At 45.1% G+C, this 511,934-nt stretch overlaps 10 protein-coding genes and 1 non-coding gene across 16 annotated transcripts; 5 read left to right on the top strand and 6 right to left on the bottom strand.

Moving 5' to 3' along the window:
- Positions 1 to 59,222: 59,222 nt before the first annotated feature.
- MYOD1 (myogenic differentiation 1) lies at positions 59,223 to 61,793 on the top strand. The gene is made up of 3 exons (XM_054586268.1): positions 59,223 to 60,058; positions 60,561 to 60,639; positions 60,930 to 61,793. Exons 1-3 carry the CDS (start codon positions 59,429 to 59,431, stop codon positions 61,178 to 61,180), a joined length of 960 nt encoding a protein of 319 aa, XP_054442243.1. The 5' UTR covers positions 59,223 to 59,428; the 3' UTR covers positions 61,181 to 61,793.
- Positions 61,794 to 75,115: 13,322 nt separating this feature from the next.
- KCNC1 (potassium voltage-gated channel subfamily C member 1) lies at positions 75,116 to 118,032 on the top strand. Of its 2 annotated transcripts, XM_054586022.1 has the most exons (4): positions 75,121 to 76,304; positions 106,786 to 107,719; positions 114,642 to 114,830; positions 116,876 to 118,032. In XM_054586022.1, exons 1-4 carry the CDS (start codon positions 75,735 to 75,737, stop codon positions 116,938 to 116,940), a joined length of 1,758 nt encoding a protein of 585 aa, XP_054441997.1. In that variant the 5' UTR covers positions 75,121 to 75,734; the 3' UTR covers positions 116,941 to 118,032. The 2 variants fall into 2 exon arrangements, with proteins under 2 accessions (XP_054441998.1, XP_054441997.1); XM_054586023.1 differs by lacking the exons at positions 114,642 to 114,830; positions 116,876 to 118,032 and adding an exon at positions 111,047 to 114,615 and having other exon boundaries at positions 75,116 to 76,304.
- Positions 118,033 to 122,890: 4,858 nt separating this feature from the next.
- Positions 122,891 to 303,159, bottom strand: SERGEF (secretion regulating guanine nucleotide exchange factor). Its single transcript, XM_054586024.1, has 11 exons — positions 303,086 to 303,159; positions 299,203 to 299,338; positions 297,146 to 297,301; positions 294,620 to 294,714; positions 290,350 to 290,410; positions 286,181 to 286,294; positions 283,739 to 283,801; positions 279,384 to 279,542; positions 254,797 to 254,963; positions 183,583 to 183,619; positions 122,891 to 123,157 (listed from the first exon to the last, which is right to left on the bottom strand). The coding sequence occupies exons 1-11, from the start codon at positions 303,143 to 303,145 to the stop codon at positions 122,898 to 122,900; spliced, it is 1,308 nt and encodes a 435-aa protein (XP_054441999.1). The 5' UTR covers positions 303,146 to 303,159; the 3' UTR covers positions 122,891 to 122,897.
- Positions 303,160 to 310,030: 6,871 nt separating this feature from the next.
- Positions 310,031 to 326,356, bottom strand: TPH1 (tryptophan hydroxylase 1). The gene is made up of 10 exons (XM_054586267.1): positions 326,225 to 326,356; positions 321,728 to 321,911; positions 318,986 to 319,086; positions 317,771 to 317,838; positions 317,422 to 317,618; positions 315,173 to 315,308; positions 314,298 to 314,424; positions 312,557 to 312,652; positions 311,676 to 311,809; positions 310,031 to 310,205 (listed from the first exon to the last, which is right to left on the bottom strand). Exons 1-10 carry the CDS (start codon positions 326,339 to 326,341, stop codon positions 310,031 to 310,033), a joined length of 1,335 nt encoding a protein of 444 aa, XP_054442242.1. The 5' UTR covers positions 326,342 to 326,356.
- Positions 326,357 to 356,512: 30,156 nt separating this feature from the next.
- Positions 356,513 to 379,979, bottom strand: SAAL1 (serum amyloid A like 1). Of its 2 annotated transcripts, none has more exons than XM_054586020.1 (12): positions 379,841 to 379,979; positions 378,369 to 378,482; positions 375,426 to 375,509; positions 371,897 to 371,976; positions 370,060 to 370,119; positions 369,809 to 369,924; positions 369,185 to 369,365; positions 367,139 to 367,221; positions 366,862 to 367,050; positions 361,099 to 361,295; positions 359,405 to 359,497; positions 356,513 to 358,708 (listed from the first exon to the last, which is right to left on the bottom strand). In XM_054586020.1, exons 1-12 carry the CDS (start codon positions 379,973 to 379,975, stop codon positions 358,616 to 358,618), a joined length of 1,425 nt encoding a protein of 474 aa, XP_054441995.1. In that variant the 5' UTR covers positions 379,976 to 379,979; the 3' UTR covers positions 356,513 to 358,615. The 2 variants fall into 2 exon arrangements, with proteins under 2 accessions (XP_054441995.1, XP_054441996.1); XM_054586021.1 differs by having other exon boundaries at positions 361,099 to 361,292.
- Positions 379,980 to 382,096: 2,117 nt separating this feature from the next.
- LOC129080763 (serum amyloid A protein-like) lies at positions 382,097 to 386,723 on the bottom strand. 2 transcript variants are annotated; one of them, XM_054586266.1, is made up of 5 exons: positions 386,572 to 386,723; positions 386,067 to 386,163; positions 385,141 to 385,232; positions 382,739 to 382,877; positions 382,097 to 382,361 (listed from the first exon to the last, which is right to left on the bottom strand). In XM_054586266.1, the coding sequence occupies exons 3-5, from the start codon at positions 385,229 to 385,231 to the stop codon at positions 382,199 to 382,201; spliced, it is 393 nt and encodes a 130-aa protein (XP_054442241.1). In that variant the 5' UTR covers position 385,232; positions 386,067 to 386,163; positions 386,572 to 386,723; the 3' UTR covers positions 382,097 to 382,198. The 2 variants fall into 2 exon arrangements, with proteins under 2 accessions (XP_054442241.1, XP_054442240.1); XM_054586265.1 differs by lacking the exon at positions 386,572 to 386,723 and having other exon boundaries at positions 386,067 to 386,240.
- A 10,534-nt stretch (positions 386,724 to 397,257) lies between these two features.
- On the bottom strand, positions 397,258 to 400,571 carry LOC129080762 (serum amyloid A-1 protein-like). The gene is made up of 4 exons (XM_054586264.1): positions 400,412 to 400,571; positions 399,894 to 399,988; positions 397,956 to 398,094; positions 397,258 to 397,553 (listed from the first exon to the last, which is right to left on the bottom strand). The coding sequence occupies exons 2-4, from the start codon at positions 399,982 to 399,984 to the stop codon at positions 397,391 to 397,393; spliced, it is 393 nt and encodes a 130-aa protein (XP_054442239.1). The 5' UTR covers positions 399,985 to 399,988; positions 400,412 to 400,571; the 3' UTR covers positions 397,258 to 397,390.
- Positions 400,572 to 415,037: 14,466 nt separating this feature from the next.
- Positions 415,038 to 419,162, top strand: LOC129080524 (serum amyloid A protein-like). The gene is made up of 4 exons (XM_054586018.1): positions 415,038 to 415,151; positions 415,986 to 416,077; positions 418,342 to 418,480; positions 418,859 to 419,162. Exons 2-4 carry the CDS (start codon positions 415,987 to 415,989, stop codon positions 419,019 to 419,021), a joined length of 393 nt encoding a protein of 130 aa, XP_054441993.1. The 5' UTR covers positions 415,038 to 415,151; position 415,986; the 3' UTR covers positions 419,022 to 419,162.
- A 7,498-nt stretch (positions 419,163 to 426,660) lies between these two features.
- HPS5 (HPS5 biogenesis of lysosomal organelles complex 2 subunit 2) lies at positions 426,661 to 462,509 on the bottom strand. 2 transcript variants are annotated; one of them, XM_054586016.1, is made up of 23 exons: positions 462,456 to 462,509; positions 457,165 to 457,328; positions 455,378 to 455,488; positions 455,144 to 455,208; positions 454,574 to 454,766; positions 453,348 to 453,481; positions 449,106 to 449,318; positions 448,747 to 448,818; positions 444,500 to 444,588; positions 442,921 to 443,099; positions 442,408 to 442,566; positions 441,626 to 441,812; positions 440,821 to 440,944; positions 439,820 to 439,969; positions 438,370 to 438,447; positions 437,504 to 438,081; positions 435,895 to 436,015; positions 435,503 to 435,658; positions 434,655 to 434,774; positions 433,262 to 433,375; positions 431,798 to 431,904; positions 429,470 to 429,740; positions 426,661 to 427,427 (listed from the first exon to the last, which is right to left on the bottom strand). In XM_054586016.1, exons 2-23 carry the CDS (start codon positions 457,270 to 457,272, stop codon positions 427,367 to 427,369), a joined length of 3,390 nt encoding a protein of 1,129 aa, XP_054441991.1. In that variant the 5' UTR covers positions 457,273 to 457,328; positions 462,456 to 462,509; the 3' UTR covers positions 426,661 to 427,366. The 2 variants fall into 2 exon arrangements, with proteins under 2 accessions (XP_054441991.1, XP_054441992.1); XM_054586017.1 differs by having other exon boundaries at positions 440,821 to 440,923.
- Positions 462,510 to 462,591: 82 nt separating this feature from the next.
- On the top strand, positions 462,592 to 498,088 carry GTF2H1 (general transcription factor IIH subunit 1). Of its 2 annotated transcripts, XM_054586014.1 has the most exons (16): positions 462,592 to 463,060; positions 466,855 to 466,908; positions 472,122 to 472,291; positions 475,058 to 475,250; positions 476,324 to 476,489; positions 477,578 to 477,671; positions 479,059 to 479,208; positions 479,692 to 479,771; positions 485,294 to 485,421; positions 485,534 to 485,621; positions 489,460 to 489,548; positions 489,894 to 490,011; positions 493,502 to 493,592; positions 494,059 to 494,174; positions 495,187 to 495,279; positions 496,993 to 498,088. In XM_054586014.1, exons 2-16 carry the CDS (start codon positions 466,904 to 466,906, stop codon positions 497,077 to 497,079), a joined length of 1,668 nt encoding a protein of 555 aa, XP_054441989.1. In that variant the 5' UTR covers positions 462,592 to 463,060; positions 466,855 to 466,903; the 3' UTR covers positions 497,080 to 498,088. The 2 variants fall into 2 exon arrangements, with proteins under 2 accessions (XP_054441989.1, XP_054441990.1); XM_054586015.1 differs by lacking the exon at positions 466,855 to 466,908.
- A 9,149-nt stretch (positions 498,089 to 507,237) lies between these two features.
- Positions 507,238 to 507,344, top strand: LOC129080822 (U6 spliceosomal RNA). Its single transcript, XR_008530220.1, has one exon. It is a non-coding gene; the product is annotated as a U6 spliceosomal RNA (small nuclear RNA).
- The last annotated feature ends 4,590 nt before the right edge of the window (positions 507,345 to 511,934 follow it).

The raw sequence follows: 511,934 nt of genomic DNA, 5'->3' as shown, positions 1-511,934 counted from the left end.
ATGGACTCCAGATCAGGGCGGCAGCCTTGCACATGGGACTCTGGCTGCCGTGCGTTTGGTGGAGGGAGTGAGAAGCCAGGACCAGAGCTGGACTCAAGACGAAGTGAGGGTCAGGATGCGGGGGCCCATTCTCTCTCTTTGCCATGGAGAACTGTGGACACAGAGGAAAGGGAGCTTTACTGTAACACACAGGCCTGCATGTGGCCCCCCAGCAGGAATTCCCAAAAGCAAGATGGGCCGGTTCCCGGGCACAGTCACACCAGCATCTGTGAGGTCAGGCCCAGAGACTGAGTGGCCTCGGTGACATTCAAGTCCCCTGAGGGATGCGCTGGTATTCTGTTACTGACATCGTGATTCAGGAAAGATTTAGAAGAGCAAGTGCATGCCTGCTCCATGCCACCCGCCACCCCTGTCCCCACCAGAGCTGGCCTCCCTGGCTGGCCGGCGGGCTCTTGTGGGACAGCGATGGGAGGGAATGACTTCCTCAGCGAGGGTCCAGCACAACTCTCAGGGTTGGTGGACGGCCCCTCCCTCCAAGGGCCTCCGGTGGTTAACGGGTACCGTCAGCCCTCAAGGGCAGCTCCTGGCTTTGCAATGGCTGTGTCTCCAAGAACATAGCAGAGTTGGGGCCCGGAAGGGCTTCAGGGTGGGTTTTGTGGTTTAGTCGACTCTCTGCTAACTGCTTCCTGGGACTGTTTAGCAGGAAAGCATGTGTCGGTGGAAAATGCAGGCCCTGGGTGTGTGCAGCCTGAGTCTCTGAGTATCTCTCAGAGCCTTGTCTCTGAACCAGAGTGGCGTCCCTAAAATCAGGGCCAGGGCCACCTCCACATCCTATTCTGCAGCAACCTTCCCCTACCCCCAAACACACATCGCCACACCGCTTTGTGCGGCTGGATCCAAACAGCATGAACACAAGGTTAGTTAGGCCCCGGCACTGTCCTATATATCTGGGTACGTGTGGTTGCCTTATGCCCCTAGGGCTGGGGTTCGGGTTCTGTGCCAGGACGGTCCCCTGCTGTTCCTGTAGCCTCTGTTCCTGTATTTGTATTCTGTTTATATATCCAATAAACCGTGGGAAGACATCAGGCCTCTGAGCATCACTGAGGGTGTCCGGTTCGCTTTGAATCTGAAGGAATTTCAGCTGTGAAGATAAGACCCTATTTTATGGCCCTGGAGGTCACCCTGACTTTTGGCCACCCATGCCCAGCACTGTGCCCCGTACAGGACGGGCCCTCAGTGGGTATCTGCTGGTTGGAATTGAACTGATAGAAAACTGGCTTCTAGGGGGAGGGGTGGGAAGGAGGAAGAGGACATTGGGGACTGGGGGGCTTGTACCCAGGTGAGGGGCCTGAGGAGTGGCCCCAGCTCTGTGAGGTCACAGACAGATGCTTCTCACACAGGATGAGCATGGGGCAGACCCTGAGGGTAGGTTTCATGTTGGTGTTTCTCTATTTACTTCCCCATTGTTCTCTCAGAGAGCTCAATAAGATTTTGCAACCACTGTTGACTGCTAGGGTTAGGGAGGATCCAGGGATGGGGTTCTCAGTGGCCTTCCAACTTTAGGGAACTTTGGCACATCTGAGGGGCAAGTGAGAGAATGCCTTGCTCTCCATGTGGGGAGGGTCGGAGAGGGGAGGTCTGAGGAAGCACCTACCAATAAGAGGAGGACAATGCTTAGGGTGCAAGAGCTTCCCTCTGGCTCGAGGGGTGGAGCATCCCCTTTGAAGATAAAACTTGGAAGCTTCGGTTCCTATTTCACATGGAAGTATCTCCAGTCATGCCACACCTATCTGCTAACATATACCCTGGGATTTTTCCTACTGAAAAGAGAGCTGCAGCCTGTTAAGCAATGGATGAAACAAGAAATCACAGAAGAAACTAGACAATGTTTCGATCTGTGTGATCATGAAATTACGACACATTAAAGTTGAAATGCAGCTAAAGCAGTGCTTAGAGGTACAGTTAGAGTCTTAAGAACATCCTTCATATTTCCTAATTTCCTATCATAGCTAAAAGATGGAGTGGAACAGGGTTTCTATGCTTCATCACATGACGATCAAAGGCTTGTAATCAGGCATTTTCTCAGCACAACTCAGTCATTTAGGTCACGTCTCAGTAGCTTTCAGAGGTAGTTTCAAGCCCTGGGCTCAGCAGAACATGACTTTACATACACCTTTAGGTAGAGCAGATTGTACAGTACTGATTCTATTATATGGCAAGATGTTTCAATTAAGATGCAAGGTGATTCTCCAGTCATTGCTGGAATGCCAGTGTTCCTGGCTGTTCAGCGCTCACCTTCCCGCCACCCCCATCTGTTTACATCCAGGGACAAGCAGGCAGGGCTGCTCCAAGTCAACAGTTGTGTAAACAAACAGACAGCATCAGGTTAAGCCAGCCTTGGCCTGAACATCTTTGTGCAGCCTCGGTGTGGATGGGTGGCCTCAGGCATTCAGGTGCCTGTTTTTCATATCCTTTAAGTTGCCAGTGACCCAGCTTTGATGGCTTGGCCCTCCTTGGCTCCAGTTGGCACCAGCGTCCAGGCCACCTGCTGCACCCCCGCCCTGTACTTAAAAGGCCCTAGCTTTGATGGTCACGCCCCCTGGGTGGGATCGTGGAATTGCAGTGCTTCTGGCTTTTCGTTTCCCCTTCATCTTCACTCCCACCCAGGCACCTCCCCGTGTCTGCTCCTCCTGAAAGCCAAGCTCCCACCCCAACCCTTTGGCCCAAACTCCTAGTCCTGCTCCTTCATCTTCCCCTTGGGAAACCAATTCTTTTAGGCTGAGACACTTTAGTAAAAGATTAACAATCAAATCACCAATTAGCATGATACCTTGCTTTACACTGTGGGGAAGACAGGGGAGGGTAAGGATTTTAAAACTTAATCAATGGTGCCCAATTGGCCTTAAAAAGCCAGAACCAGTAATGTATGAGTGCTCATTGATACAATTAAGATATGTTGATTTACATTAAAAATACATATATCCTTTGACTAAGCCATCCTATTTCCAGGCAGATGCCGTAGGCTGAACAATGGCCCATCCAATATGTCCGCATGTTAGTGCCAGGAACCTCTGAATATGTGCCCTTACACAGTTACAGGGACTTTTTGGATGTGAATAAGTTAAGGCTCCTGGATTATCCAGGAGGCTCCGACGCAATCACAAGTATCCTTGTAAGAGAGAGGCAGGGGAATCAGCGTCAGAGACAGGCGATGTGACAACAGAAGCGGGGGCTGGAGCGACGCGCTCTGAAGACGGAGGCAAGGGCCGCCGGCCAGGAGCGTGGACAGCATCTAGAATCCAGGAAAGGCAAGGAACTAGATTTTCCCCTGGACCGTCTAGAAGGCACTCAGACCTGCTGGTGCCTTGATCTTAACCCAGCGGAACTGATTTAGCCTTTTGACCTCTGGAACTGTAAGAGAATAAATTTGTGTTATTTTAAGGCACAAGTTAGTGATAATTTGTTACAGCAGCAACAGAAAACTAATACAGCATTCAAAGAAATAATTCATATATGCGCCAGCCAGGAGGCTTATTGCAGCATTGCCTTCAGTTTAAAAAATAATTGATAACAACTTTAAATGTCTAAAAAGAGGGAATGATTTAATAACCTGGTACAGCTAGCCGTACCATAAAATATTATATAGCCCTTTTGTATATGGACATGAAGGACTCTTCAGGATATGTTGAATAAAGAAAGGAAATTGTGGGTCAGTTCCCACTGACCCCCCTCTGCATGTACACACACGCCCCTACGTGTTCCTTTCCAGTGAAGGGTTTTCAGGGCTGAGGAGGGCTCTTCCTGGCTGTTTGGGCAGCTGGTTCAATGGCAGTGCTGGTCCTGGAATGGCCTGTTTAGTTCTGAGGGTCCCAAGGCTGTCACTGTGGACAGGGGTATCTATCGCATCTCCCCCCAACCCTGGTATCCTCTCCACTCTCTGTGCGTGACTTAAAGCTTAAGGAAACCCCGGAAGCCACACACACCAGACAGGTAAGAAACAGAAGCTCATTGTGGGAGGATGAAGAGGATAAAGGGGTTAAATATACAGTGACAGAAGGAGACTAGACTTTAGGTGGCCAGCACACAATGTAATACACAAATGGTGTATTACAGATTTGTACACTTGAAACTTACATAATGTTATTAACTGATGTCACCCCAATATATATATTTTTTTTTACAGGAGGAAACAGAAGCCCAGGGCCCGGCCACTCGGAGAGCAGGTATCAAGCTGGGCGGCTGCCCAGCCTGCAGCCCCCTGTGACGTATTTGCAAACACGAGGGGTTTTGAGCTCCAGAACCATCCCATTTTCCTTGCTTCAGGCTCAAGTTCCAGCCCCAATTTTCTGGGTTTAATCCTCTTCCTGTGGAAATCAATAAGGACATTGTGATGGAATGATTCACGTTCAAGGTCAGGCCGGAGCAAATTGGAGGCGACATGCTGATTTTACTGTCCGCACTGAGCTGAGAGCCAATCCCGCTCAGAGGCCCCTTAACCCTTTCCTCGCCACTCCCGTCATTGTGTCAGCACCTGCCCGCTTCAGCCTCCTCCTCAGGGTCTGGGTCCCCACGGCATGTTCACCCCTGGGTGGCCCTACCTCTCACATGTCCCCACAGAGTCCTGCACACTTGTCTTGGTTGTTTGGGGAAGAGACATGGCAATCAAAGGCAGAATCAAACAGGAACAACTTCAAATTGAAGTTCAAACACTATGTGTATAAGTTCATTTACTGTATCCTGTCCCCCAAATCCTCTCTCCCAGAAGCAGAAAGTTTTTCTCTTCCAACTCTCTTTTCAGAGTTCCAGACTCTCTCTTTTCTGCTTTCTTGGGTTGTCCTATTTGGGGAGATGGAAGAAGAAAAGGACAAAGTTCCTCTCTCTTTTTTTTTAATTTTCAGCAATTCAGATTTTTTCTGTGGTTCAAAGTACCAAAGTTTGTTTTTCCCTTAGGAAGAAAGAAAGAGAGAGAGAAAGGGAAGGGAAAGAAAGAGGAAAAGAAAGAAAAGAAAAGAAAAGAAAAAAGAAAAAAGTAAAGAAAAACCAAAGCAGACATTCCTGTGTAGCTGAAACCTTGCATGCAAAACAATTCAGAGACCTTGGTTCTTCTGTCCTGAGAGCCTACCATCATTCACAAGAACCTTCCAAAGGTGCTATGCTAACCTGCATCAAGCCAGCCTGGGAGGAATGCAGGGAACATACTTGGGAGGTTTGGGGGTACGTGACTGAAAGAGGCTTGCTTTCTTCTACTCATATCCCACTGGCCAGAACTCAGGGACAGAGCCACAGCTAACTGCAAGGGAGGCTGGGAAATGTAGTCCAGCTGGGTGCCTAGGATGAAGAGTTGCTGGGTCTTGTGGGCAGTGTCTTTGGTGAAGAAGTGGAGATAGTGCAGACAAATCTGAGAAGGTTAGCTGAGAAGGACAGAAGAGAGGTAAGGCATGAGATCAAGAAAAGGTTTATTTGTTTGCTGGTTTGAGGAATGCAGTGACTTGACCATTTGTCCTGGAAGGAGCCAGTGGAGAAAGAAGGAAGGTTTTTCTGGGAGAAAGATCAAGGGTCTCAGAAGGCCTGAGGCTGGCATGAGGAGGGACAGTGATGGATAAAGGCACCTTTGGCTGGGCAGTCCTTGCCCTAGATCTTTATTCATCTCTATGTTCCCAGTGTCTAACACAGGGCCCTGAAAAATGAGTAGGAACATGCCTTTAAACATGAAAGTGGGAAGCCTGGGCAGCAAGAAGTTAAAGAGCCTAGGGCTGGACAGCACTAGGGAGCCAGGTGCCCGCCCCCCACATACTGTGGCGGTGCCAGTTAATCCCCTGCAGCAGGCAGGAGGCCTGCACAGCTGTCTCTCCCACCCGGCCCTTTGCCCAGAGGTCCTGGCAGCCCAGGGAGTTGGGGGGCGGGGCGTGGATAAGGTGGGTCACAGGGCAGGTAACTGGTTCAAACCCTGCAACGCTTGGAGAGGGCTGAGCCATTCTCTAGGTTTGCCACTCAGCTCCCACTTGTCACGAAGACCCACCTCCTTGGGAGCCAATGTCCCCCAGCCAGCTGGACCCAAATGCCATCCTTGCTCCTCCTACACAGTGTCTATTCCTGCCTCTGCGCCATTGCCTGAGGCCATTGCCTCATCTGGAATGCCCTTCTCCTCCATCTTCCTAGGTAGTTCCTGCCTAACCTTCACACCAGTCTTGAGACCCACCTCACCGCATAAACTCCGGCCTACAGCATTGTTCTCTTTGGCCTCGAGCCCCGCCCCCCGCCCCCCTAGGTTCTATTCGTCTGGAGAGTCGCTTGTGTCTGCTCTGCTCAGAGCTGCGGGATGTCGGCCTGGCTCCTGCATTCGTTCATTCTTCACCCGCGTTCTGTGCCCAACAGATGAGGGAGCTAAGGCCCGGAGAGGTTAAGTGACTGCGCAACTGGAAAGTGGAGTGGTCAGGACTTGAGCCCGTGCTTGTCGAACTCCAGAGCCTACCCTCATACTTTCCTCTTCGATCGGGACAGAGTATGAAGAGGATTGGCGGCAACCCAGTAGCTCATTCTCCAGAACCCTTCCCCCAGGAAGCCAGGGCAGAGGCAGTGAAAAGAGGGTTCTTGTCTCTCTTCAGCCAATTACCAGGTATAGGATGTTGGCAAATTTCAAGCCTCAGTCCTCTGTTGTGAGGAGGAGTGACAGGTTCTACATCCCAGGGTTGGCATGGGGGTCAAGTGAGATCATAGATGGCAGCAGGCTGGACAACTGCAGAGGCGGTGGCCATGTGTGAGGCTGCCCAGCTGAGCCAGGAGATCCCGGCCCAGCGGCGCCCAGGGCAGGAGAAAAGCAGGAGCAAAGAGCCTGGCCCAGCCTTAGCCCAGCCGTTATCCAGGAGCCTGGGGCTCTCTGCTAAGCCTTTGCCTCTACTGCGCCCCTGCCAACTGTGTACCCTGCCTCTGTCCTACCTGACTAAGGAGCAGAGGAAGGAGCAGCGTGCAGTGAAGGAGCCTAGATGGCGGGGTCAGGCTGTGTCTCTGCTGTATGATTTGTCTTGTCCAAATCTCAGTTTCCTCATCCCTCAAATGGGAGTGAGAATGTGGCAAAGTGGTGGTAAGAATGGTTATCGGTAAAGCTCCTGGTCTATGGCAGGCCTTTAATGAATGGAGCTATTGTTATTGTTCTGGACAGAACCTTAAAGCTCATCTTCTTTGAATGCCACACTTTCAGGAGCAGGAAATGGATCCTAGAGAGAGTGACTCACTCAAGGTCTCACTGCAAAATGAGCAATGGGGAAGGCAGCACCAGACTCTAACCCCAGTTTTCCTTTCATTGCCTCCTCCAGGCAGTCTTTCCTGAGCCTCACCCGAGGCTGGGCCTCCCTGATCTGACCTCACAGCCTCCAGTGCCTGAGTCACCCTCTGGGCCTTCCAAGCTCTCTGCCTCCTTCTAAGACAGGAAGCTCGCCACATAGGACCCAAGCCTCTTGCGCCTGCCCTAGCTTCCCCAACAGTAACTACCTCGAGGCCAGGTTCCTTGCAAGGTGTTCAGACTCCTCTGAGGACATTGCTGGGACTTAGCTGAGCTGGGTGACATTAACTCCCAGAATGGAGGGGAGAAAGAAGTAAGAGAGGGAAGGGTTAAAGGCTCGGCAGCTGGGGAGGGTAGACTGCAGACAGCCCAGCCCAGTGCTGGGAGGCCTGGGCCATTCCATTCCTTTGCAGATCAGTTACACCCAGCTGTCTCCCTCCCCACCTCAGTGCCCCTCGGATTAGGCGGGAAAGGATCCCCGGCCTGCAGCCTGCACACGGCCCATGGGGAACAGCGCCTGCAGCCTACGCCTCCACGACAGCTGCTGAGTGTCAGGCAGGAACATAGATCAGCAGGATCCTGGCAGAGGTGCCCCCAGCCCAGGCCCTGCCCCCAACATGTGCAGGAGGGCCCCCTGAGGAGAAAGGGGGTCTGTAAGGGATTTGGGAGGTACAGGGAAGGGACTGCTCCCAAAAATACCTCCTTTGCCCATATGTCGCTATGCCTCAAATGCGACCATTGGACATCTTAAAAACTTTGGATCTTCCAAAGATGCCAATTAAAAATGACACTCCATGATGTAGCTGGCACTGCTACATATGCACTGCTGGCTGGGATGGTTTGGTAAAATTTACGAACATTTTCTTTTACGAAGTATATATGAAGTCCCTCAAAAATGTCTATTCATTTGTCCAGTGCTTTCACCGGGGACTTTGACTCAAAGAAGATCTTAACTTAAGTAGTTTTTAACATGGAGAAAAAATGTTGTGGGCTACAGTTTCATGATAAAATAAGAAGCTAATGTCATGAATATTCTTAAAATACTCACAAAGCCACATGAAATATACGGGAAAACTTAAAACTAGAAAATATCGGCACCTATAATGAAAAGCATGGTACCATTCCATCCATAGGCCGAATACATTAAATTCCTGGAAGCAATGCAGCAAATGGGAAGCAGCATAGTACACAGGCTGGCCAGGCTCCTCGGGTTCTAACCCTGGCTGCTTCAACCACTAATGCTGTGACCTTGGCAAATTACTAAATGCGTCTGAACTTTAGTTTCCTTAACCATAAAATTAGAATAATAGTTACAACCGTTGTGAGAATTATGTGAAGATTCGAAGAGATCGCATGTGGGAAATATCCTTGTGATCCCACCAGCAAAAGAACCAGCATCCTCCAGTGAGCGAATGGCTATGGTGCGTATGCCTACCTAGCCAGCCACTGACACAGCTGCTGATGAACCCCACACGGTACCAATTCGGATCAATCTAGACTTTTATTATAAGTATTATTAGTCGATCAAAACTCGCTAACTATCTGAAAATGATAGGCAAACCCAAAATGGCAGTGGAAATTTTCCTCCATGAAATACCACTGATTTAAGAAACAGGAAGGACATGAACAGTATTCTAATTAACATTCTCAGGATGATTCGTGAAGATATTTAAGGATCCATAAAATAGGAGAATTATATGTAAAAGCACAATCAGAAAACGAGAAGGTGTTTTTAGAAACTGGAGACATACATGACTTCAAAACAGAGTACCCTGCGGTTGCAGTCCTACCCTACAGCTATTAGAAAGGTGGACAAAATATGTGTTTTTAGACATTGGACAGTAGGCAGTGTAGGGTTGGGGTGCTCAAGAGAAAGGAAACAAATGAAATGAGTCTTACTAGGAAAAAAACTACAACTTTCTATCTGGAAGCATTTTCTGGAACAAGGCACAGGCAGGAAGAAGCCCCAGCAGAGCATGGTGGTCTCACTGAGTTGAACAGAGATCAAATTCAGGAAGCCTGACACAGCTGGGATTTGTGTGGCAGAGTACCAAAGTGGAGGGGGCTGTGCAGAGAAGAGCTCCAGAAATCTGCATAGATTAAGTCTGTTGCTGAATACTAAGGAACACATGTGAAGGGTAGAAATCCATAAGGCTGGGCAAAGAACTATTGGACATTGTAAGTGGAGCAGTTCCTGGAGCTTACACAGGGCTGAGGGACATTCAAGTTCTTCTAAACCAGACCGGAGCGATACCACTGATCATCCAGGGCACTTAACCGATGCAGTAGAAAGGGTCACACCTTAGAAATAGGACTAAGCTAGACCTAGAGTAAATTTTACCCTAAACTTGCCTTAATTAAACTTTGAAATAAGCCTCGAATTGACCATGCTGATACACAAGTAACTTAATTAGAAGATACAATAAGCCTAAGTATTTTTAGAAGAAAAAAAATCCACTTGACAACATAATAATAATGTCCAAGTTTCAATAAAAATGATTAGACACACAAGGAACCTGGAAAATATGATTGATAATAAGGAAAAAACTCAGCCAACAGAAAAAAACATAGAAATTACAAAGATGATGATATTAGCAGGCAAGAACTTTAAAATACCTATTACAAATATGTTCAAGAATGTAGGGGGGAAATACAAATGTAAAGAGGAAAGAAATGGAAGGTGTAAAGAAAATTCAAGACCCAAGGTTTGGAAACAGCCCAGTTGTCCGTCAGTAGATGAGTGGATAACACAACTACGGGACATTTACACAATGGAATACTACTTAGCCATAAAAAAGAAGAAAATTTTACCCTTTGCAACAGCATGGATAGACCTGGGGAACATTATGCTAAGTAATATAAGCCAGTCAGAGAGAGATAAATACCATGAGATTTCATTCATATGTGGAATCTAAGAACATACTGAACTAACAAGCAAAACAGAGACAGACTCACAGATGGAGAGCAGGATGGCAGCTGGGGCGGGGAGGATAGGCAGTGTAGACATGGAGCAAAAAGGAGAAAGGACTCATGGGCATGGACAACAGTGTGGTGATTGCAGGGATGAGGAGGGGAAAAGGGGGATGAATAATAATGGAAAAAATACAATAAAAAAGAGGAAAAGAAGATGGAACTTCTAGAGATGAAGACACAGATCTTAAATAAAAATGGAATTAACAACAGATTAGAGACTTCAGGAGAAAAGATCAGTGAATTTGAACACATTACAAGAGAGATGATCTAAATGAATTATAGAGTGAAAAAAAGTGCTGAAAAAAAAATGAATAGCACCTCAGTGGCCTGTAAAATGCTACAAAGAGATCTCAAATTCATGTAATTTAAGGCCCAGAAGGAGAAAAAGGAAAGAAAAAAATTACCTTAAAAAATAATGGCTGAAAAATAATAATAGTGGCTGAATCCAGTATATATAGAGAACTCCCACAATTCAATAACAAAGAAACAAACAACAGTTTTTAAAAGGCAAAGGACTTCCAAAGAAGATATACAATGACAATATACAAGAAAAGCTACTTAGTCAAACTGACTTAATTGACATGTAAAGAAAACTCCACTCACCAACAGAAGAATATTCATTCTTTTCAAGTGCAAGTAAAACTTTCATCAAGAGAGAATATATTCTGGGCCATAAAACAAACCTCAAAAAATTGTTTAAAAAATTGAAATAATATAAAGTATGTTCTCTTACCAAACAAAATTAAACTAGAAATTAATAAAGAAAAAGATGTCTTGGAAATCCATGAATATTTGTAATTTAAACATACATTTATAAATAACCCATACATCAAAAAGGAAGTTATAGGAGAAATTAAAAAACATTTTGAATTTAGTAAAAATGAATACACAACAAATTAAAATGAGTGGGGTGTCACCGAAATACCGTGCATATGGACATTTTTAGCATTAAATGCCTGTGTTTAAAAAGAAGGAAAGCTATAAATCAATTTCATGTCTTCATCTTAAAAAAAAAAAACAGAAAAAAAGAGTAAACTAAATCCAAAGCAAATAGAAGGAGGGAGGAGGGAAATAATAAAGGTAAGAAGAGAAATCAATGGAATTAAAAAGGAAAAAGTTACAATGAATCCAAAGATGGTTCTTTGACATGATCAATAAAATTGATAAATTTCTAGCCAGTCAGACTAAGAATAAGGAGAGATGATATAAATTATCAATATCAAAAATAAACGAAGGGACATTACTACAGATCTTAGAAACACTAATGCAGTATAAGATATTGTAAAAACATAATGTCAATAAATTTAATAACTTAAAGTGGAAAAAATTCCTGAACACACAAACTACCAGACGTGACTCAAGAAGAATTAGATAATCTGAATATAAGATATCAAGGAAGAAATAATACCAATTGTATGCAAATTCTTTTAGACAATTAAAGAGGAGGGAATACTTCCCAACTCCTGTTATGTGGCCAGCATTATGTGGCCTCATAGTGAAACCAGAAAAAGGCATGATGAAAATAACAAACTACAGACCAGTATCCCTCATGAATATAGATGTAAAAATCCTTAAGAAAATATTAGATAATCAAAGTCCAGCAATATAGAAAAAGAACAGTATATTATGACCAGGTGGGGCTTATCCCAGGTATGCAAGTTTAGTTCAACATTTAAAAATCAATGGAACAGAGAAAATCACTGTCAACAGGGGAATAAGGAAAAAACATAATATTTTAATAAATGCAGAAAAGTCATCAGATAAAATTCAACATTTATTCATGATAAAAAACTGTTAGCAAACTAAGAATAGAAGGAAAGTTACTTAATCTGGGAATAAATAAAGGACAACAATTCTAAAAGTGTTATTATACCTAATGAGGAAGGACTAAATGTTTTCCTCCTAAATTTCAGAACAAAGTTTAAGATATACATTTGTTCTCACCAATTCTATTCAGTATTGTCCTGGAAGTTCTTCCCATTAAAGTAAGGCAAGAAAAAGAATAAAAGATATATATAGGTTGGAGAGGAGAAAGTAAAGGTGTCTCTATTTGCAGATGACACAATTATCTCTGTGGAAAATTCCAAAGAATGAGCAAAGAAGCGATTAAACTAGTAAGTGAGTTTACCAAGGTTGTAGGATACAAGGTCAACATATCACCAACAAAGAATCTGAAATTACAGTTTAAAATAAGTTACAGTGTCAGCTAGGAGTATCGTAACAAAAATACAATAGACTGAGTGGCTTCAATACCAGAAATTTATTTTCTCATAGTTTCAGGGGTTAGAAAATCCAGGATGAAGGTACAGAATGATTTGATTCTTAATTCTCCTGTGTTGGCACCCATTTTTTGTTGTGAGCAACCAGTGAAGGTTGATGGAGAAAAGCTGCAAGTCTGTATGAACCATCCAATTGTTTGCAGCAATTCGTTTTAAAATTTTACCCCATGAAATAAGTCAGACAGAGAAGGACAAACACCACAGCACAGGTTCATACATACAGGGAACAGATTGGTAGTTGCCAGGGATATGGGTGTAAGAAATGGGTGAAGGGGGTCAAAAGGTACAAACTTTCAGTTCTAAAATAAATAAGTCATGGCGATGTACTGTACAGCGCGGTAACCAGAGTTAATTACACTGCGTGCACATCTGAAAGTGGTTAAGAGTGTAGATCTGAAAAGTTCTCATCACGAGAAAAAAATTGCAACTGCGTGGTGAAGGGTGTTAACTAGACTTATTGTGGTGATTATTTCACAGTATGTAAAAATATTGAGTCATGTTGTATACCTGAAACTAATATAATGTTATGTGTCAATTATACCTCAATTAAAATAATAAAATTATTTGATGTGTCAAAAATTTTAAAAAGTTATCTCTATTTTTTTTTTTTTTACCTTTTTCTATGGCACTTGGATGTCTTCTTCTCAGGCTCTGCCATAGGTAAGCAAATGCTCATATGTCTCTGTTTGGAGGGCCCTGTCTTTCCTCAGATTTCAGACTGCTTGGCGACCCTGAAACCGCCACTCTCTAGTGCGTTATTAGTTATCTACTTCTACATAACAGATTATCCCCCACACATAGCAGTTTAAAGCAATGCGCAAGTGTTATCTCACAGTTTCCTCGCCTCAGGATTATGGGAGGGGCTTAATGGGGTGGTTCTCACTCAGGGGCTCTTGTGAGGTTGCAGTCAAGCAGCCAGCCAGCCTATAGACATCTCCAGACTTGAAGGGGGCTGAAGACTCTTCAAAGCCCATGCCTATGGCTGTCAGCAGGTTCTAGATTATTGCTGGTTTATCTAGGTGGTCAGACACTTCAGTTCCTTGCTAGATGAGCTTTTCCATAGGGCTGTTCACAACGTGACAGCTAGCTTCCTCCAAAGAAAGTGATGGGGTCGGGGGAGACAGAGAGAGAGGGAGAGGGAGAGGGAGAAGAAGGAGAGGAGAGAGAAGAAGGGGGAGAGGGGAAAGAGGAGGAGATTCTTTTATAACCTAATCTTGAAAGTAATAAGTACCAGGAAGCAGAGATCACTGGGGGCCATTGTGGAAGCTGATTACGGGATGGCTTCAAGAAATGTTAAGACTTTGTAGTTTATACTATTTTTTCTTTTTGTTAGTGTGGGAACAATGGGAAATGTTCTTTCCAGCTTTCTACAGCCCAGGCATAAGCAGAAGTCTTTTGAGTTTACCTCTATTTAACATGAAATTTTACAGTTTTAACCTCTTTGTCTTACTGCACTTTACAGGGTTGGACAAAAGTAGGTTTACAGCTGTGAGTATGCAGAACACAGACTTTATTCTTGATTCGATATTAATATTTACATTGTTTTTCATATGAACAACTTTAAATCTACTTTCACTCTGCCTTGTACAAGGCAGAATTTTGAGAGAATTCCTGGCACTATTTTTCAGTGCACTCATTCTGTCTTCAATCATCCCCTCCCCAATCATACCTTTATTTCCAGGAAAACATGAGCTTTTTAAAAAAATCTATGTTAATGTATTATAGAGAATTATTTATGCATGCTCTTGAAACAAACAGTCCCCCAATCACAAAGGCTCATCACGACAAAGGTTTCATTTCTCACTTGTCTAGCAGTCTGAGCAGCCGCTGTTCTCCTCAGAGTGTCTCCACTGAGTGCTGAAGCGAAGGTCCTGGCTCCTGTCAGCTTACGATGCCACTGTCTCCATGCCTGGCTGCCAGGTCACCATGAAAGGGGAAGAGAAAGCATAAAGAACCACACATAAGGGTTTTCCCGGCCAGCCCTACAGGTGGTGCACATTACTTCTGCCAACTTCCCAGTGACTGGAACCCAGTTACAGGGCGCTGACCTAACTACAAAAGAGGCCGGAGATGGAGTTTTCTGGTGCGCACAGAAAGGGGTTTGGTGAGCATGTCTTATTCAGCCTCTATTATGTATTATTTTGTGATGTGATAGCCTCTCAAATTTCTCTGAATAATTAGAATTGCAAGTTCTTTTTTTATTGCCATCATTTATGTTGCAGGGGTTCCCTGTAATTGTTCAGTTTAATGACACTATTTCAAACTCTTGTATCCATCCAATCTAATGTTTTATATCTTCCAGAAAATTCTTAGGACTACAGGTGATTGCTATCCCTCTTTCTGGCTGTCGAGGGGTACTGTGGTTTTGTTCTTCATTTTTTACTTTATTTTTTTGTTACTGCAATAATAGTTTGGCAATGAGATGAACAAGAGGTAGCAATTTTTATAACCTCCTAATGGTCTATCAGTAGTTGCATGTGTTTGAGGTGCTCCAGGACCTGTAATGGTTGGTGCTTCCTTGCAATGAGCTCAAAGGTTTCCTCAATCCTGGGGGATAATGATGGATCTTAGATATTGGCTTAGATGTCGATTTTGTTTTTCTTAAACTTCAACTCAGCTCTCTAGCTCAGTGGTCATAAATTACAAACCAGAAAGTGTGAACAATAAAGCTTTATCAGGATGTTCCCAGAGCTTAGTTTGAGCCTGGTATTTAGATAAGAACTGCCCTGTCGATCTCAGAGTAGAGAGGGAGCAAGGGGCAAGACTGGGACCAGGTAAGGCCTGACTAGGGATCCCTGCCCAGTAGAGATTAGTTTAACCAAACGAATCAAAACAGTTCTCTTAGAATTCGAATAAAAAACAGAGAAGAATCTGTTAGTTTGGTGGTAGGAGCAAAAAGTGGAAGAAAAGAAAGTCTGGTATGCAGTAGGAGCCATAGGCAGCAGTGCCATGAGTCAGTAGACTCTGAGTGAGTAGAACCATGAGTCAGCAGAAGCCAAGAGTCATCAGGCCTATGAGTAAACAGAGTGTATGAATAATTGACATATGATAGAAGACATACAGGTGTCTGTGTGTGGTAGTGGCTGGCATGGAAAAAGCAACAAATTTGTGGTGCTGAAGAGGTTATTAGACAGTGAATATTTTAGGCTTTGAGAGCTTAGAGGCAATATAAAAGCTATTACATGGGCACATACATAATCACTCAAATGTACCCATTTAATATTATAAAAATCATTCTTTGCTTGTGGTCTACAAATAAAGAGTGGTTAGCTGGGTTTGGCTCACGAGCTATGATTCAGAAACTACCATCATGGGTCCAGGGGTGGGCATGTGACCCAAACTGCCCAATTATAGAGAAAGACTTAATTCCATGGCTGGGGAGTGATTATTTTCCTTTTTCTCATTAAACTGAATAAAGGGTGAAAATACCCCTTTCTTTTGGCAGCTATCTTACAACTAGGAGGCAACCATCTTACGACATGGAATAATGCAGAGCTAAGAAACAGAAAGAACATGAATCCTCAATGTCATGGCTGAGCTGCTGGATCTGCTGGTCCTGAGGCCACTTTATCTCTGAACTTGTTGTAAAGTGAGCTAATAAATGCCCTTATTGTTTGATACAGTTTGAGCTGGGTTTTCTGGTACGTGTTGCCAAACCCATCCTGCACCCATATAATCAGTCTTCCATTAGTAAATGAATCTCTATTTCATGAAAACATAAAGAAACAGACTCACGTAGGCAAGAACCTAATAAGGACGGGCTCCCATTAACCTTGCCTTTCGGCCTTAGCCACCTATCCTCCTCTCATCCTCCAATGATCTTACTAACTGCTCCTTGACTTTGGCTCTGACGTTCTCCTCATCTCCAATCTGCGGACCCTAGATCTGTCAGCACAACGCTGGCCCCCGCTGACGACGAATCCAACTTCAGCCCCAAACTTATGCCTATCGAAGGTCCCCGCACTAGGCAGGCCCATGAGTGAGAGTCTCACTGCCTGGTGGTCATCCTGGCTTTGTGTTGTCCCTCTCCTCTCTCTAGGCCTCTATCTACAATAACTGGGCTGGGCTGGACTCTATGTCTCATGGTTTCTCCTGGCTCTGACACTCCATGATTCCTGGGCTCTGAGATACATAAAATTCTACCTATCTTAGTTAGCCCCATACCCATTTTGCATTTGGCACACAGCGTTCAGCACTGGTCTCCTGCTAGGTGTAACAAATGCAGAGGAAGATGGAAGACCAAGTTTACAAAGCCCCTGGCTCATGACCCCGGAAGCTCCTGATTTCAGGCAGCTGGTAACAGGGCAGCTTTTGCTGGGACTCACTTCCTGACAGGCCAAGAAGGCTGTCCCTTATTTCTAGAGACAGAGGGGATGATTAGAAGTGCCAGAAAATGACTTCCAGGGATGTGGCACAAGGAGAAGAAGGACTGGGGTTATGGGTGGACACTTGGTATGAGATGGGGAAAAAAAGATCGTAGGTTCTGAGGGGCCAGAGCTGGTTACCCAAGAGATTTCTGTTGTCTCCCTTTTCCTTGGAAACTCTATTGGCCATTTCCTCCTCCAACCCCTCCCCACAAGCTACATCACCTCTCCCTGCCCCCATCCTAAGCCTCGCTCCAATTTCTAAGCTTTCTCCAGCCCCAGCTGGGTTAAAAACCAAGGAAAGGAGAAGGCATAATTTTTAGTCCTGTTTTGGGAAGGGGTGTAAAGAAGGGGTCAGTAGAAGAGAGAAAAGAAGTGGAGGCTTTTGAAATGAAAGCCGGGCCAAGCTCATCAGAGATTAATGTAGGATAAGCCCAGCTTGTCTGATAGGGTCCAGATGGTGGGCAGACTTGTGGAGGCCGCTGACAGATCCTGACGGTCCACAGCCTGCCTCTTACTTCTCATCCTCAGCTTGGAGAAAAGGATGTAGGCCCACGCCCCTCTGGGAAGCCTGGGGCTGCCCAGGGCTAGTACCAGGTGGGGTGCGCTGGCTCTTTACTAGCCACCTAGTAGCTCTTACCTCTTGCTGCCTGTGTACATGGGTGTGCACATGCCCACAGACACAGGCACACAGAGAAAAAGGAAGAGAACTGACATTTGACCCAGGCCCTTTCTCCCATGGAAACCCTGGCCCAGAGGAAAAAGACCCCAAAGCACACCCTGATCTTGTTCACTAGCTGGAAGTTTGTAGAAAGAGTATTGTAACCACCATAATAGCTTCAAACCCTCCCTCAGCCTCCCCGTATACTCAGTCAGGGCTCCGTCTTTTTCCTTCTCTTTCTAGCCCCGTTCCTCAAGAAGATGGTCTGCATTTACTGCTTCTGCCTCCTCACTCCTCAACTCCTTGCCGTGGAAACCATCCTGTTCCCATCACGGTGTTGCTACATTTAATGGACACGTCTCAGTCTTTAACTCTCTGGACCTCCCAGCATTATGAGATGTATTTGTCGCTTGCTTTCTCGAGCCTCTCCCTCCTTCCTTCCTTGAACACTGCACTTTCCTTGTCTCCTCCAACCACTCCTCCTCTGAGTCCTTCATTGGCTTGTCTTCTGCCTTTCCATTGCTTTCCTTTCCTCAAAGGCAGGGCTCCTCCCCACACTGTCTTCAGTTCTCTTCTCTCAATATACTCTCCCTGACGTGTCTTCTCTTCCGAAGTCTTTACACACCAGTTCTAGGCTGATGAGGCCCAAACAAACATTGCCAGCCTCAGTCTCTCACAGAGCCCCTGATTTATCCACCCATCTGCCTCCTTAGCCACCCCTTCTGGGCACCTAAACTCAACACAGCTCAGACCAGAGTCCTTGTCTTTCCCCAACTTCTCCTCTGGGGTTTCCCAGCTCAGGATAGGACACCATCATCCATGCAGTTGCCAGAGTCAGAAACCTGAGACTTACCACTCCTCCCACATCCTCTCAGTACATGAGACCTGTTGATTCTACCTCCTAAATAGCACTGGGACTCTGTTTCTCTCCATCTTAGTGACCACAGGCCTCCATGCCTCTTTCGCTCTCTTTCCTGAAGAATTGAAAGTAGCTTCCATCTGATTATCCCCCCTCCATCCTTGCCTTCTCCAATTCACCTTTCAAGAATATCACCTGGTCATCATTCCATTCTTGTCCCACCCCCACGCATGGGATACAGCCAGCACTACTTACCCTGGCATTCCAGGCCCTTCATATTCGAGCTTAGTCTTCCGTTATGATTGATGTCCTACGTCTCCTTTATGCTGCCCCTTACGCCACTCCCATGCACCCCACAATCCAGCCACAGAGATGTATTGCCCCCTCTATTTCTTTGCCCCAAATTGCTTTGTAGCTTCTCATCTGGAGAGCCTAGATGCCACCTCCTCCAGGAAGTCTTCTCTTATTTCCCCAAGAAAAATGACTCTCTTTCCTTTGTGGGCTCTCATGGCACCTTTCACATGGCCCTAATGCAGCATTTACATTGGCTTTCACTTCACCCCTTAGATTGCTGCTTCCTTGACTAAATGGTGAGCTCCTTGAGGGCAGAAATAGTGTCTGAGTCATCTTCAAATAGCCATTCCTTAGCCCAGGGCATAATGAGTGATCAAAATATTTGATGTTTGACTAAATGATTCTATATCAAGGGCTGTGTCTGCCTTCTTGAAAACAAGTCAACAATAGATTTCTCTGTGCTGAATCTAGGATACTGAGGACCAGTCTGGCTGTCCCCAGATGGAGCAAAGAGCAGAGCAATCACTTACAAACTGGGTGTTTCCACAGGTATAAGCGATGCTGTGGTGAACATCTTTGTGCACAAAGCTGTTTCTGCATCCTGGATTCTTTCCTTGGGGCAAATAAGAAAGAAGAGCAATCAGTCTACCTGGTTCTTACCTGGGAAAAGATTGGCTCCTCTCAGCTCCTCTGGGAACCTATCTCGCAACTTACCATAAACTGGGGCTTACTGGTGTTACATCTCATTAAGAAGTTATGGGATATGAGTTCTGAGGAGAGTTGGGAACAGGATGGAATGGTTCCACCCCACCATGGGTGAAAATCTAAGGCTCAGGTCATCTGAGGTTGCCCAAGTATATGAACAGCCCAAGAACCAAGGCTTCCTGACTGCCACACCTTGCTCTTGTTTCTGCATCCCATGCCTGCTTTGCACTTAACAAACTCCCCAGCAGGGAGCCTAGAGATGGTCTCAGGAAAAGAACAGAGGCTCTGGGTAAAGCAGAGCCTTGAGGTTAGGAAACGAGGACCTCCACTAGGAGGCAGACCTTCAGAACTTTTTCCATTCCCCTGTCCTATAAAGACTTTAGCTTAGGAGCTTCCCCAGGGAGATAGGAATCAAGGGGTGGGGGTGGGGCAGGGGGGGGAATTAAGGCACTTAAAGGATGTAGTGGAATCACCCTGTTCTCCTCCTCATCATTCTTAAGATAATAGATAGTAATAACAACTATGATAATAATAAACATTTAATTGTCTAAGCTTCTCAAGTGCCATGTTACAATGGTATTCTTATCTTCATTTTACACATATGGAAGCAGGCTACACCAACTTGTTCAAAGTCATACAACAAAGACTAAAATGCAGATCTGTCAAGTGTGACAGAATTAACTCCAAAGACAGAACTTTCCCAACTTCCAGCCAGTCTCAGGCCAGGTCTCTCCTGAGCAACTCTAGAATGCACTCCTGCAGACTCCTGGAGAGTTGTAAGAGTTAAACTCTTACAAAGAGTTGTTGTGAAGAATAAAGTAGATACACATGAACACACACACACACAGCACACACACACACATATGGACACCTGATTTATGACAAAGATTCCACTGTGGTGCAATGGGGAAATGATTATATTTTCAATAAATGGTGCTAGGCCAATAGAATGTTGACCCCTACCTCATAAATTCCATTCAGATTACAAATCTAAATGTGAAAGGTAAAACACAAATGCTTTTAGAGTAAAATATAAAACATTTTTGTGACTTTGGGATGGGCAAGAGTTTCTTAAATAGAACACAAAAACCATTAACCAAAAGGGAATTTAAAAAGATTAATTAGACATATTAAGATTAAAAATGTCTGCTCATCAAAAGATGCTGTTAAGAGGGTGAAAAGCCAGCACTTCAAAAGAATGAGAAGACAAGTCCCATTCTGGGAGAAAATATTCACATAAGACATATTTAATTTTTTAAAAACCTGTCTTCAAAATATACAAAGAACACTTAAAACTCAGCAATAAACCCTGACTGTTGTGACTCAGCTGGTCGGGTGTTTTCCCAAGAAGTGAAAGATCACTAGTTTGATTCTTGATCAGGACACACGCCTGGGTTGGAGGTTAGGTACCCTGCTGGGGTGCGTTCGAGAGGCGCCTGATTGATGTTTCTCTCTCACATCCATGATTCTCTCCCTCTCTTTCTCCCTCCTTTCTCTTCTCTCAAAAATAAATAAATGTCTTTTTAAAAAAACTCAGCAATAAGAAAAGAAACAATTCAATTTTAAAATAGGCAAAGGATCTGAATAGACACCTCACCAAAGAAGATATACAGATGGCAAATAAGCATAGGAAAAGATGTTTAACATCATATGCTGTTAGGGAATTGCAAAGTAAAACAGTAAGATACCACTGCACACCTATTAGAATGCCTCAAATACAAAACACCAATAACATCAAACGCTGGCAAGGATGTGGAGCAACAGAAGCTCTCATTCATTTCTGGTAAGAGTGGAAAATGGTACAGCCACTTCCGTAGACAGTTTGGCAGTTTCTCACAAAACTAAATACATTCTTACCATACAACCCAACAATTGTGTTTCTTGGTATCTACCCAAATGAGTTCAAATTTTATGTCCACACCAAAAAAACTGTGTATGGATGTTTGGCAACTTTGTTCATTTACCAAAACTTGGAAGTAACTGAGATATTCATTAGTAACTGAATAGATAAATAATTGTGGTCCATCCAAATGACGGAATATTACTCAGTGCTAAAAAAAAAAATGAGTTACCTAGCCATGGAGGGACATGGAAGAAACTTAAATGCATATTACTAAGTAAAAGAAACCAATCTGAAAAGGCCACATACTGTATGACATCTGGAAAGAGAAAAATTATGGAGACAAAAATATTAGTGGTGGTCAGGGTTATGGTGAAGGGAAGAATGAATAGGTAGAGCACAGAGGAATTTTAGGGCCATGAGACTATTCTGTATGAAACTGTAATGATGGATATGTGTCGTTAGACTTTGTCCAAACCCATAGAATGTACAACACTAAGAGTGAACACTAATATAAACTATTAGTTTATGGGTGATGATGATGTTTCAATGTAGATTCATCATTTGTAATAAATGTACCACTTTGCTTCAGGATGTTAACAGTGGGGAGGCTGTGAATGTTTAGGGGTAGGGTTATACAGGAACTCTCTGTGCTTTCTACTCAGTTTTGCTGTGAATGTAAATCTTTTCTTAAAAAAATGGTATTTTTTAAAAATAAAAGCAAAACAGAGTGGGAGTGGGAGACAGTATTGCAATGCATATGTCGAACAAAGCACTCCTATCCAAAGCAATAAGAGAAAAAAAAGGCAACACAATACAATAAAGGTCAAAAGACTTGAATAGTTACTTGTCAAAAAATAATATCCAAGTGTCCAATAAATGTATGACATGGTGCTCAACTTCACTAGTCACCAGGGCAATGCAAATTAAGCCCACCACAATACTGCACACATACCATCGCATGGCTAAAAGGAAGAAGAGAAAACACGCATACCATTGCATAGCTAAAATGAAGAAGAGAAGGTTTGGTAAGGATGTGGAAACCAGGACTCTGTGAAATATTCATGAAATATAAACTGGTAGAACCACTTTGGAAAATAGATTTTCCGAGTGTCTCAAAGATAAACCTATGCAGACCCTAAGGCCCATCAGCCCCGCTCCTCAGTGTGGGCCCGACACGTGTGCTTACATGCGTTTACCCAAAGCTACCAGAAGGTTCGTAACGTATAAAAACTGAAACTACCAAAATGTCCACCTGCAGTGGAACAGGTAAATAAGTTATGAGATATGCACGCAATGAAATAAAACAATAAGAATAAACAAACTACAACTACATACAGTTCGATGAAAGAAGTCAGAAATAAATACACCGTATGATACAATTTAGATAAAGTGCAAAATGAGGCAAAACTCTTTGTGGTGATGGAACATTCTGGTTGTGGTGGTGATTACACGAATCCATGTATGTGATAAAACGTCATAGAACTATCTATACACCAAAAGAAGGGCACGTAAAAACCAGTGAAAGCTGCATGCGAACTGTAGCCAAGTTACTATTGTACTGGCGTTGGTTTCCTGGTTTTGATAATGTGCTACAGTAACGTGTCACTGGGGGAAGCTGGGTAAAGGGCATGCAGGAACTCTCCGCAGTATTTTTGCAACTTCTTTTGAGTCTAAAATTATTTAAAAATAAAAGTTTTAATAAAACAGATAAAATGTATCTATGGTACTAGAAGCCAGGGTAGTAATTAGCCTTGGGAGGGTCAGAAGTGACTGGGTGGGGGCGGCAGGAGGTTTCTGGGGTGCTGTCATGATCTGTCTCTCAATTTGGGGGTTAACAACACAAGTGTGTTCATTTTATAAAACTTCATCTAGCTGTGAACTTACATGCATTTTTCTCTATGTGTATTATACTTTGATAAAAAGTTTTTTAAAAAAATGATATGCTCCCAGATGTTTGGCCCAGTGTCCAGCACATTGCAAGGGCCCAGGAAGACAGTTCGCCCTGTCGGTGGCTGTCTGCTACCTTGCTCTCTTGTCAGGTTCTCTTTTGTGTTGTCCCTGCCACCCGGAGGAGCACGTTTGATAAAGCAGATGTCTTAGCCCAAAGGACCACAGGACCGGAGTTCCAGACAGATATTTGGGGATTGACAAGACCACCTGGCAGAAAAAAAAATGGACCCATGTGTGAAGTTTAACGTACCTTCTGCCAACAATGAATACAATGTAAAAGTTTAATTGTAATTACTGGTATGTAACTCTACTCATAGCCAATAATTTTATTGGTTTATTGGCTAAAGCAAAAACACTCTCCATTGAAAAAAACCCTGAAAATGTTAAACAATCCTTGACACTATAACAATCAAGAAATATTCTGTTGCTATGGAGAACTTTATACAAATTACAAAGGGTATGCTCTGTTTTTGCGTCACCTGAGCATGACAGGGGCCTTTCTGGTGAGCCATGCTACCCTCACAAAGATGCTGTCTCCCACAGGTCCTTAAAGGGTCTTGAATTATTTTTAATTTGGAGAAATAACATTTTGTCCAAGCCAAAGGTGATAGGAATTGCTCAAACTGCAGCACACACTACAGAAAGGCAGGCAGTTGAGTTCTAATATTTCATAGTAACCATCCCAGCAAACTGTTTTAATTTTTTGCCAGCCTGGCATTTAATGATTTTGCATAAAGCAGCACTGACAATGCTCCTGAAGGATCACTTAAAACTTCTTTTACAGTGGTGTGTCTGCTACATTGAAATTTTCACTCATTTTTAATTTTGGCGTGAAAGCCACATAAACAAAGCCAGGAGCTCTATTTCACCTCTGAAATCTTAGGTCCCAGTAGGCAGTTAGTGTATCAATTACAGGATGAAAAATGGTGAATTATAATCCTCTACCCTAAAGAATCTGAAGATCAGAGAACCATCATATGCTCTGGAGCAGATGATACAAAAAAGTTCTATTATCCTTTCAACCAAGAAAGTTTTACAATATGAGAAATGTGATTTAAAACAGTTGGTTTACACTAATTCAAAGAAACATAAATACCCCTATGTTCATTGCAGCATTATTTACAATCTCCAAGACTTGGAAGCAACCCAAGTGACCATCAGTAGATGAATAGAAAAAACAACTATGGGACATTTACACAAAGGAATACTACTCAGCTATAAAAAAGAAGAAAATTTTACCCCTTGTGACAGCATAGATGGACCTGGAGAAGATTATGCTAAGTGAAATAAGCCAGTCAGAGAAAGACTAATACCATAAGATTTCATTCATATGTGGAATCTAATGAACAAACTGAACTAACAAGCAAAACGGAGACAGACTCATAGATAGAGAGCAGGCTGCCAGCTCTGATGGTGGTAGAGTGTAGGGGGTGAAGGGATTGAGTGAAAAGGAAATGGGATTCATGGACATGAACAACAGTGTGGTGATTGCCAGGCGGGGAGAGAGATCAAGGGGGTTAATTAAATGATAATGGAAAAACAATAAAAAGTAAATTAAAAAAACTGTTGTTTAGCATAGCCTTTGGGACGATGCCCCTAGCCCCCATATACTTTGGTAACTGGATTACAATTTATGCATTACAATTCAGACATGCAAGAAAATATCTTTTTGTTCTCTAGATAGTTTTTATCTTGTTTTAAAGCCTAAACAAAATGAAGGTGGGGGAAAAAACATAGACTCCTGTAGTTAAAATAGCCTCTGAGTAAAAGCCTCTCTATGGTAACTACTCCATCCTTCAAGGTGCTCTCTACTCACCCCTTCCTCTCTGCTCCCTGAGGGCTGCAGGAGCACCAGCAGAAAGAGTGACCTCCGGTCTGAGCCTTGTGGCTCCTGCTAATCTAGGGGAAAGGGGAGCTCAGCCCACCTGATCTCTCCACATGAATGAGCCTCCATCCTCCTGCTCAGTGGCTGAGGCACCTGCGGCTGGGTATCCTGCAGTCTGTTGGCAGCACAGTCACTGTGGTGGTTGCTCCCTAGGAGATGGCCCTCTTATCCTGCTATTGGGCTCCTGCTCCAGCTGCTGGTGCTCTGAGACTCAGCTACAATGCCCACCTGAAACTCCACTTTGGGGCTCTCTACCTGCAGCCTCTTCCTATGCGAGTCCTTGTACTTCCATGCAACGGTGGGACAGGTCCCTGTACTTCCATGCCATGACAATCTTTGGGTAGGCCTACTGATTCTCACTCCTCAGCCACCCTTTCCGTTTTTGCATAGTCCTATGGATGCTTCTGGATCTCTTCCATAGCACACTAAGACTACTTTATGCTACCAGGAAACACAACTTGCAGCAAGAGGGTGGGTCTGGGAAAATATGCAACATAGTATGAATGCTTGCAGCATTTTCCTGACCCTGTTGGGAAACTGCATTTCTATTGGGGTGTCTTCCCTCTCCCCCGTATCCTTGAGCTAAGGCAGCAGCAGAACCCTGATTTTATTTCGTCCCTTCCTAGCAACTGAAGAGCTCCTTTTTCCCCTTCCTGTCTGACAAGCCTTCTCTCACATCACCTCCTTCTCATTTCCCACTCCACCCCACAGTCAGAAGGTTGATGGTAGAAATGCTGTAGGGCACAAACCCAAACCACTTAGAATAGAAAATACATCAGGAGCTATTAAAATATATATATCACCCCTGACATACGATTCTGACAAAGATTTCTATATGCTTTCAGCTAACAAGCAGCCAAGTCTCAAAGGGCCAGCAACCACTCATAGGACAGTTTATCTGCAATGATGCTCACACAAACTTCCAGATTCTTCTGGCAAAGAACAGGCAGTGGCCAGTTTATATAGGGCCTCTCAATATACTGGCAGATATACGTATATTATTTTTGCATATGAAAGTTATCCAAGCACCATATAGCCCCATCCTAAAATTTTAGGATAATACATGCAAGTGAAACATCCGTTGATAAAATAAAGCCTGAATTTCAAAGCTGAATTTGAACAATATAGTAATTTCTTGTGCCTTTCTTTTAACTCACTGATGTTTTTATTTTTGCCAGCACAATGTATGTTGCTCTTGCAATTGCTTACCCAATTAAAGACTAAGAGGTTGGTTATTAAGTGTTATTGGGCAACTGGCTGAAAATTGTGTTAATGGGAGATGCCCTTTAATATGCCTTAGCTCTCACCTCTCTCTGTTGTCCTGTGTTTTACATCATGATGCTATAGTTGTGTGTTTGATTCCAGATCCTTTATCATATATTTGAATCCTATTAAGTATGCATTTTTTTCTTTGCTAGTGTGTTTAGGCTCTTTTTAAAATGTATTAGCATATTTAATAGGCACAGCCAATACTCTTGTTACCTCTGACTCACATGGTCTCCCAGAGCCAACGGTTGGCTAAAAGCAACATTCTTATAGCTCCTCCTGGACCTCTAGCTCACACCTGAAGCTTCTGCCTGCACCTCATGAGGGACAGGCCCAGGCAGGACCCAACCCCGAGGTTGTCCTCACCTGAGAAGTTAAGAATTGTATCTGCAAGATCACCGACCATCACTCAGGTCGGCACTCTGGCTGATCTTGGACTGAATCCTGAGCCACTAGAGCAGAAGGCTGGGCTTTCTTGTTCTCTAAGTTCCCTTCCCTCTAAACACATGATAGCAATAGCTAACATTTGTTGAGAACTCTTTATGTACCAAATACTTTACAGTCATTATCCTTTAATTCTCATATTGTCTTTGAGGTAAGTACTACTCAAAGCTGAGTAGTATTTTAAAGCTGAGGAAAGTAAGGCTCATAGAAATTAAGTAAGCCACTGAAAAGCACACAGTAAGCAGTTTGTACAATCTAACTCTAGGGTTCTTGGCTATTAAAATTGGGCATACAAAAGTTAAATAGCTTGTCTATAGTTGCAAACCTAATAAATGGCTGGGGTGGGATTAAAACCCAGATCTCATTCAAACCCAAACCTTTGTTCTTTACCCTATGGGACAAAGAAGAGGCATGAAGCATGAGGTAGGCTTATGAGAGCAGCATAAATTCAAATGGTGATAGCAGGAATTCGCCTGTAAATAGAAATTGGATGGAAGGTGCGTAAGAGCCAACCAAACAGATTTGTTTCAGCTGACTGGCGTATGGGGCTTACCAACCAGAGAACAAGATCTTTGGAGAACAAACGGTGGACTTGACCAATGAGAGCTGCATATTGTGAGGTTGGGGACAGGGGGAAGGGGATCTGGCCAATCAGAATCTGCAAAAAGGGGATTAGTCAGTGAAACTGACCAATCATGGCGTCCCAGCAAAGCCTATGCCTCTGAGTTGAAACTTGCTCCTTGGAGAGGTAATCTGACTGCCTAATGGCGAAAGGCCACTCTGGGCTCTGGCTGGCGCCAGGGTTCCAGGAAACAGGTCTGAGGCTGTTCCCGCGCCAGGAGTCACTGCCAGCGCGCCTTTGCTCATAGATTAGCCATGAGGTCAACCATTTCAGTGACTCACCTCGTGAAAATGAGACGGCAGTGTCAGGACTTACTGTTTCTCAGTAAGCATTTAAATTGATTTTTCCAGATGGATAAATTCCCCTTTGTTTTTATACAGAGGCTTAAGACGTATCTGGGTATCAGCTCGGAAGATACTAACCAGGTAAAAGAGTCCCCCGCCCCACCCATGCAGGATCCAGACTCTGTGACCGATGAAACCAGCCTCGAAACTGTGGCGGAGAGTCACTGCCTGAGACAGCCTGGGGAAGCCAGCACCGGGGCTGAGGTACATCCCTAACTAGAGACAGGGACAGCCCCATCCTGAAACACCCACACTGAGCGACGACCACGCCCATTGCCGCAAATGTCAAGAGATCACACGTCTCTGCTGGCTCCCGTAAATCATGTGATGCCTTCCTTTCGGTCAGAAACTTCAGAACCTCCAGGAATTTTAAATGTGGAGACTCTGTAGGGAAAGAAAGGTGGTCCTGCCTGCTGCCTCCCTGGGAGATGTTTTTTTGTTTTTTTGTTTTTGTTTTGTTTTGTCCTACTCTGTCGCCAGGAGTCCTCTCCCACACACCCGTCACGCTGCTTTCAGGTCGCACAGGCGTCCATCCCAGGCCCCGGCACACCATTTTGGCTTGGGTCACTCTGAAAGCAGAGCCGGAAGCATGGATTCGATGGAGGTGGTCTACTCAGAAAGTGGCCTCAAGAAGTGCAGAGTCGGAAAAGTGAACCAGGGAAATGGGAAAAGCCAAGACGAGGGTGTGTTTCCTTGAGGTTGCTTCCGTAGGCACAGGGGGATCAGTTCAGCTGGAACCCCTGAGGAGTGTACGGAAGGTCCCCCAGAAGCATCCACATGACAGGTGATAGCTGGAGTCTTTCTCCTCCGTCTCCCTCCCTCACTGACTGAACATCGTTCCTGGGGCCGTTAAGTCCCTTGTGCTTCTGGGAAAGCATTGGCTGTCTGTGAGCAAGCTCCTGTGGTGCGGGAGAAAGCCCCCAACAGAATTTGGAAAGACTCTGGTTCCAGCTTAGAGTAGGACGCTGAGAAGGCGTCTGAGCCCGTGTAGAACTGTCCACCTTGGCTGTGGCTGAGATTAGAGGTGGGCCCTGGGCTAACGGTGCAGACACCACATGCTACATACACTGACTGCAACCTTCCTGAACAATTTTATGATGCCTGATAGAGAGAAACAGGGAAATAAATGCAAAAGGAGCAAAAATGTGAATGAGTTTACCTCGCCCATACTGAAGTATGGAGTATTCCACATTTTGATCCAGAAGTCTTTGGGGAAAGATATATTGGCTTCTAAATCCTACAAATGTGGATTCAAATCCTGGCTCTGCCACATAGAAAGTTAGTAACCTTAGTCCTGCCACCTGGCTGCTCTAAGTCTGTTTCCTCAAGTGTATAATAGGGATAAAAGTACTTACCTTATAAAAAGTTGTAGGCTGATCTTGCTGGCGTTGCTCAATTGTTTGGAGTGTCGTCCCATACACAAAAGTGTTGAGGGTTCGATTCCCAGTCAGGGCACATACCTAGGTTGCAGGTTCGATCCCCAGTCAGGTTGTGTATGAGAGGCAACCGATTGATGTTTCTCTCTCTCTCCTTTTTCCTTTTTCTCTCTTAAAAAAAAAAAAAGCAATAAACACATTTTTTTTAAAAGTTGTATGCAAAGCCCTTGGGACATGGCAAGCTCTTTCTCAACACATGGCAGCGCTCACTAAAGAGCTGGCACATTTTCCCTCCTCTCAGCCACCTCTGGGCTCCAGGCTGTCTCTGAGGGAAGGTGGCTATTTCACCTTCTTTAGCCCACAGCTGCCCGACATCCTGACACTTTGAAGAATAGCTATATGGCCTGTGCAGTCCTCACCCAAAGAACCGTAAAAGAACCATTTCTTTCCAAGAGATTTGGTTCACACCGTTTAGAAGGCACAAAGGAAGAAAGTTTAAGTGAGATATGTAAAAATTCAGGTGTTAAAAAACATTAAACGATGTGGGAAGGATCAGTCTTTGCATAGCTATCCTAACCTTTCTCTCAATCACTGAAGACAAAAGCGCAGCTTTTCTCTATGAATCTAACTGTTTCATGGTTGGCATTTCCATACCTTTGGGTGAAGCAGCACTTTTGAGAGAACATCGTAACAAGCCAGACTCAGATTCCAGAAGTGAGGGCCACTATGAGTCGAATCAAGTTGCCTGTGTTCCTCAACTGGGCTAAAAGTGGTGCTATGTCTGTCTATAAAAGACGTTTTTAAAAACTTTCTTATTGCCTTTATTTCAATTATGCCCATATTTTCATCCCTCCTTGTCCTCAGATTTTCAACTTTAAATGACCTAAAATTTGACCTCTTTAATCTGGGTTAAAAAGATCAAGTTCAAAAACTCCCTTCCCTGATCTGCTTTATCCTGGGGGTCTGGGGCTGGACGTGAGCTCCCATTTTGGACCCCATTACCCAGACAATAAGTCTTTAGAAGAACTTCCCCAGGAAGAGCCAAGCAAAAAGCCTGGGCTGGGAGTGGAGAGATCAGAGTTCTAGTGCTGGCTCTGCTGTAAACAGGCTGTGTGACCTTGGGCAGGTGCCTTACCTCTCTGGGCCCTAGTTTCCTGTTCTTTAAGGTAAGAAGCTTAGAGAGGAGGTGTTCAGAGAATCAGTGGATATAATCCTTGGGGGTTTAGGCAGAGGTCCCTGGATAGCTGGGATTTTCTGAGCCCCGCCATGGCGTCCCTAGCTTGGCTAGGGGCTCCCGCAGGGCAGGATCACATTGCCCCAGATTCCAGGACTTGCTGTGGCACAGACCCAGGATCGGGTGACAGATCCATCCAGCCTGGACTGGCTCAACCTCTCAGCCACAGCCGCAACCATGGTGGGGGCTGGAAAACCAGAGCTAATGCAAGCCAGCTGGAGGCGAGGACAAGATTGATGAAGGACAGGGAGAGGATTTGGCCAGGGGGTTGGTGGGGCTAGAGCATAATTAGTCCTGCCGGCCTTCCCAGAGGCCCCCAAGCTCCGTAAACCTCATTAATTGGGAACCCCCAGTGGGGAATTCCTACTCATGACCCAGAAAAGGAAGGGCTCGTTAGGAGTTAATTAGTAGTGAAAGTGCCAATTGGGGAAAGTGTTTAAACTACTAAATGGCTGAGCACCTGTTTACCTACAAACAACTGATATGTCAATTATCTGACCATCAAAGCAGGTCCCCTAAGATAGTGATTACCAACCTCAGTGATCCTAAAGGTCACTTTGTTAAGCATCAATGTCCAAAGCAGTGATCCTGATTGGTCAGCCAGGGGTGAAATCTACTGATGTAAGCTACCCACTAGCCCAAGGTCTCTTGGTCCAATCTCTGCTGCTACACATATCAGCAAGCAAGAAGTAACATCTAACAACTGCGGCTGCTACTGTTCTTTCTATGATTTATTTAGCATTTACTATGCACCAAGAATAATCCTTGACTTTTATAATGTATTGTCTCTTTTAATCCACAAAGCAGCCATTTGTGTACAGAAGATAAGGTAATCCGAAGAATTCAAAGAGGGGGGAAAGCTAACTAAAAATAATAGTGACAGGGGTTACATTTGGTCCCAGATATTTTTGGCTCCTGAGTCCAAATCTTTACTTATTTTTTTAATCCTCACTCAAGGATATGTATTTTTATTGATTTAGAGAGAGAGGAAGGGAGAGAGAGAGAGTGAGAAACATCGATGTGAGAAACATCGATTGGTTGCCTCCCCTACAGACCCTAAACAGGGAACCCACAACCTAGGTATGTGCCCTGACTGGGGATCAAACGTGCAGGCTTTTGGTGTGTGGGGCGATGCTTCAACCACCTGAGCCGCCTGGCCAGGACCAAATCTTTACCTTTTATTAATGGTTTCAGAAGACTTTTCTGTCTTTTGGCTGGCTAAGGCAACATTGTGTTAGGTTTTTAAGGATAGTCATAGGACTGTTAAAGATATTATCCATTACATGGCTAGGAAAACCAAGTCCCCAAAAGGAAACATGAATTGATTCAAAGTCCAGGTTTATGGCTTCCATGCCTGGGCAATTTTCTATTTGACAAGGCCATCATCTGGAATTAAGGACTAGAGGAAAGGAGAAAGGCCAGTCTCGAATACTAAAAGTCAGCGTGTGAACCCAGATATTCAAGATGCAGAGTAATCCAGTTAGGAGCACTGGGCTGTAATCACAGCCACACCACTGACCCCAGTGTGACATGAGGCAAGGCACTAAACTTGTGCAGGTCTCAGTTTCCCATCTGTCAAGTGGAAATGCTGCTATCTGGTCTGCGGCCTTCTTTGTGAGAAACAAATGAGTGGAGGCGAGTGAGAGAAAAGAGAGTGTCATAATGATGTAAGGATTGCTCCAAGTGATGTGGAGCAACCTTAACTTTAGGGAGCCTCTTGCACAATTAAATGGCAACTTAGGGCTTGATAAGATAGCCCTTTAGGCCTTGGTCCCCAGAGACAATCTTCCCCTCGCTGGGTTGCAGGAAGCTAAAGAAAACACTTCCTGATTGTCTCCAGAAAAGTGGCAAGATGGTTGACCAGATGTCCCCTTTGGCTTCCATGTGTGGCTCCTGGATTTGACTTTGTTGTTCAGGCGAACATTGTAGCCCTACACATCAGACTAAGAGCAGATTCTTCCAAAGCCAACCTCACGTAGGGGCCCCGTCCGGATGCCCGCCTAGTTCCCTTCCGGCTCTGGAGAAGGCATGAGCCTCCCCCGCCTCCTACTCACTCCTCGGCCGCCAGCCCAGCAGCTGTTGCCTCAGATCAGTGTGGACCATCTAATCCCCTCTCCAGAGCCCTGGCCCCCTCCTCAGGCAGTAAATTAAGGAGGATGTAAGAACAGAGGGCACCAGCGTCAGCAGAGCGGCATCCAAAACATCCTCCCCCACCCTGTGCCTGAGTCATAGGGCCCTGAATTGGCCCCCTCTCTGCTTGGGGTGAGGGAGGAGGAGGCAGGGAGAACCAGGCCTGAGGGAAGTAAGAACCCAGAGGAGGGAAAAGGCAGCAGGTTTATAGAAAGGAACCAGGACGGGCTTCTAAGGGTGTTCTAAATCAACCACCTTCCCTGGCACTCTGTGTGAGACCCCAAATTCATACGCTGGAGTGATGAGAACGCGGAGCCCGGACATCAGCTTCTAAGGCCCTAATCTCATCTCTTTCACATGTCACATCTGCCCTGGCTGCTGTGTCTCCATCCCTGAAATAGACAGAGAATAGCCAGCTGACAAGATAGGGAATACCTCTCACTCCAGGACCCACCCCAAGTCCCTCTGTTGAGGGGCGGTGGTGGAAGTGGCATCTTTGGCAGCTGCCCTGACCTCCAAACCTTTCTTCCTGCCCCTGAGAGCATAATTGACAAGCCTGACCTTAAAACTCTATTACTCTATGACTTAAAAACACCATCTAAGATTCCCATGTGTATAATGTATTGAATGTCACAGCAAGAGCTTACTGATCTGACACCAATCTACCAACAAACTGAAGATGGAGGAAGAGAGAGAAAGATGGCAGATAAAACTGCTAGGGCATCTACTAGTATGACCTAGGCAGAAGAGCAAGGTAGGGATGCTACCCAGTTTTTCAGAGATGCCACCTGGGAGCAGGGGCTAGTGAATAAAGCAGTGGCTTCCAATGCAGAGATCAGAGTAGGGTGATAAGTCCAATAAGCTTGTGACTTTAAGTCAGGAAAGTCAATACCACCTCTTAATCTTCATGGAGAGATAGTAAGAGGCAACTCACCTTTCAGAAACAATATGGAAATGTTTCACATGCACAAAGAAAATCGTCTGTTCAGAGGGAAGGACAAACAATCCTATGTCAAAAACATCAATGTTTGTGTTTCAGTCTTGCTGAAAATATCGTTTGTATGCTATTAAATTTCTCTCTTCAGCCCAGATCTCTCAGATAAACTCCAAACGCTTATATCTATCAGTCTGAGTGACTTTCCAATAGCCCTCTCAAGCTTAATCTGTCCAAAAGCAAACTCCCGATCTCTCTCATATTTGCTTTACATGCAACTTTTCCCATCTCAGTTTACGGCAACTCCATCATTCACATTGCTCAAGCAAAAACCTTGGCACTTTCTTTGAATCCTCTCTTTGTCTCTGCCCTCTACTCCTGCATCCAATCTGTTATAAGGTTTTATTGGGTCTACTTTCAAATACTGCATCAAAAAGCTAATTACCTCTCCCTCCCTCCACTATTACTACTGTCGACCAAGGTATGCCTGTCTGTAAACTGGATGATGCAAAAGCCTTTGTACAGTCCTCCTGCACTGATGCTTGCCTTTGCCCCACCTTCCCATCCCCTTCTACTCTCAGCACAGCAGCTAGAAGAATCCTTTTAAAATGCAAGTTAGGTTTCATAACCCTTCTGCTCAAAACCTTCCATTTCCTCCAACTAAAAGCCAAAGTCCTGGCAATGTCCACAAGGCTCAGCATGATCTTGTTCCATTAATACTTGGCTCTCATCTCCTACTACTCTTCCTCCTTCTCTGCTCCAGATACATTGACCTCCTAGCTGTTTCTCAAACCTGACAGACATGCTCTTGCTATAGAACTTTTCTTGTAGTTTTTCCCTTTGCTTAGAATATCGCCCCACCAGATATTTATCTACCTTCCTCATCCTTCACCACCTTATACCCTTAAAGTATATAATTCACTTATTCACTAGCTTTATGCTTGTTGACCATCTCTCCCCACTGAAAGGTAAGCCCCACAAGATCTGTTTGTTGTATCCCAAGTGCCTAGAACTGAACTTGGTTAATTGATGAGTGAATGAATGAATGAAGGTGGTAAAGGGGCAAGGAATGTCCCCAAAAGCTCTCTGGTTAGATTACAGAAATAGAGGCTGACATATTGAATTATGTTCCAGGGCCGGCCCAGAGATCTATTTAAGCATTTGTGGGGCCTCTGGATGCCCTGCTACAAGGGACTTGTGGCTGAAAGTCAAACATGTTGCAGACTTTGAGGTACCTTTATGAGAGCCATACTTATGGCTGACCCAACAGAAATGGGCAAAAACTGGAAGCAAATTCCTCCTGATATTCCTGGAGTTCACCCCATACCTGCTGCTCTATTCATGCCTTCAGAACTGGGTCACTGTCCTGGTTCTTGATTTAGTCCAGCTCTTTAACTTTAGATGTCTGACCTCCTACCCGTAACAGTTCAGACACACCTTATAAGAACAGCATTTATTGATTTCTTTGGCCTTTCGACTCAAATGGATTATTTTGTTACCAACTCTTGCCCATTTCCTTTTTTGCCACTTCTGTGTGAAAAAGCACCTGTATTAGTTTCCCATAGCTATGTAACAAATTACCCCCAACGTAGTGCAATATCCACTTCACATCAATTGTCATTAGAGAAATGCAGATTAAAACCACAATAAGATACCAACTTCATACACACTGGGATGGTTTTAAGTTTAAAAAGATAGATATAACTATTGTTGGCATGGATACAGAGAAATTGGAACTCTCATACATTGCTTGTGAAATGCAAATTGATACAATCACTTTGGAGAACATTCTGATAGGTATTCAAAAAGTTAAATATAGAGCTATCATCTGACCCAACAATTTTGCTCCCAGGTATATAGTGAAGAGAATTAAAGACATGAGTCCATAAAAAACCTCTTCACATGTTCACAGCAGCTTTATTCCTCATAGCCAAAAAACAGAAACAAGTCACATGTTTATCAACTGATGAATGGATAAATGTAATTGGTATATCCATACAATGGAGTATTTGACATGGATGTATATATATGTATTTCCATTTGCTTAAATATATATATATTCCATATATATATAAATGGAATAATTTCATATTATATGAAATACTCCAAATCGGCAAATCCATATATGCAAAACGTAGGTTCATGATTGCCAGGCGCTGGAGGAAGTGGAGAATGGGGAATGACTACCTAATAAATATGGGCTCTGTTCAGAGTGGGGAGGCTGATGAAAATGTCCTGGGTGGGCTTGGCTGGGTTCTAATCTCAAGGTCTCACAAGACTGAAATTCAGGTGTCCAAAGAAGGGTGGCATGAGACATTTTCCAAGGACCTGCTTCCAAACTCATTCAATTTGTTGGCAGAATGTAGTCATTGTGATTATAGGGCTGGGGACCCTATACTTACCTGGTCATCTCTCAGCACCTTAAGGCCACATCCATTCCTTCTCGTATGGCCTCCTCTATCTTCAGACTAGCAAATCGAATCAGTGTATTGAATCCTTCTTAAGCTTCAGATCTCTCTCATTTCCTTTTCTGCCACTAACCTGAGAGAGTTCCTTGCTGTTCATAACTCATGGGATTAGATTAGAACTCCTCAGGTAATCGCCCCTTTTTAAGATCAACTGTACGATATAACATACATAATACAATGAGGGGAGTGGTATCTCATCACATTCACAGCTTCCAGGGATTAAAGCATGGAATCTTGGGAGCCATTCCTAGAAATTCTGCCACTACAGAACTTGATAATTATTTCAAGTGCACTTACTGACAATTTTATCTCCCAGAATGAGCAAGCATTCCTCAGCACCTGTTCCATTCAGATGCTGGGAATTCCACGAGTTACCCCACCCCCTGCCCATCTCCCTGGTCTCTAGCCCAGTCCTAACACAGCATATGTGTTCAGTGAATACTCACCATGTGTTTGCTGAACTGCCTCTACCCTATAGTAGGTCTCTGATCATTTGAGAAGACAGAACCTTCCGTATACTGGGGAGTTTCGGGAGCCAATAGCTGTGAGAGGTAAGTGCAAGTGGTAGGAGCACACAGGAGGTCGCGATGTAGAGAACAGTTTCTTTGAAACTAGTCCTGACCTGTTAAATGAAGATAGGTGACAGGAACCCTGAAAAAAAAAAAAGCAACACGTCACTTTAGAGATTACAATAACCGTAGAGGTTATCTGTGTGAGATAAGTGTCCCCATTTTTCAAAGGTGGGTTTCAACAAAATGGAAGACAAGATAGACAAGCTGTCATGAGCAGATGTGTTATTCAAAGGTATCCTTTTTTAGAAAATATAAATTGCAAATGATTCTCATGAAGGAGAAAAGTTTTGGGGTGGAGAGGGGAGGGTAGTATCCCCGGAGAGCAATATAGAACAAGAGGACCTCTGCAGAGTGTCTTTTGATGATTGTTTCCCTTTTTCAGCACATATCTACTGAGGGCACTGTGCTAAGTGGGGTAATACAGGGAGTAGCACAATGCAGTACGATGCAAATGCAGTATGCAGCCTCTAAGATGGCTCCCAGGGATCCCCGCCTCCTGGTATAATGTAATCTCTTCCGTCGGCATGTGAATATCAGCAGAGGTAATGGAATGTCACTTCCAAGATTAGGCAATAAAAAATGTGGTTTTGTTTTGGGTACATTCTCTCTCTCTCTTGCTTCCTTTCGGCTCACTAGCTCTGAGAGGAGCCAGCTGCCATGTTGTTGGCTGCCCCATGAAGAGACCCACGTGACACGGAACTGATGTCTCCAGCCAAGAGCCAGTGAGCGCCCGAGACCTGCCAACAGCCACAGGAGTGAGCTGGACATGGATCTTCCCCCAGTCACGCTTCAACATAACTGCAGCCCCAGCCAACACCTTGACTGCGGCCTATGAGAGACCCTGAGCTAGAGTCACAGCTAAGCTGCTCCTGGATTCCTGACCCACAGAAACAGTGGGATAATGGAAGTTCATTGTTTTAAGTGGCTACATTTGAGGGAGATGTGTTATGCAGCAACGGGTAACTAATACAGGGAAGTTTAGAATAGAGGTAATGCTACTTTATAATAGTTATAATAAGGAATATAAATAAAGAATATACTCCCAAATCAAAGGCAGGGCACACATCTACCTGAGGATGAGCCAAAGCAAAGGCTTGAGAGAAGGGAGTCAGAAAGAAGACCCATGTGGAATGAGACTTGGGAAGAACCCAGGGTTTCTTCAGTTTTGTTTAGGGCAAGAAGAACAGAGAAGCCTCCTGTTGAGGTGGAGCGGGGCAGAGAGGCAGAGTACTTCCCAATTTCATTCTGCACCTGTTGTCTCCAGAAATAGGTACATTTACCTCAGGCTACTTCATCCATTTCTCAGGTGTTGCCAAGGGTGGATTTAGGTCTGACTGGAGCAGAAGGAGATCCTGAAGACTGTCCTAGAACTCAGAGCTCTGCTAACTGCATTCTTTTAAGGCCCTAAGAAACCTACTCTGAAGCCCATGGGCGTGGGAAGTAAGATTGTTGAAGTGCTATTGGTGGCCCTTGGGGAGGTTTAGGGGATGGGAGAGGTCATATTGTGGGAGGGGCAGGCACTGTCCTCCTTTCCAGAAAGAAGGGAGTGGATCCTGAGACGCACAGACTAGTGATCCTGATCTGGGAAAGGGTCCAGAACAGACTCTGAAGAGATGATGAGTGAGCTCCAGGCCCAACCTAGAGTTCACTAAACAACTCAGCTCCAAACTTGCATACTTTCTTGGTTTCTAACCAGCAAAGAATGAGCAATCAAAGCCAGGATTCAGGTAAGGTTGTGGAAATGACATATCCTGATTTCATCTGATTTCATGCCAATTCACAACCTCTCATGGAAAGTGGAATAAAAATACTAGCAGGGTGATTTACAACCACTTCAACAGTTATGGCCAGAAATGACTGATTAAAGGAACATTATTGACTAGGGCGTTCCCAGGAGCCCCTCAGCCCCCACTGGATAACAACATTAACAGTTAACATGTATTGTGGATTTACATTGTACTAGTAATTATTCTAAGCACTTCTGGTGGATTGTTTCATTTGATTCTCAAAACAATGAGATAGATGTTTATGATCACCTCCATCTAACAGATGGGGGACCCGAGGAATAGAGAAGTTGACAATATCACACCATTAGGCTATCACAGAGCCAGGACTGGCGTCTGGTGGCCCAGACAATGCCTTTGTCTTTGGCCCTATTGCCCATATTCTCCCACCTTAGGAGGACCAACCTGGCTCAGTTTGCACGAGTAAGAAGCAGGCTTCACTGTGCAGCATGTATGCATGCAGCCCTGTACTAGTGCGTGTCTGTGTGTGCAGTGTGTATCTGCACATGTGTGGTATTTGTGTGCCCGCGTGCTCTGGGCTAGCACGTTGTGGAGAAAAGCTGAACGAAAGGGGGTGGGGCCCTGTAGCCCTGATCACCCAGTGCCCGGGGTGCTGCGAAGCAGCAGGAAGTTGGTCAGTGGGTCAGGCAGCTGGTCACCCGAGCAGGAGGGTGACAGGTGGGTAGGGGTGACCAGCCGGCTCCCACCTGCCAGGGCTGTCCATCAGCACCAGCGCTGGCAGTGCCTGAGGTCAGGACCCCCAGCAGGCCGGTCCCAGAGACACTCTATTCCAGGGGACATCTCAAGGTGGCAGAGACCCTCCCACGCCATCTCCCAGCCCTGGCCCAGACCTAAGCACCCAGATTCCACCCTGTCCTCTCGTACCCACCCCCCGCCCCCCACACCAGAGGCTAAAAGCTGCCATGGCTGGCTCAGACCCTGCAAGCCAGGTGATGGATGAGATGGGGTGGGGACAGGGGTCAGTGGGAGCTCGCCCATGCTCATCTGTCTTCAACATTCAGACGACAGGAAGCACACGACCTTGCTAATGTTGTGGGGTAGGAAAAGGCAAAAGGGCCCTCAGAAGTCATCAGTATCACACCTCTTTATTTTAAGACAAGTACAACTGAAGTTCAAAGGGGTGCTGGGATCCCCACAAAAATCCTGGAATCCATCTGGGGTCTAGCAAGAATCAGAGGATTAGAACTGAAGTTTGGGGGAAGGTGAGCTCTGCCCAAAACAGCCTGAGCACGTGGAGGCTGTAAATTCGTGTGGTAGGGGAAGAGGCAATCCAGCCGGCCAAACTTTACAAATCCAGGTAGGGGTGGGGTAGGTGAGGTGTGGCCAGCTGAGAAGGACAGAGCAGATAAATGAGGAGGGTGGAGAGTAAGAGGGCCGAAACTCAAGTCATGGTCGGGTCAAGGGGTGCAGGGAACTAGCAGGCTCTGGAGCGGGGCCAAGCACCGCAGGTCCTGTGTTGGCGAGGCCCGCATGGGGACGCAGTGCGGGCCGGCTTGAGGACCCACATGGAGATTGACGAGTAAATAAGGGGAGGATCTGGGGGCGGAGCAGTAGATCGCTAAGGGATAGATGGAGGTGGGAGCACAGGGTCAGTGGGCGGTGGAAGCTGGGGGAGGTCGGAGTGGGTGGAGCGTGGGGAGGGGCCCTGCAGTGGGCGCCTGGCAGGGGAGGGCGGTGGGCCGGGGCTGCGGTGATGGGCGGCGCGTGGCCTGCCGCCCCCAGCTGTGGCGTCGCTCAGGCCCGGCTTAGCGGGCCAGGGCCAGGGATTAGGGGCAGTGGCCGCACCTGGTGGGACGGCCGCAGGGCTAATGCTGTGTGACCGCGCGGCCCCGCCCGACAACTGGCTCCCTCCTGCCGCCGAGGAGGGCTGTGGGCTCGTTAGCCCTCGCTGGCGTGTGCTCGGGTGTGTGCGGCCTCAGGCGGCGGGCGCACGTGTGCCACCGGGGCCCTGCGGCTGTCGCTGATCGCCAACGGCTGTGCAGGCCTGAGAGGATTCCTGGAGTGAGGCTGCTGAGGGGCAGCGGCGTGAAGGTGTCTCACCCGGTGTCGGGGCTTTGAGGGTCAACTGGGGGGCCCTTGATTGTGTGCTCCCGTGAGCAGTTGTCACCTTATGATGGTGTTGCTCTGGGCCTGCGTCTCTAAAGGTCTGGCTGGGGCTGGGGGGGCTTCTCTGAAATGACAGCCCCTATTATCACCCTATGTTCAGTGTGTGTTGCTATCCAGGACCTTAACCTATATGTGAGACCAAGTGTCTCTGTGCGGGACACCTCCGCACTTAGAGTGTGTATTTAGGGGGTATCAGGAGAACCCTCACCCTCCTTGGGGCCTGCTGCTCAAGTTCCCTCTGCAGATGTAGACTTTGGGGCACAAGCCCCATCCCCACCCCCAACTAGCTGCTTACTTCCCGGTCACGGTGAACTCAGCCATGTACCGGGCAGGGCCCCAGTGCTCTGGTGCTGACTGCAAACCACAGGAGGGGAATTCTGGCCCCTGCCTTTCACTTTGTCTAAACTCAGGCCTGCCCCCTCAAGCCCACTCCCAATCTACGCCTGACTCAGACTTGCTCTAATGGGCCCATTTTCTACCACAATAATCGGATCTGGCAAACCTTGCGTTGGAATTGGGAGTTCTTGTCTAATGCCATAGGTAAGCCTCTGGGCCTTTGTCCCTGCTGTTCCCTCTGCCCAGAAGGAGGCCTCTCCTTTTCCTCGAGTGCAGGAGCCGCCTCTACCAGGACGCTCTCCCTGTAGTACCCACACCTCACTTCGCTCTTCCCTCTACTTGCAGAATATTGGCTCACACCTGGCTTAAACTACTCCAATGTCCTCTGCATCACCTGGAGTTTGGTGCTCCCTGAGAACACAGGCAGGGCTGGACACATGGTAAGTGGAAGGGGATGTTCACCGAGCTCAGGCACTGGGGAGGCAGAGCTAAGGAAGCTGTCCCTGCCCACAAACAACAAAGAAAGTCTCCTAGAGGCTTCGTTCCTGAGAGGCCAGAGGCTCAGGCAAGCCCTGCCTTCACTCACTCTTCCATGTACATATGTCCTCTCTCTTCTCACGTAGGCACCGAGCTGCCAAGAGCAGAGCTACCCTCTCACCAACTCACTAGCAGTGAGGAACTGGGCTAAGCTGTCCTCACCCGCCCTCCTGGCCTCACCCTGGCCCTTCCCTGGCCCTGCCTGGGGATGCCAGGACCCACAGCAGGTGCCTGGACAGACTTGGGGCTGGAGAGAAGGGCTGGGTGCAGCAGGCCAGCCTCTGGCCAAGAACAGAACTCATAGAGAGACAAGTTGCAAAATCTTCCTCTCCCTCATTCTCCCCACCTCCTCCTTAGTACTGCTAATGACAACAGCTACAATTTACTGGGTGCTTATTGTCTGCCTTACACCGCGACGATGTACATGCATTATCTCCTTAATCCTAAATCAATCCTGAACAATGGCTGTTATTATCACCATTTCTGATAAGGCAGTAGAGATTCAGAGAGGTTATATGCCTTGTCCACAGTCACCTCACTGGCCAGAGGCAGGGCCAGAGTTCACACACAGACCTCCTCTTGCCCTAGTCCCCCTGTGCTGGACCCAGGTGCTGCTCTCCTCATCCTGAGTGGTGGCGACCTCTGTTACACATATTCGAGTAGGAGCTGTGGGATAGCAAGGGCTGTCCTGTTGTCTTGATTGCCCCAGCGACAGTATTGGGGAATGCTAGCGGAATGATGTTAATTTGGCTGTTAGCGTAACAAGGGCTGGGGTTCAAACCCCATATCTATCTTACTGGCTCTGTGACCTTGGATGCTGCTCTTTCTGCCTCAGCTTTCTCGTCTATAAAATGGGAAGGATAATCATATGGTGGTATTAGGAGGTTCAGTTAACTTGGGAAAAATTTCCTGCATATAGTAGGTAGTATAATTGTTAGATATTACCCTTACTGTCTTCCACTAGACCAGCGTGGGCCCTGTAGCGGGTCCTTCTATTTTCTCATCTGTAAAATGTGGCTAAAAATATCCAATTTCCAGGATTAAGAGGATGCCTATAAAATGCCTAGCCCAGGGCAGAAGCTGGCATTGGTAGTGGTACCAGCAGGGCTGTGGGTAGGCTGACGAGGACCAGGGCCAGCCTGGGCTCTCCTGGGCACCCCGTCTTTGGATCCAGAGCAACACCACCCTCCCGCCCACATCTCCTCCAGGCCCCAGTAGAGAGGGGACACAGGACTCACTCAGACTGTGCCACTCAAACATCTGGAGAGACCCCCGCATCAATGGCTGGCCTGGGAACAAGATGCCTCCTCCTCACCCCTTGCTGGGTCTTCCCTGAGGAACTGGCAGCCCAGGGTGTTGGGAATGGAGTTAGGTAAACAGGAAAGTACCCAGCAGGTCATCGTAAGCCAAACTTCTTCAAGAAAGGAATCCTATCATCAGTTAAGTTCTTACATGCGGCACTGATACATAAAGCGTATCAAGGTACCATTTTGTTGTTGTAAATTAATTATGTTAGTTCAAATGCATAACTTCTTTTTTATAAAGAACACTACTGTTCTCCATCAGCCAGAGCCTGCCGCATAGCAGGCACTCAGCAACTTTTGACTGAATGGATAGTTAATCAGTAGGGACAAGCGAGGCTATTTTGGTGAATATAAATATTGAAATGGGAGGAGGGGTTCTGTATGATAGTTGGAGAACCCTGCTAGCCTGAAAGTCTAATCCAGTCCTTGTGGAATCCCTGGAGCACTTCTGAATGGCCCAGGACTCCACAGAGCACTGTTTGAAAACAACTGGTCTATGCAAGTCCTCTTTTTAGTGAATGAGGACACTAAAGTCAGAGAGTCAGTGGCAGCCCCTGAACAAGAGGCATTCTGGGGCCCTGGGGTGGGGTCTTTTCTGTCCCTTTCACCCTGCCTGGGACAGCCTGTGTGCCAGCTTCCCGCCATCCCCTCTAGGCATTTCCCACCAGCCTCTGCCCCAGGCCGGAGCCAGGCAGGAGCCAGGCCCTTCCCACTGACTCCAGTCTGGGCTGTGTTCCTAATGTGTGTCATCCGGGGAAGGAAGGCCCACTGCCTGAGACCCCTCTTGGAACCACCAGGCATTCCCAGTAGGTGCCAGATTAGCAGAACCTACCGGGTAGGTGAGGACTGGGGGGATGAGTACAGCCATTGAGGGCTTGGGCAGGCGGAGCACCTAGGAGCTCCCCAAATCATGGGCCCCACAGCAGTTGGGGGCATTTGTGGGCCTTCCTATAAACTTCTGAGAGGGTAACTTTATCCCGCTTCTTTCGGCCAAGTATCCTCCTCCAGCAGCTGGTCCCAAAGCTGGTTAATCTCCCAGAGTGCTCAGCTTAAAACCCGTGACTCACAGCACCGCCAGTGTGGGGGGAGGGGCAGCCGCCTCCAAAACGTGGCGCCCAGAGTCAGCTGTCCAGGGGCCTTCTCGGGTTTCTCTAACTCAGGCCTGAGGTTTGGGGCCTTGTCTTCCCTCCTGGAGTCCTGCTCCTCACTGGCCCCTAGATACAAGCTCTGAGAGGCCGGGGCCCTGGGAGGAAGGCCAGTTTCAGGGCCTTGGCTTTGGCCAAGACCTCAGGCTGTCCCAGGAATGACCAGCAGGCACCAGCCTTCAAGGGCAGGGCAAGATTTCAAGTGTAACTCCGGGATGGGAGAGAGGACAGCCCTACCCATTGGGGGGTCCCTCACCTGTAGAGAAATGGAAAAAATTTCCTTTCAGTCGCAACCCCCTCCCTATAGATCTGCCATTCCTCGTCAGTGTGTGCCGTGAGGGACACGGAGAATAGCTAAAGCAGGCTTCCAAAAAGTAACATGGATGTCCATTGGCTGCTGACTTGAAGTGAGCAGAGTAAACACAAAACCTTTAAGAGAGAAAAAGTGAAGTAGTTAAGAGTATTGGCCTTGGAGTTGGACATACTTGGGTTCAAGTCCCAAATCTGCCACTTGCTAGCTGAATGGCTTTTCTGAGCTTCTGTTCCCTCATCTGCGAAGTGGGGATCATAATAGTGCTAACCTTGGTGAGTTAATGTGAGAATCAGATGAGATTCTGTTTTGCCTACTTAGTAGGTGGAAGCCATTGATATTTTTGTTATCATCATCATTGCTCAAAAGGCAGGAGAATCCTTTTTCATTTGGAGGGACGCTAATGGTTTGGAAGCCTTTTGGTGACTCCTTTCAGTGGGTAGGGGTCTATTCAAATGGACATAACTCTGCAAATGATGAGCAAGTGTCTGCCAGCCAGTGACACTGCTTGTTAAGGCTGAAGACCAAACCCGAGAAACAGCTACAGCAGATACATGGCACAGGGCCCCACTGGTAGCTCCACTGAGTAGAGCATAAATCATGTGTCAACCTTTGCTGCCGTGGCCCCAGAAAATCTCTGTCTCTCTTACTCTATCCAAGAAGTCCCAGAAACAGCCTAAGATTTCTGTGGTGAAGAGGAACTAACCACTTTATAAGTTTCTATTATGGGCCAGGCCTATATTAAACACATATATCTGACCACATCTAATCTTTGCGGCGATCCTGCGGGGTAAGCATAATATTACCCCCATGTGGTAGACTAATTATATGAATGAGCCCTGTTCTTCATTCCTCCTGGTTTCCGTGCCCTTTGCCACGTGACTTCATAGCTTTTCACATCAGGAGGCATATTTCTCCACACCCCCAATTCTGAGTCCAATCATGTAACTTGGTGTGGCCCAAGAGAACATATGTGATTCAGGCAGAGATTTGAAACAGCGCTTATGTGCTTCTGCCTGCACTGTAACACCATTGCCATCACCATGAAAACGTGTGCAGACTAACCTTGTTGATGATGAGAGACCAAGAGAAAATAGCTGAGTTGCTCCAGTTGCCCCAGTAGAAGCCGCCTGGAGCAGCCAACAGTCAGGCAGCCACTACACGCGGGCCCAGCTGAGCCCAGAGCAGCTCCCAGGTGAGTCCCGGAGAGAAGCCCAAGCTGGCCAACTTGCAGACTTGTGAGCTAAATAATGCTTATTGTTTGAAAACAATGACTTTTGGGGTGGGTCATGATATAACATTATTATGGTAATAGATAACAGATACACCCCTTTTTTTAAATAATAGACTTTATTATTTTTTGATCCTTACCTGAGTATGTATTTTTTATTATTGATTTTAGAGAGAGGGAAAGGGGAGGGGGGCAAGAAAGAGAGAGAGAGAAACATAAATGTGAGAGAGAAACATTGACTGGTTGCCTCCCAGTCATGCCCCGACTAGGATCAAACCTGCAACCTAGGTATGAGCCCTGACCAGGAATCGAACCCACACTCTTTTGGTGTACAGGACAACATTCCAACCAACTGAGCAATCCAGTCAGAGCTAGGCTTTATTTTTTAGAGAATTTTTGGGTTTGTAACAAAATTAAGAAGAATGTAGAGAGGTTTCCCATATACCCCCTATCCCCATACCCACACAACTTCCCCCACTACCATCATCCTGCACCACAGTGGTACATTTGTCACAACGGATGAACCTACATTGACATCATAATCACCCAAAGCCCATTGTTTACCTTAGGTTTCACTCTTAGTGTTGTACATTCTGCTTGGACAAATGTATAACAATGCCATTATAGCATCGTACAGAATAGTTTCACTGCCCTAAAAATCCTGTTCGCTGACAGTTCATCTCTCCCTCCCCCATAACCCTTAGCTAATACTGATCTTCTCACTGTCTCCAGAATATCATATAGTTGCAATCATACAATATGTAGACTTTTCAGATTAGCTTCTTTCACTTAGTAAGAAGCATTTAAGTTTCCTCCATGCCCTTTCATGTCTTGATAGCTCATTTATTTTTAGCACTAAATAACATTCCATTGTCTGGACGTACCACAGTTTATCCATTCACCTACTGAAGAATATCTTGCTTGCTCTCAAGTTTTGACACACCATTTTTCAGATGAGGAAATCGAAGTACAAAGTGGTTATAGTCTGTCCAAAGACACAGCCGTAAGTGGCAGGTCTGAGATTCAAAGTTAGGTCTTATTTGGGAAATCATGAACTTTATATTCTTTTGTTGGACTGTCCCTATAAAACTATGCCCTTTTAGAGCTTTTTGCTTTGCCTATTCTCATCCCTCTAGTTAGAAGAACTAATTTCATTCTGCCCCCTGGGATGAGGAAGTATTTGCCCATTTGCCCTCCTCACTCACATATTAGAGACTTAAAAAAAAAAGACCAAGACCAAGACGTGTTCAATTTGACATCTTTCAGAGCTAGGCACCAAGTAAAAATACATGGTTTTTGAAAGAATGCATAAGTGAGCTAAGCCAATGGGAGCCATTTGCCACAAATGATAAAACTGCCTATTCTATTCTGGCCCCTCCTCCTGAGAGCCATGAGAGATGAGGGCTACAGGAGAGCTGCCCTTGGGAAACATTTTTAATAGAATTATACCTAAATCTTGCACATGTGCTAATAGTTGCTCCCCATTAGGCCAAATGAGATGTCTGTCCTCATCCAGGATAAAAGAGGTGATGGAAGGAAGGGGCAGGCAGGAGAGACTCTTTACCTTCTGCCTCCCTTCTGTGGTCAGGGGCTATTAAACATCAGCAATAACTATTCTAGAAGTCTGTGTATGTAAATTACTATCTGCACTTTTTAGATGTGGAAACTGAGGCTCAGAGATTTATGGAACTTCCCCAAATCACACAGTGGGTGGCAGAGGCAGGAGTACAACCTAGGCAGTGTGACTCCCAGAAGCCACACGCTTAACCGCATCACTTACACTGTTTCCCTCCATGTGGCTCTTCTCATTTTCCCGAAAGGTGACTTCAGAACCTCTACTTCCATCTCAGCAACACACCATCTATTGGCCTTGGGAAGATTCACCAACCTCTTGGCCCTATCTACAAAATGAAGATAACAATCCTTACTCATCTAGCAGCAGTCCACTTAGTCCAATAGATATTTCTTGCCTTCTTTGTTTATGTTCATATAATTTCCTGGGCATATCTGAGCTACCATACTTACCACATGCATTATACATTTTATTTCCCAGGGCCCACTTTCATAGCTGGTATTCATTAGGAGACAGGTTAGGCTGCTGTAACAACAAAGACACCTAAACATTCAGTTTATCCCTTTCTTACATAAAATTCCAGGGCTGTAGTCAAAGACTTGTATGGCAACCTGACAATACCAGAGACCCAGGTTCTTTCTATCTTGTTCTGTAGTCCTTTCTATCTAAACTATTCTGTAGTCCTTAATAAGCAAATTCCACCCCGTAATCTAAGATGGTATATTAGTTTTCTATTGCTGCAGAAACATTACCATAAACTTGATTGTATAAAACAACACATTATCTTACAATTATAGTGGTCAGAAGTCTGAAATGGGTCTTACACAACTAAGATCAAGGTGTTGGCAGAGCAGTGTTCCTTCTGAAAGCTCTAGAGGAGAATTCTTTCCTCGTTTGTTTTTTATTTTTTTTCCAGATCTAGAAACTACCAGCATTCCTTGGTTCATGGACACACCACTTCAACCTCTGCTTCTGTAGTCACATTTTCATCTCTCACTTACCTGCCTCCCTCTTTTCCTTTAAGAACACATCAAGATTACATTGGGCTAACTGGACAATCCATAATAATCTCCCCATCAAGATCTTTAACTTAATCACATCTACAAAGTTCTTTATGTCATGTAAAATGACATACCCACAAGTTCTGGGGATTAGAATGTGGACATCTTTGGTGGCCTACTATTCTGTTTACCATATATATATTCTCCAGCTCCCGCCATTCACCCATATTCCAGCCAGCGGAGGGGAAAAAGAAAGGAGGCAAGAAGTCATAACCAAGAAGTTGCATGCAAATCACTTTCGCTCAGACCTCATTGGCCAGAACTTACTCACATGGCCACAGATGGCTTGCAAGGGAATGTGGGAAATGTAAACTTCTGCTAAAAAGCCATGTTTCAGACTGAAAATTATATGAGTATATAAAAATATATTTTAAGAAAACATAATATGCAATCAGAAAACAGACCATATGAAACACCATGTGCCAAACATCCCAGTTTCTTTGAATAAATAAATTGCAAAGGAAACAAAAAGATATGGAGGAGAAACATTTAGATTTAAAGAGACTGAAAAGACAGATTAGCCTTGGCTGGTGTGACTCAGTGGATTGAGTGGCAGCCTGCAAACTGAAAGGTCACTGGTTTGATTCCCAGTCAGGGCACATGCCTGGGTTGTGGGTCAGGCTCCACAGTGGGGGACGTGCAAGAGGCAACTACATAGCAAAATTCCTCTCCCTCTCTTTCTCCCTCACTTCTCTTCTCTCTAAAAATAAATAAATAAAATCTTTAAGAAAAAAAGACAGATTAACCAATTACAATGTATAGTCCCTATTTGGATCCTGATTCAAACAAAAATTGAGATCATTGGAAATTTGATTACTAATTGGCTATTTGATGGTATAAGGAATTACTGTTAATTTTTTAACGCTTCCAGTCACTAATGGTATTGTGCTAATTAAAAAATGGTTTTTATTTTTTATAAATACATAATCAAATATATAAGTAAAATTATATGATGTCAAAATTTGTTTCAAAACAATACAGGAAGGGAGGAAGTGGGCAGGATGTTTTGGACTTGGGTTAAGGGTTGCTGAAGCTGGTAATGGGGCTCACTGTGCTATTGTGTCTATTTCAATGTTTGGCATTCTGCATGGACATTCACAATGAAGAGTGAAAGGGGAGGTTAGGCTGGAAAGGGAAGAAGGGGCAGGGGAAAGACTAAATTTGGACTGGGAGCAAATCTGATGGACCCCGCACATCCCCCAAGATGAGATGTCCTTTTCTCCCCAACTCCCCTGACTCTCCCTAGTTCCTTGGACAAGGACAACCTGAGCCCTCATCTAAAACTAGCTAAGGGGAGACAGTGAGACCCCAAACCCCTGAGCCAGATGGATCAGCTGCCAAATGTCAGGGCAGAGGTGGACCCTCTTGACCATAGAGAAATCAAATCCATGCCAGCTCCTGGTGACCCCGCTTTTGCCATTGATTACTGCAGGTATGGGGTGTCCCTCTTCAAGGGCATGAAGTGGAGGCAAGTTCATCCCTATCCATTTGGAGAACCCTGGGCATAAAAGGGCCTCAAGAAGCCATCAACTCCATTCCCCTGTCTCCAAGGTCTGGACTTCATAGAGTTGGCTGGGTATGTAGAGCCAAGAAACCTATGTTCCTGCCCTGAGCTGCCAGAGCTAAGCATATGTGAGCCCAGGGCAGGTTGCCACAGATTCCTACACTGTACAATGGGAATAAATGTTACTGCTGGTGTTGGCGCGGGGCGGGGACGCTGGCCACTGAGATGCGGGCGTTGCTGGGCCCAGCCTTCTCTGGGGTTGCCTTGCACAGTGCTGCCTCCTTGGGCCTCTCCCAGCCCCCGCCTCCTGGCCCTGCCTGCACCAGCCTCTCTGCATCTGTCATCAGCCTGCTCTGCTCCCCCGGGGGCCAGGCTTTGTTTGGGGGCGACTGGCAGGCTGCCCGTGTGCACAGTGGAGGCGGTGACGCCCGCTGCTGCAGACAATACTTCACAGGCTGCGTGGTCACCTATGCTTCCAGCCACCCCACACCCCACCATGGCCCTCAGTTCCAAGAAGTCCAGAGCCCAGAAGAGCCAGGCCAGGCCCTCCAGTGCCCCATCGCCACCCCACCCACTGCTTGCTCAGAGCTTCCATCTGAAGGGAGAGCAAGCAAGGCAAGGATAATCCCCAAGCTCCCACTGTGCCCCATGAGACAGGCTTCACATGCAGCAGGCACATGCCTTGGAGTATGGAACCCTTACAACCCCGAGACACAGGTGCTGGGACTAGTCACATTTTACCATTGCAAAAAGTGAGGCTCAGGAAGGGGAAGTGATTCACCCAAGGTAAGTTAGGAGCAGAGCCAGTGTTGGAGTCTGGGTTGATGTGTCCCCTAAATCCAGAGGAGGCACCTGGGAACACAGCTCCAGCCACTGGTGTCTGTGTGTCAGGCAAGATCAATGCCCCGTTCTTGAAAGCCGCGTTCAGACAGAGTCTGAGAGAGGTCCTGCTGTATCTTCAGGGGAAACCAAAAACTGTGACATTCGTGGTCCCCAGTGTCCATGGAGGTGAGGACATCCACGTTTAGTGCCTTCCCAGTCTGAGAAACAGGTTTATGCTTCTCCTGCTGAGCCCCAGCCTCACTCTGGCTTCTGCTTCTTCTGCCCCCAGCTCTGCACTGGGCCAGGTGGAGGGAGTCAAAGAGCAGGCCTCTGCCCTCCATACCGGGAAGGGAGGCCCCAGAGGGAGGTGGGGAGGCCAGGGAGAAGCAGGGACCCTGGCAAGACTTCTTCCTGAGCATGAGCGGAGCCAGGGGTCTGGTGCCTCCATTCGACGTGGAGAAGGTGAGCCCCAGGCAGGGGTGTGGGGGGCTCGGAGAGTGTCACACAGCGGTGCGCAGCCAGCGCAGTGAAAACCCTGGGCTTTGGGCTGCAGGTCAGGCCCTCTCCCCCATATAGGTTTGCTGTCCTCCCCCTGCAATCCCTCCTCACCCCACCCTCTGCCCTTGATTTGACCTGTTGCCTTGCTTGTCTTAGCTGGTGGGCTTCACCTCAGACAGAATTCGTTTACCCCTCTGGAGGTCTAAGAGATTACAAATGGCCAGAGGTCCCAAATGACCAGAGGAACCCCAGATATAGTGTCACCCACAGGGGGAGCATTCTGTGTGGCATGTTGTTGTGCCTTCTGGCCTTTGCTCCTGCTGTTTCCTACGTGTGGAATGCCTCTTCCTTTACTTCTCCCATCGGGTGCTCCTACTCATCCTTCAATACCCAAGACGAAGAGCACCAGTATGTCCTTCTTGGGGAAGTCATCTTGGAGGTGGAGGTTCACAGGAAAGTGTGTTGCCCACTCTGGATGCTCCCAAAGGGTGTTTTGAAGATTTGAAGACTCATTCGTGGGTCTCCTTGTCCCCACTAGATGGAGCTCCCAGAGGCCAGAGGTCCTGTCCGAAACACCCTTAGATCCTGCCTCCGTGCCTAGCTTGCAGCCTGGGAACAGAGTGGGAGCGTTTGGGATGCTTGAGGAATGGCAGGAGAGTAGGCCTGTTGGGGCGGGTGGACTGTAAATCACTTTCCAAAACCAAGGGCAAAGCAGCAGTCCAGGAGTGCTTCACGGAGGTGGCAGGGCAGGATGGAGGGCAGAGGCAGATGGCAGGTGCCCCAGGCAGCCTGGAAACCACTCGGGAGGCCCTTGCCCTCTGTCCCACTGCCAGGAAACCCCTGGTCTGGGTACTACTGACCAGGGGTGGGCAGGTTTAGGCAGGAGAATCAGGCCTCCCCCGGGCACCCGACCTCCCCTTGGAGGCGCATGGCTGGGGCAGCTGCTGGGGGCAACAGCTGGTGTCTGTCCCTGGAGCCCAACGGCTGTGTGTGCCTTAATCCCAGCTCCATGGAGCCCCCCAGGCTGGCAGGTGGGCCGATTGGGCAGAATGGAGGAAACGGTAGAGGGGCGGGGAGCCAAGGTCCCTCCCCAGGCCCCCACAGCTGCCCGCTGGGTCTTGCCACATGTGCCGTCCCCAGCTCTGCCCTCGGCCCAGAGCCGCTCCTCCCTCAGCCCCTGCTTGCATGGAGGCCCGGCCTTCTCTCGGCAGGCAGATTCAGCTCTAAAAGTTTAAACTAGAAACTGCAAAGAGGAGATGGACGCTACAGCCAATATGTCCCCTTAGTGTCTTCTTTCTGGATGGAATGGGGGACAAATGGTGGAGGCAGATGGTCACACTGGGACCAAGGTGTGGACATGTCTGACATAAAATATGAGCAGTGAGTGTGAGACACAGGTGTGATGTGGACAGGGAGCATGAGGTGTGTTCTGTAGGTGAGGTGGACACGGCATGTGATGTACACACATGTGAGGAATACGTGGAGTATGAGGGATACATAACACATGATGTGGAATGGGAGTGAGGAAGAGAAGGTGTGGGAGGTGTCCACAGTATGGAAAATATGTCCTTCATGTGAGATATACTCATGGCGAGGCGTACATGGTATGGAAAGCGTAAACAGGATGCGAGATATATATGACATGTGAAGTGTGCAGGGAGTATGAGATGTACATGAAGTGCGAGGTTACAGCCTGTGAGGTGTACAGTGAGTGAGATATACATGAGGTGTGGCATCTGCATGGAGTGGGAGGCCCACGCAGAGGGTGAGGTGTGCACGACGTGAAAGATGTATTCGGTCTGTGAGGTGAACACGGTGTGAGAGGTGTCCACAGTTATGGGGTGCTCATGCCCGGCAGCCCAGGGGAGATACGTGGGTTAGGACAAATGGCCTGTCCAAGGAAACTTGCCTGTCAGCTCTGTCCTGGACCCAGAAGCTGTTCCTCTAGCACAACCTGTTGGAGTGTCATCGGCAGAGGAGACAGAGGGACATCCTCTGGCTTTTCACAAATTCTTACATGTGTAAATTAGAAAGCTACTTGGAGAGGCCTTCTCATGATCCTTCTTTCTTCACAGAACCTTCTGCATGTGCCTCAACACTTCTAGTTATTGAGCTATTGTCACCGTATTTGTGCTGTTTTAGGAAACCACAGTGAATTTGTGTTTCAGACCCCAGGAATCTGGGCCCACCAAGACGCCACGCTCACCTCTCAGGTACAAACAGGCTTTAATGACATAAAGAATACGCTTGAAGGAGAGAGACTGGATGAATGAACTCCTCAGGTCTTTTCAAGAGGGAGCTATCAGGTGCTTTCTAAACAGGGACTCGGCTTTCCCTGCCTCTGTCAAGCAGCCGGGGCTCCCACTAACTTCCTTCACTGGCGCCCCAGTGCCAGGGACGAACTGGAGGTCAGAGGTGCATGTGGGCGCATGGAGTGAGGAGCACATGGTGTGTGGGGTCGTCAGGGTGAAGAGCTGTGCTGGCTCTCTGGTGTCTCCTTCCAGAATGCCAAGCCGTGTACACAGTGCACTGTACACGAACTTCCGTGTGCTAGAAGCATCCCATCCTCACCTCCCCCTGTGGTCACAAGGGAGCCATCCAGGCCATCCTCAGCTTCCAGCTCACTCCAGCCCCGCGCCCCTCACCCAGTCCAGGCAGGACCAGACATTCAGGCCACGCATTCCTAGATGAGCAGGAGCCACGCCTTTCTTGTTCCCTGTAGAATCCCCTGCTCCTGGCATACAAAGTGCTCAGTATGTTCTTTCTGCCTGGAATGCTCTTCCTCAGATGGGTCTATGGCTCACCCCCAAACCTCTCCCACCTCTTTGCACGAATATCACCTTGTCAACCTGACCACTCTCTTTAATTTTGCAACCAGTCCCGCCCTGGCCCCCCATCCCGCTCACCCTGCTCTGCTTTTAACATTTTTTCCGCGGTACTTCCCACCTTCTAACAAACTCCATAGTTTACTTATTAGTCTGCTTATTGTTTACTGTTGTTTTTTCTGTTAGAATGTCAGCTCCACAAGGGCAGGGAACTTTGTTTTGCTTTATTCCCAGCAGCTGGCACAGAACATGAGCTGCATAAGTATTTGCTGAGTGAGGGAACGGATTGGAGCGGATGACGGGCAGCGGGCATGAGCCCCACAGTGTGCACAGCGCGCACGGCGCCCACTCAGCCGCCTCGCTCTCCAGGGCAGGAGGGAAGCACACTTGCCATTTGCTGTCTCCCTGTGCCCATCCCCCTCCGTACGGACCCCTTTTCTCCAACTCCCAGTTCATCTGCTAAACTCCCAGTGCCTGCTTGATATATGGGAGGCTGGAGAATACCCCAAAGTGGGCAGTGTGGCCATCTGTGGAGAACGTCTGGGACCCTGGCCCTGAATCTGGGACTGTGTCTTTACCCTCTGGCCACCGTAGACTGGGCCCAGGGCAGGATCTGCACCCAAGTTTCAGGCTTTCCCAGAGAGCATGGTTGGCAGGGGACAAAGGGGTGTGCTCAGAGTGAATCCAGGAACAAGAAGGGGAAGCCTGGGGACCCAGAGGGGACCTGAGGCTGGCCCTGCCCCACCTGGCCCTCTGGCCCTGTGACACCCCCTATCCCAGGCCAGATATGCAGCCTGTGCCAAGCCGGGGGGAGAGGCCACACGTCCAGCCTGGGCAGGGGCAGGGTGCTTGAAGACCGGGACAGGTGCGGGCTGGATTGGGTTTCCAGAGGCTATATATATATATAAAAGCTGCCGGGAGCCCTGGGGCCGGCCACTCCCTGAGGGTGCAACACTGTGGGGCCCAGCCTGGAACGCTCTGCATTCCTGTCCAGAGGCTGGCTCTCCATTTATAGCCCCAGGCAGGCAGGCCAAGGGAGCTGAGGAGGGGGGACTAGGAAGGGTGGAGGAAGAAGAGGCCAGGGAGCCCTTCCTCCCCACCTGCTGCCACAGGAGCTCGTTATTGTGGAGACTGGAGAACCAAGGCCTGGGGTGAGGTGCGCCCTTGGCCCAGATCACATAGCCCACCAGTCTGCTCAGCCTTGATTTGGAGAAAGAGATGCCGGGGCGTGGCCCCTCCATAGGACCCTCAGCCCTTTGTCATGGAGCTTTCCCAGAACAAGTCCAGAGGAACACCCTTGACTAGACGCTGCAATATAAAGGTCTGGACTCTTCCAGCTTCCAAACTTAATGTCCTTTTCCTCCCTGCCCCCAACCCAGCACCAGGACTAAAAGGCACCAGGTCTTAGGGTGGACATACTTCTCCCAGCTCTTTCAGCAACATGGATGAGATGATGGTGTTGGCACCTTTCCCCAGGGATGTGGTAGCACAACTTGGGCAGGCACAGGTCCCAGTCCTGAAGAGGTCTGTAATGGTCACCGAGTCCAGGGATTCCCGAACTCGTCAAGCAGCAGAAGCTTTGTAGCAAACGAAAGCCCCCGTGGAAGTCTAACATAAAAGTGGCATGTACCACTACGGTGTGTGTGCATTTTTAAAAAGTGCTTCCTAATCACTGAAGAAGGTAAAGCTACAAGTCAAATATAAAACTATCAAAGCAGTTAAGATTTCTAAGCCACAAGTGGTAAAATATTCAATGTGTTTGGTAAGTTCAAACATAACATTTATTTATTGTAGAGGCACCTTGATAAGAGCAAAACACAAAAAACTAAGTTATAATCATTTAAGTCTCGGCCTCCAATTTACTTTTGTGTTTTCTTCTCCCAGGTTTGAGAAAAGTCTACATTTAGATGGATATATGGTTTGCAGAGCTCACCTTGAAGTCTCAGGATACTCTTCAGTAAAATGCATGGATTGATTGATTCATTCATTCTTCTAACAAATATTTACTGAGTGCCTGCTATGTGCCAGGTATTCTGCTGAGGCCTGAACAAGTAGGAAAAAATATTTGTTTCAGTCTAAGTCACTAACGTAATAATTACTCATATTCCTCATTGTGTTAGTCAAATGAAGACTCGGGCTTATAATAAATCAAATCTCTCTTTGGTATACTTTTGTGTTGTGATTTTACAGCAAGTCAAGTGTAATTGCTCCACATGAAGGAACACGCCCCTTGCTGATGGGCCTGAGTCTTGCCTGGAAAGAGCAAGTGTGACCGAGCATGTGTGTCTAATTGTGTGTGCAACTGTCCAGTCTAGAAGAAATAAAACCATTTTCATCAATGACACACGTCAAGAAGTTCAAATATACACATAGAGATTCGAAGGGCCACCCATTCCTTCATCCATTTGGTAGTTCCCACTATGTGACAGCCATTGTGCTGGTTTCTGGAAATGCCATGATGAACAGAATGCCCCTGCCTTCATGGAGCTACAGCCAACAATGAACAAAACTAATAAAGGAGATATGTAAGGAGTGGCTATGCTAAGAAGGAAATGAGCAGGTTGATGTGACCCAGCTACCTTAGGATGGTCAGAGATGTTCCAAGGAGTCAGCATTTGAGCTGAGACCTGATATATGAAAAACAGCCAGTCTTGGGAAGAGCCCAGAGGAGGGTGCTATAATCAGCAAGCACAGGGCCCTGAGGAGGACGGTGCTCAGAGTGTTGGAAAGCAGGAAAGGTGGCCAGGCTACAATGGCGTGATTAAAGGGAAGAGTAGTTCAGGGGAAATTGCAGAGATGGGCTGAGGGCAGCGCAGGCGGACCCTTGTAGACCAGGGTGAGGAGACAGGATTTTATACTAAGTGCAATGAGAAGCTGTTGGAGGGGTTGAAGCAGAAGGGAGATATAATTCCTTTTATGTTTTTAAGGGATTACTCCGGCTGCTGTGCAGTGAATGAATACACTGGGACAAGAGTGGAAGCAAGAGCAGCCAGGAGGCTGTCGGGGTCGTCCACGCCAGCAGTGCGGCAGCTTAGTACAGCATGGTGACACTGGAGATGGAGAGACTTGAGAGATGTCTTAGAGGTCAAGTGGACAGGTCTTCCACATGCACAGATCTCCCCTCTGGAACTCCGGCCTCATCAGTCTCCCTGCCTGCTTGGCATCTCCACCTGGATATTGAATATGCAGTTCAAATTTTGCCCAAACTCGGAGTCTTGATCTGCCACCCATAAACCTGCTCTTCCCAACCTCAGTCTCCCAGGAGTCATCCTTAACTGCCCTCATCTCACGGCGCACATCCAATTATGAATAAATCTCGCTGGCTCCCCCTACAAAATATATCTGGAATTCAACCACCCTCACCATCTGTGCAGCTGCCACCCATATCTAAGTCACCATTATTATTACTTTGAATATTGCAATAGCCTCCAGTTGGCCTCCCTGCTTCTGCCCTTGTTCTCTATAACCAATATGCCCCGTTAAAATGTAAGTCAGGCTTTGAATTTTTTCTCTTCTGCTCAAGGCTTGCAGTGGCATTCCAGAATACCATTCTTTGCTCTCTGTCTGATCCCATCTTCCACCTCTCTTCCACTTGCTTACCTTTCTCTGGACATACCAACCTCCTTGCTGTACTTTAAGTCTGCCGAACACAATCCTGCCCCAGGGCCTTTGCACATGTTTCCCCCACCCCCACCCTGTTTGGCTCCAGATGTCTAATTCTGCCTCCTGCTCTTCATTCAGCTCTCTCTTCAAAAGTAATCATCCCAGTGAGGCCTTCCCTGACCATTCCATAAAATGAGATAGTCTTCATCACTTTGTTCCCTTGCCTTGTTTTATTTTTCTTCATAGAACGTATAACCTCCTGACACCATATGCTTAACTGTTTGTTTTTATTGTCTGTCACTCTGCCCTGAAACGTCATCACCATGAAAGCGAGGTTTTGGTTGTGTTCAATGCCTTATCCCCAACACCTGGACCAGTACCTGGCACATAATAGATGCTCCATAACGTGTGTTGAATGAATACATGAACCTGGTGTTATGTAGTGAAGGGAGGTGAGCACTTCATGAGGGGGACCTTCTGCACTGCTACAAGTGAAGAAGGCAGGGTGCCAAAAGAACTCTTTAGGTTTGGTGGGAAGAAAGGGCTTCCCAGTATCCAGAGAACCAGTTAGAACAGCTTCCAGAAGTTAGTGAGAGAGGCACAAAAGCCACTCTTTCTTAAACTCTGGGCTCCAGGAGAAGAGACCCAAGGGAATATCTGGTCCAAGCGAAACCCCTTGCCAGAGTGCTGAGAGGAAGGTGTGGACTGCAGATTAAGGAAGAGTCTGAGAGGCCCTATGGAGGTAAGGGTACCCCAGGGCTTGTGCGGGAGCCAGGGATTCCATGGGGTGGTTGCCTCCTATCCCCTGTTTCTGCAATGGGCCTGCCAGGAAGAAATGTAGCCTCTGTGGGAGCTGAGCCTTGAGACTACACGGGCCCCTACCGGGCCCAGTGCCCCAGCCAACAGCTAGAAAGCCCACAGGGAGCGCGCGCACAGTCCACCAGATGCCTGGGACAGAAGCAAGCCCTCTTGTTAATACAGCCTTGCACCTGAGGCTGAAGGTTTCCACATCCTTTGTCTCTAGGTTGTTACCGCTGTCACTACAATCCACTCCAAGAGATCACTATTATTATCCCCGAATTTACAAAGTGGGAAACAGGCTCAGATGGCTTGACTTCCACAAAATCACACAGGGAACTGTGGAGTTTGGACTGGAACTCAGGTCATCGGTGGGCAAACTTCATTCTCAGGATGTGGGGTTCTCAGGAGAAGTCTGGGCGCTCAAGGCCTTTGCGCAATGCACTCTTCTGGCGCAACACTGCGCCGGAGCGGGAGGCAAGACGTGAGCAGATGGAGCTTTCTTCCCAGCTGAAGAGGTATCTCCTTCTGGAGCGGCATTGGATACCAGGCTGCCGAAACGCAAGGCGCGGGTTGAAATGGCCAGGAGTTCGCTTCCCTCCCTCCAAGCAGGGGGGCAGGGGCTGAGTTTGGTGAGATTGGCGGGAAGCTTCAACAGCAATGGGAAGATGAGCAGGAAGTGGCCTAATAACAAGGCCACCACGCCCAGCTTGTTTCTGGTTTACCCACTTAGATTCTTGGAGTCTATCTCTCATTGAGCGTTCCCCTGCCTCTGACTAGCTTTCTGCTCTCTGAACATCCCTCAGCCTCCTTCTTGGTTTACCTCTCACCATCTCACTATCTCAGTCTTATGTGTGTCTCTGCCGGATCTGATTTCTACCCCTACCCTGCTTCTGAGTCCTCCCCCGCGTCCTACCCCATCAAATCAGAGGGCAGAGGGGCCCAAAGTCAGCTGGGAGGTGAGCGCCGGCGGCCAGCGTTTCCCGTGGACACAGGAAAAGCCTTGTGCTGGAGAGGTTTGGAAAGATGTGCCCGGGAGCCAAGTGCGGCCGCGTTGAGCTGCCAGCTTCTGCCTTCTTGCCTAGGGAGGAGACAGAGAGCGCGCGCGGAGTGTGGAGAAGTAGGGGGTGGCCTCTGCGGCCACCCTGGGGATCCCAAGCTCCTCCCTGCCCTGTTCCTATTGGCCTCGGGCGCCCCCGCCCCCAGCAGCCCGCTCCCTCTCCGGGACCTGTAGGCTACTACCGGTTAAATAGCCCCCGGCGTCTGGCTTGAAGATAGGGGTGGAGAAGCCCTAGGGCACTGCCGCCAGTTTCCCCGGGGTCTGTCAGGCCGGACAGGGCCGGGCACGGTGGGGGGCGGTCAGATACATATTCAGACCCCCCAGCACTTTACTGTCACACGGCCAGGGCTCCAGAGCGGCTGAAAGTTCGGGCAACCCCTGCCGCTGGGGTTGGGCAAAGCCAGGACTGCTCCGCTCCCGGCCGGGATATGGAGCTGCTGTCGCCGCCGCTACGCGACGTAGACTTGACGGGTCCCGACGGCTCTCTCTGCAACTTTGCCACAGCGGACGACTTCTACGATGACCCGTGTTTCGACTCCCCGGACCTGCGCTTCTTCGAGGACCTGGACCCGCGCCTCGTGCACGTGGGCGCACTCCTGAAGCCAGAAGAACACTCGCACTTCCCTGCTGCCGTCCATCCGGCCCCGGGCGCGCGCGAGGACGAGCATGTGCGCGCGCCTAGTGGGCACCACCAGGCGGGTCGCTGTCTACTGTGGGCCTGTAAGGCGTGCAAGCGCAAAACCACTAACGCGGACCGCCGCAAGGCCGCCACCATGCGCGAACGGCGCCGCCTGAGCAAAGTCAACGAGGCCTTCGAGACGCTCAAGCGCTGCACGTCTAGCAATCCTAACCAGCGGCTGCCCAAAGTGGAGATTCTGCGCAACGCCATCCGCTACATCGAGGGCCTGCAGGCGCTGCTACGCGACCAGGACGCCGCGCCCCCTGGCGCCTCAGCAGCCTTCTACGCGCCTGGCTCGCTGCCCTCCGGCCGCGGCGGCGAGCACTACAGCGGAGACTCAGACGCGTCCAGCCCGCGCTCCAACTGCTCCGACGGCATGGTGAGGCTGGAACCTGGGGCTAGAGGAGAAGTGGGGCAGCTCTGGCCTGGGGGGAGGAGGGTCGGGATGGTGAGGGGGGTTATCTGGGAAGCATTTCCGAGGGCGGAGAACTTGCTCTCTGGGCGGAGGGTTGGACGGGGACCCTTCACTCGAGTGAACTCCTATGTCCTGGGCAACTGTCACTGGGGTGGCCTAGTGTTTTCGGGGCGCACGGTAGAGATGCGATCGGCCCGACTGGGAGCGCTATTAGAACACTGCAGCACCCTGATCTGCTTTTCCCCCACTTATCCCTATTTCCAAAATTAAGATTTGTCCTCCGCCCTCTATTTGGCCTGAAATGCAACAGACAGCGCCTGCCCACCCTTACCCCACCCCAACTCCATGGAGTAGTGCGAGAAACTCGTAGCTGAGGCTGAGGGAGTTGGGGAGGGGGACGCAGAGAGTGATGCTCCAGCCTCGCGTGGTCCCGCGCGCCTGAGTCGGTCGCTCTTGCCCTTTGCAGATGGACTACAGCGGCCCCCCGAGCGGTGCCCGGCGGCGGAACTGCTACGATGGCACCTACTTCAGCGAGGCGCCCAGCGGTGCGTATTCGCGCCTCCTTCCCACGTCCCCCTTTGAGCTGTCCTGACTTCCCTTTACCTAGAGATTTCTCCCCCCACCCCACCTCCACCCCCACACATTCCGGAAGATAGTACAAGGAATGAAATACTAAGCGTGTAGCTCTCTCTTTTCGCCCCGCACGCTCGCTGGGTCGTGCAGGACAATGGCTGGCCCTCAGCTTCCCCATCACTCCCAAAGCACGGGGACCAAAAGTGGGAGGTTGTTCGAGACTCAACCCCTGCGTACTAACCTACTCCCCCCCCCCGCGCAGAATCCAGGAGCGGGAAGAGTGCTGCGGTGTCGAGCCTCGACTGCCTGTCCAGCATCGTGGAGCGCATCTCCACCGAGAGCCCCGCCGCGCCAGCGCTTCTGCTCGCAGACGCGCAGCCGGAGTCGTCTCCGGACTCGCACGAGGCGGCCGCCGCCAACGAGGGCGATCGCGGCGCCCCCACCCCTACCCCTGATGCTGCCCCGCAGTGCCCCGTGGCCGCGAACCCCAACCCGATCTACCAGGTGCTCTAAGGGCGTGGATAGCCGTGTCAGAGGACGCCGCTGTCCACCTGCCGAGGGGTGGTGCCCCTAGGGTCCCCTCGCGCCCAAAAGATTGAGCTTAAGTGCCAATCCCTGCCCCCAACCGCGCTTTAAAAGCGACCCCTCCCGAGGGAAGAGAGGCAGGAGAACTGATGCGTTACCGCCTCCCGCACCCCAGGGTAAGGACACAGTCCTTTTTTCCCACGCAGCAGCCTTTCCCCGAGACCCGCTGCGATGACCCTTATGTGTTCCTCCGTGGGCCAGAGCTGATCTTGGAGGGGCCAGGCCCTCCCTCGTTCTCACCCCTTTCCCCCATGGGAGGTGGGACCCGCGCAGACCTAAGCCCGGCCCCCGGATGCCAGGGTCCCTTATGCAGCAGTGGCCTCTCCTTCCGCGAGCTCTGGGGACATCAGCTCTTTCCCACCACCAGCGCGCTGCGCTCTTGTCCCAGGTGTAACAAATGGAAGGGTAACCACTCCCACCCCCTGTTCAGGACCACTTTTTGTAATACTTTTGTAATCTATTCCTGTAAATAAGAGTTGCTTTGCCGGAGCAGGAGCCCCTAGGGCTGTATTTATCTCGAAGGCATGGTGTGCGGTGCGAAAGGGACTTTGTATGTTTATACCAAACGGGGCGAGCCGCAGGCGCTCGCTCAGGTGTTCAAATAAAAACGCTAATTTATACCGCGGTGGTTCTGGCTTTCCCTAGGGATAGGGGCAGAATATTGACCCAAAGGAAAATCCGCAAGGTGGGCCAGCTGTACAGCCACTGGCCCTGTAGGTGGCCGGCGGATTGCAATAGGAAGCCTAGGGCCAGGAGAGGGGAGGGGGGAGGGGTTCATGCGTCTCAATATTTGGGGACATTCCTATGACCATGAGGAACATAATCACACACAGGTCAGTGCTTTTCATGTCAGGTGCATATTAGAATGATCGGAGTAGTTTATAAGGAGATCCAGGCCTGGTCCCACCCCCCCAGGGATTCTGTAATGTATCTATTTGCCCCAGATACACACGGCCAGGTATTGGTAGTTTTCAAAATCTTCCCAGGTGCATGTAACGTTGAGAATCTCACTTATCCATACAGAGAGTGAAGCCAGGAGGATCACTGGGAAGTCGTGGCCTCAGGTGCCCCTCGGAATCCTCATGGGAACAGAGGATGTGACAGGGTGCTCACAGCATTATGAGGAAACACTAAATGGGTGCAGAGGGACATGGTAAGCTGTGTGGTACTTATAATAGGCTCTTAGTGATAGGCGTAACCACAAGGGGACATCACTGATGGCCAGAGAAGTACAGATGCTTCTACTCAGCCAGCAGCCCAGCATGCAGAGCATGTTGGCACTGTCAGATCTCCTGAGACCCAGAACCTGAAAGAAGAGGGGTGCGTGCAAACCTGCATCACCACGTGTGATATAGATGCTCTCATCAAGATATAAACATTCTGAGAGTAGACGAGGGGCCATTGATTGAGCCGAGGTGCTGGGAAAGGCTTCCTGGAAGAGATGCCACTTGAGCTGTGTCTTGAGAAACAAGAAAAAACAACACAATGCTCACAGACCCACACATAGCTGCAGGGGAGAGATCATCACACACACACACACACACACACACACACACACACACACACAGAGGCACTTCTACCTCCCACCCTCCCCTAGAAGGGCAAAAGTTCTTCCCTAGTCATATGCCACCCCAACCTCACCCCCAGCACACATACACTTGCAACCAAGACCTCCTTGCTTCTTAATCTCTCCCTTACAGACCCGTTTTGTTCCCCCTGAAAACCTTACAAGCCCACTCTCAGGGCTCTGCTCACCAAGTGGGGGGCACCGAGAAATGCAGGCAAGGGGCCATGCCAGCAGGAAGGGCCTCGTTATGTATCTGAGGATCTGCTCCCTGCTCTCCCCAACATAGGCTCCCTGAGGAGCCACCAGAGTTGCTTTGTTACTAATGACCCTCAGCTTTTCTTCTGGCTGCCTCCCCAGACGTGCCATGGGGTTTCTTATACTCCTTTGAGACCCCTTGGGGCTCATTCATGAATTCATTCATTCAACAGACGCCAAGTCCTATGCTGGGAGAAAAAAAGAGACCATGGACACAGCTCCTGCCCTTAGGAAGCAAGCAGACCTTTGGGAAAATTGCGTCTTTTAGCAACTGGTTACTGTATGATGAATTAAATGCTATAATGGTGGTATATGTGGCAGAGGAACACAGTAGGAACAGGAGATATAGACAAGCAGGTCATTCCTTATGAGAAACTTGGAGTTGGTCAAGAACGAGGAGTCAAATTGGGATGCTCCAAGCTGAGGAAGCAATATGTGCACAGACCCAGAGGTGGCAGAAAGCAGCCTGTGCCTTTGTGGAGCCAAAACTGCTCACAGGGAGGAACCAGTGGTGAGATGGAAGAGCAGAGGCAGGGCCACAATGCACCTCATTTGGGCTTTATCCTGAAGTCAGTAAGGAGTCCTAGAAGAATCTAAACAGGAGAAGGACTCCAGTGAATCTGTATTTTCAAAAGGCCAGTCTGGGCTGGCAGAATGGATAGGATGGGAGATCTATCAGGGGGTCACCAAAGGCCACAGAGAAGACATAACATGGCCTGAACTGGGGCAGTGACTGGCGTTAGGAGAGAAAGCATAGGAGTGGAGACAGTTGTGCCAGGCAAGGTGCAGGTGTTGAGGGGACAGTGGGGAATCTTAAAGGCACAGTCCTTACCCTCACACAGCTTAAAATCTCCTGGGAAACAGTCATTCAACAACGAACCAGGTAGACAGATGTAATGTTATAAATGCCGAGAAGTGCTATAGGGAAAAGGAAAGGGTATAATGAGAGATGATAACAGGATTATGAGAAGGTAACCAGGTGAAGAGAGGAGGCAGTTTCTGCACTGATGGAATCAATTACAAAAATGAAGAGCGCCTGAGTAGCCTATAGGGAGCTAGTGTGCAATTAGAAAGAGGTGTCCAACTCTGACCAGTGTGGCTCAGGGGGTTGGGAATCTTTCTACAAAGCAAAAGGTCACTGGTTCGATTCCCAATCAGGACCCATGCCTGGGTTGCAGGTTTGGTCTGCTAGTCGGGATGCATACAGGAAGCAACCAATCCATGTTTCTCTCCCTCTTTTTCTCCCTTCCTTCCTCTCTTCCTAAAAATAAATAAAATCTTTTTTTTTTTTTTAAAGATAAAGGTGTCCCTCTTTCCCAAGGACTCTGCTGTGCACCAGGGTTCATGGCTAGTCAGCCATGAGCAGACCTCAGCCTTCACTCACCTCTCCAGCCAGGTGCACTTATGCAGTGAACAACCTGCATAATTCTTCACAAGGCCTTATGTAGGGAAGGCCTAATGAAGGGAGGAAACAGGAGGAGCCAAGGATGAGGATCTGGTCTGCTTCTGAGTGGGCAGTGGTGTCACTGCAGAGATGGAGACCTCAGGAGAAGCAGCAGATATGGGGACGGAGTTAGTCCAGCATATTTCCAGTTGTAAGTGGTGGACCCCGTTTCCACTAGCCTAAACCCCACAAGAGGCATGTTGGAAGGACATGGGGCAGCTCACATGTGGAAGAGCTTCCGTGGCCTGGACAGTGGGACTGGAGCCCCTCCTGCTCGTTCGTATATCCCCCTTCTTGCCTCTACTTGGCTATACTCTCTCCTACTGCACATTGGTTTTCTCCAGGAACTCAGGGATTACCTAAAATCTCACCATGAAATGCCAGTTAGAAAATTCCCAGGGAAAAACTTTGACTGGGCCAGCTTAAGCCATGACATAGGATTTGAACCCAGGCAGAGGGGCTCCAGACTCCACGCTCCGCTGCCTTGCTCTGTGGCTTCTACAGAGGAAGTTAGGAGAGAGGAAGTGAGGAAAGTCAGGAGGGAGGAAAGCAGCTGGAGACTGGATCACCCCATAAAAGATGGGATTTGAGGCCCTCCCTGGCATGTCCTTCACCTCACCAGTCACTGCCCCAGTTCAGGCCATGTTATGTCTCCTCTGTGGCCTCTGGTGGCCCCCTGATATGTCTTCCACCCTCTATGTCTCCCTGGTGGTGGTGGGGGGTGTCTAGCTGACCCAACCCATTTGCAGTGTAGATGAAATGTCCCTTGCTCTTGGGGCCATTTTTACCTGGGCTGTATCTGAGGAAACACTGGGCCATGCTCTCCATACAAACATATTTTTATGTCTCTATACGTGTGTACTCATACATTAGCACACAGGTACCCAGAGCACACCCCCAGAAGTGGATGCACCATGAAGCTTCAGGTCCTCTCCTTTGCGTGAGTCCATTTTAAGACCCTGGGGAAAGCCCTAGAAATATGTTTTCATAGTCTAGTTTCTTTTTTAATTTGCCAAAGTAGATTATTTTAGCCAATTGGTTATGACCAGTGTCTGTATTCTGACTTCCCCATTGTCTTGGATGGCACGTATGGGTATACTGCTGTCCTATGCAAAGGTATATATTTTATCTGCATTTAATGGAATATATCTTAAGTAAATAGTATATAACAACAGAAGTAATAATGGTGAACAATGAAATAAAATTATTCTGACATTGACAAGACATTGTACCCCCAAGATATATTTGGGTCATACCAAAAGCAGTTTATTAAAAGAAAGATAACTTTCAAATGGAATTATTGAAGATTTTTGCATTGTTTGATAATCCAATCAATGAAGAAGTGTGAACTGTATGAACACATTGGAGAAAGAAAAAAGTTTTTATTGGTTTAACACAAAATACTAACATCAAGAAAGTTAACAAAACCATAATATGACAGTATAACAAGACCCCAACATCAACAAACATTTTAACAAACACTGTCAGTTTAAAGTTACTTAAAGATTAATCACCACAGAAAAAAAGCCCTCAAGATACCTTGAACTCTTAAGAGTTCACAGACGAGCCCTGGCCGGTGTGGGTCAGTGGATTGAGTGCCGGCCTGCAAACCAAAGGGTTGCCAATTCGATTCCCAGTCAGGGCACACGCCTGGCTTGCGGGCCAGGTCCCTGGTAGGAGGCAAGTGAGAGGCAACCACACATTGATGTTTCTGTCCCTTTGTCTCCCTCCTTTCCCCTCTCTCTAAAAATAAATGAATAAAGCCTTGAAAAAAATTAAAAACCAAGCTCCATCTGGAAACTTCTAATACTCTACAAAATAAAAGTTCACAGATTAAAGAAACCTGGAGTTTTCCCCAAATTTGACACCAGTCCTAAAACTGTACATGTCATTTCCAATAGAGCAATGAGTCTGAAATAAGCTCCCTAAATGATCAAGGATACAAACAAATTTTGATCAACCATGTCGAAGGGAAGACTGAATTATCTGAATTGTCTCTCAGTCCTCTGTCTAGAAAATGATATTGTAAAATCATTGTCACATGAAGAGGCAATAAAATTATGCAGCCTGCCAGATGCAGTGGAAAGGAGGGGGCAAGACTGGCAAGAAAAAAAAAAAGAGGAGAAAGAGGGAAGGATGGGGAGATGAGGTGGAAGATAAAGACTAAAGTGATAATCCTTCTTTCCTGACCAGTGTGGCTCAGTTGGTTGTGCATCTTCTGGCAAAGCAAAAGGTTGTGGGTTCGATTCCCGGTCAGGGCTAATCCAGGTTTCTCTCTGTCTCTTTCTCCCTCCTTTCCACCTCTATGAATAAATATTTTAAAAAGAATAATGGTGCTAATGATGAAGAAAAGTTGGTTCTAGCTCAGTTTTTTTCCCTCATGTATAAAATACTTAAATCCTCTGCACACAACTCACTACTATTAAAAGAAAAAATTTAAATGTGAGACTGTGTAATATTTGTTTTTATACCATACAGGATCATTTTCATATAGTTACTCTTTTTTCAGACAACGTTTAACAGCCAGTTTTAATTCATGGAAAACTCTCCCAGTATCAGGGGAGAGTGAGTCCCAGATGATGTCAGTGGCTGCATAAGTCCTGGGATCTAGGCCTGGCTGTGCCGCTGACCAGCTCTGAGATCTTGGGAATGTGGCTTAACCCAGCAGCCTCCAACTTTTTGGCACCAGGGACCGGTTTTGTGAAAGACAATTTTCCACAGACCACGGTTGTGGGGCAGAGCAGAGACGGGAGGCGGGTCTCCTGTGGTAATGCCAGAGGCGTCCACGTGAGGGCAGGGGAGGAGGGAGGTTGGGGACCCCTAGCTTAACCCATCTGGACTTGGGCTTCTGTGGAATATGGCTTCTGTGGAATAGATTCCACATCTATAATACGTGGAATCCATAATATTCCACATCTATAATATGGCTTCTGTGGAATAGATTCCACATATTCTGTGGAATATCTTCTGTGGAATTGGGCTTCTATTCCACATGGCTTCTGTGGAATAGATTAGTGAGTTTTAAAGGTATGCTCTGAAATTCTTTAATAATTCACTCAAAGCATTTCCGAGAAAGAGACAATGAAGTTGATCTTTTACAGATAAGGGAACTGGAGCCATGACAAGCTGAGATTTTCCTCAACATAAGCCAATACTGTATAACCTCCTGTCCCACGGATCCTTCTTTTACTTTTCTCAATGTTTTATTGAGATATAATTAATATACCATAAAATTCACCCCTTTAAAGTGTCCAATCCAATGGTTTGTACTGTATTTCCAACCTTGTACAACCATCACCACTATTATTCCAGAACATTTGCATCACTCCCATAAGAAACCCATACCCATTAGCAGTCCCTCCCTCCCTCCCTCCCTCCCTCCCTCCCTTTTCTCCCCAGCCCTGGTGACCCACAAATCTATTTTACCACTCTGGATTTGCTTACTCTGGACAATGGAATCACACACTATGTGGTCTTTTGTGTCTGGCTTATTTCACTTAACATGATGTTTTCAAAGTTCATTCATGTGGCGTTTATCAGTACTTCATTCCTTTATATAGCTGAATAATATTCCATTGTATAGACATATCACACTTTATCCATTCATCAGTTGATAGATAATTGGGTTGTTTCCATTTTTCAGCTATTATAAATTATGCTGTTATGAACATTGACCTACAAGTTTTTGTGTAAACATATGCTTTTGATTCTTTTGGGTGTATACCTAAAAGTGAAATTGCTGGGTACACCATAAATCTACATTTAAATTTTTGAAGAACTGCCAAAATTTTCCCCAAAGCAGCTACACCATTTTACATTCCCATCAGTAGTGTATGAAGATTCTAATTTCTCCACATCTTCGGCAACACTGTTACTGTCTTTTTATTCTAACCATCCTAGTGGGTGTAAAGTGGTATCTCATTGTGGTTTGATTTACATTTCCCTAATGAGTAATGATGTTGAGCATTTTTTTCCCCTATGCTTACTGGCCATCAATATACCTTCTTTGGAGAATTTTTAAAAATGCTTTGTCCATTTTGAAATTAAGTTACTTGTCTTTTTATTGTTGGGTTATAAGAATTCTTTATATATTCTAGATACTAGACCTTACCAGATATATGATTTGCAAATATTTTCTCCCATTCTCTGGGTTGTCTTTTCACTTTCTTGATAGAGTCTTTTGAAAAACAAAAGCTTGGTTTTTGTATTTCGGTAAAGTCTAACATGCCAATGTTTGTCTTTTGTTGCTTGTCTTTGGGGCATCATATCTAAACAACCATTATCTAATCCAAATTCTTCGGAGTCTTATAGTTTTAGCTCTTACATTTAGGTATTTGATTCTTTTTTAGTCCATTTTTGTATGTGGTATGACGAATGGGTCCAACCTCATTCTTTTGTATGTGGATATTCAGTTGTCCCCACAATATTTATATTGAAAAAAATTTTTCCCCATTGAGTTGTCTTGGCATTCTTGTCAAAAATTAATTGGCCATAAATGTATGAGTTTATTTCTGGACTCTCGATTTTATTCTATTGATCTATATGTCCATCCATATGCCAGGCATATAATCTTGATTACTATAGCTTTGTAGTAAGTTTTGAAATCAGGAAGTGTAAGTCCTTCAACTTTTTCCTTCTCCAAGAGTGTTTTAGCTCTTCTGGGTCCCGTGCATATCATGAATGGATCTTTAGGTAGCCCTGTCCTGGTGGTATCTTCAAGAACCACAAACCTTGAAATATAGAAGCTGTAAATTGGCATGGAAATTTAAAGTAGGTTCTTCTTGGTGCACTGAAAAGATGACTTTTTCATTCTCAGTTGTCTTTGATGCAGCTTTTATATAATAAGTGTTGTTTTGTTCACTGAACATCTTTCTGTAATTGCAAAAAAAAGCTGCAACTGTTTTTGTTAGTATTATGAATGCTTCTGAGTAACTATAACTTATGTAAAAGCATTCTGTAGGTGTGTCAGTCAGTTAATAAAAATATTAAGCTAGTTTCCCTGGATGTTTCATGTTTATAATATTTGTCAGTTTTTTGAAATTTGCACCTGGTCCCGATTTCTTTCTTAGTCTAAATAAATATTCACCTTTGTACCCAACTTTCTATTCATTTTTTAAGAATGACTCCCATCCTGGCCAGGTGTCTCAGTTGGTTGAAGCACCGTCCCATATGTCAAAAGGTTGTGGGTTCGAGTACTGGTCAGGACACATACCTACGTTGTAGGTTCAATCTCCAGTAGTGGTACATATAGGGAAGCAACTGATTGATGCTTTTCTCTTGCTTGCTCTCTCTCCCTCCCTTCCTCTCGCTCTAAAATCAATAAACATATCCTGGAGTGAGTATCAAAAAAAGAGTGACTCCAAATGTTTAAACTTCAGACTTCACCAAACCTGGACCAGCCTCTGCACACGGCTGACCGTGCTTACCTGCAGTCTGACTCACACTCAGGTGTCCCCCTGGGAGGAGCACACACCGGAGAACCCACAAGACTACTGTCAGAGGAGTCAAAGAGGGAGGAAGGCCCTTGGGATAGCCTCACATCTGCAGCTGCTTCCAGGAGGACTCGCAGGCCCCTTACCAGTCCTTCTGGGGACACCCTTGCAGAAATGCTCACGCCCACCCACCTTCCCGACACATCCACACCCCTGACATCTTCATGCATCCTTCATAACAGCCATCATCCCCACCCCCACCCCCTTTCTCCCATCTTCCCCAAACCAAGCCTCAGCAGGGCTGACGCTCTGCTCTTTGGGCCACACTGACACTTTGAGGAGCAGATGTTGCTGAGAAATGGCAGGAGCTCAAGAGGGCAAAGGCTGGTCACAGAGTTTGGAGGGGTGGCCAGTCCAAGGGAAGAGATATAGGGGAAGGAGAGGAAGTTCAATGAGAGACACCATCTCATTAAGTCCTCACAAAATATTTTTCCTTTATGCAGATGAGGAAAGAGAAGCCTACAGGTTAAAAGTGACTAGTTTACACAGGTAGTAAGCAACAAAGTGATATCTGTAACCAAATCTGTCTAGTCAGTGGTTCTCTCAACTGGAGGACATTTTACTCCCCAGAGGACATTTGGCCGCGACTGTAGACCTGGATTGTCATGACTGGGGAAGGGGTTCTACTGACATCTAGTGGGTAGAGGCCAGGAATGTTGCTAAACACCCACAATGCACAAGACAGCCCCCCACAACAACGGATTATCTGGTCCAAACACCACTAATGCAGAATGAGAAATCTTGGTCTAGCACTTCCCCAGAGTATTCTTCACCTTGGCCTCTTTCTTAACTTCTTGGGTCTAAGAGATCTGGGATATCCACTTGCCCTGGGGGGTTTGGGGAAGAAACAGCTCTACACATACCCATTCTCAGGCTACGTACCAGGGTCAGTGTTCAAGCTACGGATCCAGCAGCCACAGTCCCCAATTCCCCACTGTGGCACATTTAGGTTCACTCTCCCTGTCCATTAAAGGGAGGCAGTCCTGTGTGGGGAGGAAATGCTTGTCCTATTGCTTACTATAACCTCAAAGCCGACCGTCAGTGCCCGGGTTAGGTTAGCTTCCAGAAGTGGCCACAAGGTGGCACCCTAACCCACCAAGAATGCGAAGGCTCTGGGCCTGGGAGGAGAGCCGCACGTATGATGTGCCAACCTGGACAAAGGCCTGGACGCTGGCCTTGGGCCAGTTCCAGAGCCTAGTAGGACTAGATCGAAAGCCTGCAAGTGCCAGGAGTGAGAACATCGGCCAAACTTGGCTTCAGGACTCCCTTCACCTTCTTCTAGTCCAGCCCCCATTCATCCTCTAAGCCAGTCCCACCACTGATCTCACTGGAGCCCAGCAACCCCTCCCCTCTAGTCTAAACAAGAGAAATTGCAGAGCTGAGGTGTTAGAGATATAGGGATTATTATTATTCATACCTAACAATAAAGAAACTGAGGCATAGAGAAATTGAGTACTTTGTCCAGGGTCACAGCTAGTCAATGGTGGAGCTAGGATTTGAACCCAGGCAGTCTGGGTCTATGCTCCTGGCCACTGAACACCGTGACCGCTTTGGTAGTTCACTGCCTCCCACCGGGGCTACTGATCCCAAAGACCCTGGTATAGGACCATGAGACTTCCTCTCTGCAAAGGAGGAGGAAAACGGCTGTGAGTAAGGGGAGCACTGCTCAAAAATGAAAAGGAGTGAGGTCCTCAGCTGGGCTGCAGGCCTGTGGTTAGTGGTTGTGGGTGAGAAGCTAAGGCTCCATCAGCAAGTCTTCCTCTCACTCTCATTTCTCCAGGGCCTTTGTCCTTCTTCTCCTGTGATGCCCTCTTGGTTTTTCTGGGCTTTCTGCAAATGCCAGCCTTCTTACAGTGTGAAGAGGAAGTGAGAAAAGAGATTTTTACATCCCTGCTTGGGATAGAGAAGGTGGGGGCCATTCTTTGAGGTCTGGGCTGGGGGTGTCACCAAGGATGAAGGTGAGAATCTGAAAGTAGGACAGTGAGGGACACCTGAGAGGCAGCTACCCTCTCCCACCTTGGGGGCTCTTCTCTCTGAGCCTTGCAGGGGATTTTGGGGTGTGGTGGATACTCTTCAACACTCCCCTTCCCTCCAACCACGGCCTGCCTCTCTTCTGAGCACATCCGCCAGGGCCAGGCATGACCAGAGCGCCTGCCCCACACTAGGTGCCCTTCGCCTCACTCTGTCTCTCCCCTTTCTTCTCTCCACCATCCGGGGCACACTTCAGTTCCCCATTGTGACTCACCATGGGGTAGCGGCTTGAGTGGGCTCTGCACCGGCGCCCCAAGAGACTCTGGTTGAGGCCCTCCCCCTGACTCTGTCTCAGTAAAGAGCTCCAGACTCCTACGGCCTCTGCCTCTGGGGTTCAGGGACTCTGGTCCTCTCCTGGCCCTCCTCAAGCCATCCAGCTTTGAAGGAGGAGCTCCTGTGTTCAGAGCACTGTGAAGGGAAGCAAACAAGGAGTGTCTCTAGAGGAACTGATAGTCACTTTTTGGAAACTACATGAGCTAGAGGGAAGGTTGGGGAGTCACACTTTGGTCCCATGTGGTCCTGCAGGAGAGAGAAGGGATGGGGCCCTGGGCCCCCATGGCTGGCAGAACCACAGGAGGCTTCCCAGGGGCACAAAGAGCAGTGAACACCTGGCTGGAAGGAAAGGAAGGTTTGGAAAGCCCTCTTACCTGTCTCTCCCCTATCTTGATTTCTCCCAGCCAGGGGTCTGTGTCTATCTTCTTTTCCTTCTGGGGCATCCATTTCTCCGTTTTATCACTTCCTTGGATTGGGGCAGAGCTTTCTGAGAGCCTGTGTGCAGGAGATCTGAACTTGGGCCAGGCTGAGCCACACCAGGTCAGGTCTCCTTGTGATTAGGGGATGGCACTCACTGGTCAGAGAGGAAAACTCGAAAGCTCTCTCACCCCTGCGTTATTCTGAGATTGCAGGGGAAACAGCTCCCATTGAGAAGAATAACGCAGATGAATCACTGGAGGGAGGACTGGCCCCATACTCCAGCCTTCTCTTTCACTCTGCCCATCTCCACCCCCCATTCCTGCCCTAGCTCTGCCTCCCTCTGTCCCGCCTCTTGTCCTTCTCTCCTATCCCTCCTCTCTTGCTCTGCCCTTGGCCTTTCTCAACCATCTCTACTCTTCCAACTCTTTCTTCCACTGCACACAGATTTCCCTGGGGCCAGGCTGGGATTCCCTGGCCGAGTGAAGAGAGAGATGCCTGCAGCACATCTTTGTCCCCAGGTCCACAACAGTGTCTGTGGGTCAGTGTCAAGGGACAGCTGTCTGCACAGTTAGCAAGTGCCGACAGGTAAATAAGAGCCTCGTGTCTTCTTAATTAAATCGCCCTTTGCCCAGGCAGCCTTGTGTTCGATTGAGCTGCGCTGGGATCAATAAGCCTCTTTCCTGGCACAACCACCCCTGGAGCTGGGCCTGACCTTCGCAGCTCTGTCCAGGCCCACCTGCCCACCATGCCCCTCCCCCAGCCTGAGAGACCCTGGAGGGCAGGGTCTGTTGTGCGCCTGTGCCTAGGGCAGAGTCTGGAACCAGTAAGGAGTAAAGGAGTGATTGCTCAATTGAGTAAACTGAGGCAAACACGAGCCAGGAAGGCTCGGAGGCCCAAACTGTAACTACCACCCACCAGATCATCTTGGAAGCTATAGGAATCAGAGCAGGCAGCTGCTCCCATCTGGCCCTGGGACACAGGATCAGCTGATCAGCCAGGGGAGCTGAAGTCCTAGGGGGAGAGGGGCAATTGTCAATATTCAGGTCCACCTTCGGACCTCTAAGGGCAGAATACCCTTCCCATAAGGGATCTCCAATTAAGGATCCAGCGCTAGTGTGAGAGGATCAGTGGACGGGATCAATAGGGTAGAATGTGTGGCACTCATGGGAGGCGAGGATCAGGTTGGAGTATGAAGGGCCCCTGGTCCGTTAGAGGTGGAAAGAGGTTAATAAGCAGCCAGGATTATTGGATTGCTAGTAGAGAGCTTAGAGGACAACATGGGTGTTGTGCTTATGGGGGTGGGGTATGACTTATTTTGGGGTCCATGAGAGAGGGTACCTTTGAAAGGATCATGTAGGCTCCAGATTCTGTGAAAAGGGTCAGTGTTAAAGGGCTGATTTCAGTGGCCGTTGCTGGTCAGGGTCAAGGTGTCTCTCATAGCAGTTTCGGTTCACTGGTGGGTAAGACAGTTCCTAGTTTGAAAAGAGAGGGGCGGGGGCAGACGCCTTTCTTACATCAGTTTGACCCGGGGACGCTGGCCTGAACGTCTCCCAGGGCCCCAGCGCAGCGAGTGACACTCCCCTGGTGCGGAGCGTCGGCGGGTCCCCCCGGAGCTGCAGGACCCCTGTGGGGCGGGCGCCCCCAGCGCTGGGGTTGAGGGAGGCCTGGCTCCGCGCGGGACTGGGAGGGGGGCGCAGAATCAGGGCTCTTTAGGACCCAGCGCGGCACCTCCCTTCGGGGGCGAGTGCGGCTGCGCGCGCCGTGTGCCCGTGTCCGGAGAGCGGCGGGCTGGACGCGGACCGCGCGAGCGAGCAAGCAAGCGAGCAAGAGAGCAAGCAAGCCAAGCAGCAGCCCGGGCGGCAGCAGCGTCGCGGCGGCGGCGGCGCTCGGCGCCTCGCCTCCCCGGCCTCGCCTAGCCGCGCCCCGATCCACCACCCCCGCCTCCCGGGCCGGACCACCGCAGCCCCCTCGCTTCGGCCGGCAGCGCCAACCGCCTGTGTGAAGCGGGGCGCGGAGCGCAGGGCGCAGAGGCACCGGAGCCAGTGCCCGCCGGCCCCGCAGACCGAATCCAGTCTGGAGAACCCCTGCCGGGCCCCACGCGGCTCCACAGCAGTCCGGGAGCTGTCCCTTCAGCACCGCAGCCGGAGCCGGAGACCGAGTCCGAGCGCAGCCCAGCGGAACCGCAGCTTGAGCCCGAGCGCACCGAGCGCAGCGCTCCACGGCAGCCGCACCGAGCAGCGTTCCGGGCGCCCCTATCCAGGGGGCCCGCCATCTCCTTCAAGAGGCGGGGAGAAGGAGCGAGGAGGGCGGGCAGGCGGGCCGGCGCGCCCGCCGCCGGGGGGAGCAGGCAGCCAGCAAGGAAAGAGGGAGGGGGCCGGAGCCCGCCCTGCGCCCCTAGCTGCAGCCCGGCCACGCAGGGAGGAACGCAGCGGGCATCCATCTCCCCCGCGTCGAGAGCGCGCTGCAGCGACCACCGCACAACAGAGCGCGGATTTCCCGGACCCCTCTCCTCCTTCCCCCCTCCGGGGGCTGATCTATCTGTCCGGCCCTGGGAGCAGCTGACCTTACCTACCAAAGCTTTGTGTCGATTTCTACATTTTCCCGCTGAGATGGGGATGGGAGCCCGATCCCCCCACCCTCTTTTCCCTCCGCCCAGGGCTCGCCGCTGAGCGCCGCCCCCCTTCCTCCCCTTCTTCCTTCCCTCTCTCCCGCCCTTCTTTCCTCCTCTGCCTCCTCCGCAACCGGACCAGCTCTTTCCTACATCTGGCGCCCAGAGACCCTTGGGATCCCGCGCACACTCCCCTGGAGCAGCACCCGACAGAAAGCGCCCTGAGGGGCTTGCGTCGCTCGTGGGGTAGCCAGAGCCGCGGTCCTCTGTACCCCCCGACGGCTGGGGGGAGGGGGGAGGAGGCTGCGCGCCCCCCTCCCCGGCGCCAACTCCCCCTGGCGGCCGCTCCCATGGGTGTCGCTGGGCCGCGCCATGCCTAAGGGGGCGCCGCGATGGGCCAAGGGGACGAGAGCGAGCGCATCGTGATCAACGTGGGCGGCACGCGCCACCAGACGTACCGCTCGACGCTGCGCACGCTGCCCGGCACGCGGCTCGCCTGGCTGGCGGAGCCCGATGCCCACAGCCATTTCGACTATGACCCGCGTGCCGACGAGTTCTTTTTCGACCGCCACCCGGGCGTCTTCGCGCACATTTTGAACTACTACCGCACGGGCAAGCTGCACTGCCCGGCAGACGTGTGCGGGCCGCTCTACGAAGAGGAGCTGGCCTTCTGGGGCATCGACGAGACCGACGTGGAGCCCTGCTGCTGGATGACATACCGCCAGCACCGGGACGCGGAGGAGGCGCTCGACAGCTTTGGCGGTGCGCCCCTGGACAACAGCGCTGACGACGCGGACGCCGACGGCCCTGGAGACTCAGGCGACGGCGAGGACGAGCTGGAGATGACCAAGCGCCTGGCGCTCAGTGACTCCCCTGACGGACGGCCTGGTGGCTTCTGGCGCCGCTGGCAGCCGCGCATCTGGGCGCTCTTTGAGGACCCCTACTCATCCCGCTACGCGAGGGTAAGTGACAACTTACCCATCAGAAGATGGGGTGGGGGTGTATTCGAGAATACACTGGCACCGACGGAATCAGAACTGAAAGGGGTGCGTGGTGTGTGTGTGTGTGTGTGTGTGTGTGTGTGTGTGTACACATACGTGTACGTCCGTAAGACAGGGGATGATTTTTTTCGAGAGTGACTAGTTTTGTACGTATGTAAGGTCTGCCTGTATTTTCGGGCTTAATATGTATGAGCAAGTATAAATGGGTGTGTTTGTGTGTATGAGCAGATTGTGTGTGCTTACTCATATAAGTGTGGCCGTGTATATTTGGGTGGGTAAAGAATGTAGTGAGAATTAGTGAGCATGTGTATGTGTTTGAGTGTGCAAGAGTGCCTGTGCATCATGCTTGTGTCTCTGCAGATGTACACTGGGAAGGTCTGATTTGCCCTTTGGATTCTGGTGTGGGGAGGGAGGCTGGGCACCCTCCCTCCTCCCCAAGTAAGGGCACCTGGAGCCAGCCAGGGCGCACAGTGAAGGGCTTGAGGCCTGGGTCAGCTATTTGAGGCAGGCCTCTGTCCCCAGGGAGCAGCCTCAGGCCATGCTGCGGAGGCGGTCAAGGGGGAATCCTTCGGGCTAATTACTACAATAGCTGGTAGTTGGTACAGGACCGGGCTGTGGGGAGGCGGCTGTGGCTCCTCTGAAGCCTGCTGCTCCTGGGAACACAGCCTGTTCTCGCTCGTCCAAAGGGCAGAGTATTGGAAGGGGCCACTGGGCTTAGGCCTCTGGGGCCTGTCAGGAGCAGGGAGGGGGTTCTAAAGGGGGCCCCCACAAGGAGAGGGTCTGTGAGAGGTGGGTGTGTCTTTGTCAGCCACTCCCCTTTCCTGACAGCAGCTTGTGCTTGGTACCGGCCAGGAAGGGCACCCCGCTGCTGACCTTGGCCCCTCAGGTGGCCTCTCTGAATCAGTTTCCTCATCCGTAAAATAGGAGAGGGAGGTCTGGTGAATTCTAAGGGTTTTGCTACTTAGCTAAGCCCAAAAGGGAGGCAGTGGAAGCAGCCGCCTACCTTGGAAGAGACACCATTACCTTCACTGGACTCTGTCCTCAGAGGTCCGCATGGAGCCTAAGGCATGGGGAGGAGGGTCAGGGTCAGGTTTTTTAAAGCAGAGCCCCTCCCTCACCCAACCCCCACTCTCCATTACGGCTCTGCCCCACATGCCTTCCCTCCTGCCCGCTAGAACTGCGGGGGGAGGGGAGCCGGAGGCAGGGGAGGGGGCGAGATTGTCTGCCCAGTTGCTGAGGATCAGTGTGGGAAGGGGACTTGGGGGGCACTGAGGTGCCCACAGGCAGAAAAAGGCCGTGTCTAGGCACAGGCCTGGTAGATTTGTTACTGAGCTAAAACACTCAATGTTTTAGCATCTTTAAGGGGAGAGAAGCAGGTCAGAGTGTTATACATGAAATCCTAGAGTAGATGTGTATGGAGAGGCTCATAGGAAGAGAGCCAAACCCCTCGTTTTGCCACTGAGGACCCTGCCCAAGGTCACCAGGGAGCAAGAGGCTAAGCAGGAACAGAACCAAGTCTCTTGGGACTTCATCTTCCTCAGAGCTGGCTACCTTGGGCTCAGCTTTAGGGCTCTGCCCTCTGTCCCTGAGTTTCAGAATAGGCAGGGGTCATGTGGGGCATAGTCCAGCCCCCTCTCCTGTCCGTCTTCTCCCACTGGGCATTCCTAGGCTGTGGGGCAGCTGTCACCCAATGCAGATAAATGGGCTGGCTGGTATGATTTGGGGTCTTGTTGGTGTACAAAACCATACAGAAAAGTCCTAATTCTATTGCGTGTCCACTGGAGAGCAGCCTCGGAGGGAGAAGCTGGGCAGTAGAGGGGGATGGGGGTAAGTTGGAAGGTGACCCCCCAAGCCTATCCGTGCTACCTCCTTTCCCCAAGTAGCCTCACAGAGTCGTTCGAACATCCTTGGGTGACAGATGAGGACACTGAGGCCCCCAGGGAAAGGGACCTGCCCAAGGGCACACAAGAATGGAGGGCAGGGCCTGGATTAGAACCCCAGCTTCCTGCCGCCTCCGGCAGGCCTAGCTGCATTGCGCTGCCTCTCTGCGGCTCATCTGCGCAGGGACCAGCCGGCCGCCCGCCCTCCCTCCCTCCCCCTCCATCTTTGCTCTGCTGCTGCCGCTGCTGTCACCTTTGTTTACCCCTCCCCCACAGGGGCCCGAGACTCCTCAGACTGGTGGGCAGGGATTTAAATTTTTACTATAGATTCTAGACCAGAGTTCTGTATGTGTGTGACATTGTCTATCTAAAAGGAAAGCTGCATGTGTGAGAGAATCTATGTAAGAGACTCTTCAAGTGTGTGAGAAAGACTGTACGAGAATAAAAATGCGTGTGAGACTCTGGGTGTGGTGGGGTGTGTGTGTGTGTGTGTGTGTGTGTGTGTGTGTGGTGAGACTGATTATGAAGGTTCTGTGTCTCTGTCAGAGAATTCTGTGAGAGTGTGAGAGAGGCAGATTGTGTATGTTTTGAGCGATGGGCTCCGTGTGTGGGAATGAGACTGTAGGGGGAGAGTGCATCTATAAGATAAAGAGAGTCTATGTGTAGGAGAAACACCGTGTGCGTGCGTGTGTGTGTGTGTGTGTGTGTGTGAGAGAGAGAGAGACCCTCGGGAGAGGCGAGAGAGACCTGAGGTGAGTGTGAGCGCGTCGATGTGTGCGGCAAATGTGAGACTATTTGTGAGGCTGTGTGTGGGGTGGGGAGCCCTGTGTTGCTGTGTGTGCGTGCACGTGACATGTGACAGAGACCTTGTGTGGCCGGGGTGCGAGTGTACCTTGAGGAAGATGAAACTCCAGACCAGCTTCCTGCCTGCTGCCTCGTGCTCCGGGGACTTTGGAGCTGCCCTGGTGAGCAGGTCCGCTCCCGTGTTCCCATCCCCAGCAGAAGCACGCCGGAGCCCTGGCCAGCTGTTGCTGCACGGACCAGGCGGCGAGGCTGCCTCACGCGGGCCGTGGCCTCGGCTCTGGAAGACAGGGGCGACTTGGGTGGGAGGGCCCCTCTGAACCCTTCAGGGGCGAGAGTGCTAGCTGGGGCCGCTGGTCCCCCGGGCCCCTCTCTCCTATGGTTTTCTGGGGACCCGGGCTGAGGGGGTGAGGGGTGGGGAGAGGAGCTGTGACAGGATGGGCCCTGCTTGTATTCTGGGGTGAGGGGCGGCACCCCAGACACCCACGACCAAAAGGTGATGATGGCACTCTGTGGTAAGGGCTGTGAAGGGCCTTCCTGGGGCGACGAGAGTAAGAACTGTCCCAGAGGAGGTGATGCTGGGCCAAGCTTTGAGGGGCAAGAGGAGGGGCCAGGGGCAGGGACAGCAGTCCCAGCGCGCAAAGCCGTGGAGCAGTGGGGGCAGGCAGGGCCGCGTTGCGGGGGCTGGGGGCAGCGCTGACCTGAAACCTGCCCTCCTCCCTTCCTTGGGGGCCAGCGCGGGTCTGAGGCCCTTGGCTTTTGTCTAGGATTTGCACGTTGTCATCAGGAACATTGCTCTGTGTCACATCAGGGCCTGTGGAGGTCTCTGTGCTAGAGTACTGTGTGTGTGTGTGTGTGTGTGTGTGTGTGTGTGTTGACATCTGTCTCTCAGAGTCACTTGACCTTTCAAAATGCCAGTGGAAGCCTCACCTCCATTCACCCCCACGGCCCACCTCTCCTGCGACCCCAAGGCTTTGTCACTCTGCCTTGTCCCACCTCCATAGGACCTGATATAGTCCGATGCCTTCTCCGCTCTCTGGGGAGGAAATTCACTTGGGCAGGAATGATGAGCCCGGCCAGAGACTTCTGTTTCTCTCTTGGGTACCAGGGGACACAGGACTCTTGGAGCCTCAGCTTGGCATGCAGAGCACTTGGGGACAGAGCTGCTACCAGGGCCTCCCTAGGTGCCTTGCCTCCTGACCTCAGAGCCCACTGCCCCAGGTCAGGGCCCTGGTGTGCGTCCCAGTAGCATGTGAGGGAGACACGTGAGCAGTGGCAAAGGCGCTGGGCATGTTCCCCACCCCGAGTGCTCCCTGCCACAGTGTACACCCCATTCTTCATCTTTCCTGTGATGCTTTTACAGGTGTCCTCATGGGCTTGGATGGTCCTCCCAACTCCCCTCCTAGTAAAGAAAGGCAGAAACCTGCATCTCCTAGTCCAAGCCTCTCAGCATCTTCACCCCTAAAATGTACATACTGATAGAACCCACCCCAGAGGGCTGATAAGAAAGATTAACTGAGGCAAGAGTGGAGAGTCCCAGGTCACAGGGCCTGGCATGCAGTAAGTGCTCAATAAACGCTGGCTGCTGTTATTGCCCCTGTTGGCTGTATTATCATTTTACTCCACAACTCTCTAGACTCCATCCTTTGCCCTCTGTCTCCATGTCCACCCTCCTGCCTCAAGCCACCACTGTTTCTTTCAGGCCAACCCCTCCAACAACTTCCTGAGTGCTCTCCCACTTCCCACCCCTGCACCTCCAGTTCATTCTCCGCTTGGCAACATGGAGGTCTCTCAGATCACGAATCCATCAGCTCACCTCCTTGCCTGCTTGAAAACCTTCGGTGCTTCCCCAGCCCATACCTACCTGCCTCTCCAGTCTCCTCTGGCCGGGCTCTCCTCATCGCTCACTGAGCTCCAGCCACCCTGGCCTCATTTCAGTTCCTTTCATGTGCCATGTCTGTCTGCCACAGGGCCTTTGCATATGCTATTCCTTCTGGAGCACTCTTTCCTCCTTCACACCTTGCCTCAATCATCAGTTCCTCAGGGATGCCTTCCCGGACTCCACAGGTTGGGTCAGGATTCAGAGCCAGAGTCCTTCCCTTCAGAGAAGCTATCTGGCTTGTAATAAAATGTTCACTAGCGGTCTGGCTTGATTCAGGTTTGTCTCCCCCTCCAGACCCTAAGCTCCTTACACATGTGATATACTGGGAGCTATAATTTTGACAGATGAGGAAACTGAGGCCCAGAAAGGAGTGCTTTACCCACGGTCACATGTCAGCAGGTTATTTGGGGGGCTGGTTCAGAAACCCAGGTCTCTGAGTCCCTACTCAGTAGCCTGCGAACGGCCATCCACCTTAAGACACCTCAGGGAATGTTGGTAGTCTGGTGCTCTGGGGGCAGGCGTCTGTGCTCCCTGGCTCTGGGCAAGAGGTCTGGCATCTGCCAGAGGCTTTGGAGGGGATTAGCTTGGGCCTCCCAAAGAGGGAGGCGGGTTGTCTCAGTGGTGGGGGAGGGGGTCTGGTGGGGGCTCATTTCAGGGCCTGTTGCCTGGGCCAGAGAGCTCAGGAACTTCCCAGACAGCTGAATATAGTGCTACGGCTATTCTGAGCAGTCCCATGACCAGTGTATTTGCCCTGGACCAAAAGGTCAGGGCCTCAAGCCGCTGCCTCCCGTCAACGCCCAGGCCGGTTTGGCTACCACCTGGCCTGAGCTTCCCTTCCCTGGGCGCAGGCTCAGAGGAAGAGGGGGGCCTAAAAAGTTCCAGGGACTGTTGGCTGCCCAGTCTCCACTCAATAGGGGAACCACTTGAGTGGGAGGGACCACCTTCCACATACACGGGTCTATGGGGGCAGATGGGTGCTCCCAAGCCGCCTCTAGCCACTATCCTCATCTAGTGGAGGACAAGCAGGCTCAGAGAGGGAAAGACGCTTGCCCAAGATCACATAGGGAATCAGCTCAAAATCACAACCCAAGCTTCTTGGCCTCCTGGCCGTTTGCATGTCCTTTGGTTCTCAGTTTTCAAACACCAGATCCAACCTGCACTGCTTTCTTTCCACTCCCTTTACTTACTCCCCTGAGGGAGGGAGAATAAGCAGTGACCAGCCCTCCCACCCTCTTCCCCACGCCACCCGCAGGGCCCAGCCCAGCTCGTTGGGACCTCCGCAGGTCAGCCCGCTCAGATTGGCCAAGATCTTGTTCTTCTGGTCCCCCAAGCAGGATTTCCCAGCACCCCCTTCCTTTCTCGAATCACAACACTAATGGCCAGTATTTACTAAAGCACCTACTGTGTGTCAGAAGTCCTAAGGGTTTGATTCACATATTCTCATTTAATTCTCACAAAACTCCTGTGGAACTGTATTATTAGCCAGCCAATGTCACAGGTGAGCCTGCTGAGCCTCAGAGAAGTTTAGTAACTTACCCAAGGTCACTTCATTGAGCCAGCAGTCAGACCCGGAGCTGCCTGGCCCTGGCGCTCCGCCCTTAACCGTGGCTCAGTACTGCCTCCTGGCGCTTCCAGGGAGGGCGGGGCCTGGGGCGAGCTGGGGCCCAGGCTAGCGTGTTTACCTGGTTCCCTCCCGCCCCCACCAAATACTCTTTCCCGACAACTTATCAGGGAATCCTGCTCAGCCATTTGTGGCTCCCTAACAGCGGCAAGTGAGGGTTTGGCCTGGAGGGGCTAAGAGAATGCTCTGGTGAGCCCCGGAAGAGGGTTTTCAGAAGGTACCTCGAATGCCCGCACCTATAGACCCCATATGCCTGCGTGAGCTCGAGAAGGGCCACAGGTTACCCTGTGTGAGGTGGGCGGTGGGAAAGCTGGCTCCTTCTCAGCTCAGCATTCGAAGCCCCTGCTCTGGAACCTGCCATGTCTCCGGCTGTTCCTCCGCCAGGCTCCTCCCTGGCTGCCTCATCTTCAGGCCTCATTTCAACCTCCGGACTTTTGCTCATCTCTTCCTCTCAATCAGTATACTTTCTAGCTTTTGCTGAACACAAAAACCCATCCCTCAACATCCCTGATGCTTAGCCTGGCTGCTCCAGCCCTTGATGACTGTCCTTTAAGACTGAGGGGTCTGGGTTGGGCATGGGGTCACCAGGCTTATATGATTTGAGCTGGAGGTCTGCGGGTCAGCTCTGTAGGCCTGTGGCTGGGGACAGGCAGGTCCTCAGGATTAGGAACCTGCCCAGGTACGAAGAGAGATGAGGCCACAGACAAGGCCCCAGTTGTGGGTATCACCCAACGGGGCCAGAGCAAGATCTGTACCCAGGCCATTAAACCGACCAGGTTCCCTTGGGCAAGTTCCGTTGTCCCTTCAGGCTGTAATTTCTCCACCTGAAAACACAGAGGTCATTCTAAATGCCCACGAAGTTCCTTCCCAGGTCCAACATTTCAGGAGTTGAAGAATTCTGGGCTTCAGCTTCCCAGAGGCGCTGTGGGAGCCAAGTTAGCCCCTCACTAGCCCTCCTTCCCATCCTCAGCCCAGCTCTTCTCTAGGATGCGAGTGAGCTCTCCTGGCAAGGGTGCTGGTACCTAGTGGTAGGAGCTCAGGGCAGGGGGCTCTGCAGAGCTTCCTCCTACATTCATTCAGGCTCCCTCACCTGCGCCCATTCATTCATTCCTTCATTCAAGGCATAGTGATCATGCTCTCCCCGGGGCCTCTTTTGGGGCTGGGCCCCTGTGAGCCGTCAGCAGCGTGGTAGACTCACCCAGCCCTTTCGCAGGCACAGACCTGGGGGTCCCACTTCTTTAAGGTGTGCTTGCTCAGGCCCAGTGTTGCTCTCTTTCCCAGTCCCCTGTCTTGGCTGTCTACGCTCTGAGAGTTGCAGAAAGGTGCACTCAGACAGGCGATGCTGTGCCGGGCTGCAGGGGCTGGAGCAGGGCCGGGGGGTGGCGGGGCCGGCTTCGATGGCGTAGGGGCACTGTGGAGAGGGGAGCAGCGAGCCGCTGCTGTGCTCGGTGGGCCTGGGTAGGGGTGTTTGCAATGGCTGCTGCAGGGGCTGCAGGGATGGGTGCTGGAGGACTCCCACCTGCAGCTGACTCTCAGATTACTTGGGATGTTTCAGAAACGGTCAGGCCCCTGGGCTCTGTCTAACAACAATTTGATTCTTAGATCTTAGGGTCAGGTCAGGATGTACCTAGTCCCAGGTGATGCCAATGCTCAGAAAGGAAGGGTCTGCAGTGGGGGGGTGCGGAGGTGGGATGCTAAACCGAAGCACCAACATCGCCTGGGCAATTGTTAGAAAAGAAGAGTTTAGTGCCACCCCCCCCACCCCCCGCCTGCCACCTCCTGCCAGACCTACTGATTCAGAATCTGCATTTTAACAAGAGTCCCGGATGAATCATACACACATTAGATTCTGAGAAGTGCTGATGCAGGCAACAGTTCCCAGTCGAGGGGAAGTGTCAGGATGCAGAGCGGCGTGGATGGGTGCATTCAGGGTGGCAGAGCTTCACAGGCGATCCTGACCCCTCCTGGTGCCCACCACGTTGGTTGGCGTCAGGGGGGTGGCCCCGGAGATGAGGCCCCAGCTCAGTACATGGCAACTGCATCCAGATACTCAAACCAAAAACCTGTCGTCATCCTGGACTCTTCTCTTTCTCTCACACCTCAGCGAATCCTGTCGTCTTCATGTTGAAAACCTACCCAGAACCCAACCATGTCTCTTCACCTTCTCTGCTGCCTTCCTGGTGGAAGCCACATCTCCTGTCCCCTGGGTTGCTGCAAACTGACCTTCCTGCTTCTGTCCTTGCCAGCACCTCTCCACACTGCAATGCTAGTCAGACCAAGCCACCCGCTCCTTCTCGCTCAGGGCAGGAGCCCGAGGGAGACAAGCCTCTTGCGGGCTCTGAGGGGCTCCGTACCATCTCCACACGAGTGCCTGCAGCCTGCCTGTCCCTCTGGCCTCACACTGTGCTCCTGCCTCAGGATCTGGGCCCTTGCTGTCCCTGCCCCAGTGGAGCGCTTCCCCTCAGATCCCAGCCTCGCTCCCCCGGGTCTGCACTCAGATGTCATTGCCTCAGACTGCACCTCGCCCTTCCCTTCCCCCCTTTCATGCTTTTCTGCTTTCTCTTTGGCATTTACACCATCTATGATACTAATTTACCTTGTTTCTTGTCTGTTTCCTCCACTAGAATGTAAGTTCCACGAGGGCAGGGATTTTTGTCTCTTTTACCCGTTGTTCTATGCTTGGGACCTAGGATCTGGCCTGTAGTGGGCACTAAATAAATATTGATTGAAAAAATGGATGAGGAGGCCATAGTTCAAGACATAGGCCAGACATCGGCACCACACCCTTAAGCCTGCTGCTGGCTGGCCCTCTGTGCCTCAAGTCCGCAGCCGTTATGGCGGTGCAGAGACTGGGGCAGTACGCGGGTCCCACTGGCCTTGTCACTGCCCAGGGCCAGATGGGGCGGTGCACGTGCTGGCCCCTCCATCTCTCCCTCATGTGGCTTCAACCCAACCACTACCAACAAGTGCAGCTCAGAGGCTAACAAACTATTTTCTAAAACCAGGATATGCAAGCTTTTAGGGTGGTGACAATGCAGGGACACTGAATTCCTGGATCCCCTTGGTCTAGCCTAATGCCCAAGTTCAACTCCCTAAGGACTCTGTCGCTCCTGATGGCCAGCCCCGTTTTCTTCTCCTTCCCTCCTGTCTCCTTCCCTGTGCACTCCCCTCCCTTCCCTTTTTCCTCCCATTGGTGTCTCTCCTCTGTCGGCTGCGTTGGTGGAAATTTCTACCAGGGGAGTCCAACACCTGGCCCAAGGGCCGCATGCAGTCCAGGATGGCTGTGAATGTGACCCAACACAAAATCGTAAATTTACTTCAAACCTTTTTTTTGCTCATCAGTTTTCGTTAGTGTTTCTCTATGGAATGTGCGGCCCAAGACAACACTACTTCCAGTGTGGCCCAGAGATGCCAGAAGGTTGGACCCCCCCGTATTGAGGCATTGATTCCTGGCTTTCAACACAGATTCTATCCCACGAAGGGTTGGCGTAGTTTTTGTCCCAGCCCGCCTGCTTTGAGCCTTGGTTATGTCTTTAGTAGAAAGTGGGTGGGCTTCACAGTCGGCCCCCACTTCCTGGCTTCCTGACCTTGGCAGTACAACCTGGAGCTTTGTTCTCTCCGGAGAGCATAGCCCCTTAAGCCAGGAGGCCTGTGTTCGAATCCCAGCTTGACCACTTTCAAGCTGTGTGACCTTGGACAAGTTCCCTAACCTGTCTGTGCCTCAAGAGAGGGATATTAATAGCACCTGACTCATAAGGAAGTGGTGAAGATTGAATGTGTTAAGCACTTAGCCCAGAATCCTGAACGTAATAAGTGCTTAATTACCATGGGTTCCATTATTGTCTTTTTATCAGCGCTTGGCTCTAAAAGATACAAACAAACCCTCACCTATTTCCTGTCTGCGTCCTTCTTTCAGCAAGTGCCTTTCCCTTTGAATGCCTCTTTAGGGGTCACCTCACCGACCTTGGCCCTGAGGACTCCCCCTTCCAGAGTCTGCCTCCCAGAGGCCAGATTTCAGGGGAGTCGCCCTGGGAAGCGGGCCTGGATTCCATCTGCATTCTGCCATGGACCTGCTGTGTGTCACAGACAGGTCATGTTCCCCTCTGAGCCTCAGACTCCCAGTCTGTTGCAATGGGCTGCTCATCGGTGCTCTGCCTCGCGGCCCGGCTGTATTGAGGGAATGAGAGGGATGAATGATGGAACTTGCACCTGAGGAGGGAGAGGGAGGGAGGGTCATTTACAGCAGGCTGTGGTCAGGAGTCAGGCATAGGGACCTGAGATGCTGATGCCAGCATGGTGAGGCTGGCAGGCGGGACAAGCACCACAAGGCAGGATTAAAGCAGGGGATGCTTGGACACACGGAACAGTGGCAGCAGGGGCCAGGCAGACCCCAGGAGCTAGGGCCCGGGGCTCCAATTGGTGCCAGAGGGTAGCGCCCATTTCGGGGCTGGGCTGCCCCGCCACATCGACACCAAGCTGAATGGGGACACGCTAGTATTAGCTGGGGCAGCCCCAGACAGCTGAGCTCAGGGGGCTGCAGGAGCCAGCCTCGCTGAGCCCAGGCTCAGACGCTGCTTCGGCCTGGGCCATGGTGGCCAAAGGAAGCTTTCCTGAGCCTACGCTGAGCCTCAGATGCCCCTTCACCCTGGCAAGACCAGATGGTGCTGGCCAGCCCTGATCCTGCTTCACCCTGGCTCTGGCTCCAGCCCACAGACCTCTGGCCTATTGCCCATGGCGTGTAGCCCCCACCTTACCTGTTTCCTTCCCCACCCACAGTGCAGGAAGGGACTTTTCTCCCTGCACCCTTACTCTGCACGTAAGGACAGCCTGTACAGTTGCCCTGCCAGGGCTGCTGTTAGCCCTGCTCTAGGAGCTGGGAATAGAGCAAAGAACAAAAGTCAAAAATACCCGCCCTCCCCAAGCTTATATTTTGGTGCAAGGTGAATAAAAAGAAACAAATGGATACATGAAATACCTATAGTGTGTGTGAAAAGTGCTCTGGAGACACATAATGGAGGTAAGGACCCAGGCAATACTGGCTGTGGCAACTTTAGGCAGGGAAGGCTTCCCTGAGCAGGTGATGTTTCAGCAAAGACTTGAAGGAGGCGAGGGAGGGAGAGATGCGGCATCTGGGGAACAGGGAAATGTGACATGCCCTGTGCCTGGGGTTTAAGACGTAGTGAGCAGCCAGTGTCCAGGGTTGGGCTTAGAGAGCCAGGGGCCAGTGGCAGGTCAGAAAGAACAGAGCAGAGCTCCCCGCCGCCCCTGGGCTCCCAGCGGTGGGTCTGCCTCTGGGAGGACCTGCCCCTGGGTGCCCTGGGTGGGCCGGCGCAGTGCTTGGCTGTGCTCACGTCTTCACTGCCGTCTCCTTCCCTCCCGTGACCATGGGCGCTGCACAGTCTGGCCTCCAGGGAGCTGGGCCTCAGAGAGGGGGTCCTGCCTCACCATAGTAGGGGACCTCCGTCATCTCCCTAAAGGCCAGCTGTGCCCAGGAGGGGATGGTGGGGCCACCCCTGGCTGCCACCACACTAAGGGTGAGCTGTTCCCTGAGGGCCGTGTGGAGCTGGAGAGAAGTTGGGGAGGGAGCTGGAGGCGAGGGGCCTTTCCGGAGAAAGTCCTGTCAGCAGTTTCCATTTGCATAGCCCTTGAAGGCCGCCCACCTGGCTCCCGCTCCAGGCTCGTTGAGAGAAGGTGGCAGGCTGGAGCCACGCTGCTGCAGCCTGAACCTGGCTCTGCTGACTGTTAGCTGTGTGACCTCTGCCAGCGTCAGCCCCCTCAGCTCTGAAGGGGGCATGGAAGCCCACCTCAAGGGGCTTCCATGAGACCACATGAAATAAACTACAGAAAGCCCTTCAGCGCAGACGTGGCCCCGCACGGCTGAGCCAGTCCGGCACTGCTGGCATTCCCCCCGTTTGGCGCAGGGGGCCCCTTCCTGGGGGCTCTGCAGACACCGGCCCCACCCTGGGAGGCCCGGAGGATGGGAACCTAATGTCTACAAGAGGGTTGCTATGACCGGGGAGGCTCGGTGCTTCCCCAGGGAGCTCCTCTCCCCCTGCAGGTGGTACAGTGGGGACTTGGGACTCCCTTGGGCCTTGTCATCAGGGCAGGATTGGGAACATATTTTGGACCACGGCCTCCCACCAGGGCCAGCATCTTACTGCTTAGGGATTGTTTTATGCTCAACCTCAGGGGCTCTCTAAGCAGCTCTGAGGAACACAGTCACCTGCTGGGCCACCTGGAGCCATCAAGAGCCCTGGGCACAGGGTTGAAGGCTGGGCTCTTGGAAGCCCATGGGGCCGTCATCTCTTTGCCCAGGGCCGGCCCTGGGCAGCGTGCTTCCGCCGTGTTGCCATGGTGCTTCCAACTTGTCCCCTGACCAGTCCACACACCTGGAGCATGGCCCTGGTCTCTCTGGGCCTCAGTTTCTTCATCTGTAAAGTGTGCATAATCATGTCCCCTACCTCTCAGCAGTGTTAGGAGAATCCACTAAGACCAGAGTCAGAAAGACAGTTTGTAAAGGGAGAAAATATGGCTCATAGCAGAGCCATATGCAGGAGGAGGTGAGCATCTCAAGGGCAGGGGGAGCGTTGGAAGGGGACGCGGTAGAAGTGACAGCACAGGCCTGGGACGTGGCGGGGCCCGGGCTTTGGTCTCCACTCTGCCTCAGTGTGGGCTGGGACGAGAGTCGTCTGGCTGAGCCGGCTTCCTCGTGTGTGACAGGGGGGTGAGTCTCAGAGGGGCCAAGCCACCACGTGGCTCCCGGCACACAGGAGGCACTTACTAGGGGTTAGACCTGGCCCTAGAGCACTATTGTCACCCTGGTCCTGGGTTTGGATTCCCCTGGAGGTGTTGGTATAATGAGGCCCTGGCTGAGCCGCAGAGACTGGGAAACCTCGTCCGATGGTCCAGCGACCTCAGGGGCATGAACCACTGTCACCAATGATATATTTAGCGGCACAAAGGTCAGAAATGCCAGGAGCTGGCTTCCTTCTAGGCAGCAGGAATCATGTCTCCCAAAGCCTGGCTGTCACCGAGCAGATATTTTTTTCCTGTCTGGAGGTCGGGATCTGGGTACAAGCCTCAGAGTAAGGAAGCACTGTGGTTCGCACTGGCTTCCTGAGACTTTCCGTGGCCTTTCTCACGCCCTGTTGTGCTACCCTTGGAAACTGCACCAGCTTTGTCTTTCCCGATCACCCCCCTTGGCCTCCAGGCACACCAGCCGCACCCCCAGCATGTGCCATTCCCCTGCTTTTGAATGCCCTTTCTTCCACCTCTGCGTGTGTGAAACAGAACCACCTTTCCAAGCCGGCTCGGTGGCCCCTTCTGTCTGGAGCCTTTCCTGATCACCCCGCCCCCCGCAAAGAGGCTGCTCCCCTGGAGAACCCTTCCTGCCCTTGATCCAGCTGACCTGTTGAGGTCACACATCTCCCTGACTCAGCGGCAGCCTCTTAGAGGGCAGGGACCTACTTCAGCAATGCCAGTGCGTGCCTGTTACGTAACATGCAACCAGTCAATCTTTGCCGAAGCAACGTACCTCACAACAGCCTTGTGAGGTAGGATTCGCTGTTATCCCCATTTTATTGATGAAGGAAAAAATGGTCCAGAGAGATTAAATATATGTATACAAGACCACAGAGTTAGTAGCTGATGGGAGAAGGATTAGGCTCCAGGTCTTCCTGGGGGAATTAAGAAGGTAAACCAGCAGGGCCGGTGTTCCTTCCTGCCCTGTTATGCTATGGTTCTCTGGTCAAGAATGGGGTGGATAGATGGGTGATGGACAAGCGGATGCATGAATGAATAAAAAGATGGGTAAGTGGGTGGGTGTGGATAAAGGGATAGAGGGAAGGATGTATGAGTATAGACACCCTGCTGGGTGGGAGGCCTAGTGATGGGTCCGCATGTGGATGAATGTGAGGCTGGATGGATCATTTCTTGTCTCATGGCTTTAAGGCAGGAGAGGAAGTCCCATCTATCATTAAATGAAAACATCCTAGAGAACGGGACTTGGAAGCTGAGGACTTCAGGGTGGGAGGCAGGGCAGAGCAACCCAGCCCATGTGGAGAGAAAGTGGGTTTGCCAGATACAGGAGGGGGATGGTTCGTGGAGTGAGGAAGCTGGGAGCTGGCGGCAGGGACTGGCCTGGGGGCCGGTCCACTCTCAAAGGTTAGAGGCTCTGATGGATCAGAACCAGGACAGGCTGGAAAGAAGTTGCAGGCAGTGCCATGTGACAAGGGAGGCCTCAGGGCCCAGAGTTTTCCAGACTCCCTGAAGCCACTGGAGGACAAACAGTGAGTGGGGGATTGGCCTCTGAACCCCAGGACACAGTCGAGGCCCTGAACGATCCTGGATCCGGTACACAAAGATCCACCATCTTCCCACTGCTTTTCTCCATCAGCCCCCCGGGTTCTAGGTATGAGCTCCAAGGCTTTCATTCTAATGGCCTGGCAAGGGCCAATAAAGGGACCACAAATATAGGTGGCCAATCATTGAGCTTGGCAGGGCCAGGATGCTTAAGTGCTACTAGCCAAGAGCACATTCTTCCAGCGGAAGCTAAGGATCTCCATCTGCACAAGGCACAGCGCTGCGAGCGTCTGTGCTCGCTGGCACAAAGGCCCGCTCTAGCATCCCCCAGCGCCAGGCTGCACCCCCCACACACAGACGCTGGCCCCGGCAATCTCCCAGGGAAACCAGGTCCCAATGAGAGTGCCTGGTGTGCCGCTAACTGCTCATTACAGTCATGTCTGCAGCTAAGTATAGCTCCAGCACACACAAGACCAAGACAACAAGGGAAAGTCTTTCCATAAAAAAAGCTCCACGCGCAAGCACACAAACATCCACACACACATGCTCCCCACACTCGTGCATACCGAGGGCCTTGGACACTCATGGAGCCATTCTTGCACCAAAACAAAGTTTCATTCATTCACTCAGACATCCATGCTATACATGTTTGTTGAGGGGCTAGGAGACTGGTTAAGAGTCTGCGTTGTGGAGTCAGACAAAGCTGGATTCCAAATTCTAACTCTGTCACCTCCCAGCTGTATTATGGTCATGGGCAACTTAACCTTTCCAAGCCTCAGTTTCCCTCTTTGTAAAATTGGGATGGTAACCGCAGTATGGACCTCAGAGATGGTGAATGGGTAACATGTGAGAGTGCTCAGGAATGGGTACAGCTCAGGATAGGTGACGGCACACAGTAGGTGTCTTTATTCTCATGATGGATACCTACTCTGCGCCCAGCTCTGTGCTGAAAGCTTCACTGAGAGCTGTTGTTTGCGAAGGTGGCTGTGGAAAGCGGTGCCTGGCGTATCATAGGCACTCACTGAACGCTCCATGATTGAATCAACGGACAATTGGGTGAAGCTGCATCAGTGGATGGCCGGACGGCCGTGGAGCGCTCTTCCTCAGGAGGTCTCCGCTTGCAGTTGTCTCTCGTCCAGGCTGCCTCTGGTAGGATCTAGACGTTCTCATGGGTAACACAGGGGTCCTGGAGATAGAGCTGAAGCTCGAGGGGATCCAGGCCACCCCTCGTTTTGCCGATGGGGAAATGCAGCCCAGTGCGGGCAGGGAGTCCTGGGCTGGCCCTAGGCAAGGCCCCATCTGCCGAGGAAGGGGCTAGAGTTCTGTCCAGCCTGCGTAGAAAACAAGCTGCAGGATTTGAAGGTACTGTCACTGTTCCCAACCTTTGAACAGGCCGGCAGCTAAACTGGCTGGGCCATCTCCTCCCATTGCACCTCCTCAAAAAGAAAGTGACATTTCCTGGTGCTTTTTTAAGCCCAGGCTGGCTGGGCCGGGCTTGAGTGTGGGGTGGGGAGGGGGCAGGTGGTGCTGGAAGTCACACAGCCCAAGTCTCTCCTCACCTTGAGTGATCTCAAGACGCTGGGAATAGACATGGTCTCATCTCCTTGCCTTGTTTCCCAGATTCCAGTTTTAATGCCCAGATTCTGGATTCCACACTCCAATGCCCGCATGTAGGTATTAAATTCCCCTTTCCCATGCCCAGTTCTGCAGCCCCCCTCGACCCCAGGCAGTACTTGGGGTGTTGAACTTCATAACCAATGCCTTTAGCTGGCAGCCTGCGGGGTGGGAAGGGTACGCCTGCCCCTCTCTGAGCTGGAGCCTTCGGCCTGTGACCCGTGTTCAGAGTCATTCATGCCCAATGGCTGGTGGGGACTCAGGGCTTTGTTTACTGACTGTGCCCACTGCCAAGAGGTGAATGTGAGTGTCCCCACTGCGTGTGTGTCCATGAGTCTGCTGTCCGTGAGTGTGCCCACTGCCAGTGCAGACATGAGTCTGCTGTCAATCTCTGTGCCTATTGCCAGGGTAACAAACAATCTGTGGAGACTGAGGTGATGAGAACATAGCTGAATGATTTGTGAGTGCATCTGGGGCCAGTTTAGTCACAGGCTCGTGGGTAGAGATTGTCCTTGACCAGTGTAGATGAAGATCTGGTGGAAGCGTGGTCAGTGCTGGCGTAAACGCAAATCTGAAAGCAGCGATTGTGGGCAGACGCAGGGACGGCGTAGGTGAATGGGTGATTGTGCACACCGCCCGTGCAGACGAGGGGAAGGGGGCACCGCAGGAGGGGGTCTCTTCCAGGAGGCTGAAGGGCGTAAACTTCCAGGAGGCTGAATGGGCTGTTATGCCCATTGTATGGATAGAAAGCTTGAGGCTAGCTTTCTAGCCTCAGATGTGTATCCACGACCTTCACACAAATGGGAAGCTGTGCACTTGCTTAGCTGTGCTCCCAGTTCCTGAGGAAGGGACTCCCTTCCCCTACTAGTGTGAGGCGTGTGCCTGGGCCTGATCCCCAGACCCAGCCACTTCATGGGCAAGAAACATGAGAACTCAGCAAATTAGATGGTGTAAGGTGCCCACACTCATCCAACTGCGCACTTAGAACGGGTGGATGTTAGTGTATGCATATTACACCTCAGTACAGCTGGGGGAAAGTTTCTGTTCAAAGATGGTACATGGAATGGAGCGGGGTGTAGAATGAGGAAAACCAGGCTGGTTGGGGGTGCTGGTTGAGACTGTAAATGCAATGGTCAGAGTAGGCCGGCACGTTCATGAGACGGTAGGGGAATGATTTATGAGGATACCTGAGGGGACGCGCTCTGGGTAGAGGGAACAGCTCGTGTGAGGGCCCTGGGGCAGGCACGTGTCTGGCAAGTTTAAGGAATGTGTTTGAGGAGGAAGGTGTGGCTGGAACAAACGAAGTGGGCAGTAGCAGGAGAGGGGCTTAGAGAGTCAACGGAGGACCATCTCACGTGGGCACCTACAGGGCATTCTGAAGAGCTTGCCTCTTCCTTTGAGAGAAACGGTGAGCTCGTGCAGGGTTTGGGGCAAAGAAAGGACACCATCAGGTTTACATTTAGAAAGGATTATCTGGCTGCTGTGTTGAAAATAGTCCTAGAGCACCAGGAATTTTGGAAGCTGAGAGACCAGTTAAGACGCGCTCACCATAATCTCGGGGGACATGCTGATGGCTGGGACAGGGTGGTAACAGTGGCGGGGGGAAGTGGTCGGGTTCTGGGTTTATGTCCAGCTGAGCCAACAGGATTTCCTCATAGATTAAATGTGAGGTGTGACAGAGAGAGAGGTGTCAAGGATGACTCCACGGTTTCTATTAAGGATGAAGTTGCTATTTCATGAGATGGAGAAGACAGCAGGCGGTGGGGGTGGCGCAGGAGTTCAGTTGACATGTGTTGGTGAGAGAGCTATTAGACCTCCACCTAGAGATGCCAAGGACGTGGATGCTGCCCTGGCTGGTGTGGCTCAGTGGACTGAGTACCGGCCTGCGAACCAAAGGGTCGCTGGTTCAATTCCCAGTCAGGGCGCATGCCTGGGTTGCGGTCCAGGTCCCCAGTAGGGGGTGCACGAAAGGCAGCCACACATTGATGTTTCTTTCCTTCTCTTTCTCCCTCCCTTCCTCTTCTGTAAAAGTAAATAAATAAAATCTTAAAAACAGACAAAAAATAAAAACGAAAAGGACCTGGATGCTGAAGTCCTGAGCTCAGGAGAAGGGCTCCGCTGTAGACAGACACTTGGGAGTACGGCATTACTGGGATTTCAATGGGAGATGGCGTTCAAGCCTTGAAATTGGGTGAATAGCTAGAGTGAATGTAGACAGAGAACAGGATGAAGAACTGTGCTCTGGAGCACCCCGATAGTTAGAGGCTGGGTGGAGAGGTTGGCAAAGGACAGCAAGAGGAGCAGCCAGAGAAGTGGGAAGAAAATCAAGAAACTGTGGGGCCCTGGAAAGTGTGACAAAAAGGAGGGGGCAGCCGGCTGTCTCAGATGCTGCTGATGGTCAAGGGACATGCGGACTAGGAATTGTTCCTGTTCTTTCTGCCTAGAATGCTCTTCCTTGTAACCTATGTTTCCCTCGTTGATTCTCACCCATCCTTTGGACCTTTGCACTTGTCACTTCCTCCTGGGGCTACTGTAACCCCAAAACTTGTAAAGACCCCTCAAGCGCCTTGTGCATTCTCGAAGCCCTCGTCATTTCGCATAGGTACGGATTCGCTTGCGTGGTTATTTGATAACTCTCAGTCTCCTCTGCCAGGTGGCTGTTTTTCTCACTCTCTGTTCAGTGTTGCACAGGTTGGGGGTGAAGAGTAAATACTTGCTGGAGAGAGTGCCGGTGAGCAGCCAACCGTGGCCCTCCCTGGGCTGTGCCCACTGCCCTCTTTGAGCTCTCTCTCTCGGGGGTCATCTTTTTATTCCTTTCCCCCCAGTGTATACACACGTCTATACATACACATGCATACCCTATTGTGAGTCAGGACCCCTGACTCGATGCAAAAACACAGGTGGGCACTGGGGGATATTTCCCAGTGGGTTTCTAGTGGACACACCATGAAGTTTGGAGCCTCAGTTTTCTCACCTGCCAAATTGGGACAATCAGGATGGTCCTGCTGATGGCCCAGCTAGAGAGAGAGAGAGTGTGTTATTTGCATAGGATTCAAAATGTGCAGATGCGTTGCAAACTGCAGGCAGCTGTACCCAGTGTCATCATCATGGAAAGACTAGCATCTTCCTCGCAGGGCTCCCTGGGCAGGTGTGGACCAGATTTGTGAATGGAAGCCCTGGAGCATGGTGGTTTGAGGGCCAGAGCAACCTGGTTTCAAATTCTGTCTCTCGCTTCTGAGCTATATGGGTTTTTTAGTTTTTTGCACTTCTTACTCACTCTGAGCCTCAGTTTCCTTGTCTGTAAAATGGAGGTCATGACACCTGCCTTAGAGAGGTTTCAAAAGATGAGTGAGATCTTGTTTATAAGGGTGGTCATTGTTACTTGACAGCAGAGGACAGGGAGGCTCAACAAAGCTAACTGCCCCAGCCACTGAGGAGATTGCAGGGACTGCAGAAGTAAAGCACGTGGTCCATTGAGCCACGCAGAGTGGGTGCTCAAGGAAAGAAGGCTCTGAACCAGGCCAAGGGAGCTGGCCCAAGACAGGCAGTGTGACAGGAGCTGGCAGGGGCCGGCCTGCAGGAGGGATGGCTCAGGGCGGGCCCCCAGGCCCACCTGTGGGTGTGGGCGGGGCTCTTGCAGGGAAGAAGAGAAGAAGCAGGCGCATTCTCGTGGCTCCAGTGGGTGGAACTGGGATCAAGGGACGAAGGGGCAGGGAGGTTGACTTAAGCAAAAAATACAAGCACATCTCTAGAACCATCCAAAAACAGACTGCGTGGCTTCAGAAGTTGCCTGTCACCGGGGGTCACCAATAGAGACATCTGTCTCGGGGTTACCGCAGGGGCATCATTGATCTGCCCTTGTGGAAGGCCTGCCTATCCTATGGGAATGCCTTCCTACTCACTTCCTGACCCGGGAATCTCAGTCACGTATTTCTCATTCCAAGTGTGGCACAAAAAGGTTTGAGCACCAGAGAGGCAGCTATAACAGAACACTTAGAAATAAAGAAGAAAATAAAAAAGAGTATAATGAAGAGAAGAAGTAGAGATACCCCAATCCCAGGTAAAGGATTAGTCCAGAGTTGAGCACCCAGTTTAGCGGAGCTCCCTGGCAGTTAGAGCCAAAGAGGAAATGTGAAGGGCCCTGTAACTCAGCAGGCAGGCACACCGGGAGACACACACAGTTCGAAGTCTTGAACTAGAAGAGCAGTGTCCTGTGTGGAGCACTAGTATTTCTCTGAGTTTACAACGTTCACGGGAGACCGTGTTTACAGTCTGGACTCCAGGAGGGAGTGGTGTGGCTCCTGGTGGGACCTTCCTGGCCCGGGGGCTACAGGGACACTCTGGGACAGCACGGCCCCATGCCCCAAAGGCGGCATGGGAGTGTGCTGTCCTTCCCGTGACTGACGAAGGTTGAAACCAAGCCGGACTGGCCAGGCCCGGCTCACAGGGCACAGCCAGGCCGGAGCGTGCTGGGGACGGCCCGCGCTGCGGGGGCCTCCGGGGCAGGGCTGCGGAGCGGGGCAGGGCTGCCGGCACCGCTCAGAGCCTCTGAGACCTTGGGCAAGATTCTTCACCTCTCCAAACCTCAGCCTGGCATCTGAAAAGCAGTGACAATAATAGACCTTACCTCACTGGGCTGCCATGCGGTTTAAATACAGCGGACGCGTGGAGAGCACAGGATGCAGGGCCTGCTCCAGACCAGGAAGCCGCTGGCGTTAATCCTCCATCTTGTTACCAGTTAGGTTGGAAAGCCGGGAGCCCTGGCTCACACCCCACTCCCTCACTCTGTGACCTTGGGTATCCTTTCCTTCCCAGCCTCCGTTGCTCCCAGCCCCGAGGCGGGCTCCTGTGGGAAACCCTGTGGAAGTGGGAATGAGAAGTCGGCCCCGTCACGCCGAGGAGAGTGTCCCTCATGGCTGGAGGCCTCAGTGCCTTGGACATGGCCTTGCCCGGGGCTGCGGCACCAGGACACAGGCTCTGAGGGCCATGTCATTGGCTCCCACAAAGCCATGTTTGCTCCTGGTCTGTTGTCAGCAAGTAATAGCAGGAGCAGAATAGATTAGCGGGGGGAAAAAACTGAAATTAAACACATTTCTCCCTTTAGCTGTTGCTGCTGCTCCATGCACGTCCCAACACCGTCGTTTCGGGGGTGGGGGGAAAACAAAAATGCTTCGTTTGGATTTTTGTAGAGGGAAGCTTTGGCCCAACTCCTAGAATACCAGTGCACAAAGGAACCGGCAGTCTTGGGGTTTCTCCCTGCCCCGGAATTCTGCCCTAGATCTGGAGAAGCCCTAGACATTCCACTTTTCCCCCCAGGCGTCTCAATAATGTCTTCCTTCCTGGAGTTTGTTACTATTATTGTCCCCATTTTAAGCATAAAGGGACTGAGTCTCCAAAATGTTCCTTGCCCACAGTCCTAAGCCAGGGCAGAGCTGGGGTTCAAACTCAGGTCTCTGAGGCCAAGCCCAGGACTCCTTCCCTTCCACTGTGCTGCTGGCTCCCCAGCCCCTAATATTGTCTCAGGCTGAAGGGGTTCATTATGATCAGAGCTGCCTGGCACTGGGTCTCATCTGGCCTCCCAGATCCCAAATGCCAGGATGGCACTGGCGGCATTGGAGCCACCAAGGGCACAAATTAAAGGTGAATCCTGGCCCAGCCCACCACTACGGAACCCCAGTGTCTGGGTGTGGGACCAAGGAGTCTTCACTGGTGTCTCCACCCAGCCGCTCGCTCCCAACACCCTCCACAAAAGCCTCTGTCTGCTCCTGCCTCCCTCCTGCCCCACTGAACTCCTCCAGGGAGGGCTCCTTACTCCCCGCTTCCCTTCCACCCCTCCACGGGGGCGTGGCCCTCACCAAGGTCTCCTTGTTGCTGAATTCATAGACTTCTCCTTTGGCCATAGCTCACTGGGCCTCTCGGGGGCTGTCCCTCAGGAAACACCCCTCCCCTTGCCCTTGGGGACCCGGGCTGGCCTCGTGGGGCAGACTGGCCGCTGTGCTGCTCAGCCAGGCCCACCCAGGAGCCCGTGGGACCCAGGCTCACTCATGCAACATGGGCTGAGCAGGGGCCAGGCGGGGTGGCAGGGGGCTCTCTGAAGGACAGTCATGCTGTTTTGTGATGTGGGCGCACATCTCCCACCCCTCCCCCCATCCCAGGTGCCTCCCAGCTCAGCGGTTCCCATTCCATGACTGTAAGATTCTAGCCTTTCCAACATCTGAGACACTCTGATACTAAGAGCTCTGTTTTGATGGGACTGGTCCGGGGTGGGAGGGCCTGCGAGGGTCAGGGTGGGAGGCTTGTGCGGGGTCTGAAACAATGTGTTTGAATACCGCCTCCTTACTTTCTATGGATTATGGCATTTTGTCATCGTTAAGTACCCGGGAGCTAGGGAATCTTATCCCACCTCCTCCCTAGCAAGGAATGAAGGCTCACAAAGGGACAGTGACTGGTCCAAGGTCACCAGCTGAGCCAGGCCCAAAACTCAGGTAGGCCTGACCTCCAGACCCTGCCATTTCTGCTCCAGCTGCTGCCTTCTTTGACAATAGGGACTCAAGCCGCTTTTGCCCTGGGATCTAGAAGGCAGGCGGGACCTGGGGAGCGGAGAGGCCTGGGAGGGCGTTTTAAGCAAAGGCCGAGAGGCTGCAATGGTGAAGGCCCCCTGCAAGCGGCCAGTGCGGATGTTTCAGGAGAACCTGGTTCTCCCGTCCCGCTGTGCCTGAGAGCTCTGTGGCCTTGGGCGAGTCCCTTCCCTCTCCGCGCCTCCCTTTCTCCACTTCTGCCACAAAGGGTGGCTTTTGGACCAGAAGCCTCTAAGGGCTTCTCTCTCTCTTTCTCTCTCTGTCTCTGTCTCTCTGTGTGTGTTCTAGGTTTTTAATGACCATGTGTTCACAAGTCCCTGTTACCACCGATTTAAGACATGCCATGAGTTAAATAACAGCATGTCGGGGAAATGGGAAGAAATACTATTTTAAGGATGTGTACATTTTATGACATATTTTCATTTCCAACATGTGAAAAAATGTATATTGGAATGAAAAGGCACCATGGGAACCTCTGCCACCTCCACAGTTGCTTGCGGTTGGGGCAGCCCTTTCTGGGTATGACCTAGTCTAGGGCCCCGCGAGTGAATTCATGAATTCAGGGAAGTGGGTTCTTTATCTCCCGGGGAGTCTGGGCTCCCTGAGGCCTGGGCGCTGCCTCTCCTGGCCTGGGGCCCCCCACTGCCCACGCTGGGTCCCAGGACTGAGAGGCTCAGTGCGGTGGGACGAGGCGCTTCTGGTCTGAGCACAGCCTGCCTCCCTGTGGCTCTCCCCTGGGCCGGCTCAGTGGCCCTTTCTCCATTCCCACCCTGCCCACCCTCTTTCTCTTGGGCAGGACGGTCCCAGGGAAAGGTTCACACCCCCAGGCTACTGAGTGAGTGGTCGTCTCTGGCACGGAAAAGGGCCAGGCCCTGGGCTGGGTCTCAGCCCAGAGAACACACGTCCAGGGTGCCTACACAGACCCTGAGTCCTCCATGAGAGGACCCATGTGCGTGCATGCGTGCGTACACGCACACCACACCCTGTACATGTCCTTGTACACCTGCATCATACCCATGCGTGTCCTTATACACACACACATACCTCTCTCTACCACCTGCATGAAATACATACACTATACACAGTGACCGTTTACACAAGCCTTGTACACGTGCCTGGAATCAGGCCACATAAGCAGGTGACACTTTCACCACGTACCCGCCTACTCCACGTTTCCACGCTGCCTCCCCCCCCCCCCCCAGCGCTCCCCCCAGCACAGACTTTCCCCGACAGGCACCCACACAGCCATGTTCCCCGCACACACTCACACCCTCCAGCTCCCACCCTCCACGTAGCACCACGGGGAGCTCCTGCCGCCCACTGCTCCCTATGCCGGGTGCCAAGAAGGGAGGATTCATGAGAAGGAATGAGGGCTAGGACCTGAACACCTGGAGGGGGTGCTCAGGACACAGCCAGCCTTCTTGGAATTGATGGTGGAGGCATCTGTTGACAGACCAAAAGGGGGGCTGGGCCCCAAAGGGTCCCTTCCTCCTCCTCCTCCTCTCCTCGAAGCCCTCAGCCAGCCCCATGCTGTGGGCACGCCCAGCCTAGGAACTGCAGACGAGTGTAATTCAGTTTCCAAACTGTTCAACTGACAATTTATTTAGGCCAATTGGCCATCCCGCCTGCTCTGCATCGCTGACTCCACATGGATTGACTCGAACACCGCACACCCCCGCCGGGCAGATTTAATTAGACGGAAAAACTGACCTGAAGCCTCTGGGGGCCTGGGGCCTGGACGCCAGCCAGGGCTCCCCTGATTAGCCCCGTTGCTTGAAGGCTTGCCGAGTCCCACAGTCTTCGCTCAGAAGGGACCAAGTCCAGCCCTCACTTTGCCGAAGATGACACCGAGACTCAGAGAGGGGAAGTAACTTGCCAAAGTCCCACAGTGAGAGCGCGGCCAGACCAGAATGTTGGTCCTTGCCCACATTACAACCATCATCTTGGTCCTGGAACACCAAATTGCAAGAACACCGATCCCCACGGCAAAGCCCTGAATGGTTCTGAAAAACAAGTACAATTTTCTGAAGATGACTGTGGCATAAATAATTTAGAAATGAAAGTCCTAGCACATAGTGGTCATTTTAATAGATAAGATAGTAAATTGCCTTCCTGACTATGGTTTCAGCAGAGGGGTTATGATAAAAATAAGTCGGTGATTTATAAAATATCTTAAGTCAACAGATCGTTAGTAGGTTTGTCTGACTTTACAGCCAACAGCCTTACCGCCCTGGTTACTATAGAAATAGGATGCCTTGCTCTGTTGCCATGGCTACCACTTTCTAGAACACAATTGGTGGGTCTCTCATGGTTTGTGATTTGGTTCTGGGGGAAAAAAAAGCCAGAAACTACCAGCTTCGGTTTATGCTGCATTACCAAGAGATCTTGCCTGTGTTGTCTTAAAATTTCACAGAGTGGTCGTTGAGGGACCAGGCTGAGTGACAATTACCACTGGGCTGCTGGGGAAAGCTCTCTCTGTGCCCCCTCACCAGCTCGCAGCCCAGGAGGGACTGGCTTCACAGCTGGCCCGGGCCCTGGCTGTGGGGCACGGATGCAGCAGGAGTGGGCCGGGGAAAGGAGCCAAGGTCTGCTGGGTGGCAGGAAATCAGGAAGCCTGCTGATGACGAGGCCTAGGGATGGGAAATCCAGAAGCCGACACTATCTGAGTAGGGAGGCAGGCTGAGGGCACGGAGGAAGGCTGAGGAGGCAGAGGCGTGGTGGGCTGGAGAGACAGGCACTGAGCCAGTCATATGCCGTGGGGCTGAAGGGGGCCGGGGTGGGGTCAGCTGAGCAGCCATGCCTGGGGTCTATTGTATTCCTAGTGGGTGTGCTGTGTGGTGGCTCTTCTGCATTGTCTGTGTGCTCTGAGTGTATACGCGTGTGCGTGCTGTGTGGGGGTAGCGGGGTGTGCGCCCTGCAGTGCAGCGCCTGGATGGCCACGTTGGGTGCGTGGCGACATGGTTGGGTATGCTCCATGGGCCCCTGTGTTCTGTGTGTGTGTGTGTGGTTGGGACTGTGCTGTAGTGTGTGTGGCCACATGCATGCACAGTGTGTGTGCTTAGGTCATGGGCGAGCTGTGTACTCTGGGTCGTTGTGTGTCTGTGGTCTCTGAGTGGCTGTTCCATGTCCTCTGGTGACTGGGGATCGGGAGGCAGGCGGCTCCCACGGCGGGCAGCCCCTGCTCTTGCCTGCAGCAGAGACGCCCTCCCTGCCAGCGCCCAGCTGCTCCAGGCCCTCCCGTCCCCACACACGTCTCCCCTCTCCCTCTGGCTGAGCTTCTTGAACAAGTTGGGATCACTCCCACCCTGCCCTCTCTGGGTCTTCCAGAAAGTGGGCCAGCGGGGGATGCAGGCTGGACCATCCAGTGCCGCTGTCAGCATTGACTCCCTGCGCAAGGCGTAGCCGCAGCCCGGGCTGCTGTAGCCCCAGGCACGACCAGGTCCTGGGCGAAGAGGCCCAAGAACCGTCCCGGCATTGGCTGGGCCCCAGCCCCTGGGTCCAGCCCCCCCAGCTCTGTCCCTCACCGGGGACGGGCATAGCCTGCCCTCAGGTAGTCTGGCCTGTGGGTGTCAAGCTCCCAGATGAGCCACTCAGGCACGATCAGGGCCCGCTCCCCAGGGCGCAGGGCTGTGTTTCTAGACCCAAGTGCTGAGGCCACTCTAGTGGTGGAAAGAGCTCAGGCTCTGGAGCCAGAGAGATTTGGGTCCAAGCCTCTGCGTCCTCGCTAGCTTCCAACCCTTGGTCTAGTCCTTGAACCTCTCTCAACTTGGGCTTCCTTTGCTGGCACAATGGGGCACGACCACCTGTCTGACCAGGTGGTGTGAGGATTAAAGGTACAGAATAGGTCCTTAGCTTGAGCAGCTTCCTGTTCTCTCCTTCCTGTGCTCGGGTTCCCTGAGGCCAGACAGAAGGGAGCCTCAGACTCAGCTGGGTGTGAGCTCTCGCTTTGGCTGTGCACCGCCGCTGACCTGCTAGTCTCTAGGCTTAGGAGGATGTCGCAAGCCAGGGGCATCTTCCTCCACAGCCTCCTAAGGGCCCACTTGAACCTGGGTGTTGCTGGGGCTCTACCTGTGTCAAAGGACCAGGCTGCTGGCAGCAAAGGCCAGAAGGAAAGCACCAGGAAGTCAGGCAGGGCAGGAGGCCTGGCTTTCACCTCTCTGGCTTCCCTGGGGAAGAAGTCCTTGTGTCTGGCTTGAGGTCCGGCTGCTGCTGCCCATGGCCCATCCCCACTCCTTTGGCTCTAGAGCCCAGAAAGGAAAGAATCTAGACAGGACCTCCACTGATGGCTGAGAATCAAGGATGTTTTTCAACCCTGATTTTTAGAAGACCTGACCTCTTCCTGGGCCTCATTTCCCCCATCAAGACCTGCCCTGTGAGAGGTGCAAATGGGATGAAAGCTCTAGGGGCCTGTGGGGCCACCGGGGAGTGAGAAGGCTCCAGGGACATCAGTGCCCTGTCTGGCCTGTTCCCATGTACCTCCCCTGAGCACTAATGAACCAGGGTTGGAGACAGGCTCGCTGTCCTCAGGAGTGAATTTAGAGGCTCCTTGGGGGGCTTCATCTGCTGCCTAGAGGAGCCTCACCCAGAGAAGATGTCCCAGAAGAAGGGCTACGTAGTGGGGTGCTGAAGGATGAGGGGCTTTTCCAGAGAAAGATTGGCAGGACCGCTCTCTGGTGGAAGGAACAACAGGTATGAAGATGTGGCAATGGGGGACCCGGAGGCGGGGGGTCAGAAATGGCAGAGAGTTGCATGTTGCAAGAATGTTGGGCGCATGGAAGATATGGGACAGATTAGGAAGGTGATGCCATCCATGGCTGATGGGGCAGCGAGGAGGGGAGGTGCCTCTTGCTTTCCGCCATGGCCCAGAGCCGAGAGCGGGGGGTGCAGTGGCCCTACTCTTGGCATCCCTCTGTCACGAAGGCCAGGGGAGGGGGTATGGCTGGGGGCCTGCCCATGGGGAGTATGGGCTGTGAATGCCACCCTCCAAGGTGGGGCTCTCCAGAGGGAATCTGGGGACAAATTCCCAGAGGACAGGGGTGTTTTAGGTCCAAGAGTTTTGGCAGCTCTGGTGATGGGTAAACTCGGGTCCCAAGTGGTAGTCTCTTTCAGTTGCTTCCACTTTGCTCTCCTGGTCTGCCTCTATGGTGACCCAGGATGGCACTATCTGGACCCTTACAGAGCTGTTTCTCGAGTTGGAGGACCTGGGTTAAGTCCCGATCCTGCCCCACCTGGCCCAAGCCTCACCCACTTCACAGAGCTGATGGGCCCGCCTTTTCTGTCCGCTGCATTGCACTCATCATCTCTGTGTGCGTCCTTTACCCTCAGCTGGGCCCGGAGCTCCCTGGGGGCTGGGCTGAGGCTTTATCCCCTCTGAGCTAGGCATAGCCTGGTGCTTGATGAGGAAGGAAATGTACAAAGGATGGGAGGAAGGCGAGGGAGAGAGGGAAGGAAAAAAGAGAAGGGAAGGAAAGAATGGATGCATGCATGTTAGATGGAAGAGAAGGAGGGAAGGAGGAAGGAGCAAAGAAACGAAAGAAGGAATGGAGAGAGGAAGGATGAGTGGATGTGTGGATGAAAGGGAGGTTAGAGAGGATAGGAAGAAGGGAGGAGAGTGGAAGGGAGGGGAAAGGGAAGGAAGGAGAGATGGATGGTGGGTAGATGGATGATGGATGGATAACAGAAAGGAGGGATAGGTGGATGGAAGGAAGGATGCAGAGGGAGCACGACTGTTAGTCTAGAACAAAATTTTTGACAAGTGCTCAGTGCTCGAAAGCCTACAGGACTTTCAGCAAACCCTAGGGATTGCCTGGGGCAGATCTCTTCCCGATTCTGGGCCTCAGGCTCCCCATCTGTAGCATGTGGTGTCTTGGACCAGATAATCCCTAAAGGCTGCTATTATGTTGACAGTCTGAACTGCTGACTTTGTCCCTCCCCCTTACCTCTGCCCTTCCCTCAACCCAGAATGTGACTTGGAAGGTCCACATAGTTCTTGGTTTCTAGGTCTCTTCTGGGTTGGGTGCCAGGTCCCATGGCCAGGTCAGCCCAGACAGGGCTATTCTGGAACCCAACCAGGTGCGGAAGGGCCCCGATGCAAATTAAAGAAATTGCTAGGAGCAGCATAGCTGCCTCCTGCTGACGGTACGGAGTGAGACTGTGGCACTCCTTGGAGTGATCTGGGAGGGCGGCTCTGTAGACTGCAGGTGCCGCCTATTGCAGACTGTAAATGGCAGCCTCAGGGCTGCCTCCAGGAAGATGGCCCTGTTCCGGCCACGGTCTGTCTCAGCAAAGCTGAGAGAGGGAGGGTCTGGAGGGAAGGGGAGCAGCAGGAACATGCAGGCAAGAATGACCGGCTGGGCCCTCGGAAGAGAGCTGATTGGCTAGGGTCCCAGCTGCACAGGGCGCTGCCACAGGAGGCCATGGTGTGTTCGAGTTCAGAGGAGCCCCGCCGGAGGCTCTAAGGAAAGAGCTCGCCTGGAATTCAGGCTGAGAAGGAGGGTCCGAAGCTCAGACAGCTTCTTGATTCTCCTTCCTTGGGTCCCCATGTGTGCTAGGGGCTTGAGAAGCCCGAGGGGTCATCAGATGGGGCCACCAGATGGGGCCACCAAACCAAATTGAAGGGTCTCCTGAACCTTTTTCTGGGGTCTCAGGGCCAGCGCTGGTGGTTCTGGACAGGCTGGGTTGCTCTGGCCATTTCCTTCTCACTGATGGGGTCTGAGAGAGCCTGGAAAGCCCCAGGACTGCAACAGCTTCCTCTGCCTCCCACCCGCACCCCTGTCCTGGACTGGCGGGCAGCAGGAGAAAAGCAGACCCTATGGTCCATGGTACCTTTGAGGATATCTGGTCCAGTTCTCCTCCTGGTGCCCAAACCAGCAACACAGTATCTCTACTTGAATACCTCCAAGGATGGGGAACTCGCTTGCAGGTTGGGCATATGAGTTCCTAGGAGGATAGAGAAAGCAGGTGAAAAAAGAAGTCACGTAAGGCCCTGAGGCAGATAAATGTCTTTAGATAGGATAGAACCTGAAAGAGAACCCATAAGTGAGGTACAGCTCCATGAGAAGGAGAATGAATAGGCTGGAGTGGAAAGGAAGAAAGATGGGAGGTGTGGCCTGATCCTATCATAGCTGCCCCCTCTCATTTCTTTGCCAACTTCAGCTCCAGCAAGCTGGGTCACTTTTATTAGGGTGGCTAAATGCTTTAACCAATCCCCCCGCCGTGCACCCAAACCACAGCAGTTTAACACAGTAGGAGTTTATTTCCCACTCATGCAGTAGCTCCACGAGGGAATTTAGTGGACTTTTTTTTCAGGGTCCCAGGCTCTTTCCTTCTGGTGCTACTGTCGGTCCCTGGGGCTTTAGCATTTGCCTGGCAGTGGGGGGAAGAGCACTGAAGATTGAGCAGGAAAGTTGTATGAGCCAGGCCCAGCATTAACGCACACCCCTTTCGTGGCCTGAGCTCAGCCACATGACCCCACCTAACCCAAGGGAGGCTGGGAAATATTGTCTAGCTGCACATCCAGGAGGAGTGGAACCCTGTTTGTGAAAACAAAGCAATCCCTGCCACAACCTTTCCATTCCTCGAGTTTCCTTACCCCGTGCCCTGAGGAGGGAAAGGTGGGCTGTCAGCTTGGCCCGTGTTGGAGGAGGGGTCATTGCGCATCTTCCCTGGCCTGGCCTCTGACTGGCCCCAACACAAGGGCGCCCCAGGTTTCTCTGCTCTGGGTGGGAGGACCTCCCCTCTGACACTTTGTGTTTCTGCCCCACAGTACGTGGCCTTTGCCTCCCTCTTCTTCATCCTGGTCTCCATCACCACCTTCTGCCTGGAGACCCATGAGCGCTTCAACCCTATTGTGAACAAGACGGAGATTGAGAATGTCCGGAATGGCACGCAGGTGCGCTACTACCGGGAAGCGGAGACGGAGGCCTTCCTCACCTACATCGAGGGTGTCTGCGTGGTCTGGTTCACCTTCGAGTTCCTCATGCGTGTCATCTTCTGCCCCAACAAGGTCGAGTTCATCAAGAACTCACTCAACATCATCGACTTTGTGGCCATCCTCCCCTTCTACCTGGAGGTGGGCCTGAGTGGCCTGTCCTCTAAGGCGGCCAAGGACGTCCTGGGCTTCCTGCGCGTCGTCCGCTTCGTGCGCATCCTGCGCATCTTCAAGCTGACCCGCCACTTTGTGGGCCTGCGGGTCCTGGGGCACACCCTCCGTGCCAGCACCAACGAGTTCTTACTGCTGATCATCTTCCTGGCCCTGGGCGTCCTGATCTTTGCCACCATGATCTACTACGCAGAGAGGATAGGGGCACAGCCCAATGACCCCAGCGCCAGTGAGCACACCCACTTTAAGAACATCCCCATTGGCTTCTGGTGGGCCGTGGTCACCATGACAACACTGGGCTACGGAGACATGTACCCACAGACGTGGTCCGGGATGCTGGTGGGAGCGCTGTGTGCGCTGGCTGGGGTGCTGACCATCGCCATGCCCGTGCCCGTCATCGTGAACAATTTTGGGATGTATTACTCCTTAGCCATGGCTAAGCAGAAACTACCAAAGAAAAAAAAGAAGCATATTCCACGGCCACCGCAGCTGGGATCTCCCAATTATTGTAAATCTGTCGTAAACTCTCCACACCACAGTACTCAGAGTGACACATGCCCGCTGGCCCAGGAAGAAATTTTAGAAATTAACAGAGCAGGTAGGAAACCTCTTAGAGGCATGTCGATCTGACCTTTCACTTTTGCCCCCTGTAGCGATGATTCCAGATTCAGTCAGACTGCTTCCTTAGTTCCGTGGGTGACCCCGGATCCCCGCACTCAATCTTGAGGTGTGGAGCCTGGGGGCCCAGGGAGATGCTGGGCAGCCAAATTCACCAGGCGAGAGCCAGCTAGAGGAACCTCGCTGGTGGCTCTGGGTAAGGAGGTTGACGTGCTGGTCTCACGAGGTTCTGAAGAGACGACATGGCCCTTGAGGTTGCTGAGGACTCTCTTAGCAGGAGCCCGGGGAGCTGATGCTCGGTGGGCAGGAGTCCAGCGTGAGTCTCTGACTCAGGCCACTGACCTGGTGTCCGGGCAGGGCGGGGGCGGGTGTGATTTGGAAATGGCAGGCAGCTTCTGATTTGGTCTTTACACAGCTCCCTTCAGGCTGTGCAGACGGCACAAATGGTGCATGGGATCTGGCAGGAGGGTCCCTGCAAAGGCAGTGGCGAGGATTCTCACCCCCAACAGAGCCTGTCTCCATAGCTGAGTAGAATTCGTGCTCTGATTCCAGCTGCCTAGCTCCGGGTGCGTCCTAGGAGACGCCTCTAGCCCTCCGTAACAAGCTTACTTCCCCCATAGCATGCCGAACCAACTCATCTTCTACCACCACTCTAGAGTTTAGCATTTATCTTTAGAACCTGTCGGAGTGACTCTAGCTTTCACGTTGTCTGTTTGGGTTGATGGTTGAGTGGGAGTTTCCGATGGCCTTCTGATGGAAGCGGCTGGTGAGCGAAGGACTGGGGGCGGGCCACCACCCCGGGCAGCTTAGACGAAAGCGCTACAGACCAGCAACCACCTCCCACCGAGGGTTCCCCCCACTTCCAGCGGTAGGGACTGCAGCAGCAATACATGACACCCCAACCAGTGTACAACCACTTTCCCGTGACTTCAGTGGGGGCGGGGAGGGGGGAGGGGGAGGGCGGGCATGAAACAATACTAGTCACCATGGGATATATTCTAATATTCCATGGCTAGTGGTTTGTTATGGGACTATCTCAGTTTTATGAGAACCTGCACATAGCACATAAAGTTGATCACGGGGCTCTGGTCCGAAGATATAAAGCCCATAGTCTACCTCTACCCATGGAATACCATCGACTTATTCTGTGGACACAGGGATTTCAAGGGAACAGATGACCCGGAGAAGAATGCAGCAGTGAGCTGAGAAGGAGCGTGGGGTGAGGGAGGCTGAGTGAGTGCTGGCGTTTAGTCTGTGAAGGACAGCAGCCCTAGATGAGCAAGTTTCCCCTGGTTTGGGTGGCCTCCCCCAGCGTATGATTGATTCTTCCTCCTTGCTGATGCGCCCTTTGCCAAACCACCCCCATCCCACTCCAGATCTGGCCTCATCCCACAGCTGTGCCGCCCGGAACAGTACCCCCAAGGCCCACCTCTCTGTCCGTGGGGCCTCTCCAGTCCCTTCTCTTGGCCCCATATCCTCCCTTTCCTGGGACTCCTGTAAGCACCTGAGAGGAACTTGATTAGTGTCCTGGGCTGGGCCAGGCAGTGGGCAGGGGTCTCAGAAGCTGGAATAGGGAGCCTGAGGCAGGGCTGCGCCCCCCCGGCCCACGCATGGCTCCTGCTTCGGAAACCGGCGTCGGCTGGTGGGACGCTCCTGCCCCACCTCTCTGCTGCGGACTAGCCAGCTCTTTGACCTCGGAAGCTACCGTCATGGCGAGGAAAGCTCCTGGGGCTCTAGGGGAGGGTCTGGGCTGTCCTAGCCCCCAGCTCTACTCCAGGCCCCAGGAGGAAGAGCTGAGCCTGAGTGGCATCACCATGGTGCTACTTGGCCATTCTGTCACATCCTCCCCAACACTGGCTCTTTCAGGATTAGTACCCCAAGCATGGGTGCCCCACGCCAGCCTGTCAGGGATCCCGGGTCCCTCCAGTCAGGCACAGATTGTCTGCACTCCTAGACAAAGCCAGTATTCTCCATGTGCTAAGGGTGCATGCACACGCACAAACATGCATGCACACACGCACACGCATGTGCACACAGTGCAGACGTGTGTTCTGGCATGTACACCAGCTCGTCCCAGGGACAGAAGCCCTCTTCCCATGCTGCAGCAGACCTGTGAAGCCCGTGCACTCCTGCTGGACCCCAGGCCCCACAGCCATGGCAGCCCTGCTCCCGGGGGCCTCTTTGCACTGGCCCCAGGCCTCAGGGACCCAGAGCTCCGGCAGGAGCAGCCTCTGTGGCTGAGAAGGTGTTCTGGGCTCTCCCCAGCCTTTCCCCTCGAGCCCAGATGCCAGAATCCACCTCCCGTCCCCACATTGGATCTCCACCCCCTTCCCAAGTATACTCACTTGTCCTCCTGGTGCTGTTTTAATGCCCATACCCATCCACTCGGGGCTCCGAAGCCCCCTCTGAGCTCCACCCCTCGCCAGGACACTCCTTCCTCCAAACGTGGTGTGTGAGCCCAGGGTTAACTGTTACTGAGAGGGCTGTAGTCCTTAGGGAGTACCCCCCCGCCGCGCCCCCTCCCAGTCTCTGCCTCCCCGAGTCCCTTCCCATTCACCTCCTTTCTGCTTATAGCTATGCACCTCCATGGGCCTGGGGCCAGGGTGCCTTTGTGAGTGAGTGGGGGAGGCCAGAGGCAAGGAAGGCGAATGTGGGTGGAGACCCAGCCCTGCAGGGGTCGAGGGAGGTGAGATGCAGCGCCCAAGCCTTTTCCAGGCTCACTCCACCCCCCAGGGCAGTCAGGTGGCCTCAACAAGAAGCCTGGGGCTCTCCATTTCCTCTTAGAACTTGGATGGGGTTGGGGGGGCCCACACATAGCGTTCTGGGCCCTGAGGGCACCGCCCCCAGCTCCAGCGAGGCCTCCCAGCCAGGCCAGCAGCTCCCTCCCCTGCCCTCCACCTCTGTCCTCTCCCGCAGCCTCAGGTCCATGTGTCTGTGAGGATGATCTGGTCTTTTCCGTTGTGCCATGGCTGGCATGGCCTCAGTGTGTGTGTGGGGTGTCCTGGGGGCTGTAGGACCTCAAAGGGGAGGGGGATGCCAGGAGAGCACCCCGCATCATCAGGGTCTGATGGCCCAGGAGGAGTCGCTCCCCTTGCACCTGCAGATGGGAGCCCAGGCCACTCGCTCTGGGCAGCTCAGAGTGCTCCCTCTGTCCTGCCATGTCCATTCACGTGTGTCTTGTCCATCTCTGCTCCTGTGATGTGGGTTGTTCCTCTGTGGTGCCACGTCCGGGGCTGTGGGATCCACCATAGGCAAGTGGGGGGCTGGCATGGGGGGGTGGTAGCCAGACCCCCTCTTCTGCCCACAGGCACACAGAACAGCAGTGAGGCCCCAGAGAAGACCGTGCCCGGGACCCCTGGGAGCTACCAGTGCAGCCTCCGGGGCACCTTTGGGGTGGGGGCGGGAGGTTCTCCCCTGAGCACGTGAGTCCGGATGGCCCTCTCCCTGCCCCCACCTTTCCCCTGCCGGCTGCAGAGGGAGCGGAGCGGTGCTGGGCCGGAGCAGGGAGACTGACATGACTGGGGCAGAGGTGACCAGGAAGGGGTCGGCGGGCCCTTGCGCATGAGCGGATCAAGTGTCTGCTCCAACGCGGGGCCAGGGTGGGCAGCTGGGGTCCATGTGGGGTCCGCGTGGCCCCCCAGTGGTCTGAGGGGGAGGTTACAGAAAATGATGCAGCTCCGAGGGCCAGGCCTGGTGTTCTTTTCTGTGTTGTTCATATTCTCTCTTTTTCTCTCTCTTCACTAATCATGTTTCTCTCTCTTTCTCTCCTCGTTTTGTTGCATGACTTGTGCCGGTTCTCGTGACTGTACTCTGCTCGTGTCTCTCCCAGACTGTCCCCAGTTAGCCTGGGACTTTTTCCCTGAGCCCCTCGCTGGGCAGACCCCTTGGAGCTAAACCCAAGGAAATGCCCAGCAACCCCCCACCCCGCCCCAGCCCTGTGTGCGCCCCTGGTGGCCGCCGCTGGTCTGAACAGTAAGTACGTTGGCGGTGCCCAGAGACCAGGGCGGAGAAGCCAGCCCTGCTGGCCGAGGGCCCTGACACCGGGTTCTCCTTGCTCCAAAGTTTAAAAAAAATGACCCTCTTGCGGACGCTCATCTATCTCAGCCCATTTCAAAGCCTGGAAACCATCTCTGTGAGCTGCTGCCCATGCTGCCATTTCATCATCGCAAGCCCATGGGTCTAGAGGGGCGGAGGGGCCCGGGGCCAGGGGAGGCAGGGCTCCCATGTTCTGGGGAGCAGGTGGGAACCGAGGCTCCTGGTGGCCACCTTATCCAAAGGACGGGGTAACGGCAGGAGGGTGGGGAGCCTTGGGTGAGCTGACCCTCTGGCCTTTCCCACGCATTCCCCCAATTGAGAGAGTCGGCCCCTCCTTTGTTTCCCTCTCATCCAGCCACCCCTCTGGAGTTGGAGAGGGAGAATGCTCCCAGTTTCTGACAGCACCTCAAACCACAGATAAACCAACAGCCCAGGGAGGCTGGCTCCTTCACAGAGCAAGACCTCAACTCTTCCAGTTATAGCCCCCTCCTTAGAATCGAGGTTGATAGAAGCAGCAGGCCCAGATGTGTCTGGTGGTGGCGGGGGGGGCGTCTCTTGAGGGAAGCAAGGGTACAAAGCTCACATCCACCCAGGGATCCCTGATGGTTGCCCCTGCTCCCATCCCCTGCAGGGAAAACCAGCCCCCACACGGGACCCTTTAACAGCTGTGGGAGCTGGATGCTCCAGGGGCGTGGCACGGGGGTGGGGCAGAGCCATTGGTGGGGACTCAGCACTCAGAGCCTGAGGAGAGGTCTCTGCCACCCACCTCTGACCCACCCCTGGGCAAGAACTGTAGGTTGTAGCTACCTCTACTGACAGGCCAACAGAGAGACAGCAGGTCCTGGCTCCCCTCCCAGATGGAGATGCTGCCTGCTAGGGCTTACGGTTTTCCCCTTGCGGAAAATTTGTGCAGGGTGCTATGGGCCCCGACTTCCACACCCCCATCCACATTCTCCTTCTTCTGCTTCCCTCCCCTCTCCCCAACCAGCCTCTTCTCTCAGCCCAGAGAGGGAGGGAAGCCAGGTGCCAGCCAGAGCTGGGGTGGGGGCAGGACTGGGCGTGTCTGTGCACCCAGATGTGTGCCCAGGGCCACGCCGCAAGTGCTAGGCGGCCCCCAGACCCCAGGGAGGCCCCAGCCCCCGTTATGTGGTGTCAGAGTTACCTTAGTAACTGGGCTTTCTGGCTCAGAGTAAATCGGGGAGTGAAGCCCCTGGGATTTGTCAAGAAACGCACTGTACGTGAAATGCTTTGCCATCTTGTATGACAGACTTTTTTTTTTTAAGTTCCAAAATTATGATGGGATTTTTTTTGGATTTGCTTTATGAATAAACCTGATTGGTCCATTTCTCTTTTGACTGACTGCCTCTTTGTAGTGACATGATGTGCACACGGGCCGTGGTCCTGCCCGCGGGCACACGGAGCATGTGCCCGCGGAGAAGGATCACCTCTGCGTGTAGTTACATGATGTGAACAGGGTCACGGAAGAGGGTCAAATCGGGAGGAGACTGCCTCCAGCTTTTTTTCCCTTTTAGTCTCACAGAGACCCCCCCAACCCCGTTCCGTGGTCCCACTCATGTTGGTGCCAGTCTTCCCTGGAGACTCGCACCCTAGGTGAAGTCTTTGAGAAAGCCAAGGTGCCCACCGTGGGGTCTGAGTTGGCTCCACCCTGGCCAGGAACATTCTGCTCTGAGAGCCCAGAGCGTGGGTCAGGCTCCGTCCCCAAGAGTGATGGGTGGGGCCGGAGGCCACCCAGAGTACCTCTGCCAGCTCCAGAGGCTTCCCTAGCGCTGCTCCTGGACTTGGGAGAGGGTGAGCTCCCTGCTGTGGCCACACCTTGCCCCCACCATGTGTCCCCAGACCTCCTCCCAGGTTCCTTCTCAGGCTACCACAGAGCCCAAGACGCGTCTTCCCCACCTGAGTCCATCAGCTGCTGTTGTCTTTACACATCCATCTGCTCTGCTTTTCGGGGGATGCTGCTGAAAGGAGACGGAGGCATGGGAGCCCGCTCCCAAATCATGGCTCGCTGTCACCGGCTCATGCAAACATCCCTGTTGTGCCTATGCTCGCTGACCGGGCCTGCTTGGCGCAGAGCGGGGTGGGCGGCCCTGGCTTGATCTGAGTGGGGATCGGAGCGGACCGAGTGACCAGCATTAGTCTGTGTGGCGGATGGAGCAGACTGAGTGGTCAGATTGGGTCTGTATTGGGGACAGAGGAGACTGTGCGACCAGGCCGAGTCTTCATGGGGGGCAGAGCATACAGAGTGACCCAATTAGATCCCTGTGGGATGCGGGCCGGCTGTGTGATCAGGTGAGGTGTGCATGGGGGTCAGCGTGAAGTGAGTGATCAGACGGGATCCAATGGGGAGTGGGATAGCGTTGATGGACAGGGTCTGGATGGGGTTAGGGACGCCTGAGCTGGATAAGAATGGGAGGCAACCAAGCTCTGGTCAGCAGCAGAGGGGTCAGAAAAGGCTGCCTCTCTAGACTGGAGTGTTTCTGTGTGTCTGTCTGTCTTCCCCCTGAGCTCTGTGTCTGGCCCTCTACCCATATCTGCATCCACACCATCGTGTCTCATCGGCCGGCCCCGGGCCCTGGGCCCAGCCCCCAGCACCGCGCTTGCTGGGCCCGCCAACTCATCTTTTTGCAAACTTTGAGCAAACCCAGGAAGTCCCTCCTTTGCAGCACCGTGGGCGGCCCATAGGCTGCCTGAATGAGCCGGAACCCCCAGCCTCGAGCCTCCCTCCATGGCCCCTCGCTTTTCCGTCCTCAGGGATGGGCTGCCCTTTGCCAATGCCCCACCTCCGGCCTATTTCCCCCTCCACTAAACAGTTTTCAGTGTCTCAATAGCTTCTGCTTATATGTTTGAAGATTCCAAACTGAATGGGGAGGTGGCGAAGGCCGCGCTGGCGAACGAAGACTGCCCCCACATAGACCAGGCCCTCACTCCCGATGAGGGCCTGCCCTTTACGCGCTCGGGCACCCGCGAGAGATACGGACCCTGCTTCCTCTTATCAACCGGGGAGTACGCGTGCCCACCTGGTGGAGGAATGAGAAAGGGTATGTAGAGGAGGCTGGGGCACTGCATCGGCCGGGCCGCCTCGCGCTCCTGCAGACGGGTGGGCGGGGTGGTGGGTGAGGGGTGCTGAGGGGCAGGCAGGCACACCGATGGCGGGCAGGGAACAGAAGGAGCCCCCAGGGTTGGCCCCCTACCAAGATGAGTCCCTCTTTCCTCAGTGGAACGTCAGGCCGGCAGGGAGGACCTGAGGCCCAGGCAGCTGTGGGTTGGTATTATGGGTTAGTACCTAAGGGGTAGGAAGGGCTGGGGACAGGCTGGCTGACTACGGGCTGTGACCCTAAGGCAGAGGGGCACCCAAGGACGCAGAAGGAGCCTCGACTGCTCCAGGCTGCTCGGGCAGATGGCAGGTCAGACCCAAAAGGCAAAATGATCTTTCCGTCCTGTGGTTGGAGGGCAGTGGGTGGGTCTGGCCTGGCCAGGACCCTGTGGGCTTAGCCACCCAAGATCCATGTTCTGGAAGAGGCATCCTTTTAAGAGAAACCAGACCATTGGGAGGGGAGCCATGAAGAAAGAGGGGGCTTCAGGCCTTGGGGGTGAGGCCAGCGTCCTTGCTAGGTAAGGTATGTGCCAGTCAGAATATTGCTAGTGACAGATAAGAGAATTTGCCAAGAGAAGGTGTCAACACAAGACTCTCTGCAGCCCCTTCCATCTTCAGCGCCCATTAGCCAGGCCCTAGGTGTGGTCAGCGCCCCCTTGTGGTTGGTGAAGGCTGAGCCCCGTGGTGGTCTCTGCTCAAGGACCCCTTCTACCAGACCCTTACCTTAGCCTGGGGAAAAGGCTTCTACCAGAGCTTGATGGGGCATGGGCTGGGGAGAGGCTTGGGCCAGGAGCCCAGAGCACCCTAGCTCCAGGCCCCAGGCAGTGGCCCAGGGCCCGGAAGTCCGAGAAAGCGACCCTCAGCACAGCGGACTGGCTGGGCAGCTCGTGCATGTCTGGGAGCACCTCCCGTGCTCGCATGGGATGCATGCTGACCGGGGTGAGCAGGTGGGGCCACAGTGATAGTTGGCTTTTTAGAACAACCGTTGATGTAGCCTGTGGCCATTTACAACTGCTCCAGTGTTTGAAGTGGTTCAACAATACACACGGAGAAAATGCAGAATTCAAAATGAAGGGCAAACCCAGGAGAGGAGGCAGCTCACACTGAGATGGGGGAAGTCCTTTCTGTCACTGGTGCTTAGTGTGCACACCTGATCCAGGCTGGTTCCTGCTTCCTTGCTCTGCCTGGAGGTCCCTTGGACGCCAGTGCAGCATAGTGCTCCCCGCATGGTGCTGCATGGCGGAGGGCTGCTGGCCCGGCGGGGGGTGGGCCCCATCCTTGGCACCTTCCACGGGTAGGCCTAATGCAACTGGCTTTTCCCCCAGTGGAGGCTGTAGAAGGCCAGGAGCAGAGGCAGCCCCAGCGAGAGAGGGGAAAGCAGGCGCACCGCACTCCCAGCGGCTGTGCTCTGCCTGGGAAGGTCTTGTGGGCTACCTGCCCACTTCACCTTGAGTGTTGGGCCAATCTGTGTGACCTCAAAGAGCAGAAAGGAGAGTCTCTTTACTGTGCTTCCAGAAGCCCAGGGAGTGTGGGACGAGGAAGTCCTCTCCCCCATAGTTGCCCAGCAGAAGCCACCATCCACAGGTGGTACTCCCTCCCCTGTCCCGCAGAGGCGAGGTGTGGCTGCCCGAGTCTTTGGGAGACACCGCGGGTGAAGTGCCCCTACCCACACCCACCCAGCCCTGCTCTCATGGAGTCATGACAGCTGCGAAGGACTTGCTTTTCTCAGGATAACTCCAGGCCATAAGCCCTGTGCAGAGTAGGAGAGAAGTTAGGTAGGGACTCTACCCGGTCCCCCCAGGAGGGAGAGAAAGAGGCGTGCTGGGCTGGCTCACTGCATGGGAAAGCCGAGCCAGCTGGAGAAGAATCTGCCTGCCTCTGCATGCGGCTGTTCTGTCTTTCCTCCTCCTTCCTTAAATACTAAGTACCAAGCGGGATGGGAAAGCCAAGAAGAGACGCTCAAGTGTTAATTGTATTCTTTACATACAGATCTTTGCAAAGAAAGCCCTGTCATTGCTAAGTATATGCCGACAGAGGCTGTGAGAGTGACTTGACCAGGCGGCTTGGCCGAGGACACTGGTGGCTATTAAGCATCTGGGTGGACCTGCAGCCCCTCCTCACCCTCGGACAGAGTAAATTCACGCCACGCAGGTTTGCCGGACGAGTCCGAGTGGCCCAGGCATTGTGCTAGGACGGACGTAGCTTTTTCTACGGCCAAATGGTAACTGACCGTAGAGGATTTCTTTTTCTTCTTTTCATTTTTTTAAAATTTTATTTTATTCGGGGAGGGGGGCGGAGGGGTTCCTTAGCATGACTTGCATGAAGTTAAACAGAAAACCCAGCAAACCAAACCCACCCACCCCCTGCAACTGTATGATTACCCTGAACAACAACAACAACGACGAAAAGAAAAAAGCAGAAGTCTATTTTCTTTCAAAGCTCTTTACTTTTACACACATTGGAGCCAGACTGCAAGGGCGTTTGGTAGAAACCTGTACGTTTCTGGGGGAGGGGCTGGGGGTTGAGGGAGCGGTGGGGACAGGGAACAGATTGCTCCCCTTTTTCGTACACAAGATCGAGAGGAAAGGTTCCCAAAAGGGCAGTCGGGTCAGTCATCGGTCATATTGACCTCACCTTCATAATTCATCTCTCACGTGGAAACTGAGAACTTTGCTCCAAATAGAATTGTGGAAACTCGCACTGCCACCTTCTCCCTCGGCCTGGCATGCTTGAGACCCAGCGGACGTCGCCCCGAGACCCCCGACAGCGGCCAGTCTAGGTTGATTCTATCATCTTTTTCGATGTGTAGATCCCGTGTGACCAACTTTCATAACAAATTGTTCATAGTAAATACTCAACACCGAATGGATTTTCCACGTGTTTCTTTAGAGCACCAAAAGATCAGGACCACGGGAGGGGCGGCCCTCCTCCACCTTTAATGAGGCACAACCTGGCATTGTATGCAATTTAGTACTTCAGAGTAAAAACTGCATGCCCAATGTTATGCAAAGCGATCCTAGCATGAAATAAATTTTGTATCATGGTTTCTGTATAGTCTAAAGCAGATTTGTTTTGCTGAAGCAATTGGAGGTTTGCAGAGACACACGTCTGCATCACGAATAAATATAGTATTTTCCCAAAAGAAACAGAGGACAGTAGTTTGGCTTTGGTCTGATTCTAAAATTAGTGGCGGGGGGTGGGGGTGGGGAAGGATGATATTTTTGAAAAACACATGCTTGAGTTGAAAAAAAAAAAAATGCAACATCTCGAGCTTTCACTGCAGCTCGCACCGTTTCCTGGAAAGAGCAGTGCTGCTTTAGCTCAACACCCTCCCCTCCCCGGGCCCTGGCTCTTGATAATAAAAAGCTGACTTTTGAGCTGAAGCACAGATCTGGATCTTTATTGCCTCAGTGTCGCACTTCGGTTCTGGGCCCCCGGTCAGGCCCCGAGGAAGAAGATGCTCTCTAGCCAGGCCCCTGCAGACCCTGTTGGCTGGGGAGCGAAGTGGGTGGCAGCCCTCAGGGAGGGCTGGGCACGCAAGGACCAGACCTAAGACAGGCACATCCTCTACCGCTTCACCTATAGGGCGGCAACTCCTCCGTCGGGTCAAGCCTTGTATTCACAACGCCTTGAACCGGGCCACGTCAGAGCCCGCCCTGCCCTCCCCCACGCAGGGGCAGGCGCCGACATCCCAGGGCCATTCCTGAGCCTGGTGGAGCCAGAGGCAGGAGCCTGGCTGGCAGGTCTGGGGGCCCTCCCCAGTGGCACCCTTGCTAGGCCCAGTCTGGTGGAGCCCCTTACTATGCGCCCCTCACTCAGCCTGGAGGTACCTGGGAAGGGGTGGAGCCCTCTGCTAGGGATGATGATTTGCTTGGGTTGTTCACGTGGTTTTGGGTGGGGGTAAATGGGGCATTGGGGTTCCAATTCTTTTCTTAGCCATGAGGGAGTTCAGGAATGTTCAGGCAGAAAAGTTCCTGTAGTCTGAGCATTTTACAGATGAGGAACTGAGGCCCAGAGGGGAGTGATCTGCCCAGGGCCACAAACAAGCCGGTGTCTGTCTAGCCTTGATTTTAGCTTCCTTGACGCCTCCCAGCTTATCCTGAGTCAATGATCAGATGGAGGGGCAGCTGATGGTGGGGGCCCAATTTTCATCTGACGGCTTCATACCCTCTTCTAAGCATTTGCCTCAGCTTCTGGGTGCCCTGTGAGGTCTGGGAACCAAGAGGTGGGCTCCGTGGGGTGGTGAGCACAGTAAAGCCTTTGCCCAGGGCTGCGGCCGCTGAAGCGCTGCTCGATCTGCCGTATACGTAACAGCCATTCATAAGCATGAGGGCATGGGCGCCAAGCAGCCTCAGCTGCTGCAGGGCAGGTCACGCGCCCTCTGCCCGGCCTCCACCGGGAGGAAGTGCCTCCGGGGGACTCGAGTGGGACTCAACACAAAGCCATTGGGAATATGGGATTTCAGATACATAGCAGCTAATGGGGAAAGGGGACTAACATACATTGATCATCTGCTCTGTGTGGGGGGCATTTGTGAAAAGTTGTCTGATGAGAGCCCACAATAATTCAACATGCCCACTGTAGAGGCGAAGGAACAAGGCATGGAAGTAACCTGCCCAAAGCCACACAGCCATGGCAAAGCTAAGATTTTAAACCCAGGTGGTCTGCGTCCGGAGCGTGGGTGAAGCTGTCCCAAGGGCTTCCTGGAGCTGGAGGGGGACTTGATGAGAACACGAGTTGCTGGTCCTAAATCCCAGGACCCTCAGGACCTCCTGGCCTCCTTCATGAAGTGCCATGGGTGTGACCGAGGGGCCACGTCACGTGCGGCTCTGAGCTTTCCACACACACACCTGCCCCGCTCTTCCCCGCTAACTCGCTAACTCCCCATTTCGATTTATCATTAAGTTACTTCACCCGGAAGTGGTGATGTTAGGGCGGGGGGGCTGGTGGAGGGCTTTCGTCTGGGCGCCGGGCCTGGACTTACCATCCCCAGGCACGGTCTCACGTAGTTTTGTTCTGGTGGCCCACTGGGACCCAAGGCGGTGGGTGTGTCAAGACGGGGTACCTGCCGTCAGGCGGGGGGAGTGCACGCGGTGGGTTAGGAGGTGAACATCCCGCTAACACTTGGTGCACGGCGGACCTTCGACCATCCCTCTGGGGCGAGGCCCAAGACCTGTGAGCACACAGTGGGGTCCCGCCTCTCCATTTTCCTTTCCTCCTCTCACACAGGGGCGGTGTGAGGGCCAATTTACTTAGTCTATCAGAAAAAAAGTAGTTTTTCAAAACGAGTTGGTATTTTCTCTAGTTGGCTCCGGTGGCTCATTAGCGAACCAGATGGATGAGTGTGACACTGTCAAATGGTTATGACAGTCATCAAATATTTGTGAGAGAGAAGAGCAGGGGATAGGTGGGGGGAAGGGCATCATAGTACCCACTCTCTCAACCTCCCCGCCCCACGGTGACCCTAAAGACGTAATGACAAGTTCATTCACTAACATTTATTGGGCACTTCCTCTGTAGCAGGACCTGTCCTTGGTGACAGTTTCCAGAATTGACCTGACCTGGTCCTTGCTCTCAAAGAGCTCAGGGTCTATTAGGAGTGACGGGCTTGCGCATCTCCACGTCTGAGAAGGCACACGAGGGGTCAGAGGGTCCAGGAGAGAAGCTGGGAAACACTGTCAGCAGCCCCTCACCCCCAGCCCCGAGCGTTCGGTCACCCATCAGGCCCAGCCCACGAAGTGCCTTAAAGCCCATCTCCTGCTGTCAGGAAAGGCGAGACCTGGAGCTCGAGGTGATGGGACGGTCCAGCGTCTTCTCCTGCCACGAGCAGGATTATTCGTTCCTCCACGTGTGAATAATCTGTGCCCTGCCTGCTTCCAAGAAGGGTCTGATTTGGGTTCTGAAAGAGGGGACAACCGTTTCCAGCTGGAAAGGAATCTGGGACACTTCTTTCTTGTGCCCACGAGGCCTCAGAAGAGGCTTTCAGGCTCAGCCTCAGAGGACTCGGCATCGCCAGGCTGGGAGGGGGTGTGGTGGCCCCTTGTGAGCGGAAATCCTGGCCGGTAGGTGGGGGCCTGAGCGCCGTCCCATGCGGGACTGCTCTCTGGCCTGTGTCCTGTGCAGAGCGCCCAGTCTGTGGGTGGTGGCCGCTAATGGTGGGCTTGCTCCAGTATGGGTCCCCTCTGAGGGCTTGGTCACTTTGGTAAAACTGGCTCAGAGTGCACGGAGACGTCCTATCCCCGTTCCAGAAGCGCTTGGCGCTGCGCTGGCCTCACTGGTTCCAGGGAGTGGGGGACTGAGGTCGTGGCAGACCAGGGCACCCCATTTCCAGGGTACAGGATTGGGAGCTGGGCCTTGTACGCTGGTGTTCAAGGTCAACCGACGGCTACGTTCAGGCCTGGCTTCAGGCCTGGGGAGCTCAGGACTGTCCTTGTCCCCACTCTCCTGGGCGGAACCCACCGCTGGTCTTAGTGCTCCCCCTTGTCTGCCCCCCCAGGCTGGGCTCGGAATGGGTCCCCACCCGATCAGGACCTGGGGCCAGGAGTGAGGTGTATGGTCCTGAGATGGTCCCTTCCCCTTTTTAAGCCTCTGTTTTCCCACATGAACAATGAAAATACTGGATAAGGTCAGTGGTTTTAAACCTTTCTCAAGGACCCCTTGTCAATTGCAATCTATGAAGTCTAAGATATGAGATAGATTAAAATAAAGCTACTGTGAATCAGGTAGAGGGTGGGGACCCAGACCTCAGTCCACATGGCCTTCCTTCACCCACAGTCCACCCGGTGCCCACTGAGTTGTCAGGAGACTGCTGGAGCTCTCATGAAGGTGGTTTGAGGCCATGAGGCTAGAAGGTCATTATAGGTCCTTATTGGTCCTTCTGATTTGATGTCCTGGCGTTTTGTAACTTCCTGAACCCATCGGAGCCCAGCCCTCACATACCCAGACCCTCTCTAAGTCACAAAGGGAAGGCCATGCGGGATGGGCACCGGGCTGGCAGGCTGGCTGGGGCCACTGCCGCTTAGCCCCCAGGAAAAGCTGCTTTGTGAAACCCTCTGGCCAAAGGCCTGCTGTCAGGCACCGCAGAGAGAAAGGAACTGTGTCCACCAGAGCCACAGGCACCAGCGGGGAAGCCTGGGGCCCCGGGTCGGGCCGGGACCCCGTTTCACTTGAGGGCCCTCTTCCCGCAGAGGTTAGGGCCTGGCGGCAGATGCGAGGGGCCCAGGGGCTTGATGTTGCTATCCCCGCAGAGCCCCCTTCCCACGCGCTGTGACTGCGCCTCACCTGAAATGACACAGCGCGGCAATTAAGCCACACAAACTAGCTGCAGAGGACTGCCTGGCTCAGAGGACGACCTCAGTCTTCTGAGAGTTTCAGAATGGTGAGCTCTAGATTACAGATGCCTTTCTCCTGGGGGTTCCCTCTGCTGGGTCTTCCCAGGAGCCTTATCTCTTCCTCCACTTGCTCATCTCCACTTCCACCCACTCCCAGTCCAGAGCCCTCTCCCGTGGTCCCAGTCACAAGACAAGAACTCCTTCCTGTCCAGGTATCCAGCCACCTGACCAGCCTACCTTGATATCCTTGAACCAAAAGCTACATGCCCTGGACCCTGAGAATAAAACCCAAGAAGGGCACGTGGCTGCTCTAAGCATGACCTAGGGACCTTTGGTCTGGCTGAATCGAAGGCTGCTGAACCAGAAGGACCACTGGGGACAGGCCTGGCTTTTCTGTCCTCACCAGGCAGGGGGAGCCTGGAGCTTTCCTGCTGCTTCCCATGTCCCTTAGCAAGGACCTAACCTTCATTCTCATCTGCTGGGCGGGAAGGATGTCTGTCTTCCTAAGCCCCAGGCGCCCGGCAGGCAGCCTCCCATCATTCCGGCCTGAGCTCAGCCCAAACACGTGCCTCCCGAGCCCTTCTTGGCCACGACAAAGCCATTCTTCAGCATCACTCCAAGTGGGAAGAGCCACTTTATTAAAGGGTCTCTGTCGCAAGCCCCCCATTTCTGCACCTGTATCATGGGCTTTGGGTAGGCAGTATTCGTTGTTCGGCGGCTTCCTGAGATTTGGCGTCCTGAGACTTGGCGTCCTCGCTGGCAGCTGGAGAAGGGAGGGCCGGCCGCTGGCAGAGGGCCAGGGAGTGGCCAGCCCCGCAGCCCACGAGGCGCACGGATGACGACTGCAGAGCCTGCACGGGCTTCGGGGCCCAGACGTTGGCTTCGCTGCCATCCCCGCACATGCCATGCTCGTTCCAGCCCCAGCAGCAGCAGGCCCCACCTGCGGGGAGAGAGGAGGTGCGGTGGGAGCGGTCTGCGTTCCGGGTGAGGGGCAGGGCGCGCCCCGGGCACCCAGGCACCACCACAGACCCCGAGAAACCGAAGCTCAGTGGCACCTGGCGGCGCGCTCACTGCCCCTGCTTCCACCCCTGCCCTCCCGAGTCTGCTTGTGGTTCCCCGTTTCCCACTCCCACCAACCCAGACTTGCTGCCCCCCCAAACCGGGCTCTGCCCCTTGGCCCGTCCCTCAGTGTCACCCCTCAACAACACGGGATCTAAGACCTGAAAACCCGTCTCCCAAAATATCTCAAATCCTTCCAGGTCTCTCCATCTCCACTGCCACCGCCCTGACCCCAATGCCATTTTCTCTCTAATGGGCATCCACTCGGATCTTGAGAGATCTTCAGGGGGACCTCTGAGACAGCAAATCTACTCCCGCCACTGCTCCGCTAAACCCCCCAACGACTTCCTGCCACCCTTGAAGACCTTTCCCTGGCCTTCGACTATTGTGTTGGCCTCCTGAGGCACAACTCTACCCCACCCTCGTGTTCCCGAACTCCGCCTCCTTTCAGTTCCTTGCATGCGCCCTGTGGGGCTTTGCTGGGCTCCAGACCTCCTCCTTGTCCTTTGGATTCCAGTTGAAATGCTTCTCCGAGGCCAGATTCCCCACGCCCCAGTGCACCCTCGGCTCCTGTCATTGCCCTTGGACTTCGCCAGCCCAGGCCGTGGGGAGATGACCTGCATGGTGCTGTGCTTGCTACCCCTCAGCACTAGACCCTCCGCCCTGCAGCGGGGGAAGGAACCCGGACGTTCTGTTGGCGGCCCGGTGGCAGCACAGCGCCTGTACACAGGCGGGACTCGCTAGGTTTGCTGGCTCGGTCAGAGAGTGAGCGCACTCGCAGCCAGCATGCGAGCGGGCGCGGGCCTCTCCGGCAGGCAGGCCCTTGGCGCTCGGACCTGCCTGCCCGCCCGCCACAGAACCTCTCCCGAGGTTTTGGGCCCTTTCCTAGGGTCTAAACTCACATTTTTCTATAGTTATTTAAACATTCTTTCTGGATATAAATGTAATGCATTTTCATGGCACAGAAGGAAAAAATGGGAACTATGGATGAGTGTGAAGAAATGTAGATTCCGGAATGTTGTCCACTCCTACAAATATTTTAAATATCTCTTTCAAATTTTTAATTTGTGAAACTTGTAAATATTTGTGTATATTTGTCCTGATTTTATGCTTTAACATTGTAACACAAACTTTTCTCCGTGGAACTGCAAATTATTCAAAAAGTTAATTAAAAATAAGTTGACATTTTGAAATAGCTTAATATGCAGAAAGGTGAAAAATAATTTAACAGAAAAACACAATAACCCTGTCTAGATTTAGAATATCAGTTAACATTTTGCCATTTTTAGCTTCAACCCTCGCTTTAAAAAAGAAAAATCAATCAAGCTAGCACACAATATTTGCATGCTTATTTAATATTTTCCTACATATGTCCTTAAATATTATGTAATATTTTTAGTCTGTTTTAAAGACGTATATAAATAGTATCATTCAAATATGTGTCTTTTTTTCAACCTGCTGTTTACACAGCATTGGTTTTGAGATTTATCTGAGCTGATAGTTACAGAGCTGGTTCATTTATTTTAACTGTGTATAGTATCCAATTACGTATAAATTCTATTTTACTTAGCCATTTCCCTTTCCTTATCCATTTCCAAGTCTTTAATGATAGTAATTGTTGCTATTTTATCAGACAATATAATATATAATACACAGTAGTATTATAGTACAACAATAATACTAACATTGTTGCTGTTAAAAACAGTCTGTGGCCATGAACATCCTTCAACATGTCTCCTTGCACAAACTGGTGTTTGCACAGGGCTGGACCCACAAGTGCAGGTAGCGGGATTACCTTTAATTTTACTAGGTATGACCAAATAGTTCTCCACAGAGGGTGCAGGGTAGTCCCATCAGCAATGGATATGAACTTGTCCCCCACTGTCTCTGCTTTTAGACCCTTGCTATGGTAAGTACATTTAATTCATGTGCATTTCCTGACTGACAGGGAGATGCACATTTGTTCATGCTCATTAGCTCTCAGTTGCCTCTCCTCTGAACTGCCTATACCCATTCTTTGCCTGTTTTACCCTTTGGTTGTCTGCCTTTTTCTTACCAATTTGTAAGTTTTCTTTGTGCATCTTTTGTTTATGTAATTCCTTGTTGTTAAATGTGCTGCAAGTGTCTTCTTCCCCCAGAAGTCTGTGGTGTGCCTCTTCATTTTGTTTATGGTGTGTCTTGTTGCACAGATTTATTTTGAATGACTGCCTAATTGTCCATTAGGGAGAGTGAACAATTTCCTTCACCTGTTTACTATTGTCAGATAAGTAAGTTGTTTCTAAGTTTTCATATTTTGTATAACATTCTTATGAACACCTTTATGCATGAATCTTTCTCTCTCTCTAATTATTTTCTCTAGATTCTTAGAACGAGAATTCCTGGTCAAAGGGTGTGGACATTTTCGGGGTTCCTGAGTACTGTTTTGAGTATTGCTGGAATACTATTCAGAAAGGTCACTCGATGTGCCTACAGCAATCTGTGGGAATCTGTTTCACTCCAGCATCGCCAGTATTTATTAATTATTAGAGGGTTGAAGAATCTTTCCTAATTTGAAAACAAAAACGGTATCTTGTTCATTTAATTTGTAACTTTTGGTTACCATTGAAATTGGAAAATAATACTTATGTTTCTCAGATATTTGTATTTCCTCTCTTGTGTATTGTCTGCCTCTTATCTTTTTACTATTTAGTATAGAAAAATTTAAGTGCTCAGACCCAAGAGCCAGATGGCTGGGTTCAAATCTCAGCTCCTCCATTAATTAGCTGAGTAATAACCCTGGGCAAGTCGCTTAGCCTCTCGTGCTTCAGTTCCCTAATCTATGAAGTGGGGATAATAATAGTACCTTTATTGTAGAGTTGTTTATGAGGATTAAATAAGGTATAGAATACCTAGAATGGTGCCTGGCATGTGGCACTATATAAATATTTGCTGTTGTTATTGTCATTAAGAGCCTGGTTGTTTTAAATATTTTTAATATTCCTTTTCTGTCATACTTGGCATAAATATTTTTTTCTTAGTTCGACTTAAAATTTTGTTTTGGGTCTTTGATATAAAATACAAGTTTTATAGTTCATATTATTAAAATTTATTGATCTTTTATAATTTTTCCCATTGCTTGTAAGACTTGAAAACCTCTATCTAGATCAGAAAATATCCTTTTTGATTTTTAAGTGATTTGCATTGTTTCCTCTTTACATTTCACTCACTATCCATGAACTCTGTTCTACAAGCCACTCTTTCAGCAGAGGCCGGCCGGCCCAGGATTCCCCTTCCCCTAGCTTTTCCCTCACAGGAAGGCAATAACTGGCCAAAAGCTTGGGTTTGGGGGAACACAGATGTCTGCCTGTTTGGTCCCCAAGTGAGGAAGTGCACACAGAGAGGATGCGCCCCAGGCCGCCGCTCCTGCAGGGAAGCAGGAGTTTCCGCCAGGTGGATCTGAGGCGCGAGGTGGGAGAGTGGAAGAGGCTTGGTACCTTCAGACCTAGCCCAGCACCTGGCGTGGGCTGTGTGCCCAGCCCTGGCGAGTGGTACCAGCTGACGGTCAGCAGGAATGGGGGCAGGAGGAAGGCAGAGCTGACCTACCAGCAGGGCTCGGCACCATGGACAGCTGGCAGGTCCCTCTCCTCCTGCCAAAGGAAACACGCTCTGAGGAAGCCATGTCCCAGGGTGGGGTCGCCACGGCCCTGAGCCAGGGCTTCCGTGCCCACCGGGTCGAGAGGCCTGGCAGGGTCCCAGCAATATCTCCCCCCAACACTTCCAAAGATGCTCACTTGAGGCTGGATGCGCTACAGTCTTTATCTCATTTAACTCTAACAACCTTATGAGGCAGCCATGTTTTATAGATTATTCTCGCTTTATAGATGATGCAACTGAGGCCTAGAACTGAGGCAGTACGGCTGCAGAATTGGTACTGAATTCTGCACGCAGTATCTCAGGGCTTGCCCAAGTTATTCGGTAAAGGCAGATCAGAAATATTTTAGGTTCGAGGGCCTCATTTGGTTTCTGTTGCATACTCTTCTCTTTTATTATAAGCCGTTAAAAATCATTCTAAGCAGGCAAGACCATACAAAACGCACCCAGGTTGGATGTGGCCAGTGGGTCATACTTTACCGGCCCCTGGTATACATGTACTATTTACTGTGGGCTGTACATGTTGTCTTAGGTCCCACATCAACACACAGTTGTGTGATAATGGTGCCGAGGCCCCCACTTACATCACAGGGTTGCCAGGAGGACTGCGTGACCATCTCTCTCTCTCTCTCTCTCTCTCTCTCTCTCTCTCACACACACACACACACACACACAGAGTGCCCTAGCATAGCACTTGACACATAGTGAGTGACAGCTCACGCCTACACATGAGGCAGAGGAGGAACAGGCTCACGTCCATGAGAGAGGAGGAAGAGGCAAGGAGGGGCAAGTGGCAGAGAGGAGTGGCAGGGACACCACCATATGGGAAGGCCAATGGTGGAAAGACAAGAAGTCTGAAGGTCCTGAGCACTTGAAATAAACCTCACAAAGTGAAAGATCGGCTACGCCTTTTCCAGGAGGACTCACAGCAGGGCATCTTTAAGGACTGAGCTCCTCCAGCACTTTAGCATGTGCTCCCCTCCCCCATCTCACTTAGGGCCACCTTTTCAGAAGCACAGTGAAGGCAGGAAGGGCCTCTGGACTCAGCAAGATGCTCCCGTGCAGGCTGTTCCCGTGTGGAAGGGGGAGGAAGGAGACAGTCCCGCAGTAAGCTTCCCCACCCCCTACGCTAACTGGAATACAGAATGTGCAGTTTTCAGAACAGCTGTGTTACAGGAGGACCCCTGGCCTTCCAGAGCGCTCTCTGCACTGAGGACATGGAGATCCAACCGGGCTGAGCCAGGTTTGCGTTACAGGCCCGGGAGCAGACCGCTGAGCCTTGCGTGGAGAGCCTGGAGTTACAGAGGGATTTCCGAGCCTCTAGAGTTCAGGCCCCCTGCTCATGGGGCTCCACGGATCTGGCCTGACTGTGATGTGACAAGCGGTAGAGCTCATGGCCCACCACACTCGCGTCAGCCCAAGACCCTGCAGGCGGCGGAACCTCGGGACTGGCAGGGTCCCTGGCACAGGCTAGACCCAATACCCAAATCTGTTCAGGCCTTGTGGCACCTGCTTGAGCTTCTTGGCAACCTGGGTCCTCACAGGGCCTTATGGTGCTGGGACTCCAGCCCATTTCTGCTGAGGGCCTTGCCAAGGAGGGGCGAACACCTGAGCATGTGTAGTAGAGCTTCCGGATTGTCCCTGAATCACAGAATGAAGACTCCCCAACCTGCCTTGTAGCAGGGTGCGGCCAGTGAGGTGCAAGCTGAAAGGTTCTGTAATAGCTTATGGTAACCTGCCTTCGAAGACAGATGGCACGGACCTTTTGCCCCTTCTTCTGTGTTCCTTCTTTCCCTTTGTCATGGGGAATGTGGGTGTGATAGTAGGAGCTCCAGCTGCCACCTCACACCATGAGGATAGGACAGCCACCTGGGGATGGTGCTTCTCAGGTTCATACAAACGTAACCTCCATTCCCACGACAACCTTATGAAGTATTATTATCTTCATTTTACAGATGAGCTATTAGGCTCAGAGCAGTGCCATAACTTGTCCATGGGTCACAGGGCCATTCTAGCCAAGACTAGAAGGTAGGACTCCCAAGTCGCAGGCTGGGTTCCTTCACTAGTTCCAAACCATGTGAAAATGATACCACAATCACTGAGCACTTAGTGTGCGCCCTGTGATAAGCACTGTTAGGTACTGGATTGGCCAAAAAGTTCATTTGTTTTTTTTCCATAAGATGGCTTAGTTGTTCTTAACTTCACCTGAAGCAATTTTGTTAGATTGTACTGTGACAGCTGTCATATCAGTGTGCATTTTTAAAAAAAACATAAAAATTGGTGAATTTTGTGTAGCTATTTTAATATCGAAGATGGAAGAAAATAAGCAATGTTTCAGCATATTATGCTTTATTATTTCAAGAAAGTTAAAAATGTAACTGAAACCTCCAAAAAGATTTGTGCAGCATATGCAGAAGGTGCTGTGACTGATCGAAAATATCAAAAGTGGTTTGGAAGTTTCATGCTGGAGATTTCTCACTGGATGCTCCATGACTGGGGAGGCCAGTTGAAGTTGGTCACAATCAAATGGAGACATTAATTGAGGACACTCAATGTTATACCTCTCAGGTGATAGCTGACAGACTCAAAATATCCAAATCAATAAAGTTATTGGTGAAAATGAAAAATGTGTCTTTTATTTTATGGAAAAAAACCATATAGACTTTTTGGCCAACCCAATATTAATTCACTGAATCCCCTAAACAAGCCTATGAGGTACCATCTAACATTATCCCCATTTTCCAGAGAGGTGGTGAGGACTGTGCAAGGTAACACAGCCAGGGAGAAGCAAGCTGGTCTCAAACCCAGGCAGCCTGACTCCAGAACCTCTTCTGTTAATAGACTGCCCTCTCTAGCAAAAGCCCTGCTTCCCAGGTAATTAAGAAGAGGCACACCTGTCCAAGGTGTACGGCTCATCTGCGCGGGGACAAGATCAGTGGTGGAAGGCAAGAGCCATAGCTGGAGCGAGCAGAGTGGAGGAGTAGAAAGCCCACCCAGCTCTGGGAGCACTAAGGCCAAGGCTGAGGAAGCTGCAGAAGGGCCTGCGTCCTCCTCCCCCGGGCGGGGTGGGAAGAGGAGAGGGCAGGTGTGAGGGCGGAAAAGTCAGGCAGCTAATGGTTCACTTGCCTCCTCCTGTCAAGGGCCTCACACAGACCTGGCGCTCTCCTGCAGAGGGAGGGGAGGAGCACCTCACGGAGAGGAAGGCTCTGGATTCAGGGGGCCGGTAAATGCCACTGTGGACGCAGCTGACCCGGGAGCCCGCAAAGCTGGGGAACACTTCTGCGTGTCCAGCCACGTAAGCTCATGGGGATCCCGCCCCTCTGGCAGTCATTGGTAGGACGGTTCCTAGGTTCTGCGGTGAGCAAGGAATGAGCGAGTAAGGAACTCAGAACTCAGGCCTCCTGAGGTGTTTTGGGTCTGGGTGGCCACTTCAGGATAGAAAGAGGTTTGGACCCTCACCCGCTCAGGCCTGGACAGACAGCTACTCCATCTTCTATGCTGGGGCAGCTGGCCTGGACGGGGGAAGTCAGGCTGAAAGAGCGCACTCTAGGTCTTCCCATGGACAGTTTCCTGCCTCCCTACTATCGATGAGACCCAAATGCGGCGGATCCGGCCACTTCCCACCAGCCACATCACCTCACCTGTTCCTCCTGCAAAGGGCTTCAACTGGGCTCTCGGCTGCCTCCACACAGAGCCTGAGCGAACCGGTTAAAACTGAAGTCAGATGTGACACTGCTCTGCTCAGAATCCTCTTCCTCAGATAAACAACAGCTGGCTGGTCTCCTGCTTCCTCCTTGACCTCATGTCCTATCATGTCCCACCCGGCTGACATCGCCATGGCTACACTAACTTCCTGTTCCTCACACAATCCGTGCCTCAGGACCTTTGAACTTGCAGTTCCAGCTATCTGGCATGCTCTTGCCCTTCATATCCACAGGTTCACTCCCTCATGTTGTTCAGGTATTTTTTTCAAATGTCTCCGTACATGAGAGGCCATCCCTGACACCACCATATAAAACAGGAATCTACACCCCTCCCCATCTCTATCTCTTCACCTGCTTTATTTATATATAATATATATATTTAAAGATTTTATTTATTTATTTTTAGAGAGAGGGGAAGGGAAGGAGAAAGAGAAACATCAATGTGTGGTTGCCTCTCATGTGTCCCCTACTGGGGACCTGGCTCACAACCCAGGCATGTGCCCTGACTGGGAATCCTAACAGGAAACCCTTTGGTTCACAGCTGGCACTCAATCCACTGAGCCACACCAGCCAGGTCAATTTCTTTATTTTTACTGTTTGTTTATTACCTATCCTGACCAGAATACAAGCTCTTTTGAGAGTGGGGACTCTGTTTTATTGGCTGCTGAATCTCAGCACCTGAAACACTGCTTGGCATATATTAGTGCTCAGTAAATACCTGCTGTGTAAATAAGCAAAAGAATGATTGAATAAATGAATGAATGGCTAGCGAGAGAATGAAGCTGCCTTATTCTCTCCAAGAGGGCCAAAGATTGCCCATGGATGTAGGGCATAGACGCCATGGGAAGGCCAATTTCAGCTCGGCACCCGGAAGCACGCTGTAATGACGAAAGGCTGCCCCGGACAGCCGCAGCTACCGTGCCCCTAGCTGGCGAGGGCATTCCTATAGTGCATGGAGTCTGGGGGGAGAGAAACGAAAGTCCTTCTGAGCCTGGGAAATGGTGTGGTAGTGTGGGCGGGTGTGAATGTGTGTGTGAGAGAGAAGGCAGGTGGCCGAAGAGCTGAGTAGAACATGCACCCGGGTCCTTGGGCTGGCTCCCACAGACCCGAAAGGGGAATGGACCTTGGTTCAGGTGGTAGATAAAAATGGGCTGAACTTCTGGGTTTGCCCTCATAGGTCCCATTCTGAGGCTTCAAGGCGGAGATGGCTCCAGAACCTCTTTTAGAACCCCATTGCTCTAAAAGTTGTCCAGTTCTCTTCATCAATCTCTATCCCTTTATGTAAGAGGAAACTGAGGCCCCGAGTGGGTGGTATTGGGCCAAAGGTCCCCGTCTAAGCACCTTCCCACTGCTCCCTACGTCCCCTGCTTCACTGCAGGTACAGCGTTTTTGATGGTCAGAGCAGCCCCCGTGAGGAGGGTGTTTGGATCAACTGTGAGGAAGGGAGAACTGAGTCTGGGAGAGGTTCGGAAAGAGCCAAGCTGGCAGAGGCAGGGGCCGGCGCTCCCACCCCGCCCCCCGCCCCCCAGGAGTAGGAGGTGCTGTGGATGCTGTGGCTGCATTTCCTCAGTCACCTGCAGCGAGAGCGTGCACACTGGCTCCACTGGGTGACTATTCTTAGATCTAGGGAGCTAAGGATGATGGATTTAGAACTTACGAGGTGGAAACATGTTGGCCTGTTTTATAAACAACTGAAATCCTCCCCACAGACCGTCTTTCTGAATTCTATGTTCACTGTTAGAACTGCCGGCTTTTCTGAGAGGCATGGAAAAGGGGATGATCCCTCTCAAGGCTCTCCTGGGACCACGTAAGGTGCTGAGGCTTTTGCATGGCCCATCCCATTTAACAGGGCAGCTCTGGGAAGAAGGTACAGATCACACTCTGCGGATGAAGAAACAGGCTGGGAGAGGGCCACATGAGAGCACCCTGGGACGAGGCTCGAGAGCTGGGCTGTGACGAGTTAGCCTGATGTAGAGTCTGGGGCCCATGGCAGAGGTCTGGCCCCGGGAGCGGAGCAGCAAGGGCAGGGCAGGGCACCTTTGGGGTTTATTCCCTCTTAGTGTTTACACAGATCGCTCCCTTCCTCTAAGATTTCTTCACTCCAGGTGACAGTATCCTCCCTCTGTATGACCTTGTGTCCTGTCCCCATGGCCCGTCAGGGCGCCCTCCTCTCAGGAGGCTCCAGGCAGTCCTTGTCCCTCTGTAAGTGTGCTCAGAGCTGGCTGACACCATCCCGACGCACACCTTGTCCCAGAGGCTGCCTCCATCAGGTTAGACCGGGGTCACGTTAGCTGCATTGAAGGCCAGGTCCACTGACTCTTGCTGAGCGCAGACCCCACGTTTCCACGTGATCTGCTACATTATGTCACCCCTGGCCTGGCCCGATGCTGGTGTTTTGGACCTGGCCAGAGCTTTCAGCAGTCCCCATTAAATGTCATCTTATTAAGTGAACACAGAAACCGCTAAGGGGCGCCAGCAGAGGGGCCCGGAGCGTTGGCCGGCTGCCATTCCTGGAGCCTGGTCGCCCACAGAGCCTCTCCGCATTGCCCTCTCCATGCCCATTTGGGAGCCACCGGTGCGGAGAGGAGGCTGGGAGTCAGAGCAATAGTGGGCGTAGGAGGAGTAAGCAGATCTGTTCTGGAACCCAGAGGTGCATCCAAAAGAGTCCAAGTGCAGATTAGAAAAGTAGGGTCTAGAGTTTACTGAGAAGCCACTTGTGACACAAACCTGAGCTGGACTGCTCCCTGGGGCTTCCGATCACTTAGGGATACCTGGTGAATGTCTGCTCTGCGTTAGGTGGCGCACCCAACTCCGTTCAATTAGTTGGACATCGTCCCCTCTAGTCACACCAACCCCTTTGCTGCTCCTCCAACTGGCCAGTCATGCTTCTGGCTTTGGCCTTTGTACTGGCTGTTCCCTCCGCCCGGAACATTCCTCCCCACATAGTCACATGGCTCCCTCCCTCTCTTTACTTGGGTCTTAGTTCAATGTCATGTTCTCAGAAAGCCTTCCCTGATCACTCAACCCATCCTCTATGCCCTCACGCTGCTTGAATTTCCTTCCTAGCACGTACCCACCCCCATCATACACTTGTCTGTTTCCCCACTAGAATAAACAACTCCCTGAGAACCATATCATTTTGTTCACCTGCCGTATCTGGCACTTAGGACAGTTTTGGGTACATAAAATATGCTCATAAATGTTTGTTTTAGGAATGAATATGTGCCACTTGCCCCAGGAGGAGCTTATTTCCTTGAGAAGAAGCCGAGGTGAAGGGCGGGACAGGCCGTCTGCAGGGGTCACTGATGCCAAGGAGCCGTGAGCGTGGGTGGGGATGGGGGGCGCCGGGCAGCCGTGTTGGAGGAACTTGCAGTTTGCAGCACCTGCAGCCTCAGCTGGGGAAGGCAGACATTAGAGCTAAAAATGAGGCAGATCCCACTTCCAGCTCTCAGACCAGCCCTGTCGTGGCAGGCCCGGCCGGGGGAAGTGCGGGGCCACCAACTCACACGTGGTCTTGGGTGGGTCACCGTCTGTCCCAGGGCCTCCATTTCTGCACCTAGAAGCTGAAGGCAGCAGCTTCCCTGATCCCCAAGGGCCCCGCCAGGCCTGGTGGTTAGTGTTTCAGGACAATGGAGAGTGCCTGCCGGCACACTCCGGCTGCCACTCCGCCGCGCACCCCAGGCGGCGGGGCTGCGGCCCTGCTGAGCCCCAGGTGGCTCACGGCAACACCCTTCACTAACAACAATGCCCCTGTGCCCAGGCACCCCACTGGCACTTCAGATTTTCCAAAGCCTCACTACAAACCCGAGGCAGGGAGATTGGGGAGCAAGCATGTCTAGAAGAGGGGTGCTTCACTGAAGAGCTGCACCCTGGTAAGTGATGGGGCTGCGACCAACATCAAGGCGTTTTGAGTCCAAGCCCTGTGCTCTTCGCTGGGATCACATCTTAGGAGGAACTGCAGACCCAGTCAGAGCTGGAGGCAGAAGATGGGCCGAGGCTGCCGCTCCAGCTCTCCTTGCTGAGTGTTTTTGGGCCGGCCACCTGGTACTGAGCCTCAGTGTCTTCATCCACAACGTGGGCTATTACTCCCGACAATCCCAGTGCTATGGCGAGGCTTGTGTGAGAGTGAATGGAAACATTTTGTATATCAGAAAGCTATATGTTAATTAGCATTGATACCATACATTGTTCTCAATGGTCACGAGACATCTCCATCTATCTCTCAAGAAACCCACAGCTCTGGGAAGTACAAGTCCTGGGCCACAAGGCAGCTGGGTATGGAACCTGAATGGGCATGTTGCTTTACTGGGCAGGCTGAGCTATGAGGACAGACTCTGCACCTGGCCCAGCTCCAGTCCTATGGAGACCAAACGGCACCAAAGCAAGAAATGCTCGGCAGGTATGCCGAGCCCATCAATGTGGAGAGTCCTGTATTCTGAGCACCCATGCATTCATCCTGTTAATGAACATCCGTCTAATCCGAATTCCAGATGAAGTACTATCTGGGTGCCTCCCATACAAGAGGAGGACAGAGGAGCAAGGATGAGTAAGACAGTCCCTGTTTTTAAGAAATTACCTATCTCTTGATAGCTAACATTTCCTGACCTCTTACTATGCACCAGAACTGTCTTGTAATTACTTCCATATTTCACATCATACCCGTCACACCACAACAGGGTAGAATGTTCAGGATCCCTGTTTTACCCCGGAAGAAGAAGAGGCTCAATGGTGGAGCCAGGACTCAAACCAAGGTTAGTCTGTCTCCAGGTCCTAAGTTCTCAGCAACTAAGTACTATGGCTGGGTGTCTTGGGAAAGCATCTTCCTCTCTGGGTCTCCATTCCCCATGAAATATAGAGGTTTGATAATTCCAGTGGGTGAAAAGACGTTGTAAATGACTGTGAGCCAAAACAGAAAGCAAGAAACGCCAACCTGAAGTGCGGGCTGAGTGGAAGGTGTGGAGATAGGTTCCCATACCTCAGGAGGGGAGGGCAAAGGACAGCGTCTGGGCTGTGTGAGGCCAGGGGCAGGCTTTTGCCACACGCGGCTCAAACCAACAAGGTTCAGCGAAACACAGCTAACACCTGCCCATCCTACTGGACCAAACTGCCCCTCCCCCAACATATACACTCATCTATTTCCCCAGATGGGCCTTTGTTCATTCTCTCCCCCTTCTCTTCCTCGCCTCCTCTTCCCTTTCTCCTTCAGGGAGTCTCTCCTGGTCCTGCAGTTCTCTCCAACAGACTGTAACATGCACAACAGCTTTAACAGTCACTTAAATACCGTTTCATCAAGAAGCGTTCATGTCAGTGGGACAGCATTTTCCTATAAGACCCTGGTCCTTGGTGCATGGCTCCCTGTCTTCACATTTGACTGTCTCTGAAGGAGAAGGAACAGTGGCCCCTCTCCATCTGAATCTTTCACAGCAGCAGATGCCAATAAGGTTGCCTGGAGAGTCTGGAATTGCCATGTTGCCATGGTAACAGCAGACCAGAGTTCGGATGCTTTATCCCTGATGAGCTGCCCTGGCACTGCCATGCCAGGCTACTGGTGGAATCTTCCCTGATGAATGCCACCCCCCCTCAAAAATCCATTAATGGACAAGAAACTGCTCCATGGTGCTGGGGTTTAGCTCCTGCAAACACACTTGCGGGCCACTCATTCAGCCCCTTGGCTGATAAGGAGGCTAGGCCCTGGCTGTCTGCACTGTGGCTCGCTTAGGGGGGTAATATGGTTTTTAACCGGCTCAGCCAACAAAGCAGGCCCTCCCCCATTCCAGCCCCCAAATGATTACTTCTCTTGTTTGATGCTGCCAACTGGGGATCTGCCACCGTGGACCCTGGCAATTAGCACAGCACCCGCATTTGCTGGGGAATTAAGAGCCACTGATTAGCTTAATTCCACGCCATTTACAGGCAGTGAGTGTCAGCCTGAGGTTGGCTTTTCCAAACGGTGGCCCAGAGGGTGGCGTGATCATGGCCTGAGTTTGAAATGGCGGCAAGCCCATGGTGAGGCAGAGCAAGCCAGGAGGGGTGCAAGGCTCACCCCCGGACCTGGCCGTGTATCACCTTGGCCTCCCTTAGTCCTGCCTGCCTAAGGGACCTGAAGACCAGAATGTGTGTCCACATTGAGGTCATGCCTATTTCCAAGCCAACGCCATCCAGAAAGGTAACCCGAATCCCTTTGACAGCCTCCCTGATGACACCCGCCTGGCCATAGGACTAGTGAGCCCTAACCTGGGACTTCTTGAGGCTGGAAGCCTGGGACAATCCCGAGCTGGCTGGACAGGCCTCTGACACTCTGCCTAGACTCTCTTGCCATCCCAACACCTCAGGGCCTGAACCTCTGAACTGTTCCCCCAAGGTGCTGTCTGGCTGGAGCCTGGAAGTCTGAGTGCCCCATAATAACTACCGTAGACTCCTGCTGTCAGGCCCCTCGCCGTCCCGCTGGATGAACCCAAATGGCATCCCCAGGACCGCACAGGCCCCCGTACCTCAGATGGCTGGTCCCCACTTGGACCCAGTGGGAGTTAACTCAATAGCTAGAGGGTTTCCGCCCTCTTCTGCCACTGTGCTTGTGCACCACATACGTGACCATGGCCAACGGGCTAACTTAATATGTGCCCACTGACTCTAGAGAACTTCCAGATCCCTCCAAGGAAATTCATTGATGTTGAGGCCTGGCTGGAAGGCCTTGATGACTCAGCTTCCCTAATTCAAACTCTCATTTGCTTGAAAATGGGCTGTACCTGATCTTTCCAGCCACTCATAAAACATTTATGGAGTTTTACTTGGTAGCTGACATCAGGGATACAGAGTGAGCCATTCATTGCATCTGACATCAAGTGATATGTAATCTAGTATATATCAGTACATACTGATGATCAGCAGAGACTTCCGAGCGGAAAAGAAGGTTATAGAAGAGAGAGGAAGGGCATTTCAAGTAGGAAGAACAATGCAAACAAAGGCCTTGCTAGGAAGCAGATGGAACTTGTAGAGCTACTGGTGGTAGTTCAGTCTGGTAGAAGAGGAGGAAGTACAAAAAGTAGTAGAAGGAGATAAATCCGAGATGATAGGTAGAGGGCACATCATTGCAGAAGGCTCAGGAAATATAATCCTCAAAATGCCTGACTAAAGATTTGGGCTTTACTCAGCAGCCCCTGGAAGGCACTCAGGCTTTCGGGCGAGGGAGCAGCAGAATCAGAACTGTGCTTCAGAAGTAAATGGGGACCACAGCGGTCATCATCACTGTGCTGTCATCACGGCAATGACGTTCACAGAGCTCCTGGACTTGCCAGGCACTTTCTGAACTTTAGGCTGACTGTGGAGGAGGGACCACAGGACAATCTGTTTGGAGGCAGGAGCAGAGTCCAGGAGACAGAGGATGAGTGAAGCCTGCACTACCTCAGAGGCGGTGGGGTGCAGGAAAGATGTTTGGAGAGAAAGCAAGGGGGCAGGACCAAGGCGACTGGCATCTGCGCAGCTGTGGGTACAGAGGGGCTAGAGGAGTCAGGTGGCCTGGGCCAGAAGACTGGCGGGAGGTCACAGGTAGGTCCGGGAGGGGAAATTCTTTCATTCATAGGCCTGGTAGATGAATCTAGAGTCCAATCCCGGGAACCCAGTCAAAATATTGCTCTTGTTACCCTGCGTTCAGGAAAACATTTGGGGAGGAACAATGAGAGAAGGGCAGCTATCCCAGGGAGCCTTACTCCTCCGCACTCTGCCCTGGAAAAGCCCTGCCAGAGGCCTCTCCCAGCTTTGACACTTGTGCTTTCTTGGTGGAGGGCTTCCTGTCATGACATGCATCACACTGGGGCCCCCAGAGAGGAAGGGAACCCTGGTTTAAACTGCCCCATCTGCTTCTCTAACCTGCAGGTACCACTGGTACCCCACCCCTGCGGATGAAGACCTCCAGATGGACAGCGAGAACGGCCTCCCCCGAGACTGCTCTCGTTCCTTGGGGGCCACACGAACCCTGGGCTCCGGTCAGGTGGGCTTCCCTCCCTACTCTGCCCTCACCTGTGCGCTGTGGTGTCTGCCTAGGCTCACGCACCCCCGCCCCCCGCCCCAAGAAGATCCCCATCCATTTCTCTTGGGCGGGTCCCAATCCCAGTTGAGCCTTCAAGGCTCAGCTCCAGTCCTCATTTCTCTAAAAACTCTGCAGCAATCACTCCTTCACTGAGCTACTCAGAAGCGACTTTTCAGAGCAAACAGGGCACTTCAAGATCACTGGGCTTGACCCTCTTGACTCAACATAAGAGGAAACTGGGCTGGAGAAGGAACAAATGTGCCCAGGACAGAAGAAGGGCTGTGACTACGATCCAAGTCTATAGGTTCCCTGGGCAACCTCCCGTGAGCTCGTCTCTGTTTCGCCTGTCCACGTCACAGACCTGAGGCTGTCCGTGGGGACGTTGCCTTCTTATCTCTATATCCTGTGCCCAGCACAGAGCCCCGGACTGCAGGCAGCTCAGGGAATAGAGTCCTCAGTAGCCAAAGGCTCGGGAAGGCAACAGGTCCCAAGGAAAAAGAAGACACAGGTGAAGAAGGGTAAGAAAAACCGCTGCTTCCAGCAATTCTTCAGTGTTCTGGGGTGCAAGCCAAGCGAGCCACTGGATTGGGGGTGGGAACAGAGATGATGCATTCAAAGAGACTTTATATCCAAAAGAGATTTGCACATACAATGCCAGCGTTCCATCCCAGAGCTTCCTGGAAGAACAGCTTGGCCAGGCCGGCAGAAGGGGTCATGCTGAGGCCAGCCTCCAGCCGAGGGAAGTGGGTGACGGCAGTAGCAGCAGCTGAGGCAACGTTTTTCAAGTTAAATCTTCAGATTTTTAGAGCAAAAGGACTCGTTAACATCCAATTCCCAAATTTTTCAAATAGGGAAACTGAGGTCTTGGGTAAGGAAAGGAGCTTGATCGGGTTTTACAGTACATCGGGGTCACAGCCAGGACACAGCTCTGGGTCTCTAAGCCCAGCCAGGGCTCTCTGCAGGCCAACTTTCCTCAATTAGAGAGCGTCTTCTGGGTCGATGGCCACCAGGTTCTATGTTGTGACGGAACACCCCGGCAGGGTCCTGCCTGGCGATGGCAGTGCCCCAGCCCCAGCCACCTTTGTACTCACAGAGCACAGCAAGGCTCTCGAAGCAGAGTCACCTGAGCCAGTGCACGGACGAAGGGAACTCCTATCCCGAGGGAATCGAGATGCAGCTCCAATGCTGGCAGAGAAAGGGTCTGCCACCAAGTGGGGCCCAGTGCCCCCTCCATCTGGAGGAGGGGTAGGAGGCAGCTGGCAGGTCCAGAAATGCTGACACAGAGGGACAGCGCTTCCAGCCCAAACGGACTTCTCCATGGCAACAAGCTGACAGAAAGCTGCATAGGAGACTGAGGATCCAGTTTTTAAATAAAGACACAAAACACTCTCAGTCTGAAATCACACATGCAAAGCAACAGCTCCCGCCTCTTAGCCCCTTAGGAGGGGGAGACACAACCGCTAGAAAGGTACCTCCTTCCATCCCGCCATTCCCCTGCCAAGGGCCCGCCGGCCCCTCCCACTGTCTACTCTACTCAGTGCTGCCAGGCAGAATCTCTCTTGCTTTGCAGTATGTACTTCATTCAGAGTCGCATCAACTATGACACACGAAGGTAGAGGCCCCACTGGGGGGGGGCCGGCCAGATCCTACAGCAAACAGGCTGCAGCAGGCGGCCCAGCAGAGCGGGGTAGAGGCCCTTTGCCTCCTCTCTCCTGATGGTCAAATCCTGCTTCATCCTTCCGGGCTCAGCTGTGTTTGCCTTCCTCTCCCTGGGATGACTTAATCGCACATGCCTCCCACTGCAAATCCAAAGCCTCTGTTTACATTTCCAATATAAAACTTTTCATTATATTTCTGCTTACCAAAGTAGACAGAGTCTGCTTTGCATTCTACTTTTGCTTACTTATTCTGTTCCCCAGCAGAGAACCTGGTCTGTGATAAAGCCTCAATAAATGTTTTCTGAATTGAATCAACAGTGTGATAAAACATTTTCATTTGAGTAGCTAGAGACGAACACTCCTTCAGTTTACACCGGTCCACTCAGACTATCATTTCCCTCCAAAGCCTCAGGTGCTTGGGGAGCAGGAAGGTGGGGTTACCCCCTCTCCTCTGCAGCTGTTTTTCCTGCTGGATTCCCCAAGAGCCGCCTGCCAACTCCAATGAGAGCTCTCTTACAGTTTTACGGACATCACCATATTCAAAAGGGCACCCCAAAAAAGCTGAGCCAAGGACCCTGGGTTCAATTCTAGCTTCATCACCCCCCATCTGTATGAACTTAGGCAAGTCATTTAATCTCTCTGAACCTTGTCTGCAAAATGGGGACAATCCATTCCCATTCCTATATCCTACCCACCTCACGAGGTTGGTGTAAGGAACAGAGATGATGAATCGTAAAGCTGCTCTGAAAGCTGGAAGGTGGTATCTGGGTGCACATAGATGGTGAGCATTGTTTACGGGACCTTATGAGATATGTAGCTAGGGCCTAAACTCATGAGTGACTTGCCCGCGGTCACACGGGGAGGTAGCAGCTAAGGGTCCGGGTCTTCTAATTCCTGGTCCAGCTCTTTTCCTGACCTTATGCTACCTTTGAGATCCCATCTAGGCATTCTTCAACTTTGGCAAAAGCAACTCCACATTCCATTAAAATGAGAAGCATTTTGGATCACCTGCGGAGTATCAATCTCTAAAATGGAATGGAGTCCAGCTCTTCACTTCCAGGCAGAATGCCACCTGAAACATTCTAGGCAGGGAGTTAACCCTTTCTTGCCCAATGAGCCCTTCCTTCCAGCTCGCGCCCTGTGGCAGGAAGATCATCCTGGCGGCTAACACGGTCTTGCTGTGGCAGAGCTCTGGTCTTCTCACCTATCCTTGGAAACAAAAATCATAAATGCAAAACTGCGAATATTAGAGATGCAGACTGGGAGGGCCTTGGACAGGATACAGAGGAAAACGGGTATGGCTTGGAGTGCAGACTTCAATGGAAAACCTCTATGGGTACTCTAGGGTTTGCCTTAGGAAGCAGGGACGCCGATTCCCTGGGGTGTGAAGTCAGCAGAAATAGATCTCAGAGAGACAGGAGGAACACAGAGGCCCCACTGCCAGAGTCTAACAGCTTCTAGGCCCACGTGCTAGAGATGCCCCTCAGTGAGGCCTCTTTTGACCTCAGCAATGACTTGGAAACGGAGGAAGGGCAGGAGAGAGGGAAGGTGATGTCTTTGTTGAGAACCCTAACCCTTTCATGGCGCGATGGTTTTGTGTCACCTTGGCTAGCTTATGGAGACCATTTGTTGGATCAAGTACTAGTCTAGATGTTGTCATAAAGGTATTTTTCTTAAATGTGATTAACATTTATAATCATTTTTGGTGGGCCTCATCCAATCAGTTGAAGGCCTCAAGGGCAAAGATTGCAGTTCCCTGAAGAAGGGGGAATTTTGTCTCAAGGCTGCAACACAGAAACCCTGCAAGCTCCGAACTGCAGCATCCACTCCGCTCTTACCTGTCTCTCCAGTCTGCTGGCTTCCTCCAGTGGCTCTGGACTTCCCAGCCCCCATAATCACGTGAGACAATTCTTTAAGATAAATCCAGATAGATAGATAGATAGACAGACAGACAGACCCTATTGGTTCTGGTCTCTGGAGAACCCTGACTAATCTGTAGGGGGCTGAGTGTTTTCCTCTAACTTAACCTCGTACAATCCTCCAAAAGACTCTGAGAGATAGGTTTTGCTATTTTGGGGTTTGTTTATAGATGAGGAAGCCGAGGCTTGGAGAGTCAATTCCCTCGGGAAGGGAGAGCTTGAAGCCCATGCGTTAGCAGTTCTACCTCTGTGTGGGAGGAAGCAGAGTGTCTCTGAGAATGCTGGGAACTCCTGGCCAGAGCGGAGTGTTGCTGATCCCTCTGAGCTCTCCTTCTCATGGGGACACAGTTAATGCCAACAGGAACTGGGGTCTGAATAGGTTTGCTCATTCAAGCATCACGACCTGCTTTAGTCAAACATGTTCTTTCGGACTGCCGTCCTTCCCTGGGACCAGCGTCTGGATGGAGGGTTTGGATCTGCACAAGTGCCTCATGGTCTCATCACGTCTACACCTGAGCCTGAGTGTCAGGAGAAGACAAGGGTGTTGTCAGGCCCTGGGTGGTCTTCCCTGAAGGCAAATCCAGACTGGAGACTGTCTCCATTTGGCTCCTGCCGGGAAGTGGGAGGATGGTGCCCTCTGCTCCGATAATGAGCGCTGTAGGGGCTGCTTTCTCTGGGCGGTGACTGAGCCGGCTGCCTGCCTTCGCTCTGCCTGCTCAGGCTGCCCTTTCCCCGCCCCACGGTCCCTCACCGCCAGCATCTCCTGGGGAAGGGAGCATTCCTCCCTGGGCGGCTTTACCCCAAGGATAGATGAAGCCTCTTTCTTTCTTTAGCTCCCTTTTGTGCAGTCGAGGCAGAGTGGGATTTGCAGGAGGAAGTTTCCTAAATGCGAGGGGGCGCTGGAAGGGAAAAAAAAATCACAGCAATCCAAACACGTCTACAAGGGGCAGGGCTGCCAACGAGCTTTCTGAGTCTTAAACTCCCTCCTCTCACTCCGAAGGGCTGGGACATACACCTGCAGCAGCCTTTGCTCAGCTTGCTGCCATCTAAACTTCCAAGTTTCCACTGCGCCGTTCTCTCGCTTACTGCCTCACAGGCATGCCCCCCCACCCCAAGCAGACTGCCCAACAGGTTAAGGCATACGCGAAAAATCATGTTTGGCACACTGTGGAAAGAGAGAGTAAACAGGCTGTCTGAGGACTGGAGCCAGCTAGCCCAAAACAGAGCTTGGAAAGGTAAAAGCTCCTCCCGTGTGAGGTCACATGGTGAAAGAGGCAGAGTGGGATTCAGCTCTTGATCTTCTTCTACTCTGCCTCCAGGACAAGCACCACAAGGTGCCTCACTCATGGCAGTGCCCAGGAAGTGCCAGAGGAACAAACGACAGAAACCCAGAGAGCCTTTCCGTACATGTTCCCAGGCCCTCTGGCTGGTAGCAGAGCCTTTGGCCAGGGACCTCTCTAGCTGCAGGGAAGCACAGAGCCCTCGCACCGGAGAGGGCGATGGCAAAAGTCTAAGACAGCAGAGTACGGCCCGCTTCTCCTTTAAGTGCTGTATCTCTTATGTAGCAGGTATCCCTGCCCCAGCCCTGGGCTCTAAGCCCCCACACTTCCCCCCTTCCCCCAAACTTCCTGTTCATCTCTCAGCCCACAGTTCTCTCAGCTTTGTTCCCACTAGATCGTAATACCCGGTAAAGCTAGGCATGGTCTTCCTGTGGCCATTTGTGTTTTAAACCAAAAGAGAGGCAAAACCATACAAACCATGTGTAAAGAATGAAGCTTCAGGGGAGTAGAACTTTGTCTGATGGGGTCACTACTATAACCCTAATGATTAGCAAGGTGTCAGGTTCATGATAGATGTTCAATCCAATATATTGAATAAATGAATGAATTATAGTTCTCGGAGCGCAGCAGCCATTTATGATTTCCTTCTATATCCGCAGCACCCAAAATACAGGGCACAAGGCTCTACACATGTGGAATTTCCTCCTCCTCCCATCTAATCCAGCACTGAAGGGGCAACTCTCCAAAAGGAAAGGAGGGCAAATCTTATCATCCTTGAGCCCAGAGATAAGCTTCCATAGTCCACAAAGTCCATGAGCCATGTTTCCAAACTCCCTCTAAACAGAAGCCTTGGAGCCCAGGTGGCTCAGCTGGTGAAAGCATCATCCTGATATTGCAAGATGGCGGGTTCGATTCCTGGTCAGGGCACATACCTAAGTTTCCAGTTCAGTCCCCAGGTGGGGCATGTACAAGAGGCAACCAATCTATTTCTCTCTCTCACATCAATGTTTCTCTCTCAAATCAATAAACGTATCCTCGGGTGAGGATTAAAAAAAAAAAAAAAGCCAGAAGCCTCGGAGAGAACCCATGACTGCACCATCCTGGGGGTGATATTGTTTAATTAAACAGAGACTGCAGCCACCCGCTTCTGGCTCAGGCTGGGCCCCTGGGACCTGAGCAGGCAACATTTCATCATTAGGAGGAAAGGAGATGACAAACTCTTTCCTGAAAGAGCCCAGCAGGCAGTCAGAATTACTGAATGTGGATAAATAAAACTATTATTTCCAAATACACAGCCCAGGCAGCACTCACTGCATTCTTGGTATCACAGGCAAATACTAAATTTAGAACTGGCAGGTTGAGTCATATGCTGATTCCTGAAGAGAAAAACTAAATTCAAGGGGGAAAAAAAAACACCAAGTGACATATAAAAATAAAAATGCAACCTTGGTTCTTCGGAGCAAGCTGTCAAGAGAGGGGAGGGAGACGTTTCCTGCGCAGAATGGTGCCTGGGAAGGCATTCCAAACAGTGGGGGAGGGCGCTGCTGGGGGCCACCGCAGCCTCTGGGGAACCTTGGGGAGGGCCTCCCCCTGCGGAGCTGCCAAGGCAGGAGGGGACTCTGCATGCTCAGCGGTACCGTGGGAACACTGTTTCCAAAACGCTGTCACAAGCTGTCTCAGCCCTTCAGTGAAGGCACTGTCACCCTCATCACGCAGTGGAGGAACAGAGCTTAGACAGGTGAGGTGACTTGGCCAAGTCATAGTCAGTGGGCAGGAGAGCAGGGATTTATTTTAGTAAACTTTTTAAATTAAATGTATTGGGGAGGCAATGGGTAATAAGATTATACAGGTTTCAGGTGCATAGTTCTAGAATACATCTGTATACAGCACGGGGTGCCCACCACTCAAAGGGGTCGCCATACAATCGACCCCTTTGCACTTTGCTGCTCCCTCCACGCCACTTCCCTCTGGTAACCACCACACTGTGTCTGTGTCTTTTTGTTTGTATTCTTGTTTGTTCATTTGCTGCTTTCAGTTTTATATCCCACATATGAGTGAGATCATATGGTTCTTACTTCTGGGTCTGACTAATTTTAATTTTTAGAAGAGATTTACAGAAAAGTTGAAAAGATAGTACAGTTCCCAAATACCCCTCCCCTGGTTCCCTATTGTTAATAATTGACTATGCTATATTTGTCGCAACGAAGGGACCGCCTACCTTTAGTACATTACTACTGACTAAATGCCACCCTCTGTTCAGAGTTTGTTTGCCCCTATCGTCCCTTTCCTCCCCTGGGATGCCCTCCGGGACATCACAACAAACTTCATTGTCACGTCTCCCGGGCACCCCTGTGTGCTACAGTTCCTCCAACTGTCCTTGCTTTTGATGACTGTGGCAGTTTTAAGGCGTATTGGTCAGGTGTTTTATACAGTGCCCCCAATTTGGGTTTTTCTGACGTTTTACTCACAATTAGAGTGGGATTACGGGTTTGTGGGAGGAAGACCACAGAGGTGAAATGCCCTTCTCATCATATGGTATCAAAGACACATACTGTCAATACAATACAACTACTGATGAGTTAACCTTGACCATGTGGCCAAGGTCAACTTCTGCACTGTAGAGTTTCTCTCCCTTCCACACCCCTGTCCCCATCCCCTAATCTTTGGAAGCAAGTCACTAAGCAGAGCCCATACTCAGAGGATGGATAGGAAGTTAAGTTCTAGCGCCTTAAGTGCTGGAGGGGAGGGTGTCTACATAACTTACTTGGAATTCTGTGTGGGGAGCATAGAGAAGATGCCATCAGCGCCGGGTCCTGTGAGACCTCTCTTCCTGGCTTGCAGACAGCCTTTCTTCTGTGCCTACATGGAGGGAGACTGATCTCTGGTGTCTCTTCCTCTTCTATAAAGACACCTGCTATTGGATTGAGAATCCATCCTTATGACCTCAGGTAACCTTTGTTATCTCCTTACAGGCCCTGTCTCCAAATACAGTGATATTGGAGGTAAGGGCTTCAACCTATGAATTTTGGGCAGATACAATTCAGTGAGAGAAGACTGAATTCTCTAACGGAAGCATTATTATTGCTGGAGTCTGCTACTAGCATGGCACACAATTCCTTACGGACAGACCTCCAATGTCTAAGGCACATCCTTTAAAGTGTCTACCTTGATGTCCTTGTGAGCTAAAAGTCCAAAGGAAACTACCAAAGATGTCTCTAAGTAATTTTGAGTGCCAATCCATTAACATCTTTCATTCTTTCAACTGACAAACATTTATTTGGCACCTATCACACGCCAATACTGGGCTAAGTGCTGGGGACGCTAGAATAAACAAACACTGTCCTTGAGCTCTAGACACTTACAGTCTTTACTGATTTACTTACTCTAAGCCCATCTCTTTCTAAAGAACATTCCTATAATATAACAAGTGAAATAGAAATGGAAGTTCAAAACCATGAAAAGGAGGAATATCCAAACATGCCAGCTCTGGGAATTTATCTACATGCTGTGTGTGACTCTTAGCATTCACGTTGGCTTTGAGCTTCCTAGAAGCCATGACAAAGACTGACTTGGTCCTGTATTCTGAAAGGAGAATGAATCTGAGTCACATGTGGAAGTAAAATGTAAGCATTTTCTTTTCTGAAAAAAACACTATCCAATGCTTCTGGGTGATTGAATGTCCCAGAAAGCACCTTCTTCTGATCAAAACCCCAACAACTGCTCTAAATTTCATGCATGGCACAGAGAAAAAGGGCTGATGAATTCAGAAAGCTCTGAAGCTTGGATATTAGGTGCATGACTTTAAGAAAAAGAAATAACAAGAAAATAGGACCCCAAAGAAGGGCCAGAGTAAATGGAAACAAAACACTAAGAATGAAGTCAATATGACTTCCCTATAGAGTTCCTTTCTTGGTATTATCACAAGTAGTATCTTATGACAGCAAGAGTATAGGCTTGAATCCCAGCTCTACTGCCCTTCCTCTTATTTGTTCTGTAATTTTGGGAGTGTTAACAGCCCAGAGACTTAGTTTCCTCATGTAAAATGTAGATGATATTTGCCTATTACAGGGATCAAATACCAAAGCATTACACATAATATCTCTGCCACCATGCAAAAATACTAACAACAGCCTACATATACAGGCCTGAGCTATACCAGGCACTGTATTACACACTTGACATGATATATCTCATTAACCTTCACCATGAAGTAGATGCTCCTGAAGAATTAAAAACTGTTGGTTTCTCCCCAAAGCTATGCCGAGCCACATCCTTGGATATTTTTGGAAGGAACGTACCAGTCCTTGAAAGGCCCTTTGCAGATCCATTCCTTGCAAAGCATCTGTCCTGATATCCACCATCTGCAATCCCCAAAGTTTGCTCCAACTGACACAGACTTTTAACTCTCAGGGTCCCTGGTGAGAGTTCGCAGAACTTAGAGAAAACCCTACCAAGAGGCCCTTTCCAACCCCCACTTGTGGTGGGAAGACAGCATCCGATCTTGGAGTGCGCTATTCCAAAGAAAGTGACCAGGCCCGGGGCAGGCAGTGGGGGGATGGGGAGCTATTGGTTAATGGGTGCAGAGCTTTGGTATGGGAAGGTGAAAAAAGCCTTGGGGATGGATAGTGGCGGCTGCACAACAATACTTAATGTCACTGAATTGTACACTTAAACGTGGTTAAAATGATAAGTTTTGTTATGTATATTTCACCACAATAAAAAGAGTGATAGCAGCAGTAATGATAACAATAAAAATAGAGTAACCAGGGTGGAAAGGGATCTAAAAACCGTAAATGATAGCGAATACCCGAAAGAACTCAGGCATTCTGCAGGCCAACATCTGAAAGCCTCTGGTTTTGAAAATAATGGAAATATCACCCACTACTTATCAAGCCCATCATATATGTTGGCACTTTTTTTTACATTACCTTTATTTTCCAGTATGTCTCTACACGGCATTTCTTACTTAGAGGAATCAAGTGACCAGCCCAGGATCACACAGCTAGAAAGTGGTAAAAGATGGGATTTGAACCCAACTAGGTTAAATAGACTATGTCCTTCTCTACCATGCTGCCTCTCATTCAAATATTGAGTAGATACCTGGATTTTTAAAATGCTTAAGATTTATTTTAATCTTAAGATTTTATTATTCTGAATTGGGGCACAGAGAATAGGGAGGTCAGATGTTCATCTTCTTGAAGGCCCCCTGCCCTGCCAGGGCACCCGGGCAAACCCGAGCCTGCCGAACAGGCGCTCTGCACTCATGAGGTAACCATTCTGATCAGAGGAAACTGGACGACCTTTGAGATTAGAACCAGAGGCAACACCAGGGTGATGATGCCAGGGGCCTGCATCAGGGCCCACAGACAGCTACTAGCTCCCATGGGCTGGGGAGAAGGCCATCGACCAACAGAAAACACACAGCAAGCTCAGAATACAGCAAGGGCTCCCGGAAGCATTTCTCCCCCGTGGTGTAATCACCACATCCCAGAAGGGAAATTCTGAAGAGGAAGGAAGAGGATGAAGCAGAGGAAAGACCAGAGCCAGGGCAGAGGGGCCTAAAGGCTATGGCCTCTGTTCGAATCCCAGCCTATTGTTGTGCCGGTAAGAGCAGACTTGCAATCACTCTGAAGCCAGAGCACAATCTCATGACTGCCTTGGGTGTCCTCAGAAGTCCTGTGGCATCACTTTCTATTTTTCAGTAACGTCTCTCCTGTCACTGAATCTTGTCCTCTATGGAGAATGGATTTGGGACATTGTCCTCAGGTATAAGGCAGTATCACGAGCACCCAGATAACAAAGGCATTACGGCAGAGTCAAGGGCTGAGCGACAGGGAAATAGGCTTCCTGTAACGTTGATCGGAGATCCCTGGACACAGACTCTGCTTCTCCCCACTGGACAAAATGTGGACCTGCCTGAGTTTACAATGTTGTAAACATTCTTTTAAAAGAAAACACAGAAACTGCTGTGAGTTCGTCAAGAATAATGAGCTAAACCTTGAATACAAAAGACCTGTGATGCAGCAAGAAGAGGCTGTTTCCTGGATGTGGCAGGACCTACCCTGCACAGACAGCATCACCAATAGCTGCATGCTCCACTCCGGAACAGGGGCCAGAGAAGGCGAGGGAGACGCATCCTGCAGCCACCGGCCCTGCCTGGCCTCCACTCCCACTGGGTACCTAGATCCTTGGCTTATTAAGTCAGGAATGCGATATAATCTTAAGAGTGTGTCTGGGTGTGTGTCTTCACACAAATCCCTGGACTCTCACTGTATTTCCTCCACTCTCCAAGAACTCCTTGGTTAGCTGGTCCCACTGTACTTATTTGTCAGCTAGGATCCATGTGTACAAGCTACACGAGCTGTCCTGGATTGGCAGCGGGAGCCACTTCCTGAAAAGGGCCCTTGGAATACTGGGCAGAGCCGCGGCTGACTGGCCTGGCCACGTGGATCTAGCTGGAGTCTGCAGGGCTCCACTCCACACGGCGCTTGGCTGTCGCCTGCTCACTTCGAGTGGAGGATCCGACACTTATTTTAGGCCCTTATAAATAATACATTTTGTCATCTTGATTCTTCTTTTAAGCTATTTTTTTCTCTTTGGGAAAACCACTTTTACTCTACGACAGTTGTTCATAAATCAAGAGGAACTCCAAGTGACCCAAGCTTCAATTTCTGACTTTGGAAGGAGTGGGCAGCCACCAAACCTGATTAGTCAAGGAAGAAGCTGGCCTTGTACAGGAAGAGAATCTTACTTCAAGCATGAAAACATTTTTAAAACATGTTTGATTCCTTGGCCTCTGACCCAGGAAGTCCTACTATCAGAACTTTATTTATTTTTTTAATCCTCACCCGAGGACAGGCTTACTGATTTCAGAGAGAGAGGAAGGGATGGAGACTGAGAGGGAGAGAAACATCAATGTGAGGGAGAAACATGGATTGGTTGTCTCTGGTACACATCCAGCGGGGGACCAAACCCTCAACCCCAGCATGTGCCCTGACCAGAAATCAAACCTGTGACCTTTGTTTAAGCGACAATGCTCCAACCAACTAAGCCTTACGGCCGGGGCCTATTAGCAGACCTTTAAATACCACCTTCAGCCTCTGTCTCCCTAAGATGCCCACAGCTGATTACGCTCAGTAAAATGCTGAGGGTCCTTACCATCTGTAAAATGGAGACAAGGCTACCTGTCATGCAGGTTTATCCAAGCAGCTGGCATAAAGTCAAAGCTCAGTATGTGACCTCCCGTTGAACTCTCCTTGACACCCTGCAGCTCCCAAGAAGGTGATCTTGTACCTTGAAGAACTGTCATTTCCCCCCATCTCTTCACTGACCAGGAACCACTGAAAAAGTATTCTTTAATTAGTATGGCTGTACAGGGGACAGAACAGTGAACTTGGAACTGGAGACGTCAGGGCTTGACTCGCCCCTCTGCTACTTGTTATGGGATCTTGGACAAATTCTTTTATTTCTCTGGACTTTACTGTCCTAATCAAAAAATGAGGATAAAACACCAACTTCATAGTCCCTTCCAAACCTTAATGGCTTGCTGGGGAATCTTGCTCAAGTACAGATACCAACAAAATAAAAAGACAACCCACAGAATGGGAGAACATATTTGCTGATACATCTGATAAGGGGTTAATATCCAAAATTTATAAAGTACTTACAAACCACAACACCAAAAAAACAAACAACCCAATGAAATAATTGACAAAGGACCTAAATAGACACCTCTCCAAGGAGGACATACAGATGGGTAAAAGACATATGAAAAGATGCCCAATGTCACTAATCATCAGAAAAATGCAAATTAAGACCACAATGAGATACTGTCTCACACCTGTCAAAATGGCCATCATGAATTAATCAACAAACAACAAGGGCTGGCAAGGATGTGGAGAAAGGGGAACCCTTCTGCACTGTTGGTGGGAATTCAGACTGGTGAAGCTGCTGTGGAAAGCAGTATGGAGATACCTCATAAAATTAAAAATGGATCTGCCTTTTGACTCAGCGATCCCACTTCTGGGAATATATCCAAAGGAATCCAAAGCACTAATTCAAAAGAACATAAGCACCCCTATGTTCATTGCAGCGTTATCTACAATTGCTAAGATCTGGAAGCAGCCCAGGTGTCCATCAGTAGATGAGTGGATAAAACAACTGTGGGACATTTACACAATGAAATACTACTCAGCTGTAAAAAAGAAGAAAACGTTACCCTTTGCAACAGCATGGATGGACCTGGATAACATTACGCTAAGTGAAATAAGCCAGTCAGAGAAAGAGAAATACCATATGATTTCACGCCTATGTGGAATCTAATGAACAAACTGAACTAATAAGGAGAATGGGGACAGACTCATCGATGGAGAGCAGGATGACAGCTAGTGTGGGAGGGGGAGGTTAGGGGTGGAGGGATTGAGCAAAAGGGGAAAAGGACTCGAGGTCATGGACAGCAGTATGGTGATTGCTGTGGGGAGGTGGGTATAAGGGGACTAAATGGTAGTGGAAAAAAATACAATAAAGATTAGATTTTTTAAAAATGTACAAATTCCGATTCAGCAGGTCTCGGGTAGGGCCTGAGCTTCTGCATTTCTCGTTAGCGCTGGCCAAGGCCGAGGCCACTGGAGTGCGGAGCACTTTTTGAGGAGGAAGGACAGGCACGGTGAGTCTATAAACTGCGAAGGGCTCTGCCAGCTTAAGGCCTGGTTCATTAACCACTGTTAATTAGCCTTAAACACAAAAGAGGTCATTCTACTACTCCACTTGGACTATGCATTAATCCTTGACCCTTTATAGGTAAGCAAGATAGTGAGTATTTACCTAGTAAAATAACAAGGCCTGGAGAAAACCGTTTGTCACCACTTCTCTTCCCCCAACAAAGCACAGCGCCTCCATCAGCTGGGCGATGTCAGAGGCAAACACGTGAACAAACAAATCTTCAATCGACCTTAAAACCACTTCCGATGAAACTTTTGGGGGTAACAATGCAAACCACACCCTCCCAAAAGCACTGTTTTACATCCAAATGTTTACAACTAAGCCTAAGTACCGACTTCAGTGCAAGCAGGCTTCGGCAGGGTGAAAGAGAAAAAAGCCGAGAACACTGGGTCTCTGAGGCTGGTTAGATGGGGGAGGAGGGGAGGAAACTGAAGAGAATTTGATGGGATGAACGAAGGAAGCCAGTGATAAGGACTGTGAAAGGGGCTTTCCTTCTAGAAATAACCGTACTCGTGTTTAAGACGCAGCTCCAGGGTCACCACCTTGGTGACACCTTCCCTGACAGCTGGCTCCTGCTCTTGCAGCTGAAGCACTGATGCCCACCCCTCTCCCCACCCCTCTCCCCACCCTGGAGCTGGTGCTAGTCATAGCGGACTGAACACTCATTTCCGTATTGATCTCCAACCCCTCGGGGTCAGGGACCATGTCTTATTCATCTCTATATTCTCAGCCTGGCGCCGTGCCCTGGCACGTATTAGGCACTCAGTGAATGATGCTGACTGAATGCATGAGGTGGAGGATATTGAAGAGAAAGCTCTAATGGCCTTGCCTCAGGGCTCGTCTTCCCTGGAGGTATTCATTCATACATTCACGTGTTGGTGCGCACGCGTGCTCCCAGTGTGGGCACTCAGACCTTCCGCCCGTTTTTTACTGTCACTCGGAGAAATGTTTCAAACTTTCTGGACTCCGAGACTGTAAACTTAGCAATATATATAATCAATATATATATATTAGTTTCATAAATATATGTAAAATTTTGAGCATTTTTTCAAAGTGCTTTTCTATTTTCACTGTAAACTGCATACATAATTTCCCCATTGTCAAACAAGGAAACCGAAGATCAGAGAAAAAATTAAGTGCTCTAAGGCAGAAACTCAAATTTTAGGGACATGAGAAAAACTTGATTCCTGTCAAAAATGCAGATTCCCAGGCGCACGCCCAGAGACTGATTCAGCAGGTGTAAGCCCGAGCCCAGGAATCTCCATGTGAGTGCTCCCCAGGCTCTGAGCAGGCGGCCTGCGGGCCTGAGGCGAGGCCCCCGGAGGGTCAGAGGCCAGCCCAGTGCCCTGCCAGGCCAGGCGCCGGGCCTGCTCTGGAGCTCGGTGTCTGCTGGAGGTCGTCCCAGGGCTTTGGTTCCACACCTAGAGTCATGGGGTGGAGGCATGTCACACAGACAGCACCCTCCCAGGGCCTGGCAGGAAACCTAAAACCAGAGACGCTCAGATGATGATGGCAGTTCCAGTATCCCACGCATAAAACCATGAAGCCAGAGTAGAGGCTGGAAAATGGATCACATTTCTGAAGACCTAGGACCTGAAAGCCTGGGTTCTGGAAAAAGACCAGGCCCTCTAGGCAAGAGGGAGGGAGGGAGGGAGGCAGAGAGACAGAGAGAGAGAGAGAGACTGACTCAATTTAGTAAAGAACAGCAGCTGAAGAAAGGACAAGCAGACTCCTCCCTCCCATCTGTCTTCCACCTCCACGCCCCGCTGACTGCACCCCTGTGTTTCCTCCCTCAGCCCCTCCACCTCACCCACTGCCAAGGCCCTGAGTACAGCCCTCAGGGATTACCTTTCCCCTAACCCTTATATAAAAGCCTCCCAAGGTTCTGCCTGCCGTTCACCTCTCCTTTTGCTTCCACCAGAAACTGTCCTTCTATTTCTACTAGAAAGCCTCATTAATCTGCCCAGAGCGCAGGTCACATCACTGAGAGTATACGAAGCCAGGAGATCTGGTTCTGGTGCTGGTTCTGGTGCTGGCCCTGGCTCCAGCTCCATCATTAACTAGTTGTCTGTCCTTGGGTTAATAACTTCCCCTTTTGGGATTCAGTCTTGATGTGTGAGATGGGGAGCTGGACTGGATCACCTCCAAAGTCCTTTCCAACCCTAGGATTTTATGCACATTCCTACTTAAAAACTATTAATGTCATCGTACTCCCTATAAAATTAAAGATGTACAAGCAAGTGTGTTACCCTGGAGGCCCTCTGTGATCTGGGCCTGCTATGAACTGAATGCTTGTGCCCCCCCAAAATGCATATGCTGAAGCTCTAATCTCCATGTGGTGGTGTTTGGAGATGGGGCCTTTGGGAGATGATTAGGTGACGAGGGTGGAGCCGTCCTGATGAAATCAGTGCCCTGAAAAGAGGCAGGAAGGAGCTCGCTTCCTCTCTGTCCGCTGTCGCCCATGCGAGGACATCGTAAGACAAGGGCCATCTGTGAACCAGAAGGAGGGTTCTCAATAAGAACTGATCATGCAGGCCCCTGATCTCAAACTTCCAAGCTCCAGACCCATGAGCAATAAAGGTGTGTTGTTTAAGCCACCAAGTCTACGGTATCTGGTTACAGCAGCTTAAATGGACTGAAACAGGCCCAAACTGTACTTAAGCATTATTCTCTTTATGTTCGCTTTGTTAGAGTCCAATGAAAGTATTCCCACTTCCCTGAACGTGCCAGGAGTGTATCCGCTTCCTCAACGCTTTTGTCATTTTATTTCAGAAGACCTACACCTATTTCATATAGCTATTTCAACGTGTGTGATTCCTACATTTGTCAAGGTCCAAATCATGTGGGTCTCTGTGAGGTTTTCCCTTTATGCCACTAGCCAAAAAGTCAACTGTTCCTCCTCTAATGCTAGTGCTCCGCCTGACCCACCTCACAGCTGGTATCACCGTCCTTCACGGGCAGGAGTCACATACTGTTACGAGCTCCAGGAGCGCAGAGCCTGTGTGAGTCTCCGACCAACTACCACAGGGAAGGGGTTTAGAAGTTGGATAAATGGCAGAAAGCGGATGCTCCCGTGTTAGACCCTGGATTTCAGTGGCAGCCAAAGCAGAAAGGGTCACGTGGGCAAATGGTTTCCAGTGTTACAAAGAGAAAGAATACAAGTTCCTGTTCCAGTGAACAAAGTTTTCTTAAAATCAACTGCAAGGATGTGAGCCATCCAAAGGGGCCACAGAGCCTGATGCTGCAGTGTGCCCATTGCTCACAGTAGCCGAGCGCCTGAGATGCTTTTCCTTGCCAACAACAGCCTGGGCTGAGGTCCTCAACTTGGAGGCAGCAGGCTGACTGGGAACTCTCAGCATACCTACAAAGCACATCCACGTGGCCATGTGCCTCAGCGAATTCTGTGCCCCGTCCAATGTGGTGAGAGGCAGACTTCCCGCCTGCATGATGTATTGGAAGGGGTTTCCTCCTCTGACCTCCCCTCCTCCTTGGATGGGGCCTAACTAAGCTTATTCCCTGTCAGCCTGGGGTCACAGTCAGGTGTGTACGTTTTATCCTCCTGACTAGACCGTCAGTTCCTGCCTGGAAGGATCTCGTTCATCTTATGTCTTGTTCATCTTCCTATCTCCCACATGCCTAGCACAAAGAAAGCCCTGCTCGCAGCAGATGTCAATAAATGTTCTCTGGATGGATACTTAAATTTAGATCGAATTGACTCAAATCCCAATTAAAATCCCTAGTCAGAAAGACTAGATTTAATTCATTTCTTCCCTACAAAAAGGACAATCTTGCTGTTTAAAATAACCTAATACATTTTCTTCACAACTCAGAGACAGACGCAGTTTCTGTTTTTAGAAGGCGTATCTGAGATGCTGTGAAGTAGAGCTTGATTTTGATATTTTATTCTGATTAAATCTGAGGCTTATCAGTAATCTAGAGTGATGACTTGTCCTGCTCTGAACCATTCTATTCATCGTCCTAGACTCTTGGGACACATGAGTGTGAGAAGCCTTAGAGGCCAGTATATATAGCTTATATAGCTAGGAGAACTGACATTCAAGAGCTGGGATTAGCACCCAGGTTGGATAGTTGACTGGGTGGTTAGTTGGTTAATTTCTTTTTCTTGTTCATTTAGTCAATGAGCACACACCATGCACCGGGTCCTGTGCTGGGTGCCACGGATAAGGACCCGGCAGAGACAATCACAACCATCACTGAGTTCTCAGGCTAATAGTCACCTCCTGGTTCCTTGGCCCAGGACATTTTTACCTTCTTCAAAAGAGCTACATGGCCTTCAAAAGAGCTTTTTGGGGAAAAATCAGTGTCTCAGTTGGACAAAGCAGGCTTGCATTTACCTGCAGGGAAGAGCACTGTACTTCCCTACAGGTCAAGAGCATCTATTCAAGGGCTGGTGGACTGAAATTGCCTGAAAGCCTGGTACTTTATGCCCCAGCACGCCCCCCCCTGGAAGCCACGCAACCATGGCCACATTCAGAAATATGTTCTTTCGGACCAGGCTGCTATCTCTCCCTTCAGCCTAACAGCCACTCTCTCTTCAACAGCGGGAACGCTGCGTCCTCTCTTGCTGTCCTCCTCCATGTTTAGTACAATGTAGGCAATTTATACTTGTGGCTGAGGAGACAACTGTGAAAGGTAGTTTTTGATCCTAGAACACTTCTCTCTTTAAACTCATCCACAGACTCATCTCCTTTCGGGAATGGCAGATAGGCCTCATCCTCTGCCAATTCTGGTTGACTGGAAGTGACTGCCTGGAGTGCTATGTTGAGAACGTTTTTGAGGCTGCATCCAGACGCAGGAGGAAATGAGCATTTGATTGATCGGCAGCCTACAGGACAGCTATTTGCCCTCCATCAACTAGACCCTGGCTTTGAGGCCTCTGTTGGTTCCTGGATGCCTAAAGGATTATGGCCGACCCTCTCTGTGTGCCCTATAGGACACTTCGCAGTGTAGTCAACAACTTAGCACGCCTCCCACCATACAGCCACACTGAGGTGTTCTTGCATACGCTCCTCTCTTTTAGGATTCTGGGCCTTCACAAATGCTATTCCCATTTTCAGGAATACTCTCTCTCTCTACCCCTTTTTGATGCCCAGTGTCTCTGTGAACCCCTCCCTCACTTCCTCTTTGAAAAGTTCCCTCTGTGTTCCCAATCCTCTTGTTTGTCTCTTTGCCATGATACTGACTCATGGAGGTTCATCTACTTACAGTTCGACCTCCCCTAAGAGATGAGAGGTCCTAATTAGCAGAGCCCTCTCTTATTCACCACCAGCAGAACACCAGCCACAGATAAGGCGTTTGCTCTGGGACTGCTGAGTGAATGAACTCTTTGAAAATCTCTCCCCTTTCACTTCTCCCAGCTGCCTTTTAGAGGTGCAAGGACTAACCTCTTTCTACAGACTCTCAAACTTGCAGAGGTGCCTCCTGGCAGTTGGGTCTGTTGCCTCTCGAGTCTGCCCACTACCAGATATCCCTGCTTCTTGTACCCTGCCCCCCGGTTTAGGAATTAAAACTAGATATCACTTCAATCTACATTAATCGTGTACTGAGTAGGCTGAGCAGAATAGATTATTTCATCGAATCCTTCATCAAGACCTGCTGTCCTAACTTCAATGCAATCGCAAACTTATCTGCTTCTGTCTCCACTCTCATAACCCAGACCAGGCCACTGCCAACTCTCCTGGGTTGCTGTAGCAGCTTCCTAACTGGCATTTCTGCTTCCCTGTTCTCATTTTACAATGCGTTCTCCACTTAGCTGCCTCCGTTTTCTTTAAGATCCCATCACTCCCTTGCTTAAGCCCTTCCCATTGATTCTTGGGGGGAAAAAATAATCCACACTCCTCTGTGGCTGCCAGGACCCAGCATGATCTAGCTCCTGCCTCTCTCTGACCTTGTCTCCTCTCCCTCTGGCACACCGTGTCCCAGCCACCCAGATCTCCATTTCACTCCCTGCACAGCCAAGCTCTCTGCACCTCTGGGTCTTGTTCTCATTGCTCCCTTGGCCTGGAATGCTCTTGCCCAGCTTTTCGTTTGAGATCTCAGCTCAAAATGTCAGCTCCTTGAGTCCTGTCCTGACCACTCTATCCGAAGAGCGCAAGGCATCACCCTGCTTCTCTCTATTCCAGAGCCCTATTTCTTCCTTTCATGGCACTCAAAATTATCTTACTTATTTACTTGTTTATGTTTTTACTATCTACTTCTCCCACTAGCATGTGAGCTCCATGAAAGACCTTTCTCCTTCCCTGCCACATCCAGTGTCTAACGCAGTGTCTGGCTGAGAGTAGGTGCTAAATATTTATTCAAAGCCAAATGAGTAAATTTCTGAAGTCTCCCAGACAGAGCTCCTATTTTTTTCCATGACCTATTGCACACCCCTCTTAACCATTAAATAATAACAAGCTGTAGAACATGACGCTGAAAGTCAGGAGACCTGGGTTCCAGGTCACTTCCATATGTGGCCCCTCATGAAACACAACATAACAATATCAAAGATTCAGTCAAGGTGCCAAAATAAGGAAAACAACCTGTATTTGCCTTAGAGAAAGTCAGAGAAGGACAGAGCCCTGTGACCGAGGAGGCCAGGGTAGCCTTTAGCGGTCCAGAACACGGTCCTGGGCAAATGTCAGGGGTGTGATGATGCGGCATGCCAGGGAGGGATGGTGTTTCCTGAACTGGCTTAAGACTATAAACAGGCACTATCTGACGAGGAGCTCAGGTCAGAGCCTTGAAGCGGCCACTAGGGGGAGGGGGAGGGAATGTGATGGAGAAGCACTTGAGCAAGACCTCAGCTTCCAAATGTATTTAATGGGAGGCAGTGGTAAGACCCCTGGGATAGGAGTCAGAAGGGAGATGAGACAGAGGAAAGATGAGCTGATTGAGCACCTCCTCCCCTGCAGGGTCTGCTCTATGCAGTTTCTCCCCATTACCTCATTCAGTCCTCATAATCACCCTCCTCCGCCACAGAGGTAGTCATCTTCTCATTGAGAAACTGAGGCTCACGCAGCCTACAGTAGTTCTCTGACTTTCAGGATGCTTACTTGTAAAACTAATAAATAAATAATATAATATGATAAAGTAAAAATAAAATAAAAATAGAATGAATAAATAAAACCCACTTCATAGGTCTAGTGTGAGAATGCAATTAAGATGTGGCGTAGAGCACCTACACCATGGCGGGTGCTTTATAAATTCTACTGTTATTATTAATATTAAGAACCACTTATAATATTAATAACTAGCATATACAAGGTCACACAGCTCATGAATGTCATAGGTAAGATGCAAATACAGGGTAGCACTGTCGCTATGTTGGGCTGCCCCGACAGACCAAGATTTGAAACACAGATTGGCCAATAATTAGCTGCACGGCCTCAGACAGACTCCCGCACCTTCTAAGGGTCACGCTCCCTTACTCGGAATACAGGGGCCAGAACTCTACCCTACAGAGCTTGCAGAAACGTTCGAGGAGAAGATAACCAGCGAACGTGAATCCGCATTGTGTGTGAGGATGGCAACATGAACAGGGACAAGTGTCTTCAGGCTGGCACGGTTCAAGTGTGCTAGATGGTGACATATGAAGCCAAAGTCAGGCCTGGAGTGCCAAGGATTTTGCAGACAATAAACAGCTTTGAGTGTATAGTGACCATGTCAGCTCCATGCAAAGGCTAATCTGTAACTTGTTAAGCTCCCCTGGAACATTTAAAAAGTGTAAACCTTCTAAAACATCATCAGAAACATGCTTCAAGATTTTTTCCAACACATTTGGAAAATAACTCCTCATGAAATCAGCTTTAGGAAAGAGCTGGCAAGAGAAAGGGACATAGTCAGAATTCTAACGGGGTCAGATCGCAAGCAACACGCCACCCTCGGCACCTGAAAGGATTTCTCTGTAATGAGGACCGAGTTCTTCAGGGAAACTTAAGCCGGGTGGGCTAACTGCTGGCTGAGCGGGTGTCTCCTCGGGCAGAAACGGGACAGCGTGTCCCAGCCCACCCCAGACTGCCAGCGAGCTGACACATGTCCTGCATTTGTGCTCAGGGAGCAATGACGGTTCTCTCCGAGCAGAGCCACAGACTTAGGCACTGTGCATACACCACAGAGCTGACAGCTGATCAGAGGCAGCTGATCAGAGGCCCCCACGGGCTTCTCCCCTTTTTGACTCCTGAGGTGCTGGCTGCTAAGCTTCACTCATCCGACCCGCGTACACAAAGCGCTGCAAGGTATTTATGAGCCTGGTTTTGCAGACTGACAGGCGGTTCAGAGAGCAATTCACCCAAGTCACACTGTTAGAAGAGGTGGAGCTGGGATTTAGCCGAGATCCTTCTGACTTCAAGGACACTTCAGTCCTTGACAGGCTTGCCTAAGCAGACTTACTTTTAAGATAAAAGGTAAAACCAAGAACCAGAGAATCCTAGAGATGCAATTCTCAGCCCACCACCTCCCCCACCGCCCCCTAGAAGGGATTTCTCTGTTTGCCTGACGTGAAGTCACCGGGCAGGAACCCCTTCCCTAACAGGGGCTCCCCATCTGTCCCACTTGTGAGACGTTCACCGTTCCCCAGACTCAGGGAATGTCAGCTTCTCTTGAGCACCAAAATTCACATAGCTCTCCCCCTTTCTCTCTGCACTGCATGTTAAATATACCAGAGGATTTTAGAAAGAATACTGTGTTAACCTTCGTGATGGTAACCACAGGCCTGAATTCACATGGCCCGTGGGTTCAGATTTGCACAGGCGAATGTGTTCTTAGGGCATATATCTATCCCACATGGGCATTCGCAGATCCTGTCGCATGGTGCCAGGGCTGGATGAGTCACCCCTCTGTCCACCCCTCTCCCTGCCCTCAGTGCACCCTTCTCGGCCGTTCCACAGGAGGACACAAATCCTGCTCTGCCACGTCTCTCACCCTCACCTGTACATAAAGATGCTTGCAGGCAACAAACCAGAACCCCTGGCACAGGGCCAGGGCTGGGGGATGGGAGGTGGGGGCTCAGAATGCCCAACTAAGCCCCATTCAAAGCCGAGGACCAGCCTTGTTACTGGTCTTTTATAGTTACTGTCTAGGGAGACTACAAAAGAGACAGACCTGGGAGTTGCCACCACAGAGGGAGCTCCTGAAAAACTGACCCTCTGAACTCAATGACGTGCCCCCTGGATAAAAGTCAGCAGTCAGCACCCTGGAGATTTAGCATTCAGAGAAAGGGCAGCATCCTGCTTGATTTCTTTTTTTTTTAATTTTTATGTGTTGATTTGAGAGAGAGAGAGGATGGGGGGAAGAGAGAGAGAGACAGACAGACAGACATTGATTTGTTGTTCCACCCATTTACGCATTCATTGGTTGTTTCTTGTATGTGCCCTGGTGGGGGATTGAACCCACAATCTTGGTGTATTGGGATGATGCTCTAACCAACTCAGCTATCTGGCTAGATCATGCTTATTTTCTTTGTGATGATAAAACAGCAATGCTGGATGGGTTCTAGGGACGTCACTTCCCAAAGAACCAAGGGTTCTTTCTCTCTGACTTGGCATTATGCCTGCTCCACTAGATATATTTTAATAAGTAAATGAATAATGAAATGAATGAAAGAACACATATCAAACACAAATATCTCACCCACATATTTGGGAAAAAACACCCAAACAGCATGCATCAATATTGGAATTATTTCCTCTGAAGAGGCAGACTCCCTAGACTGTTCATACCCTTCTCCTTAGGCTGAATTTTCTCACAGCATCCTTTTCAGGATATTCTGGTAAGAAGACTGAACCACAAAGGGTGGGGAAGAAAATCATGAGACCAATTGGACTAAACCACCCAACCCCCAGAGGGGCTGGATGTGGGTCAGACTGCCCAAAGGGATCCCAAAGTCTTTGTCCTGCTGGTGGTGGCCCTGGGCATGGAGCATCTGCACGTGGCTGTCTAAAAGGCACCTCAGTCAAGTAAAGTGTGTTCAAATTCAGATCGAGATCTTTCTACTCAAATCTGGTCTTTTCCCACTTTTTTCCTTCTTCTTCCTTTTTTCTTTTAGCTTAGAATGGCAGGGCCATGATCCACTTATGCATCCAGAAATCTGGAGGTTGTCCTTCCTACTTTCTCCTTCCTCATAGCTATATTTAACCCATCATCAAATCCTGACAATTTTATCTCCTAAATATCTCAAAGCTCCTCTTCCTTCCTGTCTCTGCTGTCATTACTCTAACCCTATCCAGCTTATTTCTTACTGGGACAAATGAAAAAGCTTCCCCTTGACGGTTCCTCCACAAGCACTCTTGCCCGCTCCAACCCACTCTCAAGACGGCTGTCAGAAAGGGTCTCTTGTCAGTATCAAATTGGTCATATCGCTCACACACATATAATATCAGCCTTTGCTCCAAACCCTCCAATGGTCTCGTGCTCCTAGAATAAAGAGAAACAAAAATCCTTAGCAAGGCCGACAAGGCCCTGGTCTCCGTCTCCAGCCTCTTGTCTTCCCCGCTCTCGCACCCAAGTCATACCGACCCTCTCAGTTCTCTGAAAGCACTGAGCTGCCTCTCACTTTAGGGGCCGTCTTGGTCCACATACCTGGAAAGCTCTTCCCCAAACTTACCCACTCCCTTACCTAATAAACTCCCAATGATCCTTCAGATCTCCGCTCAGATGTCACTTCCTCAGCAAAGCTCTCCCAGATCAGCTGAAGTAGATCAGAACAGAACCCCTATTATAAGACCTCATGGTAATTTGTCCCTTTCTTTCATAGCATTTATCCTAATTTGTAGTTTACACTTAGTGCAACTTTTTCAATAGTGTCAGACTCCCCAAGAGACTGTCAGCTATTGGGTTGGCCAATAAGTTCATTTGTTTTTTTCCGTAAGATGGCTCTAGTAGTGCTTAGTGGCTTAACTTCATTTGAAACAATTTTGTTAGGTTGTATTGTGACAGCTGTCATGTAAGTGTGTATTTAAAAAAAAAATAAAAATTGGTGAATTTTTGTGTAGCCGTTTTAATATTGAAGATGGAAGAAAATAAGCAACATTTTTGGCACATTACGCTTTACTATTTCAAGAAAGGTAAAAACACAACTGAAACATAAAAAAAAGATTTGTTCAGTGTATGGAGAAGGTGCTGTGACTGATCAAACGTGTCAAAAGTGGTTTGAAAAGTTTGCTGGAGATTCCTCGCTGGACAATGTTCCATGGTTGGGTAGACCGGTTGAAGTTGATAGAGATAAACTGAGGCATCAATTGAGAACAATGTTATACCATGTGGGAGAGAGCCAGCATACTCAGAATATCCAAATCAATAAAATTATTGGTGAAAATGAAAAATACGTCTCTTATTTTACGGAAAAAAATGTAACGGACTTTTTGGCCAACCCAATACTTGAGGGCAGGGTTCATGTGGGTCATATTGGTTTTATCATCATTGTAGCTCCAGCTTTTAGCACCAGGCCTGGCACATAGGAGGTAGTCAATAAAAATCCATTGGATAAATAAAATGCAGATCTTTCTGAGTTTATGGCAACCAATGCCACCAGGTCCTTTCCTCACACCATTCCTGAGGTGCTCTTGAGTTTGTCTTGGGCTACTTGGAACTGTTGATATTTTGTCATCTCTCCTCCTCCCTCTAGTGTCCACTGTAGGTGCCTCCTTTCCATAGGGAAAGAGATCACAGCATTGTCACATTGCCACACAGTTACATTTACAGAGGATTCACTTACCATGGATTAAACACTATCGAGTACCATGCACGTGGTATTCACATGGTCCTCCCAGTACTTTGAGGTATACATTACTTAACCCTATTTTGCTGATGAAAAAAGCTGAGACTCAGTGAGGGTTTTCTCAAACTTGGTGGGGCCAGCTTTGAATCTTGGTTTAACTCTAAAGTCTACAGTCTTAATTATAACCTATTGCCCCAGGAAAAGGGGCTAATAACACCCACTCATAGTGATATCATGAGGAGTCAAGCACAGAGGCCTTTGATAAAGGGTGGTTATTATTACTGTTGTGCTGGAGACATTGTGGGGAGGGATAATCACTTACCATTTTACCCAGAAGAGAGCTAATCTGGCTGCCCTTCTGGGGCTGAAACAGCTGGATTTGCTTTGAAAAAGAGACTTTTATGAAAAGCAGCATGCTGTGGCAGTTCCAACACAGGGTGTGTGGGGAGGGGAGGCTACATACTAACAAAACCAACCCAAAGATCTCTGGTCCTGGGAACTAGCCATTCTGAATGAACTTGGGTTTCTCTTTGCAAACCCAGACATCAGGCCTGCAATAGGTCCTCGTATTTCCTTTGCTACTTAGAGAGCACGATGCCTCTGGAGTCCAAGTCTGAATTGTAATGTGCCAAGGAGGGGAGCAAACAGGGATCCACCAAGGAGCCTGGGCCTCAGTCAGAGCCTCAGGGTCCAGGAAGACCCCTAGATGACAAAGGGCCATGGGTCACCTCTGTGTTAATCCATTCTTCTGAGACTCCCCTCTTTTTCCTGTCACTCAGCTCAGGCCATGGAAAGAAGAGCATTCCAAGCATTCAAACACTTTTATACGCATATTCTCATGTAGTAGGTTAATCCTCACAACACAGTTGAGCAACAGGAGTTATTATCCTTATTTTACAATCAAGGAAACTGCGGTTTAAAGAGATTAAATGACTTGGGATAAATCACTTCACAGTAAGAGGTAGAACTGCAATTCAAATCCAGTTTTGTTAGGTTCCAAAATCTGTGTTCTTTCCATTTATCACATCAGAAGATTTATAATGACTGAGTCTACAAGAAAACTTATGGAAATTATTCGGATGTGCGAAAGCCCACTCGTTCCCCTTCCCTCGCTGTGCTTACTGAGCAGCTCTGTGTGCCAGATGCTGCTAGAGGCCAGGCGCAGAGGGGGACAAGGTGGGGACCCTGCTCCTGAGAGATGCCCAGTCTAGTGAGGGGAGCTCTCTAGGGAAAACAGGATAAGAGAAAGGCAGGACCCCAAGTAAGAGAGAGAAGGCCGAGGGTTCTCAAACTTCAGAAACATGGGGTTCTTGAAAGATAAATACTCAAAACTTGGCTGCATCACCTGGAGCCACCTGGAGGATTATGAGAACTACAAAGGTCCAAGCCTTCAGTTCCGAGGTTCTACAGATAGGCAACTGGGCCCAGGAACCTGTACATTTGACAGTTATCCTCCCGTGATTCAACAGAGTTGGTTTACAGGCCAGGTGAATAAAACCACCCCTGGTCCATTCCCTTCACTTTGCAGGCAGGAGAGGAGAGGGGCTGAAAGGGAACATGACTAGTCTGAGGGCACAAGAGTCAATGCTTTGGACTCAGGGTTCCAACTCACCACCCGATGACCTGCAGTCTTTCCCAAAAGTTCAGAATGACTTATTTGAAGCATTGTAAGTGCACAGGACATATCTTATGTACATGGATTAGTTAGTTCTTTAAGGACAATGTTATGTGCCTATTAGAAAATGCTTTTCTACAAAAATACAATGTATGAAATAACAAAGGCCAATTTAGGAGCCTAAAATTATACAGGAATACATAGACTGCATATGGGTTTTCCTAATCAAGAGCAGTATTGTCACCCTCTTGTACCTCTGACAACCTCCCTCCTAGGGGATCACTACAGAGCAGAAAACTTTATTAATTAATAATCAAGGACAGTGCTTCAAGGAGATGGTTCCAGAACTGTGATGGAGTGACGGGAAAAGCAACAGCCAAACAGGTACTATAGTAGCTGGCTACGCCCTTGCTATACCCACAGTGTCTTCCTCCACCCAGATGGAGAAGTTCTGGTCACTGATAAAGTGCTAAGTCTCCTGCTGCTGACTTCCCTGCATTCAACTCAACCCCCTTGCCTCCCCAGAACAGCAGAAATATTCCCTGTTCCTTCCAGCTTACGATTCTTCCCACTGGCTAAGTGTAGGAGACAGGCAAAGGCCAGAGGTATCCAGAGGCTGTGAGGCTCTCAGGGAGGCCAGCCCTTCCGCAGGTCCTCTGTGAGCTCATGGAGCAGCAGCACCTCATCAGCCCCGCTTACCGGGTCCCCTTCTTTTTCAGTGTCACTGTGGCTTGCCTGCCTCTGCTTAAACTCTGAGAGGACACTGCTTCAACTTCTTCACGTTCATCTTTGTGGCAGTGCTGGCAGAATGAATTCCAGTGCCACCGACCGACCTTCTAAGGCTCAGGGACCAGAGCTACCCCTTCATCTTCCACTCGCAGGCCACAGGCCCTGAGGCCGGGAAGGGCACCCAGAAGCTGTGGTTAGGGAGGCAAGCCAGAGAGCCACAGGAGAGCTCAGTGTCAGAGAAGCTAAAGGAAGAAGGCGCCCCAAGGAGGCTCCGCAGCAGTGCTGAGCAGGGAGCAGCGGCCGGAGGCCTAGAGGTGAGACCCGGCCCTCACAGACCTGCCCCCCCATCCTGGCTCCGCCCTGATATACCAGGCAAGTCCTGCCCTTCTTTTAGCCTTATTTTTCCCATCCGTACGTGAAGAAATTCAACTAGCTTGTGTCACAGTTCCCATCCAGATTCTGAAATGTGAACTTTTCATTTTTGTTCTCCTTGGCATTGGCTACAAATGACTAAGATTGACATTGTGACTCAATAGTGTTTATAATCCAGAGCCATAGATTTTGAAATCTTTGAGCTAGAAGAGATTAATGAATCCAGTTCTCTCCTTCCCACCCATTTGATGATAAGAAAATGAAAGCCCAGAGAGGGACTGTAAGTTCTGGGAGGGCAGAAACTATCTCTTATTCTCTGCTGCATGCCTGGCACATTGTTAAAAATGTCTGTTGAATGAATGAATGGGCAAATAAGCTCACTCCAAGGTCATGCAGCCTGGGGCCAGGGGACATATCCCCTTTCCTTGCCTAGAAGGAGGGAGCAGGGTAAGGCAGAAGCCTCAGGCTGCTTCTGGCCCCTGTAGGTATGGCGCTCTCCAGCTAGGGAGCCAGAACAGAGCCAGGAACAAATTCTCAAGGCTGGCGGTGCCAGCGGCGGTTGGCCACAAAGTGGGCTTCTGCTGGAGTCCTCTGTGCTGTGCATAATGAATCACACAACGTCAATTACTGCGTTCGGTTAACAAGCCCGTGTCCGCCTGTGCATCGCCAGTGAGTGCGCTGCAATGTGCCCAGATCTGCAGTTAACATGCGGCAGAGCAAGAGGGGCAGAGGATGTCAAGACACTCCAGGCCCTGAGAAATCAGGTGATTAGTGTGTTTTTGGCAACTCCTGGCCTCAATGATTAGGCAGCAGTATACCGGGATGTACTCTCCCCTCTCTGCAGAAGAGGTCTGTGTCCTGGGTACCCTCTCCTGGAAGGAGTACGCGGTCGGACTCAGGTAAGTCCAGTGGGAGAAAGCCATCACTGTACTATTTTCTCTGAAGTATGGAACACCAATGGGGCAGGGACAGAATGGAATTAAAAACCACCTACTGCATGGTTTGATGGACTGAATGGTCCCCTTCAGTTCTGAAGTCTCCCACAGGGTTAAAAATGTGGCTGCACTAAACATGAGCTGTATGATCTTTGACTAAGTCTCTTTCTCTGTGGCTTGGTTTCCACATCTGCAAAATGGGGATAATAACACCTACTTTGCAGAGGTATCTGCAAGGATTATGTGAGATAACACAGATCAAACCCAGAATAGGAGCTGGCACGTAGCGGGTGTACCACACATGAGCCTCCTACCATGTTCGACATATTTTCTGAAGGGATTCTCATCTCTTGAGGAAGGCTGGGGCCCGGACCCTAGGCGAACCCAGATGAGAGCCTCGGGGTCTTTGTTTCCCCCTCGGTGGCCCCACAGTGACAACTACAACAGCAGTCATGTGGGGATGTCAGATCTGCCTTCTTCACCTCCACCCATGCTGCGGAGGGAAGTGAGCAAGCCTCCCAGGGAGAGGGGAGGCTGCTCATTTCTCCAGCAGCACCGCTGCAGCCCCTGACCTACTTTCTTACTAAAAATAGCCCCTCTTAGGTCACTGCCGCAAATTGAATTCCGCTGCTTCCCTGCACCGAGTAAGCAGGTGGGTGGGCATCAGAACACATTTGGTGAGCAGGCGCCTCCGCCCGTGTGGCGCCTGGCTGCCCAACAGCCAAGCTGCGCAGAGGGCAGAGGGCTGCAGGGCCCACCCCACGAGGCACGTCTGCACCCAGCACAGCTGCCCCAGCCCTGCCAGGATGGCTTTTGGGGGAGCGCGGGGAGAGCGAGAAGAATCGGGGAGGGAGATTCCAGCTCCTGGGCCCTGAAGTCTGCTAGAACTGAATTCAAGTATGAGCTCCACTGCCTTCTTGGTTTTTAAACTTGGACAAGACACTTAACTTTTCTTTGCCTCAGTTTTCTCATCTGTAAAATCAAGATAATAAAACTGAGCTTAAGATATTGGAAAGATAAAATATGTTGTATGTAAAGCTGTTGTTGGCATAGAATAGGTGCTGAATGGCGAAGTGATTACGGTCATTCCCCACTGCTGGGCTTGTTATTCCACGATGCCCTCACTCTAAAGTCTCCCAGGTGGGGGTGGCAAGGGACAGGAGGCCACTCCCAGAACCAGAAAGATTTTTAGCTGGAAGTGCCTTGGAGTTACTACGGTCAAGGGTTCCCACACAGGGCTAAGCAACACAAAAACCACGGGGGCTCGTTACCAGTACTGCTTCCAGGTCCTTGTCTTGGAGACTGGGAATCAGGAAGCCTGTCTCAAGATTTGGTAATCTGCATTTCCATAAGCTCTCCATGTGATTGTGATGCACCACCACGTTTGAGAACCTCTGAGTTAGTCTAGTCACCTCCTGAAAGAGATCATGGAGAATCCTTCGAGAAGCCAGGGAAAGCTCACCCAGGACTGGAAGGACAGTAGGTGTTCACCTGCTGGACAAGGAAGGGAAGGGCATTTCAGGAGGAATGAATAAGACATATAAAAGCAGATAAGGGGGAAAGGTGTTTGTTAGGAAAATGTCCTAAGGTCACCATACATGGTAAATAATGGTGACACAGGAATAGCTTGTGTGAACGGGATCATGAGCGGTCTTGGATAACATCAGCAATGTTGCCTACATCAGAAAATATACTTTTTTCCCAGTATTTTTAATATATGCCTTTTGTTTTCATTTTTCCATGTCCAATGCAAATTAGTCAAGTAAATGGGCCATAATTTATCTAATCCCAATTATTGGACAGTTAAGCAGCATCTAATTTTACTACATTATAAAAACACTGTGATGGACATCTTTAACCATAAGCTTTTCTAAAGATCTTTGCTCAGGCGACAATTCTAGGATTGGAATTAATAAATGAAAGTAAAAGGACACCCTCAAGGCTCCGGATAAACACTTCTTAAGGATTTTCAGAAAGGGGACTGTTTTTATGAATGAAGAGGTAAGGCCCAAAGAAGCTGCATGTCTTGCCCGGGTCACACGGCTGAATGGGGTGGAACCAAGAGCACCCCCAGAGTCCCCCAGCGCCAGGCCCGGTGCTCTTCTGCCTGCCTCCCATTGCCTCCTACAGACCAGGGCTGAAGGCAACAGGCCTATTCAACCAACACCTCTGATCACTTCTAACTAAGAATTTTAGGTTAGCAAAGTACATGGGTAGGAGAGGAGAATAATGTCTGTGTGTTTACATATACATGTGAAGTTCTATATATGAATCTATTTTTCCAACCTTATTGTGTATGTTCCCCTAACAATTACAATTTCTGTTCTAGCCAAGCCAAGCGTCTCTTACATTCTTACCTCCACACCTTTGATCCTGCATAAAATGTCTCCTGTTCACCTATTCAAATTCTATGCCTATTTTAAAAAGACCGACCTGCATGATCCAAAAAGCATTTCCAGAATGTGGGCATTTACTATCAATAACATCCATTATATGATACTTATTTTATTGTTTTGCAGCATGTCTTGTATAAATGTAAAATTATGTCAGCTTACCTACAGAATAAAAGTTTGTTTCAGGCTTTTGTTACTAAGAATAAAACAAAACACGCCCCCCCCCCCAACACACACACACACAAAGCTAATAAGAGTAGATTTACTTCAGAAAAAGGCACTTCTAGAGTTTGATGGGCTCAACGCAGGTCACTCCAACCCCCTGTACGTTCCACATCACAGTATAGTGAACACCTTGGTAGATTGGAAAGACTGCTAGACTAGGAGACAGAATAAGCTTCCACGTGCTGTGGACCTACTCTGACCAGGTACCATCCTAGCTGCTTTATATATACGTTATTTAGAATAATTTTAAATAATCCCAGCAAGGGAAATACTATTCTCTCCATTTTAAAGATGAGAAATGTTGTGATCTGAGAGACTAAGTAACTTGCTCAAAATCAACACCATTAGTAAGTGTCAAAACCAAGATTTTTAAACACAGGTATGTCTGACTCGAAAATGAATTTTTTTCTGCTTTAGTACACTGTCTCAAAGCTGAAGCTGCCCTACTCCAGGCATAGCATGAGAAGGCAGGGTTCTTTGGAACAGACAATAATGCTGGGAACTATAGAAGAGAGCAGGGAAAGAGAAACGCCACGTATGAGAGAGATGAACTCCACAAAAGAAGCCACAGGCATGAGCCTACAGGAGCTGAGCAGGGCTGTGGGGGACAGGACACTGTGGACATGGCTCATTCATAGGGTTGCCAGGAGTCAGAGCTGACTCACCAGTATGTAATACACACACACTGTCTCGGCAAATGTCATTTCAGTTCTTGCTCTGCTATTATCAAGCTATATGATCCCCAAGGAGGCATTGATGCTCCCTGAGTCCTAGCCTTCTCACCTGAGAGAGGGGGATCATTCGCTCGCCATCCTGCCCCTCACTCCCAACACACACACACACACACACACACACACACACACACACACCCACCCCTACTGCCATAATTAAATGGTGCAATGAATGCAAGAAATCCAGACAGACATATAGATTGTTATTAGAGTCCTGAACATCATAACTGGTCATGCTGATGATGATATAGAGACCCTGCCAAGATCCCCTGTCACTTCAGAAGGATTTACTTACACTCACTAGACAGCCCCTTCTAGCATCAAAAAGTGAATGGCTGCAATGCATTTCATAATAACCCTCAGTGAGAGCAGAAACCAAGAGATTAATACTCTGAGCAAAATGCATTAACCAAATACTGCATTCCCGGGGCACTCTGGGGAATCATGGTTTCCTAGGACAATCTCCTGCTCCATCATTTATGGGTATTAACACGACGCACACCAGTAGCCTGTTGCTAGACAGCAGGATTCAGCACAAGGGAGGCTGGGCTGAGGTTCCGCCACCAGGGGTCAGATAGTAATGGGTCTGCGGCATTTATTCCAGTTTTCCAGAGGCCTCTGGTAAAATGTCAGCAGACCTGGCTTACAGTTCCGATTCTGCTCCTTACTTTCCATATTAGGATTTTTAAACCCAGGTATGTCTGACTGAAAAATGAGGTTTTTTTCTGCTTTAGTACACTTTCTCAAAGCTGAAGCTGCCCTACTTCAGGCGTACCATGAAAAGGTACGGTTCTTTGGAACAGAAGATAATGCTGGGAACTACAGGAGAGAGCAGGGAAAGAGAAAGACCAAGTATGAGAGGGATTAACTCCACAAAGAAGCCACAGACATGAGCCTACAGGAGTCTACAGTCAGTTAGCACTACTTAATTCAGGTCCTCATCACACCCCTCCCTTGAGGTTATGCACTGGTTTCTCTACTTGTCTCTCTGCTTCTGGACTTTCTCTCCTTTAATTCAGTCTGTCCCCAGAGTGATTTTCTTAAAATACAAGTTGAACCATGAGATGGTCAGTTTTCCATGCCAATTCATGACCAATTAGTCAACCAAATACTAATCTAGGTGTTGCTGTGAAGGTATTTTTTAAAAATGTTTATTGGTTTTAGAGAAAGAGGAAGGGGAGGAGGGAGAGAGAGAGAAAGAGAAACATCAATGTGAGAGAGAAACATTGGTTGCCTCCTATACGTGCCCTGGCTGGGAATCAAACATGTAATTTATTTATGTGTTCTGACCCGGGAATCGAACCCCCAACATTTTAGTGCACGGGATGATGCTCCAACCAACTGAGCCACCCAGCTAGGGCACTGTGAAGGTATTTTGTAGTTGTGATTGACATCTACAATCAGCTGACTTTATGTAAAGGAGATTATTCGGGATAATCTTGGTGGGTCTGATCCAATCGGTTGAAAGGCCCTAAGAACAGAACTGGGGTTTTTCTGTGGAAAAAGTTTCTGCCTATCGATGGTAGCATCAGCCTGCCCTTCCTGATGATTTGCTCCATGGCTTTCAGACTTGCTTAGCCATCTTCCATCCTTGTACAAGCCAATTCTTTGCATTAAATCTCTTAATACAGGGTCTGGCACAAATAATATCCTTTTATTACAAAATCATAAGCATGTCATTCTTTAACATAACAATATCACATTCAAGCACACCATATGACATTTTAGGTGAAATATTCAAATTAAAACTATAAATCGTTACACCCATATTATTACCCTACCAACCACAGTCCACAGACCTTACTTCTGCCGAACCCTGTGTATGTCTCCTACAGAGCTGTTTCTCTGGTTGAACCCAGGATGATATACTCTGCCTCTGAAACAAAATTATTGCTTTGATAGAACCTATTAGCCTGGTAAAAAATTGATGGCTGGATCATTCCACGTTTTGGCAATGATGTGGAGCTCCACAAATCGTCGTGTACTGCTGGTGTCATGTGTCAGGTCCTTTACATATATTATCCCATTTAATTGTCACAATAACTCTTTGAGTATTCTCATCATCTTTATCTACATAGGAGCACTGAGGCTCAGGGAGGCTGTAATTCACTCAAAGTAACAGAGCTAGATAATGGCAGAGCTGAGATGCAAAACCCAATCAGGTTTCTTTTATGGACTTAGCATCCCCTCAAAATCACATCAAATTTGAGAATTAAAATAAAACAATATTAAATCCATGATATCCTATCTTGCTTTTTATGCAAAATTATTACCTTTCTTTTATAACCATGCTTATACTTTTTACAACATCAGGAAGCCTCAACAAAGCAAGGTCGAGGGTAGGACACCAGATTATTATCTTTGTTTTTATGGTTGTGCAAGTAGTGCATGCAGACTACTTAAAGTCACAAAATGTAGAGGGGAGGGTGCGTGGTGGTGAGGGATGCCAGGCAGGCGCTGTGGCCCTTAATGGAGGGATGGAACGTTGGCAGCTCAGCAGGGCGGGAGCTGGGCGAACAAATAATACCCTGCCCTCACCCTTTCCCAGTCCTCAGATCCCCTGCTGGCCAGAAGCCAGAGGTGGGGGAGGGGGGCTCAGCAGGGGCGGAAAGGGTGGGGGCACACCTGGAGGGCCAAGTTGAGGAAGTTTCCCAAAAAATAATCAAAAAAGTAAAAACATGTCCAAGAGAAAAGAAAACTAAGAAAACCTGATGATTAAGCCCAGGAGATTTAATATACATTTAGTATTAGTCCGAGAAAGACAGAAATAAGAAAAAGAATTATGAAAGAAATGTTTCAAGAAAAATTTCCAGAAATGAAGGGCCTAAGCCTCCGGATTGAGAAGGTTCAATAAAATATTGTACCAGGAAAATGAATAAAAAAGACCTGCACCAAGGCACATCATCATAAAATGTCAGAACATGAGGATAAAGAGAAGTTCCTAAAAGTTTCAAAGAGGGAAAATAACCTGGTCACAGAGGAACAGGAATTAGAAAAAACAGCAGACCTCTCAATAGTAACAGGAGAATTCAGAGGACAATGGGAAAATGCCCCCAACAATCAGAAGGAAAAGGTTTTCCAACTTAGGATCCTACACACAGCTAAACTCTCAACCAAGTATGAAAACAGAGTAAATATATTTTCAGAAATTCAAGGAATCAGAAAATGTATCCCCAACTAATCTTTGTCAGGAAGCTCCTGGAACAGGTGCTGCATCAAAATGAGAGTTAACCAGAAGGAGGAAGATGGGGAGCAGATGAACCAGGGCAGAGAGAAACCACAGGGTGATGGCCGTGCAGGCCAGAGTAAGGGCAGATGCTCTGCTCCCAGGCTGACCAGCCAGGCAATGCGCCAGGGCAGGGACCCTTCCCCGGGTGTTCTCCACGCCCCTCTCCAAGGCCTAGCTTTGTGCTGGGCACAAAGGAAGAATGTTTTCGTTAATACATATCTGAGAATCGACTTACGAATAGAGGAGCAAGAGAGATGACAAAGAGGGGCATATGGAAAGCAAGAAGAAACACCAGAAAGAGCATTGAAATGAGTCAGAAACAGAGCTGTGGAGCACCTACTCTGTGCCAAGAGCTTTTCCATAAACCACAAAACTCACTCCAATGACAACCACTCGCATAAGCTATTATTATCTCAATCCTTACAGATGAGAAACTCAAGGCTCAGAGAGGGTTAGCAGCCTTGCCCACAGTCACACAAATATTAAGCAACAGAGCTGGTACAGGAACCCATGACTTCCTAACTCTCAAGCCTCAGTTCTTTACACTATATTATGCTGCTTGGACAAATTATGCAACCTTCCTGAGATTCCTTTCCTGTTCTGCACAATAGGGATGATATCTGCCCTGAGAACTTCCGCGTTACTGTGAGAATCAGAGGAGATGGATGGGTGGAAGTGCCTTGTGCACTGCGAGGCAGCGTGCACACATAAGAAGCTACTGCCATATGCAACATGCCCCACCAGGGCTACACTGTGGAGCTTCATGACCAAAGTTTAGCCTCTTGGCTGACGGGCCTGGGCTGAGCTTATAGTTGCACCTAGCACAGGGCGGAGTCCGGGCCGAGGAGTCTGATCGGGTTTCTGGAGCCACGACGCCTCCTCAGAGCAATCAGACCTCCACTGTGCTGAGGGCCAAAAGGCCAGCAGTATCTTTCTCATCACAAACTGAAAAGCACAAATGAGCAAATTAATATCTTACAAAACCACAAGATCCAAACCTACTGCCACTGCTCCCAGGTTCCTCTGTTAAACAGCCACTTGCTTCTGAAACAGACCAGAGCAAGTCATTCGCCTACTTTAAAACCTTTCTTGGTCCCTATTACCCTACAGCATGAAGCCCCAGCTCCTTGTCCTGGCATTCTAGGCCTTCAGGGCATGGCCCCAGGCACGCCTGCAGTTGCCTCCCACTGCTCTGTTCCTACCCTCGCCCCTCTTCCCTCGCAACTCGCCAGTCCTTCTCCAAGCCTTTGTTCACGTTGATATCATTGCTTGGAATGCGTTTCTATTCCTACTACTCATCCTTTAAGACCCACCTCAAACATCCACTCTTTTGAGAGGCATTCCCTAACCCCGTGGTAGGGTGAAGGCATGAGTTTATGGATGAACAAAACACAGTCTCAGAAAGTGTCAGAGCTGCTTGAGACCTTGACAATTGCCTTAAACAAGTCTCTGATTTTATCCAAAAAAGAAAAGAAGGCCCAGAGAAGGAAAGTGGCTCGCCCAAGGTGGCAGCTACTAGTCTTGTACTCAGGTACCTTGGCCCAGGGCTCTTTCTACAACCTGGTAAATCCTCTTAATGAATGAATAAATTCATGAAAGGCCAAATGGGGAAAGAGAATGTTGCCGAAGCCCTGCACAGAGAGCATGCTTTGGACTAAACGGTCACAGCTGTTCTGCATTTAAGGGCATTAGATGCACCCGGGAGGAAAGGGGATTCCACAGAGAGAAGAGGCAGCAGAGAGAGCAGCCACCAGGTGAGTGATATTTAATGCGCCACGCAAGCCAAGGCTTGTAGGTGCACAGGGGCAACACTGTTGAGTCTAGGGGCGATACCACGTTGCCACCTAGGCTCAGGAAGCTTGCTTCTAAGGAATAACAGAGCAGGCTCATGGGCCTGACTGCTTGGCCACTGTCAAAGCTGCCCTATGCTGCTCAAGCCCCCTAGGAGCTATGCTTTGAGGAGAGACTGGGACGGGGCTGGCCTCTGCCGCTCCAGACAAGTACTATTTCAACTAGCTCTGCCATTGGTCTTTCCAGTCTTCCAAAGTCGCTGCACGCTGTAAGCTCAGCTGATGCTGCTTGATCCGCTAATTAAGCCAAAGCCTGACCTGTGCAGGGGGACAGTACGAGGCAAACCTCAGAGTCGGCAGACGTTAGTCTGAATCCTGGGATCCAGCTCTTTGAGTTTCTGTTTTCCCGCTGGGAAAACAGGGACAATTATCTATATACTTTCTACCTTGCATGGTGCTGATTAAATGATATATGCAAAATCCTCCAATCGGTGCCAGCATTAGTAGGTACCCAACTACTGTCAGTTCTCTTTCATTCTGTAAAAAGGTGTTACCTTTTCTAAAAAACCTTTTATTTTCTGTAATTGTCAACTAAAGAGTCTTGCTAAATAACCCATAACAAATCCACACTGACTACACCTACAATCAGTGTCTCTGGGCGTGCCTTTGGAGACCAGGCTCTAGCTGACCCTCAGCTGTCACGCTGGTCGGCCATTTGTCCCTCAGACAGGATTCACCCTTGAAAGCCTTCCCTCCCTTTGCTCATGGGGATCCCTCAGCACAGAACCGTCTTTACCCTTCCTCCACTCAGGAGCCACCTCTTTCATGAGCACTTCTGAAATTAACCATTCCTTCCTCTTTGCTCTTTCTCTTCATTCTTACCACTCTCTGCTTTGCATTCATTCAGTCATTATTTATTACGTGCATATTATGATCCAAGCTTAATCCATAGCTCCCTTTCCCATTAAATCACCCCACGAGGTGATTAACAATGGTTTGCGGCATGCCTGCACAGCACCCAGAATGCCACGCTGCCAGCTGCTAGCAAGCTAAGGAGAGGGAACGAGGCAAATGCTGTGAGATTCATGCGGTGTTTAACAAACATGTGAAGCACCTACTGCCTGCAAGGCAAGTGTAGACAGTTATGGTCTATTAAGATGTACAACACAGTTTGTGAACATGAGGACAGACTTGAGTGGTACAGCCAACTTTAGAAACATTTCTCAGATGGGGATCCCAAGGTCCAGAGAGAAAGAGCAACTGCCCAGAATCAGACACTCAGCAGAATGGCCTAAATCGGCAAGGCTGAAAACACCCGGCAAGGATGCTGCCCAACTGGAACTCTCATATATTGCTGGTAGGGGTACATATTGGTGCACTCCTTTTGAAAACTATTGAGCAGTACCTACTAATGCTATTCTTATGCCCCAGGTATTCTACTCTTAGTTATACACCCAAGAGAAATCAATGTATATATTCACCAAAAGGCATGTATAAGAATGTTTATAGCAGTTCTATTCACAACCCTAAACTGGAAACAAACCAAATACTCATCAACAGTGAAATGGATAAGTCGTGGTAGAGTCATACAGTGAAATATGACTGATAAATAAAAAAGAACTATTGCTACATACAAAATGGATGATTCTAATAGGCACAATGTGTTGAACAAAAGCATATACATTGTATGACACCATTTATATGAAGTTCAAGTATAGGCAAAACACATCTCTGGAGACAGAATTCAGAATATTGGTCACAGTTGGGGCAGGGTATTGACTGCAAAGGGGTATGAGGTAGCCTCCAGGGCTGGAAACGTTTGATATCTTGTGCTGGATGGTGGTTTCTTAGGTATATACATATGTAAAAACTCAGCAAACTAAACCTTTAAGATTCGCACACTTTACTCTGTGTGCGTGCATACGTGTGTGTGTGTGTTGTGTGTGTATAAAAAATACTTCAATGTTAAGACTAAAACAAACCAAACCACACTAAGTAGTTTGTCACCTATCACAATGGCAAAAAAAAACAAGTTTCTTAACATACTCTGTTAGGCAGACATTAGAAATAGGCACTCTTACACTGTTGATAGGAGTGAAAAATGGTATAATTCCTATGGAGGACAATTTTGCAGTACATTACAAAATAAATACACTTAGTCTTTGATACAACTTTACTTCTAGAAACTTATGCTACAACTACTCTCTCCCATCCATGAAATAAAATATATGAGGTTATTCACTACGTCATTACTTATAATAGCAAAAGACTGAAAATGACCTAAATGTCCATCCACAGGATACTGGTTAAATAAATGGTACGCAGGAACCTTGGAACATTATGTAGCCATATTAGAGAACTAGGGAGGCTTTTATACTGTACAGGAAGATTTCCCAGATATGAGTGAACTGTTGAAAGAAAGAAATCAGAAACTAAAAAGTGTGTATGGTACTATTACCATTTATATAAATGAGGGGACAAAGGTGTATCTCAGTATTCACTTACATTTGCAAAAAGAATCTGGGAGGATAAAGAGGGAGCTAATAATAGGCATCAGCTGCACGTGGGGTAGAAGGGTTTGGAGACGCTGGACAGATGAGGGATATGGAAGGAGGGAGGTTTTACATTCTAAAGCTTTCTGTGCTTTTTCAAAGTTTTGAGTCACGTACATGTATTAATTATTTTTTAAACTATATAAGTAAATTATTTTTAAAAAAGAAGTAGAGGACAGGGGGTGGGGCAGTGCTGCAGAGAAGAATCCTAAAAATGGTGGTTTTCCAAAAACAGTGCCATCAATTTCACGATTTTTTTTCTGGTTACTATGCAGAGAACTGCTTAATTTGAAACAAAATAGATTTAGGCTGGATATACAGAAGAATTTGCCAACATAGGGAGAACTAAACGTTGAAATGAATGGATGAAATGATGTCATCCGGTGGCCTTAAAAGCAGGCCAGGCTGTCACTGGTGTGCAGGAAGGCCGCCCTGGGCACCGGCTCTGAGTTAGGGGCTTGGGTCAGACCTGACACACAGATTCGTCCTGACCACCCTATGACCTGGGTGGCGCCAGCTGCTCAGCCTAAGCGTCAGTTTCCCTCATCTAGGAAATGGGGCTGCCAAGAGAGCCCACTCACCAAGCCGCTATGAGGATTAAATGGATACTACACTTCGTCCATCACATTGTGCACAGGACCGCACAAGTTTGTGCTTACGTCTACGCTGTCTACAATGCCCCGGGGTGTGCAGGGATCGCCTCTCAGAGGAGCAGCCAGTGTCAAAAGAGTTCTGTCTATTAAATTCATACATGAAACTGTGTGATGGGTTTCAGGCCAAGATCAGACCTTCTGCCACACATATTACAAAGATACAAAGGTTCAACAATTGGAACTCATCAGTGAAATGAAAAAAAAAAACAAAACCCTTGCATAGATTATTGCTCCCATTCGATAAAAAGATCTGGCTTTGCTTGGAGGAGGAGGGGGAGGAGGAGGCCCCATACTTCCCTGCCAAATATCTAACCCTCTAACAATGTCTGTCTGGCGAGCCTGAGCACTCCAGGAAAAGGCCATCAATAAAATCCTTTCCGAGGGTCTGTGTAGAGCGGGGAGAGAGGAAATGCAGTCAGCTCTTTTTTCTCCGCAGGAAAGGGAGGCTGAACAACTGCACATCAGGAGAGAAGGCAAACAAATTGCCCATTCAAGCCAAAATAAGCTGCTCCTGGGGGAAGTAAAACAGCTGGAGTCAATTCAGCCAGACGCGGAGGTGAGGGCCCCAAAGACAGGGCCAGGCCTGGGGAGCCGGCCTCGGCCAGGCAGGGATCTCCTGAGCAAGTGGTGGCCACTTGCCCTCATCTCACCTCTGCTCACCTCAGTCTGGGCCCACAAATGGGCGCCAGGCAGCCAGCTTTGTCGGCTGTGAAGGGAAATCCCGGGTGGAGAAGAAAGAAAGGAAGCCAACTAGTGAACCTGCCAAGTGAGCGAGCACCTGCTGAACACCTATTATGTGGCAGGCACTGAGCAGGCACCAGACATACCTGTGCCGTTTGGAAAACCAACTTTAGGGGTGGGTACTGTGATAGTGATTTGACAGATGAGGAATCAGGCTCCGTGAGGAAGAGTGACTGTACCGGCACATAGCTAGAGAGCAGCCAGGCCAGCCGCGGCCAGTGGCTTCGGCTCTCTCCTTCCTGCTTGTCACTTGAGTTTGTCTCTGCCCAGCTCCAGCCATTCCTTTGTCTAAAGCAAGAGCTCACCATCGTTTCTAGCCAAAGGGGTGTCTGGAGGCAAACACAAAACATATCAAGAGATGCTTCACTGGAAAACTAGGGAAAGAACCAAAGCAAATTGCAAAAGAAGAGGGGGGAAAAAAAAAAGAAACCTGGAAGCAAATGAAGTAGCAGAGCAGAATTGTTTTGGTCCCCTAAGAACCCTGCAAAGTGGCAGCTGCAATGCAGGCCCTGAGTCCCCATCTGGGATGGGGGATGGCAGAATCCTGACCGGGGACCAATCAGGATTAGCAGTATTTCCAGGGCTGTTGGGACTTCCAGATCCCCTAGACTGGAGTCACCAGGCTCCAGAGTGAAAAGCCATTCTGCAGCTATGCTGAGCTCCTGCCCTGGGCCCTAACCTCTCAGGGCTGGGGTGGCTGGGGGGAGACACTCCCCCTCTATCTTCTGAGATTCCTACCCTGGGTCTCGGACCTTCTTATAGTCATTTTAAAATTAACTCCTTCCTTGAGTTCTTAATTAATTAATAATAATAATAATAATATCAGCTAACATTTATTGGGCCTTTACTTTTATGCCAGGCAGTTAGTACTTCACAACCCCATGAGGTCAATAATATATTACAGATGAAGCAATCAAGACAGAGAAGTTAAGTCACTAATACAAGGTTACACAGCTCACATGTGGAGGAGGCAGAATTTGAACCCAGTGCCTGTGCTCCCCTTCAGGACTCCACATAGTGCCTCGGGCCTTAGGATCTGAGAGCGTGGAAAGAGCAATCTTGGAAGACAGGCAGACAACTCAACATTTACTCTGCTTATCCTGGGGCAACCTGGCTGCCTGCCTAATCTCTGAGTCTCAGTTGTCTCCTCTAGACAGTGGGTGCAACTCTCTCTCTCTCTCTCTCTCTCTGAAGTTGTGTCCGAGCTAAGACAGAGAAGGTCCTCAATACGCCCTTCACCCAGCTCTATTTCACCTCCCCTTCCAATTTTGATTGTCACACATTCATTAGACATTAAGACTGCTTCTACACTTGAGCAAGGTTTGGCTTCTTCATACTCTGTTCTAGTCTATTCTGTGACTAGTTTGTGCCTGTAACATGTGGGACCCAATACCAGGCACTGTGGGGCAGGGTCTCAGGGAATGGGACCGAAGGCGGGGACGTCCATCTAAAGTGGGCAACGGCGGAAGGGCTGGGGAGAGGAGCTGGCTGTGAGAACCAGGCTTTAAGCTGGTAGGAACTCTCCTCCTCCAGCTGGTCTCCCTCTTGCTGGCCTCCTGCCAGGGCTAACAGGCACTTCTTGTCGCTTCCTGGTGCACAGCTTGCACCCTGCAGGGCACCCACCGCCGGTCCCACTCCTCCCCTCCCAGGGCGGGGAGCCCCTGCTCCCAGCTCACAGGCAGGCACACAGACAGATACAGAGCCCTGTGACCGGGCCCCCCTTTCCTGACCCCGGACCCCTCCATTCAGCAGACTGGGAGTCAGGCCCCCGGCACGGGGGGTGACACGGAAAAGGACACGGGTGCCCTCAGGGAGCTCACCAGCACCCCTGCCCTCGACTGTCTCTGATGTCGTCCTCCCGTGGGTAACATGGGACACACTTTTCAGAACATTATCATTTCTCTCTTCCAACTAAGAATCACTTCACTAGAACAGTCACACTAACATGCAAATCTCCCCTATCCCCACCCTGACCAAGGGAAAGGAGAAACAGAATTATAGATATATATGTATATATGTATGCATTTCTTTTGCACCCTCTATTTGCCAGGTATTTCACACACACAACAACAATCCCGCAAGGTCAAGGTGGAATTGTCCCCATTACGTAGATGAGGGGAAAATGGAAGCTCAGGCCGAGATGGAGCCGATCAGAACCAAGGCTGCGTGCTTGCAGGGTCCAGGCGCTTTCTGCAGGCCCGGCCTGCCTCTGGTCCCCTCCTTCATCGGGATTTTGTCCTCCCCCATATTTAGATCGCTGCCATCTTCTTGTTCGTGTGGTCCCAGAGGAGGCCAACCTCTCCCAGACCAGTGACAGCGGCGGCAGCAGCAACACTGTAGGCACCACCTCTGATTCTTTGATTAGTTTGTCTTAATTACACCCGGGCTGGAGCAGTTCCGGGACTGCTGCAAAGCCTGCAGGTTTGCTGTTCCATTTCCTTGCTCCTTCTCTGACTCCAGCTCCTTTGACTCCCCACCCCAATGCTGGCGAGCAGCCTACCTCCCTGCCATCCTTGGTTCTGCCTCCTTGCACAGCACGTTCAGGCCTGCAAAGGAGCCCTTCAAACCCTGGGCAGCTAAGCCAGTCCAGCTCGGTTCCAAAAAGAGGGCTCGAGTCTCTGCTGAGTGCTGGGCACTCCTCCGGGTGCCACGGATAGGCAGGAGGCAAAAGGAAAATGCAGGGGCCTGGCCCTTCAGAAGCTCAGGGTCAGAGGCTGGGACAGAAGGAGACAGGAACAGAAGCCGCCGGCACAGGGCAAGTGGTTAGGGCGCTGTAAGGAGTACTCAAGTATCGGAGCTGCCGGGAAGCTTGTCCTCCATTTTATAGATGGGGGAACATGGGCCCAATTATATGGAGGGATGTTACGTAATAACAACCAGCACTTCTAAAACCCTTACTAGGAGCTAAGTACTGTTCCTCGCGCCTTACCTCTATTAACCCCCTCAACAACACTGTGAGGTAGGCGCCATTGCCCTCCCCATTTTAAATATGAAGAAAATGAGGCATTGATTGGTTAGGCACCTTGTCCAAGTTCACACAGCTAGTGAGTGGCAACTTGTATTGAACTTAGGCAGCTGGGCCCTACTCGTTGTCTTCCTAATGTACTCCGTAATAGAGACAGAGTCTACCTGTGGAAGTAACAAGAAGGCTTCTTGAAGGAATTACTCATAGGCCTGGTTATAAAAACAGTGAACCTTGGTTATCCAGAATCAACTAAGGGGAAACCTTAATTAATCAGAGGCTTCAACTGAGAGTTCCCAAAAACCACAAAATACAAAGCAGTGAGTGAACAGAGCCCCATATTTCCCAAGAGTCAACCAAGGGGAACAAGCTTGATGGAAGGGATTTATTCAAGGAAGGAATAGCAGCTCAGTCTTCTTCCCCTTTTATGCCTGGCTTTCTATACATGCTGCCCCTAACCTGTCAGATCTTTAATATCCTCAGATGCCACTTCCTGAGGTAGAGAGACCGGCTCAGACACCTTAAAACGATGCCCAGGGAGGTGGATTGACATTTTTTAGAAAAGGAAATTCTAGTAAGGTTTTAATCAACCAAAGATTTCCATTTCCCAGAATCTCCTCCAACACACACATACTCACACACATACACACAGGCACTCAAGAGTCATCTCCAATTTTGCCACATGAGTTTCAGAATAAACAGTTACTAGTACGCAAGCTACTTACCAATCACTGCCAGATTATGTTCTGAGCCACAAGAGACCTATACAAAGAAAATAAGTTATATTAAAGAAAGAAAATGTACAGATATTTCAGCTTTTATATTTTATGATCACAGTTATTTTTTAATAACACTAACATCTATTTTGGGCACATTTTAGGAAGTAGAAAGTGGCGCCACATACAAAAGCTGGCTATAATTAAAACATACTCACAGCTACATTTTAAAAAGTGGTAAAAAATCAGATGAAATACACCAAGATGTATTTGTTTTTAGGCAGTGGGGCCATGAGTGATTTTTTTCAAAAATCCTGTCTTTCTAGTTTTAGTATTTTTCAGACTTTCTACAATGAGCACATATTACTATAAAAATAGAAATGTAGGCAGTACCAAGGACAGTTTTTTTTGAAAACTGGACTAAACAGACCATCACTCTCATCTGGACTGATAAGATAAGCAGAGAATTTGGTGGAAACAGACTCACCCAAGGACACAAACGTTTGACTTTTCTCATCTGCTCACCCTCCTTTTCACCTTCCAGTCACACAAACATCTGTAGCTCTCTGAGTGCAACAAGTTTGCTCACACCTCTGGGCCTCTGTGTTTGCTGCTCCTCTGCTTGGAATGATCTCTCCTCAACTGCCAACCTAGAACACTTCCACTCGTCCTTTAAAATCCCAGCGTCCGCTGAGTCTCCTTTGCCGTTGCTTCTGGGCAGATACAAGCACTCCTTTCATTGCACAACTTCTATGTACCCCCATTTGTAGCAATTATCTGGTCGCCTTTTACATTTTTTCCTGTCTCCTCACTGGACTGCATGTGTCTTGAGAACAGGACTAAGTCTCCTTCACCTCTGTACTACACAGCTGGATTGTACAAGGCCAGGGTCTCAGCTAACATCTGCCAAGTAAGAGAAGGAAAGAACAAAATACGGAAAAGAACAAACACCTCATATACAAAAGACAAGCATTTGGGGTTCTGAATCCAGTGTCCCCCCAGCGAGAGAACCTTTGTGCCTTTCAGTCTCTGCACATCCCTACTGCTACCAGGAGGAAGTGATTGGGAATATAAAAGCAGAAACAGTTCTCCAAGTACTAATTAAAAGGAACTCAAGACTCTGGAGAAGCATCCTGTGACCTTTATCAGGATGCTCACTTCAGCTCCTGGCATGAGGAAGTCTTCAGGTACTTAAGGAATGTTAACGCAGGAAGGGCCCTGAAGATCTTCTAGTTTGATCTTTCTACATTATGAAGAGAAAACTGAGGCTTGGGAAGAGGACAGAACTTGCCTTGGGTGCCAGAGCAAGCATATGTCAAAACTAAGACTAGCCCTGGCCAGTGTGGCTCAGTTGGTCGGGCATCCTCCGACAAACTGGAAGGTCACAGGGTTGATCCTTGGTCAGTGTATCTGCCTAGGTTGCGGGTTCAGTCCCCAGTCCAGGTGCATAAGAAAGGCAACCAATCAGTGTTTCTCACACTGATGTTTCTCTCCCTTTCTTTCCCCCTCCATCTCTCCAAAATCTATAAGCATGTCCTTGGGAGACGGTTGGAAAAAAAACCAAAACTAAGACTAGAACCGCTCTGACTCTCTTACAAGTTCCTCTCCTGATGCTGTAGCTTCTCACTCTTTCCCAGTGAAAACCGCTCAGAAGTGATATTCAAAGGTAATCGGCATAGGCCCCTGACAGCAGCAGGGCCAAAAGGCATTTGAGCACTGAAAGCCAAAGAACACATTGATAGGCGAGAAAGGGCAGCAAGACATCTGAGGCTTTTTTCCTTATAAAGTCTCTGCTTCCCAGATCCCAGCTTCTGCAGGGAAGAGGCCTCCCCATACTTAGGAGGACTTCCTGACAGTGTCTGGCAAAGAGGTACCTGTATGTTTTATCCTGGTAAAGATTTCCAGGTTGTCTAGTTTCCAAGGTCCTTTGAGACAGGCTCAGTATCTAATTTATCTGAGATGGTCCCACCATGACTTGCCCAGGGTCATACACAAGTTCATTATATGCTTCCCATTACACTGAGCTGGTTCCCTAGGTTCTGTCATAGGAAGATGTTCAGATTGAAAAACTGGAAAAAACTTAGATATATAACTTTATGGGAATACTTATGTAAATTATCATACAGCCATCTGATGAACTATCATACACACTAGGAAAATGATGTTTACAATAAAGGAAAATACTCATGATATCCTGTGAACTGAAATATTGCCTAAAAACTGTACTATGTACAATAATATGATCTCCACTCTGCAATGATACATGAATACGAACAAGACTGGAAGAGACACATCAAAATGTTGACAGTGACCGCCTCCCAACTAGGGACTAGACAGGCACTACAAGTGTGGTTTTTCCTTTTGCTTTTTCAGTGCCTTCTAATTCTTACACTATGTATTCTTATAATCAGAAAATAATCTATGAAAAATAAAAATAATGCCGTTTCTACCACAGAGGAAAAAAAAACCCTGCCTGCTATAAAACCTGATATGTTCCAAAGTAGCCGGGGGAAGAGACTTGGAGGAAATATAACTAAATTATAAGGGCAGCTTACGGTCTATTTTTTAAATATTCTTTAATGGTGGTGGTAACAGTAGCGGTGATGATGGCAGCGATAAAAGCAGGAATTAAAGCCCCATATACTGAGGACTCGTGCCAGGCGTCAGGCCAAGGCACTTTCTAAACATTATCACATCTTAATCATCACAATAGTCTTTTTCAGGTAGGTCTGACTTTGCTCATTTTGGAGATAAGAAACTGAGCTCACACGTATTAAATAACTTTCATAGCTAGCTAAAGTGGCAGTAGCAGAACTGCCTGATCTCCAAGCTCCTGTTCTGTACTGCTAGATCATGTTACTTTGTTTTTTTAAAAAAATAAAGTCATTTCATTTCACAAAATGCAGACGGAGAAAGGGTACAACCTGGGGCTGTGGACCGCAGAGCTGACCAACCTTGAGGAGCAGAGGCTTCCAGAAACAAGCCACTGACAAACGTCAGTATCAGGCAGCAGGTGCTGCTTTGAATTACCGAGCGAGACAGTGATGAATGGATTTTGTCAGGGCAACGCAGAGCTTGAAGCTCAGGGCTCCCCACCGCTTCTTGCTGTCTGCCCTGGCACAGAGGTCAGGAGCCTGAACACCACAGGCCACAAAATCCCAAGGCTGCACTCCTTCGCCAAGATTGTATCAACGACCATTTGCTTCGTCTTGCTCCTGTCAGCATCGACCTACCGCCCAGCTGCAGGCAGCTTTCTAGAAGACTCTGTTAACAATGGCAGTGTGCCCGGGAGAGAGAGATTCAAAGCCAGGAAGCCGGGTGAATCCTCGGTCCTCTGTTTCTCGGCTCTGAGACCTCTGGCCAGGTATTTATCCCCTCAGGCCTCAGTGTTCTCAGGTGTAAAAAACTACATAACAGTATCTGTCCCATCTGCCTCACAGAATTGCTAGACGACAAGTGAGACAGTAATCCATCTCCTCATAGCCATGCACCTCACCTTTCTTCCATATAAATCTGACTGTACCATGGCCCTATATGGAAGCCTTTGCAGGCTCCCAGCATTGGCTGGGTAGTCTAACCTATACAGTGTGGCTTACAAGGCCTTCAGGAGGAGACCCCTGTTTACCTCTCTGGCCTTGTTTCCTCCCTCAGCTACCCACGAACCCTCCACCCCAAATAACATATTTCCTTGGCTCCAGTCACACCACATTTCTCTAAGAACACTATGCAGTTTCAAGCTTGTATGCATGCTCTTCTTCTTGACTGGAATTCTTGTTCTCCCACTGCCCACATAGCTAAATCCTTCAAGATTGCTCAGATATCACCTCCTTGTAAAACTGTCCCTGATTGCTCGGGGCAGAGCCAGCTGCTCCACCCTGGCGAGTCCCACAGCATTCTGCACCAAGGCCCTTATCACACGTGAGATGTCTATTCCTGAACTGCACGTGAGTTAGGCGTTGCTGTCTCTCAGACACTCAGCCAAGTGCCTGCCCAGCAGCTGCTACCAAACAGCCCAAGGGCAGGGCATGAAGGGGAGCGGGGAGGGGGGAAATATAAAGATAAGGGGCCCAGAGAAGCTAGAGGACCCCGGTCACGGGGCCACGCCAGCCCAACTGGAGACTGGCACTGACATGTGGTGGGGGGGGGGGCAGGGAGGGAACAGCACCACAAGAATAGTGTAGAGATGACGAGCTAGAGAGCAGAATAGATTGCTCCAGGAACTCTAGCACAGCAAAGCACAGTAAACCGGCCACGGAGGTCAGCCCTGGGAGACAGAGTCCCACTCTAGAGAAAGTAGGTTCCAGCTTGCTGGATGGGGCCTTCAAGAGATGGGGGGCACGCCTCCCCAAGGGCGAGGGGTGGGACAGAAGTGGCTGTGGAAAGCCGTCCTGACTCCATGCTGCTCAAATGCGAGAGGGATCTCTGTTCAGGCATTTCAGCCTGAGAAGGCAGGGCTGCAGGAAACACTCTCCAAACCCCCAGCTACGAGAGGGACGAGATCTCCCAGCAACCCTCCTGCCAGGCTAGACTCTGTCAGTTCTTAGGAGGGGAGTTGCCCGGGACCCCCTGCGGGCTGCTCTCCACTAACTGCAGCGCGCTGGGGATGAGCGGGGCCAAGCGTTGACTGGTAGTAGGTGCCCTGTGAATACATGCTACATGCATTAATGAGTTAAAAGAATGAATAACTAAATGAATAGGCAAAAATTAGATGAACATGAAAATATTTGCCAAATGTTAAATGTGAGCACTTTAGTTCTCAGCAGTACACTTGCACCATTTCTAAAAACAGCTGACTGGCCCTTTTGAGTGCTTAGGACCAGGCACCTGGGCTAACTGCTTTGCCAGTTTTATCTCACTGAAACACATCTGAGAGACAGACTCTGTTACAACTGTTTTACAAATGAGGCGACTGGGGTTCAGAGAAGTAAGGTAACTTACCCAGTGTTTTACAGCTAAGGAAGATGCAGGATTCTGCGATCATTCCAATTCAACCTTTCTGTCCTCCCAACTGTTTATTAACTCTTCTTGTTTGCATGGTATAGGATGGAAATACACCATTCACCCAGTTCCTTACTTCCAGGAACCCTGTGACAATGATCAGGGATCTAAAGGGGAACAGTCTTGACTTACAAGGCCCAAACAGCATCATCCTGGGGCCAGAGGTGTCCTCTGGACCGATCAAGAAGCTGCTGCAGGGATTTTTCTTGGGGGAAAAGGCTGTTAAATGGCAACAAGGCTTTGTCCCCTACCGTCCCTGTGGAAGCAGTCACCTCACGGGGACCTCCGCCAGATTTTTCAACTCTGCGCATGGGGAAATCAAGGCGGGAAAACAGAGTGGGGAGGAGTATGAAGGGGATTCACGCGAAGAAGCACTGAGATGCCAAGAAGAGAAAGCGGGGTCAGGGACCGCCCTCACCTTCTGCAGAGCAGCTAAGTGACAGCCCAGAGACCACCTTGGAATGCGCGCGGGGGCCTGCTGATTGGTTCCTGCTGGTGCCAATGGGCCCAGAGCCCGTGGATGCTATGACAACAAGGCGCAAGTGCCGAGGCTCGTGACATGAAGGGGAGGGGGCGCCCATTCCCGAGGGCTCGGAGGAGGGATTCCAAGCCTGCGCTCCCGCCCGCCTCGCGGAGAGTGCTTGGCAGGCACAGCCCCCAGGAAGGAGAAGCGTGCTGCGAGCGGCTCCGGAATGGCAGTCTCCGTTGGAGTATACAGGGAAGGGAATGGGCGCCTGTGAGCAGCCTTTGCTGGAACTCCGCCCAAACCCAGTTGCCATGTGTGTGGAGCTCTGGGGAGATAACCAGAATTTCCAAACCTGTTATAAAAGCAAGGCTGGGAGGCTGGGCATGTTTCACAGGCAAAATGCAATCCTGCTAGCCAACGGAGTGCTACGCCTGGCTCAGAAATAGCCCCAAATGGAGTGCATGGTGGCAGCAGGGGGACAGCACTGTTACTTGCTTCTGGAAGCACTTGACCTTACAAAGATACCTCTAACTCCAAGTGTGAGGGCTTGAATTTCTTTCTGAAGCCTAGATGCCAAAGGAGGTTAAAAATAAATAAATAAATAAGACCTCCACACCCAGTGGCTCCATCTGTCCTCCACCTCAAAATCTTGGGTGAAGAACCCATTCTCCCTGTAAATCCAATTCCTTTTTTGCAAAACACATTATATACGTTAAAAAAATGAAGCTTAACCTAGATACTACCTTCTCAAATAGAGAGGTTGGGGTGGGGAGGAAGAGAGCTAAAATTTGGTAAGTGCCTGGGTGCCAGGCACACGACATCATAGAATTTTACTTTACCCGCATAACCTCATACCCTCAGCTACTCTGAGAAACAGGAATCTGTCTCTCTACTCAACAGGTCAGCAAACGCACTCAGGAGTTAAAGCACTGGTCCCAGGTCACACTTGGATATACACCCAGGGGGGCCTTGATCCAAAGCCTGTGGACTGAAGCACTACACACCCTGGCTTCCTCTCCTGATCCTGGTACCAGGCTGCCCTGGTCAGTAAGGCCCAAACTCTCAGCGACACGCAGATCTCTGGCTCTTTTATCTCCCTCCCTCTCTGTCTCCATCCCGTTCATTCTGTTTTCTCAAATCTGACTTGATTTCCAGCTGCTACCATCTTAGTTCCGTCCTTTTCACTCTAGCCCGATTCTTTTAAAAGACATTTAGGTGATGTCAAGCTTTCTTCTCTCGTCATGGCATGATCTCATCTTTAAAGCTACATTCTTAATTTGTCAAAGTCTCAGAGCCTCCTCACCTCCTACCGCACTCCCTGATTTCCTACATAAACCTACTAACCCAGCAACACAAGTCTCTTCTCAGTCCCTGGAAAATCTGTTTCCTCACCCTTGTACTTTGGCTCCATTCTCCCTTCTCTGTGCCATTCTAAACCTGACCAACTGACCAACCCTACAAGATCCAATTCAAAGCCCACTGCCTTGAGGAAGCCTCCCAGATTGCCGCAGCCCCAGGGAGATCTGCCTCATCTCAAATCCTGCCACCTGCCTTGGCCACAGTTTGCTGTCATCAAGTCTCCTTTGTGGCATTAGGAATTTGGGTACGGGTGTAGGACATGTCTCCCCGGTCACTGTGAGGCAGTACACAGGGCTCTTGTTATGGAACCAGGAGTCCTGGCCCTGTCACTTCCTGGTCATGTAACCTTGGGCAAACCTGTCTGCCTCTGTGGCCTCAGTTCCCTCATCTTTAAAAAAAAAAAAAAATTAATCTTTATTGTATTTTTTTTCCACTAGCATTTAGTCCCCTTACACTCCCCTCCTCCTAGCATATCTCATACATCCCAAAACCCTTTTGGGGCCTCCCCACCCTCCCCCCAAAAACCTACAAAATAAAACTCACTTTGAATTTAACCCTGTTCTACAGATACATTTCCAGAACATATAAAAGGAAACTATAAGCATTAGGACCTGGCATAGGTTCACTACAAATAGTTCATTTCTTTTTTCAACAGAGTTACTCTACAGGCAGATAAGGAGAGGGTTTCAGAAGTAGCTACTGAATTAGAATATAACATACACAATATACAGCAGATGTAATTAAACCTGCCAGGCACTCAGAGTGCTTGCTTTTCCCTCAGTGCCCTTCTAAGGTCATGCCTCTTTCCTAAGCTGCCACATTGGTACCACGTGCTCCTGCTCCCTGTGCCTGTGGCTGGACATCTGTCCCAAAGCGGGTTAATGCACGAACTGCTCACAGCCTGTGAAGTAATCTAATGTGAAAATTCTGCCTGAATGGTTGTAGGCAGTGAGTCCTCTAGTCTAGTTGGTAGCTAGAGCAGTAGCTGGAAGAAATAAACACAAGGAAGATGAAGATTAGAAGGAGCTACAGGGAGAAGAATCAGAAGCAGCAAGAATAGTTAAAGTAGGGATGAGTAGCTAAGTCACTAGAATGTGAGAGTTCTAGGGCATAAGGTCTCCGGGGTGGCCAAGCTGCCGCCCGCCGGCTGCATGCAGCCCAGAATGGCTATGAATGCGGCCCAAGACAGAATCGTAAATTTACTTAAAACATTTTAAGACTTTTTTTTTTTTTTTTTGGTAATTACATGTGGCAATGTATTTAATGTGTGACCCAAGACAACTCTTCTTCCGGCGCGGCTCATTGATGCCAAAAGGTTGGACACCCCTTCACTCTATGTTTCAGTTGCCTTCTGTTCTAAATGACCTTCCAGTTCTTCTTTTATGAGGCATTTGTTTCACCTATTTTCCTTACTTACTCCCATCCTTCAATACGAAAGTAACCTGATCCTTGCAGACTAAAAGTGTCTAATGCAACAATGCATTTGGACTTCAGTCAAAACACACCACTAAGTTACTTATACCCTTGAGAACAGGTTGGGACCATGTAAGCTGAACAACCAAACTCAAAGAAAGGCAATTAATAGATTCAGACCAGCCAAACATACTATATAGTATGTTTATCAAAAAAATTTAACAGTTGACTTAATAGCCCAGAAAGGCTGAAATTAAAAAAAGACTGCCAATACAAAGTACTGGTAAGGATGTGGAACAAATGGAACTCTCTTACATAGCGGGCAGGAATGTAAATTCAACAAATGCTTTGAAAAACTGTCAGTATCTGCTAAAGGTAAAAAAAAAAAAAATATATATATATATATATATATGCATGCGCCGGGGACCCACATACTCACAAGAAATCATTACTTACTTCCATCAAAAGACATGTACAAGAATGTTCATAGCAGCCACATTTATAATAAAAACATAAAATTACCCAAATATTCATCATCAGTAGAATGCATAAAAGGTGGTATATTTAGAAAACATAACAATGGGGAAAACCTACAGCTATTCACAACATGGATAAATCTTCAAGAATAACAGTATACAAAAGAAACCAGGCACAGAAGAATAAATATTGTATGCCTCTACTTACATGAAGCTCAAAAGTAAGCAAAACTTATTTTAAATAAGTAACTGTTCTGAAGTGGTGAAAAGAATTAACGCTGGTAACTTTTAAATATGGTACTTTGACTAAAAACTTCTGTTTAAAAACAAGAAGAGCTGCAAAAAAACCTCTTTAACTCTACTTAATGGATTTTTGAAAATCATAGTAATATATATGTATCAATTCTAAAGGTATTTAGTATGTATTATAGAAATCAGCAAATGAGGAAATACATTAATGTTGTTGGGAGCCAGGGTTTTCACTGTTGATGAAGGAAACAGATATGAGGGATGGCAAAAAGGAACCCTGTGGACACTGGATCAAGAATAGAGGTATCAGGATGACCTCACAGCTTTACACACATGCGCGCATGCGCACACACACACATCAAATTAAACCAATAAGAAATCATTACTTACTAGAAGAAATAATATTCCAGAATCAATGCGTTTACTCGGTACATGGATCTTGGCTTTTAAATGCTATTTAAAAGGAATCAGAGCTCCTTGGAGAAATGGCTGGTTCTAGGGTTGGGATGCGGAATGGACAATTTGAGCCTGGAACATTTATTTGTGCCAGGAAATAAGAAAGCGATCTAAGAATGACAGGGACACGTTAAAAGGATACAGGAACCAGCTCGAAGGGTTTCCCACGGGCTAAATCAGGAAGAATTTGAGCATGAAAATGAATAATGACAGTAGAAGATTATAACTCAATGAATAAAATAAAAATTCATGAGTACACACTGAATAATAAATAGAGGAGCAGAAGAAGCTCTTCCTTATAGTATGATGTCAAGAATAACAAATGTAAAAGGAAAAATTGGACAAAAAATAATTTAGCAATAGTAATAGTTAATTCGGGAAAGAATTATTAATGAATGGTAGAACTACTGGGCAAAAGTCTGAAAGGGACAAAGATATTTACATAGTCTCAAAGTATCTCTTCACAGATTACTCCTTAATTACAGAGGAGAAATGGTGACTTAATAGCAAAGAAAGGAGACAACATTATCTTACCCAATGATCTAAATTAGCATCACTAATAAAGGGATAAACTGGCATGAGGTGCCTCTTCATGCCATACATTAAAGACACAGCATCACTTATTGAGTACTCCTGCCAAAAGTGCCTAAGTGAAACCTAATCATGAGGGAAAATCAGATAAAGCCAAATTGAGGGCCATTATACAAAACAACTGTCCTGTACTCTTAAAAAATATCAATGTCATAAAAGATTTAAAAAAGCTATTCCAGATTAAAGGAAGGAAAAAGACATGACAACTAAATGCGATATATGATCCTGGACTGGATATGGATCAGAGTGAAAAACTTCCATAAAAGACATCGTTGAGACAACTAGAGAAATATGAAGATGCTCTGTAGATCAAATAACAGTATTCTATCAATGTTAAATTTTCAGGAGAGAGAGAGAGAGAAGACACAAATGTGGCAAAATGTTAATATACGCTGTGCTTATGTGAAGGATTTGAAGAGTTCTTTATATTATTCTTGTAACTCTTCCATAAATTTGAAGTTATTTCAAAATAAACAAAACATTTTAAAACAAACACAACAAATCTAAGGTGGGAGTGTAGAACAGTGGTTATCTTTGGGTGGGGATATTGGAGAAGAGGCATGGGGGAGGCTTGCTAGGGTGCCGAATGTGGGTGATTTATACAGCTGTGTACAAGTGTAAAATTCCCCAAGTCCGGTCCAAAGTCTGACATTTGTTAAGTCATTTGATCTGGAGCATGAGCCCTGCACATTCTTTTCTGAGCCTTCATTGTAAAACGGGTTCAATACACTTGCCTCACAGGATTGTGAAGAGTCAATGAGATCCAGTCTGCCAAAGAACCCAACCCAGCTCCTAACAAGAGCTCAATGCTACTTTTATCTCCCTTGATATCCCCACTCCTTTTATGTTACAAGGCCTCCGAAAAAATGTCTTCATATGTGATCAATATCAAGGTAATTTTCATTGTTGTGGTTTTAAATACTGGGTCTCGCTTCATAAAGCCTCCCCTGCAATGAGGCTATTTCAGATTTTAGCAGGCTCCACAGCTGCCCGGCGCCGCGCAAACAACTGGTGCGCCCGTGCAGCAAGTCTTGCGTATACGCCCAGCTCACATGCAATGCACTGAGTGCAGCTAAGCGGGCAGGGATGTACGGGTGGCTCAGCCTTGAGGTCAGAAGGCTGAACATAATCTCAAAATATTAAAATTTATGGGCTGCACGGGATAATCTGTCACTCAAACCAACGTTCCTCAAGAAACCCACAGGCTCACAGAAAAAGAACTAAATCTCTTCCTCAGCCTTTGCCACCCTGAGTCCGTCAGACAAATGGCGAGTCTTATTCTGGCCTTATCTCTTGCCTGGAATTCTGCGGCAGCTTCCTTGGTGTCCCTCTCCTTCCCTGCCTCTCCCTGCTCTGCCAAAATCCTCTAAGGAACACGTGGATTATTTTGCTCCCCGTCGCCCAAGCCCAAATTCCATCATCCCGTATTGAAGATCCTCTATGGGCAGGACCTGGTGCGGTTCTCTAGCTTCTTCCCCCAGTGGAATTATCCAGAACTCGCCCTCCAGCCTCATCAGACCCCGTGCACAGCATCCCACTGCCCCACTTTCCAGGCCTGGCTCATGCTGTCCCCACAGTTCAGGGAAAATTTCACTGCTCATCTTGAGGAGGAGGGAGAGAGGAGAAGGAAAAGAGCTGCTAACATTTATTAACTACTAAATCCCATCCTAGTACTTTACGTGAATTAACTCATTATATCTTCATTTGATAGATTAACTGAGGAATAGAGTGGTTAAATACCTAGACTAACAGCACATAGCTAATAAGTGGCCAGACCACTTCAGAAGTAATTGCTCCCTCCTTTGGGCCCTACTATAGAAATAGCATTTATTCCACTTACTAAGTGGTTCACATGTCTGTCTCTTCCCAGGTTATATAAATTATAACTTTCATAAGTATGAAGACTACATCTCATTAAACTCTTTCCTCAGGGTACTGCACAGAGTCCTGCACATAGTAGGTCCTAATCAGATGTTTGTTGAAGTCACTCATCCGTGTACTTCACACAGCTCTTGGCTCAGAGTCCAACATAGAGTAGGTACTAAGGATATGTTACTTGAATGACACTGGATTTATCTACAAATTTCCTCCACTCCTTTCCAGGATCTTATAAATGCTCTGAGCTCTGTAAGGAGTAGTTGAATTCGGAGACTATCTGATCCTTCAAATGTTTGGAATGTGAGTCAGCAGATAAACAGAATGGCCTCCCTGGATGTGACACAGAGATTCCACAAGGCCTGAGGAAGAGCGCAGGGTGATGCTCAGGGTGCCTTTGCTGCAGCGAAGAGCTTGGCTGGGCCATTTCCAGGACAGGACAGGAGCCCCTGAACACAGCTTCTCACCCAAAGGTCCTCTGGTACCTCATGGCCCCTCAATTTGGCTTTTTTAAATAGACCAAAACAAAACAAAATCTAGAGTGCCAGTTTCAAAGCTTTATTCTTTTTGCGATTAAAAAGTCAAGAATGCAGATGTGACAGAGAGATCGAAGCTTATCATAACAAGTATGTGCAGTGTAACAATGAACAGAGCACCAAGAACGATGACCGTATCTGTGGCAGCTGACTGGTGGGCCGCGTGCCCCCGCCTGACAGACTTCCTTCCCGGGGGACAGCCCCATGCGTCAGCGGTCTAACAAGCACCGCTGTCCTGGCCCAGCGGCAGCTTGCCAGAATCCCGCTGCCTTCCGCCCAGTCCCCAGCTGAGCGATCACCTTCTTGATGTACTGATGTGACTCTGGAACTTTTCTGGTTCAAGACTAAGTTATGGATTATCATGTTCTGTTCTGGGCTACACACACAAAATAGATTTTAAATACAGCTTATTCTCTTTTTCAGATTATAAAAATCATATATAGTTATTATAAAACAATAATAAGGAAAATTCAAACCCCACTCACCACCCACATGGTACATAGTTCCTTCCAATTTTCTCCCTGTCAATATTTACCTGTGTGTGAATAAAATATATATAATTTCAGACACCTAGTTCATGCTATATATGAGTCATGCTGTATATTCCATTTTATATCATGACTTTTGTATTTAACATAATGTTATATTTCCTGTGCCATTATGTTCATTAAAAATGTGATTTTTAGCTTATGCTCTATAGCATCATAGGAATATGCCTTAACTTCATTATTTCCTTACTGTTGCATTCCTAGATTGCTTTCAATATTTTGCTATTATAAACTGCACTGTGATGAGCTTTTTTTAAATCCTCACCCAAGGACATGTTCATTGATTTTAGGGAGGGAGGAAAGGAGTGAAGGAGGGACACATCGACTGGTTGCCTCCCATATTTAACCCGACTGGGGACCAAAGCCACAACCTAGGCAGGTGCCCTGACCAGGAATTGAACCCGCAACCTTTTGATTTAGGGGACAGTGCTCCAACCAACTGAGCCAAACTTTCCAGGGTGCATTGTGGTGAACGTTTTTGAGAAAATATTTTCCTACATCTCCAATTATATCCTTAGGATAAATTTTCCAAAGTAAAATTATTGCATAGAGGACTATGAAGCTCTTTAAGGCACTTGTACAATTCAGACAGTGCATTTTATTCGGGTCATTGACAAAACAGATCACATCCAGAAGAAAAAGAACAAAATGGGGACAGGATAATGATACTGAAATAGTAACATTAGCTAACATATATTGGGTGTGTATACAATGTGATAGGAAGGTGCTTAAGAGTTTTGCATGTATTGGTTCATTTAATCTGTGAATTAATCCTATAGGACATACATACATAGATTTGTATATACCTTGAAACTAAGGTTCAAAGAAGTTGTCTTGTCCAGTATCACCGTTAGTAGATAGCATAGCTGATTTTAAACCCAGTTATATATGATTCCAGTAAGTACTTAATGCCATGGTATAATACATTATGTAAAAAGTAGAGGGAAAAATGAGCATTCCACTATAAAGAGAAAATCTGGATAGTACACAGGCCACAGGAAGAAGGGGAATCATCAGGTTGCAGAATGAAATGGCATATGGTTTGATAGATAGAAATGTATAAAATGTCAAATTTCAGCTTAATAATAGGAAAGCCATCATAAAAACGAGTTTACCAAAAACATAAGGGCTGTCTCCAGGTGAGCCTAATCTAACTACTCTAGGAACTCTTTAGAAGCAGAGAGTTTTCTCTGGCTGCTGGCAGGAGAATTCAGAAAGAAGAATCATCACTGGCTTTGAAGATGAAGGGGCCGTGTTCAAGGACTGGAGAGCATCATCTAATTTTTGCGACCTTGAGCCAACCACCAGCAAGAAAATGGGATGGCAGTCCTTTAACCACAAGGAACTGAAATATGCCAACAAGGTGAACGAGCTTGGAAGTAGAGTCTTCCCTAGAGTCACTGATGAGAACCCAGCCCAGCGTACTTTTGACTTTGTGAATCCTAAGCAGAAAACCCATTTGAGCCCATGCAAACTTTTGAGCTACAGGACTATGAGCTAATGTTTTAAGAATAATGTTTTAAGCCCCTAAGGTTGTGCTAACTTGTGCAGCAAGAGAAAATTAATACATGCTGCTTAAAACACCTTGGGGTATCAATATCCTGAAATAAAAGACTGTGGGCCTTTATTCATATTTCTAATGATAATGATGTTTAATAACTTTAAAGAACCTGTTCATCTTGGATGTTCAATAAAAGCAATTGTGATCATGCCAAAAAAAAAAAATCTAATACAATGGGTAAATGGATAAACAAATTGTGGCACAACATATAATGGAATATTATTCATCAATAAAAAGGACTAATCTACTGATATGTACAACATGGATGAATCTCGAAAACAGTGTGCTGAATGAAAGAAGCCAGACACAAAAAAAAGTACATAGTGTATGATTTCATTAATGTGAAACTCTAGGCAAAACAAATCTGATTTTTACTGACAGAAAACAGAATGACAAATCTGATTTTACAGAGATAGAAAGGCTGGAGTTGGGGTAAGTCGGGTGACTGGTCCCATCCCCTGCCTGTCTGGCTGTTCCGCCACCACCTGTACCCTCAGCCCAGCGCCGGAACTGGGAAGGCCCCCTCACAAAACACATCACTGCACACTCATTTCTTCCCCCGCCACTCCAACAGGACCGAGGGTCCCATTAGCCTCCAATGTGTGTAAACATTCCTTCAAAAGCATCTCTGTCAAAATCCTTAAAACATACATTCCAAAAGGAAGTAACCAAGTTTTCAAAAAGCTATGTTACACAGATTTCTCTTTTCAAGTTCTTTTTAACGTTATGTTCCAGTTATAGGGGGACATACTGGGAGGATTGAGTAGTCACAGTAATTTAATACTCCTTTAAAAATAGTATTTTAAATCAGTGATAACCCGCAATGGTGACTGAGGAACTCAGGAATCTGGCCCTGCCTTCAAAACAGAGGTCAAATATTTTGGAATAAAATTATTTGTCCTAGCAGCTCTAATGTGAAGCTATAAACAAAAGCTGCCACCTTCTGCCGCATGCGGAAGGCTACTTGGCAGGGGGTAACGGGCATGAGCTTCGCAATCACAGACTGTCAGGAAGCTACCACAACAGCCCAGGGGGCAGGCAGGTTTCACTTCTGGTTCTATCACCTATTAGTTTTGTTAACTTGGCCAAGTTACTAAGACTTTCCAGATCTCAATTTCCTATCTGCAGAGCTGGAATTATAGCAATAACTTCACAGGACTATCATGAGGATTGAATTAATTACCTACATTTTGTATCTTGGACAAAGTAGACACTTACATGCTAGTTCACCTGCGCCTTTGTCCACTGGCCCGCCGACGGCCCTGAGAAACAGAAGGGGAGGTGGAAATTATTGAGAGGTGGGGAGGGGATCCTCTTCCCCCCATACCTCTTTTATCTTTCATTTTTAAAAAATTAGGAAAGAAAAGCACTCTTCCAAAATTCATTTCTAAATTTGATTCACTCTAAATGCGTGAGCAATGATAATTTTATGGGTAAAAAAAAATTTTTATATTCATCAACTAATAATGACTTTAGACCTCTAAAAGGGCACTTCAAAAGCACTGTATGTACTTCTGTATTAATCAAAATGTTGGTGCTATCCTTCAAAAAATGGCATTTTTCCCTTTTACGGTTTCAAAATTTCCACTTATAATAATATATTCCAAACTTATTGAGCGCTATGTGCAAAGTACTATGCTGAGAGTCTTTATCCTGAATACACACAAAACATCAATCTTAGCACTGCTATCACCTGGAATATGTTTTTAAATCTGACCATTCTTTCCCAGAGTCTATAGTTATAGCAGCAAAAATCATCCCAACTTTCCCATTTTATATATGCTAATATCTTCCACTGCATTTATTATTAAACTAAAATGTACTATTTACTTCCTAACAACCTTTACAGTTTATTGAATCAATGTTTCAGTGACCCTACCTGGAGGGACTGTCAGGGAAATGCAACACACTTCTGACCATTCTAACTGTTTTATCAACAAAACCATTCCTACAAACACGAACCGCTGTTGTGACTATGTCTATTAAAACCACTAGGTGTTCATCCCAAGTATACCAGGTATGTACGGGGCACATGCTGCTGAGACTGCACTCAGGAAATATCAAGCAGCACGGATGGTACATCAGAGATTCAAAGATAAATAAGGCGCACTTGAGGGCTTCATTCAGCTGGACGGTAAAAGGTGACCAAAAGTTCGCCTAATAACGAGGAAGGACAGAGAGGATCCGGAACGGTGGCAGCGGTGGTGCTGAAGCGCAGTGAGCACAGGTGCAAAATAAGCAATTTGCCAGCACCCAAAACCCCACCGGCACAAAGCAGAGGGAACCCCCAGAAGGGTTTTCCCTTCCGGCCCTCCTCCCCTTCTGTGTGAGCCGCCACGACCATGCTACAGTCACTGGCAAATCATTTCTGAATCCCCCGCTTATCCCCCAAGTCCAGCCAGTCACCAAGGCCTGTCATTCTGTCTCCCTGGCTCTGCTCTCATGTTGTCCCTCTTCTCTATCCCATTGTCACTGTGCTATTTCAGGCTCTCAGAACATCTGTACTGGACAATTGTAATAGTGTCTAATTATTTCCCCTCTCTGCTGTTTCCCCTTCTCTCCAATCCATTGGGTGCCTAAGGTAACCTTTCTAAATTTCTGCTCTGACTAGCAACGCCCCTGCGCAAAACGTACCAATGGCTCCCCTGTGCCTATAGAACAGACCATGAATATTTTAACCAGACATTTAAGTCCATCTATGAACAGGCTACAGCGCGCACGGGTGAGCCTACATCCCCACTATGTCTTCCTCCGCAAGAGCCCTGTGTTCAGCCAAGGTGACCTCTGATGGTCCTCTCTGTGCCTCTGTATATGATAGTCCCTCTTTTCCTTCTGTCTAAATATTACCCATCCTTCACACTCAGTGGAAATGCACCTTCTCCATGACGTCTTCCTAATCCCTCAGCTAGAAGAAATGTCACCATCCTCAGGATTTCTATAGCATTGCATCGATAGTTCTCAGAGCAATGGGCATTTTCTTCTACAACAGCTGCTGACGTGCACGCCCTACCCTCCTGCCAGCCCGGAGACCTTTTAGTTCCTCTGCTCCGCCTCTGGCACCAGGCCCACAGCACAGCAAAAGAAAATGTGTGTTTTTCCTCCAGGCTTCAGTTTCTACGTCTCTAAAACAAACATAACCCAACTCACAGGATTATCAAGAGAATTAAATAAGATAATATGTGCAAATTATTAGCACCTAGGAGTCAGCATATCCAACACTCCATTCTTCCCTTTCACAGACCAGAGTACTTATTGAACAAATAAAACCTGGCTTGCTTTATAGATTGCAAAGAAATGTTATTATATTTCTTTCACTGAAGGATGGAGGGAATAAATGAGAAAAAAAAGTCATTGAATATACAGAAGACACTAGTAGCCCAGCGTGGCTGGAATGAACAACTCACACTGCGGATGGAGGGTTAGATTATGAAAGAGATGGAATATGTCACCTGAGAGCTTCAGGGCATTTTACATCAGAAAGTGGGCGGTGTTTAGGGTCCAACACTCTACCTGACGGATGGAGGCTGGACCAGGAGATCACTAGGAGGCCACTGTAATGGTCCAGAAAACAGGGCACAGACACTAGACTGTGGCTGGTGGCAGCCACAGGGGCAGACAGGAATGGTTGGATTGGCAAGGTAAGTCCAACAACCACAAAAAAAAAAAAAAAAAAAAAAAAGCCACAAAAAACCGACAGAGTTGGTAAGCGCTGACAGAGTGAATGACCGGAGAACTCTTATCAAGCTGAGTCACAGGACTGCAAGCTGGGCAATTAGGAGAACGGAAGAACCCCCGGGAGAACTGAAGGACAGCTGGCAGGTGGGGAGGGCACAGGGGGCTCAGCTCATGTAGGAAGAACACCATTTCAGTCTCTTAGTTTGAGGTGGAACACAGGCAGAAATGAGGAATTCGTGTTCGGTGGTCCTGAAGGGCTGAGAAAGCACTTTAGAAACAAATAAAAACCTCCTTTTTTACATGAGGGCCTACCTAGATTCACCGAACAAGAGTCATGTAGGACAAAGTATCCCACACGCTGGCCCCATGACTCTTTGAGGAACAGGGAGTGTCTGCCTTTCAGATATCACCTGTCTGGGAGGAGGTGACTTCTAGGCGGCCTTTCCTTCTTTACATTGACATGGCATAATGCATAATCCTGCAAAACAGGATGCCAAGTTGTTTTATTTGCAAAGAGAAATTCAGGGAGTTGGTACCTTCCTCGAACAAAGAGTTGGTTTATGGAGAGAGGATAAATTGTAACTATAGCCTAAAATCTAGTCTGGCATTAGTGTCCAAAATTTATGAGCTAGATGACCTTGGGTTAGTCACTTAAACTCTCTAGGTCTTGGGTATCTTATTCGTTAAGTGCAGTAACAGTATCTCATGCACCAGAAAGGACCAGAAGATGTCAAGAGGTCTCTCAGTTCTAAGATCTACGATTCAGCACTCACTCTAAATCCTGCAGGTCAGACGCCACTGTCTCTGGACCCCTGGACTGTGGCTCACAGTGGAAGCCTACAGGATATGGAGACGTGGAGAAACCTGGCAGAGCACAGGTTGAGAACGGGGACAGAAATACCAACTGTCAGGTCCCAGTCACAAGGAGATACAGCTAGAATATTAAAGCTGGCCCAGGGACAGAGATAATTAATCTTCAAGGCAATAAAAATATTTAATTCATTCATCTGAGCAAAATGACAAGAGAGAAGATAGATATTTGCTTTCCCCGCTCTATTCTGACAAGGTTGCTCTGGATGGATCGTAGAATGTTTAATGAACATTTAATATAAGCGCCTGAGATGCAAACAGGTAAATGATGAGGACCTGGGCAGCGAGTAGTGGAAGCTGACGTTGTAAAGGCTGCAACCAGAGCAGCCGTTTCCAGAGCAGAGCTTTGGCGAGAGAAGCTTATTTGCAACCATTCTGGTGACAACAAAATGAGAAGATGCAGGTGGATACGAGGGCAATTGCAGGGGCGAAATCATAGGCTTTGATCATTGAATAGATAAATATGAAAGAAAGGAAGAGGCACACAGAAGCTCCTTGAACTTCTTCTCCAGCATCAAAATTGGGAGTCACCGAAGCAGGCAAGAGGACAGGCATGGAGAGAAAAGGAAATGGGGGGGGGGGGTCTCCTGTCCTGTGGGTGGTCTTAAGGGATAAGACAGCAGCCATCAGCAGTGAACACTACAATCCCGTCTTTATTTGAGCCGTGCAGGCCTTGAAGGCATGACCACAAAGCGTCAGGGCAGTCAGCCCATGTCCGTTCTACGCCCAGAACAGCAGGGCGGGTGTCCAGGGCCAGGGGAGCACATTTAGGGAAATATTCTGGGACTGGGAGAGTAGCAAGTAGAGGGAAGAGGAAAAAATGTAAGCAGCCCACTGCACTAGATCCTATGCTAGTTGTGTGTCTCATATATTCTCCTCCTTAGAGGGGGTTAAAGAAGACTCCAAAAAACAGGAAAGCATTTCGAAGGCTGCAAGTGAGAGCATGGCCCGTGGCCTGCATGGGTGGAGCAGAGCAAGGAGTCAAGGAGAAGAGTCTGGGCTCTCCCAGCTGCCCCTGGCAATAGCTAATGTGAGTGACTGAGGACTAAGGACCGCTCTTAAGTACCCATGACAGAATAGGCTGTGGCCAGGGGTGGACAAGTGTAGGAAAGACTATTCAGAGGGTCGCCGCCACGCCAGGCTGAACCCAGCCAGGGCACTCCACTGTAACTGCAGCTCTGCCTTCGCCTCCCTTTATATAACCCTGCAAGGAAGACAGATGACTCGAGAATCTTCAAATTACAATCTCTCTTCAGCTTCTGTTTGTCTATTCCAATCCCTTCTATGAACTGTTCAGATGATATTCACTCTAGTGACAAGTCCCAGTATGACCCCAAAATGAGAATATAGAGAAATTTCTATGAATGTGTCAGCCTCTGGGTGGGAGCCTGCCTAAGCATGAAGAAGCATTTCTTCTTCCCTTCCCTCCCTTCCCTATTTCCCTTTTTTTCTTTCAGCAAATACCAACTACGTGCAAGGCCTACTAATTTGTAAATAAATATATCCTTCCTGGACTAGAGAAATTACTTAGAGGCATTTAAAACCACTTGCTCTAGCATAAAATAAAATAAGTAAAATAAAAAAAAGAAACCTCTGTTTGGACCACCTGACTACCAGGGCCATCAAAGCTTGATTTTCAGCACTGGAATGTCTGAACTATTCCAATGGGCTTGTTCTGTTCACTTCACTTAGCTCAAGCCAGAAACCACTTGACTTTTGAATTATAAACTACCTTATAAAACATGTTGCCCTTAAAGTTGGCTTTGAAAGATCCTGTGCAAGTGGTTCACTTGATTTGCACACTTTTATATATTTGTCAGAAAATGGGTACACATTTCTGCATTTCAGTGATAACATCAGTGCTTGGTCCAAGGACAGTATCCCTTGAATTGAGTTCATCCAAGAGATTCAGGGAAAATTACCAGGGAGACTGCTTTATTCCCACCCTCTGGTTTCTCCTGAAAAAAGAGAGAGAGGTTATACAGAATTAAAATGGTCTAACAAAAAATGTCTTCAAAGCAGATTTTGGTAAATGTAAGTATTCTTTATTAAAAACAATTTTCAGTCAAAAGAAGCTCAATTTTCTCACAGAATAACATAAAAGTGCAATGGCCTGGATTCCTACCACACTCAACTTTAGTGACTTTGAGAATTTAAGGCCTCACTCTGATGCAAGACCCACTGCCACCAAGTATTCTAGGGGAGGCACTAGCCTCCTGATAAACCAGGCCTGGCCCGACCCGGCTTGGCCCGAGGAAGGGAAGGGATACAGTTGTTGAGCAGGGACCGACGTAATCTCGGAACCCAGTGCCAGCAGGACCCAGGTTCCCTCCCTAACGGGTAATTTACAGGTGGAGACCGCTGGGCATCTCTGAGCCCAGATGACAGGAGTTAGAAAGATGATACAGGAGTGAAACCAGAAGGAGAAAGTGGATGTTCTCAGAGCCACATTAGAAATAAGGACAAGTGCAATGACTGCTTTAACAGCACTGTGCTGGCTGATGTTGAGCCCCTTCCTCTCCGTGCCTTCCTCTCTCGTCTGCCTGTCTATAAAATGAGGAGCTTGACGAACAGATCCTTAGGGTCCCAGTCAGCCCCAGCACACTAGATTCTAGCCCCAGATGACCAGGTAGGTCTCCAGCCTCCGCAACGCACTCCTGAGACCAGCAGGAGCGGGCCACCATAGTCTTCTCCTTTCTTCCCGTCTTCACCCAATTCATCGTTCAAAGCCTAACTGCCTTCAAGAAGTTTTCCTGACCCTTCTCATAATCACTCACTCCTCCCTCAAAGCCCCTGTTTTGTCTTAGTGCTCAGCACTGAGACTTTCAGAGATGGGTGTGATATAATATGGGTGGGGGGGCGGGGCGCTGAACGGAAACATTGCAACCTTTTCATCATCACTGTGTAGAACTCTCAAACTCAGCTCCAGCCCCCTGACAAACCCAGCTCTGGAAAGCCCAAAGGCTGGCTCCATGGTTTAATGCCGGTGCTAATGAAGATTCTGCCTGAACCAGTCTTTTGCTTTTTTATTGAGAAAAAGCCATCCCTGAGCTGCTAGTTATAAAAGCTTTGTGGTCTGTAGAGAAACAGAAGGCAAAATGGCCACAGGAACAATTACCTGCAACGGAAAGGGTGGGCGGCGCCGGGGGTGGGGAGGAGGCAGGGGTGTTGATGCTGCCGAGGAGCCTGGGGAGGGGGTGCTCATGGCTCAGGTTCTGGGAGACAGTGCCGTGCTGTGGCCACCTGCCGCCGCTGCGCCGCCTTCCGCAGCGGCTGCCCGTACCCGAGGCCTGCTTTCTGACCCAGTTTTCTTCCCAATCTCTATTTAGCTGTTCGCTAGTGATGCTCCTGGCATGCCAATCAGATACTGCAGCCTGCAGTGCAGTTTGCTACAACAAATTCACAGTTCCTAGTAAATTCAGTGGAAAAGTACTGTGTCAAGCAGCCTAATTAAACTGACGTAATTTCCACAGCCATACACTTTTATCAAATAAGAAAAAAAAACATTCAGGGGAAAAAAAGAAGGAAATCACGTCTTTGGGATCTTATGAAATCACCTGTGGTTGCAATACATTTGAAGAACGATTCGGTTCAGTGTCCTTGGAGCCAAGCTGTCCAAGCCTTGGGTCCTGGGCAAGACCTTGGACCGTGCTGGAGACAGCACTAGATCACAAGTCTGCAGGCTCCTCTACAGACCCTCACTCACTCTGTGACCTCGGATGAGCTCTTTCCAGTCTTGGGAAAAGGGGACTATCAAACAAGACTGTCGTTAAAACAGCCTGTTAGTATCTTATTCTCCAGACTGTTAAACTTATAACCAGAAAAATAAACAAAAAATCATGTACTTTCATGGGGCCAGCGAGACAAGAACTGAACTAGAAGTCCTGATTCGAGTCCCAGTCCTGCTACTAGCTAATTGTGACCTTGGGCAAACCACACCACCCTTCGTGGCTTCAAAGACCTCATCTGCAAAGTGAGGATGATGAACTAGATGACCTCTAAGGTCCTGTTCAATGTTAACGCTCGCTTCTATTCCACAGAAGATCGGATCAGTCAGCACTACCATGGAGAGGACAGCGCTGAATGTCACCAACCTGGAGCATTCCAATCTGCCCACGCTAGGCTGCTTCTCCTCTTGGTGGGAATTAGTTACGTGTTCTTTCCCACTGTGTTTAAAGATCTTCTAAAAATATAAGAGGGATACTTGCCTCTTCTTCCTTTAGAAGCAACTCAGCAAATAAGGTCACCTTTTGTCTCACTCCTCCCCCAGGTACCACCCGTGGAAGAAGATGGCACCATCCACGCAGAGGGGGAGTGAGGGTTACCTAGAAGGAAACCTGAGTGACCCCTCTTGGTTGACCTGAGGTGCCACTCAAAAGAATGCCCTAGACATTGATCAGATAGATAGGACCTTGTAGGGGAAGCGGACGCATACACAGAGCCAACCAGGAATCAAAACATCAGGTTTTTCTTCTGACAGCACAATGGGCTGCATGTCGGAGAAGGCACGGCGGACAAAAGTTAGGGTGCGGTGAAAACGCATGTCTCCTGAACTCAGCTGTAAGCCCTAGCGATTCCACCTCTCTAATACTCTAAATCCATCTGCTTCTCTCCTTTTTCACTGCCACAACCTTGGTTCAAGTTCTCATCAACTCAGGCCTTCATTACCGGCACGATCTTCAGACTCGCTTCTTCTCTCTGCCTCCCTCTCTCCCCAATCCATCCTTCACCCTGACACCATAGTGGTCTTTCCAAAATGCTATTCTAAACAAGCCACTCCTCTCCATAAGATCTTTCCACAATCCTTCTTCATCTTCAGGACAACCTAAGAGCCCTGCCCAGCCTGGTTCCAGATGACCTCTCCCGCCTCACCCCTCGCCATCCCACAGTCTCCGTCCTGGTCAGGCTGAAGGGTGTGCCGTTCCTGAAGTTTCCAGCTTTGGGTCTTCCTGCAGCAGCTCTTTCTGCCTGGCACTCTGCCCTCCCCACAACCTCCCCCCCGCCACCACCACCATTCCCGCGCTCTCTGCCAACCTTTTGTCCTTTAGGACTCCGGTCAGACATGATGTCTTCTAAGAGACTACTCTGACTCCCCAAATCTGGGTCCCATGTCCCTCTCCTACGCTTTGTTTATGCTTTCACGGCCATCAACATATGGAATTATCACGGGCTCCTGATTCTTCGGTCTCCTCAACCATGTTATAACATCTTGGAACTCCCAATGCCTAAGTGCAGTGCTTGACAATGGAATTCAGAAAATGGTTGATGAATGAATGAGTAAATAAATAAATAAATGCGGGAAACCGAGCCGACCTCATAGGAGGGGGAGAATCGGTCCATCAAAGAAGCAAGAACCAGGGGAAATACGAGACAGGTGGGAGAAAAAAAGTCAAGAGACAAAGTAGCGTCTAAGGTTCAGACCAAGGATAAACTTGACAGTGGGAAAAAGAAAGGCAGAGACCGGGGGAGCTCTCGCTGAGGGAGATGGGTGTGATCCCACAGTCAGCACGGGAAGCTACAGAGGACTCTTAGGGTCTGAGAGAAATAAATCCCTCCTACTGGAGACTAGCGAACTCTCCCAAGACTAAAAAGATAGAGAAGCAGCAAAGAAAGTAATAAATAGTTTAGTTTGGACTCACAGAAAAAAACCTGGAGCTAAAGCCAGAACAAGCCACAGCAGACTGAAGAGAAGACACTGGTAGGGAGAGTCAGGAGATACAGCAGAAAGGGAACAGGATTTGGAGTCAGGTGGCTCCACCAGTTACCAGCGATCCTGGAGAAACCAAGCCTTTTTTCTCTAAGAATTTAGGTTCTTCACTGGTAAAATGGGAACATAATATCCATTTCATAGAACTGTTTAAGGAACATGTGAGACATACTATACTTTGTAAAAAGGAACAATGCAATTGGCACGTGTTCTTATGGATGTTGACCAGAAGCCTCTTTGGTCCCACGGCCTCTAGTACATAACAGTTGTTTCAGATTCCTTGTGAAGTAGAGGAACGTGTACTGATGGATAAATGAATGTCCTCCGAGATATGAGGGACCTGATATGTTACCGTTTCTTGCAGGAGATGCTGCTGGAAAAGGCAATGCTTAATCCAAAGGAACAGCACTAATAATGGTGAACTTCTATGCTAGATCAGGGCGCAGCGGGGATGGCACAGAATAATGTATCATTTTGTGTAACTGTCACAGTATGGATGTCATATTGATTATGTGTCTGAGGTATCATTACACTATTAGACTCATAGAGGGGATAAGGCAGAATCATATCTGTAAGAAATGAAGGGTCACCTGAATGGTAATCATCCAGGGTGTAGCCCTCAAACTGGAAAAAGGAAATGGTATCAAGAGGAACAGAAGCCAGGTTCTTTGGTCTTGGACACAAAAATGTCAGGATGTCCCAAGAAGTACCTCCTGGGAAATGAGTTTTTAGATTAGGCTCTCTACACAGGCACGAGACTGCAGCTAGAAAACAGGACGAGGCCAGCCAGGGGAGTGGTGCCCAGTCTCTGCATGGAGGCACCGCACCTTAGCCCCTGCGACCAGCATGTTTCAGCTTCTCCTCCCCTGTGCTTAGGGCCCTACGACTGCTCCCTCGCTGTCCCTCAGGCAAGTCCTCTCAACAGTGCCAGTCTGTCTCAGCTGTGCTCAGGGCACTCTGTGTCCAAACTTGGGCCAACATGTTAAAAGAGGCCTATAGATCCCTCAAGACCCCGAAGGGAAGGCGGGATGAAAGGGGCAGAATTGGAACCACTCGTCACCTACACACACTTTGAAAATTTCCCTCCAGGGCTTAATGTTATAAATTCTGGGTTTGTTTTAATAATGAGCTAACAGATGGAAATTTGTCTTATTGCATGAAATCTTCATAACACCTTATGAATCAGATACCAGTCATTTATTCAGTCCACTTTTACTGAGCACCTACTGTATGCCCAACATAGCCAAAGGGGATATGGAAAAAAACCTGGAAATAATACATGCCTTCAGACGTTCAATGTAGATGCAGAGGAAAGATACGTACGCATGAAGCCACTTAAAAAAAAAAAAGCAAAAATCTAGCTGTGAATCAGTACCAAATGTGCTAACATAAAATATCAGTCTAGGGGAGGGAAGGGTGAGACCAGGGGGCCTTAGGGGCTCAGGTGTGTGAAGACATCACCAAGCAGGCAGAGCCGAAGCTAAACCTCAAAGAAAAAGTAGTACTTGGATTAAAATTGGGGAGGGAGAATAGTACTTCAAGATTATGGCAGCATTCGTTCATTCATTCAATAAACACTAACAGAACACCTACTCTGTGCCAGACACTGTGAACCTGCAATGGATAAGATACAGTAACAGCAAACATTGGGAGAGCTAAACATGTAGCAGGTGCTGTTTTAAGCACATCACCTGAATTAATTCTCTCTATCTTCCCCAATACCCCATCTAGTAAGTGACTGTTATTATCCTCATTTTACAGGTGAGGAAAATGAGGCACTGAAAAGCTAATTTGACTAAGTGCTCTGAGCAGCCTGCCTTCCTTCCTTCCTTCCTTCCATAGTTTTATTGAGGTATGATTGACATGTCCATATTTCATGTGTACAATTTGATAGGCTCTGACATATGTATGAAGCCAGAAAAGCCCTGGCTGGTGTGGCTCAGCTGGTTGGAGCGTCATCTCCTACACCGAAAGGTCACAGGTTTAGTCCCTGACTGGAGCATGAACAAGAAGTCAACTAATCAATGTCTTCTCTCTCACATTCATGTTTTTTTCCTCTCTCTCTCTGTCTCCCTTCCTCTCTCTCTAAAAGCAATGAAAAAAAAGTCCTTGGATAAAAATGTAAAGTAATAATAATATTAAAAAAAAATGAACCCAGCAAAATCCTCCCCACTAGCAAAGACAGCGAACATAACAATCACCCAAAAGTTTCCTCATACAGCAGGGGCAATTTTAACAATGACTCACTGACAGAAACAGGGAAGTCGGGTGTAGAGGCAGAAGGTCGCTCGTTTGAGGTTTAAATAAAGACAAGTTTATTTTTATTTTTGTATACTATGACATGGTCCTTTCCTTTCAGCTTCATGAGGTCAGGGCTTGTGTCTTAATTATTTCTGCATTTCTAGTTCTAGTGGGTATAGTTATGCAGCTTCCAGGTCAGAAAGTGTAATTTTTTCCTAGGAAAATAGGGACCTAGAATCCATATCAGCTTTACTCAATCATTAACAGTGAGAGAAGATTCTGTAATCCTTCTAGAAATTAATCAAGTTTCTCCTTGCTATTAGTAGCTAATTTTATTCGACTTGGAGTTGATTCTTCCCAATCAGAACGTGAGCCTGAACCTTTTTAATTGTATCTTTCCCACCACCATTTAGTTCCCCTTATGACCTCCTGCCCCCACAGTCACCACACGGCTGTCCGTGTCGACCAGTCCTTCTTCCTTTTTGCTCCATCTCTCCACCCCTCACCCTCCCCACCCTTAGCTGGCAGCCTGCTCTCTATCTATGAATCCATCTCTATTTTGCTTGTGAGTTCAGCTTGTTCATTAGGTTCAACATATGAATGAAATCATATGGTATTTGTCTTTCTCTGACTGGCTTATTTCACTTAGCGTAACGTTCTCCAGGTCCATCCATACTGTCACAAAGGGTAAAATTTTCTTCTTTTTTTACGACCGAGTAGTATGCCATTGTGTAAATAACATTTAGTTTTAGAGATGATGAGTTAAAGTTTATATTCAGCAAATATCCAGAAACAGGGAACTGGAGAGGGGCTTGGCCACTGGACGTAGAAACAATGATTTCAGAGTCCTCAAGTGAAAATAAAAGTAAGATCCCACCTGAGGAAAAATCCCTGAGGGAAAGAGCAAGGGCTAAGGACTGAATCTGGGGAGGCGTGCAGGATAGAGAGCAGGAATGCAGTAAAAGGGATGGAGAAAGTGTGAGAAGATTAAAAAAAGATGCACCATGCTATGAAAACCAACAAAGAAGAAAGTTTCCAGAAAATCAGATGCCACAGGAAAGTCTAGGACAATAAAAACATGCACATAGCATTTCAGAGCTAGGGAAAAAAAACCCAACAAACAAAAAAAACCCTCAGAACTAATCTAGTCTAATTTTTATCTGAAAAGATAAAGGGAATCTGAATAAGGTTATAGTCTAGTTAACAACAGGTATTGTACTAATGTCAATTTCCTAGTTTTGATACTGACATACAGATGCTCCTCAATGTACGACAGTTATGACCCAACAAACCCACTGTAAGTTGAAAATATCATAAATCAAAAATGCATTGAATATGCCTAATTTACTGAACACCAGAGCTTAGCCTGGGCTGCCTTAAATGCAGTCCCAACACTTCCATTAGCCAACAGTTGGGCAAAGTCATCTCAGTGCTGCTGCCACAGCATAAGAGAGTATCATACCATCTTGCTACTCCAGGGAAACATCAAAATGCAAAATGCGAAGTATGATTTCTATTGAATGTGAATTGCTTCTCATTGTAAAGTTGAAAAATTGTAAGTCAAATCATCAAAAGTCGGGGACTGTCTGTAGATTTACATGAGATTCTACCATCGGGGAAGCTGGGGGAAGGGCACATGGAATTCTCTGTGCTGAGTTTGCAATTTTATGTGAGTCTATCTTTATTTCAAGAAAAAAAGGATTTTGGTGGGGTTTTTTTGTTGTTGTTGCTGTTGTTATTTTTAAAAAAGGAACATCTTATATATGCCAGGCATTGTACTGGACATTTTTAAAATAAATGATCATTTTAACCTTCAACTAATCCTACTAAATAAGCATTATTATTCCCCAAAGTCGCCCACCCAGTTAATGAAGCAGCTAAAACATTAACTTCCTCAACAACGATGAACATAAATTTCATCTAGAGCAGCCCTGACAAGTTGCCTCTTGGCTTCTGCGTGAACGAACCCCAGACTTTATGCTTTATATTCACATGACTTCAGAATAAGCTACCTAACCCCATTCTAGCCCCAGTTTTCTCATCAGAAAAATGGATCAGTAGCTGCTATCCTAATTAATTCAGAGGATTGTTGTAAGATTCCAAGGGGATAAAGGTTGTGAAAACCCCTTGCAAACTAAAAAGTCTGTGCATGTCCAAGGGACTGACATCCTGAAACTGACTGCGAATGAGGTCAGCCCTGGCAAAACAGACAGGGGGAAGGAAAAAATATCTGCACTAGCAACTCCTGCTGGCCTGTCCTTTTGGATAGTATATGACCCTGGGGATGCACCAGCTACCGGCAGCATCTGGCCAAGGGCAGGCAGTCCTCTCTCAACAAGCCTGTATCAGCAAACTAGACCCAATCACCATCCTCCTCCAACCAACTCCACTCTCCCCCAGCCCCACACACATATGGTGTCCTTGTCTATGCAGATGTCTTGTGCCCCCTCAGAAGTTTTAGCTCTTTGTAGATGAGCATTCTGCTATGAGGCTACTGGAAACATAACCCCATGGCCCATGGTCCCCAGCCCTTGCTCAAGCTGTTGTTGCTGAAGGCAGGCTGTCCTCAGTACACCCAGAGCTTAAGGAAAGAGGTCTAGATGCTGATAGAGCTGACCTCTACCAGTCATACCCATGGTGTCCAAGGTGGTAAGAGTTAGCCAGAGATGAAGCAAAGACACACACTGCTGTGTAAAAGCAACAGGAACCCCTGTCTCAAAGGTAGTTGGCATGGTACTGAATTCTGCTTGCAGAAATGCTTCTCTGGATAAAATGGCCTATCATCTCAGGAAGGAGGCCCAGCTGCACTGCTGGTTTGTCAGCCAGGCATAGGCCTGGAGTAGGGATGCCAGTGCGGCCTGACTCCCCTGGCTTGGTCCAAAGGCACCGATCACTGCAACACCAGTGATTCCATCAAGAGCCCTTGAAGGAGACCCAGAGCTGGAGGGTGGACAGGCCTTGCAGCCTGGCTCCATCTCAGCCCTTCTTGCTCACAACACTGATGCAGCCCTAAGTGAAGCCCACGTTATGTAGACCACGTACCACCTCCTAACTGTTCTTCCTGTTTCCAAGCCAGTCTCCAAGGGCAGCCAGGGAGAGCTCTGATCGCATCACTTCTGTTTAAAAATCATTCACAATTCTCACTGACTGCAAAACCGAATGAAGCCCAAATCTCATGGCCTAGCATTCAAAGACCGTCTCATACTGTCCCCAGTCAACCTTTGTAATGTTGCTTCAGTCGTTCCCCTTCACGTTCTTTAGGCTCCAGCCAAAATGAATGACTTCTGATCCCTAAACTCAGCCTGTGGTGCCTGCCTCTGTACTCCGCCTATGCTCAATGCTCCATTTGTCATAGTTAAAAGTGATCTCCCCCTTCATCGAGCTCCCATATCACTTTATCTAAATATCTTTTATGACACATAATTTCTAGTTTCTTTTGTAGATATTTTATTTTTGAAGGATTTTATTGAGTTTATTTTGTGTCGGGCGCTATTCTGGATATTGGAATACAGCAGTAATCAAACCAAAATCCTTGCTTTTGTGGAGCTTACATTCTTTTTTCTTTTATTTGTTTTTCAATTACAGTCTACTTTCAATATTATTTTGTATTGGTTTTAGGTGTGCAGCATAGTGGTTAGATAATCATATACTTTGTAAAGTGTTCCCCCTCGTATTTCCAGTACCACCTAGTTATCGCAATATTATTGACTATATTCCCTATGCTGTACTTTACATCCCTGTGACTATTTTGTAACTACCAATTAGTACTTCGTAATCCCTTCACCTCTTTCACCCAGTCTCCCAACCCCTCACCTCTCTGGCAACCTCCAGTCTGCCCTCTGTGTCTAGGAGTCATTTTAATTTTGTTTGATCATTTATTATGTTCTTTAGATTCCACATATAAGTGAAGTCATATGGTATTTGTCTTTCTCTGACTGACTTATTTCACTGACCATCCATGCAGTTGCAAATGGTGAAAACTTCATTCTTTTTTATGACTAACAGCCCACTGTATAAACGTACCGCTGCTTCTTTATCTACTGTCAATTGGTGGGCACCTGGGCTGCTTCCATATCTTGGCTGAATAAATAACACTGAAAGGAACATAGGCGTTCATATTTCTTTTTGAATTAAGTGTTTTGGATTTCTTCAGATAAATCTCCAGAAATGGAATCGCTAGGTCATGAAGCAGTTCCATTTTTAATTTTTTGAGGAACCTCCATATTGTTTTCCATCCCCACCAACAGTGCACAAGGGTTCCCCTTTCTCCATATCCTTGCCAGCATTTGCCATTTGGGGTTTTATTGATGACAGCCATTCTGACAGGTGTGAGGTGACATCTCATTGTGGTTTTAATTTGATTTCTCTGACAATTAGTGAGGTTGAGCATCTTTTCTTATGTCTCCTCGTCATCTGTATGTTCTCTTTGGAGAAGTGTCTGTTCAGGTCTCTTCCCCATTTTTAATTGGTTTGGGGTTTTTTTGGGTGTTGAGTATTAAAGTTCTTTATAAATGTTAGAATTTAGCCCCTTATCAAATGTATGATTGTGTTCTCCCATTCAGTAGGTTCTCCCATTCAGTAGGTTATATTTTTATTTTGTTGATGGTTTCCTTCGCTGTACAAAAACTTTTTAGTTTGATGTGATCCCATCTGTTTATTTTTTTCTTTTGTTTCTCTTGCCTGAGGAGATAGGTAGGAAAAAATAATGCCAAGAGAAATATTAGAGACTTTACTGCCTATGTTTTCTTCTAGAAGTTTTACAATCTCGAGTCTTACATTTAAGTCTTTAATCCATTTTGAGTTTATTCTTGTATATCGTGAAAGAAAGTGGTCTAGTTTCATTGTTTTGCAATATATCTGTCCAATTTTCCCAGCACCGTTTGTGGACTGTTTTTACCCCACTGCATGTTCTTGCCTCATGGAGCTCGCATTCTGAGGGCAACAGGAAGAGTGTGAACAGAGGCATGAAGGTATAAAAGGGGTCATGTTGTAGAACTCCCCTTGGCTGAAGCAAAAGTTCACTTAACTTGGATGTGAAAGATGAAACTGGCAAGGCAGGTCTGTGCCAACCAGGGGAGAGTCTAAATGCCAGGTTGAGAGAAAGAAACTTTACTTTGTACATATATAGAAAGCTGCTTCACATTACTCATCATATTACATAATAAGTCATTGAACTCCAAATCCTTTCTGAAAGAAGCTCAGGTAAAAACAAACATTTCTCAATTGGTATTATTTTCAAGTCCGCTTCCTCCATTAGACTAGATTCAACTGGCTTTGAGCATTAGTAGACGTTCAAAAGGTGCTGAATGAATGAACAAAAGAGTGACTAAGTAAGTACACTAATGAGCAGCTCCAAGGGTCGTAAGCAGAAGAGAGGTGGCTCAATATTGCATCCAGGCGTGGGAAGGAAAGGATAAGGGGAGAGACGGTGATGGAGAGACTAACAGCAGATCTAATGGTTAGGAGACTATTGTGATTAGACAGGTGAGCGGCCACGGGCTAGGTTAAAGACAATGGGAACAAAATGAAAAGGACAGAAGAGGGGGACACAGCTACAGGATCTAGCAAGCAACTGGCAATGGGGACAAAGAGAAGAAGATCTCAAAGTCTCACTGAAGTTTGGAGCCTGGGCGGCTAGAGGCGTGGCAATGGGAATAGGGAAGTCAAATGGAAGAGGCAAGGTGCCTTACAGATAGCACTTCACTTAATCCTCACGACCCTGGGGGGTATTGTCACCATTACTGCTCTGACTTCATCTCTCATTTTTGTCCATGCTCACCCTGCTTGAGCCACACTAGCTGCCTTATTGCTTCTCAAATGGGCCAGGCTTTTGGGTTGTTCTTCACCAGAGAGCTGCCTGGTCAAGGCCCTCACCAACTCCACCTCTTTGCTCAAATGCCACCACCTCAATGAGGCCTACTAAAAACTGCAGCCCACACTTATCCCAGCTCCACTCCAGGATTCCCAAAGCCCCTTACCTGCTCTCAGTTTTCTTCTTTTTATTGTACTTATTATGTCCTGATATGTAATTTAATTTTCTTATTTATTATGTCTATAGTTTAATGTCTTCCTTCATTAAAATGTCAATTTCACGAGGACAAGGATTTCTATTTCCCAAATGCCTTGAAGAGTGGCTGGCACAAAACAGGTACTCAATAAGTAATTGTTCAATGCATTATCTCCATTTTATTTTATAGATGAGGAAACCGAGACTCAGAGAGGTAATGCAACCTTCTCTAAGTAACACAGCTCTCAGTAATCTGCCCAATGCCAACCTTTACTCTGCCAGGCGGTCCTGCATGAGACAGGCCAAATCTGAGGGGACAGTGGCCCATCTGGGAGGCAATGATGAGCAGACAGTGAGAAATGTGAGCTCAGAGCCAACAGCAGCCATGCTCACAGGCTGGAGTGGGCCTGGCTGGGAGCAAGTCCAGGTATGCAGTTCCCAAACTGCCGACAGCCTCGGCAACAAGCACTCTCTCCACGAGAACCGAGAAAACCAATGGCTTCATTTTCCAAGTGCAAATTTGAAGAATCAGGCCAGCTTCTCCAGCAAGGCAGCTCTTAATTTCTCCAGCTGTCCAAATTGTCAAATTAAAAACTTATCTTCAAGGGAACGTATTTAACAAAGGGACATGTTCTATTTCCCTTTTTACCACCCATCCGGAGGATCTGCAATTGGTTTGCCACCTCATCCCTTCACATAATCCATATAGCACGGGCTCATTTTACAGCACAGTACATTAACGCACTGGAGCTGCTCAAAATAAACAGGGCTGGCAAAGTGTAATTATTTCCAGCAAAAGAGTTGGTTCTGCATTTTGACAGTCATCTGATATATTACCGTACTTGATGCTAAACTGTGAAACTGCAAAAATAAAAGAAAGGGTTTTTTTAAGTTTCAGAAGTCCTCATTATTAAATTATAAAGCGGGTCATTTATGATGAGTCAGTCCAAACCAGAAGGATAACAGGGAGAGACTGCAGGAAGCTTGACTTCTTCGTATAACCTCTACCATCCGTGATCCAAGGCCACTGTGAAAGTTAAGGGAGATAGCGCTCCTAGCCCAGGGCCTGGGTCCTAACAGGTCCCTGATAAATGTCAATTTTGATCCTTAATTATAAGTGTTACTGTCCCAGAAGGAGAATTTAAAAACTATCTCAACTTGTCCATTTGGTCACGATTCCATCATCCCCACCAGGGAAAGGCAAGTGCACAGGTAATTCCCACATGGGGGACGAGGGCTAGGGAAAAGGGAGACACAAAGGCAGTGGCGGTGCAGAGGCAGAGTCCTTACCCCTTCAGGGGAGCAAGATCTGAACTAAACTGGAACAGGGAACGGAAGTCAACAGAGTGCAGGGGAAGGCGAGAAGGGCCGCAAGGCCTCAAGGCCAGAGAGAGCACATGATTTGGGGAAACGGCAATTAAAACAGTGTAGCATGACCAATGCAGGGGGAATAGATGTATTTAGACCTGCAGTGGCCCCTCTCTTTGGGTTCAAGTGACAAAACGCACTGGCTCCTCAGCACATCGGGAAGTGGCTGCATGTCTCCTGCAGCCCACTCTCCCCAGTCCAAATTCCTTGAAGAAGGTGATCTCTGGCCCCTACCACGGAGCCTCCTGTGTTCGGTCTCAAAGACGATAGGAGAGATCTCTCTTAAAAAGAGGACTTGACGAAATCTAAGCTACCCAGTGGCAACGTCTGAACGTGCTGAATCAGCTGCACTTCAGGACACAGAGTGTCCTTGGGAGACAAGGCATATCACTTACATACAGAAAACCGCTCCTGTTCACGAAGGACAAACTGTGAAACGTTTAAAGTTGGCCTTCAATTATTAAAGGAGCCCAAATGAGTTCTGGCAGGAAGACGGATCACACGCACTCATAGAGAGGGCTCTGGCAGGCCAGCCTAAATTGTGTTGGGGTTATTCATCAAGGCCCCAGCAGCCAGGGCGAGTCTGAGAGCTCGTTCAGAGATCACAGGGTCCTGCGGTTACCCAGAGCCTTTGGAGAATCCTAGGAAGAGACGGTCGTGCCCAGAGCAGGGTAGAGAATGCAGTGAGAACCTGACCCTTTGGAAAACGCAGTTTTTTCCCTAGGTGTGATTGTCCATGCTGGCAAAGGTCGCATGAACAACTTTTCCATCCTTGGTTGGCATTTTCACACTGGCCAGTGATTGGCTTCCTGTGTGACACTTAGGCAGTTACTCTATTGTCTCCCCTGGGGGTATGTTTCTGTCCCCTAAGACCAGCAGCATGCTGAGGAGACTCTCTGGATCAGAGCTGGTTTCAAAGTCTGCTCTCCTGTTTACTAGCTGCACGACTTTCGGTCTGTTTCTCCAACTATAAATGTAGATGCATGGGGTTGTGAAAATTAAATAACACACGTTGTTAAATGATAATGTGGCATAAGAGGGGACCTTATATTTTGCTCCCTGTTACCCTATTCCTTTTCTTTGTGTCCTAGAAACTTAGACTGTTTTCCTGTCTGGGCTCTGGGTTCCCCTTTTTTATTTTAAATCAAAACAGTTATCCTTTGGGGCCTCTGCCTGGTTTGACATTAACTTCCCCTGGGGGTTACCCTGATAAGAAGAAATCTGGGTAATGATTCTGACCTCGACGGTCCACCCCACACGGATATACCTCTGATCACGTTCCTCCCTCACTGACTCAGCCATGAGGTTGACCTGTTTCCCAGTCCCTGCCACCTTCTTTTCCCTCATAGCTGGTTTCTGTCCCTGTCTGTTGGCCCAGCCCTGCCCCAAGTCCAGGGACCCCCCTCTGGGCCCAGTGCGGCTTCTGCCCCACACCTGCTTTGGCTACTGGATCCCAAGCCCCTGGAGAGCAGGGCCCGCGTCTCAGAGCTCTCTGCTCTGCAAGCAGCCCAGAATCGAGCACACGGCAGAAGCTGGCCGGGGCTGGTGGGGTGAGAGGGACTTGGTGCCAGAGGGCCCAATCCTGGGACATGTTCTTAGAAGTTCTGTCTTGAGGCCAAGAAAAAATTTCCTAGGATGGAAGCACTCCAGGAAGGCTAGGCAATGACAAATGAGCTGAGCACAGGCAATCTCCAAGACTCCTGGGACTCTGAAGCCTTCACACTCTTCCGCACAGCCCGCACTTGGAGCAGTTTATGTGAATGGGCCTGGACAGGGTGTAGACAGCACAGATTCCAGACTCAATGGACGGAAACCCTGAAGAAGGACTGATGAGAATAGAGAGAGAGAGAGAGAGAGAGAGAGAGGAACAGAGATGACTGGGATGTGGAGTCCTAGTCACAGGGGAGAACAACTTAATTTAACCGGGTGCTGGGGATACAGAAATGGTGTGTGCACAGCCCCGGCCCCCCATCCCTGAACCCCCATCACGGGACCCAGTATCCTGGACTGACACTCTGCCTTACTTGTCACCTCCTAGACCACAAGCCCCTTGAGGGAGGAGACTCTATCATACTGGATGCTGTATCAAGCACAGCGACTAGCACAAACCCAGCTCGACTGATTACTAGCCCTGTGATCTTGACAAGTCATGTATACTCTCTAAGCCTCTATTTTCTAGTCTGTAGAGTGGACATAATAACACTCTCCACACCCAAGGAGGAGGAAATGAGCCCTTGCTTAGCCCAATGACTGATTCAGAGCCAGTACTCAAACTTGGTTAGGTAGTAGTAGTACTATAAAGCAGACACCAAGCAAATGCTCAGTGAACTGGGGGTAAGACAGAGGGATAAACATTCAAAGAAATGATGACAAAATTATGTAATAAGAAATATACGAGGAATACATCTGAATTAACATAAGAGCAGAGAGGAGAGAAAGCACCTAATTTTGCCTGACCATATAGAGAAAATTTCACAGAGGAGATAGGTAACACTTGGATTAAAATCTGGTCCAAGGAATGGCCTGTGCAAAGGCCCATGGGCAGGACAGAGAATGCGGTGTGTTCAGGAATTGCAAGACTGGCTACAAGTGATGAAAGGAGTACGCAAAGGGGTGGCAGTGGCGTACAGGTTGAAGAGATGTGTAAGAGCCAACAATTCCCTGTGTGCTCTGCCAAGGAGACACTGAAGAGCCACAGCAGAGTTCTGAGCAGAAAATGAATGGCACAGGCACTCCGATGGATAAGCAGAAGGTAGATAAAGGCAAGACTGGGGGTAACACAAGGCAGTGATTTGTGCTGGGGGAGGAGGGGAAAGAGGCGGTGGTAGACAGAGTGGGAAACGAAGCCAGCTCAAGGAGCCACGTAGAGGCTGAGTCTCGGAAAAACTGCAATGGGCCCTTGGCACTCCCCAAGACTCTGTCATATAAAGCATGGGTCTGCGAGTTAGAGAAATCAGCTTCTCTCCACATTTGCTGCCTTACAATTTGTGCAACAACAGAGGAGCATGAAACGGAAAATTCCAGCTGAAAGCTTTGACCAGAGTGAGCAGGCTCAGAGGTCACAGTCACCAGTGACGACTGGACAAAACCACCCAAGACAGGCCTGGGATCAAGGCCAGCCTGTCTCCACTCACATGCAAACCTGGTGCCCAAGTGTCAGCAGCAAAACCTTTTAGGTATACTTTTTTTTAATGTCATTTACAGGAATTCAAGGTCCTCCAAGTACTTCAGTGAAATGGCTCTATCTCATCTTGTTAGTTCTTAAAGAAAAAACAATAGTCTCTCTGCCTGACATGGCTGGGTGCCAAGAAAAAAAGACACAGTGATTCACCAAATCTCTAGGTCCCAGAAATCTGTCAGTCAGTCTGTCTGTCCTAAACACACACTCTTGCTCCCCCCAGCTCCCACACACACTGCTCTCTAACACTCTCTCTCTGTAGGAAGAATATACCACTGTCCTGTGAATGGGGTCGCATTCTAATGGCCTTGGTAGGGTGCGCAGGGAGGGAGGGAAGCAGGGTTCAAGGCCATACATGACCATTTCTGCTCAGAAAACATGGTTGCCTTTGCCGCTTCCTGCCTTGGTTTCAAACTAATTAGACAGAGCTAATGAGTAGGCAGCAATGGTGCTTGGTTCAGCTGTTCCAGACACAAGTGTTTTTTACTTATTAAAAATAAAAACACCCAAGGGCTCAATTTGGTAAAAATGTACACAGAGAAGCACATTTCCTTTTAAAAAAATGTTTTGCATTAAAAAAGATATCTGTTTAATAAGTACCAAAAATCAAATGTACAATAGCAAGTTCCCCGGCAGCATCTGCGTGTATTTTCAGAAGTGACTTCAGAGAACATTAGAGAGAAATTCAGAAGACCTGAGTTCTAGTGCCAGCTCTGCCACTTATCAGCCATGTGATCTCGGATAAAATCTGTACTCCCTGGGCCTCAGCTTCCTCAGTATCAAATGGGCATAATGCTCTGCCTGTCTCACAGAGTCTGGGGGAAAGAATGTAATTGGAAGTGTTTTGCAAACTACAAAGCACTTTGTCAACACCTACTCAGTCAACAAATATTTACTGAGGGCCTATTATGTGCCAGGCATTGTTCCTCTTCAACTGTTACCATCATTACCAACCCTGCACCTCTGCAGCAAATCGCTGGGTGTCAGTTTCAAATGCAGCCTCGTCTATGGTCCCAAGCCACCCACCCGTTCACCCAGCTTTTTCCCCATGGAAGCATTAATCACTTGCCTCCATCAGGAGATACTTAATGACATCTCAGCCCTGGCAGCCCCTGGGACGCGTTAGTACAAATGATGATGGGGACAAGGGCCTCCTGCCACGTCTGCTACCTCAGAGGGCCTGAACCTGAGAAGCTTCTAGAACCTTACTCTCCACAGCCACAGAATGACTCTTACAACTGGGGCCAAAGTAGGTGAGCAGATGGTAAGCCTGCATGGCTGCGTCCTTCTGGTACCAGAGCACCTAGCTCCCTGTCTTCGCCAGATGACGGCCTGCAGGGTTGGCTCCAGCCTCAGCCCAGCCCAGACCAGTCAGTCCTGCCCTCAGTTAGGACAGGTTTAAAGCATCTGAGGACAGCAGCTCAGAAGCCAGCTCGGTGTGCCGCCATCCCTGCCCTGACCTTATTCCTTGGTTTTCATCCCTAAGCATCTGCCTTATTCCAGAAACCATGCCCTGCTTTGTGCCAGGGGTCCAGCATGTATAACCCTCAACTGTTGCTTCTGTCTAAATCTCCACCTAGTGAACCGTTCCACCAAGACCACAGTCCTGCCTCACTACTACTCTAAGAGATCATCTTGATGCAGAATCTACTGGGGAGCCTCCTGCCTTGGAAGTCCTAGGACTTCACCTCCACATCCCCTAGTGGGCAGCCCAGCGCCTGGTGTGCTGCAGGCATGCAATACATATTGACAGAGTGCAGAGCTTGCCCGCTTGCCTAGATGACTGCAAAGTGGCTGCTCCTATGCCCCTTCCCACTCACAGGACTCTCCTTGATGCCACGACCTCTGGCTGCTGTGCTGTTCCCACAGCTCCAGGCCCGGGGCGTGGTCTCAGGGTCAAACCTACCTACGCATTCCCGCTATGTCCCTTTTCTCATTTAGTGCTTTCTAAGAGCCAAAGTGCTAAGCAGGTTCTGAAGTCTGGTAGTGGGTCCTTTATCCCAAACCCACCTTTTGCTCCTAGAATCTGAGAGTATGAAGACTCAGCTTGGGCCATCTGGCTCCTTCTGGTACTAGTGTAGACAGGACTCAAGGTCTGTCGAACAACCACGGCTAAACACCGAAAGTGGCGAGAGGGAGGCTCTCTTTAAGATGCTGAGGCTGACACAGAAAATGTCTCACTACAACCTAAGGAAGAAGGGCTCTGGGTAGATCTAGACTCCAACGTGTCAGATTTTGGCTTTATGATATTGCTCTAAACCTGATAACAGGAAACCTTATTTCAACTTCGTAATTTCTACCTCTTTCCAGATCAGCAGATGGAAAGCATATATAACACCAAGGGAAAGTGATGACCTAAAATTTAGTCCTGGTCTCTTCCACTCATCGGTGATGAGACCTCAGGCAAGTCCCTCTCTTTACCTGAGTCTCTTTCTACTCCTTTGCACAGGCACGGGCTTAGACAGGGTGACCCATTTCTATAGACCTTTCTACACCTGGCATTCAGATATTTCCTTGTTACTCATGTGGTTCTCAAACCACAGCAGAAATCCAAAGTAGACCTACTAAGTCCAATGTACAAAATCCAAATCTGCATTTGAACAAGGTCCCTAAATGACTTGCATGCACATCAAAGTTTGAGAAGCACTGTCCTACAGCTCCTCAGAAAGTGCCAGACCGACCTGAAGCGTGACATCTTCTGCAAGAAGCTGGAAGAAGGATGAGTCTGTCACAGGACTGGACTAAATGTGATTAGAAGCAGCTGGCCAGTAGGAAGGACCAGGCAGAAATGCTGCAAGAGCCTTTCAAACTCAGCTGTGATCCATAAAATATCTCTCAAGTGCTTAGTCTTCTAAATTTGAAGTCTTTAGTTAAAATGACTTAAAAATACTAATTATGCACGGAAGTCAAACCATGAACCAGGCATTAGTGAATGCGGCGCTCCTGCTGTGCTGGCGCGCTGCCAGCAGGCACTGAACAGAGCTCTCCGATCAGGACGGAGGTCACCTCTGTAACCACAGCCCTTCTTCTCCCAGCCCCACTGGTCTCCTGGCTGGCCCTGGCCACCCAGAACTTCAGGCCCACTTGGCGTCCCACTTAGAGGAATGCCGTCCGGACCTACACAGCGGGGCAGAGTTGGGCGATGGCCACAGACTCTGAGGCCACCGACCCACAGAATCAGAATCAGAAGAAGAGAAGCACAGACTGGAAGCAGTACAGAGTACACAAATCTTGTCCTTGCTTCCAAATCCACGGAGAATACAGCTTCTGGCCTGGAGACCATCCAGCTGAAAAAGTCTCATTCAGCCAATGAGGCTCTGAGACCTGCAGAGAAACCATCCTGAGCCCTGGTTCTAGACCTGCCTCGACATTGATGTGCTATGTGTCCCTGGGAAGCAGCCTCCTGCCTTTCCCCCCTCCCCTCCAGGTGAAGAGTCACCACTGGCTTCTCTGATTTGGGATTCTACTACACACTGTAGAATTATTCATCTTTGCTTGCAAAGTCACATCACCCACAATGCAAGGGCTATATATCAACTGCCTGTTTCCCTAGCAATGGAGGGAACAGGAAGGAGGAGGAAGGGAGGAAGGACGGGAGGGGAAGCTTGGACTTGATGACTTTGCAGGGCATCAGCCAGCTGGAAAGGGAGCCCTTTCTTGGGGCATTCTCAATGTCAGAGTGCCCATTTTTCATCCTGAGCACATGGTGAAAAAATAACTGATAACCCTCGGCACCCAGCTCCAGAACTCCTCATTGCACCTACCACAGGCTTCTTGTCCACCCTAACAGTTTTGGGATCACACAGTAACCACATACCTCGTCTGGATTTCTGACCACCTGATTTCCCCAATCAACTCTGATAGATCCCAAGTGCACATCTGAGTATAAACTTCTCTATAAGCCATTCGCTATAGCTACACTCAGTCTCCTAAAATCAATCTTCAAAACTTCTAAAGCCTACACAGGATCTAAAGAAGCAAGGCAACAAGACTCCTGATTACCTCCTAATTATCCTTGTTAGATAATCCTACTATTACTGCGGTGGGGGACATGGGCAAGATTACTCTGAGTACTTAGTAAATGGACTATGGCCAGTCCCTATCTCGTAGTAAGGGATGAGGATTTGCCTCTGTGAGTCCTCACCGCGAGCTGACCCCCAGTGGACTCTAAGATGCACCTTCTCCTGGGATGCCTTCTCTGACCATCACCATTGCCCCACATGCCCACCCCAATACTCCGTCCCTCATCTTATATGGCCTGTGTCTCACCCATGCATTGTAAGCTTTGTGAGGACAGGACAGTAAAACTTGCCTCTGCATGTACGGTGGCCTACACACAGGAGTCACTCAACAGACGTTTTATGAGTGAATGAATGAGTGGACCAACCAATAAAAGTGAGCAAACAAGAACCAAAGATCACATACTGTTCTATCAGTGTCAGTCAAGAGAGCCCTTCAGACTCATTGAGTTAGGTCTTAGTCCAGAAGCAAGAACAGGAAGAGGACACCCAAGAGGTTAAAGCTGAAAAAAAATTGGGATTCAAATTGGCTTGGAATTTTTCTGGACCATGGTATACTAACAGGTAGGCTATTCTCGCTGACTCCAGGTTCTGCAATGTGCGCTTCCTATCAGAATTGTTAAGTCATAAATTTACTCTTTAGAAACTGGATACGTTTATATTATAGTTATTAAATGCAATGTGAAAGTACCCAGCACATATTCATTGTTCAAATTAACATCTGTTGAACCTCATCTATAGAATTCCATTTCTCTATGTCATAAAATAAGAATTTGCAAATAGTGGAGTTACAGAACCACTCTGGGCCACCCACTTCTGTGAATACAAAAGCACTTAAGTAAGGCAGGCTGACTTTGGTGGAATAGCCTCTATTTTTCATCCACTTATATAACTCTGCATTGTCAAAGTGCACCAATAACTGGTGCTGTCATCTCTCATGCCCCCAAGAAAAACCTCCTTTGGGGCTCTTTCTACATTTATTTTCTATTGCCAGATCCCCAGAGGAAAAAATCAAATCACTGACGCTATTTCAAACTTCATGCTCAAGGCAGCCACTTAGAGGATAATAGGGCAGCTCAGCTTTTGCTCTCTGTGAGACAGGAAGACACCCCATAGCTGTAAAGGAAAGGCAGGACACGTGTGAGGACATTCAAAATATAGTGAGGAAACCCAAAACAACATAAAGATAAGAGAAGCTGGAGGAAAGAGCTGTTTGGAACTCTGAATCACTCCAAGGTAACTTATTAGGTTATTATATAAGAAACAAAATGAGCTTTCACAATTGCCATTCACTTCTTGTTTCAGCCATTCATGCATTCATTCAGCAAACATTCCTTGGGCAACCATTATATGCCCAGCACTGTGCTAGGCAGGCAGGAAGAATAGGATTCTTGCAAGTAGCAGAACATCAGTCCACAACTGCTCACTATTTTCCTGCCACACTAGCCTTCCTTCAGCTCTTTGTAAGAGGTCCTTTCATGCTTCGGCACAAGTCTCAGCTTAAACGTTCATTCCTCCAGGAGGTCTTGCCTGATTTATACCCTTGCCTGACCCTGGATTAGGTTAGGCTTACTGTTATATACTCCACAGTATCTCCTTTTTTCAGGCTTTATATACTCATCATTACTTTGTCTTCCCCAATAGATGGTCGATTCCACATGGGCAGAGACTGCCTCTCCAGTGACTAGCATAGTGGCTAGAATATAGTAGGACTCCAACAGTCACTGAACAAGTGAAGGAACTGGGGTTTGTGGGCAAACTACCGGCCCTGAAATGTTTGGTGGGAAAAAATGTGTGGTTTGGAGCTCAACAGACCCAAACTTGAACGAGCGTCACCTCTCTTTAGCTATGTCACCTTAAGCAGGTCCCATGATCTCTCTGAGCCTCAGTCTCCTCATCAGTAAAATGCAGATAATATGTAAAGATGTGGTGAAGATTAAACAATATGATGTGAATAAAGTGGTACAGACATATTCTCAACAAATATTACCCCTCACCCCCACCTCCCGAATCTTCTACAGTAGAGAAATCATTGACGACAGCAAGGTACTGCCCCAACCCTAGAGGAATTTATCAACTTATCAGGACAGGAATCCGGCACAGGTTAACGAGACAGAAATGGGGGCAGGTCAGGACAGGGGTAGCAGCCCGGATGACACGTGACTGGCTTCCCGGCTCTGAACTTGAGCTTCTTCAATCTACCTGACCAAGATGCAGCACTGGGCCTAGATCCGAGCCTGCAGCTGGAGATCAAATGGTTGTAGCTGTGGGAGAAGATGGCAGGGACTGAGCCTAATCCTCATGCCAGAAAAATGGCTGTGAAGCATTCAGACAAAATTCCCCAACTCTGCTGTCTAAAGGTAACTAAAGGGAACCCAAAGGTCTACAACTTGGTTACAGTCACTGAGGAAGACAGTGAGGGGAAAGGCGGGGCTGTGGTAGGTGTAGGCTCAGAGGCCAAGGCTCAAGGTCAAACTTAGCCACCTGTTAGATGTGTGCTTTGGAGGCAAGTCTTTCCCTTATCTAGGCCTAATTCACCACCTGCAAATGGAAGGGATTGGACTAGGATGATGTCTAGGGACACTTTTAGCACTAACGATGCATGTCAACTGGCTATAATCAGTGGGCAGAGGGAGAGTTCCATTGCGCACATCGCTGACCGGGCCTCCGGCTGCGCTCTCAATCACACAGCCGACGAAATGGTCAGAGGAGCTAATACGCTATATTTCCTGACGCTGTTTAGTCCTGATCCAACACTGCACCAGTTCCTTCTGCATTTGCAATTTACTAGATAATATCATCACAGGCACTCCCTTAAACAGCTACCATTTATCACTGGCTTGGGTATTTCAGGTCTTCTTTTTTTACTAACAAGAATATTACAGAGACTAATCAATAAAATTGCCAAACAGAATTTACCCCAAAAATAATTTTGTCCTTTCTTTGTTTCCATTAAAAATAGCAATACCTTTAATGAGTTGCTGACCTATCCTGCTATCCGGACAGTAAGTAGAAGGGGGATGGGGACAAATACATGATGTCTACCTCACAAACAAGTGATACCGTAGAGAGTACTGTAACTCCTTCATAACCCAGAGCTCTTCCCTCATGGAAACAATACTATAAATAATACTCAATGCCCAGGGTCTGCTGCCTTGCAACAATATCCACCCAGGCCCCCAAACACACACCCAGCTAAGTACCCTTTAACGTATCCTAGCCAATCTGCAAAGAATGCACAGCTGGAGAAACAGAGTAATAAAACACAATTTCTGTCCTTAAAGTCTGATGCTGCAGGTCAAGTGGTCCCAGCTGTAGAAGAAAAAGTAGCAGATTGAAACAGTCCATATGCCAGAAAATGGCCTCTGCAATCATTTAGGCCAAAGGATAAATTGTGAAACATTGCCCAGCATCCACACTGTAGAAGCCCGTAATCCTGGGGCAGCAGTTTCCAGAGGGTGGCCCCAGCCCATCAGCAACAACATCTCCCAGGAACTTGTTAGAAATCGAATTCTCAGGCTCTGCCCCACACCTACTGAACAGAAACTTCAGGGGCAGGGTTTGGGGGAAAGGGGGCGGCCATCAGAGTTTTAACAAGCCCTCCAGGGGAGCTGATGCCACCAAGTTTGAGAATCACTGCCTCAGAACATCCCAGCTGCTGCCTATTTGCAGTAAAAATGGTAGAAAACTAAGATGTCTACTAAACCTAGGAGAAAAACAAGAAAACGGGGTAAGATACAGGTTTAAATTGTCTTACATGTTGGTATTTTGGAAAAGGCAGGTTTATTGGAGGAGGAAGGAAGAGGCAAAAACGCTGGCTCTGATGTAGAAGGAAATGTCTGCGCATACTGAGGAGCGTCTGAAGCTTAAGGCCCCAGGCCTTTTCCTGGGTGATACTTCATTTCCAAATATAGGCTTTTTCTGTCCCTTCAGCTAAGAGCTCATCACTTCAGAGGGTGTTCCCACACATTCAGTAGCAGGGCTCTCAGACTCAGCAATGACAATTAAGGTCACTTAAAAAAATTTTTTTGACTCATAAATAGAAGGAGGATAGAAAGTGGAAAAAAGAAGGAACAGTAAGTGTTGTGGGGTCACTAAATATAAAAATGAAGGGAGAATTCAAAGTGAGAGGGAGTAAGAAATATAAGAGTACATATGAGGCTGAGTTTGTTTAAAGAAGGATTTGCAAAGCTGAGTAACAAAAGGAGGGAAGGGTAGGATAACCCAAGAAGGAGAAGAGGAGTAGTGAAGGAATATTAGGATGGTCCGTGGCCTCTGCCACCAGGTGGCAAAATCAACCCAGCACAGCTTAGTCACTATCCCAAAGCTTTTGTGTTGATTTGTCCTTTCTTGTTGTGTGATTGTTTTGGGGTAAGGATAGAGATACCCGGCAATTTCAAGTTGGGTGGCTGGGGCCAGGGAGAATGTACGGAGCAATGGACTCTTTTCATGCATGTTAATTCAGTCAGTTACCTTAATTAAGGACTAGCGTTGTATTTTACAACGTGGGAACAACTATGAAATAGAAAGTGCTCTTCATGATAGTGGCTATACTGAATTATACATTAATATTTTACTGCAACTAAGTTTTTAAGATAATACATTTGGTTTTAAAATCCCTATTTTCCTGGAACAAAACTCAATATCAAGTTAGATCTAATGTTATGGTCCAAATGCAATTTCCCTCCAGCACACCACAAAATGTTAAATACTGAGGAAGACAGTAATAATGAAAAGCCAGCTGTACTGTAACAGCAAATTTCCTGAAGAGATGATTTGGGGTTCTACAGGTCACAGAAGAAAAGACACACATGGTTAATCATAAATCCATCTAAAGATAGTTCATTTCTATCATTTCTCATTTTAAATGGAAGCTTAAACAATTCTCTGGGCTTGAAAGGTTGTAAATTTAATAATGTTGTTCCAATTCACTACTAGATCTCATTGATTTCCTCTCATATTAATCTGTACTGATTGATCAATGTCATTGCGTGGCATTCAAATGGCAAACTGAGGAAGAAAATGATATGCACTGAGTTAGCCCCCAGTTAGGAACAGCACTAAACTGGGAATCAGGAGACCTGAGTTCTAGTACTTGCTCAGGAACTACTAGCTGTCACCCCTGGGAAAGTATTTCATCTCTCTAGGCCTCAGGTTCCTCATATGTAAAATGACACAATAACCTTTACCATAATTCACCAAGTTATTACAATGAACACATGAGAAAATAAGAAGTTATTGTGATATAGTATCTAGATTTCCCTACATTCAAGTCAAACAATTAAACAACCCCTCCATGGAAGAACAAACTACTTTTAAAAGCTTTTAAAATTAGGCAAAGAAAAATATGATGCTTTAAGGAGCACAAATATCAAGGTGGACAGGGAGGAAAACTGGAAAATAGTTCTCTGTGTTGTTGTATCCTCAAATTTTGTTATAATCAAAATAAATGTCTTTGGAAAGTTTGAGTCTGAATACTCCCAAATGATGCTAGAGTTACCATAGTGACAGATGGCACCATTCAGTTGGAACAATCAATAACAGCCATCAATTATAATAAGGATATAATATAATAACAATAAGAATAAAAATAATACAAATAAAATAATACAAATAAAAATAACAATATAAGAATAAACTCTGTTTCACATACAACTGTAAACCTACTTTTGCAAACCCCTGTGTAATACAGCTTTGGGTTGGGAAATGATTTCTTCAAATGATGGCAGAAATTCTAACTACAAAGGAAATATTTGACAGAAAATTAAAAATTTTTATCAAAAACTGCCATAAAGTAAAAAACACCTAATGAAAGAATATATTTGTAACACATGTTCTTGCAAAGAATTATTATCTAGAATATATAAATAATTATTCTCAAAAACTCAAAGAAAGATAAACTGATACATCGCAGAAGAGGAACCTGAAATGGCCTAAGAGTATGAAAATGATCAGCCTCACTAGTAATCAAACAATTGCAAATAAAAAACCACCAGAAGGGAATACTATTTCATACCCATCAGTTAGTTAAAATTAAAACATCTGAAAATATCAAATTTTGTAAACATCTTATACCTAAAGAGCCGGCAATTCCACTGCTAGACATAGACCCTGAAGAAATACTGTTTTCTTGGGGGGGCACCAAGCCTTTTATAGACATTTTAGCAGCAATATCTGTATTCATGAAGACCAGAAATAAGCGATATATCTATGAATTGGAGAATTGGCAAATAAATTTTGGTGCAATTATACAATGGAACACTAGAGTAGATTCTATATCATTGTGACAGGTACGTTCCATTGGTTACTGTGACCCTGTACTATGGGGCTGTGTCAGGAATGAGTGTGTCTTACAACCGCAACTCCTAGCCCCCTGGAGCCTATATCTGTTCCCACACTCCCTTGATCCACCATGAAAGTAGCTTCCCTTTCCTGCTTTGCCTACTCATTATTGACATGAAGTCTTACTTATGATTTATCTTTTAGGTAATGATGGCTGGCAATTTAACCTACTTTTGCCCATCCCTGTATTTTCCAATATTGTTCTCATAAACTTAAGTGATTTAAACTTTCATCTTAATTTTTTGTCGTATTTTAGAAATGAATCCAATTATATATTTTTAATGTAAAAAATATAACAGCCATCAACAAGTGGCTCTGCTTTTCCTGCCACAAGAAAGTTTCCACTAAAGATGACCACTATATGCTTACACTTCTCTGAAGCATACAGTATCAAAATGCTCACGGAATTAACAAGATTCAAGTGGTTTTCAGAATAAATTGAATAATAAAAAATATTAGGATTTTTTTTTAAGAATTGAGATCCTTGAATGAAAGATACTGTCTGGGACATATATCACTGCTATTATCCAGAAAGGAATATCAATCAAATGAGTCTATAGACAATTTACTCTGAATGTTTCTTTAGCTGCTATATTAACAAAAGGTAACATAATACATGATAAATATGTACTCACTTAAATAAGAGCTTTCAATCTCTCTATTAGTGGATACCCAAATTCAAACAAGCCAAACCATCCCTCAAACAACTCGGATCACAGAGGTAGACAAATATTAGCTTAACTTGCCTCCCAGCTGGTAGCCCAGACAGATTTAATCCAGTTCCTGATACAGGAGAAAAGAAACTGCCTTTGTTATTTACCTTTAATTCACTGGCCAGGTATCTACCAGCGCTCCTCCAGGTAGAGCTACAGCTTAGATATCAGTTCTACTGTTAACTAATAAGGGCTCACTGCCATACGTTGGGACCAGTGGTGGGGCCCCGACTGGGGCGACCCTAACATAAGGACTTCACGAAGACCCGTAATCCCCTAGCCATTCCAAAACAAACACCGGTCTTGGCCTCAGGCTACATGACATTTGGAGCCATGGAAGGAAAAGGACCTAGAGACGAAGATTATTGAGTAACCTCAACCAAAGTGTTTCGAATAAAATCACAGAACCAAATGATTTTATCTGATTTTATTTTTGTATAAAAAAATACATCATTTGTTAAAAGAAAACTTTATCTACAACTCCGCCACCTAACGCCCCACCTTTTTTTTTTTCATGATTCAACATCCCCTGCAAACCCATATCTGAGCATAAACTGAATTTTACTCCAAGATATGAACCAGTTTCCAATTCTCACTTAATCTAGAGTAAGGGTTTTCCAACTGTGTCCCATGGAATCCTAACATTCTTGACATTCCCATGGAATCCTAATGATGAGCCTCCGGAGCGATGATAAAGCGAGGGCCTGCCAGCTGGCAGCCAGGTTGTAAGACTTCAGTCTCCCTCTCCTCGCATCCCTATCCCTACTTCAATCCAATCAGGACATTTCCAGTTCTTTCTATTTTACATTTTAAGATTCTGCATAAAATTTTACTTGAAAATAAAACAAAACTGGTTCTGTTACTACTAGGCATTTAAAAATTAAAAATGCATAGAATCGTGAAATTTTAGAGCTAAAAAAGAACCTTAGAGAGCCAATGCTTTTATGTTACAGAAGCTAACAGGGGACCCAAAGAAAAGAAAGGCTTGCCCGAGCTCATACAGGGAACTGCGAACTCTAATTAGATCCCAGGTCTCCATCCTCAACTCGAGGATCCTGGTCTTAATTCAGGAACTATTCATTCCCTCTTTCAGTAAACATTTATCAAATGCTACTATGTGCCAGGCACTCACTTCACCACAGAGAATTAAAAGGCACCACAAAACCCTGCCATCATGGCACTTACAGTTTAGCAGAGAAGAGAAAGATAATAACACAACAAAGGAGTCGAGTATATAGGATATTAGAAGGTAACAAAGTAAAGAAGGGAGCGCAGACAGCAGGGTGAGGCGGAGAGGTTGCAATTCGTGAATTTTCTCAAAGATCATCACCTTCAGTCTTTATATACCTAATAAAAATATGTGTGTATGTGCTGTAACTCTCATTAACTGAGGCTCACTAATTCAGAAGAGAAACTAATCTAATGTCAAGTCTGTCCATTTTTTTTAATGGCATACAAAGCAAATAGGTATAATACAACAAGCAGGGTTTTTTAATTCTTTGGTAATAATGTTCACCAGTACTTTAGAAGCACAGAGGAGCAAGATGGTAATTGTCGCACTTGGCTTGAGAGGAAGCCAAGAATGTGGGGAGAGAAAAAAAGTTACAAGTGAGGAGATCTGGCAGCCAGGCTTATTCTGCTGTGTGACATTGGATAAGATGATTAAGTTATCTGAGCCTCAGTTTCCTTACCTGTAAAAGAAGGCGTCCAGAAAAATATTCTCTGAAGTTCCATGCTGCCATTCAAATAGCAGGAAGGGCCCCAGACTCTGCCACCTCTTGTGGTCTCTTTGCTCAGGGTCACAGGAGACTTCAGTTATTAAATTGTCAGTGACCAAAACACAGGGAAATAAGGAAGCCCATACTTGGAACTCAGGAATAATTGGCAGTGGGAAAACAGGAAAAGACAGGACCTGCTGGGATTGAGGGGCTCAGGAGACAAAAGAACCCCAGCTTTCCCAGGATGGGTGATAGAGAACCATGTTTTTAAAAAGTGAACGCAGAGCATCTTAACGTTAAGTAGATGCATGAGCAAAGCTGTAATCACTCATTCTGCTCACCAGAGGAGGCAGGCAGGGATGTCCATGGGTATCTGAGCTGCCTGGGGCAGAGCAGAAAAAATGTGATAAACTCTGAATGAGTGAACAATACATCTGGATGCCCTCTTCATTTTATTTGTTTGTTTTTAGAGGGAGAGGGAGGGCGGGAGAGGGGGAGGGAAATATCTATTTGAGAAAAAAACATAGATCAGTTGCCTCTTACGTGCCCCATCTGGGGACAGAACCTGCAACCTAGGCATGTGCCCTGACCAGGAATCGAACTGGCGGCCTTTCACTTTGTGGGATGACGCCCAACCAACTGAGCCACACTGGTCAGGGCCTAGATGCCCTTTAGATAGTGACTCTACTACCTGGGAAGGGGCTGAAATCTGGCGATGTGCTGTGTTTTTCTTACCATACCGTATTTTCATATTCTCGAAAACCAGATGCATAAAAGAGAAGGTAGGGCAGGAACAAGAGGAAGAGAGAGTGGCAGGACAAGGAGAAAGAGAATGGAAGATTAGAGTAGAGGAAAGAAGCTACGAGTAGAAAAGCATAATTTTATAGTAAACAAGTTAGATAAGAAGCCAGGAGACAAGAGTTTTTTTTTTCTTTCTAACTTAAAAAGGAAGGTGGACTTCACTATTCTGGTTTCTCTCCAACCACCTGCCTCCGCCTCCCTCCCTAGTCTATGGGCTTTCAAGGTAATGAAATATCAAGATAGACCACGCAAGAGCACTAAAGTGTGGACTTGAAAATCCACCTCTCCTCAGCCCCACCTCTTGCGCTGGGGCTCTCTGAACTGCCCTGAGCCTTCTCAGCTGGCAGGGCTGCTAAGAACGGTGAATTAATTTGGGCATTTCACTGCAGAGGCACTAAGGTGCCACCTCGCTGCATGAGTACAGTGTGCTGCTGGCTTCCTCTGGACCTTCGGGTGTCCCCAGACATCAGAGACAGTGTGACTGCCCAGACATAAGGTGGCCTGGGGCAGGGGCGGGAGAGTCAACAGGCCAGCAGGGAGCAAAGACAAGAGGGGTACCCCAAAAGTGCAAGCACACAGAAAAGGCCAGCCTCTGGGTCGAATTCAGAGCTCAGTGGACCCTGCCCATCTGGCAGCAGATGGCGGTTCCAGTCTAGACTTGGCCATTCCCCTCGAGAACGCTCTTTGGTTAACAGTGTCATCAATCCCTCTCTCAATTTGCAGTTAATGCTCGGACATCATGGGGACACACAACCAAGAACAATACCAAAGAGTCTCAGTAATATTTGAAAAGGAGAAGGAATACAGTTATTTGCTTGTTTTTGTGTGTGTTTTTGTTGTTATTCTCACCTGAGGACATTTTTTCATTGCTTTTAAAGAGAGAGGAAAGGAAAGAGAGACAGGGAGAGAGAAACACTGACTGGTTGCCTCCCTCACACGCGCCCTGACCAGGGATTGAACCCACAACCTGGGAATGTGCGGTGCTCCGACTGGGGATCAAACCCGCAACCTTTCATTTTACAAGACGATGCTCCAACCAAGTGAGCCACACCGGCTGGGGCCGCTCATTTTATTTTTAATTGAAGGTGTTCTTGCAGAGGAAAGTGCACCAGAAAAACCTTTCTAATTACACAGGCAGTGCACTCTCTGGCCTGGCTGCTCCTTTCCTCTTCCAGTCTAGCAAAGAGGGAGAAAGCTAAAGGGGTATAGAAAAACCAGTTGAATTCAATCTAGTAGGCTCCACATGGAAGCTGGAGGAGCACTTTTCAGACCAAAATGAAACTCAAACCACCTGTACCCTCAACACTGCTCTCCTCAAGAACAATATTTTAATATCCAAAAATGCTAGAAAGGCCACCTGGGATAGGGGAAAGGGCAGTGCACTGGCCGTGGGAACCTGTGGGTGGTAGGCCCAGCTCTGCTCTTGACCTGCTGTGCTGCCTTGGGCCTGGTGCTTAGCCTCTCTGAGATACCGTGACCCCGTCTGTAAAATAGAGATTAACACTCACGGAATCATGCAGTGTGTACTCCTTTACTCTTTTGTGTAAGGCATCTTTCACTCAGAATAATGTTTCTGAGATTTCATCCATGTTGTTGGATGCATCCCTTCACTCCTTTGGAATCATATGAATATACTGGTTTTTTATTCATTCTCTGTCGTTGGATACTTGAGCTGTTCCCTGTTTGGAGCCACCATGAATAAAGATTCTACTTTCTATCTTCATGAATTTGACTATTCTAGGTACCTCATATAAGTGGAATCGTACAGTATTTGTCTTTTTGTGACTGGCTTATTTCACTCAGCATAATGTCCTCAAGGTTCATCCATGTTGTGGCATGTGTCAGAATGTCCTTCCTTCATGAGGCTGAACAATATTCCATTGTATGTGTGTGCCATATTTTGCCTATCCATTCATCTAATGCACACTGGATTGCTTCCACCTTTCTGGCTATTGTGAACAATGCTGCGGTGAACACCCTTCAAATCCCGCTTTCAATTCTTTAACTACATATCCAAAAGTGGAACTGGTGAATCATATGACAATTCTATTTTGAATATTTTAAAGAATCACCATACTGTTTTCCATAGTGGCTACACCATTTTATATTTCCACCAACAGTGCACAAGCGTTCCAATTTCCCTATATCCTGGCCAACAGTTTTTTGGTTGTTACATACATGTATGTGTGGGTGTGTATATGTAAGCACATACATATATACGTATATATGGATATACATATACATATACACACACACACACATATAGATGCCATCTTAATGTGTAGTGTAGTCTCATGTGGTTTTGATTTGCATTTTCCTAATTAGTGATGTTGAGCATCTTTTTATATGCTTATTGATCATTTGTATATCATCTTTGGAGAAATGTCTACTCAAGTCCTTTACCTATTTTTCAAATAAAGTTATTGTATTTTTGTTATTGCAATACTACAGTTTTATAGCAAATCGTGAAGTCAGGTAAAATGAATCCTCCAACTTTATTGTTCTTCTTCAAAGTTGCTCTATTGGAAGTCCCTCATGTTTCCGTGTAAACATTAGAATCATTTTGTCAATTTCTACCCCTCAGCCTCTTGGGATTTTGATTGAGATTACTTCAAATCTACAAATCAATTTACGGAGAACAAACAACAACACTGAGTCTTCCAATCCATGAATGTGTTATATCGCTCCATTTATTTAGGTCTCTAACTTCTCACAGCACAATTTTGTAGTTTTTATGTACAAGTCTTCCACATTTTTTTGTTAAGTTTATACCTAAATATTTTTGGTTTTTTGATGTAATTGAAAAAGAAATTGCTTTTTAAAGATATTCCGATTCTTTGCTATTGCTATGTAAAAAATATAAGCGATTTCTAAATATTGACTTTGTACTCTGCGAAATACACTTCATTGTAATAGTTATTTTATAGATTCCTTGGGATTTTTTTGTTAACAATTATGTTACCTGTGAATCAAAACATATCTATTTATCCCTTTCTGATTTTTAAGCCTTTATTGCTTTTTCTTACTTTATGCTGGCTAGACCCTCTGTGCAATTTAACAGTGAGAGAGGACATACTTGCTTTATTTAAATGTTAGGAGGAACACAATTTTTCACCATTAATTATGAAATTTGCCTTTTATAAATGCCCTTTATCAGACAGCAGAAGTCCCCTTTTATTTCTAATTTGCCCTGAGTTTTCGTCACAAATGTGTTAATTTTTTCCAGCTTTAAAGTATAGTTGACAAATTAAAAAATGTATATAAGATATACAGTATAATTGAATATACATATACATTGTAAAGTGATTACCATAATCAAACTAATTAACACATCCAACGCCTCACAGTTACTATTTGCGTGTGTCTGTGTGTGTGTAGTAAGAACACTTAAGATCTCTCTCAGCAAGTTTCAAGTACACAAAATTTTTAACTGCAGTGACCATAATACACACTAATCTCCAGGTTTATCACCTCACGTAACTGAATCTTTGTGTCCTTAGACCAACACCTCCCTGTTTCCTCCACATCCCAGCTGCTGGCAACCACCTTTCTACTCTGATTTTTTTATGAGTTCAGTTTTTTTAGATTCCACATATAAGTGAGCTCATGCAGTATTTGCCTTTTTGTGTCTGGCTTATTTCATTTACAATAATGTCCTCCATTTTATCCATGTCACAAAAGGCAAGACTTCCTTCTTTACTAAAGCTGGACAACATTCTGTGTGTGTGTGTGTATGTGTGTATCATATTTTCTTGATGCGTTCATCCATCAATAGACATTTAGGTTGTTTCCATATCTTGTCCACTATGGATATTGCTGCAATGAACATGAAAGTGCAGATATCTCTAAACGGCATTGATTTCATTTACTTCGGGTATATAGCCGGAAGTGGGATTGCTGGATCATCTGGCAGTTCTATTTTGAATTTTGAATTTTTCAGGAACCTACATTTTGTTTTCCATAGTGTCTGTACCAATTCACATTCCCATCAGCACTGTACGTGGACTCCTTTTTCTCCACACCCTTGTCAACACTTTGACAAGGTGATCGCTTTGTCTTTTTGGTGATAGCCATCACAACAGGCATGAGGTGATAGCTCACCGTGGCTCTGTCAACACTTTCCCTGTACCTGCTGAAATGACTATATGGTTTTCCTCCTTAATTTTGTCAATATGGTGAATTACATTAATTTTTTTTCAAATGTTAAAGCAAGCTTCGATTCCTGGGATAATGCAGTTCAATCATGATGTATTGGCAGATTTGATTTGGTAATATTTTGTTAAAAATTTCTGTGTCTATGTTTGTAAGGGATAGAAGTCTATAATTTTTGTTTGTTTGTAAATCTTTGTTGGGTTTTGGTATAAGGACAATACTGACTTCATAAAATGAGTTGGAAAGTGTCCACTCCTATATTTTCTGAAAGATTTTATATAAAAACATGTGTTTTCCCTTAAATATTTGATAAAATTTATCAGTTACACTATCCTAGCCTAAAGGAGTCTTTGTAAAAAATTTATTAATAAATTGATTTCTTTAATAGCTATATTGACATTCAGATTTTTTATTTTATCTTCTGTCACTTTTGCTAAACTGTCTTTTTTCAAAGAACTCATTTATTTTATCTAAGTTGCTAAATTTATTGGCACAAAGTTATTCATAATATTACCTTAATATCCTTTAATGTCTGTAGACTCTCTAGTGACACACCTACTTCACTCCTGATTCCAGCATTCTGTGATCTCTTTTCTTCTTCTTGATTAGTTCAGCTCATATTTATCAATTTTATTGATATTTCCAAAGAATTGCTTTTGGCTTTAGTATTTCTGTCTACTTTTGTCTGCTTTCTATTTCATTAATTTCTGTTCTTACCTTTATTATTTCCTTCTTTCTACTTATTTTGGGTTTATTTTTCTTTTTCCAGTTTCTAAAAGGGGAACCTTAAGTCACTGAATCTAGTTTTTCCTTCTTTTTTAATATGTGTACTTAAAGACATAAATTTCCCTCACAGCACTGCTTTAGCTGCACCCCACAAATGCTGATGTGTTCTATTTTCATTATTGTTCAGGATGAGGTCTTTAAAAATCTTATTTTTAAAATTTTTTCATATGTTTATTAATTTTAGAGGGAGAGAAAGAGGGAGGGGGAGAGAGAGAGACATTGATGTGAGAGAGAAACGTTGACTGGTTGTCTCCTCTACATGCCCCAACCACAGATTGAATATGCAAACCTCAGTATGGTGCCCTGACTGGGAATCAAACCCCCAAACTTTTGGTATATGGGACAATGCTCCAAACAACAGAGCCTCATCAGCCAGGGCAAAAAAAAAAAAAAAAAAAATCTTATTTTGAAATAAATTCAAAGTTAGAGAAAAGCTGCAAAAACTATACAAAGAGCCCCTGTTTACCCTTCACTCATATTCCCCAAATATTAACAGTTAACCATCTTTTCTCTACATTCCCTTCTTTCTCTTTCTCCATTTTTTCTGATCTATTTCTGAGCAAGTTACCAAATGGATGCCATTCCAAAGTGTGTTTGTCACCAAAACTGACAACACTCTCTAAATAACACAATTTGACCATCAAAACTAAAAAATTAACACTGTAACTGCCAATGAAACTTCAGGATTCATTTAGGTTTCATCAGTTGCTCCAGTAATGTCATTTATAACAAAAGGGTCCAGTTCACAACTGTACATGTCACTGAGTTGCCATATCTCTTTAGAATCATTCAATGTGGAATAGTTCCTCAGTCTTTCCTTGACTATTAGGCCTTTGGCACTTGTGAAGAATGGGCCTGCTTTTGGTCACTCTCTTGTTCCTTCAGGGAGTTCTTTTTACATTTTGTCTGAGGTTACAGTCATTTTTCTGTGGAATGGTTGGTCTGAAAGATCTACTCCACCATTACCAGAAATCAAGATGGGATTCAATTCTCTCTAGACCTTGGACCCCACATGAAAACCTGCCTCTCTCTGTTTGACAAGCACGACAATTCTGCACAGAAACAGCTCCAATGTGCCCCCTCCCAGCATTTCATACAATCCTTCCAAATATCTACATCATCATCATCATCATTATTATTATTATTAAGATAATGCCTATATAGAGTTTAAAAAGTCAAATAGTACTGAAAGTTATCAAATGAAAAGAAAAAAATCCCCCACCTAACATTAAAAGAATTTTCTCTAATGAGCAGAGTGTCTCTATTCTATGCCACACCAATGATAGGAAAACTAAAGAAAACCTGGCTAGGAATCAGAAGACCTAAGTTTCCAAACCTAGTTCTCTGCCAAAAAAATTATTCACACGAAATTATTTACACCTCCTAGTAGTACATTTAACTCCCCTGTGCCTCAGTTTTCTTACTGAGGGATGATGTAATAATGTATGTTTGAGTGTGTTGAAAGTTGAAAGCATAATACAAATGCAGGAACATTTTAATATTAGACCTCTGTAAAAATCAACACGGAAATCAGAAGCCTTAGTTGAGCTATAGAAGACAAAGATGAGATGGGAATGGAAAAACCTATCCACTCTTTGGTTTTATGTGATCATTCCATCTATACCTGCACTGTCCAATACAGTAGCTACTAACCACATGTGGCAATTTATATTTAAATTAAACTAAAATAAAATTTAAAATTCAGACTCTCTGTCACACTAGCCACATTCCAAGTGCTCTGTAGTCACATGTGTTTATCAGCTATTATACTGGGCCGACACAAACCATTTCCATCATCACAGAAAGTTCTATGAGACAATACTGATCCATACTTTTTTACACTATGTATAGTTTTAATTGCCTGTATTAATGTTGTTGCTATGGAAATATAGCAGCTAGCCTGCCATTATAAAATAAAAATTAAAAAATCTCAAAGCTAAAAAAAAATCAGCCTCCAGATAGGTGAACGTTCTAACCTAACCAGAACGGATGGGCCTTAGAGCTCTGGAAAAACCTTTGGAACTGCTTCTCATCACATGGATTAGGAAGCTGAGCCCGAAGGAAGCAGGGTGTCCGGCCCCAGGTCCCCCAGAGAATTAACACTGGTATCTCATAGCATAGGATGTGCAGCAGGATCTGGGTTTTAAGCACAACTCTGTCACTTACTAGCCATGTGGCCTTGGAAAAGTGACCACCAGTGAGCCTCACTTACCTCATCTACACACAGAAATAATAACCCAAACTCTGCTGAGTTGTCATGAGGATTAAAGAAATGATGTCTAGAAAGTGCTTAGCAGAGAACCAGGCAACCCACCAGGACAGGTACCTGCTGTCATTATTAGCTAACACATTGCTCTTTCCGCTATACAACAAACTCTGATCAGGGAGGCTGCCACCACCAGATGCATCATCATCACAGAGTAAAGGAAGGAACGGGGACTTGATGCAGCTTGGCAAAATGTGCCCGGGGAGCAGGTGATAAATGCATTGTACGGCAGTAACTAAGGAACTGCTCCCACAAGTCCTTGTGCAGTAGTGCAAATTTCACCTTGAGGGGTGCAAAGGCAAAGGTGCCATTTGTGTGCCTCTGCGCTCTTCCCCTTAAATAGGCGTCTGAGGAACAGAGAGCTGCAGACTGTGAGAGGTGCTTTTGTTTCTATGGCCCTCATGCTGAGACACTGGAGGAGTCAGCATTCTGTTTTGCTCTTCTCCCTCCAAACTCCCGCACCACACCATGGTAGCCACCGCAGCAGCTATCCCCGGGGCAGACCTCTCCAAGCCTGCTTCAGGGTGGGCGGAGCTCCAAAGGTGGCTTTTACAAGTGCCTGCTACGTGACCCAGCTGCTCATCCCCTGTCCAACAGGGTACGAGATTTTTTTTTTTTAATCCTAAAATGCGGTGCCCACTCTGTAACACCATATGCTCTTCCCTGGAAGATCACCACACACAACATGATCAGATGTTAGAGTCGAATCATACAGAAACGCATGGCTCAGACAAGTGAAGAGGGGTTTCCATTCAATTCTGTAAGAAATTCTAATGGCTTGCTTTCTGAAAGGCACTGTGCCATGTGCTAAAGCTCCATCCTCAACCAAGACAGGGTACCTATCCTCAAGTGGCTTATGCTTGAAATGACACCTGGAGTTGTTCAAAAAAGATTCAACTGCATAAACCTAATCTGAGCCTTGTAAAGTGGTACAAGTTGGATTTGCAGGTAAGAGGTTGACACCCTCGGAAACTCACCCTTGCTGCCACCGCGTTAGTCTACATCCTCTGGCCTACCACACTGCCACTGTGTTAGCTCTGCTATTTCCTAGCTGCGTCCTTAAACAAGTTAACTTCCCTGAGTTTTGGTTTCCTAATCTACAAAATGATGATAAAATAGTATACTGATACATAGGAATGCAGTAAAAATTGAAAGTGATGTTTATACAGTGATTAGCACAATATGTGGTACACAGTCGATGTTTAACAAATAGAAGCTATCATTATTATTTCCAAAAAATCTTATTGTTTCCAATCAAGTCCTTCTTACCTGCCAACCGCAGCTCAAACCCAAGCCTGCCAACACCATCCCCAGGTTTATTGCCTTAGAAGGAACAAGCCTCTTCCCATATAGATCCTTCGGAAGCTGAAAGAGGCTTGACTTCTCAACCACCAGCCCTCAGTCTCCCCAGTCATCTAATTTCATCTCTGCTAAGAAGATCTCCCAAAGACTCCAGAGATGGCCAACAATGCTCTTCCTGATGCTGCTTCTAGATCTCTCTGTTCCTGAGTCCTCAGCTCTTATCTGTAGGAGATTTATACTATCATTCACATCCCATTTAGAAAGCTGGAGGACTCGGTGTCCTCCCTGTTGTCACATTCCAAGTCCACGGCTTGAATACATTCTGGGTACTTGGTAAATACTAATGGGTGAAGAGGAACACAAAGATCATAAAAATGATTCATACCAAACTCCAGCTCCATGATATCTGACAATGCTTTCCAAAGAGCTACAAGACCTGAGCACCCATAGAAGGTTGGATATGACAAAGAAATCTACTGACATAACTTACATTTGTTTATTGCTTCATAGTTTATAAAGTATTTTCACATCCATAACACCATTTTGACAACAACTTGGAGAGGAAGGCCTAATAAGTATTATTATATACGACAGATGCAAAATCTGAGGCTTCAAGAAGTAATGCAGTTTGTCCAAAAATCAAAGCCACAATGAAAAGTCTTTTGATTCTTCCAAGTCCTTCTCCTGTTTACTGCTCCTTCATGCAGACTGTATCCTCAAATAATGTGTATGCTCCTGGCTATTGACAAAAAAAAGTCTTACCCAAAAGGGACCACATGGAAATAAAACCTCAGAGAAGATACTCAAGAGTGACTCAATTACCGTTCTGGACTGAGGAACTCCCCTCCCTCAGTCCTGGGAGGGTTGGCTACCATGACCCATGCACTCCCTTCAGCAGCCACGAGCAACCGCCCCCAGCCAGCCTGGAGTGGCACGTGGGAAGGCCTCCATGGCTGCTCCACGCAGCCTCCTGGCACCTGTAAGTGGGCCCCCACCATGCTTGCTGCTTTCCTTTCCCCTTACACTTCTGGCCCCTCTGAAAAGCCAGACGCTTCACGATCGATTGTCATGGCAGCTGCTCTTTTCACAAAGACATCTCTGATTCCTTCCATTTCTGCTACCCGTAGCCAGCCTCCCTCAATCTGGGATGATACCAAGCACCCAGTAAAAAGTGCTCTCTCCCAAACAGCAGCCTGCAGCGTTCCCACAGAGAGACCCACTACATCACCGAAGGGAGTTGTCATCATACAAAACTAACTTCTTCTAGCCACAACTCAGTGGTCCTTCCATCAATGAGTCTGGGATCTTGGCATTCTGAAGCCTGCAACCCGACAAAATGGGCTGGGTTTTCTTCCTTAGAAGCGGCAACAGCAATGTTTCCTCTTTATCTGTTTCAAGGGGTACTCACCAGGTAAGGCGCAGTGGCTCAGGATACGGCAGGCCAAAAAAAGGCTAGAACTAGATGGGGATAACCTTTGGGGAAGAGGAGTGACTACAGGGCTGGCTCCTAAGGCAGCTACCTACTGCAAAGTGCCAAAGGGCCTGGTCTGATGCAGGCCAGTGCCAATATCAAGCACGCCTCTGAGCAGGAAGCTCTGAGCGGCAACAACACTTAGAATCCAGCAGATGTGTTCTACCAAGGAATCAGCCATTCAGAACAAGGTCCCAAACAGTGACTGGAGGTCCAGGACACAGAGTCCAGGCACCAGGAACCGGCACTGACAAAATCCACTCTCTGTTCAGGGCAGGGTTCTCATGCAAGGGGAACTGGCGGAGAGGTCCAGCTGTCTGGATGGGGCCAATGTGCGGGGTAGAAGATGTTGAAGAAAGGCCAAAGGAAGGCCAGGACCCATCACAGCCAAGGAGCCAGGCCTCTGGCAGCCCAACGAAGTCCAGATTTGGACTCTCAAGAGGCTCACGGACAAGCAGCGTAGCGGGAAGGTGGTAAAGGGCTCCAGGGCTCCACAGAGCCAAGGAAGGTGGGTGATCATGCCAAGCGAAGAAAAACACAACACAGAGAGACAAAAGAGGCAAGTTTGTCAGGCTGCATGGTAGGAACACTGAGAGGAATATAAGGCATCATCCTTGTCCCACTGGGGGACAGGGAGTAGTTGTCCGTGGCACCAAGGGCAAAGGGAAACAGAAGAACCAGCATATGCAAAGGCCCAGAAGTATCAAACAACAGGAAGATTTCGATGGTTTGGTATGGATGAGCTGCATAATGCAAGAGAGAGACTGGTACAAGGTGAGGCTGGGTATCCCAACAGGGGTGAGATCAGAAGAACTTATAACGAGCCAGAGACTTTGGACTTCACCAAGGATGGGAAGCCATTAAAAAGTAAGAGCATACATTCAACCCTGTAACATGTACTGAGTACCTACTGCATGCTGGGCATTAATTAAGGTGATGGGGATCCAGTGGTGAACAAGGCCAGCAGCGATCCTGAACTTACACTCTCATAACTCATTCTTCACAAACTGGCTGTGAGGATTATGGGTTATGTGTTTCACCTGTCCCTTGAGGACAGAGGCTGGGCCTTATTCTCCAATATATGCTAAAGGCTTGGCGGAGTTTCTTCGATATAGTAGGTTTCCTATAGTGTTTGTTGTGGGAATGAATGTTTCCTGTATTTTCTAAGAATCTTAAAAAAAAAAAAAAAAAAAAAAGTAGGAACATAGCCTGATCAGATTTATATTTTAGTACATCATTTTGGCAGCTGAGTGGGAAAGCTAGAATAAAGCCAGGCTAGAGACAGAGAATCTTCACCTAAGGGGGTGTCACCATAATCAGGCAACAGATACGGGGGTCCAAACCAGGGGAACAGGGGTAGAAATGAAGGTTGTTTTAGTTCCCCAGACAACCAATTCAGGCACAGCTCACTCAGACTTCACAGACCTTGCATCTCATCAAACCACTGCAGCCTCCTTCAAACCCTCACTGACTTTTGTGCTCTGGCTCTGAACCTCTGCTTGATTTACTTTCACCCTGGAACGCCCAGTTTTCAAGGTCAAATGCAACAAAGGACAGCTGGATAGCTCCCGGGTGACCCAGGGTGCGGACTGGGGCAGTTCTAATGCTGCAGAGAGTGGTGCTGACACAGGAGGTCACTGGGACTTTAAATCAGTGCTGACAAATTTCCTCTGCTGCGAGGGAAAGCAAGCGGGAGACATCCTTGCCGTCAGCGCTAAGGGCTACCTCCACAGGCTTTCACGCTCTCCGGCACTGCGCGGAGATCGGCTACCAAGCATAAGGCCTACACTGTGCTCCGTGGTTCTGATTCTAAGAAGTGTTTACCACAAGACCCAAGCTGGTTCTGTGTAACTCCTAAGATGTCAAGTGATTAAGACTAAAGGGCAGCTCTGGTCCATACTTAAAACAAATTCTCCATTGGAAGCATAGAACTGCTTATATGCTATGAACCCAATTATAACTTTTTGGAATAATGCCTTACAGTTTACAAAATCCATTATTTATCTTACTTGCAACCTATTTGCATAACCCTGGGGCAAGGTAAAGCAGATATTATTACTCCCACTTGGTAGATGAGAAAAGTGGGGCTTAGAGATGATTTCACTGTCCCAAAGCCATGTGGATTGTAGGTGACAGGGCAGAAAATCCAACCCAGGTATCGCCCCGCATGAAAGACTCGGTCCATCAGACCTCTGGCTCTGGCAAGCACCATGGTCTACCACAGCCCTGAGTTAACTGCACCATCCCAGTCCTCAATGAGCGATTCCTTTCCTCTTGCTTTTCTTCCTAAGATACTGAGTCTGGAGAGGACTATCAGGTCTCCATCAGACCCAGCTACCACCTAGTGACAGCCAGCGCCAGAGCCCAGGTCCACATTCTGATCAGAACCGTCCGGAGAGGAAACCGTTGGCGTGCAGAGCTGGCAATGAGAAAATGAGGGCTCTGAGCGCCAGGGTGGAGTCCCTGTCCTGCCATGAGCTATGGAGCACTAAGCTCTGCCAGCTTTCTCTTTGAGCTTCAGTTTCCTCCCCCCTAGAATGATGGAAGCCACACCTGCCCTACCCACCGCTCAGAGGTCAGAGCCAGTCATGTCTTCTTCTGTTCCAGGTCGTTAGCAGACGTGCTGGAGGCCTCCCCACACTAGCTTCGTCACACCAGCAATTTGCCTTTCAACCGAACCGGGAAGACGTAAGCCTCCTAATAGGAGCTCTCACACTTCTTCTAATGCACCTCTACTGATCATTCACTTTGTACCATGTCCTGCCCTAATTATACAAAGATAAATAAGACAGTGTCTGCTCCCAAAGAACTTGAAGTTTGATCTGGAGATGGACATATTAATAATTACTCTATTACTAATAAATTCTGTATCACAGTAGTGGGCTGCAACTTGGTCTCTGTGAATTCTGGGCACCTTGCTCTGTGCATGGCCCACAGTGGGATGCAGTAAACATTTATTGAATAAATAAAGCGAAGATATAACATGAGGAAAAAGAACACACACACTTCAGTGAAGGCATTTCTTTCCTCCACCGCAGACACCTATCTTTACATGTCCTCTTTTCACTTTATTCCTGTGCTGAAAGAAAAAGTGTCCTTTCTTCTTGTCAGAACTAACCTGTTCGCCGTGATTTCAACCCCGTCTCTCATCTCCTTGGGGGACTTGCTCCAGCTACCGCCTTCCCTTTCGCATCTTTACTCAGCTTTTTCTCTTTCTCTCATCCTTTCCTGCAGCCTTCTGACCCATTCCAGTCCCCGCCCAGGCTCACAAAACTAAGCCAAACCAGGCTCTCCTTTCAAGTTCCTGAGTTGTTCTCATCTTGCTTTGGCCATGAATCTCCTGAAAGGGTCGCTCACACCTACAGCCTGCATTTCCATCACCCCTTCATTCCTGTGTCCCTGCTTCGGCTTCCACCTTGGCTTCTTCCCAAAGTGACGTCACACCCCCCATCACCAAATCCCATGGTCTGTTCTGCATCTTCAACCTCCCTGACCTCCTGTTGAAATCTCCTTGGCTTCTCCAACACTGCAGTTCCTGGCTTGCTTGCTCCCTCTCTTGTCAATACTCAGTCTCTCTGGCTGCTTTTCCTCTGTTTTCCTCTTAATGCAAGTTCTTGCCAAGTTTCCCCTGTTACTTTACATTAGTTCCCTTGAGAACTAATTTAATGTCAACGCTTCCAGTTTAGGAAGCCTTTCCAGTCACCACCTCCCAACCCAACCACCCCTCACCCCGACCCTGCAGAATCCAACAGAACTGGGGGACTGAACGTAAGAGAGAAAAAGTCCCCAAGGACATGAGGAAGGGATGGGACCAACATATTTTCATTGTCAGACTCTCCCTTACAGCCTTTCTCACATTCTGCTTGTCGTGCCATGAACTTATCTGTGCCCTGCCACTAGCTCACAAGCGCCTGAGGCAGGAACTATTCCACTCTTCTCTGCTCCCCACCTCGGCTCATGTAGTGCTTGGACAGACAGGCACACATAAGCATCTGTTGAATAAAAGAAGAAAAACCAAAGATGAATATGTGTGAAAGCGCTTGGTAAATTGTAAAGTGCTACAGGACAGACTATGAAAGCCTCATCATCAACAGGCTTCATAAGAACTGCCTGGGTTCTCTGAACACATTACAGGGTCTGTTCTCTGGCTCTGCAGGACATCTGATTCCCAAATGCCCCCAAATGGAAATGTCTATTCCCAAGCTGGCCTGGAATTGCAAAGCACAGACTGTAAAGAGAGAGATAAAAAGAGGGGAAGAGGGCCCCATGCCTCCAGTACCATTTCTTTCATTCATTGTTCATTTATTCAGTCAGGAAACATCTACTAAGTACCTACAAAGTGATGGGAATTATTCTAGACACTGAGAACACAGGCTTGAACAAGACAGATAGGCCTGTGCCTTCCTGGAGCTTGTATTTCAGTGAGAGGAGAGAGGATAAATATAAATAAATGAGAAAATAGCAGACAGTAACTAAGTGCTCCTGTATCATACCTCTTTCAAACAACACAGCCCTGCCTGGTGGCTCTTTCTCTCTTTGGAGTGTTCACACAGACAAATCCAGTCCACCGCTTTGAGGTGTGTTTTGGGTCATTTCTCCTGTGAGGTCAGCAGCTACAGCGCAGAGGTGTTGGCCTTTCTAATCTCCAACAAAAGAGCCTCTGGGAGAACCCTGCTCCCGCGTTTGCGGAGGCCTCCAAAACCTGCTGCACCTGGAAGGCTTGGGCTGCCCGGGCCCGCGGTCCCAGAGACCTGCTGCTCCTCGAAGGACTGCAGTGATGCTGCCATCACTTACCAGAGAGCGACTTGGAAATGCTTTTTCAGGCTGTTTTCAATTCTGCCAGAGCCCTCCGGACTCAGCTGATTGCTGGTGGTAGGTTTCTGTGTTATTTAGGGCACCAAAGTCCCACGGTCTTGACACAAACTTAAAATTAGAAATGCATTAAATATAGGAAAGAAGGAAGGTCATTCAGGAAAGGCAGCCTTCCGGAGGAGCTGCAGGACAAAGACGCCCTGGAAACTTCCAGGTTCATTAATGGGTTTTACACTGCATTCAAGTGGTATTTCTCCTTCAGAAATAACACTGTGGAAAGCGTAGGGGACTGGCTCAAACCTCAGCTAACACAGCTGAGTGAGTGACTCTGCAAACTAAAAATAGCTCCTTTCCCACTCGTTCTGACAGATTTCACTTAGACCCTGTGCACAGGTTGATCCTCCAACAAACAGTTTTAGTCCCGCAGCAAAATGGGGGCTGATGGCATTTGGGCTTGACAGTTACCCAATCCCTGGTTCAACTCATGTTTATTTCCGCATTTCCTGCTCCTGCTCCGACGGCTGCGTGTGTGCGCACACGTGCACGTATACACTGAGCTCCCTCCCTGGGATTTGGTGCTCCTCAACCAAACGTGGGCAGAATTTAAACCAGCAACGTGACTCAGGGCCATGGCTGCAGACTGAGCCCAGAGCAAGGCCCTCAGAAACACCGAGAATCAGGCTGCTTGCCTCGGGTCTTCTCCTAAGACCTAGCTAGTCTCTCTGGGCCCCGGTTTCCTCGGTTATGAAAAGTGGGTAACCATTCCTATTCTGGCCTATCGCACAGCATTGCACTGGGATCGGACGAGATCACGCATGTGAAAGTTATTTTCCTTCAGACAGGTAGTCCTAGCAGAAGGGGGGATGGCAGTGAAGGGACGGGCTAGACAGGCGGCCAGGCTGCAAAAGTGGGCTGGACCCCTGGAAGGGGCAGGATCCTGGCTGCACCAGGAGTTAAAGCAGATGCAGATTCGCAGTGTTAGTTCATGTTGTCCCCTCTGCCTGCAATGCCCTTCTCCCTTTTCTAGACTCCTACTCATTTTTAAGAGCCGAGTTCAGATAATACTTCTTTTTATTAGTGTCCTCAGAATAAATTAGTCCATCTTCACTGCTCCCTTGGCCTGTCTAATCTACCTCTAATAGCACTTTTCACCCCGTACAGTAACGATTTATTTACGTACCTGGAAGCTCTTGCAGAGCAGAGACATGTATTCTTTATCTTTGTATCCACCGCCCCACCCATCACCACTGTGTGGCCAACGCGCGGGTGAGCAGGAAAGGTGGGTCAGCACACACCGAGCCTGAAGGGGACAGTGGGCGAGGAAGCCAGGAAGGTGGTGTCACCAAGGCCTGCCTGCCCCCGGCAGTAAGGGCAGAGCCCACAGAGATGGGAGTCAAAACCTGACCGCAAGTCCTGGGGGGACCAGGTGGGAGCATCAGACTAAGTCCCAATGACCTAAACTGGAGCAGAAGGCCCTGGGGACAAGGAACAAGTTCACAGCACAGAGCCAAGGCGAAAAGGCAGAGCAAAAAGCTCAAATGGAACTGAAGCCTGGAACTTCTGGATTGGTTAACATTCCCAAATGTTAACATTGGTTAACATGCCAAAGTTGAGGCCAGCAGCTAGGGGTTAAGTGATCTTGGCTATGACAATTGAGGGACTCCAGGGCAGGAGTCACAAATTTAAGTAGTGATCACTTATATAAAATAAGAGTCACAGATGGAAGGGACTCTTAGATCTATAAGACTCTATATTCACCTAGGAATCACCTAGTCTACAGGTCCCAACCTACATATGGGGGAACTAAGGGTGCAGGAGGAAAGGGGGCTTGCCCAAATTCAGTCAGTCAGGGCAAAACCAGACCTAGAACCCAGATATTTAGACCTTGTCCCTCAGAGGCTGCTCACCCTCAGTCAAGCAGGTCTCCTGATGGGTCCACTAACACACCAGATGCCTGGCTCTACCTGCTTCAGGACCTCGGGGGAGCCCTGATGTGCCCACTTAGTGGGCGCAAACACTTCTGCCCAACTGCAGAATGCAGGCTCCCATCTTTGGGTGGAATTTAGAGCCAATGTTCCACAGGAAATGTGCAGGTAGCAGCCCCACTTAGGGCTTGGAAAGCAAAAAGCTGCTGTGGTGCATGTTTGCTGTCAGGGAACATACAAACCTGTCCGCCCACACGCTCACGTGTGCACAGGGGGATTAATCCCAATTGCTGTGCTGTGCCTGGAATTTTCCAAGAGTGGCTAGAGAGGCCCGCGTCTAAGGCGAAGCTGACAGAGCATGAAACACATAGTCTTCACCGCTGTAAGAACATTAAAGGAAGGTCCACCAGGTCCAAAATCTCCAAGTCTTTCTCAGGCCGTGGATGAGACACAGCTCGAAAGGAAAATAATGAGACTCTCAGGGAATCAGAAACCTGAATCTCAGACTTCCAGAACTTTCACCCAGGTGGGGATAAACATGTAAAATGACATATGCTATTTTACTTCATTTATACAAAAAAATGTGAGCTTCAAGTACTTCAAGTCCAAGTCCCAGCCCCGTTGTTTACATACAGTGTGATCCCGGGCCAGTGGCTTCCCATTCTGAGCCTTTGTCTCCTTATTCGTAAAGCTGTGAGTACAACCTGTGCCCAGGTTTACTGTGAAGATGAAATCATACCTAGAAAGCATTTATCACACTGCTTGGCCCGTAGCAACCACCGGGTAACAGTGTGTTTATTTGCTTTCTTTTGTTCTCAGGAAGAGATGCTTACATCACAGTCCATCTCTATCTACCTGCGCTTTCCACTCCTGCCTGGCTGCCCCTCTGGACCCTTCTGGGCAGACATCCAACCTAAGGCCCCAGCCCAGACAGCTCACTCCTCCTCCAGCTTATCCCTTAGACGTAAAGAAGGCAATTGGTCAGCTAAGGGCCACACTCAGGTCCTTGAAGATCAGGAATCCAACTCAGTCCAAGGCTGTACCTATCTCCCCAGGCGTCCCTGCACCTCCCTAGCCAAGCCCCTGCCACTGTAATACCATGTTATGTCCAAGGTGAATCAATGGGGCTTAAAATGGCATTTGGGCTTGACAACTACTCCTAATAGCTTATAGCTGCTCACACTGGCTTGGCTCTGGGCCTCAGGCAAATAGATAGGGCAGACCCGGATATCAACAGTAGAGGTCATTCCCAGCCCCAGTTCACGTACAGAAAACAGCCTGGAGGCTGAACCTGCAGTGAGACCAGTGAGAATACACACCAGCACCCCAAAGGCTAGAGCAGAGGTGGAAGGGGACTCTGAATGAAGCTGCCACAGGGCCCACGCCAACTCCTCAGATGGCCCCGCTACGAAGCTCACTAAAAGTCACACCGTTGTCAGGCTCTTCGGCTATGTGTTTGCACTGGCCATGTCTGTCACAGTGCTGCACATTGTGGCCTCCACAGGGCCTTAAATGGCTTCGAAGGGGAAGAAGATAAAGGACGCAGCAATAACTGCGTGAGTTCCTGCCACATGCCAAGAACTTTGCAAGGAATCCTCATTAGAGACCTTCGGTGGTCGGTATTGTTATCCTCATCTTGCCAGTAAAACCAGAGACTCAAAAAAATCCATGAAACCTCTCTGCCGCTGCTATGCTACCTGAGCACAAAGTCTTAGCAAGAAGAGTCTAAAATAAAGCCTTATGTACCAAGTCTCAGCGCCTGAACTCGCTAAGCAGGCAAAACCTTAAATTCTGCATTTCCCTCATTCGCTGCTGGTAGAGACAACTTCTTTCCAACGGAATCCAGAGAAATACAGCAGAAGTCATAAAGATGCTCATGGCCTTCATCCCCGCAATTTCATGCCCACGACTGTATCTTCAAGAAACAATACAACAGGGTATTCACTGCAGAGTCCGCGATGGTGCCCAAAAAATACAAATAAAAAAGGAAATGATCTCAATGTCCAACATTCAAAGAATGATTCGGAAAATCCCCAAACCTCCCAACCATGTAAGAGCCATTTCAAGTGATCTTAAAGACCAAGAAAAACAAAGCAAAGCATTCATGGTCAAATAAATGAAGACAATACAAAACATTATAAATAATTTTGTAAAGGATGCACATATACCTATACAAAAACAAATGTAATTGTGTGAGGGTGGTAAGACTATGGATGGTTGTTTTGTTATTATTATTATTATTACCATGTCCAGACTGTCGTTGCTGTGTTGTTTAGTGCCTCTTCAATTAAAGAAAGAGAGTGAGAAAGACAGACAGACTCTGCGCAGCACTGAGGGAAGGCCCAGGAGGACCAGGGCTGAGATGTGAGGCAGAAATGGAGACCGTCCTACATACCCAGAAGGAGGAGGCCAGGCAGGCCCTGGGGGAAGGGAAGCCCTGTAGGTATGGCCAGGGTTGTAATTAGTCTGCTGCTAATTACAGAAGTCTCACTAGCTTATTAATTTTTTTGACAGACTCTGAATGAAGACTGAATTCCTTTATCAAGTCAGCTTGGGTTCAGAGGCACATTTCCTGTGTGGCCATCCTCATTCTTCTCTAAAAACCAAGCCTTTTATTTTTCTTTCTTTTTTTCTTTTTTTTATAAGAACAGCAGTAAAGTAAAATTTAGTAACAGAAGCACACACCCTGGAGAAATTAAGACTCCTGCCTTAAATGTAGAAATTCGAGACATTTCAGGGAACTGCAGGGGCTTGAATAAGCAAATGAACTAGTGTTTTCCACACTGGGAAATATAAACAGAAGCACAAAAATACTGAGCTCAGTATAAAGGCCGCCCCCCCCCATCAGACTCCACCCCATCTTTCTGATGTCACCTCGCATTTGCCGGCACAGACAACCCAAGCTCCAGGGGGCCCCCAAACACTTTCTTTACTTTCCTTAACCCCATGACTCTGGTCAAGGTGTTGTGCCCACCTGAAAAGTCCTCTTCTATAGCTGCTTGTTTTATGTCTGACCCATCCTCACGGCAGAGCTCAAAGCCATGTCCCCCTCAAAGCCTAACCTAATCCCTGCCCCCGGAATTCACTCCTGAAGTAGACCCAGAGTACCTGGAACCTCTCTAAAGGTGTTACACACAGTCTGCCCTGCAGTGTAATTATCTGGATAACTGCCTTATCTACCATCTTAAACCACAAGCAACTTGAGGCAAGGATCTTTTTCAGATTCCTGTACGGAACCTACCATATTGCCTGGAATATACACACACAGTAGGAACTTGATAAATGCTTCACTGAAAGTCAAGGAAAAGAGATGCATCTCGTCTTTGGGAAGTCACCTCCTACCTCAGTTGCTCCTGTTAGGCAGTGCAGAGACAAAGGCGTGCTCTTCTGCGGACTCGAGCAGGGGAGCGGTGACCCCTGCTCTTCTGGTTTCCAGACTTCAGGAGACTCCAGCTTCCTCCCTAGTTGACCGTAGTCCGCTCGGCCCCAAGTAAACACCTTGGCAGTTTCTGAAAACAAACATTATTTGAGTTAAGGCTACATTCCACAGCTCTCATGGATAGGCACTGAATTACAACAGAAAGTGTGAACATTTATTTTAGTACCAAGTACTATATCCCAGGAGCCTATCTGCCTGTAAAGAAAGCACGAGAAGCCCTAGCCAGGTGTTGGTTGGAATGCTGTCTTGTACGATAAAAGGCTGTGGGTTTGATCCTCGGCCAGGCCACATACCAAGATTGCAGGTTCAGTCCCTGGCTGGAGTGTGTATGGGAGACAACCAACCGATGTTTCTCTCTTTCTCTTTCCTCCTCCCTTCCCCTCTTTCTAAAATCAATAATAAAATATTCTCAGGTGAGGACTGAAAAAAAAAAAGAAAGTACAAGTATCCACATTTTACAGGTGTGGGAAACTGAGGCTCGGAGAGGTGAAAGAACTTGCTCGAGATCAAATAAGTGGTGGGCAACGGAGCTCCAGTCAACAGAAACTGATTCTAAAGCCCATGCGCTTGCACTTTAACAGATATGGACATGACCCAGAGAACACCTACCCACGACGCTGTAAGGCCTGCCTACCTTCTCTCTCCCCGGACCTCGGAGCTCGTTGCCGAGATGTTTGTTCTCAGGCTCTCCTCTCTCTCTCACCCCTTCAGGGTCCCCACTAGCCACCCTGAAGTCCCCCAGGCTCCTGATTTGCCCCATGGCACAACCTCTTAGGGCCTTACTTCAAGCTCAATTAATGGCCAGTTTCACATGTTTTCCCCTCAGTGTAACATCAGAGGGCCTTTCAGAGTCCGTGCTCTTATTCAAAGGAGCAATTCTAACAGTCCCCAGGCAAGTGTCTCTGCGTGCTAGGGAAGGGAGTGCGAGAAGGAAAAAAAGACAAAATCATTTACAGCCAGAAAAGCATTCAGTTCCCCAGATGCACCACCTGGGAAGCTGGCCAGTGCTGAAGATGATTGAAGAAAATGAAGTTTGGAAAAAGAGAAATGGCCTTTCTTCTCCCAGATAAGAGAAATTTCACCAAATTCATTCAGTCGTACCAAGTGCCACACTTGTTATTTCAACAGAAATGCAAAATCTGATGAGGCATAGATTATTAACAGATTCTCTGCAATAAATATGCATAACCATGTGCGCTGTATAAATTCTTTATACATGTTTATTTTAACAAAGAAAAACTTTGCTTAAGAGACAAAACACCAAGTAATGCATATTAAATTCTAGACAAATCTACTACATACTCTGTGTTTAGTAGCAAAGCTTCATCTGGCCCCACATTCAACATATGGCTCATAGTGTCAGCTAAAAACAACCAGACTCACAGGGGAAATGTCAGACTGTTGCAGGGATGCAGGGCTCTGCAGGGATATGGTTCTCAAGATCAGCCTGCTCCTGGACACCAACATGGATAACAAGAAGTTCACAGGAACCCGACTTCTGAGCTCCTTCAAAAAGGGGGCAAAGTCTGGGCAGCCCACAGGGTAGCAGGCAGAGTTCAAGAACCGCGCGTAGGTCCACCCAGACGTACTACCTCCTGGCCGATGCGTGCTACTCCTTTGTTGACATGAATGACCTTTCCTTACGTTGCTCATCTGACAAACAATGGCCCGACCTTTACAGTCCAGTTCAGGCACCACCAGTTCTGTGAAACCTTTCCTGACTCCTTAGTTCTCCGCAGAAAGAATGAAACCTACCCTCCCGTGAGCCATCTTTATTATTGTTCTCATCAACTACTGTGTTCCCACTTAACAACTGAGGAAATCACAGTTCAGAGAACTGAGCTGCCCAGGGTCACACAGCTAAGCCCCCTCTCCTTCTGCGAGCCCGTGTCACTTCTCTAACTGCCTATTCATACTGGTCCACGTCACTGGGTATCCACTCAACACTCTGCCTTCACTTCTGTAGGATTAGACCCCCAAAAACCCATGTGCCCAGGACCCAGAAAGCATCCCAAACTGGCAAACTGCCTCTCCACCTGAGCTAGCTGAGATTTACAACCAGAGTGGCCTAGCAGGGAACTTCCCGAGGGGCCAGACAAGGAAACTGTGATTTCTTAAGCGGCCCTACCATTCCTCTGCTGGGAAGAGCTGGCAAGTTGCTATCTGCAATTCTGCAGAAGAATTGTGTTATCACAAGTCCCACAAAGAGTCCTTCCTTATCAAGGAAAACATCTCAGAACCGTCTCTGCTATTGATTATTGATGTCCAAAACAGGCAAGACTGCCAGAATATGGTGCCACCACTATTACATCTCCGATAGCAATTCAACCATTCCACTTACATAGCACTTTTCACTTTCAAAGTGCTTTACAAAGATTAACTAATTAATCCTCATGCTCCCTGGGGAAGCCATCGACATTCTATTAGAGACAAGCCCAGAAACCAGGCCGGCTTAATGTCCAGCCTTCGGTCTGCAGCCTGTTTGCTCAGTCAGGTAGGTGAAATTTCTCAAGCTTTTTCCCCTCAAAGTATACTCTGCACCAGACAGCTGACTCACAGAGGACGAAGAAGACCCTTACTTTTTCTTTTAAAAAGACACTTATTGACCGCCTCCGAGGTGTGAGCACATTCATAGGCACTCTCTTAATTCTCACAACAATTCTATGAAGTACACATTATTAGGCTTACTTCACAGATGAAGTTAAATGACTTGAGAGGTTAAATGACTTACTTGGTCAAGTCGAAACAACCAACAAGAAGTGGGATCAAGGTTTAAACTTGTGCCTCCTGACTGCAGGACCAATAGACTCTCCAGCAATAGCACAGCTGCTGTCTGTCACACGCTGACAAAACCTGGCCGATGGAAGAGCATTCTCACAGTGTTTGAGGAGGGGGGGAAATGAAGATGAAATGGATATGTTCTGTGTACCATCCAGCTTTCCGCACCTCCCAGGAGGACATGCAGAACTCAGGACTGTAAGTACTAAACTACAGGCATTAAACACGAGGATTATGATTTTAGGTCACCTGGAGTAAAAGGAAATAATAAATCCACACACAAAAGATGTTCAATCCTATACTGCAGATAAATGTCTGCCTCGGGCGGAAGCACGCCATGAAATCTAGGGGGATTCAGATCACAACCGTAGCACGTGCATCTTTTCCTTAAAGAATTATATATTGCTACGATAAAACAGAGCTACATTAATGTCATTCAAAAGTGTAGGCATGTGTCTCCAGACAAATGATGAACGACAAACTGGTCAAAATAAAGTCAGCGAGCAAAACCTGATTTAAAGGTATGTTCACATGTGAACTAACAGAACTATGGAGCCAAGAAATGTACACGGCAAAAGATCCCAACTCCGAGTGGAAAACAGCAGGGGCCAAATGAGTAGTATCGACAATGAATGCCCGGGGAGCCTGAAGGAAGCATTTCAAGCTAGAATGATCCTGGCAGGCTTGATGGAACAAGTGGCGTTTAAGGTGAACTTCTGGATGAGAAATGAGAGAAAAATCTCTAGGAACAGGAAGAGGGGTTGAGCAGTGACGGAAATCAAAAGGCGCAAGGTGGGGCAGGTGGAGAGAGAGTGGGGGCCATGAGGAAGGGGGACCAGGAGGGGCCTCGGGACCGCCAGGCTGGGGCGGGCCACAGGGGAATGCCCAGCTCGGAGTCTGGATCTCGCCTTCCAGGCCAGGGGTCCCCACACTCGCTTGCTTGCACTCCCCTAAGTATGTACGTGTATTGCATACACTTATAAATTATAGAAGTACCCCTACTCAAAAATATATAGTGTAAAACATACTCAAAAAGTAGAAAATTTAAAAGAATGAGATTTAGGGGGGAAAAACATGTAGAAGGAGTCAATTTTCTCTTCCCATACCCTGGCAATTTGGTCTTGCACACTCACTTTAGGGACTACTGCTGGACAGACAGACCATGAGAAGACTGCAGACTTTTGAGCAGGGGTGGAGCCCGATGAAAGGAATGTTCTGGAATGGTACACATGGCAAAGGATTGGAGGGGTCCAGTAATAATACTCATTGCCAACACTTCCATAGCACCTATTCTGTGCCAGGCACTGTTCTAAACATTCTCTGTATAGTATCCTATTTATCCCTCCCAACAATCCCACTATTTGTTGGGACTCTTACCTGCCCCATCGTACTGACAAGGAACAAGGCACTTACCTTGTTCTCAGTGGCAGTAAGTGAAACAGGAAGGAAAAAAGGAACCTCCCCTATAATAACGCAGTCTAAGATGTACCAGGACTGAAAGGAGAGTTGGAATCACACGATGGGGAAGAAGTAAAAATCTTCAAGGCTTGGCACCAGTTAGATGTGAGAGGAAGGGAACAGGAAGAGAGAAACCACACTCTGAGGCTTCAGGATTTCCCGCTTAGCGGGAAGGAGGTGGTACCAATAAAAGAAATAGCCAAACGGGCAGAGATGCTAGACCAGGGTTCCCAGCAATAAGAATCATGGAATGTTACTTCACTACCAAATGACTGAATGCTTCTGGGACCTTTGGCAAACATTTTATCAGTCAACGTACATAAAGAAGTAAATGAGGAGAAAGACAACTAGGTGCAAGGCCCTGGGGAAGCAAGTGGGGGCTGTACTCTGAGGTTAGAGGATACTCAGGAAGACGGGTGGCGGGTGAATATTCGAGGGGGCAGCATCCTGCCCGTTACTCTCCATCGGAGGGCTGCCTGGAATGGTGGTAAAGTCAGGTGAGAAGGCACAGCTACAGGCACCGTGAGAACCTGAGCGCTTCAACGAATGGGAATTCCTACCCTGTTCCAGAGAAAGGGGTCCTGAAGGTGGCAGGAAGATGGATTCAGCATAGGGGATACAGTCAATAATATTGTAATAACTATGTATAGCACCAGGTGGGTCCCGGAATTATCGGCAGATCACTTTGTAAATTGCATAACTGTCTAATGACCATGTTGTACACCTAAAACTAATATAAAATAATATTGACTGTCAATTGTAATTGAAAAATAAAATTTAAAAAAAGAAACAAAAAAGATAGATTACAGTGTAATATAAGGAATAATCCACATTTTTCTTAACAGAATTTGACCCAAAAGGGAATAGAATGTCACTGAAGAGATTAAAATGGAGTTAGCAGATAGCGGTGGACGTTATAAAAAGAACACCGAGGGGTCAGGCAGAGAAAAGGCCGTACAGCCTCTCCGTCCCCCCAGATATGTTCTAGACGCTGCGAGGCCTTGCGGAGTACACACACCATGAGGAGGGCGCCGCTCTCTACCTATAAGTTTGTTATAATTCATCTGTTTGCAAATGCCAGTTCCTCTCAGGATTATTAATTCTAAGTCCTTAGAGCAGTGAGTTTCAGCCAGCGTGCCACAGGAATTAAAGCATGCGATACCTGACTATTTAGTCAGGGACGCTGACCCCTTTTCCCTTAGATTGTCCAGTAAAAATAATGACAACAACCAACACCATAGCCATCTAGTGTGAACGAATCAAAATTTTACCTCTTTTCTAGTAAGATAGGTAAAAAATGTATTTTTTAATGTGCCACAGAATTTTGGTATTTAGTACGTGTGCCGTGAGATGAAAAAGGTTGAAAATCATGGCCTTAGTGTATAAGAACCTTATTTCTGTAACTCATTCTTCCTCTGCCACACGGACAGAGATGTCGTAAAAAGCACTTGGTGATAATAACCAAGGTCTGGTCCAACACAGAACTAACCCGGCTAAGCTTCCCGTGCAAGGAGAAGGAGAGAGGCAGGGGAGAGAGGCCAGAGCTCGGGCACTGGAAGCAGCCCCGCCAGGCCGACTCTTCCCCAGGGCCCCTTCAAGGCCTCCCGCCATCCCGGGCTGTCTCCACTACCCCCAGCCCCGTTCACCTGGTCACCAGCTGTCACTCACTCCTCAGCCCCACCGAGCCCTCAACCCAGAGCAGAGTCCCTGTGCAGCCATCTCAGAGATCCACATTCCTCACCGGCAGGGGCACCGACGTCAGCTGACAAATCAGAAAGACTGTCTGATTAATGTGGGTCCTCCTTCTTCCACAGAGTCAGCTCTACGATAACAGGGCCTCTCTGCTTTTGCTCAGCCCCATCTCCAAGAATAACGCCCAGCATAAACTAGGTGCTCACTAAATAGTTGTTGCCTGAATGGACAAATGAATCTACCTGCTTCTTGCTCACTGCTGCTGAACTGTATCATTCGCTGGCTCCAACTCGAGCGCATTGTCCCACATCTGTAAAAGGGGAACAGTAACACTGACCTTGCAGGGTTGCCGAAAGGACGATTTTGTGTGAAGTGTGTGACATGTAATAATAAATGTTAGCCACCATTACTGTTATTCTCCCAGACTGAACACCACAGCCTTGTTAGCAAGGCTTTCTATAGTTCCACCCACAAGTTTTCTACAGAAACTTTCTATGGTTTCTACCAGTTTGTCAAATCTTCTCAGCCAGCTCCCATGTACCAACATCTTCTGGTCAATGCTCTACTGATAATCCAAGAAAGCGAAGAGCACTGAAGGCTCTGCCATGAAATTTGGATTCACACATAGCCTCTGGCACATCAGATGCCTCTGAGGTATCACATGATACAAATAAAGCTAGGAAAAAAGAAAAAAGTATAGGAGTAGAGCAGTGGAGAAGAGAGATGACGGAAGGTGAGAGGAAAAGGGAGGAAGCTTTAACCAAAGCCTCAGAAGACCTGGATCCTAATCCTGGCTTCTCTTTTAGTCTGCATGACCTTAAGCAGGTCCCTTCTCCCCTAGGGGCCTAGGTTTCCCGGCCCATAAAACTAAAGCGCTGGAATAGATGACCCCTAAGACAGCTTCCTGACCTAAACTTTAACAAATGATGTCTACAGATCTTCAGCGTCAAAATGAGCAGCGTATAATATAATGTTTTTTGGTGCCTTTGGAAAATTTAGTCTGACCGGTGTCCTAAAATAAAACATCTACTTTAATATCAAAGACCACACACATAGTTCACAATTTAAATAAAAATTGGGACTTGACTGCACATCCTAGTATTTTTAGTAAAATTTCTCTAATCTCCACAGTCATATTATGAACAATATCACATAATAAAAAGTTTGGAATTTTTTTAAAAAATTAATACAAGAATAAAATTTCCAAACATGGGTTCTCTGACTAAAAAGGGAAGAAGCAGCCACAGCCTGCAAAGAGAATGAACAAAAAGGTAAGAAACAGGGGGGAATTTATTTATCGAGAGCGGACTTGGCCTAACACTCCACTTTAGGCACTGCTGTAAACTTGTATAATTTAATCCACCCTTACTGATTGGTGTGAACCCCATTTTACAGGGAAAGAAACAGAGCACATAGGTTAAATTCTTGCTCAAGATCACAAAGCTAGTGAGTGGCAAGGCTGCAATAATGGTAAAATTAATATATATAGCTGATATTTTGAGGACACTTATTTCACGCTTGACTCTTTGCATGCATTGTTCCATTTAGTCCACAAAATCACACCATGAGTATGGATTATTAGGACCCTCAAATTACCGGTGAGGGAATTAAAGCTGCAGAGGACACCCCACTTTTCACTGGGTCACACTGCCTCTTCACAAGTAAACGTTCCCAAGGACTTCTGGAGCGTGTTCAAGGTCACAGGGATGCACGTGCGGGCGAGGGGAACAAAGAGAGCCTGCGTGGCAAAGATCAGAGTCCCAAAATCTGCCGGGCACTCCACACAGCTGCTCCATTTTCACCACTGATTTTATTAACTGTCAAATCAGGGCACCGGTGATAGCAGTCAAGACAGTCTGCGTCCTGAGGAGCCCCCAGACCGGCTGCAGACAGCACTATCTTTACCACGCAGAGTTGGGGCTTCCCAGAAAAAAATGATTGCTCTCTTCTCCCGCACTGGTTGAGAACATCTCAGAAAGCTCCAGTCCAGTTCATTAATAACTCCCTTGCCTTCCACGCGGTCCCTCCCTCCAAACACCCATGCTCTCCAATGCTGGATGCTGCCCCTCTGCCAAGGGCACACTCCACTTCCTCCCTCCCCGGCCTTAGGGTCGCACTGCGCCCCAGCCCACAGCGCTGGTCAGCCGGTAACGCCGGCAGGCTTGCTTGTTCCACCTACAGAGCTCCTCCTCACCCCTCAGGGCCTGACTTGGATGTCACCGCCTCCCATCATGCCCTTGTCAGCACAAGCCATCCCTTCCTGTAGAAGCCACTGGCATGGTACTTGTATCTCTGGTCCAACAACTATCCCACGCCACCGAATATAAGATTGCTCGACAACATGTCTTATGTTGCCCTCTGTATTAGCCAACATTCTCCAGAGAAACAGAAGCAATGGGATGTACAGAGAGAGATATAAGGACCCGATTCACATGATTATGGGGGCTGGCAAGTCAAAAATCTATGGAGCCGATGTCTCAGTTCAAAGGCTCTCAAGCAGAAAGAGTCGATGTTCCACCTGGAAAGCAAGAGAATCCGCTCTTACTCGGGGAAGGGTCAGCCTTTTGCTCTGTCCAGGCTGTCAACTGATTAGATGAGGGTCACCAACACTAGGGAGTACTCAGTCTACCCTGTAAATGTTAATCTCACCCAAAAACACCCTCACAGAAATCTCCAGAATGCTGTTTACCAAATATCTGAGCACCCTGTGGCCCAGTCAAGTTGACATAAAATTAACCATCACCTCCATTAAAAAATGAAGAACAAGGATCCTTTCTCTCTGTATCCTCACAGCACCTAGCACAGGGCCTGGCCCAGGCAGGAGCGCAGGGTTTGCCGAAAAAGGAGTTACAGGCATCACTCTTACCATGCCACCAAGGACCACCCCATCAACTCCCCAAAGAGAAAACAAAACTGAGGAAAACAAATAACCTTTCCAAGTCACGTAGACGACTCAGAAGCAAAGCTGGGCGCTCACCAGGCTCAACATTCAGCAGGTGCTGCCCCAGGTGCTAGGAACAAAACAATCAAAACTCCCTTCCTTCACAGAACTTAGATCCTAGTGCAAGGAAGACAGGTAACGGACAAAAAAAAAAAAAAAAAAACAAAAAAAAAAACCCATAGAACACATCCCCTGGCAAATGACGTTAAGTGTCATAGAGAAATATAAAGTAGGGAAAACAGAACGGGAGAGCTGGGGAGGGAGGTGGGCGCCCAGCTCCCCACTTCCTGTCTGGAGCTTTCCCCCTAGAGCATACGATCTTTCTTAAAGGAAGAATCTTAAATTTTAGAGGCCTCAGCCAACTCTAACTATCTCTCAGGAATGTGATGAAAAGGGATCCAATATACATGAATGCACTTTGTAAACCCTAAACACAGGTGCTCACCATGTATTATGACTATCACTCTTTCTCTACAAGGTGCAAAGAGCCATCGTGAGAGGCTGGACCGTGAGCCCCGGCTCTGAGGGGGCTGCTCTGGCTGAGCCAGTGGCTTGGACTGAGCCAGTGGCTTGGGCTTCCTGCTCCTCCAACGGCCCAGCAACACTTGGGGCCGCCACTCGCACCCAGCAGCCACTTAGCACCCGAGAAAAATTCCTGATTGAGGCCAGTGCCTCTGCAGATGTTTCCCAAGTCATTTCACATTCAAACTTCAAAGCTTCTTCACACACTTTTAGACTCTTATTAATAACATTTTAAAATGTAGATGGCTGCCTAATGTTAGTTGCGTAATTAAAAAAATAATCCTGCTGCTCTCCTGCCCAACTGGAAAGGAAACTATACCTCAGGGCTTCCGCAGCTAAGAATCACACCCTGCAGAAAAGCCGGTCGGAGGCTCCAGGAGGGAAGGGAGAGTGGGGGGAGTTGAAGCCAAGAAGTGAGTCTAATGCCTTGATTTTAGAGAAAATGAAAATGGGATTGAAGAAAGGAAATGATGTGCCCAAGGACACACGTGTATTTTGGCAAAGCCAGAGCCAGGATCCCGTTTCCTGCCTCCTATAGACTCTGACTACTGCCTCGTGAGGAGAGGAAAGGGGGACGACAGACAGTCAGTTCTCGGAGGATGGGAATCTTTCCTACGTGATTCTCCTTGCAGTGAGCACTGTTCACCTGGAGAAACAGCCGTAAGTTTCAGGTGTTCGAGGGGATTATGGGAACAAGGTTCAAAGTTCTTTATACTCCGTTTAGATTCACACACTATCACAGCAAGAAGGGACCTCAAGGCACTGTCACCCAACTGTTTGCTTCTAGATGGGAAAAGTGAGGCCCAGTAAGTAAAGTGACTTATTTACCCAAGGTCAAATGGTGAGTAAGCAGCAAGGCAGGACTAGGTCCCAGCCCGCCCTGACTTCCGGTACATCCTGTCCACAGCTCCTTAGAAAAGTGCCAGTCAACCTCTCAAAGCTTCCATTGCTACCTGCAACTTACCAAAGGTATCCTGGGCTCCTTGGCTGGGAAAAACAGAGACAAGTGAGGTCCACATGGTCCCTCACTGCCTGCCTCCCTGGGATGGCTTTCTGGAAGGCCCACGGACTCAGTGACAGAAAGACACACATCCCTACCCCCATCTTCTTGGGGTTCTCTTCTCCCTACCTAGAACTGCCGTCCCTAACCTGGACTTCAGTTACGGTCCATTGCGAAAGACCATCAGCAGTTTCTATCTCTGTGAAGTTACAAAAAAAGAAGTTAAAAAAAAGGCCAAGCACTGCACCCAGCTGTTGGTGAGGCCGTGTTTTCTACTGAAGATGATGACTCACAGCGCCTGAGCTGGAGACAGGAGCTGGAAATGAGACTTAGCAAGGGAAAGCCACGGTTCGCAAGCATGCCTGGGCCTGCAGAGGAATGCTTGAGTTCCTCCAGTAAAACCCCATACCTGGCAGTGGGAACACAGCGCCCCCTGCAGACCACCATGAGGCCCTCCGGGAGCAGGACCAGAGACAAACAGTATGCTGGGGCCAGTCTTCCTGCAAAGCCCACCATGATATCGAAGCTGCTATGTTAGCAAGCCAAGAGATCCCACATGACCCACCTCCCTACCCCCTCCCAGAAATACTATTTGCATCCTCAGCTTCCAAAGAGAAACTGCTTTTTGCTTAATGGGAGGCCCAGATTAGGATCTTCAAGCAGGGGAGACAAAGGTTGGCCCCAATCTTTTGGTGTAAATAATTCGCCCAGAGGCAGGAGCAAGGAGGGGCAGGAGCCTATCCTGGGATGCCAGTTCATGGTCAACCAGTGACTATGTTTCGGACATGACTTTGGATGGTGCCTCTCAAATTTCTTCTAACCCCACCCAAGGGAACTCTCCCAGGTTCCTCCTGAGAGGTGGCTATAAAAGACCTATTGGAGACCTAATAGAGCTGCACTCATGAACAGGGGAGCATTCTCCTGCCCCCACATGTCAGGACACTTCAAGGGAGAGAACTAAGCAGCAGGACAAGGTAAGGAAGAGTCCATGGAAGTGACAATGTTCACTCCACTGTCAGTGGTCTGGGGGTTTGCCACTTGTTGTCAAGCAGTGGCAGTAACAAGCACAGCTTGAGGAGGCCACGAGGAACTATATTGATCAAGCACCCACCAGGAGAAGGAAGCCAATTAGGAGGCTTGGGGTCTCAGTAATTTTGATGTAAGGGACTAGGGGAGGCTTGGGATCAAAGTCCACTGTCAAAGCTGGCGGTCCACGTGACAGGCACTGAACTTATATTCAGACTGCTCACCTAGAAGGGCATGGCCCTGTGGTTTGAAGGGCCACCGGTCCAGATCCATGGCGGGACAGCCTGTCTTTCCTTCCACATCTGCTAACTTCCCTCCCACTTTGCTCTCTGATCCCATCTGTTCCTCGGGCCCCGGAAGAAGCACCCTTTATCACCACCCGCCTTCTGTAAAAACTTAACACGGTTTAAGACCGCCTCTCGCGGCCTTCAGCCTCAGTCGCACCAGACGCAGCAAGGACCAAGGCCACAGTGCCTTCGCTGGAGAGGCTGACTTCTCCACAGCCAGGGACTGGGAAAGGCATCTGCTGCACAGGAGTTTTCATTTCATAGGAACAGCTCCAACCCAATCAGCGAAGCACTGTTACTATGGACCATCTGTCAGGACCCGGAAACAGCCCTGTTACATAAAGGGGCTGGTGTAATGAAATTTATTAAACTGGATTCTTCCTCTAGACAAAGCCCTAGAAATTTCTCTTAGGAGGGGCTGTGTGGGGCAGTGGAGGGACCCTGGGAAGGGACCCATGGGGCCCTGATCCTGGCTCTGCATCTGGTAGCTGGGGATCATCTTCCCAAGCTTCTGTTTTCTCAAGTTACAAATAAGAGTGAAATGGTCCTTTCCAGCATTTTAATTCCACAACTTAGTATTGTTTTCACCAAAATGGCATAAAAGAAATACTAGGCTTACTTTGATATTAGTTTTGTACTGTAGTCAATTTTCTTTAAAAAAAAAAAAAAGCTGTGCCTTCATATTTGTGGACTTAAAAGAGAGAAGTGGTGAACTGAGCCACAGACGCTAGGGCTGGCAGGAGGAACTGCACAAAGGAGAAACCAAAGGTTCGAACCTTCTGTCAGCCCAAGTCCCAAGCGACTCTCCAGTAATTTCCCCGGGGAGCAGTGCTAGTAATGACCCCCTGCCTGTGCACATGGTCATTTCCAGTTTACAAAGTGCTTTCACATCCAGGATCTCACTCGAGCCTCACAGCACCCTCGAGGTTGACAGGGCGACGTTGTTGACCTCCGTTTCACATTGAGTGAAGTAAAGCTAAGAAATGAGATGGGGTGAGTCCATGTCTCTTAACTGCTCTTTACTCACATGTAAAATGGGAGTGAGCCTTGCCGGGCTAACTGTGTAAGGATTAAATGGATGATTTTGTAAAGCCCTGGCGAAATGCCTGGCACATAGCACGTCCTTGATAAATGCGAGTAACCCTTCCCCGCACACCTCCACCTCCTCAGGGCGGTGTGGGAGGAGCCCCAGCGCAGCTGTCTGCAGGCTCCTGAGAAGTGCTTCAAGATGGAGGGAGACACGGTGGCTTTCTAGGTGACCTTCCATGTGGCCTGAAACAACTTCCCAGAAGGCAGTCCCATGAACCAGATAACTCCAGTCCCTACCGATCTCATGGATTCTAATAATCAGCCCAGCTCATGGGGGATGGGACCCCTCCGAGAACCCAGGGTACCTCAAAATCAGGCAGAGGTGAAAACTGAAGCAAAAAACAAGCATGAGGCCTCAACAGGGAGCCCCCAGGAGCCACCGTGAGGCAGGGCCTCTCCTTCCCTGTTCATGTTTATCACCCTCCCCTCCCCGCAGAAACCTGCACTGTCCTTCCGCTGCCCCCAGGACAAAGCCTGAATAAGGGCCCGTGCCTGTCATACTTGCATGTTTCCAGCCCCTTCTCATTCTGCGTGGCCCCATGTTGAGTAAACTTCACCAGGGTGCACTTCCCGCTTCTTTGCCTGGAAGGTACTCCCCGCACCTCTGCCTAGTCCACAAATATTTGTTCAATAATAGAGCAAAGGAACGAAGGAAGGAATGTGTGAATGAGTGGATGACGTAATATATCCCTGTGAGGCAGACAAATTAGGGGAGTATGATTCTCATTTAACAGTTGATGGTATTCAGGCCCAAGGAAGCTAAATGACTTGTCCAAGATCACATAGCCAATAAGCAGTCAAATTAGAACTTGAACCTAGCTGGCTCTTCAGGACTGCTTCAGCCACATTAGGTTTTCTCCTGAGATAGAAAGTCACTCTCACATTAGGAAAAAGCTGATCCAAGATTCCTCAAAATGGACCACTTCCATCTTGGCACACGTCCGAGGCCCTGGCTGTCACTATGGTTACTGAGAGTTCCTGTGAGACACACAAGGTCCCCTGAGAAAGGGCAAACACAGTGCCATCTGTCAGGAACCTAAAAATGATGGTAAAATTACAGCCTGGTCACTTAAAGCCCACTTTCAGAGAGCTCCTGGAACACCTCAATCCGACCAGGAAAGAGGAAGAGGGTTCCTTGAATGGAAAGAGAGCTCTTTGCTAGGGACCTCCACGCCCTTCCCAGGCCATCTGGTAAGCACACAGCGTGCCTGGTGCCCCCAACCACTGTGGACAGATAGGGAAGGGGACAGCCCAAGGCAAGGCCTGGCAGACCTGCAGGGGCAAAGCTGGCCCCCAGTCCCGGTGCACCAGGCCAGCTGTCAGCCTCAGGGAATGAGGCCCTCAGCCTCCGGCTTCTCTGAGCAGGTGGAAAGTGGGCGGAGCCATGGGTGGGGTCTCCTAAGCACAGCTTCCGCACGCGAAAGTGCGAGCCATCTCTTGGACCTAGTCCTCACCGAGCTTCTGCTCCACGCCAGGGAGAGCCAGGGGGAGATACAGCACACCAAGTTCCTAATCCCGTGGGCCTCGCATGTGGTGAGGAGAGAGGGACAACAAGTAAGTAAACAATGATGACACTATGGTTTCAGGCCATGAAAACTGATATAGTGAAAAATAAAGCAGGCGGGAGAAGAGTGAGGCTGAGACAGTGACGGTGGCTATTTCCATTGGGGTGGACAGGGTGGGCCTCTGTGAGAAGGGATGGTCGGGCAGCAAGCAATGGAGTGTGGCAACAGCTTGTGGGGATGAGAGAGACAAGCGTGCCTGGCAGAGGGGCTGCCAGGGGAAAGGCACCTCACCTCGCAGACGTGACCCCTCCCTCACAGGGTGGTGAGGAAAATGTAAGTGGCAGCACCCAGCAGAGAGCACAAACGTGGCAAGTGCTTGGCAAAGACCGTTTCCTGCCCTACTCTGACCCCCTGGGAAATGCTTTTAAAAGTTTTGCTCAACCAATTGGGCTAACTCACGTCTTACTGCAGTGGGCCTCTGACAAGGCCCCAGGCCTGTCCATCTGTTGGGCGGGGGGACTGTGAGAGGACCCTTGGCCAAGGCTCCGTCACCGCACAGCCTGATAGGAGGGCCTTGGCCAGGAGCAGAGCGGGGCAGACAGGAGGGGAGCAGAAGACAGTGGACACTGGCCTTCCTGTAGGTGGGACGGTGGAAATCATTAGGACCAGATGCTCAAAGAAACCAGGGTCAAGGCAGAGAGTTAATTCCTGCCCCTTCCCTTCTTACCTCTGGCTCACTGGCCCAGGGCCCAGGCCCTTGTCTCCTGACTCATAGGGCAGCCAGCTAGAGGCCAAACCCATCTCAGTTCTTTTACAAGCAAGGAGATAACTGGGTCTTAACTCATGGTGAGACCCTAGGTAGACCCCTTCCCTCTCCGGGCCTGGGTTTGCCCATTCATAAAAATAGAAGAGGGCTTGGGTGACTTCTGGGTCCTTTCCACTCTGACCTTGCTAATTCTGACTCTGGGTGCTACCGCACCCCCAAGGCTGTCTGCCTGGCCACTGCTGCCACCTAGTGGTCTTCCAGGGCCAGCTGCATTCGGCTTTGGCCAGGCCCCCTTATTCGAATACACCTATTTCTAAGAGTGAATCCTGCTTCTGCTTCAGCCTGACACACACTGCACCTCTCTGCACCACAGATCAATGGGTATTCATTGCCAAACAAACCAAAAATAACACCAGAACTTTATCTTTCTAGCAGAGATGACACACCACAGCGGAGAGTCTGACCTCCCTACCCAAAGAGAGGAAGTGACCTGCCCAAGGTCATACAGCTGCCTGGCTCCCAGATCAGTGCACAATTCCACTTTACCACAGTGCTTAGGGCTGGTGGGCACCCTGGAAACCAAAAATTAAGTCAGCCCAGGGCCAAGGAGAACAAAGCCTTTGAAAAATGGGAAAAAATAAAAACTGTCAGGATTCCTTGCAAACCTCAAGAAATGATAAGATCGGGCATGTGAACATGTGAGCAATGCTTGCAGAAACTCCCTGGAAATCACAAACTGGGGGTGCCCAGGATATCTTCTAACTTTGGAAGACCTCAATCACAAGGACACCTGCAGGTCTCCCATAAACCAGCCTCCAAGCCACTGCCGCAGGCTGGATCCTGGGGTAGGCAGCCCACCAGAGGATAAGAAAGGCTCTGGTGTGGCAGCACCTGTCTGCATGGGCTTCCCCCACCGCAGGACATTCTCTACCTCCAGGATCCTCAGCACCCGGCCAGAGGAGCTCCATAAAGGTGTACACAGGCAGACCCCTTAGATTCTTATGTAATCATGGGAACTGTCTGTGGACTCTGCTGACCACACTCCTGCTCTGTCTGCAGCCTACTCCTGAACCCTATAGTGCAGACCCTGAAAAAACATATTGTAGGTCACTTGCCCTTTCTGGCCTCTATTACCTCACATCTTCAGCATAATGATGCTCTCCTGGATGATCTTGAAAATCCTTTTAATTGTAGAATTGGAAACCAAATCAAGGCTACTCTTCCTCTGCAGAGCAGATATGAAAAGGGAGGAGTAATCAAACAATGCTTCCCTCTAGTGGTATAATGCTGTCACTACACCATCCCAGCTCTGAGCTCTACCACCGAACTGCATTTAATCCCACCCTGAACTATGCATAGAAATGGGCTCGCCCAGGTGCAAGGGAGGGGGAGAGAAACCAAGGACGCCAGGCTCCAGGAACCAATGAGGCCTCTGAGCGGTTTCCACACCAGTAGAGAAATTCTCCATCTTTAGGAATAACTATATCCTGGGGCTCAAAGGACATTTAGTGACCTCCCAAATCCTCTATTCAGATAAGGAAACCAAAGCTCAGGGATGTTTGGAGGGACTTGACTGAGGTCACAAAACTGACTCACAACTCAGCCAAAAATAGATCCCCTCTTTCCTGCCTCCTTCTACAGTCTCTTGCCTCTTTTCCATGCAACCTCCCAACTGAGGCCCGTGGAAGTGATTTTGTCAAGGACTTATACACAGAAATGGGTGGTAAAGCGGCCATCCCTACATGGAGGGGCAAGAAACTTTATTCATTAGCTTTAACATTTATGGGGGATAGAGTCAAACTGGAAATTACACATCAGCATAGAAAATATAAAAGAAAATAAAATTCATTCATAATCCCACCAATCAGACATAATATTCTGGCATATTTCTTTCTAGTCTTTTCTGTGCAAACATCTGTTTAAAAAACAAAGAAGTTACAGTGTAGTAACTTATAATCTACTCTTTTCACTTACTGTATCATGAGCACAATCTTCTGTCATTAAATGTCATCTAAAACATTCTAATTAATGGCTATATATTCCAACATATGGCTGTACCATAATAAAATATATTTAACCAATCCCCCTATAGCTTCACTTGTTTCCATGCATGTGTTTTTGTCATTACAAATCAGGCCACAATGAATGGCGATATTCTTAATAGTCTAATATCCATAATTATTTCCTTAGGCTAGGTTTTTTGTTTTGTTTTTTTTTTAATAGATCAGAATTCCAGAGCTGGAATGGCCCTTAGAAATTATTATGTCCACAACCTCCTATTGCCCAACTGTGAAAATGGATATCAGAGAATTTTGTGTCTTGCCAGAGGACAAAAAGACAGCCACAGAACCAAGTCCCAAACTCTCCACCCATTCAAATGTGACCTTTCGGTGTCTGGGTTACTCCTCTGGCTCTTTGTCACATTCTCTTTTATTCTTCTACTAAATATTTCAGTTGCTCACCTGACAAGCTTCCAGAAGGTAGTTCTGGATTTCACATTCCCTCATATTCTGAAGCACAGTGCTATCTACACGTAGGTAAGCATTCCACAAACACCTGCTGAAGGATCAAGGATAACTAAGGATTCCCGTCTTTATTGCCTGGGAAATTTGCTGGCAAAAGTTCAGTTAGTGAGTTAGAGCATTCTGAGATACACACCATTTGGAATCAGAGCAGCAAGCTTGGGGACAAAAAAAAAAAAAATCAGGTTCAAGTTTTAGCTCTGCCCATCCATGTGAACCAAGGCAATGAAGTTAACCAATTAGGGCCTTGGCTGTGAAGCAAGGATAACAACACCCATCTTGCCAATTTCATGAGAAAATGCATGTGAAAGCACTTGATAGTGATACAAGTGGGCCATGAGCGCTATGGTTGCTATTGTAATCCATTTCCATTTATTATCAGCGGCTTCTGTGAATCCTGGACCGGCCTCCTGGCCCTCGCCCCCAGGGTGCCATCTCCTAGTTTCTATTCCATGCACAAATCCATTAAGGGAATCTATGGCTGCGCATTTCAGGTAAGAATTGGCGTTTCCTTGAAGCAGAACTTCATGTACAGAGGGAACTATCATTCCTGGTTCAGGTCCCTGGGTGTGATTAGTGGAGTCGTCCTCACTTCCTCATCTTCTCTGGAGGGAATGTGACAAGGTGGATAGAGCACTGAACCGAGGGCCCGAGGCCTGTGTTCTGTCCTGGCTCCTGTGTCTCCTCCCTCTCCAGTCCTCAGTTTCCCCATCTCTAAACTGAGGAGTCAGGCCAGTTGACCTCTAAGTTCCATTCCTGACATTCTAAGGATTCTAGGATAAAACCTAATGACTTTTAACAATAAGCAAAAACTGTCCATTTCAAAATAGTCTTTTGGGCTTGGTTTGACTTTCAGCCACTGGGTTTTCAAAGCTCTATAGCACAAACCTCATTCCCAAGCACCTGCTTTAAATAGAGCCCATGAGGTCAGAATCTCCCTGGGCTCGGTTGAGGTTTCATGATATATGGTCCCAAAGAAGATGTTGTAATATACACTGTCACCCTATTCTGGCAGGGATCTTGGCCCCAAAACAGAAAAATCAGCATTAGGTGTATTTATAAACTCGGTTCAGTGTGAATCAATGGGTAGGCTTGGATTTCACTAATGCTTAGATATTAAATGCAATAAAATATTTCTTGGTCTGTGACACTTGAAGAAAGGACAGTGATCCCTTCCACATACGTCATGCAACTCCCCACATTAGAGAAAAAGAATAAAACATTTCTCAACTGAAGAATATAACCAAGGACCAGGAGGACAATGACAGGAAGGGAAAAAATTTACTGAAAAGCAGAACTGGATTTCTAGCTTAAGTGCTGCCATAAAGTCACCTTCTCTCCTCTTTGAATTTGGTCTTTTCATTCGCAAAGTGAGGAAGTTTCTTGTTTCATCTCTGATTCCCTAAAAGGAGTAAGATTCTAGGACTTTCTTAGGTGACACTGAAGAAACCAAAGAATGTCAAGCACTCTGTATCTGCACTTTTTCAATCCATAGCCATTGCGAGACCACAAGACTACTTTGGAATACTGCATGGCTCAGGGAAAGCTTCCAGCATCCCGAAAGCAGCCGGAGGCTGGACATTCTGACCAACCCCACATTAAGGTTCAGATCCCGTATAAATCATTCTTCTTGAAATTCTAATTAATCACCAGCTGCCAGCACTTGGCATTTATAAGCGGGGGTCTCTCTGCACTCTTCAGGAGAGCTCTGAATCAACCTGTGACCTATCCATAGACATTCATATCCAGCTCCTCAGAGACCTCTGGTGGAAAGAGGCGCTATGGCGCGTCTGGCCTCCAGGGGGCTCCAGAGAGTCAAAAGGAAGAGGAAGCTGACGTGTATTGAACCCACGCAGTAGCCCAGTCCTGTGCTGGGTGCTGCAAGCATTTCATTTAGTTCTCAGCCAAGGTCAGCAATACTCCATTTTCCTAATGAAAAAAAATAAGCTCAGAGAGGTTAGATTTATTCACTTGTCCAACATTTACTGAGTACCTACCTCGTATGTGCCAAATATTTTGCTGAGCACTGAGAATACAATGCTGAGCAAAACAAACATGGCCCCTGCCCTCACGGAGCTTACAGTCTAGTGGGAGGGGGAATTAGTCATGGAATGCTGCAAAAAAAAAAAAAATAGCACGAAGGACAGGTTATAGTGGTCTGAGAACAGATAAAAGGGAAAAGTGATTAGTCAAGGAAAGTCCTCCCTGAGGAGGTGATGACTAAGCTGAAGCCTGAAGTTGGGGGGGGGGGGGGGGGGGGGGGGAGGATGTAGTTATGTCAAAATGAAGGAGTACAGGGATACATGTGCCAAATAGAGGGAACATCAGGTGCAAAGGCACTACAGTGGGAAATATATGATGCCTTCAAAGTACCAAGGAAAGGCCAGAGTGGAGATCAGCTAGAGATCACGAGCTAGCATGGTAAGAAATAGAGCTGGAAAGGGAAGCAGAGGGCAGACCGCTAAGGATTGTTTTTTTCACAAGAGCAGTAGGAAGCTATTGGAATGTGGCACGATGGGCTGGAAAAGATATTCCAGATGAGGTCAGAAAACAGCCTGGAGGGAGAGGAAGTGAGTGTGGGGAGACGAGGACACCAGTCAGAGGCCACTGCAGGATCCAGGCAGGAGGTGACGGTGGCCTGCACTGCGGTGACAACAGAGATGGAGAGCTGGCACTGCCCACAGCCACACGGAGCTGAGATTCAAACTTAGGCCTGCGTGACTTCAAAGCCCACGTTTCTCTGCACCTTGCCGTTTATTCATTCACTCAGCAATCAGTAACAGATCATCTGCTACGTGCCAGGCCTGGGCCAGGGGCTGAGGCTATAGCTCTGAATAAAATAGGCACTGCTGTCACGGAATTTATAGTATGGACATTAAACAAACGAGACTACAAGTAGATGTATACAATTATACATTGGGATGAGTGCTATGAAGGAACAATAGTGTGATCAGAGACTTTAAGAAGGAAAATTGTGTGTAAGGCCATGAAGCTCTGCCAAACTGTTGATAATATAAGACAGCCACTTGCCGGCTGCATGTAAGTGAAAGGCTTTGGAAAGCTTCGCCTGTCAGAGTTGGATATGGAGCATCACACTCCTGGCCAGCTCATGAGCCCTCAGGGAAGAAGCTGGTACCTCAGGTTCTGCACAGACCTTGTTGAAATAGAAGCCCTTCTAAAAGCAACTGCTGACTCCTTACTATACTCACATATCCCAACCTCGGGCACCTCTCAATTATGTGTGTACACAGCATTTTACAATTAGCTGAGATCTTTCACACAGATTCATCCCATTGAACCTCACCATAGCACTATGTAGAATGCAGGCAGGTTTGAATATCCTGCTTGAGAGGTAAGGAAATTGAAGCCTACACAGGTGAAGTGACTTAACCAATGTCACCAAGCTAGGAAGGCACCCAGATCTGCCATCTAGCTCTCACTAGAAGCATCTCCAGCCAGGAACTGTGAATCTCCAAAAGACAGCTGCAGGTCACTGAGCCTGGATAAAGTCACCCAGGAGTCCCATGAAGTTCCCAAGAACAATGATCAGGGACACCAAGCAGCTTGAGAAAGGTTTCTAGAATGCAGCTTCCCCAGCCTGAGACCCAGGTACCTTTGCCAACTTTCCCAGATTAGAACAGGTTCACTTGGACTCTTTCCAAGTGCCTCTGACTAACAGAGAAAAGTATTTTTCCATCGCAAACACTGCAGGCAGGCACTAGACTCCTGAAGGGGGAGGGCAAAGACTGCATCCAGATTCCTATAGAGACAAACTGTCAAGTTATCCGCCTAGCTAAACACCTACCCCTGGGGGTCGCAGTCTTGGGCTGTAGTTCTCGATCACGGCACAACTAACATTTTGAGCTGGGTATTTCTTTGTTGTGGAGGATGCCCTTGCATTGCAGGATGTTTAGCAGCATCCCTGGCCTCGACCATCGGGATGGCAATAGCACCCCCTAGTTGTGACAACCAAATATGTCTTCAGACATTGCAAATGTCCCCTGGGGTACAAAATCTCCTGTGGTTGAGAATCATGGCCGAAGGCCTGTGGAGAAGAGGGGAAGCAGAATCCATTCCCTTTCTCTCATCCTAACCCACCCCACCCCACCTCACTGGACAGTCTGGTCACTGTGCAGAAACTTTTTAAATCAGTATCACATAACGCCTTTCCCAAGGAGACCGGGAGCAGCCTCTGCACTACTGTGGCCAGCCGGTAGGTCCTGGGAACAGTTCACCGCTGGAGCTTGTGAAAACAACTGGAGTCAAATAACTCCTCGTTCTACTAATGAGCTGCTTCTGACCCTGCGAGCAAATCTTGTTCCCGTTAACATGAGCAGCTGAGTCTGATTAAACTGGAAGCCCTGGGTGTTTCTTCTCAATGACACTGAGCCCGGTCAAGGCTTCCCATGCTGCCAGATGGAGCGCAGCACTGGGAAATCAAAGAGCAGCACTCCCCTTTACCCGAAACTCGGCACAGCCACCGGGACACGCAGCCATCCCAGCCCTTAGCCATTCTGAACTTTGGAGAAAGGGGAACGTGACAAGTATATAAACAAATGATCTGAATTAACAAGTTAATTAAACAGCTGAAACATTTCCAAAAAGGAAAAAAATCACGCTCTCAAGTGGAGGTGGAGGCCCGAAGCTGAGCTCCAGAGCAGCTGGGGTGACTCAGACAGCGCCACATCCGTGGGTTCCAACCCCCACCCAGAGGGCTGGGCTGCTGGCCCCGAAGTGGAAACCAGCATCAGTTACAATGCTTCAAAGCCAGACTCAAAGCGGCATCTTTACATCTTTCATTAGTCAGAAATCTAACTAGGTAAAGGGTTTACTGACAGACTCAACCAAACTCACTACCATTTGGTAGTAAGTGTGTTTTCCTGCACTGCAATTCTTTGAAGGCTGACTAACCATGAAACGCCTACCTGTTAACACTCAATTACTCATATGACTGCTAGTTTCTATGTTACCTCTGCACGCTACACTTAGCTCTATTGTTGCACATCTCATACTGCAATGTACTGAATTTTCATAACAGATCTGTCTCCCCTAGTGGACAGGGGGCTCCTTGAGGGCAGTGTTTATATCTAGTACAGTGATGGTATATAAACAGATTCTCACCATATGTATGATGGGCATATGGGCGGATGCATGGTAAAGTCTTCCTTCTCTAGACTCTTCTACTTAAGCCTGTCTACACATCCTGGTGGAAGGGCATGGCCCATGTGTCCTCTCCTGTTTCTCCAAGGCTTATAAGGACATTGCTCAATAGGTTCCCAATAAACAACAACTGATGTGGTTGGGCTTCTGAATCCAAAGAGACAAACTGAGCCTTCTGTTCATGAACTAGTGAGTCCAAGGAAAGGGGCCAGAAATCCTAGCTGTCTACCCTGCTTCATATGCATCTGAATGTGTTTTGTCTCTTAACCAGATGCAGGTTGATGCAGGAGATGAATACATTCTCTGCTAGGCAGTAGAGATGATATGGCACCTTCTCTCACAGAGCTCGTTCATTGTCTGCAGGAAAAGACAGACATTAACGATTATACAAATAAGCAGCTATCAGGCTCGGTGAGTGTTTTAAGAGAAGCTTCTGTAGATGTGGCCCATCTTCAAGTGGTCTGAACCTCTTGCAGGAGAGTCGTGATTTTCCTTCAAATAAATAACACACTTTCCTCAGAGCAATCTCTGAAATTTGTTATACAGAAAGGTTATTATACACCTTTGCAATATAGGCCTTTGTTCCAAAATTATTGTAAATGGTTTTAAAAGATCAATGAAAAGCATCATAACGATGAATACTTGTAAGTCTATGCCTGCTTGTTCCAATGTGTCGTAGGTGTGACTTACCAAGGATAACCAAAGTGATTTGAAAACCTACAAAAGCCAGCAAGTACTGGAATAACAGTCACCAGATGTTTGGGAGTCTAGAAAGCCAGGCTCAGCTAATACGCAGGCCAAGAGCAGGCAAGGGGACTCCTGAGAGAAGCCCTGAAGTTCAGAAGGCCTTCCCAGGATAACAGAGCTTGAGAATTACAAACTACCTGCCTGGGAACCTCTCTGTACATCAGCAGGAGCCCTAGGAAGGCAGGAAAGAGGAAAGGCCATGAAAACACAAACCACAAGAACAAAGTCAGGGATATGAAGACCAGGAAAGAACTGCCCTAAGGGAAGGATGAGAATAAAACAAAGACTCAAGAAAGGATAAAAATGCCAAAAACGGGGTGGCATGGCATGTGAGGATAACATCTGAGGGAATATACGGGATGTCTGAATCAATGTACATAGTTCATTAAGGTTAATAAAAATTTGAATCAAAGTACCATGCCAGCTTTGATTCAAAAGAATGATCCTGCCTTCAACCGTGAAACACAATGGTTGGCAAAAGTAGGTTTACAGTTGTTCCTATGGAAAATACAATAATTAATAAATAATAATACAACAATAAACTGGTTCGCGTACCCACGACTATAAGCCTACTTTTGCCCACCCCGGTATTTATCTGTAAATTAAAAGTTCCTACTGCCTTTAATTTAGACTCAGGTGGAAGTGCAAGCAGAGTGCTCTCTTCAGCTATCACAAGGCAGACCCCCCGACCGCCTGGACAAATTTCTGGGTAGTGCTTGCTGCAGTGGGTTCCTTCCCAAAACCTCATGGGCTCTTAGGGCCAGAGGGCAATAACCTAACCCAGCCTTGCCTTTTTGGGTGCAAACCTGTGATTCAGAGATGAAAAGCCACATATCTGGCTGATTGCAGAACCAGATCCCACGTACTCCCATTCCCGGTTCTCAAAACTTTTCATTGCTAGACTCTGACCTACCTAACCCTGATCATCCGTGGCTGTTTAGACAGCTGTCCCCCACCGCTGCTCTTACCAACCACAAATTCTCTGCTGCTTTCTTACCTGTCTGAGCAACCAGGTGGGTCCACCCACTCCAGACAGCAGTGACCTTTTCATTCTGAAAACAACGAGCTTCTATTTTCTGGGGCGTAGGACAGAACGCAGCCTGGGAAGCCAGTTGCCCGTGCTTGTTGCTTCCCCAAACATACAGCTCTCCGGCGTCTTAAATAAGCAGAAGGGGAACAGAAGAGGTTAGGGGGCATTCATCCAAAATGATGGGAAAGAACACAAGTCTGGAAAAAAAGTGGTTACAAAAAGTTGTGTTATTTTTATGCTACAATGCTGAGTAGAGCAATGCAAGATACATAATTCATATATAAGATTTTTTAAATTCTATAAATAGGAAACAAGGCCAAATACTCTTAGTAGTTATCAGGGAATAGGAATATGTGAGTTTATTTTTCTACTTACTCATTCAACAAATATTTATTCAACAGCTACCATGGGAAAGATGTTTCTCTATATTCTATAGCTTTGAAAATATATGCTTGCATTACTTTTTGTTATTATTTTGTTAGGAAAACTATATCAACTTTTTAAAAGAACAGGTTAAAAAATATAGGACTTAAGCTTATACTTTTGTTTTAATTTTTAATTTAAATTTCAGTTACAGTTGACATGCAATGTTTATTAGTTCTAGGTGTCCAGCATAGTGGTTAGACATTTATACAACTTACTAAGCGATCCCCCTAGTAAGTCTAGTACCCATCTGACATCATATATAGTTATTACAACATCATTGACGGTATTCCTGATGCTGTATGTTACACCTGGGTGACTGCTTTTTTAACTGCCAACTTTTTATCCCTTCACCTTTTTCACCCAGCCTCCAACCCCCAACCCATCTGGCAACCATCATTTTGTTCTCTGTATCTGTGAGTCTGTTTCGGTCTTGTTTGTTTAGTTTTTTAGATTCCACATATAAGTGAAATCACATGGTATTTGTCTTTGTCTGACATATTTCACTTATTAAACTTTTTAAATAGAAGATTTCACTGCACACCCTGTCCAGCACACAATACCTGGCTACCACGTTGCATCTGGTAGCACTTTAGTTCACTCAAACCTCACAGTCATCCTGTGATACAAGCAGGGATACAACTGACTGACACTGTGATTTAATAGAAAAAGAGCACATTCAGAGCCAAGTGACTGGCTTCTATTCTGGGACCTGCTAACTAGCTATTGACCTTGCACAGTCACTTCCTCTCCAAGCCTTAGTTTCACCAGCTGAAAAATGGAGGTTAGTCTAGGAGGGCCAACAATGTCACTGATGACACTGGTAACGAGAGAGATGGGTGGGCGACTGGCGAACCAGCAGGCACATGCTTGTCTAAAAGGCATTTGGGTCCAAAAATAATGTAACTGGAAATCAAACAAAATGGGACCATGGGCTATAACTGGGCCTATGAATCTACAATTTGTGGCTCCTTCAATGATCTCAAAGGGCTTTTCCAACCCTAGTTCTAAGGTTCTATAATTTCCTCACATACAGCTCCTGGACTCCTGAAATGTGGCTAGTCCAAACTGGAACGTGTTATAAGACAAAAAAAGCACAATGGATTGCAAAGACTTGCTAAAAACAAATAAAGAAATAAGCCATAGCTTGTTAATAATATTCACGTTGATTACACATTGAAATAGCATTTTGGGTATGTGGGGTTAAGTGAAATATATTATTAAAATTATTTCACCTGTTTTTCTTTATTTTTTGAAACGTGACTCACATTTTTTTCCTACTAGACAGCACTCTTCTAGATTATAAATTACTCAAGGCCAGGAGGTGTTAAATGACTTTTCAGATCACATGGCTAACGAGGAGTCAAGCAGGATAAGAAGCCAGGCCTTCTGTTTCCACTGTATTTTGTGACCTCGCAATAAAGCTTTATGGTCCTGCCTGCCCTAGGGCAGTCTGGTATATTCTCAAGAACTGATCAAAAGCCAAACGATACCATTAATGGGCATTAGACCAAGATTCAGGGTTCAAGTCCCAGATCTGCTGCTCTGTCACTCTGACATTGGACATGTCACTTCATACCCTGGGCCTCCGTTTCATCTCGTCTAAAATGAGGGAGTATAATAGGTAGAGCTTTTTTGTCACCCGGGTGACCTTGCAGCACGGACATTCTGCAGTTCTATGGTGTATTTCATGCAGCCTCCCTGGATTTCACCAGGGTGTGCAAAGTATGAGGATCCTTTACAGGAAGGCAGAAGAGACCCTCAGCAAAGTCTCAACCCATTAAATGGCCTGGTTAGCTACCAAGATGCCATTGAGCATGAGCCTGTGTTTGTAATAAGCTTCTATTTACCTTAGTAAACCCAAACCACCTTTTTGTGAACACAAACTGCCTTCCACATGCGGATCATTGCACTGTTGCAAAATTAAATTCTGCTGCAATGCCAGAAGGTTACATAATCTACAACTCCAGAGAAAAGGTCTAAAAAGCACTGAGCAAGGCCCAATGCCTTCACAGCTTGAACTAGAGAGGAAAAAGGGGTATTAATGTTGACAACTTTTAACCGACATTAAAATATCCCAAAACAACTCACTTTGTGAATATACTAAAAATCACTAGATTGTACAATTTAAAAGGGTAAATTTTATATATGAATTACATCTCAATAAAATAAAAGTTCAACATATTTTTAAAACACCAAAATAAAAGTGCTCCACATATAAAATAAACAACTTCACTAATTAGATGATTTTTTAAGAAATTAATGTTAGCAAGCAGTTAAAGAATCTCTAGGTTTATATAATGCCAACTATTTCAAATTAACTAAAACAGTAGAAACATCTCTTAGCCTGTACTGTTTCTCAGAAAAGAATGCCTTCCCCAACCTTCATTGACTGTGGGGCATGAACTAGTCATTTCTCACCCTGAGACCTCCAGTCCTTCCTATGTAAGTGGCATTCATTTCAACTCAACTCTCCACATACATGTACAAATCTACCTAATAAAAGACACAGGCTAAAAGTAGGTATTTTTTTTGTTGGTTGTTTTAAATTCATTAAATAACAAATTATATGTAGTTCAGAGTATGTTAAGTATTTAAACTCTTATATTATGCTTCTGTACTTGTTTGGAAACAACAGCTTTTCAGTTGCATTGCATTTCAAATTTGATGTTGAAAAGATATGAATTAACTTATATATGCTATGTACACACCTTAATTTCCACATAAAACACTATGCAAAGAAGTCATTTCCCTTTGCTTGAAATGTAATGCAGCCCTGACTAGTGTGGCTCAGTTGGGTGGACGTTGTTGTCGGGCGTCGTTAGGCAAAGGGAAAGGTCGCTAACTAGATTCCCAGCTAGGGCGCATGCCTAGGTTGTGGGTACGAGAGGAAACCAATTGATGTTTCTTTCTCACATGGATGTTTCTCTCCCTCTCTTTCTCTCTCCCTTCCCTTCTCTCTAAATAAACAAAATCTTTTGAGAAAAATGTAATGTATTTATCTGTGTGGGAGGTCTTAACCAAAATAAATTTCTCAGAGCTACAGTCTACCAGCAGGGGGCAGGGCAATCTGGGCTCCAAAAGAAAGAACCTTTGAAAGAGATAACCTTCACTTTCAAAAAAATACTACACCGACACTACAAAGTTTATACTGTATTGGCTGGGTGTGTCAAATGTATGCATGGATGTACAGCTAGGCAGATATAGTATGAGAGAGAAAAAAGGTTATATAAAGGAATAGATCAAAGATAAGGAATAGAGAAATAAAAATACAAAATAGATTAGAAAAACATACATAACTAAATTTAGATAGATATATGGATACATAGATTAGACAGAAAAATACAAGGATGAAAGATCAATAAAAACAGAGCAATATAGTTAAATAAATAAAATAGAGTAGATAAATATAGAAAGAGTAAACAGGGAGATAAATGGATTAGAAAGGTTAGTTTGAGATTGAACAGAAAGAATAAATAGCTAGAGAGCTTCGATAGTTACATTAGACACTTAAATAGATTAAATGGGTGAGATAACAATGTTACATATAAATTTACTGTTGGTTATATGATTTGACAATCACAATTACCCTGAGAGGAACATACTCTTATCCCTATTGTGCAGTTGAGGAAACAACGTCAGAGAAAAGGAAGTAAGCCCATATAAGTGTTTTACATATATGGTCATACTTAGTTCTTAGAACTACCCACAAAGTATTTTATAAACAAAAAAATGGTCTTGGGAAGGTAAAGTGAGCTGTCTGAGATCACACAAGCGGTGACATCAGAACACTGACTCCAAAGCCCATGCTCTTCCCTGTAGATCCCAGTACCACCAACTTGAAGAAGAAACATACAGAACTGTGAATGGCATGTTAAACGTCAAGAGCTGGTACCTACCTGTCAATGAAGCGGAGTGATCGGAGCCAGCAACAACACAGATTGCTTTAGAATTCTCTAGACCTACAAAAAAAAAATCTTTAGAAATTACACTTATAACAGAGCAAACTGGGCAGAGAAGGGGCTCAGGCAGCACCAGCTGGGTCTGGGAGAAACTCGCAGCCGCTGCAGGCAGGTCTCAGTCGGCAGCACTGGCCGAGAAGGTGGCTAACACGGTTACAAACCGGGGGACTGAACAAATAAGGAAATACACTGAGGATAAAGGAGCTCACTATCAGAGAGGAGGGGAAAGGTACAGATATGAAAAGGCAGAAGGCTAGCATCGACCTTGTGATATGGGATTGCAGTTGGAGAAATCAGTGTAGAATCATGGTTTCTAGCAGGACAGATAATGAGAGAGAGGTATATGTATGTATAAATACGCATATTTCCTAGCTCTGTCCACTGGGGGAGCCTACAAAAATGGCATCTTGTACATTCAGCTGCTACAACATGGAGACACTAAAATACATGCCCAGGCTCCCTAACAACACACAGGATCTGACATGTCTCCCATCTCCAAACCCAGCACTTTCCTCCCTTAATTACACTGCCTTAACTGATAAGGCATAATCCCAGCCAGCCCCGGTAGACGTCGTGGTCACCCGGTCTAGAGAAAGTCAGTCATTCTGTAACTCCTTTTTTCTAACACATCTGCTTAAGCAACCACTGTCTTAATAAAATGCTCCTCAGCCTTAAAGTGTCCTGTGGAATGAGAAAGGGACACAGCAGATGTGTCTGCCACATTCCCCAGAGAGAAAGCATTGGGCCCCTAGTGGCCTGGTGAGGAGGGACACCCAGGGTTACACTCCAGGACCTCGGGCAGTGAGGGAAGACAGCAGAATGAAAAATGAAAGACTTTGAGGGCAGGCAGTTGATAATCTATTCTAATGCCTCCTCAGAAAACTCCCCTAATTCAATTCTGAATCTAAGCTGTGCACTGAGCAGATCTCAGACAGGTTGTTCAAATCAAATCAAATAAAAACACTTCTGAATTCCTCCCAGTTACAGTTCTGTGCTAAAATAGAAAGCAGACACAGTTCCTGCCCTTAAAAAACTCAGACTCTTTGGCATGTGGGAAAATGTATAAACAACTCATAATAACACAATACACTGTGCTATCCACACATGTGAGAAAATGCAACGGAGGCGAGAGGTGGGAAGAGCCTTTACTGAGAAAGCTGTATGTGAGCTATGCCTTTAAAAATTATCAGGATTTTTCCAGGGGAACAAGAGGGGAAAGGCAGAGGTAACAGTCTGCCCATAGGCACAGAGGAATGAGAAAACAGGGTACACCCAGGGAGCAGTGAATACCTTGATGAGGCAGGGAAAAAAAAAATGCCATGGGTGTCACGTGACATTTTCAAGTCACGTGAAGCGGACTGCCTGTCCAGCATCCAGTGCCCCTTTCTCCTCTAAGAGTACCCTCCCCGACTCAACCATGGGCTTCAGGGTAGCTAATCACACCCCCAGAGGAAGGGGAGAGCTTGCAGGATGTAGGAAAATCAGACATCTTATACACCACTCCCACCGCAGCTTACCCTTCGCTTTTCTTTCCCCCACTTTCTACCACCCTCAAAAATTCTGGCTAGAGGAGAGTAGTTAGAGGTTTCCTGTAAAGGTTTCATTTCAGCCAAGCATCACTAAACTGGTCACAAAGTCAGAGAGCAAGAAAGGAAGAAGACATTCAGTCGTGGTGTTATATTCAGAGAGAGAGAGAGAGGCCTGCAAGTGAGTGTAGAGCAGAGGGAGAGAGGAGAAGAAGGAGAGAGAAAGAATGAAAACGAGTCCCGGCATGAAACAGATAAGCAGAGAAAGTCCTACAGAGAACGGAACAACAACAGGCCTGCGGACAGGAAACTTGCTGACTACCCGTCGTGTGCCCCTGTAGAGAGGCTTCCCTAGGGGAACCCGCCTGGCCTCCCTCTCCTCATCAGCACTCACTCCTGCCTTCCCTTGGGAGAAAGTGCTGGGCACGCGAGGCACGGTCCTTCCAGGTTCTCCCCACAAAGCGCTCAGCTCTACGCTGCTGCTCCAGCGCCTGGCAGGTAAGTTCAATCTGGGACTCAGAATTCAGAGGTTCCTTATGACTACACATTATTTCCAAACCCCTAACTCATGCCTTCCAACCTAGCTTTTAACAGTTCTGGAGCTATTGTTTTGGTCCACATACCTTGCATCTCTCTCTCTCAAGGAGTTCCAAACTATGGCAGCAAAGAGAGATGCTTTTACTGGGCCCACAAAAATCCCAACAAAACTAGTAGACCAACCAACAGAAAGAGTTAAGGCACAGAGACTAAGAAACTGCAAAAGCAAAACTCCATTTACCCATTTTCTGCATGCCTGCGTCTCCACTTCTTCACAAAGAATCAACATAGGACGCAGAAGAAACAAGGGCCTTACCTGTCACTCTGCTGGGTTCCTTTGCTGTCAAAAACGGTGGGAGAGTCTGCCCAGGGCACAACCGCCGTCCAGAAGACGCCAGTCCAGTTCCCCACTGGAACACGATGCCACTTGCTTCCCAAATGAGCAGGAGAAAAAAAGAAGAAAATGCTTATTTGGGTAAGACCAGGTTGCTCTCTGAACCTCACTGCCATGGGAGACTCCCAATTCACTCTCGGTTAACACATGTATGGCGGGGAAGCTTATTGCTTCCAGGGCCCTACGACGGGTCACGGGGGTTACCAGCAAGCTGATCGCAAACCCAGTCTTTAGAGCAATCTAAGGCCCTCACAGAAAATTCCAGTATAGTCAGACTCCCTCCAAAAAGTGCCAGGACACTCCTCCAGGGTCAAATTCCTGATGACGTCTTGTTCATGACTGACCTGAAACGGCCACTCAGACTCCAAACTGAGCAGGAAAGAACCTAGAAGATGATCAAATCCATTCCTTACATTTACTAGATGGGAAAACGGAGACCCCGAAGAGGGGGTATGATTGTCATAAAAGGAGCTAATAGCAAAGAAAATGCTAGAACTCAGCTCTCCTAACACCGAATGTGGTGCTCTTTCTACTACACCAAAATGAATTCAAAGATTCTTCTGCTAAATAAATTTATGACTGCAAGAGAGCTTCTTAATAAATAGCCACTATTTCAGTGGGATGGGCTTTTATTTCCATGTCTGCTGAGTCTAATTCATGTACCCACGTTCTGTACCTCATACAAATGCATAAATGAAATTTTATATATTTGGCCTACAGTCAGATGTGTGTAACTAGGATCCATCACCCAAAAGCAACATTAAGGTCCTGATCCTCCAGAAATATCCCATAACTTATGGTCCTTAAGGTGTAAACAGACAAGCCTGCTTTGTGTAATATAAGTGATGACGACCAAGCACAGTGTAAGCAAAACATGATGTTGAAATAAAACAAAAGTTAACATGTCTTTAACAAATAAATTGCAAGGGGGAAAAAGAAAGGAAAAGGAATTTATAGACTAAAAATGACTTGAGATATCTGATACAGGATTAATTTCAGAATATATAGAGAACTCCTAAAACTCAACACAAAAACAAATGACCTTATTTAAAAGTGAGTAAAGGACTTGAATGAACATCTTCCAAAGAAAATACACAAATGGCCAATAAGGACATGAAAAGATACTCAATATCACTAATTAGGGAAATGCAAATCAAAACCACAATGATGTGCCCACTGCACACCCATTAGGATGTATACTGTTTAACAACAAAAACAGAAAATAGCAAGTGTTGGTGAGGATGTAAAGAAATTCGGGAATCCTTGTACACTGTTGGTGGGAAAGTATGATCATCTAACCACTATGTTGTACACCTGAAACTAACACAAAATAATACTGAATGTAAGCTGTAATTGAAAATTACATTTTTAAAAAATGGTACAGCAATTATGGAAAACAATATGGCAGTTCCTCAAAAAATTAAAAATAGAATTACTATATGATTGGGTAATTCTATTTCTGGGTACACTTCCTAAAAAACTGAAAGTAGGATCTCCAAGTAATATTTGTACAACCATGCTGATAGCAACATTGTTCACAGTAGCTAAAATGCGAAAGCAACACAGGTGTCTATCAACAGAGGAGTGAATAAGGAAAATGTGGTATACATGCAATGAAATTATTCAGCTTTAAAAAGCAAGGAAATTCTGACACATGCTACAACATGTATAGATCTTGAGGATATTATGCTAAGTAAAATAAGCCACAAAGAGACTAACACTGTACGATTCCATTTATATGAGGTACCTGTATGAGTAGTGAAAATTATAGAGACAGAAAGTAGAATGGTGGTTGCCAGGCCTGGGGGAGATAGAAATGGGGAGTTTTGGTTTAGTGGACATAGCTTCAGTTTTACAAGATGAAAAAAGTTCTGGAGATAAATAGTGGAAATAGTTGTACAATAATGTGAATGTACTTAAAACCACTCAACTGTACACTTAAAAAATGGTTAAAATGGTAAATTTTGTTGTGTACCTTAGCATAATAAAAAATTTTTAAAGTATAAATATTTTTTTAAAAAGAGACAGACTTGGGATACATATCAACCAATTGCACTGAACACACGTAATTTGGATCTTGATCCAAACAAACTGTAAAAAAAATATTTTTGAGACAATCAGGAAATTTAAATGCTGACTGGATATAATTTGATGGAATTACAGAATTATCGTTAATTTTTGCCAGTATGACGATGGCATTTTGGTGATATTTTCAGAGAGTCCTCATCTTTTAGAACTGCAGCAGAAATAGTTACAAAATGAATGAGGGAGGGGAGGACTTACAATTAACTTAATCAAACCGTGCTGCTTTGTAAAAGTGTAATTACAACCATACGACTCAGCAATCACACTCCTGGGCATTTATCCCAGAGAAATGAAAATTTATGTTCACATAAAAACTTGTCCACAAATGTTTATAGCTTTATTCTTAATAGCCAAAAACTGGAAACAAGCAGATGTTTTTCAATGGGTGACTGGTTAAGCAAACTGTGGTTGTTATGGACTGAATTATGTTGAAACCCGTTTCAGTTCAACCCAAAAATTCATGTTGAAGCCCTAACCTACAATGTGACTGTATTTGGAGACAGGGCCTATAAGGAGGCCACGAAGATCAAATGGGTCAGAGGAGTTAGGCCTTAATCTGGTAGACCCAGTGCCCTTATAAGAAGAGAAATACCAGAGGTCCGTCTCTGTCCACGTGTATAGAAAGGAAAGGCCATGTGAGGACACAGCGAGCAGGCAGCCATCTACAAGTCAGAAAGAGAGGTCTCACCAGAAACCAATTCTCACGGCACCTTGATCTTGGACTTCTAGTCTCCATCACTGTGAGAAAATTCACTCCTGTTGTTTGAGCCACCCAGTCTGTTGTATTTTGTTATGACAGGCTGAGCTAATACAGTGGTACCTCTAAACCATGGAATACTAGCCAGCAGTATAAAGGACCATATTATGGATACTCAAAATTTGGATGAATCTCCAGGGAAGCATGTTGAGCCAAAATAATAATAATAATAACAACAACAACATAACCTCAAAAGGCTGTATACTCTATGATACCATTTATATAACATTCTTGAAATGACTAGAAATGGAGAACACAAGAGTAGCGGTCAGGAGCTAAGCAGGTAGAAAATGAGTGTGGCTATAAAGGATGACAAGTGTCTCCTTCTGGTACTGGAGCTGTTCTGTACCTTGGCTGTACCAAGATATCCTAGTTGCACTGTTGCTATTGGGAGAAATTGGGCAAAGAGTGCATGAGAGCTCTTTCGTAAGCGCGTGTAAATCTATAATTACCTCAAAAAAAGTTGTTGGTTTTTTAACTACAATCAATACTAAGCCCCAGGCCACCGTAAGCACAGTGCAGCACCACACTATTCCTCGCCTCCTGTCCTCACCCCACTGCACAACTGGACTCACCAACCACCTTGAGCCTCGGCTGCCACAGCTGGTTAGGGCTGTCCTTCAGCCCGGGAGTGGGAGCCGAAAAATGAGCCAGGGAGAGAGAAAAGGGTCACTGCTCTTCCACCAGCCACTGTCCCTGTCTACTCATCACCCTCAACCTCACATACACTGTCAGCCCTGTATCCACGGCCCTCTCATGGTCCAGGGGAAAAGCTCATTTGCACATTTTAAATTAAGAAAAATTAAAATCCCACTAGTGCAGTCACAGCAAAGAAAGTGGGCCTTGGAAGCCAGACCATCCTAGACTCTGATCCCAGCTCCACCTTTTACTACCTTACTCCCTGTGCAACCTTAGATGAGCACTTTGGCTTCTCTGCACCTCAGTTTCTTCATACACAAAAATTTAACTCATCGCACTGCATGGTTGTGAGGATTAAATGAGGTGATAATTAAGTCAAGAGAACCTAGCGCCATGCCTAGAACATAATAAAGAGCTGAAAATTTTCATTTCCTTCCTCCCTACCTGCTAAAGGCTTTCCCACATGACTTTGACCTTATGGCCCCTCCTTTGAAGCAGAAGTGCAGCCACGCAGGACACTTCGAATTACCCCTTAAAGTTCGTTTCTCCTAAAGCTCTGTTTCTCCTTATCACACACACCTATTTAGAAAAATAAAAGCAAAATGATCACCTGTAGCAGCTAATGCATGCCTCAGTCCAGCAGCAATACTAACAACCTTCTCTCTCAGGAGCTGTCAAAACAGAGAAAAGGATTGAAATCTCAGAATCATCCATCTACAAAATGTTATGTGATTGCTGCCCAAATGCAATGCAGCATGGCCCTCATTATGTATCTGATTGGTTTAGAGGCCCCAGCCGACAGCATTTCCATTCATAAGTACCTCCATATGTATCACTAAAAGACAAGTCTTTTAGAAATACCGTATCACGATGCCTCGCAGGGACGGGGGGACCTGTAAGTTCATCCACTCCAGGAGTTGGCGAACTTTCTATCATGGGCCAGAGAGTAAATATTTTAGATTTTGAGGGCCATGTGGTTTCTGTCACACTACTCTACTCTGCCACTGTAACATAAAAGCTGCCATAGACAATACACAAATGTACAGGTGTGGCTGTGTTCCAATGAAACTTTATTTACCCAGGGTTCCAGTTTGCAGATTTTGATCTAACCCAACCCCCATCCAATACTAGAAACCACTCCGCAGCACCCCACCAAGTAGCCATCAGCCCCTGCCAAACACCTGCTTCCAGTGACACAGGCTCACCACCTCCCCACGTACCTGTTCCCTCTCTCTCCTTAGGTGAAGCCAAACCTATCTGTCTATAGCTTCTGACAATGCTTTCAAATATGTGAAGACAGCTGTGACATCCTCTCTAAGATGTCTTGTGGTGGTTTTAAAAAGAGGCCCTCCCATTCTTTGAGACCCCCTTCCTTCAAGGTGTGCAGCTTAATTCCCCTCTGGCTGAGTGTGGGCTAGACTTAGTGACCTATTTCCAGTGAACAGAATAAGGAAGTGATGAGTGGCTCAGAGACCAGGTGATAAAAAGCACTGAGGCTTCTTGCTTGGCCTCTGGGAGAAAGCAAGCCAGAGGCCATGTCTGAACCGTCCTACAGAGAGGCTCATGTGGCAAGGAACCACCAGGTGAGAGAGGGAGAAGTGGGTCTGCCAGCCCAGTCATGCCTTCAGCAGGCCCTGGCTGACATCTTGACTGTAACCTCATAAGAGACCAGCTAACCTGTTTCTGAATTCCTGACTCTCAGAAACTATGAGGTAATAAATGTTTGTTGTTTTAAGCTGCTAAACTTTAAGTTAATTTATTAAAAGCAGTAGATAACTAATACATTTCTCTTCTTTAGACCAAACGTCCCCAATCCCATCGGCCATCACCCAATTTGAAATTCCTTCCAAATTCAGCAGAAATTCTTGGTTCTGCTCCTCTAAATAAGCTCTGATTACTCAATCGCTCTTTTTGAAAGGTTCTGTATATGCATCAATCACAGCCCCAGTGGAGCTTTACTACATTTGTTTATTTACAGACCCACTGTGTCTTTCTAAACTTCAGGACTCCCAAGGGCAGGGTCTGAGTCTTAGCTTCATGCCCAGGGCCTGCGCACCAAACCCACAGCAGAACACAGGGTCCTGGACGCAGCTGACTACTAGCACAAAGAACAGGGCTCCGGCCTCCCTTCTTCTAGAGACTGCCTTTCTGTTAAGGGAGCCTAGAATCATATTAGATTTGGGGAAGATCAAATTGTACTGCTAATATAATTTGAACATACTGTCCTATAAAATGTTTTTTTTTTCTTCCAAAATTAACTAACAGGCTTTACATGTGGAGTCAGTCTCTTCAACATCTTCAGCTCACCTCTATTCCTTCCTCTCCATCCCAACTACCACTGCTTTGGTTTGGACCACGACCGTCTCTTGTCTGAACTATTAGCAAGAGTTTCCTGGGTAATCTTCCTTCGATCATCCCCCTTGCTGCCCCATTCAGGCCCCTCCCTACCACACTGTTCTTACCATTTGTGTACACTACCTCCCCAGCGGGCCCCTCCCCATAGGCACTTCCAACCTTTTCTTATACTCCAACCCAACTAAACTGCTTGCAGTGCCTCAAACCCTCCGGTTTTATGCATACATGGTTCCTTCTGTCTGGAATGCTCTTCTTCTGTACCAACTCTGTGCATCCTATCTCAAGCCAGGTAAACTTCCACTCAACTTTCAGGAGTCAGCATAGGCCTGTTCTCCCCCTACTTTCCCCTGGAAAGAAGAATTCCGTACTCCCTCCTTTGAGCCCATACAGACATGTACCCAAGTTCTAACATGGTGATGCATGTAAGTGTTTCTAAATCTAACATGTCCTCAAACACTAGGATTGGATCGTACCTTTGTCCCCGCTGCCTAAACACAGCATATATATTATTAAATAAATAAATGAATTTCTATATTTCACTTTGGCACCTCCTTCCCATTGTTCCATAGGAATAGCCTGTCAAAACATTTTTACCTCCTGATTCAGTCAACCGATATATTTTAACCATTGTTCTCTGTCTTCTTCAATCGTGACTTAAGCTAAATTAATTATAATTTAAAAATAGGTTCTTTAAAAGCCATCTACTTATAAATACATAAATACCATCTATTTATTAATATAATTAGAAGCTGTGACACTTCCTACAACAGGGGCTACAGAACTTAGACTTCCATGTACAACATGTGGTGCAGACTAAATGTTTGTGTTCTCCCGAAATTCATATATTAAGATCTATTACCCAATGGGATGGTACTTGGAGTGGGGTCTTTAGTAGGTGATTAGGTCATGAGCACAGAGCACTCATGAATGGGGTCAGTGTTGTGATAAAAAATATCCCCGAGATCTCCTTTGCCTCGTCTGCCATGAAAGATGCAGCAAGAATACGGCCGTCTGTGAACCAGGAACTGAGCCATCACCAGACTCCAAATCTGCTGGCTCCTTGATCTTGTACTTTCCAGCCTCCAGAAATGTGAAAAATGAATGCTTGTTATTTAAGCAATCTAGTCTACGATATTTCTGTTATTGCAGCTCAAACAGACTAAAACACCATGGAAACCATGACCACAAACAATAGCCCCACAGACAAGCAATTGTAATTCAGCAGGATCATGGGAGAAGACCAAGCTGTCTCCAGTGAAAATAGATCTCCCACTCTTGAGTCAGAGTTTTAGGAAATTAGATAAGAGTGGAGCAGGTTAGGTAGCAAAACTCATGTTAGATCCAAGCATAGTTCTTTAAAAATATTCCATAGTCCTAGAATGATCACTTACAGTATAAACTTCACCAAAATGTGTACCTTTTAAGTATGATGCAGTGAAAAGAGTTCTAAACGAGGGCCAGGAGTCCTGTTCTATACTCATGCTATTCACTATGGTAGCCACTGAGCCACAGGCAACTACTGAACAACTGAAATGTGACTAGGTTGAACTGAGACGTACCGTATGTAAAAAATGTACACCAGAGTTCAGCCTAGTACGAAATAAATGATATAAAATATCTCATGAGTGAATTTATATATTAATGGCATATAAAATGAAATAATAGTTTGGATACATTGGATTAATTTAAAAGTTATTAAAATTTCACCTACATGTCACAACATGGATGAAACTTAAAAACATAAGGTGAAATGAAAAAGACAGACATAAAAGACCACATATTATGTAATTTCACTTACATAAAATGCCCAGTATAGGAAAATCCATAGGGATAGATTAGTGGTTGCCAAGGGCTAGGGGGAGGGGAGAATAAGAAGCAACTGCTACAGGGTACACAGTTTCTTCCTGGTAATGAAAATGTTCCAAAATTGATCATGGTGAAGGCTTCACATCTCTGTGAATATACTAAAAACCACTAAATTACACGGTTTTTAAGGGTAAATGTTACAGTATGTGAATTACATCTCAATAAAGTTGTTATTTTTAAAATTAATCTCACCTGTTTCTCTTTACTTTTTTAAATGGTGCTACCGGAAATTTTTAAATTACATATGTGGCTCACATTATATTTCTATTAGATGACACTGGTTTATACCATTTGCCTAGCTCAGTGTCTTTAGCTAAGTCCTTTCTATCTGGACCTATTTCCAACACAGTTTCCATTATTACTACTTTTAGAATTGTAAAAAGTCATTATTGTCATTAAAAGATATATTACCTATATTGTTTTATTTCAAAGAAATGTATAATGTGTATGAGGACTAACAGACGTGTTTTTTTTTTCACTGACAACCTTCACCCCTCTACCCCCACCCTAATGTTTCCTACAAAAATCTGTTTTTCCACTTAAATTTTAATGGCCCCATGGGTTTCAAGGACCCAGCCAGTGTGGGGAGGAATAACTGTAATACCCTGGAAAGTCTTTACCAGGACACGGGCAAGATGAATATTGGGCGCTGTCTTTACCTCAATGGCCTGGGGAACCACACATCTTCGAGGCCCATGGGGGACTCCTAATTGGCCAAAGGAGTTGGATCCACAGGATAGAACTTGACCATTTTCTGCAAAATACACATGCTTCGATTACAATCCAAGAACTAAGATGTTTTGACCAATGGGTGATGCTGAAGGAGCAAAGGGAGTGAGAAGAAGGAGAGGGTCCTGTGCTTCAGCGCATTCAAACCACGTTCCCTGCTGTTGTTCCCCAGGAATGGAAACACAGGGCACCGGGCGGTTTTACAGACAATCCACTACACTGCCTAATTCAGGACAGAGGAGCTGTGGAGCACACCTAGCCCAGTGCTTAGTGCTGGGATAGAAGGGTGCTGATTCCCCACTTTTCATGTTTCCATGTAACACAATTTCCGTTCTTTAACACCCAGGCCTTTCTCCCTGCCCTTCCCACACTCACTGCTTTCTAGCAGAGGGGTAAACTAACCAGGTGGTGAGTTTGGGACAAGGAAGGAACAGGACATGTGTGGCTTGGCACCTTCCTCTCACGCACTCTGGGCTGACATATAGTAAGGGCTTCCCCTATGGGCAAGGCCTAGAGTTTGGGGGATAAGGTCGAATCAAAAGAGCGTTAGCAGAAATTAGGCCTGACAACTAACCCTGTCCTCCAACTTAGCCTTTGTCAGCAAAAAGCCAAGAGTTTCAGCTCCACCGGACTGACTGTTCTCCACCTTTCTCACAACTGGTTCCAAATATGAACAGGAAACAGTGTCATCTACTGACTCCCTATAAACCCAACACCGGCCCACAACGAGCACTTCATAAATGAGAGCTATTATTTAGACCCTAATAAATACTACCAAATGCAGCACACATCACGGAATCCCGCCGCAGAGAGAGATGATGACACCCTCTCAGGGTTTTAAAGACAGGGCAAGAGCTCACCAGACAGACGCGAGAGGGGCTGTTGCAGGCAGAGGACCACATGTACTACGTGGCATTACCAGAAAGAAAAGTATAGGGAGCGAGGAGAACAAGAGCCAAGGCAATGGCGGGAATAGGAAGGGAACCGTAATTGAAGGCCATGTGCTAAAAACCTTGGGATGTGAGCTGTGCACGTGAGAATCCACAGGGGTTTGAGGAGGGGCTGTGGGACGGGCAGGATTACATAGTGAGAAGATGCTCTTGCCAGAGGACTGTGGCAAAGAGGGACCTTAGGAAGAAATTGTAGATGGTCCTTTGAATCCAGCATGGCAAGCTAGATGGGGCAAACTGCTTCCAGGGAGAAGTCAGCAGACAGAGTATCTACTGTCATCTGATTCCCAAGAGCATTACAGTGTTCCCTCAGTATTTGCAGGGGATCGGTTCCAGGACCCCCTGCAGATACCAAAATCTGAGGATGCTCAAGTCTCGTATATAAAATAGCGTGGAACAATGTATACAGTTTGCCCTCCACCCCCACCAATTCCCAACCATGGATTGAAATGACAGTATGTACTGCTGGGTTTTTGTTTTTGTTTTCATTTATTTTATTTTTTTAAGATTTTATTTATTTTTAGAGAAGGGAAGGGAGGAAGAAAGAGAGGGAGAGAAACATCAATGTGTGGTTGCATCTCGCGTGCCCCCTACTGGGACCTGGCCTGCAACCCAGGCATGTGTCCTGACTGGGAATTGAACTGGCAACCTTTTGGTTCGTATGCCTGTACTCAATCCACTGAGCCACATCAGTTACAGCTGTACTACTGTTTTTAACCAGCAGTTGGTTGAATCTACAGACGTGAAACGTACAGATACAGAGAGCCAACTGTATTCTATTAACCCTTTACCCATATCTCTCTCCATCCTATTCTGCTATCTGGCTTCACAGAGAAGGAACAGTTCTAGCCAACGATATTTATGTATTTTTTTAAAAATCCCTCATTGGGAAAAAGCTACTATCACTGTTGTGTCAACCTCTGATTTCCTCTCACTCCCCACCACATTCCCCAGGAGTAACCTGTAGCCAGCGCAACTGGTCAGCTGGCCCAGTCACATAGCTATCATGAACTTCTGGGACAGGAAGTGGCCACCAAAGGCAATCCAGTCCATTCCCCAGTCTCTGGCAAAAGTTTTCTAGCCCAAAGTTTTAAAGATTTTAGTTATTTACTTTTAGAGAAAGGGGAAGAGAGGGAGAAAGAAGAGGGTGAGAAATATCAATGTGAGAGACAAACATCAATTGGTTGCCTCTCGTACACCACCCGACCAGGGACCAAAGCAAACCCACAACCCAGGCACATGCCCTGACTGGGAAACAAACTGGCAACCTTTCACTTTGAGGGACTACACCCAACCAACCGAGCCACACCGGTCAGGGCTCCAGCTCAAAGTTCGACTGTTTAAACTCTTCTTGCAGAAGACACCTTGCAACGTCCCTTGATAATGAGAGAACATTTGTGAGTATTTTTACACACAAAGAGGCTTTCATTTAATAAGCATCACCATTCATGCTCTTCTCACTCAAAGCCTTTGTGGTGATAAAGATTTACCTAGGAGTGAACTCACCTGTGAGAATAATGGTGAAGTCCCAGCCACAGGCCACCTGTTGGATGGGACAGCCAAGGAGGGACTTGCAGGGTGTAAAATACAGAACGTCCTCTGTGTGACCAAGCCCCAACTGTCCATCTTTGTTCAGGCCACAAACAAAAAGACTTCCTCCATCTGCCAAAAAAAAAAAAAGGCCTTGGTGATCATGTACAGGAGAAATTACAACTGCCGAAGTGAGCAAAAGGATTTCACTATTTATTTGGAGTGACAAATGCAATAACTTTTCCCCACTCACATTAATAAGCCATGTATGTTAATGTGGACTGAACCAAATGGCATTGGGCCAAGGGGCTCAAATCTAGTATCTAAATGGAAACTGCAAGTGCGACGGTAGTGGCCAATCAATCACCAAGTTAGGCATCTACTGTAACATACAGCCAGCATCTCTTCTGTACTTAGGATGCACCAGGTACTGTTCTTGGAGGTTTTTGTGTGGGGCCCACTTATCCTTTAGGCACAGAGCCTAGGCCCCACAATACTTTTAGAGGCCTGCAAAAATGTTTAATTTTAAATATTTTTAAAATAAGAAAAATAAATGTCATAATAAATATATAATATTAAATCTAGCCTGGATTATATTAATCTTTATATCAATGCAGCTATAAAATATGACGTTTAATATTTCTTTATGGAGAAAGAAGGCCACAAAGGCAAAAGTGCCAAGGACCCATAAAAGTCGTTATGCACCGATTCACTCATCAGTTCTTCCTGTCCACATTATCCCCATATAATGGAGAAGAAACCGGCACAGGGGGATTAAGTAATTTGCCCAAGGTCACACCGCTAATAAATAACAGAATCACAACTTGAACTCAGGCAGTTTCATTCTAGAGTTAATTTTCTTAACCAGGACGTAATATGCTCTCTTTTACAATATTGTAGCACTTGTAATACTTGTTAAGTCCTATCCTAGGTATTGCAAGGAAAATACAAAGTTCTTGCTCTCAAGGAATATTCAATGTAATTGCAGACTTCTAATTCATATGTGAAAGTTAAATAGCCACATACGAGGTCTGTCCAGAAAAAGTCCAGCCATTGTTAATATAACAAGAATGGTCTGCATGACATTGATGTAACCTGGCAGCCAAGGAGAGCGGACTGGAATTCACATGCATTACATGAACAAAGATGACTTCACTGTACTAGTCAGTGGGGGATGGTAGATGCCGTTGAGTGAGCATGTGTACTGTGAGGTCATCGCATTCAAAATGACTGTGCGAGTAAGGCAACGAATCTGCATCAAATTTTGCATGAAGCTTGAACATTTCTCCGTGGAAACTCTTTGGGTGATTCTGAAGGCTGCAGCTCTGGGCTACTGGGGATTGGAAATTTCATCAGGACAATATACCTGCTTATGCATCACGTCTCATGCAGAGCTTTATGGCGAAACATCAAATCACCCTGGTGACTCAGCCCCTCTACTGCCCGGATTTGGCACCCCGCCACTTCTGGCTTTTCCCAAAACTAAAATCACCTTTGAAAGGGAAGCAATTTCAGACCAGCAATGAGATTCAGGAAAATACAACGGAGCACCATGGCAACTGGGAGAATTATGTGGGGTCCCAAGGTGCCTACTTTGAAGGGGACTGAGATGTCATTGTCCCAGTTACAATGTTTCTTGTATCTTGTATCTTCTTCAATAAATGTCTCTATCTTTCATGCTACATGGCTGGGTACCTTCTGGACAGACCTTGGATGGTACGAAGCGTGATATATATTGCAACTCTGCCACGAATATGTCTTGTAACCTTAAGCAATCAGTTTTCCTCTCCGTGTTTCACTTGTGTAGCAAGATTGGGGGTGTGGGGGTGAAGAGGTAGGAGCCTCAGGAGAGCTTAGAACATCTCTGAAGTCCTTTCACCTCTGACCACCTAGGATTCTCTGATAGCTTGGCTCTTTCACAAAAATGCTTCCCTCTGCCAAATACAAAAGGCTGAAAGATGACAATATGACATCCTGGGGAGAAATGTCTAAGTAGGAAAACATGGGGCTATCTACTCTTGAAGGGAAGTTACCTGTGACAACAGCAGAGTGGCCCCCTCCTCCCGTGATCCTCCTGACAGACACAGGTTTACAGAAGTCATTAAGTTGTTGGGGCAAAAGTACATCTTCCTTATGGCCGAGGCCAAGTTGCCCGTAGCTATTTGCACCCTAGGGATAAAATAAAGCAAGGATGAAAAATATATGGGAACCCTAACTGTCGATGTTTCTTCACCTGGCCCTGCCTTTCTCACCCCGACAATATCTGAGCCTGTAACAAATGAGATTTCATCAACTCATTCTTAAGAGGCTGTTCCATGCAACCCACACTGAGCCGGCGGCCCCGTCCCCAGAACACCACGCTTTCCATGTGAGAGGAGCCTTAGCCTCCACAGCTTATCCACAATGATACTCCTCACCTTCCCCTTCCAATGCCCCAGCCCCCACATGTTGCTTTTGAGGGGCAACATGGGAGTTCTTCTAGTAAAAGCTAATTACCTGAGGTGGCTAAGAAAAGAAATAATGAGGGGAAATGGGAACAAAGTGGGTGGGAAATAGGCTAGGACTAGTTCTTGTCCCTTCTCCCCACACCCCGCAGAGAAAACTGGCACTGACTTTCTGTAATCAAAGTTAGCGAGGATTTCTGCCCTCAGGCAGGGCCCATCACTGTTATTTCATCTGTAAGTGAGAGAGGTTGGCACCGATCACCAGCAGCCTTTCCAAGTGCTATGTTTTGTGAATCTAAGATTCACACGGTGAGATCCCTGTAAGGGAACAGATTTCCTTTTGGTGGGCAATGTGTCTATCGTTATTATACAATAAAGGTCCATAATCCCTCATTTTAAACCCTTGTAGCCAGGTACGAAAAGTAATATGGTATATAAATCCTATACACCTCTGCAAGGTCTGGGAGCAGTGCCCCATGAGCAAAATAGTACTATTCCTGCAGTAAACAGTACACAGATTCACAATAAGTGGACAAAGGCTATAAACAGCCTATGTCAGGTCAGTTTAGGGTATTTAGAGCTTTTTGTTTTCAAAATGAAGATAAGGGCTTGGGGGCCTGCAGAGAGAATCTAATTAAGATTTCAGAAATCCTTATAATTTCTCCAAATATCTGCTTCTGGCTTGTTCCTCCCAGAGATGAGTAATAAAACCTTTAAAACGTATTTGTTCTTAAAATGCCTGATTTAAAACAACTACAAAAAAGACATACATTACATATAAACTCCTGCCCCTTGTGGCCTCTTCCGCAGTTGTCTGGGACTGCAAGGAGTCCACGCTGGCAGAGCAAGCCATGGCAGGGACACAGGTCCCACAGGCCCTCGAGAGCAGCATCAGCTGCCAAGGACTGAGTGCCTCTCCCTGTGGTGAATGGCTCTCACCGTTAATTCTCACAACAACAGAGGAGATAGGGGCTGTCACTCTCTTTGTGCAGAGGAAGAAACTAAGGCTCAGAGAAGTTAAGTAACTTTCCATTGTCACACAGCTGAGTAGGCAACAAGTCAGATGCCCGCTCCTTTCATTATACTGTGTCTCTAAGAATAAACAAAATAATATATAGGGTGAACCAGCCCAGACCTTTCCTGGCAAACTGCTGACTGTATGACCCTATCTAAAATAGTACCCCTATCATTTTTTTCTGCTTTATTTTTCTTCATAGCACTCACTGACATTACGTTATGTATGTTTATCTGTTTACTGTCTACCTCCTAAAAAGTAAATTCCATGAGGGCAGGAACTTTGTTTTGCTCACTGCTATTTTCCCTGCATCTGAAACTGTGCTGGCTCAGAAATGGTGTGCATATATTTTATAGTGAATGAATGCAAGGCCCTATGAATCTCTACCTAGGAAAGATCAAATGAAAAGCTGGCACAGTGTGAAGTGGAGGGCATAAGCACAGGAATTCTCCGTCAGCCCTGAGGTCTCATGGCTGTCCCATTACCAGGGTTACAGACCACTGAACAGAAAGTCAGACAATGGCATTATGGAACTCAAACTATACCGAATTTTTGTAATGCAGCAAGAGGCCCTAAATCCATGATAAAGCAAAACAAAAGGAAATTTTAATACAATCTATTACAGCTCTATTTCCCTCTCTTCCTTATAAACACTCCAGAGAGCACACACATCTCTCTCTCTCTCTCTCTCTCTCTCTCTCTCTCTCACACACACACACACACACACACACACACACACACAGCTCCAAGGAGGTAAATTGCTTTCTAATAGTCTGAATTGTGTTCCCCTAAAATTCATTTGTTTAAACCCTAACCTCCAGTAGCTCAGAATGTGACTGTACTTGGACACAGGGCCTTTAAAAAGGTAATTAAGGTTAAATGAGGTCATAACCGATGCCGCCTTAATCCAATTTGATTGGTGTCCTTACAAGAAGAAACACAGGGATGCTCTTGCACAGACAAAAATCCATCTGAGGACACAGCAAGAAGGCTGCCATCTCTAAGCCAAAGAGAGAGACCTCAGAAGAACTAAATCTCCTGACACCTGGATCTTGGACTTCTGACCTCCAGATCTGTGAGAAAATAAATTTCCATTGTTTAAGCCCCCGAATCTGTGGTATTGTTATGGCAGCACTAGCAAACTAATGCACCCCTCCACCCAGATAACGCAGCTGGAAGAACACACCCTGAGGTCTCAAGGCACAGCAGTGGGGTTAGGTTCAACAGTCTTTTTGTTTCGGGACAGACAAGGCCAAATCCGAAAGGCTTTTTTCTGTCAGATGTTTTCTCTGTCCACACAGACCCCAGTCTCCAGCCTGGGGAAAGCCAGAGACACCACCCATCCCAGGCACACATTCAGTCCCCAAGTCCACCACCAGCTCAAGTACCACCTCGAATATACTGATAGCCAGACTAGCGGAAGCCACACCACCCTCCTGTGAGTCTGCAGCCTTACATTCAACAAGTTCTTCCTTGTGCCGATAATTACCTTTTTTTAATTAGTGAACATATATTGGTTTTTTAACAGCAATATAGGGATCTCCTCGCCCCCATTCCAACTCATGTTTTTCCCAAAAGGCTAGCACATAGCTCACACACAACAGGTACTCGTTCAGTCGTTAGTCAACAAAGATTGGCTGAGCACCTTACCATGTGCCAGGCACCGTGAAAAAGAGAGGCACAGCAGCCACTGTTAGGATGCTTACAGTCTAGCCAAGGAAACCGGCATTAACAAATTATGCATTTCATTACAATTGGGCTACGTGTGATGAAGAATTAAGAAACAACATCTGCTAGTTCCCGTGCATCTGGTCAGGTGCCTGCCACACACGCCTGTGCCCAGGTCCTCCTCTCTCCCAGCTCCGACACAAAAAGATGACCCTGTCTCTCCGATAACGGCGCAGACTCCCACTCCCCCAATGCAGGCAACATCCGGATCGCAGCAGAATAGCTGCAACTATGCAGGGTCTCTGCCTTGTGCACCGCCAAGCACTGCAGGCCTCACAGGAAAGGATGCTCCCGCCAGGACGGAGTGGGGCTGGGGAAAGGCCCCATCCTCCGGGCAATGGGAGGGTGCAGAGCACAGGTGACCCACAGGGCTCCGAGACGGGGCGATCCTCTCTCTTCAGAGCCATCCATGCTGTGTTTCCCGGGATCTCGCGGAACCAGACGTTCTGCCCTGGAGGCAGGTTCTTCCCTGGAGGCAGGTTCTTCCCACCGAGCCGCAGCCCCTCCGGTCCGGACCCCATCAGCCAGCAGACCCCCTAAATTACCCCATGAAGACCCTTCCCTCTCGCCTTCTCTTCCGCCACCAGCCCAGGACCCTCCAACCCAGAGCCTGAGTGGGGATCGGACCTCCGCTGCCAAGCCCACGACTGCCCACACTGAGGCCGGGAGCTCCAGCGTCCGTGCGCCCCTCGGTCCCAGCCGCCTCGGCGCGGGGGCGGAGTCACGTACCCAGGCGAAGAGCGCGGCAGGAGCTGGGGTAGCTTCCGAGGCGCCGGGCTTGGGCTCCATGAGGGACTCTCCAACGACGCTTCCGGGTGTGGCCAACGCGGGGGGCGGGGACCGGCGAAAGGGGGCGGGGTCTTGGGCGGGGCCGGAGGGCCGCGCCCTCGTGCCGCCGCTAATCAGGACTGTGCGAGAGCCAGGCAGCTGCCTCCCAGTGGCCCCGCCCCGGTACGCTCTGAGCGTCTCCGCCCCCGGCCTCCTGTTTTGCAGGGTGGCTGTGTCTCTCTTGGCCTCTATTTTTAGTAATAATTCTTTACGAGAAGGTGCACCGCGCTCCTTCTCACACCATCTCCTTGGAGTCCAAAAACAGCCCAGAGAGGCTGACAGGGCTTCACCATTTGTTAGGGAAGAAACTGAGCCTGGGAAGGGGTGGAAATTGTCCTGCCCCAGGGTCTTAGGCAGAACTTGGTTGGGCCTGCGGTGGTGTGCATTTGCAAAATCTGGGGGAGCTTCTTGGTAGATGAGGATAGTGTCTTACTCTCGCTGGTGTCGCCCTCAGCGCCTAGCATGGAGCAGGAACTTACACTGAGAAAGCTGGTTCCCGTGAATTCCTGCTGGGGCAGCCTTCTGACTCTCAGTGCTCCAAGCATGGCCCAGCCCTGATTCTGCTCATCAATACTGGATAATTTTCATCCAACAAAGATTTTCACATAAAATGGCTTTTATAAGGCAACCTCATACACTTTTGGTGGAAGCTAAATGAGCACAATTTTCCTGAAGGAAAATATTAGTAATATGAAGATCAGATATTTACTCAGTAATTACACATCAGTTCATTTATCTCAAGAAAATAATCAGAGCTGTGCATAAAGTCTTAAACTGCAAATTATTCATTATAGGGTTACATATAATAGGAAAGACCTTACTACCTGAAGTCCAAAAACAAATTTATTAAATTATGGCGTAGCCATGCAATAGAATACTAGACTGTCATTTAAAAATATTCTTTAAGATATTAAGTAAGGGAAATATTCATGATATATCGTTCAAGTGTTATACCAATTACACACACACACACACACACACACACACACACACACACTCCGGGTGGTGAATCACGGGTGATTTTTTATTTTTTTTGCACTTTTTTGTACATAACCCACTTTATTTTGTGGGTACAAATGGGGTCATATTAAGGATAATAATCCATATTCACTAATTCTTGACCCTTGTAATGACCCAAGCCTCCTGTACTCATCACCCTATAAGCCTGGGAGCCGTGGAAAGTGCCTGGGGTGAGCTCTTAACACAACCCTTTCCTCTTTCGCACCACCACTCCTCGTTGTTTCTGGCTGTAAGACCACTAGAGGGCAGCACCTCTACTCTTGCCTTTCCAGACTGTGGCCATGCTGGAAAAAAAAAAAAAAAAAAAAAAAATCCTAAAAAAAGCCCCCCACAAACTTTAGCAAGGCAAAGCAGCTCTTTGTTCTCCGCGGAACCTGATGTGCAAAAGCTATGCCATGTTTGCTGATTGTTTTATAAGATTAGCTTTTTTTCGTTATGACAATTCCTTTCAAGCATATGTAATAGGATATAAAAATGGGACCCTTCCTGTCTCTCTTTTGGCTGAGACCCTCAAGGCAATACATGCCAGTTACTCTCACATTATAAAGTGAGGTACAAGATCACCAAAGCATAACTTGTAAAGAAGGTATCTAGAAACCAGTGTATGATATCCAGTCTGTGAAAGAGGTTGGAGAGGCTGAGAAGGAATTCTGATAGGATATATAGCAATAGCTGGGAATGCACCCTGGCTGGTATGGCTCTGTGGATTGAGCACTGGCCTCCAAACCAAAAGGTCGCCGGTTCAATTCCCAGTCAGGGCACATGCCTGGCTGTGGGCCAGGTCCCCAGTTAGGGGCATACAAGAGGCAACCTCACACGTTGACATTTCTCTACCTCTCTTTCTCCTTCCTTTCCACTCGCTCTAAAAAAGTAAATAAAATCCCTAAAAAGTGTCAGTGTGCTGTGAGTCCATACCCAAGAAAATGTACACTTCAGCAGGGCTACTTAGAGCATGTGTTGAGTATCCCTCCAGATTGGGACACGAACAGGTTGCTGTACAGTTTGTGCTTAGAAATACAATGGCTTATAGTTAAATAACTACTCTTTTAGTTGAGTAAAAAGACATAGTTGAGTAAAGAGACATAGTTGAGAAAAGAGACACTGATGCTTTGAGATCTTTCATGCCCAGTTTTTCATGACAATGTGTGAGTGCCATGAGAGTGTTCCCCAACCACGCATGAACAACTTAGCCAAGGGACAGACTAGACGCCATCCAAGGGACTTCTGTGATACTTCAAGAGTGTTGACCAGTAGATTCTTAGAAGCTGAGGGAGATGAATTCAACAGTCCAGTCAGAGAGGTACATTTACCCACATCAAGAAAAATTAGAAGGTGGAAACGTGGAAAACACCCACGGAGAGTGAGTCAGCACTAAATACCTACCAAGTACAAAAAGCACTGGTGTCAACTCACAACAGTATCAGGCCGGAAAAAAAAATCTACTCCTTTCTGCCACTATTCCTGGAGGAGCCAGAGGCATGCTAACGAGTGGGGTAGGAGGAGCAAGAAAATGAAGTTAAACACACACCTTTCTTTCTCGGTTGTAAAGAAGAAAAATGTTAAACTTAGATAAAGTTTAGTGTTTTGAATTTTGGAGAGAGAGAGAAAAAGAAAGAGAGAGAGAGAGTAGAAGCTAAAAACTGAAAGTGAGCAGAAAATTCAAGGCCAGGACCTGAGATTTCATTCAAATAGGCAAAGAAGAACTACCCACTGAGCCAGTTTTAATACAGAAAGGGCCTGGGAAGATACAGTTGTTTTCTTTCTTTTTTTAAAGATTTTATTTATTTATTTTTAGACAGAGGAAAAGAGAGGAAGAAAGAGAAGCAGAGAAACATCAATGTGTAATTGCCTCTCTCATGCCCCCTACTGGGGACCTAGTCTGCAACTGAGGCATGTGCCCTGACTGGGAATTGAACCGGTGACCCTTTGGTTCGCAGGCCAGTGCTCAATCCACTGAGCCACACCAGCCAGGAATTGTTTTCTCATTTCACTCCTTGAATGTACATGCATCAATACTTTCGCTAACTTGCAGTTGTATTATTATGTTATATCTCTTAATACAATTTCTTGGAACTGTTCAGATGTTGCGACTATTTCAGCTATGTACACGTCACTGACTAGCACCCCCACCCAGCCCCCCATTAGCAGTCTGGTTGAGTTGCAGTTGTTGAACGAAGCTAGACTTAAACTATTTGATAGAGTAACTTTCAGATGCCTTGACTCCCCATTAGAGGAAAAAATAAAGTATTTGGGGCCATACAAATTATATCTCTCTACTATACATGTTAGGAAATTTTTTCTATTAGATTATCTTATTTGATCCTCTCAGTATTACTGGTATGGTAAGTATTATTAGGAGCATAATTATTTTGCAGATGAGAAAAGTTATGCTCAAAGAAGTTAAGTGATTTACTCCAAGATCAGATTTCCGTTTTTAATAAAGGAAGATTAGCTGACTGCAGACCAATGCTCTCATCAAAACAACTAGAAAAGCTGGGGACAATAGTTTTTAAATCTGTTTCAAGTGATTGGAGAACTATCAAAGCAACCAGAACTTAAAGGATTAATATCTGAAAGCTAAGAGATTATATTTGGCACATTTTTTCTGCTTGAAGCATTTGCTAATTAACAAAGCAGTGACTTGGAGACTAAGAGACTAAGCTAAAAGCAGCAGCTAAGAAGCTGAAAACCCAAATATTACTTTAGTAATCTTATGGAGGTGTGGGAAATGGAAGGGAAGGAGGTGACGAAGCTAGGAGTCCAGGGCTCCCAAAAAGTAGCCCTGGGGCATACCTATTACTTTGCTTTGGAATTTCTATAGGGCTGCACCCTAAGAGTAGAGGCAAACCAGAAATAGACTGGGCTCACAAACTCTGACGTTCAGCTCAAAATTGTCTTAATCCCTAACTGGACTAAGAAGATCTTTCCATGCCATTATATACATACTGCCTGCTGGAAGCAAAAGATTCCCTCTGGAGGGAGATAAAATCATCCAGAAGCTATGGGGGATCTCCAATTGGAGAGTGATTACATTAATTATTCTTTACATACGGTTGAAGATACTACATTTCCTTTTAAAAAGTCCTCTCACAACATAATTTGTCCAGTAGCCCAGTGAAGTAGATTTGCTCATTTTACAGATAAGAATCACAAGGTTGAGACTTCACCAAGAATTCCAGAAAAATGGTTACTAGATCCTAAGTGTGTTTGGCTTCCTTTATCTCACATAGTCACAGGCTTTTAAAGACATATAAAGATGTGATAGATTTCTTAAACTAAACAATTGAGAATATATTTCAATTAGTTTTTAACATGTTTGACAGAAAATAAACGCTTTCTGAGAACATGAATTTTGTATCCATTTATTATCCAGTTGAATAACAAACTTGCAAATCATAAATGTATATCACATAGTAAAACAAAGACTGGACTAAAATAGAACACAGTATCTTTATATATTTCCTATAAATTAATATATGAATTCTATTATATGTTCTTTCAACTACAAGCAACAGGGCAAGAAAAACAAAAAAAAGAATTATGAATCAAACCTTTGGTTCAATTCTATCCCTAGATGCTTTGAAGATAGATACTTTGAATGCATAGAAATTCTAAGACTTGCAGGAATCCTGATTTACCACACATCACAAATTCAGAGGTTAGAAGAACTGAAGTCAATCCTTAGATAGTTCCATTATTTGGAAGTTGTTCATTATAATGGTTGTACCTTTAAATATTTTAGTGTGCTTTAGTCATAGAGTGATTTTAAATACCATCATTTAAAAATTCAATAACTATGATTCTTCACTATGATCGAAGCTGTATGAAAAAAAGATACAGTATGTATAATTTGCTGTTATTTGCCATCTATCAATATCTTACAAAGAATTTCCTTGAAACCAAATATACTATTAACTAGCTAATGAATATTTGAAATCATTTTAGATTAGCTGACTTACATCTATTTACTATCAAGACTATATTTAACAGTTAATCAGCTATTAAAATTTAGAAATAATGTAAAAAGATGAAATAGCATGAATTACCTTTCCCAATTCTATTTCCTAACATTACATAAAATGAAAGGAATTTTAGATTGTTGCAGCTTCTTCTGAGCTCTAAGAAGGATTAAAAGATCAAGTGATCTGTTGAAATAAAACATGTTAAATAATATTTAATTTGACTATTGTGAAATATAAGGACAGTTTCTTAAGAACGGAAAATTGGCTGAAAATATGACCCTTAATATGCTGTCAATACAAATGAAATCACTGGGAGAAGAAGCTGACGGGGTGTAATATTCAGATTATTCCAAGTTTCTCTCTGATCCTATTGAATTTGAGATGCTTGGCAGGGCTGCCACATTGTCCAATTCTAGTTCGTTCTGTGAGTGGTGCCGCAACCGCTGCACAGCACTGGCCCAATTTGTGGGATATCGAGACAGAAATACCCAGCAGACAGCTGGAATTAAGAGGCAAAACTTCAAGAAAGATGTCAGGGTTAGGATTACAAATAGGAAAACCATACAAAATAAGAATTGAAGCCATGGACTTGGGTGCCATTTCCCATGAAGAGATACTAGAGAGAAGAGAGGGGCAAAGACAGACACTTGAGGAAAGTCTTCATTTGGGGAAGGGAGGGGAGAAAAGGAGCAAATTAAAAACACATAGCGTGTATTTGAAAGTCCAGCTTCATCTGCTTAGATAGTATCAGGCCTGCTACCTGTCCTACACCGCTGACACCGTACGAAGGCCAGCCCTTGCATTATTACAGAGTGGGTCATAAAATGTCCTCCTGACCTTTCTTACACTCCATATCCTCCATGTTTTCTTACCCTGTACCTTCTATGTATGGTCTCACCTTATATCTTGCAAATAAACTGCTCCGCCCTGCTTCCCCAACTTTACCTCTGTGCTTCTCTCATCTACCTCAATTGTACTCTCCCTTTGACAACACTGTCTCCTGCTAACCTGAGGACACTCCATCACAATACCTGGGGCTACATGTGTGAGTACAGGGCTTTGCCAGTGGTACCCCCACCAAGTTCCCTTGGCTGCATGAGTAGAACAGATCATCTAAAATAAAGCCAGTGTCATGCAAAGCCGTAGAAAAGTTTTAAGGAGGATTGTCACTTGGGAAGGGGCTGCCTAGTGCCTACAAAATAAAGTCCCAAATTCTTAGTCTGATCTTAAGGTTATACCCTAACTGACTTTTCCAGACTTAGCTACTCCTATTTCTCTACAAGACACTACATGTGAAGCTAGACTGCTTGCTCTTGACCAGGTATGCTTCATGTGCAAAGTCCTCTCTAGTTTTGTTTATGCTAGCAGCTGGTCTCCTATTAAATTTAGGTGTGTGAATGTGATCGATCTTGGCACAAATTCATTGGTAAATAAAATAGTTTAGAAATAAGAGGATTTAGGTAACAACATGAACCATCTCCATAATACCTCTGAAAGCATTTTAAGTGATCATAAAGGTTATTTTACTCAAGAAGCATTGTGAAAAATAGAATCAGGCTGGGACTGGATATATCCATTGGGTCAAATAACTTCTCTGTTAAGAAAACAACAGGTAGTCAGGGAATTGCATGGCACATCAATCGCATTCCACTAAAGCTGTTACAAAAAAAATGAAGAAGGAGGGGTGGCTATAGTTTCCAGGAACAAATTTTCAAAGATTAATGGGCCATTAAGAAATGGGAGTGGAAAACATTGTTTGACTGCGATCCCCCCATGACCAAGTCTTCAAGAAAAGCAAGAGTTGGCCCACAGGCCTCTGCAGGGACGCTCAGATGCTCTCAGGATTAGGACTGGCAGCGAACGGTCAGACGCTCGGCAGCCAGCCCGCGTTAGCAAGGGCGTCACTGATGACATCGAGGTCATGCCGCAGCTCATTCATGGCGCTGGTTATGCTCTTGGTGTCTTTCAAGATCTGAATACTCCGTGTATATGGGTTATACTTCACTCCAAATGGTCGCTTAATTGTTTTGGTAAATTCTCTAGTCAAGAAAACAAATAAAAGGCAATCAATTTCTAAAGAGAAAGTGGTGAAAACTAACAGCAAGCCTATTTCACATACTAGGCAAAAGACAAATCTAGGTGTTCATGCAGCCAGTCTGACCTGCTTCCCTACACACGTGTGCAGAGGCACCCTGGAATCCCACGCAGACAGAAAACCTAAAGTCGACACAGACACTTCTACCCCTGCATTACTAGGGAAATGTCCTGTGGATGGCTTTATTAACAATTTATTACTTTATACATCTCTTAACTTCAGAAAGGAGATCAAGAACAGTAGCTTTACCGATAGAGAACGACAACAGTAGCCACGTATTGTGGCTTACATAGTTATACACACACATACACACACACACCCTGAAACAGTCCTGCCTCCTGCACAGGTACACTCCTTCTGCTTAGAATGTTTGCCTCTAGCCTTCTCTAAAATGACCTAAATTCTACCCTTTCCTCAAGCATGAAATTTCTGCCTTCTTCATCAAGCCAACATTTGAACCTCTCATTTGGCACTCCCAAGAACAATCGTGTTCAGGACCCCAAGGGATAATTGTACAGCGCAGGACAATTATACATGATGAAATCCAGCTTGAAATCCACCTGCTCTACCCAGAGGGGCCCCTCCTCTAGTTGTGCAAAGGTGCCCTGTGTGTTAGAGGAAACCCTTCTGCTATCGTCATTTGGTTCTGTGGATGGCTTAAATCCCCAACTGAAAGAAACTCCCTGGAAGACAGGGAGCATGTTTTCAACCCAGTCTCTCTCTGCTGTCACTATACAATCTCATGACCCCTTCCACCAAATATTTTGTTGATTCTGCCTTGATAGTCCTTTTCTTTCCTACAAACTTTTACCTTAGTTCGGGCTTTTATTTTCACTTGAAGTGTTGTAAGAATCACAGTAGTTTCTCTGCCTGCAATGTCCTCCTTTCTTAACAACGCACTTAGCTAATTAATAGTTAAAGCATAGCTTCGATTTCATCCCACATGTTTAATATTTTTTCACCTCCTTACCTTTTTCATGCTGTCCCTTAGCCTACAAGTTAACATAGCTAAATTCTACCTGTCCTTCATGTCCTTTCTAAAATGCCATTAGCTTTCCCTGTTTCCCCAGCTGAAATGAATTGCTCCTGAATAAAATGCAGAACGTGTTTCATACATATCTCCACTAAGGCTTTCTATGTTGTTGTATAGTACTTTGTGTAAAGTCTATTTTTCCTATTAGATTATAAACTCTCTGATTAGAAGAAACCAATTTCTTGAAGTATCTGACCCATAATTTACAACTATCATTTAAACAACATACTCTAAATATTTGTTGTGAAAGGGAGATATGTTACAGGCAGGAAGCACCTAGTAGGCTTCTAGTTATCCAGTTGCTTACCCCTGTGATTTGCTACCATTATTGGACCTACATTTTGCAGAGGAAAATTAAGGCATGGGGAAGAAATACTCTACCTCATCTTCTCCTTTGCATCTTCAAAGCTTTCAGATACAAAGTAGACATCTTGAAAAGTTGTGATGAGACATTCCTGTTTGCAGGTAATCTTGGGGTCAAAGGGCTTTACTTTGGCATGTCCAGAAAGTGCATGCTAGAAGACAAAGAGTTAGCGAATCAAAGAATACTATCTATTTTTCAAATATCACATTCTATACACAATTGCCAGAATCAGCGCATCTCAGAATGTATTATTAATGTAATGGTCCCAACGTACAATTCCACACTAATTTCCTACAGCTCTTTTTTAAGCCACACTATTATCCAGCAAAACAAATGGCTTGCCATTGTCTATAAATGCCTCAAGATAATCTCTATTGTTCTAAAACTCTTCTCCATGTAGAAGGCACCCAAGGACCCTTACATGTTTTTGCATTATGGCACCTACTTTCTACCTGCAGTAGTTATTCTTGTGCATGACCTGTACCCACCACCAGGTGGCAGGCTCCTAGAGAACAAGACAGTGCCTTGGACTTGTGCCATACACATCCATCACTCAGCAAGCCTAGGTTTATTCCCTTATTGGCTAAATAAAAACTCTCAAAAGAATTCACTAAAAATTACAGAAGTTATTTCTAGCATACAAAAAATGTATGCTAGAGGAAAAAACAGCAAGATGTTATAAACAAAATCTTTAAAATACTTTTTTTTTTAATTTTAAAGATAAACACACATGTAAATCAGAACATTTGGGAAACAGAGCAAAATGTTTCTTAAATAATGTTTATTGTCACCCTAAGTATTTTCCATAGTAAGCTCTTGTTCAAACCTGCAAACTATTTTACATCATATAAGTGATATTAAGTGAATATGGTGACGTGCAAAGATTTACAACTCTTACTTTGAGTTCACTGATAGAAGACAGTAAGCCAGCACCAAAGACTCTTAGCTGACCATCTTGTTTACACAGACCAAACTCCACTGTGAAAAAGTAGCACTGCAAAAGGACATCAATATTACTTTCACATTCTGAATGACTCAATTTAAAACAAATTACAACTCTTCATCTCTGACACAAAGTATCCTGGAATGAAGTCCAAGACCCCCAGCCTAGCTCACAAGTATTTGTACAATCTGACCTCATTCTAAGAATACACTTTCCAGACTTTTGTTCCTAGAGCCCTTACATACTCTTCAAAATCACTGAGGACCTCAGACCTGTGTTTATATGGGTTACAGCTAGCTATACTTACCATATTAAAAATTAAAACTGAGAAAATATTTAAATGTCTACTAATTAGTTTTAAAATATAATGAGCCATTTTATGGTACCAAAATAACATTTTAACTAAAAATAACATTATACAAAACAAAAAGGTAAAAAAAAAAACTAGCATTGTTTTATATTATTGCAAATCTCTCTAGTGTCTGGCTAGATATTATTTAATGTTTGACTGGAAAACAAATAGACTCTCATGTCTGTCTCTGTATTTAACCTGTTACAATATGTTGTTTTGGTTAAAATATATTAATATATATTCATTTGTTTATTATGTATATCCCACGTTGGAATATCAGCTCTATAAAGACAGGAATTTTATCTGGGTTTTTTTTTTTTTTTCAGTGTTACATTCCCTATGCTTAGAACAGTACCTGTCACTTAACGAGTTATCAATTATTAATAGTAATATAATCACTTAAATAATTGCATATATGGTTAAAGTATATGAAGAAAATGCACCCTCATACAGATAAGTACTTGGAAGAGGGCTGAATATTGTAATAGTCTCTTCAGATTAACTGTGGTTGTTTTTGACACTATGTCAAAACTCAAAAGATGGTAGTTTCTTTAAGTTCAATAGCATTGTGGAATCTGAAACCATATCAGTGAACTCTGTCTGTTACATTAAAATCCACTTAGCACTTTGAATGAATCTTTTACCTATGCATCATTTTAAACGGGTCTCAGGGACCACAAGCCACTATTTGAGAAGTACTGTCTAACCATCGAGTCTGTTTCATGCCACTTCCTCCACCCTCACACACTCTGCTCCAGTTTCTAGCTGTTGCCCTAGACACACCAAGCACCTCCTTGTCTTCCTTGGGTTCCCTCATCCCAAGATGCACATCTTCCCTGAGCTAGTTCGGATGTTCCTCTTCCACGAACCCTTCCCCTGGCAGTTCTCTGCACTCCTAGAGCACTCTGTCTGAATTTCTCTACTACCTTTGTCTCATTCTAACATAACTGCTTCTTCAAGTAGTGTCTAAGTTCCCAGAAGGCAGGAACCAGGCCTTCCTCATCTTTTCACTTGCAGCATGATGCCTTGTACATAGTACTCAAAGATATTGTTAGCATCATTTTGGGGGGACCAATCATTTTTACTGGAAAAAGAAGATATATAAACTATTAACATCATTGTACTCTAGTGTTTCCTTGCTTTTTTAAGCTCATGTCTCCTTTTGATAAACCTTAAAATTTTACACCCTCTTTTAATGTTATATAAATTATTTAAATTAAATCAAGTATGAGTCAAGACAAATTTTCTCATGGTCATCTTGAATATGCATTTTTAAACTATGCAAATACCACATCCCACCCCAGTTAAGAATTACTGATCTATACAGTTATTTCTGGTTTATACCGTCGCCAGCTTTTGAACAGCCTCCTCTGAAGCTCCAAGGGATGCCAGGCCAATTTCTTGGGAGAACTGTGCAAAACTAGGTTCAGCCAAAAGGGGGACATGACCTAAGAGTTCATGGCAGGTATCGCTGAAAAAAAGGTACATGACTGTCACACTGTGATGCTTAATATTAACACATTAATCAGCCATTCAGTCAAATTAAAATCTGATCTTACTTGTATTGATATCGATCAAGTGGTATTACTTTGGAAAAGGATCGCAAAGGACACTAATCAAATAAAGAAACAGTTTTAGTTCTGAACCTTGGCCACTCACAAACCCACACATGTATGAACAAACAGACACACACAGACATTCAGACGCCCCCTCCTCCCACCCCAAATCAGGTCTCCGCTCAAACGTTACCTCCCCTGCAAGGCCTCCCCTGAGCACCCTTTCAAAATAGCAATAACACACATACACACTCACACACACACACCTCCTTCTTCCCCTGCTTTATTTTTCGCCATGGCACTAATCACCAGCTGAATATATCTACGCGTGTTTGTTTATTATCAGTACCCCCTCCCCACTGGAATAGAAGTTCTATGAAGGCCAGAACTTTTGTCTGATGTTTTTCAGTGTTTATACATGCATACATCCTCTATGCTTAGAACAGCATCTGTCACCTAACAGGTCATCAAAAGAAATATACAACAACAATGGCTAACTTGTAGAGAACATGAAGCATGTATTATATGCCATGGACCATGGTAAATGTTTTACATGTGCCAATATAGTTAATCTTCACAAAAATCGCATGAGGTAGGTTCCACTATTACAAGCAGGTATTGAATGAATGAATGTATGAATCAATCAATCAATGAAGTACTTACGGCTCTGGGGTATAGAGGGGATCTGAACTGTGTCGTACATACTGTGTGCAGTGAAAAACTCGAAAGGCTAAACCTGATAAGAAGTCCCTTGGTGATAAGTAACCAGCCACAGGACGAATAGAAAAACCTGTGCGTTCTGCAAAGCAAGGGAGAAAACAGAGAAAATCTTCATGAGAACAGAACACATACTACAACGTTTTAATTCATCCACGGGCACAAAGTTACAGGTTGAGAAAGAACACGGAAACTAAGATGCACCCTATGTGTTGTAGGGGGAAGTAATAATTACTAAGCACTTACCATGGCCAGGCAATGAATTACACCTTTTCCATATCACATCTCCTTTCATATTTGCAGTATGAGTTAAAGTTTATTCTCATTGTAACAACTATAAAACTGAGGATCAGAGACTCGAGAATGTGCCCAAGGCCACACTGTGGGTAGTACAAGCAGGATGAGAATCCAGGTCCCCTTATTCTACACCGTGCTGTCTCCCTAAAGAGTTTAGAATACCCCCTGGACAGAATCTATTAATTTAGATCAGAACCGTTTCAAATCTATGCCATTTTTTAGTCAGGTATACTTCTTACAAAGGAGGTTCTTTATTTCACCTACACTGGAGGGAGGTCTTCCGTAAGCTCAGCAGCCAAGACTGCATGCCCACCATGAAGCGCCCCCAGGCGGCAGCAAAAGCTCCCATTTTGCCCTTCATTTCAAACCCTCACACTCTTGTACGCCAGTTACACCTGGTTGCTTTGTGCTTGGATTCTCCCACTCTGACAGGCAGGCTTTATGGTCCAAATGAACCTTCCACAGTATCAGAAACATTTTATATCTAGGCTACCTGATGGGGTAGCCACTAGACATGTGTGACTGTTGAGTACTTGAAATGGGGCTAGTGTGACTGGGGAACTAACATTTTGACTTAAATCAATTGTAATTATTTAAATAATCACAAGTATCTAGTGGCTACCAGATTTGACAGGGCAGGCAGCCTCTTACAACTGATGTTCTGTTTGAAACGTCATTTAATTTTGGTTTCTCTCTTTGACACGTTCCATTGAAACACCTTTAGTATCATGTTCTGAAGCCAGCTCAAGCCCCAGACCCCAAGTGAACAGCTTTCAGTTCTGTGTCCATAGCAAAATCCTTCTTCCAAATCTCATCCAAATTTGATTGATGACAACTTCTGTAGCATATGCTTGTTTGTCTTTGTAAGTCTCATGAGATCACGTGCATTGAGTCTCTGTCATCTGTAATCACTATGTTTTTTAAATCTAGTGTTTGCGGAACCACTTACATGAGTTCTTTCCTTGTAAAAACAATATTGTCCTTTCCTGTTTAGTTCTTCTTTTGTGTCTTGTGGTATGAGAATTATGGAGTTGAATAAATATGCAGATTTTTATAACAATCTATGTTAAAAAAATTCAAATAGTAATTTCAGACCATGATGGAAATAAACTGAACTCACTTTGAGGCAAAGACTTACTTTTTCTTTTTTCCCTATGTTTCTAATCTACTGAGATCAAAGGAAATATCTCTTTTTCTTACCTATTGGAGACCCTGAGGATCGCTGATCATTTTATTTCCTATACTAGCTAGAAAAAAAAAATAGGGAGGCCTGGACAAAACAAGAATGAAGACGTAATAGGGACAAAATTCTCCTTACCCTTTATTTATGCCTCTACTATCACATCCTCTTCTGTGGGAAAACAATAGAATTTTAATGTGAGAAGGGGATTCGGATGGGCTACTCCAGTGTTCCCCAAGGAGGCCGAACCTCCTCTATCACCTCCCTGACAAGGAGGTGGGGAGCTTTCACCTCCTTGGATGGGGAACTAACCACCTCACGAGCCTGTTCCATTTCCATTTTGAGCCAAAAACTTGCAGTTGCTACTCAACAGTCCTTCACTCTAGAACCACATAGTAATCCCTCTATTGTGTTAGATGACCTTCAAATAGTTAAATAAAGCTATAATGTCTTTTAAATCTCCAGATTAAACACCTTAAGAGTTCTTCAGATTTTATTCATAAGATACATTTCCAATCCCTTTATAATTCTGCTCACTCTCTCCTACACTTGTCCCCCTTCCAATGTGATGCCCAACACAGGATCGAATACTCCAGGACAGGGTACCAGAAAAGTCTGATCTCCCATATCACTGGACTTTATTTCTCTGTTGAAAATTCCGTCATGATCCACACAGAGTTCAATAGTCCCCTTACCAGAAAATTAATTAGCTTATTACCTTTTAAAAAGTTTGAAACATCTTCCAACTGTGGGATATTATCTTCCCGATAGCCACAATACTTAGAAAGTAAAGGTAAGTTTTTCAGATACTCTCTGCAGGCGTGGGTTGGGTAAAGTTTGTTTAGCTCCCGGAACACCGTTCCCCAGGTCTTAACCTCCTCTTCGGTGAATTCAACCTTAGGGATGGGGTCTCCACTAGTGAGATAATGGGAAGAAGTTACTGTGAATTAGCATTCAATAAACAGTGGCACTTCTCTTATTCTCTATTTACTAAATGAGCATAATTTACTCTCTTCATTGACTTTACTATTCTGAAGTTGAATAAGTTATTTTTATAATACACTTACTGTTTATAGTTCATAGCCAAGTCTGCAAAATACTTCCGTCTTTCACGGTAGACATTGTCTTTGAAGCCCTGATAATTAAAGAAAAGGTTTTAAATATTCATACCAAAATGTACTTAACAAATGATATTTGGGAAACATTTTTATTATTACCCAAGCTACTGTCTTAAAGAGCTACAAAATTGTTATTTTGAGCAACCATTGTTTAGAAATTTATGATCCTTTTTATTTTAAACTCAATATTATATGACAGCTACAAAGGTACAAGATGCTATAGATACAAAGACTCAAAAATACTATAATGGCTTCAAAAATAAAATACTTTGAATAATAAAAGCACTGTCCTATTTAAAATACACACTCTTTTCCAAGGGTAAGATTTTTTTTTTCTTAATCACTCACATGATCACTTCAGCTAGAAGTGTTTGCTCTCTTGTGTATATCTTACAGCAATTTGTTCATGCCAGTTAGTACACTTCCCACATCTTAATCTTGTATATGTTTATTTGTACATCTGCTTTACCTTTTCAACTGGACCGTAAGCTTCCCTGGCAGGTATATCAATTTGTAAATTTCAACAGTTACTCAATAAGATATTATAGAACAAATGATTGGATTGTCTGGGGCTAAGGCAGTGTACAGCCACACTCACAGAGTAAATAGAAGCTAGATTAAAGATCTGGTTTCTGCGCCTTCACAATTGCACTCTCTTCTCTCCTCCCTTCTCAGGATTCTAGAGCTCCATAAGCAATCCTAATACCCTGGCTTTACTGAATACTCCAGCTGATGCTTGTACTGTATCCCATATAATTCCCCAAGGAAACAACTTCATAGTTCATCAACAGCCTAATCATCCAATTACGGCGGGCAGCATTGGCGATAAGTCTTATTCCATCCTACTTTTACTCCCCTTTCCAATGACCCATGCCTATTTTAATGAAAACTGACTGTGGATACTGTCTTTATTATAACTCATAGAATAGCTCTTAATAATAGGAATGTCAGGCACTGAACAGACGCTTTGGATCCAGTGAAGTTAGATGTTCTTCAGACAGTTAGTTTTAATTCTTCCAACATGGAGGTCTACTAAACTTCCTGAAATCCACAAGGTCCTATTTAGTCTAGAATAAGCAGTTTCTCCAAAAATGAAAAAAAATACCCTTAATTTTTTGTTTGCTTTGAATTATGTTCATGAAAATATGTATTAAAAATATTTACAGGATGGTCTGCATCTAGTTCAGATCCATACATCAGAACTCTGTTGGCACAATGGTCCAGGTCAGAAATCTTCTTTGGAAACCAAGGAACTGTTTCATTACCTGAAAAATACAAAAACCACTAACAGCTGCAGAGATCACCTTAGACAAGGCCATAAGGAAGAAGAAATTAAGAAAGTCATAAATGCATTTAAGTGAGATTTTTTAAATTTCAGCTTGTACCTTGAGGCAAAATTTATACAAGTAAACTTATCTATTTCCAATAAGTAAATATTATTCAAAATTTTTTAGCTTAAAATGTACAAGCCTTGATTTCTTAAGTGTTGGAGAAATGCTATACTTTGCTAATTGAATGAAAGTTCCTAAAAAAATTTTTTAAGCCACATATTTAATCACTCTAAAAAAGAATAGGGATGTACAGACAAAGGTGCAAATTGGATAAGAAATTTGAATGTTCCTTTTTGTTGGTGAAAGGGATCTTAAACTTCACTTAGGCCTCTGCCACTTTGACCTTCGCACCACCCCCCAGACACGCTGCCCCTCCTAAGACTCTGGGCTTTGCATATGCGGCTCTTCTGCCTGAAACTCCCGTCCCACTCCCACCTTCTCCTCCACCCACCCTTCTGTCCTCCTGCGAATATCCTTCTCCTCCCTCGAGGCCCAAATCGAGGGAGCCTTCCCTGACCCTGTAGATGGAGCTAATTGTCTCATCCAAGTTCCCAGAACATCGTTTCTAATTTTCTACCAGTTTTCTCTGTGTGTTTTCATATAATGTGTCTGTAACATGTCTGTCTTACAGGAAAAAATGGGACCAACTCTAGGGTAGGGATGATATATTTTTGTATCCCTATTTCTTAGTAGAAATATTTGACCTAAGTTGGTATCCCCTAAATAACACCTGAACAATTTAGCCTCTATTAAACTTTTCACTTTAATCCTGGCTGGTGGGGCTCAGTGGACTGAGTACTGGCCTGTGAACCAAACGGTTGTTGGTTCGGTTCCCAGTCTAGGGCACATGCCTGGGTTGTGGGTCAGGTCCCCAGTAGTTGGGATGTGAGAAGCAACCACATATGTTTCTCTCCCTCTCTTTCTCCCTCCCTTCCCCTCCCTAAAGTAAATAAGTAAATAAATAAAATCTTCATTTAAAAAAAACACTTAATTTTATAGATAGGTAATCAAAGTCCAGAAAAGTAAAATAATTTGCGAAGATAACTCATCCCTCCCTAACAGAAGAGAGAGCACTTGAATTCGAACGCTCTTACTTCAGTCTAATGTCCTTTCAAACATGCCCAGAAGTGATAATCAAGAGATTTAACAACAAATACAACAGGAGCACCAATCACATCACTCAAAATAGATAGATACAAGCAGAGTCCTAGGCTCCTGCTCTGCCAGGCGGTAACCCTGTCATTGTATGTGGCAGGGAAGGGGCCCCTGGGGACGGCCTTCGGGCATGGTGAGGAGCACTCACAGGACTCAGGGAAGCAGCTACCTGCCAGCCAAAGATGAAAGTATATCAATATGTTAATAATTTATACAGCCATACAAATGCATAACAGGAGGATATCAGCCCTGATTACACCCCAAATATTGTGGCATAAACTACAGGGATTATTTTAAATTGAGTACCATCTATAAAACATGGCTGAATTATCCCTTTGTCTTTTGCCCCAAGTAAACTACGCGATTCTTTTCCACAATACAAGATTTTAGCCCATATCTTTGCTATCTCAGTATCTGAAAACTTTTAAGGCTCTACTGCTTTTTCCTTTGCTTTTGGTGGAGGCAAGGACAGAGAGGCATGTTGTACATAACACATATCACATCATAGTTGCCAGTAACTGTCAATATTCTCAACAAATTCATTTACTATCTGCTAGATTCTAAGCTCTGTGAGAGTTACTAAGTACTAAGGGATTGTGCACTGGAGGTGTGTGAAATTGAGAAATGTGTGATGATTTGGAAACTGAGTTAACAACAGATTTCCAACTATTCTGAATTCTTTTATATACTCAAGGTTTCCTTTTTACTTCTCTCACATGATAAAATGTTGCCTTATAATTTTTATTTAGAATCTTGAGGAATTCTATTTTGTGTTCCATTCACTAACACACTGTAAGCAATTTGAAGAGACAGTGTTTTATTTTTACTTTTCATCCTTCAAGATAAATATAAGAGTGAGGGCAGTGAGTGAAAAGATTAAGGGATTAAGAAGTACAAGTTGGGCCCTGGCTGTTATGGCTCAGTGGATTGAGTGCTGGCCTGTGAACTAAAGGGTTACTGGTTCGATTCCCAGTTAGGGCACAAGCCTAGGTTGTGGGCCAGGTCCCCATTGGGTGGCACATGAGAAGCAACCACACATTGACATTCCTCTCCCTCTCTTTCTCCCTCCCGCCCCCCTCTAGAAAAATAAATTTTTTAAATCTTTTTTAAAAAAATAGAAGTACAAATTGGTAGTCACAAAATAGTCACATGGATGTAAAGTACAGCATAGGGAATATAGTCAATAATATTGTAATAACTGTGTATGGTGCCAGATGGGTATTGGAAATATTGGGGCAAACACTTTGTAAAGTATGTGGGTTAGAGAACCACTGTAATTGAAGCATAACATTTTTGCTTCCACTGTAATTGAAGCATAACGTTTTTAAAAGAAAATAAACAAAATACAAAATTTAAAAAAAGATGAGACACGCATTATGTACTTAATCTTCTAAGCATTATTTTTACTTTTCAAACTTACCATCCTCCTTCGAGGTGAAATGATCAGATGGATTCACAGAGAGAACATTAGTGTGAGACTTCAACAGGTGAAAAATATCATTCAGTTGTTCTCTGTTGATATCACAGTCAACGAAAATCTCAAACTCCGAGTTTCTTCTCTTTGATTTTCGGGACTCAATATGTAACAGGTTCACGTGCTTCTCCTGGGCAAAGCAGAGGGTGAAGCGTCCAAGTGACTGCCTCACACGGTGACAGCCTCTGAGCAGGCGACTTCCATTACCCCCCAAAATCAATTTCACACTTGTCATAACAGCCAAAGGGAGAAAAGGATGTTTTTAGCGCTGCCAATAGCAAAGTAATTCCCCCTAAATATTAGGCACTATTCTTTTTTTACTGTATTTTTTCATTACCATTTATCCCCCTTATACCCTCTCTCACCTCTACCCTTCCCCTCCCACCCAACCCCCTCCTATAATCACCGCACTGTTGTCCATGTCCGTGAGTCCTTTTTCTTCCTTGCTCAATCCCTCCACCCCCTAATCCCCTCCCTGTACTATTATTTTTTTAAAGATTTTATTTATTTATTTTTAGAGAGAGGGGAAGAGAGGGAGAAAGGAAGAGAAACACTGATGTGTGAGGTAAACATCAACTGGTTGCTCCTCATACACACTTTGCCCAGAACCCCTGGACCGAACCCATGACCTGGGTATGTGTCTTGACCAAGAGTCAACCTGGCAACTTTTCACTTTGTGGGACAACTCCCAACCAAGTGACACCAGTCAGGGCAATATTAGGTACTATTCAAGATAGTTTTTAAAATTCACCACATCCTCCAGAAACTAATAAGAAAATACCCATTAGAATTTTCTCGGATTGCCATAAGTGATTGGCCTTCAAATGAAACTACCAAGTCTCCTAGATAAAAGAAAAAAAAAGAATCTTTTGAAAATTCTCACCAATTAAAGTCAGTTTTCAAAAAGTGATGCTACTGTTAGTCTTTCAGAAAAATTTCCTTTGCAAAAATGCATCCAATAAAATTAGGCAAACAGCTTGAACATAGAGTATTTAATACCTCAAATCTCTTAAGCTACAAACTTAGTAACCAGCTAAACCAGACTGCTCCTTCCGGCCTCTTCTTGCCAGCCTGAGCTGTGGGTGCCATATGCATAAAGCTGTGGGAGCGGATCTTCTCTTACCAGTGGGAGTGGCTGAGGAAAAGCACTGGTGTCAGGATAGTGAAACATAAGAACCAGTCACCCAACTGTTTTTCATTTAAAAAAAAAGAGAAGGTTGGAGTAGATGATCTCCAGTACCAACCACTTCAATCTAAATTAACTTAGTGAACATCTATGTAGCCAGGTAAGGGCTATGAAGCATCCCATGAAGGATAAAACACACACAAAGTTTATAACCTAGTTGTCTAACACACAAAAGACTAAGGGACAATGCAAGTGGCGAGTGTGCAGTTGCAGAAAGTTTTCGGCAAAGGAAAAAGCATCATGGGTTAGAGACAGGAGAAGGTTCCATGAACAGATAGGAACTGACATGAGTCTTAAAGTATAGATAGAGTAGGAAGGCCCAGGGAAGAGGCAGGGTTCCGAACAGGAGAGCTGAATGAGCAAAGGTAGGGATGAGATGAGAACTATCAGGGAATATGAACCAAAAAGAAAGAGTGGGTGTCAGGGATGCTGGGAAACTGGAATAGGCAGGGTTTATCCCGGGACATGGAATTTATCATGGGATCACCAGAAGAAAGCCAGTTACAAATTATACTGGCATTGATTAGGAGTAAAGAAGAGTTTTATTAAATACATTTCTTACGGAGTTTTACGGTAAGAATATATTCTTAAATACTTTCTGAATGACAACTTGAATAAATATAAAGTTAAACTATGTTTCGTGGGGACAAAAATGCAAAATGTAAATTCTTCTTAAATTAATCCACAAATTTAATGCTATCAAAATCAATACCTTGATGGAGTTTGGTGAGGAAACAAAGCTAAATGATTTCAAAGTCCACCTGGAAGAAAAAATAAGGCAAGAAGATCTAGGAAAATTCAGATAAAGCAGGATTAATAAATGAGACAGTCCCTGTCAGGCATTCGGTTACGGACACGGGCCCGGAAGGGCGAGGCAGTTTTTTCACACAGGCGCGCACAGCTGGTAAGTGTCAGAGCTGGAACTCAAGCCCAGGCTGTCCGGCTCCATCGTCCATGCTCCCAAACACTATGTTGCAATCTTGTTTTACAAGCAATAAAGAGTAAGAAGAGTGGATAATATGGATCTTCTTTGGACAAGATTTACAAAATCTCAGTAATGAAAACACTAAGGACTGACATAGCCAAAAACTGGGACATGACTGCATTGGGAAGATGGAGGGAAGGGAAGCTGAGGGCGCCCCTGGAAAGGCGGTTGTGTCAAGGAAGCTGATTCTTTACCTCCGTTGTAGGAAACAGTACCTGCAATTGAAAAAAATCAATACATAGCTGCAGAATAAGCAGATTATTTATAAATATGAAAGTAAAAACCAGAAAATATAGTTGAAAGAGTTGAAACTGGTCACCTCCTGTAGGCTGGGGATAAGTAAAATGGGTGGATTTACACCCAGAACATAATGCAGAAGTTAGATAAACACATAGCAGTATAGGTAGGTCCTAAAAACAGTGTTGAGTGAAAGAAAAAGTGTATAATAACATCTATGTAAATTACTAACACATACGCAAAACTCTGCATAGTCTATAACACACATTAAAATAATTCAAGGTACATATCAAACAGCATAGCTATCTATCAGAAGAGAGAGATCCATAGTGAATGGAACAATGACAGAAACAGGAGGCTGTATAAATCAATGAAGATTGTGTACCTGTGATTTAACAAGTAGGATTAACTCAACCCTCTGCACCTAAGGTTAACAAAAATTGAAGTGGAACTGAAGAATGAAGAGAAGTGAAGCAGAAGTCTGCTGTTTTCTTTACAAGCTTTGTAGTGTGAGTTGACTTTTTAAACCATGCACAAGGATTCTTTGTTGGAAAAGAAAAAAGAAAAGAAAGTTGAAGGAAGCAATATAAGTGTATTATGTATAGGCCCAAGGTAATCATTATACAATTATCAAATGTGGGGAGGAGTAGTAGGGAAAAAGGAGGGAGGAGATATCAGTATCATTTACAATAGAGAGTAAATTAATACTATGTAAAGTTGATAAGTTAAAAAGAGATAGGAGAGCACATTATTTATATTTTATAAACTCACCACCAAAAGAACAATTAAGAGGTTGCCTCTGGAGAGTGGGACTGAAGATATAATGTATAGGGTAGGAAAAATGAATCTTTTCAAATTCTTCCAGGCTATCTACATTTTAAATTTTTAATTCTTTGAAATATTTCAAATGGCTACATAATAATATGTCATATGGATATAAACTTCATTTTTGAAACAGCTAACATTTACTGATAAGGTACTTTGAACTATCCTAAGCACTTACATATATTAACTCTATTGATTTGCACAATGATCCTGAGATAAGTAGGGTTCTTGTTTTATAGATGTAAAGACTGAAGCACAAAGAGACGTTCATTTATCCATTATCACCCAGCTAATAAGTGACAAAGCAAGGATTTGAGCTCTCAGAGCTACAAACTTAACCCCAAACATGTTCAAGTACAATAATTTAACCTGTCCCCTACCTTAGGAGTAGTTTGTTTATAAATAAACCTTTGTGTCCCTAAGCCCTTACATTAAGTTAGGTCCCCTAGTTCAATGCTATTATTGTACCTAGTACTTCGCATGCAGGTCCCTTTACACACATGTAATTATTTACTTCCTCTAATTATTTGCTAGTGTCTGTTCCCCAACCAGATTACATGCCCTGTGAGGGCAGGCACTGTGTCTACATTGTTCAGGTCTAGATCCTTAGTATCTAGCAGGGCACCTGGCACATAGTAAGTCTATTCAATAACTATTCATAGTCTGCCTCACTGATCCCTACTTCCTTAAGAAATATTTATGGACGTGGAATTAGTGAGTCAAAAGATGTAAACATTTTAAGGCCCATAATATATATTACCAGATTATTTCCCTATACAGTATACCGACTTGCCCTCACACCAAAGGTGTATTTAAGTGCCGAATGCATTGAAGCTTTGCCAATAGGGAACAGAATAATTGTAAAAATCTTTGCTATTTTGTTATATAGGAATATCATTAACTATATTATTAACACATCATTAGATATCATTAAAATTTTAATATTTTAAAATTAAAATCTGCTTAAAATCCAAAATCTACTAAGTAAATCTTTCTTCCCCCATTTCTTTATTAGCCATTTGTATATCCTCTTCTGTAAACTGTTTTTATCTCTTGCCCATTTGTTAAAATTAAGCAATAATTTAGAAACTGAAGTGCATAAGAAATTTCTCTAGCCCATCTTTGAATAATTTACAGTATTCTCTGTTTTAAATACAATTTTAGAGTTTTAGAGAGTTTGATATAGAAATATGGAGAGTGCTTAGCTTACCTGGAAGATTTTCAGTGCTTTTAGAAGTCCTCCAACTTCATTCTTTAAGGAAAAAATGAGAGTTACTCTTCCTCTTTCTAAAGAATGGTCTTTGTTTTCCTTATTGTCTTCAATCATGATGAATTTGGTGTACTTCTCTAAAAATAAAGTATGAAAATATAAGGAAAGTTCTGAAAAGTACAATGTAGACAATATTTGATAATTTTTGAAACTGAGAATATTTGATAACACTAACCAAGCTTTAGTTTCCTCATCTGTAAAACATGGATATGCTTATATGCTTTGCAAGATTATAATGAGGCCAAAATAGGATAAAACATTGCCAGACACAGTACCTAGAATGTAATAAGCATATGATACATGTTAGTAGTTTCCTTTTTTTCCTCCTAATCCTTCTTTCAGGGCATGACTGGAGCTTCTTGCAGTCTTCCTGACTTGCAGCCTGAACTGGGTACTCTTCCTTTACGAAAGTCTACCTGCTCCCCTCTCTACTATTTTAGCTCTTTATTATACTGGGTCTTCAATGGCTTTCCCAAATGTTTTATTCATACGAGCCTCGTCTTCAGACAAGGCAGCAAGCTCCCTCAGAACTGGGACAAGGCCCTCTATTTCGTTTGTAAATTCACGAGCCTGGGCGGCTGTGGATACATGCGGACCGGAAGAATAACCCCTAGCTGAGAGAATTCTGTTTCCATGTTAGTTTCTCCTTTCCTCTCTGCCTATGGAATCCCCTAAGCCATGGGCCCTGAAACCTTTTCAATAATGGCCAACCAGAGCTATATGAATATAAACCCCACTGTAGTATGTGTGTGCGTTGTGGGAGGTGCAGCTATTGCAGGAGATACAAATGGGACACAATAACTTTGGATTGGTGACTTTCAATTGAGAAATACGTATTTCAGAAATAAGATTTGGATTAATAAATGGGAATAGCATACTTAGGATTTTTTAATTAGTTTTCATTTGGTTATTAATTCTCTCTAATTACCCAGTTTCATACTGTAATTTTAGTGGAATTAATATTTAACAACTTAAACTGACATAGCTGATTCCACTGTCTTTCATGGGCTCTCACTCACTGATCCAAACTTAAGGCATGGCCACTCAGAGCAGGAGTAGTGGTGATGGTGTGGGCTTGAGGCCAGATACACTGTGTCCAATCTTCCAGCGCACACTTCATTTATTCATGGAAGCCTCCCCTGCTTTCCCCAAGTCAGCTCCCCTTAGTGTTGGTTGCCATTGCACCATATACCTCCCATTCATAACAACACTAGCAGGTGCAGTTGCAGCTCTGCTTCAGTGAGTGTTTTGTTATGTGTGCCTTTCCAACTAGATTGTGAACTCCATGGGGGGCAGAGAACATTGTATCTCCAGCACCCAGCACAGCCCCTGCACATAATAGACACTGCATAGATGTCATTAAATAAATAAATGAATAAAAGATTTCTTAAAGACATGGTCCCCACCCTCAGGGAGCTGAAAGTCTGGTAGAGAGAGAGTGACAATGCAGAAAGGTAAGTGATGGCAATGAACAGATTATTCTGGTACATGTTCAGAGATGTTTTACTGAAGAAGATGTCTTTGAAATGGATCTTAAAGTAAAAGGGGGGAAGGAGTAGGTGAGGAGGTTAAAGAAAAAACGAGGTCGTGACCAACCAGCACAGAGCAGTGAGGAATCATTTAGGGAAGATTAGTGGGCAAGACCATTCAAAAGGCTGTGTGCTGGTAGGTGATGCAGGGGAGTTTGGGTTTGATCTTCTACGCCCATCCAATACTCACCTAAGGACCCTGGGCTGTCCAATTGGAGGCTAAAGTCCTGGATTTGAAATGCTTTCGTATAGGATGATGCAAAATGAGGGGCTTTATGCATTTCTGTGTTTCTGATCAGAATGCTCTTGTGCGTTTTCTCTTTCTTCCATAAAGCTTTTCTCTTAACACACACTGTAGAACATTTTGGGGCCCCTTACAAAAGGCAGCCTCAAGAGACTCATCTGGTTTGGCAGAGGGTATAAAATGCCAAATATGGCTTTCAACCATATGGCCATAAACTATAGTCTGCTGCTAAACTTGCCAATGAGATATAATTTTCTGTTCCAGAATTCAGTCTTTATGATTCCTTTGGAACTTTGTTTAAAAAATATTTATCAGATCTAAGTTGAAGGACTTCTACATGTAAGTTCAGAGAGTATGGAGGTAAGAAAGAAAGTAACTCCCCACTCAGTAATGGCAGAGTCCACCCATTCTTAGCAATCCAATAGGTGGGTAAGGGAGCCGACATTTGTCAAATGTCTATAAATATCATGAACTAATATTATCCCGTCTAATTCTCATAAAATCTTAGTAGGAGGGGATAGGAATTATACGCCCCCTATAAATGAGAAAATTGAAGCTTAGAGAAATTAACCTGTCCACAGTCACACAGCTAGAGAACGTGAGAACACATATATACAACTGTGTCTCTGAACATGTAAATGTTAACATATGGCTCTTAGTTCACCGGGATTGCCCTAAATATGTTCAGATACACAGAAAGTAGGACAAAATTCACGATATCTAGCTGAAAGCTGTTTTCTCAAAAGATGTACTGGATATCTACTTTGGCATCTTATTTGCACTGCAAAACAGCATAAGGATATATCTGGAACATGAAATCAGACATGTCCGATCACTGGTCTGGTATTTATCAGTACAGTCTTGGGCATGCTACTTAACTTTCTAATATGCAAAGTTAATTTTGTCAATGTATTCTCCACAACTAAAACCATCTCTGTGTCAATGCTCTAAAACAAAAGCCCAGTTAAACTCAATAATAATGAGAGCTTTTCTGTGATTCGTTATTAATGGTAAAATAAATGACATTTCAATTCAAGCACATTCACGTGTATAAAGTACCACAGTCAGTGTCAGGGCAATAAAGGCTGAAAACAGAGAAGAAAATTTGCCTCCACGGAATTCACAGACTTATGTATGAGAGAGGGGGAAGAGGAGAGACAGTACATACAAATAATAAGGAGAGAATGGGACCCTGAGATCTCGGCTATGATACCTGAAAAGCACACCCAATCTCCCACTTCCCCACCCCACAACCAATATGCCCCAAGATTCTAAAGGTGATCGGGGATGTCTTCTAGCCCCTCCATACGTCTCTGATCAGAAAGGATTTATGGATGAGAAGCAAGAGAGCTAAACAGAAATCTTCAGCTTCAACAGAACTGATCATTTCTTAACGTAATCTTAGGTATACATAGGAAATTCTGAATTGGTGCTCTGAAGCTAAAAATTCAGGGGTGGTCTCGGATATGCATTCTCAAAATGTTTTTAGAGATGTGAAAACCTTTGGAAACATTTCTTGTCTAACTTTTATTCAAAGACCATGGACTTTTTTTTTCCCCACACAGAGCATGGGTGACTTTTCCTACAGAAGGCCGATGCAAGCAATAACAGAGATGTAAAATAATACAGCAAATTGCTAGTAATGAATCTATCTACAAATCCATCTAGGCAAGCTATACTTTCTATGTGTGTTAATTTCCTTATTTGCAAAATTGAAAGGAGGGTAGTTAGCACCAATCTAAACATAATAAAAAGGATTAAATATATAAAAAATATATAAAATGCTTAGAACAGTTGCTGATCTACGCTAAGTACTTAATTTATATTAGCTCTAATAATGGAAAGCATAAATCCCAAATTTACCAGTCTTCAAGAAAGAGAAAATGTTAAATGTGATGAAATTGACATGTTAAACAGCTCTGGCTAAAACTTTTTCTTACCCTCAGTATTTCTCCTATAGCAGCAAGCACATGGAAAGGTTGCTTTATAAAATGTAAGTACTCCTTGTCTTAAAGTGATTTTCAGTTTCATTGGTTTATTTATTATGAAACCCCTACAGGGTACTAAATTCCAAATCTCAAGTGAATAATTTACTAGTTCTCTTGCAAACAAACAGATGAAGACCCCAAAGGACAATCACTCAGTCAGCCGATATGTATGAGTTCCTATTTTCCCTGATATTGTCACCATGACATGCTGAAGGAAGAGGATTCTGCAAATATAAGCTGGTTCTTAGCCCACCATTTTCATGATGTAAGTAAACTTTAACAACTGAAAGCAAGGATCAGAGAACAATGATGTGACTTTTGCCAGCCCGTGATAACATAACAACGACAGAGTTTCAGATCTCCATCCTTCAATGATCTCTCAGAGCTTAGAAAGCAACTCTTCATGTAAAACTATATAAAGATTTTCTTTCACATTTCAAACTGTCCCCTGAGTTCCCCTGGCAGGAGCCATGATAAGAAGGTGCTAACACTCATGGCTGGTCTAAGTCCATCCGTTTGGGGTTCGTTCATATTCCCTCTTCTTTCCTTGGTTCTGGAATGGATCTAGTTTTGCCACCAGCATCTCCCTAGTGGGTGGGGCCAGAGGAGGGTGAAGAATACATGAATTGAATATTTTATATTGAGATTTGAAAGCACTTCTGTCTCTCTTGTTTTAGAAACATAAAAATGAAGTTCTCAAAAGTAGAATTCTCGCCCCTGCCCCACCTCCAGAATAAGACTGTGGAGCTTTGATCTTTACTAAAAGTTAGCTATAACTTTGCCTGGTTGACAGAGCTTATAAGGCATCAGTTCTTCTTTCCTTTATTCAATTACCCCCAACCCTTTTCAGAACTTCTATGTTTTCTCTTGTCACTTTTTTCCTTTCCCCCTTCAATCTATCTGCTTACTCCTACTCTGTCAGAGTTAAAACTCACAAGTACTAGTCTGATAAAATAAAAGGCTCTCAAGTGTCAAATGGGTCATCTGTTTGAATCCATGTCTCATGAAGGATATATTTTCTTTTTAAAACAAAACTCCAACAGGCCAATACCAACTGGTATTTTCCCATTTTCTGTGAGAGGTAAGGAGTCATTCTCCTACCACATTTCCTCTTCTGACTAGAGGCGCACTGGGGTGCAGGATATGCCATCGGGAATGAGGAAGACATGCCAAGAAGGGGGCAGCAGATCCACAGCTCTTTGGTAAAGATCAAAGTATATACATTGATTAACTTTTCTCTCCCATTAGTTAAATCAGTACCAAGTGTAATTTAGATTTATCTGATCTAGGAAGCAAAAACCACTATCAAAGTAAAGTGTTTCAAAAGCATGGATGCTGTTTGAAGACAGAACCGAAAGCTGCAGAGAGGACTGGTGTGGAAGAAGAGAATTCTCCAGGAAATCTTGATTTTCTGTTCTAAATGGGGGGAAAAAAGAGGGTGAAAGTGAAGGTGAAATACAAAAGAAAACACTGTCCCTGAAAAACATTAATGCAGGCAATAAAGGCACTGGCAAAGAAAATGGAAATAGAAGACACATCTCTACTTGAAGATAACCTAACATGATAATAACACATATACAAATGAACTCCGATGGTAAAATTCATAGGCCACAGATCATAGCTTCACAAAAACACATAGTTACTTTAAGTTGTGCTCACATCTACCTTTAAACCAAATAAATGAATTCCATCCTTTGAGAATTAATACACAGGCACAAACTCCTAAGGGGTTTGAAGGTTCAACTCTAGTCTTTTTTCCCCAGGACAACTAGAGCTGGGGAGTTAATTTTAAACCTCTGAAAACCAAATGGTGATAGGCAAGTTTAAGCTTACATTGATTGTGCCTTTTTGTCAGTTATAACCTTGTACCAAGCTCGTAGTCCTCTGTTGGGGAGATGAGATGCTAAGGGAAGGTGAGATGCTAAGAGGTGTTGCATCTGAGGCTCCCTTTCCTTTGGGGGTATCTAAAGGAGATTTTCCTTTATGAGAGGAAAAGGAAAAATAGACTCTTTCCTTTGACAGAGAGGAAGAGAAGGAAGAATGGTCTGTTTCTGCTAACAAAGAGGAGTCACGCAGAATTGGGTTTTATTCTGAACCTCACTTTCTCCGTATGTAAAATGCAAGAGTTATCTACTTGACAGTAAGATGAGTGTAAAAAGCCTGTTTCTGGCACGAAAGAGACCCTCAAAAATATGCCTTTTTCCCCCCAAAGGGAGCAGGAGGAAAGGAGTGGCCACTAAGGCAAAATTCTCACTTCTCAGACCCAGTTCCCCACGGGCATTCCCCATGGACCCTCCCGGGAGGGTCATCTCGCCTCCGACCCACACCAGGCACCCAAATTCGCGGCGATGGTCCTTGGTCCCGAAAGGATGGGGTCACCTTACTCACCTGTGGCGCTGCTAGCGGTGAGCTGGATTAGCCCGCGGGTAGCACTGCCCGCCTTTTATAGGGGCGGGCATCGGAGTGGGCCAATGGGCGCCCGAGGCAGCCGGGCAGTGGCCAATGAGAAAGGAGTTCGCCCGTCGGAGGCGGCAAGGGCGGGGTAGGAGGGAATAATCTTGGGCAGGTCCTGACCTTGTGCGCCAGCCTACGCTGAGACTCGCACGTCTTAGCATTTAGGTGATTCTGGTGTTTTTATTAGGCTTTTAGGACATCCTGAACTACAGAAGGCTGACTAATATCCAGAGCTGGAAATTCCCTCCAAACCAAGATAACGTCTATTATCAGCATAATGACCTCCAAGAGCCTTGTACTGCTTCTCCAGGTTGACGACTAAAGCACATTTCCTCTGTGCTTTTAGGCTGTTTGGTAGTCCAGACCTGCCTCAGCATTCTTTTGGTGGTGTCCCTTGTTCCTTGAGGCAGGGCAATCACTGAACTTTTCAGAAGGGAAGTGTTCAGTATCCTTCCAATTAAATTTTAAAGCTGCAAGCAGATGAGTGTATTAGCAGAAAATCATATTATATGCTATAAGAACAACATGGCCCAGAAACCAAAAATTTGGACTAGGTTGTTCATTGATTGAGTGCTCGGTCCACTAGATCCTGCCCCAAAGGGCTACATATGTAATACATTATATTGTAGGGCATTTTTTCTTCAGTTTTTAAAAAGTCCAGTTTGTTGATTTATAGCTTACTGTGAAATTCATCCTTTTGAGATGTACACACAGCTCTCTAAGTTTTGACAGACTTAAAAAAGTGCAACCACCAGTCAGAATATAGAAATTTCCATCACCTCAAAAGCATTCTCTTGTTCCAGTCTTCTCCCCCAACACGCAGCCTCTGGAACCACTGATGTTATTTATGTCCCTCTAGTGTTGTCTTTTCCAGAAGGTCACATAATGGAATCATACTGTGTGCATAGTTTTTTTGGCTCCTGGCACTTAACATACTGCCTTTGAGCCTCATCCATTTTGTTGCATGTATCAGGAATTTGTTCCTGTTTGTTGCTGAGTGTGAATGTACTTTAAAATGTAGGACACTTACAGCTTTTGCATGTATATTTTCTTTTATATGAACAATAATTCTAATACAATAAATACTATCTTATTTTACAGGTAATGAAACTCAAGCACAGGGAGGCTCTATGACCCCTCTTTGGCAGGGGCTAGTAAGTAGTCTCAAGAATCAAGCAAAGACATTCCAACTTTTAACCTGGTTCTCTCACTGCGATACCATGAAAAATGCTGGTCAGAGCCAAGCTGAGTTCAAAGATGGCTTTCCTAAAGTTGGGTCTATGGGAGGGCTTGAAACACCTCTGTTAAAGAAAGAAGAGAGATGGGGCCAAGTCATTCAGTGAGCCCATCCACATGGAGATCATAATAGGTTATACCCTGGCTATGAGGTGGAGAGGCCTGAGGAATCGATACCACTGAAGCCCATCAAAGATCCCCTTGAAGGACTGAGAAGAACATGAGCCCTCTCTGAGCCTCCGAATGTATCTAGACCCCATAAGCTGGGGACTACAGGCATCTAGACTTTCCCACTTCTCTGACAGAATTCTAAGATAACTCTGACCTTCCAAAATATCTCCAGAAACTCCCTGGGCTCAGTTATACAATTTAAAAATTCACATACTCTGAGAAGGCTCAGAGAAAGGACTGTCAGTTGGAGAAAATACACTTGTATGTATTTGCTTAATTGGAATTGTTTAATTGGCTTCTCATTGCTGCTGTAACAAATTTCCACACATTTAGTGTTTTGAAACAACATAAACTTATTATCTTAAAGTTCTGAATGGCAAAAGTCTGAAATGGGTTCACTAATCTAAAATCAAGGGATCAGAAGGGCTGTGTTCCTTTTGGAAACTCCAGGGGAGAATGTTCTCTTGCCTTTTCCAGCTTCTAGAGGCCGCCTGCATGCTCCTGGCCCTTGTCTATCTTCAGAAAAGCAACATAGCATCTTTGAATCTGTCTCTTTGTCACATGTAAGGACCTTTGTGATTACTTTGTGCCTCCCAGATAATCCAGGATAATCTCCTCATCTCAAAATCCTTAATCATATCTGCAAAGAGCCTTTGCACCTATGGTAACCTAATTACCCACAGGCTCCAGAGATTAGGACACAGGCATCTTTGTACCAAAGCTAGAAGCTTTGGGTGGTGCCCAGATGGGAAATGGCCTTTCTCCTTATGTTTGTGTTATCATCTTGATCTGTGGAATCTATGGCAAAAGAGTTTTCTGACCCTGAGATGTGGTTTTTGAGATGTTAAAAGTGCTGGCTTAATGGATGGTAAAGAAGGACACCTCACTGTACTCCCCAGATCTTCAGGAGAACATATTTGAGAGGGGGCACCTCCCAATCTCCAGTTTTTCTTGCTAAACTGGCTTGGTGGTGACTTTGGATTGGTCCTCCCTGATTTTCTTTGACAGTTCCCCCTTTCTTCCCTCCAGAGAGATATTCAGGGTTCCTCTGGGCAAGGACCTAGGCCCTCTTCTCTTATCAGTCTATACCACTCTCCTTGTAAATGTCACCCCCTTTCCTACGCTAACATTCCAAAATGTATATATCAAGCCCAAATCTCCCTTCTGAACTTTGGACTTTTATATCCTATGACTTATTTTATGTCTCTCCTTCCAATGACACATTGGCTTCTTAACATATTCAAAAATGAACTTGGGAAAGTAACAAGTGTTGTACACTGCTGGTAGGAATGTAAAATGGGTCAGCCACTGTGGAAAACACAGTGGCTGTATTTTGCCTCAAAGGAAGTTTGGTATTGCCTCAGAAAGTTTAACTGAGAATTAACATATGACCCAGCAATTCCACTTCTAGGTATATACCCTAAAGAGCTAAAAACAGATACTCAAACAAGTCCTTATACACAAATGTTCACAGCAGCAATCATCAAAATGTTCAAAAGTGGAAACAGTCCAAATGTCCATCGACGGATGAATGAATAAAAAAGCTGGTAGGTGCATACACGGAAATTTCATTCAGCCACAAAAAAGAATGAAGTACTAACACATGCTACAACTTGGATGAACCTGGAAAAGATTATGCTACGTGAAAGAAGTCAGACACAAAGGTTACACATTGTGAGGTTCAAGTTATAGACAATATCCAAAATAGGTAAATCCATAGAGAGAGAATACAGTGTGGTGGTCGTTAGGACAGGGTGGCCATGGAGGAGACGGGAGAATAAGGAGTAACTGCATAATGTGTACAGGGTTTTATTTTGGAATGATAGAAATGTTTTGGAACTAGATATAAGAATTGTTTGTACAATGCAGTGGATGTACTAAATACCACTGAATTGTTCACTTTAAAGTGGTTCATTTTTTGTTATATGAATTTCACCTCAGCAATAAAAGAAAGCTTGATCTCCCTGCTCTCCAAGTTCTCCTGCCTCCCCACATAGGCTTCTTTCTCATCGCCTTCACCCCACAAATTAGCAAATTTGGTCTCTCCCACCTCCTATATATATTCGAACTCACCCACTCCTCCCCATCCCCTCTGCCACTATGCTAGTCCAATCCACCGTCACCTCATCTCTGAAATACTGCAATTACCTCCTCACTGGCTTCCTTTTCCCACTTCAGCCTCTCCTCCTATCCATTCTCATTTTTAAAATATGCCCAAAACTATTGTGTCGCGACTGCACAATGATTTTTGCCACGCTTTCATAATGCAAACATGATAGTGTTACTACTCAGATTATAAGCATCGAGTGGCTTCCCGTTATTCCTAGGATGAAGTTTAAAAACCTTTCCCTGATCTGTAAAGGCCCCACACCTGGCCACTCCGCCGCTCGCGGCCCGCTGCCTGATCGCGGACCCCTCCTTCACTGCATTCCGTCCACTGCTGTCCTAGCCCTCTCATCAAAGCTCCTTCCCTTGGGCTTAGGCCGGAAGATCTCCGGCCACGCACCCCAACCCTGCCTTGTCGCCTAGTTGGCTCTTCCCATCCTTCAGGTTTTCACTGAAGAGCCAACTCCTTCCCTGGAGTAAAACTGTCCTCAGTCTAAAGTAGGTGCCGCACGAGCCCCTTTCGCACTCCTGCCCTTCTACTTCACTCGTAGCTACTGTTATTATACAGTCATTGTGTGACTGTTTATTTTTTTATCTTCCACGAAGAAAGAATTATGTCTGTTTTTCTACTTTTTTGTTCTGTAAAATCTCCATTGGCTATCCCAGTGCCTGGCACATGGTAGTTTCTCAGTAAGTATTTGTTCAATTAATGACAATGGGATGGTAGATGGTAAAACCTGAGTTCCAACTTGTATGTACAATGCCTTCGGCCTAGCATTCTGTAGAGCTGACCCCCGTATGTGGGATACTGCCAGAGTGCCTCCAAACAGAATATACCAACTTATATTCCTACTCTCAAGAAACACCATCTGCCTCCTGACCAACAGTGGGTACTACTAATCTTAACTGTTGATCACCTGAATAGCAAAAACAAGTGTCTACTTTTTAATTAGCATTTTTCTAATTATTAGAAGAGTTGAGCATCTTTTCAGACATCTGTTCACATGTGAATTTCTAATGTCACGGCCTATTTTTTTAATCATGTTATTTTGCTTATTGATAAGTAGCTCTGTAGATATGGATATTAACTAACTGTCTGTTACATGCATTGCTGTGACCTAAGCCTTTCACTTGTCTTTAACTTCATTTAAGATGTCTTGTACTTTACAACATTGTTTTTACAAAGTCAAATCAATCTTTTCTGCTGGAGTTTAATGGGACCTCCAAATCACACCCTTCTGCCTCCTCCCATTTCCAACGTGGGCAGGTGTTGGTTAGTTGTGGTGGGTGTGGGGGCAAAATGTAAGAGTGGAGGCAGGGAGACCGCCTGAAATGTTACTGAAGGAGTCCAGCTGAGACATAATGATGGATATGGGTTGAGTGGAAAGGAAGAGAATTAAGGGCCAACTAAGCACATACTTCTGAGACGGAGTTAGTAGGATCAATTGATGGTGGGGACACAAAGGGAAAGGGGGTTTCAAGGATGATCCCTAGGCTTTTCACTTGACAAATGAATAGATTGTAAAGATGAAGACAGGAGTGTGTGAGGGGGATTATATCTTGTTTTGCACTCATTAGTGTGGATATGCTCTTTAGCTATCTAAATGAGGACGTCATGTAGGCATTAAGTAACGGGACTCCCCTTCTGGTTAGGTAGCTCAGTTGGTTAGAGCATCTTCCCAATATGCCAAGGCTGTGGGTTCAGTCATGGTCAGGGTACATACAATAATCAACCAATGAATGCAAAAATAAGTGGAACAACAAATTAATGTCTCTCTCTCTCTCTCTCCCCCCCCATCTAAAAATCAACTAATACATTTAAAAAAAATGGGACTCCAAATTTCAGAAAGAGATCAGAGGCAGAGATACAAATTTAGAAGACACTGGTATAATGATAATATATAAAGATCATATATAACATCACAGGACTGGATGAAATTTCCCAGAAAGAAAATGGTCAAGGGAAAAGAAAGAGACCCAATAATGGACCCTGGGGTATGCCAAGGTTCAGAGGAAGAGGAGGAAGAGCCAGAAAAGGAAGCTGAAGATGTACACCATGGAGAGAGAAAGCTTGAGTTAAAGATCATGTCAAAGAAGCCAAGAGGAGAAAGTGTTTTAAGAAGGAAGATTTTTTCAGTTGCCTTTAACGCTAAGTGTAATCACTGAATTCAGCCAGAGGGAAGTCATCAGGATCCTTGACAAGAGCAGTGCCAGGGACGTGGGGCAGAGGGAACCCTGTTTACATGAGCAGAGGTGAGATTAGGTGAGGGAGACCATGCCAGTTCTTTCAGGAGTCTTCTTGTAGAGGAGCAGAAAGATGTGGTAGCAGCTGGAGGGAAACGTGGGGTAAAGGGAGGGATCTGAGCCTTTATTTTAAGGATAGGAAATGCTAGAGAAAGAACAGTCCAATAGGGCAGAAGAAATGGATGATTTAGGAAAGGGGGAGAATATTTGTAGGCGTGAAGTCCATCCCATTGACCTTATTAGTTCTAATAGGGCAGTCAGGTGAGTCTCTTGGCTTCCTAGGTACATAATCTTATCTCCTGAAAAGGCAATGGAAAAAAATAGTACTTTTCAAATAAGTGATCATCATTAAAGTCAGGAGAGTGGTTTGTTTCGGGGAGGGGCAGCAATTAGGATTGAGAGGAGGCATAAAGAGGGGCATCTGCATGATTGACAAAGGTCTGTTTCTTGAGCTGGGTGATGGATACCGGAGTATTTCCTTCTTAATCATTCGACTAGATGTACATTTGTTTCATGCAGTTTTCTGTGTTTTATTTATTTGACAAAAAAAGATGAATAAAAAAAGCTGTGAAAAAATAATAGCATTTTTGTTCCTTTCATAAAATATTTTATAATATCTTATAACTATTTGTTTTTCATCCTATTGTGATAGAGCTGCCAGAAAAATGTTCAATAATTATATCCTGTTTTGTTCCAGATTTTAATAGAAATGTTTCTAACATTTCAAGTAAGAATCCTATCTGCTATAGGTTTCATGTTAGTGAAGTTTTCTTTTTTCTTTCTTTTCTTTTTTTTTAGAGAGAGAGAGGAAGGGAGATGGAGAGGAAAGAGAGAGAAACATCGATAAGAGAGAGAAACATCGATGTGAGAGAAAAACATTGATCAGTTGCCTCTCATATGCGACCCATCCAGGCACTCAATCCACAACCCAGGCATGTGCTCTGACCTGCAATGACCTTTTGCTCTGCAGGATGACACCCAACCAAACGAGCCACACTGGTCAGAACCCAAGATATTGTCCTTCTAAGATAGCAAAAGATGTTTAACTTTTAGTGTTGAGTTATTAAATAATATGCAAAATGTGGCTGTGTATTATATAGAAAGAATGGAGAACTTTTCTTTTTTGTGAATAAGACTAAAGCAAAGGGTAGCCTGGCTACACAGTATGCACACCTCAGGAAGAATCATTCTCTGCAAAGTTATTCCAAGACTCACCTACAGGGATTTTAATACCATGTTATACACAGATTGAGGGTCTAAAATGCATGCTTTCTAATTGCCTGTGATTAGAGACTTAAGTAAAAGGAAGACTTGGTTTGGATATCACAATGTGATTTATACATATGGTTAAATAAAAAATCCTTTCAGGAAAAAAAAATTAGGCCCAAAGTAAAAGTTGTGCTTATTTAAAAACTGGGGAGTTTTTTTCCCCCTTCAATTTATATAGTGTTTACAAAGAACTTTTATTTGTATTGTTTACATTGGTCCTTAAAGTGACTGGGATTCAGAATGGTTCAGTGATTTGTCCAAACCTGATACATGGCATAAAAAGAACTTGAAACAAGATGTTCTCTCTCTCAGCTCTGTGCTGTTTTTTACTCATCATGGTACCATTTCTAAGAGGGAGCTTGGTTTGAATTCCAGTGAATGAATATGTGTTTAGTTTAGGGTTTTTCTTTTTTGTTTATTTAATTGAAGGGGACCTCTGAAACTAGCGACGAGTGTCCTCCAGAAGCCACAATTGCAGTGGGAACGCTCCCTGAGCTTATCTGTCTATGGCACTGTCATGATTTCTGTCCTTGTTTCTCCCCTTAACCACAGACCCCTTGAGGGTGAGAACTGTGCCGTTCACGTCTGCAGCCCAGAATCCAGCATACAGCCTGTACAGAGAAGGTGTTCAATAAATAATTGTTCAGCGCATGTTTGCTGAGAAGGAATGAATGAATGCAAAAATGAGCAAGTCCATGTGACAGAAATGGAAGATGCGATAATAAAACAAAATGCTCTCTGTAATCCTTAATCAGAAAGATTAAAGCTCCATTTAAGTATCTGAGTATGAAACAGAGATTGTTTTTCGAAGACCACAGATGTCAGAGGCCATATGGGATTCTATCTATGTTCAAATGGAAAGCGATTTGATGAGACAAAGGGATGAAGAAGAGGGATCAGGCCAGGGCATATTCTCTTGAGTTCTCAAGATCCAAATCCACTAAACCTCTTTCCAAAAGCACAGTAATCTTTACACCATGATACTCTCAGTGAGCACTCATCTCTGATAACACCTGAATGTGTATAGGAAGAGTTGTGTACAGGTCTGTTTACACACAACTGCATGCAAGCGTCATTCCAAATCTGCTCCAATTCTCAATTACACTTTTAAAAGTTACAACTAGAAACCATTTTTGTATTATCACATTACTCCAAGAAATGTTGCCTTGTGGTTATTTTGGACACATTGAGCAAAATGGCTCTATTGGTATCAGACAAAGCCTTCTATCTGTTGTGCATTATAGCCTGTGTCCAGTCAGACAGTAAGTGACAGATGGGGACCAAAATCCAAGACCTTACTTATCCCAGGGAATTTTCACCTCAGGGTACCACAAAATTTAAAAAAATTTTTTTTAAATGTGTTAAGGAATTCAAAGGATTTCTTTCTTTTTTAGTTTCTTCAGGTTTTTAGATACATGGAAACCTCCTAATCTGTTATTAAGAGATATTTACTGGTATGGTGAACATACAATATAGGTGATATATTATAGAATTGTATATCTGAAACCTATATAATTTTATTGTCACCCCAGTAAATTCAATAAAATTTTTTTAAAAAGAGAATTATGAAAGCACCCAATACCATGTGGGACAGCCAAGACTTCTAAGTCCAGAGAACATGATTTATATAAAAGATACTGGGAATTTTGTTGCCTGGAGTTATTCAGTACAGCATTCCTGCTCTAGTTTATGAAGCAAACGGTGTGAGAAAATGCCACTAACTACAGAACTATAGAGAGTTCTGAATCATGAGGAAGTGCTGGCTATTCAGATTTGGAGAAAGAGGGAGACTTAGCGCATGAGAGACAATTGCACTGGGGGAAACAGGCCCTGCTGCCTGGGCGCGCTTGGTGTCCCCGTGTCTGCTGTCTTAGTGTTTGCTCTGCCCTGTTTAAAGAGACGTGACCACCCTTCTCATTCAGTGTAACCAGTCATTTCTGCTACAAGTCAAGCAGCATTTGTTGAGGCTGCACAAAGCAAAGTCGGGACCATTTGTCTAATTGATGATCTCTGAAGCTTTTATGAAAGGGTTTCATCAAGTCTACATCAGGGGAAACAAGCAACCTTGATGATTCTCCTTTGTATCTCCAACTGAGCTCAAGGGAGGGTGGTCAAATTTCAGAGTAATCAGAAAGATTCTGAAAGAATCTAAATGTGACCATCTGGAAGGGTCATGGGAGGAAAATACATCATGTGGTGAGACAGCAAATGCCATTCCTGGAATTCAGTAGGGACAGAAAGGAGAGATTGTCCTTTCATCTTTAGCAAAATCCTATCTATATGGCAATACCCCCGAACCTCATCCAGAAGAGGCTGGTTGGGGCATCTTTTCTTAGGTGCCAGATAGATTTTACAGGGTGCATTGTGGCAGAAATAAATAATGTTTTAAAAGCCCCAGCCTTTCCTTTCAGAGAAGCAGCCATACCCTAAATCTGCTGAGGGCTCTGGTTTAGGTATTACATAACTTTTCCTCAGGGGGCAACAAAGCCACTGATAATCAGATGTATAAATAGCCTGGATGTGACCTGTTAAGTAGGTATTTGATACATGAAAGGGCAAGAGGACTCACAAAAAAGCACGGCCAGGAAAGGGAGCCTCAGGGAACCCAGTAACAGCCTTATATGGGAAAATACACACTCTCTTAGCAAGTTCAGAGCCAGTTCAAAACGCTGGGGAGAGCCTAGGAGAGCCTCTTGAGAGCTCCTGCACAGTGAGCTGCTCATCCTGTCCTCTGCAGGCTGTGTTTGTGCTCACGCCATTGAGTGAGAGTCATGGAGACACACTCCCAGGTGTGCGCCTGGCCCACATGTGCGGCAGAGATGGTTATTGTTTGCCTCGGTAATAAAACCATTGAATAAATTTTGTAGAGCTTTAAATCAGCCTCATAAGCATCACCAGGCAACTCCTCCGGGAAAGGCTGGGGGTGGGGCAGGGTGGGGAGGAGGATTGTGGGGTACAGAGCTCCAGCGACACTCAAGAGGACCAGTGTGTCTCTTGTAAAGGCCTTGCACTGGGAACACTACAAAGTCATAAACTTAGCTGACCATGAAATCCAATCAATATAACACAAAACCCAGTAACACTGCAGTACCCTGCCCCTCGTAGCAACCAGTTCTTCCACTCCAAAGTGGAGTTCCTTCTGGAAGCAATGCAAAAATCACTGGTATAGTCATGGGCCAGAAAAAAAGAGGGATAAGACCAAACAAAGTGGCATCTGTTGCTTGGAATGGTTTAGCTTTCATGTGGTGGTAGCCATGAGAGGACTGGCTGTTAATTGGCAGCTTTTGACCAAATTAATACTTCCCGAAAAAAGCTCATGCTTGCTAAAGATCCCATTGACTTGGATTAAGACCACCTCAAAGATAGAGATAATCAGATTCAGGTTGTGCAGCACCTGAAGCTCAATCAATTTAGGGGCCCCGTTCAGGAAAAAGAATACGAAATTTCAAATTCAAAAGTGCGAGGCATTATTTACAATCACCAAAATATAGAAGCAGCCTAAGTGTCCATCAGTAGATGAGTGGATAAAACAACTGTAGGACATTTACACAATGGACTACACAGCCATAAAAAAAAGAAGAAAATTTTACCCTTTGCGACAGCATGGATGAATCTGGAGAACATTATGCTAAGTGAAATCTGATGAACAAACTGAACAAGTAAGAGAGACAGACTCATAGGGAGTAGGATGACAGCTATGAGGGAGGGAAGTTAGAGGGTGGAAGGATGGAGCAAAAGGAAAAACGACTTAAAGACTCAGACAACAGGAAGGAGGGAGTATAAGGGGGTTAAATGGTAGTAGAAAAAATACAAGTGAAAAAAAAGTGCTAGGCACCTCCTAGGATCTTGGAAGAGACCCCAGCAAGCGAGAAGCCCTAAATGCAGTGGTTCCCAAGCTTTTCTGTACATAATAACCATTTGGGGAGCTTAAAAAACCCTGATACCCAGTTTGCACCATACCAATTAAATCAGAATGTCTGGGGATGAAAGTCAGGCATCAGTGCTTTTTAAAGGTTCCTGGATGATTCTTACGTGCATCAAAGTTTGGAAACCACTGCTTTAAGCCTAAATTTCATTAGTTTCACATAAGTCTGTTTCCGATAGGACACAGTTTTCTTTCATTTAAGTAACATGTGATTCATTTAAGTAACATTTGTGGAATAATTGCTATATTCTAAGCACTGTATCCCCAGCACTTAGCACTGTGCCTGGCACGTGGCTGGTAATCAGTAAATGCCTGTTGAATACACATGAACATGAGTTAGGCGGTCTCTCCAGTTTCACATTTGCAACTGGGTGTAAACTGAATTAGGAATTATTCAGTTTAGCTTCCCCTTTAGATGTGTTAGCTTTTATAGGAACACTCTGGATTTATTCGCAACACATTAGGTGGTCGCTATAGATTCTGGACACAAGTTAGTCAGCCTCCTGAAATGTCATGAAGTATGTTTTCATCTGTCGCCCTTCTTTCTTTTCTTGGAAATGGGTCTATGTGGAAGAACACTGAGTTTATCTGTAGAAATTCCAAAAGAAGTCTGTGAGGATTTTATCTGCTATACAACTGAGGCAACTCCATCTCCTCTCTTTTTCCCATGTTACACGGTCTCAAAATGCAACTCACACTAATATTGAGATTGGAAAGAAAAAGTTAACAGCTTCATTTTACTGCCATAACAAAGCTGGTATTTCTCTGGAATCAGCTCCCCTCCCCCTGCCATTTGTTAGTAGCAGGAAAATTAGTAAACCAAAGATCCAATTCAGTTAAAATTTACTCTGGTCCAATAACTTAAATAGACCCTTAAAAACTGCACAGCCTTTAATTTTAAAAAGTAAAGAAGGTTGAGCGTCTCAAATCGCTCCCTCCCAAGGTATCAAGGGATCCAGAGGAGGGATATAGTGATGAGACTTCCTGGTGGATGTGGAGAGGACTGTGTTCTTTCCACCTCTGACCTCTTGGCTTCCAGACTGCTGGTTGCTTTGCCGATGTTTGGGCTGCACCCTACAGCTAGTGTAAATTCAGGATTTTGCCTCTTTTGGCTTGGGTCAGGCTCCACAGTGCTCCTTGAGTGACTAGGCCTCATCTCAGCTCTTACTGGCAACAAGTACTTGAGTGTCTCACAAACACATCATTTCTCTCACCTCCTAGACCAAGGTCTCTCCTCCCCTCCAGACTCTTCTTGTGGCATCGCCATGCCCTGCTGCGGCAGGCCTGTCATGTCCATGAGCTCTCCATCAAGCACCGATATTACACGGGGTATTCAGACAGCTTGAGAAAGCTAAAACTCAGAGCTTCCCTCAGCAGGTGAAAAATGGCCAAGCGCTAGGATGGAATAGGAGCAGCTGCAGAGGTGAATTCCTTCTGAGGTCCCACAAGAAAAGTGAGAGCAAGCATTTACCTGCCATCCTTAATTGTCAGGTAATGTGGGCAATGGTGGAAGGTGACCTTACTGTTGGGCCTGCATATAAAGGGCAGGGAGAATCACCCACAAAAGGACTTATCTATCTCCTATAGCTATGCAAGCCTCAAGAGAGCCCCAAATCTCCCACTAGCATGTAACTTGGAGGAGTGAAAGTATATCACTTCAGAGGAAGGGATGTGGACCTTGACTTTCAGAGACTGATGGAATGAACAGCCATTAACTAGCTCTTATTTTCCATTCTTGAATTGTCACCTTGAATTCCACTGACTAAGCACAGTGCTTAACACATGGCAGGTCAACAAATTACAACATACTGTGGCAGGAATGAATGATAGGTGTCTACAACTGTTTCTCTTACTGGTTCAGTAAACTTCAACAAGCACTGACAGATCACATATTGGAAATGTATCTGATTGAAGATATGACAAGAGACCCGTGTTCTATTAACATAACCCAGCTCTCCCAGAGGCCAAGTCCTCTGCCCACTGAAATCCTCCAAGGCTCAACAGCAACATTGCAGAAATCAACACTAGTATGTAGGGTGACAACTGGTCAAGAGTGATAGGAGGGGCTTGAAAATAATTGAGCTCAAATTTCAGACCCAGAAAAGAAAGATTTTAACTAAAGAATTCCCCAAACTCCTGTGGCAAATAAGCTCACGGCAACTCCTCCATAGTAGTAGAATAAAAATCACTAGGCCAATCCAGTTTGTCTGATCACAATCGCATCCGTTACAAAACCCTTTTTCTGTTCCCTCTGTGCTTATTTCCAGGACCACATACTTGTGGCCTCACAGGACTGACTTCCAAGTGTATACCAGACCCGCTTCCCAGTGCCTCTGCCCTGTTTAGAGTTATTTGGCTGCAGAGCTACACACTTCTTCCCCAGCCTATGGCATCCCCACCATCCAACTGCTTTCTTTTACCCAGAACTGCACTAGAAAATAAACATTTCTGTTCCCTCTGGCAACAAGCTCTTGAATCTCTTTTTTATCACTTTTCCAGATGAGAGACTTAGAGGGGAGACAAGAAAGAGAATTTTTTTTCAATTAGTTTCCATTTCTTTCAAGTCTGAGTAAACTCTGGGCACAGAGCAACAGGATGATATGATTATGGAAACTACCACTCTCTCCATCAAAGGAGAGCCAGCTCGTGGTCACGGAGCACTTGGCGCCTCCCTCGGAAGAGCTTCTGCAGCACGGTCCTCCAGTTTCCTTGGGGCCGGAAGTGCTCAGCTTACAACCTGTGGCAGTTTCTAAAAGGTAAGATAGAAACCTGTGTTTTTTTTTCCTACAATTGCTCTTAAGAGCCAACCTGCAGTAAAACATATCCAAATATAATGGAAGAGAAAAATCGAAGATTTTCAGATGACTCAAGGCTTATCTAAAAAGTTAAAATTTGGATCTTTTAAAGACCAGAGATCGCTTGATGTGGGCAACCAGCAAAAGGGTGCATTTAGAACAAGCCTCCAAGTCACTTTAAATACTGAAAACTATAGTTATAAAAATTGAAATAACTTCTGGAAGTTATTTAGGGCAAACAAGGCAGTGGCCTGATTTGTCTAAACCTAAAACACACATAAAAAGAAAGTAGAGAATTAACTTTGGGGACTTTGTACCCGGGTCCACATCAGCAGATTTTTTTTCTCTACCAGTGGTGATACAGAACAGACCTCTCTGTGATGGAGAAGTTGAAGGCCTTAGGTTTCTTCCAGGAGCAGTGCTTCCTGACTGGCCAAGTGACTGCTTGCTGCTGGGTACAGGGAGGAAAAACCCAACATCAAATGCATTTTGAGAAAAAGCACACAAATGCCACCCGCCTCCCCAAATTCAGTCCCAAGGAAGAGTGAATTTCCAGATGCCAAATGATATGTGGTCAACAGACACCATCCAAAGCAAAACTGCATGCTCCTATGTTGATTGACTTATAATAAAACTATGTATACATGTTCTCTTGAATTGTGGACTATGATAAATACACATCCCTATCCACCCATCCACACATCCATCTTGCTTTCAACATACACTCCTTCCTGGAAGAAAACTCCTATTTCAGGAAGTCAAACTTCTCCAGAATAATATAGAAAGCCTCCTCATTCTTTCTTCCTACAATCTCATTGTTGGAGTTTGCATGCACAAGGGGCCAGACTAAGCAGGAAAGTGTTAGTTTTATGAACTGTTTCCCAAAACGTTTCAATGTTTAATGTCATCATATAAACCCTGACTTGTAAGGAAGAAAACTCATAAAAGTCATCATAAACAGATTCCATGATGTCAAAGGGAAAAACAGCTTTAGAATTTAATAAGCAGGCTTCTTTTATTACAATAGGCTTGACGTCATTATTTATTTCCAACACTAAAACACAAAGCCATGTGCTACATTGTGAATCACTATGAAAAGGATATGTGGACTTTGTTGAGTATTTTAATATCCTCTTATTGACAATAGATAGAAGATCTGAACAAGGACTGGGAACAGGAAATGATTTTAGTGATTTCATTACAGTAATAGAGAAAAGCATTTCCAATGACAGGGATTGACAGATGGTCTGGTAACGTTTCACTTCTAACAGCCTGCAGGTCAACAAGCCCGATATTGATATAAGCTCAGTATGTAATTAATGAGGTGTCCTAGTGAGCAGAAAAGTTTTTATAGATCGATGCTGTAGCCCTGGTAGTGGAACACAGGAAGTTGATGTTTAAAAGTTAATTTAAAACCATTTCACAAGAAAAGGTATTTAGAAGCAACAAGAGGTATACAGTAAGACTGTAGCTAAAGAGCTCTGTTTTAAAGTAAAAATATAAGTACCACATATATCTTATTTCTAGTGATAAATAAATGTGGTTGTAGAATTTTCATTTTTGAGACTTTTCAGATCTCAATCAAGAAAACCTAAAATGCTTTATAATATACAGGATGGGGCAAAAGTAGGTTTACAGTTGTGAGTACATGAAATACTTATTCTTGTATTATTTTCCATACAAATATAAACCTACTTTTGCCCCACCCTGTATTTTTAAGTCATAAAGTGTAATGCATCCGGCTTTGTTCTTTTTATTCAAATTGCTTTGGCTTTTTGGATTCTTTTATGGTTCCATATGAATTTTAGGATTGTTTTTTCTATTTCTATAAAAAAGAAGTCATTGGGATTTTGATAATGATCATTGAATCTGAAGATTATTTTGGGTAGTATAGATATTTTTATCATATTAATTCTTCCAATTCATGATCTTGTGATGTCTATTTATTTGTTCTCACTTAATTTCTTTTGTCAGAGTTTCACAGTTTTTAGTATATAAGTCTATAAGTCTTTCACCTCCTTGGTTAAGCTTATTTGTAAGTATTTCATTTTTTTTTTAAGCTATTATAATGCGATTGCTTTAAAACAGACATAGACCCATGGAACAGAACAGAGAGTCCAGAGATAAACCCCGCACAGAGTCAAAGGATCTTCAACAAAGATGCCAAGAAGACAATGGTGGACTTTCAAAAAAATGAAATTTATTTATAAAATATTGTGTTTATACTTACCTGTTTAAACTTCAGTCACCTTCAAAGTCCTCTCCATTTGATGCAGTACACCTATCAAGGCTTTTTTCCCACTGCTCAAAACACTTTTGAACTCATTGATTTTGATGCCTTTTAGTGCTATTATGCCATTTTTTTGTTGCACCTCTTCCATGTAGACAAAACATTTCCCTTTGAGCACTTTTTTTTTTTAAATCAGGGGAAACAAAAAAAAAATGTAGCTTGGGGAGAGACTGGGTGAAAAGGGAGGATGGGGCACAGGGGTCATGCCATTTTTGGTAAAAAACTGAACACTCAGCGCAATGTGGGCAGGCGTATTCATCAATCACCATTGTGAAATGGGCAGAGGCGAAGACGGCGGCACAGGTAAACATGGCTCGCCTCCTTGCACAACCACATCAATACTCCAACTAAAATATAAGCAAGCATCACTCAGAACCATCAGAAATCAAGCTGAATGGAAGCCTGACAAGTACAGAATTAGAGAAACCACATCCATCCAGACTGGTGAGAGGGGTGGTGACATGGAAGGGACTGGTCCCACACCCACATGTGGTGGATAAGAATTCAGGAAGGGTATCTTGTGAGTGGGGAGTCCCAGCCCCACACCAAGCTCCCCGCCCAAGATTCTAGTGCCAGGAAGATAAATCCCCACAACTTCTGGCTGCAAAAACTGGTGGGTTGGAGTCAGTGGAATAAACTTCGGGAGTCCCAAACGGTTCCCCCTGAAGAAGCCACGCATGGACTCACCTACTCATTTCCACTCCCTTCACTCCCTTTGAATTCCAGTGGTGGGGTAGCAGCTGGAAAGGCACCAGTGGCATACAGGGAGGAACTGAAGTGTCTGGCATCAGGGTAGTAGGTAGAGGACAGCTTTCTCCCAGACAGAAAGGCAGGCAGAGGCCATGGTCCCCTTTCTGAACCCTCCCTCAACAGAGCCACAGAACCATCAGGCAGATGCCATATATAAGAATCCATCACCTGGCTAATACTGTTTGCCCTGCCATGGAGATCCCCTGAGACTCCATCCCACTTAACTTACAGGCCCACCCAAACTGTTAACTGTGACTTTTCCATATGAATGGTTGGTCTTGACTCATGTTTTACAACTTCTTAAATGCTATGAAACAAGCAACAGCTGGCCTCAGTAAGCTCCCTACCACCAGACCTCTTGCTAAGTGGCCCCAGGGCTTGCATTAGCAGCAACCAGCCTAGGTTCACAGCATGGATTCCCCTGGGGATCTCCAAGCCCAGCGCAAGTAGCAGACATCTCAGACTGCTCTATAGCTCATGCAGGGTGGCCCCAGGCAGAACACAGGTGGCGACTGACCTAGGCTTGCACCACCCAGGAAAACCCAGAACCTACACACCCAGGGGACAGTTATAGTCCACACTGGAGCACCAACACCCCACCCCTGCCCAGCTGACCTTCCACAGAGGGCAGAGGTTGGTGGTCAGTGGTCACAGCCAGTCCTTGCAGCTGACTGGCCTGGGCAAATCCCTCCCATTTACCCACCAACAGCAATCAAGGTTCAACTACAAGAGGAGGGTGTACTCAATCCACACAAAGGGCACACCTCAAGTACCCAGCTTGGGTGATAGGGGAGGCTGTGCCACTGGGCCCTACAGGACACCTACTACATTAGGCCACACTACCAAGACATGGAGTTAAAGCACCTCTACCTAATACATAGAAACAAACAGGAAGGTTATCAAAATGAGTAGACAAGAAGCATGGCCCAGATGAAAGGACTCCAGAAAAAAGGGAGATAAGCAATCTAGCAGATGCAGAGTTCAAAACACTGGCTATAAGGATGCTCAAGGAACTTAGTGAAGACCTTGGCAGCATATAAAAGATTAAAAGATCCAGTCAGAAACAAAGGATATACTAATTAAAATAAAGAATAACTTACGGTGGAACTACAGTGGAGTGGATAAAGTCAAGAATCAAATCCTGATTTGGAACATAAGCAAAAAACCACCAATCAAAACAATATGAAGAAAAAATAATCCCAAAAAAGGAGAATAGTGTAAGCAGCCTCTGGGACAAATTCAAGAGGTCCAACACTCGCATCATAGGGATGCCAGAATGAGAAGAGAGAGAGCAAGAAATTAGAAAACTATTTGAAAAAGTAATGAATGAAAACTTCCCTAATTTGGTGAAGGAAATAGACATGCAAGTCCAGGAAGCACATAGAGTCCCAAACAAGATGTCTACAAGGAGGTCCACTCCAAGACACATCATAATTAAAATGCCAAAAGTTACAGATAAGAAGAGAATCTTAAAAGCAGCAAGATAAAAGAAGTTAGTTACCTGCAGGAGAGTACCCATAAGACTGTCAGTTGACTTCTTAAAAGAAACTTTGCAGGATAGAAGGGACTGGCAAGAAATATTCAAAGTCATGAAAAGCAGAGATCCGACAGCCAAGATTGCTGTGCCCAGTAGAGCTATCACTTAGAATCAAAGGGCAGATAAAGAGCTTCCCATGCAAGGAAAAACTAAAGGAGTTGATCATCACCAAACCATTATTATATGAAATGTGAAAGGGACTTAGTTAAGAAAAAGAAGATGATCAAAACTATGAACAATGAAATGGCAATAATTACATAGATATCAACAACTGAATCTAAAAAACAAACTAAGCAAGTAAGAAGAGACACAAAATCATGGATACGGAGAGTGTTTTTATGGTTGCCAGATGGGAGGGGGGTAGGGGGAAATGGGTGAGGAAGTGAGGGGATTAGGAAGTACAAATAGGTAGTTAGAGAATAGCCATGGGGGTGTAAAGTACAGTATAGGAAATGGAGTAGCCAAAGAACTTATACATATAACCCATGGATATGAACAATGGTGTGGGGACTGCCTGAGGGAGTTGGGGGTGCTGGGTGGAGAGGGGCAAAGGGGAAAAATTAGGACAACTGTAATAGTATAATCAATAAAATATAATTTTTAAAAAATAAGAAATAGGTAACCACGTTGAAAGAGTCTTCAAAATAAAAATTCACTGAAGCCAAACACAGCCTCTTACACAACACCAGCTGGTACACTGACACAGATGGGTTCCAAGAACACCCACCTAGAGGGGGAAGCCTGTACACAAGAAGCCCACCCCCATACACCACAGGGAAAGGATAGTCTCTTCAATAAATGGTGCTGGGGAAAACTGGTTATCCAAAGGCAAAGGAATGAAATGGGACCTTTATCTTACATCATACATAAAAATTAATTCAAAATGAATAAAAACGTAAATGTAAGACCTAAAACCGTAAAACTCCAAGAATATAGAGGAAAAGCTTCTTGACATGGTCTTGGCAATCACTTCTTAGATATGACATGAAAAGCACAGGCAACAAAAGCAAATATAATCAACAAAATGAAAAAGCAATCTATGGAATGGGAAAAAATATTTCTAAACCACGTATCTGATGGAGTTAACACCCAAATACTCTATCATATTTCTACCCAAGGAACTCCAACTCAACAGCAACAAACCCAAATAACCTGATTTAAAAATTGGCAAAGGAAGTGAATAGATAATTCTTCAAAGACATACAAATGACCAACAGGTATATGAAGAGGTGCTCAGCATCATTAATCATCAGGGAAATGCAAATCAAAACCCAAATGAGCTCAATGCAGTGTGCAGGTGATGTTTTATTGAGTTGTATACTTGAAACCTGTATGGTTTTGCAAAACAATGTCATGCCAGTAAACTCAATTTAAAAAATGAGATATCACCTCACACCAGTTAGGATGGCTATTATATAAAGAAAACTCGTGCACAAAAGATAATACCAAGTGTTGGTGAAGAGGTAGAGAAAAGGGAACCCCTGTACACAGTTGGTGGGAATGTAAATTGGTACAGTCACTATGGGAAATACTATGGCGGTTCCTCAAAAATTAAACTATCATATGAGTCAGCAATCTCACTTCTGGGTATACATCCAAAAAAATGGAAATCATGATCTTGAGGATATACCTGTGCTCACATATTCAGTGTAGCATTATTCACAACAGCCCAGACGTGGAAGCAACCCAATGTCCGACAAACAGATGAAGAAAATGTAGCATATACCTACAATAGAACATTATTCCATCTTTAAGCAGAATGGTACATTAAAGGACTCTGCTTCGATCCGCTCTATTAACATTCTATTGGCCAAAGCAAAGGGACTTGGCCAAACTCAAAGTCAAAGGCCATCTATCAAGAAGCTATGGCAAAAGAATGGGTACAGAGCTATGAACAATGAGCTAATCTGCAACAGGTTGTATGACCTCTTCTTCCTGTCCTTCTGTGCAGACGAGCATCTTCTTCTGTTCCTCTTACACCTATTCTCTAGAATGCAAGCTCCATCTGGCCAAATTTTTGTCTTTGTCTACCACAGTATTTCCAGTGTACAGATTCTATTTTCTTCACTGCTGTTTTTCTAGTATTTATAACAATGCCTGGTACATAGTAGACAATAAACATGACTGGCCACCCCCAAATATGACCCTTAGTGTTGCAAGTTACATGATCGTTAAAGTCCAGTGCTCCTGAACCAGTGTCATTTGCTCAGTATGGATCAGAAAGCAACCTCTTGTTCAACTATACACTGTAACCAGAGGAAGAAGGTACTAGGTAGGTCAGGGACAATTCTCAGAGAGGAGAGAAGGATAGGCAGATATCCAGGTGTATAGTCCCCATGATACACAAGACCTTTCAGGATCTGGTCCATGTACCTATAGAATGCAAGTATAGTACAGTTATTAAAAGTATAGGCCATAGGGCCAGGCAGGACTGAATTCAAACCCTGGGCCAGCTACTAACTGTATATGTAACTTTGGCCAAGTTACTTAACCACTCTGAATCTTCATTTCTCCATCTGTAAAATGGTAACGATTACCTTACAATACTACTGCACAATTAAGATAACGTATATAAAGATCTTCATAGAGTTCCTGGCACACAATAAATCCTCAATAAATGGTGGCCATTTCTACCAGGCATGTAAGTCTGGTGTCTGCTACACCATTCTGTGTCCTTAGATAAATTTTATAACACATTCATCCTAATTTCAACTTTGATTGTATTAAGGGCGATAAATTCATTTTAATTTCAACTTCAGTTGACTGTATTATGGGTGCATTGACTACTAACCCAGTGTGGCCAATCCTCAGGGTGGTCAGTGACCCATACTGCCTGGTAAATAGGCATTTTCCCTTCCAGGTCTTATTTCACAGGGGCACGGACCTTTCCCAGAATTTTGTTCCCTGCCAAGGACCTGAGGCATGGAAAATTAAGAGTAAAATAAGAATGACCTACTCCATGATGTTGCCAAATTATGTAAGTCTCATAGGCATGGATTTCTAGGGGAAATACGGATGTTAAAAAGGAGCAGTCATGTGCACACAATAATCATAGCTGAAGGAGTAGCCAAGCTATTTGGTTTTGAAAACTAACTTGGAACCCATGGAGGCTCTTCAACTTTTATATTACAAATGTTCCTTGAGTTGTACAGATTTGGATTTAAGCAAATTCGACTTTATGCATATTAACCTAAGGTACATCGTAATATTTTACCAATGCAGGCTTTGCATTTTATAGAGATACAGAACAGTCAGGTTGATGAACAAAAACCATGAAGTGAGAGTGGGAGGCTGGAAGCATTTACCACAGGGTATCCTTGGTTGATGCTTTAGGTCTGGCCTGACCCTTAGGCCTGACCCTTGGGACTAGATTGGCCCAGGCTCTTGCAGGTTTGACTAGCCCAATAAATAAACATTGGACATAGGTGATCTCCAATAATCTGTCTGTCTCTAAAATTCTATGATTCTGCTTCTCTCCCTTATTCTTCTCTACCCATATAACACACCACTGAAGATCATCAATAAAGACTTCTGTTAGTAAAAGTACCCCCCTACAGTGCTAAACCATATCCTACATGGTTAGTAGTCACCAAGACTCCTCATGACAAAAGTCTCCTTGTCAAGTCAGCTAAAACACTGAAGTAAATACAGTAATTTTTATATAATTGGATATATGCTGATGATAATCTTCTCTATCAAGTATTTGTGTTGGTTTCAACTGTATGAAATTCCATAGTGTTTAATGCTAATACAATAGTTTGAGTTTTACTTACACATAAAAAGAATAAGCATCATTTATAATTAAGTTCAGGCTTAAAATTGTGTGTATGATTTACTTGCTCTTGGAAAACATTAACAGGAAACCTCAAACATATATACAAAAAATAGAGAGAAGAGTGAAATAAATCCCCATGTAATCATCATCCAGCTTCAGCAATTCCAATTCAAGGCCAATATTGTTTCATCTACTCCCTTAACCCATTTCTTTGCCCTCACCCAGATTATTTTGAGGCAAATCCAAAAGATCATACCATTTCACTATAAATATGTGACTTTTTAATAATGGTTCTTGTATTAGATCTCACACTGACAATAAAAAGACAAACAGTCGTTTGTACTAATTCAAGAGATGTATTCACCTATTTTCTTTTTCTTAAAGCTTAAAACCAAGAACAGAGAAGAGACTGGAGTTACAAAATGGCAAAAGAGAACATACGCTCAAGTAGAATACCTAGTTCAGTTCTAAATTAATATGGTCCTATTTCTTTAAAAAAGTAGGCTATTGATGAATTGGGTTTTTTTTTAAAAAGATTTTATTTATTTATTTTTAGACAGAGGGGAAGGGAGGGAGAGAGGGAAAGAAACATCAGTGTGTGGTTGCCTCTCACACACCCCCTACTGGGGACCAGCCCTGCAACTCAGGCAGGCGCCCTGACTGGGAATCGAACTGGTGACCACCTGGTTCTCAGGCCAGCACTCAATCCACTGAGCCACACCAGCCAGGGCGTACTGATGAATTTTTTAAAAATAATAGTTATAACAGGCAAGATAATTATAACCTCAATATCTCTTTCTCAATTTACTCAAATTCACAGTTAACTCTCTCAGTTAACTACATAGCCCAGTTCTGCAGAATACAAAATGGTTCGTTTCACACATTTAAAATTTTCTGAACCCTAAATAGAGGTTGCATCTTAATGTCTATGGTTGGTTTCTACATGCGCTTCATCAAAAAACGTACACACGCTGAGAGATGGCTTTTAAACTATGTTCCACTTACATGCCAAAGTCATTCAGGGTGATTAATTCAAAGCCAAGGCAATAGAAAATGTTGAAGATAGAGTGGAAAAGTCGTTTGATCTAGAGAGCTGAATCAGCCAAGAAAACAACTAGGCTATAGCCTATTAACTTCAGGAGATAAAATATTTGGGGGTAAAAAAAGAGAGCAAAAGAAACCATGTCTTCTGTATTGTCTCAAGTGGTATAGATACTTCAAATTTAACTAGAAATAGTGACATTTAACCAATGTTAACTCATGTTCCTCTTGTAATTTCTCCCCTCCTCTGCAAAAGAGTACAGGGTAAAGAACAAGTTTCAATTTCACTTGCACATTCTAAATTTCTAAGATTCTAAATTTCATATTTATGCTTCTGGACAAAGCACTGTTTCAAAATATCACTGTACTGATGCAAGCCCTAAATATTTTTTGGTGGATTCTTCAGATCGCATAGCATTAAAAAACTTTTAGCATTACTCCTGTTTTTTTTTAACTATTTATTATAATTTATAGATTTAAGAAGTTTTCAAACATGTCAAAGTACTGTGAAGTTATGTACCATCTCATCATGTTAAAATAACAAGAAATAACAAGTAAATAGGTCAGATTCAAGGCAGAAAGGGGAAGCTAAAAATAACTTGGACATTCCTAGTCTTCCCACAATGCATCCTTTTTTCCCATAACTTACCCATTTTGAACGGCACTTTTTCCCTCAGAAACCCAAGGTCCTTTTAAAAAAGGCATTCTTGGGAAAACAAAATGTGAAATTAATATGCACTGAGGTAAACATGACTAATAACTTGGAGTATTACTCCTATAGGGTTATTTGCATCTTAACCTTAAATTTCAAGAGCTAATAAGCGCGGAATTTTTAGCACCACCTAGCAGGCAGGAGTGATTTCATCTGTGCCTTTGAAATTTCACATTGAATACAGTCACATTCATCCTGTGGATAAGATTATCAGTGAAAACATGCAAATAAATATACATAAAGTAAACCTACCAATTACAGTTTAATCAGTAAGACTTTAATTTTATGGTTCAATTCTTTTTAGCAGGTACGCTTAAAACAAAAATACCTCCAAACTGGAAGTTATTTATCTCTTATCAATAATGGTATCCCTGTATTTTATTAGCAAAAGTCACTAACAAAAAGAATACAAAGTGTGAAGCAAGACCAATACTTTAAAGACAAAAAAAAACAAGATATGGAAGCAGCCCAAGTATCCATCGGTAGATGAGTGGATAAAACAACTACGGGACATTTACACAATGGAATACCACTTGGCCATAAAAAAAGAATTATTTTACCCTTTGCGACAGCATGGAGGACATAGAGAACATTATACCAGATGAAATTAGCTAGTCTGAAAGACAAGTCCCATACGATTTCACTTATACGTGGAATCTAATGTACAAAGTCAACTGTTGTAACCAAAATAAAGCTAGGCTTATAGAGAGCAGGATGACAGCTATGGGAGTGGGGAGGCTAGGGGGTGGAGGGATCTAGGCAAAGGACTCATGGACGTGGACGACAGTGTGGTGGTTGTGGGCGGTGGCATAAGAGGACTAAATGGTAATGAAAAATACAATAAAAATTTTTAAAGAGAAAAAATATAATGTGAGTTTCAAAAAAAGATTCTGTAATAAGCTGGGAAGAGGTTGTATTAGTAGAGAGGTTTAAAAAGCTGGCTTTGTTATTCATAACTGGTTTTTTCTTATAAATTACTAAAAATTCCACTTCCAGCAACTGAAATAATGCAAACTGTATGCTGCCATTAGTGGGCCTGGTTGATTCTCAGAATACATTTCATTAGACAACACTATAAAGAATGATAAAAGTATGAAAAGGAAATCATGTATATAGCACATATTGTAAACAATCAGAAGTTAGGAAACTCAGTCTTAGTTTTAACAATCTGAATTCACTCAAATGAATCATTTTTTGAAATTCAGTTACTAGAATTATGCTGAAATTAGAAAATTTCGCTAATGTACTTTCATCAAATGTTAGCATTGGTATCTTTATACATATAACACTGAAAAGAACTGAACAGTAACAAAGCTAAACAATTGCTTTTGGGTTACTAACAATCTGGAGTGGAATCAACACAATTAACAGTCACAAAATGACAAAGATATGTTTGTCATATGTGTGGCAAATGCCACAGGTTGGCTCTCCAAAAGCCATTCACATCTCCTTTCTCTCTTGCCTTTCCTGTAGGGGCTAGAAAGAAAAAAAGTACTTGATTTCAAATACCTGTAGTTAGAAATGCCATGCAACACAGTTCTGGACAGGGAGGGCTGTCCTTCCCAATTAAAACAGGTAAAGACTTGATAGGAGAAGCCCCTTGGCCTTTCTCCTTTTTCCTCCCTGAATGTGGATAAAGGACCAGAGATAGAATAGTCCCCTTAACCGCAAGAATTGTCTTGTGGTTAAGAACATAAACACAAAGGTCGACATGGCAGAACACTTGGACGTGAAAGGACCCAGGGCCCCTGACCCACCCTATGAGGTCTGGACTACCCACCTCTAGGCTTCTTATTGCATAAGATACATAAAAACTATTGGGTTAAGCTATTATAGTATGGTTTCCATTAGTGCAGCAGAATATGCTTATAGTAGACACAAATATAAAATTCTTACATAAAAATCAAATTAAGAGGTATGAAAAGCAGGAACCACTGTAATAGCATAAACTCTTACCAATCCTTCAAATATTCTAAACAGCGCCTCAATGATAAGCTTGTATTTCTGTTTTCTTTACCTGAAGATAACAAATACCACATACCCAAACAAAAAAACGGGCGAAGGGGTGTCTGTTGGTGGTGAAACTCCAGACTCCCATACTAAACCAAAATGAGATAAGGCTGGGGAAGGGAGAAGGGCATGAGTGTAATACCAGACAATTACAGTCTTACATAGGCTTTACCTAATATTTCCTATTTGTCAATTTCAACTGTCAGTAAAAAAATAAACTTTATTTCTTAGGGAGAGGAAATTACAATTCAGTTTTTAAGTCTGAACCTTTAAACTTGGGAAGCTTTCTTCTAGGTCACCAGCAAGGGTCTTATCAACTTCATGTAGGATTTTGAGAAAGTCTTCCACCTGTGAGTCAAACAAAAGAACCAAAGAAACATAAGTAGAGGAAAAGGTGATTTCTGATATTGATTACTGACTATAAAAATGCTCTACCTGTGGTTTCTAAATAGTCCAGTGGAAAAGAAATAATGGCATATCCCCAAATGACAACAGTGTTTCCTGGACAGTCCTCTGAAACATCAGGGAAGTGACTAGCCCTTTCCATTTTATTTTACTTTTAAACTAGTCTTTATCCTTCCACTGATTCTCCTTCAGGGTCCATTAATGAAGTTTTATTTCTACCCTCCTTCCTGCTATTTTCCCTCACTCCCACATTCCATGCATCACTTTCCTAAAGAAGTTCCTATCTTGAAACTGCCTCTATTGATGGCAAATGTCATGCAATTCACAGAAACAGATAAGCCTACTGACTATACCTGCCTAAGAGCCTTATTTTTTATTAATATATATGCTGTCTACTTTATAAGAGAAAGGATTACTATAAAAATCAGTGCTGATTCCTTTCTCTTAAAATCTGAACTGTCTCTCAGGCTAGTCCCATGAATTACCCAGCAGTCGTCTGTCTAGAAAGGTATTAAGTTGTGTGAATTGTGGGCACTCTCTTTTTTGACAATGGCCCCAAAGATCAAGCATTTATTTTAAAACATTTTATTTAGTAATCCTCTGAAACTCAACCATCTATATACATTTACTCATACTCACCACAGGGCTATAGAAAGGAAGAAGGTTTTGAAATGCACAGGAACACTTCTGCTTGCTTAACTGGCCTTCCTTTAGTCCTTTAGCCACAGTCTCCTAAAACAAAACAAAACAAAACAAAACAAAACAAAACGGCCTAAACAGAGGAAAACTTCTGTATCTGGTGAATAAATACAAATCCATATAAATAATTCCCTACTGATCCTACAGGCATTTCAAATGTCCCAAACTGAACCCAGCATCACTGCTCCCTGTGTAACCCAAGCATGTGCTCCTCTGCAGTCATTTAGGGAAACGTACCACCACCCACCCACCCAGCTGCACAAGCCAAAATCTTGGGATACAGCTGAGACTTTTCCTCCTCCTCTGCTCCTGACTCTTCCCCCTAAGTGTTTAATTCTATTAAATCTCTCATCCCACCCCTCCTCTCCATGCACATTTCCACTGTTAAGGCTCTCATTTTTCAGATTATTCTCGAAGATTACAGCCACAAGAGCCTGTTGATTGCTCTCTGGGCCTCCAGCCTCAACTCTCTCTAATCTTCTCTCTCTTGCTTTTGGAGTACTCTTACAAAACAGATTGTATCACTTGATGCTTACAAAAATCTTTAATATCTCCTCAGTTTCCTCAAGATTAAGTCCAAACTCTCCGAAGTACGGCATATAAGAATTTTCATGTCACATCCCTGCTTTAGTCTCAGCCCACCTTCTTTCTACATTCCTATCACTTAAAAATTAACAAACATCTATGTCCCTCCCTCTGCTATGAATATGCAGAAGATATGGTATTAAACAAGGAGTTCCTTGCAAATAATCAAAATGGATAAATATATAAAGCAGGAAACACAACCTATATATTATGTATTTCCATATACAAATATATGGAAAGATATTCAAACTCACTAAAAAAAAAAATCAAAATAAGGTACAATTTAATCACCTCTTGAATTTTACTTAATATAAAATTATAAACCCCAGGATCAAGTACAATCAACATTTTCACATGTTAAAAGCCTTTTGGAAATAAGTAGCCATTATACCTCAGTCATCTTCATGTTTATAATGTCAAACCCAATAATCTAACTTTTGAAAACCTATGCTAAAGTAGTAATCCCAATCTGGAAAAGGGAAGCAGAATAATTCACCAAAAAACAATTCACCAGAATAACAGAAATTTGTTTTAAAAAATATTCTTCCTCAGAAAAATTCAGTAAATATGAATATATATATATTTTTCTAAAACATATGGATGGAAAGGGTACGCTCAAAGGAAGAATATGTTAATAATCCCAAACATATTCAGGAAAACTATTTCTTAAAACAAGTCTATAATCAATTTTAAAAATTGATTTTTTTGACAAATTAGGTATTAAACTTGCTCTCCGTAAAAAGTCTTTCAGTGAATTAATTGATCTAGAGCTAGGAAAAGTGCTTATAATGTAGTGTCAAGTGAAAATTTTATGTACTGAGTTATAAATATGTGAAAAACAGATATATAAAAATATAGCATATCATATCTGTTGATGGTTTAAGAATATAAGCTCATGATGATACGTTTTTTTTTCTTTATTTTCCCAAATTTATATAGTATAGTTATACTATTTTTACATTAAAAAAATAACAGTAATAATAAAGTTGGGAGCATTAAGCAATCCATACTGTCTTTTGCTAAAGAAACCATTAATACTTCTTTCTTACCTTTGTTAATACCTGAAAAATATTAGAAAGAAATTCACATGAAATATCCTTTAAGATTTTCAAGTGGAAATCATCTTGGATTAAATCAGACTTTTTAGTTTCTTCTGTGTTAGACTCTGCTGAGTTCTCTGGCTTCTTCTGACAATGCTCCATATTTTGTAAGACACGAATCAGGCTGTCAATCAGAGGAAGATCTACTGTACAAACAAATCAAGAGGCATGAGATTAGCCAGTTAAATTTGGTTTGAAATGATTCATAGATCATTCATACATTCATTCATACTGAACATCTGTTAGTGCTAGAGATATTTTAGGTACTACTGTTATAGTGGGAAACAAGATCATCAAAGCCTCAGCCTACAAGAGACTTACATTTTGATACTCTCAAATAAGTAAATGAATAAAGCAGGTTATTTCAGATTTTTGTAAGTGCTATGAAGAAAATTAAAGGGGAACATAACAGCAGCTGGCAGGGGAGGCTCTCTGAGGAGGTGACACTGGGTTGAGAACTAAAGGATAAGAAGAATCAATGCAAAGAGGCCAGAAAAAACATTTCAGGCAGAGTGAACAACAAGTGCGAAAGCCCCCAAAAAGAAATGTCACGGATGGTCTGAAGAGCAAAAGGAAGGGTAGTGTGACCTAAACTGAGTGAGCAAGGAGAGCATAAGGTAAGCTTAGAAAGCTGGGCAATAATCCCATCATGTAGGGCCTTGGAGGCCATAGTGAGAAAAGAATTTGAATTTTAAATTTTAACTTTCATAAAATTCTTAAACAAAACTTTTAAATTTTGTTTTATTAAGGTATAAAAAGTACAATTTCTTAAAAGCAGACCATCATTTCAATTAGCCTATAATAAAAAAATGAACATAAAACTAAATAAAGCCCTGACTCAAAATATGTTATAGCGTGAACATGCTAAAACATATCTCACTCTGAATCATTTTTAACTTTGCTTAATAATTACAAATCTAGGAGAAAGGTTTGCTATAGCACTGAAATGAACATGTTGATTTCTTTTAAAACTCTAACTTCATTTCCAAAGTTAGGTCTTTTAAATTGCATGAAAATATCATTTTGAAAAAGCTGAATACCTGGAAAATCTTATCCTTTATTTTTCAACTCAGTGTCACTTCTCCAGAGCAACTCCCCTGACTGGCCGCTTTATTATATTCCCCTTGGATTTTCTCCCACTTTTGTACTTATGTTATCACCAACTCTTGACTCTAATACACAATTCTTTACTCCATGACTTCTATGCAGGCCACAATAATCTATACTATACAGCCTCTCTTCTCTCTTTCTCACCCCCAGCCATAACTCTGCAAAGCCCCTATTCAAGGCTTAGGGCAGGATGAAGAAATTAGGTGTCAATCAGTAAAGGTAAAGAAGCATCTTTATGTTTTCTTGCCCAAACATAAAAAATCATAAAGTTTTGAGGTGTGGGTAGAGGATAAAGAACACTTTGTTCCATACCATCAAGAAAGATGTATTCCTAGTATTCCAAAAAAAAGAAAAAGAAAAAAGAAAAGAAAAAAAACCAAGAAAATAACAAAAACTGTATTTTCTTCAGGAAGCACATATATACAAGGAGGCTAGGATCAGCAATGAGCTCTAAGTCAGGCACTTCTACTTTATTCGTTTCAGAAATCACCATATGAAACAAAGAGAATGAGCAACAAAAACCAAAATCCATCTTGCATAAAAGTACAAGACTGTTGAAATCTCAAACAAAAGGTAGCTGGAGACAGCATAAAACACAGTGTAAATCAACCCGGGGGTGAGGAAGGAATGAGAGGAGCTTGAGGCGACAGCTCAGGAAGAGCCAGAAAAGTCCATTTGTCTAAGAATCCCTTATTTGTAATAGTAGGAACAGAGTACATGGAATGAGTAAAATGGGAGCTGGTATTTCCCCAGGGTTCTAAGAAGCTGAGGAATCCAGCCTAAATGAGTAATCCCTTTGACAAGCTATATTTGCAGGAAGCGAATGGTAAGGAAAAGGTGAGACGTTACCGTAGCTACCTCTCATCTGAGAAAAAGAGCCAAAAGACTCATAGACTCAACTCCTGTTAGCCTAGAACAGTGGTTTTCAAGTGGTGTGCCACAAGAATTTTTAAAACATATAATATCTGACTATTTAGTCAAGGGCACTGACCTCTGTTCCCTTCGATTGTCAAATTAAAAAATTACAACAGCCAACACAACAAATGGACTAGTGTGAATGCATCAAACTTCTGTCTATTTTTTTTGCAAGATTGGAAAAAAAATATTTTTTGGTGTCCTGCAGAATTGTATTAGTTTATGTGAACCATGACATGCAAAAGGTTGAAAATCGCTGACGTAGAACACAGTCTTAGCCTATCTCCTACATGAACTTCCTGCAACTCAATTCATTCAAAGATGAGTAAGCTAAAGAAATGGGCATAAGAGCAACACAAAGATATTAAAGAAAAAAAAAGAAACTGGAAAAACGAAAGGCAGATGAAGAATACTCAACAAGAAATGTGGACATGAAGCTTATGAATATTAAGATATATAGCCATGATTTTTAAAAAAGCATGTAGCCAAGCACGATGCAGGAGCTCAGACTAAGAAATCAAAGACCCTAGGAGAGGATAACTTGAGATGGTACAGGCTCAAGGAAGAAGTTAAAAGAAATTAAATCCACCAGAGAAATGAAGGCAAAACTGGCAGCAGCACAGAGGAGAATTAGGCACTGCTGAGACACAATAACAGACATGGAGGTCAGAAAGAAAAAAGCAAACCAAAAGAATGAAAATGAAGGTTTCTTTTTTTAAAATGAAGATAATGGTTATTGAAGCAAGGAAAGGAGATCCCACATAAACAAAATTATAACCCTCAAAGACAAAATCAAAACGATGAAACAGAACAGACATCTGGAAAGGTAACTCAAGACCCTTCATCGCCATCCGCCCCCCCCCCCCCACACCAACTTAAATTTGTAATTTAAAAGCACTGGGAAAAATTGAAAAGGAAGAATTGATATTGAGATATATCTTTTAAAGTTATTAGATTTTAAGAATTTTTTAAAAGGTGGAGTAGTTATAATTATATATTGGGAGCAATTATAAAGGTAACCACTAAAACAAAATACAAACTTTCCAAAATGTTAGAACTACACACAAAGGACTTCCAGTCAAGATGGCAGCAGAGGTAAGCATGGCTCACCTCCTTACACAACCATATCAAAATTCCAACTAAACTACAGAATTAACATCACTCAGAACCATCAGAAATAAGTGGGGGAGGGGAGGGAATACAGGGTGTAGGAAGGTAAATGGAAATAATTGGGATAACTGTAATAGCATAATCAATAAAGCTTTTTAAAAATTACATAAAAAATCAAACAGATCATATACAGAGACACTTAACTGTAACATATATAATGGAAAATATAATAGCATTCAGATCAAACACACCTCAATATCAATACACTTATATGAGTTTAATTCATCTATAAAAAAGAAATCAATATACCTAAAACAAAGTATTTAGAAAGGTTGAAAAGAAAAAATGATAAGCAAAGATAATAGTGACAAATGCAAACAAAAGGAAAAGAAGGGGTTTGATCTTTATATCTGACAGAACAGCCCTCAAGCCAAAAAAAAAAAAAAAAAAGCATGAAAAAGGACTACAGTAGGCAATTTATGATCAATGTCTATATTCCAAATAACATGACATCACCATTAAGCAAACTACAAATGATAGAGAAAAATACAAATATATTTTTAGAGACATTAATTTTCCTCTCATTTAGTATTAAGTCAAATGAAACAAACGAGGTTATAGAAGACCTCAGCTCTAAATTCATAAATTGCCTGCTCAACATCTCCACTTCAAAGTCTAGCAGACATTGCAAACTTACCACAGTTAAAATAAATCTTTCCTATCTCAGTAAAAAGCAACTCCTTTGGACAAAAATGCCAGACATATCTTGATTTTTCTCACCCTTCTGTCCTGTCAGCAAATCCTGCTTCACTGCCTAAAAATGATCGGAATCTATTTTTTTCCCACCAATTTCACTGTTACCACCTTATTCCAAGTAACATCATCCGTTGCTTCAAGTTCACAGCAGCCTCCTAACTAGTTTCCCTTTGGTACCCTTGCATCTCTACATTTCATTATCAACATGGCAGCCAGAGGAAATCTATTAAAGTCAGCTCATGTCTATCCATCCTCTGCTTTAAATCCCACAGCTCCCTATCTCATTCAGAGTAAAAGACAAAATCAGGCTCTCTACACTGTAGCCCATCACCTCTTTGGCTCCATGTACTATTTCTTTTCCACGTTAACTGCATCCCAGCCATACAGGGCCTCACTGTTCTTCCTCAAACATAGAACACAGAATTCTAGTTCAGGGCTTTTGCACCTGCTGTATCTTCTGTGTGGAACGCTTTTGTCCCCAAGTATTCACATGACATACTTCATTATTTCCCTTAGATCTGTACTTAATGTCACCATCTCAATGAGTTAACATACAAAAACACAGACACTTGAAAATATTCAACATTTATTTTTTTATTAAAAACTCTTAATAAAATAGTAATAGATTATTATCTCCTTAGGTGATAAAACATAAATAGCTTAAACCCAAAAGTATCATGATTAATGGTGAAACTCTAGAATCATTCCCAATAAAGTCAGGAACAAGGTAAGTATGTTTTCCATCACCAGTATTAGTTAACACCAGAGGTGCAAGGAAACTCATTAGGTAAGAGGAAGGAATCAGAGATAGAAAACTGATAAAGCCTATCTAATTCAAACCCAAAGCAGTTCAGATAAAGACCACAATTACCACTGAAACAACTATTAAAAACTGTATGAGAATTCAGTAAGGTTAACTGATGTAAAATAAATACACAGAAATCAGTAACTTTCATATTTTGCAACAATAATAATCAATGGAAGAAAAGGCATCACAGAAGAAAGCAACCCAAAAGATAAAATATCTAGGAGTAAACCTAATAAAAAATATGCAAGATCTGTATGAACAAAATCATAAAACATTATTGAGACATAAAATAAGACGAACTAATGGAAAAGTAAATGCTCTTAGATACTCCATAAATTTAACATGATTCCAATCAAAATGTCAGGAAGATTTTTGAAAGCTCTCAATCTAATTCAGTGTCAAACAAAAATAATAGTAAAAAAATTCTGAAATAGTAGAATGAAAGGGGACCAGTCCTACTAGGTATCAAAACATAAAGCTTTAATCACTAAAACACACTAGGTACTGATACATGACTAGAGCAATGGAACTGAATAAAATATGTAGAGTTACTTAAAACATAGTAATCATAAAATTTCTAATTAATGTGAGTAAACTGGCATTTCCCCTAAATGATGTTAAGATAACTGGCTTGCCACTCGGAAAAAAGCTGAAACTGTGGATCATGATTTAATTGTAATCATAAAAATCATTCTGTGAAAGATCACTTGCTTACACAGCAAAATATTCATTTTATACTTCTAAATGAAAAAATGCTGCCTAAAAAGAAGGACTTAAAACCATATATGCATGTGAGTGCCCAGCAATTATCTCTAGATGGTAGGAATGCAAGCACTATTTTTTCCTTTTATAAATTTTACAAAACTTTTTATTGAAAATATAATATTTTTGTAATCAAGAGAATAAAAGCCCTAAAATAAAAAATGGGAGAAAGAAGCCAAATGAACAACACAAACCTGGGCTTTAAAATTGGATAGACTAGAATTTAATTTAGTGAACTAAATAATACTTGCCTTTTTCTATCTTTAGATACTCTTGTTCAACCTGTAAATTATAAATGGCAGACAATACTGAAAAAACAGAGGCTAGCACAGTTTTCTGTTCTTGAAGTATGATGGGTGGATCATCAGACTGGCAGAATTCATGGCAGACCAAGTCAAAAAGTAAATTCCAAGTGTCTTTTCCAGTATCAGGACACTGTACTTAATAAAAATGATAAAGAAAGTAGTACTTTAAAAACACAAAACAATGAAATGAGTAAATATAGTGCCTCCCCATATAGCATCTTACCAATTGCTTGAATTCCATCATCCACTGTGGTAAGTAGCTGTAAGATATGCATGTAAACATCAAGTCCTTCCAGATTTTCAGAACTAAATACAAAAAGTAAAAGCATTGAATCAAATACTTTATTGTCATAGGATTGCAATCATTCATTCATTCAACAAATACTCATCCCTCTGTGGTAGTCAATGCCCAAGGTGTTGAGGACAAAACAGGGAACAGAAAAAGTCTCTGTACTCACCAGAGCTTACATTCTAATGAGGAAATCAGTCAAAAAAAGATTTTGTATTATAATAAATGCAAACAAGACAAGAAATAAACATTCTTTTTCACCTTGTCCCATGAAAGCAACAACACAAAAAACTGCGAGGTGATACTTTATCATTCTGGTTTACTTGAATAATTAGAACAGGAAAACAATTGACTGAGGCTTTTATAGAATGAATGTAAGGTCCACTGTGCTAGGCACTGACAACAATGAAGTTCTTAAAACTTCACAGGATCATCCTGGCACCCTAGCTCAGAAGACTAAAACCATGTTGAGTATCATTTTTGTGATCAACACCTTGAATTCCTAGAAACTCACAATCTTAGTTCTTCAACTAAACAATTATTTGAAAAGATAGTAAACAATTAACACATGGTTCAGCAAATGTTTAAATACCTTCTGTTAAGTACCTAGGGGCTGAAAAAACAGAAATGTATTAAGACATTGCTCCTACCTCCGTGAGGTTTACAGTAGAAGAGGAAAGAAGACATTTAAAGGGGTAATAACGAAGTAATACAGATATAATGCCAGAGGAAGTCCAAGGTATTAGAGGATGACATAGTAAACAGACTTACTTTAGTTTCGAGTGTCAGGAAAGGTATCTTAAGAGAAATCCTGTTTACACAGAAACGTGAGGGGACAAGAAACATTTGAGGTAGAAGAGACATAGTATGCAAAGGCTTAAGAGTTAAGAGAGTTTGGTTCAGTTGAAGAAATGAAGGAGATTTCATATGGTTGAAACACAGTACAAAGAGTAAGGATGAAGAAACACTGTGCAGGATCTTATAAGCCATGTTTTCAAAAAATCTGAACTGCATCCTAAGAAAAGCAATTGAAGAGAGGTAAGCATGAAAGTGACATGGTCATTGTGCGCTTTAGAGTCTAGGCTTGGAAGGAGCAAACCTTGACAAAGAGAACACAGGTAAGAGAATGTGGCAGTTGTCCAGGTGAAAGACAGTAGCTGGATGGTAGCATGGATGGAATCCCGAAAAAAAGTCAGGGACAAGGCTTGGAAGCTGACTGGCCATGGGAAAAGAGTGGAATGAGGAAGAGTCACCAACAGTGTCCACATTTATTCCCCGCTCTCCAAAAGGGATAATGATTATATCATTTACTGAGATAAAGAATACTGAAGATGATTTGGGGAAAACATGACGAATTCAATCCTCACTTAGATAAAGGACATAAAATTAATAGGCTTTAATGTGGGTTAAAGCACTAAGAATGCACAACTGACCATTAAACAGATCAATTCATAAATTAACTTTCTAGTCACTACCAATAAATAGTTTCAATAACTATTACAAGACCTATTCAATAACTATTACTATTATTACAAGACCTAATAATCACTCTTGGGAAGAGATCAGAGCCCAGATGTCAGTCACATATCCAATACTGGTATATATACACAAGACACAAGAAAACAAATGCCTAACATTAATTGAAGAAGCTGTTAAATGTCCAATGGAAGATAAAGCACAAGAAAATCTTATCTGTTTAATTTGAATTACACAGAATTGCACAAGATGTTAAGACACTGACAATAATGACTGCTAACAGCAGCCTATCCCTAAGTAGTCTTAGAACAGGTACTTTGTAGCCATCAATGATTCTAGCACAGAACAAATATATTGTCACCACAAACAGTAGTGAATCAAACCTAACAAAGATCAATTGTGTGCTATTCATCCTGTTGAAATGAAATTAAGATGACTTATATCTAAGGATATGTCTAGCAACTAGATTCTCCCAGAACATTTTGTACAAAAGAGCTCACCTACCGTACTTGTTTGGCAGCTTCAAGTACACAGGGCACAATTCTAAACACTCGCTGCTCTTCAGAATCTTCCTGGGGTTGGTCCAAAGGCTGAAGAGCCCCATTTCTAATCCATTCCAACATTAGCTTCTCATCCAAATCAAAGAGTTTGTCCACAACCTCCCCCACCTTCACCAGCAAGTCAACTAGAGAATAAAACAGATATTGAAGTGAGGAACAGAATTTTAAAAGCAGTATTGTTAATCAAAATTCCTAAAGCTATTCCAAAATAGCTAATCTTGCCAAAGCATTACTTATTCTAAAAGCAAAACGTTTGTCTCCTTTGCTTGGGAGTTTAGGAAGAAATTTTACATTTTTCTTAAATAATATTTTTTAAATTACAGTTGACATACATATTATATTAGTTTCAGGTGTATAACAGTGATTAGACATTTATATAACTTAAGAACTTACCAGCCCAATAAATCTAGTACCTATCTGACACAATATAAGACATCTTATATCTCAAATTGAAATGCTTTTTTACCTTACACTTACTTAGCTTTTAGGTGACCTCTAGAAATAGTTACCTGGTTTCCTAACAATTAACTATAACCAAAAATTTGTTCTAGATTACATGGTGACTTACCATTTGTTGAACTTGACATGATGAAGCAAATGCTATCATAAATAGCTGGATGTTCCCGGATTCTTTCAACCCAGACATTGGCCACTTCTGTCTGGGACAGACACGTAAGCAACAACCTACACGATAAATGGGAGCTTGACACTTTATCTTTCAAAAATAGTAAAGGAAATTCAAGAATAAAGAATTATCTCTGTTTTACTAGACCCCTTTATGGGTGACTATATAAAATCCATAAAAAGAAGAAAACATACCTGCTTGTTTCCAGCAGGGTAGGAGGGTCTGAATCATACAAACAGTGCAGCAATACCTGGCTAAAAAAAAAACAGTTAAACCCATATGCATCAATTCTCTCATTTTAAATATCAAAGTAGAGTTTTTGTTTAATACTTGAAACATTTTAAGACAGGACAGTGCTGCATCTCCATAGCCCATGTGCTCCTTCTAAGTCACAATTCTTTCCCACCTAGAAATGACAACTATCCTGACTTTCCAGCAATCTTTTCTTTACTCTACTTACTCTATAGTTTTATTATTTAATGTATTTTGGTTTTGAACTTTATATGGAAGAAATTATATTGCATGTATTTTTTTGTTTCAGTTCTTTTGCCTTGTGTTTAAGATCTACCCATGTTTTTCCTGTAGCTATTCTGTGATTCATTGCTGCAGAACATTTCATTGTAGAAATATTATACACTTTATTTTTCCAGTCTACTATATTTAATTTTTTAAAGTTTTTGTTTATTTTTTAGAGAGATGGGAAGGGAGGGAGAAAGAAAGGGAGAAAAACATCAATGTGAGAAACACTGATCAGTTGCCTTTCTCATGTGCCCCAACCAAGGGCCAAATCTGCAACCTAGGCACATACCCTGACCAGGAATCAAACCAAACACCTTTCACTTTGCAGGACAACTCACAACCAACTAAGCCACACCAGCCAGGGCTCTGGTCTACTATTAATGGAAATTTGAGTTGATTCCAATTTGGGTTATTTTTAAGCAATCCTCCTCTAATACATTTTTGTATCAGTATCCTAACATATGTGTGCATTGTTTCTCTTACCATATACCTGCTAGTGGCATTGCTGGGTCACAATATATGGCTATCTTCCAACTTGACTAAATAATGTCCAACTGTTCCAAAGAGGTTAAACAAATCCATATCCCGTCATCAATGTAAATTGTTCCATAATTTTAAGATATGCATTTACTGAATTTATAAAATTTGTTAGCATTACTCATTCTCAGATTTTTGATCAGAACCATTAGACACCAAACACACTCCTGAGTCATTTACTCCATGAATGATTATATATTACAGAGGAATAAACACCTCGGATCTGAAAGTCCTTCTACCCCTAGAAGAGGTAATCAACCACCTGTATTATATCACTTGAATCCTGTGGTAAACCCTACAGCCCTAACTAACAGTAACTACCCAAGACAGTTTTCTTAAACTACTGTGGGCACAAATTTCTTTGAGATTCTGATTAGCAGCCATGAACTGTCTGCCTAGAATATAAATGCACTCACAAAATTTAGCATATAATTCCAGGGTGTTCTCACACCTCTTAAAAGTAACCACCAGGGTTTCCACCATTAAAAAACCGTCTGCCCCAGACTTCCCTGCATGGAGAAGACAACTAGCCCCCAAGCAGAAGCAGGAAAACCTTCAAATCACAGAGGCAATCCTCAATCTTCTGGTCTGCTGGCAAGTCCCACCCCCGATCTAAGTCAGAGTTCCCAGCGTAACTCTGATCAGCAACTCTAGCAATTTTTTCAGACCCTAGCTTTCTGAGCCCCAAGACGCCCTGAGTCTAAGCTCTTTCGGACTCTGGTCAGGTGCCCCATCTCTAAGATTTGCCCCACTGGTTCACCACCTGCTGACAATTCAGGTGCTTCTGCTATGGATAAAAATCTTGAATAAATAGTGTGGAAGCTCCCAGCTATTAACAGTGGAGAGTGTTCATTAGCAGAAAAGTACTATATTTTATAATATTTTACTATCTCTCTTATATATCAGGAGTTCCTTGGGGATAAGAAATATAAATCTACTTTTTAAAAAATATAATTATTATGTAGTAAAACTTACCCAAGATTTTTGTCACTGCTGATGGACACACATATCTCCTGGAAACAGGCCATATTGCCTAAAATTCCCACACAGATTTCCTGTCAAACCAAAGTTCACAGGTCACAATAGCTCTGAAGTGAAAGGCACATATAAGAATAAACACTTGAAGAAAAATGTTCACTGAGCCTTAGGGGATAGAATAGGAGGCAGCATATAAGCTTACTGCCTGTACCTAATCTAGGCAAGTTCAGAGTATCTGTGAAGGGATGAAAGACATGAGAAAAAGTAAGGTCAAAGGCAGGCAGAAGTTATGAAAGAAGAAATCTTATGGATAAACTGAGTCTTAAATGATTGGTAGGGTTTAGATATGCAAATAAGACAGACATTCAAACAAGGAGCAAAGTATCAGGAAAGGCAAAAAGGGAATAACGTACATGGCTAATACAGGGAGCAGTAAAGAAAGCAGCCTGGCCGTTGCACAAAGAACAGCATAAGATAAATACGGCAGGCATAAGATCGGGATTAAGGGCCCTGAATGCCATGAAGAGTTTAGATTTAAGTTAGGAGGTTGTGTGGAGCCATGAAGGTCCACATGCCACAATGATATTTTAGGATAATAACTCTGGTAGCAAAATGAATATTTCACGATAGTTTAAAAAAAACTTTAAAAGAAGTTAATAACCTCAGAAATAACAGCTAATGTTTATTTAGCACTTACTATGCCCAGGCACTTTCCATATATCATTTCATATAATAGTTTAAGAGGTAGGTACTATTACTATCCCCATTTTTCAGATAAGGAAACTAAAGCAAAGAAAATTTAAGCAACTTGCCCAATGCAATGCTCCAGAGCATTTGATCACTATACCATACTATCTATCTCAGTAATCAAGACGCAAGAAGATGAAGGTGGTAATGGCACACATGGAAAGGAAGAAAGATGAGAAAGTCTCAAGATGAAAGCGAAAAATCTGGATGGAAGGCAAAGGGAGAGTACAGTTGAACGTGACTCCTACGTTTCAAGTTGCTTCATTTCTCCAGTTGGGGATATTAGTACCATTGACAAGAAAATTGGAAAAGTAAGTATAGGAAAAGACACAATGAGTTTGGCTAGGGTAGAGTTTCCAAACTTGCTGGAACCTAAGAATTGTTCATAGAGCATGTTAAAAATACAGATTTCCAAGTCCCATCTCAGAATGGTTCAATCAGAATCTTCAGGGCAGGGCCTAGGAAGCTACTGTTTCCCAAGCATACCATGTGATTTTTATGATCAAATATGTATGATAATCACTGAGTTAGGATGCATGGAATTTTTTATTGCAAAATGCAGCTCCAAGTACAGAATGAATGCCTGAAAAAAGTTGGAGATATGGCACCAGAAATCAGAAGGGAGGTCATGGCTTTGATAGTACAGGCACAGTTTTGCAACTTAATAGTGTTAACAAGTAGATGAGCTCACTAAAGAAATTAATATTAAAAAAACAAGGGATCTGGGTCTATACCTTAGAAGGAGTCCACGCTCAGCAGAGGAAGAAAGAAAAAAGCAAATAAAAGTGACAGAGAAGTGATTGAAGAGGTCAGAGACCAAGAGAATAGGTGGCACCAAAGCTACAGGAGTGAAGCATCAATAAAATGTGGGTGATCGAATGTTGGTAAAAGATGAAAAGAGAGTTGGGCAGAAAGGAAATGTATATTATTTCCCTTACAAACTAAAGAGGGAATAACTGAATTTCCAAAGACCAAGCTTCTCAGTCATGGCTACTCACTGGAATGAATCACTTGGGGGAATTTCAAAAGCTCTTTGGAGCCCTGGCTGGTGTGGCTCAGTGGATTGAGTGACAGCCTGCGAACAAAGGGTCACTGGTTCGATTCCCAGTCTAAGGCACATGCCTGGGTTGCAGGCCAGGTTCCCAATAGGGGGCACACCAGAGGCAACCACACACTGATGTTTTTCTCCCTATCTTTCTCCCTCCCTTCTCCTCTCTAAAAATAAATACCTAAAACCTTAAAAACAATAGAAATAAAAGCTATTTGGAGCCTCACAATTAGAAACTCTGTTTTAACTGATCTTGGTATGGCCTGACTCAGGATTTTTAAAAGCCACTTAGGGCAAAGCTTCTCAAAATGTGGGCCCAGGTCCAGAGAACTAGCATCACCTGTGAACCTGTTGGAAATCCTTGATCCTACCCCAAACCTACAGGGGTGCACCCAGTAATCGGTGTTTCTGGGATATGCTGAAATTTGAGAGTCAGTGTCTGCAGTGATTCTAACGTGTGGCAAAGCCTGGGAATCACTGCTATAGACAGGCTGTGGCTTACAGACATGCACAATGATATGACTGATTCCTGAAAGGTGCTACTGCTGACATAAACTTACTTTCTTTAAGTGCCAGTCATGAATCAATGTATTTAAGTTAGAAAAATACAGGAGAAAATCATAACACTGTCAAATCTTTATAATATAAAGAAAAAGTGGTTCATTGTTTCACCAGGCTCCAATTCAGGTGGAGCACTATACTAAATAAAATTTTAATTCAACATTTAATTTGTAAAAATATGCTATAGAATTCTCCACTTTGTCATTTCAAAAAAAGAGAGACAATACATTACAGTGGTTACATTGAAAGACAGGCTAGGCTCAAACCCCAGCTCTTTTCTTTCCTAGTTGTAAGACCTTAGACAAATTTCTAAAGCTGAGACCTAGTTCTTTTATTTGTAAAGCAGAGGTAAAGGCCCACCTCATAGAATAATAAAACCAACCACTTAGTTAATAGCAGTTATTCACAATCATAATTACTTAACAAATATTTATTAATCACCTATAATATGCGTAACACATAACAACCTAAATGACACTAAAGCACAATACATCGCACAGAACATAGAAAAAGAGTAAATGAGAAATACAGATAATTATTTGGGGTGTTCATTATCAGCAGTGGCCTGAGTTTATTAGCAGTGGCTAAGAACTTACCTATTTGGGGAGGCTTGGAAGAAAAGTACCAAGTTGGGTAATAGATATGAATATTGGGAGGGGATGGAAGGCCTATAAAGGGAGGCAGGGAGATGGCGAAAATCACAGTAGGCCCATGAGATGAGGAGCAGACGGGCCTTGCTAAATTAGAAGGACACCTGGGGGTAGATTTTATGCCAGAGACATGGGCTGGATTCAGAATAGGGAAAATCTTGAGTAAGAGGCTGAGTTCAGAATGAAAATTTTTAAGCGATGGAGGATTCTATGAATGAAAAAGAGCAATAAACAGAAATGGGAGGTCTGGGCACTGTTCCCTGTTCTGCTACATATTGGCAGCGTAACTTCAGTTATGCTTATGTGAAAGTACTGATCTCCCTGGTCCATCCCAAAGCTAAAATTCCAGGATTCTAATAACTTTACAAAGCACATTACCTAGTATCTGGTAATGTTCAGTAAGTATTTAGAGACTAATTTGTAGCCAGTAAGAAAATTAAAGTGAGAAAAATAAAAGACTATCTAGCATTATCTGCTGTTATTGCTGCAAAGAGGAAGCTATAAAAACGTACATACTTACTCTTAATCGAGGACATTTGGATTTGGCCAATACTCCCATAAATATGTCAGGAGCATTAAATTCTTGGAGAAATAAAGCCACATCCTGTAAATAAAAATGATTATTAACTTGGATGTTGAATATTCCTCTTTAAACCCATAGCTTAGGCAATCATATGTTTCCATATGTTTCTATATGTTTCCTTTTAGGCACAAGAAAAAAAAGTTAGGAACTGTGTCAACAGATAAAAGTAATGTTAGAAAGTCTCTGTGGAATCCAGTCCCAAGGCAATGGAACAATTCCATAAACAAATCTAAACTAGTATCAGCATGAAAGGGTTGCTGGGTCAAGAACCTAAGCTTTGTTCGACAGCTGAGACATTTTTTTCCATGAGAACTTGGTTGAGAACCTAATTGTTCAAGATGGGAGACAGAGAATCAAGGTTTGAGTGTAATTGCGATGTTCCAGAAGGCTGTCCTCTTTTGTCTGCCTTGAGTATATTTACATTAATGATATTTCTAACCACCAGGAACTCTCATTAACTCATTCAAACACATTTCCTGATTGCCAGGTATCATGCTAGAAGCTGGAAATAAGGAAAAGTAAACTCTTAATTCTTGTCTTCTAAGAGCTTAAAACATGATGGGGAAACAGGTGAAAACTCCCATTGGTCCATGCCCAAAATCACAACGTGTGCTTTCAAAATTCTCAACAGAAAAAGATTCTGGTCACACTCTAACTGCAGCAGCTTCACACTTCCTTCCTAAGGTGTGACCAGTCCACAGAACCTGAAGGGACACACCACACAGATAAAGGAACCTCGAGTGGACATGTGACCGAATCTTGTTAGAAATGTGGGCCCAACACTAAAACAGTTTGCTGAAATTAGAGAAGACATAAATAAATGGAAAAATATAGTTTGTTCATGAATCAAGAGACTCATTACCATTCATTTATCAATTCTCCACCCCCATTTGACCTGTAAATTCAACTCAATTTCAGTCAAAATACTAGTGGGTTTTTTGTAGAAACTGACAAGCTGATCCTAAAATTAGTATGGAAATACAAAGGACCCATGAGAACCAAAATTACTTTGACAAAGAACAAAGTTGGAGGATTAACACTATCTGTTTCAAGATTATAAAGTTACAGTCATCAAAACAGCTGGGGATTAGTGTAAAAATGCACAAAGAGATCAATGAAACAGAAAAGAGTCCCAAAACAGATTTACATGTATATGTAAAGACAACTAATTTTTAACAAAGGTACAAAGGCAATTCAGTGGAGAAAGGACAGCCTTTTTAACAAATGGGCTAGAACAAGTGGGTATCCATATGCAAAAAAAGGGAACTTCCATCCATACCTTGCATCATACCCAAAAAATAACTCAAAATGGATCATAGATCTATAAGCAAAACCTAAAATTATAAAACTTTTAGGAAAAAAATAAGAAAACAATTCAAAAATGGACAAAATATTCAAACGGGCACTACATCAAAAAATATAACTCACTGCAAATAAGCACATGAAAATACATTCAACATTATTAGTAATTAAGGAAATCCAAGTTACAATTATAATGAGAATTACTACACTTATTAGAATGATTAAAACTTAAAAGACTGGCCATACCACATTAGTGAAGATGAGGAGAAACTGCTTGTAGTCATATAAAATGTAAAAAACACTTTGGAAAAAAATTTGACCTTTTCTTTAAAAGTTAAAACACATAGCTACTACATGATCCAGCCACACTACTCTAGGTATTCATCCAAGAGAAAGGGAAGCATATGTCATATATACTTAGACAAAAAAGATCACAGCAGCTTTATCTGTAATAAACTATAACTCAATATCCATCAATAGGAGAATAGATCAATAAATCATGATATATACATATAATGGAATACCAATAAGCAATAGCAATTTTTTTAAAAAACTCCTAAAATACATTAACATGGATGAATCCTAAAATAATAATGCTGAGTGAAAGAGCCAGAATCCTCCAAAATAAGAGTATGATCCAACTTACATAAAACTCTTGAAAACGAAAACTATTCTGAAGTAACAGAAAGCTGCTCAGTGGCTGCCTGGACACAGAGGCAGGAAGGGGTAAGAGGGATTAAAGGGGCATAAAGAAACTTTTGGGGGTGATAGATATGTTCTTTATCTTGACTATGGTGGTGGTTTCATGTGTGTATACAAACACCAAAAATTTTCACATTATGCAGTTTAAAAACGTGTAGTTTTTGTTCATCAATTAATGCTTCAAGTATATTTTGAGTATATTTTGTGTTAATTATAGCTCAATAAGGCTGTTTTTAAAAATGGCTGGAGATAATGAATAGCTGTTAACAATTTTTAAGAGAGAGAATAATACAATTAAACGTGTTTAAGGAAAAAGATAAGTTGGGTGGCAATGTGGAAGACAGAAGGGAAGTGAGAGGCTAAAACAGGATTTTAATGAGGAATCTGTTGCAAAGCCTATGTAATAAAATAGAGCTTATATGAGTCAATCTCTTTCGCTACTTCTTCTACCAGTAAAATAAGGGTACTACCTATATCAAAAGGTTATTGTGAAGAACAAAGGAAATAATAAGAAAACGCTTTTGAGCTCCAGAGTACAAGTGTTAAAATATTATTCATGCAATTACATACATGTAATTCCTTCTTGTCCCTTTGTTCTAATTTAACCGTGGTACATCAACAGTTTCCTAACTCCTACCCTACTCTCAAATACGAGGTCAATGTTCTCTTTAAGTAGATAAGTATCAGAACCTTCCTGGTTTACAGGAGTTATGGCATTCATAAAAACTATATATTCAACACAAATCTAAAAGACAAAAGTATAGCATTTATAGCTCCTGGGACCTCATGCTCTATACCACATACAGGATTACAGAAAAAACCCATCCATCACCTCCTTACCCAACAGCCTTTTCACTTGCATTTCCTACCCCATACCTCATCCATGGACATATCCCATACTCTGCAAATTTCATTCTCCATTTCTTCATCAAGCTCCGTCTGCTGCTCCTCATCATCTGAGCTGGATTTGGTGTTCTCAGGGCTAACAATCTTCAGAAACACAAAAGAAGAAAAGAGATGGACAAAAGCTGTCCTTAGTACTCCTCATGTAATATTACCCCCATACTCACAGAGAAGTCACAAAGATACTACCCTCAAAGTGTTTTAAAAAATATCTTAGGTAGATCTATTCATTCAACATTCATGGAGTAAATACTGTTGCTAGGTATTGGGGCAGGAATACAAAGATGAGTAAAACTTAATCCCTGGCTTTCAAGCAGTTTATGGTGTGGTGGGGAAAAGACACGTAAACTGATAATTACACAGAAAAGGCCAAGTGATTCAAGGGAGTTGTGGACAAAGAGCTGTGAGGGCAAAAATGATGGACCAATGGCCTATGCCTGGGAGACGTTAGAGAAAACTTCTCTTATGTGATATTTAAGCTAAATCTCTGAGGAAGAAGAGGAGTTTGTCATGTGAAAAAGGGGAGAAGACCATACAGTGGAAGTACAGGAGTTCAGGGTTAAGGGCCCTCAGCATGTTTGGGGAATCCTGAGCAGTTTAGTGTCATGGACAGATGGGGTTGGATTCTAGCCTTAGAGATACGCATTTTTTTCCTGTAGGCAAAGGAACTATAAGGAGTTCCCATGGATACTTTTTGGTATTTGTTTGTTTGTTTGTTTGTTTTAAGGAAGGTTACTCTGGCAGCTGTGTAAAGACGGACTGGAAAGAACAGACACTGTAAGTATATAAATCAGTTGGGAAACGCGAAGGAAAGCTCACACTTATGAACAACCTCTTATAAGCCAAACACCATGGTAAGCACGCTATCGCCATTATCTTATTTAAACTACACAATAATCTTATATACAATAACCTAGATATTATCATCCTACTGTATAGAAATTGGGAAAGAAATCGAGGCTCTGAGCGATTACGTGATTTGCCCAGAGACACGCTGCAAGTAGGTGAAGAAGCCGCACTTTGGGTACCAGAGCATTAGGACTCTAAAATCACCACTTATCCTACTACAACAGAAGTCCACGAAACGGATAAATCGGGACTTAGACTTCGAAAACAACAGTGGGAATGGGGAGCAAAAACCCGAGCAATGTATTTACATGATCATGCTTTTAGAAAATTAGCAAAAGTAAAATATTTTAACCGCAAGCGCTTCAGTATTCCTGCCCCTAAACCTCCTCCTCTGTCGGAGGGCACCAGGGGTGGCTGCCGCAGGTCGGGGTCGAGGAAGCTGCCAGGCCGCGGGGCGACAGGCCCCGCAGCGCGCGCCCTGGGAAGGAAGGGGTCGCCGTGGAGACCGCGGCTCCGGGGCTGGAGGAACTGCCCGAGGCGGGGCCGGACACTGCGGGGAAAGTAAGGGAGCCCACGCGAGGCGCGAGTTTCCACACCTGGATAAGCCCGCTGAGGACGCCGAAGAGCCAGTGCTTGCTGTACACCGTGCTCCCTATGCAGTCTCCCCCAACCACCCCCTCCTCGTCCTCGTCCCCGGTCGGCGGCGGCGGTGGCGAGGGGTTACGGTCCATAATTCGGCGGCTACTAGCGGGTGCAGCCACACCGGAAGCCGCTAGAGGAGACGAGAGGCCTTCTGGCGCCAGAGTGCCCGGCGCTCCTCTCGCCACAGCGCCCCCTGCTGCCCAGAGCCCTGCCGGCCTGAGTGTCCGCCCAGTATTCCCACCGTGGGAGCCCAGATGACCCATCTCTGCCACCCCACTCCACCAGGACCCAGGCATGGTCATATTCGTAACTGTTATTGTTCGCCCTCACTGGACCATATATTTCATCTCCCCACATACACTGTGCTGGACCGTACAGGAAGTGCTCATTTTGTTAAATGACCTCCGCTCCGGTACCTGTGAGTCACCACAGTAGGCAGTAAGAGCACACCTAGAGGCCATTTCTACCCCAGGTTGGCGATCAGTAACTTAATTGTACCAAGAAGTGATGGCAAATCACATAAATATGTCCCACTAAGTGCAAACCAATTCTATTCCCAATTCAACTTCTCCTTAGTTAGATCCCCAAGAAGCCTGTGACCACCCCAGTGGTCACTAAACACAAGGAAAAATGTGATGGTGAAATGTTGGAATGAACAGAGTCAGAGACATTAACCTCTTGAGGTTAAAATATCTTACTTTCTTAGGTTTTACAAAGATGTTTGACCATGTCAACACTTTTTTCATGTCCCTCCCAGGGCCTTGGAATGGGCCCATATTAGAGAGGAGCCCTTGATGTTTAAGCGTTATCAGCTTCACAGTAAATCTGCCTCCATGCATGTCTGATAGGACATTACAAAAGTCATGCAGAATGCAGGATGATCCTTTGTTTACAGCACAGTCCCATATATTGTAAGAGTTAGTGGAAATGCCCCCATAATTATGCCAACTGAAAAGGCCCCCGGAGATATCCAAAAGCTAGAGTAGGAATGGGGTTGGGTATAATGCTGTCCTGGTTAAGAACTATGGTCTAGATCTCTCTCTGTCCCTAGGACTGGCAAGTTCAGGGAGTAACTATGCTCGTGACATTCTCTAAGGAAATGGCTACTTACCTCTTTCTAAAGTTGCCTTGACACAAGGATGTAATGTCCTCCAAATGGCTGCTTGTTTTTTCTCTCAGCCCTTTGTTACCTCTGCCTCCCAGAGATTTACCCCCATTGACTTGTGAGATTCAGCTGGGTGGTACATGAAATACATTCATTAAAGGAATGGCTAAGTGAACGAATATTTGCAAAAGTGTTTTATAAACTCTAAACTTCAATGCAAATGAGAATTATAGCAAATGGTTAAGAATGGTGGTTAAGCCCTGCCAGTGTGGCTCAGTTGGTTGGGCATCGCCCTGCAAAGCAGAAGGTCCCTGATTTGATTCCTGGTCAGGGCACATGAGTGGGTGGCGGGTTCGGTCCCCAGTTGAGGCATGTACAAGAGGCAACCAATGGATATTTCTCTCTCATTCTGATGTTTCTCTCACTCTCTCTTCCCTCCATTCCCCCTCTCTAAAAAAAAAAAAAAAATTTAAAATTTTTTTTTAAACAATAGTGGATCTAGGGTCAAACTAACAATGTGACTTGGATATATATTTTAAATGTTTGTGCCTCAAGTTTCCTCATCCATAAAATGAGAGGATTCCATGGCATAATACAAGAAAACACTTAGAGAAATATCTGGCCCATAGGGGACTTGCTGAATATTAACTGTCACCAGAAATATCCTATTACTACTACCTGTTATTGGAAGAGCTGAAAAACCAACCAGCAAAAGGATGAACGTATAAATCACTAACTGACAAAGATGGACACAAATTTTCAAGAAGGCATAAGCAAAGTACTATGAAGGCATATACTGTTAATGTTAAGGGTGTAGGGGCTAACAGAAAGGTAGACTGAGGCTTGAACACTGAAAGGTCTGGTAATAGCAATGTAATCAGAGGGGTAAGGGAAGAAACAGGCCTGATTCAGACAAAAGTTGCTGCAGGGCATCTGTCCTGTACAACACTGAGATTACATCCCTTGCACCCAAACACACAAGCACAGGATCCACCTTCATGTGGGTGTCCATCCTTCATCCCTTAGTACCAACAGGCAGTCCTTATACCAAAGAATAACACACACATTTCAACATTCAGCATCTGAAGCATTTATTACACACGCATTGTGTGCCCTCTATCAGTATCTAGGATATATAACTCAATGACTCAGTGTCCCTGCCCTCAGGGGCTCACGGCCCAGGCTCCCGAGAGCACAGTGAGGGAGCTCAGTATTTGCTGGGCAGGCCGGCAGGTCTGAAGTGATTGGGGTCTTTGCCGCTCCGGCCCCATCGGTTGGCTCTCTGGTCGGCCCTCGAGTCCTCCTCTCCGTGGCCGCTACCTCCATTCTTAATACGGTCCAAGCCTCTCTGAATACCCTCTCTGGCATCGCTGGAATGGAAGGGGGCAGGTAGAAGGTGACTCAGGGGCTGATGAGAACCTACCCCACATTCCAAATCTCCCCTATTCAACGGAGCAGTGACCGAGAGAACCCCGGAAAGACCCTGCCCAGGGACAGCAGCTCAGCCCAGGCTGACGCCCAAATGCTGGGTGGACAGCGCTCACCAAGGAGGGGGCAATCACCCCTCCCGCTGGCCATTCTGGCCCCTGTAGCATCTCAGACTTCACAGGGGGCCCAGAAGGACAGGGTAGTCAGGAGGAAGAGGGACCACATTCTTCACAGGAAACTGCTCTGGGTTCGGCCCCACCTGGCTCTCCACCGCCACCAAGCTCTGCTCGCGCGTCCTGCATCCCCCGGAGCCCGATACCTGATCACTTTAGCAGCCCAGGCGCCCCGAGGTCTCCTCCGGGCAGCGTCATAGTTCCCCCGGGCGTGGAAGTATTTATCTGCTCCTCTGTAATTGACATGCCTCATGTCATAGTAGGCTCTCCACGTGTCTCCCGACCCTGGGAACGAAAGGACATGTGAGTGAGGTGGCAGCGATCATATCTTGGCAAATAGAGGAATAAAACATTTTCTCCACTGCTTGTATGACTCGAGCCTTTGACTAAGCCCTTGGAGACTATACTGGTTTGAGGTCAATCTTTTTTGCCTTTTAGTTCCTGGGTTAATGTTACGAGAATCACATGCGGTACAAGTTTTATTCTGTTTGACTGCATCCTAAGTCCTGTTGCCACTTTGTTTTGGGCTGTGTATGATGCCTATGAAGAAGAGCTGAGGTGGCCTGTGAGGGATGTCTGGTTGTACACGGAGCCTCCCCTGGGAAGAGGCAGGGACCCCTGACTGGGGCGTGAGAACAAAGGCGATTCTGAGGGAGGCGCGGAGCACAGTGCTCCCAACCCGGTCGATGGGAGACATCCATCCGCACGGGCAGGGGAAGGACATCCCACCCTGAGTACATCCGAACGTCTGGGCGCATCTGGCACCCGGGCAACTGTCAGAGTTCCATCAGCACATGATAAAAGTGAGTTCCCTCAGAGACTTTATAGAAGTGGGATAGTAGATGCAGAACAAGGGCAAGTGACCCACCAGCTCTCACGTTCAATGTCCTCGACATACAACGGGGGAGTATTGCTTCCCCTCAGAGTGGTTACGCGGGAGGACTGAGAAAATACTGGGCAGTGGCAACGACATGTAGGTGGACGCTACACTATGACTCTACTTCTCTGGAGTTTAGGAAGACGGGGCTAAAGGAAATAAAAGAATTAAGTGAGATGAACAGGGAATCGTAGAATGAATTTGATCAAGCTAAAATTTAATGGCAAAAGATTGAATAACTTATTAGGAAAAGGAAACATCTAATTTAGAGTTAGAATCATGGTTTACATAATTAATTACTCCAGGAGATCCCTGACCTTCATTTCGTATGTTGTCTTGGCATTAGAAAACACAGCTTTGTAGAGAGCTATGACATTCTTACTGTACTATTATACACACTGATTTAAATAGACCTTTGTAGTCCAGGCTTGTATCACAAGTATTTCAAAAATGTCTGATATATTTTATTACCAAGGGGTAGCACGTCAAAGACGATGGTTCTCCAACTAGTGTGCACAAAATCAACTGGATGCTTAATAAAGCCTAGATTTTACACTCAGCCCCAGAAATTGGGACTCCATGGACCTAGTTATCTGCCTTTCGCGAAGCTCTCCAGGCCCCATAGGATTCTCGTGCAGGTGGTCCCAGAACAACCCTTTGAAAAATACTGACCTAACAGAGGAAAATTTAGTTTTAGCTGGGTCTATGAGAATTTAGATTGCATTAACAGCAAACTCTTAAGACAATTAATCAGACACTATCACAGAAAAAAATGCAAAATAATTCTGTGGAATAAACATGATTCTATCTCTGTACTATGGCTAGTGAGGTATGTCTCTCTTGCTATTGGTTTCCTGGCCAGATCTCAGCCCCAGCAGACACATCGCCAGGTAATTCATCATGCCTCTTATTCTAGGGAGGGGAGCTCTGTACACTTGCCTTTTAAAGGCACCACATGCCCACTGTTAGCAATTTGCTCAGACAAAGAACAGAGTAAGTGTTCACAAATCCCTCACTCTTCCACGTGCAGCCTTGACTGGGAGGCAGTGTAGCACCGCAGTTGATAGAAAGTTCCTGGGGACTCAATGACCTAGATTAAATATTGCTCTACCTGGTGACTTTATTAGGTGTCTTACTCTCTTTGCACTGAGTTTCTCTGTTGAGATAATGGCACCTGCATTGCAGGACTGAAATATTAAAACAAGAGGACGAAAATGAGTTTATGCGTACAGAAAAACATTTCGAATGGTGCCTGGCAAGCATTAGAAGCTCCATTAATCTTTTTTGTATTCACTAAGTGGTTGGGGAGTGTAAATACTTCCCACGCGTTTGATGGACCAGTACCATGGCTAAGACAAAGAAATGAACTGTCCCTGGTCGCCATTAGGTGGCAGTAGAGTGTGATTTATATTTAGGGAGTCACCTGTGAACTCCCCATCTCTGCATCAGTCCTGCTGAAAGTTGGGGCCCAAGCTTTAGGTGTCCTGCAACCCAGAGATCCCCACAAAAGAGTACACAGCTGTCCAGAAAATCCGAAGGAACGCCTACCGTGAAACCAGTGTTGTCTTCCTACCCACTTGGAACCTCTCCTAGTGAGAATGTGGCCTCTGCTCAGGGGAAACCCGGGGCAGGCCTGATGCAGCCTCCTCAAAACCCATTCTTGGTCCTTACCTTGACCAGCTTCCCTGACAAAGTCTAGCCATCCTTGGCTGCTGACCCCCAGGACCAGGGAGCAGAAAATGAGGATGATGGACAGCTTCATCCTGAGGAGAGAGACACAGACACAGGCAAGCATGAGACAGTTTTCTTTCTTTTTTGGTAATGCTGACCTATCCTAGCACTCCGAAATAAAGTTCCACTCAATATTATATTACCATATCAATATTTATGTCTTTCTATCCACCTATACAAATGGATGGATTGTATTTCAGAGAATCCAGGTCTACGTTTTCATCTGACGCATTAGAGTCGCAGTGATTACCTTATACGAGACTACAACGTGTAAGCCAGTGATTTTGAACCAGTGTGCCGCAAGAAATTTTCAAACATGCAATACCTGACTACTTTCCCTTAGACTGTCAAATTTAAAAAAAAGAAAGAAAACAGCCAACACAACAATAGCTATCTGGTGTGAATGAAGCAAAATTATACATAATTCCTTGTCAGATCGACAAAAAATACATTTCTTTAGCGAGCCACAGATTTAAGTAATTAGTTTATGTGTGCCATGAGGTGAAAAAGGTTGGAAATCTCCTGGAAAAGGAATTTCCATTTCCATTATCCCCTATCAAGCCCGAAACCAAAATGCATAGGACTTTTCTAAGAGGCATTGGGAAAGCTGTGTCCACTGTACCTTCCAGAAATATGAGAAGAGTTAATCTATAAATAATGTAGGATACCTGCTCTCCCATCACTACCTCACACAGAAGAAACACACAGCAAAATCTCCACCCCCAAGTTATTCACATTTTGAGAATTCTAATTGTCAGAACAGCAGAGTCAGGGAACGAAAAGAGAGCCGCGAGGCAGCTCAGGAATGCTGGTGGGGAAAGAGGATCTCCAAAGAGGGAAGTTGTTGGAAAGTGCTGGCACCTCACCTTGGCTGCTGGGTCCTGCTGAGACTCCTGAAGAAGCTGAGCTGCTGGCGCCACCTGCCTGGGACTTGTGCCTGGTGCTATATATACCGACGCTTTGCTAGGGGGACAAATGGGAAGAGGGGTTTGAAGACTTGGGAAATTCCTCTTGTTCAGGGCAGACCTCCCAGAACAGGGTGGTCATTTTTCACAAACATCTAAGTTTCCCAGATTGTGCAACCTGGCAGCTTTCAGGGATGCGGAGACTTGGGATTGTCTGCCCATTCTCAGTCTCACATGTGCTGGGAAAGGTTGTCTTTCTTCCCTGCACAATGACGCGCTACCACCTGCTGTGAAGGAGAATCTATGTTAGAAAAGAGCTTTGACTGGAGAACGTGAGGATGCAGGGCAAATGGCACAGCAGAAGGGGCTCCACTGCAAGCCCCAGCTCAGACTGAAGCTGGGACGCGGGGCACAGGTGCAGGCGAGAAGGACAGGCGACCCGGAAAATAACACTCCCAGCGCCCACCTCGTGTGGACTCCGCACTGGAAAAGGGGGTCCTCCAGCCTCAGTGGTGCTCATGATCAGTGGCTCCTGACGGTCACAAAGGCAGGTTATATCTGGAGGTTCTGTAACCCAGGAGTGTGGAACGGCAGTGTAGAAACTTGCTATAATGTCCTGTAGAAGTAAGACATAGGGCACACGACAGTCTCTGAAGTCTGCTTTGTCGCAGCAGTAGTTGCAGGTGTTACCAAAACTGTTATTTTAGGAATGACTTCGGTAAGTACAGTTTTTATTATCCCCTGTGCTACTTTTCTGCTGCAAGAGCAGAGCAAACGTTTTCTCTTTTTTATCTCGAGGAACCTTCTTTTACCAGATGTTGGTGGCAGTTACAGTGTTCAAGGGCAAGTGCTAGAATCACACAGTTAACCCTCAAAAATAAGCAGTCTTGAGAAGAACCAGAATCTACGGAGAAGAGAAGGCTAGAGAAGGACTATGAACAGACAGGATATGGATTTTGAAATGAGTGACATCCTTTTCCCTTCATCTTCTATTGAAACTCTTTACATGTGACCCTGACCCACTTATCAATTTTTACTTAATTGTAATCTCTATTGAGTAGATGCATTATTGATGGAAATGTATGGGTTTGCGCACTTAGTGTTGTTCTGGGTTTTGTGGACCCGTGGAGAGCGACAGAGGCGAACACATGAGAGGTGTGTTATGAATACACATGTGCTGCGTTTCTGTCCCTCAACATTGGAGTCCCAGGCAGGACAGGAACTGGGTTGGTGGGTTTTTCACCAGCCATTATCAGAGCTTCAGAAAATGCCAGGAACTCAGTCAGGCTTAATGAATGAACAGGTTCTTAGCTGAATGCTCTGGTTCCCTGCAAAGAGCTTGAAAAATTAAAATAGGTACAAACTCGTAAACAGGAAGCCATACCAATTCCTAGACCGGGGGAGGCGGTGGGGAGAACCTCTGCAGAAGCTGCCTGCGTGGCCTCCCCTCTATTTTCTACGTGCAGGTACGTTTATGAATGCGTGAGCACAGGGATGTAGTACCCGTGACTGTGTATTCTGCCTGCTCACCTAACAACTTCTCGTGCCCATTTGCGCGGGCACTACCCACACTGCCACAAGTTGGCGGCAAAGCAGAGATTCCGCCTGGTCTGTTAGGGTTGAGCGTGGGGCTTCTTAGCCACCTGCTGTGCACCTGCCACCTGAACCGGGCCGCAGTATAGCACCTCATTTAATTCAGTTATGTTGAATACTAAGTAGCTGAATGATAACTCTCCCAGTGCAGTGTTGCTTGCCTGAGAGGGCTCATCTGGTCTGTCTGAGCCAGGCCAGAGTGCTCAGGAACAAGGCCGTCCTTTCAGCAAAGGGACAAGTGAGTCATTGATGAACGATTTTGCAAACATGTTTTAAATGATGTCGTTTGACAGGAGGCCAATAAAAATAAAATTGTGTGTAAACACGCACACTTTTCTCAGAGAAGACCTGAGTTTTGTCCCATAAGTAGAAGTGAAATCTGGGAAATTCAAATATTGAGAAAGAGTTCTCTTTGGCCCAGCTTTAAAAAGCAAGCTGTTTGTCCAGTTTCTCTCTAGCGACCCACGGCAGAGAACAATGAGACCCCACGTCCCCGCGTCCTGGAGAGAGCCTCCAAGACACAGGGCCAGATCTCTTGAGCGCAATGCTGACGAAGAGGTGGCAGTTCAGGCCTTCAGAGCAACCACCTCCTCATCCCACTCCACCTGTGGCCCAGGCAGAAGGGGCCCGGGAAGAGGATGGGGGAGGGCAGGTTCGCAGGGAGTGCAGTGTTTGTGGAGAGAGGCGAACTCCTCAGATATGTTTGGGGTGCCAGGACTTTTCAGTCCTGAGGTGGGTGCATGTTGAGCTGCAAACTCTGCCAGCCCGTGGGGGTGCCCCTTCAAAGCAGAGGGAGTGTGGGGAGGGAGTTCTGGAGAGATTTGTGTGGGACCCAGTGGCCGTTCTGGTGGCTTCTCCCCTAAGGGTTTGTAGAGGATGAGCGGCCCATGCCGGCAGAGGAGGCCTTGGTGGACCGAGTGTGGTAGGAGCTGGGGAGAGCTGGTTCCCATCTGCCACCTCTGCAGTCCTGGCAAGACCTGCTGTGGGGGTTCCTGTTCCTCTGTGTGGAGGGTCCCCATGCCTGAGCGGCTGGAGTGAAGCCGAACGTGACCTCGGAAGCGCCGCCATCGTGCTCTGTGATTAATAATGGCTCCATGCTGAGGATTTCCTTCCAATAATTTAGCCTGAGTGAGAATCTGAATGCTTTAAATTTAATGTCATGTTTCATCACTTCGACGATACACATGTCTCGATTGTAAATTTCTGGGACTAAGTCATGTCTTATATTCACTAATACCAGGCAGCACTAATGAAACAGTAATGAAAATCACTTAGGGAAACTAACAAGTTTGTTCTGTGTAGGCTTTGCTTTCTGTTTACCTACGCGAGAGTGATGCAAGATAAAAATCTATGTCTAAGAAGGTCCAGAATAGTCCCCTCAATAAGTGTGAAAGAAAACTTCTGAGTGATAAGAGACCACTATGTCTTCAGTTGGCAGCATTTTTTTCTCGCTGGCATATAAGCAATGATGCGTCTTTCGGTCTGAGGTGTCTTAGACGCAGAAGTACAGCGTGTCCTTTTCTCCTCCCTGAGCGTCACAGAGCGTTTGGTGCTAACTTACCGCCCTGACGGTCAGCACAGAGCAAATTCTAAATATTCATTGCTTCCTCCCAAGGCTCTTCATCATACACCGTGATGACTAGTGGCTCATTACACTTTGGGGTCCTAATATCATTTCTGTGAGAGGCATGCAAAGCACTTCTAGAGAAAAAAATATTTATATGACAAAATAAAACTATGTTATTTTGGTTTGTATCTCAGTAGATGTTTTGGTGTGGCTTTACATTGTCACTTTAAAGTGACTCTTCACCGTGCTCTCAGAATCAAAACTTGCGTCCAACATGCATGCTTTCTACAGCTCCCCAACTCTCCACTCAGATCTGTCAGCTTCCGAGCTCCACTTCTACTTCATTCATGTCAACAAATACTTAGGAAGCATGTGCCTGCTACATGTGAGGCGCTATGACAGGTACTGTAAATACAGGGATGACACGCGATACGACAGACATGCCCTTTCCCTTGGGTTTCCCACCTCCGCACCCAAAAGACCGGCCGCAAATGGGCCAACACATTGGAGTGGACGAGTCTCAGGGGCATCACACACAACACCAGCAAGTACAGCTGGACTCCCGCAGGCCTCTTGTCCTCCCTCTCAAATGTCCTCATTCCCTGGCCTCTATCTCCTTAACTTTTCTCCTCTCCCAGAGCAAGAGACGTTTCTGCTTGCTTTAGGGCTAACCATGCCCTGTGGGCTGCATCCCACTGCCTCTTGCTTCTCCCGAGTCTGGGGTTATACCCTCTTCTCGATCTTTAGTGTCTCCCCCTTCGTTAGCTCCTTCCTGCTCTTCATAACTACATTGACCTGGCATGAAAGAGACACACTTTATTCGGAACTAATTATTTCACTCTATCATTCATTCATTCATTCATTCACGCAATAGGCATTTGGAAAGATCCTATTATGCGCCAGCTCCTGGCATGGTACTGGATATTTAAGGGTGAACAAGACAGAAATGACCACTTCTCTCACTGATTTTATACTCCAGAGAGGTAGGTGGACCAAAAGATAATGTGAACAAAAATCAGAACAATAACCAAGAAATTAATGAAATAATTCCACCTATAGAAATTGTTAAGAAAGGAAGAATACACAGGATTAAGCTAACCAGGTTGATCAGGGAAGGCGTCTCTCAAGAAAGATTGATTCGAGAAAGAGTCGCAAGGTGAGAAAGGTCCAGCGATGTCCAGAGCCAGCAGAAGAGTGTTCAGGGGAGGGGGAAGGCCATCCGAGCTGGCCCTGTGGCCAATAAGTGTTTCGTTTGATGGGGGGACTTGAGAATGGGGAGCATGGGAAGAGGGTCCATGAGAGGACGATGAAAGGGGCCAAGGACAGATAACTCTGTGCTGTAAGGGTCAAGGTAAGGACTTGGACTTTGTTGGAAAGGAAACTGGAATCTGTTGTATGATTAAGCAAGGATTTTTAGAGATGTGATCTGACTATAATCAGAGGTGTATGCTGGACTGAGAGGTAGTTTAACATGTTTTATATTGCTAAGACATTCTAGTTTATGTCTTTTATCTGGATTATTATAATGCCCTTTTTTCACTCTGGAAAGGGACTTGGTTTGGATGATGAATTACATAATCAACAAGAGTAACTGTGGATCCATGCAAATGGGGTGACTAAATAGACGGCTACTGCATTAGGCCGGGTGAGAAACAATGTGACCAGAAGCATGGCTGTACCTGGGATAGTGCCGACGACTAGGGATGAATTTTGGAAGTAGAATCACAGGACTTGCCAGTGGATTGGGCGTGGGGGTAAAGGGAAGAGACGCATCAAGCACATTCCCCAATTTCTAGGGTGGGCAACAGAGAGAACGGTCCTGTCATTTACTGAAATGGGTGAGAGTTTTGGACAGAAATGAGAGTTCATTTTAGGACATGTTAAGTTTAAGATCCCTGGAAGCCATCCAATCAGAGACGTGAAGAAGCCCATTGGCTAGACAAGCCTGGAGCTCAGAAACGAGGTTCTGAGGTGGAGATATAATGTAAGAGCCATCAGCATGCAGACACTATTACACTTTTTTTTTTTGAATTAGAAAATTAAAAAGTCAGAGCCCAGAACAAAGTCTGAGGAACACCACGGGTTGGAGGCGACGAGGAAGACCCAGCTAAGGAGACAAAGAATAATGAAAATAGAAACACCCGGAATGTGGTATAATGAAGCCAAGAGAGAACCTTCCTGGAAGGAAGGAGAGGGCCACAGCTGAATATTTCTCAGAGGCCTGCTGATCAGAAGAGAGAAGTACATTGGTTGTTTTTGGCATCATAGAAGTCAATGATGACAAGAGCCATTCCGCTGGATTGGTGGGGACTGAGTCCAGGCTGGAGTGGGTTCAAGTGTGAGTTAGAAGTGAGGAACCAGAAAGTGCACATGGGCAGCTCTTCCAGGACATTTGACTATTAAGAAGAAGAAGGAACTATGCAAGGGCCAAGAGTCATGATGTTGTTCGGGTGGTCAGAGTGTCATCCCAATATGCCAGCCAGGGCACATACGACAATCAGCCAGCCAATGCATGAATAAGTAGAAACACAAATTGATGTCTTTCTCTCTCTCTGCCTTCTTACCTCCCGTAAAAAAGAAAAGAAAACAAAAAAACCCCTGGCCAATGTGGCTCAGTTGGTTCCAGCATTGTCCCATACACCAAGAAGTTGGGGGTTTGGATACTGGTCAGGGCACATACCTAGGCTGCAGGTTTGATCCCTGGTCGGAATACATGTGGGAGGCAACCGATTAACGTTTCCCTCTCACATCGATGTTTCTCTCTGTCTCTCTCTCCCACCCACCACATCCCATCTCCCCCCTCACCCCACCCCCTCGCCAAATCCATAAACATGTCCTTGGGTGAAGATTTCTTTAAAAGCAACGTGGATTAAAGTCAAGGTTTTTATTGCGGTAATTTATGGAGAAAGCAGTAATGGAGCGTCCGGACTGGCACTGTGTACGGGAGGAGGAACGAGATGCATGCCTGTCCTCTAACGATCAGGCATCTCGGGGCCTACGCGCTCTCCTGACCATTTACACGGAGTGCTACAGAGCCGGGAAGGAGAGCGGGTCTCCACAGCAGATCCTCTCAGCCTTGTACAGCTCGGACAAGGTTCTGGAGTCAGACACACCAGCCTGCAGTCCTGCCTCTGTCCCTTTTGCAGCCTAAGCACATACCCCTAAACCTGAGTTTCTCCACCAGAAAACTACAAAGACACTCTGTACAGCTTAACTCAAATGAGATGTGTACAGTAGGAGGCACAGTCTGGCTTTGCAATGAAAGAAAATAGATACCCTAATGACTACTCACCAGCCTCCCACACCCCAGGAAAGTTTCGATTGCCACTCATGTGTGCTTCTCCTGAAGCTCTTATTAAATTGTGTTGTAAGTATCTTCCTACACATTTGACTTTCTCTCTAGGGCGATAACCACTGTAAAATGAAAGGTTATGTAGATAATAGAAATGGAAGTGTTTTCTGAGCTACAAACTACCATTCAAATGTTAGTTACGGCAGAGGGGCTTGACCTCCATCAGGAGGCTTGAGAGCTGAGATGCGGGAAGATGGTAAATGGCAGCCAGGAAGGAGGTGGGACTTGCGCTCCACTAATAACCCAGAGAAGAAGGAGGGTGGAGGCCTTCCCGCATGTAACAAGACTGGAGGAGATATGGCTCGGGCATTAGAAAGAGGCCAAGATTGCACTGGTGTTTAGGAATCTTTGTTAGAGTTGAGCTTCCAAAATTAGAGATGATGCTCTCTTTTGGATCTGGGGTGTAGGTGGAATGAGATGAAAGCCGCAGGGCAGACAGGTGTCAAGGACTTCCTGGAGTCTTTGGTTCTTATTCACATCAATGTTAAGCAACGCTCGGATATTCCCTGCACAGCATCCCTTGCTGGGAAAAGGAGGCAGGGCGGCCCCTGTGGCCCGGGGAGCCTAGGTGCCTGCGCTGCCCTGTCCTTGGGGTAGGCATGGGGTGGGGGTAGAGGGGCAGTGTCCAACCCTGCACAACCACTGGTTGCGGCCTGCCTGGGGGACTGCTTCCCAGAGGAGGGCACGTGATGCCCACAGCCTCGTTCTCCTCCTTTCCTCAAGGCAGCAATGGTGGGCCAGTGGTCACCTCCTGTTCTGATTCTTTGACTGCATTGGGGCTGGAAACCCACTCCCCACTTCCCACATCATGAAGTCATTCCCTTCTTTGATAGAATCACTAGAGCGATAGCAAGCACAACTTCGACACCAGCAGGAACTAACTCCTCACATGGATTTTGACAAGCTGCAAGCCCTCTTCTTTTGTCACTTAATGTAGTCTGTCTTCTGGGAAGGGCCATGCACGGAACAACAGACAATAGTGGCAGTCAGCTAACTGCGCTTGTTTCTGCTCTATTTACGATAAAGCCATCTCGTCACGGGGAAACAGTGGTGTTGCATGAGACTCCCATGAGTCATTGTGTGTTGGTCTTCAGGAACAAACAGAGTGACTATTGTCCCTGCCTAACTGTTACCAGTGACACCCCCATTTCACCCTTGTAGGTGGCCTTGTTTACACGATGAATTAGATGGTACCCCTCCTCTAATAGCCATGCGTATCCAACTGTCGAGAGGCCTAAGAGACCTACGTTTTTCTGACAAGATTGATTTAAGTGAAAGGTAGATCACCGAGACTAATAAGAATCAGAAAACCAAATGAAAAAAATTAAAGAAAACGCCACAGGATACCACGACCAAGAATGTCAAATTTCAATAAAAAATTTATAAAATATTCGGTTGCAAAAGTGATATATTCAGCTTGAGTTCTGCAAGTCAAGAGCTTGGAAGGCATCACTCCATCCTAACAACAAGAGAAAAGGTGAACAAGTGAAAAATCAACTCTTCCAGATTCATGAGAGAGGTGCGGACACAGGGAAACCACTGCCGCTGTAACTGGAGAGACAGACACACAGGCGACTGCAGGGATCGGGCCTCCCTGGAGCAGAGCCCGGGGAGCAGAACCGCTGGGGGAACCTGAACCGGAATTGATGCTTTGCTGGCGGCTCAGCGAGGGTAACTCTGAGAGTAAACCCTCCAGGGCAACCTAGGTAGAGGGGGTCTCTACCTATATGGTGAGATTGACCTGCAGGGGCTCAGCCAGGTTCTCACAGAAAACATCTGAGAGCATCCCCCGCCGGCTTCCAGCAGGGGGAGCACTGTGTTCTTAACCTGGCCTGGGGAAGGGAAACAAGCCAACTCCAGCCTGCTGTGGTTATCCTTTTCCTCTTGAGGGGAGAGAAAAATACTGAGAAATACCTGTGACATTCACAGTCCAGACACACAAAGGCGTGCTAATGACCTAGCCGTAATCATAAGACAATAGAAGTCTTCCCTTCCCCCTGCATGTCACCGCCACATTACTAAGGCCTGTGTGCAGTAGGTCCTTTCACTCTGGACGTCATTTTCTGCTTTGAAGAAAACTCACAAGGCACACCAAAGAGCACAACACAGTTTGAAGAGACAGAGCAAACATCAGAGCCAGATGTGGCAGTGAGTTGGAGTCCTTACGCTGGGCACTTAAACAACTAGGATTAATAGGCTAAGGGCCCTATGCATAAAGCAGACGGCATGTAAGAACGGATGGGCGATGAGAACAGAGACATGGGAATCCTAAGAGAGAGCAACAAGCAGTGGTAGGTTTTAAAAACACTGCAACGGAAACGAAGAATGCCTTTGGTGAGCTTCTCAGTAAATAGGACATGGTTGAGCTAAAGGACATAAATATATGTCCTTTATAAATAGAATATCTGAAAACCAAAAGGCAGAGAACAATATCTGAAAAAGAAGAAAGAAACAATATATCCAAGCGCTGTGGGACAGTTACAAAACCATCAAGATACATATGCAGGAATATCAGAAGGAGCAAGGACCAGAGGAAATATTTGAAATAATGACTGAGAATTTTCCATTTAATGTCAGAGAGGAAGCCACAGATCCAGGAAGTTCAAAAAACAACCAGCAGGGTAAGTACCCCAAACCCCCTACATTTAGGCATATACAGAAAAACAAAGATAAAGAAAAACTCCTGAAAGAAGCCACAGGAAGAAAATACCTTACCTATACAGGAACAAAGAGAAAAATCACATCCAACTTCCCAGAACCCATGTGAACAAGAAGAAAGGGGCTGAAATACTTAAGGTGTATAGAGAGACAACAAAACCACCATTCTAAGTTCTATACCCTGTGAAATTATCCTGCAACAGTAAAGGAGAAAACAAATCTTAGACAAACAAAAAATTGGGAGTATTTGTTGGCACACACCTGTTTTGTAAGAAGCATTTGAAGAAGTTCTTCCAAGAGAAGGAAAATAATAAGGATAGAAACTTAGACCTACACAGAGAAAGGAAGTGTGGTGAAGAGGAACGAATGAAGATGAAACTGCGTCAAGAGCAACACCAGAATTGTGCCGGGGAAATTCAGCTTCACCACACTGGACCCGAGTCCCAGCAGCCATGCAGCCTGCTCTCCCCAGCCAGCGTCCACCCGTCAGTCTCCGCCTGTTCGTCCTGCCCCTGCTTTATATTGTTTCCTTTGTATTGCGTTTATTGGGATGACACTGGTTAACAAAATTATACAGGTTTCAGGACCGCAGTCCACAACACATCATCTGTACACTGTACTGTGTGTTCACCTCTCCAAGTCAGTCTCCCCTGCTTCGTTTGGACCAAGGTTCACTCTTCTGAGACTCAGTCACACCCCCGGACCCCCGCCCCCGCCATCCCCTCTACCTGCGCTTCTCTTAGTGCCTTCGGATGGCCACAGTATGAGAAAGTTCTGTTGTGACTGAGGAGGTTACGTGCTGATTTTTCTACCTCTTTGACAAATAACTACAATTGGCCTTCCTCTGTAAATCCAGTTTTACTGTTATTCTCATTCGTTGGAATTCTCCTCAATTCCTTGTTCAAGGGGAAGTTTAATGGCAGTTTTCAATTTATTTACTTCTTGCCCGGCTTGCGACACTGGGGCTGAACCCTGGACTCCCTCCACCTGTGCAGGCTGGGCACGATGCTAAGCTTTGTCTGTAGAGGGGCTGAAGGAAGAGCAGGAAACGAAGACATCTGTCCCAGTTTCCCTGTGCTTGTTGTGTTCCTTCTAGCTCTTGGGCTGCTCTTCTCATGATCAGGGCATGCGGTGGCACTCACCCCGAGCGTTGGAGGTATCCCCAGGCCACTAAACGTGCCTCGCCTGCATCCGCTGTGTGTTCAGCAGCATCCTGCCTGTGTGAGAGGTGCTGCCTAACAGCTTACCACAGACCGGGCAGCTTATACCACAGAAACTTCTCTCTCACATTTATGGAGGTTGGGAAGTACCAGGCCAAGATATGAACCCATATGGTTCCTGGTGGGAGCTCTCTTCCTGGCTTCCAGATGGCCCCCTACTCACTGCGTGCTCCGGGGCAGAAAGAGAGAGCAAGCTCTCTGGCGTCTCTGATATTAGGAGGACACTAATCCTCTTGGACCAGAGCTCCACACTTGTGGCCTCACGTAACCTTAAGCTCTTCCTTAACCCATAGACAGTCACATGGGCAGATAGAGCTTCAACATATCCATTTTGGGGGATGGGGGCACAGACCTAATTCCGTCCAGAGCACAGCCCCTTTCATGGCCACTTTCAGGGAGCTGAGAGGCATTCTATGCCCCGCACCCCTGCCCCGCACCCCCCGTCAGAGGCCAGAGGGCGGTCTGTGAGTGGCAGGATCCAAGCAGCACTCCCGGGAGTTCAACAGCAACCCAGACAGTGTCCTGCCCCGTTTCATTGGCACCTTCTGCTTGTTTGTCCGCTCTGGCTTCTGACACCCAGCCATATTTACCAGCCTGCCATTGAGCTACAGACTTTCCAATAAGATCTAGACCTCAGCACTGTGAGTTCAGTAAGCCCTTAGCAGTCAAAACCTATTACCCTATTCTTAAGGGTGTCCATCCATTGCCCGTTTATATCAAAGAGGCAGTCCTTATACAGGGAATAACACACAGTTTTCAACATTCAATCTCTAAGCATTTATTACACATAGATTACGTGCCCTTTATCAGCATCTGGACAGGTCAAACTCAATGACTCGGTGTCCCTGACCTCAGGGGCTCAAGGCCCAGGCTCCCAAGAGCACAGCGAGAGAGCTCAGTACTTGTCGGGCAGGCCGGCAGGTCTGAAGTGATTGGGGTCTTTGCCGCTCCGGCCCCATCGGTTGGCTTCCTGGTCGGCCCTCGAGTCCTCTGCTCCGTGGCCGCTGTCTCCATGCTTAAAAAAGTCAAGGCTGCTCTGAATACCCTCTCTGGCATCGCTGCAATGGAGGGGACCAGGTAGGAGGTGACTCAGGGGCTGAGGAGAAGCAGCCCCGCTTCCCAATCTCCCCCTTTCCAAGGGAGCAGTGACTCTGAGAGGAAAGACTGATTCTACTCAGCCCAGACCGATCTCCACTCCTGGAATGACACCTTTAGAAGGGGGTTGGGACTCAGTCCATGGCCTCAGTTTCTCTTCAGGGACAGGTGCACACATCTTTATAAGCCATGCCCTGGCCTGCTGGCACCCAGGCCCTGCGCTGGCCATGCATGGAGGGGTGGACAGGAAGAAGATGAGGAGAACCCCACAGCCCCGACAGGGTCCTTCTCTAGGGCTACGCCCTCCAGATCCCCAGCGTCACCCAGCTCTGCTCGTCCGTCCTGCATCCCCAGGAGCCCGGTACCTGATCACTTCAGCAGCCCAGGCGCCCCCAGGTCCCCTCCGGGCAGCGTCATAGTTCCCCCGGGCGTGGAAGTATTTATCTGCACCTATGTAATTGGCTTCCCTCATGTCAGAGTAGGCTCTCCACATGTCTCTCGCCCCTAGGAAGGAAAGGACATGGCACAGGATAAGAGGTGAAATATCAGAGAACTGTGATATGATTAGAGAAGGGTCAAGGACTGAAACTCCACCACCGACTCATTTAGGCCTGTGGTCACAGCACCCTGGACACCGTAGGCTGAGAAGACTCCAGGTGGTTTGTCCAGGGTGCTCTAACAGGAGTCATTCCGGTGGGACTCTGCTCTGTTGTACTGGTGCTCTGAGCCCTAGGATGCTATCTAAGGCTCCATCTCACTTAGGCCTCTGACTTACGTTGAAAGGAAGGAAGGGGGGTGCCTTACAGAACCGGATTTCTCAACATCAGCACTATTGAAATATGGGGCCAGTGAATTCCTCCTTCTCCTGGCCCTCCCGAGTAGTGTAGAGTGTTCACCAGAGTCCCTGCCTCTCTGTCCATGAGATCCAGGCTCCACACTCCCCAGCGTGACCACCAAAATTGTACTATACATGGCAGATGTCCCGGGGAGCAAAATAGCTCAAGATCGACAGCCTGTGTTACAGAGGGAAGCTGCACATGATGCAGTCGGGGAGCTTGAGGAGCGCAGCGGTGACGTGGAAAGCAGACTCTGAGAAAGGCTCGGACACACAGCACTTCCGCCTGCCGCCTACAGTGTGTAACCTCGCAGACAATTGCGCGAAACTGTGACTGGAGGTCCTCCAAGTGTGGGGGCATATGGGACACCCTGGAAACTTTGTAAATAGACTGGACCAATGATGAGGACATGAGCAAGCCAGCGCTGGAGCCGGGGTCCTTTTTCTCAGCCTTGGCTGCACTTTCTAATCACTGGGAACATTTTGAAGTCCGCGGCCACATCTCAGGCCAGTTACATCGGATTCTCACGGGTCGGTCTCAGGTGTGAATAGTCCTTACTGCTCTGCAGGTGACCCAGCCTGTAGCTGAGAGTGACACCCACGGAGCTCTAGAGAGTGGTGCTGAGGCACATCTAGGTGGCCTCATGCACAGCTGGTTCCAACTCCACTCTGTGACGGGAAGACTGGAGGGCAGCCTCTGACTCAGCTGCTCTGAGCCTCACGGTTGGGGAAGGTGCTGCCTCACCAAGTTCTTCTCCACTGAACGTGGGTGCCCAGCTGCCCCAGCTTGGCCACAACTGTGCCTGTGGGCACTGAAAATATCGTGGGGAACTCCTCAGACCCGGGCAGCCCAGGACAGATGCTCACCCCAAGTGCACAAGGAGTTCCTGGAGGAGCCTCGATGGATTCCTAGTTCCCTGTCTGCGAGTAAAGGCTGGAAAAGGGCAGCAAGCTGCCTAAAGCAGGGACAGTGTCACTGAGTCTAGGGAGCCCCCGCAGCAGCTAAGCTGCAGGTCTCTCCAAAGTATCCACTTAGGAAATGGGGGAGGGGTGGGGGAGGAGGGGAGAAAGTAAAAGAGAGAGAGCGAAGAGGGGGAGGGGGAGAAAAGGGAGAAGCTTTAATGATACTTGGTGCAGTTTGTTCTGAGGGAACTTTTATACCATTTGAAGACTTATTCTTCAAATTCTGTGTCTGTGTCTTATTTGAAGAATAAGTCTTCAAATGGTATAAAACTTCCCTGTGTCTCCTGGTCCAGTTAACCTTTCAGCCGGGAATGGTGAATGTTCTCTCTGTAGGAACTGATTGAAAGAAATCCTGGAGTTTTCACTGCGTTTGATGAAAAGCTCCCCACACATCTGGCACATTCTACCACGTCGGCCACGCAGCCTAAGACAGGAGCCCCGATCCCGAACAGCACGCAGGGTGAATCCACGGGCCCACGGATGCCACCCCCTCCAGTGACTTTACCATCATAGGCCTCGCGAAAGAAGGAGAAGAAGCCTTGGCTGCTGACACCCAGGACCAGGGAGCAGAACACGAGGCCTGTGAAGAGCTTCATGGCGCTGGAAGGAAAGGGGAGGGTCAGGGAGACACGGGCAAGGCGGGCGCGCCCCGCTCTGGGATTCCCGCGGCAGCGAGCGCCTGGCGGAGCATTTGCATTCGTTCTCCGGGGACGCGCGCTGTCGGTCTCAGAACATCGCAGCAGGACACGTGTCAGAGCCACGGCCCTCACTTCTGCACCCATCAAGCCCGAACCCAAGACTGCGGAAGAGGTCGCGTAGGGGCCGTGATGGAGCAAGAGGGCAGCGAGGGCCAAATGGGTCCTCCTGAAGCAGCCTGCAGTTCATCAGAAAGCATTTCCCCTGCGCCCCTCTGCCAGCGCGGACCCCATACACACAAATACCAAACAGAACCCTTATTTTAAATGCAGGTGCAATCTTGCTGGGAAAGAGAAACCGAGTAAGACTTTGAAAGCGGTCCCTCACCTGGTTCGCGTGGAATGAGGAGCTGGTCCCTGTCTGCTGGGGGCAGGGGGCAGCTATTTATGTGCCCTGAGCCCTCCCTGCTGGGGACGTGGGGAGGGAAGAAGAACCAGACTTGGCACCTGGGGAAAGTCCCTCCAGGTCACTTCTCCCACAAAAGGACAAAGGCACACTTACTGGACACCAGTGGCTTCATCCCCAGGTCACTTCCCCGTTGCGCAACCCCAGGACACCGGGGAGGCTGCTCTGTCCCGGCAGCCACGTGTCAGAGGGCGGCTCTGCCGACGGAGTTGGAGGGGCTGAGGCGGGGCCGCCGGGGCTGTGGAGCGAAGGGCGCGGAGCTCCGGCAGGGGGCGCCCGGGCTGCGGGGCGCTGTGCGGTTGGAGGACGTCTCCTCCTGCCAGGGCCTTGCTTCCCTGGTCATTTCCTCAGGATGGGCTCCGCGGGGCCAGATGGCGGGTGTGCCAGAAGCGATATCTCTCTGGGGTCACGTGTAAAGCCCTTGAGCTTCCCAAGTGGCAGGCTAGCCCAGCAAATCGGGGTGCCCTGGAAGGTGCTACCACCACTCTGTCGCATTTGCTAAGCTCTCAGCTGCCAGGCACAGGAAGGCCTGCTGTGGGGGCTACACACAGGGAGTGCGATCCTAGCCGGCTGCAGAGCGGCCAGGGAGGTGCTCTGTTGTCCCTCACCTAATCCTGGAGCCCCCTCCCCGTGGGAGTGAGAGCGTTGTGTGTTACATTTGCAGCCCGGTGGGGAAGGGCCAGGCTCCCTGTTGGGGGAAAGTGCGAGTGAGCTCTGTGTGTCCAATATGACCCCTGGGGCTCCAGTCTATCCCTGGGTCACTCTGAATCAGAAACATCATCTGGGCAGCACAGCTCCTCAGGGGCAGGTGGAGGAGCAGGGGTGAGGGAGGGTCAGTTGGGCTGCCCAGCAGGGGAGAGGCCAGGAAGGAACAGAGGCTGGTGGCCACGTCAGCGCCTGCTGCTTCCTCTTCCCCAGTCCATCTTCACACCCTGAGGGTTCAGCATTGACAATGACCTATGAAAACACTTTGCAGAGGGGCAGAGCTAGGGAGGAGGTAAAGGAGATGAAATGGCCTGCAAGCAGCATCTGTGTGGCAACATCTGGGACAGCGGTGTGGTCCACTCTCTACCATGGTGGCCACTCAGCACTGTCCCCTCACCAGACACTACATCCCAGCACCTTAAACCGCCCTTGGCTCAGGGTAGAACCTGCACTACACACACACACACACACACACACACACACAGTCTAGGCAAGAGCATTGAGTTCCAAGGAATATTGAACTCACTGTGCAGGACAAGCCAACATCCAAGTAGCACATAAAAGAAAGACAGTTACTTAAAAAAAACAACAACTATATTTTACAGAATTAATGGGTTGGAGAGAAGCAAAGAAAATGTATAAAACACAATACATACTATCAATTGGGTAGAACACAATATGAAGTTAGATCAGTTTTGAAGAAGAATCAAGTGAAAATAAAATTATAAATATAATACTTACTAAAACACCTTAATAGAAATAAATAACATATCAATGCAAGTGATTAATAAATTATCTGTCATAATAGCTCCAGGAACTATCCCAAGAGGCAACAGAATTATTAGAAATTTTCAAAAGATGTAGGATAGTCATAGTATTATCTATATGAGCCCCCAAGAAGAAAGAAAACAAATTCATGACTCATAAAGAATAGGAAGACATTCTCATTTATTTGGTAATCTAGAAAAAAATATCTATTTTTGGGAAAATATAATTTCTCAAGTGGGTACATGAAGACATAGAAAAGCTAAATTGAACAATATCTCTAAGTAAATTGAAATTAGAGATATCCCCTCAAATTCCTCCAAGATGGAGACTCCATTTCACAGTTTGCTATTAGAACTATGAAGAAAATTCAGTGAGATTGCCATAGTGAAGGTAAAATATTAAAAGTGGATAGCATTTCTTGTCAACAATTGTTTTTGTTTTAAAAGATTTTATTTATTTATTTTTAGAAAGAGAGAAAGAGAGGGAGAATGAGATGGAGACACACATCGATGTGAGAGAGAAACATCAATCTGTTGCCTCCTGTCTGCTCCTCGACCTGGGACTGAACCTGCAACCCAGGCATGTGCCCTGCCCTGAAATTGAACTGGCAGCCCTTTGCTTTGAGGGATAATGCCCAATCAACTGAGCCACAGTGGTCAGGGCTCTACAACAATTCTTAACAGTTAAAAAGTACAAAACAAAATGGGACCAAAAACATTATCTATCTAGGAAAGTACCTAAGAAAATACACAAATACTTACACAGAAATCTTGAAAGTTTGTTAGGGGGTAAAAAATAGGGATGTATGTCTTCTCCATGGAGAGGATGTTTTGGCTTAGATATAAAGTATTAATTCACCCCCAAATTAATTTATACATTCAATGCAATGCTAATGAAAAATTCCCAGTGGAAAGTTTTAGGAATGCAACAAATACATTCTTAATGGATGAATAAAGGTCCATGAATAGCTAAATCAATTACAAAAGTAAGAGTGAAGAGAGGACACGTACTGGACTCTGAGATGCATGCATGGGGGTTGACCCCAGAGGGGAGACTACTGTGATGGTCTCTGTGTCTTGGGGGCAGAAGGCGTCCGGGAGATGGGAGAACAGAGAGACGTTTGCAGCACAGGTTACGCCCGCAACAGGCACCAGAGAAGCAGAGCCACACAGCTCTGAAGATCGTCTGACCCCAGGACTGAATGAAACCATTTCCCACAGGGCAGTCGGGCCCGTGGAGAAGAGAGCACTGCCCGGTGACAAACTACCTTTTCATGACAGTGATCTCTGGAGCTGTTGGCCTTGTATTGTCTGAATAATAATAAACACTGTATTTTAAAACAGAAATCTCATTGTTGCAAGTATTTCAAGCAGCAAAGAGAGCTGAAAATATTCAAAGTAGAAAACAACAACAACAAACCTCACACACACCAGCAGTGGGAGGGCAGCATCCTGGGTCAGCCTGGCAGGGATACTGGTTGAGAGGCAGGATGAGGCCTTGACCGTGACGCATGAAGAAAGTCCGGATGTGGAGCTTCTAAGTCTCATTGGAGATGGGATGCGGTTGGGTGAAGGTCTGAGGAAACACAAAGCATTTCCTTCTCTGATGATTCTCCACCTGTCTGAGGGATCCCACAGGAACACACTAGGAAGAGTGGCAGGCTGGGTGGAAGTTGAGAAACACATTTAGGACATGCTGCACCCAGATGGACCCAGGAAGCCATAGGCTCAATTGTTCCTTGACCATGAAACCTTCTCACTGATCCAAGTACCAGTATTCCACACCTTTCTCAAGTGGGAAGGGCCGGGAGGCAAGCACGTTTATATGCCAAGAAGGACAGCTATGCCAAGCAAGGACTCAAGTCATTATTATCCCCAGTGTTTCTATGAGTGACATGTGCCCCAGCTTCCCTCCTAAGATCCGGTGGGGTCAGGTTTCCTGGCTGTGAGTTCCCATCCACAGGAGTAAATGTGGTGAACTGGGAGCTCCTGGATCATGTTGAGGCTTCAGAGAAGGGGAGGGCCCTGATTCTGGGCAGTATGTCCACTCAGGAGGACACACCACTGGGATTATGGAGAGGGCTGAGTCTCCATTTAAACAGAGAATCAGGTTTTTTAAAATAAAAATTTAAATGAAATGTATTGGAGTGACATTGATTAATGTCAATGAGGTTTTTTTAAAGAGTTTATTTATTTATATTTAGAGAAAGAGGAAGGGAGGGAGAAAGAGAAGAAGAGAAACATTGATGTGTGAGACATACATCTACTGGTTGCCTCTTGATCGCTCCCAACCAGCGACCTGGCCTGCAACCCAGGCACGTGCCCTCGCTGGGATTCGAGCCAGTGACCCTTTGATTCACAGGCCGGCACTCAATCCGTTGAGCCACATCAGCCAAGGTGAAAACCATTTCTAATTAAAGGAAAAGTGGAGAGCAAATCCCTTGGACCTGAAAGGACTTTTTGTTTACTGAACCACTATGTTGTAAACCATGTCTCTTGGAAGAGTAATCAGGGAGTTCTAAAACAGCATAGAAGGCCAAACAAACAAACCTCATTTTGCTATCTAATCAGATTGAGACAGACTCTCCCGTAAATCTAAAAATTTGACTTGGCTCAGTTATAAGTGGGAAAATCCATGTTGGCTCTTATTGCTAATCAAGGCAAAGGAAAAGGAGTCTCTTTTTGACAGAACTTTTTTATTGTCCACCTAGGATGGAACCTACCTTTTCTATTTTATCAAATTGAAAAACATGCTTAACAATCTAGATATCTGAAGAGCTTAACTGGTGTAGAAGGTTTAATGATGATTTATAAGATGCACTTATTATTGATCACTTGAAATTTTGAACAACACTAAAGAATTTTGGGTACTTAAAATTTCTTTACCCCCAAAGTAGTTTTTAGTTTCACCAATACTCTACAATTCCATATGAAGTTTGGAGTTTTCAATTGGATATAATTCTTTTTTGCAAAAATATTTAAAAAGAGGAAGAATAAAATATTTTAGCCATGGCCGGTGTGGTTCATGAATAGAGAGCCAACCTGTGAACCAAAGAGTCACTGGTTCAATCCCCAGTCAGGGCACCTGCCTGAGTTGCTGGCCAGGTTCCCAGTAAAGGGCGCAGGAGAAGAAAACACACATTGATATTTCTCTCCCTGTCTTTCTCCCTCCCTTCTCCTCTCTCTAAGAAAAATAAGTAAAATCTTTAAAAAAATGTTTAAAGCATAATGCAGAGCCTTTTTGTACACTGAGAACACCAGTTCCAGATCCTAAGGGTGGCTCGCTGTTGCTGACAGTGGGCTGGTCACGGAACCCCACCCTGTGCCCCAGCCTGTCCTTTCCTTGCTTCCTTCCATCACGTGGATTGCAGGAAGCTTCAGAGGAGCAGTGAGGCTCAGCCAACAACCTTTGTCTGGCAGATTAGACAAAATACTGAGCACAGTCAGGTTTGAATCTGGGTGTCCTGGGGCCTCGAGAATGCAAACTGGGCACACCAAGCTTGGAGGAAATCGTCTTCTCTTCAGGAGGGGCTGTGGACTTTGTAAGAAGGGACAAGCAGAATCAGGAGTCCCTATACTTAATTAAATAGTTGGTCCTTTTACATTCCTGCTTATTAGTTCATTTAGTAGAAAACAAGAGGAAAATCCTATCTTCTGTCCCTCCAATACCAAGAATCAACCAAGGGAAGGCAGGAAGTAAAGATTCAGGGGCCTTCGGACAGCTGAGCCATATCTAATAGTCTGAATTTAAGGAGGATGAGATGGGATGAGTAGTGCTGTTAGTGCCTGGGGAGCTGGTCTTTGGGGAGACAACAGTCTAAGGAGGACCAGTGACACCTTGCTCTCTCTTTTCTTTCATTATCCTTTTTGTACACAAAGTCATTCCCGTTTATTTATTGGTGTCTTACCGACTTTATCATCAAATAAGTATGAGAATTTTTTTTCTATGCATGTATGATCCCTTTTTTTCTGAATCCCACGCCTCACTTTCACGTAGGCAGAGCCTGGATCTGCTTATATCCCAGGTCTCCTTTTGTATGTTTGACCAACGTCTAGTGTAGTGGCTGTTGCATAGAAGACCTGCCATGAGGAGTTGATAAATGCAAAACACGTCATTAGAGGGAATTCTGAGAGCTCCGAATAACACGAACACTTGTCACTAACTAGAAACATGGCTGTTGTTTGATGTGCAACTTCCTAGGCTGTGTTTCACTGTGGGAAGATGTCTTTTAACAAAAATAGGGTCAAATAATATTGCACTCTTCTTCCCTTATAGCGTCATCCACACTTCTCCAAATTACTAAATGCTCTTCCAATAAATGCTCACAATATGAGCATATGGCAGAGCAGAAGTTAGACTAGATCCATCTGATCTGGACTTGGCTCCTAATTTCTATGCCACGCTGCCTCCAAATCCAGTGCCTGGGTTTTAGGATCCATGGTGGGAACTCGGTGTCACAATCTCTACTGGAAAGGTATTCTGGTGTTTTGTAACAGGACTTACTGTTAGAGATAAGCATGGAAAAATGGAATGGGCAAAGTCCAGGTTTCTGTTGCCAGACGCAGAGAGAGCTGTGTCCGATGGCATTCTCCCAAACCAAGTCATCCAACGTGGAGTTACCACCAATCCATCCCCTATATTTTTAAGGGGCGTACAAGTTTCTCGAAAAGAACGTTTGTTACAATATGGAGGCAAGGAGCTGGAGTACAAAGAGCACCGTATAAGGCACGTATGCACGCTTGGTTCTGGTCCTGAGGGAGACATTTATATTCTCTATACCTTCTCCTTGAGAAAGAGATTGCAAATGGAGTGTTCCTTAATTATTAAGGGAGAGTCACTCCTAGGAGAGCTGGGGCACATGTTAGCAGGAACGGACTGACTGCCTCTCTGAGAGCTTAATTTGTAGGTAAACAAATGCCCCTGTCCTCGGTAGGAGGGTTGGGTCCTCTCTCCACTGATGAGAGATCTCACAAAGGCCAAAACCTGGCTTGTTAGGCCTGGTGTCTCCAAGTTTAAATGCTGTGTTAGTTTGAAGGAAAAGGACTCATGGTCATGGACCACAGTGTGGTGATTGCTGGGGAGAGGGGGTGTAAGGTGACTCAATGGTAATGGAAAAAATGCAATAAAAATTAAAACAAATAAACAACACTTTAAACATGTAACAGTAAATAAATAAATAAAGTAAAGCATAAGTAAAAATATAATGCTAGTTTCAACCACCTAAATTGATTTCATCACACTCTGCTAGGTTATAGCTGGAATTTGAAAAACACCGACACAGGTGATTTTTCATGGTGTGCCCTAATCCTAATGTTCTATGACAATGATGAAACATGGGGTTTGTTTTGCAAAAATAGAAATGCTGTGTGTTAGTTTGAAAAACTAACTTATTTATAAATTTCTCAAGTAATCACATCGAGACTATATGGTACCACCCTCATTAGCCACGTTTTCCCCTACCCTTTTCCGTTGTCCCTCCCTTCTCTCTGGAACTTCAGTTAATAGTAGACTCCAGAACCTGTGGGAGAAGATCAGAGAGACATCTGCATTGTTCATTTGAATGTCCATTTGGACTTTCAGAAGGTAGTTGTACTGGCTCCTAAGTATCAGCCTTCCACACCCAGCATCCCATTCTCGGCCCCAGGGCTAGAAACAGTCCCAGCCTGCCGTCCAGAACCAGAACGCTGGCTACTGCTTCCTGTAGCCCTGCTACCCTGTCCCTGCTTTCACTTCACTAAATCGATTTCCCTCTGGGTCAGTGTCAGCCCTGTCTACACTCCACCCGCCCTTGCAAAGAGCCTAGGTGAGAAGGCTTTGGGGCAAATTACCTCTTTTAACTGCCTGTCTCTTTCCCCTGTTATAAGAACTGAAACTTGCCTTTCCTATGTTGTTTCCAATTTTGGTTGTCTTCTCCCATGGGGTGCACCTCCTGCCATCCTTGAACAATGCAGTGGGAAAGGAGGTCTACATCCTCTTTATTCCCCTCTGCCATTTCTGCATTCTGTGCCCTAATGCTCCTTGAGTGTCTTACTTAGGGCCCTGTCATGTGCCTCACCACTCTCTCACCAAACTCACCAATGGTATCCACCCACGTAATTTCCAAAATGGGGAGGTTTCAAACACAGGCATTCCTGAAGTCCACTCCAACTTGATGAATCAGAACCTCCCAGAGTCTGGCCCAGGAATCAGCATTCTTATTTTTTTACATTTCTACATTTTTTTATTTTTAAATCATGTTTATTCTGTTCCTGCTGTCTCAATTTTTCCCCCTTTGCCCTCCTCCACCCATCTCACCCCATCGCCCGCTCCCACAGTCAATTCCCACTCTGTTGTCCATGTCCATGAGTCATTCATACATGTTCTTTGTTTATCCCCTTTTCCTTCTTTCCACCATTGTCCTCTTTCCCCATCCCCTCTGGTCACTTTCAGTCTGCTCCATATTTCCTTGCCTGTGGTTTATTTTGTTCTTTAGTTTATTTTGTTGAATAGATTCCAATTATAGGTGAGATCACATGGAATTAGTCTTTCACCAACTGGCTTCTTTTGCTTAGCATAATATTCTCCAGTTTTATCCATGTTGTCGCAAAAGCTAGGATTTCCTTCTTCCTTTCCTTTTTTTTTGAATGCAGATTGATTATATTCATTTATTTTTTAAATGTCAAGATCCATTATAAAATATTTAAAAATTTAAATCCATTATAAAGTCTCAGCAATTAAAACAACATGACACCAGCACAGAAATAATCAAGTAGATCGATGAAATAAATTGAGCATTGTAGAAACAAATGCATATATTTATCTAACAATGTAATATATGATTAAATTGATATTTCACATCAGTGGGGAAAATAAGGCTTATTCAACAAATAAGGTGCATGGACCTCTATTACTTGAAATAAAACAAATATAGAGCCCTATTTCATACATTATCCAAGAAATATTCAGGTGACTTAAAAATCAATATGTAAAATTTAAGGAGTTTTAAGAGAAAATACAAAATAATATTTTTCTTACCCTGAAGCAACATATTCAAATCCAGAAGCAGTAAAGTAAGATATTGACAATATGATTATATTAAACATTTAAGACTATATAGTAATATACATATAAAAAAGTTAAATGACAAGTAGTAGAATAGGAAAGTATTTGCAACACATCTAACAAAGGGCAAATTTAATTAAAAAAATGGATAAAGAACACCAAAACATCATTTAAAGCTTTTTAAAAATAATGGAAATAGGCAAGAAATCTACAAAAACAGATTTTGTCTCAACCAGTCACATAGTAACCATTAAAATAACACATCACTGTCACAATCAGATTAAGTATTAAAAATATTGGTAATATCAAGTATTGGTGACTGTGAAAGGAACTGGGTATTCATTGCTTCTTTTTCTTCATCTTCTTAAAGCAGTCCCTTTAGCATATTTTGCAATGCTGGTTTGGTGGAGCTGTATTCTTTTAGCCTTCTTTTGTTTAGGAAACTCCTTATTTTGCCTTCCATTTTAATTGAGAGCTTTGCTGGGTAGAGCAGTCTTGGTTGCAGACCTTTGCTTTTCATTACTTGGAATATTTCTTGCCATTCCCTCCTGGCTTGTAGTGTTTCTGTTGAGAAGTCAGCTGCTAGCTGTATTGGGGCTCCCTTACATGTTACTACCTCTTTCTCCCTTGCTTCCTTTAGGATTCTCTGTTTGTCTTTGATATTTGCCATTTTAATGATGATGTGTCTTGGAGTGGGCCTCATTGGGCTCCTCTTGAATGGGACCCTCTGTGCTTTCTGGACTTGTGTGACTTTTTCTCTCCTCCAATTAGGGAAGTTTTCCATCATTACTTTTTCAAACAGGTTCTCTAACCCTTCATCCTCTTCTTCTCCTTCTGGTAACCCTATTATATGGATATTATTACATTTTAGTTTGTCCTGCATTTCCCTACACACCTCTTCATTCTTTTTGAGTCTTTTTTTCATTTTCTTGCTCTTTCTGGGAGTTGTTTTCTACCTTATCCTCCAGCTCACTGATTTGATCCTCTGTTTCATTTAGCCTGCTTTTGATTCCTTCTACTGTGTTCTTCAATTCAGAAACTGTATTCTTCATTTCCTCTTGTCTCTTTTTGATAGTTTTGATGTCCTTTCTCATGCTGATATAGTTTGCAGTAAGTTCCTCATAGTTTCCCTGTAGTTTTTTCTACTTCTCTCTGAGCTCACTGAGTGTCTTTAGAACTGCTGTTTTGAACTCAATATGTGATATTTTACTTGCCTCTATTTCACTTAGTTCTCTTTCTAGGGATTTCTCCTTTCCCTCCGACTGGGGGGTGTTTCTTTGTCTTCTCATTATTTGTGAGACTGTTCTTTCTTGCTTCTGCTTCTTTAATTGATCTGTCTTGACCTCTGAATTTGTGGTGTGAACTTCTATGGTAGGAGACCGCTGTTTTTTCTTTCTGGATCTGCCTCTGATGATGTCAGGTGCTGACCCTGTCTGAGCTTAGGCACTCTGTTCGAGACATCCATGAATCTATTGTCGTTAAACTACCTCTCAGTCCAGCATACACCTCTGATTATAGTCAGATCACATCTCTAAAAATCCTTGCTTAATCATACAACAGATTCCAGTTTCCTTTCCAACAAAGTCCAAGTCCTTACCTTGACCCTTACAGCACAGAGTTATCTGTCCTTGGCCCCTTTCATCGTCCTCTCATGGACCCTCTTCCCATGCTCCCCATTCTCAAGTCCCCCCATCAAACCAAACACTTATTGGCCACAGGGCCAGCTCGGGTGGCCTTCCCCCTCCCCTGAACACTCTTCTGCTGGCTCTGGACATCGCTGGACCTTTCTCACCTTGCGACTCTTTCTCGAATCAATCTTTCTTGAGAGACGCCTTCCCTGATCAACCTGGTTAGCTTAATCCTGTGTATTCTTCCTTTCTTAACAATTTCTATAGGTGGAATTATTTCATTAATTTCTTGGTTATTGTTCTGATTTTTGTTCACATTATCTTTTGGTCCACCTACCTCTCTGGAGTATAAAATCAGTGAGAGAAGTGGTCATTTCTGTCTTGTTCACCCTTAAATATCCAGTACCATGCCAGGAGCTGGCGCATAATAGGATCTTTCCAAATGCCTATTGCGTGAATGAATGAATGAATGAATGATAGAGTGAAATAATTAGTTCCGAATAAAGTGTGTCTCTTTCATGCCAGGTCAATGTAGTTATGAAGAGCAGGAAGGAGCTAATGAAGGGGGAGACACTAAAGATCGAGAAGAGGGTATAACCCCAGACTCGGGAGAAGCAAGAGGCAGTGGGATGCAGCCCACAGGGCATGGTTAGCCCTAAAGCAAGCAGAAAAGTCTCTTGCTCTGGGAGAGGAGAAAAGTTAAGGAGATAGAGGCCAGGGAATGAGGACATTTGAGACGGAGGACAAGAGGCCTGCGGGAGTCCAGCTGTACTTGCTGGTGTTGTGTGTGATGCCCCTGAGACTCGTCCACTCCAATGTGTTGGCCCATTTGCGGCCGGTCTTTTGGGTGCGGAGGTGGGAAACCCAAGGGAAAAGGCATGTCTGTCGTATCGCGTGTCATCCTTGTATTTACAGTACCTGTCATAGCGCTTCACATATAGCAGGCACATGCTTCCTAAGTATTTGTTGACATGAATGAAGTAGAAGTGGAGCTCGGAAGCTGACAGATCTGAGTGGAGAGTTGGGGAGCTGTAGAAAGCATGCGTGTTGGACGCAAGTTTTGATTCTGAGAGCACGGTGAAGAGTCACTTTAAAGTGACAATGTAAAGCCACACCAAAACATCTACTGAGATACAAACCAAAATAACATAGTTTTATTTTGTCATATAAATAATTTTTTTCTCTAGAAGTGCTTTGCATGCCTCTCACAGAAATGAAATTAGGACCCCAAAGTGTAATGAGCCACTAGTCATCACGGTGTATGATGAAGAGCCTTGGGAGGAAGCAATGAATATTTAGAATTTGCTCTGTGCTGACCGTCAGGGCGGTAAGTTAGCACCAAACGCTCTGTGACGCTCAGGGAGGAGAAAGGACACGCTGTACTTCTGCGTCTAAGACACCACAGACCGAAAGACGCATCATTGCTTATATGCCACCGAGAAAAAAATGCTGCCAACTGAAGACGTAGTGGTCTCTTATCACTCAGAAGTTTTCTTTCACACTTATTGAGGGGACTATTCTGGACCTTCTTAGACATAGATTTTTGTCTTGCATCACTCTCGCGTAGGTAAACAGAAAGCAAAGCCTACACAGAACAAACTTGTTAGTTTCCCTAAGTGATTTTCATTACTGTTTCATTAGTGCTGCCTGGTATTAGTGAATATAAGACATGACTTAGTCCCAGAAATTTACAATCGAGACATGTGTATCTTCGAAGTGATGAAACATGACATTAAATTTAAAGCATTCAGATTCTCACTCAGGCTAAATTATTGGAAGGAAATCCTCAGCACGGAGCCATTATTAATCACAGAGCACGATGGCGGCGCTTCCGAGGTCACGTTCGGCTTCACTCCAGCCGCTCAGGCATGGGGACCCTCCACACAGAGGAACAGGAACCCCCACAGCAGGTCTTGCCAGGACTGCAGAGGTGGCAGATGGGAACCAGCTCTCCCCAGCTCCTACCACACTCGGTCCACCAAGGCCTCCTCTGCCGGCATGGGCCGCTCATCCTCTACAAACCCTTAGGGGAGAAGCCACCAGAACGGCCACTGGGTCCCACACAAATCTCTCCAGAACTCCCTCCCCACACTCCCTCTGCTTTGAAGGGGCACCCCCACGGGCTGGCAGAGTTTGCAGCTCAACATGCACCCACCTCAGGACTGAAAAGTCCTGGCACCCCAAACATATCTGAGGAGTTCGCCTCTCTCCACAAACACTGCACTCCCCCGCGAACCTGCCCTCCCCCATCCTCTTCCCGGGCCCCTTCTGCCTGGGCCACAGGTGGAGTGGGATGAGGAGGTGGTTGCTCTGAAGGCCTGAACTGCCACCTCTTCGTCAGCATTGCGCTCAAGAGATCTGGCCCTGTGTCTTGGAGGCTCTCTCCAGGACGCGGGGACGTGGGGTCTCATTGTTCTCTGCCGCGGGTCCCTAGAGAGAAACTGGACAAACAGCTTGCTTTTTAAAGCTGGGCCAAAGAGAACTCTTTCTCAATATTTGAATTTCCCAGATTTCACTTCTACTTATGGGACAAAACTCAGGTCTTCTCTGAGAAAAGTGTGCGTGTTTACACACAATTTTATTTTTATTGGCCTCCTGTCAAACGACATCATTTAAAACATGTTTGCAAAATCGTTCATCAATGACTCACTTGTCCCTTTGCTGAAAGGACGGCCTTGTTCCTGAGCACTCTGGCCTGGCTCAGACAGACCAGATGAGCCCTCTCAGGCAAGCAACACTGCACTGGGAGAGTTATCATTCAGCTACTTAGTATTCAACATAACTGAATTAAATGAGGTGCTATACTGCGGCCCGGTTCAGGTGGCAGGTGCACAGCAGGTGGCTAAGAAGCCCCACGCTCAACCCTAACGGACCAGGCGGAATCTCTGCTTTGCCGCCAACTTGTGGCAGTGTGGGTAGTGCCCGCGCAAATGGGCACGAGAAGTTGTTAGGTGAGCAGGCAGAATACACAGTCACGGGTACTACATCCCTGTGCTCACGCATTCATAAACGTACCTGCACGTAGAAAATAGAGGGGAGGCCACGCAGGCAGCTTCTGCAGAGGTTCTCCCCACCGCCTCCCCCGGTCTAGGAATTGGTATGGCTTCCTGTTTACGAGTTTGTACCGATTTTAATTTTTCAAGTTCTCTGCAGGGAACCAGAGCATTCAGCTAAGAACCTGTTCATTCATTAAGCCTGACTGAGTTCCTGGCATTTTCTGAAGCTCTGATAATGGCTGGTGAAAAACCCACCAACCCAGTTCCTGTCCTGCCTGGGACTCCAATGTTGAGGGACAGAAACACAGCACATGTGTATTCATAACACACTTCACATGTGTTCGCCTCTGTCGCTCTCCACGGGTCCACAAAACCCAGAACAACACTAAGTGCGCAAACCCATACATTTCCATCAATAATGCATCTACTCAATAGAGATTACAATTAAGTAAAAATTGATAAGTGGGTCAGGGTCACATGTAAAGAGTTTCAATAGAAGATGAAAGGAAAAGGATGTCACTCATTTCAAAATCCATATCCTGTCTGTTCATAGTCCTTCTCTAACCTTCTCTTCTCCGTAGATTCTGGTTCTTCTCAAGACTGCTTATTTTTGAGGGTTAACTGTGTGATTCTAGCACTTGCCCTTGAACACTGTAACTGCCACCAACATCTGGTAAAAGAAGGTTCCTCGAGATAAAAAAGAGAAAACGTTTGCTCTGCTCTTGCAGCAGAAAAGTAGCGCAGGGGATAATAAAAACTGTACTTACCGAAGTCATTCCTAAAATAACAGTTTTGGTAACAACTGCAACTACTGCTGCGACAAAGCAGACTTCAGAGACTGTCGTGTGCCCTATGTCTTACTTCTACAGGACATTATAGCAAGTTTCTACACTGCCGTTCCACACTCCTGGGTTACAGAACCTCCAGATATAACCTGCCTTTGTGACCGTCAGGAGCCACTGATCATGAGCACCACTGAGGCTGGAGGACCCCCTTTTCCAGTGCGGAGTCCACACGAGGTGGGCGCTGGGAGTGTTATTTTCCGGGTCGTCTGTCCTTCTCGCCTGCACCTGTGCCGCGCGTCCCAGCTTCAGTCTGAGCTGGGGCTTGCAGTGGAGCCCCTTCTGCTGTGCCATTTGCCCTGCATCCTCACGTTCTCCAGTCAAAGCTCTTTTCTAACATAGATTCTCCTTCACAGCAGGTGGTAGCGCGTCATTGTGCAGGGAAGAAAGACAACCTTTCCCAGCACATGTGAGACTGAGAATGGGCAGACAATCCCAAGTCTCCGCATCCCTGAAAGCTGCCAGGTTGCACAATCTGGGAAACTTAGATGTTTGTGAAAAATGACCACCCTGTTCTGGGAGGTCTGCCCTGAACAAGAGGAATTTCCCAAGTCTTCAAACCCCTCTTCCCATTTGTCCCCCTAGCAAAGCGTCGGTATATATAGCACCAGGCACAAGTCCCAGGCAGGTGGCGCCAGCAGCTCAGCTTCTTCAGGAGTCTCAGCAGGACCCAGCAGCCAAGGTGAGGTGCCAGCACTTTCCAACAACTTCCCTCTTTGGAGATCCTCTTTCCCCACCAGCATTCCTGAGCTGCCTCGCGGCTCTCTTTTCGTTCCCTGACTCTGCTCTTCTGACAATTAGAATTCTCAAAATGTGAAAAACTTGGGGGTGGAGATTTTGCTGTGTGTTTCTTCTGTGTGAGGTAGTGATGGGAGAGCAGGTATCCTACATTATTTATAGATTAACTCTTCTCATATTTCTGGAAGGTACAGTGGACACAGCTTTCCCAATGCCTCTTAGAAAAGTCCTATGCATTTTGGTTTCGGGCTTGATAGGGGATAATGGAAATGGAAATTCCTTTTCCAGGAGATTTCCAACCTTTTTCACCTCATGGCACACATAAACTAATTACTTAAATCTGTGGCTCGCTAAAGAAATGTATTTTTTGTCGATCTGACAAGGAATTATGTATAATTTTGCTTCATTCACACCAGATAGCTATTGTTGTGTTGGCTGTTTTCTTTCTTTTTTTTAAATTTGACAGTCTAAGGGAAAGTAGTCAGGTATTGCATGTTTGAAAATTTCTTGCGGCACACTGGTTCAAAATCACTGGCTTATACGTTGTAGTCTCGTATAAGGTAATCACTGCGACTCTAATGCGTCAGATGAAAACGTAGACCTGGATTCTCTGAAATACAATCCATCCATTTGTATAGGTGGATAGAAAGACATAAATATTGATATGGTAATATAATATTGAGTGGAACTTTATTTCGGAGTGCTAGGATAGGTCAGCATTACCAAAAAAGAAAGAAAACTGTCTCATGCTTGCCTGTGTCTGTGTCTCTCTCCTCAGGATGAAGCTGTCCATCATCCTCATTTTCTGCTCCCTGGTCCTGGGGGTCAGCAGCCAAGGATGGCTAGACTTTGTCAGGGAAGCTGGTCAAGGTAAGGACCAAGAATGGGTTTTGAGGAGGCTGCATCAGGCCTGCCCCGGGTTTCCCCTGAGCAGAGGCCACATTCTCACTAGGAGAGGTTCCAAGTGGGTAGGAAGACAACACTGGTTTCACGGTAGGCGTTCCTTCGGATTTTCTGGACAGCTGTGTACTCTTTTGTGGGGATCTCTGGGTTGCAGGACACCTAAAGCTTGGGCCCCAACTTTCAGCAGGACTGATGCAGAGATGGGGAGTTCACAGGTGACTCCCTAAATATAAATCACACTCTACTGCCACCTAATGGCAACCAGGGACAGTTCATTTCTTTGTCTTAGCCATGGTACTGGTCCATCAAACGCGTGGGAAGTATTTACACTCCCCAACCACTTAGTGAATACAAAAAAGATTAATGGAGCTTCTAATGCTTGCCAGGCACCTTTCGAAATGTTTTTCTGTACGCATAAACTCATTTTCGTCCTCTTGTTTTAATATTTCAGTCCTGCAATGCAGGTGCCATTATCTCAACAGAGAAACTCAGTGCAAAGAGAGTAAGACACCTAATAAAGTCACCAGGTAGAGCAATATTTAATCTAGGTCATTGAGTCCCCAGGAACTTTCTATCAACTGCGGTGCTACACTGCCTCCCAGTCAAGGCTGCACGTGGAAGAGTGAGGGATTTGTGAACACTTACTCTGTTCTTTGTCTGAGCAAATTGCTAACAGTGGGCATGTGGTGCCTTTAAAAGGCAAGTGTACAGAGCTCCCCTCCCTAGAATAAGAGGCATGATGAATTACCTGGCGATGTGTCTGCTGGGGCTGAGATCTGGCCAGGAAACCAATAGCAAGAGAGACATACCTCACTAGCCATAGTACAGAGATAGAATCATGTTTATTCCACAGAATTATTTTGCATTTTTTTCTGTGATAGTGTCTGATTAATTGTCTTAAGAGTTTGCTGTTAATGCAATCTAAATTCTCATAGACCCAGCTAAAACTAAATTTTCCTCTGTTAGGTCAGTATTTTTCAAAGGGTTGTTCTGGGACCACCTGCACGAGAATCCTATGGGGCCTGGAGAGCTTCGCGAAAGGCAGATAACTAGGTCCATGGAGTCCCAATTTCTGGGGCTGAGTGTAAAATCTAGGCTTTATTAAGCATCCAGTTGATTTTGTGCACACTAGTTGGAGAACCATCGTCTTTGACGTGCTACCCCTTGGTAATAAAATATATCAGACATTTTTGAAATACTTGTGATACAAGCCTGGACTACAAAGGTCTATTTAAATCAGCGTGTATAATAGTACTGTAAGAATGTCATAGCTCTCTACAAAGCTGTGTTTTCTAATGCCAAGACAACATACGAAATGAAGGTCAGGGATCTCCTGGAGTAATTAATTATGTAAACCATGATTCTAACTCTAAATTAGATGTTTTCTTTTCCTAATAAGTTATTCAATCTTTTGCCATTAAATTTTAGCTTGATCAAATTCATTCTACGATTCCCTGTTCATCTCACTTCATTCTTTTATTTCCTTTAGCCCCCTCTTCCTAAACTCCAGAGAAGTAGAGTCATAGTGTAGCGTCCACCTACATGTCGTTGCCACTGCCCAGTATTTTCTCAGTCCTCCCGCGTAACCACTCTGAGGGAAGCAATACTCCCCCGTTGTATGTCGAGGACATTGAACGTGAGAGCTGGTGGGTCACTTGCCCTTGTTCTGCATCTACTATCCCACTTCTATAAAGTCTCTGAGGGAACTCACTTTTATCATGTGCTGATGGAACTCTGACAGTTGCCCGGGTGCCAGATGCGCCCAGACGTTCGGATGTACTCAGGGTGGGATGTCCTTCCCCTGCCCGTGCGGATGGATGTCTCCCATCGGCCGGGTTGGGAGCACTGTGCTCCGCGCCTCCCTCAGAATCGCCTTTGTTCTCACGCCCCAGTCAGGGGGTTCCCTGCCTCTTCCCAGGGGAGGCTCCGTGTACAACCAGACATCCCTCACAGGCCACCTCAGCTCTTCTTCATAGGCATCATACACAGCCCAAAACAAAGTGGCAACAGGACTTAGGATGCAGTCAAACAGAATAAAACTTGTACCGCATGTGATTCTTGTAACATTAACCCAGGAACTAAAAGGCAAAAAAGATTGACCTCAAACCAGTATAGTCTCCAAGGGCTTAGTCAAAGGCTCGAGTCATACAATCAGTAGAGAAAATGTTTTATTCCTCTATTTGCCAAGATATGATCGCTGCCACCTCACTCACATGTCCTTTCCTTCCCAGGGGCGGCAGACATGTGGAGAGCCTACTCTGACATGAGGAAAGCCAATTACATAGGAGCAGATAAATACTTCCACGCCCGGGGGAACTATGACGCTGCTCAGAGGGGACCTGGGGGCGCCTGGGCTGCTAAAGTGATCAGGTACCGGGCTCCGGGGGATGCAGGACGCGCGAGCAGAGCTTGGTGGCGGTGGAGAGCCAGGTGGGGCCGAACCCAGAGCAGTTTCCTGTGAAGAATGTGGTCCCTCTTCCTCCTGACTACCCTGTCCTTCTGGGCCCCCTGTGAAGTCTGAGATGCTACAGGGGCCAGAATGGCCAGCGGGAGGGGTGATTGCCCCCCTCCTTGGTGAGCGCTGTCCACCCAGCATTTGGGCGTCAGCCTGGGCTGAGCTGCTGTCCCTGGGCAGGGTCTTTCCGGGGTTCTCTCGGTCACTGCTCCGTTGAATAGGGGAGATTTGGAATGTGGGGTAGGTTCTCATCAGCCCCTGAGTCACCTTCTACCTGCCCCCTTCCATTCCAGCGATGCCAGAGAGGGTATTCAGAGAGGCTTGGACCGTATTAAGAATGGAGGTAGCGGCCACGGAGAGGAGGACTCGAGGGCCGACCAGAGAGCCAACCGATGGGGCCGGAGCGGCAAAGACCCCAATCACTTCAGACCTGCCGGCCTGCCCAGCAAATACTGAGCTCCCTCACTGTGCTCTCGGGAGCCTGGGCCGTGAGCCCCTGAGGGCAGGGACACTGAGTCATTGAGTTATATATCCCAGATACTGATAGAGGGCACACAATGCGTGTGTAATAAATGCTTCAGATGCTGAATGTTGAAATGTGTGTGTTATTCTTTGGTATAAGGACTGCGTGTTTGATACCAAGGGGTGATGGAAGGACACCCACATGAAGGCCCAGCCTGTGCCTGTGTGTTTGGGTGGAGGGGCACCATCTCAGTGTCGTACACGGCAGACACCCTGCAGCAACCCTTCCCCTTATCATCCTAGCTCTGCTCCAGGACCTTCTAGTTTCTTGCTTGTGATCTTTGGCTAGTGGCACCCAGCAAACTTCTGCCATCTAGCGGGCGCACACTTTCCAACAAGATCTAAATGTCAGCCTTGTGATTTAATCCTTCCTTTGTTGGTTGTCTCTTAGAAGCCTATCTCCAGTTACTAGTTAGTGATTCTTTATGTTAATCCCTCCCTCTTCAAAGTACTGTTTGCTCTCTCCTGACTGTGCCTGACTGATAAAAAGGGGTCTCCAAAGGTCGGGCCACCCACATGGGCTGTCTTCTTTGAAATCCACAGTAACAGTCTAGATGTCTACACCCCCCACCACTTCTCGCCCTGGTCATGCTGAGGCCTCTCCAGTGATTCTGGTGCTCTTCCGTGGCCTGCGTCCACATCTCCTCGCTCCCCAGGCAGTATGTCCCATCCCCTGCTCTGCATCCAAGCCTCGTCTCTCAGTGGCCCCTTTCCAATCATCCTTGGGGGTCTAATCCCAGAAGCTCAGGCAGGTGATATCTTGGCCTCCTCACCAGCCCTACCCTGAGGACATCTGTAACCAGTGCCTTTCATTCTCCCTAAGGCATGGCTCTCACATTAATTTCTCCCATCTTTATACCCCGCGTCCTTGAATTCGGATTCTGATCAAAATGCTGCTCCTCGAAGGACCTTCCCAGCAGCCTCTACACCACATTCTGGGGCAGTTTCAGGCCCCCACAGCCCTTCACTCACACCTGTTAAACACCTTCACCCTATCTGCTCAGAGTTAGCTTTCCATGGCCACACCAGTGAATGCCATAAGCCTGGGCCCATGGCCGTTCCGCATTTGCTGTGGTGAGAGACTGCGGAGTTAGCACAGGGCCAATATGAAGACCTACTATAGAGCCGGCCACGAGCAACAGTATCAGAGTTGGAGCTGGAACCTTCTGAGGAACAGAGTAACAAGTGACTCAGCACTATCAACTTTCAGTTGATAGGAGCCCACTAAAAGCACCCATCCACCGGCTTCCATCTCCATTGTCAAGGGTGAGCCCTTGAATGTTCATTCTCCTACATTACATACAAGGCCATGGAGCAAACTCAAAGCAAGGTGCTGCCAGGCTGCACTTGCATGAAAAGCGTCAAAGTCCCTATGGAGCTCATCACTGTAGCAGTGGCTGGAGAAAGGCGAAGGGCCAGGAGTCCTGAAGGGGTGCGTAAGCCTTCTGATGCACCGTAGTCCCTGTGCCTTTCTAAAGTGTGTGGAAAACAAGCCCCCACCTCCCAACATGTGGACACAGTAAATTCACTCGGGAATGAAAAGAAAGATTGACTCTTAGGCTGAGGATAAAAGAGAGAAGAGGAAAATAAACTGGTCAGCCAAGAGGGGAGAGAGGTGGAGACAACTGGGAAGAAGGGAGAAATGTAAATTCCACGGAGTTGTGAAGTGAACCGGCCATAAACCTTGTGACCCCAGAAGACAGAGCCACCGCAGAGGGACCAGATCTGGAGCCCAGTGTTCTGTAAGGCATGGAAATGCTATGGGGCTTGGATAGGTGTAGGGACATGGCAGCATTCCTAACAGCAAGACTGTATCTGTTACACACCACATAATATTTTGCTTAAAATAATATTTTTGTTTCCTTGCAAAAAAAAGAGCAGTTTGCTAGAAGCTGGAGTAAAATTAGGGTAATATGATGGCCCTTTTGATTTGGGGATCCAAGAGCTATGTAAGCCCCAAGGTCACCAATGGAGAGAAGTTCTGATAGCAAGGACCAGCACCTTTCTGTTAGAGTTTGGCCCCAAACATTGAAGGTGAACTCTGGTAGCCCAGGCTGCACTGCCTGCTCTGGAATGGAAATCTGAGTGTCTGCTCCTCTCCTTCCAAACTCAATCTCCGATCCCTAGATCATAAAGGCCATTCCAGCTGGCACCCCGTAGCAAGGGGAGGAGGCACCAGAGAGCCCGAGCTGGTCTTTGATCCAACCAGAGTCCAATTCCTGGGCTCACCTCACAGAAAGCCATTTCTCCAAAATTATTAAAGTCTAACAAACTGAGAACTGAAGAAGGTATATAACTGTTCTACATCCCTGACTTTAAATTGGTATAAAAAATACATGAGCTTAAAAAATACAGAAATGTGTGTCTTACAAAATAGTTTGTGGTGAGTAATCCCCCAGCCAATGACAGAATAGCTGCTCATGAGTCATTTCTCCACCAAGGGCCAGGGCTCCGCACTGACCCTGATTCCTTCCAAGTTTCCGCTCCCCCAGACTGCAGACTGAACCTTCCTTCTCAGAGGGCGAGCCAGGGGCCAGCAGCTCGGCACCGCCTGGGACCCTGTCAGAAGTGCAGCATCTCGGGCTCCACCTCAGATCAGCAGTGGCGGCCAGGACCACGTACAGAACGTGTGGGCAGCAGGGCAAAGGAAGGACGTGGGGACCTTTTTTCCAAAATTATTTAAGATTCCAAAATTACTTAAGATTTATGGCACAGGCCTCTGGCCATAAAATGGGCAGTTTACTAGGAAAATCTCCAGTCAAGGAATTAAGAACACTGAGAGTATATCCCTAAAGCCAGGATTTGCCTGCTGATCTCAGAGACAAATGAGCCTAGATCACAAGGGGAATATATTAACTGAATATTCAGGCTCATTGAGAGTCACCCACCTGGAATGATTATTACCTGGCCAAGACGGAAGCCACTCCTGGAAAAGTCTCTGTGTTTAGGACAGAACTGCCGGATCACGTTTTCCTTAGCCCCTGGGAGAGCTGCCCAGTGGGTGTCCCAGGCCTCACTGTTCTGTGTTGGACCCGTGGACCAGGGTGGGCCGGAAACTTCGGGTGTGGCGTCTCAGCACAGCAGCTCAGTGTCTAAGTCTGTGTTGCTCTTCAGCAAGTTCCCCGGTGTCCAGATCTCTTCTAGTAAAAGGGGTGGGGGGAGCTGGTTGTGGCTCTGCCCTCTCTCTAAAGTTACTGTTCCTGACTGGAGCAGAGATTTCAGCTCCTTCTTTGGTCACAAAAGGGTTAAGAAGGTAAAATTTATGGTATCTGTGTTTTACAATGAAAAAAAAAAATCCTTGACACGTAGCACCTGAAGCCTTCAGCCCTGGGAGAGTTTCAGCAGGTGGCCGCGGGGGCAAAGGGCATGTCAGGGCCGAGCAGGGCCATGTGCAGGGTGGGTCCAGAAACAGAAAACCCCAGATGAGAGGCAAATTCAGGCTCTGAAACTGGGAAACTGTGTTTGCAAACAGGTCATAGAGGGCCTTGAAGGCCAAGCTCAAGGACTGGGGTTCCCTCTGAAAGCAGCGGGAGCCACCGAAGGTTTCCGACTGGGAAGGGGCGCAATCAAGGCTAAGCCTCAGGAGGACAAGGCTTCTCACAGTGAACCTCCAGGCAGCTTCCCATGAGACCAGGACCAGCACTCTTCCTCGGGGGCCTCGGTGTCTCTCTAAATGAGGGGAACTCTCCATATGTATCCCTAGGAACCAGGCGGGGCTGGGAGGCAGGCTGAGGCAGGTTAATTAGTTCTTAGATGTGCAGGTCCCAGGCTGGGCAGGACCCCTGGCATCCGTACTTTTCAGAAGCTCGTATGGGGATTCTGATGTGTAGCAGGTTGGTGAAGCAGCTGAGCGGATGACACCTACGGCTGCTTCCATTTTCATGTGCTGAGACTGCGAGGTGGTAGTGGGAAGGCAGCGTTTCGAAGTGAAGAAAGGCCTTAAGACTGCTGCAGCTGTCTAGGCAAGAAGGGATGGGAACGTGGGTGGTGGCAGCAGAGAACGGAAAGAAAATGACTAATGGAAAACACCACCATGCAGAGTTGAGAGGACTGGCATAGCAATTGGCAGCGTTAAAAAAAACAAAATCATGCCCTGGCCAGGTGGCTCTTTTGACGGTGTCCTCCCGTACACCAAGAAAGTTGCAGCTTCGATCCCCAGTTGAAGTGCATACCGACCTCTTTCTCTCACATCAATGTCTCTCTCTCGCTCCCCTCCGCCCCACTTCTCTCTCTCTCTAAAATCAATAAACATATCCTCCAGTGAGGATTAAAAAAAAAAGGCAGAATTCAAATGAGTTGTGAGTAGGCCAGGCCATCCTTTTTAGGAGAAGAGATCAGGAAGGGTTTTTATGATATAGATGGTGTTGACCAGAAAACTCCAGACTAGTTGATTAACCTTACATTTATGGGAAAAGTTGAAAGTAGAATTGGGTCAGTTTTTAAATCTAGGTTTGGTATCATGTGCTTTTAGCACAAGAGACACCATTTTGAGCCTGCAGTTTTCTCTTGAACAATTCCCCTCTTTTGATTAGACTCTCAGTTTAATGAAGAGATATGATAAAAATTAAAGCGTCAGAGCCACTCTCCGCTACCACTCTGCAGCTCTGCTAACCCTCGGTGTGGCACGATGTTTGCTGAATCTCTGCGACACAGGCTTGTGGTTTTCCCTTTACAGCAGCGAGGGTTGAGGAGAAGGAAGAGACAAGGATGGCTAAGAGTTTTGAGCCTTGACCAGGGCAGTGACAAATTTCATACACGCAAGAAGGTTATTAACTTCCATGTTTGTCTTTCCACTTTCTCTGAATCATGTAGAACAATTTACATGGGTCTGATCACTACTGGGTGAAACCAAGATATTCTAACCTTTCCAGCAACAGCCAACATTCATCACCCATCCAGCATGACAGAGGCACTATGCACTAGAGTTTAGTCTCATGTAACGGTCTCCATGCGGTAGGTCTGACCTCGCTCTTTCTATGTGCCAGTTACGGAGCTATGTGCTTCGCATTCATTATCTCATTTACTCCTCAAGGCACCTTTTAGTGGATACTATTATCCCCATTTTATAGATGAAGAAACCCAAACTTAGAGAAACAAAGTAACTTCCCAAAGATTGGTTAGGAAAAGACAGAGCAGACATTCAAAGGCAATCAGCCTCAGAACCCCAGCTCTCCCCGACTGCACTGCCCTGCAGCCCTGTTAAACAATGGTCAAGCGCATCCATGAAAGTAAAAGTGGGACAACCAAGAATCATAGTCTGTCGTGCATTTTTAGGCAAGTTACAGGTATAAGCTGTATTTGAAAACATTGCCTAATATCCAAGTAGAGTTCAAATAGAAATATTAAGCTGAAGGGTTTTTTTTCCTTTTGGTTTATTTGCCTTGCAAAATGAACACTGATGACATGGTATTTTTAAATGCTGGAAATTCCTCTCTGTACCCTTCTGGAAAATGAGGATTGCTGGCATAGGCCCTAGACACATCTGCTGGGAAATGACTGCCCAATTGTGCCAGGTCAGGCCGTCTCCTTCTTCTGAGATTTCCTCAGGGGGGTGCTTGGGACAGTCACCGTGTAATGACTAAAGTTGACAGTGAAAGGCAGGCTGTTGCTCTTTACCTTAGTACAGACTCACATTCAACATAAGCCATACAACCCAAATCCGGCTGATGCTACTGGGAAGGTGTGATGTTGTGATTTATAAGGAAAAATATATATTTGGTCTCAGTTCCAGTTTCTGAAACTGACCTCCTAAAACCCTTAAGATTTCCTAGGTAATGTGTAAGAGGTTGCTTTTTTGTATTAATGAGCTGACTCTGGACTGCACCTGCGATTGGGGGCTGGTTGCCAACCACCTGATTAGAGGGTTGCAGCTTTCAGCTTCACCTCACCCCACACCCCACACCTTCGGAGGGGCGAGAGGGGCTGGAGACTGAGCTTAACCTCCAATTGCCAATGATGTTATCAATCGCACCTGTGTAATTAAGCCTTCATAAAACCCCAAAAGGACTGGGTTCCAAAGGTTCTGGTTTGGTGAACGTGTGCAGATTCAGGGAGCATGGAGCTCAGCGAGGGCATGGAAGCTCCTCACCCTTTCCCCACACCTTGTCCAATACATCTCTTCCATCTGGCTGTTCCTCAGTTACATCGTTTCATAATAGACTGGCAATCTAGTAAGTAAAATGTTTCTATGAGCTCTGTGAGCCACTCTAGCAAATTAATTAAACCCAAGGAGGGAACTGTGGGAAGGAACCTGTTTTAGAGCCAGTAAGAAGCAGTTAGCAACCTGAACTTGCGACCGGTGTCAAAGTGGAGGGCAGACTTATGGAACTAAGCGCTGACAAGAGAAACTCTGAGATATCTAAATTAAATTACAGTTGGCCCAAAAATGGGAGAAAAAGACAACCGGAGCTATTCAGTTAAGAGCTGTAAGGAGAGACTAACAAAAGAGCACTCACATTCCCGAACGTACACTGAAACTTTGGAATCAACATCCTAGCGGAGCGGACCACCAGACATCGCCACACCACGCCTGTCCACAACCAATCCAGAAGCAGGAAACAGTTCTTCCTTAAGGACTACGTACCCATCCTAGAACTGCCCACGTTTCACCTTTTCCCACACCCGCTCCCTGTAGCCAATGTAAATTCTTTCAAAACAACTTTCATCCTCCTTCCCCAAACTATTGTATAAAAAGCTTATGAACAAATGTGCATCTTCTCCATCCCGTCCTACTGATGGTGGCTTAGGCTGTATGTCCTACGACCTGGTCCTTTTTCTGACTAGCATGTGGCTCAATAAACCCTTTTTTTCAGAAAAGCTTTTGGCCGCGAAGGTTTTTGTTTAACATCCCTTCACCTAGTAGACAGTGTGAGAATTGATTTGAATTGAAGGACGCCCCAGCTGGCGGAGAGTCGCTTAGGCTGGGGAAATGACACGCACACGCCCCCACCCCCATCGCCACCACACACTGCTGACCAGAATCGTTAGGTTTCCCAAAATTCTAACAAGCTCTGTGAACCCTCCTTTCTCTAACAATCCCTTTAACTTATCAGGTTATATAACACACCCACATGTTATGTGAAAGTATGACAGCAATTTCTATCTATGGATATCTGGCTGTGTTATAAATAGGAAAAAAAAAATCGTTCAAATTAGCCAACACTTTGCTTACTCCGCACTGCGTCTACTCCATACCTCCCTGCAAAGTGCTCACAATAAACTTCTTGTTTATATTCTATTCAAATACAAACTTTATTCATATTTTACACGCTATGTAAGTGTACGGGAGCCTGACAAATGGCAATCTAGTACTTGGCTTAAATAATATGAGCACTGCTCTGACCGGGGTGGCTCAGTTGGTTGGGCGTAGTTCCACAAAGCGAAAGGTCACCAGTTCAATTCCCTGTCAGGGCACACGCGTGGGTTGCGGGATCAGCGTCCAAGTTAGGGCGCATATGAGAGGCAACTGATCGATGTTTCTCTCACATCAATGTTTCTCTCCCTTTCTCCTTCCCTTTCCCTCACTCTAAAAATAAATAAAATCTTAAAAAATAATAAAGCACTTGCTTCAATCTTTATTAGTACTTAAACTTCCTTTATTGCAACTTTGAAAAATAATTTCTAAAAGTGCATGATTTCTTTGAAGTACTTTCTATTTAGGAAAGATTAGAGATAAAACATTTCTGGTAATGAATTAGTCAGTTATATATAGGATGAGATTAGAAAATGTCAAACATTGGAAAAAATAGATTTTAAATTAGCTCAATTTAAATATGGGGCCATTTCATTTAAATATCTAATTTGAGTCTTCTGTGTTTTACATCTTTTATGTGTTAATTCCATTACACCAGGTAATATTTCAGTAATTTCTCAATTGTCTCAGACAAGATATAAAAAGAATTCAACTCCCATCAATTACATTATCTGTCACCACGTGACCAGAATGAGAAACTTCTGCTCTCCCAATCCGCAAGCAAGGAAGAAGCAACACTGCTGGTCAGAGTAAGGACTGCAGAGCTGTGAACACTCACATTCCGATTCCAGAACACTCCATGTCAGCAAACAAGGACTGGTTCTTTTCAAAGGTCAACTTTGGTTTAGAAACACCAAGGCCACAGATAAGCCATAACATAAATGTGGAGGTTCTAGACACTGGACAAGTTACTCCCAATAAAGTGGCAGGGTTTTCAGGTAATGCCCTTCCTTCAATGACAAATGCATTCAGAAGAATAATTCCGTTTTTCTCAAAATGTCATGACATCCTGTGGAATCTTCTTCCACTAGGCCTGCTGAGACCAGAGAAACCGATCACATTTTTCAAGCATGCTTTGTATCAAGGCTCTGAAATCCCAAAAAAAGAAAGAAAGAAAGAAACAAGTAAATTTAGTTTTCATTGTTCATTCTTTACAAAAAATACTTTTAAAAACACAAATAATTAAGAGGATTCAAGAAGCTGACTGACTTTGTAACAGGGAACAAAAACTTTATACTACTCTGACTTACCATGAAATGGAATTAGAATAAATAATATGTACTAATACACTGATAAAATGGACTCATATACTGACAATTCCTTTGTAAGCAAATTGCAAGTGCCAGCAGTCCCAGTCCCTGCTTGTACAAGAAACGGCCATGACCATGACTTTGGGTGATGCGGATTGCCGGACGCAGGAGTTTAGCTGGCACCGACCAGCTCCACAACGCTGACATGAAAGATCCATATCAGGACCAGCAAGGACAATACATGCACGTCCACAGTCTCTCCCCCTGATCTCTTTGTTCTCTTTGTCCTTCCTCCTCCTCATAAAAACCCTGGCCTACACTGAGATATGGAGGTAAGTTTTGAGATGAGAGTCCCTCACCTTCCAGGCTGTCAGGCACCTGAATACAACTGCTTTTACCTCAGCACCTGCCTCTCAAGTATTGGCTTTCAAAGCAGTGGGCAGCTGGACCTGTGTTCATTCGGTCACAACTCTATGCAAAAGACACAATCAACCCTGGCTGGGTGGCTCACTTGGTTGGAGCATCTTCCTGTACACCAAAAGGTTGTGGGTTCAATACCTGGTCGGGGCACATGCAGGAGGCAGCTGATCAATGTTTCTCTCTCTCTCAAATCCCCTCTCTCTAAAAACCAATTTAAAAATATATCCTTGGGTGAGGATTAAAAAAATAATAGCAGCCCTGGCTGGTGTGGCTCAGTGGATTTAGTGCCGGCCTGTGAACCAAAAAGTTGCTGGTTTAATTCCCAGCCAGGGCACATGCCCGGGTTGTGGGCCAGGTCCCCAGTAAGAGGCACAGGAGAGGCAATGGATCTCGATATATCTCTTGCACATCAATATTTCTCCCCCTCTCTTTCTCCCTCCATTCCCCTACTTTAAAAATAAATAAATAAAATCTTAAAAAAAAACACAAAATAACTAGTGAAGATGAGAATATGGAGAAATTAGAACTCTTGTGCACTGTTGGTAGGAAAGTAAAATGGTGTAGTCTCTATGGAAACCACTACAGCAGTTCCTGAAAAAATTAAAAATAAAATCACCATATGATCCAGCAATTCCACTTCTGGGTTTATATACCCAAAAGAATTAAAAGCAGGGTCTCAAAGAGGCATTTGTATACCCATGTTCATAATAACATTACTCACAATAGACAAAAGGTGGAAGCACCCCAAGTGTCCACCGACCAATGAATGGATAAATAAAATACAGTATACGCATGCAGTGGAGTATTATTTGGCTTAAAAAAAAGAAGGAAATTTTGACACATGGTTTATACAGGTAAACCTTGAGGCCATTAGGCTAACTGAAATAAACCAGTCACAAAAAGGCAAATACTTTATGATTCCACCCAAATGAGGTACTGAGAACAGTCACTATCATAAAGACAGAAAATAGAATGCAGGTTGTCTGGGGCTGTGGAGGGGGAAATGAGGAGTTGTTGCTTAGTGGGTAGAGCGTTTTGCAAGATGAAAAGGCTCTGGAACTGGGCTGCACAATGATACGGATATACATAACACTTCCAAACCAAACACTTAAAAAGTTAAGATGGTTAATTTAATGTTATCTGTACTTTATCACAACTAAAAAACAAACAAAAAAACATGACTGAGACAATTAGGTATTTGGTACCAATAATATTCTTAAAGAACTGAGTACGCCTCAGATTTGGGTATTCATTCACATTAATCCAAACAATGTCTTGGTCACATTAATCCAAACAATGAACAAAATACTACTTTAGCCTCTTCCCTTAATCAACAGGTGAGTCTCAGTTCCCTCATCTGTGATCTTTCTAGTCCCATCAACCTCTGAACATCTTGGGGTTCTACACTTCCCAAGCACCTTTGGAGACGGCAGGACGAAGGCATGAAAAGCAGGTATTACCTCTGCCTTTTCTCGGCAATCCTTAGGATATCGCAGATTCTGGTAAACCTCTCTGATAGCTCAAGGGTCAAACCGCATTCCTGCAGCACTGACCAGGCCCGATCTGGACCCATGGCCTTAGCTAACAGCAGTGCCACATTCTCCACGTTGATAGGGGTAGGCCCATCACTGAAGTTCCCATTTGATGACTTCTGGGGCACTGGCTTTGTGCTCTTGTTCTGTACAAGGTGAAGGAGGAGCTTCCATTCCTCCACAGTCTCTGGGGTCCAACCTACACTCAGAAACACAGAAATGTTGGCTCGGACTGCTCTTGGCACTCTGCCTGCATACAGGAGACAGTCTGAACAGTTTGTGAAAACATTTCATAGCAAAACATACAAATATTAGAGAACATAATCTCATCGCCTAAAAGAAAGCTGGTTTTCTGCAGGTCTGTTGAATAAATAGTTCATGGCAAGGAGATGCCATAAAATTAACTTCAATATTTCACTGACTTAGTAATATTTACCCAGGGCATATTCATTCTATGCTGGGCACTGGATATGCAATAAGGAACTCTTGTGCAAATTACAGTAGAGAGAACTTAGACAAATGCATAAACACACTATACTTATATTGTTATAAGTGTTATAAAAGATCAAGGAACTTTTCTGAGAAGAGCTATATGAGGAAGTAACAGTTAAGCAGAGAGCTGAAAGGTGAGGGACAAGCTTAGACAGAGGGCAGGTGCATGTGTCCCACATATGCGCAGAGCTGGGGTGGGGAGTGTCAGGAATGGAGGGTGAAGGAGCCTGAACTTCTGAGTATGGAAATATGGAGGATGCACTGACATAGGAATAAATTTGAATTTAAAAGACACCAAAAAAGGCCTATAGTGCACAAAGGCCATAGTGAATAGCGAAAATGAGATGACAGGGCCAGGCCTTACGAGTCTATCTTGAGAATGTGGATTTGATTCTGAGTTCAGTGTAAGGGGTTTCAAAGAGGGTGCCAGGTAATCTAATTCTTGTTTAAAAGAACCATTCTGGCTGCTCTAAGTAAAAGGGATTAAAGAATGGGCAAGAATGGAAACCAGACAACCAATGATAAGGTTGTCTAAACAAGCAGCTAGGACCAGAGTGATGGTGGAGCAAAAGAAAGCAGAGATAGAAGATACATATGTGGCAGTAAAACCAACAGAACTTGGAGTGATTAATATGACTTATGAGGGGAGAAAAGTATCAAGAAAAGACTCTATTAATACACCAAGGGTAAAAACAGCTATTATTATTTTACATTAACAAAATATCAAGCATACACTCATCTGGGCAGGGAGAATATTTTCTTCATACTTCCTGAATTTTGTATTTTTTCTACAATAAAAATCATGTCACTTTAAAAATATAAATTGTTTATATTTTAGTTCTTCTGGTTATTGTTCAGAAGTGTATGCACGTCTATAGTTCTAGTCCTACAGACCACCTGACCCTCTTTTTCACTGCTGAAACAAAGATGATCTCAGTATTTTTTGCTATAGCTGTGACAGCTGACGCTAACCCTTGCCAGTCAACTGGCTTCTTTGTCCTGTTCTCCCGATCCCCTTCCCACACTAGCAGGGCTGGAGAAGACCACACTGCTGGATGAAGGAGCCTAATGTCTTGCTGCTGGCGTCTCTGTCCTGAGGCAAGTAAAGCAGACCACAGCCATTTCTCTGAGCACAGGATGGGCCCTCAGACTTCAGCTTTCAGTATGTCAAAGTCGTGGCCTTCTGATGGCCATTTTATCTGTGCTGGATTGATAAAAACTAAATTTTTAAGTATCTAAACAGTGGTGAAAGCTCAGGGAACTCTGACTGCTACTCCACTTTAAGTTCACCTTAATATCTCCAACTTTTGGCTATGTAAAAAATCACCATGATGCAGAGAAGACACTGAGCACAATCTTTAGAGATAATCAAACAGTGGTCTGAACACCAGCTCCACCAATTGTATGATTTTTGGAAACTTAATCGTCCTTTCTCTGGGCCTTAGTTGTAACTTCTGTAGAATAAAAATAATAATAACTACCAAAGATTTGTTATCTCATTTAAATAGTATCAGAAAAGCACCTAGTATAGTGCCTAACACAGTAGGCACTCATTACATAGAAAACTTTCCTACAGCTTATGCCTCATTATGATTTCATAATTACCAAGGGATACAGATTAAAAAAAAACAACTCTACAAATTTGACAGCTATTTAGAATTATATACATGATCATTGAAATGTTCCCCAAATTTCTTTACTGAGAAGTCTTAAGTGACTTCTAAAAATACTACAACCAGGAGTAACCAAGTAGTATTTACATACCATTGTCCCCTTCCATCAGGCTCATATCATTCAAATACACAATGTTGGCAAAGGCCTCTCTTCTTCTCTCGAGCTCCAAACAGAGAGTGAGATATCCAGGCCAGAAACTTTAAAGAGACCAAAGTGGAAGAAAAGGCAATGAATTTATCTGGAACTGTGCCATCCATTACAGTAGATACTGGATACATGTGGCTATTTCAATTTAAATTAAAGTAATTAAAATTCAAAAGTCAGTTCTTCAGCTGACCAATCCGTATTTCAAGTACTATGGGGTTAATGGCGACCATACTGGACAGTGCAGTAGAGTATTTCCATTATCAAAGAAAGTTCTGTTAAGACAGCCCTGATCTGGAGTGCTTGAGAAAAAAACAATAAAAGCTAGTGATAAATACTGACATTCAAGGCCAAGCGCCACTTACAATATACATAAGCTTATATACTTTATAAACTTTAAGATTCAATACAAATTGGCAGGTTTCTTTCCCAAATACAAAAGTTCTCCTTGACTCTTCTCCTTCTTTCGTTTGCTTTATCCAGTTTTCTAAGTCCCACTGCATTCTCCTCTGAAATGTCCCTTGGATATGGTCTGTTTGCTGCCTACTAATCATCAATTCAGGTAAGAATGAATTATTGCAACAACTGCCTACCCGGCCTTCCTATCTCCAATCTTTCTCAGGTATGACACCAAAAATGATTTCCAGAAAGCCCCATTTTTATCACATTATTTTCATACCAGAAAGTCTAAAGGGTCTCTACTGATGACTAAATTCTCCTGACCAGCTTTCAAGGTCCTCCAGGATCTCATCACCCTACCACCTAGCTAGCCTCATCCCTCATTATCAATGAATAAATATGCACCAAGCACCTGCCATTATGGGAGCAAAAGAAGAAACAAGCCGCTATCTCCAAAAGATTATAATCCAGGTGCAGCCATAAAACAGCAGTGCCAGGCAATATACAGCTGACTAAATATGCAGTATAGGTAAAAAGCAATGTCAGTTTTCATGCCCTCATTCTTGTTTCTTTCACCTCGCCTGTCCTCCTCCTGACTCCTTTTAAATATACATCCTATCCAGCCTCCAGGGCTTACCTCCGAAAAACCTCACCTCCTCCCTCACCTCCTCCCTGAGTCCTTCACCAGCAATTCTATTGAGCACTCTGATCCCTCTGTGTATTCAAATGACCCTATAGCTGTTATGACTCAAATAAGAGTCTGGTGGTTAATTAAATACCACCTGCATGCCTGGGGTTAGCAACTAGGCAGAAGGGGGGAAGAGAGAAATCAGCAAGGGCCAGTCTCTTTCACACAAAGAAAAATGCACACAAATTTAAAAGGAAAAATTTGTTTACTGTCACTTAACACAAAAAGATACCTTCCCATAATAAAGAGAATTCACAAATGATAAAGTATAGTGACTGAAATGATTCTAATCTTAACCTCAGCTTCTAAGAAAATTCTCTTACCCACGAGACCTGCAGATGTCAGTCATTTTCTCTTTGGTTGTAAAATCTGCAGGTAGTTTGATTAGATGAAGGATCAGCTGACTATACCCCCAGGAAAACAAGTGTGAATGAGGCCTGTGAAATGAAAAACTCAGTAAATTAGAGAGCAAATAAATTCTACAAAATATGTATTAGTCATCTAACAGGTAAGAAGAGCATTTAATTATATTTGTTTCATTATTATTATATTTTTCAAACATTTCCACTTGGCTTTCAAAAATTAAAAACAACTGTTTTTCCTGTAACAAATACCTGTTTATTATTATTTTTTACATCCTAACCCAAGGATATAGTTATTGCTTATACTTAATATTATTTTTTAATCCTAACCCGAAGACATGCTTATTGATTTTAGAGAAGGGAAAAAGAGAGGGAGAGAAACATTGATATGAAAGAGAAACATAAACTGGTTGCCTCTCCCACACGCCCCAGCTGAGGACTGAACATGATACCTAGGCACGTGCCCTGACCAGGAATTAAACCTGAGACCTTTCCATTCACAGGACAACGATCCAACAAACTGAGCCACACTGGTCAGGTCTATTTTTTAGATTTTAGGGAGAGAAGATGTGGGGCAGAGACAGAAACATCAAAACATTGGGCACATGCCTCCTGTATGTGCCCAACCAAGAGTCAAACCCACAGCCTAGGCACGTGCCCCGACAGAGGATCAAGCCCACAAACCCGTCTGGTGGAGGGTATGACGCTCTAACCAACCAAGCCACTGGCCAGGGCAATACCTGTTTATTTTTAAAAATTAGATAATTTAGGTTATCAAAAACAAAAGAAAGAAACCTCTAATTCCATCATTCACAGAGAGCCATTGTATATCCTTCCAGAACGTTTGTCTAAGCATGTAAGATAGGCATTTGGGGAGTTTTAAAGCTTCTGGAGGAAAATATAAGAATCATTTCTGATACATTTTAAGTGCCAGTATGTATTTTTTATGAGTTCCATTTTTTTAAATTCTAAGTCAGGCTATGTCTAGAAATTAATAGGAGAAAACGCACACACATACACACACAATTTTTTCCCTCCTAACACTTAATTATCAAGGGCTCTTAAATGTGGGTCCATGAAAGAGCTTAAGGGGATCAGTTTAATTTCCTGAAATCATATGCAGAATTTTGCATGGATGTGCATTTTTCTGAGAGAAATCATCAGGTTTTGCATTATAGGATCTAAAACTCAAAAATTGTTCAGAACCACCAAGAAGTACACTTAATCTCATTACTAGCATGACTTGGCTCAGTCTCTTCCAGCGCTGTTCCTGAAGCAAGCCCAGAATGCCATGTGTGAATAAACCCGTTCCATTCCAAAGGAATGGCAGAGCTCAGAAAGAGGACTTTTTTACCTGGGGTTTCCTTCATCATCCACAGTACTTGTGCTTGGGGGAGCATCATGGGACACTGCCAAATGCAGCCAATCCAATCTTAAAGACTCTCGTTGTAGAAGGGACTCCAGGAAGGATGCCCTACAAGAAAGTAGGGAGAAAAATAACCAATCTCCCTGCTAAGAAAGGAAATGTAAAATGTAGGGATGTGAAAATGTTACTAAGACGTCAATATAGTGACTGAAATAACTTGAAAACCTTCCTGCTATGAAATCTCTAGAAAAGCTGGTGAAAATCTAACAGCCTTTTAAATGAACAGCTGAGCTCCAAGAAAATAAGGAATATACAAAAGGGCCAAAAATAAAGAGAGAAATAAAAGCCAGTATGGCAAAGGTGAATCAATCAGAGGTGGGGAGAATAGCCAGTCTCAGTAACCAGGGGACATGTGGAGATAGGAAATGAGGCCTCAGTGCAAAAACAGGCAAAGAGCTAGAACTGAGGTCCACCTGTAAAAACCTAGGCTATCATCAATAAAAATGGTGGCAATAAATCCACTCACCGACAGAGACAACAAGGAGGCTTATCTGTCTTAGGCCCTGAAGCAGGGGTTTAATTCTACACTGATGATCCAAGAATCCCTGAGAGGAAGAAAGGGCAGAAGGAAGAGAAGCGCGGTATGTGTGCATTTATGGTGTGTATTGTGAACCCTCAAAGAATGTACACAACAACCAAAATCCTCCTCTTCCGTAGCAGATTAGATGCCTCAGTTCTATGGCAGTTGATAGTAAAAATGCTCCAACTGCTTATACAAGAGAAACAGCCCCCTTTCAAGAGAAAGGAGAATCTGCAAATGTTCTTCGCCTTCTCACCGTTGATCTTCAGGCCTTGATTTCACCAGACTGTCTAGATAGGCCAAAAACTGAGCAGGATGATGATAACAGAGCTGCATAACATCCGAAGGTGAAATAGATGGGTAAAACTTGATTAAGGATCGAAGGGCAGATTCCCCGAACTTCTCATACAATCTGCATTTTAAAAAAACATATTAGTCTCCAACTTTAGTTTTAGTGAGATGATTTAACTTGGTTACACTATCTCAGTACTTATTAGAAATAAAAATAAACATACTAACAGGCAGCTGACCAACATGCACCTGCATAAAACTTCAGAAACTAAGACCAAAGAAGAACCCAAAACAAATGTGCTTTATTCAGTTCATATAAACATATATGTGTAGCATATACCATGTAGCATAACTTACCGTGTAGCATAAGCAATCAACAAAGGACTGTCAAAAGGGACTGAGTCATCCACTAACTTTAATCTTGTTGGCAGATCTCCTTCCTCCATCTCCATATATGTGGGATTAGAACTTGCCATTTCTGAAAGATGAAACATACGCTTTTCCCTTCATTTCATAGCTGTAAATAATGTTCAAGTCATGCACATAGTCATTTTAACAACCATTACTCATGTACCTACTGTGTGCAAGGCCCAATGCTTGTTAAGCATTGCAAGGAAGGAAAAAAAAGAACAAGATATAACCTCTACTTTTAAAAACCTTAAAATCAAATTGGGAGGCAGAGCATACTTAAAGTTTTAAACAAGACGAAGTAACAAATTACCAATATATGTGTCTATTACCCTTGAGAAAAGAATATATATATATATATATTTTGTTCCAAAAGATGGAGTAGGAGCACTGGTTTTTCTCTAGAACTATTAATATAAAATATACCTCAACTTGTGACTATTCATGTTTGGTAATGAATGAAAAGTGTGCTTAAAGTCTAAATCAATTATTAGACACATGGCATCTTTTATTCCAGCAGAATATTGAATTAGACAAATTTACCTCTTTAAAAACTTGGGCCTATGGAGTAGAAAGGGTATGCATGGCCTCTAGGGTATGAGAGCTGGTTTCCATATGAGAATGACAAATAGTGTGACTTTCAATCAAGTGTGAAGGAGAAACAGTTGGCCGTCAACCAAAATCTCTGAGGCAGACACGCAAGCTTTGCCCCCTTATCCATTCTCTTCCTTCTGGACACCTGGATAGGTTACATTTCTCAGGCTCCTTTAAATTCAGTTAAATGGGGCCACGTGATAGAATTCTTACCAACAGACTGTGGACAGAGGAGATGTAAGCCACTACCAGGCCAGACCTATATGAGACATATATGCCCCTTCCATATGCTTTCCTCAGGATGTAACAACCCAATCTCAATCACAAACCCAGAGGAGGATGGACCTCAAAAAAAAAGGAGGGCACTCAGAACTCTGGATTCCCACATGGAAGAGAGCTGCCCATTGACCTGAAACCTCTGTCTTAGCAAAAAAAGAAACTTCTATAATATCTGAGTTAATATTTCATGAGCTATTGTAGCAGTTTAGCCTACTTAACTATTATAATCTCTCTGTGCCTGTTTCCTCACCTGTTAAATGGAACAGTCTTCTGAGTAGATGGACCATTTGTAAGGATAAAATGAAACAAGGCCTGTAAAGCATTTGGCATAACATGTGGCACACGATAAATACTCAATAAATAGTAAATGTTATTTCAATATTAGTAAGATACAATGAGTATTTCCATTCTTTAATATATCTGCAGTTATAAAAATCTTACTTTAACCCCAACTCCTCCAACATTGCTATGTCCTTTTTTGAATGAGAGAAAGAAAACTAACTTCTTATAATACAGCTGTAAATTACACCAATATATGAAGAACTATTAAAAAACTGAGTGGAAAACAGAATAGAGGTTGACCACAACAGGGGTGATTTTCTATTTAATTCTTATATTTTAAACTCAAAAATGCCAAGGTCCTCTATACCAATTTCTATCTTTGGTAAGGCAATCTGATTATTACCTTTCAATCCTTCAATAAAAGTATCCCAAACACAAGGACTGTTAGTGTAACTAAGCTTGATACTCTCCTTTGCCCTCTTCAAGTCCAGGAGAAAAAAGTACTTCTTTAGAAACTGACAAGCCAGAATTTCAGGAGAGCACTGCTGCAAAGTGTTGTCCACATGTCCATCTGTGCTTTTGATCTCAGAATTCAGTGCATTCAATTCCAAACACAATGTTGTCAATTCAGCCAGGTCCTCCCGGAGACCATTCGCTATGCTGCATGGAGAACATACTCGAAAAAAGTCATCCAAGGGCTCCCTCTGACTATTTACAGATTCACATGCTTTCTGAGCAACAGTTTCTTCATTGTCTAAAGAGTCCTTTTTTTCTTTTTCATTATCTTCATCTAATATGCCATTTTTTGATTCATCAAACAATACCACATCCTCATTCAATGTCATGGATGAGTTGCCAGTGTCTGAAATGCCTGAAAAGTCTTCCATGGCAAATGTTTTTTCTAACTGTGAAAGCCACTCCCGTAAAACCATTCTCAGAGACTTGGGTTCAAATAAAACCAGTGGGTCCTGTAGCTTGGTCCTATGCAAGACAGACAAGTATAAAATTTGTTTCACTTAGCTTATTTAAACAAATTATTTCATGCTAAATAAACCTAACAAATACAACATTCTTATCTAGAATGTTACTTTTCTACTCTTTAACAATTATTTTGGCAACATGACAATACTAAAAACATTAACTGTATGCTAATTTTTGAATTTCAATTCCAGATGAGATTACCTCTGCCCCACATTGTCTCAGGACCCCTAGTGATGTCTCAAAGTCATTTCCATTCACTATAAAACTTCCTCATTCATAAATACTCACATTGCTTCTGCTGTTGCTATTTTGAGCTCTTGGAATTTATCTTCTTCTGGGGGTTGACTAGTAACTTCTTCTTTTTCCCTAGAAAAGTGTGAAGAGAGTTAGAGGCTTAGAGCTTTCTTAGACAAATATTTCTAAGTGCTTATTAAGCAGCAGGTATTGTACTTAATGTTACCTGACATAAACAGATGAGTATACAAAAATGGTCAATGGCCTCAAGATGAGTAAGCTGAAGTCAGAAAGAAAGGCATGCAAGCAACTAACTATAATATAAAAGAGAATAAAATGAATGCTAAAGAGCAGCACAAACATTGTGCTATGAAAGCACCAAAAAAGGGAGTAATTGTTCTGACTAGGCAATCAATGGAAGCTTCCTAAGGAAGTGGTATTTGTGTTCAGAAAAAATGGGAGAGATATACTACAAGTAGAAGAAACAACACATAGAAAGCTAATGAGGTGTACACACCAGTTCCCTGACAGGACTGGAATTTAGAGAGGTTAGAAGGATGTGGTTAATAATGAGGCTGGAACCCTGGCTGGTGTGTCTCAGTAGATTGAGTGCCCGCCTGCAAACTGAAAGGTCACCAGTTCGATTTCCAGTCAGGGCACATATATGGGTTGCAGGCCAGGTCCCTAGTTGGGGGCGTGAGGGAGGCAACCGATTGATGTACCTCTCACTCATCCAAGTTTCTCTCCCTCCCTTCCCCTCTCTCTAAAAATAAATAAGTAACATCTTTTAAAAAAAATGATCCTGGAAAAGTGAGCTAAGGTCAGACTAAGGGTTACCTCAAATGCCATAACAATATTTGTATGTTTTTCCTCTACATATATGGATTCACTAAGTTATTCTGAGGATAACACACATATTTCATCTGACTGTCCAGGTACACTGGGCCTATGGGTCTCTCAACCCTGAATGAGTGCTGAGCTTGCTTGCCTATAATGCTCAGATCCCCTGAACTATAAGGTAAGGCAGAGACCAGATGGACAAGACATTTCACACTATGCCAGAACACAAGTATATCATAAGAAGGCACAAAGTAAGACATCAACACCAATACTCTCACATTATAGGCCAGAAAATATTGATGATTTACCCAAAGACACATATTAGTCAGAAGCAGAACCAGGACAAGGCCTAGATCCTTGATCATCTTACTCTTAATTTATACCCCTCTTCTATATCCCAAGAGCTCGAAGATATTTGGAGGGAAGGAGGTTGTGCAGTAGACAGACGGAAGAGGTAAGAGATGAAAACTCTGTTGCAACAGATTTGGTATGTGTGGATGTAATTTTCCAATACTTAATTTGTGATGTTCACAATCTTTAAGAGCTACACCAACAATCAACAATGAACAGAATCACACAGGTGCCTTCTCCAACACCTATGGCTTTCTTCAAACTGATAGATGAGGCCTCTAGAATTTACACAGATTTATACACAAGAGCTTACTCAGTGTCTTCCTCCTTTGGGCAGGTGACTGAACTCACATCATCTTCACATAACTGGTCATCACCCCTGGGTTCTTGTCTTGCTTTCAGATCAGGACTTGTATGAAGGGTGCCAATCTTCTCAGTAGTTTTACGCACAAAGCTAGAAACACTGGACGTCAAATACCAAAAAACTAATTTGAAAAAAAGTCTCATTACTGACAAAAATGAAAATTTCAGTACCTATTTCTCTATGTTCCTTTTAGTCCCAAAAAGGCAACTTGAATTTAATAAAAAGAAAGACTCTACTTACAGCAACTTCCCTATCAACTACATAGTTCACGTAAGGTCCACATAAAATTTACAGTATTTTAAGGATTCACTGCATTCACTAAACTGCCTTGATTAAGTGCTAAAGAAAAGGTCTTTAACTCTAGTTGTGTCTGCAATGTTTCTACCAACTTAGGCAAAGCAGGCCATGTGACCACCTTCCCCCAAATTGGCCAGAGAATTTCTTCATGAAACTCAGCAGCCAACTCGTCACAACATATTTTTCTTAATAAGCAAAACTTGTATCTAGTAAGACAGATAAGCAGTTAAGCAGCTGTAGATCTTCTGTCTCAGAGTCAAATGCCAATCCTGGTCCCAGGAGTAGCTAGAAAGACTTCTGAAGTCTCCAATTTTGAGCCTAAGCTGAGAAAGGATCAATGACCAATGACATATGGAAACTGCTCCTACGAGGAATGAGAAGAAAGTTGGATTTTTAAACTTTTGCTGACTGTGGGTTAAAAAACCACATCTAGAACAACTCAAATATCCACCTACTCAAACAAATAGGGAAGCCAAGTTCCCCAAGATGGAAATAAGAAGTCAACAGCTCCAGTAACAGGTGGTATGAGAAATAACCTAGAGACTTTCTTTTTTCTCATTTGACATGTCTTTCCACTCTCAGCACAGAAGTACCTAAGGTGACAAATGAAGTAAAACCAGAATGGGATTAAATGACAAGACTATTTGGTTTACCTTTCCTTGACAGCCTGAAGAGACACAAGAGGAGATGGAGAGCGAAATGATAATGGAATGCCGAAGGGGAGAAAAGTTTCATTCTTATCTGTCTCAAACGTCACTGGAACAGGAGAAACATGGTCTGATGAATGGAATTGGGGGAAAGAAACAAAATCTAATCACATGGGAGTTTTTTAATCTTTAAAGAAATTCTGAAATAAATAAACCAAAGGAAATGAAGGATTCAATACCCAAATCACAACTGACTCAAATACAAATGAGCAGAACACAGATTTACAAAATGCATGGGATGATCCACATATAAAACACTCAGGCAGGTACCTTCATTTGCCTACTAACCCTGAATCCCCATAAGTCAAAAAGGAAGTTTAGAGTCTCTATTAATATCTTCTCAACAGTTCGGTCACAGGAATGCTCAAACATCAGAAAGTGTAGGCAATGGCCCCAAAACTGTAGTAATTTTTCATTCCTGATGGAAAATAATTTGGTTAGTCAGAATAAAATTGTCCTACTCTTTTGGTTAATGATCTCCTTTCTTAACCTTTCCAGTGTTTTGATGCATGATTAACAATAGGTACTTTACCAATGTTACCCTAACCCTGAGAGGAAAAAAATAACAACTAAACATAAATCCACTCTTCTACTGGTGAGCAGATCTATAGGTGTGGATGAAAAGTCTATCAACATAATAACAATTATTAACACCTTACAGAAAGCTCTATGCACAAGATAATCCTGTCAAATAAAAATGACAGAAAGTTTAAATGCTTCACATCTGCAACCTAAAAGACATCCTCATTACCTTCATTTCCGTGTGAGCTGCAACACTGATCAGCCTGGTCCTCTTCCTGATGTGAGGCGAATTCCTTAAGTCTCTCATCTTCTGAGAGAGTTTGGCTGTGAAGGGAACAAGAGTCTTCATCTGACTGACTGCCTCTTCTACTACTAATGATACGATAAATACCAGAGTCCAAGATGCTGAAACTTTCCTAAAAATAAAAAGAATTCCAAAAAAAAAAAAAAATCAAGCAAAACTTTCCTTTATAACACAATATAGCTTTTAAAGAGAAAAATCAGTGGTAAAAACAGCAAGTCCATAATAACATTTATGGCTAATTAGGACAAACGGGTGAACAAGGTCTAGGCGCCCGGCAGCTGGGTCACTCTCAGATGCTCGTGGCATCATGTTACCATATTCCTCTAGCTTGTCTCCATAAAAGCCTGCCAGTGAGAATGGAGACTGAGTGAGGCAATCCTGAGCTGCACTGAGACACAAATTAGCATTCAGAATCTGAAATCACATATTAGGAACAACTTCACTTGCACTGGAGGTTCTATGAGGTACATCTGCAAACAGAATTTAACTAAAAACGACAAAACAAAATGTGGTTCCAAGACAAACCTTAATGGAGGCTTCACAGGGCTGACCCACAGCTGAAAGCAAGCCCTCCTTGACCCTCCTACCCTCCCAAAAGTCTACTACATGGAAAAGGAAGGTAAGTTTTGGGATCCTAGAGGTGAGTACAACCTACTGTAGAAAATCTTGTTGTAGAGAAAAACCCTTTTAAAAGTGAGAATACCTACATGTGATGAAATGGAGCTTCTCCTACTACTGCAATCTGAATCCAAAGGCTCAAATTTTAAGATCAATTCTTCCAGTTGAGAAATCAAATCACTACAGGTTGTGAGGTCCAGCTGAGATTTCATATGCTCCAACTTATCTACAGTCAAAGATTTTCTTCCCTAATAAAATAAAAAAAGCTTAACAAGCTAGCGAAAGACTTAATGAGAATTACCTTGGGAATTAAGGAATTAATTGGGAATTATCATATGCACTATCATCCCACTTAAAACAAGGTCTTGAAGTCAAATAAATTTGTGGATAAACTTGGTATTTTTTTTTTAATAGAATATATACCCTTTTACTTATCCTCCACCCACCCCTGGAGTTATTTGTCATGCTTTCTTTGGGAATTCACTGCTGCTTTTTCTGAAGGTCATATAGAAAAAGCTAGTAAAGCCAAGCAATTTTAAAGAATAATCCTACACGCTCGGGTGATTTTAACAACCCAGATGAACAGGTAAGTTCTGACTCACCCTGCCCGCAATGACAGAATTTTGGAAAAGACAGCAAGTGTGAGCAGCCAGGTTCCACAGTCCTCTCCTTAGCAGGCGTTCCACGCAACGTTCCACAGATAAGAGGGAAAGGTGTGATATTTTCCCACTTAGGTGCAAACAGAACAGCTCATTTTTGCAGACAGCCACCTCCTGAATATCTACAAAAACCACAGGGGTGAGCACACAGATGTTAACCAAATGTTCCTTTTTCATTTTTGCAAGGGATGAGGTTATTCTAATAAATTCACTATTTATATAGGTTTGGCTTGAGTGAATGACATCTTTTTATATTTGCATTTTGACAAAGAAGTCATATTTTAGGCACTACTTTGAAAAGAAAAAGAATAAAAGATACAGAGAAAGAAACACATTCCTCAGATATAAAATCCTATGTTTAAAATATTACTTACTGTGAAAAAGATGTGGACTCTAAGAGAGATCCCACATCTACGTTAGAGACCAGACTGGGACACTTCTGAGAATTATAATCTAATGTCAATGAATGGACTTTAACATAGTACGTAAAGCAACAAATCGTTTATGTGAAAAGGAACATCATGAAAGTAGTTAAAGGTAGGATATCACGAAAGGACTTTAAAAACTAGTTTGATATCACTTATATGTGGAATATAAAAAGAAAGTCTCAGAAACAGTAGAATTGTGATTTCCAGGGACTGGGGATTTGGGGGAATCAGGGATATGCTAATCAAAGAATACATATATGCAATTACAAGATGAATAAATTCTAGAGATCTAATGCACAGCATTGTGATTACAGTCAACAATACAGCATTATATACTTCAAAGTTGCCAAGAGACTAAACTTTAAATGTCCTCACCACAGTAGGTGGTAATCATATTGCAATATATAAAAGTATCAAATCAACACTTTATATAGCCTTAAACTTACTCAATGTACATGTTTTAAAAAGTCCAAAAAAGAAAAACAAACTAGTTTTCATGAGACACTGTTAAAGTACTTAATCCACGAGAAATCAATGTTGATCAGGTCAGTAAATAATGGTTTCTTTCTTTTTATGTTTTTACAAAGCAGAAAATGATCAAAATTCAATCCTGAGCAGCAATGTTAAAAAAGCTGGATTTCCTCTATTTCTGGTTTTAAGCAAGAGAATGCAGAGATCGATTTTCTCTACCTCAGCCTTATATAATGGCTATTGTTTCCAAAAGAACTTTCTGAACCCCAAACTATTGAGACACAAAACAGGAGATAAAGCAAGACTTCTAATAGGAGTAAAGATTCAGGTAAGTAGAGAGAAAAAAAAATTACCATTCAGTCCTTAGCAGTGGTTACTAATACTTAAGAATAAATAAAAACTCTATTTTAAAGTTTAAGAAGCATGAAAAACCAAATAACTAAATACAAATCACAAATGTTTGCTTGTGAGCTACCTTACAATAGGAAACATCTACGATGTTGATGTTTCAAAGAAACGTCACCTCGTTCCATTTTTCTACATTTCTACCACAAGAGAATCCTCCTATAATTCAATCTTTCTCAAGCATGAGATTATAAGTTACATAAGAAAAATGTAATTACCTTTGACTTCACTCCAAAGAAGAACTTGAACATTCTGAGGAATGAAAATATAAATTCCTCTTTCTGTCCAAGTCAACACACAATGCTCACTGCAAGAAACAAAGAAAGAAGTGAAGAGAATTCGAGTGTGTTCAGATACAGAATTTTATAATTCCCTGAATTCAGACTGTCACATTAGCTATCAAAGTAAAATCAGCCTGTACAAAGAAAAATCAGTCAAGTCCTAAAACCTCTTTTCTGTCTATAACATGCCATTAAAAACAAAGAGACCAAAAAAAAGTTATATGATGCCAAATTAGGAAATACATACATGCTAAATATCTTCTAGAAAAAGAAAAGGCTGGTATCTTTCCTGAGTTTGTTAAAGCTGCTAAACTTCCCATGTGGTGTGACAGGGGTACCTTTAAAAAAAGACTAAACGTAACGTCTCATCACCAATCATTGCCCCTCTTAGGGATAGTAATATTTTGACATCCTTAGTCGTGTGCGAACAAGGAAAGGAGCTTCATTAAAGACTCTTATTTATATTATCTAACCCTGTAGCAACTCATCAAGACAGATGCGGTACCTCTATTTCAAAAAAAAAACAAACAAAAACCCAGCCCTGGCTGGTTGTGCACTGGCCTGCAAACCAAAAAGTTGGCGGTTCGGTTCTTAGTCAAAGCACAGGCCTGGGTTGTGGGCTAACTGCCAGGCTGAGGGCATGAAAGGGGCAACCTGTCGATGTTTCTCTCCCTCTCTTTCTCCCCCCCTTCCCATCTAACAATAAATAAATAAAAGCTTTAAAAAAAAAGTAACAAACCAAAACCACCACCACCACAGCAAAAAAACATGCAGAAACAGGAAAATATATGCCCAAGGCCATTCAACAAGAGTCCCAATTTATACCAAGAACCATCTGGCTTCAAAACCTAGACTTTTTTTCCTCTGCTTCGTAGAACCTACTTTTTTCCCTTCATTTATCCTTACTAACCCATCCACTATTATCTGGAATCCTCATTATTCCACATAACTGCATGTCACAGATTTCCTCACTGACAAACCCAATACCCCCTTCTCATTCCCCTTCCTGACCCCCAAGCAGGGGCCACCCCGCTGGCTCCTCCTTCCTTCCCAAATCTCACCTCCTTGAATTCTGGGACACTGCACGTTCCCCGTCCACCTTCCTTCCTAGCTCGAGCCGTGGTACTCTTCATCGCTGCTCATCTCTTTTACACTCCTTTGCTCATGCATCTCTCTTACTCTCTCAAGGCTGCTACGATTTTTTATATACCGCTGGTTATCTCTGCTTCTTGCTCCTCAGCAGGGCAGTCTCCAATTTAAAATGTTCTATTCCAACGGCCTCTCAAGGATCAGCAGAAGTTGTACTCCCCTCTGAAACCCCTCTTGATGGCTCACAGCAATCGCTTTTCCTCCCACACCCAACCTATCTCTTGTCAACCCCGCTCACATGGCACTTAATCATATACTGCAATGTCATACTCTCATTTTTTTTATTGCTGTTAAACTTTCTGCAGAAATAAATCACATCTTTTCAACAAAATATAATCTTGAGAACAGACTTTTTTTAAATGCACCCTAGAATACTAAAAATGGTACCATGTGGCAATGAAACTAAGAGTAATATTTAACACAAATATTAAACATTTTACCAACATAAGACCAGACCATGGGACAAAGTAATCTTTGTCACAGAGATGGAAGATATGGTCAGAATCCTAGTCCAAAGTAAGTAAAATTGGAAGGCTTTCTACAGAAGCCAAGGGAGAAAAAAATGAGAGGCCAGAGGATCCCTGAGTAAAGAGATACAGGATCATGATTTTGATACTGAACTTGATATTCAGCTTGGAAAGATTCCTTAGAAATAGCAACCTAGATTAGATGGGGGGAGGGGGGCGGGAATAGATAAGAGCTGATACGCTGTAATTTATATATCCCTCATCCCCTTTCCCCTTCACTGATAACAACAGACTGGGACACAAGCCCAACAGGATTGTTTAAGTGAAAGCCATGTCAGTGTGCCCAGAGAAACAAAGTATATTAGGTTTGCTTTTTTGTGGGATCTGTGGGTATAACAGTAAAGGTTACCAGGAGACAAAAATGTATGGGTAGGAAAAAATAAACAGAAACAAAAGCCCTCCTACTCATGGTTTCTCAAAAGACTTTGTTGAATTCTTTTTTTTTTTTTTAAGATTTTATTTATTTTCAGAGAGGGGAATGGAGGGAGAAAGAGAGGGAGAGAAACATCAATGTGTTTGCTGCCTCTCACACGCCCCCAGCTGGGGACCTGCCCCGTAACCCAGGCATGTGCTCTGACTGGGAATCAAACTGGTGACCTTTTGGTTCCCAGGCCAGCACTCAATCCACTGAGCCACACCAGCCAGGGCTGTTGAATTCTTTATTTTAACTATTATTTGACAGCCTTATTTGTGCCTAGCAGTGCACCCATAGTTAAGGAGTTGACAACCTGGTGCTGGGAAGGGTAGCAGTGGTGCAGTGAAACAGGGCCGATGATGAAGGAATGAACACGCTGCGATGACAGCGCAAGCGGTAAGCGCCCAGTCTAAGCCACATGAGGAGTCAGCAAAGGCTTCAAAGTAGCCGTGATTATTGCTTATGCTGAGGGGCAGGCAGAGCCAGATTAGGAAGGGCTTTGTTTGCTATGGCAGAAATTATAATGGGAGCTTTAAATAGCTTTAACTCAAAGGAATAACAACTCTACCAGGAAAAGCAAGCAGACTGTGGCCTCACCATGAGATGAAGAAAACACATATTTGGGTAAGGAGTCCCCCCACAGAAATATTTATTAAATGTCTATATATGCCAGGCACTATACCAAGCACTGAGAATAAAATAGTGAATAAAATAAACATGACACCCTTGCGGAGTTTACAGTCTAGGAGTAAAATAGGCATAAATACTGCATGAATATGTCATTTTAAACTGTAGGAAGTGCCATAAAGAAAGTGTTTAGTATGTTTTATCTAATTATGGGGAAAAAACAGCTATCTTTCTCCAATAACTTTCAAGATGCATTACAGATTTATTAAAGTGTTATACTCGTCACAATTTACTTTTAAATATTTCAGTTTAGACAGTGAGACATATATATACACACACATTAGTTAGGGGCAGTTACTTAACATTTCAAGTGTTTAAAAAAAATGACATTCTAAGAGCAGTTAGTTAGCCTTTGAAAAACCCCAATCATTCTCTGAATCTGCATTAGAGAACTTATGCATTAGCCTCAGGGATATCAGAAATTATTTTCCACTGCTGAAATAAGCAGAGCTCCAGACACATAGATTGATTGGAAATCATACTGGCACCTTGACGCTTACAGAACAAGGTATAAGAACTGACAAGACCAGCAGCTGACGGCCTTTACTGGCTCTCTGTGTTGCCACTTAACAGTGGGACTTGTGCATCGAATCCAACTGGAAGGACTAACTGAAACCCTGATACTAAACTATGGCCGGCTGAATCCACCTCAGGCAGATCTTTCCTGCAAGGTACTTGTCAGAGTACCTAAAGGACAGAGAGCTGAAATTTCACCATGCTCACAAGAGCAAATTCGACAACTACTTTTGTCCCTGCCTGCTAAGAAACATACATATGCACAGCAAACTTCAGACTGAGACTTACTTTCACCGTAACCTTCTACCAGATGGGGGAGGTTATGAATGAGCACGTACCTGTACCTCTCAACTCTAACTGTCACAGCTTCCCCAGCAATTATAAATTGTCCCATTAGTCTAGGTCAGTTCAAAACGGGAAACAAGAGCAAATTTCTATGAGCTTTTCATTCCTCTTACATACACTTCACATGACATAGTCATTTCCTAATCTTCTAAAAATAATTTTTTATAAGATTTCATTTATTTATTTTTTAAAGAGAGGGGAAGAGAGGGAGAGAGAAAGGGAAAGAAACATCAATGCATGAGACACACAGCGATTGGTTGCCTCTCACTCACTCCCAACTGGGGACCCGGCCTGCCACCCAGGCATGCGCCCTGACTGGGAATCAAACAGCGACCCTTCAGTCTGCAGGCTGGCACTCAATCCACCAAGCCACACCAGCCAGGGCTAAAAATAATTTAATACAAAAACAGTCTTAAAAAAATAACTGCCCCTGAACAAGAAATGAAGAGAGAGAGAGGGAGGGAGGGAGGAGAGAGAGAGAGAGAGAGAGAGAGAAAGAGAGAGAGAGAGAGTTTATTTTTAAGGATCAAAGAAGAGAAACTTACCTAAGATGCAAAAGTTTGGGGAAAGACAAAGACTGGGAGGATCCAACCGTATGATCATACTGAGGTTCTGATCTAGTAAGAAAATGCATGTTAGTGATTTCATCATAACATAAAAGTATGCTTTTCCCTATATAGGAAAATTTTTGCTTCCACACAAACCCAAAAGCCTAATTGCATCTGCCCTTATTCGATTTGCTTCAAATCATATGAAGGATAATTGATGGAATACCTTTTGGCTTCTCTGAATCTTAAAAGGCTTAATAAAATCTTTCATGCATACAGATTATAAAATCTTCAACCCAACCCCTCCATTAAGTTCCTCAAAGACTCCCTAGCAGCCATACAAATCATTATCTTACCTTAGAGTAATCACAGGGAGAGGCGGCGATGAGAGGAGTTTCTTAAACTGATGTGTACTTATAACCTCCCCATCAAAGTTCACTTCCCACATCCTGGAGCCGGGGCGAGCACAGTATATTAGGGGTTGCTGGCCTGCAGAACCTCTTCCAGGGAAGAAACAAGCTCCATATTCTCCATCTCTCTCCTTGTTTCCAATTTTCCAAAATTTTTCTCTAATACCCAAAAAGCAAGAGAAAGCATGTTTACCTACAAAAAAAGTCAAAAACAAGGGCACTACAAATCAGCATGGCCACAGTAACCCCACCCACAAAGTCCTCTCTCTATTCATATTAGCAGTATAGTACTGGACAGAACAAAAGAATGGAAAGATCAAAACAGGGTACTAGCTCTGATTTGCTTGTAACTATTTATGTGCTAGGAAGCAAACCACTGCACATTAGTTCATTATCCATAGAATGAGGGGCTCAGAATTAATGTAAAGGTCCCTTTCGAATCTAAAAAATGACTGCTCCAAACCACTTCACACATGTGTTAATCCTACTAATTGCTTCCAAAATCACCTTCTTTGGCCACTCCAAGGGACAGCTTAATCTACCTCTCCAGCTCTGTCTCCAAGCCACTCCCCTGCCACAATCACCCAATAAACTCCTCATTCTTTTCTCAAAATGCTAAGTCCTTCTGAAATTGTACCTTGGAACTTTCCCTTATTAGACGAGCTAGATAAAGAAAAGAGTTTAGCATACTGCCTGGGGGCATGCAAGGTGATAATGAGGAGGATGTCTCTTCCTAAAAACTCCCTTTCTTACTTACTCTTCATGGCTGAGCTCCATCATTTGTCCTCTGAGATTTCCCTGACTCCCATAACCTGAATTACATGCTTCCCATGCTATGTTTTCTTTTTTTAAAAAATAAATATTTCATTTATTTATTTTTAGAGAGGGACCAAGAAAGGGAGAGACATGGATGCATGGGAGGTATAGATTAGTTGCATCTCGCATGCCCCCAACTGGGGACCTGGCCCACAACCCAGGCATGTGCCCTAAGAACTGAACCGGCAACCTTTCGGTTTGCAGGCCAGTGCTCACTCCACTGAGCCACGCCAGCAAGGGCATCCATGCTGTTTTCATAGCACCTTCCACATTATATGTGGCAACTGTGTCTATTCAAACAGATTATGACTTTCTCCAAGACAAAGGCCATTTCTTATTCCTCTTTACTTGAATTCTCACCACACAGCACAGCATCTGGCCCACAGAAAGTACTGTATACAATGTAGTGCTCTATACATGCAAACCCTTTTTTTTTTTAAGCTGCAGTGTGGTTCGCTTTAATTTGTCATTGGATGAATACATTCAAACCCTTTTAATGGAAAATGATCTAATATAATCTCTATTGCAAATTTACTATGTGACCTTAGATAATTCAATAAATAACCCTGTAGTTGCTTCCTTCATGAATATAACATCAGCTTTACTCTCAGAACATGAATGTGAAAGTGCTTTGAAATGTGCCATATAGAAAGTTATGATTTTATTACTCTGTTCCTTATTTGGGAAATAAAATATATTTCTTGCTTATTTTATATCCTCTGTGATACTTAATACAGTAATAAGGATACAAAGGTATAGAACAGATGTTTGCAGAGTGAATAAATATGGTCAACTCATTTGTTTACTCATTAACCTTGTTTTATACAATTTCAAACAATATGTGACAGGCACAAGGCTAAGTACTTCATATACATTATCTTAGTTAATCCTGAAACTACCTTTACATTCTGGGAGGGAAAGCTGGTATTTGGCAAGGTTTAAAAAAGTGGCAGAACCAGAACTTGAAGTCATACTGTCAGGCTCCATTAGCCAGTGTTCTCTCCACTATACTATAGCCCTTTGCTTCTGTTTGTTCTATTCCCCCCGGGATCCGCCTTATGCATTAACAATACTGACAGAAAGTAGATAGTTTCTGGAAAAAGAAGCAAATTTGTATCTATCACTTCTGTTAGTTATTAGGAGTCTGGGTTTAAAAAAAACAAGCCAAAAAAGTCTGTTCGGAGGGAATACAGATTGACGCAAATAAAAAATTTTAAAAATAATTAAATTTTTAAAATTATGGTACTATCCATGTCCCCCAAAACTGAACTCCAGCTTACAGAAAGTGGACATTTCTAAAATATGTTATTTCAACAAAGAGGTCTATGTTATTTTTATAACCAACTCTAGCCACACTCCTGTGAAATGGGAAAGTAATGATTAGCAACTCTTCTGCAGAGGGAAAAAGGAAAGGAAAGCTCCACTTATTTGGCTCTTAATTTAGAAAGATTCTCATATATATCATATAGCATTTCATATATATCATTTCATCAAATCCTTAAAACAATCCTAACAGGATGTTTTCAGTTCAGTGTTCTGACCACTTGTTAGAATTTCAGCCAAATTTCTGAATTGAGCCATCTGGTAAACTTAAAAACCTACAGAAGAAAAATAGTTAAGAACTTTGGGAAACCAACAAATATTACACCAAAATCTCAAGGGTGGATTTAATGGCCAAAGGTATGATGTCAAAGGATATATTAGAGGTAAACGACGTGACAGGTAGGGCACAGAATCAATACAGAAAGGTTCCAGCCTCCTCCCAGCTAGGCCTAAGCTTTCTGATCTACAAACATGAAAGGGTAACACTAGATGACCTCCAGTTTTGGAAGGCTAACTTCATCACTGAATAATCTGAAATAACTCAGAAGAACGTGCATCATCCTTCCTACGAACTGCATGCAAAATGACCATTTGTATCTCAAAGCCCTGCCTCTCTGCTGTCCAGCTAGGTTCTCTGATACCAGATACCTGCCATCTGCTATAACTGGCCTCCTTCCATGTGCCTTTCTCATCCAAAGGAAAAAAAAGACAACAAAATACATCGCTGCTCACCTTGAGAGCCAGCACACATTTCTTCAAACCTTTTGGAATAGTCTCCTGCTTTCTTGAATAGCAACCTCCTGAGATACAGGAACCCATGGAAATAAAGACTTCCCAAGCCTGGAGAGTTCTAAGGGAATCAATTTCCAAACCCTGATTTTCTGTAGCTGATTTTCTAAAATGATCTGAGAACCCACCAACTTAGTGTGACATTTAAGGCGGTCTCGCTCACTGTGGTGCTACTTTTAACAAATTCATCTCTCACAACTCCCCTATTCAAGCCAGATTGGCAGGTTCTAGAATATGCTGATGTCTTTCTCACTGCTCCCCCACAAGATTGCTCCCTCCTGCTACCGTATCATCCGGGTACCTCTTCCTCCAAACTTCACCTACCAAAAATCCTCATCAAAATTACTAAAGCTGACTGAGTGCATGGGGATTCATTAGACATTTCTCTCTTCTTTTGTTTATGTTCAAAATTCTCCCAAAAATATTTTTAAAAGAGGGAAGGTCCTGAGGAATATGGGGTGGGGCAAAGCCAGTGAAAATATCCCTGCAGTGAGGATAGATGAGAAACTTCAGCACAGTGATATACAGTATTCTTTTAAGATGTTTCCTGTTCTGTTCTGGTATTTCACAGCTACCTCTAACATACTCCTTTGCCATTCATTGGACCTTTGGCTCTACCCTAGAGATTTTGGTGGAGTATGTATCAACTTTATAATTTATTATTCTTCATCTAATTTTACCCTTTAGCAAAATTTCATTAAATACACAAAAAATTTAGCTCTGGCTGGTGTGGCTCTGTGGATTGAGTGCCAGTCTGCAGACTGAAGGTCACGGGTTTGATCCCTGGTTAGGGAACATGCCTGGGTCGCAGGCCAGGTCCCCAGGTGGTGGCGTGCAAGAGGTAACCGATTGATGTATCTCTCACACGTTTCTTTCCCTCTCTTTCTCCCTCCTTTCCCTTCTCTCTAAAAAAATAAATAAATAAAATCTTTAAAAATAAATAAATATACAAGAAATTTAAACAGCAACAAATTCAATTAAGGAAGACTTCCTGATTCCCCACATTAAAACTAAGGCCTTTGGCCTTCCTTCATGGTACTTAGACCAAGTTTCACATAGAGTTAGAATTTTGTACAAGTCACCCACTGGATTATCTCAGTCTCCCCTATCTCTTGTCTACCCTCTAATATCAGCTTGCACACAGCTGGTTCCTTATTAATATCTCCATAATTAAATAGAGGTGTTTGGGCTACATGAATTCTAAGTCACTTCCAGTTCTAAAATTCAGTATACCCTATGACCCATGGTTGGTCGATATACCTCTCAGTGTCACACAAGAAGGATCGAGTGAGTGAAGATATAAGTAGTCTTCCATCCATATAATCTAACTGGACAACACAAGAGTCAACTGTTGTTATTGTCTGAACAGGAAACATCACAAAGGTAGCAGGTGCCTAAAAGGGACATGGCAAGGAAACAAGTTTATTTATCATCACATATACACATAACTTCCTTCTCTTCATCTTTTAAATGAAAATACCTTGGATAGCAAGATAAAAACTTAAGATAGGTCAAAATTTAATTTGCTTGTTGGGATATCAAAGTTACATGAAATAATTTGGTACACAACTGCAGGAGTGAATTCTTAAGGCTCTGTGATGCTCTAATTCTAGAGATTGAAATAGAAACGATGAACCAAGTTTTCAAATATGTAAGGGAATTTTTCACTCGTACAAAGTACGTTTCCTTTTGGAAGAAAGACAAATTAGGGCTATACTATGTGTCAGGTTCTAACTGTATTCTGGATGAAAACTGTAAGGAATCAAGTGATAACTTCGATGGGTCATCATGACCAAATGAGATTTGCTGATTAAAATAATTTACCAATGGCAGTTAGATATCCTCTTTTCTGTCAGGATCCTACATGGAAATAAGCCAATGAAAGGCAAGTTCCCCACTTCCAATATAATAATAACCTTTGGAAGAGAGAGGCAGTGCAAAGCTGTCCCAATAACAAGGCTGGAGCATTCTGGTAGGGTAACCTGAGACTCAACCTTTCTATGCCAACAATAACTGTGATGGGAAGCCCAGGATCCTGCACAGCTGAGTACAATCCAGGAGGTTCCTTTAAGATTCCATTCACAGAAGTTACACCATCCCCAGACAAAATATACCTAGGCCCATGAATTTCTTCTACCCTTACAAAGGAGCCTGGGCAAGTGGTGCCACTTTGGTTGGGCTTTTTATTTACACAACTAATAAATACAAATCTTTCTTAATAGACTAGTATTAAAGAATGCTTTATTTAAGTTCGCCATAGAGGTGAATTATGGAGTGCTATAATAGACAAAGGATATATTACTGAAGTTAGCTCACAGAAGCCATTCTGCAACAGCAGCAAACGAGTCACTTCAAAATTAATATTCTGGGCTCTAGATCAGTCCCCCAAGAAATTCAGTAGATAAAACTGTGTCCTTCATTTGAAATTCTGTGAGACAACACCTTTTATCTCACCCACGTACAAAAAGAACTGGACTAGTTCTCACCTTTGCTTGTTTAGAAGTGTTGAGTTTGATGGCTGAAACTTTCCCCATATGATCACCTACAAAAACTCTAAGAATTGCTGTATCCCAACAGAGAGCTGTGACTTTTCGGCCCTTGTGTTCTGAAGACACATAAATTCGTTCTGGTTTCCCACGACGCTCTTGATTTAATTCCCAAACAACTACAAGACCTTGGCTGCAAGAATTGAGTTATAGAAGCAAATTTTTGGCAATAGTAAAAAGGGTATACTTTAATTGCATCACAGTATCAACTGTATTAAATATATATGTAAACTTGTTCTTTAAAAATAGGAAATACAACGTCAAGGTATTAATTTCCTTAAATTAGTCCCCCTATCCAGCTTAACAGAATTTAAATGTTCTAAATTATCTGTTTCCTTTCTCTTTTAAGGCCAATAAAATGGTATTGCCACACATTAGCATTTTCCTCAAACACTAGGGTGACCAACTGTCCGTCCCGGTTTGCTGGGTCACCCTAACAAACACACAGCTACATTTGTTAATTTAAAATGCATTTGGACGAGATCAGATAGTTTTAAAACAATTTCTTACCTGGTAGCTACAGCAACATAATCATCATCATGTGAACAACAGGCAACCTGAGAAATTGCACCTTCCTAGAGCACAAAAAGAAAAATTTTAAGCAGCTTCTTAAAAAATGGTATTTTTTTCCTTTTAAATCTCAAGTTTCACACTTTTCTTTTATTCCAAATGATTACTTATAATAGAGAAATTGGCGTTTGAGATATTCCAAAGGGTGTATGACAAGGCTACCCTTAATCTTACCCTGTGTGAAAGAAAAAGCCTGTGCTTCCAGCCATCTTTTTGAATGAGGTTGAGACCTCCTCCTGAACTCCCCAAAGCCAACCATTTCCGAGACACAGCTATGCTCGTGCACTAAAAACAAGTAAACAGACAAGCGTGAGATCACTAGTCATTTAATCAAATTACCCACTGGAAAAAAATACTCAGGATCTGTGTACCAGGTTTCTCCCCCAGCCCACCCCCTACCCAGCTGGACACCACACAATGGCACTCAGGCTCTCATTCTTGTACACCGAAAAACACAAAAAAATGAACATTTTGGCTTTAAATTGTTAACTGAATCTCAAAGTGGATGAATAGGCTCAATAATATAGATGAGTAATCTTCCCTTGACCAAAGCCAGTTACTAAACCATTCATCTTTTGTGTAATTTAGCTTGGTCATTCCCATGCTGACCACAATGATGGAGGATCCAGCAAGTCTCCAGGGGATAAAACAACCACTTCAATCGCTTGCTCACTTAAGTAATTTCTCATTTGTATAATCAGCACAAAACCCCCAAAGCTTTCAGAGCAAGTGAAACTGCAGAGGACACAGATGAAGGTCACTGTCCTATGTCTCACTGTACCCTCCATCTGACGATTCCACTCCTTATCCACCAGAGAAAGCAGCGGCCCCGCTGTGCCCTTGTGGTAAAAACTGTTGGTAGGTCGACAAACAGACATTCCCCACCCTCTTCAACCTTGCTGTGTTCCACCACAGAAGTCAGGAAATCTAAATATTCACTGACCCAGTTTCTCTTGAAGTTATAGGGAGCCATGTGGCTCAGATCCAGCTAATGAAACTAAGACCGTGGGGCTTCTTGGATAGCTCTGCCTTCCCACATAAAAGGCAGAGTTTGGGAAAAAGAAAGCCTTTACCTTGGCCCCCTTTTTCTTGCTTGAGATAGTAATGGACACACCAAGATGGGGGCCAGGACACTTACCTTGCAACTCTGACTAAAAACCAACATATGGAGGGTGGCAGACCAGGAAGATGGAGGGCCTGGGTCCTCAGGGATCCCACTGGGCCACACACTGAACCCAAAAACACTAACTTCCAACAAAGTTAATAGCACCTTTAATACTTAAGCCATTATGAGTAAGGTACTGTATAACTTGTAGCTAAAAAACTGTCTGCTATCAACCCTCATAATTGTTGCTCATATTACTTTGCCTATTACTTTCTATTCTCCCTTTGCTCAGAGGCTAGAATGATACTTTGGGTGAGAGCAAAAGTGTAAAAATAAAATTATTTTGAAAATGGTTGAGACTTGTTCTTCACCATGTCTTCCCTGAGTTTATCAAAAGAACTCAGGATTTGAGGGAAGCACACAGAGATAACTTTTCTCACAGAGCTAAGAGCTTTTGCTCTGTTCCCTAAAATTGAGTGTACAGCAAACTCCTTGTTTTTGAACGAGCTTGGTTTAACAGCAGAGGTTCATGTTGCTCAGAATGCACTGTTGCTCAAAACTCATTTATACTATTTTACCTTCAAATATATTACTTTCTGAGAGAGGACAGAAAAATTACTGAAAGGGGAAGAAAATGAGCAATCAATATAATGGTTTCCAAGGAAAAGAGAATTCAAATAGCTCAAAAAAAGAAATCAAGAAAGAGCTACAAACATATTACTTCTCTGTAAGGCATTACTAGCCCAAGGCTCCATAAACATAAGGAACTAAAGGGCAGGGGGAACATGTAACAGAGAACCCACATACATGAATATGAATGTGAATATGAAACTGATAGAAGGATCAAGAAATTCACCTTTAGACGACTAGAGTCCAGCCTCAGTGCTGAAAGTAATGGATCCAGAGATTCAAACTCTGCAAGAACATGGGTGTAGGGCTCCGGTATCACTGGCACAAAAGTCATTTAGCCGGGAAGTTGAAACTATGTTGAGTGATACGCACAGTATTCCTGAATTAAACCTGCAAAAATATAATTTAAGAAGCTCACCACTCATTCGACATGCATTTAATGAGTATGTGGAGAACACAGGAGAACATGAGAAAGGAACAAGGATCCTCTGGAGGTGCTCAGAATCTAGGTTGAGAGAAAACACACATAGGTAACACGCAAACATCAGCTTGTACTGCATCATTCCCTGACTCTAGCTAGACCTCCCGGAGAATCAAGTCCAGATTCTCCAAGCCCTCCACAGTCCTATCGCATTCCATTTATCTAACAGTGTGAATAAGTAGAATAGGTACTGCAAGATTTAAGAGGAAAAGTGGTCAAGCTCCTCTATGGTAAAATAGCAACCTCACCTACATTTCTTTAGGTGGTAACTCTTCTGCCTTTACATGTCTCTCATTAAAGGCCACCCTTCTGTGAAGACCCCTAACTCTAAACCCCTATCAGCAAATTCAATGGTTATCAGCCAACAATTTAATAGTGCTTAAACGGAATAGACCTCTGCATCTTTGTCCTGCCCATCAGGGGCTCAATGAGTATCTGTTGAATGAATGAATGCACCTAGTAAGTGAGAGGTAAGGTTCAGGTAATTAGAACTTGAAGAGGAATAAGAGCTTCAATAAGAGACCTGATAGGAAGGTAGCAAGTGCCAAATACCCAATGAAGACTTTGTAAACTAACACAAGAGTTCTTCACTGTTCAACTCTCAAGTGTACATTTTTGTCAAATTACACCAACTTCCAAAAAAGGATATTAAAAAACCTTAAAATAATCCTACCCATTAATTTTAACTTTTCTCAATCCTTTGTTACCTGCCAAATTAAAAGCAAGTACTACAAAAAAGTTAAAAAATAATTGCTTATACTTGTTTTTTAATTATTTATATATTTTCCCCCCGAGAAACACATGATGTCACTCATTCATTTACTCAACAAATGTGCCAGGCATCAACTATGTGCCACGCATTGTTCTAGGTCCCACAGATAACAACAGAAGACAAAATGAAGACCTAATGCTCATGGAACATAACTTCTAGTGGCAAAACACATACAAGCTTAAGATACTGAATTGGCCAAAAAGTTCATTTGGTTTTTTCCATAAGATGGCTCTAATAGCACTTAGCTGCCTTTACCTTCATTCGTATCAATTTTGTTAGATTGTATTATGACAGCTGCCATATCAACATGCATTTTTAAAAAACGTATCAAAATTGGTCAATTTTTATGTAACCATTTTAATATTGAAGATGGAAGAAAATAAGCGACATTTTCAGCATATTATGCTTTATTATTTCAAGAAAGGTAGAAATGCAACTGAAACACAAAGAAAGACTTGTGCAGTGTATGGAGAATAAGGTGCTGTGACTGATGGAATGTGTCAAAAGTGGTTTTCAAAGTTTCAGGCTGGAGACTTCTGGCTGGACAATGCTCCACCGTTGGGTAGGCCGGTTGAAGTAGACAGCGATAAAATGGAGACATAAACTGAAAACAATCAACACTATACCACGCAGGAGATGGCTGATATACTCAAAATATCCAAATCGGTAAAGTTATTGGTGAAAATGAAATATGTCTTTTATTTCATGGAAAAAACCATATGGACTTTTTGGCCAACCTAATATTTTTATCACATACACATAATATAGTCTTATTTTTTAGTAATAAGTATCTAGTATCTTCTAGTAATACTTGAACTTGTAGTAGGAATACGTGAATCCTACTACAACTTGACCTCTGCAAGAACAGTGCTCTGTAAAAAGAAAAATCTTTAGCAGTCCTATACAAACATACTTCAGAGACACTGAGAGTCTGGTTCACAATAAGGTGAATACAGTAATAGAATGAGTCATAATCTTTTTGCTGGTGGAACAAAGGTCTTGCCTTCGATTTGTTTTAAAAAAGAAAAGCTACATCTGTGGACCACAATAAACTTAAGTGCAATAAAATGAGATCTGCCTGTTCTTAAAATATTTGAGAATTCCTGGTCTAAGAAAAACCTCATTTTTTTCCCACTCGTTCGTTTTACAGAGTGCCTAGTAAATATGAGGCACAGTGGAAACAAGACAAATAAAATACTACCAGAAATCAACCACTTTAAATTCAAATGGGGAAAAAAAAAGAACAAAACACACACACACACACACACACACACACACACACACACAAAACACCCCCACCCACCCCCAACATGAAGGAAAACGTAAGCAAAGCGCTGTTTTGGAACTTAAAGGACAGAGAGGTCACATTGAGTTCAAAGGAACCATGGAAAACTTCCTAAGGGAAGTAGCCCTGGAGCTGAGTAGGCTTTTATGAGAAGAAAAAGAGGGAGGGCTGCAGGTTGCGCAGCAATAAGCAAATATACAGAGGATATATTTGAATACAGGTTTAGTTTTTGGTCAAAGCATGGAGTTCTAGCAATCAAATAGTAAAAGATAAAGCTGGAATAGTAATTCAAGCACAAGTTACAAAACACTGGATCTCACACCAAGGAACCAAAACAAATTTTAATTTGGTAGGAAAGGGAAAGGTATTGAAGGATTTGCTGCTGGGTGACCACATAATTTCTGCGAAGTCCTATGGGCAGATATATGAGAATAAGGGTGGGCGGTGAGGAAGTAAAGATAAGGCCTTTTAAATTAGTAAAGAAATCTGGTGGAAAGGAAAAAAACTCTTGACTTTCTGACCAGGAGAAACTGAAAACAGATTTGTAGGTACTAGCTAAAAGTCTTTAAAATAAAAGGAACTGAAGATACAAGAAAAAGATAAAAGCACAATATAAGATCCTAAAGAAGAAAGAAAGGAATGGCATTAAGACCACAGTGTCTATCTCTTCTACTTGTCATCTTAAAACAAACTCTGAAGTCGGTTAAGTCACTTGGCCTTGATCTCAGTGCAAATGTCCTGGAAGTTATGACTTAATGGGGAAAAAAAACCCAGTTTGTCCTTAAGATTTAATGGAGATAAGAATGGAAAAGAAACAGCATTATGCAATGTCAGTTCAAGAGATGTTGCTGGGTGATAATGTTAAGCCAACTCGAAATTAATACTTTGTTTTGTGCTTACTCTCTCCCTGAAATGACTCCTTTCCACCCGCAACTACTTATCCAAATGCACCCAGCCTTTCAGTCCCAGTGAAAGTTCCACTTCCCAAAATTCTCAAGGTGGATGACAACTCAAAGTCAGTTCCGTGTATTTTTCATAAATCCACCTAATTCAGAAATTAGTTTTACCTAGGATCTCTAAAAACTCTCAGCAATGAAAAGGAAATACTTCCTCTCTTGAGGCTGCCCATTCCACTTCCCCGCAGCTCTCAGTTATAAGGTTCTTTTTTTTAATTTTAATTTTATTTTTAAAAAATGATTTTAAAGAGAGAAGAGGTGAGAGAGAGAGTAACATTTATTTGTTGTTCCACTTATTTATGCATTCATTGATTGCTTCTTGTTTGTGCTCTGACCAGGGACCAAACGCCCAACTTTGGGGTAATGGGACAGCACTCTAACCAACTAAGCTATGCGGCCAGGGCCATAAAGTCTTTTTTAAAATACTGGGTTGAAACCTGATCACTCAGAGCTTTTACTAAGTATCGCTAACAGTGGGTTGTACATTTTAAGGGAATAAGTTTACTCCTTCCAAACAATGCTTCAGTATTTGAAGTGTTACCAGGTCTTCCAAAAATTTAACACTGCCACTTTTTCAATCATTCCTGACATGACAATTTCCCAGCTCTCTCTGTTCTGATCAACTTTCTACACAGGCATTTTACCGGAAAATGTGTTGCCTAGAAATGAACATAATATTCCTTAAGTAGTTGGATAACACAGAATAGAGTAGAAACACTAACCTCCTTGATCTGGACACTAAATTTCTATATTACTACCTAAAATAGCATCAGATGTGTTTTTAAAATAGCCACATCACATTTTTAACAGAGCAAGTGGTAAACTAAAACTCAAAGAAATTTTCACATTAAGTGGCCAGTACCTGGAACTCAAATTGAAAGTTATTAATCAAATGTGACAATGGATATAAAAAGTACCTACAAATTTTAAATCTTAGTACAAACAAGAAAAGCAGAATGCTGATGATTGTTCAAGTTGGGCTGTGTGTACATGAGGGTTCATTAAATTATCATATTTTTATCTATGTTTGAAATTTCCCATAACAAGTTTTTCAATATTTACTTTTTAAAAAAAACCCTCTATACAAACCTTCAACAGCTACCCTTCTAACATAATCTATGATCTCATCCCTATTTCTCCAGCTTCATCTTCCTCCTTCTCTCTCCTATTCTCCAACTATACGGAGCTATCTTTCGTTCCTTTCACTCTATAAACTTTCTGTACCTCCATGATTTTAATATATGCTTCTTGAACCTTCCTTCATCTGACGAAACCCTGCTTTCTTGCAAATCTAAGTTTAAATAATTCTTCTGTTAAGTCTGTCGCACCTTCAGCCTAGCAAAAAAGCAAGCAAACAGAAGGTGGTCATAAGTGCTCACCAAAGTCAATGAAACAAATTTTTGAACGGTTGGCTTGCCCAAGGTCACAGAGGTCTTAAAAGGTAGAGCTGAAACAAGAATCCACTTCTCCATAGCCCAAATCTAACCATCTTTCCATTTCCCCGTATTACTTGGTGGTAACAACCGTAGTTGGATCAAGGACAGGTTTTCTCATCGCCCTAGTACTGTACTCATTTTACTAATGGACCTTGTTTGCTGCTCAAACCAAATGCAAATCACAGCATTCTCTTTTCACACGGAAGAATGAGGCAAAAGAGAAGGAAGTAAAAATTAAGGTTAGTATGTGAAGGGAAAATAGGAGATTGATCTTTCTAACCCAAGAAATAATAGAGAACTCTCCACCTCAGACAGAGAAATGGCGACTACATTCATTCATGCATTGAATATGCACTGTACGCACAACAGGAGACAGTCTCAGCCTACAGGGAAATCTCCCCGCCTAGCGGAACTACTAACTTTAACTGCTAAACTTTAAGATTGTACTAATAAATCTAGAGGAGAGGAGTAGCAGTAACCAATTTCCAAAGCTAGGTCCCAGCCCCGCTCCCCCATCTCCACGCCAGTAGCCCCCAATTTCTACAACAGCACACCATCTTTTCCTGGCCAGGCGCCAGGACACTCACCGAGCACCTAAAGCTACACCCGAGGTGGTCTCCGCTCTCGCTCCTCCCCTCCCTGGTTTACGTCATCCTGGAGCGCCGGGACTACTTTATTAACGGTACTTCCTCGTCACGTGACAGGTCACGCCCCCCCGCTCGTGCGTGGTCCCTCCCCCTCAGGCCGCCGTCGCAATTACGCTCTCTGGGGCCTGCAGTCAGCGGGCCGCTGCCGGCGGAAGACAAAACGCCGGTCAGAAGCGGAGGAGCTCTAGGGAAAAAGGGTGAGCCAGCCAGGATCCCAGGACCTTTCACCGCTTCAAGCCGGCAAGAGGAAATGAAACAGGCGGGAACTGGCGGGGAAGGGAGGGAACTAGCGGAAGGTGTCATGGCGGCCGTGCTCTGGGATCACGTGCCCCGCAGGCCTGCTTTGGTACTTCCGGTCACGTGCCCTCAGAGTTCTCGCAGCCAGCGATGGAGGCGAGACCCCCCAGTAACAGAGGCGGTGGCGGAGGCGGCGAAGGCTACCGGGTTTCAGCCTCTTCCTGGCAGCGTCTCTAAGAAGCGCAGCGGAGCTCGACCCGACCCAAACGACTTACTTATTGCCCGCCCAGGGCCATAGCTCCCACCTGGTAAGTTTAGACCGAAGAATGGGGATGGCTGGGTAGGTAAATTGCTGACAGGCCCGGGGACCGCAGGACGGCGCGGATTCTGCCTCTTTTACTTGTGTCCCTGTCGGCCTGTCTCCCCACACCTCCCAAGCCTGCCTTCTGAGAAGCCCGTTATTCTGAAACGGGGAAGAGGCGACCCTTGCCTGTAGGAAGCCTACTCCTCTACCGAGTTGCAGGAACCAGGAGATTTACCCAAAGCCAGGATTAGACTTGGCTCCGGAGACTGAAGGACAGGGAGTCCTCTCCCTCGCAAAGAAATCCTTCCCCTTAGAAAATGTGCTATTGAGTCTTTCGGTTTCTGTAAGAGAAAAAGCTTTCATCTCAGTGCACAGTTTTCGCTTCACCTGTCAGTCCTACCGCTCTGAAAACTTAACACGTGTGTTAATCCATACATTCCCTTTCCCAGCTTTGGACTGTGCCCAATTTGATCACCTTAAAAACAGACCACCAACACATGGAAATATATAATTATTGACCAAGAAGGTGTATCCAATTGCCGCCCGTTTTAGGGTTTATAAAATTGAGGAAGAGATTTAAAAAAAAACCAACTTTTGCCCATTAGAGGACCCAATTTTAAAACATACAAAAACTAAGTGCTTTGAAATATACCTTGCAGTAAGTACTGACTTCATAAAGGAGTGGAACAGTTTCTCCCCATGAATTCTTACGAGGAATCCTAATACATGAAGCACAAAGTCAAAACTCCAACAAATATAAATGTCACAGCAGAAGAGAAGATAACCTCCAGTATCAGGCCTGTGCCTTACAGAAGGACTGGGCTCTAGAGAGACCTTTGTACCTTTCAGCAGACCTAAATCCCTCATTTGAAAAGGAGGGGGAGAGAATTTGGGGCTAGTAAACCTGTTCTGCTACCCTCACTAAGCCAACATTTAGCATCGTAACAGATTGATAGGTGATACTGAGTCTCTCCTAAGTGATATTAAATGCATATGGTAACTAGCATGATTGGTGCGAAGGAAAAGGAATTCGTTAAATGTAATAAACAAAATGATCAGCTCCAATCAGTTATGCCTGCTTCCTGTATGTACTGCCCTGGAGGCTTATAACGTCTCCCTACTGGTCTGTCTGTCCACCTTTCAGCCCTGCTTTTCTGCGCTTCTGGGGCGGGGTCCTTACCATCAGAATGATGTCCAGTGTACCTAGCATTTTGACCACTCTGTACCTCATGGATACTGCTACAAGAGGTATCTTTGTGCCATTCACCCTTTTTCTTTTTCCTGCCTTCACTTGGCAATGTCAAACATCCAATAGACCCTTATTTCCCCATTTTGATTACCAACGGATGGTCCTCTCAATTTTGGTGGTGTACTCTTCAGCATGCAGTATTTATGAGTTAACATGAGCGTGACTTTCCCTCTATCTTGCATTTCGCTGTTGCGTTTTCCTCCCCCTTCCCGTCCCTTACACTGTTGTAAGATTTTTTTAAAAGTGCATTGTCTTTAGATTGCTACATTAGTTATTCCCTCTTAATATTTTCTTGTGTGTAACTATCCTTAAAACAGTACAGTTTGGTCACTCTTTACTTACTTCCAGGGTCTTATTCCCTGTACTGTTGAGTTGTTTAAAGAAATTTTAGGTTACCTAATGGCATGCAGCATTCCAAAAATCCGTTTTGTATGCTGGCAGATACAGCAGCCCTTCTTCTAGCCGGTGACGAGGTGTTTTTATTGCACTTGTTACCTTTTTTTTTTCCTGCTCCATTTACCTCTGCACATTGGAAAAGGGGATGTAGGTGATGGAAATGCAGAGATGTGGTAATTTAAAGATTTCTGCTGAATAGTTTCAAATTCTTTTTATCCCTGTTTTCCTTATAAGCCAATTACTGGAATTTATGGGGGATGGTACTCACATCTGTAAGTAGAAAGCTCTAGTGCTTCCTGGAATTTAGCTGCAGGTGGATGTGCAAAGGTTTCTTGTCTTACCAACATTATATTCTCTTAACAACAAAGATCTTAAGTAGGTGTCACAGATATTTCTTGAACTCTTCCTGTACTCCAAAATAGGCTCCTGGGTGCTGTATTACACTAAACACAATACACACAGTCTCTGCCCTTCTTTATGAAGCTTGCAGTCTGTGAGGGGACTCAGACATTAAAAGAATGCTTTAAAAATTAGAGTTGTTATAAGTGCTATAAAGAAAAGAATAAGAGACCTTACCTAATAACTTTGAATCTAAGAGTAGGAAAAAAATTAGTTAAAGTTAGTTAATGGGAAGGGAGGAGAATGTGCCAAGGCTCAGAGAAGAGCATATACATTTAGTTTCAGGCAGTGTAACTGTTAACTGTAAATGAATTAATGCCTTCACCAGAGGATCCTGCTATTTAAAGAAGTCTTGTGGCAGATTATTTAATAAAGTAAATATTTTAAGTAAAGCCAGATCTTCATCAAGCCAATTTGTTTAAGTGTAACTGCACAAATATTTTTTGTAAATGAAATATTTTGTGGCCCTTACAGAGATGTCCTGGGAAGAAATTTTTGCTACCTGAAGAAGCACCTTCGAGAAAAATCTAGAAATCAGAAGTTATTGTAGGATGCCACTACTGGTTCTGTGAAACTTCTTAAAACTGGTCCTAGTACATTTAACAGAGTTGCTGTAGATGACCGGGGAAATTGGCCAAGCAAGGTAGCTGTGAGACATAGTCACACCCAACATGCAATAACTTATCTCAGATTTATTTTTAAAGTAACCCCTGAATGAATTTTCACATGAATGGTTTTACATGCTTCATACAGGTTAGGGCAAAAGTAGGTTTACATTGTGAGTATGCGAAACAGAGTTTATTCTTGAATTAGTATTTTTAAAAATTTGTTTTATTGTTCAATTACAGTTGTCCCTATTTTTCCCCGCCTTACTCTCCCCTGCCCTACCCACCCCCCCTTCCACTCTGTATTAGTATTATTGTATTGATTTACATACAGACAACTGTAAATCTACTTTTATCCCACCCTGTACATAGAGGCTGTGTTTTTCCCAGTTGATTTGAAGTAGCTAATAAAGTCTGTTCTATTAATCTAATTTATTCTCCACTTTAAAGTTTCTCTGTGTTTGCTCATCTTTTTTCCCTTACTTTCCATCTCAGAAAAGTTTTTTGTTTTTTTTCCAACGCTAACACTTTTTATTTGTGCCAGTAAGCCCAGTTAACTGGGGACCTGCTCTTATCAGCTGTCCATGTTTTCTAAAATGTGGTTTGTGTGGTATGCAGGATAATTTTACATAGTACAGACAGGGTTTTTTAATAATTGTGTTTATTAAAATGAATATTAGAAAATTAATACTAAAATATTTAATGGTTCTATAGATGTTATAAAATTTCCTTTATGAGTTAAATTTTTAAAGCTAAATAAAAAGGGATATACATATATTACAGAAGTTGAAAATTGTTTTAATTTTTACCCATGCCAACACCCATAACACTTTTCCATTTTACCTATATTATGAATTTATCATTTGATAAAGAATAAACTCTAAAAAAGGCATTTTTAATAACTACTTTTCTTATTACAAAACACATTTCTTGGAGATTATCCAGAAAACAAAAACATTCAAATCATCTGTAATCCTGTCATGGTGGGTAACCACTATTAAACTGGGCATATATCCCTTCAGTCATATATTCACGAAATAGCATAGTGAACCTCCAAGGTCAGATTGACCCAGATTCAAACCCAGTTCTGCTACTTGATGTTTCGGGAAAGTACCTTGATTTCTCAGACCCAGTTTCCTTTATTTGCAGAATGGAACTAATAATAGAACCTACCTCAAGATTGTTAATTGGGAACTGAATGAGGTAACACCTATAAAGAATTTAGCCCAATGCCTGGCACATTATTAAAAATTCAGTTAATTTTAGATAGTTTTTAAAGTTTAAGAGTATGGAATCAAACTTCAGACTTTTTAAGGAGCAAATACCCTCTAAACAGCCTCTTAGGAAGACATCAAATCGGTTATATTTAACAGGAGTGTCCACCCTGCAGCCTGTGGGCCGCATGTGGTTCAGGACAGCTATGAGTGCGGCTCAACACTAAATTGTAAATATATTTAAAATATTAAGAGGTTTTTTTGTGATTAGGTTTCGCAATGTAATGTGTGGCCCAAGACCACTCCTTCTTCCAGTGTGCCCCAGAGATGCCAAAGGTTAAACACCCCTTGGCCATTAAAAGATAATATATATTGAGAATTCTAACCTTTTATTACATGTAGATATGTAATAAAATTCACCATATATTACACGTATCAGTTTATACTTTTTAATACATTAAGTTAGTTATGAAGTAGATATGTAGATACCAAAACTGGAGGTTGTGAAACAATATGGGGAAATATTTTCATTGGCAAGTGAAAAACAAGGTAATTAACTGGGATGTACTTCAAGATTACATTTGTAAGGTAGCTACAGATAAGATAAGCACAATTTAAAATTAAGAACATTGATGTTAAGATTGTGGGATTATGGAATTTTTAAAATCCCGTTTTGTTACTGGACCCCTAGGCTCCATCCCAACATTTACAAATGCTCGCATATCATAGACTGTATCTCCACCTGCATGACTCAGCTGCACCTCACAAACACATGTGCAGAACTAAATTCCTTGTTTTCACTTTCAAACCTGTTCTTCCTTATTTCCATAAATGGCACCGCTACACTCATGTAAGTGAGGTATGAGCAAGCATCTGTGACCCTGTTTAGCATTTACAGTGTCCATTATCCTGCTTCCTCAGTACTCCTTGTCCCTTCCTCTCCATTCTTACTGCCACCAGCTTGGTTTAGACCTTTCCTGGTCCCTGTCTTCAGTATTTCTCGTATTGCCCAGAGATTAATTTCATAAAATACAAATCACATTCCTATTGAAAAGTCTGTAGAGGTTTTCTGTTCTCTACTGCGTAGGGTGGTATTCTCCCCTACCTGCCTCCACCTTAACCATCAGCTTTATATAGCCCACTGATCCGCATGATGAACTTGATACTCCATCCACAGCAGGCAACTTACCATTCCTAGAGAGTCTTAGGCCTTTGCCCCAAACCTTTCCTGGTGCCTCTAATGCCTGTCTTCCTTTCTCTACCAAAATCCGCATTCAAGATCCTATTCATAACTAACTTAATGTATTAAAAAGTATAAACTGATACGTGTAATATATGGTGAATTTTTTTAAATGGTTAAAAAGCCAGATACAAAAGAATGCATACTGCATGATTTTATTTGAAATCCTCAGACAGACAAAAACTTACATGTGATAGAAATCAGAAAACAGTTGCGGGAGGGTGAAAGAAAGAGAATTGACTGGAAAGGAATGTGAGGAAATTTTCAGGAGTGGTGGAAATGTTACCTGTCTTATTTTGAGTAATGATGTATGAGTTAGGAGTTGTACACAATATCAAATAGAAATCTAAGATCTATATTTTGTTGGTTGATTATACTGACAGTTTTTTAATTGAGGTAGTTCAGAGAAATTAGGATTTCACTCTTGTATTTTTTTATTTCTAAATTACTGGTTGAGTGAATAAGAAATACTTGTTTTTTAATCCATTGTTATTATTCATTGCTTCTAAGAGGTGGTAGTTTAAAAAGTAATTTGTCTTCATTTTTCAGATCTTTATCAAGAATTGCTGATTTATATTTTTAATATCTGCCACTCTTCCTAATGCTTACTTTCCCATTACATCCAAATATAAGTTCTCAATTTTTTTAAATAGTTAATGGCAGATCCAGTATTTTATTGTTCCCATTTGTTTCCATCCTTAGTTAAAAATGTTTCAGTAAAGCTTCACTTGTTTGCTTAGGGCAGATTTAATTCTTATATGACACCTAGATATGCTAACTTCTCTAAAATTATACTTTAAACTATTTCTGAAGAACTTTGAAAATTATATTTTAAATTGTTCCTTTCAGAATGAAAATTAGTCATAACTTCAGAAATGGTATTTATGTGGCATTTTGTTCTACCACTTTCCCCATCCCAGTGCATGGTAGACCCCACCATCAATCATGGCATCTTTCCTGTTGAGCCCAGACAGCCTGAAAGTCCTTTTTGTCCTCATACTCCAGAAATTCATGCTCAAGCCTCTAGCCTTTGGGATGAGCTTTTAAGATTCCCAGGATTTAAGAGAAGGGTCACGGTGTGGATGGGGACCTCCAGGCTGTTTCCTAGGTAACACATTAGCCATATAAACAAATGCCAAGATGGGGAGAGCAGTTGAAGACATTCAGTTGTTAAAAGATGGGGGGAATGGTATGTGGCACATAGCCGTCATGGCAGCTGGGAAGAACCCTCTATCTGCTTTGAGGCTTACGGGAGCAGCAGCTCAGGCTCCTCTCCTTAGGAGGATAACAGCCAGCCGGAGGAGAGCAGTCACAGGGCTTCAGATCCTGCGAAGTTGGCAGATGGCTGTGGGAACAAAGGAGAGAAGTGGCCAGGACCCACAAGCTATTCTAGAGCATGACTCTCCCAGCCTTTCTCTACAGTCCAATCAACAGACTGGGAGAGGCAGTCATCAAAGCACCTGAGGAGCCTCCAAAGGAATTCAGAATATGGAAGTCAAACTGTGCACCACTTCTGGAGACCTATAGTGCTGAGAAGAAACTTCCTGCAGGATATGGCCATAAAATGGTCTAACATATATGACAATGGTGATAACATCCCATGGAACAATAAGAAAGCTAGGCTTCTCCCAGAAGGAGAAGAGAGGTGGAATCAGATGAAAAAGGTGAACATACTTCTGTTGCTTTGGCCAAAAAGTCTGTTAACTTTTTCCATAAAAGACAAATTTTTCATTTTTACCAATAATTTTATTGATTTGGATATTTTGAGTATGTCACCTCTCTCCTGCTATTGGCTTTTAGAGGGCAGAGGCCTGGGGTGCTGCTAAACATCTTCCAATGCATAAGACAGGCCCACAGCAGAGAATTATTTGGCCAGAATGTCACTAGTATCAAGAAACTTCTCAAACCACTTTTGATACGGATGATCGGTCACAGCACCTTCCCTATATACTGCACAAATCTTTTTTCGTGTTTCAGTTGGGTTTTTACCTTTCTTGAAATAAGCATAATATGCCAAAAATGTTGAGTATCTTCCTCCATCTTCAGTATTAAAATGGCTGCACAAAAGTTCACTAATTTTTGATTTTTTTAAATGCATGCTGATATGACAGCTGTCTGAATACAAAGTTGTCTCTAATGACTTTAAAGACAACTAAGCACTACTAGAGCCAATATGTAGAAAAAACTAAACGAACTTTTTGGCCAACCCAGTACAATAAAAAGCACAAAGTAGAAGCAGAAGAACCAACAAGAAAAAGTGGAAAACAGCAAATGACGAATTTTTGCACTGTGAAACTTAAATTATATTTTTGCGGAAGGGTTGATACTGTACTGTGAAACGACATCTCCATGAAAATACATGTTAATTAACTAATGAATATTGTTGCAGGAAGTTTCCACTGTAGAATTTATTTTTTATTTAAACCTCAAATGGTGACTTGTGATTGTGAAATAGACAGCACTTGGAAGCATTCTTGCTATCACGTTATTGGTGACATGCTTTGAGAGTTTTGTCACATGTCAGCATACCAATGTTCTATGAACCTTTTATAAAGGAATATATTTTAAAGTAAATATATTGTACTTGTAGGGTGCTTTTCAGCAGTGTTTCTACAGTGTAAGTAAATCATGGAAATAAAATTACTCAATATTGCTGTTACTGCGTAATATTAACATTTGACTATGTCTGACAAATACCCTCCTTGCCATGTGATGTTTTAATAGTAGGTATTATTACTATTTAGGGAGTACTTCCTGTGTTCCTGGTGCTTGGTGCATACATTGTCTCTGATCCTCAACCTAGTAAAGCAGGTATTAGTGGCCTCGTTTCATAATAAGGAGAGATTAATTTATCCAAGATTTCACAGCTCGTGAGCAGTGAATTTGGGGTTTAACTCAGGACAATTGAACTTCATAACACTAAGCCACCTATACACAAACCAAACTTAGGAACTACAATTGACATCTCATCCAGGTGCTCTGTTGTATTTGAGATCCTCTTCTCACCTGATTGCTTGTATTACTGTGCTTATTACTTATGCCTTTGGTATGAAAACGCATTGTTTGCTGGAGATAAAGATCTACAAAGAGTTGCCAGATGTAGCAAGTAGAAATCCAGGGAACCCAGTAAGTTTGAATTTTAGATAAACAACAAATAATGATTTAGTATATGCAATATTTGGGACATAGTTATACTGAAAATTAATTTATCTGAAATTGAAATTTACCTGAGTATTTTACATTTTACCTGACAACCCTACTTCTACATGTTTTCTCTACCCAGCTACTGTTTTAATGCTTTGCATATAGTAATAATCAAAATCAACAAGGTTGTAGTCAGGAAGTTAATCTTTGATTTGACTATTACAGTCCAAAATGCAATGTTGTTATCCGAAACATTTTCAACAATAAAAAGAAATCTATTAAGGAAACACTGAGTTTTATTTTCAAGCATACTGGAAGAAATCTAGGCCAGGGGTCAGGAAATGCGGGTATAGTTTCAGCTCTGGGAGTGGTTCTGGGACTGCCACACAGGCCCAGGGGCCCTTAGTTCGTTCAGCTAGTTGAAACAGTTTGAGCTAAATGTTTATAGGGACCTTTGAGATTCTGAAGTTGTACAATTCTAAATACAGATTACATAAAAGACCACATATTTGTAGTCAAATCATGCATTGAGGATTTAAGAATATAACTAAGGAAAAAAGTTGAAAATATTCTGATTACCATATGTGGGAACAGTTTAAAAACTGCCAGATGTTATAAACAGTTAAGTAAATTTATATGTATGGTATGAGAAAAGTGAAATTTGACTTAACAAAAATGCCATACAACTTTATCTTCAACTTTGAATGAGGAAGGAGACTTCTTTTCCCCTCATTAGTTTAGGTTTTAAATTTGGAAGGGACTCTAGAAGTCAATAAATCTGACCCTAACTGAGATGTGAAATCTTTTTGTCTCTACAGGCACCTTCTAGCCATCATGGCAACTTCATCTGAAGAAGTTTTGCTGATTGTAAAGAAGGTGCGTCAAAAGAAGCAGGATGGAGCTCTATACCTCATGGCAGAAAGAATTGCTTGGGCACCTGAAGGCAAAGATAGATTTACAATCAGCCATATGTATGGAGATATTAAATGTAAGTCATGTTTGTTAGTCATTTTAGAAAATTGCTTATAAAAATCTGTGAGTTTTTCATTGTAATGTCCAAAAAAATCATACAAAAATAATTACAGATGGGACTGCTGAATATATATTATTCTGTAACAGCCTTTACCCCTTAATAGAGTATGTACATATGTAAATCTTTACATATGTAAATCTCCCTCATGTAAAGATTCCTATGTATACCTTCTTTTAAGAGTTGCATGGTAGTCCACTGAATGAACCTACAGTTACGTGTATAACCAGTCCTCTGTTGAAGGTCATTTAGGAAGTTTCCAGAATTTATTATTGCAAACAGTGTTGCAGTACGACTCTGTGTTCGAACGCCTTTGTGAGGTGGTATGTATAGAATACATCTGTGCAGTGAAGTTACTGATTCAAATGGTTCATGCGTTTAAAATGTTGATAAATGATACCAGATTGCCCTTTAATAATATTGTATCGTTTAAGCAAGTCTAATTAACTTTTAGGTAGGTGGCTATCATCTGTTGAGAAGATAATTCAGTTTTATAGTGAATGTAAATGGGAGAAATAGAATAATTTTTTTTTTTATTATTTTCAAGCATGAAGGCAAAAATCAGAACCCTTCTCTTTCCAAATTTGCGAGATTAACTCTGAAACATTACCCAAAGGGTTTGGTACTCTGGTTCAATAATAATTAGGTTTAAAAACAACAAGCAAATTCCGAGACTTAGAACCTTTACTCTAAAAGGGAGTTCTGCAGTTCACCTAACTGAAGATCTTGAGTATGAGAGACTCCAGGAGTTCTGGGCAACAAAGTCCTTGACAAATTGTGGTTATCGTAACTGTGACTATTAATATGGATTTTAATATTTTTCTGGTATAAGATTCTTCTTCTGGATAAAATTGTGTGTAGATTTTAAGGAACATGACATGTCAAAAAATAGACAACCTCAACTTGCAAGTGCTCGGTTTACAAACGTCCTTTGTGTATAAACAGTTGCCCAAAGACTTACCTCTACTTGCTGCTGGAAATGGTCAAGATCTTCCCTTTTCTTCACTGAAGTAACTTAGAATCTTAATTTTCAAAAGAAAATATTTATAATCTATCATAATTCAGTACTGCCTAAGCTATCAGGTCTTTTGTCCATTATCCTGGTAACATTACCTCCTTTCAAAACTTTGTTGTTTTTGTTTTTTGTTTTTTTAAAGCTTTACCAAGTTCCTGATTATAGTCTTACAGACTAACATTTTTTCTACGATAGACTCGTAAGTTAGAAACTTCCTGTATTAGTATGCTAGCCCTATATATTTGAAAACAAACTCATTGTGATACTCCTAGCATGCACTAAATATGCCTGACCTTGCTGGTATGGCCCATACACCAAAGATTTGGGTTTAATTCCAGGTCAGGGAGTGTACAAAAGGCAGCTGATCTATGTTTCTCTCTCACACTGATGTGATATTTCTCTCCCTCTCATTCTCCTTCCCTACCCCTCTCTCTAAAAATAAATAAATAAAATCTTTAAAAAGAAGAACAACTTCAGAAGTAGGCCTCTCAGAGCCAAGAGCTAAGCTAGAATAAGGATAAAGCAGTGACTAAGCAACGAAACTTGGGAGTGTTTTGGAGGAAGGGGATAATGGAACAGGCCACCGACAGTGTAAATTGTTTCATATTGCTGCTTTTGGCAGTAAGGTACTTCATCTGAACTGTGGGCCTGGAAGCAGCATCCTCATTGAAAAAGGTTGGCTTGGGCTGAGAGTTCTACGCAGCATGTCCACACTACCATGAGTCACCTATTTAACAGGACAAAGCCCCTCCAATCTTTGTTTCCTTTGTTTCCTTTGACAAGCATCACTCTTTGAAAATACAAGTTCTCCATTATGTAGTATATTTTGAAATTCCCAGTCCCAATTTACTATGAAAATATTCAAAGTTACAGAAAAATTTAAAGACTGGTACAATGTATACATAAATGATATATCCCACCTAAGTAATACACTTATTATTTTGCCATATTTGCTTAATTTCGTATGTACTTTGCTTCTAATATTATCACACCACAAAAATTTTAATAAATATTCAGACCATTTTATACTTCCTCCTTTGTCCCAGGAATGTTTCCTAGAGTTGTGACTTTTGTAAAACCAATGTACAATCTAGATTCATGTATGTAATTGTAGTTCTTTAGTCTCTTCTTTAAGAGTATAGATTTATAGAATATCACACATTCTGATTATGCCTGATAGTCTCTTAATGTGTAGGTGGTGGTGGTTACTTCCTATTCTGTCACCTCAGAAAGCCTATTGTGTCAGGTTGTCCTGCTCTTAGGCTAATTTGATCACTTGGTTACAGTGGTAACACCATATCTCTCAAATATAAAATTATATATCTTCCTTTGTAACTAAGCAAGCCATGGGCTACGTTTTGGAGTTTTTTGAGTCTTGACAAATCATTTTCATTAATGATGATATTGATTGAAGGCAGCTGTTCAGGGTATATTCGAAACTTCTTGCTGAGTGTTGAGAAAGCTTTAAAGACATGTGCCCCAGAAGAATGGAAACAAAAGCCCTTTATTATCTGGAGGTGGAAGCCATGGGTGAGAAGTGCCGTACAAAAAGAATACTAAAGAAGGAAGCAGAGTGTTAGCAGTGAATTTGTTGAACCATGCTTTGGATTATTTAAGAAGAGTACGTTTCTGCAAAATAAGTAACCAGTTCGATGGCAGTTCCCACAGTGTGCATGTCCTCATCTGATTAACCTCATCTTTCATTTTAGGCCAGAAAATCAGTCCAGAAGGAAAAGCAAAAATTCAGCTTCAGCTGGTCCTGCATGCAGGGGACACAACTAACTTCCATTTTTCCAATGAAAGCACAGCAATCAAGGAGCGAGATGCAGTGAAAGACCTTCTTCAGCAGCTGCTGCCCAAATTCAAGAAGAAAGCAAATAAAGAACTTGAAGAGAAAAACAGGTGAAGGAGGGAAAGAATAGCCTTTTGAAGAGACACTAGGTTCTCTTCAGTCTTGTAGACTAATAGTTGGCTATTTCTCAACCCTTCTACTTTGACAGTATAATTTAGGAAAATATGGGCTGTGATATCTTTATCTCTGTGTTTGGTTTTCAACTTTAGCATCTTACTAGCTGTTTAGCTTTGTGCAAATGAGAATGTATAAACTCAGGGTTAACTGTCTCAAGCCTAACACCTGATAAGGAACAGAACTGAGACTTGAAGGTGCTAATGTCCCTTAATTCCTTTCCCACTTCTCTGTCACAGAGATACTGAACTATTAGAATCTGCCCAGGCTGGCCTGTGGACCAAAAAGTTGCCAGTTCAATTCCTAGTCAGGGCATATGCCTGGATTGCAGGCCAGGTCTCCGGTTGGGGGCATGCAAGAGGCAACTAATCGATGTTTCTCTCCCTTTCTTTCTCCCTCCCTTCCTCTCTCTTTGAAAAGAAATAAAACCTTTAAAAAGAAGAAGTGTGCTTTGTGAATAAGAAACCTGCAGTAAGTTATAGTGTTAAAAAGTTGAAAGAACATGTAAAACGATGAGAATTTCTGATAAAATGAATTCCATCTCCAGTATCTTTCAGGCAGTCTGTGCTTATGGTTCCAAATGCTTATCACCATGAAAAATTAGTTGCTGGAAAATCTCAAGCACACTTCCTCTCTTCTCCATTCACCTTTATTTGTGGAAAAGAATACAGTGCAATACAAATACAGATAAAATGACCTTAGTATTACCAAGAACAGAGATGGGTTAAGACTAAATTCATGCCCTCAAAGAATTTTAGTCTTTGCTTCTTCAGACTTGCATTATCTCCACTTTATTTGTTCCTCCAAAAATGTGGGGTGGTTTTGATTTTAGTGTTTGGTTTGTTTTTACTTTCAATTACTAACAAAATTACTTTCAATTAAGTGACCTTTGTTGCACAGTCATCACAAAATGAAAGTTGTATGTTTTGGTATTTCATGTTGTTAAAGTCTTTAAAATGTGACCTAAATGATGTTTTGTTCTAGAAAGTTCAATATATTCTCTCCCCAGAATGCTGCAAGAAGATCCTGTTTTGTTTCAGCTTTATAAAGATCTTGTTGTGAGTCAAGTGATCAGTGCTGAGGAATTCTGGGCCAATCGTTTAAATGTAAACTCAACAGAGAGTTCTTCCACATCCAATCATAAGCAGGATGTTGGCATTTCTGCAGCATTTCTGGTATGTGACCCTTCTAGATTTTTGAAGGGGGTGGGAGATAAAGAAAACCCTGATTGTGTGTTAACAATGCCATTTCTTTTATAAAATTTTGTATTTCCTTAAAATAAATTAATGGACACTTCAGTATTCATGGTATTCTTCTAAAGTATTTTTAAGTACATACATTTTTTAAGTTTATATTTTTTCTAGTTATTTTTCTTGGTTTCTGGACTTGACCCTAGCATGCTGGAAATCAAATGGTCTTTTGAAAGAGAATCTTTTAGCAATTGGACTAATGCTTATTCCCCCTAGTACTAAATTTAAATTTAGGGTTTTCTAATACCTTTTTTTAACGGTTGCTATATTTTATTTACAATACAAAGTTAAGTGTATAGTGACTGTCATATTGTAGAAAAAGTAAGACTTGTAAAATGTATCTTTGAGAAAAAGTGGGAGCACCTTACCTGTGGAATTAGAAAATGGGGTTCAGTTAGTCTTTACTCTGGTGGAACCAAAGCAGTATTTATACATTTAACAAAAATTTCAGTACTGATTATATGTTTGTCATCTTTCCTTGTGCTTAGCAATGAATTAATAAGGTCTTTCTTAAAGAAACTAATCAGATAATACTTGTTTGTTTAGTAAGCAGGGTGTGTTGTAGTTTCAGTAAGTGTACAAGTCGATGTTAGAGCTCCCCTAGCTTACCTGTTGTTGGCCACACATAAACATGCCTGGATGACCATGTAGGATTTACAAGGAAGCAGATTTTCCAGGTCACTATGGTTGCATGAAACCAGGTCAGGCTCCTTTGTCTCTCTGCAAAAATAAGATGAGGGACTTACCTCTGTCTCTGTAATTCATTCAGAAAATCTGTTTTTCTACCTTGTCCACCTTGTCCAGTGTCTGTTGCATGCTTAAACATCTTTCCCCATATCTTAATAAATACAGGGTGGGCAACAATTGGTTTACCATTGCAGTGCAAATAAATAATACAATAAATAATAGTAAAAGAATAAACTCTGTTTCACATACTCAGAACATAAACTGACTTTTTCCTACCACTGTAAATATACATGTATATGTATATGTATGTATGGTCTTTATTTTAGGCTGATGTCCGGCCCCAAACAGATGGATGTAATGGTTTGAGATACAATTTAACCTCTGATATCATTGAGTCCATATTTAGGACCTATCCAGCAGGTAAGAAGAATCAGTTCTTTCAGATACATACAATATTTGTTTGGATAAATTCAGTATTATATCAGTGAAAAACAAAAAGTTTAAGTTACATTCCTGATCAAGTGCAACAAAATATTTGAAGTACTCTTCCTAGCCCCTGACATGTGGTAGATATTAAGGGTTTAGTTTATAATGTGCTTTCATCAGTTCACTGGTATGATGACTCTCCCATTCTTTCCATCAGTGATTCTTAAACTTTATGTGCCCTTAACCATACCTGAGCAAGAGCTCATCCTCCAGAGGCATCAATACATGCCTCTAGAACAGTAACTCAAATTGTCTTCCATGCTGCCTCCAAGAGTAACCTTTCTAACTCACAAAATTTCCCTTGCAGAAGCCATCCTAAAGGTATAAATGTTTTGATCCCAGCCCTGGTGATTTATGATGTACAGCCAAGGCTGCGAGCCACTGCTTTAGTCATTCTTCTGACCAACCAGTGCTCTTTTAAGCCGCACGCTCTTTCTCCCCACTTCCTCACTCCTGCCCCTCCTTCTACCACAGGACTCAGTTCAAACATCACTTCATGGCCACCTCTATAAAATCCTGACGACTTTGGACAGATAGGAGCCGCCTCCCCTTTCCTTCTGTAGGGCCTTGTGTCTGCTCAAAGAGTTATCACATTGTAATGTAATTATTTGTATATCTTTCTGAAAATAACATAATTGTATAGTGTTTAGATGTGCCGGACACTCCATTCTAAAGCCTTTATATATATTAAATCATTTAGTCATCAAAAAATACCCTATGAAGTAGGTGCTATTGTTACCCCCATATTACAGTAAGTGGAAGACCTAGAATTTTAATCTCAAACTCTGCTCAAGAGGCTGTGCTCTTAACCTCTTTGCTCATTGGACTATGAGCTTCTGGAGTGCTAAACTGATAATCCAGTGGGTATCGAGATCTTTATTTCCCCAGCACTAACACAGTGCCTTGGACTGGAAATGCATGTACTGTACATAACTGACCAAACAAAAGCCCTGGACACGTAGCTCAGTTGGTTAGAGCATTGTCCTGGTAAACGAAGGTTGTGGGTTTGATCCCCAATCAGGGCACATTTAAGAATCAACCAGTGAATGCATCAATAAGTGGAACAATATATCAATGTTTCCCTCTTTTAAATCAATAAATTTTAAAAAATGTGTTAAGATTCTTAAAAAGGCAGTGCCTCAACCTCTCAAATTATATTTTACATTTATAATTAGATTATTATATACAGTATATTAAGTTGAGAATATAAAGATCATTTATTTCATGTATAATCTAGTTTTTATTAGTCTATATTTCAAGTAATTTGAGGTTTTAAGAAATGGAAATGTTGTATGTAACTATTATGGTTTTTCTTCCACAGTAAAAATGAAATATGCAGAAAATGTCCCCCACAGCATGACAGAAAAAGAATTCTGGACACGTTTTTTTCAGTCGCATTATTTTCACAGGGACCGGCTGAATACAGGGTCCAAGGACCTCTTTGCAGAATGTGCCAAAATAGATGAAAAAGGTAACTGTTTATCCCTGACATAGTCTACCATTTAATTTGCTATTCTCTACTCATTAGTGCTGTTAGTGAATTTTAATTTTTGAGAAAGGTAAGACTTTTGGGGGCGAAGAAGAATACATTTATTAAAGCTGGGGATAGTGAAACAAAGAAAGGCTTAGGATAGAAAAAGTAACAGGAGAGCCCAGGCAAAGCTGCTTCGGCTCTCTAGAAATGTTATAGGGAAGAGAAGAACTGAGACGGTTGCTTTGGCCCACTGGGAAGTCAGAGAAAAGGGGGCCTTTGGAGAGAGACATGGTTGGGGGTTAGCATGTGACAGGCTCCAACTGCCCATTGGTCCCCTGGTTGCAAGTCTCATGGGGTGAGTTTAGGAGGTGCACGCCTGAGAGGGAAGAAGTGAAGGAAGGGAAAGGCTTGGGGTACTCCTAGGAGGGGGAGCATGCCAAGAAAGCTAAGACTTGAGTTTTTATTTCATTTATTTTCTAGGGTTAAAAACAATGGTGTCATTAGGAGTGAAAAACCCACTACTTGATTTAACAGCTTTGGAAGATAAACCATTAGATGAGGTAAGTAATAGTAAAGGATTTATGAGAGAAAACATTCTTTTCCTAGTCTTCAACATTTTTATAGTTCTAAAGTTGCCTTAAGTGAGGATGTTCTAATTTGTGAGAGTATAAATCAAACAAAATACCGTTACTTGGAGTTACTTATCACAAGTTCTTTTCAGTAGTACTGTTCACTATTAAAATTGCCTTGGAAAACAAATTCCTGTATGAATTGCTAAAACTTTTTAAAAAGAATTTTCTAGCTCTCCCATCAATAGTTTTCTAGGTAATAATGAAGGCTTAATATATTGATGAGTCTGGCTTGATGCTCTGGCTAACAATTTCTAGAAATGTGGATAAATATTAGCAGACAAGGAAAACAAACATTTGTTGATTGTTCATTGTTTACCCACCATGAGCCCCTTACTCCACAGTAGCCCTAATCTGTTTCAACGGCCAGACCATCAAATATGAGCTACCTACCTTAGCATCATGATTCTAGACTTACATATTATCAGTCACGGAGGAAGACGTGATATCTTCTAATCAGGGCGAATGCCATCCCTGCTTCTCTTTTCTCTGGAGTAAGAGGAACCTGCCTTCCTTGGTTATTATTAGACTTACGTTTTTATTTTCTTGCCCCCTTTTCTGGCTCCTTTTCTGGCGGCTGTGTACACATGCTACTTCTCAAGTTTTTTTAGACTTTTTTAATTATATTTTATCAATTATGCTATTACAGTTGTCCAATTTTTCCCCCGTTGCCCCCCTACACCCAGCAACCCCCACTCCCTCAGGCAATCCTCCCATCATTGTTCACATCCATGGGTCATGCGTGTAAGTTTTTTGGCGACTCCATCTCCTATACTGTACTTTACATCCCCATGGCTATTCTGCAACTACCTATTCGTACTTCTTGATCCCCTCACTTCCTCACCCATTTCCCCACACCCCTTTCCCATCTATCAACCATCAGATGCTCTCCGTATCCATGATTCTGTCTCTATTCTTTTTGTTCGTTTAGTTTGTTTTTCAGATTCAATTGTTGATAAATTTGTATTTTTTGCCACATCGTTCATAGTTTTCATCTTTTTTTTAGTAAGTCCCTTTAACATTTCATATAATAATGGTTTGGTGATGATGAACTCCTTTAGTTTTGTCTTGTCTGGGAAGCTCTTTATCTGCCCTCTGATTCTAAATGATGTCTTTGCTGAGTAGAGCAATCTTGGCTGTAGGTCCTTGCTTTTCATGAATTTAAATATTTCTTATCAATACCTTCTATCCTTCTATTCTTTTGAGAAATTAGCTGACAGTCTTATGGGAACTTACCTGTCGGTAACTAACTGCTTTTTTCTTGCTGCTTTTAAGATTGTCTTTTTAGCCCTGGCTGGTATGGCTGAGTGGATTGAGCGCTGGCCTGTGAACCAAAGGGTTGCTGGTTCGATTCCCAATCAGGGCACATGCCTGGATTCCAGGCCAGGTGCACAAGAGGCAACCATACATTGATGCTTCTCTCCCTCTTCCTCTCTCTCCCTTCCCCTCTAAAAATAAATAAAATCTTTAAAAAAAAAAAAAAAGATTCTCTTTATCTTAAACCTTCAGCATTTTCATTATGGTATGTCTTGGAGTGGACATCTGTGCATCCATCTTGTTTGGGACTCTCTGCTTCCTGGACTTGAAAGTCTATTTCCTTCAACAAATTAGGAAAGTTTTCTTTCATTATTTCAAATATATTTCCAATATCTTCCTCTTTCTCCTCTTCTGGCACCCCTGTGCTGCAAACATTAGACCACTTAAAGTTATCCCAGAGGCTGCTTACACTATCCTCGTTGTTGTTGTTGTTTTATTATTTTTGTTGTTGTTCTGACTGGTGGTTTTTTGTTTTGCGGTGTTTTGGTTTGTTTTTTTTTTTTTGCCTTTTGTTCCAAATGATTGGTTTGATTTTCGGTTTCATCCACTCTACTGTTGTTTCCCTGTAAACTGTTCTTTTTTTTCCCATTAGTGTGTCCTTTATGTCTAACTAGATCTTTCTTATGCTGTTAAGTTCCTCAGTCGGTTCTTGAAGCACCCTTATAGCCAGTATTTTGAGTTCTGCATCTGCTAGATTGTTTATCTCACTTTTGTTTAGATCTTTTTCTAGAGTTTTGATCTGTCCTTTCATTTGGGCCATGCTTCTTGTCTACTCGTTTTGGCAACCTTCCTGTGTTTGTTTCTATGTATTAGGTAGAGCTGCTTTGACTCCATGTCTTGGTAGTATGGACTAATGTAGTAGGTGTCCTGAAGGGTCCAGTGACACAGCCTCCCCTATTACCCAAGCTTGGTACTGGAGGTCCACTCTTCGTGTGGGCTCAGTATACCCTCCTCTTGCAGTTGAGCGTTGGTTGCTATTGGCAGATCAATGGAAGGGATTTACCCAGGCCAGTCAGCTGCAAGGATTGGCTGTGACCACTGACGACCAACCTCCACCCTCTGTGGAGGATCAGCTGTGCAGGGGCAGGTTGGTGGTGCTCCAGTGTGGTCTGTAGCTGTCCACTGGGTCTTCTAGCCCTGGGATTTCCCAGGTGGTCCAGGCCTCACCTGTGTTTTGCCCTTAGCTATAGAGCAGTCTGAGAAGGCTGCTACTTGTGCTGGGCTTGGAGATTCCCAAGGGAAGCCAAGCTGTGAATTTAGGCTGGCTGTTGCTAGGCCTCACTGAAGCCAGCTCTTGCTTGTCTGATAGGATTTAGGAGCTAAGACGAGCCATTCTTATGGAAAAGCAGCTTGGATGGGCCTGTAAGTTGGGTGGGGCAGAGCCTCTGGAGATCTCTAAGGTGAGTCAAATAGTGTTAGCCAGGTTGATGGAGTTGCAGGCATGGCACCAGCCTGCTGGCTCTGTTGAGGCAGGGTGGGGGGCAGCGCAGCAAAGGGACAACAGCCTCTGCTTGCCCTGGTGCCTGATACTTCACATTTTCCTGTATACCACCGGTGCTCTTCAAGCTGCTACCCCTGTGCCAGAGCTCAGAGGGAGTGAGTCTGATTAAGTGTGTGTGTGGGTCTTAAGAGGAATTGCTTGGTGTTTCTTCTTTAAGAGAAGAAGCAGAAGTTTCTTCTACCTACTCACTTCCCACTGACTTTTGCAGCCAGAAGTTGTGGGGACTTACCTTTCTGGCACTGGAACTCTGGGCTGGGGGCCCTGGTGTAGGGCTGAGACTCCTTGCTTCTGAGTTTTCCCTCCCTAATTTTTGCCCACTTTACGTGGATAAGGGACCAGTCCATTCATTCCACCTCTGCTCCCTCCTACCAATCTGGATGGATGTGGTTTCTTTCATTTCATCGTTGTCAGACTTTATTCAACTCTTATTTCTGATGGTTCTTAGTGATGGTTGTTCTGTATTTTAGTTGTAATTTTGATGTGGTTCTGCGAGGAGGCTAGCCATATCTGCCTGTGCCGCCATCCTGACCAGAAGTCCCTCCTTTTTTTTTTTTTTTTCTCCTAACTTTTCTCTAACTTGAGCGTATTTTACTCTCCAGATGAGAAAACCAGTGTTAAAATTTAAAATTTTGTCCTACAGTCTATATTATATATTAACAAAAAAATAACCCTTGGTCCCAAGTACATAATTTCCATATTGAAATTCAGTTTTTTCATGGTGATGCTCAGCAGTCAGCCACGTCCTTGGTGAATTTCAACATATTACAAACCGGGCCCTCTTAATCATCCTGAGAAAATGAAATTTAGAGAATCTTAGAGATTATAGCTTACTTTGTGTGTGTGTGTGTCTGTGTGTGTCTGTTACTATTATTATCTACATTTTTTTCAATGCATGTTATTCAATTGTATGGATGTATAAATAATCCTGTTAATAGAAATGTTGGTTGATTCACTCTCTCCTTTGATGGTGCTGCTTCTCCTATCATCCTCTAGTTGTAACTGTCCCAGGATATTGTCTTGTGCCTCCTCCTGAGTGCATTGTCTATAGTCCATTGTTTTAAATACTAAATATGTAATGACAAATTCCAAATAATGTTGGTCTGTCTAATCCCAGAACTCCAAAATCACGTATTCAACTGCCTACTTAAGATCTTCACTAAGGTATTTCACAGACACCGCAACATAGCATGTCTAAAATGGAACCCTTGATTCCCACCATCATAAACCTATTTCTTCCTGGGTCTTCCCTATCTCAGTAAAAGAGCATTACCATGGACTTGGTTGCTCAAGCCAAAACCTAGGAGTCTCCTTGATTCCTCCCTGTCCACCTCCAACATTCATTTCATCAGCAAGTCCTCTACAGTACTTGATCTGTCTATATTTATTTCCACAGATACTTACACCCTCCTACTTTTTAGGACTTGGTTGCCTGCTTTGGCCTCCTAATTGTTCCTATTTCCACTTTGTTCCCTGCAGGTCATTCCCTATCAGTAAGTTATAAATCAGATCATAACATTCCCCCTATGTAAAACTTTTAAATGGCTTTTTGTTGAACTTAGAATAAAATCAAAACTCCTACAAGGTCCTTCTTGATTTGGCTTCTGCCTACTTCCACCTCAACTTGGGCCACTTCCACTCATTTACACTCCAGACACAATGACCTTCAAATCTATCCCAAGCTTTTTCTAACTGGGGGTCTTTACACTTGCTGTTTCTTCTTCCATTTCTTCTACCTAACTAGCTTCTACCATCTTTTAGATATCTGTTCTAATCTCACTTTTCCAGAGAGTCCATCATTTCTTTCTCTTTATTTTTTTTATAACATTTGACATTTTCAAAAGTGATCTTCTTGTCAATTGTCAGCCTTATATTTCACCAATCTCTGGCCCACCTTTCATTGCAATTATACTGAGCAACATACAACTCATGACACAATGTATATTACATTGCTTCTATATCTTTGTTTAAGTAGTTTGCTCATCATGGAATGTTGTCTTCATGTCTGACTTGCAATATGGTACTCCATGAAGCTTTTCAAACCTACCCCTCCTCTCCTCCAATGGGCTTGACCACTTTCTCATAGCACCTGTAAGTCTTAACTGTGTATGGGCTTATAGCCTAACATCCCACTAACTAGTATTTTGGCTCCTGTGGCACAAGGTCTTGTCAACTTTGTAACTACAGGGCCTAACACATAGGATGCGCTCAATATGTGTTTGAAAATATCCCGTTTAATTCTCCAAATATCCCATTTTATAGAGCTTGCCTAGACTATAACACTAGAAAAGTGATAAAGCCAGAAATTGAATTCATATCTATATGACTTCAAAAGTTAATGCTTTTTTTCACTGTATTCTGTTCTTTCATTTAATAATTTGCTGAGTCTAAAATTGCTCTTTAAATAATGCAGAGCTCAAGGTAAGATTTTTTTTTATGACAGTAAAAAGAGTTAGTGATATTTCTTAATTTTTTAATGTGTATAATGTCACTTTTAAATGTTTACCTATAAAGACTTAGTGGTGCTCAGAATTAGTAAAGTCCCATCATCCAGAAAATTTGTCAGTTAAACATGTCTCTTAACAGACAAAATCAGAATTTTATTTTGATTTTTAATCTACTAAATTGTTTCTTACAGGGTTATGGCATTTCCTCTGTGCCATCTACTTCTAATTCTAAATCCATAAAGGAGAACAGTAATGCTGCCATCATCAAGAGATTTAACCATCACAGTGCCATGGTCCTGGCAGCAGGTCTCAGGAAACAGTTAAGTGCTTATTGCAAGGTGCAGTGACGGCACTTTCAAACATAACCAGAATAAGCTGTGTTGTTGTTCTGCCTGTGGTTTTTAACATTAGTTTCTTTTCCTTGTTTTTAGAGAAGCACAAAATGAACAAAATGGTGAGCCCAGCAGCATTGGTGGAAATTCTGGAGATGGAGACTGCTTTCAGCCGGCGGTCAAAAAGGTAGGAGTAAAAAGTTGGCAACATTTAAGACTCAGGTTTCTCCAGATACCTTTTATAACTGCTAGTTCTTTATGTTGACCCTTGATTATATCAAGTGACTCAGTTCTTCTGACCAACATGTTAAACATTTGGCTTAAATTCTAAAACATTTAAAAAAGTACTTCCTCAGTTTTGGCTTGCTAGTCAACCATCCATGGACTCAAGTCTTAATTTTAATTATTTTTATTGTGTTTTTCCCCCCTTCACATGTACACACATGCACATGTTGACACATATTTCTGTTTTCTGGGGAAAAGTATTGAACAAAGGCAGTGTGAGGGAAAAAAAAACCTAAAGGTTTATGTATAATGATTTTAAAAGATAGGATTTGGCCCTCCATAGTAAACCTAGAATTTCAAGGCTACATAGATCTTTTCATTAAATATTGACAATATCACCTGTCTCGGTAGCTCAGTTGGTTAGAGGCTTGTCCCAATACGCCAAGGTTGTGGGTTTGATCCCTGGTCAGGGCACATGCAAGAATCAGCCAATGAATGCATAAATAAGTGGAACAACAAATCGATGTTTCTCTGTCTTTCTCTCAAATCAATTTTTTAAAAAAATTTAAATGTTGAGAAATCACACTGACTGGTATAGTGCAGTTGGTTGGGCCTCATCCTGCAAATCAAAAGGTTCAATTCCCGGTCAGGGCACATGTCTGGGTTGCAGGCCTGGTCCTTGGTCCCCAGTTGGGGCTCATGCGAGAGGCAACTGATCGATGTTTCTCTCTCTCTCTTTCTCCCTCCCTTTCCCTCTCAAGAATAAATAAATAAAGTATTTTTTTTTTAATATTGAAGAAATCATTTGAGGGTGTTGGGGGGAACTATGAACAGAGTTATCTACTTACATATTCCTTCTTTCCCTGCAACTTTGCCAAGCTACTCTATCCCTCGGTTTTAAAGTTCCTTCCTCCCCAGTTACAAAAATAAATTACAATAAAGCTCTTGTAGATGGCAGTATGTATTGAAATTTTAAAAAGTTTATGCCCTTGTCCTGGACAGTGTGGCTCATTTGGTTGGTGCTTCATCCTGTAATTCAAAGCTTATAGGTTCGATTCCCAGTCAGGGCACATGCCTAGGTTTTGGGCTTGGTCCACAGTTTGGGCTTTACAAGAGGCAACCGATCAATGTTTTTCCTCTCTCATCAATCTTTGTCTCCCTTCCTTTCCCTCTCTCTAAAATCAATAAGCATGTTCCCAAATAAGGATAAAAAAAAAATTTTTAAAGTTAATCCATAATTCTACTTCTGGAGAGTATTTCACTTTGGACATTTATTCTTAAAAACTAAATATGTGCATAAATTTAGATACAAATACTCATTATAGTGTTTTAATAGAGGAAATAGTAAACATCCTAATATTTTAATGTGTATAATGTCACTTACTTTTAAATGTTTACTTATAAAGACTGAGTGGTGCTCAGAATTAGTAAAGTCCCATCATCCAGAACATTTTTCAGTTAAACATGTCTCTTAGTATCTGTGGTGTATCCATATTATGAAGATTGATGCAGTCATTCAAGGACTTTAAAAGGCTTAATGATATAGTGATTTAAAAAGAGTTCACATATACCATAACAATAGTTCAATTTATAAAAAATTAAACTATTTTGAGTTGCTTAAAATATTAGGTGGTTGGAAACAAATGTATAAGACAGAGTCCTTGTCCTCAAAGAGTTTAGTGTCTATAGTTAAGCCAAAATCAAAAGAATAATTAAAACAAAATTTAAGGTATAGTAATTGTGTTATTTACAATAGGAACCAAAGAGAATACAAACTAATGAACAGAATAGACTAGTTCACAAGCAGATTGTATGATATAATTTCACATCAAAAAAAAGTTACAAACTTGAAAAAGTTCCTTAAAAGAATATGCTAACTGGTACTCTTTCTGAAAAGGAATTATGAGTGAGTCTTATACTTTATTTCATATATATTTTTTAATTTTTTTATTGATTGATTTTGGAGAGAGAGAAACATTGATTCATTTTTCCACCCATTTATGCATTCATTGGTTGATACCTATATGGTCCCTGACCAGGGATCAGATCTGCAATGTTGGGATATCAGGATGACACTCTTAACTGAGCTATCTAGCCAAGGCTATTTCATATATTTTGGTAACTTAATATGTTTCTACAAGCATGTGTGCACCTTTAAAATTAACAAAGCCAGTAAGATTTTTTTCTGAACTAAGAAAAGTGAAACTAAAATGTAAGTTGTAGATACTAAAAAAGAAATCTAGGAAGTCGTGCTTTTCTTCACAGAAAGTAGCCCTGATTCTTGGTAATGAAAGAGTTGTCAAAAATCATTATGTGGATTTTCACAATACTCAATAATAAATGCTGGCTCTAGATATTTTTTCAAGAGTTCGCTATGTATTCTACAAAGGGTTTTGTAGAATGAGAGATTCAGAAGTAGTGATAGAGTTCTTATATTTATGGAGCTTTCGGCCAAGTATGAAAGTTAGGTGATTTAACTGTGCTCTGGTAGGAGTTTAGAGTGTGGATTGTTAACAGCTTAGGTAAGACAACAGCAGGAGTAAATATGAGCTTGACACATGCTGTAAGTAATGATATTAGTATGCCTTGAAGTTAGCTGAAAGGTATAGAGTTAAAAATATATAAAATTAGGCTAAGTGTAGGTTAGATGGGACTGATTGATATATTACTCCAAATATTCTGAAGTCAGATTTGTTCCTATACTAAAAGAGAATTGTTAAGACTCTTAAAATAAAGGCAATTTAAAATAATGTTTCCAAATTGATTTTTTTGTGTGCAGTATATTTAGTAACTTAAATGTTTTGATTCCAGTCTTGGTAGCTGCAGATAAGAGTTGACCAGATGAATTTCATAGCTATGTAGAGTATAAAATATTATAGAATTATTTTCATAGGTGTTTACATACATTGTTTTCATGTGTCTTTTATAATAACTGTGTTGTAAGGCTATAGAAATTTAGCAGTTAATTACTAGAATAGGAAAAAACAGATTAGTAAAACCAAAATAAACACTTCGGAAGTGTACCTGGCCAGTTACCTCACTTGGTTAGAGCATCATTCCAATATACCAAAGTTGCAGATCAGGGCACATACAAGAATCAACCAATGAGTACATAAATAAGTGGAACAACAAATCAATGTTTCTCTCTCTACTTCCCTCCCTCTTTCTTCCTTCCTCCCCCTCATTCCCCCCTTCTCTCTTAAAAAATAAAAATAAAAAAGAAAGACATAAAGAGTTCAGAAATAAATCCAAATATTGGAGGATTTAAGAGTATGATAAACTTGACATTTCAGAATCAATGGGAAAAGACAGATAATTCTACAAATGGTGTTAGGAGTCCTGATAAATAATTTAGTAAAGAGAAGCTCAGATTCCATACTTTACTTTTATTCTAAAATAAATTCCAAGTGGATCAAAGATTTAAGCAAAAATTAATCCACAGAAGAGAAGCAAAAAGGGAGTACTTTTTTAATTGTAGAAAATATTTATGACATATATAATAAAATTAATCATTTATTTGGTGGGGGGAATAGAAAAATATACATTTTTACCTACCACATTGTCAAAAATTAAAAGTTTAATAGTAATTAGTGAGGTCAGAGTATAGGAAAACAGGTATTCTCTGTAATCGGTTGCTGATAAAATGGCTTTACCCATCTGTAGAGCAGTCATCTCTAGGAAGTGAAACTCATGGGGGAAGACTTCATAATTTACGCCCTGTGCAGTTTTATTTTTTCAGCCATGTTCATTATTTTTATAAGGGAAAGTTATGATAAAAAGTGTTGTGTTGATAATTATAGGCCAAGTTACAAGAGTCCATTGAATATGAAGACTTGGGGAAAAATAATTCCGTAAAAACGATTGCACTAAACCTCAAGAAGTCAGATAGGTAAGTTTGGTTGATGTAACACAAGTGATTACAAAATATATTATGCAAGTATAGCGTTCAAGTTTAGTAAGTCTGTTACCATAAAAGTACAGTATCCTTTTTCCTTAGAAATGTACTTTATGCACCTCAGGAAAGGATCCTAAATGATCAAAGCCAAGAAAATACTATCTCTCTGTGCTATTTTCATCTTACTGCCCTTATATGAAGTAAATTATTTTATTGAAATCACTTTATATTATCATTTTTGCTTTGTCAAAAATGAATTGAGACTGCTAAAATACATGAAAAACAAATGTTGAGCACCTTTATTCTGTGTAATTTCTTTCTTTCTTCGCCAACCTTCAGGTATTTTCATGGTCCAACTCCAATCCAGTCACTACAGTATGCAACAAGTCAGGACATAATTAATTCTTTTCAAAGTATTAGACAAGAAATGGAAGTTTATACACCCAAATTAACTCAGGTAGGTAACTTGTGCTGTTTGAGAACTAGAATTCCCACACACTATTACTTCCTCACTTTATATACACAGCCAAATTGAACTATATAACTAATATTTTAATTGGGTTTAAAAACAATTCTGCTAAATAAATTTTTTAAATCAAGAGGTAGGGAGAAAAGGCATTTGGCATATTCAAGAAGCATCTGAAGATAATGAAAAATAATGAGTTTCGTGATTGCTAGTTTTTTCCTTCCATATGTATACACATAGTTTTATTGGTAAAATCTCTCCAAAAATCTTCTAGTTATCACTCGCCAAGATACTCTGCATGACCTCAGAACTCATTATTCTTCGTTTTTCCCTGCCTTTATTTATCCTTTAGTTGATCATCAATTTCTGTCATTTTTTCAGTATTTATTTATTTTATCACGTTGGTTTAGGCAAACCTGATCAGTTTTTTTATACTGGCACTACAAGTTATCTTTCTAAAACCATAAATCTGATCTCAACCACTCTTCAGCTTAAAAACCTTCACTGTCCTGACTTCGTTGCCACAGTAATTATCTGAATGCCTTTGCCCAGCATGCCAGACCCTTTATAATCTACAGTCTGGCCCTAAATCACTCCCACATCTTCAGTCCCAACTCCAGCCATATTGCCGCCATCCCCTTCCACACATAACAGAGTCCTGTACTCCAGCCTAACATACTAAACTACCCAGAATTGTTTAATCATTCTATTTTTATGCTTCTGTGCTTTTGGTCTTTCTCTCTTCTTCGTTCTGCCCATTGGGAACTAATAATAATAATCAAGATTCGGCTCAGGTTTCATTGCCTCTGTAAAGCAATCCTCAACATGCCCAGTAATGAGTTTTGTTCCATTTCTGTTTTTATAAATACTGAGTCACTGACTTCTTAACCTGTATTGTAGTGCTTACCACATATTGGGACTTATATTTACTTTTTATTTTGAAGTAATCTCAGATTTACAGAAAGTTGAAAAAAAATGTTCTCTGACCAATTTTGAGAGTAGATCTTTTTACTCCTAAATATTTCAGTGCATGTTTCCTAAAATAAGACATTCTCGGAAGCAATACAATGAAGATATAGAAACAGTAAGTTAACGGTAATGAAGTATTATCTAACCTAAAGGTCTTAAAAAATTATGCCAGTTGTACCACTAAAGTCTGTTAGAGCAAAAGAAAACTTCTTGGTTCAGCATCTAAGTCAAGTTCATGGGTTGCATTTAGATCTCATATCTCTTTAGTCTTCCTTAAAATGGAATCATGGCTCAGTTGATGGGGCATTGTCCTGCGAAGTGAAAGGTCACTGGTTCAAATCCCAGTCGGCAAATCCTGGGTTGCAGGTTCGGTCCTCGGTCCAATTGGGGCATGTGCGAGAGGCAAACGATCGATGTTTTCCTCTTGCATTGCTATTTCTGTCCCTATTGTTTCTTACTCCATTCCCCTCTCTCTAAAAAGAAATAAAATAAAATGGAATCATTTTTCAGTCATTCCCTTCACGACTTTGAAGAGTACAAACCAGTTTATTATAGAATACCCTCAGCTTTTTCTCTAATGTTTCCTTAAAGGTTCAGATTATGTATTTTTGGCTGGAACACCACAGCAGTGATGTAAAAGTGATGTGTCATCCTCACATCAGGAGGCACATACTTATTTGTCCTAACATGTGATGTTAATAACTTCAATCACTTTGTTAGGTTAATATTTGCCTGATTTCTCCACCAACGAGTTACTATTTTTCCCTTTGTAATTAACTAGTATCTTGTGGGGAGATACTTTAAGACTGTAAATATTCTATTTCTCATTAAGCTTTTACCCACTAGTTGTTTAGAATCCATTAATGATTCTTGCTGAAAACAGTCATTACCATACTGGTGGCTAAAGGGTGATTTTTCTAATCCCATCATCCATTCTACATGTATCAGCTGACATTCTGCTAAAAGGAAGAAATTCCCTTCTGTATTTATTATCAAAATAGATCTCTGGATTCTTATATTATTTTGGGTTATAAATTGTTGCTTTCTTTTTAAGTAAGTTATAATTTACATACAATAAAATTTACTTTTTTTAGTCTCTTGTTCTGTGTTGTAATAAACATGCACAGTTGTATAACTACCAACACAATCAAGATAAAAAGTTCCGTTGTCCCCACAATGTACCCATGCCCCTCTGTAGACAGACCCTTCCCAACCCTTTCACACTGGCTTCTATGTCTTTCCCATAATGTCCTTAGCAGTTTTTAACACCTTATTTCATGGCACAATGAAAGATGTTCCAGATTCATCTTACACTTTCCCTGCCACAGCCACAGAATCTGCAGTACTGAGTAGATTTAGAAACCAAGATCCCAGTATTGGGTGTACTCATTGCAGTTGGGGTGTCGTTGCTACTGGTGTTTTTGTCATCTCAACCAACAGAGCTAGGGAATACATGTATACACATATATGCGCACATTACAAATTTGGGCTTATTTGACTACTACTTTCCTTTAGTTGTCCAACATCTGGCCCTTGGGCCCAGGTAGACCCACCTAACTTTCAGCTGTCATCAGGCTCTAGTAGATTCTTCTTCACATTAGCCTTCTACACTCCCCTGCACCCCAAAGATGTGGTTTTATTATCTGAAACACATAAATTGGGTTATGAAGTCCCAAGAGATTACCTGTCTTTGTGTACGTACACCTGAGTATAGCCAGGAGCTAGTCAATAAGCTCAGCAATCACAGAAGTTTTTGGTTACAGTGCATTATAAAATTTGTGAAAAAAGGAAATAGGAGTAACGTGAACTCCCATGTCCCTTTGGCTCATGGTTGTCATGTGCTGTACACTACACCAAGCTTAAAAATTTTTTCTAATCCAGCCCATATACACATGGATTTTTACTTGTAAAAACTCCATTGAAAAACTTGAGACATGCACTGCACTTGAGCTATTCAATAGATGATTTATTCCTCATATAGCCACAGTGCCTGGCACTTGCAGGTACCCATTGAGTGGACAGGTCAGTTATGTCCCTAAATGTTGACACTGACACAGTGAGGAATACATTCTTTCCTCTTTTAAAAAGCTAAGTATATTCACTTCTTTGAAAAATGACAAATGACGTGTCTCTGCTCTGTTGGGGTTTTTTTTCCAACTGCCAGCAGGGATACAGATTAACATGTTGAACTTGTTTCTTTAAACTCTATTTTACTTTCAATGGTAAGAGTTCACAAGTGAAGTTGAATCGATGCTTAAGAAAAGGCTTGACTGGGCAAAAGATCATGTGAGTTTTGAGGTACCTGTGGTCTTGTGTCGTATTGCTAGAACATTAGTAGGTATTCTTTTTCTACAGACTATGTTTCTGGCCTCATGGGAAGAGTACGCTCTGGTTGCTACGAATTACGTATTTATACAGTAATGAAGACGTACTGGACACTTTGCTGTAAAGCTGACGTGTTATCTACGAATGGTGTCAGAAAAGAAAAGCCACTTTCTGTGTTCCCTTGCAGGTTCTCTCAAGTAGTGCAGCCAGTAGTGCCATCACAGCACTGTCACCTGGAGGAGCACTTATGCAGGGAGGGACGCAGCAAGCCATAAACCGTATGTGCTGGGCTACCTTCTGTTGCTATCCCTTTACTTAAGTAAGCTCTAGTAAGTTGAAAGGAGGGCTGAAGTTATACTGGCTTTTCTTTGGAACGTTTTTGGGATTTTTGTCTTGTTTTTATGCATCCAGATCCTGAAACATGTCTAGACAATAAATTAGGTTTCACAATTGTCTTAATATTATAGTGGCACATTAGTGGTCTCTCTGTATCATCCTAAAAGCTTTCTTTTTTTTTTCCTCACCTACCTCTTAATATGAAGGGCAACCTAAAAGTTTTTCCAAAATCCCGAAGGAATTTAAATTCTGTGATCTGTCAGCCACAAAATCAGTAACTTATCTCAGAAGAGCACACCTGGTTTGGCATCAGCAAAGAGTGCATGTTCAAATTTCTTCTCTGGTCCTTCTTTCAGAGACTATACATATGAGAGAACAGCTTTTATCCTATGGCTCTTTCTTTTGCAGAGATGGTGCCAAATGATATTCAGTCTGAATTGAAACACCTGTATGTGGCTGTTGGAGAACTACTTCGGCACTTCTGGTCCTGCTTTCCTGTTAATACGCCATTCCTAGAAGAAAAGGTCAGAACCAGTTCCAAACACAGCCAGCTGTTATAGTGGTGTGACTTAGGTACTGTTTTGAAATTGGAAAATTGTATTAAGTGTTTACCAAGTGCTAGACAGTAGGATAACTACTTGGCATACATTATTTAAGCCTCACGGCGTCCTAATGAAGCAGGTATTGATACCAATATTAGTTTAAGAAACTTGGGTGTAGGCCAGTTCTGTAACATATGATCATACATCTTAAAACTCGTATTTACCTCTAAACCACTGGGAGTGATGGAAGAACAGAGACCCAGAACAAGTCACATCAGTAAAATCTTTTATTTGGTACATTTTTTAGGAGTGATGAAATCTCAACTGAGATTGACAACAAATATAGCACTAGCCCTTTAACACTAAAACCCTTTTAACCAATTAAAGGCCAGTTGACAAATAGAAAAGTATTTGATGGAAGCATCATCCCATGCACCAAGAGATTGTGGGTTCGATCCCCGGTCAGGGCATATACCTAGGTTGTGCATTCGATCCCCGGTCAGGGAGCATATGGGAGGCAACCAATTGATGCTTCTCTCTTTATCTCCCTCCCTCCCTCTCTCTGTAAAGTTAGTAAAACATATGATCAGGTGAGGATTAAAAATAGTAATAGTAATAGCCTTGCTATATAACTTGCTCTTATAAATAATTGTTAAGAGAAAGATAAATGTCCCATTAAAAAAATAATAGGCAATCCTGACTGGGAATTGAACCAGCAAGCTTTCACTTTGCAGAACAGTACTCAGCCATCTGGGCCACGCCGGTCAGGGCAATTGAGTATGTTTTTATTTTCTACCTTTTGTGTTTCTTAAGTTTTTCTACAGCAACCATTTATTTTGGGGATCGATTTTTTTAAATCATATTAGATATTGCTTCTCTGTCTGGCAAAGCCAATCAAAAAGAAAAAGTAACCTTCCTATGTGTATTTTTCTCTTGATTTCTATAGGTGCTTTGAAATTTCTCTGTAATTTATTATTTCTCTCACCTTTTTTAGGTAGTGAAAATGAAAAGTAATTTGGAACGATTCCAAGTTACAAAGCTCTGCCCATTCCAAGAAAAGATTCGAAGACAGTATTTAAGCACAAACGTAAGGCAACAATCTCATTTTGGTCTGGTTTTCTATGTAATAAAATGATGAAATTAACTTTGTTTTCATGTAAATGAGTAGATACAGTGTTTTAACTGTAAAGTAATAAATATCTGTGTGCCCACCAATCACGCTAAAAAATAGAACATTTCCAGTACCCACAGGTATTCCTTTGAGGGCCCCTGTCCAGTTGCCTACCCCTCCCTCACACTTTCCTGGGACCAGGACTAATACTCACCTTCATGCTTTTCTTTATAGATTTGCAATGGTGTGTGTTCCTTAAAAATATTTTGAAAACCTGAGTAGTTAAGCACAAACCTAACAATGCAGAGAAAGGAACACTTGCCCCTCTGTGATAGTAAACAGTTCCTGGGTTATGGTCTGTCTGAAGCTTCGCTGATTGTTTACATCAGGGTGGGGCACTAGATGAGTTGCTGAGTGAAAAGTGTCTCCTTTTTAGCTTTATTTTTATGCAAGGCTAGAGCAGTCACACAAGATTGTTTCTGTGTGTGTTATGCTAATCCTCTCAGACGATGGGAAAGAATAGTATACACAAATTTAGGATTCAATATTTCAGTAATGAGGATAATCAGAAGGGGGAGTTTTACAATTGAACGCTGAAAAATCTTTGTAAGATTTTAGTAAGTCTTTATACTCAAATGTTCTAAGTGGCATTTCTCAAAATGTAACAGTATTATAATCAGAAAATCAGCCTGAAGTGTCTTCCTGCAGGAGTGCAAGGATGAATTTTATATAGTTTCCAGACAGAACTAAATAACACACACACATACACACCCATAATGATGACTGGTGTAAATAAGGGTAGGTTTTTTTTTTAAACTACCTCAAATTGGATGAGTCGTTGACATAATAAAAGGATTTAGGATTTAGGATTGTCATCCCTATACTGTCAGGATTGACTTAGATACTTGACAGGACTTTTACTTCCAACCACATAAACACTGTCCACCTCCAAGGAAACAGATATTCCAAAGACATTCTACCTCAGGAGTCTTTTATCAGCTTAGACCAGCAAGGTCCTGTTGACTTCTAGTTATGTCCGTGATGAGGGCAAATTTTTTTCTGCTCAAGATACATAGTGCTGACCTAAATAAGCTGTGGCATGGTACTATGCGAAGTAGTCAAACTATTTAGACTTTTCATAATCTACTGAGTTATATGGGAATCCTGAAATGTTGATGCTGGAGAGGCCCTGGAGAACATAGAAAAGAGCTTCACAAGATTGGCTGTGCAGCACAATTAACTGCAGGAGCTTTTGAAAATCAAAGAGTCCCGGGTTTCATCTCAGACCTACTATATCAGAATTTTCAGGGGATTTAATGTTCTGTAAGGGGATGTGGATGCAGCCACCCTGGCCTTAGTCAACACACTGATTCAAGTCTAAAAATCACGTTTAACCGTTTACCTCCCTCATTTGACAGAAAAAACTGAGGCCTAGGGCACAGTTATGACTTTCATGTTGTCCTATAACTGGTAATGACAGGACAGACATTACAGCCCCACCATCTCTTATCTTTCTGTACACAATGCATCTGATAACACCTTCACAAGGGCTTGCACATTGCTTTATTGGGGAAATACAAACAAGCTTGGAAACTACATTTTGAAGTACATGCCAGATCTGAATCAGAAGCATTAACTTGCCCAGCCTTTGCCCAGTTGTTGTTTTAAGCGTCTTGCTATGTTTTTCAGTTGGTAAGCCACATAGAAGAGATGCTCCAGACAGCCTACAACAAGCTCCACACATGGCAGTCACGGCGTCTGCTGAAGAAAACGTGAAGTGTCTGGTTCTCACAGGTTTTGTGAGACCAAGAGAACTGTGACCTGCAGTGTCTCTGGAAACCTGGCCTGAAGACATGCAGATGATCACACACAAGTGACAAGAAACATCTGCACCACGCCAACTTTCGGAGCTGATGCTATTGTACTTGCACATTGTGAACTGAAAGGAAAGGAACTGATTAAACTAAAAGCTGGGGAAGGTAAATTAAGGCAGAACCAAAATGAGCTAAGTTGCAAATATATATATATATATATATATTTTTAAAAGACACTGTTTACTGCAGTTACTCAGGAACTGCTTTTGATTCATATTAAGCTGCTGCTTTCGGAAATTAAAAAAAAAAACACTTTTTAAAAGGGTGCATTGATAAAATCTGAGGTTTTTGTTGTTTTCTGTGTAAATTTTTTTCTAAGTTTATGGCACAGGGTACACCTTAAGTATTTCTCCTCCATCCTCTACTTGGATCCTCGAGTTTTAGTGAATTCTAACTGTACCTTACATCAGCAAGCTAAAGAGAGTACTTTAAGCCAGAGGGAGACTGTTGCTCAACCATCAGGAAACAGTTGTGCTCAGAAGACACCATTGGTCCTGTGTTTCCTACGGAAATAAGAAACAATAAATATTGCACTGAATGTTTGTGGTTTGGAGTCCCTAAATGATAAAGAGGGAACATAATTTGCAGGAAGTCATGTGGGGTTTTTATGCAGAATTTTGTCAGAAGACAATGGTGCTGCATGTTTTTCTTTGAGTGCAAATGTACATTGCTAAGTTTTTTTTTTTTTAAGATGGCATGTGCTTTGAAAGAAGGAAATTGCATTTTTAAGAGTTTAAAATAATCTTATGAGTGAGAAATATAAGAAATTTTATTTTCACCTCTTTAGAAAAAAATAAAAGATGTTTCTCATATCTCCTTTTCTGCAGTATCTGACTGTTACTGTCCTTGGCGAATTGATAATCATTGCATAGTGACTGAAAAGCCTAAGCAAAAAAAAAAAAAAATGTTCTTATGTCCTTGTTTCTGGAATTCGTGCTGTGCCATATTTTGTTCCTAATAGGATCAACTGTTTAAGACTTTAGATGTCTTGTATTAAAAGTTACAGAAAAAAAGTAAAACTTTTTATAGCTATTCCTAATGGTAACACATCTCGTGGTTTCTCCTTATGTGTGATCTTTGCTTGAGTGGACTGCCCAGGGCTACTTGTTCTTTTAAAACCATTATACAAGCTGATTGTCATTCATATGATGTCCACAGTAGGTCGGAACCTGTTCAGACTTTCAATGGGGAAAGGAAAGAGACAGTGTCACTTTCTGCTTCGGTCCTCCCATTTCTGTTTCAGATCAGTGTAGTAATGGTGTAATCCCTTAACATTACAGTTTTACAAAGTGCTTTCTTAATGTATTATCACCACAACTATAAAGAATAACAATGGAGCAGATACAAGAATGTTTGAAATAGAAGAGTACTTCTGTTGGGAAAGGCAGATGTAAAGACAAAATTCTCTCTTGAATGCCCTGTTTAAGATGAAGTGATAAATATAACAGATCCTGAAAAAAAGAAACTTGGGGAACTGGGTAGGCTTCACTAAAGCGGTAACATTTTAGTTAAGCCTTGAAGATGGAATAGGGAAAAGGATGAAGGTTTGAAGGCTCTGGAAGAGTGCAGTGTGTGAGGAAAATCACTTTACCTTACTGACTTCGTATATGAAGGTCAGAAATTCAGACCTTACCCAGTAGGCATAAAAGATCCCCTCAGAGAAAATTTTGAGCAAAGTGTTTTTTTCTGAAGTTTTTTTTATTGTTTTAATTGCCTTGATTTCTTAGACTAAAAATCTGGCTGTTAGGGAGGACCTAGAGGGCTTTTGCAGCAATCTAGACTGGAAACTAGGTCCCAATTAAAAGTGGAATTCTGGTAAATAGAAGGGGACTGAGTAAAGGCATTCCTAAGGTATTTGACTAAGTCTTAGAGAATGAAGACCTTAAGGGACAGCTCTCAATTTTCTGTCTAGCTTGCATTTGAAATACTTGATCCTTGGAGTCCTTTAAAAATGAACTTGTGCAGCCTGTTAGCCTACTGTGGCCTTACCTTCCCTCTGGGGAAACGAGCCGCTGGTGATGAGGGCGGCTCTAAGCCAGCGCTGTGGCAAGCCCCCGTCCTGCTGTCTCACTTCATTCGCAATAACCAGGACATAAGGTAGGTGCTACAGAGTATGAATGTTTAGACAGTAATTTATACCCAAATTCAAACAGCCCGTAAGCGACAGTTGGAGTGGACCCTAAACTGCTAAACTGCTGTCGTCGCTTACAGATAAGATGCTTGTGAAGTCGGAGGCTTTTATTCCGCAGCCTGTGCTCCCATTGTCTAGGTTATTTTTTTCTCCAGGGAATACAAGTGATTTTTATGTTTTCAAGGAGCATATTTTATATGGATTTTGAAGAATCTTATTTGCTGATAAGAACTTGAAGAAGCCTAAGGTTGGCTTTAATTTTCTTGTATTCCTTGTACTCCTCAAGCACTGGGACACGATCCTCTTTCTGGGCCTTCCTTCCATGATGTTGGTAAAATGCTTCTTCAAAATCCCGTAATGTTTTACGTAGTTTCTTTTTTTCAGCTCTGGCTTTCCAAAGGTGTTGCGGTAATTCAGGCATAGATGCTGCTTGAGTACTTGACAACCGGAGATCCAGAGCCAGTTTTTTTTGATTTCCTCAACATCAGATTCTGAGTTTTCTAATGAAGACTGTGCCTGTAACAGCAGTTTTCAAGATACCAGTTAACCAGGACAGACTAATACCATGTTCTCCTTCCTTGATTTCTTCAAAAAATGTGCAGTTTCTCCTTCGATTGGCTGTAACATCTGATCCCTTCACCTGATGGATGGAGATCCAAGGACAGGAGTGATACTAGTTCTTACTAACATCTGTTTCACAGGTCTCAGAGGTTTAACAATGTGCCTTCTTCCTTGGCCACCGGCCTTCCATGTTGACTTTCATAGTAAAGAAGACTTTTTTTGGAGAGATGTTTTCTCTCCTACCAAATGATCTTCTGTCACTTTCCTGATCTCCAGCAAAGGCAGGGAAAGAGTTGGGCTAGAGATGCCTGAGGAGGGACAGGAAGGAGGCTTTGGGGAGAGAACTGAGAGAGTAGCCGCCGGGATCCCAGTGCTGACTCATCCCCATTGTCTAGTTTTCCCTTTGACGGCCCTGTCGGTCTCTCCTGCCTCGGTTTCTATTCTGTGCTGCTTTTATGGCAGAGCACATTTTGGGTTAGTCTGCCTAGTGGGTCCCCTTAGCCCAGAAGACTGCAAAATGGAATATAATGAAACCACGTTCTGCCTTAGGAAAATGCATGTCTCCTAGAAAGAAGCATAAAGTCAGCACTATTTAGACTTACGCTGCAAACTGAGTAGAATACCTTATCATAACTACAACAGTCTGGAAAGCCAAAAATGGCCTCCACATCTGTGCCTAGGGAGGAAATCCACTCATTTAGGGTTAGGGTTTAATCCAGAAAGTGATTTCCTGCTGGTGCATATGCCACCTGGAGCCAACAGTGGCCCTGAGATGGAAAGCTGCCCCTTTTAAACTTAGGTTTGCTGTCTCCAGTGTCAAGACTTGCCTGGAACTCCTCAGTGCATTTCATTACCTCTGCCCTTTCCCAGTTTAGCTGCTTTAAGACTCAGCTGTTCTCCCAGTTCCTGAGGCCAAGGGGATCTCAGTTATTTTCAGCTCAAATTGTCCAGAGCTGGAGCATTGCCTAGAACCTGGTTCAGGGGTGATCAGCTTTAGTTCATAGTCATTTTTGCGTATTAAAAGTACAGGAAAAACTTTGGAATCCCAACAGAACCCTGTTCCTGTAGTCTTTCACAAAGCTAATTCCCAATACATGCAACAAAAGTGTAATTGCACGTGTTGCAGTGGAGCCAGAGATCCAGGTCCTCCCACTCCTCCCACCCCTCTTAACAGTACATGAAAAACCAAAACCCTCTCTGGACACCTGGCAAACTATGGTGTTTATTGGCATGGCACTGAAATAGAAGATAAGTTCTGGCTTAAATGTAAACATTTTTTTTTTTTTACCCTCACTTGAGGACATTTTTTTTTCATTGCTTTTTAAATAGAAATGGAGAGAGAAACGTCGATTAGTTGCCTTCTTGTATGCTTCTCAATTGGGGATCAAACCCACAACCTGGACATGTGCCTTGACTGGGATCAAACCCGCAACCTTGCTCAGTCCATGGGATGACACTCCAACCGGCAGAGGCACTCCTGCCAGGGCTTAATTTTAAATTTTACTTACCTGTAGTCATATAAATAGCAAGATAGTAGACTGAAAGCCAACTTATTAGCAATTACATTAAATGTAAACAGACTGAACACACTAAAAGATTGTCAGGTTGGATCACAAAACAAGATTCAACTAAATGCTAGTCACAATCGCAGAAATGTCTACACGTACCTCCCTGGGTTTGCCCTCCCCATCCGGTGTCAAATTCAGGTTCATTAGGTGTTAGCATTCAAAGGCCTTCATTACTCGAATTTATTTCTGGTTCTAGTAGCTAAAAGGTGAAGAGAACAGTGAAAAGGGAACGACATGCAAGATCATTGACTATCAATGTCCATTTTAAAAATTATAAACCGTATATATTTTTTTAAAGTTAAATAGAAAATGTTTCTGTACCCTCCCCTCCAATCTCACTCTCTCAAGGTAACTAACATTCAGTGCATTTTCTTCTGGACATTTTCTATGCACCTTAAATTGTTATTCTAACCTACAAGCTGAGCTTCTTCTGGCAAAGAGAAACCTGTGCACACATTCATGCCCTTTAGGATAAACTTTGACAATGGGGCTTACCTCCATTTGCAGTCCTATCCAGTGTGTGTGTGTGTGTGTGTGTGAGAGAGAGAGAGAGAGAGAGAGAGAGAGAGAGAGAGAATTTTGGTCCAGCGTGTGTGTGTGTGTGAATTTTGGTCCTGGCCATCAGTGTGCTATTTCTGGCACTTGGTGATCCATGAGAAGAGGCTATGCCTGGCCTGAACACAAAAATTCCTTGTAATTTTACATGCACAATCAGGTCCTTATCACCCAAGAACACTTAGACCCACAGATACAAGGAGTGTTAGAGAAAAACTAGTGTTCTGATAGGCCTTTCCAGGATTGATTACACACTTAACAGCAGTAGAGACTTGGTATGGTAGAGCTACTAGAGCACAGACTAGGACCTAGGCTGTTGGGTTCAAATCCCAGACACACAGCTTACTAGGTGTGTGACCTTGAACAATGTACTTAATGTGTCTCTATTTCTTCATTAATAATAGGGTTCTTGTGGATATACTTGACTGATAGGGTTATTGTGAGGATAACAGATAAAGAATGTAAGGTATTGGGTTATCTGTCTCAGAACTGCCCCCAGCACAGCTCCAACCCAGACAAGGGAGAGCAGTTTGGGAGGCAGGTGGTAACAAGGTCTCTCCTGGCTCATGGGGGCCATCCCTCTTTAAGAAGAGGTTGGACTCTTGAGAGCTTCTCAGGAAATATCTTCAGTTCAGCATTCCAGAGTACCCCAAAGGGACAGAAAAAGAAACTAACATTTTTTGAGCACCTACCTGGTGAGGACCTTTGCATTTAAACCTCACATAAACCTATGATAATGGTATAACTCCTATATCCCTATGATAATGGTAATATCCTTATTATCTCCATGAAATCAAGTCACTTGCCCAAGTTCTCATAGTGAATAGCAGATCCAGGCATCAAATCCAGGGCAGTGTGAGGCCAAAGCAAAGAGCCGTCGGGCAGGGGGGGGGAACACCAGTCAGGCCTGTCCCCTGAAGACACGTGCCTCACACTGCAGCTGCCTGGACATTTCACGACTGCCTCCCTTTCCAACCTGTGAGGAAAGGAGTCCATGCAAGGGGCAGAGACCAGCCAGTGTGCAGCAATGGCCAGGCACCATGGGCAGCTTACAGTGGCCAGAAACATCCATGTGCTTTACATCATAGGCTAAAGACACCATAGAAAACTAGGAAACTGAAAGGGTCCCTGGTTCGATTCCCAGTCAGGGCACATGCCTGGGTTGCGGGCCAGGTCCCCAGTAGGGGGACCGTGAGAGGCAACCACACGTTGATGTTTCTCTCCCTCTCTCTCATTTCTCCTCTAAAAATAAATAAATACATTTAAAATTGAAAAAGAAAAGAAAACCGGGAAACTGGTAGCCCCTCCCTGACCAGCTCAGCTGTGTACATACGGACTGTAGTATTAAGTAATAAGACATTCTCCTTTAAAAAAAAAAAGAAAGAAAATAGATAAGGCAGGCACTATAAGCAGGTTCCAGAACAGCCCTCACCTAAGGAAAGGGTCAGGCTAGGCCAGCGAGCAAAGCCAAGAAGTCCACAAACCAATTACAGTGAAATAAATGAAACAAACTGTCAGAACTGTACCCATAACTCCCCTCTCGCCTCAGCTCATTTCCTGAGATAGGAATATGGTTTATTGAGCAATCCCCCAATGCCAAGTCATGTTGTTGGTATTAAACCTGTTAAGTGCGTACTATTATTTTTTTTCTACCTCACAGATGCATAAGGCTTAGAAAGTGACTTTCCCACAAATGTACAGGCAGTAGGAGAGTAGAGTCAGGGTTGGAAGCCAAGTCTGTCTCCCAAACCTGAGGTTCCCACTGAGACCCCTCTTTCTGAATGGCTGTAAATTTGCTGGAACATAGAGAAATGCAGGGCAGATGTTGCCCAACGGTCTACCCCTCCTCGTCCCTTAGACGTGAAGAGCATCTCTCCAAATGGCAGGGGCTAAAGGGGAATGTCTATGCTCTGAAAGGCCTGGACAGACAAATGAAACAATGGGGTCCCCTTGGAGTGGAGTGTCACCCTGGGCTTTGTGTTCCCCACCCCTCTACCCCCAAGACTTAACAAAATGTCACAGAAACAGGCGGGCAAGAGCTGCCCCAGATGGTCACTTGGCCCCCTACGCATTCCTGCTGCTCGGCTCAGTGAGGGAGCAGCCTCCCTGCAGATGCCTGTGTAAACCTCATTGATTTTTGTGCTTCATTAGGTCAGTGAGAGTCTGCAGCTCCCGCAGAGAGCCCTCTTCAGCAAGGTCTAGCAATTTCCCGGAGAATCTATAGGGGCAGTAGCTGTGCCTGGTCTCCAAGCAGGGACCCTACCCAGATGCCACCTGGACTTCACAAAGCCTGGCTACAGCCCATCTGGCTGTGTGGCTCTGGACGGGTGCCTGTCCCTCCCTAAGACTCAGGTCCTGTGCCTATAAAATGAGGACAATGGTGTTCCCTACTCCACAGGGCGGTTGTGAGGATTAAATTAGATAATGTGGGAGTGCTCAGTGCATATTAAATATTCAGTAAACATGGGAGTGATTATTATTGCAATTCTCACAGAGTCTAGACCCATAAAGTTTGGTGTCCCAGCACTGACTAAGAAACAACCTTCAGCAATCACTAATAATTTCAAAATAGCTCAAATCTCTGGTTTGCCCTTTGGCAAAGTGAGAGTGGTGATTACTGTGAAGTCTACAGCAGCATTTACCAAAATTCCTTTCCTCTCTCATCCCACTTTCATGAGTCCACAGAAGTTAGAGGCATCACTTTGAAAAATCTCTCACCCCACCTTGGCCGGTGTGTCTCAGTGGACTGAGCGCTGGCCTGTGAACCAAAAGGTCAATAGTTAAATTCCTAGTCGGGGTACATGCCTGGGTTGCAGGCCAGGTCGCCAGCTGGGGGTGTGTGAGAGGCAACCAATCGACGTATCTCTCACAAATTGATGTTTCTCTCCTTCTCTTTCTCCCTCTCTTCCCCTCTCTCTAAATAAATAAGTATGTTAAAATAAAATTCTCCTGTCCCCACTACCTCTGCAACCACCTGGAGACATTTTCCTCTGTATTATGTAGACTATCAGCCTGTGGACCCAAATCCTTCTCCCCATCTATCATTCTACTTGTTCCTTCCCTACCAGGTATTCTTGACTCTGATCACAAAAGCTCAAAGAACAAATGTGAGCAAAGACCCAACTCCCCATAGAGATTGGGAAAGAAGTTGGACAGGATTAAATTTAAAAAAATAAAATATAATTTTAAAAAACCCAACAAACCCTAGCGAGCAGGCTATGACCCTTCCCCTGGCGCAGTATTTTTACAGTCAAATTTCAGGCTCGCTCCAGTCCTTTGCCACCAAGCCCAAGTGCTGCTGTTGGAAGCAGAGCAGGGCACCGAAGGCTGAGAAGGGCTGGGAGGAGCCAGGAGCAGCTCCACTTTGCATTCTGATTTGTTTTACTGCTGAAAAGGGAACCTCTCTGAAGAGACCTTCCCAGTTTTGAGAATGTGGCAGGGAGGTCAGCTCCACCTGTGCTCCTAGGGTGCCCTGCCAGCCCCCTGCCTCCCTTGGGAGAACACAGAGGGAGCAGGTCTGTCCACTCTGTCCTCTCCAGAGCCTTTGTCCACTCTGGAGCCTTTGACCGCGTATTGATCAACACCACCCCCTAGTTGAGAGCCTGCCAGCCGTTCGACTGCCCCAGGGGCCATTTCATGAGGTGGGGGGCGGGGTGGCAAGGAACTGGGATTATTGCACAACCACTGCAATCTATCTCCTGCACCACCCCCGCTCCCCTCCACGAGGGAGAGCAAAGTCTAAAGCCAACTAACGCACTGAAATTTTCAACTTTCACCTATTACCCTGAGGAGATTTTAACATTGGAGCCCCACAACCTGTCCCCCAATCAACACCGGGTGGGAGGGAGGAGACAGCCTCCAGAAAGGACCTTCCCCTTCTGCCCCAGTTCAGGACCTTTCTCAAAGAACTCCGCCTGCCTCTGAAGTCTTCCAGGGTGACCCAGCCGGGCTGCCTCCCTAGGCTGTTCCCAAGTTTCAGGGATGACAGGGGAGTGTGATGGGCCTGCAGCCCTCATGGAGTCTGCAAGACAGCCCTGCCAAAGGCGCTGGCTGTGGATCATTTCCCGAGGCAGGAAGTTGTGGCCCCTGGTTACCATGGAGATGCTGGCACAGCCTGTGCCCATCTGTGGTTGACAGGCAGCCTCCCTTAAGAAAAGAGGAGGAGAACTTTGGTTGCTTGAGAACTAGCCGAGCTTGGGGCGGACAGTCTGTGACATCATGAGCCTGCCGCGGAGGGGGCTGGAGAGGAGGCCGAAGCCGGCAGCTCTGGGAGAACAGTGCTCCAGTGCGGTGGCCTCCTGCCAGTCCTGTAGCTTTAGTGGCTGGGGTATGGCCTCCTGCAGAGTGAGACCTTGCTACCAAGCTTCCAACCTCAGCAAGGGTCATTGGGAGAGGCTCTGATATCACGGAAAAACCGCAGGAGTCAGAGCCGGAAGTGAGAGCCACGCTCATAGGAAAGAGCCCAGGCTGGTGGAGAAGGTGTCTGGTGTAGAGGACAAAGCACTAGACGAGTCGGGAGGTTCCAGTGCCTTAGTCACCATCTCTGAAAAACACTGAGGTATCCAAGAGCACTTACATTCCCGAGCCGTGGTTCCCCACTGTGAGAGCAATATTTGCTCCTGGGCTGAGCTGCTGAGAGCCCCCCACACCCACTTCCAGCAGTATAAGCCGGCAGGAGGGGCGGGTGGTCTCCCTCTGCTTCTGTGGATAAAGGGGGGCCAAGGCTGTGACGGCGTCTCCTAGGCTTTCATCCCTTTGGGTCTAAAATCAGAGGATGAGCTAAGTTAAAATGTCCTTTGAGAGGGCCTGACGCTGCAAGTGTGTTTGTGCAAAGGGCAGAGCTTGGCCCTGCATACGCATGGGGCTGTGCAAGGCTAGCGGAACGAGTGCCAGAGAGAGGGCGGCGGGCTGGCAGCGGCCCTGGAGTGAGCTGCCTGGGCCTTCCTGCAGCCCAGGCTAGCGGCTTGGGGATATCCAACACTTTTGGCCTTTGATATCCAGGGAGCAAAGGGCAAGCTGCTTTCCAAGCTGTGAAGCACCTCGGGAAAGACAGAGAGGCAGAGTGGAATAGGGGAAGAAAAACTAGCCTGGGGGTTTAAATCCACCCGGCTGCTTTCCAGCTGTGTGGCATGAAGCAATTACATTTTCTGAGGTGTGGCAGTGTTACCAGCAAAATGGGGTAAAAATTCCTGCTCTGGTTTCCTCTCTTAGTTAAGGTGAAAAATCCCATGAAAGAATAGATATAGTCCCCACTTCAGCAGCACAGAGGATAAAATTGGAGTGCTGTAGAAAAGATCAGCATGGTCCCTGTGCACGGATGACATGCAAATTCGTGAAGTGGTCCATACATTTTAAAGGGGGTCAAATATATGGTGATGATTAATACAGATCATGCATCATAGAGCTGTACACTTGAAACCTATCCAATTTTATTAACCAATTCACTCCAATTAAAAATATATATTAAAGCCACCACAGAAGAAGAAGAAGCAGCAGCCACCATAGCCCTGTCCAAATAGCTCAGAGGGCTAGAGCATCATTTCCATATGCCAAGGTTGTAGGTTCAATCTCTGGTCAGGACACATACTGCAGGCAATTAATGAATGCATAAATAATGGAGTGACAAATTGATGGATTTCTCTCTCTCTCTCTCTTCTTTCTACTCTCTCTCTAAAACCAATAAACAAATTTTAAAAATTAAAAAAATAAAAACCCACCCTAAACTGTTCACAAAGGAAGGACCCAGGGGGCTTTAGCTGCAGCGGCGAGTCTTCGGCTGGTTTTCCCCCCTTGACTGTTTGTCTCTATCCCAGGAGCAGCCCTAATTATTTCTGAAAATGGGGTGGAGCGGGAGGCAGTGTTGCCCCTGAGTCCACCTGAGCTATTGTGAAAAATGAAGGGGTGTGCGTGGAGGCTTGGCTCACTGACTCAGAACATCCCTGGGTGCTAGAACTGGAAGACAGAAACCCTTTGACGTTTACAGTCAAGGATGCTGAGGCTACAGAGGGAATGTGACCTCCACAATGTCACCTAAAGGGGTATGACAAAGCCAGAGCAGGAACCCTGGTCTCCTGACCCGCACATCAGTGTCTCCTCTCCGCCAGGCTGCTCACTCATCTTTGCTAAGCTGTGCCTGTCACTGGCCTTGCCACCTAAGGTGTCAGAGGCTATCACAGCTTCTCGTGGTCTTCTTCTGTTATGACTAGACAAGGGACACTTTCTGTCACACTGGAGATGGTCTGGCTTGGAGAGGCTTTGGGGCTCTGTCTGCAGTTCTGATTTTGGGCAGCCTCAGTTTGGAAGTCACTTATGTTCTGGTGACAGACTTTGCTTTGGAACTATCAAAGAGATGGAAAGCTTGAGGTCTAACTAACTCCCTGGCAGAGAAGGGTAGAACAAAAGGACACAGCTCTTCTTTCTTTCCTGGGGTAGGAAGTGCTAGGAGAGTCTCTTAGTCCATTTGGATTGCTCTAACAAACTGCCACAGACTGGATGGCTGAGAAACAACAGAAACTTATTTCTCACAGTTTTAAAGGCCGGGAAGACCCAGACCAAGGTGCTAGCGGGTATCTGGTGAGGGCCCACTTCCAAGTTCATAGCTGATGATCATTTTGCTCTGTCTTCACATGGCAGCAAAGGTGAGGAATCTCTCTGGGGCCTCTTTTATAAGGTCACTAGCCCTATTCATGGAAGTTCCACCCTCATGATCTAATCACCTCCTAATGGCCTCACCTGTAAAACCATCGCATTGGGTTGGGTTTCAGCATATGAATTTGGGGAAATACAAACATTCTGCCTATAGCAAGGGGAATCTTGAATTTCTGAGGTGGCTTCTGTTAAAAGGTCATGTGAGGAATGAACTCTGGAGGGAAGGACAGTTCAGGACCAAAAGGGAAACAGAGGCAGCATCTAGTACCTGAGCATAAGCCCAGGCTGAAGGAGGAAAAGGAGGGGGGCAGAGTTTGGGGTGGAGGTGGGGAAGGCACCAGGAGAGCCTGAGGAGGAGGGCGGAGTCTTTGGCTTCCACTCCCATCGTGCGAGGGATGGATGGGGGCGGGGGAGGGGGTGACAGTACCTCTTCTAATGCCCAGGGGAGGCGCCTGTCGTCTTGCCAGAGAGAGAACCTCTGCTTCAGCACAGACACAGCAGGCCCTGCTGGCCAGGGAAGGAAACCGATGAGGCCATCCGTATCCTGGGCCCTGCGACTCAGCAAAGCCATCAGCACTGCAACCATGAAGAAGGGGAAAACACCAGGCTGTCAGTGAGTGTTCAGAGGGCTGCGGGGCTGTGCTGATGGGTCAGAGAGGTGTGTATTTTATGCCCATGTGGTTGGAACTGTATAAGCTCTGAACTTCTTGTTATGTATTATTAAAAACGAGGCAACTCCCTTTTCCACGATCTCTCAACCACCTTGCTTTCACCTTCTCTCTCCCCATTTTTCAAAAACATCTGTGACTTCCACTGACCACCCAAAAACAAAACCCCCAATTTTCTTATCCTGGAGTTTAAAGATAAAGAGTTACCAGACACATCATGAATTTCCTGTCTCCATGTGTTTACTCATGCTGTGTTCTCTACTTTCTCAACACTGGGTCTTCCTCAGTTGAAATCCCTTTGTAGGCTGAGCTCAGACGCTACTTCCTCCAAGAAGCCTCCTCTGACATCTGCAGCCAAAGACCTCTCTTCTGAATGCTAGAGCAATTTTTGTACATCTTTTGTGGCAGTGTTACATTCTATCTTGCACTTTATTATCAGGGGAGGCGCTGTTGTTCTCAATCACTAAATGGTATGTCTTTAAAGGTTTATTTATTTATTTTTATTTGGTTGCCACCCCCAGTCGGGGACCTGGCCCACAACCCAGAAATGTGCCCTGACGGGGAATTGAACCAGTGACCTTTTGGTTCACAGGCCAGTGCTCAATCCACTGAGCCACACCAATCAGGGCTGAGGGCTTGTTAATTTGTCTTATTCAGTTTTGTATTCCCAGCACCTAGCACATTGCCTTTTACACAGCAGGCACATAATTCAACATACATTTATTAAACAAGTAAATGTCTATGTAGGGGATATAGAGACGAATGAGAAAGTTTCTGTCCATTAGGAGTTTATAGTCCAGTGTGAGAAAGAGATTTACAGCAATAAGAATTAATTTAACATAAAGCCCAAGGAACAGTCCTTGACCTAAGAAGATGTGGCTTTTGCAGGGGCAGGGAGGTTGGCAAGGGGGAGAACATTCAGGTTGAAGTAACGGCCTAGGTGGATGTACATGGCACGTTTGGGCAATGTGGTGAGTAGCACTGGGATTGGCATATAGGAAGCATGAGGGCAAATAGTAGATACGGCCAGAGAAGGCAGGTGGGCACTGAATCATGGAGGCCCTGTGTGCCTTTCCAAGGAATTGGGTTTTATTCTGGAATAAAATGGAATGAGGAACCACTGAATGGTCTTGAGGAGGAATATAACAAACACTTAGAGAGCGGAGGAATGATTCAGCATTGTGTTTTGGGTGGGCACCATTCTTTGGCCAGGTCTGTTTTAGGAAAATCTTGTGTTGGGTGCCGAGGAGCACCCATTCTCTGAGGCCAGGGATACCCTGGTCAAACCACCTCTTTGTGAGATTCTCTCTTTTACAGAGGTCACCCCCAAAGAACATGTAATCAGATTGAGAAGTTTGTTTTACCCTCTGAAACAGTGTTCCCTGACCCTTTCCAGGGGACTCTCCCTCCCTTTGCTTTGGCTTTAGCACAGAAATCTTTCCCTTTGGATTGTATTAGTCAGGGTTCTTCAGAGTAAGTGTGTGTGTGTGTGTGTGTGTGTGTGTGTGTGTGTACATGTAATGAGATTTAATGGAAAGAACTGGCTCACGTGATGATTATGGAGGCTTACAAGTCCCACGATCTGTCATCTGCAAGATGGAGACTCAGGAAGGCAGATAATGTCAGTTCCCACCTGGTGACAAGAAAAGATCAATCTCCCAGTTCAAGCAGACAGGCAGAGACACCCACTGATACCCACTGCCTCTCACTGAGAACTGAACTCTCTGAGCGTGGGGCTGGCCTGAGCCCTCTACATAATTTCTTGATCTTAGTGGAGTAGGGGAGAGAGAGCATCATACAGAGAAAAAAATCATAGGCTTTGGAGTGAAGTCAGCTCAGAGTTAAGCGCCTGCTGAAATCATGTATTAGGTGCATGACTTTGGCAAAGTCATTGATCTCTCTTAGCCTCCATTTCCTTATCTGGAAAAAAAAAGGGGGGATAATTATGCGTATTCCAAAGAATTAAAGTGCAGATGGGAATTGCCTAGCTTGCTGCCAGACGTAGAGGAGGTGCTTGGTAAATGGTACTTGTTTTATTCATATTTGCAGTTAAATAGAGGTATTGTTCTGCATAAGAAACAGGAGGCTGTGCTTGAAGTGAGTTGTTACTAGTGCCTCAATGTAGGGGACAGCAAACTCCTTGCCAAGGTTATCTTCATAGGGCATCCCAGAGCCCTCCTGGTGAATGTTCTTCCCTGTCTCCGTAGCCTAACTTCCACTCTGAGCTCTGCCCTCCTCCCAGCAGCTGTGGTCATATTTGGTAAGCCGGCAGAGGCCCAGGCCTAACTGAATGAGGACATTGTTGCAAACGTTGGGGAACCACAGACACTGTTGCAACCTTCCCTGACCTGAGGAACCCTGGAGAACCCGTGGTTGGTCCTCAGCCCTGCCAGCTGTGTGTTTTAGATGTTCTGGGCCTTCTAGAGTGATGGGAAAACTGTTAGGGCATGCTAGGGAGATGCCCTGCTTTTCTGGAGCTGAGGTTAGAGTTTTCCCTTTTAAACCAGGAAACTCACAGTTGTGGATCCTTCTCGGAGCTGGGTGCTAAGGCTATGATGCTGCAGGTGCAAGGAAGAAGTAGACTCTTCTATGCTCTTCAGGCTCTCTGTCAGGTAGGAGAGCAGAG

This window comes from Pteronotus mesoamericanus, unplaced genomic scaffold (genome assembly GCF_021234165.1).
Source record: "Pteronotus mesoamericanus isolate MK-2021 breed Mesoamerican mustached bat unplaced genomic scaffold, CSHL_Meso_final contig_90, whole genome shotgun sequence".
Taxonomy (NCBI): domain Eukaryota; kingdom Metazoa; phylum Chordata; class Mammalia; order Chiroptera; family Mormoopidae; genus Pteronotus; species Pteronotus mesoamericanus.
The sequence above is the reverse complement of the archived record's forward strand: the minus strand, read 5'-3'. Positions and strand labels throughout refer to the sequence as shown.

Bases quoted from the DNA above. Each gene is read 5' to 3' on its own strand.
- MYOD1 (XM_054586268.1), top strand. From the start codon at position 59,429: ATGGAGCTGCTGTCGCCGCCGCTACGCGACGTAGACTTGACGGGTCCC. The intron at 60,059-60,560 runs GTGAGGCTGGAA...TGCCCTTTGCAG, and splicing joins CCAACTGCTCCGACGGCATG to ATGGACTACAGCGGCCCCCC. The intron at 60,640-60,929 runs GTGCGTATTCGC...CCCCCCGCGCAG, and splicing joins CTTCAGCGAGGCGCCCAGCG to AATCCAGGAGCGGGAAGAGT.
- KCNC1 (XM_054586022.1), top strand. From the start codon at position 75,735: ATGGGCCAAGGGGACGAGAGCGAGCGCATCGTGATCAACGTGGGCGGC. The intron at 107,720-114,641 runs GTAGGAAACCTC...ATATGTTTGAAG, and splicing joins TTTAGAAATTAACAGAGCAG to ATTCCAAACTGAATGGGGAG. The intron at 114,831-116,875 runs GTATGTAGAGGA...CTTTACATACAG, and splicing joins TGGTGGAGGAATGAGAAAGG to ATCTTTGCAAAGAAAGCCCT.
- SERGEF (XM_054586024.1), bottom strand. From the start codon at position 303,145: ATGGAGCCCAAGCCCGGCGCCTCGGAAGCTACCCCAGCTCCTGCCGCG. The intron at 283,802-286,180 runs GTAAGGCCCTTG...TTTTTTTTGTAG, and splicing joins GGAACCCAGCAGAGTGACAG to GTCTAGAGAATTCTAAAGCA. The intron at 254,964-279,383 runs GTAAGAAAGCAG...GTTTGTTTTCAG, and splicing joins CCACCTGGTTGCTCAGACAG to AAACTGCCAAGGTGTTTACT.
- TPH1 (XM_054586267.1), bottom strand. From the start codon at position 326,341: ATGATTGAAGACAATAAGGAAAACAAAGACCATTCTTTAGAAAGAGGA. The intron at 319,087-321,727 runs GTAAGTTTGAAA...TGTATTTTTCAG, and splicing joins TTTCACCTCGAAGGAGGATG to GTAATGAAACAGTTCCTTGG. The intron at 317,839-318,985 runs GTAAATATTTTT...TTTAATTATCAG, and splicing joins AACTAGATGCAGACCATCCT to GGCTTCAAAGACAATGTCTA.
- SAAL1 (XM_054586020.1), bottom strand. From the start codon at position 379,975: ATGGACCGTAACCCCTCGCCACCGCCGCCGCCGACCGGGGACGAGGAC. The intron at 371,977-375,425 runs GTAAGTATGTAC...TTGGTTTGACAG, and splicing joins CCAAATGTCCTCGATTAAGA to GAAATCTGTGTGGGAATTTT. The intron at 358,709-359,404 runs GTGAGTATGAGT...TTTGACTCACAG, and splicing joins TTCCTTTCTATAGCCCTGTG to GTGGAAGACTTTCTCAAAAT.
- LOC129080763 (XM_054586266.1), bottom strand. From the start codon at position 385,231: ATGAAGCTGTCCATCATCCTCATTTTCTGCTCCCTGGTCCTGGGGGTC. The intron at 382,878-385,140 runs GTAAGGACCAAG...TTTCGTTCCCAG, and splicing joins TGTCAGGGAAGCTGGTCAAG to GGTCGGGAGACACGTGGAGA. The intron at 382,362-382,738 runs GTATCGGGCTCC...CTTCCATTCCAG, and splicing joins TGGGCTGCTAAAGTGATCAG to CGATGCCAGAGAGGGTATTC.
- LOC129080762 (XM_054586264.1), bottom strand. From the start codon at position 399,984: ATGAAGCTCTTCACAGGCCTCGTGTTCTGCTCCCTGGTCCTGGGTGTC. The intron at 398,095-399,893 runs GTAAAGTCACTG...TTTCCTTCCTAG, and splicing joins CTTTCGCGAGGCCTATGATG to GGGCGAGAGACATGTGGAGA. The intron at 397,554-397,955 runs GTACCGGGCTCC...CCTCCATTGCAG, and splicing joins TGGGCTGCTGAAGTGATCAG to CGATGCCAGAGAGGGTATTC.
- LOC129080524 (XM_054586018.1), top strand. From the start codon at position 415,987: ATGAAGCTGTCCATCATCCTCATTTTCTGCTCCCTGGTCCTGGGGGTC. The intron at 416,078-418,341 runs GTAAGGACCAAG...TTTCCTTCCCAG, and splicing joins TGTCAGGGAAGCTGGTCAAG to GGGCGGCAGACATGTGGAGA. The intron at 418,481-418,858 runs GTACCGGGCTCC...CTTCCATTCCAG, and splicing joins TGGGCTGCTAAAGTGATCAG to CGATGCCAGAGAGGGTATTC.
- HPS5 (XM_054586016.1), bottom strand. From the start codon at position 457,272: ATGACTTTTGTGCCAGTGATACCGGAGCCCTACACCCATGTTCTTGCA. The intron at 448,819-449,105 runs GTAAGATAATGA...TTTTCTTACTAG, and splicing joins CTCCCTGTGATTACTCTAAG to ATCAGAACCTCAGTATGATC. The intron at 427,428-429,469 runs GTAATACCTGCT...TTGGGATTTCAG, and splicing joins ATTGCCGAGAAAAGGCAGAG to AGCCTTGATACAAAGCATGC.
- GTF2H1 (XM_054586014.1), top strand. The intron at 485,622-489,459 runs GTAGGAGTAAAA...TGATAATTATAG, and splicing joins TTCAGCCGGCGGTCAAAAAG to GCCAAGTTACAAGAGTCCAT. The intron at 495,280-496,992 runs GTAAGGCAACAA...TATGTTTTTCAG, and splicing joins GACAGTATTTAAGCACAAAC to TTGGTAAGCCACATAGAAGA.